The sequence below is a fragment of the Paramisgurnus dabryanus genome, chromosome 11 (genome assembly GCF_030506205.2).
Source record: "Paramisgurnus dabryanus chromosome 11, PD_genome_1.1, whole genome shotgun sequence".
Classification (NCBI taxonomy): Eukaryota; Metazoa; Chordata; class Actinopteri; order Cypriniformes; family Cobitidae; genus Paramisgurnus; species Paramisgurnus dabryanus.
In genome coordinates, this window is record NC_133347.1 from 29236676 (window position 1) to 29740651 (window position 503976).

General features: G+C 38.2%; 4 protein-coding genes and 5 long non-coding RNA genes across 17 annotated transcripts in view; 6 read left to right on the forward strand and 3 right to left on the reverse strand.

Annotated features, from left to right (window-relative positions):
- The window catches only part of kiaa2013 (KIAA2013 ortholog), an 11965-nt gene extending 2939 nt beyond the window's left edge, over positions 1-9026 (reverse strand). Inside the window, exons 1-2 of the mRNA XM_065247743.2 lie at positions 7482-9026; positions 3115-3968 (exon numbers count right to left, since the gene is read on the reverse strand). Of these exons, the coding sequence (XP_065103815.1) occupies positions 3115-3968; positions 7482-8427 (1800 nt within the window). The 5' untranslated portion in view covers positions 8428-9026. The remainder of the gene's footprint in view (positions 1-3114; positions 3969-7481) is intronic.
- Positions 9027-10356: 1330 nt separating this feature from the next.
- On the forward strand, positions 10357-27989 carry plod1a (procollagen-lysine, 2-oxoglutarate 5-dioxygenase 1a). Its single transcript, XM_065247744.1, has 19 exons — positions 10357-10565; positions 11241-11332; positions 11630-11763; positions 11843-12006; positions 12516-12628; positions 12756-12819; positions 16520-16617; positions 17210-17311; positions 17555-17686; positions 19640-19761; positions 19951-20055; positions 20310-20435; positions 20781-20922; positions 21062-21175; positions 21300-21365; positions 22434-22538; positions 22627-22773; positions 26034-26159; positions 27378-27989. Exons 1-19 carry the CDS (start codon positions 10478-10480, stop codon positions 27531-27533), a joined length of 2196 nt encoding a protein of 731 aa, XP_065103816.1. The 5' UTR covers positions 10357-10477; the 3' UTR covers positions 27534-27989.
- A 1429-nt stretch (positions 27990-29418) lies between these two features.
- Positions 29419-58160, forward strand: mfn2 (mitofusin 2). Of its 2 annotated transcripts, none has more exons than XM_065247746.1 (18): positions 29419-29817; positions 37852-38030; positions 38713-38848; positions 38965-39127; positions 40457-40581; positions 40889-40997; positions 42134-42241; positions 42453-42606; positions 47902-47969; positions 48049-48170; positions 50410-50536; positions 51717-51821; positions 53655-53757; positions 53831-54051; positions 54137-54292; positions 54659-54855; positions 55638-55772; positions 56724-58160. In XM_065247746.1, exons 2-18 carry the CDS (start codon positions 37856-37858, stop codon positions 56791-56793), a joined length of 2274 nt encoding a protein of 757 aa, XP_065103818.1. In that variant the 5' UTR covers positions 29419-29817; positions 37852-37855; the 3' UTR covers positions 56794-58160. The 2 variants fall into 2 exon arrangements, with proteins under 2 accessions (XP_065103818.1, XP_065103817.1); XM_065247745.2 differs by lacking the exon at positions 29419-29817 and adding an exon at positions 30712-31091.
- LOC135729860 (uncharacterized) lies at positions 42822-45280 on the forward strand. 2 transcript variants are annotated; one of them, XR_010525771.2, is made up of 5 exons: positions 42822-43689; positions 44236-44329; positions 44429-44561; positions 44644-44747; positions 44858-45280. It is a non-coding gene; the product is annotated as an uncharacterized lncRNA (long non-coding RNA). The 2 variants fall into 2 exon arrangements; XR_010525770.2 differs by having other exon boundaries at positions 42829-44329.
- Positions 44916-46456, reverse strand: LOC135729861 (uncharacterized). Its single transcript, XR_012337869.1, has 3 exons — positions 45942-46456; positions 45376-45512; positions 44916-45052 (listed from the first exon to the last, which is right to left on the reverse strand). It is a non-coding gene; the product is annotated as an uncharacterized lncRNA (long non-coding RNA).
- A 134430-nt stretch (positions 58161-192590) lies between the features above and the next one.
- On the forward strand, positions 192591-197789 carry LOC135729862 (uncharacterized). 2 transcript variants are annotated; one of them, XR_010525773.1, is made up of 6 exons: positions 192591-194346; positions 194899-195127; positions 196238-196310; positions 196413-196767; positions 196870-197028; positions 197626-197789. It is a non-coding gene; the product is annotated as an uncharacterized lncRNA (long non-coding RNA). The 2 variants fall into 2 exon arrangements; XR_012337966.1 differs by having other exon boundaries at positions 195006-195127.
- Positions 197790-235063: 37274 nt separating this feature from the next.
- Positions 235064-240377, reverse strand: LOC135729864 (uncharacterized). Its single transcript, XR_010525775.2, has 2 exons — positions 237119-240377; positions 235064-235350 (listed from the first exon to the last, which is right to left on the reverse strand). It is a non-coding gene; the product is annotated as an uncharacterized lncRNA (long non-coding RNA).
- Positions 237391-487192, forward strand: prdm16 (PR domain containing 16). Of its 6 annotated transcripts, none has more exons than XM_065247748.1 (17): positions 237391-237530; positions 310340-310689; positions 367871-367921; positions 442595-442732; positions 457102-457204; positions 459062-459263; positions 459385-459532; positions 459685-459940; positions 462906-464418; positions 464574-464661; positions 467806-467975; positions 468236-468313; positions 472913-473082; positions 473249-473420; positions 475692-475907; positions 478571-478742; positions 483930-487192. In XM_065247748.1, exons 1-17 carry the CDS (start codon positions 237494-237496, stop codon positions 484062-484064), a joined length of 3999 nt encoding a protein of 1332 aa, XP_065103820.1. In that variant the 5' UTR covers positions 237391-237493; the 3' UTR covers positions 484065-487192. The 6 variants fall into 6 exon arrangements, with proteins under 6 accessions (XP_065103820.1, XP_065103821.1, XP_065103823.1 ...); XM_065247749.1 differs by having other exon boundaries at positions 464577-464661; XM_065247751.1 differs by having other exon boundaries at positions 459685-459838.
- On the forward strand, positions 316964-319819 carry LOC135729865 (uncharacterized). The gene is made up of 5 exons (XR_010525776.2): positions 316964-317079; positions 318550-318606; positions 318746-318809; positions 319096-319157; positions 319317-319819. It is a non-coding gene; the product is annotated as an uncharacterized lncRNA (long non-coding RNA).
- Positions 487193-503976: the final 16784 nt, after the last annotated feature.

The window sequence follows — 503976 nt, forward strand, 5'->3', positions numbered from 1 at the left end:
GTGCTGTTAGCGTAATAAGAAGGAAGAAGATATTATATAAAGAAAATAAAGCCTGTCTTTAAAACCATTTCATAGTGATACTGTAATATTTACAATTAAATATATAAAAACATGATATATACATTATAAATTACTTACTATTTTTTATAACTTAATAAGGATCTCATATTTAATATAATATTCAGACCACCTTTGCTATTTTCAGTTTGTTATGTTGGAGCCTAATACTACAGTCAAATAATTTTATGATCTACCATCAAGGCCCCATAACAACAAAGTGAAAACTGAATATTAGTACTGGGTTATGCAGGACCACAAGAGTCATGCAAAATGTAATAAAGAACTTCAATATTTAATAACTACCTGGACAATAAAAATAGCAATTAATACATTTGTTTAAAAATTCATTAATTAATCTATAAATAAATAGACAAAGTTACAAAAAATCATTATGTAACATTTTATTAGGCAATATAAAGTGAGATTATAAAAATAATGTAGAAATGAAATATTAATCCATTAATAAATAGTTCAAAGTAATATAACAATTTACGAAAACAACATAAAATGCTCAATAATTCATCATTTTAAATTGCATTTATAAATTCTTAATTAAATAATGGAATTTCAAAATCTATTTCAAAAAGCGATTTAAAAAGAAAAATAAATAACTGGACTTATAAATTGAACTACAAATACAGGTTTAAATTAGGCATTTAAAAGGGCATTTCCGTTTAACATTTCTGTTTTCATTTCCCGATGGTTCTCCTTATTCTTTTCACTATTCGATTTGCTTTTTGTTTTAGCCTCTCTATTTAGCTTTTCCGTGACTCTTTGGGTCCTTGCAAATGGTCAAATAAGAAATGAAAATTAGCTAAGGCCAGGTGGATGTAACAAGCTCGGTGATTGGCTCTGATTGTACGTCATGCGCAGATTTATAGATCTCAGATGAGGACCCAAAGAGTCACGGAAAAGCTAAATAGAGAGGCTAAAACGAAAAGCAAATCGAATAGCGAAAAGAATAAGGAGAACCAACTGGAAAATGAAAACAGAAATGTTAAACGGAAATGCCCTTTTAAATGGCTAATTTAAACCTGTATTTGTAGTTCAATTTATAAGTCCAGTTATTTATTTCTCTTTTTAAATAATTCCATTATTTAATTAAGAATTTATAAATGCAATTTAAAATGAAGAACTTATTGAGGGTTTTATGTTGTTTTTGTAAATGGTTATATTAATTTGAACTATTTATTAATGGATTAATATTTCATTTCTACATTATTTTTAAAATCTCACTTTTTATTGCCTTATAAAATGTTATATAATAAAAAAATTGTAACTTTGTCTATTTATTTATAGATTAATTAATGAATTTCTAAAGAAATGTATTAATTGCTATTTTTATTCTCCAGGTAGTTATTAAATATTGAAGTTCTTTATTACATTTTGCATGACTCTTGTGGTCCTCCATACGGATGAGGACCCAAAGAGTCACGGAAAAGCTAAATAGAAAGGCTAAAACGAAAAGTAAATCGAATAGCGAAAAGAATAAGGAGAACCATCGGGAAAATAAAAACAGAAATGTTAAACGGAAATGGCCTTTTAAATGCCTAATTAAAACCTGTATTTGTAGTTCAATGTATAAATTCAGTTATTTATTTCTCTTTTTAAATAATTCCATTATTTAATTAAGAATTTCTAAATGCAATTTAAAATGAAGAACTTATTGAGTGTTTTATGTTGTTTTTGTAAATTGTTATATTAATTTGAACTATTTATTAATGGATTAAAATTTCATTTCTACATTATTTTTATAATCTCACTTTTTATTGCCTAATAAAATGTTATATAATATTTTTTTTTGTAACTTTGTCTATTTATTTATAGATTAATTAATGAATTTTTAAACAAATGTATTAATTGCTATTTTTATTCTCCAGGTAGTTATTAAATATTGAAGTTCTTTATTACATTTTGCATGACTCTTGTGGTCCTCCATACTGGGTGTAAATTAATGAGAAAAAATGTAAATGATTGTAGAATCAGGCTGCAACATAACAAAACTAAAAAAAAGTAAAGGGGTCTGAATGCATTTTGTACAAAAATGTAAAATAATGTCAAAATAAATCTTAATGGTTAATAAAAAGGCTTCTTTTTATTTTAGCAAAACCTCCAATTAACTTTATATAACATTAACTGGACATGATCCTGACAGGTTTTGTAAGATTTATTGAACTCCATTTGTGCTTTCTCAGTTTAACCACTGATCAACTCTCATCTGCTATCAGGTATTTCATAACAATTGCCTTTCTGAGATTGATGACTAAAGATGTGTATGATGATAATCAGTCAAATAAGAGCGATGCCTGGGTTAAAAAAATTTAGAAGCAACAACAGTTTTATATTCAAATGGATATTTAAATGACACATGAGATCCTGTTTGATATGAAGCAGAATTAAACAAAAAGAAAGCAGAAAAGAAAACAGAGTCCATTAAACCCAAACCAACCTTAAACCAACTTGGAAGAAGAAAGTCTAGAAGGCACCAGTGAAAAGTTTACACACAAATTTCTGATCAAAGAAATGTTTTAATCCTCACTCAGTATCACATCAAAACCTAAATGAAATACCCTTAACAGATTTTTCCAGCTGTAAACGTTCTACATATAAAAGATGAATTAAATCTGTTAACAAGATTTACATTTCAAAAATGATCATTCACTCTTACTTTGCAAATAGTTCTTTTGCAAAGCAGAATAGCATTTCGTAATAAAATAAATAGATTGGTAGTTTATGACACAAGTCAGTTCCAAAATGTCCAAATGTTGGAAAATGAGGAAAGTAGCGGACTACTGCCCGTATAGCACTGGTGCTTTCGGTTTATAAAGAAGTCTGATATCAAGTAGCAGAAAACACGCCTCACACTCCAATTACAGCAGATTGAAAGTTTGATGGGTTACCCAAGCCATTAATCACTCAAAGGTCCAGAAGCAAAAACATCTTGCAAGGCAGAATTTGAGAGTAACAAAATTAGAATAAGGAGAAAAAGAAGAGGGGATCCACACACCACAAATACCACCCAAAAATTGCTCGTCTCGTTCTGGCCATCTATACCTTACTCCTGAAGAGCGGCTTGGCTCCTGGCCCGCAGTACTCGTTGTAGATGAGTTTAAAGAGGAATAGGTGGAAGAGTATGATGAGGGACGCCACGCTGAACCAGAAAAGGAACGGCAGCCCCGGGTACTGTTTGGCCATGTGGTCCTCGTGGGCCAAGATGGCTTTAACGTGCATGGTGTGCCTCAGGTCCTGCAAATGAGTGAGATCAGTGGAGAAGTACAGTAGGGGTGTTATGGGCTGGGTCACCATCACAGGAAACGTGTGACCTCGCAGCTCCGACGTCAGCTCCACGGGCTCGTTCATGCACCCGGCTTCGCAGGCGTACAACTTTACGGGTTTCTCTTGGGGCTTGACAGACACGTGCAGGAAGGGCTTTCCTTCGGCATCCTGCAACACGGCCAAATTGATGAGGTCTTTATTGTAATGGATGCCCCTCAAAGAGTAGCTGTTGTGAAGAACGTCCGGGTCGGCCTGAAACTGGAGATGGTTTTCGGTGAACTGCAGACCTCCGAAACTAAGCACCATGCCCTGCATCATACCGTGAGCGCCTGCCACAACAAGCACCTTGCAGCCTCTTTTCTGGAAAGTCAAGTTCCAGAGGTTGACAAGCTGCAGAATCTGAGCGACATTGGTCAGGCGTTCCGGCCACAGGTTCTCGGCGTGCATGGTAGCGTGACCGCTGAAGCAGTGGTCAGCATAGTTTAAACTGGACTCCAGCTTTTCATGCTCTTCAGCGGTGAGACTCGGATCCAGCAAGGGTGCTGTGGAGGTGGAGAGGATGTAGTAGAGGGTGTTGTTGACTGTGCGACTGGACGGAGTGTGCGCGTCTGTTATCTTTCTGATCTCTACACCTGTAAAGCAGCAAATGGTAGACAGAAAGATTGACTTTGTTGTCAACCATTAACAGTTTAAAATTGTTCTATGCTGGACCAAAACATCTGATGTTTAACTCTTTCCCCACCAGCGTTTTTTTTTTTTAAGTTGCATTTTTAAGATTTTACAAAAGTTTAAAGGAAAACAAGTTATTTTACTATGTTCTTACCTCAACTTAGACAAATTAATACATACCTATCTTTTTTATCTGTGAATTTAATTTTTATACAGCGCGTCGTGAATATATTAGCATTTAGCCTAGCCCCATTCATTCCTTAGGATCCAAACAGGGATGAATTTAGAAGCCACCAAACACTTTTATGTTTTCTCTATTTAAAGTAGTTACACGAGTATGGTGGCACAAAATAAAACATGGCGTTTTTTTAAGCGGATAAAAAATGAGAACTATATTGTATGGCGGAAGAGCACTTAGTTTGCAGCACTTCGACAGTAACATCATCACTCCTGATTACTCCCCCTCAAACTTTCGTCAATATTACTGCGCCTGAGGTTTTTATCCACTTACAAAATTGCCATGTTTTATTTTGTGCCACCTAGGGCTGCAACTAACGATTATTTTAATAATCGATTAATCTGTCGATTATTTGTTCGATTAATCGATGAATCGGATAAAAAACAACAAACAAGAAAAGCATTCATTTCCAACCCCTTATTCAAAACAGACCTAAAATCTTTAGAAATTGCACAAACATGTTGCTCCTTGAACACACCTGAGTTGTTACAATAATAATAAAATAAAAATGGACTAACACAAAAAAATACACATGTATGCTTTACATCTGCCAAATATATAGACTTTTTTATGATGCATTTCCCATCAAGAGAGGATTCATCAAAAGAAGCCTCTCTTGATGGGATCCAAAACATAGTATATGAGTACACTCTCAGAAATAAAAGTACAAAAGTTGTCACTGGACAGCACCCTTTTAAAAAGGTACACCTTTACCAAAAAGTGCATATTAGTACCTAAATGGCACATATTAGGACCTTTTATAACGGGTACTGCCCCAGTGACAGCTGAGCTTTGTACCTTATATTTGACTTTATGTGTTTTCTCTGATCGGATCTCTTTGTTAAAACTGTTCCATTTACATTTGGCCACGTAAATGCGTCTTGTGAAAACGGAAAATGCGTCTTCTACTCCCGCGCAAAATGCAAATACACCATTCATTACTTCGCCTTAAAAAATTTAAGACGATGTTTATGCAACAACTGGCGGCACTTACTGTATGTGGTACTGTATGTTGGGCCGGGCACGCGCGTCTCCTTGCTCGGCATGAGCTGGAGCGCGCAGTACAGAACAGCAGGAGAGTGACGGCGCGATGATTTAACATACAGCTCCATGACGGGGAAAAGCGTTCATACAACTATCTCTCAACGTTTTATTTCTTTGTTTAATATCATTGGGGTTTTTTATTCGTTCTAGAAACTTTTTTACTCGCTGGCGTCGCTCCATAAAGCATAAGCGTGTCGTCTTTGTTTGTTTACCTCTTTGCCGGCTGTAACTTCCAGGTGACGCACTTACGTTTGGGAGGACATGTGGTTTTCCTGTACCTTTGCTGTTTTTTTATCTTTTCTCCGCCCTGTCTATGAGGCGCCGAACTCTTCAAGCAACAGTGCGCGAGAGAGACCGACGCTCCGTCCCAAACCGCATACTTCCATACTATATAGTAGGCGAAAAGCACTACTTCTCGTACTCTTTGCCAACTATATAGTATGGAATTAGGCGGTTTGGGACGCAGTGCGAGTGTGTTCACTCCGCTCCGCGCTTAACTGAAGTTTTTCCTTTTTTTTTTATTAAACGTCTCTGCGTCACGCGACACAACGAATCGATTATGAAATTCGTTGCCAACACTTTTAGTAATCGATTTTTTTTTTTTGCCCAGCCACCACCCCCCCGACTTCGGAGGACAACTTTATTTTTATTCATATGAAGGTTTGACAACATATATTGATTTTAAAAAAACACAGTTAGTAATCGATTTTTATCGATTTAATCGATTCGTTGTTGCAGCCCTACACCATACTTAACTACTCATGTAACAGTCTTTAAATAGGGAAAACATGGAAGTGTTTGGTGGCTTCTAAATTCATCCCTGTTTGGATCCTAAGGAATGAATGGTGCTAAGCTAAATGCTAACACATTCACAACGTGCTGTACAAAGATAAAGTGCACGCATTGAAGAAAGATAGGAATGTATTAATTAGTCTAAGTTGAGGTAAGAACATAGTAAAATATTTAAAAACGGTGGTGTTTTTCTTTAATGCCTTTCAGAAAATTTTCTTCTTTAAATATATTAACATACAATATATGAAATGAAGGAAGAGACCCTCTGCTTTCAAAAAAAATAACAAATTTATCCTATCTTCGTTTGTTCTCTTTTATCACCTCTCAAATATCAGTAGGTTTCTTCAAAAATACAAAATGATTAGCGCAAAAGCTCAGATAATTGCGTTTTTTTATAAAGGACTTTTGTTAGAGATCAGATTCAGAGCGATGATCAAAACATACACAGAGCTTTTACTGTTTTTGAATCAGTGGATGCTTCAATGTTTTATAAGTTGGGTAAAAGCGCCACCTAGTGGATAATAGCAGAAATACGGGCTGCCGTAAAAACTCGTCATTAGCAGGGAAGCTTTTTCTCTTAATTGACGAGATAACCAAAATATGAACGTATTGTCCGTGACATCACCCACATGGTTGCAAAACTCTGTTTTAAAACCAACAGTGGGCGGAGCTTTCTGTTGCCATCTTGGCCACGTGTCACTGCGCTTCGCTCTCAGATAACCGAAAATGGGTAAAGAGGCGGGACGTGGGTGAAGCTGAAGGTGACTGGTTGCTATTGAACAACACCAACTTAGCTCGACAGTAGTGACAGCAGTGGCAGTTCACCCGTCACTCAAGTGGCCATGCCCTTAATTATGCAGAACTTTAAGGCTTAATATAATTTTAACGAATGAGTTATAGAAAAAATGATCCCCCTCACAGTTGTCATGAAGGGCAAAATTAGCATATAGACCAAAAACACTTTTTGTACCAGGCTGTAAACTTAATATTTTCTGGTGAAAAAATGGGCATTTTAACATGGTCGTCTATGGGAATTGACTCCCTTTTAAAGCCAGCCTCTAGCGGCGTTACCATTGTGGAAGCATTTTAAAGGGTCATAGACAGATGCATTTGCTATTTTTGATCTAATAGTTTTAGTTGCCGATCAATCGGCATCCTTTTTTATATATATTTTATATTGTCTAATGGTGGCAGACGTGTGCGGGTAAACCAGAGCTTGACAACAGTTATCATGATTATTCTTGTATAAACATTTCTATTTTTTTTCTATTTCATTAAAATAAATTTATTAATTACATTTGCAGTTATTTTTGTAAAATGTGGGCAAGCCGAATTATTGAAAGCCCAAACCCATCACTGGCATATTGCAGTGTAGGTGGGTGTTAATGTATTCAACACTTGCCAGATATGAAGAGATCCACCCATGCTTGCTGGTGCTCTTGCATTAATTCTTCCACATTAGGTCGGAGAGCATCCACCATCTCTCTCTTGACTCCTTCTCTGAGCTTGCCAAGGGTCTCATCCAGTTTCGCACCCTCGGTGGGCTCCAAGGTGTGAATCACACTCACCACAGTTTCTGAATATTCCGATTTGGCAGGGATTAGAATTTTTGTGCTCAATCTGTTTGTGGCTACCACCACAAACACGAAATCCTTTCTCTCCGTGAGCACCCTACCCGAGGACAGCATGAATTCTTTTTCCTCCATCTTCTCCGTGGTGCTCCTAAAAGAACGAGACTCGATGGACACGTCAAAAGAAACCGCACTGTCCGTAGGATTCGATATGTGAATCCTCTGGAGATAAACATTGGATCGGCTGCGATGGGCGACAAACTCCTCTCGAACAATGATGCAATCTCGAGTGGACTGAGAGTTACTTGTCAGAATGCATCGAGAAGATAGCACAGAACCTTTTCGGTAAAACAGCATCATAGCCCTCGCCTCCGAGAACGCTCCTGCCATCTGCAGCCGCACTATTGGGGAGTACTCTGTCTGGTGAACCGGTGCAGACCCGGGCTGTGAAGACGACGCTACCCAGAGTTTGTTAGAGTCCACATCAACCAAAAAATGTCCATTACCCACAACAAACGGTACTGAGTCTTTCGTCTGTGGGGTGTAAACCACTCCCTCCCCTCTGTCAACCAGGGACACCCACCTGTTAATATCAGTCTGCAAACACACCCCTGCAGCTCCCCCAGATTCCCTAGAGAGGCTCAAAAACTTTAGGATCCCATCTGAGCTCGAGTACCAGTAAAAAATGAGGAAGAGCAGAAATCCGACTAAAACACGACGGGCCCAGCTGCTGGAAAGCAAACCAGGCAGGCACTTTAATCTCTGCTGCAGCCACATGGTCTGTCTTTTGCTCCAATGATCTTTAATAGATCACTCATAAACTACTGCGGTGGAGGGAGATCGCCGTATTGTACAGCAGTAAATGCTAGGAGTGGCCACCAGCTCTGAAAGGCATTGCAGGGTTAACTTATCAAGCCTAACTTGAAAAACAACACACGAGAGCGGCGGGCTGTTGCAACAGACCTAGCTAACTAGATGTGTAGGAAAGTATTTGTCGCAAATCTACTTCCTGTCACAAGAAGCACTAAACATAGTTCTCGACTCCTTCGCGTTTAATCTCTCGAATTTAGCGATTCTGTGCAAAGTGTAAGTCCAAACATCTGCTTTAATTATAAAACAATCCACTTTCTTCTGTAACGAGTTTATTTCTAAACTGAAGTTGCTGTTATCGTGCGCGTCAACACATTTCTGCTCACGCGGCACACGTTGGTTCACTTTCTGAAGCTCGAGATGCAACGCACGTATCGTCTAATGTTTGTCCGCTCGTGTTTATTTCATCTGCGCTTGTTTATTTTCGCTGTGTAGTGTACCTGTCATCTCTCTCAGCCAGCTGACATGTCTCATGTTTGCGGAAGAAAACCAGGCTGCCGTAAAACACCGGAAGTGTCGTAGCGCAAGACCTGTCGTAGTTCAAGCACGTCACTGTTTGTGTTACGTCATGTAATAACAGCTGGACCTGTAATAACAGCTTAGAAACTGTGGTTCACATTGCTTATATTGGTACTGCCCAATTGTAAAACACTTTTGGAAAAATGTTTGTGATTTTATTATTAAGAGTATTAATGGTGATCTTGTTTTATTTTGGAAACGTGATTTTTGATGTTTTGAAGAGTCAAAGATACTACAATGATACTGCCAATAGTATTTACATAATAAATCTGATTCTTTTGTTAGCAAAATTTCATATTCACAAATGTACATTTTCTGGAATTAAAAAAAAAAGAAATAAAACTTTATATTGATTCTATAAAATATAAGATTTTCTTTAATGTAAAAACACTGAAATCTGTACTTTATTTAATATTTTATTGTAAATTCCCCACTAGCATATTTTGTCTTTGTTAAATATTGTTACTATTGTGCTTAATTTATGAACATTTCTTATATATAATAAATATAAAAGTGATTATATGTAATAATAATACTTTCTTTTTAAAATAGTTTTTATAATAATATTTTACACGTGCCATATAACTTATGGAGAAAAAGAGTGATAGTTCAATTAACACACAAAACATTTATTTTTATGATATAATGTTTAGTTTAAAGTAAATACGCATAGATATTTGTCAACTACAAAATTCAATGTTGATATCAATGATATACTGTAATAATGTTTATTGTACTGGAATGAATCTTACAATAGCTAAATTGACTCTTTGTTTATTCAACAGGCATAATAAGTTGCCCCAATAACTAGACGAAATGTAAAGCATTAACAAAGTTTTATAACGAGACTTTTTCATAAGTTCTTTGATTTTGCTCTTTCTGAGCTTGTTTTGGGAAATGAACTTAGAATAATGAATGAAGTATGAATATGATAGCTTAAAATTAGTTTTTAAAGTTGAAATCTCATCTGAGTCATTTTGAAGTTGACTTAATCTTATGTATATATACCAGATTTAATCGGTAGCCTATGTTTTTCTGTTTCTAACGGTATCATTTAGTGAGACAGGTATGAATAGTGTCTCAAAAGCATAATCCACAAGTCACTGGTGCATTCAAGTTTGTTTAAACTTTAAATCTTGCTAAATATTAATGAGATTTATTCAGATATGCACCTTTTAAAAAAATGTTACTCTTCTTTCCTATTTTATTTTTAATAGCAGAGGTGAAGCAGAGTTATTTTTTCAAACAAACAATTTATAAAAATGTAGTGGATCGGTACGGGTTCGGGTTGTGCTGCTGGTGAGAATGTCGAGGGGCGTGGTTAATGCAGAAGTGGGCTGGAGGTGTCGAACGGGATTTACAACTAACTTTCTCTCAATAAAACCCGGTTTTCATCAGTCGTCTTTATTGTAGAGGACTGAAGAATAGCGGATCAAACATGAGAGGAGCAGTTTTAATCTTAACCGTGTGTTCGTTCGCGTTTTTTACTTCGCTTTACTGTAACCAGCAGGATTCGATCCCCGAGGGTAAGGGAATGATTTCAGCCTACATCTTATCAATTCACGCATCTACTGTACGTGATAATGCGTTTCACCACTGCAATGTTACGATGATTCGTTATCTAAGCTTTATATAGGCCTATCAAATGCTTTGCACACAGTTAGTCGGGCATTAAGTAACAGTTAGCTATATACCGCTGACGTGGACCGCTCGTGCAGATATCATTACAGGTCAAGCGTGAAATAACTTCACGAACACATTTGGAGTTTAAAAGATGAATGGCTACAAAACAGCGAAATTTATTTCAATAGTTACTTAATGTTTAAGTTTGTAAAATGTTAGCTGTATATGACCAACATGCGTTCAACATGCGTTACATTGTAACACTGCCACGCAGAAGTTTTCTAAACAAAACGAAGATTGTTATCAATTTTCAAGGAGTAGCTTTAGAATTAAAATCGTGTTTAAAGAATGCATCTGCATATCAAAAGAAGAAACCATTTCTTTCACCAGCTTGAAAACGACTCAGGGGTATTTAAATATTCCAGCTGTGCATTGAATATTTCCTCTGTGGTCCTCAGAGGAGAGGAAGGGATACAGTGTGTAAGGCCCATTAGAGTGTGTTGTCCCAGCACGTAGGCAGAGGAGATGAGATGTTTGACAAACATCTACTTCATCTCGTGTTTTTTTCTTTCTTTCAGGAGACCTTCTAGTGCTGACTGTAGCAACAGAGGAGACTGATGGATTCAGACGCTTCATGAGATCTATACGACACTTTAACTACACTGTAAAGGTAAATTAATTTCCTATTTTCACAAATAAATGGCTACTTATTTATTAAAATTCCTAAAAAAGTATTCTTATTTCAGCAAAGATATATTAATTATTGAAATGAGTCACATATTTATTGTTAATAAAAAAATGCATACAGTTATTTTCAAAACTAAACATAAATATTACAGTAATGCATCAAGATGTTTTACTTTTAAGTAATAAAACTATTCTGTTCGAACAACAGGGATTTTAAAAAGTCACATCAAGTTTTAAAAGCAATAATAATTCATATTAACTTTTGTTTTGATATTTTTAGGTACTTGGGAGAGGTGAAGAATGGAAAGGTGGAGATTACATGTCTCCTCCAGGCGGAGGGCAGAAAGTGCGTCTGCTGAAGCTTGCTTTAGATGAGATAACGGAGGACAACAAAGTCATACTGTTTGTGGATAGGTACGTATCTCTTCCATCATTCCAGTAAATGTAATTATTAAACTTTGGAGAGTCATTAACATGTTTTGGTTTTTTACAGCTTTGATGTAATCTTTTCTTCGGGTCCAAAAGAACTGCTGAAGAAGTTTCAGCAGACAGGACACAAAGTCGTCTTCTCTTCTGAAACTCTTGTCTGGCCAGACCGCCACCTGGAAGACAAACATCCTCACGTCAGGGAAGGGAAAAGGTTCCTCGGAGCAGGAGGTTAGATAACTTGGATTAGCTTGCATTCTTTTGTGTGAAAAGTTTCCAATGAGATAAAAGTTGGAAGATGCTGAAGTAGTGACAGATGTGTTTTTAAATCAATTGTTTTTATGTCTTTGAGTTGAACATTATTCAAATCAGCAAGGGTCAAAGTATCGTTCTTAAAGTTGGATATAAACAGTGTATTATTTTGCACTTCATAATAATTTAATTGCATTTTACTTGCAAGTGGCACTTAGTTGTTGAATCAACATTTTTCTTACGTCCTGTTTCACAATCTCTGAGAATCATCTGGAAACAATATTTATAAGGTGATGTAAGAGGATAACAGCTGTAAAATAAATCAGGAAATGTCTGCTCTGTGGACATTCGGAAAATGCATACTGTATAGCTAACAGTTAAATCATCAATGTAAATAACTTGTTTAAATACCTTAACCAGAAGACAGTGAGTTTGATGTCCATTTGTTTCAAATGTTTCCATTTTAACACTGGCTGGTTTATTTCTAGGATTTATTGGCTATGCACCCAATCTTAAAGAGATGCTTTCTGACTGGTCAGGAGAAGAAAATGACAGTGACCAACTTTTTTACACCAAGATATACATCAACTCAGACAAAAGAGTGAGTGTTTCTCCATATATCTTTCTTCAGAGTTAAGCATAATGTGGTTTTACTCCATTGCTCTGTTTTATGATAAATGAAATATGTTTACACTACATTTTGACATTTTCTTCCATTTCCACTTTAGAAATCTATAAATATAACTTTGGACAGCAAGTGCAGATTGTTCCAAAATCTTCACGGAGCCCTTGGTAAGTGTTCAATTCTTACTCTAAGCCTGTTTTTTTTGTAAATATACACATTAACTCTTTCCCATCAGATTCAGATGATCATAACATACACAGAGTTTCTACTGTTTTTAAAGCTGTGGAAGCTTTAGTGTTTTATAAGTTGGGTAAGAGTGCCACCTTGTTGATAATAGCGGAAATATGGATTGCTGTAAAAAGTCGTCATTGGCATGGAAGCATTTTATCTTAATTGACGAGATAACTCGTCAATGGCGAAGAAACAGTTAAGGCTTTGTTTACGTGGCAATGATGTAGTGAAAGTCCAGCCCATTCTCATGATTTGAATATTAATAGCATGCAGTGTGAAAGTTGTGCAATACATACGCCAAATTCCGATTTTGCCTGCATATGATACCCCAGTCATTCCCATTCACTTAATATGGCGCATCATTTTGTGTGATTTTATGTATTGGTTTCTCAGGTTTCAGTTTTTTAACCATTGTTGCTTGGGTTTGGAGTTAGATCCACTTTTTGTTACATAAAATGCTACCCAGTCTCACAAGGTTTCGTGATATAGTCACGTATTTTTTTGATTCTTTTTTCGTGATATTATCACGAATTTCCGAGTTTTTTCGTGATCGTATAACGAATTCCTGTTTTTGTGTGATTATCACGTATTGGTTAATCAACTGCTTTTTCTTATTTTTAAACCATTGTCGCTTTAGGGTAAGATTTGGTGCTTGCATTAGAATGTCACTTTATACTATTTTTTCTGATTTTTTTTTTTAAATGTCACGTGGCGTTAGGGTTAGAGTTGGGTTTGGGTAGGAATGTCATTTTATGTAAATCTAACCCTAAACCGAAGCGACAATGGTAAGAAAATAGGACAAAACAGTTGATTAACCAATACGTGATAATCACACGAAAACAGGAATTCGTTATACGTTCACAAAAAAACGCGGAAATCCGTGATAATATCATGAAAAAAGAATAAAAAAATTTGTGACTATATAACAAAATTTCGTGAGACTGGGCTGTGAAATGACATCCTAATGGTGCATTCACACCAGACGCGGAAGAGGCGTCAAGCGCGAGTGATTTACATGTTAAGTCTATGCAAAAACGTGAATAGCCATCCTGCGGCGCAGTAAGCAGTAAAATCCGCGTTAATCAGCTTGCTCTAGCAGTGACGTGATTACTGGAAGCGAGTGGAGGCAGAAAAACAAAACAACAATGGCGGACAATCATCCTCGAGACATCTTTGTATTTACAGGATTTAAAAGGATCTTGATCGGAAGAAAGTGAGGAGGTCAAACAATCTGGTAATTTTAATAAATTTTAGCCCCTTCCATTCGAATGACTAGAATTTGACGTGCTACTCATGCTTGAATGAAGCGAGTAAACTCAAAATGTTTAAGCGTCGCGCGTTTTTGCCACCTCTTCCGTGTCTGGTGTGAATGCACAGTAACCCAAACCCCAATCTAACCCCAACTCAAAACGAACATGGTTTAAAACTAGACAAAACATGGAGAAACATATATGTTAAAGGCCAGTTCACACTGGTCAGCTTACTTTTGGGAGCTTTTCCATTAGGTGCAGTACGTGGTACCCGATACTATTTTTCGTACCACCTCGGTTGGGGTTCCAAGCGCCCCGAGCTGATACCAAACGTGAAGCGAAAACACTGTAGATCACAGAAATAAATAAATGTTTGGGAATGTACAATGACGCTCTCACTTGTATTATGTCACAGCAGTAGGCAGCGCAAATATAACGACACACCTATAATCCCTCCCACTACGAAGTGATACTAAACTTGATGGGAAAGCTAACCACGCCAAAGTGAGGTGAGCCGACCCAACCTAAACTAAACTGTGGGGTACTATGCAATGGAAAAGCATCATTACTTTGATCCAACAATTGCCAACATGGGTTTCACACTGACCCAAAAGACTCCAACAGACGCATCCCCAAATCCCTAGTCTATCCCCAAACCCAAGCAACAGTGGTTTAAAAAACAGAAAATAATTGAGAAACCATACATAAAACGGCACGAAAAGATGCACCATATTAAGTAAAGAGGAAGCACTGGTGTATCACATGCACGCAAAATTGGAATTTGCTGGATTTATTGCACGACTTTTCACACTGTGTGTTCACACCTACAAATTTGTAGCACAAACGCAGTCTTTATTGTTGTTTTGGTTATACCAGCTTGTGCCTATATTAAACTGATTTAAGCATGAATTAACACACCGAAATCACAGGTCTGCGTTTACGTAGTTTACACTGAGACGACAAGGCGCCAAAAAACCCATCTTTATAAGTTTGCATTTTCAGGACCCGAAAACGCTGTCATTGTGTAAACTAACAGCAAAACAGCGTAAAATCTTTCCCATTTACGGTTGTAATCGTTGTTGTGTAAACGGCCCCTCACTGTTAAAGCAGCTCCTATAAAAGCTCTTTCAAGTCTTTAAAGAGGTCAGATATCGCTAGCATCAGCGTTTTTTATTCTTCCCCTCTCTTTTAATACCTGCTGGGAAAATTTTACCCTCTTTGAATGTTCTGCTTAATGAGGAGGAATGCTTTATTTCATAGGAGCTGAATCTCTTGGCTTTAAAAGTTTTCTCCTTGTCTGGCAGCTGTTAGGTTGGCATACAGCCAGATTGTGAAAAGAGAATGAGTTTCTCAGTTCTCTGTAATGGTTTGTGAGGCTGGAATTTTAGAGCTAGCTGGGATGTGCCTGCGCACACGTACACAATCCCAACAGGATGTTATAGTCCAGGTGCGCAGCACTCCAGTTATAATTTAGTTTAAAGAAAAGTAAGGAGGGTATTATAGCACCCTAAAATAAATATTTTAATTAAATACCAGTACAAGGGCTTGCAAGCTAATGTAATAAAATACTGACTGTATTGTTCTGCGCTTCTGTCCATAACTTACCTATTGAAAATTGACCTATGCAATTTTTACTTAAATACATTTTTGTGATTTTTGAATTAAAACACCTAAAAGTGTATTGTACGATTTGAAGTTAAATATTGTAGCTCAATTTGTGGTCAAATTTCATTTATTTTAAAAACCTTTGGGATTCCAAGTATTTAGTGCGATTTTTTAATTATACAGTGTTTAGTAAATAAATGGTTTACAATTAATAGCTACAGTTAATTTAACAATTTAAGTGTTTTTCATGTGAATTAGTGATTTACAGTATTTGGGGGGATTGGGGCAGTCGGTATGGACTTACTTTGGCCAAGGACTCACCAGATTTAGACATTAAAGAAATGTTGCTTGATCTTGTGTGTGTTGATATACATGTGCGTTTTTATGTGTTTGTTTTAAAAATTAAAAATGTAATTATTATATATTTATAACATATTCTCTACTGGATAATGACCACTAAGTCAAAGATATCCTTAAAATTTGACACAGAAAAATTTGGTATGGTATTCTGTTGTCTGTAATAAAGCTTACCTCAAGTTCACTCTTTAAACTTTTTTTAACTAGTCTGTTCTGCTTTTAGTTCAGAAGTATCCATTACAGTTACCCAAGAGAGATACACCCAAACATTTGTGTAGGAAATTGTATCTTAAGAAAAACTCTCCTCATGGGCTGTTTGATATTTGTGGTCTTTAACCCGTCATTTACATTCAAACTGGGTTTATGAGCACAACAAACATACACAGAATATTCATTTTTTTTATTTTTGTTTTTGCATGAATAGATGAGGTTGTGCTGAAGTTTGAAGATGGACGTGTTCGAGCCAGAAATGTGCTTTATGACACACTTCCTGTTGTAATCCACGGCAACGGACCCACCAAAGTACTATTTTGATACAATACCATCTATACAGCATGCATAGTACTATATCTACAGCTAGTCTTATTTAAAGGGGCCATGGCACAAGACTTCTTTAAGATGTCAAATAAATCTTTGGTGTCCCCAGAGCACATATGTGACGTTTTAGCTCAAAATACCATATAAATAATTTATTATTACATGTTAAAATTGATACTTTGTAGGTGTGTGCAAAAATGTGCCGTTTTGGTTGTGTCCTTTAAAATGGAAATGAGATAATGAAATTCAAACACTGATCACAATGATAATGGTTTGTTGCAATTAAAACTCAATCGTGCTTTTCTCTGCACTAAATGGCAGTGCTGTGATTGGATAGTGCAGATTAAGGGGTGGTATTATTATAATAAGAGCTCCTTATGACATCACAAGGAGAGACAAATTTCAACGACCTATTTTTTCATGTACTTGTTTACCAAAACTAAGTTACTGGGTTGATCTTTTTCACATTTTCTAAATTGATAGAAGCACTGGGGACCCTAACATAGCACTTAAACATGGAAAAAGTCAGATTTTCATGCCATGGTCCCTTTAATATCACATTTTATTACTCTTTCAGCTCCAGATAAACTATCTAGGCAACTATATTCCAAATGTGTGGACATTTGAAACTGGTTGTACAATCTGTAATGAGGACCTGCGGCCTCTTTCTGGACTCCAGGTGGGCTGTTTTTATGAATTCATGAGACTTTTTAAAGAGAATTTGTTGGTGTAATCTGATGAATCAGTCATTTTTATACCTAATGTACACGACATCTGACAATGAAAAATTACTTTGAGTAAAAAAAAAACTAAAGTGCAGTGTTTTGTTGAACAGTGTTAACTTTATTAATTGTATTTCAAGCTTTAGTTGAACAATGTTACCGCTGGAAATTGTAAAGAAGTCTGTTTTAAATGTCTGCAGGAAAGTGAATATCCTGTGGTGGTCATCGGGGTCTTCATTCAACAACCAACCCCTTTCGTCACCGTGTTCTTCGAGCGCTTGCTCAATCTCAATTACCCCAAAAATCGGCTCAGATTATTCATTTATAACCAGGTGAGATATTATGTTACAGATGTACTGTGCTTCTATTTACTGCTTAAAATCTCTCCTATTGGCATTCAGTAAGAGTTTAGATTACACTGACATACATTTCATGAATGCTGCAGTCTTAAATATAAAAACTTGATGTGAAATCTCCTCTCTGAAAATGTTTACACATGCTTTTTATGTTCTTTGCAGTTAAATCTATGAATACGCCCAGATTATTTTCAAACTATATTAGAGCACTATTATCCCATGTCCTGGTAAATACAATGTGCTCAAAACCATATTATCCTCTTTTCATAAGTTAGGTCTTCATTGTTGTTTGACAAAAGGGAGATGAAAGCAAGATTGGACCTTTTATAATTCATGAATGCTGTCTGTTTATTGTTCATCTGATGTTTATCGCTAACTGCAGGACTGCAGGATCACTGTAGAGGAATAGCATTTATATTTTTATTAAAGTGAATAGAAAAAACTATAAAATGTGCTAAGGTATTAAAAGTAATGAAATTGGATGTACAGTACATACATTGTTGGAAACTGCAATGCGAACAGTTTTTTCATTTAAATAAATACAGCATTTTAATTAAAGGGATAGGTCACCCAAAAATTCTGTCATCATTTACTCACTCTCATGTTGTTTTAAACCTGTATCATTTTTTTTGTTTTGAACAAACCATTCATGAATCCCATTCACTTCCATAGTTTTCTTTTTCCTACTATTGAAGTGAATGGGGCTCATGATCAATTTGGTTACAAACATTTTTCAAAATATCTTCCTTTTATATTTATTTTTGGGGGAACTATCCCTTTAAGGCTGTAATCCATAGCCTGTGCTTCTGTAGCATCGTCTCTGTTTGAAACATAAAATTGCAGGTTATTTTCTGTAGCCTACCTATTTTAACGCGTGTTGATGTCAAATGATGTGAAACGACATTTTCCCGTCAGACTGTGAAACAGATCAGAAATTATAAGTCATTATTTTAATCATTGCGAAGCTAAGGTATGGAGAGTTTTGATTTTTTGTGAATTTGCTCCATGATCATTGTTTAGATTTTTAACCAAAAAGTTGAAGATTGCTTTAAATGGATAGTTCGGCCAAAAATGATATTAAACCCATGATTTACTCACCCCCAAGCTGTCCGAGTTGCATATGTCCATCGTTTTTCAGACAAACACATTTTCGGATATTTTATAAAATGTTTTAGATCTTTCAGTTGATTAAATGTAATGTTACGGGGTCCACACATAGTCCACGACCTTCAAGTCCAAAAAAAGTGCGTCCATCCTTCACAAATTAAATCCAAACGGCTCCAGGATGATAAGCAAAGGTCTTCTGAGGATAATCCGCGCGGTGTTGTTGTAGAAATATCCATATTTAAAACTTTATTAACGAAAATAAATACCTTCCGGTAGCGTCGCCATCTTAGTCGCGTCCGCATTCAGGAGAGAGTATTAGCGTAGTGTACGCACTTTTCTTAGTGACGTATGACAAATTTGGAGGGCGGGGCCACAGAGCAGCAGCAGAGTAGCCTCCGTACGCTGTGTAAGCTCTCATCCTGAATGCGGATGCGACTAAGATGGCGGCGCTACCGGAAGGTATTTATTTTCGTTAATAAAGTTTTAAATATGAAAATTTCTACAACAACACCACGCGGATTACCCTCAGAAGACCTTTGTTTATCATCCTGGAGCCGTTTGGATTTATTTTGTGAAGGATGGACGCACTTTTTTTGGACTTGAAGGTCGTGGACCCCGTAACATTACATTTAATCAACTGAAAGATCTAAAACATTTTCTAAAATATCCGAAAATGTGTTTGTTTGAAAAACGATGGACATATTCATAATTGGACAGCTTGGGGGTGAGTAAATCATGGGTTTAATATCATTTTTGGCCGAACTATCCATTTAATAATATAAAAAAGCTGAACTTGAATTATTTTACTATTTTCTTTGGCAGGAACCGCACCATGATGAACAAGTCCGAAAATTTCTTGAGGATCATGAGTCGGAGTACCAGGGCGTGAAGCTGATTGGACCAGTGGAGGATATTGATACTGTGACCTCACGTAACATAGCATTGTAAGTGTGTGCATTCATTTATTCAATGCTTTCAGGTGACAGGGACTCTGTCAGTATTTGTTTGGTCCTCCAAAGCACTGTGGGAACCTGTACACAATAGTTTTTTAATGTGCTATTTAATGTGATTATGCCAGCAAACAACTTGCTTTGAATATTGTATTTATTTATTTTCCTGTGTTTCTGTTTCAGTGATATGTGTCGAGATGACATTGACTGTGAATACTTCTTCAGCATAGATGTGGATGTGGTTTTAAAGAATGAAGATGCACTTAAAATCCTTATAGAGCTCAATAAGTAAGTAAATAAGTATGATTAAAAGTATGGTAGATAATTTTTTTGCCATAAATGAAACAAAAGTATATACTGATCTGAAAAGAAGGTTTGGCATGTAGACATACTTTGAAAGTAAAGGTGACTGTAAATAATCTCGAAAGTCATTTTGAGCTGGGGCTACTTTGGTAAATGAACTTCTAGTCAGTTCTAAAAGCCACAAAATGAGACACAGATGAGTCAAATCTACATATAATCACTATTTTTAAACCCCACAGGCCTTTCATTGCTCCAATGATGACCAAACCTGGACGACTGTGGACAAACTTTTGGGGTGCCCTCAGTGCAGATGGATACTACGCCAGGTCTGAGGATTACGTGGACATAGTTCAAGGACGCCGAGTGTAAGTTTATATCTTGGAGAAGCAGGGGAAGAACAGAGAAACCATATCAAAATGCATGGACCATTACACCAACAGCGACTTTGCATTAATGTGGAGTTGATCCAAAAGTGGGATTTTTTGCCCATTGATCCAGTAGAGCATTTGTGAGATCAGGCACTGATGGTGGATGGAAAGGCCTCACAATCTCTGTTCCAGTTCAGAGGTGTTTGGTGGGGTTGGGGTCAAGGTTCACATTCACAGGGACTTAAAATCGTCTGTATATTTTACTGCGGCAAAATCAAGAAGGTTTTGAATTAATTGTAAAAATCATGTGTGGTATGTGATGATTCTCTTGAACTTTCATAGGGGCTTGTGGAATGTGCCATACGTCTCTCATATTTTCCTGGTGAAAGCAGATGTATTAAGGACCGACCTCAAGGCTATTAACCCGTTTGAGTCGGCATCGCTTGATCCAGATATGGCCTTCTGCGCCAACCTCCGAAATAAGGTCAGAGATACTTTAAGAAATACAGTTATAACCAGTCCTCCTAATACAGAAACAAGATCAACCACAAGTTACTGTGCTTTCAGAATAACCCAGTAAGACAGAGCTTTCTGGCTGATACTTTTATTGTTTGTTTTTTTAGGGCGTCTTCATGTTTGTAACAAATATGCAAACTTTCGGCCGAGTGTTATCTACAGAAAATTACCAAACAAAGCATTTACACAACGATCTCTGGCAGATCTTTGAAAATCCTTTGGTAAGATGAAAATATTTCAGACAGCATTTTTTCAAATATTATAAACAGCATCCTTATTGAGCAGTTCTGTTTCTTAAGTTTAACTGTTTGTTTTGTCTTGTATTTTATCACTTCCTTTGACCAGGACTGGGAGGAAAGATACATCCATAAGAATTACTCAAAGGTTTTAAGTGAAAATCTTATAGAAACAGTGAGTATTCATCCACAACCAAAACTGAGATGAGGCATTTTCTACATTGTTTATAAGATGAAAGCTATCTTGGCCATGGGTTAATTTTAGATCTATAATATTCGATTATGAAAATAGTTGTCAACAATTGTCATTATGGATTAGTTTGTCTATAATGTCACTTTCCAACCACACCACCACTGTTTTGCATTTGTATATAAATAACATCAATTGAAATTATAATAGTTAAGATTAGGGATGCTTGCATTAAATGACTCGATCGGTTTCTTGCTAAACTTGCCCGATCTCACAAACTAATCTTTCTTTTTACCTTTGTCAGCATAGGGCTCCTGAATTTTGAGACTATTTATACACGATGCACATTAGCATCACGTTAGCATTGCATAACTGTTTACAATTTATAATTGTACTTTTCTCTGGCTCCATGATTTAACTTCAAATAAGCGCTGCATGATAAATCGCATGCAATTGTAACGCGCATCTCATCAGTAAAGCCGGTTCCTTTCAGAACCTGCAACCGTTTTCTCGAAATGGTGCGATATTCTTTTGGGGTTTGTTTGGCAAAAAGGTGGTGGGCCGTTGGACGGTGATAGTGCTCAGGGTTAGTGTTCCTGACGTCATGTTTTTACGGAAGTTACAACGGGTATTAAAAAAAATCACAGCTACGTTAGGCAGGCTGTGTGAATTTGACTTTGAAACTTATATGGTGCTTACATAGCCCCTAGACCTCAGTTATCATAAAAAACATGAAATTTCAGATTTGACAATATGGGACCTTTAAGTTTAGGGGATTTCTTTGCATTTTATATTTCATCTTCTGTAAATTATAATTGCAAAATACTTCTCCTTAACAAGCCGCACAATTTAAATCGTATTATTTATTCCATAGCACAAAAAAAGTTTTGCACTTACTGTAGGGTTTGGGGTATAGGGTTTGTGAATATCATTAAACCCTAGATAAGAATAATAATCAAGCATAAAATAAACTAAGAATGTCCACTAATAAAGCAAATATCTTGTATAGTTATTATATTTTAAGCATTGCTGAATTTTTCTATCTTTGTGTAGCCATGCCCTGATGTGTTCTGGTTCCCTGTCTTCACTGACGTGGCTTGCGATCATTTTGTTGAAGAGATGGAGCATTTTGGCCAGTGGTCAGGAGGTGCTAATACAGTATGTAGTGTTTTTCTTTATATATGAACTATGTTACACCTCTCAGCAGTCTTATTGCTACATATTTTAAGCATTTTTTTGCATTTAGGATCCTAGGATCCAAGGTGGATATGAAAATGTCCCCACAATCGATATTCACATGAATCAGGTGGAGTATGACAAACATTGGCGAAAGTTCTTGTTGGAATATGTAGCACCAGTTACAGAGAAAATGTTTCCTGGGTACCAAACAACGGTAAGCCCTTCTTTGTCTTTTGTAATGAGGCACTTCTTATATTTTGTGTTAAGATATTCTTTTTTCCTAATTTTACATAGGATCTATATTTTCATTGACAAACTTAAAAACTTTCAGCAACCATAGTGAGCACACCCCCAGCAATTTAGTCCAGCTTATTTTTTAAAGATTTTTTATCAATTATTTTATTTACTTAGTGTTTTTTAATCATTCAAATCATGCTTTTACAAGAAAGAATAAATACATTCTCTCCACTTTCATAAAAATTATATCCAAATTGACTCACCCCCATGTCATCCAGGTTGTTTATGTCTTTATTTGTTTAATTGAGAAAAATGTAAGTTTTTTAAGGAAAACATTGCAGGATTTTTTTTCAATTTAAAAAAGTTGCCAGACAGCACCAGCATTTTTCTTGATTTTCACAAAAGTTCAATGCCTTCCACAAAATTGTATGTTTAAATATATAAACATACAATGTATCAAATAAAAAGAACAGACCATCTGCTTTAAAAAAAAATAATCCTACCTTCATGTGTTCTGTTTTTATCACCTCTCAAATATGGGTAGATTTCTTCAAAAACACCAAATTTTGAGCAAAAAGCTGAGATAATTCAATTTTAGGTGAAGGCCATATTACTTGACAACCATATTAAACAATAAACTGACACAAAGTGAGGCAATGATGTAATGTTTAGCTAGATAAGACCCTTATAACTCGGTTGGGATCATTAACTTGCCACCACTCCCCACCAGCCATTTTTTTTAAAAGTTGCCCACCAGCATTTTTTTGTGATTTTCACAAAAGTTTCACAAATTGCCTTCCAGGAATTTTTTTTCAAATGAAAGAACAGACCCTCTGCTTTCAAACAAACAATAAACAAACAAACAAACGTTTCATCCTATCTAAAAATTTTTCTCTGCTAATTAACTTTTAAATATGGGTATTTTTCTTTAAAAATATTTTTTTTTTAGCAAAAAGCTGAAATAATTGCATTTTTGTGAAGGAATTTTGTTAGAGATCAGATTCAGAATGATTATCAAAACATAAACAGAGTTTAAAATTAGTAAATAACGTTTTAACTTCATTTTTTTTTCATAAATTGGGTTAAGTGCTATAATAAGTGTAAGTGGATAATCACGGTATTGCGGTTTAACATAAAAATTCATCAGGAACACTTTTTTATGCAAATGTTTTCTCTTAATTGACGAGATAACTCATCAATGGCGGGGAAAGAGTTAATAAAGCAATAAGCCCCAGGAAGCAGTGGGTTACCAGTGCATTTTATAACAGCGAAGCGGAGTGCCTAAAACCCCCTTAGCTGTTATAATGCACTGTAACACCACTGCTTTGCGGTAGAGCTGTAATCGGGCCTTAAAAGTTAGGATGTCCGGAGCCCGACAGAATGCAGTACATTTCGATTGACAGCTTTTTAAAAGCCCGAACCCGTTTACAGCCCGACATTATTTAAATGTGCGCACACACACAGCTTTTGTCAAGAATGAGAAATTTACACAGGTTTTAACATTATTTATTCATGATGACTAATAATCTACACGCCACTTGGAAGTTGAAACAAAGAAATAAGTAATCTGTAACATTGTAACATCTCATTCTAAATAGGCTTATGCAATACACTATAAATATGGCAATAAAATTATTATTTCTTAACTAATTAAATTAAGATAATACATTCTGAATTAAGATGGGTATTTGGCAATAACGAAATTAAGAGGCAGGCTCCGCGGGATTTGCGTCGGCACTTCTTTCCATTACTGCCAACATTAGTCTATATCCTCTGTCTAAATTATGTAAGACTCGATTCATATTTAGTTATACATTGAAAAACCTACTCACCAAGATTAGGCTACATGTTTTTGATGAGGAAAATCATTAAATCCACTGTAAATGAATTCAGCGCGATCCTGCGCTACTGATTTGAACTTGACCGCTCATTTACCTCACAAAGCCGGAGCGGAAGCCCGAGCCCGCCCGAGCCCGTGTAAAATGTTAGAAATGAAGCCCGAACCCGCCCGAGCGTCCCGTCGGGTTCGGGCAAAGATCTTCAGCTCTACTTTGCGGGGCTTATTGCGTTTATAAAACAGTTACTTCATATGCATAGCAGAATTTCATAAAATGAAACACAAATAAGTTGTAATTATATTAGTACAAATATTACTCTTCCGCCAAACAAAGGACTTCCTCAGAATCAAGTGTGGCTGCAACAGAGCACAGTTTTCATCCTACCTTCATTTGTTCCTCTCAAATTTTTTTGTGAATAACTTTAGTAAGAAATCAGTTTTAGAGCCTGATCAAAACTTCTGTGTTTTTAGTGTTGAGTGAATGCATCAGTGTTTAAGTTGGGTAAGATCGCCATACTGTGGATAACGCAAATATGAATGTGAGGTTAGAAACTCCTCAGGGAGCGTTTTCTCTTTATTGACGAGATGACTCAACAATATTTATTGACATTTATCTGGATATCGGCATTAATTGTGCAATTATAGACAAATTAAAAATATGATTAAAGACTGTGGTGTTTATTTTCATAAATCAATTCGGAGCAACAGTGCGCAGTAATTCTTATGTAATGTGGTCTGAATTTAGCGTTGCCGGCGGGAAACGCGCTAATTGAAAATTCTGAACTTCCGCACCATGTTAACCTTGCTGTAGTAGTGACGTGATTACAGGAAGCGAGCGGAGTGGCGGAGTCTCCGCGGAGTCGCAGAAGCCCTTCCCATGACGCGAATTTCTGTGTGAATTTCTCGAATGACTAGAATTTCACGCACGGCTTTCATGCGCGAATGAAGCGAGTGAACTCAAATGTTCAAGCGTCCAACTACGCGCGAATTGCGCATTTTTGCCGCCCCTACCGCGGCTGGTGCAAACGCAACATAAGAGTTCTTTGAAGCTGCGTTGAAACTGCAATTTTAAACTGTGAACTATTGAGGTCCAATAAAGTCTATTAAATTGGGAAAAATCCTGAAATGTTTTCCTAAAAAAAACTTAATTTCTTCTCGACTAAACAAAAAAATCATCAACATTTTGGATGACATGGGGGTGAGTAAATGATCGGGATTTCTTTTTTATGAATGTGGAGTATTCCTTTAATATGCTTTTATAGCTGTCAAGAAGACACAGACTGAAAATTAGACAAATGGGTACTGTTTAAAAAAAAAACGGTGTGCTTGCCTTGTAAACATACGTATGAATACTGCTTAACATCCATGAATCTGAGTGTGTTTTGTTATGTGTACTGCAGGCACAATTCGATCTGGCATTCGTGGTTAGATATAAACCTGATGAGCAGCCCTCTTTAAGACCTCATCATGACGCCTCCACTTTTACTATCAATATAGCACTAAATCAAGTGGGGATTGACTATCAGGTGAGTTAAACATTTTAACATACTTGACTGTTATTGGTGTCAACAAGGATATAGAAGTACTGTATTTCATGAAAAATCTGGTATTTTCTTGAACAAAAATAGAAACATTAAAATGTTAAAACTAGGTGGATAAATAGTTACTGTAATGAAAATGAAAGATTTTGCTAAATTTATGGCACTCTCATAATACTGGTTTGGACAAAGACAATTATACCTTTGTGAAAGGCAGATGTCCTGACAGCGCTGAAATTATCATGTTAAACTATAACAGAACCTATAACATGCCTTGACCTGCAACTGTCTATTCAGACAGAGAAACATACAGATTTAAACCAGAAACATGTTTTTCTTTGCCATGAATCCTCATGAAATAGTTTGAAACTGAAATATGCAGTCAATTCTTTATGTTAAAATGTTAAAGGCGGGGTGCATGATTTTTGAAAAACACTTTGGAAAAGGGAGTCAGGCAGGGTACCGAAACACACTTGTAGCCAATCAGCAGTAAGGGGCGTGTCTACTAACCAATATCGTTGCCTGGGTTGCCTATGTGTGGGACGGGTCTATCAAAAGAAGGTCCAGATTCTATTGGGGTAGGGGCATGTTTGCTTAAGTGATTTCAAATATCAACATTGGCTTTCAGAGATCATGCACCCCGCCTTTAACTAAGTTTCCAGTTATTACAATACATAGCATTGTTGCCTAATAGCAAGAAGGTCCCGCTTCGAGCCCTGGCTAGGTCTGCATGTTTACCCCAAACCAGCCTTGGTTTACTCTGGGTACTCTGTTTTCTTCCCACAGGCTAAGATGAATTTGAGATTACCCCGGTGTGTACGCAGGAATTCAATTTTGATTTTTTATTAGGGGGTGTCACTGGGGTAGGAGAAACATGTAATACTTATGACAGCAAAGCCACTGGTGTGTTTCAATGACATGCTGGACCTCTGATAGGATTTCATACGTTTTAGCTTTGAAGCTCTACCAGAGGTTGACCCTAAATATTTTCAAAAGAGTGTCTGACACCCTATATGCATTTGTTGCACATGTCATTATGCACAATTGATCAAACTTTCAAGGAAGTTATAAGAATCCAAGGGAGTTATAAGAATACAACCTCCTTGACTAATTCTAGGCATACGACTCAAGATACTGCAGTGGTTATACTGTTACTACTAATTTGCAAAATGTTTACTACTCTACTGACATCCAATTTCTGTTCAGGGTGGCGGCTGCCGGTTTTTGAGGTACAACTGCTCGATTACAGCTCCAAGGAAAGGGTGGGCACTCATGCACCCAGGACGCCTCACTCATTACCACGAGGGTCTGCCCACCGTAGATGGGGTTAGATATATTGCTGTCTCATTTGTAGACCCTTAGTTTTTATTTGATCAGAAAGCTGAATCTACGTTTGATACAGATGACAGCATAGCTCTAAAAGAAGGGCTAGATAAGAGTTTGTGCTTGAACATGTGGAGACTGTGCCTTAAATTGTGAAGATGTCAGTGTACATATTCTAACATTTTGTTACAAAAAAGCACCCTTTGATGTTGACAATAATGGAAAAATGACAGATCATTTTACTGCCTTTTTACGGCTTTAATTTATTTTCATTTGTGGATTTCTGTAATGCAGAATCTGTACTGTCTTCAGCTTTGACATTCATTCAGTGTTTTTAGAAATGCATCTTTAGCGTTTGGTTCTGTTTTTTTATACTGCCCCAAAACTGACTTGATTTATCTTAGCTTAGATATTTATTTTCTTGCCTTGTTTATGAATCTGTCATCTTGTCATGCATTTGGGAAAAAACACAATAAAAAAAGGAAAAATTAAAAATTGTTTGTTGGACATAGTGTCATTCTGATGTGCATCATTGTGAATTTGCAATTGGTGACGTTTCTGTAGCCAGCTTTATACTTTATGCCTAGTTTTAATTTGTGCAGTTTAATGGATTTTATTGTCTTAATTTATATTAGGGGTCCCTTTTGCACTTACATAAAAAAGCTTTTGATGCATTATACTTATTCTGCACAAGTGTTGTTCTGCGAGGGTTTAGGTTAAGAGGTGGGTTTGGGGTTAAGGATATGGTCAATACTATAATTACATGCAGATACTTTTAATGTAAGTAAAATTTTACTATAGGCTACATGCAATCATGTCAAAGTGAAAGTACACGCTCTTTAATTCTGTGGTTTTATCTATTATGACATTTAAACACTGGTAACTGTGTGGGGCAGTTTCCTGGACAGTGTTTACATCAGGGTTCCCTAAATCTTACCCTGGAGGGCCGGAGCACTGCAGAGTTTAGCTCCAACCCTGATCAAACACACCTGAGCAAGCTTATCAAGGTCTTCATGATCACTAGAAAATCACAGGTGGGTAAGTTTGATTAGGGTTGGAGCTAAACTCTGTAGTGCTCCGGCCCTCCAGGGTAAGATTTGGGGGAACTCTGGTTTAGATTAATCCAGGACTAAGCATAGTTATTTTATGACCTTTAAGTAGTTTTTTACAAACATGACTTTTAAAAACATAACAGGTGTGCATCTTGAGACAAAACATTGGTACTGATTTATTTTAAATGGTTTAGGTGCTATAATTCGGTCCCTAGTGCATCCATCAACCTAGAAAATGTGAAAAACAACAACACAATAACTTAGTTTTGGTAAACTATTCTCTGCAAGCATGTGAAAAAATAGGTAATTGAAATTTGGCTCCCCTTGTGATGTCAGAAGGGGATAATACCACCCCTTAATCTGCACTATCCTGTCATTTGGTTCAGAGATCATCTTATTTGCATTTTAAAGGACACACCCAAAAATGGCACATTTTAACATGTTATAATAAATTATCTATATGGTATTTTGAGCTTAAACTTCACATATGTACTCTGGGGACACCAAAGATTTATTTGACATCTTAAAAAAAGTTTTGTTAAATGTTCCCTTTTACAAGTGCAAGCTTTTTTAAGTTATTGCTGCTCTAACAGGCATTTTAGTATTGGACAAAACCGCACCTTTAAGTTAACATTAGTAACCTACATAAGTTGAAAATTAATACATTTCACATACAGAATTTTGGTCAATTTAGGTTCATTTCCAAAATTTCCAAACACACAATCTATAAACTAACATGTTTTTTTGATATTAACTTTCGGGTTAGCTAATGCAATTATTAATTTTTTAATAAATGGGATATAGACTTTAAAAAACTTTGGGGTTTTAAGGATTTGAGCGCCCCCTGCAGGATAACAAGACTACGCGTCGCACTTAGATGACGTACAACACGTAGCTACAAGCTAATGGGAAACGAACACACGAGCAGTTAGATTAGCAGTTAAATAATAAGTACATATGTTCGTTTGTGTTGAACTTTCAGTCAGTAACAGTGTAGTAATGCTGAAATAATACAGCTTTTGGTCTTAATGGTAATATAGCAACATTGCTTGTATGCCCTCATTACCTCATCCGTCTCCGGCATCCTGATGAACAGTCGCGATCATTTGATTGTTTAGGTGAAGAACTTGTTTCGGTTTCGTTAGGCATCGGTAACTACCCTCTAAAAGATCTTCAAGAAACCGTTTTATTTTGGGATTTATTCTGAGGACAATCTGCTGGATCAACATGCAGGAAGAATATTGTATGACATAATCACTCCGCATTTCCTGGTAAACGCATATGACTATAAAATACAAATATGTATGCATGTGATTTTAATACAAATCTGTTGCTTTACCTGTTCAGATTGTTTTAGATCCGTTTTGTATGTTATGGTATAAGTATTAACCGGTTAATGTATTACATGACTTAACCTGTCTTATCCTAATTTTAACCAGTAGATCAGTAAATGATGGGTTATGGGAAGGATTATCTACTTATTTCATCTGATCTTGTGTGTATCTGGATTTAATTGCTTTTGTTGAGCATTTGTGTCAGTTTTATCTTACATTCGCATTGTATTAGTCTGTCTGGTCCATGTAAAGTTGATGGTAGTTTCTTTTAACTTATTATACCAAACCTACAATGTTTTTATTTCCAGAAAGATATAAGTTTTAAACTACGTCTGCCTTTTTCGCTGTAAACAGCAACCAAAAGTCAAGGTGAGCTGAAACGGCCCACCCATTTTTAGTGCTCAGTGAACGCCCCCTTTCAAGACAATCAACTGTGCGCGAGCGACTATTGGGCTGAGGAGTTGTGGGGGCGGGGCTTAATAGATTACGAGTGATAGGATGTGTTGCGGCGGCTGCGGCCTGCCAAGTCCGGTGAAAGTTAGCAAAACAAATAAAAAAAAAATGCGACGTCACTCCCTAGGTTTGTGTCGGGATAATGTACCCATCATTTAGGCTGTCTAGTTAAATTCATGTGAAATTAGTCATACGCCTCTGTCGCTGTCAGTGACACATTGTGTTTGACTTAACGCGGGCTTGCGCAGACCGTTCGCCATATGACATCAAAATCACGCGAGAACGACTCGCGAGCATAACTTTCAAGCATAGCTCTTGATACTTGCTGTAATACACCGAGCGGTCTGCGCAGGACTGCGTAAAGTCGAGCACACCTACAAATTTCCTTCATCCACTACTGTAAACCGCATGTCTGATCTCATTCTGTCGGATACTGCGGTTGAGCTAAAGACAGTACCACCGGCGATTGTTTTGTCTTATTTCACGCGCTTAAGACTCGTGTAAACCTGGCTAGTTTCGAACTCGTGGAGGAGTGGAGAAACTGCGCGCGCTGCTGTCGGTGACATTGATATCGTGAAAGTCGTGACTCGGATATTATTAGTTTATCTAATAGACTGAATAAGGATCATGGCTTTATATCCGGACTCTGATTTGATGTTGCTGAAGGGAATATAGACGATCGGTCACTGGAGGATCAAATGCTGGGAAGCTGATAAATGTTCTTTCTTTTATTTTACAAGGTCTAAACACACTGGAGGGTAAGAATGTGATCTAACTTGTATACCATCTTATGTTTGACAGTTTTTGTTTGTACTAGTGAGAAAGTATGCTTATCAGGGCAATGATCAAGCTGATTTTTTGGTCTTTAGTCTAAAAAGAGATTGTCTGTAGTGCCCTGGGTATGCTATTTTGGCTAAAACGGTGGGTTTTGTAATGACCGTTGCTTGCAGATTTGCTGAGGGGTATGCAAGCCCTACTGAAAAATCCAGCTAAGATCAGCATAAGCTGGTAGCTGGTTTTAGTTGGTGTAAGGTGGCAGGAGTTGGTTTTAGATGGTCCTCCCCGCCTGGCAAAGCTGGTCAAGCTGGGATGTCAGCTGGTCTTCCAGCCTGACCAGGGTTCTCATTTAAAAAACGTGATACGCACAAAACAGGGTTGAAAACGTGCATACGCCAGTTCCTACGCAAATGTTGTTATCTATAAAAAAACAAACTTAATGGGAGAATGGGCTTGAAGGGTGGGATCTGAGGATGATTCATACGAACACTTGCAGGTGATCTGTAATAAATAAAGGGAAAATTGTTTTGTTTTATAAGTCTTGATATTTTTAAGCGTTTGCCATTTTTGGCTTTTGTGCGTACGTAGACTTTTAGTAAGAATCCTACACACAGTTTTATAAATGAGGCCCCCAGGTAAGTCCAGCTAGACCAGCTTGAAAAGTGACTAAAACACAGCTAGACCAGCTTAAAAAGTGAGCATAACACAACTAGACCAGCTTGCTACACCAGCAAATCCAGATTAAACCAAGCTGGGGGACCAGCGAAACCAGCTTAGCTGGATTTTTTAGTAGAGAGATCAGTTTCAGTTGGCACTAGTGATGCACCGATGTATCGGCCGCCGATATTTATCGGCCGATTTTTGATGAATTTGAAACCATCGGCATATCGGCAATAGCACGAGAAAGGCCGATAGCGATTGTTTATTAATTAACTGCATAAAGAAATCCATTATATGTAAAAAAAAAAATGAGTTAATTTTGTTAATAAAATAAATGCTGAATAGCAAAAACCACCTTTGAAGGTTGTTATGCTGTCTTATCATATTTGTTTTAGCTTAATTTGTGCCTCTCTTATTATGTTGGTCAGTTTAATGTTAATTACATCCGATCCATGTTCAGTAAAAATAATTTGATTCAGAAATAAACTAGCTAATAGACCAACTGTATAGGATTGTATACAAGTGTTTAATATCGGTATCGGCATCGGTATCGGCCAGAAGTTGTCTGTTTAAATCGGTATCGATATCGGCCCAAAAAAATCCTATCGGTGCATCCCTAGTTGGCACCCCCCTTAACCTAGTTTTTACCCGCACATTTGTATTAGTGCCAGTAAATGAGTAAATATAATATTTAAGTTAACATTTCTAGTTCCTAACGCACACACACTTGTTTTTGTGGTTTATTTTTCCTTAGACATAATATATTCTGAAATGTGCAGACTACAAAGTGTTGTAAACCCTTTGGAATTAGATTATTTCCTACATTAGTTGGTCATAAAAATGTCATTTGATGATGTTGTTATCATTAACAAATGGCATTAATATTTCATGAATGTCTACACCAACACAATGTTCTTATGATAACAACGTTTACACGTGGACAATTATAATCTTTTCTGTTTTTATTGAACACATCCCACAGTGATGTGGAAAAGTAAGGGAACTTTGTAAATGAATACCTTGTTGTTGTTAACTGTGAATGTTAAATGGGATGTGTTCAATAAAGACATAAAAGATTATAATGGTTTGTGTCTTGTTATCTTAAGCACAATGGCGCTCATTTTTTTTAAGCGAGCGTATGACATAAAACTGCATACGGTTGTTTCCTCTCAAACCTTGGCATTTATAAATATGGACGTGAACAGTTGCTATGATCAAATCTCACGTCAGGGTTCACCTTGTGTATGCAAGTTTTGAGGTGGCGTTAAGATGTATGTTTTACTTGTTTGATATCCTGTTTTGAAAAGAAATATTGAGAAAATGTTAAAATAGTATTTTTGTTTAGTTTAACAAATGGAAAATGTGATTTCTGCTAAAGTAGTAGTATTCACTACAGTAAAACTTACTGTATAGCAATTACGATAGTAAGCGCTTTAATCCCTTAACAACTTTCACAGCTTTAGTTTCACAGTCTTCCAAGCTCAAAAATATATGATACTTAATTTAATTTACATGCATCCCTGCGTGTGTGTGCCCCAGAATTTTCCATCTGAAAAAAAGATAAATGTATTATTAAATATATATATATTTTATATTCAACCTACACTGTTATGTGCATGTGCAATGAAATTCAAATATACAGCATGATATTTATTTACATTTATTTATATTTTTATGCATCAGTGCAGAATATTTCATCATAAAATTACTACAGCTATATTTATTTTTAAATTTTTTCTATGAATGACTTATCTGTGAGCTTCATTATTTAAAAATAAATCATGTGGTCTCAAAATCTTTATTCAAAAATGCAAATCTCCTCCCCTCCTTGAAACAATCTCTCTTTACTTCCAGTCCTATAGTATCATGGCAGGTGCGCGGGGTCCGGGAAAAGAAAGCAGGGATTAGCAACACCTTCCAACGATCCAATCAGTTCTTGATGGACAAATTCAAGTCCTACACGTTCATTTCGTAAGCCATTTCACACTGATATGCGTCACCACGTGGAAAATAAGGTTGACCCTGTTGCTACGTGTGACACAATCTTTTGAAGATTGTGATTGGTTGGTTGTCCAAGAAGGAAGAAAAACAGTGCTTTTAAGTATAGGATCTATTAAATCAATTTAATAATTCAATTTGAAATTACATGTATACTTTTACCTATTTTATTTATATTTATATATATTTATGTATATGTGTATGTATGTATGTATGTGTGTGTGTGTGTGTGTGTGTGTGTGTGTGTATATATATATATATATACACACACATATATACACACATACATACATACATACATACATACATACATTCATACATTCATACATTCATACATTCATTCATTCATACATACATACATACATACATACATAAGCCCATTGAGTCCATTTTTGCAAAGACATAAGTGTTGTCGCCTTGTCATATGAGCTTCATCTGTGACTAATAATGGATCAATTAGGTCTCACGTGTGTATTAAAAGAACCCCAGTACACAAGACCTTCACATCAACTGCAACTTCACCTCTGCAAACATGCCTAAGATTCGAGGCTGATAAGAGGCTGAAGACCAGGGCCCGTATCCTTAAAGAATCTTAATGCAAAAAGTAGCTCCTAGTGACGCAATGAAGTGTCCGTTTACTCTTAAAATTAAAGAAAAAATCCTAATAAAGAAAAAAGTAATTTAGAAAGCATCTTAACCCTTAAAAGAGGTCTTAAGGTCAAAATTGTTAGGAGGACAGACGAGGACTTTTAAGAGGCTTAAGAGTTTTTTTAGCAACGGGAAAGTGGACAAAACATGACGAGGGATACAAAAAATGTTGCACACAATGCATGACATTAAGTTAATAACATGCAACACATTAGATCGTGCAGGAATCATGTTTGTGACTGATCTTATTAGAGTCATAATAATATAATATAGCACCATAATAAAAGTAATCACTACATTAAATACAGTAACAGATTCGGTAACTAGAAAAAAATGCAACTGTGCAGCAGAGATGATTTAGGTCTGTTACAGACGTCTATAAAACATAGTAATCACACAAACTTACAGAACATTGTGTTGCTGTTTATTTCCTATCTAATACGTTAAGTTTGGCATATGTATAATATGTATATATGTGTATGTATATATTGCGTCACTAGGAGCTACTTTGTGCATTAAGATTTTTTATAAATACAGGCCCTGGTTTATAGTCGTGATACAGCTGCATAACCAGGAAACTTTAGTGTGTTTATAATACTGAAGTAGTATAGTTGTAATCTTGGTTTTTATCTTAAGACTGCACACAAGTGGCACAGCTCTTGAGTCACTAAGATAAGTGTCCATATTCTTGTGGCGGACAGGTTTCGCTATTTTGATATCAGGTTTACTCAGCTTTGATCCTTGGTTACCTTATAAATTTAAACAGCTGGACACTTTCTTGATGTTGCATTTGTGATCATATTCTCTACACTTAAGGGGGCTCTCATGAACGCTCCATTCAGCACGTACTTCCCGACTACAGGTCCAGACTATTTAATATGACACCACTCAGATGTTTGGGCCTGGCATTACATGTCAATGGTGGAGAGTTGAGGCTTTGTCTTTCTCACTAATTGTTGGAAGTACTGTGTGGGAATCAGTTTTTTCACGCATGAAGGCCTGTCGCAAATATTCCATTGTTTATTTATCACATGCACAGTTATACACATGATACAACTGGCAGTGAAATGAAGGTCTGGTCAGATAAACTTAGATTATCCATGCAATAGAATGAAGTCATAAAATACAAAAAGAAATCAACAATAATAAGAAAACATGTGCAATTAAAATTACAATAGATTACAATATAAAAAAAATGCATGCATGTGTAAAACAGAAATTAGAATTAAAAGAGAAATCTGAGTTAAAACAATAATTAAAACACTGACTAGAATACAAAGTATAGGTAGAATGTGAACGGTGTAAACAGGATGTAAACAGGATATTGTCCTGAGGTATGCAGGAAATGATCTGCGTAAATGTTATAGTAGCAGTGTTAAGTTTAAGTGTTACAAAAAATGGTTCTTGTTATAATATCTGTCCAGCTAGAACAGGTGATATTTTACACAAGTATAGTATATCCTCAAACACTGATAGATTCTGTATTCTGATTAATTCCAAGCAATAAAAATCCAAAACATGCCTATGATCTAAATGGGATAATGTAAAATCCTTACCAAATCCATACTGCACAGAATTAAAAAAAGCAAGAAATCTAGAATAGGATTGGGGCTTAGGTTGTGTTTTGCTCAGTTGTTATCTACAATAAATAGTAAATGTTATCATAATCACAGCAAATTTTAATAGTATTAAAACAGGTGGCGTACAGCGTTTTAACGTGTTTATTATTTAACGTAATAAATTATAACAATGGACAGTATATGTGAGTTCATCATTTGTGTTCCCCATTAGGGGTGGGTTGATACCACTTTTCCATTACCGATCCGATTTTGATACCTGAATTCTGAGTATCGGCCGATCCTAGTATTTTTCTTGATCCATTTAGAATTGTGTGTGTGTGTGTGTAACAAATAAATATACACATATATATATATATATATATATATATATATATATACACGTAGTATATACGCACACATATGAACATACAAAATCGAGAAAATATCATGTCAAGCGTATGTTCTGCAAAAACAAAAACCCGATCGTTGGCGCATATCTGTGGCATGCACACCGATACAGATATAACTACAACGGCTCATATCGGCCGATAAAATCAGCAAAATTATAAATCTTTTGGGCTCAGTTTTATAATACTTTGTCCTTTTAATAGCTGAACAGTAACAACTATGGGTAACACACAGAATTGGATTTAGAAAAGTCCTATTAGTCTGATACCGAAGTATTGAATCAACGCATTCCTATCCAGAACACTGGACTTTCATAGTTTTACACTAAAGTAGAATTTGTCTGTATTGTTTTTGAGATGAGGTTTAGCTAGGCGTCAATTATAAGAATAATCTAGAAGAATAATGCAGTATATGGCAATGTCCAGTCATAGCAGGCCATGTCAACCCAGTTATTCAGATATTTCTCGCAAACAAACAAATCTAGAAACTGTACCTCAGCTAGTTATGCTTGTGTTTGTGTATTGTTAACCACATTTGGGCGACGCAGCATTACATGTGAACACAGGAGACCTAGACAATAGTTGAGTAATGCAGTTAGACAACAACATACCTGAAAGCTGTTTGCACTTCACTGCTCGGGGTGTGTTAGGTTTGAGAGTTGTTTCTTAGTGTTTGGATTGGGTGTTTGGTGTGTTTGTTTACAGAAGTGTCTGTTGGAGGCTATTTATACCTGATATTAAGATACGTTTGCTCAAAAGCAATCTGGTCAAATGCATTTTCAACTATGTCTGAATGTAATAAAAAGGGGACAAGCTCAAATTGGGGTGGTGATGGCGCAATGGATAAGTAACATGCCTTTGGTGTGAGAGACCTGGGTTCGAATCCACTGTGACCCACCATTGTGTCCCTGAGCAAGACACTTAACCCCTAGTTGCTCCAGAGGCGTGCGACCTCTGACCTATATAGCAATTGTAAGTCGCTTTGGATAAAAGCGTCAGCTAAATGAATGAATAAGTAAGTAAAATGTTTTACACCCAGTTTACACCGGTATTTAGTGTTGTCCACTTGTGATCCGATAAACCAAAACGCATCTAAATACCAGCTGTAAACAGCCTCTTGGGAATCTTATTACTTTGTTTAATCTCTTTAAAGGTGTTTATAACAAGAACTCTATAACCCCACCTACTTTGAAGCGTTACTAAACTGCATTGGAAAAACCAAGCCGATCAAGCAAGCCGAGCCTGGTCGTACCAGCGCCAATAGATTGGCATTGATGGAATGTTTGTGATTTCTAATCTCAACTGTTGTGACCTTGCTACGGCAAGGACCACTCACATTTTCTTCAGAAAATATACAATTTTCAATCATTTTCCTGTTCAGAACTGTCCAACCACGAAGAACACTCTAGCAAGGCAGGGAGTTTTGATAGAAATCTTCTTTAAATTTTTTTCTCTCTCTCTGTTTTCAGTGAGATGTCTCTGGTTTTCCCACGACCCAACACTAGTGTCATCGGTAAGAAGGACAAGCGACTAATGGCTGAGGTGAACGCCTCTCCGCTCAAACACTTCGTCACTGCCAAGAAAAAGATCAATGGCATCTTTGAACAGCTGGGTGCCTACATTAAGGAAAGCTCAGCTTTTTTGGAAGGTAACTGCTTTAATTTATCTGCTGGCCAAGAGCTCCAAGCTCACTGCTGCATGCTGTTTATCTGTCTCGCTGATAAGAGAAACCTGCAGATTGGATAGACATGTTACATAACCGACTGGGAGGTGACTGAAAGCTTAGGACAGTGGTTTCCAAATTTTTTAAAGCATGCCCTTTCTGGTGTTTTACAAGCACTCCCATTAACTAATCTCGGCTAAACATCACAGTTATGAACATTTCATAAAAAAATCAAGAGGTGCCTAGGCTTGTCGCGATAGTCTCTCACTGGTTAGATCACTTGTCCACCACGACTAGGGATGTCCCGATCAGGTTTTTTTGCCCTCAAGTCCGAGTCATTTGATTTTGAGTATCTGCCGATACAGAAGATAAAAATAAATCGCATTTGTAGCTCAATCGTGCAATATTGTTTAACCTTATTCTTGGGTTTCTTCCCACTGGAGCCTCACTTTCGATTTAAACGTGGTGGCGAAGTGAAATCAGCTCATGATTTATATAGAAAATGACTTCTGTCAGAATTTATCTGCAGTTAACCTTTTACCAGTTCACGTGGTATTGGCATCGACCATGTGGCAACCATACTGTGTCGAGGCACTTTGAAGTTGTAAACGTTGCTGGAATACTTACAAAATCAATAATGGCTTAACTTTTCCATTTTCTGTGATAGAGACCTACAGCAATGAAGAACTGGACCCTGTTACCACAGAGGAGCAGGTGGCGGAGGTCCGAGGTTACCTGTCCAAAGTGGCAGGGATAGGGGAGGTCCTGTCTCGCAGACACATGAAGGTGGTCTTCTTCGGCAGGTATTCCCACACATAGCACGAACACAAAGTGAATATTTTATTCAGAGCAGCAAAGTATTCAGAGTAGTTTGTGTTGTATTAAGGGTAACAATCGATTCTGCTTCCTGCTTTTACAGGACCAGTAATGGGAAGAGCTCTGTCATTAATGCCATGCTCTGGGACAAAGTTTTGCCATCTGGAATCGGACACACCACTAACTGCTTCCTGCGGGTGGAGGGCACTGATGGCAATGAGGCGTTTCTGCTCACAGAGGGATCGGATGAAAAAAAGAGCGTAAAAGTACGATTTCATTACTTTCTGATTCAGGTTGATTGTTGTAAGGCTTCACTGTTTTATGGGTCTGTTTGTTGAGTCATGTGAAAGGCATGCTGTGGGATGGAAACTGCTGGCTTGCGTAACAGTGCATCTCTCCATAGTAACAGTTAACAAGCTTTGCTTGCTAAAGGTGTTAATGTGGTGGTGTAATCTCTTCAGACTGACTTATGAGATAACCCACCTTAAGACACGTGGATAGACAAGCCTTGTGTGATTTTTAAAGCACTTATCTGAAAAGGCTAAAAGACAAATTTATCATTATTAGAGCACCGACCCTGTCCAAAGCGTTCTGCGTGCATTCAGTCATTTTAATGTTAATCTTATTCCACTAGCAGTTCATCATATGTTATTTATTTAGCCTATGACACGACCCAAAATCAGCCTCATCTAAATTTATAGTCCGGAGCTGCTTCTGGTCACATGTTTTGTCATTCAGCTCCTATTTCCTGAAACTTTTCTCTGCTGTAATGCAGTACAGGATTACGGAAATCTGTAAATGCAACACTTATTGTCTACTGAAATGCGAGTCAGCTTTACTTACCAGTTCTTCTATTTGCGTCCACGAAAAGAGCTGTGTTAGAGCTGATGCTTTCAAATAACATTGATTGCATTTATTGTTTATAATATTGTAAAATGTAAAACAATAATGATGTTGATGATATTTTATGATATAATTTTTTTTTTTTTTTTAAGTTGAACACCTAAAAATAAGTTACAGCATTTAAAGGGGACAGAGAGTGAAAAACCATTTTTACCTTGTCTTTGTTGAATAATGGTAGTCTACCCGCATTCACCAACATACAAAAAGTGCTAGACATGCTAAACATCTCGGTCTCATAGAAATTCCTCTTTTAGAAATGTCAGCCAGAAAACGGCCCAATCTGAAAAACTGATGCTTATGACATCACAGGCATCTCACTGCCCCTCCACTTTAAAATAATTGGCTACATTTTTTGAGTGGCAGCAAAGTCAGCCAATTAGTAATGAGATTGCAAGTTAAGCCAGTAGGGGGAGCAAAATAGCTGCAAAACCACTTGTTTAAAATCCCCCACCGTAATAGAGCTATCTGAGAGAGGTTTTTAGGAAGCTTCTAAGGCATTACAGACCCAAACAAAAACATTTTTGTCTACATGTCACATCACAGAACAAGGATAAATACCCCGTTCAATCATTCTATGTCACCTTTAATCACAAACACACACAAAACAATCACATGCGCAGTTATATGAAGAGAATAAAAATGAATAAAATATACAATCCAGTGTAGTAACCTAACTGTGTTCATGTTGGCAGACGGTGAACCAGTTGGCTCATGCATTACATCAGGATGAGGATTTAGACGCGGGCAGTCTGGTGTGTGTCATGTGGCCAAAAGCAAAGTGTACACTGCTGCGAGACGACTTGGTGCTTGTGGACAGGTAAGCATCCTGTTAGGCCTCAGACATACTGACCACACTGTCAAATTTTTTTGACTGTGCTCCAAAATACTCTGAAGTTCATAAAGCTGTTTGTAATACTGTTTCATACTAATGTTATAATAATAAGCTAACTTTTATAAACGTTAAAAGTTTGGTGTAATGTTGTGATACTTTTGATACTTGTTTGCCATATATGGCATTACAAATAAAATAAAATAAAAACATATAAAAAATATTAAAAACAAGTAATGTTTTATCAATGATTTGATTAAATTAATCAGTATATCTGTAAATGTTCTTTTTCAAGTCCTGGCATTGATGTCACAACAGAATTGGACAGCTGGATCGACAAATTCTGCCTTGATGCCGATGTGTTTGTGCTGGTTGCCAACTCAGAGTCCACTTTAATGCAAACAGTGAGTTATAATGAACTTAAGGTGTTTAAGGTCTTTAAATATCTTATTTGCAGGGGCTGTTGGACACACAGAATATTTGCACCTTTATATTTTGATTTAAAACTTAAAAAGCAAAGTGATTCTCTTTAAAAGGGTCCTATATTATGCTTTTTGACTTTATCATCAATCTATGCATTATTACAGACAGATCACTGTATGATTATTTAAAGCGGAAGTCCACCCTAAAACAATGTTATGCTCCAACACTATATTTCATCACATATATGTAGTTGATTGTGCTGCCATCAAATGTACTAACTCCATATAAAAAAGAAAAGAAAAATGCACGACTACATCTGAACGTTCTAAATGGGGCGATATGATTGACAGTAGATGATAACGTTCTTTGATTGACAGCTGCACGGGATGAGCTTGCTTTGCTCGTGTTCGACATAATAATAACTTTCTACGTAGTATGTTTTACCGTAGTTACACAAAACAAGCAACAACTAAACAATAAAAACTCCCGGTGGCCTGAATTTGTTGTCCACAGGTTCTAGTCATCTTTTATGGTGGGTTTTGTTGATTTCCCCTTCAGAGACGGTAAATGCGGAGTTACTCTTTGGTTGGGTTCGTCTGCTGGCTAACTTCAAGTTGACTTGAGTTGATTTCAGAGCAGGTTGAGCGGTAAAAGAAGTTATTAGGCTTGTTCAACTTCATGCGGCTCCGCAAGAATCAACAGCCGGATGGCGTCAGAGTACCGCAAGAACGATTCGCGAAATCATACGGAGGAGTTTGCTTTTAAATCGCTCTCGCGGAACCTTGACGTCATCCGGCTGTCGATTCTTGCAGCGCCGCATGAAGTCAAACAAACCTGAAGGCTGCATCGGTCAGTGGGTGGAGCTAATGACTTAGTTTCGCGCAGTGCATTCTGGTTAATTGAGTCCATTAAATGCCGTTACGAAAATTCCTTTCAACACACTATCAATCTAATAAACGAAATCGTTTAAATTTCTTTTTTTTTCTTATGTAAAATGCAAAATGGACATAAATTACCCGTGATAACAGGCTAAAATGTCTAGGGTTCAATTCCGCTTTAATATCTGTCCTTATAGCTTTTGTGAGGATTCAATTGATTCTCTTCTGTTCTTTTAAAGGAAAAATCATTTTTCCATAAAGTGAATGAGCGCCTCTCCAGCCCCAACATCTTTGTTCTGAACAACCGCTGGGATGCATCGGCCAACGAGCCCGAGTACATGGAGGAGGTGTGACTCGCATGACACTACAAACTACGTACAGCCTGTGAACTAGCACAACACTGCTAGTTACACGTATTTCACAGAAATGTTCTGGGTTAAACTCTATGAACAGCATCAGTGCCCTACTGTTGATTCTTAAGGACATGAACTGATCCTTTAGTTTAGTCTGAATTAGGGAAAATGCACTCATACACCTTTCAAATGGTTTGTTTCTCAGGTGAGACGGCAACACATGGACCGCTGCACTAGTTTTTTAGTGGATGAACTGCGGGTGGTGGACCGTGCTCAGGCCAGCGACCGGATCTTCTTTGTCTCTGCTAAAGAAGTTCTGCAGGCGCGTGTTCAGAAAGCCCAGGGCATGCCTGAAACAGGTAGACACATTACTACATGTCAAATATTTTTATACGGTCAGGTCTGTTGATTTACTCATACAGCAGTAACTATTTCTCAATGTGTGTTCATTTGTGCACATGCGTTGTGAAACACCATTAGTTTGTGTCCAAGTATTGTTCCAAAGTTCACGTTTAGCCAAGTATAATTAAAATTTGTAAAATCCAGTGCAAATTAGAATTTGGCATACTTTGTATTGAAAATATATAATGATTCCTCTATAAAAGTGTTTCCCAACCTATTCCTATGTAGCACCCCTCCCAGGAGGTTTTAGATCTCTTTATATGAAACACCCACTTCAGCTCAGTACAAAAACTGTCATGTGAGACAGAGGTAGAGTGATAAACGCAATGTGCAAACATCTATTTGTAGGGGGGAATTTTTATTTTGTGGCGAACTGACAAATACATTTTTGTATGATGTCATTTGGAATATTATTTTAACATACCATTAGTATACTTTAAAGTATATTTAAAAATGCTTAAAGAGCACCTATTATGGGATACACGTTTTTAAACATCCTTTTGTGTGTAAGTGTGCATTAGTACATGCTAACGATATTCAAAAAGTACATACCTCAAAGAAAACGATGACGCGAGTTATCGTCTCTAACGTTCGAGGACTACAAAAAACACTCGGATTGTAGGCAACAGTTTACTTCCTGGGATTAGTGACGTAGATAAGACCAGCATTATCATAGTTCAGCCCTCTCTGCTTTGCTTGGGTACGCCCTCAAAGACGAGGGTGGGGTGGGGAGCGCCGAGTCAGAGGAGAGCTAAAATGGCGGAGGTTGGGAGTCCCTGCTTTGACTCTGTTTGCAAACTCTTGTTTCATTGTTTAAGCGATTAAATCTCTCGAGTAGACGCTGTCTCTTTAGATGCGAGGGCAAAATAGCACTTTATGGACTTCCACAGAGGACATCATGTTTAATACGGTTCCGGAAAAATCCAGTCAGAAGTTGTTCACGGAGTTTTCACAATAACTGCTTCTCATGAACCGAAGCTGGATTTGCGCGTTGTCTCCTCTTGAAAGTTGGATTACTGTGCACTTCTGGATCACAGACTGTAAGTATTCATGTTTATTATTTGCCTTTTACTGTACATTACGTAACCGGTAACCGGAGATTAACATAATGTGCGTGTAGAGCTAAGCTTGCAAGCTAATTGTTTTGTGTTGTAATACTGTATTTCATAAACAACGTACCATATTTACACACGTGTATGTTGAATTATGCAGGCTTTCGTTTTTTTTATCGATGTTGGTTTAGACATGTTTACAAACTTGCTAAGTTGCTAAGATAAATACAAATACAAATGCCAGCTAAACTGTTACCGGTAAAATTTGTTCTCATTATCAAACTCAAGAAACTCTAAGTAAGTTACAGATGATTTGTTTAAAGTTATATGTATTTTACTGTTGTATTTACTTGAAGCTTTCTTAGATTTTGAAACGAAGTAAACACGTAATGTGTGTTGCTAATGTTGGGCCATGTAATATGTAATACATTTACGTTTTAATGAATAGTCTAACGATTTATAGTCGTTGTACTCTATTGTTATAATATTTCTTTTTGACTGAATACATGTTTGTTTTATTTGTCTATATCCTAGATTCGCAGCTGGACACATCCTTCTACACTGTATGCAAACATGCAACATCATTACACACAGTACAAGGAGTCAGACTGGCATATGAGGAGCAAAGGTGTGTAACACATATTATGTATTTACCTAGTGAAACCACTACCAGTCTTAAATGTATAACTGATGATGACAAAGTTTTTTTTTCTCTGCATAATCATAGGAACCCAGGCAGTATCATCGTTTCACAATGTTTCCATCACCATCATCAGTGGATGCCTTTGCCGTCCGTAGCCTGAGATTTCAGATTTGCAGCAAAAAAAATTGATTTTCTCATTTATTGGAATGCTGTGCAGGTATTTAAGTATTTTAGTAACTGTGTTAAATAAAGTAGTATTTACTTTTACAATAAATTAATTGCTTGTTTATATTTTACAGGTATTTGTACCTTGCAGCCATCCATTACAATGTCACCAAGCCGTAACAAAAGCAGGAGAGGGAAAGTACAAGGCTATGTTCCCAAAACACACAAGTGACATACCGTAAGCAGTAATGTTTTATTTCAAATACATTCATAATTAAAAACTTAATGTATGAAGCAGGGAAATAAATGATCAAAACAAAAGATTTATTGACTGCAATATTTCTACAGTTATGTGGAGGATGTGATCAGGCTTGTGTTTGATGAGGTATTTGAAGATAAGCTGAAGGAAACCCCGATTCCAATGGACCTGGCATCACAGTTTGAGAGACCTTCAAAGGAGGACGTGATTGCATGCCATCTTCAGTGCAGGGGTCGTCGAAAGCCAAAATTGTGACCGATCTGATCAGGAAGCTCCAAGCGTATCTGGAGAACAACACACGACAGGATGATAACCTTATAGTGTCGTCTTAGATAGCACCAGCTGACAAAGCTTTGATATGCCATTTATCTGAATAGATAGCTGTAAGAAATGAATTGAACAATTTTTGAAACAAGAGCACAATATGGTTACTAAAGTATGTTTATTTGTATATTGTTTAACATTTAAATATATATTTGTAATAAATAAATAAAACTTTTGACTGACTATTATATTTTCTTTAAAGTTGCATCTTTTGTTCTTTTGGGTACTTTGTTACTATAATGATACTTTAGTGTTATTGGTTTAAAAATGTAATAAAACTTACTCTAGTCCTGCACCTCAAAGGCTTATAGTCGGTACAATAAATGTTCTGTGTGTAGGGATTTAGACAATTTGTGCAAAACCTGGATGATGAATCACGCAGGTAAGAGGCCCTGGAACATGTTGCATTCTCCTTAAAACCTAATAAGTAAAAACATAGCACTTATAAGTAAGCAGTTTTTCATAATAAACTTTACCATAGTGAAATAATGTAGAACATTCATTTCAATTAATACTTTCTTTGTGCTACATTTGGTGTTTCCATATAGTTTGCACAGTAATATAGTATGTAACAGTCTTTTATAATAAAGTTTACAATAGTAAAATAATGTTAATAAGTGAAATAGTTTTATAATCATTTCAACAAATACTTTCTATGTGCTACATTTGGTGTTTCCATATAGTTTGCACAGTAATATAGTATGTAAGCGGTCTTTTATAATAAAGTTTACTATAGTAAAATAATGTTAATAAGTGAAATAGTTTTATAATCATTTCAAATAAAACCTTCTATGTGCTACATTTGGTGTTTCCATATAGTTTGCAAAGTAATGTAGTAGTTATAATTACCTTTTGGATGTCTTTGCAACACATTTTCGTCTTCGTTTAGCATTCTGGCAGAGCTAAGGACACCTAAAAAAGTTAAATCCAATCGCGTTCATTGACGGAGATCGTTTACATCGTAACGGCCGTCTGAACTCTCTGGATCGAGCTTGAAGTGGTAAGGCAGTACAGACACCATCGTTTATAGAGAAATATAGCGCTTGTTTACGTTGCCTGTGACTCTCAGTCAGAACCGGAAAATCCACGCGTAGTCAGGGGCGTAACCTTTCAAACACACGCCGAACCCAGTTGACCAATAACAGTTGAGTAGTCATCTGACCAATCCGAATACACTAGACATTTTGGGAGGCGGAGACAGGAACTAAACCGAGCGTTTTCCAGACATGCAGAAATCGGTGAGGTATGTAAGCAATTTATAAGACTCACAGTGCATTAGTTCAAGTTTTAATAACATGTATGTACTATGGGATATTACAATAACGTGCTAACGTGCTAATTTATTAGCATAATTGGTGCTCTTTAAAGGTGGGTTCAAGTGTACTTCAAGTTATAATTAAATATATTTTTTTTAAATACAGACCTAGTATGTTAAAAATACATTTTAGTTCAACTTCATGGTGTCTCAAAATAGCACAGTTGAGTACACTAAGATGGTATTAAGTTCATCTTAAGAAGTACTAAATACTACTTTTTAGTATACTAAGTTCAAAATTAGTGTGCGAAAATAGAGCACTTTTAGTATATTGTGGAAAAGTGTACTAAGTGTACTTAAATAAAGTGTATTTTAGTGCACTTTTTTTTCACCTGGGCAGCAGTAGGCAGGGCAAATATAGCGACATGATTATAATCCCTCCTACCCTGACATGCCTCTAAACTCAATAGAAGAGCTAACCAAGCCAAAGTGAGATGAGCTGACATGACCTGACCTGTGGATTCTATGCAACGGAAAAGCGTCAATACTATAGTCCAGGGGTTCTCAAAGTTTACATTCAAAGGTCCAAATCTGAATTCTCATCATTTTCAAAGGTCCGGAAAAACTTTATGTAAATCACTTGTTTATATAACAAATCAACACAAATAGTTAAGTGTATTTTGCATTTAAAGTAAAATTTTTTTTTAAACATAAACACAAGAAGTATGCCAAAAGTAACCAGGTGCAAAATACAGAGCAACCTAATTAGAGAAATGGCACAGTTTGTTCTCCATCATATGCATAAACCATGGCAAAAAAAGTTTAGGCAGAGAAACTGACGAAAATTAGGGGTGCACCTATAAATTGGCTGGTGATGCTTGCTATGCTTCTCAATTAATTACGGTGAAATGCCGCTACATCCAAAAGCCAGGGGGTGCTCTCGTGTAGAAACTTAACATGCGAAGAACCAGACACACGCAGCTCCAGGAAATGTCTTAAGGATATATTTATATTGCTGCTCTTCAAACCTTTTCAGGTATTTTCATGATAATAAAGAATATGTTTAACGATTATGTTTGACGAGTGTTGCTTTTTCAAATGCATGTTTTAAACGACTCAAACCAACAGTGATTTCAGATTGATAAGGACTTACTGATCAAAAGCCGTAGTACATGAAGTAGCTGTGCATAATATCTGGGTGTGATGGCTACAGCGTCACACAGGACATTTTTAAATAACTCGTTTTATTTTCGGATCAGGAATACTCTTAATTTAAAAAGAAAAAAAACTAAATGAATGGTTTACAAGTTTAATATGCATTTGTAAAGTAGCAAATGCGCACACATTTAATCAATCACATAGAAATTAATGCACTTGTTATATGAAGTGGACGCGGGTCCGGATCAAGTTCACGTCGGGTCCGGATCCGGACCGGAGTCCGGACTTTGAGAACCCCTGCTATAGTCTATCAAACATTTCTGTTTTACAGTACAAGCGCTCTTTAATATGCTAAATTATTTATTTGATCGCTTAAAGACATTTTGGTGTTTTCAGGTGGTGCTCTTGCTGAAGGTTTCCAAGCGAGAATGTTTGAGTTTCAGAACTTTGAAAGACGCTTTGAGGTGAGTGTGCTGTTGGGTTTGAGTGTTGGATTGAAGTTAGTGTTGTTGGCCTGACTGTCATAAAATTGTACACCTACAGGAATGCATCTCACAGTCAGCGGTAAAAACTAAGTTTGAGCAGCACACAGTGAGAGCCAAGCAGATCTCTGAAGCGCTGCGTATGATAATGGACTCAACTCATGTTGCAGCTCAAGAGCAGAGGTGAGCACAAATGCATTGCTATCAAAACTAGGGCAGGCTCCATACTACTATGTCCATTACTGATTCGATTTTGATACCAGAATTTTGAGTATTGGGCATATATAAATGTATGTATACATATACGTTTATACACACACATACCCATCTCTTTCATGGAATGGTTTTATATACCGTAGCAGTGTTTCCTCTAGGATTTTTTTCAGCTGTGGCGGCAGGGGGCGCCCATGATGATTATAAATGTAAAAAAAAATTTAATGTAAAATATAGGCTACAGTAAACTAACATGTACTTTTTTATAATTTTCACGCTGTCATTTACTTTTCCTTATATTTATAGCATATTGCTTTTCTATGTTTGATCTAAACTGTATTTTCTTAAAAAAACGTTACACAGCTACGTACGTAGTTCGTATATTTTATTGTAGTTTTAATGTAGTGTGCATTGCAAGTTCGTCCTCGTGTTTAGCGTACAGAGCTGTTACAAAGTCATGCAGTCCTGTTTGATAATCCGCACCGCTGTGATTGACAGACCAACCGACCAGTTATCCGACATCAGCAGCAATTTTATTTCACACCCGTACCATTTGACATAAAGACTGTGACCCCGAGCCGGTCACACCGCAAATCGTGCAGTTAAATATAAACCTTTACCGGTCTTCAGACAGATCTTAAACACAAATAAGCACGGGACATTTAAAAACGAGTCAAATTTTGGTCTTGGATGTTAGACCCGCATTTTACTCTTGTCTATTGAGTCCCGACCTGCATCTACAACACAAATGACACGCAAATAGCCTATTACACCCGTTAGATCAAATATTATGCGGTTCACCCGCGGGTACCCCGACCCTGCTGTTTCGTCTGAAAACAAGTTTCTATTACCAATGTTCTTCTCTTCCACGGGAATAATGTACGTTTCCTTACCAACAGGTTCGACTATTAATGTCTTGCAGTCGCATATAAGTAGTATTCAGTATTTAGCCTTTTGTTTTTGGACAAATATCTTATCATTTAATGTGAAACTTTGTGAGTGTCGATCTAAAGCACAGACGATTGACTGACAGCTGAGCGGTCAGCAGCGCGCTGCGCTTATAGCCTATACTGAATAACTAATGGCCAGATAAGTTGATAATATGAGTACAGTGATTCCAAATGAATGTCCAAAAAACTCGTAATATGTTAAATCAAAAGTTTAATAATGTCTTTTCTCGCAGCCCTGCGCTGTGTTGGTGTAGATATGCGCCGGTGAACATCATATGCGAGATGACCTTGCAGCTTAAATTACCCTAAATTTATAGTCATAAAGATAAAAGTAAAACAACATTCGAAACTTCAAATGATGTATTTTTATTTGTGTAAACTCACAATAAGGAGAAAACCTTGTGCTTATTTATAATCATTAAAAACATGACGTGCTTTCTGCTGGTTTGGTTTTAGAGCGCGTCACAAAAAAGAACAGAAACTCAAATACTTTTTTATTCGTTTTGTCAATTTAATAATTATTTAAGTGCAACATATTTCGTATAGGCTTATTTATTTATTATTATTTCTCAAAACAGAAACGTAGCTTAATAATCCTCTAGAGGCATGCAACCCCATAGAACTATAGACATGTACAAATGTATCTGAATGCATTTTTATGAAATGTTCTGTGTTACATATTTTCACCGATTTGTGCCGTCATACCGCGACTATTTTTGGCCAGGGACACGACGTTGCGGTCGGACCAATGTTTGCTGGGCTGTTGATTTAAATCTATTCGTGCATGAAACTAAACCCATGGAGGAAATTATGATATTTTAGGAGATTTATTTATAAATGAGTGAACAACGCAAATCCAGAAAGGAATTTATTTCTAGACAGCCAGTCTCGCTGAGCGGACATTTCGGTAGCTTTTTTGCGAGCTGCCGCTGTGGGTTTTGTCTAGAAGGGATACAGCAAATGCTGAAAAGTTAAGGATTAGATTTGGAGGTAGGATTATTAGGATGAAAACAGCGGTTCTGGCTAAATTAGATACAAATACATCCTACAATCGTGTGAAATTTTGTGTTTAGAGTTGGGTTTGGTTAAAGGATTAGGATAAAACAGTGCTCATCCAACGAGATTTCGTTTGCTGTATCCCTTCTATCCACAACCGCAGGCGTGGCGGGGATGTTTTAGGAGTGGCGGGCCGCCACGGTTGAATGTATATAGCGGAAACACTGCGTAGTTTGTCTGATTTTTGATGGTTTGTACTCTAGGATACATTGCTTAGACATGAAGGAGGAGAAAGAGGACAGGCTGGAGTTCATCGATAAACAGTTGGATCTGCTCACCCTGGATTGCAAGACAAAAATCAAGAAGATCACGGAGGAGGTTGAGAAGCAGGTACTCTCACAGCATGTATAATATGTTAAAGGTCAGGAAGTTGCTGGTTTAAAGGGCACATATTATGCCTATTTTTATAAGATGTAATATAAGTCTCAGATGTGTCTAGTAGAATTTGTCTCAAATACCACACAGGTCACTTATTAAAGGATGTCCAAAATGGCTGTTTGTGTGGGAGCAAAAGCGTTGTTTTCATGTTTGTACCTTAAAATGCAAATTAACTACAGCTCCTCACTCCCTTACCAACAGACAGTGAGCGCTTTCAGTTAAAATAGATCTGATATAGTCTTGAGACAATAGTATAAACATTAGCGCTAACAAACACATTTAGAAAAGCTTTTGGGTAAAATTAACCAGTCAGTGAGAGGCCGTGGGTGGGGCTTTATCAGTGTGACATCACATTGACAAGAGAATCAAAACAGCATGTCTAAAGGGCGATTTATAGTCGTGCGTAGGTCCTACGGCGTAGCTACGGCGTAGGCTATCCGTAGCCTGTGCGTAGCTCTGCGTAGCCTGACGCGCACCTCACAAAATTTCTAACAGCGCGTCGGCTCTACGCGGACCGTAAGCGCTGTGATTGGTCCACCAGAACCCCTCCCGTCAGGTAAAAAAAACTGCGTCATAGGTATTTCCGTTTGAGACGGTGAAAACAAAGGTGAGCCAAGTTGAGGAGTGATTTAACTCAAACTGAAACATAAGTCGCTGTTTATTTACTTCCATCATTGCTGGTCTTCTCAAATTATACACAACAAGTTGCTATTTCTTCTTCGTTTGTGGGTTTACTTGCTTAGCTTCTTCTTCTGTGACGACTTCTACTGCTACTGTGGTTACACGCGTGATTACTGCCAACCAGCGGTTTCGCGTGTGTTTGCACGTCGACGCGGACGGCGACGCACAAGTATAAATGAAAACCGACGCGGAACCTACGCCGTATTTGCTACGCCGTAGGACCTACGCACGACTATAAATCGCACTTAATGAGACTGCTTTGGTTTAAGTGTTCTTAGTGTTTCCCATAAACTTACAGTTTATTTGTGGTGGCACATCCGGTAGGAGGATGGGTGAATAATGGGTAATAGGGCTGGCACTTTTGAAAAAAATGTACCTATAATCTGATGATTGTAGTTTTGACGTAACTGACGACACTTCCCTGTATGAAGCTGTTTTTGTGTATGTGCAGGTGTCTAACGCTATGGCAGAGGAGATCAGGAGACTGGCTGTGCTTGTGGATGACTTCCACGTGGATTTTCATCCTACACCAGTGGTGTTGAAAGTGTATAAGAATGTGAGTGTCTCTTCCTTTTTAAATGTCAGCTTTTTTATTCCATTTGTTTGCTTTTTTCCAAAATGTGACTTCAATTTTTTCAGATGCCCAATAAAGTAATTTGATCTTGCTTCATTATTAAAGGAGTCTGTTGTGGTCTGTGTCTGACATATTTTGTCTTTGATCAGATACAACCAGATCTAGGACATTAATCACAGATGTTACATCCTTTGTAAAAATAGGTCAGAACATTCTCAGATAATGCAGGAATAGATTTTTTACTCAAAGGTTGGCTAGCAAAATAATGTGGCCTTAGACGTTTGCACCACACTTAAAGGTAATGTTTATTGTTGACTTAAAATTAGTCTCATAGATGCACTATATTATCGTCACGTCAATAGTATCAGCGGATAATTGCTTATAAATTAGTTATCGGCAGTGGCCAGATACTGAAAATTACGCTGATGTGATTTGCCACTATAAAGACGCCTTGATTATGCACTTCAGCTCACAAGTTTTAATGACTGCTATTGGGATCATGTCAGCTAAGGGTGTAAACTATTTGGCTGTGAACAATTAAAATGTTTCCACGGTCAGCTTTTACAGAGAGATTGTTATATAAAGTGTATAGAGTCCACTTAGATCCGAAAACCCGAGGTCCGACCGGAGATCCGATCGGGTCTAAAAGTAGTCCTTTTCAAACCTCTCCTCTGTTTGCCATCGCGCTTGCGATATGTAGGACATGTCAGTCAATGTACATTTTAGCGGTTACCTGGGTGTCGTCTTCAAACAAATGGAGCAGCTCGCCAAAGTTGTTGAGAGACCGGCGGGGTTTATTTCTGTCTGACTGCTTTGTGTGGGGCTGCAGGCTGCACACACGTCAGTGCCGTTTACATTCGGGTCTAGTCGGGTAAAAAAAGCCACTGTTTCGGGGGTCGGACTCGGGTCTAACTTTCTCTGGTTTTTCTTGGGTCAGGTCTTTCTTTAAAAAATTTTTTTTATGCACGTCGGGTTCGGGTGTAAAGTGATTCGGGTCATTTCGCGTCAGGTACATTTCTTTGGACCAAGAAGACCTCTAACAGTGTATATTATATGGCTGCATGGTCCTGGCTTAACAGGGTGACACAGATTTAGATCTCCAATTAAGTCTGGTCATTGCAATTATTCTTGATTAATTAAATGTATTATTTGTATGCTTTTTAAAGCCTTGCCAAAGCCATTACTCGCACACGGTTTCTCTGACATATGTGCATTTGAGATGTAAAGCTGGGTATCATATGCGTAGCAATAAAAACTAATGTTATGTTTCCTGATAATGTCTCCTAGAGGTAACATAACAAGAAAAGGATAGGGCCTAGAACTGATCCCTGTGGTACACCACATTTAACCTGAGAGTAACATGACTTTTCCGCATGTACATAAACAAAGTGAAAGCAGTCAGTTAAATATGATCTTAACAGAGCTAACGCTTGACCACTAATGCAACACAGTTTTTTAGTCTGTTGAGTAAAATTGTGTGATCTTTTGTGTCAAAGGCTGCACTAAGGTCTAATAGTATAAGAATTTAGATTTCACTATGATCAGATGTTGAAAGGAGGTCATTTGTAACTCTGTCACTCAATCACTTACTCCTGATGGCTGAAAAACCTGTATAGCCTACTAAAAACACTGTATAATTCATACAGAAATTGTACACAAGTTTATTTTCATTTGGTCATTTAAAAAAAACTGAAAACGAAACAAGTTTCTCGGTTTTTGCTGGTTTATATAACGAGTTAAGAAAAGTATCTGCATATCATGCATCTCCAATGTCTCAAGCTAAGTATCATTTTTTTTGGCTGTGTTTAATTACAGGAGCTTCACAAACACATAGAGGATGGTCTGGGCAGGAATATGTCGGAAAGATGCTCCACTGCTATAACTGCTGCCTTACAAGCCACACAGACTGATATGATTGGTCCGTTTTGGTTCTTTATCATGTTGTTACCAGTAACAGCCGCAAGTTATTGAGAGATTTTCTTTCCCTTCAGACGGTCTGAAGCCCCTGCTGCCCATTGGAATTCGAGAACAGGTGGATAAGATTGTGCCCAGACAGTGCTTTGCCCTCAGTTACGACCTCAACTGTGACAAACTCTGCAGTGACTTCCAAGAAGATATCAGCTTCCACTTTTCTATGGGCTGGACCATGCTTGTCAACCGCTTCCTAGGTCCCAAGAATACACGGCGCGCACTCATGGGTTACAGTGACCAGGTAACATTAACCGTACTTTGACCTGCCTGTTAATAGAAGTTTTAATTATGCAATTTATTGGTAATATGTTTTTGTGTCATGTCAGGTTCCAAGGCCGTTGGCCATCACTCCGGTTAGCACCAGCATGCCTCCTTTTCCTCAGGGAGCCGTGACCCAGGAAGAGCTCATGGTTTCCATGGTAACAGGACTGGCATCCCTTACATCCAGGACATCGATGGGCATTATTGTTGTTGGAGGAGTGGTAAGAGTGGTAGAAACTTATAAAGGCTAATTGCAGTGCAAGTAACCAATTAAAGGGCACATATTATGTTATATAGATGTCTCGGATGTGACGTTCAGCTCAAAATACCCCACAGATCATTTATTATAGCATGTCCAAAATGCCCCTGTGGGTGGGGCTTAATCACTGTGACATCACATTAACAAGAGAATCAAAACAGCATGTCTTATGAGACTGCTTTGGTGTAATGGGGATTAAAAAACAAGGAGAGGGTGGATTTTGTTCATTGTAGGGCTGTTAACACACATTTTCATGAATAGTTTACACAAAACTGAAAATAATTCTAAGGAAGAGGATAATAATGATAAGAGAATTAAAATGTTTCAGATCTGGAAGGCTGTTGGCTGGAGGCTCATTGCTCTGTCTGTGGGTCTCTATGGGCTGTTGTACGTCTATGAGAGACTCACTTGGACAACCAGAGCCAAGGAGCGGGCGTTCAAGAGACAGTTTGTGGATTATGCCAGTGAGAAACTACAGCTTATTGTCAGTTATACTGGATCTAACTGCAGCCACCAAGTTCAGCAGTGAGTCTCAATATACCCTTGGAAGCCATTTTTTGGGGGGTTGATCTTTTTTGTTATTATTGTAAAAAAAAGACCTGTAAATTAGTGATGCACCGATGTATCGGCCGCCGATATTTATCGGCCGATTTTTGATGAATTTGAAACCATCGGCATATCGGCAATAGCACGAGAAAGGCCGATACCGATTGTTTATTAATTAAATGCATAAAGAAATTCATTATATGTAAAAAAAAATGAGTTAATGTTGTTAATAAAATAAATTCTGAATAGCAAAAACCACCTTTGAAGGTTGTCATGCTGTCTTATTATATTTGTTTTAGCTTAATTTGTGCCTCTCTTATTATGTTGGTCAGTTGAATGTTAATTAGATCCAATCCATGTTCAGTAAAAATAATTTGATGCAGAAATAAACTAGCTAATAGACCAACTGTATAGTATTGTATACAAGTGTTTAATATCGGTATCGGCATCGGTATCGGCCGGAAGTTGTCTGTTTAAATCGTATCGGCATCGGCCCAAAAAATCCTATCGGTGCATCCCTACTGTAAATAATGTTAATGTGTAGCAATAACTGAAGCAGCATCTTTGTGGACAGCTTGCTGTTTGATCATGAGATGTGTATATAATAATAATTATAATAATAATAATAATAATAATAACACGATTGCATTTTTCTCTTTTGTCACAATAAAGTTGCTTCAAATATATGCACCCTTTAATACCTGTCCCTATCGTGAAGCTATAAACTTGTAGACTTGTAAAGAAAACTTTCTTTGACACAGGGAGCTGGCTAGCACCTTTGCTCAGCTGTGTCAACAGGTGGATGTGACCAGACAGCAGCTGGAAGATGAAATTCATGACCTAAACAGCAAGATCGAGCAGCTTGACTCCCTGCAGAGTAAAGCCAAGCTGCTCAGGTGAGGCCGTCACATCCTTTATTTCACTGGTTATCTGCTGTTTAGTTTGTATACATGCATGCACATTCAGCATAAACTCTATATTTAAAATTGTTCTGGTGTGTGACCATAGCTTTTTAAAAATGTAGTTGGGTTTAGCTTGCTGCTGTCTACATAAGCACCGTCCTGGAAACTCCTGATTTGTGAGACTTTATGTTGGCAGTTTATCATATATTTATCATCAACATTTCCTTTGCCGTATTCTTGGATTTAAGGCAATCCTAAACTGCACTGCAACACACTTAGTAAAAGGTTGCATGAGAGGCGCCCTAAAATTTGGCCAAAACAATGTTTATTAGATGAAGATTAACTCTTGGAACAGCCTTTGTGTCAGAAGTGTGTCTACAAATCATTGCACGTTGTCTTTTTATATGCATTTGCTACACTTGACCACTAAGTGGTGCTATAAAACCATAGCCTTTACTAGAAGGGAGCTCAGTGCTTTTTATTCACTAAAACACATTTAAAAATAACTTTTTTTAGTTTTGTTTTATATTTGTTTTTGAATTTGCTTTTCTTTCCTTTAATTTTTTATTTTTCATGCTCATTTTAGGTAAATATTTTGAGCTTTTATGATTTGTTTTGCTATTTAAAAAATAATTAATTTCTAAGGCAACATTTTTCATTATTGTAAAATATAACTTATGTAAGTTTTTTTTTTTTTTAACTGATATGTGGCCTCTAAATTTAATTTGATGTAAATCAAGAGACATGTCATAGTTTTAGTTAGTTTTGTTAATGTTAATTAAATAGTTGTCATAAATACATGCATGCATGTGAACAGTTTCATTACTACAGAGTAGTGCTGCCTCACGATTAGTTGCCACACACACACACACACACACACACGCATGTATATAATTACACATACTTTTGTAGTGTTTTACATAATGTCTGTTGTTTCTTCTACAGAAATAAAGCCGGCTGGCTGGACAGTGAACTGAATATGTTCACCCAACAGTATCTTCAGCAGGGTCGATAAGATCGCTTGTGATCCACACCATCAACGCTATGTAGAGCAAGAATCTTTTCATTTTACTTGCTGCAAAAAAATGTAACACTATGCCATGCCTAGATACACGCATTTGAACATACCAAATATCATTGCATATATACAACGTCTTTTATATTTTGTTGTTAAAAATATGAAGTCTGGTAATATGCCACTTTGAAGAGCGTCCCTTGGTTGATTTTGTTTTTGCAAGCAAGACACTGACTGCTCTTTCAGTGTTACACAGGAGTAATTATTTATTCTTTAGTAATTATTTATTATTATATTGAGATAAGATGTCATGTGACTTGACTTCTTTGTGGATGTACAGATTCCCATTTCTCCGTGCCACATGAATTTGCAAAAAGTGAGAAAGCATTTAAAATGAACTCTCGCATGCCTTGTAACTTTCTGCTTTAATCAATTAATATATGAAAATGAGATGTTATTTAAGCAATGCGTTGTCTCCATTCCACTCAGTTTTCATGCAAAATGAGATCTAAATGATCTAAAAATGTACCACAAGAGCAAGTTCTCAGTTGACCTCATTTCCATGGAATTCTAAGCTTAGTGTTGCCTAGCTGAAAATTAAGCAAAATAAAAGATATACTGTCTTCTCCCAAAAAGGGGAAACATTAATAGATTGTTTCGAACATAAACCTGTTTTGTAAACAACTCTTGCTGCAATAAAATTCTAAATTTTTTTGGCTTTGTTTTTGTTCTTCATATAAATACTCATCTTTTTTACTATCAGTATGACACAATAAAACAGGAAATATGAATTGAATTGACATAACTGACTTTTTGTAAGGCTAGGTACAAATTTAAAGTAAATCCCATACATTAAAAACATGATTTTATCACTCCATCATGACATAGATATACATCTTCCTGTGGCATATTGGGAAATCAGCCTGAAAATCTGTAGTGTGTATGTCACATGACACAAAAAGTTTGCTTTAAATTCTTTAAATGCAAACATTTCATGTTTTCCGTGAATTTAATGTTAAAATGTATAAATTGTACTAATGCTTTGGTTTTAAGTTTGACTGCACTATAGATTAGAGGCTGAGACTGTAAATGAGCCTTTGTTAACCAAATGACATGTATGATATGTGGTAATATTTTGTATTATGGTTTGTGCCAACTGTTTCAGAAAGTGATCTGGAAGGCTCTTGTGATGTGCACTTTATATTTTGCTGCTTGTTTTGCATTAATTTCCGGCAGGTTCTTTAAAAAAGTGAATGGTACAATGATTTATGTAAAGAGTAATGTATAGATAAGCATGCTGAGGCGGTTGTAAAATTGACTGCTAATCACTATTACTGTTAAATGAAATAATAAAGTTGTTGAGAAGACTGATGACTTGTTTTTTAGTAATGATAGTTGAATGTTTGATAAGTCATATGAACATTTAAACCCTTAAAAAAAGGGAGCATTACATTAAAATGTTATAAATTTCTGCATAAAAGAGTGTTTTTGCATTAAAATCAGCCCTGATGTTTTAAAAATGTTATTCTGTTAGATTTTATAGTTGACTTGATGGCCCTTTCCCAAATGGTGCCATCACAATCTTCCTCCACACTTTTAAACACTTTTTTAAATTTATTGTTTTTACACTGTGGATATGTTTTTCAGCATAATAGTGAAATGAAACGTATCAATAGTATTTTTCCCATTATAGGCTAGCCTTTGTGCAATTGCTGTTTTAAGGGATAATCCTTAAATAAATGGTGCAGAAAGGAATCTTTAGTTTTGTTTCTATTTCATCTGAATAAATGTAGCTTTTCTCTTTAGCTGTGTTACATTTTTTTTGAATTAATGTACAATTTTATCAACAGATTAGCCAGGTTGCTTTCAGGCCACACTGTAAAAATAACACACTGGATTAAAGGAACAGTATGAAAGAAATTTATATCAATTAATCATAAAATGGCCCTGATATGTCACTAGACATTAAGAAATCATTTTCATTTCAAATACTTACATCACTGACAACAGTGGTCCGGCCAGGATATTGTCATTTAAAAAGTGGAGTTGCAGCCCTCAACTGATGTTTATGTTGTCATTTTGTATATTGGCCACCAGCTGTGAGATTGCAGTACCAGTTTTAGCCACAATTCTACATACTGTTCCTTTAACTTAAAAATATAGTGCATCATTTTTGCATTCACTTTTTTGTTTTAAATAAATGTATTATCTTTTCAAATATAAAATCAGATCTCAATGCCGAGTCATGGTGTTAATATACCTACTACGCCATACAAAAATCCTAACCACAAAGTTGTGAAGTCATGTTTGTAAAGAGCTTGTGAGCCAAATAATAGATCAACCCAGAAGTGCCTAGTGTTGCATCCATGTCCAAACTACAAAACCTTATGAAGGTAGGCGAGTAGGCAAAGCCTACAAATAGAACGAAGGCATCTGCATGTTCCCTTATTAATTACAGTGGATCGCCCAGAGATTGAAAGCCTCTGTTCTTGATCCAACATTGAAACGGTATCCATTGAAAAGGAAAACAATTGGTTAAATAGGGAACTCATTGATGCCCATACCACTCCAGGGGTGACTGTAACAAGTTCTGGTGTCCTCAGATGAGGGGACAGGTGCCACTCTCCGGCAGTATTGCTGAGGTGAACAATCATATCAAAACAGCTGCTTCTCCCAAAACACTGTAGGTGCCACAGTTGGCAACATAATCCCCTGAGGGCACTGGGGAAGAGGGGGCACACAGGGGTCATGACTTCAGAACTTTGAGCACATTGGCAACAAAGTTCACTGCTGTGTCTACAGTCTTTTTGAAGGGTTCGAGTATAGGCCCACTTGCCTCCTTTACATGCAATGAATTGAGACACAGATGCCACTTTACTGCTGCCATGCCATAAACGGCCATTGGCATGGGGGGCAAGATCTATGGCCTGGCAGAGATTCACAGTGAGGCGCTCGGGACAGGGCTCAAACTCAAGTCTCTCTTTGACTGGGGCTTGGAGAGGTTTGTAGAAGAGAGACAGAGAAAGGGCAATAAAAGCCTTTGTTCACTTCTTCAGGAATATTCTACTGTACACCTTTTTAGAAATGAATGCAGCCAATAAGATACCCTCAGAGAGACCTTCTGGAAGTGGCATAATGACATTCGAGTCAGGTGAAAGATGCCTCTATAAGCTACATCTTTGTTAATTCCAACTACGTAACGTTAACCCGTGATCAAAATCACCGGAGCTGCCTTGCAAATGCAGAACCCAAACCGCGTCATGCACATCCAAACTGTTTTTTTTTGTATGTAAACTCAAAATCAACGAAGCGTCCATTAATCTGTTGTTTGACCTTTAATCTGTTTAATATGCACAATATTAAGTCACTTTTCGGAGATATTCGCCGTTTTGATAGTGTTTTGATCGTGTAACATTACTTTATTGTGGCAGAAGGCGATGCACTCAGCGCAGTCGCAGACGTCATCACCTCTGAGCGCGCTCACGAGCTCTTTGCTGTTGCTGCTGCATTTGGCTATCTGAGGAATTAAAATGTGTAAGAAACGCTCACAACATTTCCAAACCCCAGTAAGGTAATGTGCAGTTAACCTCATCTGTGTAGAAAATGTATGGTTTAAAATGTGATCGTCTCGATGTTATATTAGTAGATTTCTGGATTCATCTTCTTGGTACAAAGCCAAGTTCGCCAGAGTTCCCGGTGGCGCGGAATCACACGTTCACATATGAGGTAAAATGTAATGCCATAATGCGTTCCTCTAATATTTTTATCTACAATTTTTTTTAAATCATTATTGAACATTAAAATCAATCACGTGGCTATAGCTTATGTCATTTTCGTTGTTTAAATACTTTATGGATTTAAAATTACATTAATTTTATAGGATAATGCAGTTGTTGTACAAAATGCATTAATGACACAATTAAACAAGTCATTAAACAAAACGTAAATAAATAAAACATGCCGTTTCAGATGTAAATATGATACCCATATGTCATTATTCCGATTGAATAGTATTTGATATGAAATTTAGTCAACACTTTTATTTTGGAGGTTTTTGATTGAAGGCAGCGGCGCATGCTTTGATACACCACTGACCTCCATCTACCCATAGCTGCATCCAAATTTAAAGGCTGGAACCTTCTAAGGACAAGACTTTAGGCCTTCAAAATCCACAGAGGTAAAACGAAAATAAGATCTAGCCTACCTAGGATATTTACAGTATATATTCTGCAGTTTATTAGCATATAGTGTGTATTGGAAATAGAATTGAAATAGGTCTATTAAATTAAAGCTGCTGTTGTTGTTCATCCAGAAGACCCAGATGTTCTGCACAAAACAACAAAACTATTATGAAAGCCCTAATTATTATCCAACCCATTACATGGAATATGTCCATTTATAACCCTGATGTTTCAGTTTTTAAACAGTAATTAAGGCCTTAATGAACATTGCAATGTTGCCCCCACCTCACATCCCTGAGCTTATTTGCATGTTAATTATCATTAGCGTCATGGGGGCAAAGGGACCCATAACAGTTTAATTAGCAGTTCAATCATATTTTGGGCTTCCCAGAATGTTGCTGAAGCAGAACAGGAAATAATTTAGTTCATATTTCTTACTTTCCATAGTCCCATCTTTATGCTTTCTTTTAGGTTGCGTCTTCAGTAAAATCAATTTGTACGTAGTTTAAGAGGTGGCTTATTCGGATGATCTTTCTTTAATGTTGGGTTACAATGTTTGGTTTAGATGGGGTTATGGGTGGGGTTTCATTTCTGTATTTTCTTCGAATAATTGTAGTTGGTATGATTCACTTCGTATGAATTCATTAGCTGCCTCCTAAAATAAGTACGAATTCCAGGTTTAAAAAGCTGCAGTTAAGGTCTAGTTAATGCAACACTTCTTTACTTTTCCTTTCCTGACAGATGGGTAGTGTCGTAGTCAAGACCAGCTAAACCGAGACCAAGTCATGACCAAGACAGACCGAGACAAGACCAAGACTTTAAAGGGTCGAGACCGAGTCAAGACCAAGACAGGCCGAGACCAAGTCAAGACCAAGACCATTGCAAGTCACTGCATTAAAACACTTAAAATGTGGATGTGAGTGTGTGTGTGTGTGCGTGTGTGTGTGTGTGTGTGTGTGTGTGTGTGTGTGCGTGCCATCAGAGAAGTTGATCAAATAATCAAAGGCATTGCAGATATGTGGGAATTTATCTTTGTCTATAAGCAAATAAAAGTGAACAAACACTTAAGAGCTGAAATCAACTTAACCATCAGTCTTTCCATGGCTTGCCATCCACTTAACACATTGCAGGTGTTTAAAAAAATTTAGAAAAACTGTCATTAGGAGAAACTTAAAGAATGCCAACACCATATGCCAAACCTGAATAAACTGCATAAAATTAATGATACAAAAAATACATTTGTGATGTGCACTGCAAAAAAATATTTTAAAGAAAAAATTTTCTTGGTATTTTTGTCTTGTTTCAGTAAAAATATTTAAAAATTCTTAAATTAAGATGCTTTTTCTTGATGAGCAAAACTACCCAAGAAAATAAGTCAAGTTTTTAGACCAAAATATCAAATTTAAGTGATTTTGTGAATAAAACAAGGAAAAAAATCTTGAACATTTTTCTTAAACACTAAATTCAAGAAAAATTCTGATTTTTTCCTTGTTTTATGCACAAAATCACTTAAAATTTGATATTTTTGGTCTAAAAACTAGACTTATTTTCTTTGGTCGTTCTGTTCATCAAGAAAAAGCATCTTAATTTAAGAATTTTTGGATAGTTTTACTGAAAGACAAAAATACCAAGAATTTTTTTTCTTGAAAATAATTTTTTTGCAGTGTGCCATCAGTTGTGGTCTTGACCGGTCTTGAAATAAAATTCCGAGTCCTCTTTGTCTGAGACCGAGACAAGACCTAGTAAAAATGCTGTTGATTCCAAGACGAGACCAAGACCTTTAAAAAGTGGTCTTGAGACCGGTCTTGAGAACTACAACACTACAGATGGGAATGTTTGCTTTACTAAGTTTATTAAAAGCTTGAAAGGTTTATTGTTTTTTCAAAATATAGTCAAATTTATATGGACATCAGATATTAAGTAAGGAATGATTGATGGCGGGCCGTTTAATTATTATAAATTATTCAACTGGAAATTTACAAAATTAAAATATGTTCTTGTAGGCCTATGTTAACTATACATCCCAGATGGTTGAAAGATATAAGTTTCTCTCTACTACCTTTGTACTGTCTGAACAAAAGAGGGCGACAAAGCATCAGTATTTTAACAGAAGCACTTGCAGATATGAAGGCATGCAGTAAGGGTTTACACTTTAACAATATCACGGTTTCAGAGATTCATGAAGAACTGGCTGCTCTAAAGGTTATTGTTTGTTTCGTATTGTAAAATATTAGCTGATTTATTGATTGCAAAGTTGACTTTAATTGAGATTTTAATTCCAGGAAAAATGTTCGGGTCAGATAGGTGTGTTAACGTAAATTCAAATTACCCAACACCTTTTACGAAAATCTGAATATTTTGTTGTGTTTTGATATAATTAAAACTGCTCTTTATACCATGGCTCTTATATTATATTATTATATTGTACCTCTATGCATGTGTTAGGAATTATGTAGCACTTTCTACATTGCAGATGTCTTGAATATGTGATTGGTGAAGGATTTAAGTTAGAGATTAATATCTGAATGTCGAATTTTATTTCAATTGATTTAACAAAGTCCACATTTACCAAAGCATAATGTATATGGTACAACATCATGTGTGGTGACGGATCGTGAATGAAGTGCAGTAAAAGAGTCAGTGCAGATCTCCAGAGCTCTCGGCTCAGTGTCAGCTGCTTTAAGTTCCTCTATAGCAGAAAACCATTCACTCACAGAGAATAAATGCCAAGTATAGATGAAAAACATGCAGTAGACCATCTGAACTGGACACTTGGCTAAAACAGGTCTTGCGTTTATACTGACTTCATTTTTACTATACATGTCCAATTCTGTACATTGCTCTGCATTTCATACATGTAATTTCTATTGTTTTATCTTGGTCTAGCTGACAACTAGACTTTGGAGAAATGTGAGATATATGATTCTTAACATGATTCTTATATAATTTTTCAGTATAGACCAATCATATTGTTGTTATGCTGGAATGTGAATTTTCATAAATGTCTATTTTTGGCCATACCGTAATTTTTATCCAAACTGCACCCCTGCACATTCTTTGCCTTTGCAAAATTTTCTGAATGTTGGCCAACTTTTGTGGAAAATATATTAAGGATAAGATCCCTCTTTTCACACTAATGTTAATATCAAGTTTTATGTTAAACATCTAAATATCTTCTGAAGCTTCTAATGAATAATAAGATCTTTATAGCTACCCAATGTAAGGTGCCGCTTTTTTTGAGCGTCAGTGAATGTTTGCACCTTTTGCAAAAGTTGTATACGAGTCCCACAATTATTCTTAACATTTTGCAGATTTTGCAAGACATTTGTAAACTGTGACCGAAACTGTTACATGAGTGCTGGCATGAAAAACCCTGCGGGTGATCTCATAATTGTTGATTCGTGGACCTACACTAAACACCCCGAATAGTGGAGACTCACATTAAATTAGTGTTATACAGCCCAGGACTGTGCTATAGTCGTGTCCAGAAAAACTACTCCTGTTGAACATCATGTTGTATACTATCATCCGTGCTGTGCTGCTCAACCCATGCTTGACACTCCATTTTATGTTCCAAAGAAATAGATGGAAGACAGAGAAATTCGATTTGGATTAAGAGCAAGTCATTCTGAAGAGAGATGCGTGATAACAGTAAAAGTAATTTTTCCTGAATCGACTGCCATGCAGAAAGCAAAGAAACGATTCAGTATTTTATAATGCAGAAAAAGTTTAATACTTGAATAAAGCAGAGAGCTTGAAATGATTGAGAATGATCTGTTAAACTTTACAGCGTTACAAAAAATTTTTTTTTTATATTGTTTGTACACCATATGTTTGCCTTTGCCCTTTTCACTTGAGTTTGTAAACAAGTAATAAATAGCAACCTGCTAATGTCTTCGTAAAATGTAAAAAATAATATATTAAAATTATAATATCAATATTTTTACTATTGAATTTTGACTTATATTTAACTTATACCAGCCTTTTTTTTTTTAAACTTACACACCCGATTTTTACAAAATTTTCCCAAAATACCTTCCAGGAAAATTTTCTTCTATAAACATATAAAAATACAAATATATCAAATGAAAGAACAGATCCTCTGCCTTCAAACAAACAAACAAAACGGCAAAAAAAGTTTCATCCTATCTTCATTTGTTCTCTTTTTATAACCTCTTAAATATGGGTAGATTTCTTCAAAATTACAAAATTTTGAGCAAAAAGCTGAAATAATCGCATTTTTGTAAAGGAAGTTTGTTACAGATCAAATTCAGAACGATTATCAAAACATACACGGAGTTTAAAGGTGCAGTGTGTAAATTTTAGCGGCATCTAGTGGTGAGGTTGCATATTGCAACCAACGTCTCAGTCCACTGCCCACCCCTTGCTTTTGAAACGCATAGAGAAGCTACGTTAGCCGCCACCGGAAAAAACATGTCATCGTCGGAGACAACCTAGTAAAAAAGTTTGTCCGTTAAGAGCTTCTGTAGAAACATGGCAGCACAAAATGGTGACTTCCACGTAAGGGGACCCTCTCTGTAGATAAAAAGGTCTCGTTCTAACGTAATAAAAACATGTCAGTAAAAAGGTCTTTATACACCCCTGATAATATAGTTTTGTATATTATTTTGCATTTCTGTCAAGAGATCCTTCTTAAAATTACACACTGCACCTTTAAAATGTTGAAAAAATAGTTTTTGCTTTAGTTGTTTTATAAATTGTAAGAGCACCATCCTGTGGATAATAGCAAAGTAAAAACTCGCCAGGAAAGCATCATTAAAGCGTTTTAATTGACGAGAAAACTCGTAAATGGCAGGGAAACATATTGTTGTGTTGGATATGTTCAATATATATTTACTGCAACATTGACAAGTTATTATAAACAAGTAATATGTTTTCCAAATTGTAGAAAATTTTAGCATTTTTCCTGTTACTATCTAAAGACTCATCCTTTCCCCCTAACACCTTTTGTTACAGCCCTGAAATAAAGAGATTTATGGGGCCATTTACCTGACAGCTCTTATCCTAGTCCCAGACTAAAAAGCATGTTTGAGCTACTTTAATTTCAAAACAGCTTGCACTGACATATTTTAACATATACACTAAAAAAAAAATTCATTCAATTTACTCATTTTTTTTTTTTTTAAAGTAAGTGGTCGAAATCAATTTATTAAAGCTACATTTTTAAAAATAAAAATAGAAAAACAAAACAAAAAACTTTTGTTTAAATGTATCTTAAATAAATTGATTGCGACCACTTACCTTAAAAAAATTGAGTAAATCTTTTTTTCAGTGTATCAGTAACATTGTTTTGTCTTAAGATGCACACCAGTATTGTTTTTTGTAAGTTTTTGTAAAAAAAAAATACTTAAATGTCCTATAGCTAAAGCCCAGTCCTGGATTAATCTAAACCCTGTCTGGGAAAACCTCCCCTATGTAGTTTATACATAGTAGTGAATTTCTCTATTAATGTTACTTTCTAAAAATAATCATTGCATAAATAACCCAAACAAAACTATGCAGTATAGAAATCTATCATGAATCATTAAAAACCGAATGAAGTTTGACTGCACTATGATGATATTATTGTTCCAAATCCATTATGTCATCTATAGCCCAAACTGTGGTTGTGATTATACGTGCCCGTGGTTTAGTGGGTTTTATCCAATGGTATCAGTTCTCACAGAAACGTTTCCCGTTACACAAGCTGTTCGCATTTCATTTTTACAATGAGGGCGGGTGGATCGTTGCTGTCTGTGGTTTTATATTTCCATGAACCGAATGTGTGTGTAATAGCCCTAGTTTTCTTGTTTCTCTCTGCTTTATATGATATCCGTGTTCTTTAAGAGCTTTAGCTAACAGCGCTTGGCTTCGTATTCGCCGAAATGTTCTTCTTTGATCTCACATCTTGGCTATCGTTTAAGCCCTGACTGGTAATTGTGGTTGGAGTTTTACAACCACAACCTAGTGCAGACAGACGAGTGTCTATTAAAATTGTGCCACTGAAGATAAGCATGCGGACATATATTGTGCACGGGCAAATATGAGCGACTGCAATGCAATGATTGGTCTTTGTATAAAACCAATATGCCAACCAGAGCTGTACTGATGTCATGCAGTGCCTATTTGTAACCGTGTGTGTGTGTGTGTGTGTGTGGTGAGGGTGGGCACACAGGGACAATATGCTCTTTATGCGTGCTTCTGTGGTCCAAGACAGAAACATTGTTCAAGCAATAAAACATTCAGAAATCAAAACCACATGCTCCGAAGTGTAGGACACGCTTTACATCGCATAGCAGAGCTGTTGCTCAACTGGGGACCGCTGGCTCCCGAGCCATGCCACACTGGTGTTGGACATTGCACGTTTTCATTTGTATCAGGAAGCTGAAATGAATAACAGACTCGGTTTGAGACATTGCAGGAAAGGGGGTGCGGGGTTATGGAGATTTGAAACACCATGGAACAGATCACTTTGATTTGACTGTTTTGACAGGTTCACAATTTGCTGCTTTCTATTAACTACTGTTAAAACAAAAAGGATTTGTTACGATAAAGTATGAGATTTTTTATACAAAGCTTTTGTTTGTTTATTGTATGTTTGCATATACTGCATGCATATTTGCCATTTAAAACAACATGCAAAGAGACATGTGAAATGTTTGTTTGCTTAATGAGGTGCAGGATTTTAGGGAAGAGACCGAGTCCACATCTGTATCTCATGCCAACCGTCGTGCAACAGCTAATGCATTTTCTTCCTCTCTGATAGCTTGCTAATAAATAGCCTGGAAAAAACAGCTCGGTGGTGCTGAGAGCGGTTTCAGAACCACCAGTCTGTTTTACTGCTTTTATTTAAAGATGCCTCTAAGTGTAGGCGTAATTTCCCTACTCACAAGTTTATGCCATGTGGAATTGCACGCTTTCTCAAAAGTGGCTCGCTTTCAAGACACACAATTAAAGTGCTCTGCAGGTGGGAGACGGGGGCCCATCATTAAAACCAGAGCTAGCACGCGCCTGTTAACCGTGCGTGGAGATACAGTCAAAAAGGTAACAGAATTTTACATTCGTTGCCTCAAGACAGGGCTGAACCTCTGACCTACGGGCCGCCTAACCACGTTTCTAAGCAACCGGCCCATGTTGCTCAGGAGTGTGTGTGTGTGTATGTATTAAGTCAGGGATAATCAGGTTTTCCTTTCCTGAAGCCCCTGCTTTTTTGTGCCTAAAAATTTGAGTGTTTTTGTGTAGAGTAATGATGCATTTTTATAACTTTTGTATTCATCTTTTACAAACTAACAGACTATTTGGTCATTCATATCAAGTGAACGTGAATAAAAGGCAAAGTGAAAGTCCTAGTGTCGGTGATTGGGACATTCCACTTTTTTTGAAAATATGCTCATTTTCCAGCTCCCCTAGAGTTAAACATTTGATTCTTACCGTTTTGGAATCCATTCAGCGATTTTCTAAGCAGATATGATTAGAAACTATTCTCTCATTTTGGCGAAATAATCAGTGACTTTGCTGCTGTAACATGGCGTCGTGATATTACGCACTGCCCGAAAATAGTCCCCTGCTATTGAAAGTAACCAATGGGACTAATTTCTCGCAGGGCGTAATATCACGACGCCTGCTGTAGCAATGGTACATCAGCAAGGTCCTTGATTATTACGCCAGAATGAGAGTACAGTTCCTAGCCATATCTGCTTAGAAAATCGCAACTTGTAATTTTTTGTCGGCCTTAGTACACAATCTAACTACAGAAGAGTCAAGTTTTAAATTGGAAAAAATATCGAAACTCTTTGGTTATTTTTTAGCGCGGTGCTAATGGATTCCAGAACGCTAAGAACCAAATGTTTAACTCTAGGGGAGCTGGAAAATGAGCAGTGGAGTGTCCCTTTAAAGGCACAATATGTCATTTTCACCTATAAATGACAACAACAGCTGCAGCACAATGACGCTGTTAAAGAATGTGGAATGATGGTAGTGGTAGTCTTCACCTTTGAAGGCAATACGAATCAACCTGACAGGGACCCACAAATCATGTTAACGAATGTGGTATTGAAATAAACTTTTATAACCGTTATATTCAAATGTAAGCCCCACAATGTCGCCACAACAGAGCACTAGACATTACTGCTACGCATTCCTAAGCATGAAACTGCGCAGATTGATATTAAACGAGGATATCCTTCAAAAATATCAACCTTGTACATGTGGTTTGTTTGTGCAAGCAGCTTATTCCCACGTACAGTTACGTTTTAAGGAGAAGCGCCCTCTAGTGGCCAGCAGCTTATTACAACCTCTGGTTACTAGAACAGTGCTTCCCAATCCTGGTCCTTGAGCATCCCCTACCAAAACGTTTAGATGTCTCCTTATTTAAAACACCTGATTCAGCTTATCAGCCTCCTTCCAAAATGGTAAACAGGTCTCACTAACAAGCTGATGAGTTAAATCAGGTGTATTAATTAAGGAGACATCTAAAACTTTTTGGGAGGGGGTAATCAAGGACCAGGATTGGGAAACACTGTGTTAGAAGAATGTTTGCCTTATTTGCCAGATTAGACACATTTCATTTTGTACAATTAAAAAATTATTCAATATACATTTATGGTTTTAAAGATATTTTGGAGCATGTACCACACCACTAAACCCAAACAATTCTCAATCACACAATGTTTTACGTCTTTTCTGACTTCTGGCGGGAACACACGGTGTACAGCGCTATTTTCAGCCTTTTTTATTGATAAAACTAAAGCGGCTGATCTCCGCAGTTTCATTTTGCGAGCATGTGAAAGTTGCGCGATCTTATTTCATCAACTGCACTAAAAATTCAGAGAAAGCTCTAACATATACATGTACAAAACTCTGTGCAGCATGTTTACTTACAACGAAAGCAGTGGACTTTGACATAATATTAGGTCAAAGACATGATAATAAGGTGGTCTTGACTACACTAGAAGAAAGGAGGTCATATTCATCTGGGATGACATGAGGGTGTGTCAATTCTGAGTATTTCTTTAAACACATCTTCCTAATAATAACACAGAAATGTAAATGATGTACAGGTAGGTCTATATTGACAGCTTTTGTGTGTGTTAAAGGACTTTTTCTTACTGTTATGCTGCAAACAATTCCATACATGCAAAGCAGGAATGGCACCTTTATTTAACTTCAGCCAGTGTTATACAGACCTGTTAAAGATTAATTGAATTTAACCAGAAGACACTTGGGTGGTCAGAAGCTGGATTTTTTTAACTCGCAAGTGCTAAGAATTTTTTTTATTAAGGTGAAAAACATGGTAGACCATCTTGGACCAGTAACAAATCAGATCCCATCTGGTCAAACCAGTTTAAGAGAGTTTTGGCTTTTGAACCATGGAGGAATCATTGTAGCTTGTGAGTGTTTTAAACTTGCTACCATGATCCAAAACACACACTGTTGAAAACTTCAAAATGTTTTCCCAAGAAAGCTATAACAGAGTACTTTGAACAAAGATTTTATTTAATACAGAGAGTAAATGTATTATTTTGTGAATAGGATTAGTCCTTAACATGTTGCTAACAAATATTATTTAGTTTACTAAACCTAATTAAGTGTTTGTCCAAACAGTTTACATTAAGCAAGAGTTTGTAAATTCCCAAAACAATTGTTTTGGGCTTTAACAATTGTTTGCTTTACAAATGAGCTGTGTGGACTTTATATCCTTTAAGTAAAACCAGAAATGCACTACCGAAAAGACACATTGGTACCTTAGAGGTACATACTGGTCCGTCCAAGTGACATATCTTTTAAAAGGTAGCCTACTGTCCCAGTAACAACTTTTGTACATTTTTTCTAACTTTAGCAAACTGACTAATGGTGGACAACAGCAAAATTACACTTTAAAGGTGCAGTGTGTAATTTTTAGAAGGATCTCTTGACAGAAATGCAAAATAATATACAAATCCATATAATCAGGGGTGTATAAAGGCCCTCATAATGAATCGTTATCTTTTATTACCTTAGAATGAGACGTTTTTATCTACATACACCACGGGTCCCCTTACATGGAAGTCGCCATTTTATGCCACCATGTTTCTACAGAAGCCCTTAACGGACAAACTTTTTTTACGAAGCTGTCTCCGAAGATGACATGTTTGTCTGGTGGTGGCTACCGTAGCTTCTCTATGCTTTTTAAAAGCGATGGGTGAGTAGTTAACTGAGCCATTGGTTGCAGTTCGCAACCTCACCACTAGATGCCACTAAAATTTACACACCTTTAACTTAGCAAGGTTATTGTTTGAATGCTAATATTGGATGTAGTAACAACTTATACAATGTAACTTCAATATAACAATATTTTATTTGAATGAGAAAATAGGGCTGCACCTGTTTGAGTGAACGACCATGTGTATTTAATGCAAATGAGTGTTGGAAAAATTGAAAATGTGATAAAGTGTTTTGTTTGCAACGGGAATTGTTTGTAATACCTTTATAATGTGTACTTTTACTTGCGTGTTGTGTTTTATATGGTTGAGAACTGGTTGGGTTTAGGGTGAGGGTGGGGTTCCTACTGAAAAAACCCCCAGCTAAAACCAGCATAAGCTGGTGAACTGGTTTTTGCTGGTCTCCCAGTTTGGTTTTAGCTGGTTTTGCTGTGTTTTGGTCGCTTTTAAAAGGGCAGATTCACGTTTTTAAATTTCCTTTGGTGTGTAAGTGTGTATTAGTATATGTTAACAATATGCAAAAGGTACAAACCCAAAAGCAAACGATGACGCGAGTTATCGTCTCCAACATAAAGCGCTTTTCTTGGACTACAACAAACACACGGATTTTAGGCAACAGTTTACTTCATGGGATTGATGATGTAGACAAGATCGACATTATCATAATTCCTCCCGCTTCAGACTCACAGCCTGTAAGGTAACTCCTGTTAGCATTGCATTGTGACCGAATCTTTCAAACATGGTAAGGAGCGTCACATTTCCGGCTGACGTCAGAGGTATTCAAACCAATCACAACGTACAGATTAACTGGCCAATTAGGGACACAGAGCTTTTCAAATCCGTGAGTTTCAGGAAGAGAGTATAATCTTGACCTACAAAAATGTAAGGTATGTGGAAAATAATGTGTTTTTAACCATAAACCACATAAACACAGTATAATACCAAGTACACAACGTTCTGTTTTAGCAATGAAATAGGTGCTCTTTAAGCTGGTCAACCTGGACTTAGCTGCTGATGCTGAAAGACCAGCTGACCCACCAGCTTGACCAGCTTTGCCATGCTGTGAGGACCTACTGCTACCTTAAACCAGCTAAAACCAGCAACCAGCTTATGCTGGTCTTAGCTGGATTATCTGTAGGGGTTAAATGTTCCAAAATATCTTTAAAACAATAAATGTTTATAAAACTATTTCTACATTTACAAATGCAGAAAATAAAATGTGTTTAATCTGATGTATAAGGCTAAAATCTTTAAAGGTAATCACAGGTTGTATAAGCTGCTGGGGGCACTAATCCCTTACATGTACCTCAATGTCATAATATGGCGCTTGAACAAACTATAAGGTCATTGGTTTACAAACTGCGTGGGGGCAACAAGATGGTGCAAGGGGTCCCAGTTTTATGACATTTTATAAAAAACATTAATTTATCATGAATTCTGTGTAATTAAACCTAAAAAAAAATAAGGCTACTAACCAACAGCACTACTTTGTATAACTTGTTTTGTTTAAATTTTGTATAACTTTTTTTTATAATAATGTTTTGTTAAATTAAAATGTTCAATTTTAGAATAGATTTTTGTCATAAATCTTCTTTGGGGGGGCCGCGAAGGAATGCTCTGTACACGGGGGGGGGGGGGGGGGGCACATAGTAAAAGTCTCGTAGATACAGTGGTAGATATTCTCTGCGTAAAATAATTCTCGGAATTATTGGGATATTTAAGGGAATTACTGTAAAGATTTCTCAGAAAGGGGATGATTAAGGTGACATTTCAGCAACGAATCAGTAACAAATGTTTGTTAAATCACTTTATATAGAAAATACTCTTTAGTGCTAAGATCCATCGTTATTGGTAAACCATGCTTGACCTGTAAAGTCCCAGGTCTGTGAAGTCTGTCTTTCATCCAGAACCTAACCACTGGAATTTCTGTGGAAATAAGAATTATTTGTCTTGACTTTTAGAAGATGCTCCAAGAGTCTTTTAAGCATTTTTTTGGATTACCTTAAGAACTCCTCCTTAGCTGGCCAATGTCGTTCTGTCCAAAACCAACATCAGTAGATTCTCTTGTCCTATTCTTCACAAAGAAGCCTGTCTACAGGTACCTATTGCCTTGTCTCCTCTTCCATATTCTGAAAATTGCCAATCCCAATCTAATTTATGGAATATTTTCATGGTAACCGTATACGCTGGGCGTCGGCGATAACATCTCCAGGCCCCCGTGACAGGCAGGAACTGTGCAGTGCATTGTTAATAACAAACTCCCGGCACAGGCCAGAATCAGAAGGGTAGGGTAGAGAAAAAGAGAGGCAGTCACAGCAACCGTACAGTGTAATTGGGACCATGTGAGCTTCCCCCAGCGGAGGATTAGCAAAGAAACGGAACTTTGCTAGGCCTCGAGATCGCTTTCAATTAGATGCGCCCAGGGCAAGTGAGAGAGAGGTACAGGCTAAAAAATATCCAGTATGTTGCGACGATCAAGGAGCATCTTGGGGTCACGTTCAAACGTTGTTAAAAGAAGAAACCGTGCTTTGTTTGTGCCGCAGACTAACCTAATACTGATGATGTGCTAAATGATTAGTTACCTGAAAATGTAAAAACATTCATTTACTTGCTCCTGTGCCATTCCAAACCCCAATTTTGTCAATGAAACATAAAAGGATTAGATAAAATGTATGAGTAGTTTCTTTCCATCCAATCCCAAACACTATAAAGGATGAGAGCATCATAAAAGTATAGTCAGTAAAGACTGAACGAAAGATGCATTGGGTTTACTTAAAATAATTAATGCACCATGTTTGCATCATACTTTTTAAGTAAATTTAACTTTTAAATATATCAGTTTGCTTAACCTTTGTAACATTAGTTCACTTAACATATAATGCTCATTTAGACTATACTTATATATTATTGTTAAATTGGTGTTCATATAATGTACTGATGCACATTGCAAGAAAGAGTACTAAAAGATTTCATGAACTTTATTCACCATAAGTACTTATTTTATTTATGAATTTATATCAAAATTATTATAATATGTCATCGTTTTTAAGACAACAAATCACTTTTTGCAAACTATGTTACAACTTTGCAATGATACAGAATAAAATTCTGCTATCATATAACATAAGGACTTTTGAATACTTTTTGTCATTTTATCCACTATAACGAAATAGAAATGATAGATGTGTAGTATACTTTTTTAAGGATGAACATTTAACAGATTCGAATGCAACATCCAGTTAATAGCCTTGATGAGGAAGCAGTGATGATCATAAAAGACTTTTAATTTGCGAAGGGGCAACTGCATATGTTAGTGCTTGGCTATAATAAAATGTGACATTAGCATAATTTCAAACTCTCCACACCAATCTTATCAGTCACAGCTTCAAGTCTTTAAAATGCTGGATGGATTCAACATGTGCTGGAGTTTCTGAACCAATTGTCCAGTGTTTGAAGAAATGCTCCTGCCAAGCTGCCCTATGTTGTTACATTAAACCCAATGAAAAGTGAGGTGGCTTATATGTGTTTACATTTACGAGTAGTCCATAACAAATGCATTTAGTCACATACAGTATGTTCAATAAATGGGCTTGTCAGAGACTGCATGCAAATGTTATATTATAGTCTGATTGCTGATGGTTATATGGAGATATTTAAGAGATATTCAAGAAGTACTGAGTTGGGGTACATTACTTAAATCTGGCTCCAGATAGTTGAAAGTAGCTGTAATATAGTAATAGCTTAAAAAACATGCATATATATATATATATATATATATATATATATATATATATATATATATATATATATATATATATATATATATATATATATATATATATATACAGTCTTGTTCAAAATAATAGCAGTACAATGTGACTAACCAGAATAATCAAGGTTTTGGTAACACTTTATTTCGATAGTCCACTTTAGACATTTTACTAATTATAAGTAACTTTGCAACTACTTATCAACCACCAATCTTTAGAGAATTAGTAGATTGTCTGCTTAATATCTACTAACACTTTATTGTGATGATATCTCAACAGACTTTCAACGGACTATAAGTATCTTTGCAGGTGCATGTCAACTTATTCCACTAACCCAAACCTCTTCCCTAACCCCAACCATTAGAGTCTACTAATACTCTAATGACAGTTAGTTGACGTATAGTTGCAAATTATTGAAAGTTAGTTGACATGTAGTTGCAAAGTTGTTTATCGTTAGTAGAATGTCTAAAGTGGACTATCAAAATAAAGTGTAACCAAGGTTTTTAGTATATTTTTTATTGCTACGTGGCAAACAAGTTACCAGTAGGTTCAGTAGATTCTCAGAAAACAAACAAGACCCAGCATTCATGATATGCACGCTCTTAAGGCTGTGCAATTGGGCAATTAGTTGAAAGGGGTGTGTTCAAAAAAATAGCAGTGTCTACCTTTGACTGTACAAACTCAAAACTATTTTGTACAAACATTTTTTTTTCTGGGATTTAGCAATCCTGTGAATCACTAAACTAATATTTAGTTGTATGACCACAGTTTTTTAAAACTGCTTGACATCTGTGTGGCATGGAGTCAACCAACGTGTGGCACCTCTCATCTGTTATTCCACAATTCATTCACATTTCTTGGTTTTGCTTCAGAAACAGCATTTTTTATATCACCCCACAAGTTCTCAATTGGATTAAGGTCTGGAGATTGGGCTGGCCACTCCATAACATTAATTTTGTTGGTTTGGAACCAAGACTTTGCCCGTTTACTAGTGTGTTTTGGGTCATTGTCTTGTTGAAACAACCATTTCAAGGGCATGTCCTCTTCAGCATAGGGCAACATGACCTCTTCAAGTATTTTAACATATGCAAACTGATCCATGATCCCTGGTATGCGATAAATAGGCCCAACACCATAGTAGGAGAAACATGCCCATATCATGATGCTTGCACCTCCATGCTTCACTGTGTACTGTGGCTTGAATTCAGAGTTTGGGGGTCGTCTCACAAACTGCCTGTGGCCCTTGGACCCAAAAAGAACAATTTTACTCTCATCAGTCCACAAAATGTTCCTCCATTTCTCTTTAGGCCAGTTGATGTGTTCTTTGGCAAATTGTAACCTCTTCTGCACATGCCTTTTTTTTAACAGAGGGACTTTGCGGGGGATTCTTGAAAATAGATTAGCTTCACACAGACGTCTTCTAACTGTCACAGTACTTACAGGTAACTCCAGACTGTCTTTGATCATCCTGGAGGTGATCATTGGCTGAGCCTTTGCCATTCTGGTTATTCTTCTATCCATTTTGATGGTTGTCTTCCGTTTCTTCCACGTCTCTCTGGTTTTGCTCTCCATTTTAAGGCATTGGAGATCATTTTAGCTGAACAGCCTATCATTTTTTGCACCTCTTTATAGGTTTTCCCCTCTCCAATCAACTTTTTAATCAAAGTACGCTGTTCTTCTGAACAATGCCTTGAACGACCCATTTTCCTCAGCTTTCAAATGCATGTTCAACAAGTGTTGGCTTCATCCTTAAATAGGGGCCACCTGATTCACACCTGTTTCTTCACAAAATTGATGACCTCAGTGATTGAATGCCACACTGCTATTTTTTTGAACACACCCCTTTCAACTAATTGCCCAATTGCACAGCCTTAAGAGCGTACATATCATGAATGCTGGGTCTTGTTTGTTTTCTGAGAATCTACTGAACCTACTGGTAACTTGTTTGCCACGTAGCAATACAAAAAATACTAAAAACCTTGATTATTCTGGTTAGTCACATTGTACTGCTATTATTTTGAACAAGACTGTATATATATATATATATATATATATATATATATATATATATATATATATATATATATATATATATATATATATATATATATATATATATATATATATATATATATATATATATATATATATATATATATATATATATATATATATTACATGCATTAGTACTGAATTATAAAATTACCATATCAATAAAATAAATAAAAATAAAAGTGCTGAATGTTACTTGAAAAGACCTATCCCAGATTTTTTTGGTGTTTTATTGTATTATACTTTGTATACATAAATATGAAAAAAACTATTTAATATGTAGATCACAGCTCATTCACAGTCATTTGTTTTGCTTTTAAACTTGGAGGCTTCTCTGACTTTCAATTCTGAAACACATCGTCCTCACAATAATCTTTCCTCCTTTAATCTGATCCTTAACCTGATACATATGTACGGTACATAACAACGGGAGGTAAACAAAAACGTTTTTCAATATATATATATATACAGTGTTGGGGAAAGTTACTTTTAAAAGTAATGCATTGCAATATTAAGTTACTCTCCAAAAAAGTAACTAATTGTGTTACTTAGTTACTTTTCAAGGAAAGTAATGCTTACGTTACTTTTGCGTTACTTTTCTTACTTGGCTGAGGCTTGATCTCGTTCAGGCCTTGCATGTGTTTTTTTATGACTGAGAAGTTCTGCATTTAGAAATGGCTCATTTACATCGCAAAAATGTCGAGCTCTGGCCTGCCATCTCTGTTTTTGACTCAAACAGGTCCTGCTCAGGCGCACACGCATACAGTGCGTAATTCTGCATGACTATGTTAAGTTTAATTCAGTACATTATTATTTTTTTAAAGGACAAGTTCGGTATTTTACACTTAAAGCCGTGTTTTCAGATTGTTTATGATGAAATAGAATGGTTTTGACTGAAATTTCGACATATGCGCCTGCCCCGAGAATTTTGGGGGGTTTGTGTTTCACCTCACACCTCTACAATGGGTTTAATGGTGCACTGGAACAATCCTTCCTAAAATGCATTAAACTTTCGTTTACAAAGACGTGAAACTCACCGAGTGGTCAGGGGTGTTCACTGGTATGCTCACACAAAAATCGCTGCAAAATACGCATTTAAGTGTAAAATACCGAACTTGTCCTTTAAATAAAATTAATTAAACCAAAAAGTAACTTGCATTAATTTTTTTTAAGTAATTCAGATATTAATGTGTAAATTTAGAAAAGTAATGCGTTACTTTACTCATTACTTCAGATCTTTTTTTACAGTCTATGTTTGTAATGCGTTACCCCCAACATTGTATATATATTAATACAAACCTTGAGTGTTTAAGTATGACCGCTAAAACTTGAAACATTCTACTAGATTCTCATAAAGATCACATGCTGTTTAAAGTTAAAGGATAATTCCGGTATTTAACACTTTGAGTCTCATTTCTGGTTTGTTTTGGATGAACTACAGTGATGGACACAGAAATTTTGACAATGGGTCGTGTCTTGACTTTTTGACTCGTTTAGAAGCGTCTCTTGACTGCTTCAGAATGGAAGTCAATGACCATGCACAAACATGTCATTAAAACAACACTTAACGTTCATTTTCAAAACTGTACTACTCACTGAGTGGTTTGTGGTGTTCGTTGATGATTAAAAACAAATATATTGGCGCGATGTATGATTTCAATCCGTGTTATTTGCTATAGTGGAACTATTTTTTCAGATACCTCACAACCGCGTATATACTTCCGCTCTATATTTGAGTCTGAAGCTTTAGCACACTCCCGACCACTTAATGGCGACAACCATGAATACGCTCGGTGTCTAGCGTATAGACAGTCACAATCAAGCTCAACTTCAAACCTAAGGCTGGTCACTGAGCCATCAAATATGGGAAAAAGTTATTCTGAGAGAAACCGAGCAAAAAAACTACAACCACATGTAAACAGACCCTTTTCCGTTTCCAGCGGCGGAGTGATATATCAGCGAGCAATGACTCTTCCAAGAGAAGTCAATGGAATTTTACAAAATGCCAAATAAAACACGGCAGAAACTGTATTTCGCTACACAACTTGTTTTTAATCATCAACGAACACCACGAACCACTCTGTGAGTTTTGAAAATGACCGTTAAGTGTTGTTTTAATGACATGTTTGTGCAAGGCCATTGACTTCCATTCTGAAGCAGTCAAGAGACGCTTCTAAACGAGTCAAAAAGTCAAGACATGACCAATTGTCAAAATTTCAGTCTCCATCACTGTATTCATCCAAAACAAACCAGAAATGAGACCCAAAGTCTTAAATACTGGAATTATCCTTTAAGCTTGATTTAAATGCTGAAAATTATTGACAAAATCTGTGTAAAGGTAATACAGTGCTAATCACCCTAATGTTTTGGATTTGCTAATAGCATTATAATACCGTTTAAAGGGGACGTTTCACACTGAATGAAAACTTGGAATTTACCACTATGTGTCCATTGCAACACTGTTTGATATATCAAAAATCCATTCAATATCTCGGTATCATTTGGTTTGAATAGGTTAAATCGCCTGGAAAGAAGTGTTACAAATTTCACAGAATGTAATTAAAAAAACGAATTAAATCCAAAATGATTGACCTTCTGCATTGACTTTATTACTAAAACAAAGGTTTCTCAGCTTGATGGTAAGAATATAAGTCTATAGACCTGTAAAAACAACAACTCTGATATGTGTGCAGAATTCCCTTATAATTTAAGCATATTATGAGTAGTGTTAGGTATCGTTTTAAATGTATCAATTACCATTCCAAATTCGATTTTGCTTATTGATTCTGAACGATTCTTGGTTTAGATTCCAAAGGGGTGAAGTGCATAAAATTAAGAGCTGCGAAACTTTTAAACAAACATGGCTAGGCTAGCGCAAAATAATTTTTAAATAATTTTACCTTGTTACATAACACCAACCTAAATGATGACTACTCAACAAAAGAAAATGCATGCAGCCCTTTCACCATAAATGTTGTGATTGATCCATCACACTCCTCAGTTTTTTCCTGTGTTGAGCCTTCTTTTCGAAGCGAGGGAGAACAGGATTTCATGTGTAGCATGTGCCTGCACTCAGGATGCGCAACACATCAAACAGGGTGCATTTAATTCGGTACGATGAACCAACCGCAGATGCTTTGCCATATTGCTATTGACACCCATCTAGTTTGTCACATTAATTACACATTTGGCATTGTCTTTTTCTGATTTTGCTTAATGTAGCCACACTTCCACCACGATCCATTGTGCGAACTGACTTTTAGTATTCGAGCGAACTGTCCTGCACACTGTGCAGATGATGTGAAAATGATGTGAAATTTTTAAGTGGAATTAAATTTGTAATTTTATACCGATTCCTTTCTCAGAATTGAAATTCAATTCTCAACCCTAGTGATGTGCCTCAAAAACACCTAAATACATAGAAAATAATATTAAATTCTGATGCATTACCATGGCAGCACTATTTAAGATGTCAAGCATCCCTTTGTGTTGGAGGCCAATAGCCTTGTGGGCTGCGCTACCAGACATAATGCGCTAGGCAACCCACTGGCTCATTCTGACTTGTTGTCCTGTCCCAATACCTCTCCCGTCTCTTTCCCACAAAAATTTCCTGTCATCCTTGTAATTGCCCGTCAAATTGAGGCCATACAAAACCCCCAAAACAACAACAACAACATCAAAAGGATTTAGCATCTTCAATGCTTTGGCATAACATTGACAAAGTTTGGTGAGTCACGTGGATTCCCTATGAGTATCTAAAAGTTCATGTATACATGCATTTTTAAGAAAATATAAAGTGGCTGACTTCCTGTTGGGAAGAGCTAATGAAAATCAGTGTAAAATTCATATATGTCATTGACAACAATATGTATACACCAAGTCTGAGACCCACAAAAAGAGGGCACTGCGGAGACCTGCCGGTATGTTTTTGCTCATACCTTTTGGCTGAAGTGGTTTACGTGTGTGCCAAATTTCAAATAGTAGTCGCTTTCTAAAACATGTGGCAACATTAGGCATGCAAATGCATACAACAAAACAAACTCTATGCAAATACATTAAAGCAGGCATGAGTTCACGGAGTTCAAATGTCATATTAAAATGTACAAAAAGTGCACACACTCAAAAAAAAAAAAGAAATGTTGGGTTTAATTAAAAATATTATGTCAACAGGTTCCACACAATTTGTTTAAGTAATCTCAACAAACAATAATTTTATTAATTTTACAAAAGAAGTTTAAGTAAACTTAAGAAACCTTAGTAGAGTCAACAAATAAAATTTTAGTTAATTGCACATGAAAACTTTAATTAAGGATGACAAAAAAATTTGAATAATGCCATTTTATAAACTTCAACCCTTTTAATTAGAATTTAATTAATCGAAGTGCAGCAGCTCAATACAACTCATTATATAGACCTTTTTTAATACAGTTTTTATCAAACATATTACAAACGTATTTGTAATGCGATGTTACATTCCAAACCATTTGTTTGTTTTGTTCTAAAATATATCAGAACAAGTTCATTGACTCATACTTGGCCACTTACTACTCACGTACCTATCTAATGGTGCTACACTTCTGCAAAAGGGTGCCAGAACAACAATTACCCACAATACACTGCAAGTCTGTTTTGGTTTTATTTATCTGACACTTTTATGCAACAATGTTATGTTGGCTGAACAAATAATACATGAGTTAAGCTGACAAGACACACTTTTTGTTGAATGAATTAGATTAAATTAAGATCACATTGTGAAAATGTATTTTTTAAGTTATCACAACATGAAAGAATTCAGTAAAATTGGCAAACGTGAAAAATCTTTTTTTTTTGAGTGCATTACATTTTCAGCATTACCATAGATTGGGTGAAATTCAACTGGGTCTTTATATAAACTTATATTAAATTACTCATTAAGTGCAGTACTAAAAAAAAACCTAAATGCAATTTTTTATGATCCCTCATGTTTTTAAAGAATATTTACATTTTACAAAATGTACATTAATGTACTTAATGGGCACAGCTTTATATCTTATCAATTTATATGAATTATAAACTAGGACTGACACTATGTTCACGCTGTATAGAAAAAGCACAGCCTAATACAATAAAACTTAATAAAAAAATTAAATTAAACGCTATTACCATTCCAAAGACATTTTTCAGTTTACTAGCAATGCAAAATATTTGTTAGATGTTTTCAGAGATTTTTTGTAAGCTTATCATAAAGATCCTAGGACTTGACGTGCATGAGGTCTGCTTTCTGCATCATTTAGTTTAAACTGTGTGCTTTATATGAAGACATGCACGTCATAATCTGCATGAAATGTTTAGCGAATCGAAACTCAAGTAGAGAGTTGACATGCAGCATATTTTCTCGAAAATCAACCGATTTATTTGGATGACATCTAAATACCGCTAAGATTTATTTAAGATAAATTTGTCAGGAAACGGCTCCTGCTAAAGATAAATATGCTCAAATTCGAATTACTGTAAATGTGTACGCTGCATTTTTTTGTGATGAAACGAGAGAAATGGTAGCTTTGAGGTTAAAAGCCAGTTCCTTTCACCGATGAGGTAATTACGTCTGTGTGTTTAGAATATGTTGACTGCCCATTTTTTCTTTTTTCCTGCCTCTCTCCTTCAATTTCCCTCCATTTCTCTTTTCTCCTCTCTCTCTCGCTCTCTTATTCCCTCTCTTTCTCTCTCTCCCCCTTCCCCCAGCCCTCATGTTGGACGTCTCCCCGTGGGAGGAGGTGCCTGAGATGTTGGCTGGCCCATACATCTCTGTCAAAATCTCTATGAATAAATTAACCTTTTAAAGATTAGTGCACCCTAATACCGCAGGGTTTTTACACAGAACAAACACTGGAAAATGTTTGGGTCCCCACAACCACCACTAAAGCTTCATCAAGTCTGTATTAGCGATGCCTTTAGAACTTTAACGCAACAGATAAGATATTTTTATTACTGCCGATTTTGTGTAGACTCTTTAACACAATTGCCCGGATAATGAATTAAGTATTTAGTCACTCATTTGCAACTGTGCCTATTAAAGTCAAGAAAACCGCACAAATGATTCTTTATGAAAACTGATGCTGAACAGCTGTTCCTGCTGAAAACGACTGCGAAAATATCATGTTTTTATTCTAGTATCTGTAAACATTGTGATTTAACAGCTTGCCGACCTCTGGTTTGTCCCAGGGAAAGGGGAATGAGATTTTACAGCCAATATAAACCTTTTAGTTGTACCAGTTTGAAAATGTTTCCTACAATATTTTTCACCACAGCATTGGGACATTACCCAGTTTTAAGAATGAAAGTCATATTTGTGGTTTTTTTGCTTGGAGACGGCCGAGATATTTACTTAAAACTGGCAGAATTTAGGATTTAACAGCGTTCATCCAGTAACTGGGCTTCTTTAGCCCAGGAACCACACCTGGGAGAGCTCCAAACGCCCTCCGGCTCCGAACAGGAATCTCACTTTCGCTGCGGTTGGGATTATAGGGCTAGCTGCTTTACGGGAATTCTTCATCCACCATCTTGAACGTGTTTGTACCTACACTCGATTGTTTTGCCTGTGTAGCATCGACAGCGTCAGAAACATGAATACTCTGAGACTCATTGTTTTATTAAGTAAAAGTCGTTTCTATGTGGGAATTTTTATCCTCAGCAACAGTGATCTCTTGTTTGTGGTTTGGTGAGGTTTTATACAAATCAGAATAATTACGAGAGACAGGTTTTAGGTTGAAAAATAAACTCTTCATGTATACGGAGGGAATATGACATGTATTGACTATGTCATTGGTTTTGGGTTACCCTCTCAGTAGGGGCAAGAGGCGTCTCTTATACTTCCTGTCTTCTCGCTTGTGCCAGCTAATGTACTGGAGGTTTCTGAACCCCCTCCCTCCCTCCCAAACTTGGGGTTTTGGACCAGGCCGGTGGTGGCGTTGGAGGTGCGAGCGAGTTCATGACTCCATTTGTCCAAGCACTCCAGAATCTCCCCTGTTCAACTTCATTGCTCAATCTTCGTTTAACCCTGACGTTTTAGGTAAGCACACTCAGGTTAATTTATGTTTGCAGAGCCAAAGCCTGGCAACAGCAGTCCTAGAGAACAGCCAATGCCTCGCACTGTGGTGGAGTGGCTCATTTAATTCTTCGAGAGGAAGCACATTTTTATTGCCAGAACGCACACACTTTAACCAAAAACAGCAGATTTGGGGGGGGGGGGGGGGTCAGATTTGATTTGATTTCATGATTTAAAAAAAAATCGAATATATATATGATACATCATAAGCAAGACACACAGTTAACACTTAAACATTTAAATATTACTACAAATATTCAAAACTAAAAGCGTGAACAATAAACAATGCACATGTCAGGCTACATTATTTTAAGCAACATTTTTCCAAAAGTTTCTCGCTTTCTGTGCTAGGGTTGTATTGCATTATGCAAGAATACTGGTCAAAGCATATGAAGATTATAAATCTGAGGATAACAACGAACATAAAATGTAGCTAAGCGTGTTTGTGTGTTGTCTCAGCAGACATCATTGCAGTAAACCATTAGTGTTAAAGTCAGTCTGCTGCATAAAGATTTCTCTTCACTTCTCACAGTAGGTGGCTCCATAACCCATCACATCTCGCTTTCCCAAAGCGCCGTCCAGCCCTGAGACACACACACACACAGACGCACGCACACACACACAGACGCACGCACACACACACAGACAGACGCACGCACACACGCACGCACGCACGCACGCACGCACGCACGCACGCACGCACGCACGCACGCACGCACGCACGCACGCACACACACACACACACACACACACACACACACACACACACACCGGTACTGAACTATTGTGTCTATAACCAACATATGGAAGTGCTTGATTTGATGTAGTGTCACTTTACGTTGCAGAAATGAGTGCATGGTTTTTTCTTAGCCGCTTAACCGATAAATTGAGACATTTGATCTAGCCTAACTACTAGTGTTAAAACAACTTAATAAAAAAACTATTAATAATAAACCATTAACAATTCAGTGGAGAATCTGTCTATTCTGAAATCTTTCTCATAACCATAAAAATGGTGCAATAAAAATGACATCGTTTTTTTATTTATTAATATTAGTAATATTAGAATTTTTTATGAAATGTTCATTTAACTTATTTAAATTATGAAGTATTTATCTTTTTTGCACATATATAATTTACATTTACACTTTTACACATCTTGCACTGCATTACAAGGTATACATTTTGATCAATATGTGTGTTCCCTGATTTGAGAGGAGATTTTTGTCAGAAATGTCATGAAATCTAGAAACAAAAAATGTGCTACACAAGACAACACAAGACACAATACTGGGAAGGAAAGCACAAAAGACACTTTTAACTGTACAGTACTTACATAATTAAATTATAAATAAATAAACAATTAAATAATCTGAAATATATTATTATTAAATAATGATATTAAAAAAATCCTAAATAGACAAAAATAAACTGACTTAGAACTAAATTGAAAACAAATTATTATACTAAGCCAAACATTAGACATATACTATACCCAAGACTATAGTTAGAGAATCAGAAAAGAGAGAAAGCAGATTATGAGCCTTTGACAGACGAAGAAAAACATGGTGTGAGTTTCTGCTGTGAGTGAAGATGTGTGTAGGAAAGAGAGAAAGAGAGGTCAATGACACAGCACTTAAGGGCTTTTATGAAAGAAAAGTAAATACAATAATCCATCCACTACATGGAAAATAGATCAACAAACCACAATGCACTTCAGTCACAAATGTTTCTTTTCTTCAGCACATATAAAACATGCGAAACACTCTATAAATCCCATTACATATAAACACTGAGTTCTGCTGCATTTACATCAGGGGTCTTTAACTACTCTTCTTCGAGGGCCAATATGATGCGGGACAAACTTTTACTGCTTTTTACCTTTTATACATTTTTTTACTTTTACCTATATAATTATTATTATATGTTATAACGGTATTTTGCTTTTGAATTACTGAAAACTCACATTTTCTTTTTTTATATTTTAAAAACAATTGCAGTGTAACAATGCAAGAGCCATATGTTAATAGCATAAACAATTGTAAGTGTAAATAATCAACACATGTATTTTTGTATAGCACTAACTGGAATGCAGAGCTCTTAAACTTCTTTTGTTTATAACCGTTTAACTTTCATCAATTACAGTTACATTTCAAGTATTCACAACATATCTTCTTCTAATGACTACAATTGCACTTCATGAAGGAAATGTTTCTTCCTCATAAATGGACAAATTAAAATTAAAATAAATGTTATTTGTTCTATGAAGAGCCATCTATTCTCTTTTGGTTGGGTATTATTGCTTCTATAGAATTTCTACAAAGTATGTTTTCTTCCAAAACCTGTCCTTTTTCATCACATCAAATAAAAACATGTATATTGACAGTTATTTTTCTGATGTCTGGTCTCAAAAAAAAGAAAAAAGATGGATTGGTAATAAACACATTCTCCGAGAAATTATTCTATACAAATTATTATAACTTAAAATATCACATTCATAATATTGGAATTGCTTAGATGACAATAGCTGTTAGACAGTGACTGCGTTTACATGCAGCCAATAACCCGTTCAAATCCGGAATATTAGCAATAACCCGGTCGCGCACGTCCATGTAAACACCGGCAAAAACCCGAATATGCTCATATTCCTGTTTTTAAAATCCCGAATATTACCCCTGGGTTACCTCTTTTCTAACCCGAAATTTTGGTCATGTAAACGCGCATCGGGATATTCCCATCAAAAGGAACATTGATTTGTGTACTGCGCATGTTCTATTCGCAAGGAATCTTGGTCTTTTGAGTAGAGGAACTTCTTGTATGCGCCAAAAACCCCGCAGGGAGTAGAGGTAAGCATGGCGAGAGAGATGCGCCACACTTTTAAAGCGAGGAGGAAACTAATTGCAACAACCGCGTTTTTCACGTTAAATTAATATATAGCTATTCTTGTTTTTCAAATCATACATGTATAATAAAGGCCAAATTTTGTCAATAGTTATGAGATTAACTTGTTTTTTTTGTGTGAATTTGAATTCAAAATGTAATACTATGGTATTCATATTTCGTTAAATACAGTGAATGTGTGAAAAAGTTAAAGATGAGAATAACTGTAGCGTCGTCTGCATCTTGATGCAGTTTCTAAGATTAAAATTACTTTAATTTAACTGATCAACACAAATAAAAAGCGGCATAATATAACTGATTGCTTACCAGCATTAAAACCACTTAAAATAAAAACCTTAGGTTTTTTCTTTGTATACAGGCGTCCGCTCCGTGGATAAGGATGTTGCAATAACACCGGTGGCTTTATTATTAACTGACTGAATACTTATACCTGACATTTAGATATGAAAGTTTATCATCAACAGTACCTGCGTGAAACATTATTAACATTGGTGATCATCTGCCGACTCGACTGTTTCTGCACGTCCTCTGCTTAATTAACGGCTTTTCGTTCTAGGTAAACATTTTTGTTCTGTAGCCTACTTTTTAACTTGCATGTATTTCTACATATTTTCGGCCAAGTAACACTCAGGATATAATGTAAGTTATTATAGATAGCATATAAGCTTGTTCTGAAACGATGACAATTATAAATATAGCTGCAAGCAGCAATTGCGGGGCCAAGCACCTTCAGCGCAATGAGCACCCAAAGCACAGCAAAAACCACACGACGCAGCAAATGCGCAAAGCGCAGAAAGCGCGCAATACAGAGGCCGAACCCGAAGCAAAGCAAATGCAGAGCAGAGCCACTGCAGTGCGGAGCAACAACAGTAAAGATGGCAAAAATATAACACGTGTGGAAAACCAGACAGGTCGAGAAGAACGTGTTAAAGTGAACACAAAAGGAAATCTCAATAAGTGAAAGTAAGAGCTGGGATTCAAACCCATGACCTCAGGTTCTCAAAGCACAGCAGTTACCGCATGCGCTACTGAGTAACGATTAAACCACTGAGTTGGTGTGTGCAAGCTATAGAATAGAGATTTAGAGCTGTAAACATTGATATTCAGCAATTACCAAAAGTGCAGAAATGACAACAGACAGCACAAATAACTGAAATACAATGTATAGTATGAGATTCACAAAACTTATGTGAGAAAAAAGTTAAGACAAAATATCACTGCACATGGGATTCGAACCCATGACCTCAGAATCTCATGGCATATGGTTAACTTGATGCACAACTCAGTTAACACAGCTCAAAGGGCAGCAATAAAAAGCTTAGGTGCTGCAAGGATTGACATGTGCCAATCAACACAGATGCAGAACTGACAGTGCAGAGCAGAACTAACAGAAATACAATGTATATGAGAATCAAAAAGCTCAAGTGAGATTGAAGACAAGAAGATCATTCTGTATAGTAATGCTATACAATGTAATATACCATCACATTAATTTACTATGACAAATAGACAATGTCACAGGCACGGTCAACTTTGGAGTGGTATTTCTAAGAAAGAGAACAGAATATCAAAAATCTGTTCAGTCATTTCTGTGTGGATTGCTCCAAACATTTTACGAGCAGTACCTGGCATAAAATAAACAAAATTTGTAAAAGGAGTAGCGAAAAAATCATCTACCATATGCTTTACAATAACACATGAACAGAATGTTGGAAAATGACAAACGAGGTATCGTTGCAATCGGCATAAACCAGTGAATACAATTTCACAAAGAAATTAATATCAGACAAAGTATTCAGAAGTTATAAGCAGTTCCATAAGAACTGTTATAGTTTATAACCCCTAGGTGGCGCTGTACTCTGACTTCCCAGGTACCTTCAGGACATCATGTCGAAGCTCCTTACTAATTTTTGCGCGGATATGTCCAATAGTTCAAAAAATATAACAAACTATGTGAAATTTCCAAATGGCGGACAGGCGGTTCGGTCAAACCCGGCCTAATACACATCGGCAGATGCGGCATGAGGTAAGCAATCCATAGACATCAAGATCATAATTTTCTGACAAACAGTTCAGAAGTTATGGGCAAAAATAGCCTATTTTCATATCTCATGACCCATAGGTGGCGCTGTCACCAAATTTGGCATGAACCCCAAGTTCATGGTCCACGTGAAGTGTACCAAATTTCATTTCAATTGATCAAAGAATGACCGAGCTACAGCTTCAGAACCATTTTTGCGTCAACCTCGTTAAGTTTGTGCATTTATTACTTTTGAACAAAGATAAATATCAAAATTCTGTTCGGTCATTTCTGTGCGGCTCACTCCAAAGATCACCTGTGCCACAATTCATAACAATTGAACCAAATTTGAAGGAGGAGTAGCGAATAAACGGAATACTGTACATTTCAAAATGGCCGCTACTGTAATGGGTGGAGTTTTACTGTAAGGTATTAAAAACAACAAGCATGAGGAGAGCAATCACGTGTACTAAGTAGAATTTTCATAGATCAAGCGGATCAGCAGTTATAACCATTTGAACATTGAATATTTGCACTGCTGGTGGCGCTATAGAGTTAGGACTAGAGACCCCATTTTTGGTCACATGACTTTTTAAGACCACCACTACAACTGTGCCAAATTTCATCATTTTCCTACGTACGGTTCATAGGGCTGCCATAGACTCCCATTGGGGAAGAAGAAGAATAATAATACTGACAGTTCCAATAGGTGCCTCAGCACCTTCGGTGCTTGGCCCCTAAAAATTATCCATCCAGCTTAATTTAGCCAAAATAATGATTTATTCGTTTTCATACTTTATAGATGTTAATTTATCTACTAATATATTATTGAAAATGCCATAAATAAATATTCATTGCCTTTTGTAAGCTATTGAATTTGTTTTGTACATTTATAGGTGTATAACTGTCTAATTTTAATTTCTTTAAGACACGGTTTTGTTCTCTATTTACCGATGCTCTGTAAATTTGCACTTAAAAACCTTCTTGTTAGAAAATTGTTCTTCAATAATTTTTTTTTCAAAAATATATTTAGCTGGAGGCTAGTATAGCTTGTTAATCTTTTTCTCAAAAAAGAAAAGACGTGTAACTTAGCCTACCCTGCTTCTACATCGGTGCAGCTTGTTCTGGATTTAAATAATAATTTTATTTTAGTAAATGAAGGCGGTAAAACCGCATAGCACACTAGTGAGCCACGCAAAATCACCGCATTTACCTTTTAATCACAGTTTACATCAGGATATTGCCAATTCCATGTATACAGGGGTAACTCTCTCTGATCACGCATGTAAATGGGTTATTCCGAATGTTTCAGAAACCCGAAACCCGACCTTAACCTGACCATAACCCGAATATTTACAGCATGTAAACGTAGTCAGTGTTGTTTTTAGCAGCCCTTTTAGTTTTAGTTTTAGTCTTAGTCTTTTGGACAAAAATGCTTTTTAGTTTTAGTCACATTTTAGTCACTTATAAACTTGATAGTTTTAGTCAAGTTTTAGTCGACAAAAACACAAAAAGGTTTTAGTCAAGTTTTAGTCGATGAAAATGCATAAAGGTTTTAGTTAAGTTTAAGTCAATTTTATTAAAAAAAGTCTTTAAAAAATTTATTTAGGTTAAAAAGAATTGGAAATGGGCTTAGGTTTGACATGCTGTAGCAAGTGTTGCAATTCATAAAACAACAGTCTTTGCATAATAAAATAGACTTGATTGACTCATTGACTCATTGATGGAAATGTAGTGCTGCCAAGCTGTACTTCATTGTCGCATTGGGCAGAAACCTTTAATGCCCATATTTCAAGTTATATTTTACCATGAATTGATGCTCTTCTAAAATTTCAGCACATTGGCTTTTTTCACCAGTAATCACACTAATAAAGGAATGGTTTAAAGTTTAAACGGCAAAAAACTTTTGAGCTACTATCACATTACACACAGATAAAGTGGTAACAGCAGAATCACTGTTTTACTCCAAAAAAGCCATGAAATGTGTCACAAGCTGACTGTCGAGTAAAATTAAATGTATATGATATATTAACAGCCAGCCTGACTTGTTAGTTACCTTTGAAAAAATATCAACCTGATGAGCCTTCAGGTGCCGCTTGAGGTTGGTGGTATTCTATGGCAGACCCAAAAGTCGTGCGCACAAAAACCACGCGCAAGCGAGGGTGCAGAACACTATTCGTGCGCGGGAAAATGTCCTCGCGAGCGCACACAAATGCAGTCACGCAGCCGCAGGTGTGTTGTTGTTGTGTGGCATCTGGTGCACGTGCGCAGCAAGGCGGCAGCCGGGTGGTGCGCGTACCCAAAACAAGGATAGGAAGCAGCAGCATTGCTGATTTCACACAAAATAGGCAGAAATTACATGAATTGTGAAGTTGAACGTCAGACTTCAATCATTTCGTTCCGTCTCGTCAACAAAAACTCGAAAGCGTCTCGTAATGTTTTCGTCACCTTATAGCCATTTTTAGCTAGACATCGTCGCGTTATTGTCATAAAAAGGGGGCGTCAACGAAATCATTTCGTTGTTGTCATCGTTGACGAAAACAACACTGCTGTTAGATACAAATTGTTATTTTTTGTAATGTCGAACATTTTGCCGTGTATCCCAAGAGCCAATCTGGGGTGCGTTTCCTGAACAACGGCGTAACGCACTTATAAACCATCATAGTACGATGCATAGTAGGAGAAACTAACTACCTTGTCAAGACAGTGTTGGGGAAAGTTACTTTTAAAAGTAATCCATTACAATATTAAGTTACTCCCCAAAAAAGTAACTATTTGCATTACTTAGCATTACTTTCCATGAAAAGTAACTTGCGTTACTTTTTAGTTACTTTTGCGTTACTTTTTCTTGGCTGAGGCTTGATCTCTTTCAGGCCTTGCAGGTGTTTTTTATTACTGAAAAGTTCTGCATTCAGAAATTGCATATTTAATCACAAAAATGTCGAGCTCTGGCCTGCCATCTCAGTTTCTGACTCAAACTGTTCTCACACAGGTGTATACGCATAGAGTGCATAATGTGACTACGTTTTGTTTAATTCAGTAAGTTTTTTTAAAAAGTTACTCAAATATTAATGTGTACATTTAAAAAGTAATGCGTTACTTTACTCGTTACTTCAGAAAAGTAATATTATTACGTAATGCACATTACTTGTAATGCGTTACCCCAACACTGTTCCCGAAAAGCAACTTTGTCGTACATTTGTCGTTTGAACCATGTTGGTTCAACAACATAGTTGATGATGTCACGTGGGAGGTGGAGTACTTATTAATGTGTTTAAATTGATTTAATGTCAGATTATTACTGTAAATAAAGTACATTGCATCGGAAGACTGTTTCTGTTACCGTGATTTAGGGCCAATCTCATTTCTCTGTCTTACCCCTTCCCCTTTGTCTTCGTCTTCCCCTTGCTCCTCGAAACCGAGTGAAGAGGAAGGGGCAAGACAGATCAGATCGTTCATCTAAAAAATTAGACACCACTCGATTACCGTTTGCGTCACCTTCCCTTGCCGCTAACTGGCTGCTACGTAAACAGACAAGCGTTTACACAAACAAAGAAGATGCCGTCGTCTCAGGTTGTAGTACGAGCTGAGCTCACCAAATAGCGCATAACGTAGCTGCTAGCTAGCGCCTTAACTAGCGATTGAAATAAAAACATTACAATTAAAACCGCTTGAAACTTTTATTAAAAGTGTCATAAAACGTGAGTGTCATAATATAATCTCAATTAAACTGCAGAAAATAACGTTACTTTCATTTGTGCGACTCCTTTACAGTTCGACGTTCAGCCATAAAACATCTTGATGCCGGCTCTCCTGAGAAATTCCTACGTTAACGTTTACCCCTCTCTTTCAAGTGTGGTCCTTATCACACTTCGTTTCAAGGGCTATGTATCCCTACGCCTTGGCCCTAGCCCTTGATCAAACTGAGAATTGAGACGCCACTTCGCCCTCACATGAACGCGCAAAACCGAGGGGTAGGGGTAAGGGGAAGGGGTAAGACAGAGATATGAGACGCACCCTTAGTTTTTTGTTTGTTTTATTTCAACACATGTATTTTTGTATAGCACTAACTGGAATGCAGAGCTCTTAAACTTCTTTTGTTTACAACCGTTTAACTTTCATCAATTGTTACATTTCAAGTATTCAAAACATATCTTCTTCTAATGACTATAATTGCACTTCATGTTTTCTTTTTTAATAAAGCTATACAGGCTAAAGCGCCTTTTTATTGTACACTAAATTCGGATGTGACTGTCAGGGTACGTCATAATGAAATTTCAGTTTAATTTTCAATCCGTGTCAACATGGGAGATGAGCTCATTCCAGCGCAAGAGCCTTTAATCTGAGAATATATATTTATACTAAATAATTAACATATCAATAAATAATAACTATTAAAGGATTCAAGTGTTACTGATAAAGTTAAACAATAAAGGATTTATCATTTTCAGTGTTTTGATCGAAACACACTTAAATACATCACTTCCGGTGGTTGTCGCACTCCTTAATTTTTTATGCATCCAAAGTTTAAATTGGATCCGATTCGCAGATGGGTGTAAACCCAGTGGAAGGGTTAAAGTAACCACACTGATTTTAAATCAGACAAAAATGGCGTTGACTAGCCCTGATTTACATATTCGGCAGATGCTTTTATCCATTTATGCTATAAAGTTTATCAGTATTTGTGCTCCGTGGGTGTCGAACCTCGACCTTTGCGCTGCTAATACAATGCTTTGCCAAACGAGCTACAGGAAAAATGAAAAGGTTTGAGCTAGTGTACAGAAACAACAGTAATGGAAAACAAAATGGATTTAATTACAATTAAATACGGTACGGGGTATTTTGCAGGATATTGTTTATTTGTGGTTTTGTTTTTTTGCATGCAGGATTCTGGCTTCCGTAATAGACAAACTTCAGTCTACTTTCAGATGTTTCTGTTTGGTCCCATTAGATCTTTGTGTGGGTTCAAAATATATCACAAACTAACGTTGAGCATGAAAGTGAACAAGACACAAATCTGTGCTTCCACAGAAACAGACTGCGGTCCCTGTAACCAGAAGCAAATCGAAGTGTCTGTAGTCTAACAATAAAACCCTGAACAAACCTTCTCCTGCTCTCAACTCAATGCTAGAGCTGTTCCAACACAGTTGCTGTTTTGCTTGCTTTCGTGTCGTTTCCTCTGGGGCCAAGGTTGGCCCTGGCTCTCCTAATCTTGCACCGGTTGAGGCTTCAAGCGCCTGTCACCTCCACCGTAACGCTCCAGTGCCTGCCCCTGATAGGCTGGAGGCAGATTTATTTCACTCTGTCACAGCCAATCGCGGGACGGCGCGGCTCAGGGTTCTGTTTAGTTACAGTGACAAACATGTTGATTAGAGGCGGGAAATGATGGATGGATGCTGGCTGAGGAGTTTTTATCAGCTCATAATGGGCCTGATGTTGCACAGACACACAAGACTGCCCTTGGGGGTCATGAAACACACACACAAACACACGCACGCACGCACGCACACACTTGAGGGGTCAGGAGCTAACAAACAATGCATGTCCTGCCAGACCACACTCGGTAATGAAACGGCTCTGCTTTGAGTCATATACAGATACTTTATCATCATCATCACTGTCATCTTTGTCGTTACACATTTCCAGGCGCCTCCTTTTTGACACACAGAGTTATTGAGTCCCATTTCGGGCTGGAAAAAATAAAGCTAGGCATAATGATGGGAACTTCCAGGCCCCCTTGATTATGTCAAACCATAACCAATACGTATTCAGTCTGAACCACTGTTGTGACGGTGGCGCTTTCCATCTGTATTATATCCAAAGTCTCGGTGCCAATTTGGAGGGAATGCTGGCATGAAGTCATGCCTGAGATTGGTCCTGTTTCAATCCGCCACGACTCATGTGAAGAACTCTGGAACAGTAGAGAAGTGTTGACAAGGTTGCCCAAGTACCTGATAATGGATTTTATTGTGGATTCTCATTGTGATGACCTTGTTTTCAGGGACTAAACCTCAAACCACACGCCTAGAGCCAGTGGATAAAGAAATGTATTTGAGACATTTCTACTGATTTGCTAAATGTAATGGTTTATTACATAAGCTACAGATGAGCAATTCTATGCAAATGTAAACCTTATCCCTAACTGTACTGACAGTGCAAGGTCTCGGTTAAATTTTAATCCAAATTATTTTCCATCGTTAGGCAAGTGCAACTTTGTCACATCCAGAACAGAGAAATGTCAGATTTATAACGTTGTTTCTTCCTCATAAATACAAACATTATTTGTTCTGTGAAGAGCCATCTATTCTCTATTTGTTGGGTATTATTGCTTCTGGTTTGTGCATTTTAATGCCCAAATTTCTACAAAGTATGTTTTCTTCCAAAAATCTGTGTCCTTTTTCATCACATCAAAAACAAACATGTACATTGACAGTTATTCTTCTGATGCCTGAAAAAAAAAAAAAAAAAATGGATCGGTAATAAATACATTCTCTGAGAAATTATATAATTTTTTTTACTTAAAATTTCACATTCATAATGCTGGAATTGCTCAGATGACAAATAGCTGTTAGATACAAATTGTTATTTTTTAACGCCGTAACTCTCTGATAAACCATCATAGTACGATGCGTAGTAGGAGAAACTAACTACCTTGTCAAGACTGTTTCCCGACCAGTGTTGGGGAAAGTTACTTTTTAAAGTAATGCATTACAATATTAAGTTACTCCCCAAAAAAGTAACTAATTGCGTTACTTAGCATTACTTTCCCTGAAAAGTAACTTACGTTACTTTTAAGTTACTTTTGCATTACTTTCTCTTGGCTGAGGCTTATTCTCTTTCAGGCCTTGCAGGTGTTTTTTATTACTGAAAAGTTCTGCATTCAAAAATTGCATAACAAAAATGTCGAGCTCTGGCCTGCCATCTCAGTTTCTGACTCAAACTGTTCCCACACAGGCGTGTACGCATAGAGTGCATAATGTGACTATGTTTAGTTTAATTCAGTACATACATTTTTTAATCTAATTATTTAAACCAAAAAGTAACTTGCATTACTTTTTAAAAAAGTAACTCGAATAGTAATGTGTACACTGTCGCGAAAACATAGCAACTTTGTCGTACATTCGTCGTTTGAACCATGTTGGTTGATGATGTCACGTGGGAGCTGGAGTTCTAATTAATCTGTTTAAATCGATTTAATTTGCTGTAAATTATGTACATTGCATCGGAAGACTGCTTTTGTTACCGTGATTTAGTTCTTTGTTGTTTTATTTCAAGAAATTATTTATTAATGCGCAAGTTCCCTCTTACATCACTTCTCCCAGGGATTCCCCAGGGTCTCAAAACCTGTATTATTACACACATGCACAGTTTTCAAATACAGCACTTTACTTCTGTTTACAACTTTCTGTTTACAAAAGACGTAAAACCCATATGATTGCTTTGGTCGTTTGTCCATTTCACCAAATTATGACCAATAGATGCATTTACTAAATTAGCGCCTCTACCAGCAGGTGAAACTTAAAATATAGTTTTAAATAGGGTTTAAAATTATATTTTGGGGTATAATTTTGCTATGATGACATGTACTGGGATAAGATTTTCAATTTAAACCGCCAGGAATAATTGTGTTTTATTACATATCACACTATTCAGGCATTTAGGGCAAATAACATATCCATTTATTTACTATATGATATAAACACACAAAATATACCAAATGTACCGAAGTCAAATGATCACTTTATTTGAAGAAAAGATGCAAAAGTGATGACAATCCGCTGTAAATATCAGATCCGGTGTTTACTGACTCAAAAACTGCCGGCAGCAGAAACGATGATATGCATCTATGATTGTGAAAAGGCATTGGCTCTCGTGTGTGATTGCATCATTACGTAAGCTAAAAATGTGAAGCGCTATTGGCTCTTGTGACCGACTACATCATGCTGGTTTATGTTGGAATGAGATCTGACTGTGTGTTTTTCATATAAAGTAATTCTATGGCTTCAATTCGCAAGGTTTGCAATGCGTATGGTTTGTAATACTTTTCTACTGTTTTATGCAATAAATACCTGACTGTACTTTTACTTGAGTGTTGTGTTTTATATGGTTGAGAAGTGGTTGGGTTTAGGGTAAGGGTGAGGGTAGGGTTAGATTCTCCAAAATATCTTTAAAACCATAAATGTTTATGAAACCGTTTACAAATTCATAAAATTAAATGTGTCTAATCTGATGTATAAGGCAAAAAAGCTTAAAACGTAACATCAGGTTGTAAAAGCTACTGCCGCTAGAGGACACTAATGTCTTAATACGTCACTCTACGTCATAATAAGGTGCTTGCACACATGACTTATGAGGTCGTTATTTTTTGGAGGTCAGTATCCAGGTGAAGATCTGTCGTCCAAACCACACAAGTTTGCGATGCAGCTTGCGAATGTTCAATTGAACTATGGTTTTGGGAAACACCAAATCAAACAGTAGTTGGCTAACAATGTTTTTAGGAAACCTCAGCTGATGACCTCTCTGAATGAATTGAAAGAGAGGGAAAGTTTAGACGGCCGTGCATTTGCATTCATTTTATAACCACATGCTAACCATCATTAATTGTTCCAAACTGCAACATTCATAAAGAGTTATTAGACTTTAAATACCAAGGTTAGGTACCCTCTGAGGTCTGGGACTCGTTTTTTACCCTGCACCCCACCCCGATTCTCCCTCTGTGGCCTCTTCTCTGAGGTGGGACTGTTACGTTACATCACAGGAGTAGTGGCTCTTAATTGGATGCAGAGAGTGAGAAGTTCAGCGCTTGCCTCGGGCAGGGAATATTTTTCCATTTATTTCAGGGAAGAGTGAGAGAACGGAGGAGCGGGTGGGGGAACAACATGCAGACAAAGGGGGCGGAACACATTACGGTTTAAGTAATGAGTAATCAACAGCGGCTCCTTCTGTGTACACCTACACTCAATCTCGCATGCAACTGAAGCATAGCAGAGTGCAGAGAAAGGCCTGTCAGAACGCAATAGTGAGAGCAATTATTATTAACATTCTTCTACCAAATGTTGTCAGCTAGACACAAATCTGGTATCACATACACTAAGCACCAAGCCATAGCTGCGACATATTGTATGGACATCATCTCTTTTACATCCATGCTCATTTAATTATCCAAACATTTCATGCAGAAAATTGACAATGGCACTCGGATTCCTTAATTCCTCTGCGTTCTCCATTCTGCAATGCAACAGACCTGATATATATTACAATTTGGACATTTTTTCCTAAAATGATTTCATACTGGTCTTTTATGTTCACTCTTAAAACGAATGTGTTAAAATAACACATCTTGTGTCTAGTTAAGGACAACACATCTAGTGTGTTGTCCTTAACACATTTCTGTGTTATGTTTGGAACAACACACTTTGTGTTGTTTTAACACATCTTGTGTTGTCCCTTCTATGTACATGAAATCAAAATCAACACGAAATGACACATAATGTGTTAAATAGGATAACACAAAACAGTGTGTTAAAATTAACACATCTTTTTTTAGATTGTTGGGGTGTCCATTTTAGGAAATGGTCTAAATATGTACCTCAAAAAGGTCCTAATATGTATCATTAGGTACAAATATGTATACATACCAGTTTGACAATTTTTTTGTGACAATGTACGTACGATACATGATCTTGATATATTAACCGTATGTGACCCTGTGATGTTATTATATAATGTTTTGTATAATAATATTTGTGAAAATATCAGATGGTTGCTTTAAAGGTGCAATTTGTAAGATATTTGCAGTAAAATGTCCAAAAACCACTAGGCCAGTGTTATATATTTTGTCCAGCTGATTACTATCAATATCTGTAATGTTTTCAACTACTTGTAAATCATGAGAAAATTTCCATTCAAAACATTGACACGGGGCAGTGCAGTCTCCTGTCAATGACGTTAATATCCATGTGACCCTTTTTCACCGCCTTTACTGACGTAAACCACATGACAACAGTGGTCGAGCTCGAACAAATAAAATGGCGGCCAAGGAAGCAGCTGGAGCACAAATTTAGTGAAAATAAACGTATATTTTCGCGTTTTAAGCATTTTAATTGCATTTCTAGCGAGAAATTAGTATTGTAGTTTTCAAATATGTGATTAGTTATCACAAAGGCGCTCTCTGTTTATATTTCAAACACGCTGCCTTTGAAGTGCGTCGGAAAGCCTTTCTCTGAGCTGCCTTCAGGCCTCCGAGGCCGAAGTCATTTCCTCAAGAGGCAGCGAGGCAACAAGTCCTCACTGCCTTGAGTTTTCGGACGCAGCGAGCCAGTGTTGTGGACAAATGCGGAACTATGCGATAGCGCCTGTCGGGCTACGCGCTTGCTTATGAACTTATGGATATCTCTGTACCGTCTGCCGCTGGTTGTGTCAGCTCCTGTAAGCGTACGGGCCAACCAAACGACCCAAGAAGAGTTTGGAACAAAACAAGGGAGGATCAATTTGTTGCATTATCTGGATGGAGAGAGCTTCACGACAACATTTAACTAGACCGAGATTCTGATCCTGCTTGTGTTTTACGCGATGGGTGAGTTGTTTTGATTCGTAATCGTAACCCTTCAAAAAACGTATGCTATTATATTGATCACAACATTAGTGTGTAGATTGTAATCAGCGCGTCTTCCCGCGGACGATATGCACATCAAAGGTATTGTACAGCAATATAAATGGTCATTTTAAGACACTTCACAATAAGATTTGTACTGTCAATACATTATGTCAAAAATCATTGTAGATTGTAAGTTGAAAACTTAATTCTGTGCTGTGTTTACCATCGAATTTGGACTAATACTGTAATATCAATATGACTAACAATTTCGTTTTGAACATCACATATAAACTTACATAATGAAATAAACGATGTCATCAAACGCAACATTTATAAGACTTGATTACCTTACGTGATTTCTCGTTCGCGTCTGATTGATGGCCATCAGTGGTTGAGTTAAAGACTACAAATCCCATAATTCCACGCTGCTTCAGAGCGTCAGTAAACAACATCATTGTTATTGTTTGATCTGGCGCCATCTAGCGGCGAAAATTTTACAAACTGCATCTTTAAGACTTAATAGTCTCTAACTTGTATGGAAATATGATTAATTTAGGTCTGTAGTTAAAAATAGCCTGGGGTGCGTTTCCCAAAAGCATCGTTGCTAACCTGTTAGCAACTTACTTTGGCAATGGGAAATTGCATTGCAACCAACAAAGTTACTAACTTAGTTCAACCTAGAAAATTTGAAAAAGATCACCCAGTAACTTAGTTTTGGTAAACCATTCTCTGCAAGCATGTTAAAAATAGGTCATTGAAATTTGGCTCCCCTTGTGATGTCAGAAGGGGATAATACCGCGCCTTAATCTGCACTATCCAACCACGGCACTGCCCTTTAGTGCAGAGATTGGCTCATTTGCATTTAAAAGGACACACCCAAAAATGACAAATTTTTGCTCACACCTACAAAGTCACAATTTGAACATTTGATATTTTGAATTAGAACTTGACATAATGTACTCTGGGGACACCAAAGATTTATTTTATATCTTTAAAAAGTCTTGTGAACAGTGGTGGCTTGTAAATGCTCTTCCGAGGATGCGCTAATTCAAAGAAGTGTTCGGATTGTCACGTGTGTGGTTCCCTTTTCCAAATAGGTGTGTTCGACTTCATGCGGCGCTGCGCAGACCTATTGGTGGCTGACTTGAAGCAGTGCATTCCGGTTAGTAATTTTGTCCGACTTAAAGGCGTTCTAAGCGAATCTGCGAGACGTTAGTTTTTGTTGACGTTTGAATTGTTTTCAAACAGACGGAGCGGAGCTAACTCCTCCCCCTCCCCTCCCTTCCGTACTATCATGAACGTGCCCAACCCCCACCCCCAAATCCTTCTTGTCGTTTATTGGCTGGAACACTTTGTTTTGTTTTGTGATGCTAGGTTTGGCCGCTTTGTTGTTATTGCCATTTGTGAAGCCTGGGCTGTCTACAGAGATCGCGTTTTTTTACAGTTTGATCAGCGGACAGGCAGCAAGCAGATAGTGAGGAGATGTTTGCTGTATGTAATAAAAAAATGTTATGGTCTAAAACGCGTCAATTCGCTTAGAGCACCTTTAAGCTGGCGCTGCAGGCACGTGACTGTATCATATGGTTTTTAAGTACCGCAAGAGCGATTCGAGATCAGCCGCCTGAGTTAGCAAGCGCAGTTCGCGGAGAGGAGCTGCACGGGCTGTAATGATGACACAGCTGTTTCACGATTGGTCGGATTCACCACATGACAACAATCACGTGTATTTCGTGTTTATTTTCACGCCCTCAGTTCCACAAATGCTCACAAATCTGTATTTTTATAACAGTTAAAGCTATTTTCATGTAGTCGCAATGTTATATCGTTTCATCTTCATCAAAATAAAATGGATAAAAAACGTAGACCCCACTACAGTGGTATTTAAATAATATATGCTTATGTTGAACTTTATTCTTGTAAAAACAGATGCTGTAAGCCTCTTCAGTTCAACTCATGCTCATACACGGACATTCAAAACAGTATAATTCACTTTTTATGTAGTTTACATCTTACAAATCATGTTTAATACTTGATATATAATGCTTGATATAAATGCCGCAAACTACGGGAACCACAGCGCGTCCGACTTCACGTCTCCGTTTTCAGATCCTCCCCGCCTGCACGCGGCTAATCTCGCCGATTGGTTACATCCAACCACAGCCGATGTCGAACACACCTTATGTGTCCTGCGTGTGGAGAGATCCTGTGTGCATCACGTGTTTTGTCAAAATAAGTGCCTGCTGCACACGCGTCAACAGTTTATGATAAAAGAGACGCTCACGTTCCCTAAATACATGCAAGACACTCCCTTAACAGTAAACTCTGATTACGCATGAGATTGTGCGAGTATCTGGCAAACGCGAGCGTCAGTTATTTTGGCATGACACGTGATGCACACACGATCTCTCAAAGCGCAGAACACATATTTTGAAATGACAAACCACACACATGACAAGCTACATACTGTACATGTTGTGACGAACTTCGCATCGTGCGCTTCAAAAAAAAAAGAAGTCAACAGCAGTCACTGCTTGTGAAATGTCCCCTTTAAAGGTTAAAGACGTAACATTGAAATAACATTTCAAGACATCATTTTATAAGTCAATATAAATCAATAATGTTTTCTTCCATATCTTTCTATTTTTTTAAATGTCCTGCTTGATCTGATTGAGTGAAATAAACAATAGAAGTGAATGGCACACAATGCCTTAAGCTGTAAAAGAGAGAAAGAAGTCATTGGTACTTGTGTCATGATGTGAGACACGCAAGAACATAATTTAACTTTGACTGTGATCAATATTGTGGATTTTCAATAAATAAAATGAATAAAAAAATCAAGGTATTTTGTGATGAATTTTCATTTTTTCATGTTTCCAGTTACAGGAAGGCTTTATACTGTCATGTCTTTGTCCACATTATAAAACTTGAGGCTAATGTTGGATACAATCTGTTGTTTTTTAAAGTTGCATTTCCAATGTACATGTATGTCACTATCATTCCTGTACATACAAAGGATGTGTACATTTTAACACATATTTAACGTATTTAAAGGCATTTTGGCGTTAAATAACGATTGTCACGATTAACTATAGTGGATCATTAGCAATGCAAAGGTGTGGTCTAGTTATTTTTGCAACTGACTGCATATGCATTTCTAGGAGGTTTCCATTCCAGATGCAAAGGAGGAGATTTTTAAATGACTTACGCAATGTGATTTATTTGTGCCATTATTTAACACAGAAAAAGCATGTCTTAAATCATTTTGCACTTGAAATGACTGCAATTGTTGCTAAAAAAGAGGCATCACAGAGTTCAGAGAATGCCTGATAAAAAGCAGAGGATTGTTTTAACATTGTAACAGTTTATTAGGAATGCCACAGGAACATATTATTTTGTATGTTATTTTTTTGTATATATTTTGTATGTTATTTTTTACTTGCTGAAGTAAATAACAGAGGAGTCACTGAAAGTCAGACAATACGTATAATATGTTTCAAAACCTCTTGTAAACCTCCAGTTCTTTTCAGTGTCCTTTGCCTTCGTTTGCTGGGCTTTCACATCGAAAATTTTCAGCTGAGATGTCCGTGGTGCTGAACTCAAGTGCACCTCATCAGCTCTGCTTATTTGCTACCCTGAACTAATTTGCGCTGCTCTTATAGATTGCGTCGGTCATTACGGAAATCACGCTGTTGCGCATGTGCTTTTAATTTGTGCTTTTTAGTAAATAACCGCAGATATTTCCAATCCCATTGACACTTTTTGGAATTGTCCCGCTAATTTGCCCCATTTAGTAAATCTGGCCCTATGTGTAATTCAGTGTTGATTTTGTGCTAAAATAAAACACAATTTGTGTTAAAAGTAACACAAAATGTGTTGTTCCAGTAACAATTGTGTGTAGTCTGGGACAACGCATTTAGTGAAAATGCGTCAGGGTTGATTTTTGGTTCATTCCTACTGACAACGATGTGCGTGCATTCACACAAATACCGTAAAGACGTATAAACGTGTGAGGCATTAAAAGTCCTGCACTTACCAGTTTTTTTTCCTCAGCGTCTAAAGTTTGCAATTTTCTCTCTTAAGAAACCACATGCATGCATTTTTGGTTATGACAAGATCATAAAGATTGCGTGATGCGCTGTTCTGTCATGCTGGTGAATGATCTCAGCTTCAGCACAGATAATGACGAGCTCCCAGATCTCTGCTTCAGTCCAGTTTGCCGTCATTTTTGGTCGTGAATGTTGATCTGCATTTAAATCCCTGTGTCAAAGAGCTGTGACTCGAACGTCCTCACTAAGCACGCCCCTTACGGCATTGTTTCTGCCTCTTGTTCACACAGACTGTTTTCCTTGAACATTATGGCAATGTTACTAGGTCTTCTTTACGGGAGCGATTCCAGAACAGAACAGAAGCCTCTCTGCCAATTTTACGGAAATTTTGGGGACCAAAGTGCTGTGTGAATGAGATTACTGATTGTATTGTTTTTAACAAATATTAAAAAACATGCTCTCTGTTTCAAGGACTATTAAATAGCCTTTATTTAGCACTGTGACATGTTTGTGAGCATTTGTTGTTTAATGTATGTTTACATTTTTTCAATAGGTGCATTAGTTTTAATCAAATACTAGTCTTCAAACAAATATGAATAATCAAAAAACATTCAGTAAAATGTTATTCATATGCAAGTTTTGATGATTTAAATCAGATATCTAAATGTAAACTAGCGCTATTTCACTGAACATTTATGGGGGTATATCATGTAGCTAGCTCAAGCTGTGATGCTCTTTCTTCTACATTCTCTACCCGTTCTCACCAAGATGCGTACAAATGACACGCAGTGTGATTATCGTGCAATAGATACGCCAAATTACGATTTTGCGTGCATATGATACGCCAGTCCTTCCCATTCACTTATATGGCGAATCGTTTCGTTTCGTGTCGTTTTATTTATTGTTTTCTCATTTGTTTTCTGTTTTTTAAACCATTTTCGCTTGGGTTTAGGGTTAGATTTCAGATTTGTTTAAGTAGGTTATTTAATATACAGGTTTCTCTATGTTTTTGTCTATATTTAAGCCATGGTCGCTTGGAGTTGGGGTTAGAGTTGGGGTTTGGGTTAGGATGTCATTTTTATATAACAAAAAGTTGTTCTAACCCTAAACCCAAGCGAAAATGGTAAAAAAACAGAAAACAAATGAGAAAACAATAAATAAAACGACACAAAACGATTCACCATATAAGTGAATGTGAAGGACTGGCGTATCTATTGCACGATAATCACACTGCGTGTCATTTGTATGCTTTTTGGTGAGAATGGGTTGACATTCTGCAAGTCAGTTTCCGAAGGATTTTTGATGAAATAAATCCATGGCTTGATGAACGTAAGTATTAGAATTTTTCAAAATTTGTATTACCTTGCATGTCTGCTTATGACCAAACAAAATGTTTATTTATGTTCGCATATAATATAGTTTATATAAATTTTCCAACAATTCTCATAAATTCCCCAGAAGTTAGATGGAAAATTTACCGGAAACTTTCCACCCCTTTGCAAACCTAATACCACAGCATATTACTAGGAACAATAACTGACCAAGACAAATGCACCATGGTCGTACCTGTGTTTCCACAGTTACATGCCTGGTCTGAAGTTAACTTCCTGTCTGTGTTTGTTTATCGGTCTGGTTATCTAATAAACTGACCTCTGGAACAAAAACCATATGGAAAATAAAATTGTTTCGGTTTCCAAAAGATGAGGGGAGACAGTAAGCATGATCACCGCTGTGCGGATTTGGCATAAATTTTCTGCTGTGCAGTTTTTATACATTAATTTTACATAGTATAGTTAGCTCAGTTTAATGGTTGATACGCTTTAGCTATGATTTAAACTAAGGTAATCTACTAGGCATTTTTTTTGCTTGTTATTAAAAATGTGACCCGTCCTGTCAAAATGAGTCGGAATGCGCAAGGTCTAATTTTGAGTTAGAGACAAAAGAAATTATAAATGTCTATTTTGGTCGAAATTATGCCCTCATCTAGCAATCCCAATGCTCTAAATAGTCATTAAACATTTTTAATGATCTTGATTTGAATGTTTTCTGAGAGGCGTATCATCCTAAATGCTTAACCTATACAAAGATGCGATTCTGAGTCTATCAACTTCAAACAAGTGTAGTTCTGTCATATTTTGTCAGATTCCAACAAATCATACATCATTTTTACGTGTTTTTTTTATAGTAGAGAATGTCAAAATATAAATAACCATTTTGAAAATTTGCTCTTTCTGAGTCATTTTGCAGCATGTGTCACAAAAATATACCCTAGAAGGACTTTCTTCTTTGCGGAAGTCTATGGGGGTAGTTATGTTTGTTTATGTTGGTGCTGCTGAAATAATCTATAAGTCCACATCAAGCTAAACAAGAAACACCTGAAGACATGGGGCAGGAAAACTCAAAAGACTTCAAAGATCATGATATAAAACTACAAAACCGACATGACAACTTAACCAAGACTTCAAAATGAAAGACAAAACAACGTGAGAGGGCTCTGGCATGGCAGCATTTAAAGAAGAGCATCAAGCTCCCCTAAAGCTAATCCCACAGTAAACCACGAACCACTCAGAAGTCAATAGCCTACTCCATTAAAGTCCAACTGGTAGACCCATTAGGCATCATGGAATAAACTGGCTCATTTACACAAAAATGAAATATGTCCTTCAAGGCAATGTCACCATATCCAACATGGTCAATAAATACAACAAAATTTCCCCACATTTTCTCAATGGTATGATTACCTTGTCGAAGGTGCGAGAGGCAATCTGCATCCATTTTTGTGACAAAATCCTAAATTTTTTGACTTTTATAAAACTATATTAATCGCATGGACTTACAATGTCAAAAAACGTGTAACTACTTTAAACAAGAATACCTAAAGTAGCCAAGGTTACTTGTATTGTTTTACATGTCACTTGAAAGAACTTGCGGCATACACCAATTTATATAATAATTGATCGTTTTCATTTCAGTGAATTTTCATTTTAGTCTGTTTTAAAACCTGGCCTCACACAGATAAGATGAGGAAAATAGAAAAAGTAATTGTACGGCTTGCCATACAGAGGATATTCAGTCGTCACACTTTTTAAGGGTTGGCACCTCGGTGACTTCATCCATAAAGCTGTTCTCACTGATGTTCTGCGCCCCTCTTGCGAACTCTATGCTGGGGCGTGCCCCAACTGTTGAAAACCACTGTACTAGAAACATCCTCTGTATCATATGAGATCTACTGTAGCGGCAACTAATCACATGATATATGACTATGATGAAACTTATATGCACACTCTAAACACCCAACATAAAACTATAAAACTGAAGAAAAATACTTGCAAACTTTTTCATATTTAAATGTAACACAATAGCAAACAAGTTGACACAAAACCTTTGTCAATAAGATCACTCATTAAAAGTGAATTGGTTTTGTTTCGTTAGGTGTTCGTTTTGATTTCCCTTGTAACTTAGGGGGTTTTCACAAATAGTTCATTTTAAAGGTTCCGTTCTTTCTGTTTTTAAAGCTTTGATTGTGTTTACAGTGAGTAATATAACATGTGTTCATGTTTCACATGTAAAAAATCTCGGTATTTTCTGCACAATTTACTTATATGTATAGCTCTGTTTTCACTGTCCTCAAAACAGGCTGATGTCTTCTCTGTTCTATGATGTCCCTCCTTCAGAAATACGTAACGAGTTCTGATTGTGTAGTTTGTTCAGTGTGTTGTGATTCGATAGCAGCTTAGCTTGCCGTTAGCTTAGCTGGCAACTGACATATTCCTGTGGGCGGAGTTTAGTGAAAAAACTGTTCTAGTGATGTCATTAAAGCAGGAAGTAGAGGGCTGTATCCAAACCGGCCGTTCGTTGTAGGCCTTGAAAATTGAATTCTGTTAAAGAAAATATAGTACACTTTAGACATTTTACTAATTATAACTAACTACTTATCAACTACCAATCTTTAGTGAATTAGTAGACTGTCTGCTTAATATCTACTAACACTTTATTGTGATGATATCTCAACAGACATTCAACTGTCTATCTTTGCAGGTGCATGTCAACTTATTCCACTAACCCAAACCTCTTCCCTAACCCCAACCCTTACAGACTACTAATGACAGTTAGTTGACATATAGTTGCAAATTATTGAAAGTTAGTTGACATGTAGTTGCACAGTTATTTATAGTTAGTAGAATGTCTAATGTGGACTATCAAAATAAAGTGTAACCGGAAATATATTGCCTGGGGTAAAACTTTGAGCTTTATCATTTTGCAGGTATTATTTATACTCTAAGGGGTTGTGTACACCAAAACTTTTACGCCCGCGGCCGGCGCATGTTTTCAATTGTTTCCAATGGAAGCTCGGCGTTTTTCAAATAAGCCAGCAGCGAGCGGGTTTTTTCCGCGCTGAAAACCGGCGCTCGGCGGTTTTCACGCGCTCGGCGCTGAGAGTCTAGAGTTGAAAGAGATTCAACTTTGGGAGAAAAGCTCCGCTCATCAATGTCAGTTCTCACACGGCCGCCCAATCACAGTGGAGGAGGGGCGGGACATTACCACAGCAACCAACCGGCTCGCAGCTGAAGTATCACAGCTACCGAAGCGCTCAGCTGAAGAAAGCTGGCACTCAGCTGAAAAACAGCTGGCATTCGGCGTCCTCAAGGCGTTTTCAGCCGCGTTTAAAAGTTTTGGTGTACACAGCCCCTAACAGCAACATTACACACTAACTTGGGTTTTAAAAAAGGGATCAGGGAGAATGTGACCTTTAAAAGAACCAAACCCAGTTCACTGTGTTGGGGAAAGTTACTTTTAAAAGTAATGCATTACAATATTAAGTTACTCACCAAAAAAGTAACGAATTGCGTTACTTAGTTACTTTTTATGGAAAGTAAATACATATGTTACTTTTGCGTTACTTTTTCTTACTTGGCTGAGGCTTGATCTCTTTGAGGCCTTGCATGTGTTTTTAAATAAGTTCTGCATTCAGAAGTTGCATATTTCTATCACAAAAATGTCAAGCTCTGGCCTGCCATCTCCGTTTCTGACTCAATGTGGCGCGCGCACATAGAGTGTGTAATTCTACAGCACTACGTTTAGTTTAATTCAGTAAATTTTTTTGATCAAATTAATTAAACTAAAACAGTCACTTGCATCACTTTTTTAAAAAAGTAACTCAAATATTAATATGTACATTTAAAAAGTAATGCTTTACTTTACTCGTTAATTCAGAAAAATAATATAATTACGTAATGCACGTTACTTGTAATGCGTTACCCCCAACACTGAAAAGGAACTACCCAAATGTGACCTCAGTCCTTTTGGTGGTCTGCATCGATGCATTAATAGCCCATAATCAATTATAATCTACAGACATTTTGCTGACATAATTTGCCATATACGTGCTTGTCGCGGTAAAGAAAACGGCGGAGGGTGGCGAGACACAAGAGCGAGTAATATAACGTCTGGGCTCATTTTGGCTTTTATGAACATGTTATATGTAAAGCCTGCCATGCATAAATAAAATGTGTACTGTACTGTAGGTAATACAACTAATTTGAGAAACCACGTAGACTGTTTTCACCCTGTGCTTCTAAAGGACGCCAGCGCCAAGGTTGGCAGCGCTTAAATACACTACTTGACAGTTTTATGCACTTTTAGTGTTTATTAGTTCTCAATGCTGCTGTTGCTGCTGTTTACAGAACAGGTTTGTCTTGTTTGCTAATAAGTATACTAAATTATGCCAATGATGTTTCTTTGAAAATAAAATAAAATAAAAGGGAGTTCATATACTGTATTTGAATCGAATCGGTAACATAATAATCGCAATCGAATCGAGGAACTAGTGAAGATGCACACATCTACAGTCTACCCATTTCTCCCAATACAAACACATATCTTCTCGGATCTGCATTATTTACATGAATTACGTATTTTTATTAAAAAAAGGTTATTTTATGGAAATGTACTTGTATTTTGTGAATGAATTCATTTTGAGACTCCTGGGCCAATAGGAGTTTCCTTCATGTGAACAGTCACTGTGCAAAGCTAGAAGGACAAACTGTCTCATACTACATTTTTCACTCAACACCCTCCAACAATACACACTCAAATCATGCTTTATAGTAATCATTGAATGTATTAATACCTCCTCTCACCTGGGATCAGATCCCAGTGCTACAAGTGTAGCTTATAGTCAATTATTCCTCACCAGCTTCAACTACTGTCATTTTAGCAGATGGGCCCCGTGTAAATGATTTGATTTTGGCCTTGTGCTCTTGAAGTGCTGTGACTGTAATCTAGTGAAAGTGAGAGTGCTAAGCCACCATGAAATAGTCTGGGCCCGGGTCCAGTTTGCTTTGTCACTTTGCCAAACAACCATCTGTATGGACTAGAGGGAAGCCCAGACATTTACAGAGCAGCCCATAATACTTACATTTGTACTGTATTCAGCTAATATTGTGAATGTGAAAGTCAAGAGCTTTTGATTTGGGGTTCAAGACCTTCTAGTATCTACAGATCTACCGGTGTGTTTTGTCTGAGAGCACAGACACGTTCCAAGTTGTCAGCGACACCACCATGTGTTAATCCTGAGTTTCTGCGCTTTGAAGCGTCTTAATAATAGTACAAATATATAATATTTTCTTTAAAACCAGACATTTCCAGCTAACATGGAAATGGCCATTGAGAAGAAAAGGAAATTATAAGAACAGGACGGTAAGAGAATCTGCACCATGAAATGTACAGCTTCTCTACATTGCCCAGACATTAAATAGCAAAAAGTGAATTGAAAAGGTGGATAGTTGGATCATTAGAATTAAAGAAATATTAGCAGAAACCCAGCTAAGACAATATTAGGCAGTCTCCCAATAAGCAAGCCAACATGACGACAGTAGCAATGAACCAAAGATACAGTGATTTTGGAGAAAAAACCTTGTGAGAAACCAGGCTCAGCCAGGAGGGATAGTTTTCCTCTGACACATTACAGCTGCTTTTTGGTTAAATGGAAGCTTATCCTGCTGAAAAAACAGCTTAAACCCACTTAATATGGTTGTCTGGTTTAAGTTGGTCTCCCAGCTTGGTTGTAGCAGGTAAAGCAGGCTTGTTTAAGAGGAGTTTTTGACACTTTATTAGCTGGCCAGACTGGTAGACAGCTACAAACTAGCTTGGGCATGCTGGATGACCATCAAGGTAATAATACATTTAACATTTTTATATTAGTTTCAAATCTGCCAGGTCCAATTTTGCGGCACATGTCAAGCAGATTTCTATAGCAGTGGTTCTTAAACTGGGGGCCGTGGTTTATATAAAGTTTACATTAATAGGCTCACAAAATGCCATACCATGTAGAGAGCTCTTATTTTATATATATGCCTAGCTAAAACAGTTTTTGTTTCTATGGCACCTTTAACTCTTTCCCCGCCAGCTTTTTTTTTAATTTTCACAAGTTTTACAAAATGCCTTCCAGGAAAATTTTCTTCTACAGTATAAATATATAAACATACAAATATATCAAATGAAAGAACAGACCCTGTGCTTTCAAACAAACACATGGGGGAAACATTTTTCTTCCTAGCTTCATTTGTTCTCCTTTTACAACTTCTTAAAAATGAGTAGGTTTAAAAAAAAAAAAAATGAGCAAAAAGCTGAAATAATTGCATTTTTGTAAAGGATTTTTATAAGAGATCAGATTCAGAATGATTATCAAAACATACATGGGGCCCTATCTTGCACCCAGCGCAATTGACTTTGTCAGTGACGCATGTATCATTCGTATTTTGCAACGGCGCACAGCGGGTTTTTCCCTCCACAGACGCACCACGACAAACTAGGGAATGAACTTGCGCTCCCTGGGCGGTTTAGCGCAAAAAAAGAGGCGTGTTCCGGCGCAAACCATCCCTGATGCTATTTTGCAGTTTCAAAAAGCAATTGCGCCACTGACCACAAAAAAAAGTTAAAAGTCAGTGGCGCGTTGCGCGTGGTTCATTATGCTATTTTAAGGGCGCATGCTTGACCGTATAGCGTGCACAACGCGCATACACTTTGCATCTAATCTACACAGATGCAACAGTTATTTTTGCAAATCATAAATTGTTACAATAAAAAATATTAACACATGAGATAAGGGGAATCATAGTGGTGAGCATTGTGGTGATAGTTCTTATTTATTGTGTGGCTGCGTAAAAAAATTCTCATGCAAATAACGATTAAAATATTTTCATAAGTTTGTTGTGTGGCTGTATTACGTTTATTTTATGTAAATAATAATTAAAATGTTTTCATAAGAAACCTTAATGTATATGAACTTGATTTGTAAGAGTACTTTGGGGTTGGACCTTGCGTTTCTTGGGTCCGATTTCAAAGCCTCCAAACCCTTTCAGCGGTGAGGGTGGACGCAGCGATGTCCTCTGCTGGCGTCAGGTCCTGAGGCAGATCCACCTCCCGTTACACGGCGTGCCCGATTTATGCTGGCAAGCTTGGGATTCCCCCGTACAAGGACGTGGGTCTCCTCGGCTGTGATCCGCTCCTGGCGTGCGCCTGGTAAATCCGTCATAATAATAGCAACCCGCCATGGAACTTGCGCCCTTGCGTTTAAAGGGGATGTTGGATAGCGTTCTGATTGGTTTATTTGACGTAACGCCCAAACCACACCTATGAATAATGAACCTACTTCAGACCAACCCCTTATTGATTTGCGCCCGGCGCAAGAGTTATTTCTCACGCCGGGAAAATAGCAACAGCGCCCAAGATCCGCCCACAAACTCACTTGCGCGTTGCGCTTCGCACTTGCATTTCAGATCGTTAAAATAGGGCCCATGGAGTTTAAAATGAATCAAATTTGTTTTTGCTTTAGTTTTGTATAAATTGGGTAAAAGTTTATCCATCTAATGGATAATAGCAGAATTACAGATTACCATAAAAACTCGTAAGGAAAGCGTTATGGGCAGGAAAATGTTTTCTCTTAAATGGCGGGGAAAGAGTTAATATATTTTGTTTAATTCAAGTTTTAAAATGATTAATGTCATACATTTTACTTTGGGGGGGGGGGGGCAAGCGAAAGGATGCACCATACACAAGGGGGGCACAAACCAAAAAAAGTTTGAGAACCACTGGCAGGCCCGGCGTCAAGCCCCCCAAACAGGTTGTTGTGGCCCCCTACAAAGTTTTTTATTACTTAAATATATATCAAGAATAATCAAAATAAATTAAACATTGAATGTTTCATGACTTGTAATGTAATCAAATGAGGAAAATATAGTTGATATATGTTTTCTTCAATTAAAATAGACCAGTTTCTCTGATTGGATGTATTGCCGCGTCTCACCCGTCTTACGTCTTTAGCATATTTGTGACTTGATAGCAACGTGTTTTTTCGCGGCATTTTATGGATCGTGTAAAATATGGATATTAGAACATTTAGAACGAACCAGCACCGCCTGCTTCATCTGACTTCATGCAAACACAGACTGGCTCAAACTCAGAGATTAGAGGTTGAGGTGGAATTTACAAATCTACAGGACACTGTTTTAAGGAAGTTTAATGTTCGTACACGCCGTCTTCAGCTATTTTAAAGGTAAGTTAGCGTTGTTTTAAATTACGTAAGCTTAAATGTGAAGTGTGGCTATAGACCGTTAACAGCATTACGACGTGATTATGGTAAAGCGGCTTTTTTAAAGCTAGGACGTGGTGTGCGCTGCGCTATGAAACCCATTCATTTCAATGGCTTGTGCCGCGCGAGGGCGGTTTGTTGTTGCGTCGAGCAAAGCGCAAGCGCAGCGGAGCTCAGTTTGCACTCACGCCACGGTCGAAGTTCAATAGTTTTGCGCATAGTTTGTGGTCTTTTGCACTTTATACGGGAAATGAGCTGACAGTCTGTACCAGTTGTATGAGTGTGTGCTTGCACTGTATTGTTTTTGCAAGTTATTGTTGCTATTGCGTGCCCCCCCGTTGGAAGCCAAGTGCCCCCCTGTTAGTTATGGTCTGGCGCCGGGTCTGACCACTGGTCTAGTATGCTATCACTAAAGAGGCTCATTTTTACTTTTTCCTGACTGATAAAAGAATCTCATTAATCGATTATTAACCTTTGACCCATAAGATTGAGAATGCTAAATTACAATTTATTTAATTAACAAATTAGTGCCTGTGAACTTTAAAATACTTCCCAAAAATTTCCAAACATTAGCGAGACATAAAGAACTATTTAAATACAATTTTACTGCTTAAAGTGAGCAGCGCATCACAGTGCAGCTGTGCACACCACACATGCTCGGGGTCATTTTCAGCAGGGGATGCTGAGAAAAAAAATGTGTGGAGAGTGGGGGCTGATTCGAGTTTTGCCAGGATTTTAGTTATGACTTAGCCCAGATGCTAAATTTGTATTAGTAGTACACAGAAATATTACAGACTTGTTTGGTCATCCACTGATTGCATTACTTGCCCAGTCTGTACTTTTATAGAAATAACATCAATTCAGTTAATTTGCGGAAAGGACGCGCATCTGCTTTAACACGAGCTGCAGTGCAAAGCAGCAGGATTCACATGACAACATTGAGACAGAGTGTTGATTGACAGGATGATGGGGGGGACAAACGCACAAGAAAACTGTTTTTAATAAAATGATTTCCACGTTTAGGCTCATATATGTGAGTTCCCTTTCAGTCGGTCACTACGACGTCACGTCGTGACCGACGAATTGGGAACTCGCTTAGAGAGACCAATCTGCTTCGAATACTACTAAAACGCCAATGAACTTGGCATTGAGATATTTGCATAATGCTGGCGCCGCCCCGCCAGGTGCGTATATAAGCAGCAGGTGCAAATGAGGAAATTAGCTTTTTATCGCTTCGAAAGCCGGCAGTATCTGCTACTGAGAAGCTACTCTACTCTGGTGGGATTCGATTGCTGAAGTTGGTTGGACTAGCAGTACCACAGCGGACGCTTCGCTTAATTCCACGACTCTACATCTTTATTTTGTTTTGAGTTTAGTGTGTGCGTTGCCTTTCCCTGTGCGCATCATCAACTGAGCATCTGAGTGAATTTCCCTAAAAGAGTGATACGAGAGAGCTTTGTGCCTTGTTAAAGGCAGCCACTCTCTCGTATATCCGGACATCAGCGTCCTTTTCAGGATGGCTTTTCGTCCGTGCGATCTTGGGTGCGGCAAATACATGGGTCCGAAGGACGGTCACGAGCGTTGTCTTTCGTGTTTGGGCATCGAGCACGCAGAGGCAGCGTTCGCTGGGGGTAAGTGTTCTCACTGCGAGAACATGTCCCTTGTGGATTTGCGCAGACGGTTGTCTTTCCTCCGGGAAAAACGCAACCCTCGTCATGCGAGTGCTGAACGCCGCCACGGTGCGGCTGTGAAGCTCTCTAAAGACGACCTGCGCATCACTGTGCTGAGCCGAGCGGGGGATTCGTCCTCAGGCTCTCAGCCTCCTCATCCACAGCCGGTTGATGTGCCGATGGAGACTTCAGCGTCGTGTTCTACGATGTCTCTAGAATCCATCGTGCCGCCCTCCGGGTCCACCGACGCCGCAGCATCCGAGGGTGGGCCTCCTCCCCCTGACGTGGACCCCTCTGGTCGGGTTGGGACGCCGGAGTTCGATCCAGAGATGGTGGCCGTGCTCGCTCGAGCGGCGGAGACCGTAGGGTTAGAGTGGGTTCCCCCCCCTCAGCCCGAACCGTCCCGCCTGGATGATTGGTTCTTTGGAGCTGCCCGGGTTTCACAACCCTCTCCACCGGTGCCTTTCTTCCCCGAGGTGCACGAGGAGCTGACTAGAACCTGGAAGTCGCCGTTTTCCATGAGATTACGGCCGTTTCAGCCCTCCCCCCTCACCTCCCTCACCAGCGGAGCCGCTAAGGGTTATACGGGGATCCCTCCCGTGGAGCGTGCTGTCGCGATGCAGCTGTGTCCGGCACACGCTCCCTCTTGGAAGGACCGCCCAACCCTCCCCTCTCGTGCCTGCAGACAGTCCTCCGGTTTAACGGGCGCTGCCCACCAGGCATGTGGAGAGGCGGCCTCAGCCCTGCACGCAATGGCGTTGCTGCAGGTTCACCAAGCCAAAGCCTTGAGGGATCTGCACGAGGGAGGACACGACTCGCCTGTCCTTTCGGAGCTCCGGGCTGCCACTGACCTGGCTCTTCGCGCTACGAAGGTGACAGCGCAGGCGATTGGTCGTGCCATGTCCACGATGGTGGTCCAGGAACGCCACTTATGGCTATGTCTGGCTGACATGTCGGATGCGGAGAAGAATAAGTTCTTGGACGCTCCAGTGTCGCAGGCTGGCCTCTTCGGTGAGTCGGTGGAGTCTTTTGCCCAGCAGTTCTCCGCCGCCCAGAAGCAGACAGAGGCGATCGCCCAGATCATGCCCCGGCGCAAGCGACCTGCATCTCGCCCTCCAGCGCCGGCGGGCCCGTCTGCTCCTCGCCGAGGGCGCCCTGCGGCGGCTGCCTCCACCCCCCCCACTAGAACATCTTCCAGGCCACGGAGGGGGAACAGCCGTCGGCAGCCCGCCCCGCCCGCCCCACCCGCTTCCCGTGGTAAACGGAAATCGAAGCGGCCCTGAGACGGGCGACCTGGAATCGGATGGGATCACTCTTCGGGAGATGGTGATGGCACCGCTCCCTCCACCGGTAGAGGGCCGGATGGAGAATCCTTGGTTTCGTTTTGTTTCTGTTCCGCCGGCTTCTCAGCCGGCACCCACAAAACCACAAAAAGAGTGCATTCCTATTCCTTCTCCAGGTCTTCAGAGGATCGAGAGAGATGTGAGCGGGCATTCACATGCTCTTCCTCCCTCTCCTCTATCGCCAGCGGGTGTTCTGAGGAGTTCCAGCTCTCCGCTGAGGAGACGGGACCACCAGCACCCTCTTCGGAGTCTGTGCTCTCCGCTGAGGAGACCAGACGACCGTCACCCTCAGCGGGCTCAGGTCAGTGTCACACACACACATACTGTAGATACTTATGCTGTCCCAGCAGACGTACCGGCAGTACCACCTGTCCCGCTCCGCCGCCCCCCCGCGGGTACCCCGGTAGTGCCGTTAATTCCCCTCGTACGGTCCCTGGGGGCTTGGCTTCAGCTTCCCAGCCCGTCTCGTTGGGTTTTACGCACTGTCCGCCTCGGTTACGAAATACAATTCAACCGGCACACACCCAAATTCTCGGGCATTCGTTTCACCACGGTGAAAGCGTCCGATGCACATGTACTGCGTGCAGAGGTCGAAGTCCTGCTGGCGAAGGACGCGATCGAGCCGGTCCCTCCAACCGAGATGAGATCGGGCTTCTACAGCCCGTATTTTATAGTACCCAAAAAGGGCGGGGGGTTACGACCGATCTTGGATTTGCGCGTTCTGAACAAATCTCTGCAGAGGAGGTCTTTCAGGATGATAACACCGAAGCAAATATTCAATTCAATTCGCCCCCAAGATTGGTTTGCGGCTATAGACCTGAAAGACGCGTACTTTCATGTGTCCATTCTCCCTCGTCACAGACCGTTTCTCCGGTTTGCATTCGAGGGACGGGCATACCAGTACAAAGTTTTACCGTTCGGGCTATCCCTCTCTCCCCGTGTGTTCACGAAAGTAGTGGAGGCGGCGTTAAAACCCCTCCGAGAGAGCGGCGTTCGCATATTGGCTTACCTCGACGATTGGCTTATAATAGCGCATTCTCGACGGACGCTTTGCGAACACAGAGATTTAACGCTTCGGCATCTCGCCCGTTTGGGTCTTCGGGTCAACTGGGAAAAGAGCAAACTCTGCCCCACGCAGAGGATCTCTTTTCTCGGGATGGAACTGGACTCGATCGATTTATCGGCGCGTTTGACAGAAGAGCGCGTCCAGTCAATTCTGACTTGCCTCGGTTCATTCCGAGGGAAGAATGCGGTCCCGCTGAAACAATTTCAAAAGCTCCTGGGGCATATGGCAGCAGCAGCGGCCGTGACACCGCTCGGGCTGCTCCATATGAGACCGCTTCAGCGTTGGCTTCACGATCGAGTCCCGAGGAGAGCGTGGCGCGCCGGCATCCATCGTGTAACCATTACACCTGCGTGTCGCCTAACATTCCCCCCGTGGTCGGACCCCGCGTTTCTCAGGTCCGGTGTGTCCATGAGACAGATCGCTCGGCATGCTGTTGTACATACAGATGCGTCCGACACGGGCTGGGGTGCCACGTACGACGAGCTTACGGCTTCAGGGGTGTGGACAGCACCCCAGTTGCACTGGCATATCAATTGCCGAGAGTTGTGGGCAGTATATCTGGGACTTGTACGCTTCGCTACGGAGCTGCGAGGGAAGGATGTACTAGTACGCACCGACAACACTGCGACCGTTGCGTATATCAACCGTCAAGGCGGTTTGCGCTCCCGTCACCTGTCGCATCTCGCTCGTCATCTCCTCCTTTGGAGTCAGAAGCATCTGAGGTCCCTTCGTGCCATTCACATTCCGGGCTCGCTCAATACAGCGGCGGACGCGCTTTCTCGAGCTGCGCGCCCCGGCGAATGGCGACTCCACCCCCAGACGGTCCAGCTAATTTGGAAGAAGTTCGGTCGTGCGCAGATAGATCTGTTTGCGTCGCCGGACGATACCCACTGTCGCCTATTTTATTCACTAACCGAGGGCAGCCTCGGCGTGGACGCATTGGCACACAGCTGGCCTCGGGGGATGCGCAAATACGCATTCCCCCCAGTGAGCTTAATCGCACAGACACTGTGCAAGGTCAGGCAGGACGAGGAGAGCCTTTTACTGATCGCCCCATATTGGACGAGCAAGAATTGGTTTCCAGAGTTAATGCTCCTCGCGACAGCCCCTCCCTGGCGGATTCCCCTGAGGAAGGACCTTCTTTCTCAAGGAGGGGGCACATTATGGCACCCGCGCCCCGACCTGTGGGATCTCCACGTGTGGTCGTTGAGCGCGCGCAAGGTTTAGGTGATTTACCGCAAGCGGTATCTAACACAATCAACGCGGCACGAGCTCCGTCTACGAGACGGGCTTACGCGTTTAAATGGAACCTTTTCGTCACCTGGTGCTCTTCGCAACGCGAGGACCCCAGAGAATGCCCTATTAACACCGTGCTTTTATATCTTCAACATAGGTTAGACGGTAGGCTGTCACCCTCCACCATTAAAGTTGATATCGCTGCTATTTCTGCTCATCACTCACTTATTAACGGCAGAACAGTTGGCCAGCATGATTTGGTTGTTAGATTTCTAAGAGGCGCTCGCAGGCTAAACCCCTCGCGCCCTCCTTCTATTCCTCCCTGGGACCTGTCCATGGTGCTGAAAGCCCTTCAGGCCCCCCCGTTCGAGCCTTTGCAGTCTGTGAGTCTGAAGCTTTTATCAATGAAAGCTCTGACCCTGCTAGCATTGGCCTCAGTGAAGAGAGTAGGGGATTTACATGCTTTCTCTGTTGACGACTCGTGCCTTCAGTTTGGTCCTGCTGCCTCAAGCGTAACATTGAGGCCCAGACCAGGCTACGTGCCCAAAGTTCCCACGACTCCTTTCAGAGACCAAGTGGTGAGCTTGCAAGCGCTGCCTCCGGAGGACGCAGACCCAACCATGGCTTTGTTGTGCCCCGTACGCGCACTGCGACTCTACGTGGATCGCACGCAAAGCCTCAGGACCTCAGACCAGCTCTTTGTTTGTTATGGTGGCCAGCAGAAAGGGAAAGCTGTCACTAAGCAGAGGATGTCTCATTGGATAGTTGATACTATCGCCCTGGCTTATAATCTTCAGGGTATTCCTTGCCCCTTTAATTTGAGAGCGCACTCCACACGGAGTGTTGCCTCATCTTGGGCTCTAGCTCGTGGTTCCTCGCTAACAGACATCTGTAGAGCTGCTGGTTGGGCGACACCTAATACGTTCATTAGATTTTACAGTGTTCGTATTGAGCCTGTATCCTCTCGTGTTCTTTCCTCACCAGGGGGAGCACGGAGAACAGTCTCGCAGGTCGGCTTGCAGCCTCCAACTGATGCTTCATAACTGTGTCAGTATGGAAGGCCTTCAGAACAAAAATGCGTAATGGTTTGAATTGTTCTTCCTCCGCTGCCTTGGCAGCCTTTGTTGCGGAGCATTGGCTGTCAGCCTTTCACTAGCTGTATCCTCGCGAACCTACGTGTCTGGCTCGGGCTCCACATTGTGTCCCACCGGGTTCCTTTGTGAGTATTTTTCCGTGGGGTTAATCCTACCAGCCCACGTTTCCCTTAGCAGAGCACTGCTTTGCTTACACAGCCACGGCTGTCTTTATTTCTCAACTACGGTTGACTTTCGCCCACCATTAACCCTTAAGACGGGTGGTGGCTTCCGCAGTGTTCCTATCCCGCTCAGGTAGGGCGCTTCCCAGTCGCTGGCACTTCTGTGGGGTTAAAGGAACATCTAGTGCCCGGCCTTCTGCCCAAAAACCTACCTCCTCCTCCTTAAGTGGAACCGGAGGGCTTTTACGCAGTCACTGGAAGAGGTCAGCCCCTAGTGGCGTTTTGATAGGGATTCCCAATTCGTCGGTCACGACGTGACGTCGTAGTGACCGACTGAAAGGGAACGTCTCGGTTACGGATGTAACCCTCGTTCCCTGAAGGAGGGAACGGAGACGTCACGTCCCGTCGCCACAGGTGCTGCCACCTGCTGTTACGGCCGGTCACACTTTCCGGCTTTCTCAGCGAAAAAGAAGCTAATTTCCATATTTGCACCTGCTGCTTATATACGCACCTGGCGGGGCGGCGCCAGCATTATGCAAATATCTCAATGCCAAGTTCATTGGCGTTTTAGTAGTATTCGAAGCAGATTGGTCTCTCTAAGCGAGTTCCCAATTCGTCGGTCACGACGTGACGTCTCCGTTCCCTCCTTCAGGGAACGAGGGTTACATCCGTAACCGAGACGTTTGCCCTTGCAACTAAGCATTTTTGTTTTAATAAGGGAAAAAACCAAAAATCTTTATTCATTTGCATGATAACATCTTATATTAATTTTTAATAACATTTATGTTTAATATAAGCAAGTTGTTATTAGTTTTAAAAGTATTTTATTGTTGTGTGTTTTCCTAAAAATAACAATAAAGCACAAACTAAGCATTTGTTTTAAAGTAAGGGGAAAAGTGCTTCCATTATTTGTTTTACAACATGGGTATGTCATCCGTGTTATTTCTTTAGTTTATAACAAATCATTGTAATTAAGAGCTCAGATGCAAAGCCCTCGTAGTGCATCTGACATGTTTTCTTGTAAATTAGCATTTTTATCAGACTCTTAATGGATTCTGCCAACAAATCTGCATTTATGAATGGCCTGAGGCCAGAATTGAGTGGATTTAAAGTGAAAGTATTTGATAAACGTATAATACGTGTCGAGAGCATTTGGTTATTATTATTTTGCAGCACCTCCAGCACCTCTACTATGTGTATGTAGCACCAAAAGTGAGAAAATAGAAAGTCCAATATGGCAGCACTTAGACAACTTCAAATCTGATTGGTTGTGCTAAATGCATAAATAATGATGGTTTTCAAATAAGTTTCCTGAACACACCATTTATGTTCTAGTGGCTGGCTAAACAGCTACCCACATGCATGCCATTGCCTGAAACATCTTTGCTGTATCTGGTTGGGATGCTCAAACAGAAAGCACCAAAGTGTTTACCCTTTTCGAAAACTCAATCTGAGGGTATGTTTATAAGACAATGATTATACTTCACTTTGGAAAAAATTGTGTACAGACGACAATGCTGTCAAAACTCTCAGTTTACAGGAATCCTGGAAAACGACCAAAACAGTGCCAGTGCATGCCAGGTCGGTAATACGCAATGTTAGACAATACACGCATGTGCACATAAGCTATAAATACAAACTATCAAGATGGTGAAAGCAATTTTGTAAAGATTATTTTAGAAGCGTTAACAAACTGAGTATCTTTAGTAGCATAAACATAGTCCTGTAGGCCACCATTGTTGTTATGGTTGTCAAAGTACTCCATAAGCTTTTAGACTGAACACAATACTCATGTGCATGAAATCACTGTTATCACAGATTTGCGTTTTTGTTGTTTACATAGAAACAATAATGCGGCTTTTCAAAAACATGCACTTTAAAGCCTGTTTTCAAAAGGACCCCAAAATGCTGTTGCTGTGTAAACAAAGTTTCCAATTTTTGTTTCAAGTTATAAAATTTTGAGGCCATATGATCGGAAGTCATTTGTGAAAAATACCACAATTTTCCTAAATAAATTACAGTTTTTCAGTTTATTTCCATGGCGCCTTGTTGTGAAATGTTCTGTAAAATGCCTCTAAACTGATAAATGCTTTAAGAACTTTGATCGGGGGTTCTCTATAATAGCAAATCAGAAGAGTTGATCATATGATGCAAACCTTGTAAGTACCGTTGTTAAGCTAGTTGTGTTCAATGCATGCAGTGCAGTGCAGTATGACAGCTAAGTTTTGGAAGATTGATTCGAAAACATGCGGAGCAGACTTGACAACATTCCCCGGTCTGCAGGACAGTTCTGCAATGTGCCACGTTTGTGCCAAAGAAATCACCACAACACAAAAAGCACTCTTAACATTTCACAACCTCTTCTGATATTTGAAGGTCAGTCATGTTAGGAAATATGAGCAGTTTTCAAAGCAGGTTCGGAAAGAACAACAAATTTGCCACCCAAGTTTGAAACCCGATCAAATACAATTGTCGTGATTTCAATTGTAAAAATGTGCAAAATGTGTCGAGAACAGCATTGCATTTGGATTTGCTAACATTGCATCAAACATGTCATAATATGCGTTTTTTCAGCATTGAGCTTTTTAACCAATCGCAGACACGCCACTTCTGGCCTATGTTTGCTGGGCTTAAAGTAATGCTTAATAAATGCAACTTGAGGCAACAATGTGAATATAACATTTAAATCTCCTGAGGTATGATATTTGTGATATTTGTGCTATAATGCATGCTTTTTACCATGCATACCTTACAAGTTTAAGACGATATAGATATGGGCACCATACTCAACCATTGTAAAAAATTATATTCCCAGTAGCACACAGACCACAACATTTGGCACACAAAGCAAATAAACCCCAGGTATCACAACAATCGTGTTATTGTACTATATAAGAACACCTGCATTGCTTAAAAATTTAAAGCTTAATATTCCTTTATTTTCGGCTATTTTACTTGGTAAAACATACTAGTGACATTCATGAAATCTTTTCCAGTTTTGTGTTCATGTATATCAGTCAAGCAGGACTGATAAGGCTTTTGATAAGAACATTGGATCCCGTCTTGTGCCCCAGGCTTGTTTTTTTAAGTTGTTGGTCTCCTTTGAATCTCATGCCCTCTCTCTCTCTTGCTTGTTTTGATTTCTACTTAAAGTTTGATGTCTTTGCCCTCCCTCTGGGGCACCATTAGCTTGTATGCTAATAGGGCTATGCATATTCTATTAATGCTGTCACTGCAGGATGGGGGACATATGAAGAAAGGGGCACTTTGGGGGCAATAAACCCAGCAAGGGGGCTCTAGCTGCTCCTGTACCATCAGTCATCATATTGTCTTGAATAGGGGTGACTTACAGATTCCCTTCCAGCCATAACTTGGCACAGTCCTTTCTGATTTAATCACTGACTGCACTGCCATGTTGGAAGAGAGACGGGAAATCTCTTCCAAAAACTAGTGACCTGCTCACCCAAACAGCATTTTAAGGCATTTTTGTCCTACTGTTGCCAAAATGTAAGACAGCATCAGTTGTAAACTTTGTGTTAAATCCCAAAATGCACTAAGACAAATACAAAAATCTTTCGCTGCATTTTTTCTGGATTTAAAGTACAATAACATTTACATATCTCAGACCATTTCAAATGTTTATGGTTAATGTGGAATACAAATGTTTAGTTACTTTTAATATCTCAATATTTAGACGTAGAAAGTTAATAATTGTCAGAATGAAATGCAGTGTCTAGACAAGGTATATAGATGCACTGAAAAAAAATTATTCATTCAATTTACTCATTTTGTTTAAGGTAAGTGGTTGCAATCAATTTATTTAAGCTAAATTTAAAAAATAGTTTTTTGTTTTTTTTGCTTTTCAATTTTTTTTTAAATGTAGCTTAAATAAATTGATTGCAACCACTTACCTTAAAAATTTGAGTAAATTGAATGAATCATTTTTTTCAGTGTGTGTAATTCTTGCGAAATCCAGATTAAGAAGCTGTCCAGCATCAGAATTTTAAAAAAAGCCCTTGAAGGCAATTTTTTTCACATATAAGATAAAAGGTCTGAACTTACTATAACCATTATTTTAAGAGGATTTCAAACATATTTCCTATAGAATTATTTAAATTTTTTAGATGATCATTATCAAAAATTATCGTTACCGCAACATGATATTACATTAAATATATACATTTACAAACTCATGTTTCGGTAATGAGAACTAAAAAGTTGTCTAGGTACTATGACAAACAAAATTTTAACTTTTATCTGGAGAGAAAAATAAGAACTGCTTACCTGGTAGCCATCTTGAGTGTCACAGTCAATTATGTCCCTTCCAACCCAACCCTATATCACGAAAATGCGTGACTATTTCACGCATGGACCAGCGTGACAATGTCACGCTTTGCCGCGTTTGAGCGTGAGCATGTCACGCTTTTCTGTTTGTGTCACTGTCACGTATTGGTTACTCAACTTTTTTGTCCTATTTTCAAACCATTGTCGCTTCGGTTTAGGGTTAGATTTGGTGCTTGTGTTATATGTCACTTTAAGTATTTGTCACTTTAAGTATTGGTTTATAAAAAAAAAAGATACAATACTTATTCTTTTATATTTTCTAAACTTTAACCAATTGTCACCTGACGTTGGGGTTAGAGTTTGTTTAGGTAAGGGTGTCATTTTATGTAAATCTAACCCTAAACCGAAGCGACAATGGTAAGAAATTAGGACAAAACAGTTGAGTTACCAATACGTGACAGTGACACAAACAGAAAGCGTGACATGCTCACGCTCAAACGCGGCAAAGCGTGACATTGTCACGCTGGTCCATGCGTGAAATAGTCACCCAATTTCGTGATACTGGGTTGCCTTCCAACCATGGCCGTAGCCAGGGTTTGAAAATTACAGAGGTCCAGGGTGGGGTGTTAAGAGTTAACAATGCTATCCCAGGTGAAAAAAGTGCACTTAAATAAAATACACTTTTTAAGTACACTTAGTAAATGTACTATTTTCATGCACTCATTTTGTGGCTTATATATCACATTTGTTTTTGGTACTTCTTAAAATTAAGTTAAGAACATCTAAGTGTTATATTTTAATATTTTAATAAAAATCTAGTTGGTACAGATATTCTTACTTTTTCAGGTAAACTGAAGTACTGCTCAAGTAGAACTTTACTTTTAATAAGTATATTTGTAGCATAACTTTACATAACTTACAAATGTACTTGCTAGTATTTAAAGCAACACTATGTAGTTCCCTTTCAGTCGGTCACTACGACGTCACTTCGTGACCGACGAATTGGGAACTCGCTTAGAGAGACCAATCTGCTTCGTATACTACTAAAACGCCAATGAACTTGGCCTTGAGATATTTGCATAATGCTGGCGCCGCCCCGCCAGGTGCGTATATAAGCAGCAGGTGCAAATATGGAAATTAGCTTTTTCGCTTCGAAAGCCGGTATTATCTGCTACTGAGAAGCTACTTGCTCTTCTGGGAACGGTTGCTGAAGTTGATTGACAAGCAGTACTAACACAGCGGACGCTCGCAGTATTCCACTGCTCGGCATATTTTTTGTTTGAGTTTTGTGTATGCGTTGCCTCTCCCTGTGCGCATCATCAGCTGAGCACCTAAAGAGTGATTTCCCTAAAGAGTGATACGTGAGAGCTCTGTCTTTTTAAAGACAGCCACTCTGTCGTATATTCGGAGATCAGCGTCCTTTTCAGGATTGCTTTTCGTCCGTGCGATCTTGGATGCGAGAGGTATAAGGGTTCCAGTGACGGTCATGAGCGCTGTCCTCGTGCTTAGGCATCAAGCACTCCGAGGCTGCGTTCGTGGAGAGTTTTTGTTCTCTCTGTGAGAGCATAACCCTCTTGGATTGCGGAGATGACTGACGTTCTACGGGAATGCTGTCCGCGCCTTTGCAGTGCTGGCGCCGCCAGGGTGCGGCTGTCAAGCGCTCGCAGGACGCTCTTCGCATCACTACGTCCATCTTTTCCTCAGAGGCGGAGTCATCCCGGAGATGGCGGCCGTGCCCGCTCGAGCGGCGGAAACGGTAGAGTTGGAGAGGTTAACCCCTCTCCGCCCGAACCGTACTGCCCACATGATTGGTACTTCGGAGCTGTTCGGGCCTCTCGGTCCTCTCCTCCTGTGCCTTTCTTTCCCGACGGCACGAAGAGCTGAGGTGATTTGCGGCCGTCTCGGCCGTTCAGCTTTCACCCCTCACCTCCCTCACCAACGGAGCCGCTAAGGGCGGGGACCCCTTCGTGGAGCGGTGGGTTGCGATGCAGCTGCGTTCCTGGAGGGACCACCCAACCCTTCCCTCCCATGTTTGTAGACAGTCGTCCGGTTACGGGCGCTGCCCATCAGGCATGCAGAGAGGCGGCTTCAGCCCTGCACGCAATAACGTTGCTACAGGTTCAAAGACAAGGATTTACGAGGGAGGCCGCGACCTTCAGTCGTGCGATGTCCACCACAGTGGTTCAAGATCGCCACCTTTGGCTGTGTCTGGCTGACATGACGGACGCAGACGAGAACAACTTCTTGAATGCTCCTGTCTCACAGACCGGCCTCTTCGGCGAGCCCGGGGAGTCGTACAGCTCCGCTGCGCAGACTGAGGCGATCCCCTAGGTCATGCCCCGGCGAAAGAGAGCTGCCCTTGGTCCACCACACCGGCTCCTCAATCTGCCTCTCGCCGTCGGCGCCCTGCGGCGGCCACCTCCGTTCCCCTCCTCGGACCCCATCTCGGCAGCGCGGGGGAACCGGTCGTCAGCAGCTCGCCCCGCCCGCTTAGCCGCTTCCCGTGAAATTCGGGAGTTTAAGTGGCCAGTGACGGGCGACCCGGATTGGCAGAGGATCACTCTTGAGGAGATGGAGCTCCTTCCCCCGATAGAGGGTCGGGTGGAAAATCCTTGGTTTGCATATGTTCCACCGGCTGTTCGGCCGGTACCCACTTAACCACACATAAGAGTGCATTCCTCTTCCCTCTCTAGGTCTCCGGAGGATCGAGAGAGCCGTGAGCGGGTACACACCAGCTCCCCTACCTCTCCTCTATCGCCAGCGGGTGACCTGAGGAGTCCGAGCTCTCCGTAGAGGAGACCAGACGACCGTCACCCTCAGCGGGCTCAGGTCAGTGTCACACACACATACTGTAGATGTTTATGCTGTCACAGCAGACGCACCGGCAGTCCCACCTGTCTCGCTTCGCTGCCCCACCGCGGGTACTTTGGTAGTGTTGTTAATTCTCCTCGTACGGTGCCTGGGTGCTTGGCTTCAGTTCCCAGCCCGTTTCGTTGGGTTTTACGCACGATCCGCCTCGGTTACAAAATCCGGCAGACCCCAAAATTCTCGGGCTTTCGTTTCACTGTTGTGAAAGCGTCCGATGCACATGTACTGCGTGCAAAAGTCGATGTCCTGTTGGCGAAGTATGTATTGAGCCGGTCCCTCTTACCGAGATGATGATTTTCCAGCCTTTATCTCATAGTACCCAAAATACGCGGCGGGTTACGATCGATTTGATTTACGCACCGGCTCTACAAAGGTGTTCTTTTTGGATGATAATGCCGAGGCTCGTATTTCAATATTCAGATCGGTTTGCAGCCTTAGACCTGTAAGACGTGTACTTTATGTGTCCATCTCCCCTCGCTTTAGACCGTGTTTTCGCTCTGCGTCGTGGGGTGGGCATATTAATACTAAGTACACCATTCGAGCTGTCTCCCTCTCTCCGTGTCTCCATGTGCTAGTCACGGCATTAAAATATCAGAGAGAGAGCGTTGTTCACATTCTGCTTTTATGTACGTCGACTTATAATAGCCCGTTCTTGGCAGACGTGCGCGAACACAGAGAGTTAATGCTTCGGCATCTCGCTCGTTTATGTCATCAGGTCGACTGGGAAAGAGCAACTTTGCCCCGTGCAGAGGATCCTTTTTCTCAGTATGGAAATAGGCTCGATCGACTAATTGGCATGTTTTACAAGAGCGCGCAGCAGTCAGTTCTGACCTGCCTCGGTTTAATTCGAGGGAAGTACGCGGTCCCTCTGAAACAATTTCAGAAGCTCCTGGACATATGACAGCATGCTGCGGCTGTGACACCGCCCGAGCTGCTTCATATGAGACCGCTTCAGCGTTGGCTTACGATCAAGTCTCGAGGAGAGCGTGGCGCACCGGCATACACCATGTAAACATTACACCTGCGTGTCATTTCAACTTTTCCCTGTGGTAGACCCGGCATTTCCGATAGAAGATATGCCCCTGAGGGGTCTCCTGGCATTCTGTAGCATGCAATGCCCTTAGCACGGGATGATCGCTACGTATGACGGGCTTGCAGTCTCAGGGGTGTGCATAGCACCCCAACTGCCGCGAGCGGTGCGCTGTATATCTGGGACTTGTACGCTCCGCTATGGAGATGCGAGGGAAGGATGTATTAGCCGACACTGACAACATTGCGACTGTTGCGTTATTTACCGTGAAGGCGGTTTTGCGCTCTCGTCACCTGTCGCATCTCGCTCGTCATCTCCTCCTTTGGAGTCAGAAGCATCTGAGGTCCCTTCGTGCCATTTTCATCCCGGGTCGCTCAATACAGTGGCAGACGCGCTTCCCGAGCTGCGCCCCCGGAGAATGGCACCTCCACCCCCGGACGGTCCAGCTAATTTGGAAGAAGTTCGGTCGTGCATAGATGGATCTGTTTGCGTCGCCGGACGATACCCACTGTCGCCTATTTTATTCACTAACCGAGGGCAGCCTCGGCGTGGATACGTTGGCACACAGCTGGCCGCGGGGGATGCGCAAATACGCATTCCTTTCAGTGAGCTTTATCGCACAAACACTGTGCGAAGTCAGGCAGGACGAGGAGAGCCTTTTTATTAATCGTCCGTACTGGACAACCAGGAATTGGTTTTCATAGTTAATGTTCCTCGCGACAGCCCTCCCTGGCGGATTCCCCTGAGGAAGTACTTTCTTTCTCTAGCAAGGGGCACATTTGGCACTCGCGCCCCGACCTGTGGGATCTCCATGTATGGTCGTTGAGCGCGCGCAAGGTTTAGGTGATTTACCACACGGTATCTAACACAATCGACGCGGCACGAGCTCCGTCCACAAGACGGGCTTACGCGTTTAAATGGAACCTTTTCGTCACCTGGTGCTCTTCGCAACGCGAGGACCCCAGAGAATGCCCTATTAACTTCGTGCTTTATATCTTCTACATAGGTTAGATGGTAGGCTGTCCCTCCGCCATTAAAGTTGATATCGCCGCTATTTCTGCTCGTCACTCACTTACTTATCAATGGCAGACCGGTTGGCCAGCATGATTGGTTATTACATTTTGAGAGGCGCTCGCAGGCTAAACCCCTCGCGCCCTCCCTCTATTCCTCCTGAGACCTGTCCATGGTGCTGAAGCCCTTCAGGTCCCCCATTTCAGCCTTTGCAGTCTGCGAGTCTGAAGTTTCTGTCAATGAAACTCTGACCCTGCTAGCATTGGCCTCCGTGAAGAGAGTAGGGAATTAACATGCATTCTCTGTTGACGATTTGTGCCTTTAGTTTGGTCCTGCTGTCTCACTGAGACCCAGACCAGGCTATGTGCCCAAAGTTCCCACCACTCCCTTCAGAGATCAGGTGGTGAGCTTGCAAGCGCTGCCCCCGGAGGAGGCAGACCCAACCGTGGCTTTGTTGTGCCCCGTACGCGTACTGCGACTCTACGTGGTTCGCACGCAAAGCCTCAGGACCTCAGACCAGCTCTTTGTTTGTTTTGGTGGCCAGCAGAAAGGGAAAGCTGTCACTTAGCAGAGGAAGTCTCTTTGGATAGTTGATACTATCGCCCTGGCTTATCTTCAGGGTATTCCTTGCCCCTTTAATTTGAGAGCGCACTCCACACGGAGTGTTGCCTCATCTTGGGCTCTCGCTCGTGGTTCCTCGCTAACAGACATCTGCAGAGCTGCTTGTTGGGCGACACCTAATACGTTCATTAGATTCTACAGTGTTTGTATCGAGCCTGTATCCTCTCGCGTTCTGTCCTCATCAGGGGGAGCACGGAGAGCAGTCTCGCAGGTCGGTTTGCAGCCTCCAACTGATGCTTCATAACTGTGTCAGTATGGAAGGCCTTCAGAGCTAAAATGCGTAATGGTTTGATTTGTTCTTCCTCCGCTGCCTTGGCAGCCTTTGTTGCGGAGCATTGGCTGTCAGCCTTTCACTAGCTGTATCCTCGCGAACCTACGTGTCTGGCTCGGGCTCCACATTGTGTCCCACCGGGTTCCTTTGTGAGTATTTTTCCGTGGGGTTAATCCTACCAGCCCACGTTTCCCTTAGCAGAGCACTGCTTTGCTTACACAGCCACGGCTGTCTTTTTTCCTCAACTACGGTTGACTTTCGCCCACCATTAGCCCTTAACAGGGTGGTGGCTTCCGCAGCGTTCCTATACCGCTCAGATAGGGCGCTTCCCAGTCGCTGGCACTACTGTGGGGTTAAGGAACATCTAGTGCCCGGCCTTCTGCCTTAAAACCTATTCTCCTTCTCCTTAAGTGGAACCGGAGGGCTTTACGCAGTCTCTGGAAGAGGTCAGCCCTCAGTGGCGTTTTGGTAGGGATTCCCAATTCGTCGGTCACGACGTGGCGTCGTAGTGACCGACTGAAAGGGAACGTCTCGGTTACGGATGTAACCCTCGTTCCCTGAAGGAGGGAACGGAGACGTCACGTCCCGTCGCCACAGGGCTGCCCCCTGCTGTTTATCGGCCGGTCTCTTTCTCCCGGCTTTCTCAGCGAAAAGAAGCTAATTTCCATATTTGCACCTGCTGCTTATATAGGCACCTGGCGGGGCGGCGCCAGCATTATGCAAATATCTCAAGGCCAAGTTCATTGGCGTTTTAGTAGTATACGAAGCAGATTGGTCTCTCTAAGCGAGTTCCCAATTCGTCGGTCACGACGTGACGTCTCCGTTCCCTCCTTCAGGGAACGAGGGTTACATCCGTAACCGAGACGTTTCCATGTAAAAATGACTTACAGCTCCCCCATGTGGATGAAAAGCGCAACAGTGCCTGGTATCAGACACTCTTCTGCAGGCAGGGGGAGGGGCGGGGCTGTGTGCTCTACCCTCCACAGCCACTTTCAGAGTGTGCTTGTAGCAGCTAGGAGGCTGCTCAGGTTGCAGCAACAGTAAAATTTGTCCAGTTAAAAGTTGTTCTATCACTGAAATAATTTTAGAGACATTATTTAATGGTAAAAAAATTACATAGTGCTGCTTTAAGTGGTTTAAGTACTTTACCTGGGATCTAAAATATATTTTGTGTCTTAACCTTTTTACACTTTGGGTACACACTCAAAGCAATATTATATAACAAAAACGTTACAAGATTTTAAACAAGAACTTGTTTAGTGCTCTTATTGTTTTCAGCATGACTTTGTTAAAGGTTAACTTCTAAATTAAATGAAATAACAGAATTCTTAATGCTTATCTTTGTTGAGATAGCTGTACCGTTTTACGCTACGTGTTTCAACATACTTGGCATATTTTATTTAAACCCAATTCTTCTACAACTTTGTATCAGAGTTATTTTCAGTTTTTCCATAGTGTTGTTGATACTGTTGATACTCTTATAGACACAATTATGATGATTACTGCTTTTATCTTAATGTAGTATCAGCAATAACCTGCTCGCGCTGAATGATGCGTCTTATTTGATAACTTTCAGTTTCCATGTTGCCAGATATTAGTACGAAAAACAAGCAAAAATAATTGGCCTTAAAAAACAAAGTTCGTCCAAACCTTGTATTTCAGAAATAAATCAGAGAAATCGCTAATACTAACCTACACCTAACAATCACTTTATAGATAATGTCAAAGTGTCACATTAAAAGCTAAAACACTACGTCTAAAGTGGAGTTTTAACAATGGGATCTGGCAACACTGCAAATTCTGTTACCGCACCGTCGCAGCTTAAGCCAATCTTCGTCCTTTTACACTAAACTATACAGTAAACTGTCCAAACTTAATAATATATACGGATTCGTTTTGAAAAACTAATTAATCATTCAGAGAACTTCAAATTTTTTTAATTTTTTTTATATGAAAAAATGACCGACGTCCGGACCTCTGTGACCTCATAGCTGGCTACGACCATGCTTCCAACATTTTAAATGTTAGTTCCTTGAGGGCTCAAACAATGATTGAAAATTGTTGCGGAGGATGAGAAAATTGGTCTTGGACACATTTATATTCCTTATTATTGTCTCTACATTTACCAATGATCATCAAATACCACATGTTTCTTTACTGTAAATGTTTATAGTATAACATGCACTGAAGCTTTTTATTTTTTAGATTTTTTAATTATAAATTTTCCATGTCAAAGAACCCAAATCCAGTCATGGACACATTGCGGTATTGAAAATGTTCCCCTTAAATGTGAAAAAACAAACAAAATTGGTTTGTATGATGTCATTTGAAAATCATGTGCAAAAAATAGTACACGAAGAGATGTTTGTAACTGTATGCTTCTTATTTTGATAGCATTTACTTTTTTATCAAAATGTTTCATAAGTCTAATTTCGTGAGAATCACCCAGATGTGTTTCTTAAGTCATAAATAATTTGTAACTAACAATAAAATTAGGATTAAAAGTGTATTGCACAGAAGCTAAAAAAAGGCAAATTATTGCAATTAATGCTGACTGGCATTTTTGCAAACATATATAATTTCCAGCATGGTTATGTTCTGCAGACAGTGAATGAATTAAAGTGCTTTAAACCAAACAAAAGTTTTGCGCTGATGTTGCGATACGACTGATTTGTTTGCCTTTATTCTTGATGATGAGCAGAGGTCGTTGTAATGGCTTGCTAAGAATGTTTGCATTCCTTTCCTTTTCCATTTTCATCTTGCCATTTTAGCAACATCCTAGTGGTCTTGAACGGCTAACTAAATCATTGTGTTGATAAAACAGCCCCTAAATTATATGCCACGATGAGACAAAGAAAAATCTCATTTTGTTTCTACCTAAAACAGATGAAACTTTTATGGAAATGTGGAAGCGATTAGTTTTAGGGTCGTCTTTTAGAGTAATTCCCAAATGAAATTGGCTGGCCCTGTATTTATGAAGCCCGTTGCAGAGGAGTCTAATGAGGCTATTAAGGAAAGGGTTGGCCGACTTTGATCTAAATGTGGTGATTTTTACAAAAACATCTCATCATGATAGATACTCATAACTCAGAGGGCTTAATTGTGCTTAATTTGTTTGGAATAGGAATGTGCTTTCAATTACACCGTGCATTCTGTCCACATGTTTAAAGGAGCCTGTCAGGGAAAATTAAGAACTAGTTTGCTTTGGAAGTGACTGCTTTTTATCACATTTAAGGGAGTCTGGAAAAGAAGGTAAAGGATAATTAGGCTCGAAACAGCAGCCTGGGCAAAAGAATGAGGAAGAGATCTAGAAAATTACAGGGGAAATTAAAAATGCATGTGCTGGGGTGGCAGCCTATGGATCCAGAGTCTGCCGACATTATTGGTGTGACTGCTTTCAGCCCATTTTGCGTGCTTAAAGGCTAGCCGAGACGTTGATTCCACCACAACTGTTTAATGTGCTGCATCAAGCATTACTTTCTTTAACAGTGGTAGGAAAGCCACAGAGAATGCGCAGGTTGAGCTATTTTTAGCTTCATTCATAAATATTTCTCCAAATTCTTAGAAACCATTTGATACAGGATGTCCTTTCCTCTTCAATTTAAATAAACATCTGACTAAGTAAACAAAACAATTCTAAACAGTGCATACAGTAGCCCTCCAAAAGTATTTGGACAAGTAAACGCCTTAGGCCTAATACTGTATACAGTGTATAGTTACATTTAGGCAAAATGCCTAGATGTATTTTATTGGAGAGTACACTAACATCTGTGTGTGGTAAGTTTACCTGTACTCAATAATATTACAAAGCAAAACAATGTAAATTGCACTCACATCTTTGTGTGCTCAAACTTTTTCTTTTTTTAAATGTACAAATTACATTTTTTTTATTGCTTGTATTTAAGTACATACTGTATGTCAGGGGTTCTCAAAGTTTACATTCAAATGTCCAAATCTGAATTCTCATCATTTTCATAGGTCCGGAAAAACTTTGTCGAAAAAATTGTCAAGCATGGTAATAACTTTATGTAAATCATATGTTTATATAACAAATCAACACAAATAGTTTGGAAAAAAAACATAACAAGTGTATATTGCATTTAAAGTAAAAAAGATTAAACATGAAACACAAGAAATATGCCAAAAGTAACCAGGTGCAAAATACAGAGAAATCTAATTGGAGAAATGGTTTGTCTTCCATTAGATGCATGAACCATGGCAAAAAAGGTGTGGTTGGTAGACGAAAACAGACCTATCATTAACTCTTTCCCTGCCATTGGCGATGCTTTTTTGATGATTTAATCTGTAATTCCGCTGTTATTATCTAGATGGCGCTTTTACCCTATTTATAAAAAACTGAAGCAAAAACTAATTTTACAAGTGTTAAACTCCGTGCATGTTTTGATAATCGTTCTGAATCTGATCTCTAAGAAAATTGCAATTATTTCATCAATTTTGCTCAAAATTTTTTATTTTTAAAGAAACATTTGAGAGGTTATATAAATAGAAAAAATGAAGATAGGATGAAACTTTTTTTTTGCTATTTTGTTTGTTTGTTTGTTTGTTTGAAAGCAGAGGGTATGTTCTTTCATTTGATATATTATATGTTTATATATTTATAGAAGAAAATTTTCCTGGAAGGCATTTTGTAAAAATCCCAAGAAATGTTGGCGGGCAACTTGAAAAAAGGCTGGTGGGGAATGAGTTTAATGCCCTGGGCCTGATCACTGTGTACAACATACACAATTTGACAATATAAACCAATCAGTCATGTGACTGCTTAAAGACTCTGGGCTCTATCTTGCACCCAGCGCAATTGACTTTGTCCGTGACGCATGTATCATTCGTATTTTGCCCCGGCGCACAGCGGGTTTTTCCCGTCACAGAAGCACGTCGGCAAACTAGGGAATGAACTTGCGCTCCCTGGGTGGTTCAGCGCAAAAAAAGAGGCGTGTTCCAGCGCAAACCATCCCTGATGCTATTTTGCAGTTTCAAAAAACAATTGCGCCACTGACCAGAAAAAAAAGTTTAAAGTCAGTGGCGCGTTGCGCGTTGTTCATTATGCTATTTTAAGGGCGCATGCTTGACCATAATGTATAGCGTGCACAACGCGCATACACTTTGCTTATCTAATCTACACAGATGCAACAGTTATTTTTGCAAATCATAAATTGTTACACTTAAAAATATTAATACACGAGATAAGGGGAATCATAGTGGTGAGCATTGTGGTGATAGTTTTTATTTATTCTCATGCAAATAACGATTAAAATATTTTCATAACTTTGTTGTGTGGCTGTATTACGTTTATTTTATGTAAATAATAATTAAAATGTTTTCATAAGAAACCTTAATGTATATGAACTTGATTTGTAAGAGTACTTTGGGGTTGGACCTTGCTTGCGTTTCTTGGGTCCGATTTCAAAGCCCCCAAACCCTTTCAGCGGTGAGGGTGGACGCAGCGATGTCCTCTGCTGGCGTCAGGTCCTGAGGCAGATCCACCTCCCGTTACACGGCGTGCCCGATTTATGCTGGCAAGCGTGGGATTCCCCCATACAAGGACGTCGGTCTCCTCGGCTGTGAACCGCTCCTGGCGTGCGCCTGGTAAATCCGTCATAATAATAGCAACCCGCCATGGAACTTGCGCCCTTGCGTTTAAAGGGAATGTTGGATGACGTTCTGATTGGTTTATTTGACGTTACGCCCAAACCACACCTATGAATAATGAACCTACTTCAGACCAACCCCTTATTGATTTGCGCCCGGCGCAAGAGTTATTTCTCACGCCGGGAAAATAGCAACAGCGCCCAAGATCCGCCCACAAACTCACTTGCGCGTTGCGCTTCGCACTTGCGTTTCAGATCGTTAAAATAGGGCCCTCTGTCTCTTGAGGTCTTTGCTGTTCTGCTCCACTAGACGCATCTCATCATATCTGCTCTGTCAGATTCAAGATCATGTGTCTGCTCACAGGGGCTTCATGTCTAATGGGCTGAGAAAGATACTGAGGATTTATTCAAGATGTCACTTTTACCCCGGTGGCATGAGGAAGCTCTTTCACTCATGATGTATTATGCAGGTGGGATTTACTTTGCTCCTTGTCTATTGTTTGACATAGCACTATCATTTCAAGCAAATTAACTACATCATTCTATTGATTTTCCCAGTAGGCACCATTATGAGGTCAATTTTAGAGACAGGAGTGTGACAGTCATATAGATGTTATGACACCATCATGTGACACACAGACCACCACAACAAATATGTGCTCTCGAACAGATGGGATTGCTCTACAATAATCAATCATTCAGTTTTGGAATCAATAAATGAATAAAATATACACAATAAAAATATTAACAAAAAATTTTTAATAAAATTTTAATAAAAATAATCAAAGCTCCCAATATTTAATACTTTTTATTGCCATATTGTCTGGAGAACAAAAATAGTTTCTAGCATTGCAGAGGAGAAAAATGTATAAATTGTGAAAATATAATGGTGTAACTAAAATAAAATGTTGTGCTTACTTGATAACAAACTATCCAAGTATGCATTTAACATATGTGGTCTCTTTTTAGCATGGAGAAAAGATACGTGTTTGACACGGCATTTAGGTTTAACAGTAAAGTTCTTACGCTATTATTTTTTAACCTAACGTTGTGTCAAAAAAGGACAAACCCAGGCATTGGGTTAAATTAACCCAGAAAATGTTTATATTTTACCCAACAATGAGTTGAAACATCCCAGCATTTTTGGAGTGTATAGCTTCATTATCAAGACAAGGAGACCATCACATTACTTTTTTCCTTTTATATTTGTCCCATACCATAACGATGCCACATGAGTGAAATGCAAAGATAAACGTATTGCTTAAAAACTTAACTCATTCCCCGCCAGCCTTTTTTTGAAAAGTTGCCAAGTTTTTGGGATTTTTACATAAGTTTCACAAAATTCCTTCCAGGAAAATTTTCTTCTAAGAAATATATAAACATACAAATATGTCAAATAAAAGAACAAACGTCCTGCTTAGAAACAAACAATAAACAAACAAAAAAAAGTTTCATCCTATCTATATTTTCTTCTCTGCTTTAAACTCTTAAATATGCGTATTTAAAAAAATAAACGAATTTCAGCAAAAAGCTTGTGATTTTTGTGAAGGAATTTTGTTAGAGATCAGATTCATACCAACCCCCTTAGATGATGACATTGGAGTAAAAAAAAATCAAAAGTTTATTTTCATGTGCTCACGTGAAACGTTCATGTGCTCACGCGAAACCATCATGTGCAGAACTTTTTTTTAAAGTTTAGTTGCGCTTGCTCACGTGAAACTTTTGCGTGCGCACGTGAAACTATCGCGTGTGCATGTGAATCTAACGCGTGCTCATGTGAAACTATCGCGTGCGCACGTGAAAGCAAAAGTTTCATGTGCGCACGCAATAGTTTCATGTGCACACGCGATAGTTTCACGTGCGCACGCAAAACTAAACTTTATTTAATTTTTGCTCCATGTCCCCTTAGGGCAGGGGTGGGCAACTCCTGGTCCTGAGGGCCACAGCCCTGCAGAGTTTAGCTCCAACCCTAATCAAACACAGCTGAAAAATCTAATTGAAGTCTTCAGGACTGTTTGGAAATGACATTCAGGTGTGTTCGATTAAGGTTGAAGCTAAACTCTGCAGGACTGTGGCCCTCGATGCCCACTCCTGCCTTAGGGGCTACGTAGATTCAGAACAAATTAATTAGAAAAACTAGTAAAATAATTGTTTGCTTCAGTTTTTTTTTATAAATTGAGTTAGTGCAGATTAACATAAAACCTCATCAGGAACATGTTTTTTTCATGCAAATGTTTTCTCTTAATTGACGAGATAACTCATTAACTCTTTCCTCGCCAGAGTTTTTTTTTTAAGTTGCCAGCCAGCACCAGCATTTTTCATGATTTTCACAAAAGTATAATGCCTTCCAGAAAATGTTCTTCTTTAAATATATAAACATTGGGGTGGCACGGTCCATGAAAAAAATCAGAACCGTTCGGTTCGCTTGTCTCGGTTCGGAGCGCGTGTGTGCCGCACGGTTCAACGGTTCATGCATGCGCAATGTAGTCTCATGCCCTGTATGTGACCTCAGATTGCGTCTTTCCCTTTCGCGTGAAAGAAGAGGTGACTGGTTTCGAGTATAAGTACTGCAGGTTATGTTACGTGTAGAAATGGCAAGTGGGAGAGAAAAGGAAGTCTGCCCGCAGTTGGAGGATGCGCCAGCGTCGTATAAGTTTGGTGTGTGGAAACATATTTTTATTTCATGTTATTTATGATGACAGCGGAAATAAAACAATAGATATAACTGCAGTCTATGGGTTGAATGTGCTCGAACAGCCACAGGAGATCGCCTTCTCTCCGACCATTTATATAATCTGAGGTACTGACAACAATGTTTTACGTCTTTTCGTATTCAGCGCTATTTTTAGCCTTTCATTGATAAAATTAAAGCAGCTGATTTCCGCGTAGTTTCATTTTGCTAGCGTGTGAAAGTTCCGCGATCTTATTTCAGAAATTTCCCCTTAAAGTAATCAGGACAGAAGTGGTCAAAAGTGGACAAAAGAGACTTAAAGAGATTTAAATATTACAGGTGTAAAGGTTATGTTTCTCTCTCGTCCACATAAACTCTCAGTATTAAAGCAGCCTCTCAGTGATAAATCTAAGAGCTACCTGAAGTTGGCATTTTAATAAATGCAAGTTATCTTTGTGTGCTAAAAATGCACATAAATTTTATGTAGATGGCAATACACATTCTCTTTTTTGCCAAATAAATGAAAAGCATGTTGAAATCATCAATGTCTTCCCTCTTGCTCTATCAAAATCTCATCTGGCTTTCCTCAGAGATGGTCCCAATAATGTGCTTAAAGTCAAATTCAGTTTGTGCATGATTACATGATATAACTTTTTTTTTAATACTGTATCCTAAATTATGGATAATTAATACATTAATAAGATAATACATTTCTGGAGTGTTACAAATTTAAAGAAAAAATAACAACAAGAACCGTACTGAACCGTGAACCGTGACCATAGAACCGTGATACGAACCGAACCGAGGGTTTTGTGAACCGTGCCACCCCTAATAAACAAACCATATATCAAATGAAAGAACAGACACTCTGCTTTCAAAAAAAAAAAAAAAAAAAAAAACGTTTGGTAACGCTTTAGATTACAGTCCGGAAAGTACTGCGTAAGTACAGCGAATTTACAGCGTATGTTTCTGTAATTATAGTATACTTATGAAGTACGTACGTGTAATTATAAGGAAACAATTTATAATATTTGGGGAATAAAGGGGTAACAACCAGGAAAAATTCAAATAATATATGCAGTAAGTATTTTATAACTAAGGGCTAACTATTTTAATATTACCTGGCATGTGACTTATATGCTAAAAATGTGGGATATAACAAATTATTTATACAGTAACTCATAACTTCGCACTAACGATTCAAATATTAGGCCTACGTGATATGGCATAGGCTACATGCAAAACAATCTTATGTTTGAGAGTAATTTAGCGAGAACACACACATTCACTGAATTGGCTCGATCACACTCCTCTCCACATATAGCTGGTGCGTGGTGATCGCACTGGCATCATACCATGGCTGCTTTCACATGGATTCTGCAAACTGTGGGTCTTCATTCAATCATAGTCATACACCACATATATTTTTGGAATAATATAGGTAGGCTATTAAAATATATTTGGGCATAGGCTAAGTATTTTTTTAACCACAGGGGTACATATTTTATCATTTCATGATGCATGATGATGGAGATTACTAAACAACAAAACTTGAAATTCAGTTAATGTGTTTATGCTATTTATTAGTACGATACAACAAAACTTGAAATTCAGTTAACGTGTTTATGCTATTTATTAGCAGAGATGTATAAAGTACTAGCGACCCAGACTTGAGTAAAAGTACAAGTGCTCTATCAAAAAAGTGACTTGAGTAGAAGTTGAAGTGCTCTTTAAGCACAGCACTTAAGTGGAAGTACTAAAGTATTAAACATGCTTTGTACTTAAGTATTGCAAGTAGTTTATTTTAAAATATACTACTCAAGTACTGAAAGTAAAAGTACAAGTATTGTGTAATGTAGTTATTAAAGAAAACAGTCAAAAGTTTGAATATAATATTGTTTATATTATTTCAAATGTTTAAGCTAAAGGACACTTACAATTCCTTTGGCTGTAGCAGGAGTACAAGGACATGAATGTTCAGATAATTCAGATTAATTTAACTGATATGGCGATAGAGAATTCAGAATTAATGAAATATTAGTCGATAAAATGGTAATAGGTAAAGGTACAAGGTGTTTCATTGACTTTAGGTTTCCTTCTTTCGCGCACACTCGCCCTTTCTTGCGCATTCTCTCTCTCTCTGTCTTTCTCGCGCACTTTGGTTCTCTCTTCGCTTCACATTTGTCAACAACCCTGGCTCATATTTGTGAGTGAGAGGTTGGGAGGGGTCGCCCTTTACTATCTCCAATTGGTTCAGACCACCATGTGACCATGATTCATAACATTTGAGAGTAACGAGTAACTATGCAGCACATAAAAAATGTATTGGAGTAAAAGTATTAAACTCAAAGAAAAAATGTACTGAAGTAAAAGTGGAAGTAGGAGAAAAAAATAATACTTCAGTTGAGTACTGATACTGTCTTTTGGTACTTAAGTACAGTAGTGAAGTAGTTCTACTTCGTTACTATACATCTCTGTTTATTAGTATGATACAATTTATTAAAAATATTATAAAAACATAACTTGTGTTATATTTGAACACAAAATCAACACAAAATGACACATAATGTGTTAAATTACACATAATGTGTTAAAAACTTAACACACAAAGATGTGTAAAAATTAACACATCCTTTCTAAGAGTGTATTTTATAGTTACTGTGTAAATATACCATTGTTTTGTGTTGTTACAGTCTAAGTAAAAAAAAATTACCCCCTTGTTTCACGTATTTATAGAGTAAATATAACATCTGCGGGCTGTAAATTAAAGTGGCACTTGTTACCCCCCTTGTTTCACGTAGTTACAGAGTAAATACAACATCTGTGGGCTGTAAATTAAAGTGGCACTTGTTACCCCTTTGTTCCCAAAATATAAAATGTTCCCTTAAAATTACACATATGTACTTTATAAGTACACTATAATTACAGAAATGTATGCTGTAAATTCGCTGTACTTATGCAGTACTTTACTGCATATATTATTTGTATTTTTCCTGGTTGTTACCCCTTTATTCCCCAAATATTATACATTGTTCCCATATAATTACACGTACGTACTTCATAAGTAAACTATAATTACAGAAACATACGCTGTAAATTCGCTGTACTTACCCAGTACTTTCCGGGCTGTAATCTAAAGCGTTACCATGTTTCATTCTACCTTCAATAGTTCTCTTTTTATCACCTCTCAAATTGATAGAGATCAGATGCAGAGCGATGTTTAAAACATACATGGAGTTCTTTCTCTTTCACTTGAGGCGCTACTTCAGGGTTGTATAAGTTGCCACCTGGTGGATAATAGCGGTATTGCAGAAAGCCAGAAATTCTCGTCATTGGCAGGGAAGCGTTTTCTCTTAATTGACAATGGCGGGAAAAAGTTAATGGCAGGGAAGGAGTTAAAAGTAAAAACAATGGTAAAGAAAAAAAAAATGCAAAGCTTTTCTTGCAACTTTGTCCATTCTGTAAATGTACAGTGGATATACTCAAAATCAGAATGTAAGAAATGAAGTTGTGCACTCAGGTTTTGGACACCACTACAAGATGGCAAACATCCAATATAATAGGAAGCAATTATTTGACACAGCTATAAGGGGGTGATACAAAGTTGATGTGTATTTGTGTAAATCATACTTATTACTTTTAAATAATTTTTATCAGAAAGTCATGTAAATAGTTTTATAAATGACAATAATATACTGTATAAAAATAGTTTCATTTTATTTATTTTACAGTAAGCAGTTTTAGCTCGACTAACCTTCATATGTCATACTGAAACAAGTAGGAAGGATAAAATTAATGATTTTCTAAAAAAAAACCTGATTAAAAGACCACATGGCTTGCATTAGAGCTTTAGAAGTCCGTAACTCTGGGAGTTGTATCAGATATTGTGGTTTGTCAAAAGGGGGCATTAATAAACTCTGAAAAAAACTATACAAAGGAAAGCGCATATTAATATCTCTTCCTTGGAATCCAGGCACCCCAAAGCTATTAAGCTGTTTCTGCTCCCCTATTCGCTTTGTTCTTGGGAAATCATGCCAAAAGACTTAATTAGGCTGAATAATAGCCAAGCATGCGTGGGCGTAATCCCTTCCACTGACGGCGTGTGTTAATGGTTTTCTTGTCACTCACTGGACTTATAAGAAAACATGTTTCCTTTCCATACTCTGACGTCCTCTCTGCAGGCTCTCTCGTCCTCACTATTTCAGCTTTTTGTTTCTTTCTCCTGCGTTTTAATTCAGCTGTGATGAATTCAGCCAAAGTCTTGCACAAAATGATCAAACTAGAAAATAAATTACTTCTTATATTAAGTAAAGTTTCCCATTTTTGTTCTGTTTCATTTTGGGGCAGAAAATCTGAACTTTGTATGACGAAAAAATGTAATCAGATATGTAATCTTGTGTAATCACCTAAACTATATGTATATATTTTTTTGCAAAACAATGTACAACAAAAGCAGTACAACTAATGTTGCCACCATGTCTTTAAATATAATATCATTGTTTTATATATATATATTACAGTATTCACTGCTGTACTTATAAATTAGTGTGGAAATGCAATGAAAGTCATGTGACAATGCAATAACAAATGTCTACTAACTTCAGGGCACATAATTGAATGTTCTGCCCTTTTGCAGTAGCCATTACGTTGACCTACGACAAAGGAGATGCAAAGAGAGCGCGATGTTGGTTTTTGCTTGTGTGTCTGAGGGGAAAATAACTTGGTAAAGATATAAATCAATAAGTGGGGCTAGTAGAGTGGGTACAATGCATTTTCATTGTGAAACGACAGCCAGAACCAGCTAAGCATGACCTGCTATAGCGCTACTCCCACAACAGCCAAACAGCATGAATATTGAACATGGACTCGGAGCATGTCGACCTCTTGGAATTGAGCCTCAGAGGGGCGACTGGATTTGACACTCACTGAAAATAAATAACCCCTGACATCTCTTATTGGTGAAAGTTTTTTAAGTGCAAAGTATAAATCTTTTAAATTATAAATCAATGAATAGTTAATACAATAATAGGAATATTTATAAATATTTAAGTGAATGTAGGAGTGACGTGTTTGTTTGTGACTGTGAAACAAAGAAGACATTTATCCACACACATGCATGCATGCACGCACACACAAATTCTGTTTTGCCTTTAAATACGAAAGCATTTGTGAATAATATATTAAGGAACAAAATAATAATAATAATTTCTCATGTGAGCTAAAACTTGTGAATTATGTGTTAATGCCTATAGTGAAATATATTGACTGGGGCACATCAACCAATTTTTACAATGTGTTTTTGGGTTTGGAAGTATCATGGCATACTCTTTGAGTACCAAGTAATTATTAAATGATAATTTGTATTGTATCAGTGTGGAAGCATTATTTTTTATATTAAAATTGGTGTTGCTTTTTCATTTGATTATTTAATTTAATCAAATTAAAATCATACTGCATATTTATAACCTTGTATGTATGTGTGTGTGAAAGTGTCTGATCGTTTGTGGTGTTTTCATTACTGCTTATAGGCCATGTAATGTTTGTGCTTTTTTCATTGGTTGAGAAATGAATTTGGTCATATAACCTGTTATCTTCACAGTCATTGTAATTTGAAGAATAAGTAGCTTCATTACTTTGCTGACATTGCATGCCTTCCCAGAGGATAAATTAGCTATATTTATTTAGGGATGGATGACAAACCCTGTCATATGAACAAACTAAGGCCGCTGAATAGATCACAACAGACATAAACAGGTCTCGTGGGAGTGTTACCACATATAGAGTGTTTATCTGTTTGATGTCTCAACGTCTTTTTCTCCCACCAGGAATTAATTTTACAGAACATTACCGCCACGCGGTTGTCTTTTTCATCTGCTTGGCTGGAAAGTGACACTAAAGGTGACAGTTCAATTTGCACGGAATGGATGGCTGCTATCAGCGCTTTGCCGAGTTGTTGATTTTTATTTCGCTTGCCAGTGCTGTTATGAGCTCAGCAGGACACCCGTACCGCAGTCATCTCATCTTCCTCCGCGGGGATAAATACGCATCATTTATTTAAACATGTCAGCCTTGTGTTTATCAGGGAAATTATCCCATAAAGAGATTGGTGATCTATATCTTCAATTTCTCTGTTCTTGCTGCTTGTGGGATTGATATTTCTCTGTAAAATTTTCCTGCCACCATCCACTCCTCTCGGCTTTATTAGCTCTCTGTGCCTTAATGACGTCTCCAATGAGTTTGGTTCACGTTTCCCTCAGTGCACGTGACCGCTTTGTTTGCCCTTGGGTCATCTCCTATTAATAAGCTTTTTTACCTGATTCATTTATATGCTTAGCCTGTCCCTCTGAAGCTATAAAGATGAAAGACATTTAAACTATAAGATAATCACACTGCTGGCAACCCCCCCCCCCCCAAAAAAAATAACAATTAATATTAAGAGTGCTGGGTGGCTATGCAAAATTTGCCACCCTACCAAAAATACTAAGGTGTTGTTTTGTTGATAATAAAGTGTATTAGTGTATTAATCAAATTGATGTGGATTTTAGGGAATTCTGGGGTGCGTTTCCCAAACAACGACCTAACTCGTTGCTGAATGACCATAGTACAATGCATCGTTGGAGAAACGAACTAACTTATCACGAAAACATAGTAACTTCGTCGCACATTCGTCGTTTGAACGATGTTGGTTTAACAACATAGTTGATGATGTCACGTGCGGAGGAGAAGTACTATTTAATCTGTGCAAATTGATTTAATGTCAGATTATTGCTGTAAATAACATATATTGCATCAGAAGAATGATTTTGTTTTCGTGATTTAGTTATCTGTTGTTTATTTGCAAGATATTTAATTCACACGCAAGTTCCCTCTTACGTCACTCCTCCCAGGGATTCCCCAGGGTCTAAAAGCATGTAGCTCTGCGCACATGCGCAGTTTTCAAATGCAGCGCTTTCATTCTGTTTACAAATTTAAAGACGTAAAATAAAATTCTAATATATTTCAAATTATGGATATAGACTGTACTACATGTTTTTTGCTTATTTTGTCCAAAAGCATGATCAACGTAAGTCTACATATGATAGTAACAAGGAACGATGCTTCTAACGAAAGGTCAAGAGCTGTTGTTCCAATGACACAAGTTAGCGATGCAGTTTGCAAATGTTTGTTTGCACGATGGTTTCGGGAAACACCAAATCGTTGAATGATGTAAGTAACGATGGGACTTACGATGTTCTTGGCTAACGATGCTTTTGGGAAACGCACCCATCCTCAGTTTTTTTATTATGTTACGATTCCCATATCCCTTGGAAGTTCTCTTCTGAATTGAAACGATACAACAATAACAATACGTTTTTTTTTTTTTAATTATCAAATCAATGATGGTACGCCGATAACCTTACATTTCATTGCTGCTTGTCTCATAAGACCCAATGTCACTGAACTAATCTTAAAGATGGATAAGATTATGCATTGCTGATCTAACATAATATTGCTTCAAGATTTTGAACCTGCTACCTACCAGTTTCTGAAGATTCTTCTCATATAAGATTTTTGTCCTATGTAATAAAATTGTATCTTATAGCCAGTCCATAACCTCCAGAAAAACGCGATTATGCGATCGCACGATTCAACGCATAATCAGCCAAAGTCCGCATATTTTTGCGGGGGACGCATTTTTTCAAATACACCGCACTTTCGCAGCATAAATTGCAGATTTCTGTGCGCAAAATATGCGGGGCTTGCATCATTTCATACTCCTCGCATTTTCATAGCAAAAATCACATATATCTTAGCAGAAAGTAGAAAAAATTTAGCATTTACTTCACACAAGCGTAGCCATATCCCCTGTTGCCATGGGAATATTATAAAGTGACAGTTTTTGAAAGTTCCCACAGTTTTTGCAAGTTCCCGCAATTTTTGAAAGTTCCCACAATTTCATTGCATAAAATTGCATAAATATCCCACATATTCCATCGCATTATTAAAGATTTTTGCCCGCAATAATCACAAAAAAATCTCAGCGTCTTTCTGGAAGGATTGTATAGCTGATGTCCATTTACTATAGTGTTATGACATTTTTTATTCGTAACAAATAATTAAACAATCTATAATGTTTGTAGCCTATAATTAATGTAGCATAATTCTTTGATTTTTCCAGTCCAAATGGAGGTTTTGTTCTTTTGAACCGTGTTATGTACAGTATGTGTATGATGATATTGTTAGTCTTCTCATCCAAGATCTCTGCATGGGTCTGTTCTTTTCATTACTTTCTGTGAATCACAAGTAAGACCACCATCGTGAGATCCTTCTACACACATATCAAGATAAATAAAACCATAATTGGATTTTTACAAATACCCTTCATGCATCTTAGAAACAGGCCGGAGATTTTCATTTCATTGGTTCAGATGTTTGTATCTTAGCATTTTACTTTTTTTGCATTTCATTTGAAATTGGAACAGTTATAAAATGCAAAACAATAAACCAGTGATGACATCAACGTTAATCTTGTCAGATACTTACTGAATATAAATTAACAAAATTTTAGGAAGCAGAACACAAAATTTCCCACCACAATGCTAAGATGTTAAAGAGTGTTTTCAATCAAATTGATATGTGTTTAAGTTAAAAGTATAGTTTTTTTTACGCATACAGGAGGGTCCACATGCAGTGCATGCTAGTTTATGTGGCAGGAGAGATGAACACAGGTCCAAACACAGACCATGAGCTGGATGGCCATTGAGAACCGCACCGCAGCCCGTCATACGAATTCTGCGATGCCAACATGTTTCAAGATTGGGACTCAAGGTATGAAACTGGCTGCTTCTCCCCTAGTACCACTGAAACTGGCAGATAATGGTTGGACAGGAACAAGATAAGACTGGGAGGACAAGCTGCTGGGTGGTTCTGATCCTCAAAACACAGAAGGTGTTTAAACCATATGCCCATGGCCTTTGTAAGCTTCTTAACCTTCTTTCCATTATCACAGTTTCGGGTTTAGATGATTTAAAACGAGACTGCAAGGGGCTGTCATCAAAAACTTGCACTTTGAAACCTGTCTTGTTTTCTGGACAAGTTGAAAACAGCCTCTGAGTTTATACTGTAAGAACAATTAAAAGTTATGCTGAATCCCGTCTAAAACGGTCTTAGTAGCGCACCTTGCCTTTAATATCCTATAAACAGATGTGATTTCACACATGCTACAGACACTGGCATGCACTTGAAGGGTTCCTAGCATGAACACAATTATGCAGCATCTTGTTACCTTCTTAAGGAACCTTCTCTTTTACTTATACCACATACATGCAATTTGCTGGACTGCATTTAGTTATGAAGATCATAGAACTTTCTTCAGACAGAAGTAGGGGAGAGTGGGGCACAACCTAATGCTTATTTTTCTAATATTTAAGTTAGATGAATTATTCTTTACACAGCCAACACACAAGTCTCTGCTACAAATGAACACTTAAAGTTTGTTTGTGGGACCTACCGTTATCGTACAATTACACCGAAAGTGACAGGAGTGCAAAGGTTACAACTTACTCCATAGGTGGGGTTAGGGTGGCCATTCGTGCCAGTTCCTCCGGACACATCCCGAACATGTTTTTGGGTGTGTTCTCCGGAAGTCGCGTTGCTCGACCGCATACGTCATCGAGGTTCTCACATTTCAATTAAAATACATTAGAATATTAAGATTTATTTCTTTTAAGACATACAATCATTGTAGTTTCATTGATGACGTATATGCGGTCGACCAACACGACTTCCGGAGAACGCACATAAAAACATGTTCGGGACGTGTCCGGCGGAACTGACACGAATGGCCACCCTAGGTGGGGCTCATTGTAATAAACAGATGGTTTGTTGTTACACCTGCTAGAAAATTGTTTAAACCCAAATATTTCAATCAAATTCTGTCTATATACTAAAGGTGGATATTGTTTATATTTCTGCCTATAATAGATACACATCCACACATTCATACAAAAAAATAATAATAATTGTGAGTTATTTCCCCTGATATTGTATTAACAGTTATCACTTTGATTAATAGTATTTAAAATGTTTTCATTTCTTTATCACTGTATACCTGAGGTTCATTGTAACATTGTGTGACAACTAACCCCGCTGTGTAAAAATGTTTTTACTACTAGGAGTTGCTGACATGTTTCAAAATGCTGTTATGTTTAAGGTATCAAGACAGTGATTAAAATAATATAAGGTTGGATTTGGTGACATACACACCTAACTCAGAAATGTATGACTCCAAAACACTCTTTGTTCAATATCTTTACCAAAACACCTTAAAACTTTTCACAAATTCACAGGAGATCTTCTGACAGCAAGAGAGAAAAAAGCACAGATTGCTCATCCCTATATAAATATGTAAAGTAGCTGTGTTATGCTGCGTTTACACCAGCTGCGGTAGAGGCGGCAAGCGCGGGTGATTTACATGTTAAGTCAATGCAAAGATGCGATTACACGCGGATTATTATCCTCAGGCGCGGAACGCGCGGCGCGTTCAGCACGTTAACCAATCAGGACCTTGCTGTGGTAGTGACGTGATTACAGGAAGCGAGCGGAGTGGCGGAGTCTCCGCGGAGTCGCAGAAGCCCCTTCCATGACGCGGATTTCGGCGTGAATTTCTCGAATGACTAGAATTCCATGTGCGGCTTTCACGCGCGGATGAAGCGAGTGAACTCAAATGTTTAAAGGTGACATAGAATGATTGAACGGAGTATTTATCCTTGTTCTGTGATGTGACATGTAGATAAAAAAAATTTTGTTTGGGTCTGTAATGCCTTAGAAGCTTCCTAAAAACCTCTCTCAGATCAGCTCTGTTAGGGTGGGGGATTTTAAACAAGTGGTTTTGCACCTATTTGGCTCCCCCTACTGGCTTAACTTGCAATCTCATTACTGATTGGCTGACTTTGCTGCCACTCAAAAAATGTAGCCAATTATTTTAAAGTGGAGGGGCAGTTAGATGCCTGTGATGTCATAAGCATCAGTTTTTCAGATTGGGCCGTTTTCTGGCTGACATTTCTAAAAGAGGAATTTCTATGAGACTGAGATGTTTAGCATGTCTAGCACTTTTTGTATGTTCGTGAATGCGGGTAGACTACCATTATTCAACAAAGACAAGATAAAAATGTTTTTTCATTCTCTGTCCCCTTTAAGCGGCAAACTTGACGCGGTAGACGCGTATTTGCCGCCTCTTCCGCGGCTGGTGTGAACGCACAGTTACAATTAACCCTGCGTCAGTTTGTGTCCCGCTCACCCCTACTTATTGGAAATGATGTACTAAAAAAATTTTGTTTTCCGTATCTAGACTTATTGTCTTTGAAGGTCAGCAATCATCACAGTGTCTTAGTTCAAAAAGAAAATGTTTTACAAAATATTTGTAAGTTCAAAATTAAAGTTTTTAGGTCAAAATTGAGTTCAATGTCCTCTTTTTAAAGCTGCAATCTGCACCTTTTGCCTCTCTATCTCTAATTGCAATTATTTAGGGAGTAATTTTCTGTACGTGCATTGTGCTTTGCCCTGCTGCTCTGCATGCATGAATCTGATGTCTGTGATCACGCATCAGAGCGAATCTCTCATTCTACATTGACATGTAGTAATTTTTACTAAAAGTAAAAAAAACTGAACCTGAACTTAGAGATGACAGCACCAGCAGTCATCTCAGTATCAGTATTTAATCCTTTCAGATGTGTTAAAACTGCTGATAATACATGGTTTTAGCACAATCTCTACCATGTTCCCTTTTCAATTGGAGGCTGTTGGCAGTTTGAGCTTTCATTGTTTTAACAACAAGGGTTTGACACTAGGGAAGTTTGAAGGTTTTAATTAAGTTTGCTTTTTCCTTATTTTTATTAACTGTATATTTATTTTTAATTTTTTTCTATTCCATTTACTTTGTATGTATGTTTTTATTTTACTTGCATGTACAAACATGCTTAAAACACTGTTGTGTTACATTTTCGTACTTGTTTACTAACTATTTAAGCGCTATTTTACTATTGGGTCCCTTATTTTAAGTCCCTAATTCATGTCCAGTATAAATAAGCAAGAACCTCTAGTTTAGATGGTGTGAGCATATAAGGCAGGGCTAATGGAGGAATTCTTGAATACTGGGCCATTTCCTTTGTCAACAGCAGAAAGTCTCTAAAAGCCAAACTCAGCACTCTTTCCACGGCTTGGCAAACTCAGCAATTTTCTGTTAATGGGGATGGCGAGATGAGAGAGAGAAAATATATTTGTTCGATTTTGCCCAACAGTTTTCCTGTCTGAGCTTTGTCAAAACAGCCAGACCCTGATGGGGCAACATTTAAATCTTTAAGCAGCTGAGAGAAAGAGGGGGTGGCATGATTAATGTTTAAAGAGAAAATAATGGAAAAACATTGTCTATAAAATGCAAAAAAGGGATTTTTGAAATGTATTTTTTAATACAGAGAATGTGGCTAAATAATATATTAGAGCAACGTGTTTTACAGTTTGCTTTATATTGTGAATATTGAAAACTTAAGTATGCAGAGAGTAACCAAAGTGCGGTACACATTGCAGTAGTGTAGTGGGATGTTTTACATGCTTTTTTCAATTTTAAATAAAAGATTCGCTTACTCTCTTTTGTGTTTGTGTATATTTCATGTTACCCAGTAAGGCTAACACGTGGTCATGTGGTTTCTCATGCCCACGAAGGGTTACATTTGCAAAGTGGCACAGCAACCACGGTGGCATAAACAATTATTCTGAATGAGCACAGACGGCATCTTGTCACACATCATTTACACAAAATGAAATACGTTAAGTATCTTAGCCAGTGAAGTCTTTTAGAGATATACCACCTTGACAATAGCAGGCATAGTCTGATCTTGACCTTCATGCACATTTATGTCTATTGTTTTGACTCTGGTTAAATATAAATGTGTTTTACTGAGAATAAGATGTTACCGGCATGCCTGGGGGACACTGTTTAATGTACTGAAACTTTTCTGTATATCTTGGAAGGAGGGAAAATGGTATCTCGCTTAGGAATTTGTGTTTTATTAAGACTTGTGACATGCCTCTTCATGAGCATCTTGCATAGATGTACTTGTTTCTTAGTTACATTTTAACCTAATCTTCTGTTAATATTAATATAGTTTTTGTTTGTTTCACATTTTTATGTCCAAGGATTTTATGTAAGGGATAATAGCCAGAATTAGTTGTTTTCACAGAATAAAGGCCGAAGTATAGTCAATTTTTTGTATGTGTACGCAAGGGTCCTCATACAATGTGTGTGATGCAAGTTTCGTCATCAGAAGTGCACTGCAGAAAGTGAAAAATTGGATCAACTTAAAAATTGACTTTAATTGTAACAACTTAAACATTTAAGTTATTTCAACTTAAATTTTTCATTTAAAGTGTTTTTTACCTAAACATGACAGTTAAAACAACTAAATTTTTTTTTGAAACCCTGTGTACATTGTATGAGTAGGTTGTGCAGGTAAATATACATAAAATATTGATTTGATTTATTTTATGCTTATTTGCCAGAAATGCAAACTTTCCAGGAATACCGTTTTCTAGCAGCGTTAAACCAAGACACATTCAAAGAATAATATGCATTTGGTTTAATCATTTGTAAATAATCATTTCTAAATTATGTTATTAATTATGCATATTTATATTGAATTTATTTGAAAGCATTACATTAAATTTAATAAGATCACTTAAAGTACCCAGATGAAGTTATTCCGAGGGGTGGTTATCTGGGAATAACAAACCTTGGAATGTTGCCACTGGCCATTTCAGGGTGTAATCATTTTTATTAAAATAGCAAAATAGCTTTTTGTATTTTAATTACATTTGTTTCTTAGTCCAGGTGTCATTAAACAATTTAGCCTATAATAAAGCCTTATTTTGTGTAAACAGAAGAAAGTAATATACTCAATCGAAAGCAGCTTACATTGCATTAAATCTACACTTATTTTACCACGAGGCCGTTAAATGCTTAATTCTGATTGGTTGAAAAACATTCTGAGGGAGTGCATTATTTTTCAGTAAATGCACACCAATGGAGTAGTTTCAGGTCTGTCTACCACATTATAGTTCCATATCACTATACGTACATCTAAGTTTAGCAGATTTATTAAATTTTTACAAATTAAGCATACATGTGTTTTGTAGCAAAATAAATAAATCAAAATGAATGAATAAAATAACAAAAAAGAGAAGAAAATAAAGACAATAAATAAACTTGCTTTGCTCACTCGAACAACAGAGCTTTAAATGAGATGCGACTGAGGCTTCAGATGAGATGCGTAAGAAATTAGTTAAAACTTTAAGGACAAAAACCTCTCAAATGTCTTTAAATAAAACACCTAAACATTGTCTTATGGTGTGGTGACTGTGGTATAAGCAAAATAATTGACTCCAGTCCGTTGAATTATTCGAAAATAATGCACACCCATGGTGTAACGGGGCACATTACCACATTGGTGTGCATTGTTCTTGAATAATTATATTGCTCGTGGGCAATTATCCTTACATAAGAATGTACATTGCAAACCCATGAACTTGGTGTTCCTATGAGAAAAGCAGTCTGTTTGCCAGTCTGTCTTTCTATCTATAACAAAAAAAATCTAACTATATTAAAAAAGTGCATTAGCAATTTGTTCAATAAAAATAAAAAATTGCTTTTATGATGTGGACAAGAGACTGCATGATGTGGAAGTTGAGCAAGTAGTTTAGAATATCTCAATTGTGATCTGAGAAATGCATCAAAGCGACTGAACATCTCTAAGACAATGTCCACAAAAATCTCATAAACATGCCATATTATTTGCAAATATTATTGAAATGACTACATTTTTTCTATGACCAAGATATCTACATCAAAACATTAGTTAAATTCTAGATTAAGTCTGGTAAATTCTCCAAATCCTAAAGTTCTGTCCCAAGTTTGAGTGGACGTCGGTTCTGTCTGTAATCCATTATTCTGCAGGATATTTGCTATCATGGGTCCATGTTAATCTTGTGTATTGTCCTGCTGACTCTATCTGCAACAGGTGTCATTTTCAGTCATTTTCTGTTGTTGATGCACCCTGTTATGGATTTTAGCAATTTCCTGCAAATAAGCATTATGGTATTTACATGGTACTCTAAAGCAGTGGTTCTCAACATTGTTCCTGGAGGTCCACTGCTCTGCACATTATGTATGTCACTCTTATTTAACACACCTGATTCAAATCATCATCAGCTCATTAGCAGAGATTTCCATGAACTGAACTGATTGTGTCAGATAAGAGAGACATACAAAATGTGCAGAGCAGTGGACCTCGAGGAAGGCGGTTGAGAACCACTGGTCTAAAGTTTTTAATATTATGGTACATCATGGTACTAACAAAACAATAAAACAAAAATAAAAAAGGATAAAATTACTATCTAAAAAAACCTAATTCTGGTTTTGCCGTTAGACAATGAAATTGTAGCCTATGAATGTTATAATGAGGGAACCTTGGACCTTGTGCCAGGAAGGCAGTGTTTAAAGAATTGTTTGCTTGTCACATAGTAAAACTTTTCTTTTACATAAGGGCGTTAATTGCCACTCTTAAATAAAAAACAAAAAGGACTTTAATGATGTGATTTAAAACTGTCAGCCTCTTTCATAAGCTGCTTTAGGTATTCTCCCACAGGAGAAACAGTTGTTTACACTAGAGGGAGCTATTTAGTTAAAAGAGCAATTGGACACAAAGCCTGATTAACACCAATGTAAAACTACAATGAATTGATAGTCACTGGTTTGTGCTCTATTCTTTGTAAGTCTTAAGCTATGTTATGATAAGGAAACATCATAGATGTTATATCAAAGTTCTTAGAAACAAGCGTTTCCAAGGTTGCCTATTATCTGAAGTACTGTAAACTGCAGCACAATGTGTAATGTAATTGACTTTAAGCAACAGACTTATTTAAAATAACATTAGAAAATTCCATATTGTCATATTGTTTATTTTGACATTGCCTTACAATGTAAATGAAACATGCAATGAAATCATGAAATCATGCAATGCTGCTTTTTTATTTGGCTTTATTTAACTGAAAATTTTTTGTTTTTATTTAACGTTGTTGTATTATTAGATATATATGCTTTACTGGATTGGTCAAGCATTTGTTGAATACTGTAACTGCTTAAACACCGTTGAATTGAATGCACTTTCAGTACTAGTAGGATTGTATCATGCACTTTAGACCTTCTTATATTCTATTTCATTAAACGTTACTTGATATACTAGTATACCCTTAGACAATTTTTAATCAAAAAGTATCTTTTGTAAAGCATAGCCAGGTATAGTTCACTTTCGTATCACACTTGTTTGTTAAGCTGCTTTACATTAAATGCATGCCTATATAAAAACTGTTGTTAGACCGTAGAAAATATTTTATTTCCAGTTAGCAAAAATGATATGTATATTCTATAAATATGTGACAGTTCCCATAAACTACATTACAAAAGGCCAACGTTAAACAAATGATCAGTTCAGGTAAAAAAAAAACGCCATATAACGGCATGCTGTTGGAGAAAGGTTCCTGTATCCAAACATCCATTTCACATCTGAGATGTCACAGCAAAGGTGTTACATTTCCTCTTACCATCACCAGTTAATAACAGTTAACGTAGAGTCACTGGAGTTTCTAACTAAAGTTGCGTCCATGGCTTAAGCCAACGTCTTTTTAAGGAAGTCGCGTACCACTGTGACTGTAACAGGTTTGAAATTCCTCTGGTCTTGTTAAAGCAGGACCTGTCATATACAGGGTATGCATTGATGTCACTTTTTCACTTGACCACACCGGATCTCGCCCTGTTGAGTGGCAAAACATTCAACAAAATGGCAGGTTTTCATAGCGGCTGCTGTGAAAACGCCAGTAAAACTGAGTATTATCAGCTTAAATTGAATGTAGTTGGCCTTAACAGTGACCCTAACAACTTGCCAAACAACCAGTGGACATTGGCATATGGCCAGACATTGCTTTTCCTGACATATATGTTTGTCTTGCCTAACACTATTTCACCACCCCACATTTGTAGAACACAAGGCTCATCATAATGGAGGTTTTTTAATGAAGGCTCACTGACAAAACTTTGCAATTACCCAGAATAAGAGTATTTATTGGTGTATTTTTTGTAGGATTTTTTTATCCCAAAATTGTACATGCCTGACATATGGTTACTGCAACTGATGCAGTCTGGATAAAGACCGCTCCAAATTGTTGTTGAATCTGTTAGCAGAGTCAATCACACAACTACTTTTCCCATTTTAGATGGGTTCTCCACGTTATGCTAATGTACTGTTGCTCAGACTTTCTGCCACTCAGTGGGCATAACCGCAGGTACTTTCGCCAAAGGTGACGTCACATGCTACTGTGCATGCGCAATGTTGGCTCTGTTTACTGGAAAAGGCCGGCCACAACCTTAACAGCCACATTGACTGTTGCAATCTCCCTCCCTTTTATTAGTATCAGTCATCTTGTTAATATCAAAGTGCACTTATTTCATTTCTAAAAAACTTTATTTTGTGTATTTGGTATAATACAGTGTGTTTGTGTGGTTTATGGTAAAAAACACATTATTTTCCACATACCGTACATTTTTGTAGCTCAGATATACTGCTTTTCTCAAAACGCATTGATTTTGTACAAAACTCATCGATTTGAAAAGCTCTGTGTCCCTGATTGGCCAGCTAATCTGTACGTTGTGATCAGCCTGAATACCTCTCACATCAGCCAGAAATGTGACGCTCCTTACCATGTTTGAAAGATTCGGTTGGAGTTAATTTGCAGGCTGTGAGGAATTATGATAATGTTGGTCTTTTCTACATCACCAATACCAGGAAGTAAACTGTTGCCTACAATCCGTGTGTTTGTTGTAGTCCAAGAAAAGAGATTTACGTTGGAGATGATAAATTGCGTCATTGTTTACTTTGGGTTTTTTACCTTTTGCATATTGTTAACATGTACTAATACACATTTGCACACCAAAGGAAATGTAAAAACAGGAATTGGCCGATAGTTGCTCTTTAAATATCTTTGTTTAAGCGTGGAATACATTAAACAACCTTTTCTTTGCTTTGATTGCAGTATTAAACGTGCATCTCTCTTCTTGTATGTGAAATCACAGGGAGCGATTATTTATTTGCATTGCCAGATCATGGTCAAAACAGTGGGTGATAAACACGTGAACGTTGCTATGGTTACCTCTGCGTCAATCCGCTTGTTAAAGGGATTCTCTAGCCAAATATAAAATTACCCCATGATTTACTTTCCCTCAGCCAATCTGAGATACAAATGTCCATAATCTTTCATACGAACACATAGTAAATGTCCTTTCTCTTCCAAGCTTTATAATGGTAGGAAACAGGGATAATGGAACAACTTCTGACCGATGCGATTTTGTAAGAAAAAATATCCATCTTTCAAACTTTATAAACTGCAACAACTAGTATTAGGCTGCGTTCACACGGTACCATAATACGGTTGTCAAACCCGTATTTGAGTCCTTAAGACGGTTCCGTTCACACACAGTTCGGTTATTTACAGGTTTGACAACCGCATTCTATAACCGACCTCACACCCGTAAATTTTCGGGTTTCACAACCGTATTTACAGAGAAGCTGTGGCGTGTGAACGGAATCGCACTGGACAACCAGTTGTCTGTCACGTCATTCGTTGCTCTTTGTGTTAAGATAATGTTACAGTGCATGAAAATGACTGCAAACTACGCATCAGAATTGCTCTATAAGCTTAATGTGATATTATATTAACTTCATAGACGCCACAGAACATATTACATACAGTAACGCATAATATCGCGTGCAGCCCAGTAAGTGAGATATATAGAGTTTAAACCTTAAAAGTGGATGATTAATATAATGTTAAGTGTAAAATAAAAGGGATATAAAAATTAGCCGTTTATTTACTCACCTTTTGTCTTCAGTGAAGCAATAAAGAAGATATTTGGCAAAAAAAAAACATCTGTGATTCATCTAATTCAAGGCAAAAGATGCGTCACTTTGAGAGCTCAAAAAGCAGACATATCCAATATAAAAGTAATCCCCATGACTCCTAGTGACATTTTTTGCTGCTTGTGAAGCGTTTTTGCAGGATATTGAACGTTATTTACAACATTATTAGCGTCCATACAGAACCTTGGCAACATATAAAGTGCGCTTTTATGCTCCCGCTCTCTAGGTGGCGCTAAGAGGCTGGTTTTGCCTGCGGTTGGTAAACCATACTCTCTGTGCCACCTACAGAGCGGGAGCGTAAGCGCACTTTCTATTTGGCTGCGTTAATGCTTTAAATAAAGTTCAATTTCTTGCAAAAACAGATCGATTTGCTTCACACATCATTTATGATTACTTTTGTATTGGATATATCTGCTGTGGTAAAACAGTTGCTGAAACTGATTTTATGTTCTATCATTTTGGAAATTAAAACTTTAATGAGGAACCATCCTTGTTTATTTTTCTCTGCACAGTGGTAAGCGTTACACCAGCCAACTGTTTTTGTCAATTACATAAATAAAGTTTTTCCCATTGCATAAAGAATACTTTTTTTAAATATTTTTGTCCGTCACTATGGTTACAGGCGCCACGTGTAACTAGCATACGGGTTGCTCGTTCATACAGGCAGTGTTCTATTTGTGTCTTTAATTTGCTGTGTGAACAGGACACTTCCAGACTCACACCTGTAAGTGAATCACTCCCGAAATTTTGTCGTGTGAACGCACCCTTAGTGTAGTCAGCATTGTTTGCCTTAGGTACGTTGCCCAGTGGCTATGTTTACATGCACAAAATTTTGTCAATCTGATTGAATTTAATCCGATTGAAGGTTATGACGATACTGTTTACATGCACCCTAAAGATTGTAATCTTATTACAATGTTCGTTTACATGTACATTCAATAGAATCCGAACCGAACGTCTGCGCAAGCGCACAGCCAGGGTTACCAGATTCGCGTATCAGAACCATCCCAAAAGGACATTCAAAACTAGCCCAAAAGCATCCCAATGACTGTTCACAGCCCAAATACCAATAACTAATGAACAAAATACTTTCATATTTAACCCGAAAAAAATTAAAACTGGTGGAAACAGTTTAAACAGTAGCTCAAATCTAAACTCTAAAAAAGCAGAGGACTTGGCAACGCCTCGCTGCGGACAGCATCTCTCGTCGAGTTCAGGCTTTATCTCTGAATTTAAGTCAAAACTGAGTTGGAGAAAGTTGTTCTTATTTTTTAGATATAGGTGATGAAAACACAATTTTCAAAAGTCACAACGCTATTTTATTGCTTTAAGTAGCCTAATGTTTTAAAAGTACACATATGTACATCGCGTGACCCCATTAACGTTAACTTCATAATGCGTGATGCTATTGCCAGCTTGCTATTGCGTGTTTCTGTGACAACAATCATGTGATATAAGAGGTAAATATAACATGTGAAGTTGGAGGCACAAATGTTCTGCGCATGTGCACAAGGTATTTTTGCATCCAATGTAGAAAATACTATGATTCATGCGTTTACATGCATACTTTTCTCCTGCTGATCGGATCACAGATCGGAGTACACCACCACATTCAATACGATCCAAATTTGCATCCGATCGTCCTCAATATTGATTAAGGTGTTTACATTAAGACTTTTTAACACAATTGAGCCATCAGTACGATTACAAACGGATTATTTGGTTGTTAAACGTACCTAGTGACTCAAATATGGCATCATTGCCATGTGGAATACTTCTGTGAATGATAGATGCACTTTTTGGGCTTCAAAGTCAGAAACTGTTCCCTGATTTCGGTTTTCTACCATTATAAGCTTGAGGAAGCTACAGTAGGACACTTACTAAAATAACTCCAAATTTGTTTATCTGAAAGATTTCTGTATGTTTTATTGAATGATGCTGTGATGAAAAATTTCATCTAAGGGGGACAATAAAGTTTAAAGACTGAAAGTCTCAAGTCTAAAAGATGATTGCGATATGTATCTCGGATTGTGTAAGGGTGAGTAAATCATGTGGTCATTTGGATATTTGGATAGAGTATCGCTTTAAGTCGTCATTTAAAAAAGACCGTTTCCAGGTCCAAACCTCCACTGACTTCAATTGAGACTACAAACTAAACAGTCATTTATGATATCTATTTATATCATGCATTTAGGCTAAGCTTTTCTAAACGTACAGTGTTCATTACATTCTACAGGCAAGACATCCTGGACACTAACATTTTAAGGATACATTAAAGATGAATCGCTGTATTGTCTGAGACTTCTATATGAAGATAGTTTTAAAGCTCACTGTGAGTGTGTATTAATATTTTTTTGCTGTTTTCTTAAGCATCTAATAGAGCGTTTTGATCCGGAAAAGGTGTTGTATGACGTCAGACTCAACAAGCAGATCACCAAGTCTTGGTAAGTCCATTGTGTTCTCTGCACACAAAGAAGGATAATTTAGGGGACTTACACCTGTATTTAACAGCAGTTGTTACTCCTGACATCTGACTGTGTACATGGCAAAAAAAGGAATGTGATTCTGTGTGAGTTTGTAGTGTTCGAAACGATTTGTCAATCTTTGAAGTCGTGCAGTGTATGATTCCCATTTTTTTCTCTGTAGGGCATAACCATTAACAGAACAAAGTATGTGATGCTTTTACTGTTTTAAAATGTGTTTAGCTTTAGCTTTGTTGTTTAAAGGCATAGTAAATTACTTACCCTCATGTCAATCCATACCCTTAAGACCTTTGTTCATCTACAAAACACAAATTGAGATATTTTTAAGAAATCCGTAAGCTTTCTGCCCCCTGATTGATAGCAATGCAATTACTACATTCAAGGCCCAGAAAGGCAGTACTACAGAATTTGTTGAAATAGTCCATGTGTTTTCAGTTGTTCAATCTTCATTTCACAAAGCAACAAAAGTACTATTTAACATCTGCAATAATTTCATTTTGCAGTAATCTGTACATCAGTGGTAACTAAGGGAACCTTGGAATTGGGTGGATCTCAAGGCCTACATGTACTCTCAAATGACATCATTTTACAATATAGTAATGGCAGTGCCTGCACCAGAAGAGCGCAGATGAGGGGATGTTTGAAATACCAAGAGGAGGCGATCACTTGAATGTATATAATTCCCCCAGCTAGAAAATACATATAGCTTTGGTACATTCCTTAAGTTTTCGTTATAAACAACCATCTCGGTAATACAACCACAAAAACTGCAGCTTGTACAGAGCTCTGAACAATCTTACCATATACAAAAAAAAGACTAGGGGTGACCCTGAATAGTCGAAGATTCGATGCTTAGATAGGAGAAGACTGATTACAGTTCAATTGTTGCAAATGTGTTATGAAATGAGGATCATTACATTTTGGCTATATGGGTGCATGTTATCTGATTTCGTAACAGCTTTCTCCCAATATATTATTATACAGCCTATTATCATTATGATAATACTATGCAAATAATATTTAAAAAAGTGGCTTTTAATAAATATTTTGCTAAAGTGCGTGAATAAATCCAACAATCCCCTTGACAGGGCTACACATCCATATGGTAAGAGGTTTCCAGGTTAATAAATCATTGTGAAGCAGTTGTCTCTGGTTCTGCTGGCAATTCTGGCTATATTTTTGTTATTTTAATAATTTCTTTATTTTTATTTAATTTGTAGATCACTCTGGGTTATCTGATTTAACTATTTTGTGGCTTGTGTTTTGTTCCCCTGCATTTTAGGCATTGTGCATACATTTGTTCTGCATCTTGTTACTTTTGACCTTATTTTATTTTTTTATTTGTTATAAAGGTAAATTCTGATCTAGTTTAACCCTCTGGGGTCTAAGGGGTTTTTAGGGCCCTGGGGAAGTTTTGACATGCACTGACATTTGTGCTTTTTTCAGTTGCTTAAAAACATATTAATGGCAAAAGTCTCATAACACTGTGTTCATAACAAACTGGGCTACAATATCATATAATCAACATGTATATACATGTTTGTATTTTTGAGAGAAAAATGTTTATGCGTGGTTTTTGAAAAAGCAAAATTTTTAAGTCACTGATATAACACCACAAAACTCATTCTAAACATGTTTTCCCACGACTTTTCAAAATAGGATCTAGTAGTCTAGAGTTTTTTCTTCAAAATGATGTGAAAATCATATGGTCTACTCAATCACATAAAGCAAGATATTGATTTACAATTTCTAAGACACTTTTGCTTGGGAAAGGCTGTATCCGTGGAGGCGGGAAAGCTCCTAAATAATCAGTGATTGACAGCTGAGAGACAAAAGAGTTGAATAATGAGCCACATAATGAGCCTTGTGGGGATGTTCAACAGGAATGTAACTATATATATATATATATATATATATATATATATATATATATATATATATATATATATATATTTCTATTGAAATATTTTCTATTCATCTCACAAGTATAAGTTACCTTTTAAAAACCATAGCCTAATCATGGTAAAGATACTGTTTGGCCGTCGTAAAATGACCACACTTCAACACAGGGTTAGTGTTTGGTTGGCCAGCGAGAGGTTTACTTTTGTGCAGTAAAAAGCTCAAAAGAACAACTGCCTATTGTTGTCTGGACTCTTATTTGTGTTTTTGTAATCATTATAGTAGAAACACAACAAGGGACACGCGTGATAAACTTATCAATGTTTGTTTACAGCCGCCGCCATTACCTCACGTGTTGATCATGAAAGCAGTGAACGTGTGCACACGCGAGTGATCCTGTGTTTAATAAACTTGCTGTGCAGAGATATGCGCTTAGACGCAACTAAATAAGGATTGTAGTGTTTGTAATCGCGTATTTTATAAGAATACCAAAAAGTGCGTCGAGTTTCCTGACTCGCGTGTTTGTTTATGTGCGTTCCCGTTGCGTCAACTGTTTGACGGAAGACAAAGAAAACACTCGCGTCTGGAGATACTGACACACATACGCAAGTAAATAAGGATTTAGATGTAATGTTTGGTGCAATCGGATGGAAATACAAGGAATGGAGAGACTGGATTGTGGATTGCATATCCATTGACTGCAGGAGGCACGAGTCATGCATATGGATGTTTCTGCTCGTTCACTTCAATGGCGCGGGGGTGTGGCGATCTCTTCTCATTAAAGATAACGAGGTAACTGGAAAAATACGGTACTTCTCCTCCTCCTCATACAGTTTACACCGAATGACAATATCTGTTTTTAATATCACTTACATAATTTAAAAGGAGACATTCCAAGCATTATGTAGACATTAATCTTTTGACTCTACGACAAGTATTCGTTAAGTTACAGTTAATTTTTCTGACGCGTTTCTGAAAGGACTTCACTGAGGGAGAGAGAACAGAACGTGCATCATGTTTATTTTCTTAATTTTGCGAAAAGCACAACATTCTGTTTTTATTGGGAGTGGACAGAAAAAAAACTAGACACTTTAACGTTTTAAATGATGTATAAATCATATCTGTATGTAAAAAATCAGCAGAGTAATTTAAGTCTCTTTGCGGAGTGATTAAAAAAAAAAGTTTGCGGCGCCCGCGCCGCCGTCGACCCCAGAGTGTTAAGTCTGTTCATTTTGGATTGCTTTTCCTTGTATCGAGAGGGCCATTGTCATCCCTGCACCTGCTATCAAGATGGCCACCATGCCTACACCTCAGATACTTCACAAGATGGCTGCCACACCCGAGCCACTTCACAAGATGGCTGCCTCACCCACCTCTCTAGTTCATTTCAGGACCCAACGTTTGAGGTCTAGTCTGGTGGATACCCAGATCACGTCGGTATGGGCGGCTGGAATCCCAAGTCCAGTTATGTCCAGTTCTATGGTCCCTATGGCATTAGAGGTATGTCCTTTGAATTCTGTGCTCCCTGTATTTGCCATTGTGGTCTGTTTTCTGCTCGTCTATTTCATCTGATGATTCTCAATCCCATGAAACTGAGTCATGTGAATTGCCAGAGTCATGTGGGTTTTCTACACTTCCTATTACTGCTGAAGGGTTAGAATCTGAGTCCCCTGAGCTTGTCGTCTCGACCAAGTGTGCTGAGCCTAAGTTTCCTGAATTTCCTGTCATGACCATGAGGCCTATGTGTAAAAGGTTCCTGAGTTTCATGTAGAGGCAGAGATGGTTACCCCTGAATTCCCTGTGTCCTGTAGGTCAGCTAGTATGGTGATTCCCAAGCTCCATAGACTCTTTTCCCTTACCAAAATGCCTGTGCATTACTCCCATAGACTCTCTGTCCTGTCTAAGATGGCCGACTATGAACTCTCTGTCCTGCCCAATATGCCCAACCCTGAACTCTGCCTGTTCCATGATGGCCATTCATAAACACTATGAACTCTCTGCCTGTCCCAAGATGATTGTTTCTGAACTCAATGTTTTGTCTGCCTTGAATGACCTTGAATGTCATTTGCTAACATGGCTATGCCAGCCCCTCTCTCTAGTGTCTCTATCTCCAGGTCCAGAGCACCACCAGCGCCACCCTGGTTTCCAGTGCCACATGGATTACTACGGCTCCTACGCCGGGGGGTGGGGGGGTAGGTAGGGACGAGGCAGAGAGCAACGGCCAAGGCCCCTTGCTGCTCCACTGCCCCGGTCCGCTTCTGCACCACAGCCGAGGCCCCTTGCCGCTCCACTGCCCCGGTCCGCCACTTCACCATGGCTGCTGGGAAAAGTGTGTCTGCAGATCATTGGCATTATGGCAATTCAGCGGAGGCCCTGCAGTTTTCTCCTTTTAAGTCAAGAGTCCAGTGCATTCTTCCCTGTGTGCTTTATCTATCTCAGCACTAAAGAATATTTCCCTAATCAGCTGCACGAGTTGATTTGCTTCTTTTTAAAAACGCTTTTCTCTTGTGGACACGGGTATGTTCACCTGTGCGTTCTGGATGCGGTCGATATTTGGTGCCTGGGGATGGTCACAATCATTGTCTCTGAATGCTGAGACTGCTTTTGTGGATAAGTCATCTTTGCCATTGCATCGCTGGGTGCAAGAGTAACAGTAGGGGCTTTCCAGCAGGGAATCAACCCTCCAGGTCCCCTCACTCCTCCACTTCGCAGCCAGTTGAGATGTTGCAGGAAGGGCTGGAAAAGCGACTCCACCCCCCAGGTAGTCCAGCTGATATCAGAGACTGTTCAGGGTGACTCCGGTAAATCTGTGCACTTAGACTGAGAAGGGGATATATCCCTAAAGTTTTGTAGATCCTCTTTAAGGTCCAAGGACTGTCTTGTTGTCATTAGGACCGAATTCCCATTCTTGTCAAGGTTGATACTGAATCCTAAATTTTCCCGATTTTGGAGGTTAATGGATCTGTTTGCACATACCTCCTGTTCTGGTTGAGCTGAGACCAGCCAGTCGTCAAGATAATTTAGAATGCGAATGCCCGTCTGTCTCAGAGGGCTGAGCGCTGCATCTGCACATTTGGTAAATGCACATAGGGCAATTAGATAATCCGAAGAGTAGGACCATTTATTGGTATTCTATCCCTAATTTTGGTTTCTTTATCACAGCAAGGTTGGGTGAGGAAACGCATAGAATGTGAGTGAGCCCATAAAAACAATATTAACATTGTGTCCAGCGCCCTAATGTAAATAGGGGACTGTGGTACACAGGACCTTCAGGGGTTGCATGGTCGTGCCGAGACTTAACCCCTTTCTTCTCTTCGAGCAGAAGGAGCCACACAATCTGTGTCTTTCATTTCCATGAGATTGAGAAAGAGGTGTCACTCTTAAACCACAAGGCTAGCCATGGCATGGTCCACTGCTTGGGTTGTGATTTTGGTGGCACGCAGGGCCTGGTCCCTTGCGCTGCGTAGCACTATGAATGAGGGGTCGGGCCCAGACTTACCCATATTGTGGAGGCACTACTAACCTGCAGCACAACTATTGTATGAAAAACAGAAGTCTTCAGCAAAGTACAATTTGGATGCCAGGAATAAAGTTAGTCAAATAAAGGCTTGGAAGGGTAGTTGGATTTTGATCACCACCCGCTAGTCAAAGACCAGCAGAGATGGGCAGACACAGATTCCTTGAGCGGCGGAAGCTTTGTGTAGCCGTGGTGGTCCACACAGTCAACTTTGGGAAGCGTGTAGGTGAAGGAACTGTGTATGTGGGTAGAATAGGGGGCCTGGAGGCCGGACATCGCTGGGTTTAGCCGCTGCCAGGGCATCATCATCCGAATCAGCCCAATATTCGCCATCTAAGGTAGGCGACATCAGCTCTTCAAGGTCTTATAAGCCACCAAATAAAACCGTGCTGTACAGGATCATGGAATTGTGGTGGAGAAAGGGCATGCTTGGGCTAAGCCAGCGTGAGCTTGTCCTTGCACCTTTGTTCATGCTTGTGGCTCCGTTGCTTCCTTCATCTGAAGACGCTTGCAGTTAGGGCAGCTGTAATCGATTAGAGTGGTCTCACAGTGGGCTTGTACCAGCCAGATAATGCACTCTGAGTGTGTTAAGCAAAATTATATTAACTCACTACCTCTTTTAAAAGTGGCATTTTAAGGAAATGGCCGCAGAGGAGAGTGCTAGGGAGCATGTAGTCTGCAGCAGGGCTTGTTGACAGTCAACGAAAAGGCTTCTTCTTCAGAGCAGTAAGGTGATTGTGCTGATAGGTGTGTGTGTGTGCACTCTTCAGCTGCAGTGCGAGAGGGCAAATAAATGGAGAAAAACTGTTCTAAAAGGCTGTTTTTTGTGATTGATTGTGTTGCTCCACACTTGATCCACTTCAGTGTGCATTTCCTATATCTGGAATCATATTGCACCGTGTGTGGTAAGGACACAATGTTATTAGTTTTATCCTGTAATAAACGTTTATATTATATCTAAATTGGGACTCTGTTAAACTTCATTTTACATTAAATGTACATTAAGTAATTTAGCAGACGCTTTTGTCCAAAGTGACTTACAAATGAGGTGACAATAGAAGCAAGTAGAGCAACACAAGAACAACAATACATTAGTGCACCAGAACTCTCATCAAGTTTAATACAGTAAACATAGCCATGGGTTAGTAATTTTTTTTGACAGAGAATGTAAAGATAAAGAATAAAGAAAAGATATTAACAAGTGAGGTGTTGGCAGAAGAGATGTGTTTTAGCCGATTCTTAAAAACTGCTACAGAGTCAGCAGATCTTGTCGCAACCGGAAGACCATTCCACAAATGAAGAACAGAACCAGAGAAGGAACGTGTTAGTGATTTTTTTCCTTTTTGGGATGGCATCACAAAGCCGTTGCTCAGTGGCAGAGTGCAGGGATCTAGATGGTACATACAGTCTTGTTCAAAATAATAGCAGTACAATGTGACTAACCAGAATAATCAAGGTTTTTAGTATATTTTTTATTGCTACGTGGCAAACAAGTTACCAGTAGGTTCAGTAGATTCTCAGAAAACAAATGAGACCCAGCATTCATGATATGCACGCTCTTAAGGCTGTGCAATTGGGCAATTAGTTGAATTAGTTGAAAGGGGTGTGTTCAAAAAAATAGCAGTGTGGCATTCAATCACTGAGGTCATCAATTTTGTGAAGAAACAGGTGTGAATCAGGTGGCCCCTATTTAAGGATGAAGCCAACACTTGTTGAACATGCATTTGAAAGCTGAGGAAAATGGGTCGTTCAAGACATTGTTCAGAAGAACAGCGTACTTTGATTAAAAAGTTGATTGGAGAGGGGAAAACCTATAAAGAGGTGCAAAAAATGATAGGCTGTTCAGCTAAAATGATCTCCAATGCCTTAAAATGGAGAGCAAAACCAGAGAGACGTGAAAGAAAACGGAAGACAACCATCAAAATGGATAGAAGAATAACCATAATGGCAAAGGCTCAGCCAATGATCACCTCCAGGATGATCAAAGACAGTCTGGAGTTACCTGTAACAACTGTGACAGTTAGAAGACAGACGTCTGTGTGAAGCTAATCTATTTTCAAGAATCCCCCGCAAAGTCCCTCTGTTAAAAAAAAGGCATGTGCAGAAGAGGTTGCAATTTGCCAAAGAACACATCAACTGGCCTAAACAGAAATGGAGGAACATTTTGTGGACTGATGAGAGTAAAATTGTTCTTTTCGGGTCCAAGGGCCACAGGCAGTTTGTGAGACGACCCCCAAACTCTGAATTCAAGCCACAGTACACAGTGAAGCATGGAGGTGCAAGCATCATGATATGGGCATGCTTCTCCTTCTATGGTGTTGGGCCTATTTATCGCATACCAGGGATCATGGATCAGTTTGCATATGTTAAAATACTTGAAGAGATCATGTTGCCCTATGCTGAAGAGGACATGCCCTTGAAATGGTTGTTTTAACAAGACAATGACCCAAAACACACTAGTAAACGGGCAAAGTCTTGGTTCCAAACCAACAAAATTAATGTTATGGAGTGGCCAGCCCAATCTCCAGACCTTAATCCAATTGAGAACTTGTGGGGTGATATCAAAAATGCTGTTTCTGAAGCAAAACCAAGAAATGTGAATGAATTGTGAAATGTTGTTAAAGAATCATGGAGTGGAATAACAGCTGAGAGGTGCCACAAGTTGGTTGACTCCATGCCACACAGATGTCAAGCAGTTTTAAAAAACTGTGGTCATACAACTAAATATTAGTTTAGTGATTCACAGGATTGCTAAATCCCAGAAAAAAAAATGTTTGTACAAAATAGTTTTGAGTTTGTACAGTCAAAGGTAGACACTGCTATTTTTTTGAACACACCCCTTTCAACTGATTGCCCAATTGCACAGCCTTAAGAGCGTGCATATCATGAATGCTGGGTCTTGTTTGTTTTCTGAGAATCTACTGAACCTACTGGTAACTTGTTTGCCACGTAGCAATAAAAAATATACTAAAAACCTGGATTATTCTGGTTAGTCACATTGTACTGCTATTATTTTGAACAAGACTGTAAGTCTGTATAAGCGATTGAAGGCAAACGGGTGCTGACCCAGTGCAGACCAAGAAGCAGAATTTAGAATTTGATGCGAGCTTGTCAAGATAAAAGAAACTGTGGGATTGTCAGTCTGGAACAGCAAGAGTTGTGTGTCATCCACATAACAGTGGTAAGAAAACCCATGTTTCTGAATGAAAGAACCCAGGGATTTCATGTATATAGAAAAGAGCAGTGGTCCAAGCACTGAGCCTTAAGGTATCCTGGTTCTGAGATGTTGGGGTTCGGAGATGTCACCTTTCCAGAAAACTCTAAATGACCTACCTGAGAGGTAAGACCTGGACCATAGTAGTGCCGTCCCAGAGACACCCATAGCCTTGAGGGTCGACAAGAGGATGTGGTGATTGAAGGTATCAAAAGTGGCAGATAGATCCAGTAGGATCAGTACAGATGATTTGGAGGCTGCCCTTGCCTGCCTTAGGGCTTCAGTGACTGAGAGCAGTGCAGTTTCGGTGTAATGACCGCTCTTGAAGCCGGACTGGTTGCTGTCCAGGAGGTTATTTTGTGTGAAGAAGAATGAGAGTTTGTCAAAAACTACTCACTCAAGAGTCTTGGCAATGAAGGGAATGAGAGATATGGGTCTGCAGTTTTCTAACATTGTAGGATTAAGTGTGGGTTTCTTCAGCAGTTGGGTTATCCAGGCCTCTTTAAAAGATGTGGGAAATGTACCAGTGGAAAGAGATGAGTTGATAACGTGAGTGAGAGCAGGGATTGCCGATGGAGAAATGGCCTGAAGGAGTTGGGTGGGTATGGGATCTAACGTGCAGATAGTCGAGTGGTTAGAAGCAAAGATCTTGGAAACACTTCAGATAGGAGAAAGAAAGAGGGAATCGAGCATGCTTTAGGAGTTTGAGCATGTGCAAGAGGCGGCAACGCAGAGAACTGACTGCTAATAGTGTTCGTTTTCTTCCATAAGAAAGAAACAAAATCATCAGCTTTTAAGACAGATACAGGTGGGGGGAAGGCGGACAAAGAGCAGTAGAGAAGGTCTTAAAGAGAGCATGAGCATCAGGTGAGTTGCTGACTGAGTTTTAGCAGAGGAGACATCTGTGGAGAAAGAGGCCAGAAGAGACTGATAGAGACAGAGGTCAGCAGGATCTTTCAATCTGCGCCACCTCCTCTCCGCAGCGGGAGGTAGAAAGCATACGTAGGTTGCACCGGAATGTGACCAGTGGGGGATTGTGTGCAGTGACGGGTGATGAGGAAGTGATCAGATGTGTGTAGCGGGGTGACCTGGGTGTGATAAATGGAGCAGCAGCGTGTGTATATTAGATCTTAAAGATTACCAGACCTGCTGGTTGGCAAAGTGGGGACTCGTTTGAGGTCAAACAACGCGGTCAGGGTGTTAAAGTCGGCTGCCAGTAATTTTTCAAGGTAGATGTTGAAGTCACATAGTACTACTAGAGGAGTACCATCCTCAGGGAAGGAAGAAAGAAGTACATCCAAGTCCTCCACAAAATGTCCAAGCTGACCTGGGGGTGATAGATAACTAGAAAATGGATTTTAGTAGGGTGGATGATAGTAACAGCATGTGACTCAAAAGAACTGCTTTCAGACAAGGGTGTAAGCTGTTGGAATTTTCAGTCATTTGGAATGAGTAGACCGGTCCCTCAACCCCTTCATGTAGTGCGAGGATTGTGGCAAAAATGTTTTGCTAATTTTTCCGTAGCATTCTCACGGATCTCTGCATTTTTCTGTGGCCCTGCTACGGACTGTCTTCTTCTGTGGCATTCTCACGGATTGGTTACTCAACTGTTTTGTCCTGTTTTCTCACCATTTTCGCTTTGGTTTAGATTTACATAAAATGACATCCCTACCCAAACCCAACTCTAACCCCAATGGCAGGCGACAATTGTTTAAAGTTTAGAAAATATAAAAGAATAAATCAGAAGAAATAGTATAAACCAATAGTTAAAGTGACATACTAACGCAAAAACCAAATCTAACCCTAAACTGAAGCGAAAATGGTTTTGAAAATAGGAAAAAGCAGTTGAGTAACCAATCCGTGAGAATGCTACAGAAAAAGACAGTCCGTGAGAATGCCACTGTAAAATTTGCAAAAAATTCGGTGACTATCCCACGGAACTTTGTGATATCAGGTTGGGCAAAAAGTGTAATTGTTAGAAAGGGCAGCTGGAGTGACTGTATCCTCTGGTTTGTTCCAGGTCTCAGTAAGTGCTAGAATAGAAAGACCAGAATGTGAAACAATAGTTGTAATGAAATCTGCTTTGTTTACAGCAGATTGGCAGTTCCATAAGCCAATGGGAAAAGTAATTGAGGTGATCGTAGATGGTGAAAGAGTGCAGAGATTATTAGCCTTGCGTTGCCATTGGCATGATACAACTGATATACGAGTTTGGTGACAGTATGGATTTCAAAACACATAGTCAAAAGAGGAAAATAGGAAATGTACAGGAGAGAAAAAAGATACAGATAAATAGATAAATATAGAACAAAAAAGTTAATACAAAAAGTGCAATACTCTAGTGCCCTGTCGGTGTCCCTGCTCAGTGGAGTCTCGCAGGTAGAGTCTCTGGTCTTTACACTCTTCGGTCTTCACACAAGGAGGGCTGCATGCAATGAGGCTGCCGCGACCGCTGCCATGGTAAACTGACTGCTTAAATAACTGCTTAAATTGTGAAACTAACACTACTTCTAAAGATTTGTGATCTAGGGGTGCCTTTTTACTTTGAATAAAAGCATCTGCCAAATGAGTTGATGTATGTAAATGTGTAGGAGACAGTTCTGCACATATTCAGACAAAAAATAATTGGTGATTACTTGTGAAACAGGTATGTGTGTGTGTGTGGAGAAATTGTGAGTTTGGATGGGGTGAAAGTGTACCACTGTGTTTCGGGTATGAGTGAGTGGCACCAATACTTGCCTGTAAATAACCAGTATAGCTCTTAACACAAGAAAAGAAAATCGTTAATTAGATCTTTGTAATTGGAGATCAAATGGGGACTTTTGAAGTGTCCGACATCTGTCCTTTTGTGTTGTGATATACCAAAACCTTGAATCAAAAGTTAATATTTCAATTGAATTTGAAAGGAATCATGTGAAAGTGACATTTGAGTTTGTCAAATATGCAATGCATTCTCGAAATGTGAATTCTGCATCTAATCTATCCCAGTGAGTAGTGAACACATGAACTGCAAGTCGTGAACACACACACACCCAAAGCAGTGGGCAGCTATACCAGCGCCCGGGGAGCAATTAGGGTTAAGGTGCCTTGCTCAAGGGCACCACAAGATCTGCAAAGTTACAAAGCTGGAACTCCCAAATCAAAAGATTTGTTCTTTTTAAAAGAGAATGATGATCCAGACCACATTTTAAAACATTTTAACATGTTTCCTCAAATTATTCCAAGCCCATTATGAACTTATTTGCTTTTTGATTTTACTCTGTCAACAGCTGCTTCATTTCTTTGGAAACGAGAAGAATCTGAGACTAAGTTGATAATCTAATGAAACATATTGAAGATCTACAGTATATAAGCACTGGTTATCCTGTATGAAATCTGCAAGAACAATTTATGAAACATCTGCATGCATGCCCTTGCACTAGATCCTCATTAATATGGTGGTGTGCACCAGAAGAATGTCCCAATGATGGGGGGTCAGACAGCCCTTTAACTAATCCTTTAGCTTTTCCCCATAAAACATCCTGCTTAGCATAAGTAAGTTTCACTGTCTGATCTTTTTTGGCCTCCTGCACACTTTCCAGGTTGTCCATTTATCTATTTCAATGACCAGCCAGGTTAATTAGTGTGTAAGGCAGCTGAGGAGTTCAAAAGCAGAGTCAATAAAATAAAAAATATCAAAGGTCTCGCACCTGAACCATTGACAATGGTCTTTAGTACAGCCCTGTCCCTAGGCAGAATGGTTGATGTATCACCATTAAATCGCCTTATGAATCTCTTTGCTGGGTCATTGCATCTTGCATCACTGATTTGCCGTGCCAAACATTTTGAGGCTTGTGCAAGAGCCAGTGACGGATACATTCCAGTAATTCATCCACCCTGAGACCTCCGAAATTTGTTTCTTCTTCTACCTCGTCATCTTTTCTTTCTGTTGGTGAGCAGATTGAGGGGTCGTAATTTAATTGCATGTCTTGCTGTTTTCTGAGCCGAATGGGTAGAAAGCCAATAAGCACTGACTTGAGCCCCCTAGGAGTGAGGTGGAGACCTCCGGCATGGAGTCAAGATTGGGTTCTTATATTGTTACCTTGGAAACTGTCCTTTATTGAGTTTAAAAAAAAGTCCTGATGATTATCTCTAGCCATAAATAAAAGTTTTCACAAGAACATAATATGTAAGAACAAAATGGTCAACAGGGTACAAAACAAGATTGTTTTAATTATTGGTTAAAACCACCAGGTTTTAAACCCACATTGCTTTTTTATATGTTTTGTATGTTTTTTATCTGCATAAAAGTTTATCTCATGGTTTAGAATGTTTTATTATTAATAAAAAACAATTGGGTAATACAATTCTTATTTTGTTTGCTAGAAGTTAACTATATTTTTCCTATTTATTTCTTCCAAAATATCATTGTCTTCTTCATGGTAATAAATGATTATAAATCAACACATTTATCACTGGTTAAATTTAACGGTTCACTGTGTGTACTTTTTACTGGGAACAGATTTCTCTTTAGGGCATGATTGTTAAGATTATGAATGGGGAAAGAATAGATGTAAATTTTAAGACTTCAGCTTATATTTTAATTTATCTTCAAAGGAAATGCTGTACTTCATGCAACAGTGTGTTCAAATATTGCATACTTTCATAATGCTGATGTGAGTTCATCTTTAATTTCTCATGATTTCCTCATGATTTGTTGCTTATTACAATATCAAAACCAATTTTTTTTACCTTTGCTAGCATGAAACATTTACTGACCCCTAAAAAACATGCACTGGCATATCTTAAAATACATCAGTAGCCTTTGTTTTGCCTCGAAATGCACAAAAGTAGTGTTTTAAGTTAGGCATGTTTGTTATAACTAGTTAGATTTCTTAATAAAACTAGGCCTAGTTCTGGCTTATGCTAATCCCATCCAGGTCACATTTCAGGCCAAAAAAAGTATATTTTGCATCAATAAAACAAACCTTTTATAGGACCACTAATATATTACATATCACATAATGATATTCTTGTAGATTCTATGGTAACTTTTGTATAAAACACTTTATTCATTTTAACTTAAACACTTTAATGTAAGATTAAGCACTTAAATTGGGTTATTTATGGAAAGGTTTCAAACTACAGTAATTAGTGACATAAAATGTCCAACCATTTATGGACAAACACATTTAGGGCCCTATCTTCCACCCAGCGCAATTGACTTTGTCAGTGACGCATGTATCATTCGTATTTTGCACCGGCGCACAGCGGGTTTTTCCCTCCACAAACGCACGCCGGCAAACTAGGGAATGAACTTGCGCTCCCTGGGCGGTTCAGCGCAAAAAAGGAGGCGTGTTCCGGCGCAAGCCATCCCTGATGCTATTTTGCAGTTTCAAAAAACAATTGCGCCACTGACCAGAAAAAAAAGTTTAAAGTCAGTGGCGCATTGCGCGTTGTTCATTATGCTATTTTAAGGGCGCATGCTTGACCATAATGTATAGCGTGCACAACGCGCATACACTTTGCTTATCTAATCTACACAGATGCAACAGTTATTTTTGCAAATCATAAATTGTTACACTTAAAAATATTAATACACGAGATAAGGGAAATCATTGTGGTGAGCATTGTGGTGATAGTTTTTATTTATTGTGTGGCTGCGTTAAAAAATTCTCATGCAAATAATGATTAAAATATTTTCATAAGTTTGTTGTGTGGCTGTATTACGCTTATTTTATGTAAATAATAATTAAAATGTTTTCATAAGAAACCTTAATGTATATGAACTTGATTTGTAAGAGTACTTTGGGGTTGGACCTTGCTTGCGTTTTTTTGGGTCCGATTTCAAAGCCCCCAAACCCTTTCAGCGGTGAGGGTGGACGCAGCGATGTCCTCTGCTGGCGTCTGTGTAGAGGCAGATCCACCTCCCGTTACACGGCGTGCCCGATTTATGCTGGCAAGCTTGGGATTGCTTGGCGCAACGATGGGGATGCCAGCTGATGAGACTGTGGCTATTTCCTCTCACGCCTGTTTAACCTACGCTGATTTGGGCGGGTTTCTCCTATCCCCATACAAAATAACTTCTCTGTCTTTGACTGCTCTTACAAGAACGTCGGTCTCCTCGGCTGTGAACCGCTCCTGGCGTGCGCCTGGTAAATCTGTCATAATAATAGCAACCCGCCATGGAACTTGCGCCCTTGCGTTTAAAGGGAATGTTGGATGACGTTCTGATTGGTTTATTTGATGTTACGCCCAAACCACACCTATGAATAATGAACCTACTTCAGACCAACCCCTTATTGATTTGCGCCCGGCGCAAGAGTTATTTCTCACGCCGGGAAAATAGCAACAACGCCCAAGATCCGCCCACAAACTCACTTGCGCGTTGCGCTTCGCACTTGCGTTTCAGATCGTTAAAATAGGACCCTTAGCCTAATAGACTAATAATATACAGTATATGAAAAAAACATTAAAAATAATAATTTTTAAAATGTTTAATGTTGTAATCATCAACTAAAAGCTGAATAAAAAGGTGAATGGTATGTTTAGATAGGACAATATTTGGAATCTGAGCGTGCAATAAAATGAAAGTATCGAGAAAATCACATTTAAAGTTGTCCAAACAAAGTCCTTAGTAACACATATGACTAATTATACATAATACATTTTTTATATTATATTTTAGAAAATGTATCAAATATCTTTATAGAACATGATCTTTAATATCCTAATGATTTTTGGCATAAAAATCTACAATTTTACCAACACAATGTATTTTAGCTACAGTATTGCTACGTGCGACTTAGCTTGTGTGTAATTCTTGCTTTAAACAACAGTCTTTTAATCATGTGTAATTTCATTTTTGTGATAACATACAGCAATGTGTAATTTCACATAATAGGCCTACAGTATGTGTCTAAAAAAACTAGATTTTAGTATTTACTTTAACACTGCATGAGTAGACTTTGAATTTATTTTAGACTTTGACTTCATCTTCCATTGTTTATTAATTTATAACAAAAGTGGCTTAAAACAAAATACTATAAATACCCTTAAAAATGGTGGACACAGCAATCACACAGTGAACACAACAAGTTGACAAGGTGGACAAAATTCTAAAACAGCAACAATTTTAGTAAATTGCGTACAGTATCAGTTTGAACACAATCTTTGCTTATTTTCCAGAAGTTCACACATAGTATATCATATCTGTTCCTAATAGAGGATCTGAGATTCTTACAAGCAACATGTGTGGGTGTGTTATCTGAGAAGCGGCTGGAATTCTACGGAAATTATAAACCGGATTTTCGAAGAGAAAAATGATGTATAATTTTCCAAGTAACTAAATCATTTTTAGGTTCTTATAGGATAATGTAACAATTGACATATAATTGTCTGAAAAGAACAGGCAAAATGTGAGGGTTTTTGAACAAGTGCTAGTAAGTTTTAACCTACAATGCTGGCGACATGAGAAAATGACAATACTCAATTATATACAAATTATGATCTTAAAATTCGTCAAATTTGATTTTTAGATGGATAAAAGTAGGAAACAGAATAAAGTATTAGAAGTGTAATAGGGTGACATTTAATATTCTTAATACTTTAACTTGTACAAAAGACTTGTAGAGTAGATGCTGAATTAGGAATTACTATACCCATACTGTATTATATCCCTCAAACCAAAATGCATCAGGATGTTTTATTTTGTTAGTATATTTTGTCACTGTCAATAGAGATTTTAATCACTTATACTGTATTAGAGAAATGATTTATGCAATAAGCAATTAATAATTTATATATATATATTTTAATGAGCATAAACAAAGACAATTAAGCTACCATAATGTAAAACTACTTAATACTTACATAAATATTTTACAGTAATGAGATGATTAAATATTGATGAATTGTTATGACAAAAATGTCACAATGTAAATTTGAACAGAATATTATTTATTTTTGTTGAAAAATAAATTTTTAGGGAATTTGAGTACACTGTTTTATATTTTTTGCTCCTTTTCCCTTTTGTCTAAGGCATGGCTTCAAAAGCCCAGTTCCAACATTGTAATTTGTCAACACAAAGTAAATCATTTTTGTAGCTATAATTAAATATCCTCCTAATCTAAACCACCACACTATTTTGTTCTCATAGAGGCCCACAGATAAATCTCCACTGCCGGCACCGATTCACTACACCACATTAAATTCTTTTAGATCATTTCAACTTAGCAGCTCAGTTTACAAGTGGGCACTCTTAATGTCCTTCCTACACTCCTTCGGTTGCACAAAAAATATTGGGCAAATACCAAATGAACAGAGAGCTGAAAATTCCCATCTCTGAAACTTTAACACTGTAAAAAATCTTACAGGAAAAATATTCCTTAAACAAAGATAACATAACTTGAACAAATTTTTGGGAGGCTTTTGTGTATACTAAATTAATTAGCCTCATTTACAGTGTTTGTCTAAAATGTGTCCAAAGTTTTTACTTTTGAGTTAGTTGAGTTTTATTGAATAACGTTTAAGAAAGCAAAGTGATTTTGTCCTCTCAACAGGTGTAGATTTTCACAGTAACTATGTATGAACAAGTTATACGTCTGTTTACCCATTCAAGACTCAATGCAAATCATTTTTACACAGTCAGGTCAGTGGTTCAGGTTTTCACTTGCCCTGCCAAGATTTTTATTGGCCCCAGCAAAAAAAGATTTTAGTGTCATGTATTTAAAATAATAATTCAAAAGTCAAATATAATTATATATACATTTTATTCATCATTTGTTAAGACAATTGGCAATTTTAAAGAAACTCTTAATTCTGAAATTTCACAATACTCTCATCAGTTTCAGGATATATTTGAAATAACTGTGCACAGAAATGGAGAACTTATATCAAAGGAATCTTGTAGTAAGGATGATAATAAACCAATAACGCTGTGTTGATTGTCTCTAAATGCGCTTAAAATGATCTTCATTCATACGTCTTGCTATAAAGTTCAGTGGACCAGATGAAGGGTTATCCGCAACCATTTTAGACACCATGCACGCTATGTGCTGTCAGCTTTTATCATGAGCTTTGAGGTTTTGTTTACGGTAGTTGCTTCTTCCAACAAATAAGGCTCCTGACTGCTTTACCTGGACACTGACAGCAAACTGTGCAAAACATTGCATTGTTTGTCATGTTTTATACGAATAAATAAAAACAAGATGTTAAATCATTAAGTTTTTGTTTGGCCTCATAATTAGAAGGCCGCTGCCATTAACGCCTCTTTGCTCTACCAGCTGACGTAACACACAACACACACAACAATGTCCCCAACAACCAGTAAGGTAGGAAAAAAACTCATAACATTGCTAAGAAGTTAAATTTGTGATGGTTAAAATGTGTCTCTGTCTCGATGGTAACAATGCATAAAACTACATGCAAATGGCCACAGGCAGAAAATATATTTTAGTGACTGAGGGTGAAAATACCGTTTACTGTCCCGAGCGTCTCTCATGCTGATCCCAGACCATTAGGCAGTCATTTACATTGAGCCCTCCCAGTAGTTGTCTAAATACTTTTTCATCATTTTTAAAACTGGGGATGTGCTGTTTTTAAACTATAGAGTATATTTACGATATAAAATAAGCACAGTGTTTGTTAGGTGTTAATGTCTTTAAATAAATTAAAATATTTGTCACTTGAATTTATACTTTTTTTTTATTTCACATAATACAATGACATTCATATATTTTAAGAGTCTAAAAAAACTGGGGCTATATTAAGATCTTTTGGATAATGTAAATATATATGGATTATCAATAAAAAGAAAACTTTATTTAATCTGACAGTATCTCTTAACTACATTAGTGGTGTTGTCAATGGCAATAAGAAAAGGGTTACAGAAAAAGTTATGTTTACAACCCCACTGTGTCACAGTCATCTGTGATTTCACACGCTTTGTGTAAAATGTACAGTTGCGGTACTGAATGACATGGTGGCGGGGGTAATGTGAGTCAAACTAAAGGCTAAGGGTCTTCAGTGAGTGCTGTGCATGCTTGCTCGCTCTTTCTGCATGTTTACAGCTTCTCTCTGTGTGAAGAGGTGTGACTAGACCCGAATGGTCAGTGTTATAGATACAAGTGCTACAGTATTGCCATAGCACAAGGCTGATGAGAAAAACATATGGAGGCAAAGGTTCACTTTCCCAGGGAGCTGACCAGAAGATTTGTGGTCGGGGTTTTGGCGCTGACCAGGGCTTAGTCTGAGCTGAAGAGTGGGCACTAGAAATCCTTTTTTTTATTTAAGGCTATGCAGTAACCATTTTTGACAGTCAATATTTGTGTAACATCCTGAGTGGCAGGTGTTATGCTAGAATTTCTGCAGATATTGTTTTAAAGACAAAACTAAGAATCTTGAGTTTTGGCGGTATAATTATACAATTAACATAAAATACTTTTGTAAAGTTCACATGTAGCTAGATCCCCTTTTTTTATTGACATAACAACAGTATCTGGATTTTTCAGATATATACACACACACACACATATATGTCTTATGCCACCATATCACCATTAGATTTGTTGTTCTTACCTTATTTTATAAGGTGAAATAAATAAATTAAAGGTTAAAATTAGTGTGAGCTCCCCTTGATCCTGCAAAGGCAGGATCATACAGACCCCTTTAAACCTAAATGAAATCCTAAATTCTATGTCTCCTCAAATGAGCTTAAGATATGCTTAGTGCCAAGGGAAGCCACACTAAAGACTGACTTTGCCAGAGTAGGCCATTTTATTTAAATTGTGGGATATATTTACATTTTGTATACATATTTCTTGTATGTTGGGGGCGGAACAGACTTTAGGTCGGATAAATCCACCTGTGGGGTGCCACAGTGGCTGTCACTTCACAGCAAGAAGGTAACGTACCTGGTTCAAGCCCAGGTTAGGTCAGGAGTTGGCATGTTTCAAGTCAATGTGGGTTTTCTTCTGGTGGTCCGGTTTCCACCCATAGTTTAAAGATGTGGGTTAGGTAATTGGAGATCTCTGTCAATTGAGAGAGAGAGAGAGAGAGAGAGAGAGAGAGAGAGAGAGAGAGAGAGAGAGAGAGAGAGAGAGAGAGAGAGAGAGAGAGAGATTTGAGAGAGAAAAAGGGTCAGCATGGAAACAAATTTGATTTATTATTGGCAAAAATCAGACACACGTGTCAGAGTTTGGCCAACTCTCTGCAGCCAGTTAGTGAAGTGCACGCGAAGATTCTTTGTTTACTTTCTCAATGCATGAAGGTCTAAAAAGAAATACAAACAAAGTCATCTTTATCCACATGCTAAGATCTCTTCAACCTGTCTGTCATCATCCTTACAGTCCTTACAAACAAATGAGCCAGTGATACGCTGGAATATGCATTGTTGATTGTTGAATTGTAATTACACTATACTCCACACAACATGCAAAAGGAAATGTCAAGGAAATGAAAATAACTCCAAACATCTTTTCCTAGCGATGAATTGGAAATGTGCAATTAAAAAATGGGATCTCAAGCTTTTCATGACCATGCAAGTTAGTTATATTGCTTTAAATGAAGCCATGTGCATAATAAAACCGTAGCAGACCCGACAGCAAAGAAACGCAAACAGTCATGCAGCTGGCTCTTATTCTTCTTTGTTTGAAATCTGGAGCACGTCTTGCACAATCTTGTATGACAACATCATATGAAAAATTAGCATTGCTTGTTGCAAACAAGTCTATTGCACTCTGAACACATTTAGCTTCAGCCACTGTTTTGAACTACATGCTTTTGGCAGGCAAATATTACCCATAAGCTGTTATTTCTCACCACAGAAGAGTATATTTAGGTTAGTGGTTACAGATGTTTGATCAGCGTTCGTAACACTAAGCAAACTGAAGCAAAGGGCCAGACGAATAAGCAATGTTTTATATTTCCACTTTCTCATGTGGCCTTGCCCAATTTCAGAAAACAGCATCTCGTCTGCCAGTCCCCGAAGTATAAAATATGATGCAGCCAGCGAAATTTAAACACAAACATAGCAGAGGATCAGTTGTGAAGGATGTCATATGTCTTACATTTTGCATATTTGATTGTTAATGTGAGAATAATATTTGTGGTCTCTGTAGCCATTAGTCTGTGGTGGTTATTTCTCATTGAACCCACCTCAACCATAACCCAGACATCCTTTAAAACTGCTATTAGAAGCCTTTAGTATAAATAATATATTATAGTATAGAACAAGCAGTATTTATTTATATAGCACTTTCCGCCATTGTGTAATTGTTTCAACGCAGCTTTACATTAATTAAAACCAGAAAAAACACAGAAAGAACATCAGAGGACATCAAAAAAACAAAGTACAGTGGCTAAAATTAAACCGTACTACTAAGCAGAGTAATAATTTAATGCATAAGAGAGTTCTAAGTTAAGCCAATATCAGCTGACTCCTAAGGGGTTTTACCCCTAAGAGAAAAATCCTGTGGGGAAAAGTTATTGGGAGAAAAAAATCAATCATTGAGAGAGAGCCAGACTTAGCTGATCCTATAGACAGAGGTCTTTACTAAGCTAGACTTACGCAATGCCTATCATCTTGTGCGAATCAGAGAGGGAGATGAGTGGAAGACTGCCTTTAACACCCCTACCGGACACTTTGAGTGCTGCGTTTTGCCGTTCGGGCTTTGTAACGCTCCCTCTGTCTTCCAGGCTCTGGTCAATGATGTGCTGAGAGACATGATTAACAAGTTTGTCTTTGTGTACATAGATGATATTCTCATCTTCTCTCCCTCTATGCAGGAACACACTCAGCATGTCTGCCGAGTCTTACGCCGGTTGTTAGAGAATAAGCTTTATGTAAAGGCGGAGAAGTGCGAGTTCCATCGTAAGTCAGTTTCGTTCTTGGGTTTTTTTGTTGCCGCAGGTGAGATACGTCCCGACCCAGCCAAGATTAAAGCGGTTGCCGAATGGCCAGTCCCCGAGTCCCGTAAGGATTTATTAAGGTTTCTGGGTTTCGCCAATTTTTACCGGCAATTCATCAGAAATTACGGTCAGGTTGCTCAGCCTCTTTCTGCTCTCACTTCCACTAAGGAGAGGTTTGTCTGGAATTCTAGAGCTCAGGAGGCCTTTGATAATTTAAAGTCCCGGTTTATCTCTGCTCCTGTTCTCTCTATTCCTGATCCTGGTGCTCAATTTATTGTGGAGGTGGATGCTTCGGATGTCGGGGTAGGCGACGTTTTGTCTCAGCGGTCTGCTAAGGATGACAAGGTGCATCCCTGTGCCTTTTTCTCCCATCGGCTAAACCCAGCAAAGCGAAATTATGACATAGGTAATCGGGAGCTGCTGGCGGTCAGACTGGCTTTGGGTGAGTGGCGTCAATGGTTAGAGGGGACCTCGGAGCCCTTCCTGGTCTGGACGGACCATAAAAATCTTGAATACATCCGTTCAGCCAGGAGGTTATCTTCTCGTCAGGCTCGTTGGGCACTCTTCTTTGACAGATTTAACTTCACCCTCTCGTACCAGCCCGGTTCCAAGAATACTAAGCCCAATGCTCTCTCTCGTTTGTTCGAAAACCCCGGTTCCGCTGGGGACGAAACCATCCTCCCGGAGGGGCGGGTGGTGGGTGCCCTGCGCTGGGGAATAGAACAACGGGTGAGACGGGCCAGCAGGGAGGGGGAAGTGCCAGATTGGTGCCCAGCGGGTCGTTTGTGGGTTCCGGATTCGCTTCGCTCCGAGGTCATCTGGTGGGGTCACGAGTCCAAGTTTGTTTGCCATCCGGGGGTTCGGAGAATGTTGGCTACCGTGCGTCAGCGTTTCTGGTGGCCCTCTATGGGTCCGGATGTCAGACAGTTTGTGTTAGCCTGTCAGGTTTGTGCCCGTAATAAGGCCTCTTATCAAGCCCCTATTGGTCTGCTTAAACCGTTACCCATCCCCTCTCGCCCTTGGTCTCATTTCGCCATCGATTTTGTGACCAATTTGCCTAGTTCTAAGGGAAACACTGTTGTTTTGACCATTGTTGACCGCTTCTCCAAGGCGGCTCACTTTGTCCCATTGCCCAAGCTTCCCACTGCCAAGGAAACAGCCCAGGTAATGATCGAACACGTCTTTCGCTTACATGGTCTGCCCACAGACGTAGTTTCAGATAGGGGTCCTCAGTTTATTTCTCGTTTCTGGCAGGAATTCTGTAGACAAATTGGCTCCACAGCCAGCTTGTCTTCGGGGTATCACCCGCAGACCAACGGGCAATGTGAACGGTCTAACCAAGATTTAGGTAGAGCTCTCCGCTGTCTGACATCCCAATATCCGAGCTCCTGGTGCCAACAGCTACCCTGGGTCGAATACGCCCATAATTCTCTCCTTGTTTCTTCTCTAAATATGTCCCCATTCAAGGCGTCCATGGGGTTTCAGCCTCCTTTATTCCCGTCCCAAGAACCTGATGCGGTGGTTCTGTCTGCGCTGGCTTTCATCCGTCGTTGCAAACGCACCTGGAGGAAAGCTAGATTTACATTATGCCAGGTTTCCAGACGAACCAAAGCCGCGACCGACCGTCATCGTAGACCCGCGCCCCGTTTTATCTGTGGTCAGAAAGTATGGCTTTCGTCCAAGGATCTGCCTCTCCATGAGCCTTCTCGCAAGCTGGCTACACGATTCCTTGGGCCATACAGCATAGTTAAGGTTATTAATCCCGTGACGGTCAGGCTCAGATTGCCCCCAGCACTCGGTCAGGTTCACCCTGTCTTTCATGTGTCCAAGCTTAAACCTGTTTTTTTTCCCACCTTAACCCTGTTCCCTCTGCCCCCACCCCTCTCACCCCTCAGCTTGTAGATGGCGCTCCCGTGTATACGGTTAAATCTTTACTGGATGTGCGCCGCCGGGGCAGGGGATTTCAATATCTCGTAGACTGGGAGGGTTATGGTCCGGAGGAGAGGTGTTGGGTACCGGCCTGGGACATTCTGGACCCTGGGCTGATCGAGGATCTCCGCCGGCAACGGGGTGAGCCTCCTCATGGAGCACCCGGTGGCGGTCGTGGGGGGGAGTCCTGTCATGATTTCGGTCTTACCGGCCGCTTTGTCTTTGTTTCATTATGTGTTGTGTTGTGTTTTGTTTTGACAGCTCCACACGTGCGCGCCTCCCACCTGGTGATCTCATTATCTCTGACTCTTCTCACTGGCGTCACACACCTGATCGCATTTATGCCCATTTCGGTTTGATTTAAATTCCCCTCGTTTCCTCTGTTCTCTGCAAGTTCGTCATTGTATGTTCATGCCTGCTAGCTTGTCTAGTTCCTGTCTAGTTCCTGTCTAGTTGTGCTCTGTATATTATTGGTATTTACCGTCTCTGCACTCTGCTGCCTTTGCCCCTTCAGACTGAATTGGTGTTACATTGAGTGTTTGTCTACTATACATATTCTGAGTACATTGAGTGTTTGTCTCCTACACATCTAATAAATACCTCTGCGCTGGGATTCCTGTGTCCTGTCATACCTTACACTGTGTGCATTTACTGCCTTTAATATATTTTGTGCATGACTGCATTTTCCACTAACGCAACATCCACACAATGTTCCATTAAATGAACATATATAATGACCAAGAACTTTAGATAAACAAGGGGCGATTTTTTTCTTACAGTGAATAGGGAATCGTCTTGTTCCCTTTCAGTCGGTCACTACGACGTCACGTCGTGACCGACGAATTGGGAACTCGCTTAGAGAGACCAATCTGCTTCGTACTCTACTAAAACGCCAATGAACTTGGCATTGAGATATTTGCATAATGCTGGCGCCGCCCCGCCAGGTGCGTATATAAGCCACAGGTGCAAATATGGAAATTAGCTTTTTCGCTTCGAAAGCCGGCATTATCTGCTACTGAGAAGCTACTCTCTGCTCTTCTGGGAACGGTTGCTGAAGTTGATTGACAAGCAGTACTGACACAGCGGACGCTCGCAGTATTCCACTGCTCTGCATATTTTTTGTTTTGAGTTTAGTGTGTGCGTTGCCTCTCCCTGTGCGCATCATCAGCTGAGCACCTAAAGAGTGATTTCCCTAAAGAGTGATACGTGAGAGCTCTGTGTCTTTTTAAAGACAGCCACTCTCTCGTATATTCGGAGATCAGCGTCCTTTTCAGGATAGCTTTTCCTCTGTGCGATCTTGGATGCGAGAAGTACAGGGATTCCAGTGACGGTTACGAGCGCTGTCTTCGTGCTTGGGCATCGAGCACTCCGAGGCTGCGTTCGTGGAGAGCTTTTGTTCTCTCTGTGAGAGCATAACCCTCTTGGATTGCGGAGACGATTGTCGTTTCTACGGGAACGACGTCCGCGCCTTTGCAGTGCTGAACGCCGTCATGGTGCGTCATGTCCTGAGGAGTCCGAGCTCTCCACTGAGGAGACCGGACCACCAGCACCCTCATCGGAGTCTGCGCTCTCCGCAGAGGAGACCAGATGACCGTCACCCTCAGCGGGCTCAGGTCAGTGTCACACACACACACATACTGTAGATGTTTATGCTGTCACGGCAGACGCACCGGCAGTCTCACCTGTCTCGCTTCGCTGCCCCACCGCGGGTACTTCGGTAGTGTCGTTAATTCTCCTCGTACGGTCCCGGGATGCTTCGCTTCAGTTCCCAGCCCGTCTCGTTGGGTTTTACGCACTATCCGCCTCGGTTACGTAATACAATTACCGGCACTCCCCCAAATTCTCGGGCATTCGTTTCACTATAGCGAAAGCGTCCGATGCACATGTACTGCGTGCAAAAGTCGATGTCCTGCTGGCGAAGGACATTTCGAGCCGGTCCCTCTTACCGAGAATGATGATAAGGTTTTTTCAGCCTTTATCTCATATTACCCAAAATACGCGGTGGGTTACGACCGATTTATTTACGCTCCGGCTCTACAAGTGTGATCCTTTAGGATGATACGCCGAGGCTCGTATTTCAATATTCAAATCGGTTTGCAGCCTTAGACCTGTAGACGTGTACTTTGTGTCCATCTCCCCTCGCCTAGACCGTTTTTCGCTCTGCGTTCGTGGGGTGGGCATATTAATAAGTACACCATTCGAGCTGTCTCTCTCTCCCCGTGTCTCCATGAAAGTGCTAGTCATGGCATTTAAATCTCCGAGAGAGAGAGCGTTGTTCGCATTCTGCTTATATTTACGTCAACTATAATGGCTCGTTCTTGGCAAACGTGCGCGAACACAGAGATTTAATGCTTCAGCATCTCGCTCGTTTAAGTCATCAGGTCAGCTGGGAAAAGAGCAACTTTGCCCCGTGCAGAGGATCCTTTTCTCAGTGTGGAAATAGACTCGATCGATTTATTGGCGTGTTTTACAAGAGCGCGCAACCAGTCAGTTCTGACTTGCCTCGGTTTAATTCGAGGGAAGTACGCGGTCCCTCTGAAACAATTTCAGAAGCTCCTGGACATATGACAGCATGCTGCGGCTGTGACACTGCTCGAGCTGCTTCATATGAGACCGCTTCAGCATTGGTTTTACGATCGAGTCTCGAGGAGAGCGTGGCGCAACGGCATACACTGTGTAACCATTACACCTGCGTGTCATTTCAATTTTACCCCGTGGCAGACCCAGCATTTCTGATAGCAAGATATGCCCCTGAGTCGGGTCTCCTGGCATTCTGTAGCACATACAATGCCCCCAGCACGGGATGAGCAGCCACGTATGACGGGCTTGCAGTCTCAGGGGTGTGCATAGCACCCCAACTGCCGCGAGCGGTGCGCTGTATATCTGGGACTTGTACGCTCCGCTATGGAGATGCGAGGGAAGGATGTATTAGCCGACACCGACAACATTGCGACTGTTGCGTTATTTACCGTTAAGGCGGTTTTTGCGCTCTCGTCACCTGTCGCATCTCGCTCGTCATCTCCTCCTTTGGAGTCAGAAGCATCTGAGGTCCCTTCGTGCCATTTACATCCCGGGTTCGCTCAATACAGCGGCAGACGCGCTTTCCCGAGCTGCGCGCCCCGGTGAATGGCGACTCCACCCCCAGACGATCCAGCTAATTTGGAAGAAGTTTGGTCGTGCGCAGATATATCTGTTTGCGTCGCCGGACGATACCCACTGTCGCCGGTTTTTATTCACTAACCGAGGGCAGCCTCGGCGTGGATGCGTTGGCACACAGCTGGCCGCGGGGGACGCGAAAATACGCATTCACTCCAGTGAGCTTAATTGCACAGACACTGTGCAAAGTCAGGCAGGACGAGGAGAGCCTTTCGTTAGTCGCCCCATACTGGACGACCAGGAATTGGTTTTCAGAGTTAACGCTCCTCGCGACAGCCCCTCCCTGGCGAATTCCCCTAGGAAGGACTTTCTTTCTTTAGGAAGGGGCACATTATGGCACCCGCGCCCCGACCTGTGGTATCTCCATGTATGGTCATTGAGTGCGCGCAAGGTTTAGGTGATTTATCGCAAGCGGTATCTAACACCATCGACGCGGTACGAGCACCGTCCACAAGACGGGCTTACGCGCTTAAATGAAACCCTTTTCGTCACCTGGTGCTCTTCGCAACGCGAGGACCCCAGAGAATGCTTAACATTGTGCTTTTATATATCCTCAACATAGGTTAGATGGTAGGCTGTCACCCTCCACCATTAAAGTTGATATCGCCGCTATTTCTGCTCATCACTCGCTTATTAACGGCAGATCAGTTGGCAGCATGATTTGGTTATTAGATTTTAAGAGGCGCTCGCAGGCTAAACCCCTCGCGCCCTCCCTCTATTCCTCCTGAGACCTGTCCATGGTGCTGAAGCCCTACTACAGGTTCCGCGTTCGAGCCTTTGCAGTCTGCGAGTCTGAAGTTTTTGTCAATGAAAACTCTGACCCTGCTAGCATTGGTCTCCGTGAAGAGAGTAAGGAATTTACATGCATTCTCTGTTGACGATTCGTGCCTTCAGTTTGGTCCTGCTGTCTCACTGAGACCCAGACCAGGCTACGTGCCCAAAGTTCCCACCACTCCCTTCAGAGATAAGGTGGTGAGCTTGCAAGCGCTGCCCCCCGGAGGAGGGCAGACCCAACCATGGCTTTATTATGCCCCGTACGAGCGTTACGCATCTACGTGGATCGCACACAAAGCCTTAGGACCTCAGATCAGCTCTTTGTTTGTTATGGTGGTCAGCAGAGAGGGAAAGCTGTCACTAAGCAGAGGATGTCTCATTGGATAGTTGATACTATCGCCCTTGCTTATAATCTGCAGGGCATTCCTTGTCCATTTAATTTGAGAGCTCACTCTACTAGAAGTGTTGCCTCATTTTGGGCATTCGCTCGTGGTTCCTCGCTAACAGACATCTGCAGAGCTGCTGGTTGGGCGACACCTAATACGTTCATTAGATTTTACAGTGTTCGTGTTGAGCCTGTCTCCTCTCGTGTTCTTTCCTCGTTAGGGGAAGCACAGAAAACAGGCTCGCAGGTCGGCTTGCAGCTTCCGACTGCTGCTCCAAACTGAGCTCAGTATGGAAGGCCATCAAGGCAAAAACGCGTAATAATTTGTTTTGCCTTCCTCCGCTGCCTTGGCAGCCTGATGTTGCGGAGCATCCGCTGCCAGCCTCTCACTAGCTGCATCCTCGCGAACCTGTGTTTGGCTCGGGCATCCACATTGCGTCCCACCGGGTTCCTTTGTGAGTATTTTTCCGTGGGGTTAATCCTACTAGCCGACGTTTCCCTCAGCAGAGCACTGCTTTGCTTACACAGCCACGGCTGTCATTTATACCTCAACAACGGTTGACTTTCGTCCACCAATAGCCCTTAACGGGGCGGTGGCTTCCGCAGCGTCCCTATACCGCTCAGATAGGGCGCTTCCCAGTCGCTGGCACTACTGTGGGGTTAAAGGAACATCTAGTGCCCGGCCTTCTGCCTTAAAACCTAATTCTCCTTATCCTTAAGTGGAACCGGAGGGCTTTACGCAGTCACTGGAAGAGGTCAGCCCTCAGTGGCGTTTTGGTAGGGATTCCCAATTCGTCGGTCACGACGTGACGTCGTAGTGACCGACTGAAAGGGAACGTCTCGGTTACGTATGTAACCCTCGTTCCCTGAAGGAAGGGAACGGAGACGTCACGTCCCGTCGCCACAGGGCTGCTCCCTGCTGTTTATCGGCCGGTCACACTTTCCGGCTTTCTCAGCGAAATGAAGCTAATTTCCATATTTGCACCTGTGGCTTATATACGCACCTGGCGGGGCGGCGCCAGCATTATGCAAATATCTCAATGCCAAGTTCATGTTTGAGCTGTTTTTTTTTTAAGTCAGCCTGGACAGCTGAAAATATACTGCACAAATCAATTAAGAGGAAAAGTTAGCGTCCATAAAAGGGTGAGGCTTATTCCAACTATAATTGTATATAGTTTTAATTAAATAAGGTTGGATAATTTCTGTTGAGCTGCCTGTTCGTGAAGCTGAAAGGGCACGTAATAAAATAATATACTATTGATGCAAACCAACAGGAATCCTTGCTTTTTTGTTCTATTATGTTTATGTTTTATGTGGGTAGGGTCCCTTTTTAGTTATTGAAACGGGCCACCAGATGCTTAAGGCCGCCTCTGACTATAGAAGATATAGTATTTTGAATACTATATAAAAAATTGTATGGAAATTAAAGATTTAAAAAAATTTTTTATTAAAAGTTAAAGGAAGTGGTTGGTTGTCGCTTGGCAGACTTAGGCGATCCAGTAGAAGAAAAATACTATATATTATGTACAATACATTAAAAAATACTATACTATGAGATTTAATAAGAATTAAAAAAATTAAAGGGAAGTGGTTGCTGGTCAGAGGCTGCTGGTGGGAGGCTGATGGATCAGTGGTGTGATGAGCTGCAGGACCTTGTGGCTGAGGCAGGGTTAGTCCAGAGGTGGTCCTGGGTCGTGTGGCCAGGACGGTCCAGGGTCGTGGGGCATGATTGTTCATCTTGGAACAGGCAGAGACTCCAGAGTAATACATAGTCATTTCGGCAAGGGCAGAGAGTGCATGGAGCTTACGAGTGACCACACTAGCTCAGTGATTCCCAACCGGGGGTACGCATACCCCAGGGGGTACGTGAAGAGTTTCCAGGGGGTACCCGAAAAGATTTAGATTTTGCTTTGATCTCAATTACTTTTAATAAAAATGTCTTTCGTTTGTCCAGTCATTTACCTAAGATTGATTTTTGTGAGGAAAGCATTGTAAAAAGGACTACTTTGTAATTTTAATCTTATCATTAAATTATTAGCCGTCGTGAGTAAATGCGCTGCATGCTCCAAAACGCAATAGCGATGTTCAACTCAAGAACGATCTGACTATTTTTAATGAACCTGAATAGTTTCTAAAGACACAAAGTTTATTAACTATAAATAATCTTCAAATAATGATATTCATTCCCGCTGCCATTGCATTTTCAAATGACGCAAAAAAAACAACTTTTGCATTGTTTTTGGCTAACATATTTTGTCCCGTATGATGTCTTTTGCATTTATACAATAGTGAATGTCTTAACACATGTTGTTTCTCTTTATATTTGAACAGAATAATTTAACTTATTTGCACACTTTAATTATCAGTAACTTAAATTGAGATTTTAGTAAATTTAGGGCATTCCAAATAAGCGGAAAATTTGCGTGTGATTTACTACAAAGGCGCAAATAAAATACACAGGCACAATAATGACATAAGCACATTTCTATAATGACCATTGCAATCGCAGCAATGCGATTGCAGTGCAATTTAGTACAGGGTCGCAAATAAGAGACCTTGGCAGGGCATCACAATGATAATGCAGACTGCGGAGTGTGAAATTCCAGCTAAGTAAAAGTACACTAAGAACCGGAGGAGGAAAGATGAAGGGTAAAAGAAGTCTTTGGCGTTCCCAGAGTCCGTATGTGAAGTTTAATCTCAAAACACCCTACAGATAATGAATTATAGCATGTCAAAATTGCCATTTTGTAGGCCTGAGCAAAATGTACCGTTTTTGTGTGTGTGTTTTAAAATGCAAATGAGCTGATAAAATGCAACCACTGATCGCAATAATAGTGGTTTGTTGAAATAAACACGCTTCATCAGTCAGTGCTTTTTACTTTAATGTTTATAATTAATTAATGAATTAATATTACTAACACATTACTACTATTTTTCTTTAAAACACAACTTTGGTTTAGTTTCGATGAAGGGGTACTTGATCCTTACTGATAGGGCTGTGGGGGTACTTAGGGATAAAAAGGTTGGGAACCACTGCACTAGCTGACCTACAGGACACAGGGAAATCAGGAATAACCATCTCGGCCTCTCCATGACACACAGGTACCTCGGAAAGAGGAAACTCAGAAACATGCCTTATGGTTGTGACAGGACCCTCAGGAAACTTAGGCTCAGCAGACGTGGTCAGGACAATAAGCTCAGGGGATTCAGATTCAGACCCTCCAACTTAAACATGAAGTGCAGGTGACTCATGTGCAGCAGACGACTCCGGTGAATCAGTCGGCTCAGGGGAATCAGGTGAAGCAGACGACTCAGGTGAATCAGGTGAAGCAGACGACTCAGTTGAATCAGGTGAACCATACGAAACAGGTGACTCAGGTGAACCAGACGAAACAGGTGAACCAGACGACTCAGGTGAATCAGGTGAACCAGACGACTCGGGTGAATCAGGTGAACTAGACGACTCAGGTGAATCAGGTGAACCAGGCGATTCAGGCGGTTCAGGTAAGCCAGGCGATTCAGGTGGTTCAGGTAAGCCAGGCAATTCACTTTTGATGGGATGGGCAGGGGACTCAGGTTCGTACCTTCTAGCCGTGACAGGAGGTGCATCAGATGATTCAGACACAGGGGCTTGAGGAACACAGGAAACAGAAGAGCAGAAAGCAGGCCATGGCAAATGCAGGAAGCACAGAGTTCACAGGACATACCTCAGTTGCCATAGAAAACACAGAACAGGATGAAACTTGACGTGAGATCCTAGACGTCCGTACTGATACCATCTGGGTATCCAGCAGACTTGACATCAGTAGTCGGGTCTTGACATGAACTAGATATGTAGGTGAGGCAGCCATTTTGGGAAGTGGCTCAGGTGTGACAGCCATCTTGTGAAGTGGCTCGAGTGCAGGTATGAAGCCCATCTTGATAGCAGGTGCAGGGTAAACAACAGAACTCTTCAAGGCAGGTGTGGTGGTGGCGATGGCTCTTTGGATCACAGGTGCAGGAGTGATGGTAGCCATCTTAAAAACAGGTGCAGGTAACATGACAGCCATCTTGGGTGCAGAGACAGGCGTGGTGGCGGCCATTTCAGAGACAGGCATGGTGACGGCCATTTTAGAGACAGGCATGGTGGCTGCCATTTTAGAGACAGGCATGGCTTGGTTAGGTGTATTGTGAACAGGCTCTGGTTTTCCAACCACAACACCCAAAGTGAAGGGAGACCCACTCATTATCAAAGCAAATTTAATATACCGCTCCAAGGACCAGGTTGAGGCATTACGTGGCATACGCAGACTTAAATCCTCATTCAGCCATTACAAAATACTTCCTTGAGTGCCACATCATTAAATCCAACCTTATCACTTAATTCCAGGAAATCTTCAAAGTAATTCTCAATTGGGCGGTTGCCCTGGCGTAGTTTAAACAAAGCAAATGAAGGATTCATCTTACCGGCAGGAATTCACAAACCTCTGCTGGATTCTGGTATGGCGAAGTATTCTGTAATGTTGGCTGCTTACACAAAGCAAGAGATATGAGAATCCATGTGCAAGAGGTTTTATTTATAAAATCCCAGAAGGGCAAGCAAACAAATCCAACCAGGGTTATCCAAAAACATAATCCACAAAACAGGCAATAGGTCAAGGCAGGCAGCAAATAATCAATATCCAAATTAACAGGCAAAAGGTCAAAAACAGGAACACACAAACAGAATCAGGAAACAAGACAGAGAACGCTTGGTAGTGCAGTGAGACATACATATAATACTTCGGGGTGAGTGATCAGATAAGAAGTGGCTTTATACAAAACAAACAGGAAGTGAATAGTGAAGTGTGACATGGCATGAATTCAAAATAAAAGACCAGAGACATGACTTCAAAATAAAATATCTAACAACAGAATACAAACAGAACACAAGACAAAACCCTTACACTCAGATGTAATGCAAGTGTTATACAGTATAAAATGGATGACTGTGTGCTCGAGTTCCAGACAAACTAACTACCCAGCTAGCATGTATAATCGGCCCGAGCTCGGCTGCCCTGCGGCAGCTGCGGCTCAGACTCGGCATCGGCGTGTGTTAACCGAGCCGATTGTGCCCCGCAGCTCGCTCTGGCACATTCATTTTTGTTCTGGCTGTAAGCACTGGGCCGATTCATGTTCAACGTAACTGGTAACCCAGCTCTGGCTATATGATCTGGACCACTTTTGGAAATGACTCGGCTTATGTTAAATCAAGGATGGTTTTAATGGATGCCATTCAATGTAGGCGACTTTCTTTAACACAAATGTAGATTTTTAACTCCAACCGTTTTAGTCTGTCCATAACAAAAGACAGTAAAAAACAAAACATGGTCAGACAAATCCAAATTAAACCCTGCTGCTCGTTGATGTCCTAAGACACGAAACGATCGGTTTCTGTGAGAAACCGAACTGTATTATATAATTTATACCTCTAATACGGCGCCTTCTTCTTCTTTTGAGTTTTAATGGCGGGTTGCGAAGCAACGTCATAGTTGCATACTGCCATCTACTGTATCGGATGCACGGCTTGAGGGCTATACAGGGACACCCGAAACCGTAGGTGGCGGTATGCACCTATGAAGTTGCTTCGCAACCCGCCATTAAAACTCTAAAGAAGAAGGTGCTGTGCACGGGCTCATTTGACTACGCATAGTACTGTATTAGAGGTAAAAAAAATTATATAAATACTGTTCGGCTTCTCGCACAAACCGATCGTTTCGTTTCTTAGGATATCAATGTGTCGTCACGAGCGGCAGGGTTTAATTTGGATTTGTCTGTGCATGTTTTTACTGTCTGAGATTTTGTTACTATTCACATGCATACAGACTGAAACGGTTGGAGTTTCTACATTTGTGTTGTACTGAAGAAACAAAATCACATACATCTTGGATGGCCTCGGGGTAAGCTGATAAATACAAAAAATTCATTTTAAGATGAATCCCGTACGTTGGCGGCTGTTTTAAACTGGGTGCTCGGCTCAGACCCTTTTGCCAGTATGAAGCCGATTTCAACGGTAACTGCAGAAAGCGTCAGCACGCTCAGCTCATCACTGGAGTAACGTCTGTACAACGGGTGAGATAAAACTCAACGCCTGACTGAATCATCCATTCCCTTTTCGATCCTACGCCATACGTTAAACTTGAGCTAAGTCTTGTGTTCAGTTTCCTTAAAAAGCATCAACATTCACGCTAAGCATAGTTTCAATCGAGTTCCCGTCACATCATATATTAACTCTATTTCGAACTGTTGCTGATTACATGTTGGTTATTATTGATTCGTTCATGTTCCTTTGACATGTTCATGTACTTTTTTCCAGATGAAACAAACATAAAGAATTCATAATTCATTTAAGAATTATTAATTAGGACAACATCAAATTGTTTATCATGTCTGAGAAAAGTAGTGCAAATTTTGGATAATATGAAAGTGGCTCCAACTTTTATGGCGCGAACGAAGCTAGCATTGACTAGCTGGGATGTTAAATAATGGGACGCAATTTTTATTAAATGCAATTTACGTGATTAATATTTACAAGCATAGTGTTCTTTGGAAGAAAATTAAGTGGAACAAAATGTTAGCTGGTAGTGCTGTGACAAATCGCAGTTGATCCGAACCACGGTTCGGCTCGCATGTGATTCGCGGATTAATATATACCAGTGTATGGAATGTCACAATTATAGATTTGTGTGTAAACTTAAACATGTCTTGATGGACCCTAATTTATGCACTGTGCAGTTATGCTGGTAGTTGGGTAATGTCATAATGGTTATTGGGTTGGGCTTGGACTAAAAAAGGGAAATTGTAATGGTTTAGTATAATAAGACATTATGTATGGTTTTGTACAATGCTAATCTTTTTTTCTTTTTTCCTCAGGTAATCTTGCTTTTGCTGTTCTAAAATAAACACTGCTCTTAGGTAAGAATGGCTGATCAAATGCATTATTTTAAATCTAATCTGAGACACAAAGCAGTTAAATCGTTGTCTAATTTGCTGCAAGGTATTAAGAACGACAGTAAGCTTGTTGACGATGATCTGACTGATGACTGATATGTGTGATGAGATTAAAACTATGGCTGTGCAAAAAAATCGATACAGCTAACTACCATGATAGTTAGCTGTATCGATAGTGTATCGATATTTCGATCTCTACTGTCGATATTTTAAAAAACATCAAATCCCTCTGTGTGCGTCAAACGACCTCCTCGCCGCTGCTATAGTTGTCACTGTCCAGTTGTCTGCCATATACGGCCATTCGGCCAATGTCTCAGAAGTTAGAGGGAGTGAGAAAATGGCAGAAAATTTAAAAACACCTGCATCTTTCAAAGAGCTGCAGGTGTTCAGCTCTATTTTTTACATTTTTGATTGTATTGTGATACGTATCTTATCATAACCCATGTATCGTGACACGTATCGTATCGGGAGGCCCTTGCCAATACCCAGCCCTAATTAAAACAACTTTTCTTTTAGCACACCACCCATACATGGCACACAAAACAGGTCTTGTGAGGGGGCTGTGCCCACAGGTAGAAATTCTGTAGGTCCACGGGCTTCTCCCCTTTCAGCGAACATCACAGCGCTTAGTCCACCATCGTGGTCTCCAATCTCCATTACCAACAGCCTGAGTGCTACACCTACAGACACCCCAACCCATGCAGCAGCTGGCAGAAGTCAGACATCAGGCCAAACTGGATTTCAAGTAAGAAGGGCGAGATAGCCCATGGAGAGAAAAAAATCACTTTGGTATTAGGGCTGGGTATTGTTTCAGATGTCTCAAATCGATTCAGATACATTAGATCTCAAATTGATTGGATTGCGATTTTCGATTCAATGATTACATTTTCACTGGCCCCACCACAAAAAAAGTAATAAATGAATGAAATAGTTTTTGTAGTTTTTACCCATTTATTCTTGTAATAAGGTTATGACACCCAATATTTTAAATACCAGTGAAAATTAACAATTATCAATTCTATTTTTGATACTACAGCTAAAACTACTAATATAAATTTCATAGATTAAAGACAAGTTAATAGTTGTTAATAAAAATTAAATGCAAGCAATGCAATATAAGTACAATAGAACAAAGATACAAATGAAGAAATCTGTGCATTTCAGGTAGGTCTAACAGTATTTTTCAGATACAGAAATTGAAAAAAGTAATCAAATGTAAAATAACACGGCATATCTTCACTAATTAGGATTAACCTTTATTTAATCTGCACAAAGTTACAAATCGTTATTCAGTGAAAAGCAGGGAGTGACTTCCTCTTTTGTAGTTTGATTAACATTTAAAAACACAGACAGGTGAAGGTTACTACCACTTTAAGACTAATGCACGGATCAAATTATGATAGGCAATGAATGCATTCCTTTTCTACTTCTTCTCATAACCGTCTGTTTACTCGCAAAGGCCGGCATTTTTAAAAAAAATTTGTGAATTTGCAAGTAGAGAACTAGAATTAATTTCGTAATTTGCACGCTGTCGCACAGCTGTAAGCGCTTCCAGTGTGTGCTCTTCTCACATAGCGCATGCAAGTTCTCTTTCGCTTGAATGCTTAAATTGACAAGGCTTAAAAATGCGTGCAAAATGTAAACTTTTATGATCATGCAGCACTGGCCCAATCGGGACATTGACAGTTCCTTCAACCGGAATGCTTTTCAGATATAATGTAATGAAAATAAATACAGAAAAATGATGAGAATTGATATTGAATTGACCACATTTAAAAAAAAATTTTTCACTTTTTTTGCCTATTCCTATTTGGTATATGTGATGAGATTAAAACATATTTTTCTTTTCTTTTAGCACACCCCACCCTTACATGGCACACAAGTATATGACACACAACACAGGTCTTCTCAGGAGGCTGTGCCTACAGGTAGGAATTATACAAAGTGATCTCTCTCGGTTTACTCTGACATATCTACATACAATGTTTTGCTAGTAATCTGCTATGCCTGCTTTTTCTTGTGTTCTACAGCAATAGGCTTTACGCCCAGCTGCACTACTTCCTGAACTTCAGCCAGCTCCTTGTTTCCTGTCTGCCATTATTGGACAAACTGATTAATCCAGGTGTGCCTGAGCTTAGTAGTCACAACAACAATAATCAGACACACCTGGATTTATCAGTTTGTCCAGTAATGGCAGACAGGAAACAAGGAGCTTAAAGCCTATTGCTAAGGAGATCCTCATCCAGCTCGATTTTATTAGAGAGCAGCAGTTGCAGACTTCACCCCAGACCCAACACATTTTGGGCTGCCACTTTCAACTATTGAGGAGCTACAATGTTTGAAGGAGACATTAAATAATCCAGATGAGAAGAAGAATTTGGTGAGGTAAATTATGGTTTAATCAGATCATTCCTAAAAGTCAGTCCTCATTTTCACTCATGCTATATTCCTTAAATAACTAATAAGGTACATGTCTTTTTGTTTCAGACTGTTTTTCCTGGAATGGTCGGAGACAAGACTCTTAAAGACACCGTGGGGTGGGTCCTGAAAAAAACTATGAACTCTTCGTGGTGAGACTCATCAATTGAAGTGGGGTCAACTGAACGCCTGCATTCAAAGGGCTCACTTTGAAAAGTGTGGTTTTGGGTGAGTGTCAGTGCTGGAAACGGCACTGTAGTGACATCCCAGGGCTCTACAGTGCGACTGACTCGATCAGTGGCTGGTTGCATAAACCTTTAAGACTAGTCTTAAAAGTTAGTCATTTTTTTTCTTCAAGACTGATCATAATTGTATTTCTATACTCAAACTCTATTTAGAACATTAACATCATAACATTATCATAAATTGAAATGCATTAATGCTACTTCTGAGCCTCATTAAACAGTCTGTAAATATAACTAAATCCCACATTTCTGTTATATGCCACCTCTGCAGTGCAAAGATGAATTGTGTTGCTACTGATTTCATTTGATTGGTAACTTATTCTTCCTGATTGCCTCTTATTATTCTAACTCAATTTATGAATTTGAAATTTAATAAGGTTAACATTTTATAGTCAAATATCTCCTTATAATGGGAAGGTGATTTTGTCATTGATCAGAATGTGCTCCTAAATTTTTGAATGTGCTCCTAAACTAAAAAGAAATGTAAGCGTAGAGCCCTGCATCCAAAATAAGTTTTGGTGGTTTTATGAGTAACATCACATGGTCATGCTGACCTCTTCTATCTTTGCTTTTTTTTCAGATGCAGTCCGCCGGAATGCCCTGACCAAAGATAACACAGAAAAGGAGATAGAGCTCCTCATCACCAGGTGGTCGGTGCTAGCATATGACAGGGATGGTGGCCGAATCCAGACAATAGACAGACAATGAATTAAAATGTTTTAAATTTAAAAATGTTGATTTTTGGAAAATTCATATTTCATTTGAACTGATTGTGTGTGTGTGTGTGTGCACCTGGTAATTATCACGTTGTGTCCCCACAAAGATAGGAATACCAGTATTTTTGTGACCTTGTGTCCCCATGAGGAAACAAGCTTATAAATCAAACAAAATGATGTTTCTTGTAAATGTGAAGTAGGAGAAGGGTTTCTGTGATGGTTGGGTTTAGGGAATGGGGTAGGTAAGGGGAATAAAATATACAGTTTGTATGGTATAAAATGCATTACGTCTATGGAATGTCCCCACAAAACATGGAAACCTGTTTGTGTGTACGAGAGAGAGAGAATGTGTGTTCAAGTGAATAAAAAATGCATTAAACGTGAAATCCTTGTTCTTCCTTGTGTGTTTTATTTTCAGTTAATATTGCATAATGGTTGCTTAGCAATTTTAGTATTAACCAATCAATAAAATCAATAAATTAAACAAGCCCAAATAAGGAACAGGATTGGAGGGGAGCTTACGTCCTCTCACTCGGGGTTCCGCAATCGGGCCGCGTTAAAACTGAGTGCTCGGCCGTGTCCTCGGGGCGCGTGAAAACCGAGCGCTCGCAGAGCAATCGGACCTAGATTCATGCCGAGGATCGGCCGAGTGTTCCAGCATTAATCGTTCCGCTTTCGGCCCGCGCAATTTTTGCTAGCTGGGTATTGCGGCATAAGTATATTTACTAGACAACTTTTGTGAATGCTTTGTTAAAGAGATATGTGTTTAGTTTAGACTTAAATTGATTGACTCTGTTTGATTCTCATACATTGTTGGATAAATCATTCCAGAGCTTGGGGTCTGAGTAGGAAATGGATCTACCACATTTAGACATTTTTGATATTCTAGGGATAATTAAGTGACCAGAATTGTGTGCAATTATGAATAATATTTCTTTACTTATTATATATGCGATATTCGACTAGCCAGTGTAAGGATGCCAAAATTGGACTTATGTGATCATATATATAAGAGTAGGCACTCTTGCAACAGCGTTTTGAACCAGCTGAAGTTGGTAAACTTGATTTGCGTGACAACCCCAGTAACGAGTTACAATAATCAATTCTTGAAGTCATAAAAGCGTGGATAAGTTTATATGCAAATAATGCAGACAGCATATGGTTTATTTTGGAGATATTTCTAAGATGAAAAATGCTGTGTGGCAGAACTTGGAGATATGACTCTCGAAAGATAGATTGCTGAAGAACTTCACATCTAGGTTCTTTACTGTGGAAGAGGGCAGTGCAACCATTTTTGGACAAATTATAATCTGACATTTTGTTTGACGCTATGTGGTTAAATAATGAAATAAGTATATCTGGTTAAATAAGTATATGTGCTTTATTAGAGTTCAGCTTAAAAAACTGGTGAGTTTCGCTAGGGTACGAGGACAGGTAAAGTTGGGTATCAAATGCACAACAATGAAAACTGATGTTATGTTTCCTGATAATGTCTCCTACAGATAACATATATAAAACGAGAAAAGAATAGGGCCAAGAACCGATCCCTGTGGTATGCCATATTTAACCTGAGAGTAACGCCTGACCACTGTTGTCATTCCAGCTTGACGATCCTACGGTTTCTGCCCGCATCTCGGCATGCCTGAGTGACATCTTACTCTGGATGAGGATCATCTTCTCCAGCTGAACTTTGCAAAGACAAATTTGCTTGTCACTATGACCCTAAGATTCATCACAATCTTTCCATTTTAACTAGGTTCTTCGACCATTAGGCCTTTCAGAACAACCAGAAACCTGGGAGTGGTAATTGATGATCAGGTTAGCTTCATAGAGCATGTTGCCAGCACCAACCCCTGTTGTAGATTCATCCTCTACAATATTAGGAAAATTAGACCTTTCCTATCTGAGCATGCTACACAAGTCCTAGTCCAGGCTCTTGTCTTGTCCAGACTGGACTATTCTAATGCGTTACTGGCCGGACTCCCAGCCTGCACAATCAAACCCCTACAGATGATTCAGAATGCAGCAGCAAGAGTGGTCTTCAATGCACCAAAGAGGGCACTCTTCACTCCTTTCTTTGTCAAGTTACACTGGCCTCCTAAGCTGCTCATATTAAATTCAAAGCTCTGCTACTGGCCTTTAAAACCACCACTGGGTCAGCACCCCTTATTTTGCTTATACAGACTTGTGTAACCTCTCGATCCCTGCGCTCGGCCTCTGAGCGACGGCTTGTGGTGCCATCTCGAAAAGGGAAAAAATCACTATTGAGTACTTTCTCTGGATCTGTTCCACATCTGTGGAATGATCTACCAGTCACAACCCGATCTCCTGACTCTGTAGCTGTCTTTAAGAATCTACTACAAACCCATCTCTTCCACCAACACCTTGCTTACTTATTCAGAGCTTAATAACTTTTTCTATTTCCATCTTTATCTTTATATGTACATATCCTGTGTAAAAAAATAATAAATTACTAACTAACCCATGGCTATGCATGCTGTGTTAGACTTGATGAGACTAGTTCTAATGCACTTATGTTTTGCTGTTCTTATGTTGCTCTAATTGCTTCTGTTGTTTACCTAATTTTTAAGTCGCTTTGGACAAAAGCATCTGCTAAACAACTAAATATAAATGTTTACAGAAAAATTCACTTTTAAATGTGTTTCTAGCAGAAAATGAAATTATACAAATCCATCTATTCTTCTTTTTGTAATCTCTTTAAAAAAAGGTCACATAAAACAGGCTATGGGAGATCCCCTATCAATGTGATGTCACATTGATTATGCCCCAACCATAACCGCTCACAAACTCTGCCTAACACCTATACACCAAAGGATTTTAAAAAACATGAATCAGACCATTGGTGCTCTTTAATATAGGTACAGGAATTATTGTTTTTTATAAGCACACTGGGCATAATGTGCATATACCCATGGTGGCACTGCTACTGTTGCAGCAATCAGAGAAACATTAATACATCATTTGCTTTTACATAAGAAATAAATTATTTGCTGAAACAAAAACATATCCTGAAACAGTGTAAACATTGTGAAAACCCCAGCACCTGTTTTATTGGTCTAATGGGTGTATTAACTATGTTTGACTTCAATCTTTTCCTTTAAACCATGGATCTCCTGCATTTTAGATTTTGCTTATTATTAGGCCTAATATGTCACACATCGGGGCTGGCTGCTAATGTAACTAAGCCACGCCCCTTTTTAACTTCCACCTCGAGGAGGTCCCCAAAGCTAACCCAATGACCAGACAACACAAGTGCATGTAAGTATAAAAGCGTAAATTTTATTTAATTTAATTAAAATTGATATGGGGAATGGGGTGAAGGGAAGGGATTTAAAACTAAGCTCTTTGTCCTGCCCTCCAGGTGGGCCGTGATCGGGCGAGTCAGGGAAAGGGGGACAGATGGGGTCAAGTGTCCGGGATCTAAGACACTGCGGGGATGTGTGACTCAGGCTCCTCTGCCTGGTTTTAGGTTCCCGTGGCGCCCTCCTCTTCCTCCTGGAGGCAGAATGAATGACAAGATAAGTGTTGGGCTGATAAAACTTCCTTCGTTACGTACCCTTTGTCCAGATAACACCCTATCTCTTCGGCACGTAGTGCTGGGGGGGTGGCTTCGTAGCGTTCCTTTGACTCACGTGTATATTTCTTCTCTTCCTCTTTGCAGACTGCCGCTAGAACACAGATGACCGATTAGCTATACTGCTATGGACTCTCCCTCTCACCTTTCCAGCTTGGGACGACGTGTGGTAAGTACAATACAGGTAAGGTTTTGTTCGTTTACTTCCTCCACTTTCTCTCTCCACAGGCTGAACAAGTACGGTGCAGGTAAGTTTCCTCGCTCTCTTTCTCTCTCTCCACAGGCTGCTGACTGAGACACAGAAGATCAGTTATTTATACTGCTGGTTTCTCTCACCTCTCCAACTTTGGGACGACGTGCAGTAAGTACGGTGCAGGTAAGTTTCCTCGCTCTCTCTCTCTCTCTCCACAGGCTGCTGACTGGGACACAGAAGATCAGTTATTTATAACTGCTGGTTTCTCTCACCTCTCCAAACTTGGGACGACATACAGTAAGTACGGTGCAGGTAAAATGTCCCTCGCTCTCTTTCTCTCTCTCCACAGGATGCTGACTGGGACACAGAAGATCAGTTATTTATAACTGCTGGTTTCTCTCACCTCTCCAAACTTGGGACGACGTACAATAAGTAAGGTGCAGGTAAAGTTTCCCTCGCTCTCTTTCTCTCTCTCCACAGGATGCTGACTGGGACACAGAAGATCAGTTATTTATAACTGCTGGTTTCTCTCACCTCTCCAACTTGGGACGACGTACAGTAAGTACGGTGCAGGTAAGATTTCCCTAGTTCTCTTTCTCTCTCTCTAAAGGCTGCTGACTGGGACACAGAAGATCAGTTATTTATAACTGCTGGTTTCTCTCACCTCTCCAACTTGGGACGACGTACAGTAAGTACGGTGCAGGTAAGATTTCTTTATCCACTTTCTTTGTTCTCCTCCACACGGTAACACTCTTGGTCAGATGGCAGTCAATTTATACAGACATGGTATTTGGATTGAAATGTGGTGGACTTACAGTGACCGGGCTCTCAAAATTTGCCAGATGTTTCGCGACCGTATGGTAGTGAGACGTCGGGGACAAAACCTCCCAATGGCTGCTGATGCTGCAGAGGGGAAAGTGCTGCACTGTCACACCGAGCCGAGCGCCGCCCTCTCCTCTCCACTTCCTTGACTAAAGAGCACTGAACAGGGGCGCCCCTTTTGAAGAGGCCTCGGGACAGGATAGGATCTACTCCGCCTCGCTCTGCAACAGTAGACGTTATGTAGATGTATACACAAGCAGCATTAATCTTTAGTCGTACTCACACAGTCTCGAGCGGTCTAACTCTTCACCACCACTCTGCAGAACAACCCAGATGCAAAAGATGACGGCTGTCGAACACCACAGTAATACTGCACACCCAGAGCTCACTCACAGCATATAAACAACTGAAACCTGCGGCCTTTCCGTTCTCCCACGGCGAGGTTAGCGGAGGCGGGGGTTTTCTGACAATACACACACAGCAGTACACAGCACCACATCAAAGTGAAATTTCCACAGCAACACAGACTCACCCACCGCACTCAAGTGAACACTTAGGACGCCCCGTCTTCCTACACTTCACCGGGACCCGTTAGGCGTTGTTAGCACGGCCCAGTCAACATTTACGTCGCTGTAGTAGCCCAGGTTCGTCCTCCTCCGGCTCTCCCACCACACTGTTCAGGGGTAGGGCCGTCCTCCTTTTTCTAGAGTCATTCGCTACGGAATAGGTTAGTACACAGCGTGTCCAAAATCAATGTTTCATACTCACAATCCTGTATGATCTCTCTGATGCTCTCCTCTTTAGTACACGCAGGCAATTCTTTTCAGCCACACAGAACGAAGGGTTTCTTCCCCCAACAGGGTTACACATCGATTTCACTAATGTCACAATTTCCTCATTTAGCAAACACTCACGCTAACTCCGCTTCTCCTTCTGTTATGTTTCAGTTTCCAGTCATCTCCAGTCGTCTTCCAGCCACTATGGTTTGTTCTGTCCCACACAGCCACGCCAGCTTTCAGCCTGAGAGGATAACAGCACAACAACAAGCGCACCAAAACAGCACCAAACGAACCCCAACAACTTAGCCCCAAACTGTGGTTTTAGATGATCCTTTATACTGCCCCACTCCTCGTTTACTCCAATCACCAGCCGCTTCTGTTAACTAGACGCACCTGTGTTGAATCAGCTGATTTTCCATCTCGCGGTGTCTACCGGAAGTTCCGTTGTTCGTACTCTTCTGTCCGGGCGGAAACACTTCCGGGCGGAACCAAACTCTCCAACTTTTGGTTCCGCCCCTGGAAAGATCGTCACCGTGTGACAAATACATTACTATTAATGTCAGTTCTTGATTAATAAGGTTCATTAAGTACCATATCTCACGAGACAGGTGATTTTACAAACAGTTTTCCTATTTAAAATTATTTTTGAACTACAATTGAAAATGTACATGTATGTTTATTTTTTGGCCCATTTACATGGAATGGCATCTGTCTTACTAATTAACTAAACGTTCACAATCTCAGAAAAAAAGAAAATAATACTTTAGGAAATCTTGAAACAACATCCTTTCATATAGCATTGAGGTAGGTACAAGGTTTAAGATGAAATGACAGGTATTTCTGATGCCCATCCATTTCTTGAAATGGTTTAAATTTGATTCAATTTGGTCGTCTTTAAAAACTGATTATAATATTATGATACATACACTTTTTGTTGATTTTACTGATTGTATAACAATACTAAATATGTTCCATTAAGAATATGCAATGTTAATGCCCTTTACTATAATATAGGCATGATCTATTCAGCCTCTTTTGCACCAGATAGTTACAGGAATGAAGATATAGGAACAAGTCATAGGGGGAGATAGCAAAGAACTAAATGTTACCTGGTTGCATTTGTCACACTCCTTCCGTTCCCACCCCGAGGAGGTCCCAAAACACCCCAATGACCAGACAGACGAGGAAAATAAAATGTAACAAGTTTTATTAAATATTAAAAACACTTAGGGGATTTAAATACTTAAAAAAAATCTCAAGTCCTTTCCCTTAGGCTCCCACAGGGGAGGGACATCCAGGCCGGGAAACAGGTAATTTTACAGGGAGGTATACTGGGCTCTTGGCTTTGGGCGTACAAATGAGTAGACAGGAAGGTACACTGGGCTCTTCGCTTTGGGCGTACAGGTTAGTATAAATGGAGGGGTACACTGGGCTCTTGGCTTTGGGCGTACAAATGAGTATACAGGTAGGTACACTGGGCTCTTAACTTTGGGCCTACAGGTAAGTATAAAGGGGGGGGGGTATACAGGGCTCTTGGCACTTCGAGGCTTGGGTGGCTGGAGAGGACGTATATGCACAGCGAACTTCTAGCCTTCCTCACTAGGACAGACTTCTCAGGAAACACTTGGACGTTGACTTCCAACACGTAGGGGAATAATCCCACGACAACACAGAGCCCTTGGCTCGAACCTGCAAACGGGCAGCAGACAAACACACAGAATCCCTTTAATGATATGCTATTTCATTGAACAGGTAGGGAGAGATACAACACCTCTTGGCTTCGAACAGAAGGGCGAATGGAGATACAGTCGGGCGTATATAGATACATGATAGTCGTCCACCAACACCAGTTCACTTCCTCCAATGCAGGGCTTCCTCTCCGGCCTAGAGAGTGATCGCTGACAACATTGACACAGCACCACACTACAATTCTTCGGGTGTACACACGTCAAAAAGACTCACCCACTGCACTCCACACACTCACGGTGAATTAGGGTCAGAGCACCACGTTGGGCCGGGAAATAGTCCTGAATAAATTGAAGGGGGTTGGTGCAGAGGATGACCAGATGAAGACGTCAAAACCACGACTTTTAAACATACCCCTTCCTCTTCTTAGCTGGCTCCGGCTCACCCACCAATCCTTGCCACGGGTGGGGCCGCTTACACACTGCACGAACACACAGGAAACACATTGGGGCACAATGTTAGCAAGGGTGTCACTAACAAGACGACAATTCAACGTACTCACAGTTTTGTTGATGCTTAATGCTTTCCTCTCTCTTCCAGAGGTCTGGTGTATACAAGATCGCTAGTAACACACTCCGTCGTTCCTTCCAATGCGTTTCACGGTGACTTCTTGTTGCCCACAGTCTCTTCAAGGTAACAGTGCATGTTAACACAAATACTTCAACAGGGATGCTTCAAATACTTAGCTCCGTTTATCACCCACAGCATTTGCCGGACTAAACTTCACACACTTCTTGTCTCCTTCAGCCCCGTCCTCTTTCCGCTTCGCTTCTTTGCAACCGCCGGATCAACAGGTCCTTCCGACTCCTTCTTAGAAGGCTTACGTTCTGTCCGCCCTTGGCGTCGTGCACGACTACAGCTTTCGGCGCTCGGCGTACCCCTTTCACCGTATCCCCGCGGCCGCCCAGCACGAGCTGCGGAAACAGGACCTCCCGAGTATAGACTCCCCTTCCGGTTTCTTGATGCCCCATTTTTACTCCTCCTTCTCTCAGCAACGTCCACTCTTCAATCTCCACGTTCGTTTGCACACCTGCTCTCAATAAAGCCCGAATTTGGTTGCCCGGAGTTACCGGAACTGACGGGGTGTTTCACGGACAATAGTCCGGGCGGAACTATTCTTCGCCATTTTGGGTTCCGCTACCTTAAGTCACTCCGTGACACATTCACACTACAGTGAGTCAGAACTGTGAGTTGACGTATTATACATAATGATGTTCGATCAGAGGTCATAGACAAGTAGCATCAGAGTGAATGCTAGACTCGACACTAAGGAAAGCCTGATGGCCCAGACCTGCATGAATAGTGCTCGGGCCAGTTGACAGAATTGTTACTGTCCCAATTGGGTAACACACTAATCAGGCATATTTGTGACATCATCACGTTGTGTTTCTGTTTGGTCTAATGTTTGCACTTGAAATCTTCTACACTCTGGGGTTAGAGTTGGGTTTGGGTAAGGATGTCATTTTATGTAAATCTAACCCTAAACCAAAGCGACAATGGTGAGAAAATTGGACAAAACAGTTGAGTAACCAATCCGTGAGAATGCCACAGAAAAATATGCAAAAAATCTGTGACTATGCCACGGAAATTGGTGAGATCAGGTTGAAAATGACCACATGCACAACTTAAAATCACTGGTAAAACTAATAGATTTAGCACACAAAGTCAAAAACAATATTAATATATGTTAAACTTTTTTTATTGTTTGATTGACATTGAGACAGACATCTTTTACTGTTTGATTGACATTGAGACAGAAAGCTTAATATCAACTGAAATGCAAAGATCTAATATAATGTTACACATCAGATATTTTCCTCAGTTAATCAAACATTCACTTAAACATAACAGATTATATCTGCATTAATTCTTGTCAAAACAGATATTTTTAAAACTTTTATTCTGTGTAGATGTCTATATTTTGGGGTCAGGCACTTCAAACGTGTCAATCAGCGTGAGGAAGTTGGTTTTTGAGTCTTGTCGCCAGTGATGGGAATAGCGGTGTTATAAATAAACTGCGTTACTAACCGCGTTACTTTTTTCAGTAACGAGTAATCAAATAAATTACTGTTTCCTCTGTTATAACGCTGTTACCGTTACTGACAATAAAATGTTGCGCGCTACTATAATTACTCTAACTAAAGCCATTTTCATTCGAGTGGACTCTCTCATCCAGACAGGCAATGTTTTTTCTAGTGTGTGTGTGTGTGTGTGTGTGTGTGTGTGTGTGTGTGTGTGTGTGTGTGTGTGTGTGTGTGCGTGCGTGCGTGTGTGCGTGTGTACCTGGTAATTATCACGTTGTGGGGACCAATTGTCCCCACAAAGATAGGAATACCAGTATTTTTTATGACCTTGTGGGGACATTTTGATGTCCCCATGAGGAAACAAGCTTATAAATCAAACAAAATGATGTATCTTGAAAATGTGAAGTAGGAGAAGGGTTTCTGTGATGGTTGGGGTTAGGGAATGGGGTAGGTAAGGGGAATAGAATATACAGTTTGGATGGTATAAAATACATTATGTCTATGGAATGTCCCCACAAAACAGAATGTGTGTGCATGTGTTTGTGTGTGTGTTAGAGGGGGTGGGACAACCACATAACCAATTACGATTGGCTTAATTTCCATCGTTAGCCAACCAAAGGCAGGCAGAGTTTATACACAAACACATGCACAGTCAAAGCAGTGCAATGTTGCCAACTTGGTGACTTTAGATTTATCAACTTTCTAAACCCCTTTTTTTCGTTCTCTCTTCTCAACGAGCAGTGGGTGCTGCTGCAAGCCACTCACAGGCAGCCCGGTCCTCGCCCTGCAGTCTGTCTGAGTCGCACACACCTGCAATGACAGAGAGATGGCAAGTACATCAAGCTCAAAGGTAGCGGTCACAAACACAAAGTATAACAAGCACTACTTACCATCGATGAAGTGAAAGGCAAGAATGTTTATGTCATGTTCAACTTATGCCAATGAAGAAAGAGTCTCTCCACATCTGTAATCCTGATCTAATGAAGCACCTCACATCATCACAAAATATTAGGTTTCTCTGAAACCTATCTGAAAACTTGATGCTCTTCATCACTCTTCTTTATCTGATTCTGAATCTGATCTCCCTGTTGGGTCCACGATGGTTGAAAGCCCCCCTGTCCAGCATTTGTTGGAAATACCCGAAGAATACTGGGCGTTCCAAGATGTTTTCAGTAAACAACTGGCAACTCAACTTCCCCCACACCGGCCACGGGACTGTGCTATCGATCTGCTACCTGGAGCCTCATTACTCAAGGGTCGCATCTACCCGCTGTCTACCCCCGAACCGAAGGCCATGGAGGAGTATGTGGAGGAAGCTCTCAATCAACAGTTTATCCGACCATCTACATCCCCTGCCGCTTCAAGCTTTTTCTTTGTGGCAAAGAAGAATGCAGGTTTGAGACCCTGCATCCAATGTTCCCTCTAAGCTGCGCGCGCCAGTCAAAGTGGCCGCGCAACAGATTTGTCAGACCGCGCACATTTTTCAGACCGCACATAAACATTGATGCATTTGCTGTTGTAAAAGAATTAAGAGAGATAGAAGGCGAGTGTTCTAGAAGGAGAAGAAACTTTCAACCAATCGCTGATCTTGCTACGGTGACAGACACTTTTATGAGCCAATGGTAGCAGCGCATTCAGTTCACACAGGTGCCGCTGCCAGAGTGAGAGCGAGTCAGATGAGCAGCTGCACGGGGCGATCTCAGGAAACTAAAATACTTATTAAGAGGAAAAAGTGATTCAAAATAGTGATTTAAAACAAATTATTGGATTCCTGAAGTGATGCGATAACTTGGAAAAGCTGTCGCTAGAGTGAGGAGAGAGCAAAATAGAGAATTAGAACGGAGGCAGATGCAGAATCACAGAGCATCAAAACACTGCGAATGAACTTCTTCTTTTAAATAAGAAGTTAAAATGTATGCTTTGGTGAGTTATATTCTAAATATTAACTTGACATTATGGCATAAGTGTTGCAAATTTGGCAGCAAACTATGAGTTTTATTAGTTTGTTTACATTGGCCGTTGGTATATAACGAACGAGCTGAAGCTATTTACATTTGAAAGTTAACAGTCAAGTAACGTAAATGTGATTAAAAAATAACATTTTAAGCATCAATATGTTCAATAAGTGTTGAAACCCTGAGTTAGGTTGTTATTTGAAATGTTTACATGATGCTTATTGATAAATCTGTTGAATTGAAGATTAATTACTGTTCTGCCTTGTGTTTTTACAAGGCTGGGTTTTTTTGTGAGAATTTCGAACATCTGTAAAGTTCTCCTGCTCCATCTTGGACACGCGAGACAATTAAGTATATACTGAAGGTGTATACAAAAAGGCGAGCCAACCAGAACTGTGCTTTGAACTCATCAGAACTGGTAGGAGGATATTTTTCCTTTTTGTTTCGGACAACTACTAGGACGTGAATTCGCTGAAACTTCATTTTCCGTATTTTCTTGGATTTTCTTCAAAGGACACTGACTTTGAACTGAACTATTTGAACAATTTAAAGGAACAAACGGTCCTTTGAACCGAATCAATTGATTCATGAATTCAACCCAACTGAGTCATTTAAGTGAATCATGAATTTGGATTACAAACAAAATGAAACAGTGTTACACTTTTACAAGTATTTTATTTTTTTATTTGCACTGTAGTATATGAGAACTGATTTTCAGCTTGAGTTGAATGGTTCAATCTGCTAAACCCAGGTACCTGGTAAATTCAAAGAGAGTGTTAATTACATGTATTGGGATTTATACACAGGCCCACATTGAACATTATACGTGTGTATACACTAAACCCCGTTACACGCTACACTGTCATCTCTTTGAATCTCCTATGGTTAACGCAGGCTCGTGTTCATTTTCGGCAGGTCGTGTGGTTGCAAATTGCTCACAGTACTGAAATGTGCGCTCAAAAAATTAAAGAGGGAACATTGCCTGCATCGATTATCCACACCTCAATTCACAGACAGTTAAGTTCAGGTACCCCCTTCCTCTGGTCCCAGCTGCTTTGGTGCAACTGCGTGGTGCCCGTATCTTCTCTAAACTAGATTTAAGAAGTGCCTACAACTTAATTCGCATCTGTCAAGGTGATGAATGGAAGACTGCCTTTGTGACCCCCTCAGGCCACTATAAATACCAAGTCATGCCCTTTGGATTATCCAACTCGCCTTCCGTATTCCAGAGATACATGAATGAGATCTTCCGTGAGTACCTCAACAAGTTCGTCATCGTCTCCAAAGACGACATTCTGATTTACACCAACACTCTCTCTCTCAACATCAGCACCATGTCATCTGAGTACTGGAGAAGCTAAGTGAGCACTTATTGTACCTAAAACTGGAAAAGTGCGAGTTTCATACCCCTTCTGTACAGTTCTTAGGATACATGGTAAACCAACAAGGAGCACAAATGGACCAGAGGAAGGTGGAAACCATTCTTAATCAAGAATACAGTCACATCAGTGCTCCACCTACCTCATCCTTAAAAGGTGCTCCCAAGAATCTTATCCTGTCATCTGAAGCCAAGGAATCCTTACACCTACTCGAAGAAGCCTTTCTGTCTGCCCCCATCCTCGTTCATCCAGATCCTGATCATCCATTTCTCGTAGAGGTAGATACCTCATCCTCCTGAGTGGGAGGCATCCTCTCACAGCGTCAGGGGAATCCTCCCAGACTCCATCCATGTGCCTTGTTTTCCAAGAAACTCTCAGACGGAGCAGAACTACGATATAGGTAATCGTGAATTGCTCGCCATCAAGTTAGCCCTTGAAGAATGGAGACACAATGAGCTGGTCACTCTAAACCGGGCTCTGGACATCCAGGTAGCAGGCGGACCCTCTCGCTCCTCATTCAATGGTACTGGTGGCCTAACATCTGCCAGGACGTCTCTGGGTACATGAGAGGTTGCTCAGTCTGTGCCATCACCAACACTCCCAGAAAACTACCCGAAACTTGTACCCTTACCGATTCCACAACGCCCATGGTCCCACTTAGGAGTTGATTTCATGATGGACTTAATCAGATCTCAGAACTACACCTGTGTCCTAGTGGTCGTAGACAGGTTCTCCAAGGGTTGTAAGCTGATTCCTTTACCCAAACTTCCTACTGCCTTTGAGACTGCTGAGGCCCTATTCCAGCATGTCTCCCGCAACTTTGGCATCCCCGAAGATATTGTGTCAGGCCGCAGTCCATCTCAAACCAATGGTCAGACTGACGTAAAATTCAGGAGATCATCGTCACCTCCTTACCTACTGCCATCAGTACCAGGACAGCTGGAGCCGCTATCTTCCCTGGGCTGAATATGCCCCAAATTCCTTACCTCAATCCACCACTGGTCTCTCCTCATTCCAATGCACTCTGGGCTATCAACCTCCTCTTTGCCCTGGTCAGGTGAACCCTCTGCGGTTCCAGATGTCGATCACTGGTTTCATCAGAGTGAGGGGGTTTGGGACTCAGTTTACGTGCATCTTCAACAAGCCGTCAGACTTCACCAAGCCCAAGCCGACTGTCATCGTTCAGACCCACCTGAATACCAACCAGGTCAGAAGGTCTGGCTATTGACTCAAGACAACCGCCTTCATCTACCCTGCCATAAGCTGAGTCCTTGATACATTGGCCCCTTCACCCTGCAGAGCCAGCTGAATGAGGTCACCTACAGGCTCAACTTACCTCAGGAATACAGGATTGCACCTTCATTTTTATGTTTCATTATTAAAGCCATACAATGATGCTGTTTTCCCTCCTTCCACAGATCCCATCACTGATGATGTGCCTCCTCCTCCCGTTCCCATCAAACAAGATCCCATACACAGAGTTTATGGGATCCCTGTGAGGACATCTTAGATCCAACTCTCCTTACTCAGTTCCACTCCGACCACCCTGACCGTCCTGCTCCCAGAACCCCGAGGGAGACCTCACCGCCATGCACCTCCGTCTCAACTAGGGCTGCATAATGATTAATCGCGATTAATCGTTTGCAGAATAAAAGTTTTTGTTTACATCATATATGTGTGTGTACTGTGTATAATAATTATGTATAAATAAATATACACACATGCATGTATAATTTTAAGAAAAAAAATATTTATAGATTAAATATTTATATATAATATAAAAATGTATATACACATGTAAATATGCCTTAAATACCTACATGTAAGTGTATTTATTTATGCATATTTATTATACACAGTACACACGCATATATGATGTAAACAAAAACTTTTCGCTAATCGCATATATGATGTAAACAAAAACTTTTCACTAATCGCGATTAATCGTTATGCAGCCCTAGTCTCAACCGGCATCAAGAGCTGCCTCGGGAGGAGGGGGTACTGTCAGGATCCCATCATCAGAGCCATCCACATCATCATTCACTCATCCCACTCGTTCACATTCCCCTGAGTACTAATCATCACCACCTGTGTTCCATCAGCATATCCCTTTGAAACACTTACCCTCACTCTCAGTCCCCATCTGGTATCATCACAGGAACACTAGACTCACCCGCACCTCTTACCTGAATTTCCCTATGCTCTTCCTCAGTTCAGATCTTCATCCTCACTTGCAACAGAGACATTACCATTTCAGCTAAGTGCTCATACAAACTGCCTAATACCAATACTCACCTGTTTACTCTCTATCACTGTGTGTGTTTCAATAAAAGAACATTTATGCTTACTTTCAGTTTCCTTCCTGGTTCCTGAACTTTTTTTAAATAACGCAATAGTTACTTTCCATGGTAATTAATTACTTTTACAATGATGTAACGCAGTTACTAACTCAGTTACTAATTTTGAGGAGTAACTAGTAATGGAACTGATTACTTTTTTTTAAATAACGTTCCAAACACTGCTTGTCTTGGAAAACTCCCCTAAGATAGCTGGCAGATTGATATGCCGCAGCTCATCTGACCCTACGTTGCTGGCACGCTGAGTGTGAGCTGAGATGTATACAGATGCCAGCAGACTCATTGCTGAAAGACTGGCTGATGACAATTGAGGAAGAGGGAATGGGAGTTTGGCTGTGTTGCCTGTCTCAAATGAAACATGTAGCAGATAACCGTGAAGATCTGGATATTAAAATAGAAAACCTGAACAACGTTTGCTCTAGCACGATGGATGCCGTTGCTCCCATTCGAAAAAAGAGAATCAAAGAAAAAACGCCAGCTTCATGGTATGAGCATCATACTGCAGCCCTTAAAAAGTAGCTAGAAAAATGAAAAGAAACAACTGAAACACAAAGTTAGAGGTATGGCGTTCAGCATGGAAAGAGAGTGTTCAACACTACAGACAGGCTATTAAAACCACCAGATCTACCTATCTCAGTACGCTTATTAAAGAAAATCATAACAACCCTTGTTTCCTCTTTAGCACAGTTGCGAAACTGACTAGAAACAAAGAACAAACAGAAACCAATAGTAAACTCCAACACAATAGTAACGACTTCATGAACTTCTTTACTAACAAAATTATGTTTATTAGGGAAAACATATAAACTACGCAAGCAGCCACCACTCTACCCAATAGCACATTTACCACTAGATTATCATACGAACATTTTGAGTCATTTAAACCTACTACAATAGAAGAGCTCTCTAAATAAGTAACGTCATCTAAATCATCGTCCTGTATATTAGACCCCGTTCCCACAAAATTACTAAAAGAGGTATTTCAGGTAGTGTCAGACACGGTACTAAATATCTTTAACTCATCGCTAGAATTAGGATACGTTCCAACAGCTTTCAAACTAGCAGTTATTAGACCGCTCATTAAAAAAACAAACCTTGACCAGGGAGATCTTACTAACTTTAGACCAATCTCAAATCTACCTTTTCTTTCTAAAATATTAGAAAAAGTAGTGGCAAGCCAGCTACGTACATTCTTAGCAAATAATAGTACGTATGAAAAGTTCCAATCAGGATTCAGGACCCACCATAGCACAGAAACAGCGCTGCTTAGAGTTACAAATGACCTCCTATTAACATCCGATCGTTGTGAAATCTCAATCCTTATATTACTAGACCTTAGTGCAGCCTTTGACACAATATCAGTTTGTTTATGTAAAGGAGGAAGAGTCCTATCACTCCCCCGTTAAATACGGCGTACCTCAGGGATCAGTTCTAGGCCCTATCCTATTCTCGTTATATATGTTACCTCTAGGAGACATTATCAGGAAACATAACATAAGTTTTCACTGCTATGCGGATGATACCATGCTTTACATCTTGTCACATCTTAGCGAAACCCACCAGTTTGCTAAGCTAACAGACTGCATTAGTGATATTAGGGACTGGATGGCACATAACTTTCTTATGCTAAACTCCAATAAGACAGAGATACTTATTATTGAACCAAATCGCTCCAAACATAATATGTCAGATTACAAGTTGCCCATAGATGGCTGCACAGTGGTGCCATCTTCCACGGTTAAGAATTTAGGCGTAATGTTTGACAGCAATCTATCTTTCGATAGTCATATCTCCAACGTCTGCCGCACAGCATTCTTCCATCTTAGAAATATCTCAAAAATACGCCGTATGCTGTCTGCATCAGATGCATTTTATGACCTCTAGAATAGACTACTGTAACTCGTTACTCGGGGGATGCAATGCAAATCAGGTAAACAAGCTACAGCTGGTTCAAAACGCCGCTGCAAGAGTGCTTACTCGCCCTAAAAAGTTTGACCACATTAGTCCAATTCTGGTATCTTTACACTGGCTACCAGTTAAATATCACATACAATTTAAAATATTACTAATCACCTACAAAGCCTTAAATGGCCTAGCGCCCTCGTATATTAAAGAACTACTATCAGAATACAATCCACCACGTAAACTGCGATCACAAAATTCTGGTTACTTAATTATCCCTAGAATATCAAAAGTGTAGAATATCAATGAGACAAACAGACCCAGTTCCAGTAGCTGTGAAGGTCATCGCACCACTGATCTACTGGCTGTCCTTCAACGTGATGCCCAGCCGATGCGTGACCAACGACCACCGGCTGAACCAGTTTAATACGCTTACCCGCTTCCTATCCCTACCGTGTCTATATATATAAATATATATTAATTTCTCCCTAGGGTTTTTTGTCCTTCTAGGAGTTTTTCCCACCGGGTTTTCTCCTAAGGGGGTTTTTTAGTCCCAGGGAGAGTTAGCCAACTTTGGCTTAACTTAGCACTTTACTGTATACGTTACATTATTAATACGCTCGCTTGTACGGTTTATTCTTAGCCGCTATATTCTACTTCTTATACTATCTATTGATTTTCAGTGTTCTCCTCTACATCTACTCATGTAAAGCTGCTTTGCAACAATTAACAATTGTGAAAAGCGCTATATAAATAAAATTTAATTGAATTGAATTCTTTGTGAAGGCTGGGGCTGAGTTTTCTGCTGAAGGAGAGCTGGGCAGGACCAGTGCCTCTTTCTCCACGGATGTCTCTGCTAAAACTCAGTACTATCACTCAAAAATCAACAGCTCACCTGACTCTCGTGCTCTATTTAGACCTTCTCTGCTCTTCTTTGACCACATGCCCCTGACCTTCATCTGTCTTAACAGCTGAAGATTGTGCTTCTTACTTTGTGAAGAAAACAAACACTATCAGCAGTCAGTTCTCTGTGCTGCTGCCTCTTGCACATGCTCAAACTCCTAAAGGATGCTCACTCCCCTCCAGAGGTGTAAAGTAGTTGAGTAATTTTACTTGATTACTGTACTTAAGTATAATTTTTTGGAATTTTTACTTTATTTGAGTACATTTAAAAATTAATACTTTTACTTTTACTTAAAGGAGCTGTCCGCAGTGTTTTTACTTAAACTAATCCCTTTTCAATTGCCTTTGTGTGAAGGGGTTGTAATCTCACATTAAAATGATACACCATGCGGGTTTTGCTATTACCTCTGAAAAAAAAAATATTTTTATGTGAAAGTACCGGGCCGGATTTGGTGCGAAATCCAGTGACGTCACCTGCATGTGGGCTCCCGGGCCTCTCGCCTCGTCTACTGACTTTGCGCTCAACAGCGACGACACTGATAACAGACTGAAACGACCTGCTTCCAGCACAACACAGACTCCAACACAAACTCCACATATTGTGAAGAAAAAAAGTTATCTGCTGAAGCTCGTAAGGCCAAACGTGAATCGGATCAACTTCGGACAAAAACACGGATTAACATTGGCAGGGCATTTGAATTATGGAGAAACCTCCGCTTTTTTTTTTGGGTATAAAAATGGATCCGGAGTTGGCTTTCATCCTTTTGGACAGGTAAGCTAACATTACTTCAAAGCATGTCAAATATATTTCAATTATGTGCTTTAGTTTTTTAGATGTTGTTTCGGTTTGCTAGCCTTCGCTTTAGCGTGTTTGCCCAGCCGTCGTCGATCGATGACGTAAAACTGCAGACGTGTTTGTTTGCGTGCGTCCGCTTTTTAAAAGTCTTTAAACTCGTACAGTCTGACATTGATGGAAACTGAGATTATACAGTGTGACATGGATTTAACTACGATATTGATGGCACAGTGTGGCAAGCAACAACCCTAAAGGACTATTTACCTGAGTTTCCAGTATGTTGTGTGATGCTTTCTCCGGTGTGTTACATCTCAGTCTGGCCGTCGCTCATGAGTTCGAGCACGCGCTTGTAAACTTATTGGTTGCAATCTGAAACATCACCGCTAGAGGCCGCTGTAAATTACATACAGCGCTTTTAATTACATTTTTTTAAAGAAAAATAAGTACTTTTTACTCCTTACAATTTTATTTACAGTCAAAAAGTACTTATTTTTTAGAGATCACCTCATTCTATTTTCCCATGCTCTTACCAAATCAATTGAATTGTGCTGATGGCCAGTTTAATTTAAATGTTATTTATTCTGGAGCCTTTGGACCACACTAAGGAATTCGCCAACAGTTCATCTGATGATGAAGATTTTTTTGCTTCTTTGAAACCGACAACACATGAAGGCATCTATAAGATTAACAAACAGATAAACACAAATAGCAAAGACAAAAAAAGAAATGTGCTCACTCCTGAGTGCAGAACTGGACATGGCCGCGGGAAGACGGGGTGCTGCGGGTGCTGTTGGTGAGAGGGAGATTTTTTTAAAGTAAAAATATTTTTCACAATTTATATATTACTTATGAATATTTTTGGAAATTATTTTTGACACACGTAGGTTATTACGTGTATTTTGGATTTTAATTTCATTACTGTCTGTGCCTACACATCTCCGTGGCCTCATCCGAGCGCACTTTCTCCGCCTTGCGTCTTTTGAAGACATGGGTACGCAGCACCATGACCCAGAAAAGACTCACACACCTTTCGCTGATGCATGCCCACACAGAAATTCTGAACTCCCTGGACATTTGTCCCCTCATGAGAGACTTTGGACTTTATAATACAACCAGCGCAATGCAGCGCAATGTGTGACGCAAGTGTCTTTTGCTAGAATAAAGAGCGCGTTGATAATATGTGCATACAGTATTAACGGGAAGACAACGCGGGTTTGCTTATCACATACATGGATGCGCAGCGGCACAAAAACGCTTTTTAATATGAACAATTTAAAGATTAAAATGTAAAAGATTATTATTGAGTCTCTTGGACATAAATGATGACCGATTTTGAGACGTTCAAAGGTGTAAAGAGTTTGTAACAAATAAAGTATTTTTAGAGTACAAACCTTATATAAAGCATAATATATTCTTAAAATGTAATTATACACCATGTATTTATTTATAAAAGTCTACAATATCAAAACTAAACGCATTATTATTTTTGTTCAATTTATGAATTATTTATAAGTTTAAAAAAAGTTATAGTACTATTTAGTAAAAAAAGATATACTAGGTATGTTACTGTGAGAATATTTTACCACTGTTAATCGACGTGTGATCCAAACTTAAAAACGAAAGTAAAATATGTTCGTCCGCATGGACATTGAAAATTGTGAAGTTTAATTAATATTATATGTTGTTATAATATTATATGTTATATTTAAATATATGTATGTAGGCTATATCTGAAGTTGTAACGAAAGTAATTCCCCATAGGAATATTAAAAGTAATTCTGCTTCTGATTAATAGCTCGTATATTCATCTAAGAAATTATGATGTTTGTTTCAGACCCTGGCTGTGTGCACGGAAGTGTTTGTGACAATAAAGTAGTGAAACTCAATGTATTTATTTTAAAAATGTATTTTCTTTTGTTAAAAAAAAAATTCACAGCACCCCCTGTTCAAAATGACTTCCAGCGGCCCTGGGCACCCAGAAGACGAGTCTGCTTGATGACTATCAATAATACCACCTACGAACGGACCTCATCAACCACACGTAACAGCTTTACAAATTGTGTTTGGATGTGAACAACGGAGACCACATTGCAAACATTGTAAATCAATGAGATCTAAATTTAGGGCTTTGTCAAATTAATCCGAAATCTTCTGTTATTCTGCTTAGAAGGTTGCAGAGAAAGTGTGCATCCGAACGTTAGATATACACGTTCATAAATAGGGATGTAACAATTAACCTCTTGAAAAGCATCCCCATTCTGGCCCGAAACCATGAAAATACCTACTTCACTAAAAGGGCTGTTTTTACTAAACCATTTATAGTATAAGCATAACTGTGGTATCATTAGATAGAAGACACTTTGAGCTTCGTTTTCCATGTTTCAAAATTATTTTAAGATAAAAATGTAAAAAGTTAGAGAGGCTGAAGTACATTGTAATACAATTTTTTTTGCATAACATCTTTTTTAACACTAAAAATCTTAATGATAAATATATGTGTGAAACCTAGAAATGCAATGAGGCCAAAGCCACACGTCTAAAGAAGTTATATTTCACGTTTGAAGTCAATAGACACAAAAATGAGGTTCTTGCAAGAGTTTTTGTAAGACTAGTGCCTTTTCTAAGTGCCAGTCAGCCACAAAATAAAAGTCTTTTGTTTACATGCATACACGATCGTTCTTTTTATTGTTTATCTTTATATAAGCGTATAAAATGCCGTATCCGCACCAGGAAATAAAGCTTCACACAAAGATCGTTGAATTCGGGTTCTAATTGGCTACACACGTTCTGTCTATCAATATTTTCCATGAAGTCATTGGAGGAACGCGCGAGTCAGATGACGTCACGATATTTGACAGCGCTGTTTGGATATTATGTATTATACTCCCGCCTACTTGTACAATCAAGTTTGAGCGCTGGTTTTGAAAGTGAGTGTGATCTCATATACAAGTGTTACGATGTAAATAGTCCTCAGATTGTATATTATAATCTATTACAAGACGTGCATCTGAAATCTGATGTAAACAATGGAAAATATATCCATATTTCACGGATTATACGCATTTGTGGACAAAAATGGTCATTGGATGTACTTTGTTGGAGAGTTTTTATGGGTTATTCACACATCTGAAACAGACTGGATTCGATTCGCGTTCCTTATACCAGCACAAAGGTAAGGAGTCAGTTTATATTATGCATGTTGTTATCTGGACTTCTGTAATAAAGTACTATATTTATGATGCTAGAGCAATTTAATCTCAAAACGGACACCATACACTGATGCTAAACCCTTAGACCTTTTAAACGATGTATAGTAGTGTTATTATTATTGTTGTTTGTACACAGTAGGCTATATATATATATATATTGTTAGCAGCATTAAAAAAAACTGACGTCTTTCCGTCTGTGAGCTAGTGCGCGTCGAGAGGTTAATCTTGTGTCCCATTAGAAATGCCTGTCTGTTACCGAATCTGAATCGCAAGGCTGCGATTAAGTGTTTCATGCACAGCTAGTGTGTGTACTACAGCATTTGGTCAGTAGAAAGTCCTTATCAATCTAAAATCATTATCAGCCGGAGTCGTTTATAACGTGCATTTAAAAAAGCAACACTCGTTAAACAAAATCATTCAAAATATTATTTATTATCATGAAAATACCTGAAACAATTTGAAGAACAGCGATATAAATATTCCTGTAGACATTTCCTGGAATAGCGTTTGTAACACTACTTCTGTGAGTTTCTGCAAGAGAGCGGCCCCTGGCGTTCGGATGTGCCGGGATTTCACCGTAATTCATTCAAATTCATTCACTGAGAAAACGCGCATTTGCACGGTTAATCGTTATATCCTATTCATAAACACTTCAATGAAGACATTCATGTCACTCAGCCAAATTGGTAAAGCAGTTCATTGAAGCTAAAAACATTGAAATAATGAAATGGCCAGCTCAGAGTCCTGATCTAATCCCAATTGAAAATCTCTGGAAAATTCTTGGTGACAAAGTTATGACTAAGTACCACTCTGTCACCAAACTGTGGAAGAGACTGAAAGAGAGGTGAACACCAGGCTCTGTAAAGGGAAAAACATGTGAGTGATATGGCTTAAACTGTGAGACATGGAAGACAGGGTTAATCCTATAGTGTGAGGGGAGTTTTAACTTGATTGATCCCCTCAGTGATGACAAATCGTCCAATGTGCCTGGGATTCAGCTTTCTGCGGGGGGTGGGTGGGGCAAACAGATGTTCTTGATGATCAACCACACCTTTTGTCCCACCTTATAGATGGGTGTCACAGGTCGGAGCAGACCACAGATGTCGTGAGTCTCGCCCCTTCCTAGTTTCCACCTCGAGGAGGTCCCAAGAACCCCCCAATTACCAGACACACGAGAGAGAGTGAGTATATTTAAAAACAAACTTTATTTAAATTATTTAAAAGGTGTGGAGGGAAGGGAAAAGGGAATCTAAAATCCACTCTTGGGGCCAGAGAGTATAGGTCCGAGTCGCTTCTGACTCTGTCACGGGGGTTTTTCTCAGTAGTGCCTTTGTGTTTCTCCTGCAGGAGAACCGTCGGTGGGGCCCTTCCAATTCCTGCACGCAAAGTAAAGAAGGAAAGTATTTCTGATGAATTGGGGGAGGTGCGTACCTGACGCCGTTCACCACGAGATCCTAGGTCCGCGGTTGGAAACGCCTGAAAGGTCCACAGGTAAGTATGCAGATGAATATATTGGGGTCTTGGCCTTCGGTGTGTAGGTAAGTATGCAAGAAAGATACACAATCCTTAACTTCAATTTTCGTACAGGTAAACCCTATGGATGGAGTTTGCAGGTGAATATGCAAGGGCGATTCACTGGTGTTTCACCCGAGGTGTACAAGTAAGTATACAAGGACAAAACGCTGGCTCTTAGCTTTAAGCGTACAGATGAGTATACAGGGGCCACTGGAGCTTGACTTTGGGCATACAGTTAAGTATTCAATGACAATACGGAATTGATACAACTCACAGACCCTCGAAGGGGTGGACATCAGGCTTTAGCCCTTTTGAGCTCGGGAGTCTGGAGCAGGTGTACTTGTCACGACAACTGTGGTCTTCTTCACCGGGGCCGACTTCCCAGACCAACACTCAACATGGTCACCTCCAACCGTGGAAACACTCAGACGATGACTCAGAGCCTCAAGCTCAGACCTGTAGGACTAGTATCAGACAGACAGAGTTCCTTTACAAATTTACTTAGCTTCAGTGAATGTATGGGGAAAGACACACCACCTCTCGAATTTGGCCAAGAGTGTCAGGGAAAACTCCGAGTCGAGTCTCATGCGAATGAAAGGAAGTTTATTCAGAAAGAAGAGACAGAGAAAATAGAAAACTCAATAATCCTCAGTCCACTGGAGATGACGAAGACCACACGCGGCGCCCGGCGATATACTCCTTACTGAGGGAAGGAATTCCGACGGAGAGGTAATCCACACAATCAGCACGAAACTCCTCAGAAAACCGGAAAGGCTGGTGTACTGCCTAAAGGCGAGGCAACCCAGCTGCACTGGAGAAGGACAAAGTTCAGATGAGGACATCAACACAGTCACACACCGGCTGAGGATTCCGAGCTGATGCTAGCATCCAAATGTCGGCGACAGGATCTGAGACAAGAGCAGAGAAAGAGCGACAAAAACTACCAAACAACTGTCTGGACTGGACGCGTGACTATGATCAACCTTGACAATGAGCGCGTGACAAGAAACAGAACAGAGGAACATAAATAGAGATAGGAAACGAGACAGAGCTGGCAAATGATTACAGAAACGAGCGGGAGGGGCAAGTGCACACGTGAGGAACCGTCACCAACCGGTAAAAAACAAACGCACACATACACACCACAGATCACCCAGGAGTCGTGACAAAGAGTAGATAGAAGTACAGATTGAAGTTGCTGCACGTTGGGCCTTCCACGGCCTCAGCTGGTGCCACCACACTGGGTGACTTCAGGTAGGTTTGTGCCACTGGGTATGTATCTCAGGAATGACTCGAACGCTTCCCTCTCCTCTCTTCCAGACACTGGACCAGAGATCTAGACAGGGGCGAACCTCTGAAAGCACTCCACAAACAGGTAGTCATACACAAGGGCTACACAGCTGAATTTTCATATAGCAGCAAATACTTCTCTCACTCGACGTCCCCCACAATATGCACACTGTTCCTTACTTGCTATTGTTCACACGTCACCACTCGGTGGAGTAGGGGTCCAAAGCCACGAGCGTGCCTGTATATAAAAGATGGTCGTCTCGCAACACCGGTGCACATTCCTCTCCACAGGGTTTCTCTCCCAGCCAAAGGGTGATTACTGACAACATGACACAGCACGACACTGCAGACTTCAAGTGTACAAACAGCAAATGAAAGGACTCACCCACTGCACTCCACACACTCACAGTGAATTAAGGTCAGAACCACATAGGACCAGGGATTAGTTCCTGGACGTTGGGGGCACCGATGCAGCGGACGGCCAGAGGAAACGTCACAGCCACGACATGTTCTATTTATGTGCCTCCTCTTCATTGAATCCTCCAATCGTCAATCGCCACACTCATCTGTACACCTGATGTCAATAAAACCCAAATTTGGGCCGCCCAGAGTTACGGGAAGTGGCGGAACTAATCTTCCTCACTTTAGGTTTCGCCCTTCAAAGTCACTCTGTGACATGGGTATCCAAGAATGGTGGGATTCCGCTGTATGCTGCTGTAGCCTCACAGCCCCCTGCAGATGGTGGTGAGCTGAGTCCCAGACCCTCTCACTCTCCTGAAACCAATGCTTTATGGATGGTACTTAAGATGTTTTTTCTGTTTAAGGAAACATTGGTGGTTGGTAACAGAGTAGGCACTGGAACGGGGTAAGACCCATAGCTTGCTGACAAAGTAAGTTCTGTGCGTACTCGGCCCAGGGAAGGATTTGGCTACAGGAGTTCTATCTTCTGTTCTGTTTGGCCATTGGTCTGGGGATGATATCTGGATGAGAGACTCACAGTCACCTTAAGGAGTCTCATGAAAGACTTCCAAATTCAGAAATTTAATTTGTGGACCTCTGTCTGAGAAATTTCTTTAGGGATACCAAAGTATTGGAAAACATGCTGAAATAATAGTTCTGCACTCTGTATAGAAGTGGGTAACCCTTTGAGAGGGATAAGTCTTATATGTTTGGGAAATCAGTCGATGAAAACACACTATATTGCCAAAAGTTGAATGCAGGTGTTCCAATCACTTCCAGTGAAATGAACTCTCAATGCTTCACCATACCAAGACATTTTGAACAAGTTCATGCTCCCAACTTTGTGGGAACAGTTTGGGGATGGCCCCTTCCTGTTCCAAAATGACTGTGCACCAGTGCACAAACCAAGGTCCATAAAGACATGGATGGGCAAGTTTGGTGTGGAGGGACTTGACTGGCCTGCACAGAGTCCTGTCCTCAACCCGGTATAACATCTTTGGGATGAATTAGAGCGGAGACCATGAGCAAGGCCTTCTCATCCAACATCAATGTCTGACCTTAAAAATGAAAAATAAAACTGAAGGAATGATGAAACTCACATTTTTCTGCCTTGAGATACAGGTAATGCTGACAAAGACAACGGAGGACTTCTTTGACATGTCGAGGATGCTCTCAGGGATCTTTGGAATATATGAGGATGTCATCGATGTAGATCAACACATACTGGTGAGAAGGGCTCGTTCCTTCCAACCACTAGCAGCCGCTAGTATGGGAAACTTCAGTGAATACTCAGCAGCATAAGACTTTCCCTGTTTTAGATGATACAGATTATCACAAACTAATGAATCACCTGATGGAATACTAAATACCTCTTGGAGGTAATCCATGAATGCCTATATGGAATGGAGGGACAACCTGTTTTGCTGTCAGATAGATTCAGTCCACGGCAATCCCTTCCCGGTGAGTAAAAAAGATTATGAAAGCAATCTTTCCTCAATCTGGGGGAAAACGGTTAGGTTGCTCTGCCAGACCAGAATAGAGCACCGGGTTTGCCATGGGAGCGGCGACTACGCTAGCAGTTGACGTTGCGGTGACTGATATTGTGGGAGTGTGGGAAGAGCTTGCCGTTGCGTGTCTACCTGTTCCTGAAAGGGATCTACGGATCTATGACATGTTAGCGATTGAGGTCCAGTCTTCTGTTTTGGTAGACAGAGGGAGATGACACAGAGATAAAACCAACAGGGTGTTTATTAAAACAAGCAGCAGATATGCAACAGATGTGATAATATATAGATGATATGACTGGTAAAGGATGACGGTAACATGCAACTCCAACACAAATGCTACTTGACAGTGACAGAGTAGAAATAACACTTTCCTTAGACGTAAACAGATGATGATGATGGACGATGAAGATGATGAAGACAGCTTGAGGGAAGACAATGATGATAATACAAAGGTTATACTCTGTTTATAAGTCAGGAGTAAGGTTAATTAGTAATATTGTAAACAGGTGACAGTGATTAGAACTCAGGTGATGCAAATCGTTGCGGGGGAATGAATTAGGAGCCTGGTGAATCCGTAACAATGGTAATTTTTTATTTATTTTTTTATAGGCATGTAAAATGTAACCATAAAGTCGGTAGTAGAACATCAGCCTAAACACTAAAGCATTAACTAACATATAGTGCTAACTTAGCAGTCACAACTTTGTTTTTAGCATTTTAGCAACTTTGTAATTAATTAAATGTTGGGGTTAGGGTTAGGCCTGTTTTCTATCAGTCTTTTGTGTGCACAAGGTTTACCAAAAATTAGGAAACAAACGCGTTTGAGGCTTATGATATGTCATTACTATGTACAGAGCTCTTATTATTCATTTATGCCTAGGTAAATACAGTTTTTTATTCTATGGGACCTTAAAATGGTTTTCATCTCACCATATTTCGAGGTACAAAGTCATCATATACAATAAATCATCATATAAAAAAATCTAAATTAATGCAATATTAGCACTTTATAAAGCAAAAAAGCTTGCTTACCAGGATACAGGTGAAGCAGCTCTCCTGCCATCTGATCTCAGCCTCACATCTTCTAAAGTCCTGTAAACTGTCATCATTTATGTCCAGAAGACTCAATAATAATATTTTATATATTTAAAAAAGTTTGTGTGCTGCGCGCATCCATGTGTATGGAAAAAGCAAACTCATATAATTGTCATTCCATTTATATTACTAATGCGCTCTTTAGAAAAAAATTGAGCCAGGTTAAGACCAGGTTTTAGTTGGTCAATGACGCAGTCTATTTCAGTTGGCTTAAATTAGCAATGCACTAACAATGCGCCTGAACACAACTCGTTTTCAGACCAGCACACCTATGGGCGCACAAATGGGTGCAACTGCATTTGCTATTTAAATAACGTGGTGCAGGACGTGAAAGTGATAACTGCATCGGGCTGAAACTAGCAAAAAACAATGTGCTGCCTTGTTAATTAAATACATAAAATAATCTTACCTCAATATTGATAGCCGATAAACAAAGTCCTTCACGAATTAACCATAGGAAAAGCGATTGCAGAATTGGAAACACTGGTTAATGTACCGCCTCGGACCATTCCAATTTGGCAGACGACTTAGGAATAGCAGCCTATAGAAACAGCCACTAATAACACATATGTATATCTATAAGTTATAGTATGAAAACATTCTGGACACACTCGTCCATGTGAAAATAATTTACCCAGGTATTGTTAAGTACAATTTAATCACACTCTCGAAAGGGTGCTAAATAGTACTAAAAGCTTATAATCATAGGGGAACCATTTTTAGCGCTTCAGATCACCTATATAACACCTAATGCTACAATATAGCATTGAATCTAGATCAGTCCCATCTCTTTCAAACAAGGACTATAATATTATTCTATGTAAAATGAATTTCATCACCTTTTCCATGTGCAAGTGTTAATATGGAGCAATTTTAGAGTCAGGTCCATTACAGACACATTTGCTCGGTCTTATTTAATTCACAGAGGGTGAGATAAAACAGGCCTACATTTTGAATGTTTCCAAAAAGAGACACAACTATGGGAACATATATTTCATAGGGGCTACACCTCCCCTGAGACTTCATTACCTCTCAAAAAATACCCTGACACTGTTCACACTCTGTAAATCTGCACAAATCTTTGTAAATCTCTGTAAATCTCACATCATAGGTCTGCGGCAGACACCCAACTTCCAGACCAGCCCACTCACCTTTGACACCACACAGCAGTTTTATTGAATGCGGCTGAAACATTGAGTCTTTGTTTTAATGTCAAGATTTATAATACATATAATATAAAAATATTATAATATTAAAACAAATTCCATTTTTTTATAACACTTACTTTTACATTTTAGCATAATTGTAAACTCAGTAAAACCATTAACACAAGCATTACTATGGCAATTATGTCTGGACCAAATGCATTATATTAAATGTTTTATTATATCATCTAACCCTTTGTCTAAAATTTGCAGAAACGTACTTTTGACATTTCATCAAGCAACTTGATGTCTAACCTGCTTTTTTAGACTCAGATATTGACATTATTATAAGTCATTTATTTTTTTATATTCAAAAATGTTAAAATGTACATAAATTGCAGAATGTAGGAAATTAATATGCTGTTATAATTTTATAAATATAAATATTTATATATATATATAATTTACATTGAATTAACCTCTCATGAATAAATGGATGAAATATCCACTTTTTGACCTGGTGTAGATATTTATAATGTAATAACTGCACATAATGTAATAAGTATTACGTTATTATTGTAATTAAATGTTCATAATGTAATAATTTTATTGCATTATGAGAAAATCATTACACTATGAACATCTCATTACAATAATAATGTTAAAAAGTTTTTACATGATGTGCAGTTATAATGATTTGCTACACCTGGTTACGTGACCTTTGTATAAAAGACAGAATGAGTGGTCAGGCGAATACTGCCATTTAAAAGAAGACGAAACTGTGAAAAAAATGGAGAGAGAATCCCTTCCTATGGGACACAATGCTCATAGCTAGGGTTAAGTGCTAAGATTTCATATAGTGGGACCCAGGGTCCGCATTTAAGCCTTTCCATGGTGCAGGGTCACACCAGGCATTTGACATAATCACAATGATGATATACAGGAACATTACAACATGGAGCTGCTGACTTGCCGAACAATAGCTCCTCACAGCAGGACCAGCCTTTCTGGGCATCCAGGTGCAGTCCCAGACCGGCAAATTCCACCTCTACCCCCTTTCAACCTCATTGTGTTGCGAGAGATGCTCTTTCACAAATAGAATTTGGGGGTGTACAAATGCATAAATACATTTAACATCTAAGGTGAAAGATTGTGAACATGCTATATCATGAAGCATACACATACACTTTACTGTCAGAAAACCGAGGGAAATGGAACTTAATACTGTAGGATCTTCTCCGTAAGGTCATTCACCTTTCTCAAAAAGAAAGAGAAGGAAACTTAGAGAAGAGAGTCAAAGATTTGTCTGTCAACAAGAGTTTAGAGCTCTTACAAAAAGTATAGCCCCTGGTCTGGACACACAGATGCAGCCCTGTGTCTGCTCACTCAAACGTGTGTCCGGCAGGGCTAACCGGGCACAAAGCTGCCCCTTTTACCCGCAATTTTATGCTCCCGACAGCCTGGGCCAGGCTCAGATTTGAAAGCTTCAGTGAGCAAATCCTTGACATTGCACACATTAGAGTTTAGCTCTCCATGTGTGGCCTCAATTCAGATACTTTGGTTTGTGAAACCAAAACGTACTTTTGGTTTAACCAGTTGCCTCGTCATCATACACAAAATCCTGTTTAAATTTAAAAAAGAGATCCTTTCCCAAACCTGCATTGTTATTTTTGAGATTTAAAAAGGATTGAAGATGCAGCCACTTGGTGGACCAACGCTATCTCACGAGAATTCGTACATATTTTGCAAGTTGGCTAATTCGCATTAATTCATACGGCCACATTCATACGTTTCTGTGCCATTTGCCTTGACCCTTGTGACGTTGGGGTTAGGTGCGGGGTTAGTGGTTGTTTTTTTTCTTGAGAATCGTACGTTTTTGCATGATTAACTTCGTATGAATTTATACGAATTAGCCAACTCGTAAAATGTGTACGAATTGTTGTGAGATCAGGCTGGGTGGACACATCTGGCTGCTTAGAGAGAAATCTCTGGAAAAATGGGAAGGATTAATGGTAGTTGTGTCGCTTGCAGAAATTCGAGTCAAAAGGGTTTGGAATCAGAGTGCTTTAGAAAACTCCATCAACATGATTAACTTATACAGAGAAAAACATTTTAATTAAAGCAAAGCATAACATTATCAAGGTTAAGTAAAAAAAATGAGAAAGAAAGATTTATTCTGTGTTCACACTTCATTTTCTCCACTACACTTTTAAATATCCTTTAGACATAGTTAAAAGTGGTGGCAATCTCACTTTGCTATGTGATAAATATGCAACAAATTGTATCATTTAAAGCCACTCTAGTTGGCATTTTTTTTCATGTAGACATTGCTGTACAAAGAGCTAATCTTAATCAGTGTCAGTAACAAAAGACATAATAGGCATGCAAATGTATTCATATTTTACATGCCTTTATTTTCAAAAACAAGATAGCTATCGGAGCACAATTAAAGGTGCTTAAAATACTTTGTAACATCAGGAACATGTGATTTTGTGATTTGGAGACCAACTAAGGTGCTGTTTGGTATAGCCTCAATGGACACATGGGAGAGAGGTCCCAGCCATTATAAAAATGTGTCCAGCTGTGAATTTAAGTGATGGCTCTGTGCAACAATAATACAGTACATACTACAATTTCTATCAATATAGATGGCACAGAGAGATTTTAACATAACATCGTCTTGTCACTGATGGAATAGAAATCTGAGTGGTCTTCGAGATGGTGAAGGATGGCAACCATCAAGCAAGTTATTGTGCATTCAAGCTATACATTTTCTTTTTCAGTAGCTCTCTGGAATAGAAATCTTGACCTTTGTGCACCAACTGCTCTACAGGAACACCTTTAAAATTGTGTATCCAGGGTCTCCATATTGTTATCTCTAAGTGGGATCTGAACAATTATGGATTATTACAGAATTTATATGTATAAGGATCATTGTCTCATCATCAAATTCTATCCTGACCCAATGTAAGTGGTCTAGGATGCAACAACAGTAACCCATAGATTGGGAATGATAAGAGAATAAAGGAATGCTGGAACTGAATCATTTTGAATGGGGAACACAGGAGAGAAGTCTTTAGACACTACCAATTGAAGAACCACACTATATGGCACCCAAGGCATACTTCAATGTACTTGGCCACTTAAACCGTCTGAATGTTATTGCATAGGGCATCAAACTATCAAACCAAATGGCATCTGCAACAAATTTAGTTAATTTGTTTTTTCACTATGAAAAGTGTTTTTTTCTTAACATAATTATGCTATGTTAAGAAAAACACTTTTTATAGTGATATCAAAGTTTAGGTGGATACATGAAGTCTGTTCCTTTAAGAGAGAGGTGTCAGGATCCTGCCGGAACCATGTTTGATTTTGTATATTAGTTCAGTATGGCAGGGTTCTGACAATACAATGTCTTGTGTGTGGAATGCGTGGCCTGTATTGTGTATGCTAACCACATATTTCCCGTGTCTTGTCACTTTTTACCCGATCCCTTACTTGTTATGATTTTCACTTGTTCACCTCATTTGTTCTCCTATTTAAAGTTCTTGTGTTTGGGGTTCTTCACTGGTTTGTTTTGTCCTGTCACTGTGAGTACCTTGTCCTAGTGTCCAGTTAAGCCTTTGTCCAGTTTCTTGTTGTTTAGTCTTTGTAGTCTCAGTTAGTTCATTGTTTTGTTGTTTGCTCCATCGTGGGTTTTGTTTTTCTTATTTAATAAAAGTCTTATTTGTAATACAACGTCTTGGGTTCGTTTCTGCACATTCCTAACAAGAGGTATTCAACCTTTTTCAGGCCTTGGACCCCTTAATGAATAGAAGGGAGGAGTAGGGACCCCCGGTGGGTTTACATACCATTGTTACAAAGATATTCCATTTTTGGTACTGTATACACATACCATAATAAAATCACATAGTGTTAACATACTACGTAACATTTAAATTTTACTATAGCATTCTATAGTTTTTTTACTTGGTAAATTTATGCTAATTATTTTAATCACGTTTAATTGTTCATTACTAGCCTTTTATTGCAAAAGCAAAAAACAGTTTGAATTCAAATAATACTTGTAGTACTACTACCACCACCACCCCCTGATGAAGACCCATGCTCTAAGAAATAAATATGCACATATTTCACTTATTGCTTTAAACAGTATGTTATAGCAATGTTTTTTATTGTTAAAAGTTTTGCTTTAAAGGTGCTTGTGCTATATTTCTCTCCCTAAACTGGTTGTCTTCGGTTTGCAGAGACTTTATAAATATCCTGTCTTTTAGGGAAGGGGGCATTCTTCACAATGGTGTATAAATCTTTCTATCTCTGCCCTTTAGAGAGAATGAAAGGGTGTTGGTATGTTTGTTGTGATGTGTAATTCAGGCAGAGCAGCGGGCTGATTAATCTTGCTGTCAGGCACAAACTGCCTCAGACTGACTGCCTAATAAAACTCATAAACAGGTAAATAAGCAACCCGGCTCAAGTCCTAATCCCAGCAGTGCATAAGCAATGAAAAGCAGTCCTTATCTTAAATCAGGCACAATAAGACTGATTTACTAAGTGTGTGTGTGTGTGTGTGTGTGTGTGTGTGTGTGTGTGTGTGTGTGTGTGTGTGTGTGTGTGTTTTGGTGCAGGTGTCTTCTATTGTCTTTCTATGAGGCCATGTCTCAGTACCATTTGCATTGATTTGTATTCTCTGTATTTGTTACATATTTGTCAACCGTCATGACGTTCCTTCATGAGCACTGCTCCTCTGGTGAAAATGCTTTTTAACGGCCACACAACAAAGCATTTTGTCATCTTTTTTTTTGTTACCTGTATGTTATTTCAGCAACAAGGTTTCAAAAAGAAAATATTCTGACAATGTGTAGTTATTATACATAAAGACATATCATTGCGTCTAAATAACTTAAATACAGTATATTGCATTCACCCAAGCCTACATTTCTTTTTTATACAGCACAATTTTACATGCTTGAGCTAGTGTTTTTGCTTCGGTTTTGCTTCAGGTGTCTCCACGTGTGTTGGTTTTGCTAGGCTGGTGAGGAGATGGTCCAAATCAAAAGGAAACTATGCAGAGTCACTCCAGGAAGGTTTGATGGGAAATAGGAGGGGAACACTAAGAGGTCTTTCACTGAAACCTGCTCTCCTCCATTTATGAGCCACTCAACTGGTCCCATCTGCAAGTCAAAAGCAACACTTAGCCTGAGTAATGAATTCATTTGGGGGCCTCTGATTTTTGGTTAGTGTTTAAATTAATTAATGTTGCCATTCACAGTCTAAACAATCAGACATTTAACAACCTTTTTGCCAAAACATATAAATAACGACGGTAGTGCTGCTTGCCAGTAGGTATTTGCAATGTATTGTGTTTGAAGGGTTTTACAAATGTGCAAATATTTATGAACTTTTAATTACGTAGTAGTTAACACCTTCTAAACCCACTGTGTTAAAAGGCAGCTCTCTTGACATGATCGACAAAATTGCACGGGGGTTCCTTTTCTGATTCCTTTTGCACATAGAACCTAATCCATTTTAATTGCCGATTCCTGCCAAAATGTGTCTAATCGATGAAGCTGTGTAAGTTCTGTAAGTGTGTAAATGTGTGTGTTTTAAAACATCACGTGTCCCGTCACGCAACATTGACAGAGTCAGGTTACGCGCCCATTTCCAAACATGATTGGAGATTCATGCTGATGCCCTGGAGCCATTTACCCCGTGTACTATTGAGGAAAAACAAAATGTTATTGAACACACAGCCCTTAAATGTGCTAAATTGGATAATCATTTTAATAATATTGAAATGTGCAGCATCACAGATTTGCTGTACCTTTGGTGTCTCTGATGTGTTTTTTTAATTTATTTTTGCTTTAATAAATAAACCACTTTAATAAATAAATCGATTTTCATATTTTAATGCGCCAAAAATATCAAGCCGTAATATGTCGTATATGTAATCGACTTAATTTTACCGACATGGTATTAATTTAAAAGAAGTGATAAATTATAGTATTATAACATTTTGCAGTAGGCTATCTTACATCAGTTTTAAAATATAGATAAAAAGATAAAATAATAAAAAATGTACAAGTAGAGCATATTTTAAATTCATAAAAAATTTCGCACATTCGTTTATAAAACGTAGATAAAAGATAAAATGATACAACATGTAAAAATAGAGTGAAATTAAATTAGAATGGGCAGCAGAAGCGGCATTAGTAATAGAAATGTAATGTAGACTATATTGCGTAATTTACTAGTATTTATAACAGTTTTTATTAATGTATTTTTATTCACTCATTTGTTTTAATATAAATAATCGATTAAAATGTAGACATCTTGATACAAAATTAATTCATATATTTTCCTATTGTTATGATCATAATTTAAAGTGTAGTGATTTTTTCCGTCATTCAAAATGTCTGTGCAAACGCGCTGACCCTGTAAGACGATCATTTGATAATCTTCCTGTTTGCCTATATGAGCACATATTTGTGAATGTAAAGAGACTCTGGTCGGACCGGCAGACAGAGTGATTGATTACATCATATTAGGGTCGTTTCTACACAAGGGTAATTTTCTTTCCTCGCCCTGGGCCATACTTACACGTGCATTTCTATGAAGTCTCCAGACTCCCCTCTCTTTTCATCTTTAGAGAGGACAACAATAACAACGACTAAACGAAATTTACCTTTCCGATAAGAAATTTTGACAGAAAAAGCACTTAACGCAGTGTTTTCAGCTCAATTAATCACAACCGGTTATGAAGATGGCATAATGAAACCGGGCGAATCATTGAAATACAATTAATGTTACATGCAATATGTTTGCTTATTCAAGACTTATGGCTTATTCATGTATCACATGCAGAGTTTTTTTCATGCTTACATCTGCTTGCGTCTGCGTTGTTAATTCTGAGATAATATATTTCTTGTTTTAATTTCAACCCCGTAAAACACAACCCTGGCAGTCATAATTTACTAGGCTACATGAATTTTAAAAAATGCCTTCAAAGATAGACACTGCCATTAAAACAGTCTGATTTGTGAACTTTTTTACATAATTGGTCATGTTGTTCTGTATGTTGTATTTACTGTAAAGTTTTAATTGCATGCAATATATGCATGTTGTATCTATATGACGTTTTAGTTTAAATAATTATATTATATATTCATTATATATATATATATTAAATATTATATGTATATATATTATATTTTATATTAGTTATTCTGTTTGATAGATGGGTATTGTGTTTGTACATGTGCCTTAGGTATACGCATGGCGCCCGTGGTCCTACGCTTTGAACAAGGAGCGATGGAAAAAACTGTCTAGGATTAGTGGTCAGATTTCTTATTTCCCATACACTCCCAAGGTCTTGAACCCAATTAATGGCTAATAATTACCCAGAGAACTTAACTGTTTCTGCTTCCGCGATTTTATTAGCTGTGGTAGACAGAGCAGAAGCGCCTTAAATAAGAAGTTCTTCAGCCACTTCAGTTTCACCACTTAAAATATGACAAACAAACTGCGCTAAATGTGTGTTTAAACGTTTGTAAGTATATTTTACACAAAAGATTGGCGTTTGTTGTATGCATATCATGTTAAAAAGCTTGACAATGTTCTACATATAGATTGTTTTCAATTAGTCTGTCTCACCTATCCATTTACGGCAACCAGCGTTTAAGACTTATTTGATGTTTTGTTCCTAGAGCCATTGAGTACTTGTGTGAATTTCCTGATTTTCTTCTCACTTTTGCACTCACATTTTGTGGGTCTGAATAAAGATATGTGTGTGTGTGTGTTGTTCGTGTGTTGAAGAGAGATGGAAGGTGCCTGAAGCCCCGTCAGCTTGAAGTTGTGTTTACTTTGCCATTACATCTACAGTATTAGCATGTAAAGATCAGAGCGCGGGGCCGTTGTTGTCAACAAATTCCACTTTTTCCCATGTGCAGTATTCTGAATGTGGCATCTACTGGGATAAGTGTGGTAAGATGCTATCAGTGCGTAACACATAAGCTAAGTCCTTTCCTCCGATGAATAAAGATTTAGTTTCACTTGCTTTGGATCAACTCATAGCAGTAACAACAGAAATAGTGTATCATATCCATCTAATTCCATTTAACCAGTTTTATCGTATATAGTTATTAATAATAATAATAATAATAATAATAATTATTATTATTATTATTATCTTATTTTTTTGCTGCTAATGTCGTAATTTTCATTTGTGTATTTATGGTGCTATTTTCAATCCAGTTCTATTAATTATTAATATTCATAATATTAAGCTCGTATTATTATTATTATTATTATTATTATTATTATTATTATTATTATTATTATTATTATTATTATTATTATTATTGTTATTATTATTATTATAAATATTAGTGTTATTATTAGTGAGCAAATAAATGCACATTTAAATAAGACACTGTATGCGGTTAAATTATTACACCATTTAGAATCCAAACAAGCACAATAAATTAATCAAACATCTGATTTAACACCAAAATATGCATTTATTATGTATATGTACATGTAGTCGTATAAAATTGGCACGTAAAATATAGCTTGAAAAAACACCTCAAATTATTATGTCTGGTTTTGCTACCTTGCAGCAACGAGACATGTAGTGTGAGACATACATTTTATTTCTCTTACATACAAGACTACGAATAAATATAGTCCAACACGCTTTTGTTCAGATATTTGGGTATATAGTAAAAGCAACAGGGATTTATTTGTTTTATATTCTACACAACTTGAATCCGATGTTTAATTCAAATGACAAGAAGTCTATTATTGACACCAGAACTGAAAGTGGATGTTACTGAGGCCTGATTTGTAGGGCACCGCTCCTCCGGGGTCTGGGCCAGCATCCCTCCCTTCTCGTGAAAAACCACAGGAAAATGGCAACAATCTGGAAAGAAAATAGTCCAAATGCATGGTTACATAGCCATCACATTTCCACGAGCTCGTAAAAAGACAGACGTTTAAATGACGCAGAAAACTATTCCCCAATGAGCTAGTGATGGGGAGAAACGCTTTTCTTTACAAGTGTAATTACAGTTAAATGCCTTTAAAAAGGTGTTGCTCAGTGAAAGAATTTGTCCAGCCCGATGAGTAAGATATATTTTTAGTTAAATCATTTTATTAGAAATAAACAAAAAAGGCAAACAAGCAAATAAATAAATAAATGTCGGTGTTCGTCTTCATATATAATTTCGTCTGTCAATGCATGAGAGTAGTAAATCTGTTTTTATTATACATTTTTATTACAATTATTGATTATGAGTATTCTGTAAATCATCTATAAATTAAATTAAAGAAAATGCATTGACAACTACCTCAACGTCAGTTGACACATATTACTGTAAATTACTGTTTCAGATGTCTTGAAAGACAACTACATGATCCCATCTGCTCCTGAGGGATATAATGACAAAAATTAGATCCGTTTTATAGCAGAAAGGTCTTCTTATGACTGAAAACACCTTTAGTGCATGCGCACTAAGGTTTAACAGAGAAAGGCTAGAAAATAGGTGTCGCGCAATTATGGTATTATGTTATTTTCCTTATATTAGAGGCACTTTATAAACAAAATCTTGCGCGTAATTTAACTATGAAATAGTTGAAAAATAAAATTAATATTAAATAAAATCGAAAATATATTTTATAGTATATTACATTAGAGAAACACACATTCAAGAGAAAAAAAGCAAGTTGTACAATATATTTTAAATAATATAGGAAATAATATAATATAGCAAATAATTGCATATTTATTAGGGTTCTAGTTGATGTAGCAAAAACGCTCCAAACATGTTCATTTCATACAGAAACATTCCCCAACATACGGACTTTTGATATGTACCAAGCAGAACCAATTTTACGTGCCAACTGCAGAAAATAGCTGGGTATGTTTAGACTACTACTGCACTCCAGGCTTAGGCTTGATTCTGACAGCACGTCTACAACCTCACAAAGACCATTAAAATGCAAAGATTGTGCACATGCAAACACGATTGCGAGCACAGTGCATAGCCCACACTTTGCTACACGCACAACACATAGCTTAAGTCAACAGAATAATACTTACACCAGCAAGGTCGTTCCTTGTTGCATTTACCTCCCCGTGACATGTTAAGACGTCGTGGATACCAAGTACAAAAATTTAACTAGACTCAAAATGCATTGATTCAAAATGAGAGTTTAAAAGCATACATTGACACTGCGGATCCCACGCATATACAGATTTTTCTACACGTGCACACATTCAGTTGGTCTCACACACATACAGCAGGGGCGCGGGAGTTCCTGGCCGGCTGAGTCTAGCGCGCGCTGACCCGAATGACTCTCAACATTGAAACACAACACACCTTTTACCTATTTATAGAGCACATCTAAATTAATCATGTTAAAACCCTAATATTTAGGGCACTCGCCAATCTTTTTACATCAGGCGAGAACACAGACGTTTGTGATAAATGTGCAGTATAGATTAAGTGGAGTGCACAGTAAACTTTTAATAAATTGTATTTTTGTAAGTGTGATCAAGAAGAAACAACAACAACAACAACAATTATTAAAATAGGCCTTAACTTAAAGAAAATGCTTAATATAACAGCACATAATTTAAAACAACTGTTTAATGCTTAATGTTTGTATAAATGTATGTTCGTGATCACCTTGCATATGAGGGTTGCGACCTTGACCCCATCGATGATTCAGTGTCCAGTATCGTGCCGAATTCTGCAGGTCCCCTAAAAATTGCCCCTTTTCTCTTAGAGAGCTCGAGAAGGGGAGGTGAGAGGAGATCCGAGATGTTGCGAAGCTGGTGTAGGAGGGGGGAAAGAGATAAGTGATCTAAAGGAGACACGATAGGACAAAAAGTGATGATGATGAATGCATTGGAAAGTTTTTTGGCCCTGACGAGGGTGTCAGATTGAATGGCCTGTGCGCATGTGCGAAGGTGTCCAAACTGACAATGCTCGTGAGATGAAGATAGCGCTGCTGCAGCTTCTGAGCTCAAGGAGGACGCGAGGAATCTACAAGCCGACAAGATGAGATCCAAAGCGAGGGCGAGAAAACTGGCCAAAAGTAGGTCCTAATTTCACTTCTTTCTCTCCAGAGCGGCCGCACGATACTTTGAACTCTCGCGTAGATCATCAATGTGTCATTTTCTCATTGATCAGATCTTGCTGAGAACGCGCCTTGGTTCGGGTTCATGTCTTTTTTAGACCTCACTTCCATTGAAATGCCTCACACTCTCCGTGAAACGCGCGTCCACCCTTTAAACCAGATGCTGCCGTTGTGCGCTTGTTCAGAAGTTTCGCATGTGATGGTTCTTTTGCCAAAAGGGTCAGTAGAGCTTTGCCATGTAATGTTGTTTCACTCTCTTGTTTTAGCGAAGTCGAGAAACCGTAGAGAATTGTAACACGAAAGTTAGTAAAGAGTTGTCGAAAGGGATACTAACTTTTTATTGAGTGGTTCCAGGTCTTGTGAAATCATATTCCTGCTTGTTGAAATAGTGGGCGCTCTAGCACTGCTCATGGACCCCAGGACGCAGAGAGAGTGTAGCGATCTCAAGAGCTTTCTGAAAGACCACTGGATGCCATAAGAAGGAATATGAAACAAAACGGACTATTCTTCAACGAATCTTAAATTAGGAGGTTGCCTTTGCGAATCCTTTTCCTCTGTTGCGGTTTGCTTCGACATCTTCGAAAGTCAAATCAATAATGTATGAGACATTCAGGAAAAAAGCCGTCAGCAGTTTTCTGGTCGGTTTCTAACGCCGGAAAGTGTGTGCCTCTCTTAAATTCTGCATGATATGTGTGTGTATTGTTTGTTTAGCTTTTATTTATTTCACTTGAATATCATAGGTTGTATTTCTTAAAATGTCCTACGCAACAAAAGCTGTATTGGTACATGTAGTGTGCTTCAGACTTTGTTAACTTTTGCATGCGGTTATGGGATATTTGCGACGCAGTTTTAATATACTTTTTCTCTTATGCAATTCATTTTAGCATTTTAGCAAAAGCTTCATGCTTCACATCGATTAAACTGACGGATTTATGTACAGATGTCTACACGGTTTAGTTTAACATTAATTAGACTGTAAACAAATGTTGGGCTGTAACGACAAACAGTACAATATATAAGATGCGGCATTTAAGACTTTTCTACTGCATTTCCATCGGAAACTATGAAGCACGTAAGGACATGATTACCTGTAGATTTTAAGCACCCAGTTTGTTTTTAGACAGAAATGTGGGCCTCGCTTTGTCTCATGCTCTCTTTAAACTTCTGTATAGTACACGATATTTGGTTTAGTAATTTTTAGGGTTGCGTTATTAACAATAATCTGTCATTTTTCGGATAATGTTGTTAGTCATTCAGGATTAGTTCTGTTTTAAGATGAAAAGTGTTGCCACAGCTCACCTGAGATCTTAAAACATTCCTGTGTTGCTTTTATATAGTTTCGTTTTCATAGTGTGTGTGTGTGTGTGTAAGGCCTAATAACAATTCTCATGTGCTCATTAAAAGCTATTTATGAACTCTACACGTTTAATTACATGTTGCATTTAAAATATAGCTTATCATTGTTTTTATTAGCGTCATATTTTAAAGTTTTATTTTAGAACTGCACAGAATCTCTCTGCGATATTTTTTTAGCTGAGATTATACAGTCAACCGGTTCAAAATGCTTAAAACATGCTGTTAATTTTGTTAATCTTTAGTCATTTTAAAGTGCGTATACTTATTATGAGTTATTATTATTACCATTATTATTGTTAATGATAATTATAGAATAGTATAGAATTGTGAATTACCTTAATTATTATTTTAAGTATAATTTCATAATGTTATATCACCTATGCTATTAAAATATGTAATTGTTCTAATTCTCATTTGTTTTAAAACGCAAATAGCAAAATTAGAAATACATTGTTATTTTTTCTTCTTCCTCTATTATTATTATTATTATTATTATTATTATTATTTATTTATTTAAGCTCAACAGTGTTAAGATCAGCAGCTGTAATTGCCAAAATAAAATGCAGGCAGGGCCAAGATATTCTTTAAATAGGATATTTACAACACATACGTGTTTGGAATCTTCCGTCACGTCATACATATGCTATATTGAAACAAATAATTAATCCATAATTAAGTTAAATTAATCCTATTATTATACACTTACGTAGGGATCAATCACCAGCCAGCAACTGCCTGGTGGGTCATTTGCCAATAAATCAAGTGGCCAAAAACGAAGGATTAATTTAAATAAGTTTGATTTATGTTTGACCTTTTATTTTTCGACGACGGTTCTCTGCTGTCTCTTTGTAAATAAATATTTAAAAAGCAATATTCTCATAACAATTAAGTCGTGTAATTTTAACACATAACTTATCATTAAAAGCATACGATAAAAAAATAATTTCATTTGTTCATGGCGCAGGGGTAAATTGATCACAGATACATCTTCAAAAAACATTCCTACGTTTTTAAGCCATACTCATTAAGTCATAGAAAGAGGTAGGCCTATAAAGACAGAAATTCGAATTTTAGACAAAAATAATAATATAATAATATCGGAAGAAAATAATGTATTTATTTTGAATCCATATAGGTTAAGGTAGCTTAATAATAAACTAAAGTGAGGCCTGTATCTGGCACTGTCAGTGTCGGAAGTGTATGAACTGCCGGCCGGAATATGCAATAGCCCGTCAAAATACACAAGCAGTAAATGACGTCACTGAATAATAAATATATTTCGCTTTAACATTATGAAACTATACAGTATGTATGATTATAAAGGTTTACAGAAAGGTCAGGACATACAGTATATATTTTTTATGAAATAAAAAGCAATTCATATTTATATCATATTTTCATATTTTCTGATACAACACATTTATTTTTTTGTCAATTGCATGGATATTTTTTAATCGAGTGTTTTTTTATTCTATAGGGTAATTTTTTTAAAATATTTTATACTTAATCAGACATTGTTGTTGAATATGAGCTTTGTTTATTCTTGCTTTTATTAAAAAGAGACAAAAAATACAAATGGAAAAAATCTCTATCACAATCAAGTTCTTGTGCAGCTTATGATGTTTTGACAGAAGTAGTAAAATCAAGCCATAACAATGTGAAGCTATAATGAAAGCTTTATGTGATTTCTTTTAGAAGATACAGTATGGCCTCTCAGCACTCAAAACTGGCCTTTTACAGTCAAAATGGCTGGCATTTACCACCAAACTAGCTGAATGTCCATGTGCACAATATATTTTCACACAAAAGCTGATGAATCTGATGGTGCATGATCTATTAGAGGCAGTAAAACATCTCACCTAAATTCACTGTTATGTGAGTTTGTCTTTCTTTGAAAAAAATTGTCCTTTTCAAATCATAAAAATGTGCCACTTAGAAAACAAGAATCAAGACAAAACATTTTAATGCATGTGTGCACATGAGTGTGTGTGTGTGTGTGTGTGTGTTTATGCACAAAATAAAAAAGATAACCGCCCACACAGACACAGCCACACACACACACACACACAGGTGAGAATGCTCTTTCCAACAACAGATTCCCATTAACCCTAATGAAACCAGTTTGGATTCAGCACGTCATGCAACTCTGCTCATTGAATGCCCGCATACACATATTTGTCCTTTGGCAGCAAGCAGGGAAGCCTTTACCAGATGGACTATTTAGTCCTCAAATGTTGAGCGAGAGAAAATGTTGAAGGGTGGCATAAGGTACACTGGCAGAGCCGATACTGTTTTACATCAAAAGGGCCTGGCCCACCTGATCTCAGCTCACCATGTTAATCAGCTCGTGCTTCCCAAAGGTGTGGCTGCACGAACCCAACCTCGCTCACATTTGTCACATGTCGTACATTCTCCTTGTTTCGCTGTACTATGCTGCCATTATTCAACGTGTGGCACCTTTTTATGACATCACAGTGACTCTCGCTCCAGTGGGAGGAACTTTATGTGTATGTCTAAACACTGTTTCAGCTGTTCTCTGCTACACTGAAACTGCAAACCCTTTTTTTCCTTTTTGTTCACTCATTTGTAGGAAAAGTCTAAGCCTGTCACTTTTTGGACCATGCTTTGGCAGTCATTTGTGCATGCTTTAAAGATGACTTTAAAGTCTTGCTGCGTTTCCTCCCAGCATAGCGGGGTGCAGCATGCAGCCATTACAGAATTGTTAAAGCCATGTCTGCGAGACACACACGCTTATCATATTACAGTCTATGCTGTCTGCAACTTCTTGGCCATTAAAGGGGATATGCTAAGTGTTTTTAAAGTGTTCAAATGAAATGTAGTTCATTTTTTTTTCATGGATTGAACATTGACCTACATCTGAAATTCAACAGTTATTATCTGGCTTTTTGATAATTAATGTAATTATTCTGTTACATTAAAATGTGTATGTGTTTTAGCAATACATTTCAGCAATTCTGTAACATTTAATTTGATTAATATTTCTGGAAGACACAAGCTGATTCAAGACCAGTATCTGCTGCTGTTTTAAGTATAAGCTGGCAGAATGCTTCTGTCGAAAAAAAAAAAAAAGAAACGTCTCTATTATGACCTCCAAAAGAAAAGCTAATTTATGGTTACCTGATACTGTACATGGAAAAGTTTCTTTTTACACCCACCAGGAAGAACTGCGAGAAATAATTAACCCAGCATCATGTGCTCAGGAAAGCTAATTTTAGGCCGTAAACCTTCTTTGGAGTAATTCCAGCCCAGAAGGTGCCAGAAATGTTTCCATCCAACATTTTAAAGCACCCAGCTGTGCAAGCTCTGTGTTTTAATAGTAAACCAAATTAATATTGATTTTGACAGTCAACTAACTGTGCGAATGTCATGTTAGTGGATGACATCAGTCAGACAAAGGTGAATAATTGCATTTGTTATGAATGAGTGTTTGTCAGAGTATTCACAAACAACACATTTCCAACAAGATCATTTTCTCGTTACAATAAAAAAAAAATCCTGTTGTTGCAGTGTAATTCATTCACATTTTCTATATGGCATCTGCTGGTATGTTTAAAGTACCATGCACACACAGAAACTAGACACAGACACAAAAGCACATGTTTGTATTCTGCATTCCCATGCATCTGTTTGGCTACCGTAGGCTGTTTGGGCAGACCTTGATGTTGCATCCTTTGTCGATAAGAGAGTGGATGTCATTTCCCTGTGGGCCACTTCAGCAGGGCATTACCCCTTATTACTCACTTTCAACTGTACAAGCGAGCACATTTTCAAAGGGCCCGACCCATGCATTTATCTTTTTACCCATCTTCTGTCCTCCATCTTTTGCCATTACATGAAGATGGGCAGCTCTGTCCCATTAAGATGGTATGAAGCTCTTTAATGGCAGTGGTATATACTTTCTGTCCTTGAGAGACAGAGTGCTTAGATTTGCTTTGATAAAGATGTCTTTCATGTTCCCAAAGACCACTGTCAGCCCATTATCATTTTTGATAATTGCAAGTTGCAGTCCTGGGATTCACTGTAATTGAACCATGATTATCCAGTGACTTTCACTGGACGAGGCAGCCTATATTTACTCAATGCTTAACTTTTCGGGGTTGGTTTCGCACAGTGTGTACCAGACGAATGCTCGTACTTACTCTTCAACTATTTTTGTCCATTAAAATTGCTTTAATTATGGTTGTTTCTCTTTGCTCTGCGTCGCAACACAATTAGTCCATCTCCCTGGCTGCTATTTGTTTTCATAAAAACTAGAGTGTTGGCACGCTGATCGTGAAGCTTTTCGCTCTCGAGGGAAAGTCGGCACTATTGGGCTGTTACATTTCATTAACTACAGTGCGGCTTACTGGAAAAATATATAAAACCTCAAGCTCAAACACTTTAAGGCCACCTCCTAAACAAATCATTATTGCTACCCATCTTTCCTAACCCTTGTCATTTGAACTGCTTTTAAACAGGTGACTGCTTAAACTTAATGGAAGCGTCACGGTCATATTACACTGTCTGAAAAAATAGTACAAAGTGAGCACAAAACTCTACCTTTTCTGTCGGTGGGGTGGTACCCTGAAATGTTCATTTATATGTACTTTTATGGGTATACAGCACATTTAAATGTTGTAAATTTGGGGTTCAATATGATACCCTAAGGACCAATTGTTTACCATAATAAACAATTTTGTACCAGTTACATTTTAGGGGCACTGTACATTTTTTAACTCTACCAGTTAAAGGTACACAATAAGGCGTTGTATTATGTTTAGTATACCTGTAAAGGTACAAAACAGAACCTTAGGGTAACACCCCAGCAACCAAAAAGGTAAAGTTTTATGCCTTTTATTCTGACAGTGTATTCGTGTAAAATGCATTTTAGTTATTATTTGATCATACTTTAATTATGACTTTTTTAATGTCTGCATCTTCTTTACCCCGTCTACTATATATTTTCTCATCAGTCAAAAAAAAGTAAAGCCCTAGTCAGATTGTTAGTGAAACGCTGAGATGGGGTTTTTAGGGAGTCAGCAAAACATTTCAAGATGGGCTATTAACTTCAATCTCAAACTGCGATTTGCCTGTCTGTGAAACTGCGGGCACTCTCCAGCAAGGCTCCAGTTGCAGCATAATGATGAGGCTGTGTGTGAAAATATTGAATTGCAAAAAACATCCAGTGTGTGAGCTCGTGTGAATGTGCTTTTCAGCGCAGTGTCGCTGCTAAACTGGCGGTGTCTGAGTGATGGACAACAAATGGCATTTTGTGCCGGGCAGACGCCCCATCTCCGGCAGTTACTCCGAGGGGCCGTTATCAGCCGTGCATCTGACCTCTGGATATTTCACCGCCTCTGTCAGACATCTGACACTGGAGACTAACGCTTCCTCGCAAGTGAAATGGAAACCTGAATATGTCTGAAAATGTCAGTCAAAGGCAAGCTTAATTTTACCTCAAAAATCATTTTTGGGCTGTAATTTTATTTGGTTAAAAGTAAAGCGTATCAAAATACAAGTTACTTGTACTTTACTCTTTTAGAGAAAATTTGCTACAGGACAAGTTGAGCTACATGAACATTGGAATCGGTTTTAATGAATATAATTTTGTTGTATGTCGCTACACAAAGGATGATGCAAAATGATGCACAGATGTCTGCAGAGGAAATGAAATAAATCTCTATATAAACATCTCTTTTTAGAGGTCTATGCTTGGTTTTGGGCACAGTGCAAAGTTAATGAGACAAACAGTTGAATTCTGGGAGGGTCTACCAGTTGGCAGCATGTCAGATCCCCCTCGCCCACACTCTCTCAGATACTTCCCGACCCTTTCCGCTCTGTGAACCGTATGTTGGCACCAATGTCCCTTTTCCGACTGCTGTCCACTTCTTCTGTTCTTACCCCCTTCTCCCTTCTTTTATTCCTTACTTCACTCACTCTTCCTCTGCCCTGGAAGCTCCAGCACAGGCCTTTGAAAGGATGCGGCGCTTTGTGTCGCTGATAAAAGATGCCATAGTTTCCCTTTTCCTCTCCTCGTCCCTCAGCGCCTCTTGTAAAAGTGCAAATTGTCCCCTCTGAGGGGCTGTCCTCCTGGCTTTAGAAAGCCCCGAATCCTGCCTATTACCCTGAAGATTCCATCTCTGCAAAAAGAAGCGAGATTCCCACAACCACCTGGCCTCCTTTTCTTGTCGGCTTTGATGGAAGGCACCCCACCCCTCTTCTCCTCCTACTCGTACACACTTTTCTCTCGCTCACTCATTAATAGAGGTTTTGAATTGCTTTCTGACCCTGACAAACTGCTGTTGTTGAAAAGGAGATGAGAAGCAGAAAGTGGAATGGGCACCCTCCCGAGTGACGTGTCCATGGGATTGAGGAGACTTGGTGCAAGTCTGTTACTGTTTGGTTTGGAGACTGGAAGTTATGGCTTTTTGACTATTTCATTTGTTGCCACCACCAGCCCAACAAATCGTGGATCACAGCCTTTAAGTTGAGTTTTATCCGTCTGACGGTTTGCGGCCCTGTATATAACATAACATGCTTATGCCAATACAGACACTTAAAGTCTGAGTTCAAGTTTAAGTCTGAAGAAATTAATATCTTTCACTTACATCATCTCACCTGAGCAAACATTCTCTCCACAGTTCCTTAGACTTGCCCCACTGTTAGAAAAAGTGGCCAAACTATGTACCCCAGCTCTCCCTGGGGCAGTACACTTTAAAGGTGCAGTGTGTAATTTTTAGAAGGATCTCTTGACAGAAATGCAAAATAATATACAAAACTATATTATCAGGGGTGTATAAAGACCATTCATAATGAACAGTTATGTTTTAATTACCACAGAATGAGAAGTTACATACACCGAGGGTCCCCTTACATGGAAGTCGCCATTTTGTGCCACTATGTTTCTACAGAAGCCCTTAATGGACAAACTTTTTTTAATAAGTTGTCTCCACAGATGACAAGTTTGACCATAGCGAGGGGTAAGCAGTGAACGGAGCCATTGGTTGCAATTCGCAGCCTCCCCACTAGATACCGCTAAAAGTTACACACTGCACCTTTCAAAAGTTCCTAGTATGTACCATTTTATACAGATATGTATACAATTGATTTCTAACAGAATTCCTATTTCTAATGCTGCATAGTTGCACAAGCTTCCTTTACAAATATTAACCATGGTTTTATTGTGGTAAAAGTGTAGTAACCACCTTTTTTTGTTAATTGATTACTATCAGCAAAACTATGGTTTTACTACAGTAGCCATGGTTTAACTATGGTGTTTGAAAACCTATATGGGTACTATTGACAGTAACCATGTTTTTGTAAAACCATGATTCATTTTCGTAAGGGTTGTTGGCTCATTAACTGCTTATTCAAAATCTTTTAAGAAGTAGTCATGCAAATGCTACTGTAGTTGTGTATTCTGTTGGCCTCCATTAAAAACGCACTCATCCTGTTAGATTGACCCTTGATCTCTGCTCATTCATCTCAGATAAAGATAGCATTGTATGAGATGCCTAAAGATAAAGAGACAGCAAGTAACATTTGTCTTGTCTGTTCATAGTGGGTTTCTGGAAGAAATGGGCTAACGGCATTCCCTCGATCCCACCGAGCAGATTTCATTACACCTGCAAACTTTCGGACAGATTCTAGAACAAAAACATATGCACTTTACTGGCACCCCGTTTTTATTGTTTCTTTAAAAACATTATCATATGTACATATCACAAGAATAGACTTCCTGTTGAAAGCAGAGCTGCTGAAAAACAAACTTTGATCGTGCCGCCGTGTGGTCACGTGAGCTCTCAAGAGTACCGAACAGAGCCACACTGTCAATCTGTTTGAATGGACAGACAGCAGCAGCAACAACAACTATGTTTTAAGGATTTTTTAACATATCAATGCTTTATGTGCATTGATTACTAAACCGACTACATTTACAGTAATATATTATCTTGGGAAAAGAATATAAAATTAGTGTGCGTTTAATTTTAAAGGAATGAAACGTACAATGCATTGTGTGTATTAATATGTTTTCATGATCCTATGGTCACAATATTATCATAATGTTAACTTATCTATCTTATGTGTCTCTTGCTTTAGACTTATCTATCACATGCTAAAATTAGACAGAAGAAGGTGGAGTAATAAACATGAGGAGTAGTGTGTAATCTTACCAGCTAGTCTATGTTAGCTAGTCAAGTACTGCATTAGCTAAATCAAGAATTAGCTATTATCTAACAATAAACATTAACTTAATCTACTATTGCGCACTGTTGGCTAGACTTATGATATGTCAGGTAACGTGTTTAAATGTAAAAAAGACAATGAAGTGAATGCTGTTCAATGCAGTGTTGGATCTATCGGTCGCTCCATGGCCAAGTTACTTCTACTTTAAAGGAATTGCGGAGGATTTTTTTTTCGGGTGGATCATCAAGACTATTGGTCCTCCTAGTTGTCAATCAGGAGTGTTGCGCAATTGCATTTTTTTAAAAAGTGGAGAAGGCGGTTCTTTTCTAAAATTCGAGGAAATCCTCTTTTAAACCTTTAACTTGAAAATTTGAATGCCGCCTCTCCTTTGTAGAGTTTGTATGTTTTTTCCAGACTGATCTCACGGAAATTCCTGTTATAGTCACAAAAAATTTGATTAATTTATTTGTGTCCGTGGCTCAAAATGTAACTTTTTTCCATGCCTTAAGCACAAATGTCTTTTTCGTGTCACAAATTTCAATAAATATTTTTTCGTGTCCGTTGCACAACTTTCTTTTTTGTTTCATTTTATGTATTATTTTCTCATTGTTTTTTTTCTATTTTCTAATCATTGTCGCTTAAATTTTTAGACATCTTAAACCAAACCCCAACTCTTAACCTAACTCCAGGCAACAATGATTTAAAAATAGAAATACATAAAATGACAAAAAGTCGTGCCACGGACACGAAAAACTATTTATAGGAATTTTTGTGAGTGACATGAAAAAGACATTCGTGCTTGAATTTTGTGCCATGGAAATGAATAAATTAATCAAATTTTCCGTGAGTAACACACAACTTTCCCTGATATCGTTGTTTTTTTCTTGTGTCAGCGTTGGTTTCCTCCTGGTGCTCTGTTTCCTCCACAATCCAAAAACATTCAGATTAGGTGAACTGAAGTCAATAAATTGCCCTTAGGTGTGTAAGTGAGAGCGTGAATGTGTGTGTGTGTGATCTGTTCAGCGTATAACGTGCCTGTGGTCCGAGATTCTGTGATAGGCTCTAGCCCCCCTGAAGCGACCCTGCAGAAGACAAATGGGTTCGGAGAATGGACGGACAGATTTTAAGTAGATCTCGGTTCAGACTTTTTAGGTCTACAACCCAATAATAATCCAGAAACAAATTTGTTTTCCATTGGGTTTAATTTGAAACACTCTATTGAAAACCGAGCACCAATCAATATGTTCTCATTCCGCTCCAGCAGTGCCGGGCTCCATCTGAAAGAGCGAGTGAGAGATAAAGGCAGGATTGAGAAAGATCAAGGCTTTGGGAGGTAAACAAATTGCTCTATTATACCCTCTGTGTCTATGACATTATCATGGGATGGTCTCAGTGGAGAGGCTTTCACAAGATTAGAACTGTCTACAAAGGGAAAAGGGACGTTCCTGCACTGTACTGGCAGCTTGCCACAGTCCTCATCCACCCGGGAGCTAATCATTAACTCCCGCACAGAAAGACACACGACAGTCAGCTCGCTAGTACATTTCTGTTTTGCCTTTCTGCAGAGGCCAGGAGTCAGACACCTAGAGAGGTGTGGTTTTGATGGAAATACACCATTGTTTTCAGACATTTGAGGCCACTCTTTTTGGTCTAGTAACCTTGCTAGATATGCAACTATAAAAAAATCCAAGTGATCTTTATCTTTAAGATATAGACAAAAAACTGGGACAACACTGACTGTCCACTTTTCAGTTGTCTACTTCTATACAGGAAGAGAATATATATTAAGTATGTGCAAGAAGATAACAAACAATAGATAACAATAACTTAGTTTGAGCTGCCAAAATTCAGAAATTCACTTTGGTTATGCACCATGACGCTGTTTGCGTTTTTGCATTTTTTTATCCGACTCTTTCAATTCAACCCACATCCTTAGTTTTGCATAAAATGTAGAAGTTTTATGTACAAAGAATTGTATGTTCATTTTATGGAGGTACTTTCTGTTGTTGTGACAACTCTGGAATCTGTTGTTAGGGTCTTGTGGAGGGCACGAGCTAAATACAAAACATTGCCATGACTTTGACATCTAATTCAAGTCAGTGATGACAGAAAACAATATAAGTCAAAGATAAAAGTATTTTTATATTAACTTAAACATACACAGTAGTAGTTTCCTATACAAGTATGTCAAATACGTCATGTCTCTGCGTTGCTCATGTGGTGCAGCAGTAAGCTGAGCTCTGGACAGGCCTACAAATGTTTTTAGTTATGTCTACTAGGAAACAAGGACTTTTGATCACACTCAGACTGACTTCGCTTTTTTAGCCAATTATATGATTCATTTCCTCAGTTATTGTGAAATTTTGTTCCATATGTGATCGTAAAAGAAATCAGAAGTGTGGAATTTCTTGAAATGCCATTGACAACTTCCGATCTGTGTTTTTATTGTTGCTTATTGTAGCTGGTGTTAGCACTGGTATCCGTGTTGCCGTCTTTTAACTTCACCTATTTCATCTTGATTTCATTACCCACATTTTGTTTATTATTCTTGGGTGTTTGAATGGCATATTTGGAATGTCAAGAGGTTAAAGGTCATCAGTTTAGGTTTGGTTTAAAGTACACCGGCTGCCCTTGCTACTTAGTTACGGTCAAGTTCAACTGTTTTGTGTGACAAAAGATCTGGTTAAGTTCCCCGGTACTGAGTTAGTTAGTCAGAAAATCAATAAATAATTAAAAGCAGGTTTTGGTTTGGTCTTGTATGGGTCAGATTTATTGCTACAGTAAATGCCTTTTGAATGGCCGTAATGTTGTTTATATGCAACAGTATTGAGTACAATATTAAGAGTGATCTCTCTCTCTCTCTCTCTCTCTCTCTCTCTCTCTCTCTCTCTCTCTCTCTCTCTCTCTCTCTCTCTCTCTCTCTCTCCTCTCTCTCTCTCTCTCTCTCTCTCTCTCTCTCTCTCTCTCTCTCCTCTCTCTCTCTCTCTATATATATAAACGTGTAAATGTTTCTTAAATACATACATGAATGTGTGTGTATTTATTTATACATAATGATTACACACAGCACACACTCATATATTATGCCAAAAAGTACTTTTATTTTGTATGCGATTAATCGTGATTAATCTTTGCTTAGCACTATAGTACTGTGCAAAAATCTTAGGCTACCATTAGATTTGTTGTTTTTGCAATTGTATAGTGATAATATATAATTATTTCTCAGTCTCTTTATTAGAATACAACAAGAAAATATAGGACATGTGTATGTAGTATTAAATATAGTATAAAAGTATAAGCTGAAGTGTCAAGTATTTAGGGTAAACTCTCCTACCACTTGAGCAATAGCAGGAAACTGCAAGATCTCTTAAACATAATTACAATTAAATCCTAATTTCTAATTCTAATCGAATGACTTCAAGACTTCAAAAAAACCCCAAGAGGTGAGTTTAGTGCCTAGGTCACATTAAATACTGACTGATGCCTTAAGAAGACTTTTAGTTCTGAAAATTGTTTAGCTTTTCATTTTGTGTACATATTTCCTGTATTTTCTGTTTGTATCTTAAAAAAGAGTGAAAATAAATATGGATGGACATTAAAACTTTGCTAAAACAACTGGTTAGGGTGGCCTAAGAATTTTGCACACTACTGTATATATATATATATATATATATATATATATATATATATATATATATATATATATATATATATATATATATATATATAAAATAAATCATTGCATTATATTGGCACATGTACAAATGTGCTAAAACAGTAAAGTTGTGAATGCCCCTCCCTCTTGCGCATGTCAGCACTCTCGGTTTTATTAAAACCTCGGTTTGGGACTACTGCCTGTTCTTTTGACACCTCCCTATTTATCTAGCGGACACAGTTCACAGACCTGTGCAGAAAGAAAGATTTTTAAGAGACTTTTCTTTGATGCCAAGTTCCTCCTAAAAAAAAGAGCCACCACATCTGACTCGAGTTTGCTAAAATAACAGCAAATGTTTGTCTTGTATTGTATAGCAGGCTGTTCGAAAAGCAATAAAGCCCTTCTTCCAGCGCCTAAAGCACCTCTTAATAAAATACTCAAGAATAACTGCTTTACTCTAATCTCTGCCATAGATTACATAGCTTGGGGAGGGAAATTAGCAGCAGACCCCCATGACTCTGTGCGGCTGGGGACGGCGGCCGATGAACTTTACATGCTGCTTTATGTCTACGCAGGCAGCGTCCTTTTTTATTGAAATGATATTGGAAGCAACATGTGGCTAATGTGATCAAATTTTCCACGGCCTGGTTTTGATTAGGGGTGAAGAGGCTATAGCTACAAACACGGCCATTGACAAATAAGAGCCGTGCTGGTTAAGGTCAAAGGTACGTGTGTAAGTGTGCATGTCTTAATCTGTCTTTATTTAAAATGTTCATGTGTGTGCTTAAAGAGTTAGGATTAATGTTAAAATGTACTTACGTTTAAGCTAAAAACAGACAAAGATTAGCAGAAAGATAAAAACAGGAGTGGACATAACATACCAAAGGGTATTCATTTAAAAAACAGATAGTTGGTATCTTTTTTGATGACGGCAGTCTGTTTCAAAACATTTCAAATGCTAATAAAAGTGATACTCTGGATATAGTATAGGGCTGATGGTACAAACCCAAGATGTTAAATATTAGAAAGCACCTGGGCTGCATATAGCCCCTCCTGTCCCCTCATGGGCTTGTACGCAGTAGTGGGGTTTATTTTCCCAAATGCCTCTCGGGTATGATAGAATTCAAGCACTCACACACATGAGCTCATTGCTCTATTGGTGGGCCACAACTGCAAAATGTTAACTGTCATCAGGATAATTCAAGTATTTGTAAGTTGTTTTCCTCCTGCATCAAACTGTGAGAAATCTTGCATTACCTTATAGCCTGATCACACACACAAAAAAACTCATCAACCGTTCTGTCACCTTGATTAATTAAATGACAGAGACTTGAAGTGTCAATAATGAGATTTATGCATATCATTTTTCTCACACATGTTTTGCAGCGTCCACAAAGCATGATTCAATTACAGCGCTGGACTGTTCTCAAAGCTCAGGTCCGTTTTCAATTGAACGAGGTCATGCTTCGTGTTCCTCATTGTCTTGACAGACTTTCTGAACTAATCAGATCTGGGGGTTCACAAATGGTTTTACTTCAGGACTTCAATTGTATGTGCATCCCCCCGCGCTGTTTAAAATTACATTTTCAATGAGGTTGGTGTCCGATAGCGTCCAGTATCCACTTCTCTTTCTCCGCAAGGTAAAGCTCCTTATCTGTTTCTTAAAGAAAGAGTATTGTTTTAATCAGCCGAAGATTGTTTATTACCCATTCCATTGGTGTGTAAAGACAATGCAAATTTGCCACACTTGCATTTGACCTGAGATACAACCCCCAGAATGGTGGTCTTGAATTGCATGTTTCAACAATCCAATCTTCTTGACTCTAGAACGTGAATATACACAAGGAGACAAATCTTAAAAAGTTCAAAGAATTGGTTGTTGAGAAGGGATTGGATGGGCAGGTTGAGTGGATGTTTTTCAAAAGTCGTATGAGGAGTACGGGGTGTTTGAAAGAGTCTATTCTTCCCCCAGTGAGCACATCAGCTTGTACAGCTGTTGAAGCAACGAGAGCAATTATCACCCATTTACCACTGTTGATTTGTGAAGGCTTTCTCTGGGGCTCTGTGGAATGCCCTTTCTCAGCATTTGTTTTTGGGGGGGTTTCTGAGCTCACAGACAACTTTCAGAGGAGGATTTGCCTAATTGTTTGATAACATCTGTCATTCTGGGTCTGTGAAGGAGACAGCTAGCTTAATATTAAAGGGACATTCCACTTTTTTTTGAAAATATGCTCATTTTCCACCTCCCCTAGAGTTAAACATTTGATTCTTACCGTTTTGGAATCCATTCAGCTGATCTTCGTGTCTGGCGGTAGCATTTGTTAGCCTGGTCCAACCAGACTCTCGTACATTCATTTCATTTGTACAGAGAGTCTGGCCACGCTCCATTGCAAAGCGTTACTTCCGTTAAGGAGGGTCCTCTGTTGAAGTTTAAAACTATTGGATCTGAGTCACTCAGGATTTGCCATAGCCGATCGCTAACGTGTGGTCGTGACGTATATCATGCGCCAAAACCGTCCGGAAAGAAAAAGTCCAAATGATCAGACCAACAAAACTTGGCAAACATTGTTCTTGCTCCGGCTTTAACTTCTGTAAATTAGTCAGTTTTGCAACAACGGACCGAATAGCTTTTCTCACGTCTTTCTCCGCTGCCATTACTGAACTACAACTCAAACTGACGCACGACCTCAACGTCATCGTTCTTAGCCACCCCCCTCTGTTCGCTGATTGGACCTGCAGATTTTTGCAGGAGAAAACGAAACTCTACACAGCAGTCCCAGACGTAGTACTGAAGCAAAATGAAAATTAAGCAGAAGCACGTAGGAGGGCGGAGCCAGGCTAAGCATTTGTAGCATAGCTTAGCACAATCCATTGAATCTGATTAAACCATTAGCATTGCACTTAAAAATAACCAAAGAGTTTAAATTTTTTTCCTATTTAAAACTTGACTCTTCTGTAATTACATCCTGTACTAAGACCGATGGACAATTGCGAACTATATTCTCATTCTGGCGTTATAATCAAGGACCTTGCTTCTGTAACATGGCTGCAGCAGGCGCAATAATATTATGCAGCGCCTGAAAAGTAGACCCCTGCTGTTGAAAGTAACCAGAAGAGTCAAGTTTTCAATAGGAAAAATATCAAAACACTATTTTGTTATTTTTTTAGCATGATGATAATGGTCTAATCAGATTCAATGGATTATGCTAAGCTGTGCTAAAAGTGGTACTGCCAGACCCGGAGATCAGCTGAATGGATTCAAAAAATTGTAAAAATCAAATGTTTAACTCTAGAGGAGCTGGAAAATGAGAATATTTTCAAAAAAAAGTGGAGTGTCCCTTTAACGCATAACTGTTTGTTCTGTTTAGAACCAGTTTCCAGTCATTTTTACAATAAATCATAAACAACATGAAAACTTATGGAGCTGAAATTGTAAAGGAGCTGTAAATTCAGTTAAGGGAAAGGTCACAATGTCAACTTACAGATGATTCATGGTTGCAACTTGTGAATTGGCAATATTACGACATTGTCCTTTTATAGGCGATATGTTGTTTGTGGGGTCACTTTTGTTTTTAAACTTGAGTTGATAAGACGGACTTTAGGGACAGAAAGGTGGTGTTGGTGGTAATGGGCATTTCTAAAGGTGCTGGAAGGCAACTGAAGGACAAAGAGCAATATTTCCCTAGTGTGAGTAAATGGGTATTTGACATTGCCATACGGACTCGAGTGTTACAAAATCCCAAGAAATAAGCTAAATCTGACACAAATGGGCTGAGATACAGTATGCACAAATTGTAAAGTTCATGTGCATGTTTCTAGCTTTGCTTTTAAAATGAGCTTAAAAAAGCTTTATATGCTAAAATGGACAAAACTTTCCTTTAAATTGTATGTTTTATTATAATATACAAAATATCCATTTTGAGGCTTTGGGTGAGCGTACCCATACAATGTGTCTTCTAAATAAGATAAAAATGTTTGGAGAAGTTAGTTGTTCAGTATTTTTTCTTGCTTAACTCACACCAAAATCCAAAATCTTGGCAGGTATCCGGTCAGCTTTTCAAGCAGCTTGTTACCCTGCTTATATCCCTTGTTTTATTTCCCCTCTGCCGAATGTTTCAGGGAAAATCCCTATGTTTGTGGCTTGTGTTGGCAGCACACCGATGCCGATCATAGATTTTAAATGTGACGCAGTACTGTTTATTCACATCCTCACGACGTTTTGTTTGTTCCAAACCACTCATGCAGTAGAACGTATAAACTCAGCCTTTGATAGCATCAGTATAGCCCAAACGTGCTTCACTACCGCATCTGCAGTTTGTTTTTTTCAGGCATTCTTTTAATGAGCCGCTAGATCATTTTCACATCAATATCCATATGAGAGATTATGGCTCATTTGAGCTCTGTAGACACAAGAGAAAAAAATAATAAACAAATCGATACCATCCAGTCACAATACCTTCCTGGAGCATGCAAAACCCATTTTCAATCTGCCCAAATAGCTCCACTTTTCTGTCCGCAGGACGCCCTGAATAGAGATGCTATCTGATCTGAGTTCAGAAATGAAACATGTCATAGCAAATTATAAGCATGTTTTTTGAATTACTTACTCTCGGGCTGGCCTGAAGTAACAGCATTTCAAGGCTTTTTGTGCTGGAGAGGTCCGTAGTGAGACAGGCAAAAGGACAGACAGTGTAGCAAAGAGACACGGTGAGACAGCGTGGGCATAAAAAAAGAGAATTGATGTTTGCTCTGGAACAAATAATATCACTAAGGCTGACTCATGTGCTTCACAAATGAGAAATGATGAGAAGAAGCCAGAGTCATTCCTTTTGGGCTAGGTTTGGCTCATTATTTAGCAAGAGCTTCATTTACTGAAATTGGCCTGGGTCTTTGTGTAATAATAACCACATCCTCCAAGCATCTTTAGAAAATCTAGTTTTTATGGCTGGAGGAAGATGGGCAGAGAAGTGGAGCCTCAGAAAGAGTCATGATAAAAATGTGTTACTGCTTTACGCACCAGAGAGATGATGACTAGTGAAGCTAAAAAAGACTAAATCCGTAAATGGTTATAAAACAGGGAATGAGAGCATGTTGTACGGACAATAGAGACGGCAAAAAAGTTCTGTTTGTGAAATCAGGTTTCATGTTTTCAAATTGTTGTTTTTCTTAAATCTTGTTCTTTGGATTTTAGTTCAGACCCGACTGTTTGAACAAATATTAAATTGTAAATCATTACCAAAGCTTTCATTTTTAACCCTTGTATTGTGTTCGTTTGTGACGATTTTGATGGAGCGGGTCAAATTGACCCGCATGTGATTCAATGCAATTCCTTAAATATCACATTATGAAAAACAAGAAGGAATTAGGTATGAACAGGACCATTTTTGCCATCACACATTATAAACACTTAAAATGAAAAAGTATGATTTAAAAGAAATGCATTGAACCACAATTTTTAACATGTTTGTTTTAACAAATGTTGCATCAAACATGTGCTTTCTGACTTTTTGTATTTCACACAAATGGTGTTTGTTTTGGTGTCATGTTTTGTGGGGCACAGCTGGCATCATCTGTATTCACCTCTGGATTTTCTGTGGGTCTGAATAAATCTGCTTTACATAGTATTTCATATACATTGAAAATAGAAATGATAGTTCACATTTACTTTTCTGTGTCTGAGGAAGTCTTTATCAGTACTGAAAATAGTGAGGAAAAGCTCACTTTTCCCTTTCCATGGTAGTAAAACACCAACATATACACAATAAATGTATTTAATTTGTGTCTATACAGTTGCCTTAGAACAAACAAATATGGGTCAAATTGACTCACGAACATCAAAATCGTAACAAAAATCTTTTTTGTGCTTTAAAAAAAAAAACACTTCAAAACACATCAGTGTATCCTAACTTGCATGCATGTTCATGGCCCTAAATGAGAAAAAGTGACAAAATGTCTGGAAGAAAACGATAACTTAAGTAATATTTCATATACATTGTAAATAGAAATGATAGCTCACTTTTACCATCTGTGTCTGTTAAAGTATTTTTCAGAACTCAAAAGATTTTTTACCCCCATTTCAGGATAATAAAACACCAATAGCAACAACAAACACTAAAAATATATATTTAATTTAGGTCTATACAGTTGTTTGGAACAAAACAAAATGCGGGTCAAATTGACCCGCGAACCTCAAAATCGTTACAAAATTATTTTGGCACACTTCAAAACATATCAGAATGTCCAAACTTTGCATGCATGTTCATGGCCATAAATGAGAAAAAGTCACAAAATTTCAAGAATAAAATCACAGGTTAACTGGTTTATCCGACAATCGCCATCTCTGTTTAAAACATTCCTCAGTTTCTCAATGTGTGCCACAAAGTCAGACCAGAGAGTTTAAAAAAAAAAAAATAGATACATTTATTTCATTGTTATGAGCTTTCCTTTAAACCAAAACATTACGGACTCCAGCTGTGTTACGTGTTCTGTCTGGTATCTCAGGTGGTTTGGTTTCTTATCACCATCGCTTTGTTGGGTTGCATACATTTTTTAAAGGTTACATTCTTCCTGTTCCCATTTTTCAAACTTTAGTTAGTGCGTAATGTTGCCATAACAGCATGAATAATATCTGCAAAATGATAAAGCTAATAGTTGATTGCCAGACGATATATTTTTTAACAGCCGGTTTGGACTACAGCCCTCTACTTCCCAGTTGAATGTAGTCAATATTAGATTATTTTACTAAACCCCGCCCACAGGAATACGTCAGTCGCCAGCTCAAAAGCTAATACCCCGTTCACACCGCAAGTCTTAATGCTCAATTCGGATATTTGCTTTTTTGTTTGGCTGTTCACAGTACTTTTTAAAATGTGGCCTATATCAGATACCAGTGTGAACTGTTTGCTGTTTTGAACTGGCCGCATGCCCAAACGAACAATAACAATGACGTCACACACAGCACACCATTGCACTAAAGTTGGCGAGGTTATGGAGGAAGTAAGCATTTTCGCTTTTCTTTGTGTAATGGCAGTCGTAACATTAATGAGCAGGTGCTGAGGACGAGAAGAATGAAGAGAAAAAGAGCAAAATTAACTATTTTGGCCTTTTGCAGGATTATGGCTGCAAATTCAGCCAGGAATGGTAGGAATGTGATGGTATTTCGACATAAAAGTCGCATCAAATCCGCCTTGGTTGTTCAAACTTTTTCCGATTTGTATTTCTTAGCTACATTTCATGGCATTACTGTGAATTTTCTATCCATGTTAAATTTCTGTTTATGGCATTATATGTATATATATTGTTAAATCCACTTTTTAAATAGATTTGAATTTGCACACCTGACAGATTTTTTTATCATAGAATAAAAATATATAAAAAATAGTTGACAAAATAAGAAAAATGTATGGCTAGACTAAAGAAGGATAAACAGCACAGGGGAAGAAGAATAAAGCAGCAGCATCTTAGCATGTCTGGTGGTCATTGTTATCAAAGCTGCAGTTTAATGGGTTCTTGACCCTTTCTCATAGAAGACATTTTGTGAATACTGCAGCTGAATGGATCTAAAGAATACAAGCAGGTATGAATCAGGAGGGACAATTATCCATCATTTCCTGTTCCAGAACAGATCCCAATGTGCAGGTGAACAATACTCAGTTTTAGTTTAGATAAAAACACTTGGAAGAGCAAAAAACATCTTGATGTGACATGAATATTACGACACCTATGGCTATGTTGAGCCTGTGATGATGTCTACCCAAAAGTGCTGTCTGCTTGTCTCCCAAAGCTTGGCATAGTAGATGTTTATGAATTTTTTGCTTTTTGGGTGTATTTTTTTATCTTGCAATGCATTGTGGGGTCATCTTCTCTACAAAGGATTTATGCCATGCTATTTAATATTTTTGGTTGCGTAGTGTCAAAAATAAAGCAGCACCATGTCTTTTGGAAAATCCTTCTTGTTATATATATATATATATATATATATATATATATATATATATATATATATATATATATATATATATATATTTATTTTATTTTTTTGACCCAGTAGCACCAAATGAATAAATGTAAAAACAAAAGCGTATATTTTTATGGTTCAGGATGCAGTCATTGCAAAAACACAAAGAACATAAATGAAGGATGTCGATGTAGTAGTAAGGAATTGTGTTAACCACTGATTTTGGAAGTCCATACAATGTTATTTAGCCATCACAGCAAAAAAAAAAAAAAAAAAAAATTCAACATCTCTAGCAAAACACTTACTCAGCTGTTCCTTGAGGGCGGACCAGAAGAGGACCATTATGCAAATGTGTGACATAGAAACATAGCTATGTCATGGATATAACTACAGGACTACAATGGAGGCATTTACTGTAGTCTAAATAATTACTGTTAGAGGCCAAAACTTCTTTAAGCATGGACTTTGAAAGTTGCAGATTGTACAAACAACACTAAAAAAGGTCAAATAAAAGAAAGCATAATGGGTGTTCTTTATAAAAGTGATAAGCACTTCAATTGTTTGAAATTTCAAATAGAAAATATGACATCACAAGCATTCATTCAAGTCCAGAGACAAATATTTATTTTACCAAATGAAGTCACCTAGAATGTGCTCGACAATAGCATCTCAATATATACAACGTGCTGAGATAGCAGATCTCTTTGCACGCAGACAGTTGGAAGGCATTCTCAACTCTGATTGAGATATCCATCTGGGGTTTGTCATGTTATACATCTGCCCACGTCTCTTCTGTAATTATAGCAATATTTATTTTCCCTCAGTCTGCTCTGCGAAGACGGCACATCATGTGGCATGGGTTTTTTGGATTTTGCAAAGGACTATGACACACTCAATCCAAGTAGTAGGGATTTGTGAGGTATTTTGTTGTTTGGATTCGACCAATCAGACACTAAAACAAAATAGGGGGAGCGTTCTTATGGGAAAAGACATTTACAATTCTGTTTCATATGCATGTAATCGTTTGAGAGGACAGAACAGTTAAAGCATTTTCACATTTGACTGCATATGGACAACAGTCCTTCTGAATCTCTTAACATTTGTTATTTTTTAAGAGTTGCTTGGCATGCAAACATAAGCACTACATCTCTTTGGAGTACAGCAAAACAGAAAAATCTGTACGCTCACTTATTCATAATCTATACTTTCACTTATTCAGTTGCTCTCTAATCAATATAAGTCAATGGCTGAGATCAGACTTTATATCGTATTGATTATGCATATATACAGTACTATTATCAAATTGCATTCGCTGTACAGTTGCTTTAAGAAGAGAAATACAACAACTGTACGTTCTAGGCCAGGCCCTTGCTAAGATAAATCACAATGTAAACAAACCATGCTTATTTGAATGCTCATTTGATGCATTTAGAGCAGTTGCTGCGCACAAAATCCAATGAAAGACACACTACTTGCATAATAAAGGGATAGTTTTCCCAAAAAAAAACATTTTTGCAACTCCTGGCAGCTATTTTAAAAGATAATCTACTTGAACAGGGGAAGACCGGTATCTCTAAAATTGCTTACTAAGGTCACAATTAATGCATATTTGAAAGTTTGTAACTTTCAACTGTTTTGAAGGTAGAAAGTGTCTTAGTATCTGAGCAATCTTAACTGTATTTTTGTAAATGTATTTATAAGAGTCTGTTTAACCTAAATTGACATCCTTTCCCAAACCCAACTCCAACCCTAACGCCAGGCGACAATGGTTTAAAAATCAGAAAATATAATAAATCCGAAAAAAAATTATAAACCAATACTTAAAAGGACAGTAAGTGGGATTTACCCTCATCTAGTGGTGAAATTGTACTTTGCATTCAAACGAACAGTGCTCTCTAGCGCCTCGCATTTCCAAATGCGTGTTGCAACTACGGTAGCCGTTATGTACTCACTGATCTCCTTGTCCGCTGCAGCTGGTTCACGTGCTTTGAACGAAAACGCATTGTAGAAACGTGTTGGTAGGCTTGTCCTTTTTGTCCCTCTCTGCTATTATAGTTTATAAATACGGCGGAACGACATGGAAGCCTCCTTGGATTTACCCGTTCAATGTAAATAAAGAGAAGAAATTCTAAGCTTACAAAGAAAAGTCAGATCACTGGCAGAGGTCATTTCACACCAAGGAGGACATATTTATGAATAAAGACATTGAGTTTGATTAATAAAACACTTAAAATCCTACTTACAGTCCCTTTAAAGTGACATCCTTACGCAAACACCAAATCTAACCCTAAACCGAAGCAACAATGGTTTGAAAATAGAAAAAGCAGTTGTAACCAATACGTGACAATGACACATAAACAGAAATTTGACAGTATCACGAAAAAGAATAAAAAAATTACGTGAATATACACTGTAAAAAATAATATGCCCCATCTACTCAATAAAATTGTGGCAACAGATTACAAGCAATATCATTAATTACATTAAACAAATCAAAATTGATTTAGATTTACTCTATAAACTCCTTAATATTTACATATTCAAAAAGCCAAACTGCAATTTGCAATTAAAATGTTTATTAAAATTTAAACAAAAATATTGGGTATACTAGACAAAGATCTAGCACTATACAATAAAAAATATTATGCCATATCTACTCAATTAAAGTGTGGCAACAGATTACAAGCAATATCATTAATTAAATTCAACAAATAAAAATTGTGTTAGAATCACTCCATAAACTCTTTAATAGTAACCCATTCAAAAAGGTAATCTGCAATTTGCAATTAGAAATTAATTTAAATTTAAACAAAATATTGGGTATACAGGACAAAGACCTAGCACTATACAATAAATTCTATTCAATTATACTATTTTAATTTAACATCATCCATTAATATTTTTATTAGTAATGAGTATTATATCTGATTTCAGAATGACAGACAAAGATAAATCAATTCTTATTTTATTGCAGTCAAAAGAACAGGAAAGCATCTCATTTTAACGATGTATTTGTAACAGTGTAAACTTCAAAAAGTATTTTACAGTCTTTAAAGAAAACTGTCCACATTTCCCGACGAAAGGTTCCATGTTTGTGTTCTGTTACATTGATTCACACCCAGAACATCAGACAGCAGTTTAGACTTACTGTACTGTAATCAGTTCATAAACTTTGAAGAATCCAGCTCCAAGAAAAGTTTCTGAAACACCTGAAAAGATGCCTGGGATACTGGAGATTCAATGCATAGATCCAAGGATAAAGCATGCCCTGTGAACACCTTTAAGGCCTCAATAACAATTCCAGCATCCTTTGGGCTTCCACTCCTAGAAGATCCATTCTTTACAATTACAGCCATCACAAGCTGCTCAAGTCCCGCCTCTTCATCTTTATCCTGCAACATTAAACAGCAAATATGTCTTAAAACCTTTATAAATGTATACAGCTTGAATATTGAAATAATCCACACATTAAACTTGTATATTAAAATGTTTTAAAGAAAACTGGAAGATATGTGCAATGGAGTTCATCTGAGTTTGTGGCTTATTAGGTATGTTTGAAATGTGCAATAATATTGAAAACTGATAAAAAACTTCTCATTGGAATCACAAATAATATCAAAAAATGTTTGAAAAGATATATAATCTATATTTATAATTAGGGCAAATCTTTTCCCTACATTTTTTTCTGTCACACGACAGTCACATATTTATTTGTTAACCAAGTTACTCACATGTGTATATACACACACATACACTATATATATTTATTTAATAATATTCCTCACCTTTTGTTGTGAATAAAGTTCTCCCTCAGCAATGTTTCACGTTGCCTGCAGGAAGCTGCAGTACGTTACAGGCCTTCATGAACACACAATTTAGATAATAGGTCGCGAAATTAATAGTGAATGTTCAATTTACATTATGTAGAAAGCTTAAACATTTTAAAAAGACAAGTTATACATTTAATATCTTACTCACCTTTTGTGGAATTAAATGAATAATGTTATATTTCCCCTCAGTAATGATACTGTACTCGCGGGAAAATTCAACACATGGCGTCGCAATTGAGCACACAATTAATTTACAGCCAAGAATAGTTTTACATTACCAATTTATTCGAATACTTTGTGGATATAGTTAACACAAAACTAAATAAACCGAAAAAGACCGCAGTAAAGTCACATTTATTTTTATAACACGAACCAAGCGAGAGAGCGAGCAGAATTTGTCATAATAGATACATACATGATACATATCTATGAGAGTTAGTGATAAGAGAACCCACCCATTCAGAGGAACAGTATGATTGGTCAGTTTTTCTGTCACTCAAAATGAGTTGCATCTGGACCACCAATCGCAGCATGCGAATCGACGAATGCATCCTAGATATGCGACCTCCTGGGTCCTAAAGCTGAAGTTACGTCCAAACCCAGTTCATATTAATCCTTATTGTAATTAATATTTACAAATTACAAACAAATTATACTAAGAACCCTGCTTATAGACTTATAAGACTTAAGATTGCCCGTTAAATTTACCCGAAATGAATTTTATCCACAGTTTAAACACTACATTGACGTCACAGCCAGCGGAGATTTTCAACGACACTGGCCGAGGTGAGGCGACGTTGTCCGGTATATTTACGCGCGGAGCGCCGGCTGATTATCTGGAGCTCCCATCGCCACAAAACTCGAAGGAAATGTTTAAATAGGCGATATCTTTATGAACCTACTGCAGATTCTTGTTTAAAAAACATACATTCTCGACTGAAATGCTTTCAAAACTTTGAATTTTGGCACAATAACAGAAATATTTCCTAAATCCGTCTGCTCAGCGCTCACGACCTGCAATACAACCCGGAATGGTTTTTGATTTAAAACAGCTGATTAATATTACGTTGGATTTATTCAGTATTCGCTACATGCGCAGATACACAATAAGAATAGCTAAATCCTTCACAAAAACAATAAGTTGTTTTTATTCCAGTCATTTTTAAAGAATTTTAACACAAAAAAAATAACAAACTACATGAAATTAATTTGATTAAATAAAGTTTACATATTCAATTTCATAAAATCTACAAGCCTGCAGAATGACTTTTTACAGTGTAGGTACGTAATTTCATGAGACTGAGTTAGATATGACTTAGTTATGTGATACATCTCACTGGTTATTGACATGGTTGCATGTTGTCATGCACCTGCAACTTAGAGTTGTGGATTTACATAGGCAGTTCTGACTTTCCAGAATTAATTGTTGGCAGCTTATATATTATTTTCATCATCCTCATCTATAGGCATGCTAATATGGTTATAAATATTTGTACTGTATTATGCATTATAGGATTAAAAACATTGATTGAAATTTTTGAATTGATTTATTTTAATGTTGTTATCAATATATTGTTGAACTATCTCTCCGGCACACAAACGTTCCTGCAGTGAAAGAACTTTTTCTTCATCTTTCCTTTCTTACTCTCTTTTTTGGCCACTCGCTCTTTTTTCCCATCCTCGCCTCCATTTCCATTCACCTCACAAATGCGTACGATTCAGAGAAAACAAGAGATAATGGCCAGTGTCCAATCGGCCAGAGCTAATCAGTGTGCATCGTGGGAAAAGCCCAGGATGAGGGGCGAAAAACAGCTCATTGTCTGCAGGAGATTAAAGTCCCGAAAAGACGGCATTGTGTGATGAGGGGATAAATCTTCCTGCTGTCACTCAAACCTGAATTAAATTCTCCTTTGCTTCTAAAAGAGGCTTATCTGTGCTCAATAGCTTGTTGCGCTACAAGCGCAAAGGAATGTATTTGCTGAACTTGTGCTGCTGACACCTTATGAAGAAAAAATAAATACGGAGCAATGGGCAAAGAGCAAATCGGAGTGTTGTGAAGCTCAGAATTGGGATGTGCATGTGCCCAGGGAGGGGGTGTATTGCTAAGGGCATTTGATTGACTGTCTCTGGGACTCTGCAAGCATCCGATATTCTTTCGTTCCTCCATTGCCCCCGAACTTCTCTCTCTCTCCAATGCCAAGTGACATTTGGAAGTGCGCTGCACACCGGAAAGGAGATCCAGTTCTGGCACCATCTGCCCCAAAAAGCGATGGCAACATTTGAAAAGCCCACCGCCGCATCACTTTATCTGTCCCCCAGCGAACATCCTCGCCAAATTCTATCCCTTCTCACCAGTTCTTTATCTGCTCTCCAGAGAGTTGTCCTGCCAAAAACTGATTCCGCACACCGGGGCGCTGGAAGAATCTTCATGTTCAGCGTGCATTTAAAACAGACCTTATAAAAGCCACAAAAGAAATAAAGGAAGTGAAACAACATGAGGAAAAATAAGTTCTAGCACTAAAAAGATAAGTGGGTGTTCTGTTTTTCTTTCAAAACATTTTTGTACTTATGGAAGATGTACTGTGGATAGTAAGGATGGATATTGATGATTCATACAGGGACAAAACAAGAAAACACATGGAGCAGAAAGGCAGAACAAGTCTATTCTTTATCCCCTGCTGTTTGCTCTCTAAACAGGATTTTCCGCTCGCCGTTTTTGCAACTCGTTGTTTTTGTTTATGCCCTCCTTTAAATCCCCTCTTTCACTGTCCGAGAGCACCGCTTTCTCCAGCTTTGGTCTGTCTGGACTTGGCTTCTTAACAAACAGGCTTACACCTGCTTACAGGATTAAATTAATTAGCACGAAACAGAGATGTTGGAGGGAGGAGGTGGAGGGAAGTGGATCCTCGGGTGCGGATGCTGGCTTCGTTGTTTTGTGGCAGGTGGAAGTTACACCATTAGGATATGAAAGGAGCAGCCTGATTTCTTTGGGTTGTAGAGCCTGAGGGTAGAAGAATTTGTCAAGGTGACATTTGACTGGCTTTATTCACTGATGACCAGGGCTGGACAGGAAGGTTGTTTTTTAATGCCATGGTAACGCATTCAGAACCATAGTAACACATTCAAGAGTCTCTCTTTAAAAATAAATCTTCATGTTACATTGTAGGTTTTCAGATCAGATACTGGTTTTAGGTATCAGCTGCCAACTGGACTATATACTGTAAATACACATTGGGGAGGTTTCCCCAACAGGGCTTATCCTAGTCCCAGACTAAAATGCATGTTTAAGCTGCCTTAATTGCAGAGGTGGAAAGTAACGAATTACATTTACTCACGTTACTGTAGTTGAGTAGTTTTTTTGTGTACTTTTACTTTTTTGAGTAGTTTTTAAAATCTGTACTTTTACTTTTACTTAAGTATGTTTTGTTTAAAGTATTGTACTTCGCTACATTTTAAATCATATCTGTTACTGAGTAAAAAAATATTTTAAAAAAGCAAGGTGAAAGACGCGCAACGGATGATTGATGGGCGGGGGAACGCGCAAAAACAGGAGACCGGCGCGCGCTAATGCAGACCCGCCTCAGTTCAAATATGAAAGAAACCCCTGGTCATATTTAAGCGACCACTTTCCACTGACGCGAAGCGAGTGTTTCTTTCATATGAAAGGTAGGATTCAAGCTCTCGAGTACGAAATTGCCGACCAGGTTTTACTGCTCATTTGCACGACGCGTTTTTAATACAATGCGCATTATCCTCCGCAGTCTAGCAGCTTCGCGTCAAGTCAAACACAACTTCAGAACGTCCTCGAGAATGCGCAGGTCATTAGACATTGGAGAGAGAGAGAGAGAGAGAGAGAGAGAGAGAGAGAGAGAGAAAGAGAGAAGAATAAAGGTCTGACATCAGGTACCCAGGTCAGGGAAGCTAGAAGACAATAAACGTGTTAAACGTATATAGACATGGCACTCATCTCATTATAAGCTCATTTAAACTATAGTTTAATAAAATAATGTATGTTACCAGCAATACATCAATTACAACCTTACTATAGTGATTGTATTTACAAGCTGCTGACCACCTTCAAAAGTGCATAACTCACATGTAAAATCATTAAATAATTCCATAAATGTTTCTTAGTTTAAAAACGCTTTTTATTTTATTAAGTTTTTGTTATTGCACTTTAATTGTAAAGATGTTCCTTCAATTAAAAACAACTAGTTTGAGATTTATATTCCCTTGTCGTTTTTGAACTATACTAAAATCTTCCACCTCTCCCCGCTGTAAAAAAAGTAACTTTTACTCTGAGTAAAGTTAAAATGATTTACTTTTTACTTTTACTCGAGTAGATTTTTAGACCAGTAACTTTACTTTTACTTAAGTAAAATATTATTAAAGTAACTTTACTTTTACTTGAGTACAGTATTTTAGTACTTTTTCCACCTCTGCTTAATTGAAAAACATCTTGCACTGACATTCAGTATATTACTGTTATATTACACTATTACAACAAGTTATAAACATAAGGGGAAAAATCAGAAGACAACCTGCAACCAGTTTAGTGTGTAGTGACATAAGATAAACCAGTTAGCACCTTTTTCAAGTCTTTAAACTTCAAATGCTGCTTTTTGTGGGTGAACTAGAGAGTGGAAAGTACAGACTGAATATGATCTTAACTAATTAACCTTTGAATTCAGTAATCACTACATTACATCTGGTCTGATATGTGAATTAGCCTTTCACACACCTCTGATTTTGACTTCCGGATTGACTGCCTGAGGGTAAATGATTGTCCGGTAGAACAACAACCTGGATTTAGTGTCCTGACATAAATTATGTAAATGAGATTGATACCTTATTGTAGACCATAGAAACGTAAGAGCTTATTTTAAAAACATCCTGCAACTAATTCAGAGCCCTGATACAGCAGTGTTTCTACTGTTTATAAGACATCTACCTGAGGCAGGTCTTCCCAGGTTCTAACCACTGAACAATGCATGTTGTATATTCAGTGATGTTGTTCTCTGTGTAATGTCATTCTCCATGGCTGTCTGGTGGTTCTGCATTATATCAATAAAAATAAACTGTGGTAACAGAAAACGAAGCGCATTGTGCTTTGAAAACCATAATTCAACTCCCTTCAGACTATTACACCAGAATAAGAAGAAGGACCGCTTGCACTCACATTCTTAGAAAAAAAGGTACAAAAGCTGTCAAATGGGGCGGTACCTTTTTCTAAAAAGTACAACCTTTTGATACATATTGGTACCACAAAGGTACACATTGGCACTGTTATATAATTTTCATGTATATTATGTTTTACAATGTTGAGAAAAGACTGTAAAGATAAACGAATATTCATAACATTAGATAAGAATATTCTAATACAATAGTGTCCAATTTGTAGAGGAAATAACTTAACCCTAGGGTGACGCAGTTTCTGTTTCTTATGAAAAGGCCTATTCTTGAGCCATTGTGGTCTACCGAACAGACCTAAGCTGGTTGGCTGGTGGTGTACTGTAGCAGGCTGGTTTTAGAGGGTTTTGGTTACTTTTTAGATGGTTAGCCTGACCAGCTGACCCACCAAAGCCTGAACCAGCTTGACCAAGATAGAACCATGGCCAGCTTGGCTAAACTGGTTGGCTGGTCTTAGCTGGTTTGAGATGGAAGTAGCTGGTTTAAGCTGGTCCTCTCGGCTTGCCAATGCTGGTTAAGTAGGTTTTAATTGGTGGGTCCTTGGTCTCCCAGCCTGATCAGCTAAGACCAAATTGACCAATATCTTTTTCAATTTTTCTCTTTATTTTTTGTCAAAAAGGGAAAAAAATCCTTGCCTATGCATACTGTGTTACAGTACATGCACACAGGGCGTAAGCGTTAAAGCTTCTTATTCACTTTTAATGGGGGATGTCATGCGTTGCTGAACTGAATTGTGGATCCGTCGTTGCCACGTCATTACCGTTGCTCGCGGCAGAAGTTGAACTATTCTAAACTTTTTAAGTGGCAATGCATGTGTCAGCCAATCAGATCGCCTTTTACGTTCATGGAAGACAGGAGCATGTGTAGCGGCCACTGTGATTGGCTGTTGGCCACACTTCAGACAAGCCTTCCGTCAAGCGTTAATGCTTTTAATGCCATTAATGCGTTCTTGTGTTGGTCTAATTTGCTTTTATTGTTTACCTCATTTGTAAGTCGCTTTGGACAAAACGTCTGCTAAATGACTAAATGTAAATGTAAGAAGTGGCAAACACCTTTTAAACCAGGCTCCTTAAACAGCTAAAACCAGGCTGAGAGACCAACTAAAAAGCTTAAGCTGGTTTTAGCTGATTTTTAGAATGCACAAAAATACTTAGAGAACTTTGACATAGAGAAAGATTTTCAGTGAATGACTTTCATTTTCTGGGGACCATTCAATAGAAAATTGAAATATTACTCACACAAAGATGGTCTACTGTAGTTTATTAACGCACATATTGAAGACTTCTCTGTGGGTGGCCTTATTTAAGTTTGGATAGTTCTTCCAAATGACATCTGATAGCAACACGATGACCTCTTTTTGGTGTGGAAGGTTTAATCCCAGATTTCTGAGGTTATTTATTATTTAGTGAGCTGACTTTTATTTAGCAGGATTATATCTGAGTCAGGACAGGTAACCCCAGCTTCGTCAGAGGAAATTCCTCCTCTATGAGGTATTGAAGCCCCTTTGGCAAGTGTCTGCTCTCATCTGTCTTTCTTTCAGGATGTCAGAGGAGCAGCGGAGAAACATAGGACAGAATACCCAAATCCAACTCACTAAATGCTTGCAGATGTGTGAACTGTGTCCTTGCCATGTTTTCAGGCGCTAACTGAACACTCCTTCGGCTGACCACAACGAAAGGGATTGAAAAGACATCTTAAGTTCAAAATTTTAATTCAGTTTGGCATACTGTATATGTTCAGGTCATAACTGGGTTGTGAGATGAGTCATTGCTACAATTTGAAGTCAGCACAACATAAGAAAACATCTTTTCGATATTCTTATGAATTATTTGGGTCGGCCCTTTAGATAATTAAGGTCATGGCCTTAGTTTCTCACATGATTTTAGGGTCTTTCGATTCTTAGGAGAGCTGATCCCTACTAAACAGAGAGCTACTTGGATGCCACTCATGAAAAAGGGCTTTAAGACCAGAATCACTCGACCTGCCACTCAAACCAGATTATTTATGAATGTGTTTTTACATTATTCAACGTCAGAGAAATCGTGAATTTGGTATATATATGGTGGTGGGCTCTGGTAGGTGGCTGTTGCACCGTGGTGCAATCCCTTCCTTATGACAGTGATTACAGCCATGTGGACAATGAATGGTCTGAGCCCAGGATTCCTGCATTAACAGTCTCTATAAGGCTTAGCACATTCTTAACCCGCCTTGAAAACACGCTAAGCATATCAAAACTGAAGAAAATGCAAGCCGGATTTGGATTGCTCAAAGATAAATCGTCATCTTGTTGTTTGGGACAATATGCTCTGTGACATGTATTTGCTGTTTATCAACAGGGTATGTGTGAATGCTAGCAGCTGCTAGCAACACTAGAGTCTGGCCTTCAGTAACATTAAAACGGTCAACAGATCTGGGGGAACAGGGTGATTTTTTACTAAACTAAAGGCTTGACATTTAGATTTGAAACAAATTGTTATGAACATTTCAAATACTGAGAACTAACCGTCTACTGTTTCACTATACTTGTGAGAACATAATAAAAATAAGCTCGCATTCGATGGAAAGTTTCTGATGCTGAGGTCCAACCTAGTCACCACACGAATGTTTTCACTTATCCTGTAAGGTATTTACATAATTGTCAGCTTGTATAACGGCTGTCCTTCCATCATCCCCGCGGTCAGACGCCTAATCTGTCCTTTCAGTGTGCTCTGAAAAGGCCCCAGCGACACACCGCTTCTCCATTCATTCATTCTCTCTCGTCGAATGCAATCACTGGACAACCCCGTAATAAAAGTAAAGGTGCTTTCCTTGTTATGGTTAGCGTCGGCGAGATAAATCATGCGCTCCAAATTAACTTCTATTCAAAGTGCCGAAAAAGAATAGGCTTCCGCTTATGAGTGGGGTGCTCGGAGATCATGATGATTCGACTTGATAAATGTCAAGGCGGATAATTTGAGGGATCTGATTAAGATCTTATCGGCCCAGGAAGTTAATAGAAAAGAGTTAATCAAAAAAGCCGCGCTGGGTTCTGCTGTGTATCTGCGGGAGAGATCCTGCTTAAATTGGCTTCACTCGGGTCCTCTCAGCTCTTGCCCTCACAAAGAGTTCCCCACCAGGTTCGCTAACATGTTTAGAAACTGAGCAGGTGATCTCTGCACCTTTTATTGCTTCATTCGGGACTAGACTAGACTAGGCAATAGACAAAAATATAGAAAACTTCAACATGGATTGTAAAAATTAGATGTAATGTACAGGAATATACAATACATCTCATAGCCGATTTTTAATAGGTTGACCAACTAGTAAAGGTGATTTTTACCTTTTTCTCTGTTGGTTCGAAAAAAACAAACCACCAACAGTCTCTGATTAGATGTGCAGGGGAAAAGTCAAGTGTGCTGTTGGGTGGGAAAGGCCGACAGATAAGCAAAAGGTGCATCACGTTTTATCGACTCAAGGACGAACATTATCCACTCGAAGCAAAATGCTTTCCCCCAAAACGCTCACATTAGGTTGACCTTTTCCCTTCGGTAAACAAAAGTAGCTTAGAGCATTCTTTGTGCAACAGTAATTAGTATAGACTTAGTGCTGGATTTTTCATTCTCAGAAATGAAGATTTAGGGCGTCTTTGGCGACATGCTGACACCTGTAATAATGACCTACCTTCTCAATCTCAGTGTGGGGAGAGATGTAGTAATGATCTTTTGTCATGCTGTTGCTAGTTAGGTTGTGGCAGGCAAATAACTCAACAGGTAGAGCAAACACAAGAAGACAGTGGTGTATGATAAATGATGAGACTTGTTTGAACACAAATAGTTCAAAAGATCTTGTCTTCTTTACAAAGAAGAAGTGAGGAAACACAAGAACAACCCAGTGGAGAGAAAGACAGACATAGAAAGGGAGCGTCTTCTTTGAAAAATCCCATTCTTTTCCTCTCTTGGCCATTGTGGCTGACAATTGCTACAGCCTGGTTTTGACCCTGTTCTTTTCTTACTGAAACACTTTATGGGTAATCCACAAGACATTTATAAAGCTTTTCGACATGATCCATACACAATCATAAAAGACCTCAAACAATGTCAGTAAAAGTGACCGGCCAGTGCAGGAGGCTACGTTTCACATTTCAACTGTTGCAGATGCAACAGTAAAACTGAATACAAACCCGACACAGTCTCTCTCTCTTTCTCTCTCTCTCTCTTTCTCTCTCTTTCTCTCTCTCTCTCTCTCTCTCTCACTCTCTCTCTCTTCGACTGAACTTTCATTTTTGTTTCAAGATATTTACAAAGTCTACACAGCAATGTTTCACACTTAAAAAAATGGTTTAAAAGATTTTTGTCGCATTGCTTGTTTTTAGTGTAACAAGAAAGAGTGATATTTCATTATATTTTAGTATATTTTTTACATTTAGGCATTTGGGAGACGCTTTTATCCAGTCTGATTAACAGTGCAAATAAAACACGCTTTGTGTGTTCTCTGGGAATGGAATCTCTGTTGTGGGAGATGCAATCTATTGTTCATACCTAAAATTTAGGAGTTGAACATATTCAGTTCCATTTAATTTAATAAAATTTTATTTATAAAGCGCTTTTCACAATTGTTTAATTGTTCCAAAGCAGCTTTATATAAAAAAAAGAAAAATCATAGGATAACAAAGTAGCAAAGTACCCCTGAGTTTTTATGCCGACACATCAAGCTTCACACAATCCGACAGCAGCAGTAGCTTATGCTTCTCGTTTAACACATTATAAGTTATTTAAACAAACCATAATAAACATATTAAACTACTATTACATGTTTTCAGTATTGTTTTCGTTTTATGGAAATATTATTATGCAGTAGATAAGACATGAGCTTATGAAATTATTTGCTTATTTAAAAAATAATAATTTAAGACATAATAAAAGTACACACAAACACATCACAAACTATTAAAAATTAACTAATAAGCAGTTTATGTCGCCGGCTATATATTCTGTACTGTAATCTCATTTTTGTAATAGCAGAATAAATAAAGCAGCTAAATCAGCATATTTTTATCAGCATAATTATGTTCTTTTTGAATAATTATTGTATTTATTGATCACTGTCAGTTTCTATGAAAGGTTTTACTGAATGGATGTGTAGATACAGTTATAGATGCACGTGCGCCACATACACAATCAGTTTTTGTGCGTGTATTATAGAGATTTACTGCATTTGTATCATCTATTATGGTAACCCCTAACAGCACAAATTATGCCAGTCTTCCTGAATTTCAGAATAAGCATTAAAATGCCAGTCAAAATGGCAGACTCGATAGACAATAGAGAAAAGCGGTCGGTGATCGATTATAACTGGGCCTGTTAGTCTCAGGCCTAGTCCACACGGACACCTGTATTTTTATAATCCTCCTGCGGTTTAAAAAAAATTTGCTGCACACATGCTCAGTTTAAAAGAAATCTCCGCCTACATAAACATGCAAAAACACGTGATCATGTGCTGTCAAGAGCATGCCGCACCAGCTGGTGATGATCTAACCCTAATCGTAAAGCCATGTTGGCCAATCAGAAGCCTTAATCAGAAGCAAAAACTCTGGTTGGACTGTCTACACGACAACACTGCAACCAGCGTTTCTGAAAAACCTCACCCTGGCAGGGGTTTCAAAAAATGTTCGGTTTCAGTGACGTCATACTGCGTTTCCGTGTGGTCGAACGGCCGAACTGCCTAAAAAAAGTCACGGTTATAAAAATACCCAGTGTCCAAGGCATCAGTGTCTTTGAGGACAAGATGGAGAGAGAAAAACAAACTTCTATTAGCGTAGGGGCCGCTCACATGTAATGCAAGTGTCATACAGTATAATGGATAGATGTATGGTCGTTTCCGGACAAGCTTACTATTGCGGTATACGTATATATTTACTAGGCGAATTATGTGAATGGTTTGTTAAAGAGAAATCTTTAACATATCGCTAACACTTAGTTTAAAATGCTTGCTGTGTATAATACCAATTGTTATTAAATGTACTGTAAGGCTACTTCTTACTCTTTTTTTAGAGTAGCTTTTCTTAACAGTGTATATCATTTGCCAGAAATGTGTGTGGGTCATATCTAATTACAAAAATGCAGTAAATTTTAGCATGACAATTTTAAATCTATTTAAGATCTGTGAAAGAAGAATGAAAAGGATTTGTGCATTAAGATGTGTATGGTTTTTTTTTATACTTGGCCTAGTGAATGATTGTGCTTGCCGCTGCCCTGTGAATAATTTGTGTGTGTGTTGTGTGAGCATTGACAGGGCTTGGATGCATAGTGTTTGACAGAAGTAAATTAATTAGGGGCCCTTAGATCATTTGTCTTTATTGTGAAGGCTAATTGGAATAGAAGCAGTTGTTAATGGAGAAACCACAGTGACTGAAGGCTAAATCTCCAATGCCTTTAATAGAACTCTTAGAGTCAACCTAACCATAAGTTAATTAAATTTCATTCTGAAATTAAACCTCACATTTCTACAGCTTGTTCTCTTATGAATGCTAAAAAGACTTGAAAAAGTGTATGTGTATGTGTGTGTGTGTGTGTCTGGTGAAGGTACAAGTGAATTCAAGAAACAGTCTGTGTTACAATGCTACAATCCTTTAACTCTTTCCCCGCCAGCGTTTTAAAAAAAGTTGCCAGCCAGCGTCAGCATTTTTCATGATTTTCACAAAAGTTTAATGCCTTCCAGAAAATGTTTTCCTTTAAATATATAAACAAACAATATATCAAATGAAACAACAGACCCTCTGCTTTCAAAAAAAACAAAAAAAAAAACACGTTTCATCTTACCTTCATAAGTTCTCTTTTTATTACCTCTCAAATATGGGTAGGTTTCTTCAAAAACACCCAATTTTGAGCAAAAGCTGAGATAATTCAATATTTGTGAAGGACTTTTGATAGAGATCAGATGCAGAGCGATCTTTAAAACATACACATAGTTATTTCTCTTTCACATGAGGCGCTACTTCCGGGTTGTATAAGTTGCGGAAGTGCGCTACCTGATGGATAATCAGGTATATACACTAGATGTCACCTTGGGGTTCTAAGCATGCGTCAAAACCACCGCCATCTTAAAACAGGGGTCTTGTCATTGGAAGTAGCTAGGTAACACTGCTATCTCCGCCTGTACTTCGAATTCATGGACGATGCCGCACTTTTGTGCTGCGTATGAATGTTAGGGTTACTAGCACTATGCATTATAGTTAGAAAAAGTAGATTTTCAAAATTTTAAAACTTTATTTTTTTTCTGGACTCAATGCTAAATACATGTCTGACTGTTGAAACGAACCAAAAGAAAACCAATGACGATTTACGGTGATTTTATTTCCGTTACACCATTGCCTACAATGACGCCGATGCGGGGTTCCCCTGTTTCAAGATGGCAGCCCTATTTGACGCATTCGGTCCAATGAACTGCCGTAGCCAAGGCGACATCTAGTGTACATATCTATGATGTATAATAGCGGTATTGCGGAAAGCCGGAAATTCTCGTCATTGGCAGGGAAGCGTTTTCTCTTATTTGACAAGTTATCTCGTCAATGGCGGGGAAAGAGAAATGTGAGACACACAGTTTCTAGTTCATTTCTTCATTTCTAGTTTCCACACACAGGGGCACATGTTGACTATGCACAATCCATATTAATAATGTCAACATGAAAATTACCATATTTTCCAACATTCATATACCAATTATAAATAGTTAATAATAATAATAATAAATTTGTCGTACATCAACATCAACTCCTCTCCTTCATCCACCTGGCTACATTCTAGCAAATTACTTTTACACTAATAACCCTAATTTCCCGCAAGTCTTGCCCTACATTTTCTAGGGATGCACTGATACCGATACTGGTATCGGGAGTATCGGCCTCGATACCACATTTTCTAAAGTACTCGTACTCGTTAAAAGTCCCCCGATACCTGGAATCGATACCACGGTCTGAGAAATGTCTATGTTTGAGCGGCGTGTAAGGGGTTAATGCCTCTTGTGTTGTCTAAAGAGACATAGTTTACAACAAACTGGAAAACTAGTCCTTTGTTTTTTTTGTTAAATTATATGACTAAAGCTGTTACCTGTTAATTTAAATCTAGTTTTTTATTAAGTACTCGGTATCGGCAAGTACTGAAATGCAAGTACTCGTACTCGTACTCGTATTCCAAAAAAGTGGTATCGGTGCATCCCTAACATTTTCTTTTTTAGACATTCTATATCACAAAGTTCATCTTGTTTGCAAAACTGTCATACGTATGAAATACTGTATGGATTGACAACAATGTTTCATGTTTTTTCATGTTTAAAGTGTGTGTTGCAGGTTTTTTTTTTTTTTTACGAATTTGTGCAACTTGCTTGTGTGTAATAACCATTTAAAGTGTTATCCATTGTATTTTATGTTGTAGGGTATCACAAAACCCGAAAAAGTATGAAAAAGTACAGCGGTTTGCAATGATTCTCCTTTCCCCCACAACGCACTGTATGACGTCACGCTGGGGAGAGAATTTACCAAAGCCGCATTGAGAGCATTGAGAATGACTATAGAAAGACGAGTAAAGTACAGTTCTGATAGCGCAGATTATAGATAAATAGATAGATAGATAGATAGACAGACAGACAGACAGACAGACAGACAGACAGACAGACAGACAGACAGACAGACAGACAGACAGACAGATGGATAGGCTAGTATAGAGAGATAGGCAGACAGCCAGATAGCATAACGTTAGCATATCTTCGTGTAGAAAGTAAACAAACAATTAACATACTCGTGCATGCTGGCTTGAGGGGGTCCATGATCCTGCCTGAAATGAGTGTAACTTTATGCGATCTTCAGCACAAACGGTTTTGGCAGCATGTCTTTAATCCTGGAAGGTGAGTGAGGCACGTCACATCTGTTCGCGGGGACCAGCGACCCAAACGCACTCACTTTCTTACAGCCAGTAGCGGAATGGCAATCGGCAGAGTCGGGACTTTCCCGGTGGGTCGATCTGATAATAGTTATACATTTCGAGTTAACAACACCGTCTGGCGGCGTGATGTGCGCCGGTTCCCGCAGCCCGCTGGTCAAAGTGCAGCCTCTCTGCTCAACAAAGTATATGAAAGTGCTCAACCTGTTCGGCAGGTCCAAACATGTACAGGATTTATAAAAATACGGTGATCAATGAGCGGTTCCTCCTCAAATGGCATAGTCTGTCGTGATGTAAAAAGCCGCCGAACGCCTGTTTATTACAGTATGTATGCGGTCGGATCCGAGTGTGCTGCAGCTGCTGACTGCTGCGTATAAAATGATCGTGTGATTCGTTATAATCGCATAAACAATATAACAAAGCATCCTTTTATTTCACAAAACAATATATTTGAGATATTATTTGATAGACTAGTAAGTGTGGATAAAGGATGTTTAAAAATCTCTAGCCTGGTGGTCAGGACATGAATGGATCAAATCAGCAGATTTGCGAAGTTTTATTTATCTCCACAGATATCATAAATAATAATTAGCATGGTATCTTTGCAGTATAACACATTATATATTTCCTACGATGTATATATGATTTCCAAATTGTATACGCAAGTATTAAACAGAAATAAATGTCTCATCTATCTCTATGGCTCTGGCTGAGGCTTTCTCCACTTCTCCCCAGCGTGACGTCATCGCAGAATTGCGTAAAAAAACCGTTAATACCAAAAACGTAAAAAAAAGTGTTCTTTAAGACCATTTTTGAGACATTTTAAAAATTATACACATATCTTGAGTGATTTATGTACCCATTAATCGACAGTGGTGGTTAACCTGCAACACGCCCTTTAAGTGCTATAAGTGGGTCCCCAGTGCTTCTATCAACCTAGAAAATGTAAAAAAAATCAACCCAGTAACTTAGTTTTGGTAAACCATTCTCTGCAAGCATGTGAAAAAATAGGTAATTGAAATTTGCCTCCCCTTGTGATGTCAGAAGGGGATAATACTGCCCCTTAATCTGCACTATCCAACCACTGCACAGACATTTAGTGCAGAGATCAACTCATTTGCATTTTAAAGGACACACCCAAAACACCACATTTTGCCCACACCTACAAATTGGCAATTTTAACATGCTATAATAAATTATCTATATGGTATTTTGAGCTTAAACTTCACATACGTAGTCTGGGGACACCAAAGATTTATTTGACATCTTAAAAAGTCTTGTGAAATGTCCTCTTTAAGAGTACGAAAACATAACCTATGCAGTAGTTAACTGTTGTAGCATGTGGTTTTGAGTTGTTCTCTGTTTACTGTATTTTGACACACACATTTTTATGTTACCTTGATTTGGCAGTGTTCGGGAGTGGGCTGAATTATTCTTCATGTTTCTGAAGAGCTGGTCCAATAGCCTTGTTTGTGTTCAGCCGGTTGGTTCATCGCAATGTGATGTCAGCGAGTTTTAATGGCCAACACGTTTTACCAATTATACAACGAAGGGATGAGAGTGGAAAGTCACTGGGCGTTTGATGCTGTGTTTACTCATAGGGGGTTGTGTTAGAATAGCTGTTTGTGTGTGGTCTGTGTATCTCACCTCAGTGCAGGAGCTCACCTGAGGCATTAGTTGGCAAGTTAGTTGTGTGTGTGTGTGTCTGTGTGTTTACACTGTAAACCCAGATAAGACTGGTGGGGTTATACAATGTACCTTTGTTTCCTTTGTGTTCTGTAAGGTGTAACAAGCTGCATGTTTTAGCTAAAATGTTGTTTGATGCATTATATTTATATAAAATTCAGATGAGCCAGCTATAGATAGTTACACTATGCAATCATTCTGAGTGTTTTGGCATAAAAGACCTTGTAAGATGTGTGCTGGCTGATAAAAATGTTTTAGATTCACAACCTAGTGAATGTCATTAGCCTTTTAAAATTGAGCTCTTTTGCTTTGGGCCAGTAATAATGACCTAACAATCACCCAGAACACCTTGGCAAGAACACGCAGAACCCTAGCATCCACCCAGAACACCAGCGTGTTTTGCATATAGGAAAAATATACATCCTTTGGGTAATTGAAATAATGCTCCAGACTTGGACCTGCGTCTCCCACATAAACACCATACCACAACGTGTCTGGATTTGACTATTCAAAAAACATTTCTTCACATATTTACATTATTGTTGGACTTCTTCTCTGAGTCTGTCTCGAATGATCTTTTACTTCTGAAACCACTCCCTCCTTCAGTTAAGCTCTCCAAGTCTATTTGTCACTCTTTTAAAGCATGTGTCAGAAAAGTACCATACTGAAGTTATCAAGAAGAGCATGCTGTAGCTTCTCCGATGTAAACAATGGCATCTGAAGAACTTGTGGATTGATATTCATGCAGATTCATCAGTAAGAGTCCCGCTCGGTGTTGGCTCATCCAGATTAGCCATCAGTTAACTTTACTGAATATTTTAAAGCTAAATAATAGACCTCCTGTCTCAAGTGCAGGAGTTGACCTTTCACCCCTGCTCCAAGCTTTGGAGTTTGTGTGTTTGGCCGTTGAGGGGGTCCAGCTTATATATTCAGGTCTTTCAGCTGAGGTTGTTGAGAGAACCATGAGTTCCGGAGCTCCTCCTAGTAGGAAGTTGTAAGACATGAAATGGCTTCTCTTTGTAGCTTGGTGTCTCCACCACGCATTAAACTCAGCTCACTGCCCTCTTGGTGAAGTACCGAACCTTTTTTTGCAGGCTTAACCCCTGACACTCTTTTAAGGATTTTGTGGTGGCTAAATCTGGCAACCACATACTTACTGAGAGAGACATCTCCTGGTGGAGGCATCTCTTGGTTTTTCAGTTTTTGCATTGTCTTGAACTGTGCCTTCCTAGGACCTGTCCGTGGTCCTGGAAAGCCTGCTAAAAGATCCTTTCGAGTCACTTAAGTCAGCCTCTGAGAAGGCCCTGACTCTCAAGATAGTAGACATCTTGTCGGTTGCATCCTCCTGTTTAGATTTTGCTCTTGCCTTGGTTAAAGTTATTCTGCTCCCAGGACATGTTTATATTCCTAAAGTACCTTCTTCTGCCAGTCACCTAGTCGTGCTTCAGGCCTTCTTCCCTCACCTGTGATACATTAGGTGAAAGGATGAAAAGGCCTCACCTACTGTGTCCAGTATGGGCTTTTAGAATCTATGCCTAAGGAGCCATTCACATATCGCGTCTTTTGCGCGTTCATGTTCGTTATTTCAAATGTAGGCACGCAGTATGCACGCTCGTAATGGAAGCGACACGGTTCCAGGCGCATACGCAACACATCAAGTTAAAAACATCTCAACTTTCGGAATGCTGCAAGCACATCGCAGGTCATGTGACAAAAACCTACGTGCCTAGCATGTTTTTTAGCCGTAGTAGAGCGACATGATTTCATTCATTTCAATGGAAGCTTGGCGACTTCTGTCGACATGAGTGAAAGTGACCATTGGAAACTGGATGAAGCGACAAAATTGCTTATAATGTGAATGTACCTTAACGCTTGGCCCAGTGGTATAAGTCTGCTCAGCTTTTGTTCAGTTTTGGGGTCCGCAATAGAGGATGTTAAATGCTACAATAAAACAGTCTAGTAAGTGTCTTTGGCAAAGTCATAAGGGTTGCCAGTCCCGTGGTCATTGCATGAAAACCTTAAAGAGAAGTTGAAAATAATGCAATGTATCCCAGTTCTTTAAAACATGGGTAATTTAACATTGTGTGATTAATTTACAAAAACAACAAAAAAGAAAGATAAATATATTCATCTCTAAAACATAGTATTGTCTTATATGTCACAATAAAATTGAGTGTTGACTCGATTCTTGCATTGTTTTCAGAATGTATGCAATGGATTGTGGGTGACTTTATAAGAGACTAAATGAAAGGCTGTCCTTTATTTTAAGATGGCGCTCTGATGATGTTGTTAGCAGCCTTCCTAGGTTGCAGCCTTTGGTTTAAAAAGCATCCAATGTTTGGTTTCCTGTCTTACATTTGTAACCATAGATGTTTTCTTGTCATAGAGCAGGTGTAAGCTGAATGTTTATCGCCAGAACTACTTGCGGTGACCAGAAACGTACATAAGTGAAATAAGTGAGCCTGCAGCTGAATACTACATCAACATTCAGCCAGTGACGGGCATTATGCTAATGTGTAACTAGAGGACTACAGCCCAGACGTTCACTGTAGTTCAACAAAAGTTATTTTTGTTAGAGACCATTTAGAGCCGTTAAAGTGGACTCTAGGATTTGTTACTTTGCAGTCTTACACACTAAAAGAAAGAAATATGAGAAAAACACAACAGGTGCTCTTCGAAATAAATTTCTGTAAAAACATACGATGCATTGATTTATATTTTACATTTAAAAATTGTGTACAATAAACATATTGGTCGAGGTTTTAGACTGGCAACTGAAAACTGGCCACCATTACCAAAGGTAAGCTAGCCAGGCTGGACGAAGTTCAGGTAAAACATACGCTATAAATGTATTCCTAGTTTCTAGGGTTTTGGTGCTGACAGACGTATTGTGTTGAAAGTAAATTCCGCATCAATCCATTTTTAAATCAATGCTTTAGCCTGAAGCAACGTCTAAACTAATTATTTTCCACACACTATCATCATATTAGCATTCAGACTGCCATCTGCAAGGATAGAGGAGTGTGTGAACCTGGTAACCCCATGGACCTCTTGACACAGGGTCCAAACACCACACAGACAGGTTTCGAGCGGTCTCAGCAGCATTACGGAGGGTCTTGCGCTAATGGTTGCCATGTGCAGCTTTACCAATGTTTAAGGGGCCGCCCGTCTCTTCCTTTCCGCCATTGTACACTTCCAAAAACATCACCGTGTAATACCTTAATGCCTTTTGTGTCTGTATTGGATTTCGAGAAAACGGTAAAGCGGTAGGTAAACAGGGATTTGTGTTTGTTCAGGCAACGCAGGAAAAGTGCCTTATTGTTTTCAAATCTCACTTCTTCATCACATTATCTACATCATTCACCTTTCACCCTCCTTTCCGTTAAACACATTGAAGACTGCAGCCAGACTTTGGAGGCCAGTCAAACTGCAAACTGCCTAGTCAAACTGCAAATAAAACACGAAAGCGATCCAGAGATTTCATATTTAGTTTGGATACCACTGAAGCTCTGATACCTTCTGTCCAATTGACTAGCCTCAGCCAACTCCGATGAACCAGATATTCCTGATTTTAGGATTCCAAAATTCCAGATTATCATAAAAACCAAGCAAAACTTTTTTTGCACATCTATGTTGGCTATGCATAGTTTGTTTTAGTTACTTTGTTGGTTTACTTTTAAACAAATAACTTCTCTATCTCTATGTTTCTGGCAACAGCACAATATAAAGATGCAAATGTCTCGTCCGATACAGTAGCTTATAAGCTCTTCTTTTTAAGTTAGACGACTGCTATATGCAGTCAGAAATAACATGACGTAACATGTTATTGAAGCATATTATTAAAGCAAATAGCAGCGATCTGAAAAGAGGGACACCTTTTCATGGGAAGTTCACTGCCAACAGTGCATCTTCAGAAACTACAGATGGATTGAATCAGTGGAAAGGAAACTCTCACGAAAGATGAACAAGATCTTCTTCTTGGCTTTATATGCTGACCTTTTTCTGGATCGAGGAAAATGCACTGGGATATATCGGGCCTGTCAAGCCTCTTTTTTAGCAAACTGGCTGATCAGTGAAAGAATTGGAATGAAGAGAGGGTGGGTGCAAGAGTCCAAAGTGATTTTTAAGCATGTTATTATGCAAGTGTTCATGCATGTTTGGTGGCCAAAGTGAAAAATGCAAAATGCAAATATATTGAGATATGGCTTGTGTCTGTCCTTAGATGTAACTTTATGTTTTTTATCCTATTTTCTTTTCATGCATTAGGTTAAAATAATTGTAACCTCTTAAAAAAGTAATTGCACAGTTCTCCTCAACAAGTTTGACTAATAAAATGGACAACTTATAATGGCACTGTAGGTCAATTAGGATCAAACCGTCTGCCAAATGCATAAATCTAAATAGTACCATTTATGTTAGCATGAACAGTATAAAACAAGATACACACCATAGTCTAATCTCAAATTATGGAAAGTTTTTGTTGGACCCTGAGTCGTAAAGTAGTTTTATCAAGAACTCAGACCAATACAAGTAGACCGCTGAGGCCAAACAGTTATTGACTGCGGTGAGAATAAGTGGCTTTAGACTTGCTATTAAGGTCTTCATTACCTTCACTTTGAGTGAGAGAGTGAAAAAAAACTTTAGATCAAAGAATACATTTATATAATTTAGACATTTATTCCTTAAATGTGCCAGAGCGAAGATGGCAATTGCGTAGGCCTTATAGAATTGATTACTAATTTGGAAAGTGACAATAGAGTGCAGATTATCCGGCACTTAAACACAATTAGTAAGAGCCAATAGGAGTCAATACCAGTATGGAAGGGCTGGAGGGGTAGTCAATTACTTTTCCCTGGATTGTAGCCTGCAGTGAGGGTTGGTATGTGCCAACTTCTCTCGTATTTTAAAGTATTAGGATTTGCGATTATAATAATTTTCAAATAATAAGAATAACACAGTCAGTAATGCATATCGGTCAATTACATGACACATTTGATTTGGTCTATATATATTTAGTGAACATAAAGTGAAAATTAATGTACATTCATTTTATTATAACTTGACTTCTTTATTTCGCATATGCACACATTTTTATATTTGACAAGCCAAACTATCATTGCCTTGTCAAATAAAAAATGTTATTATCTGATATTTTAGGAAACCTGTTGACTTTGACACAGAATGGAGAGGGTCAACATACAGTTTTTCCTTTCTGTGTCCACAACATTAATCGGAATACATTTTAAAATGCACTCTCAAATGGATTATGTATATTTTGTGTTGCGTTTGTGTTAGAAATGGAAAATTGACAACACAAGTTATGTTAAAAGTTACACAAATCTTTTTCTAATAATAACACAGATGTCTAGTTTTGTGTTTGTGTTGTTTTTAACACAACTGTTTCAGAGTGTGCCATTTTTAATTGAAAACACTCTTGTCCACATGTCCACAATCCAAAAGTCGATTAAATAATAATAATAATAATAATTTCAACAACAATATCATCATCAACAACAACAATATTAATAATAATATTAATAATAATAAATATAATAATAATAATAATATCAACAACAATAATAGTAATAATAATAATAATAATAATAATAATAATAATAATATCAACAACAATATCATCAACAAAAAACTAAAATAATAATAGTATCAACAACAACAACAACAACAATAATAATCATAATATCAACAACAACAATAATATCAATAATAATAATAATAATAATAAACAATAACAACATCATCAACAATAATAATTAACCTATAAAGGTTTAATAACTATAAAAGCATGTAAACACTAACATGTACTCAAAAAATGTGATATTTGATTATGATTCAAAGTGTGTTTATCACAGATTTCTGTATTGAATGATTAAATTGAACTGTTTAGTCTCCTATTAAAATATCTATTTGTCTAGATTAAAAATGGTATTTGGCAAACTAAAAACACCCATTCTTTTCTGTGTAGACACCCTACAAGATAAAGCATGCAAGCAATAAAAGAACATACGGCTCACACATAACAGCTTTTGTCAGTGACTATGCTTTGAGCCTAGAGTAATGTGTAGATCTGTGGCAATGGCTTGTTGTGGCAATTAACAGGCCTTAATTACAGCTAAACAGAGAGCTTGATTCAGGCCTTCAAAAGACTCGTCTGCTGTCTGATTGGACACTGAGTGTTTGTAATTTAGTGCAGATACCAAGTATCCTTCTCAAACTGTTTGTTGTACTCCCAACATCCAGGCGCTGGCAATTAACCCCCAGTTATCAGGGTCATTTATCAGCTCGGGTAATTAAAATTCAAAGTCGTTTTAGCAAAACACTGCTAATAATGTCTTCATTTCAGAATTGTGCAGGTTAGAGAGATATGTGGCTGCTGATTTTCTTGGCTTTGGCACAATTGATTTTAAATAGCCAGAGATCTTTTTAGGTAGCATCATTAAAATAGCAGAGTGCTTTTGTCCCGTTCCAAAGCATTAAGCAGGACGAGAATGTCTGGAAATGCATGCTTGAATCCTAAGTCAAGAAGTTTGGCTGAGGTTAATCGAATAGCATGTGATTATTATCGGAGCAGAGAGGAAAAGTGTCACTGCTGTATTCGGATAAGCTTATGTTGTCCTACACTGTAAAAAAAATTCCGTAGAAATTACAGCTGGGTTGCCGGTAATTTACCGTAGATTTAAGTTTATGTTTTTACTGGCAACATTTTGTTCAAAGTTAAATGAACATTAAACATTTACAAGTCTTTGTCTTTACAGAGTAAAACTAAAAAAAACAGCATCAAGCAAAACATTCTGGGAAACAAAATCTGAAGCAAAAAAACAGAAAAAGGTTGATGGTGATTTCTGGTTCCCAGAATGCTTTGCATGAGGCTGTTATTGTATAGTTTTATTCTGTAAAAATAAAGACTTGTTAATATTTAAAATTTATTTAACTTTGAACAAACTCTTGCCAGTAAATAACATAAATTTAAATCTACGGTAAATTACCGGCACCTCAGCTGCAATAACATTGTCATTTCTACGGATTTTTTTTTTTTTTACAGTGTAGTACTATTGCTCATGCCATCTATATTAGATCATTTTTTATTGCTTTGACTTAACCTATTTAACGTTATCAGTTAAAATTTATATATTATGTTAAATGTAAAACATTAGATTATTTAAGAAAAGTAACATTTTTAAAATGTTTCATTGTAATGTCACATTATCACTAAAATGTAACATTCTTGATTTTTTTTTACTATTACTATTAAAATAATTATAAGGTCAAATAGAGACCTTAATAATGTAGTCAAGTCTTCATTAAATATTTATTGTATTAATAAATAATGTGCGGTTAACTGTATTAATTATTTCTCCATAAATCATTACAGTACATTTAACAAGATAAATTATGTTTACACATTATGGTCTAAATTTTGTAGCTTGTCATGACATTATAATATTTGTAGTACAATGTTTCTCCAATGTAATAAGCTTAAGGGGACTTAAAAATGTGCATCTTTCCCATGATTTGTAGAAGCAAACAAATGCCCAAATAGACAATCCACAGCATTAAAACACCGATATCAGATCATGTGTTTTAGGAGCACTGGACTTTATCTCAAAAGTCTGTGATATTCGCCGAATGCTGCACTATTTCTTATAAGTGCTCCTATCCCACCGTTGTTCTCACCTCCACATTCACCTTTTCTCCTCCAGCTCTGATGGAAATCAGCCTCTCTGCCCAGCGTGAAGCTTAGATGGATGCAGAGGGTCTGGATCAATACCAAAGGTTATTCTGCTAAAAGGCCTTTGGCTTCAGAAGTCTGAAATGTCAGTGGTGAAATATGTGTCGGGGCTCGAAACTGGACAGCCGGGGTGTCGCTCAGTTGTTTTGTTTCTTCTTGCCATATTAAGGTTGACAGAGCAGTAAACGCACAAATATCTGAAACACGTTCACTTAATCTTCATTATGAAACGATTAAGTTCAGGATTGCAGCGATGGGATCATGATGAGACCTGAGGTCCTGATGAAATCCTGATGCCCTTGTTTGCTGAGCCAAGTCTCCGAGTGTGTGTAGATTTGTTAAGCGAAGAACTTGTGTATATACTGTATGTGTGTGCGCCCAAGATAAAGCTGGCCAAAAGATGGACGCCTGTTGCGTGTGGCTTTTGATAGAGAGAGACAGCTGGGTGTGTGAAGAAGTAAGGAAAGTGGAGGCGGACCAGGCTGCTGCTGTCCCTTATTCACTGGCTCTTGTTAAAGGTCCTCACCCGCTGCTTCCAATCAGACGTTCTTTGTAGCTCTCGCTCTGTGCCAACGCACCCGGCTTACAACTCACCAGCTCTGGCACATCTTTATCCGTAGGAAGGAAAAGAGAGAGAGCGAGAGATGGGGATAAGGGGTGAAGAGCGGCGGAGCAGTGTGGGTTAATGGAGGATTATGTCAAAAAGAAATAACCCGAAGGAAAGAGATCACAAACCAGATCTAATTGTTTAAGTAGCCTATGCCACAACTGTCTTTTATTTAAAAAGCATGAATAACTCAAAACACGAGTTTGTAAGGTTAGTGTCAGGGTATGGATTCGTTTGCCTGCTATATATTTATATTTTAGACAGGCTTGTACATTGGGCAAACAGTTGAAGCACAAAAAGATATTAACACAAAGGTCAAGGCCCCACTAGGTTCCCAGGTCTGTGCCGTATCACCACCATTTAGTGTCTCATTGACCCTGTCTTTCAAAAGCACGTCCAGGTGTTCAACTCCCATCTTCTTTACAGGTTGGTAGATCTGAGAGGCGGAGCATGGCTCAGGTTAACTTCTTGTAATCCAAACTCAAGAAGGAAGGGGAAAGGAGAATTAGTATGTACTTGCACAGAATGCACAGGCTATTGTCGAAAGTGGTGTCTTGTGTCTTGATCCCATTACAGAGGTAAATAAGAAGAAGAGAAAACTGTAATTCAAGTGTTCCCTTCTCAGTTCATGCTGATGTCATGTGCATTGAAGCTTTTATTGTAGGTAATTATGTGATTAGTCAGGCTCTTATAACATATGTGGAAGTGCTGGATATGGTTGGTGCATAATGGTGATGAATTTTCACCTGGACCATTAGACACATACTCCAAGTACTCTTCATTTCATGAGCACAAGTTATGGTTTTTTTAGAGGAGGAACCATTTTTAAAGCCTAGATGTAAAATAGATGATCCATTCTTTGGCTCACAAGCTCTGGCAAGCGTGACTTTTCATACTTTGGTGGCCTGGGATTGTTTGTATGGCATGATCTCATGGTGTCAACAACATTATGATGCATCATTCAGTTCAATCGAAAGGGAACATCTCGACGGAAGCGATTCCATTCCATGACGCAGTGTCTCATTCCTTTCTCAGGGAACTGGGTTATATACAAAATCTGAGATGCTTTCATCGAGTAACAAAAAACTTTTTGTAACGAAATTTGACTGGCCTGTGTTGTTCAATGGATTTTCAATGTTTTGCCCTCCAAGTTTGTGCAAGTCACTTGACTAAAAACTTTGAATGTAATTGTGATCTACTTTATAATGTTTTTTAGGGTGATCATACGTGCCATTCTTCCCGGACGCGTCCTGGCCAGGATTTCGGTGCGTCTTCCGGAAGTTGTATTTGTTGACCGCATACGCCATTCAGTTAAAAATTCCTGAAAAAGACTAAAAAGATGCCTAAAAAGGACACAAATTGTACCTGCTGTGTTGATTGTATCTTAAAACGGTTTACATTATTCGAATCACAAGAATTCCAGCTTTCCAAAGATATGTGAAATGTTTAGCTTTTTGTTTTTGAGTTGTTGTATTTGATAAAGTTTTCTGTCAAATAATGCAGGGCCCTCCCAAGGTACCCTGGAATTTTAAAAACATAAGACATACAATCGTAGTTTCATTCTTACCTTAAAATGTTACAGTTGCTTTTCTGTAATAATAATAATAATAATCCTCTATGACGTATGCGGGCAACAAATACGACTTCCGGAAGACGCAACCCAAATCCTGGACAGGACTCGTCCGGGAAGAATGGCACATATGGTCACCCTAATTTAATGCTTTCCTGAAACGTATTGTCTACAATATATTGTTTCAGCATCTGTTCTATAAAATGCCACATGTGTTTTTACTAAAGTGATTCTGCCACATACTGTACCAACGCCTCTTTACCATGGTACAGTCATTAGGACACATGTGCTCTTGTAGGTTTTTGCTTTAGAAAACCACAGCATCAAAATGTTTTGCACACATACAGTAAGCCACAATAAAAAAGTTTCAATCACAATGATTTTATGCGCATTTTGAATTATCGCACAAAAAACGAGTGATGGAAATGCCAAATTTCTAAGAAATATTCTTTAGTTTCTTAGTTTTACACTCGCTTTGTAAAGGTGGTTTTTGATTTATGCGAAATAGAGTAAATGCGAATAATGGAAGAGGAAACGCATTTGCCGAATTAATTCTGAAGTAGCGAACATTAAACCCACGTGACTGACCATCTAGCTATTTCCACTGTCATTTTCTTTACCACATATGGGCCTTGACGTCGTCGCAATGCCCTTGCTGCGAGTGCCTGCATCAAAAACTCTGCATTCCTTCTTCTGTGCACAGCATTCAGTTTGGCAATTACAAGTTGCACTGTTAGTAAATTAATAACTTCATAACAACATGTAGTCATGTCTCCATTTTCCAAGTGTGCCTTGTTTTGTTTACTGTTGGTTACTAGATTACCAATACCATCTTCATTTAATCAAACAACTTGATGGAAACCATCATTCGCATTTGTTTGTTTTTCTTATTTTGTGAAAGATTCGCTTCACTTTTGGATGAAAACCCAGCTATTGTATCATTATCAGAACAAGCATTTTATGTATTTATGCATAAGGACATGCATATAAGGGTGGTTAAACTGTTAAAAAAAATTTTTTGTGGCATTGTAATAGTTGCGCACACATTCATTAAGCTTGGAGATGAATGCAGGTTATGGTGGCACTTTCTCCAAAACACATTCTTAACAAACACTGATAGAGGAGTAAGTAGCATGTATCAATCAATCGTTTTTTCCAAAGTGATGTTGAGGTTTTGTGCAAATGCCGGTAAAGATCATTTGATCTGATGCACAATCCTCTGTGTGTTGTGTACAATCGACTCCCACCCTGACCTAATTAAATGCTGCTGGATAACAGTCAAGTCATATCCACAGCTAGCCTAAGGTTTTACAAAAGCTCAACTTTAACTTAAAGAGATTAGACAACTTTTGCAAGATATTAGCTGTTCAAAAATGAGAAAAATGTCCCTAAGCCTCTTGAGCACGAGGGCTCCACAAACAGGGACTCTTTTGTTCCCGCGGAGGGGACGGGCAGTGCTGGGCAGGGGCCTGGCTCTAAATCGCTGTGTGCGGGACCAGACAACACTGCTGATCCCTGCCCCTGTAAACCCAATCAGTCCCAGGAATTAGACAAGGATTAGACTCCAACCTACCAGCACAGCACTTGAAAAAATATATGGACCGGGAAGGGGGTATTCAGCCCACCTAGGAGGTCAAGGCAGTAGCAGATCAGAGTGAAAGAAGATAATCCGTCAGTCCGTTCAAATGCGTCAGTAATATTGATTTTAAATTTAGTCAAACCTCAGGATAACGTTTTATGTTAAAGGTGTAATTTTATGCACACGTATATTTGTCTGTCACTACCTGAACTGCCTCAAATTCACACCACTGGTTGAGCTAAAATCAGCAGCTATATCTGCCTTGACTGAATGCTCTGAAAAAGTTTGAAAGTACCACAGGAAACAATGTTTATAGTTATAACAATGCTTATAGTTAACTTTGCATATTAAACTTGTATATATATATATACACAGGATAGTTCACCCAGAAATGAATATTCTGTCATATTAATATTCCCCCTAAGTTGTTTTATTTGTTTGTTCTGCAGAAGATATTTTGAAGAATGTTTGTAACCAAGCAGATATGGGGCACCATTGACTTCCATAGTAGGAGAAATAATGTGTTAATGGTACCCCAGATCTGTTTGGTTATTAAAGGATTAGTCCATTTTCTTAAAAGAAAATCCAGATAATTTACTCACCATCATGTCATCCAAAATGTTGATGTCTTTCTTTGTTCAGTAGAGAAGAAATTATGTTTTTTAAAGAAAACATTTCAGGATTTTTCTCATTTTAAGGGACTTTAATGGACTCCAACACTTCACAGTTTTAATGTGTTTTAAAATTGCATTTTCAAATGACTCTAAACGATACCAAACGAGGCATAAGGGTCTTATCTAAAAACAAAAAAAGCACTTTTAAACCACAACTTCTCGTCTATCTCCGGTCCTGTGACGCATCAGCGCGACCTCAGGTAATATGTCATCACGTCAATAGGTCACGGATGACGTATTGAACTACGCCCCAGTGTTCACAAGTGTGGAGAAAGAGGACTGTTCCGACGTTGTTGTATGTACTGTCAGTTTATTGTTTAAAATTGTCTGCAAATGTGCGTTTCATATATGTAACACGTGACCTTTCCAAGTCATTACGCAATTACTGCCTGGCGGAAGACGAAAAGTTGTGGTTTAAAAGTACATATTTTTTATTTGACAATTGACAATTGTTTTCTAGATCATTTATAGTCCTTTGAAACTGCAATTTGAAACTGCATTAAAACTGTTAAGTGTTGGGGTCCATTAAAGTCCATTAAAATGAGAAAAATCCTGGAATGTTTTCCTCAAAAAACATCATTTTTTCTCGACTGAACAAAAAAAGACGTCAACATTTTGGATGACATGGTGGTCCGTATTATCTGGAATTTTTTTTTTTTTTTTTTTGAAAATGTACTATTCCTTTAACGTTTTTCAAAATATCTTCAATTGTGTGCAACAAAGACATTTTAAAGGTAAGGGTATGATGACAGAATGATTTATTTTCCGATGAACTACCCCTTAAAGCAGAAGAACAAGGCAACAAACGACTTTTTATCAGGTCAGACGGCTGGTAAATGTGATATCTCTTTCGAATGTAATAATCGATAAACTCAGAAAGCCTCATTGTAACCTTAATCTTTTCCTCCGTGTTTCTCTGCGGTGGCAAGTGAAGATAGATAAAGACAAACAGATGCTTAGGCCTGGGCCTTGTCATCACAGCCCCTTTGTGTCTTTGAACACACACACACACACACACACACACACACACACACACACACACACACACACACACACACACACACACACACAGATATAAGGTAGCCAGACACAGTGGCCATGTGAAGAGTGTCATATGGAAGGGCTTTAGTCCTTGTATCATCCTATCAAAGGAATGTGGCCTCTGCCTGAGTCTCACAAAGCCCCTTCATCATGTGTGCCAGCCCACAAAGGTGTACGAGAACAGAGCAACGTCTCTCAAGTGTATCATTTTGAAAAAAATTTATATTATGGCTTGGGCTATGTTTGTATGTAATTGTTTTAATAATAATTAACAAATTATACAGTGTTTATAAAAACCTGTGCAGCAAATCTGGGCAGCTTTTCGTCCAAAATCACCGGTTCATGATTTTACATTTGGCCTTGTGCCATTATAAATGTTATCAAGTGACATCACATTTAAACATCTATTAACCTTGAATCGTTCCAACTAAAACAAGACAAAGCTAATACCATGGATAGACAGACACTTAGGACCCCGGCTTGACTCTTGGCCCTCAGTGTGCTTGACCTCTGAAGTGCTCTTGTCTTTCAGCCCATTGAGTTCTTGCACCTCTGCTATCTGCCTCGCATTCTCTCACGTTAGCAGCAAGCGGCTTCATGCACCCTATCTGACACTGTGTATGTGACAGAGACTATTTGGGACATAGCGAATTGGTAACCAGAGTTTTTACTAGGAGAACATCCAAGCTCAGTCGTATGAAATGTCTTCGTTCGGTAAGTTAATTTCTGCACTGAATTTTGAATTCTGAGGAGTGGGTTAAGGTTTATTGAAATAATTTGATGTGCAACTACAGTGTGAGTGTAGGGCATGAATGTGTGACGCTTTTATTTTACAACATGTATTTACTTTAAGGTTAGGTTAAGGGTTGATTTATTTTATAGTGATCTTATAGAAGGCAATTCGCTTAACATTTAACAAGAAAACCAAAATGGATTCCCTGCATTCGTCTGTTCTTCGACATGTTTGCTGTGTTTATGTTTGTTGGTGGCTGCTGTTAAAATGCTTTGTAGGGTCATTCATATTATGCCATGTGGGCCTGTCAAATGTTAGTCATTTTTAATAGTCTTATTACGTCTGTCTTCCTTTCCCTCTGTCTGACAGCCTGGCCCCTCACCTTTAACCTCCATTCCACCGCTTGTTATGCCACCACCCGTTCACTCATTGTCCTTAGGTCCAGGAGAGATGTGATAGCTGTATGGTGATTTTAAGAAGGCAGAATTTGCTGCAAGATGGAATCCATGAGTTCAAGCATTATATCATCAACATATACAGTATTAGATTTGAGACATCTTTAAATTTGCAAAGTGTCAGATTTAAGCATCCATTGGTATTAAAATACCAACATGATCTTATAGTCACAAATATTTTTATTAATTTGTCCATGTCCATGGCACGAAATTCAGCTTTTTTGTGCCTTTACCACGAATGTCTATTTCATGTCATTCAGCACAAATTTATACAAATAGTTTTTCATGTCCGTGGCATGGCTTTCTTTTTCGAAAAACGGAAAATACAAAGAACAACGCAAATGACTAAATCGCTAGGATTAAAGGGGTCATAATATGATATTTTTTTAAAGATGTAAAATAAGTCTTTGGTGTCCTAACGGTGCTTACGTGAAGTTTTAGCTTAAAATACCCCATAGATAATTTATTATAGCATGTTAAAATTTTGTAGGTCCGAGCAAAAATTAGCCATTTTTTGGGTGTGTCGTTTAAAATGCAAATGAGCTGTTGAAATGCAAACTCTGATCACAATGATGGTGGTTTGTTGCAATTAAAACTCAATTGTGCTGTCAATTATTTCTCTCTCTCTCTCTCTGCACTAAATGGCAGTGTCATGGTTATAATCTATGAGTTTAAGCAATATATCATCAACACATATTAGATATGAGAACATCTTCAAACATGCACAGTGTCAGATTTTAGGCATGCATTGATTTTCAACACAATCTCATGGAAATTTGTGTTATAGTCACAAAAAAAATATTAATTTATTTGTGTCCATGGCACGAAATTCAGCTTTTTTCATGCTTTAAGCACAAATGTCTATTTTGTGTCATTCAGCACAAATGTATAAAAATAGTTATTCATGTCTGTGGCACGACTTTCTTTTTCATTTTTTCCTATTTTTAGATCATTGTCGTTTGGGGTTAGATTTGGGGTTTGGGTTAGGACGTACTTTTATGTATTGTTTTCTACATGTTTTTCTTCCGCTTTTAAAACTGATGTTAGATTTGTTAGATACTGTAGGTATGGGTAAGTATGTCTAAAAATGGAACAGAAAGTGATTCTAACTCAAACCACAAGCGACAATGGTAAGAAAATAAGAAAAACTATGAGAAAACAATACATAAATTACAACGAAAAAAGAAAGTCGTGCCACCGACATGAAAAACTATTAATAGAAATTCGTGCAACTGACACGAAAAAGATATTAGTGCAAAAAGGCTGAATTTAGTGCCATGGACACGAATAAATGAATCAAATTTTTCGTGACTATAACACGACTTGCCGTGAGATCAGTCTGTAAAATACATATAATTCATGAAATACATTCATATACATACATAATTTACTTCTAATCATGTTATGGATGACCAACGTGATATGATATTATCAGAGGTGAACACTACTTGAGTATTTTAGTTAAATTTTCGAAGCATCTGTGCTTTATCAGATCGTTTGTCTTGTGAAAAGTGTACTTTACAAAAAAACTTTCCCTATATTCTTAAGCATAGAATCATACTGTGTATTTCTTTTATATTGCATATTAAAATTGATTTAATACCTAATTACATAAAAATGGTGTACTTTTACTTTTCTTGAGTAAAAGTACAAAAGTACTTTTACATAAGTAAAAGTAAAAATATACTAGATGTTTAATGTACTTAAATATTAAATATAAACCAAAAACTTGAAATGTAGTGGAGTAAAAATTATGATAATATGCTTTGAAATGTATGTTTTCCAAAGAAAAACACTAATAAAATACAAATACTTGAAAATTTACTTTCATGTAGAAAGTCCAATACTAAAGTAGTGTCCACCTCTGGATATTATAATATCCAAACTATTTTTGGTTTTAAACAAACATCAACCAAAAGACAATACTGTGTGTCGCTATTTTATACGAATTTTTAGCCTTGCTACACAAAATGTAAAAGTAACAATGAAAGGACAAATAAAACATTTTTTTTGTAAAAACATGTTTTGCTTAAACATGATTCTCAACATTATCCATAATATTAATATTTTATTAATTCATTTCAATGTTATTTTATTTATATAGCTCTTTTCACAATTGTTCATCGGACCAAAGCAGCTTCACATGAAATAGAAACAAAGAAAACAGAGAAGAGGAAGGACCAACAAAGCATGACACTTTTTAGATGGAGTATTTAAAGCTGGATGTAGCCATTTCATATTAAGTAATGTAATAAATAATACTTCATTCCAGGCCATATTATGAATATGGTCTAGGGTGGAGTACATTGAGATATTCAGTATTGTTAGTAGTACAACAGTGTAGCATATAATAATCCAATATCAAACTATATACTAGTATTAGCGTGTTTAGTAGGTTAAGATACTATCACAGAAAATACAAAGAACAACACAAATGACTAAATTGCAAGGGTTAAAGGGGTCATATTATGAGATTTTTTTAAAGATGTAAAATAAGTATTTGGTGTCCCAAGAGTGCTTACGTGAAGTTTTAGCTTAAAATACCCCACAGATAATTTATAATAGCACCTTAAAATTTCCATTTTGTAGGTACGAGCGAAAATGTGCCGTTTTTGGGTGCAAACACTGATCACAGTGATGGTGGTTTGTTGAAACTGAAACTCAGTTGTGCTGTCAATTTCCCTCTCTCTCTTCTCCCTGCACTAAATGGCAGTGCCGTGGTTGGATAGTAGGGTGGTATTATTGTAAAGCCTGAACAATTTAATTTTCACGTGCTTGCAGAGAATGGTGCTTGCAAAACTAAGTTACTGTGTTGTTGTTTTTTCATGTTTTTTAGGTTGATAAAAGCACTGTGAACCCAATTATAGCACTTAAACATGGAAAAAGTCAGATTTTCGTGATATGTCCCCTTTAAGAATAAAACCATAGCAAAAAAAGAACAATTTAGCGTAATGTATAAATTAGGTAACACTTTATTTCGATAGTCCAATTTAGACATTTTACTAATTATAAGTAACTTTGCAACTACTTATCAACTACCAATCTTTAGTTAGTAGACTGTCTGTTTAATATCTACTAACACTTTATTGTGATGATATCTCCTCAGACATTTAACTGTCTATAAGTATCTTTGCAGATGCATGTCAACTTATTCCACTAACCCTAACCTTTTTTCCTAAGCCCAACCCTTACAGTCTACTAATACTCTCATGACAGTTAGTTGACGTATAGTTGCAAATTAATGAAAGTTAGTTGACATATAGTTGCAAAGTTATTTATAATGTCTAAAGTGGACTATCAAAATAAAGTGTAACAAGTTTGAAGTTAAACTACTATCAGCAAGTATTAAAATAACAGAAGAATGCACAAGAATTATCTTTATACTTTAAATGAGTATAACAAAATAACCTAAATTGGTTGATTTATATCCATTATTATATAACCACAAACAGCCCAGTCTCACGAAATTTCGTTATATAGTCACGTCATTCTTTGATTCTTTTTTTGTGATATTATCACAAATTACCGCGTTTTTTCTTAATCGTATAACAAATTCCTGTTTTTTGTGTGATTATCACTTATTGGTTACTCAACTGTTTTGTCCTATTTTCTTACCATTTTCGCTACAGTTTAGGGATAGATTTACATAAAATGACATCCCTACCAAAACCCAACTCTAACCCTAACGCCAGGCGACATATAAAAAAATAAATCAGAATTTTTTTATAAATCAATGTATAAAGTGACATTCTAATGCAAGCACCAAATCTAACCCTAAACCGAAGCGACAATGGTTTAAAAATAGGAAAAAGCAGTTGAGTAACCAATAAGTGATAATCACACGAAAACAGGAATTCGTTATACGTTCACGAAAAACACGGAAATTCGTGATAATATCACGAAAAAAGAATAAAAAATAACGTGACTATATCACGAAACCTTGGGAGACTGGGTAGCCACAAACCAATATGTTCACAGAAAAATCTTACATTATGTTTCTTCTAACACCAAACTTGGGCTGTAAAACTAAAAAATGAAAATAAGAAAGAAGGTGGCTATTCCCACCGGCTCTATTCCTTCACCAGTGCTCTTTTAACCCCCCCCCCCCCCCTCACACCTTCCCCCTGTCCTTGATTCCTGTTTAATATAGAGACTGATGAGCCCAATTTGGCTGCATTTCTTCCAATGCAGGATGATTAATAGTGCTATGAGGTAACATCGGGGAGCTGTCTTCTGCTTCTACCCTCTCGTCATGGTGATGGTTCACCCTACGTCCTGAATTGATGACAGAGGCTGCAGATTTGCAAATCAAATGGAGAGAGTGTGGCTTTAACGCTGACACTTCCATGTCCCCTCTCTTTCTCTTGGTCTCTCTCTCTCTCTCTCATTCCTCCACCCTTTCGTTACTCCCTATTTCACTTATTTGTTAAGTGTCTCGCCCATTTGTTATGCAAATGAGACGGGTAAGAGCCAGGGGTACGACATCATCTCCAAAGCATGATAAATATTTGATTAGGCGTAATGAAAATTGTCAAGCTCGTCTAATTGTGTCACATATTATCTGAAGGGAAGTAGCAAATTTGGACGTAGCCTTTGATCTCTCTCTCTTTTTTCTGTCTCTCTCTCTATTCAGAAATACCTCTCCCTCTCTCCACCTTTCCTTTCCTATGGACTCATCTCATTCATTCAGAAAGCCATGGCTCAAAATATTATGTAAAAAAATATTTCGTTCCTCATGTGTCCCAGACTAGTCTGTAATCGGCCCTTTTTTCTGTGTGTAATGTAGGTATCAGACCCTTGTTTTTTTCTTGTTTGAGGAAATACTGTGCAAGAGAGAGGGTGGGTTACGTCCTTATTTGCAAATTATAGTTATGATTGGATTAAAAATCTTTAAATTACAAGCCTTTACTCAGGTTTAAAAGCAGGGCTGGTATAAGTTAAGTTGCTGGTATTGTGTAGGCCGGTGTTTTATTGTGTATTGATGTTTTTGTAGTCGTGTCGTCTTTGTCTCTGACTGCTCATCTGTTAAAGTAATAGCTAATCAGAATTTGTTTGCAGAAGTTATACAAAATGTATTTGCTAAACTTCAATCAAATTGAAATTACCCAGCTTCACAAAATAAGGAGGAAAGCCATCTCAATATTTACATAATATATATATAATGACAGCCTTATTAAAGGTGCAGTGTGTACATTTTAGCAGCATCTTGTGGTGAGGTTGCGAATTGCAACCAACCGCTTAGTCCATTGCTCACCCCTCACTTTTGAAACGTACAGAAAAGCTACGGTAACCGAAACCCGAAAAACATGTCACTTAGCAAAAAAGTTTGTCCGTTAAGGGCTTCTGTAGAAACACAGTGGCACAAAATGGCGACTTCCACTTAAAAGGACCCTTGGTTTGTAGATAAAAACGTCTCATTCTAAAGTAATAAAAACATAACGGTTCATTATAAAAAGGTCTTTGTACACCCCTGATAATATAGTTTTTGCATTTCTGTCAAGAGATCCTTCTAAAAATTACGCACTGCACCTTTAATTTATGTTACTATAATCAATAGCAGGTTACCATTGTTGGTCAATATGTAATTTTGATTTATCTTTGATGTAGTATTTGAAACTTTGCTGCCATACTTTGCATGTGGGCCAACATTGTTTTTGGCTCGTTATTGCCGAAAATCTTTTTTTCTTGGTTAAACACAGACTCAAAACTGGAACATAGGTGCATAAGCGCAGTGCTGTTAATGCCTCTGGCTCTGTTTAATGGCTTCGGCTGTGTGTCCCGCATTAAAGAGTTTTTGCGCATCTGTTACTTTCTTTGCCCTGGCTCGGAGGCACGGCGCAAGCTACCTGCCGTATCTCAGGAGACTGAGTGAATATTTATTCAGCATGGGTCCATTCCGACCTCCCATGTTTCCACCAGCAATAGGATGTCTAGTCTGGCAGTTGACGCGAAATTTGCGGAGGTACCACGGGGAGCTGCAAAGAGCTCTGAGCGCCGCTGTCTGACGCATAATAAATAGTTGCTCTGTGCCGGTTTGTCCCTGGAGAGGGGCACCTTATTTAGGATGTCACGCGGTGAGCAGAGGCAGAGATAACAGAGACAAAGCAGGGGGTCAGCTCAGATTACTGAAGAAACGGCCTCCGTTAAAGGGTGCCATTTGTTCCCAAATCGACCTGATGACCCCTCTAATTACCAGCCAATTATCTGAAATTTGGTGCAATTCGCTGGCGCTTTAAACAGGAAAATTGCCTTTCGTTCCCCCGCTCCTCACCTCGTCCACCTCTTTCCAACACGTGTACCTGTAGGACACCAGTTATTTATGTGAGCGAAAATCGGGCCTATGCTGCTAATGAAGTTACATGCTCTGGTGAATGTTAATTAAGTGAAGGAATAAGTTGCATCATTAAGCATTTAGGATGTAACGGAGTGTCGACCAGAGGCTGTCCTAGTTAGTTAGCTACTTAGTATATTTAAGGTTTAATCATGTGTAAATACAACCACATATATGTTATTAATTATGCATATTTATTTATTTTTAATAAAGGACTCGCAATATCTAGATAAGGCTGTGTTACTAGTTTCAGGAATTTAAAAAGACAATTTAAGACCCTTAATCTTAATACTGTATGTTAAGTTTATTAATATTATAAACAGTACAATCATTTATATATTCTTTGGTCAATTTTAAAGCATGCATCTTGCCCATTCAGTTAAAGCATTTTATTTACCATCTTTATAAGTGCATCTTCAGGTGCATGAAAATATAATTACAGATCGGTTAAATTATTTGAATAACTGACTCTTAGTTGTAATAGCTTGCTTCATAATTGTTTTATCCTTTCCTGCCAGTGACTACAAATATAGACAGATCAATAAGACTGTTCATTATTCTGTTTATTACACGGTGGCTTACCAAAAAAATAAATAAGTGGACATGAAATATGCTTTTGATTTTGAAACAAAGCAAAAATGATGAAGTGATGTGTAATGCTATCTGTATATTCCCTATTTATGAAACAAATCATACAAATATTAATATAACTGGCACCGTGCAGTCACAGCGAATAGTGCAGCAGGCCACCTATAGGAGAAGCAGGTCAGACCCCCTTTCCCAGAATTTTTCGAGCTAAGCCCATTGTTTATCAGGCATGTAGCATTGTACTATGACTGATTGTCGTCTGAGCAGGTTCTCAGCTCTGTTTCACAGGAGAACAGCCACATTGTTCTTCAATGCACTTGTTACCATTTACCCTACTGCCACATCTGTTTTCCGGCTTCCTTCCCACCGTAAAACACGATGACTTCCTCTTCAGAACTGTTTTTGTGCTCCACAAGGAAAATAGTAAATATGAAAATGGATTGATGGATTTATTGATTAGGGGTTTTTCTGTAAAAGAAATGCTTGTCTTGAGGAAATGTTTGAAGAACATTAAAAGAATTGCCTGTTCCATTGTGGATATAAATAGCCTAATGATTCATTTTAATGTATTCACCGGTGAAGTGTGCACTTCTGAAATGAGTGAACTTTTGAATGGAAAATCCTCTGCATTTGAGTTTATTTTTTGTTTGTTTAATAGCAATTTACACTATCAACAAGCAGCCATCAAGTATGCATTTATTACATTTTACATTGCTGCCTGAATATAATGCATTAAATAAATGCATTTTAATGAATACATGAATGCAGTAAAAGTATTCTGCCCTACAAAACAAAAAGGCAGTAACTGCATTTTTGGTAAAAAAAAAAAAAAAGAGTTATTATCATTTTCATGAAATTCAAGAAATCGTGACTAATTTTTTTTTTCTCAAATGTGTGTCGTTTTGGAGAAAAATGGTAGTCGTTTGCACAGGCTAAAGGATAACTTTCAAGTAATTTTTCTCATTTCTGCACTCTGTGTAGTTACTGCCTTTTTGCTTTGTAGAGCAGTATTTGTGCGACCTTTATTTGTTACTACTAGTTAGTCACTTTTTTATGTTTTCCGTTTTAAAATTTTTAAGTAAAGAGACAAAGCCTCCCTATGCAATTGGAATCACTGTTGAACAGTAAACAGAATTTGTGCTGTACAAACTATTTATTTTCTTCTAAGATTTGCTTTATTTTTATTCTGTGAGTTGTGAAGTTTTTGTAAAGGAGTGCTTACTAAAATTTCATTCTAGCTGTCCAGCACCATGTAATACAGTGACTTTTATTAGTATTTCTTTCAACTGTCTACCAGATATCTCCAGTGAAGCATTTATTACAAGGATCAAAACTCTTTGGTTCATATCCCTATCACCACAGTACTTCTCTAATGTGATGTGTTGTGTGTCTAAATGAGCAGACTAGCCGTGCAGGCGGTCATCAGTAATAGTTGATCACATTTACCTTAGTGAGATCTGACATTCAGAAAAGTTACCCAGGCTTATGGTTAAGTGGGTATGACCGTAAGTAGATTGACCCCTGCTGGAAAAAAAATCTGACATTTTATTAATGTGGCATTCACTTTTCACTAAAACAAGTGTACGGTTTAGAGATGTTATAGGCACTGCTTTGAGAGAAAAATGAGCACACCCAAAAACAAATGATTTTGATTTAGTTCCACATCTACTACTGAACCTTAATATCCTATTCATATCAAGTCTTGTATTCTAATAAAAGGCTGCAAAACTCACCGGAACTGTACTAGAGGAAGATGGGTGGATGTGGCAGAATCTTTGCTTACTAACCCAAAAGAGCTCATCCCTAAATCTGTTTATTTATGCACTGCAAGTGTGCAGTAGCATTCTTGATATGTCATTGCATAGCCACACGCTTACATTTATATTGAGTAATTTAGCAGACACTTTTATCCAAAATGACTTACAAATGAGTAAAACAATGGAAGCAATCACATCCACAAAAGGGCAGCAGTGCATAACTATTTATTAATATATATATATTAAAGAGTATAAAAGGAACGAATAGGTGCTAGCGGTGCAGGGTTAGATGTAAACAAAACAGAAGAGATGTGTCTTCAGTCAGTTTTTCAAGGTTGCTAATGACTCTGCTACTCTTGTGGTGATCATTCCAGCAGCAGGGAACGGTCCAGACGAATGCTTGAAGTATAACAGCTTCTCTATTGAGTCCTCAGTCAGGGCTTCTTCAGCTCTGGCCGGTCAATGAAGCAAAGCAGCATGATTAAGCAGCCCAGTGCTGCAGCTGTCTTATTCACTTGACCCACTCACCCGAGTCAACACACATGAAAAGACGAGTGCAGAAGCCAAGCATTATATAACATGATATATCACATGTACAGTAAAATAAGGTGCTACAGTGGATAAACACCAGTATCCCAGCTGTTGTTTTTTATTTGTATTTTGTCTATTGAAGTCAACATTACTCCATCAAAAAAAAACATTTTTTTACAAAATGACATGGTTGTTTACAGTTATTTATTTATTATTTTAACTTTTATCCTTTTTATCATTTTTATCCAAAGTGATTCGGGAGAGAGCATTCAACATTTTGTTTTAAGGGCAAGCAATAAAGATAGCAGGTTATACAGACATTCCGAAAAATATGTTCTGTTCAAGTCCAGTCACTTTAAGGGACACTAGCTAGCACTTTTAGCATAGCTTAGCATAATCCATTGAATCTGATTAGACCATTAGCATCACACTAAAAAATAACCAAAGAGTTTCAATATTTTTCCTAATTAAAACTTTACAGTTCTGTAGTTACATCGTGTACTAAGACTGAAGTAAAATTAAAAGTTAAGGCTGCAGGAGGCGCAATGATATTACGCAGCACCTGAAATTGAAAGTAAGCAAAGGCAGTGCGTAATATCACTACGCCTCCTGCAGCCATGTTACGCAGCAAAGTCCTTAATTACTACGCCAGTTTGAGAGTATAGTAGCCATATCTGCCTAGACAATCACAACTTTAATTTTCCGTCGGTCTTAGTACACGATATAACTACAAAAGAGTCAAGTTTTAAATAGGAAAAATATCGAAACTCTTTGGTTATTTTTTAGCGCAATGCTAATGGTCTAATCAGATTCAATGGATTATGCTAAGCTATGCTAAAAGTGGTACCGCCAGACCTGAAGATCAGCTGAATATATTCCAAAACGATAAAAATCAAATGTTTAACTCTAGGGGAGCTGGAAAATGAGCATATTTTCAAAAAAAGTGCAGTGTACCTTCAAACTTTAATAAGTTGATTAGTTACTTCAATGGTAAGAAAATTAACATTTAATTAACATTTAATCATTGCGCAGTAAGACATTAAGGTTGTTTACATGAGGGTGTCAACATTAAGTTATTTTTTCTTTTTCAATTTTTTTTTTCAATTTTGATGTTATCATATTTATGTATTAATCCACCGTATAAACATGCTTGTTTTCTTGGTAACACTTTACAATAAAGTTGTATTTGTTAACATTAGCAAATGCATTAGCTAACATGGACATAAAAGTAAAGAATATTGTTTTTCGACATTTAAAGCCACTAGGCCACATTTTGAATCAACTAATACTAAACAGTAAAATATTCGATTTTAACATATTAGTAAATGCTGAAATTAACACGAACAAAGGATAATAAATGAAGCATGGTTTATTGTTAGTTCATGCTAGCTCATTTTATTTTTCTGATTGAAATATTTCCAGCTGCACTGGCTTTCTACATCCTCAGTGTCACTTTAACATCCTGTTAGTCTTTCATCATACATTTTAGTCATCTTCCGAACAAGCATAAAGCCAGTCTCTTAATAACCTTGTGATACAGTAAGCCATACACTTTCGGTGGGAAAATTTTGAAACATTTAGATTTTTGTGTATTTTATATACTCCTGTGTATTTTATATACTCCAGTATATTGAGAAATCTAGTACACGAGGACATGAAAAGACACATGAGATAGAGAAAAGATGAACAATTAGTATATAAACCAGCAATGCTTAAATCATTTCAATTCTCTTATTTATTAGCTTATGCTTACTCTTACTGCTGTTTACCAGTTTCTTCTGCAGTAACGACCCCCTCAACCACTACCCCACTTCACCTCTTTTCCCCCCTCTTTCTCTCTCTCTCTCTTTGCTTACGTCCCCATGCGGCAGCAGGTCAGTGGCATGCTAACACTTTTGTCAGTGTGATTAATAGCATGCTGGATTGTCGTTAATTCACTGGCTAATGACTAGGACCGGGGCCAGTCCAGGAGTAATCGGGTGATGTATAGTTGGGGGGTGCTCTCTATGCCAGAGGTGAAAATCATTTCCCCCAACTCAGATCTCATCGCGAGCCAAACCATTGGGTTTTCCTGTTAATAAAAATAAATGCAATTCTTTTTCTCTTCATTCCCACTGGGTCAGTAAATGAAGCTGTATAATAAACCAGAGACAATGCTGTTGCTTGCTAGAATGAAAGGGAATTGGTTATGCTGTTCAGGTTAATAATGTTGTTACTTTGGTGCATAATGACGTAGGATGTAATCTCATAGACTGAAATAATCATGTACAATCAAAAAAGATGTTCAGTTGCTGTATGATGCTTAAAGCTTTACATAAAGATACCAGCTATTTGTTTGCTTATAAATATAAATGTAATGTGCACAGGAACGTCACGCCAAGATTTTTGAGTAACCATTGCTTTCTGTGCAAATAATCTTGCTTTGCTGTTTAAAAGAAAGGTGTTCACTGCACAGTCCCAGCTGAATTAAAGTTGCTTTGATTGCAAAGTGTCATATATTATTTTAATCATAAGTAATGTTATGATGGTCTTGTGTAATGTGCATTGTAAGGTGTAGGATGAGAAACAGCAGAAGTGTTTCTGGAGTGCACCGAGCATGTGCTATTTTGTCATTAACCAGACACGTCTGAGACCTTCTGGCACTTATTAGCAAACCTTAGACTTCCACATCCCAGTCTCTCTCTCTCTCTCTCTCTCTCTCTCTCTCTCTCTCTCTCCTTCCTCCCCCATGGGTGATGTTTGCAACTCAATTTGGCAAATGTAAGTTAGTATTGATTATTATTAATATTTATCATGTTTGTGAAAATGTCTTTTCCCTGGTGCTATTAATCTGACGTGTTAATAAATGTCTGCTCAAGGCCTTGCTCTGCTCTCCTGGGAGTGAGGCAGAGTAGAATGGCAATCAGGACACACACACACACACACACACACACACACACACACACACACACACACACACACACACACACACACACACACACACACACACACACACACACGCATGCACGCACACACACGCACACGCGGACACACAACACACACACAATAAGCATGACAATATTCCCACAGGCCCTAATATGAGTTTGGTAACTGACTAGGCTTTGTAAAACCAGGTGTGAGGATTTAGGTCTTAATTATGTGCATAAATTGAATGGTAAAGATGGTAAAAAGATAAAGAAAACTTTGTGCACATTATTTTTTGTTGTGGTTTTACTTCTTTAACACATTTGTCTGTCCAGTTAAAAGCACACAAATACTACAACTACCAATCATATGCAAAAAGCTCAAAATGATATTCAAATTTGATACAATATTGTTGACTATCATTTTTATGATCAGCATCTGACAATATTTTATGACAATTTGTGCATTTAAAATTTTTAAGAGTAGTCCTTGATACTGATCCAAACAGCATTCCATCAATGTACGTTATACAGTAACAGCTATGATATGAAACCTAGCTATTAAAGGTCACATAACACACAGTGTTTCTGTCTGTCTCATGTTAATCTTGAGTACCTAGAGTAACATTGCGTCCTTCATATATCTAAAGAGTATTTCGTTTTATCAGATTTATTAAAGACACATCAGCTTTACTGCTACTTTCACTGACAAAAAAAAACAGAGCCTCTGGAGGGGTACCGGGGGTGAAACAAGTCACACACAAAACATGATCCCATTATCTCTGGACAACTTATGATTACCAACCAGTTCATGTCGTTTACAATATATGCACTTAAAAACTTTTGATGCAGTTTTACTTGGGGCCTGCTACTCATGGTCCGGTTGGGACCGCCCCATTTGTTTATCCACTGCTACCCCGATAAACAAACTTTATCCATTGTTTCCATAATATTGGGTTCTTTGGGAAGCTGAACAAGCTTATATTTCCCTAAAAACACCCTTTTCTGGTGATGTTGATTTCATGTCAGGTCTTGGTTGGTGTGTGTGCTTATTAGGACTTCCACTGTACTTCCAGCACTGAAATTGCCCATAGAAGAAATAGATAGGTTAAAGGTATCAGTGTGACATCACTTCTTGTTGACGTTTGAAGTGTTGTCAAACAAAATTGAGCATAGCTAACTCCTCCCCCTCCCTTACGTGCTTTCTGAACGAGTCATGAACGTGCCCAACCCCCACTCCCAAATCGTTCTTGTCGTTTATTGGCTGGAACACGTTTGTTATGTTTGTGGTGGTAGGTTTGACCACTTTGTTTTTGTTGCAGTTTGTGGAGCCTGGGCTGTCTACAGAGACCGCGTTTTTTACAGTGTGTTTACAGGACAAGCAGCTAGCAGATAGTGAGGAGATGTTTACTGTATGAAACCAAAAATGTTTTATGGCCTAAAATGCATGAATTCGCTTAGAGCACCTTTAAGTATACATCTTTTATGTTTAAACAAAAAACTTGTTCGAACCCTGGTGAAATGCATTCGGCACAGAATTACTCTGTCACGCGTCCGACACTTTGCCTATGTTTAGCATGAGCAATTCAACTCTTTAACAAGGTTAATAAGCCAAATGTAAGAAATAGCTTTAAAACCCCCACCTTTGCCATGTAAGTGAATATATCTGTCTTTCAAAACGATGACACTGAATTTGCTTAGTAAAATAGTTTGAAAGAAAACTATGAATGCCACTATGATAGCCATTTTGCTTTATTTTAAGTCATTGGTGTGTTTCTGTGTTAATATATACTAACGCTTCTTTATGTGTGTTAACATGAAGGAACAGATTTGCAAATTGCAACAGATCTAGAGAACTCATATTTGTACACAGTAAGTGTGTGATTTATTGAGTTCAGTACTCACATATATATTTTCAGTGAAATGAAGCCGGTGAAGTGTGGCAATGTGCCCGGGAGCTCGGCGCAGATTATTGTGTATTGACTGTTCAAACGGCTGAGGTGGTTGAGGTCACTTTAGCACTCTCTTCAATGGACAGGCTGCACATATTGAATTTGTACTGGCCCGCAGAGTATATAAAGTATACATGCCAACACTATTTCTCTGTGTGTTGACTGTGAGCTCTGTGTGTCTTTGTTTTACATGAAGATAAACAATGCAACAGATCTTGATATATTGTATATATCAGCATTTATGTGCTGCACAAACATGAGGGATCTGCCCTTGTAATTCTCTTACTCGTGGCACTAACCTCTCTAGAGAGGCAATAGTGCTACTTTAAGAGTTATCTGGAAATGCTCCCCACTGTTTTTATGAGGGGAAACACTGCGTGTTTCTGGAAAGTAAATTTCGCCTAGCTGTAAAACTTCTTTATGTCTTCCAACAACTTCGTGCATCAGAAATCTGTGCGTATTTACGCATCTTTTCCTCCGTTGAACATGTGATGATGACACAATCATCAGAGCTTTCGTAACAGTGGAACAAGTCCTGATACAAAACATTTTTTAAGGTGAAAATATATTTTCTATCCAAAAAGCCAATGTTTTCTAGATAATCTTTACCTTTGACGTGACTTTACAGCTGCTTATGAGTGAACAGTGTTTGAATGTGAGTGAAAACAATTTGGAGTCATAAACTTGTGTTCTTGGCAGTACTGGCAGGGGTCCGGTCTGTTTGATTGGTATAATTGCAGCATAGTTAGTCAAGATTGCTTGTCATGTGTTTGGATAGCAAGCTACAATGGTGCTGCTACAAATAATAGTAACTCCACTTATGCATACTTGCCTAGGTGTCATCATAGGAACAAGACAATTGTGAAACCATTAAGGCATTAAACCGTTAAGGCATTACATGGTCTTGCGCCTCCATACCTGTCTGACCTTCTCTGCCCTTATTCTCCTGGCCGGTCCCTCAGATCATCTGAGCTTGGTCTTTTTTCCATTCCTCATTTTCGTCTGTCCACCGTAGGTGGTAGGTCCTTTAGTGTTAATGCTTCTGAATTCCCTATACCTTTCATTTCGTACAATACCAACTTTGTCTACCTTCAAGACCCAACTTAAAACGTATCTCTTCAATAATTATTATGGATAATGTTGTTAAATCTCTCCTAATGTGTTTGTATTGTTTATATGGTCCTATTGTGTAGGGGGAAGTGTTAATGTTCTGTATAATACTATGTGAAGCGGCCTTGAGCCAAGGAAAGGAGCTATTTAAATAAAACTTCTTCTTCTTCAAACCGTGCCTAAAAAAATGAGTCTGTGGCAGGTGAGATACTGTATCATTCGTGATAGCATCAATAATATGTATGATAGCCTGTATTATTCTTAATGTAATATTTCACGGTGTTTGTAGTCAACTAAAAAAGTGATTTGAGAAAAATATGAGGAACTTCACAAAGAGCTCTGCTCTGCCCTTACGGAGAACCTTATTTTGACAATTAAATTGTCTTCCTTTATCTTGTCTTGATTCTGGAAAAACATTCCAGCCCAAAAACAAAAAAAACTGAATCCTTTATTCAAACCCAACTTATTTATGAGAAGGTTATTAACACAGAACTAAGCCAATTTAAACCCTAACCCTAATGGTGCTTTTCCATTGCATAGTCCCAACGGTTTTGGTTGGGGAGCTTACTTTTGGGGGCTTTTCCACTTTGCGGTACGTAGTACCCAATACTTTTTTTTAGTACCACCTCGGTCGGGGTTCCAAGCGACCCGAGCTGATACCAAAACGTGACGCGAAAACACTGTAGATCACTGATTGGTCTAAGAGAATCGTCACTACCATCGCTATAATGTAAAAGATTAGCTTTACCTTCGTGCTAGCTTGCGCTGTCTTGAGCAAACATGTTGTCATCTGTGCTCTGCATAAGTTCCCAAATTCCCTTTTAGCGATGAAAAACATCCACATGTTGTGAATCAGTGACACCATACCAGTTTTTTCCTGACTTGCAGTTTGTGGCGGCACATTCGCAACGCGCACGTCTTCATGTATGCTTAAATGCAACTTAAATGAGGCTCAGCGGAGCGCATCGACTGACACCACGGGTGTTTGTACACAAACTGACACGTGAGACAGAGGTAGTGATAAACGATGTGTGCAAATATATTTGTGACGGACTGAGAAATAAATGAATGTATGGGGATGTATTCCAACAACACTCTCACATGTATGATGTCACAGCAGTAGGCAGCGCAAATATAGCAACACACCTATAATCCGTCCCACTTCGAAGTATTACTAAACTTGATGGAAAAGCTAACCAAGCCAAAGTGAGATGAGCTGACCTGACCCAAACCGTGGGGTAATATGCAATAGAAAAGCGCCATACTGTGACAGTAAGTACTGAATTAGACGAAGTACCTACTCATCGATGGTTAAAACAGTACGTACTTTATAGTATGAATATAGTATGAATTAATTCTGACGTACTACGGTACATTCACCATATTGACACATCATGTGACATATGTCGTTTTAACAACAAGTTAGTCGTTAACTGCAATGAAGTTGAACTAGTGCAATTTAACCACAAGGGACAGCTGTTTAATATATGTATTTGCATTTGAATAGAGCCGCGTTACCGATTTTGGACATTTTTGATTAAAACCACGCCTCTCATTCTTCTTCACTGGATAACTCCTCTCCCGTGGGCTTACATGATTGTAAAGAGTCCATCGAATGAACACTGCAGGACCTTGCCAGAAGTAATGGGTCATCCGGGTACTTTTCACATATTGTTTTTGAGTTTGGACATACTACTCACCTTGCCTACTGCTTTTTGCCTACTATATAGTATGGAAGTAGGCAGTTTCAGACGTAGCCTTTGACTTCATCGCCACAATATGACAGGTGGATGACATCAAATTACCACAAGAGTGATTCAAGGAATCAAACAAAGGAGCTTATGAACTGCATTCATGGTACTTTGATGTTATCTGCCTGTCGATTTGTCCCTGCCTAAACATGGAAGGAGACACTTGAGTTGAATAAGGTGTTTTATATAAGGAAACATCTTAACATTTTGAGAGGGGGTACACAAGGACTGGAACTGGAAAAAAATGATTTAGATATTCTTTACCAAAAGGGCATTTCTTTAAGACTAGCCTTTTAGGAAAAATTTTGCCAAAACTTTATCTAATACCATTTACCAATTTATATTTTGGAAATCATTAGCGTTACTAATGCATAAATAGTGAATAATGGCAAAGTATTCCTCAAGAGGAATGCCTCAATTCTTTATGGACCAATGACCTTTCATGACCCAAGTATGGATAAAGTGAAGTCTCTTTAATTTTTCGAGTATATCCTGTTTACCTTGTTTTCCACAAAACAATATTATGGAAGTTAAATGGGTTGCAAGTCAACTGCAATGTTCAATGTAAATGCTTTGATTAGGCTGAAATTATGCTCAAGAAAAATGATTTGTGTCTTTAATGCTGTTAATGTATTATCAATGTCTATCTTTCTGTGGTCTTTCAGATGACAGTGAGGGAGTAGACCGCACATACAGCACAGAAGCTAATCTCATGACCGGCGAAAGTGCCGAAGAGGAAACAGAAGACAGCATCATGTCCCTCATTCCAGTGGGACCCTTGTCCCCTCAACCCTGCAATGAGGACTTCACTCCTAAAGAGGGCTCACCCTATGAGGTGCCTGTCTACATTCCAGATGATATTCCCATCCCTTCCGACCTGGAACTCAGAGAGTCATCTGTTCCAGGGGCTGGCCTTGGAATCTGGGCCAAAGCCAAAATTCGGATGGGAGAAAGCTTCGGACCATACAATGGACTGCAGAGCGCCACGGTCAAAGACACGACTTATGGGTGGGAGGTCAGTGGAAATCAGTTTTTTTAGCACTGTGAAAAAGTTAATTACAAGATTAAAATTAAGGCTTGCCCTTACATGCCTTTTTGCTTGTGGTCTTTGTTTGAGCAAGGCCCTAAAATTGAACATTTTACGTAATAAATTAAATATATGAATTAAATATAGGTTGCATTTTATTTTACAGTAATAAAAGTGTACTTACCCAACAAAATATTGGTAGCTAATGTAGTGTGTTGGGTACTCTCTATACTGGTCCTGTAAAATAAAATGTAACCTATATTTCTACATTCTACAGCTTACTTTACTTTTAACTTCACTATATTTCATAAATACATTAGAAGTATTTACACCAATTACTTTACACCTCTAATTACAAAGTAAGTCTATAAGACAAACATGTACAGTAAACACTGCAACACGTTGGTCATAAGTCTGAAGCCAGGACTGGAGTGGTAGACTTCACAGCAAACTTCAAAGTCCCTTTAGCAACCATATCTGCAGTGTCTTCAGCTGCTATTAAAGTCATAAAATACCATGTCCTTTTTACTTGAATGGGGCCAGAACAATATCTCTAAAATTGCTATTGCTATTTGCTCTTAAACTCAAATAGTTAAAATAAACACTTTTTCCAGGTTGCTCCAAAAATATCTATGAAAGCATCTGCTTAATGCTAACATAATGTCATGTAATGAGAAGTCCAAACGGCAATCTAGGCCTCCTGTCTGCATCTCTAGTGAAGTCATTATAAAGGTCTTTGTTATTGCATCTCACATACTTCTTTTTTTTAACAATACCTGTTACTCCGTTGACCCACAGCACATCTGGCTTTCTTCACAGACAGCAAAACCTCCCAAACCGAAAATGCAATGCAAAACAGAACTTTACCAATAATAAATTATCATGGATTTCCTTTCTAGCTTTTTTGCTTAGGTGACAAAATGCTCGAAAACTTTCTGTGGACAAGAGCTGCGCTGCCGAAAGCCCTTATATGGAGCTGGTTTGGGTGTGTATTATGCAAACCTTGTGCACGCCGCCACTCATGTAGAACACTCCAATTTCACTAACGGAAGAACAGGTATAAGAACAGATCCATGTGCGTAAACATGTGTTGGGAATTAGGCGGAAAGTTTTCGGGTGAAAAGTTCAAACGTGTGTTTAAATACGAAAAAAGTATGCAATTATTAGTGAATGAGACCCATTGAAAGTCATGCAAACCTAAATTACAGCTTAGCAACAAACTGAAATCCCTATTAGATAAACTGTACTCTGTAAACTCTGTAAACTTTATAAACCTATTGCCTCAGTTTAACCAAGTAATCGGGTCTGCAAAACTTGTACTGTACATAAAGAGCTTAGATGCAAAATCTAATGCAAAAAAACTCTTAATGGATTCTGCCTAAAAGCCAGTATTTCTAAATGGCCTGAGGGTGGGATTTAGCGGATTTGCTTCAAAAGTATTGGATGAACGTACATGTCATTCGGTTATAATCATTATCTCATTTTTGATGGAGGTGAAATTTAACAGATTTTGCATCTGAATTCTTCGCATTTAGATTCACTTAATACACTTAATGTAGACTGCACAGAAAATGTTAGGTTTGTTTAACTAAGTGTTAGCCTACACTTTAATAAATGCAGCAAGAAGTTGAAACAACTTGATTTTGCAATCAATTCAACATGCTATTTTAAGTTTTGACCTGTGAAAGTTGTTTTAATTTGAAAAAATTAAGTTAAAGTAGCATAAAAATATATTTTGAGTCAACAAAAATGCTGCATTTTTTACAAAGTATATTTGCTACCCTATCTCACGGCAAATCATGTTATTGTCACAAAATATTTGATTAATTTATTTGTGCTATTGACACGATTTTCCCATTTTTGGTGCCACTGGAGCACAAATGTCTTTTTCGTGTCAGACTTTCTTTTTCGTGTCATTTTATATTTTTTCTATAGTTTTTTCCTATTTTTAAATCATTGTCACTTGGGGATGAAGTTAGATTTGGGGTTTGCGTTAGGATGTCGCAGAAACTGATTCTAACCCAAACACCAAGAGACAATGGTAAACAATTTGAAAAAATCAATGAGAAAACAAAATATAAAATGACACGATAAGAAAGTTTTTCGTGTCCGTAGCATGACTATTTAAGGAGATTTGTGCTGGGTGACATGAAAAACAGCGAAAAATAATGTCAATAACATTAATCAAATATTTCGTGACTATAACACAAATTTCCATGAGATTGGGTTGATATTTACTGTAACATATACAGTGGGGGAAATAAATATTCAAAGCGTCAAAATTTTTATTCAGTAGAATAATAAAGAAATCCACAAATATAAAGACCTCACAACATTAAAGTCCATAAATAAAGTTATGTGCCATGAAATTGAATGACACAGGGAAAAATATTGAACAAGTTAAGAAACAAATTGTCACCAAGGCAAGGAACCAACAGAAAGTATTTAGAAAGTAATTATATTTCCTATCTGTGCAAATTATTATTATAAAAAACTAAGTTGTATGCTGCGCAATGACACACAGCCCTTTCACGTGCCTATCATATTGTTTTACGAGTTCACCCTTAGATCTAATCTGATTGCGAAGTAAGCATATTTTGGCGTGCTGTTCTGGGGGAGGACTCTGGATCCGGAGTGAAGCCCAAACTCCGAATCTGGGGTATGCCCTGAACCCGGAGGACTCCCCATCCCTACAGTGGGATAAAATAGATTAGAGTGGGGAGTTGGGGTGGTGGAGGGATGTCGGAAAACAATCTCAGGACTGAAGTAGGTAGGATGCATGTATGTAGTGTTTAGGCTTATTAGCTAAATGAGTTGCACCTGTGTCGCATTAGTTAATTATCTGATCGTGCTTCTCCTTGAACCTTATTAATAAAACATTTCGTTGATCTGTCGCTTATTCACGTAACCCTGCTGCGTGCATCAGAAGATTTTTACGAAGGCATACGAAAACGCAATTGACGTCTCTCCTTTTGAACCACACTCTGGTGCGATTTGCGATCACACTGCACGTTTCACACCTGAGCCCAAGTAAACCGTGCCCGAGTCCACCACTGCAAGCTGTTCAGGGTGTGATTTACCAAACCGCATCCAGGGACGGTACAGAGCAATCACACTAGTCAAACGAACTAGGCTTTGGGTGTCAAATGCGCTCAAGTGCAGTTTGGTTTGGATAATGTGAGTGCGCCCTTAAACACCTGAACTACATCTAAAGCAAAACTCTGCAAACAGAATTGGACACTAAATATGACACAGGGGGTACCACAGCTTCAAGGCCCAATTTGCTTTGTGGGATTGGTAACCCACTTTGAGGTTTCTAGGTTGTTTTGCTCTTCTCTTTCTCTTTTCCATCCACCTTGAATTTCATTTAGTGCCAGACCTTGATTACTAAAGATATCAGCTTTTCTCCTATGCCTGCATGTATTAGAATACACTCATTTGGTCACGCCACATGATATGGGTTATGGGAGATGCATGGCATTTGCGTGAAGCCATATTGAACTATTAATTTTCATTTCAACATGACATCTGAGGATATTGAAGTTGCTTCAGTAAGCTTATTATGGCACATGCTGATTCCCCACACATGACTGATCAGATGTGGCCCACGCTTGCTCACTCTTTCCTCATCGCTCTCTCAGGGGCTAGACTGGGACAAAAAAATCAGCCCTGGACTTCATCCAAACCCGGCCCACTACATTTGCGCTAACAAAATTAATTCTTGATTAATTACTGATCTTAAAGAAGATCAATGGAAGAATAAAAATCATTATTATTGAGAAGCAGGAAAATTTATTTATTTTTTATATGAATCATTAATTTACATATCATTTTTACAGCATATGTATTGTTTTGCATGAAATATAAAATATATAAGCGGTCCAGGAAAAATATAATTTTTCAAACATTTGGAGTTCTTTCCCTCGAGTGCTTGGCTTTTTGTTTTTCTCCATTTCTTCGTTATTACATTCAGACATTTTGTTTCGTTTTGTCAGTAGGTTTCAAAATCTTCTGTCGTTAAACACATAACAATTGTTTAGGTGTTTTCGACTAATGCAGCGCTAAGCAGACTGGACAGCTTTTGAATTGTTCATGAAGTACAGTACATTAATATCACAGGTCGATCACTATGCGCAGTGCTGCATGAAGTCAAACGCAGCTACTGTTCAATAACTTGATTCGGATTGGCCAGTTCGACATCATCATGCAATCAACATGCTTACCTGTCGGTCTAATAACTTGCGTTAGTTTATTTTGTCCAGTGAGAGAGACAAAGGTATGAAGTTTGACTACTACAACAGGCAATATAATTACATTTTTGAACTTTTAACATGTCCACCAGTCCACAAAGCCTGCAGCCCACCGGGAATCTCCCTGTTGTCCCGATGGCCAGTTCATGCATGCCCTCTACTCCACTGATTTACTGATATTTCATTCATTTAAAAGTACACACGAAGAGTACGCAAACTAATATTGTTATTATTAATGTTTGCATATGGTAGCTAGCAGCTTTCTTCACATGGCCATGTTGTACAGGCAGTTGTGTTGTTTGCACACATCTACAATTCCTCCATTCCGCTGTCCAGTGGACCCATACAAAGCTTATTTCATGGTCGCGATTTCAAAACGTCTGACATTCACCTCTGTCTCTCACTGACTATTGTTAAAGGCTGGACGTAATTATCCTGATTTTAAATCCTAAAAATAAACATAATTAATATAATCAGTCAACCCTGATGTGTCTGCGAGCAGATCGGGGGAGTTAAAGATTTGATCTGTAAAGTCTTTAAATCTGTGCCAAATATCTGAGCTGAACCAACCAGGGTCCCGGACCAGACTTTCTCTCAAAATGTCTGGAGGGAAAAGTCGGTGGGAACTCATGCTGACCAAAAATGCAGATGTTTTAAAAATGATGCTCTGTAGCAAGTAACCAGTCTTACCCCAACCACTCAGGATTTGAACCAGGGATCAGTCCAACATGGAGGCTGGGAATTCAAATGAGGAGGCAAAAGGCCTCTAATGTCTGTCACTAAAGCATCTCTTGAGATCAGGAAGTTGTGTTTACACATCGCACAGCTTTTACACAATAGTTGGTCTTTGTTACAAGTATGTCATTTTGTGTTTAGTTAAAAGATAATCTGTGCATAAAATACTAAAGTACTTTCATAACAAAAAAGGCTACTGGCAGTTTTAAAGCCAGAAAGAAGTTGCATTCTGAATGTTCTTTTACGACCCAGTTTTACAGGCAAGTCTTAGCTAAAGCCAGGACTAGGCCTTAGTTAAATTAAGATGTTTAAAGATCTTTAATAAACATGCTTTAGAAAAAAAAACATTACTGGTGTGTATCTTGAGACAAATCAATTGGGACATTTCAGTGCAAGTTATTTTCAGTTGAAACAGCTCAAACACGTGTCTTAATCTAGACTTAAGCATTGTCTGTGAAACCGGGTATGCCCATGAATAAGTACTTGATAAGCAGTGATGGGAGTAACGCGTTACTGTCATTCCACTTCTTTTAGCGGTAACGAGCATGTAATTAAGTATTTTTTTGAATGAAGTAACACAATTACAATTACTGAAATTTTAATAAGTTTGTTACTCGCGTTACTCTATTTTGTAAACAATTTACACTTGCAGACAAGAGATTTCTGATCTAACGTCGCAAGACCGTGGTGGGCGGCGCAATGAATCATCAAACTTCATCATGGCTGACCATGAATCTAAAAAGGACAACATACCTTTGTTTAAAAATTGTGTGTGAGTCATAAGTCCATCCGGTCTCATGTTTGTATCTTTGCTATCTTTGTCAGACAAAACAATCCACTCGCTCTTTGTCCGTCCAACAAGACAATCCATGTACTCCGTTTTCTGATTAAATATCTTCCTTTTATCTTGTTTATCATTTAAATCAATCATAAAAAAATATACGATCTTAAATCTTAAATACCACAGATGCGGAAAAGAAAACTGTGCAACTCCACTGTATTCCAAAGAGTGCAATACCCGCAAGCTTCACAGTCCCCAAATTCTTAAAGAGACAGTACACAATTTTAACACATTATATATTTTCAATCTACACTGTTAGATGTCGCTGTAGATTTAGCAGTACATTACTGTAAAAATCCACAGTACTATACTGTATGTATACATTACAGTACAGTACTGCAGTTCATAATGCATTCTGGGTAAATTTGTTTGAGCGGGAAAATTTTACAGTTTATTTTGGTCTTGATGTAACCTTGCTGTAGCCATTGCTGTAATGTGCCAGGTGTACTTGCAATAATCAGAGAAAGTGCGCCAACGTCAAATCACACAGAGGGAGAGAGAGCACAACTCCTGGCTGCAGCTGAAGGAGGATGATTGATTTCTGGCAGTTCGGTAAGTTTGAAATATTTCTGTTTCATGAAAACTTAATTTTTAGTTTAAGAATGTTGTCAATAGTTTGTCACAATATTGTTTTAAACGTGCAATGAGAGAAAAAAACGGTCGCCAACAAAGTTTCAATCTCCCTCAGAAAGTAAGCTAACGTTACACACAGATGTCTACCGCTGCATTAACTCGCTTTACACCTTTTTTAATGAATATAGGGTTGTTTTAACTAAATTATGAGGGTTTTGGTGAGTTTATATTGTGATGAAAGCGTGGTGACAATGAAACTATTTTTAACGAAATGGACAAAGACAACCCGCCAGCGCGGTCTTGCGGTCCCAGCATAACGGTCGTTTATCTCGGCGTTTCATCCGTTCAGTTAGCGTCAGAGAAAAGTATTAAGTTCGAATGTTTGGTAAGGCTGTGGTTGTAAACAGACAGGACTTGACACGCCGTACACAGCATACCGAACTCCTCCACAGAAGTGAAAACAAGAAACCTCATATTTAACTGGATACATACATCGAACTCATCGCAGCTTTAACTTCGACCAAATATCATTCAGACCATCTTAATATCAGATGAACGAAAGGGATTGCCGCGCGTATTGTTGTTGTTATTATATTACGGTATATCCGCAAAAGCAGAGACTATCTTCTCTTAAGCGTTTTACACTCCCAGTAAGTTGTCCAATACACTTTTATGGCATATTGTTTCCACCACTTCAGATGCATTACATGCAGTATATATAAGTTTCCAAAACACATCAAATCAATGCACGAAAAGAGAATGGGCTCCGCATTTACGTACCTTTGTCTTCTCGTCTCTGTCATCTGATCCTTCATCTCTGGATGTAAAATAGTCCATAATAACATCGTGTAGGAAACTGGCATCACCAGGATTGCTCAGATTTAGGCGATCATGTTTATCTTTAAAGTGAGCAGCTAGCTACTAACTTGTTAAAAAACTTTGCGTGAAATAGCGTGTTACACCGCAGCCGGTCCGGGTAAAACATTAAAGGGACAGTCTTTTTACCTTGTCACTATAAATCGCTATTTTCTGCACTAAACGAGACATTTTCAGAGATTTTCTGTAGACAAGATGTTATAATTAAAAAAAGACTTATTTAGATATTTAGATATAATATATAATATAACAACTAATATATATATATTTGTTTTACAACTGACTAAACACTTACAGTAATGTTTTATTTGTTAGCATAGCATGATATTAGATTTAAACACTTAATACATTTTTAACTCAATCACTTTGTCTCTGCACAATGAACATTATCAAATATTATTAATGTTGTAAAATATATTGTTCATTGTTAGTTCATATTAGCTAAGGCATTACCAAATGTTAAGGAATAAACTCTTATAGTAAAGTGTTACTAAATTTTCTTTTACCATTTCCTTCACAATGTCTATTTATTTCTATGGCTAACAGATTTTGTAACATTTGTCTTTTTTACAGTCTTACCATTGCTTGTAAACTGGATTGGGTAAGATGGATCATCTTTAAAGGCACCAGGCAAGTACATGATGTACAGTTACAAGTCATGTATTTTTTCGACTGCAATATTAAATGCTTTCACGTCTCATGCAAAATTACACAGGAATGTGGCTGACTTTTTATTTGTAGTTTACATGAGTGTCATTGCACTTTTCAGGAGTTAAGGCAGATGTGGAGGCACAACGGGTGATACCAGACACACACCAAGCACATTATGTTCGGTAAGTTTGCACTTTACCACTACAGTTTCTTTAAATACCCATGTATACACTCATTCACTCATTCACACACAACACTGTAACACGACCATACACAACATGTACACAATTGTCTTAGTTTGCCATGTAGAAATATACAAACAGAAATATTCAGACTTTGGTTATAAGAAATTTAATTTAATAATTGTATTTATTTAGCAGAGGTGTCCCTGGACTTTATTGACAAAAGATTTTGTTTTCAGAATAAAAAGTTGTGTCCAAATCAGTAACAATTGTACTTTCTGTTCAGGACATTCAATCATGACATGATCCAGGTGGATGCTGTCCATTGAGGAAAGAGTTTGTTCCGAGGTAAGTGAATCTTCTGTATTTTAGTGAAATTAGGTGTGGAACAGTAGAATAAGAGCAAAAGGTTTCAGAATAGGAGTAAATTCAAGGCTGAGTTTAATTTTTTAAGAATCTTTTTCTATCTTATATTTGTTGAGTTAATGTTTATGATATTTCTAACAGGTTTCTGGATAGAATTAATTCCAAAGATAGGAAAAAGTGCACATCCAGACAAGGAGCAAGCAAAAAGACAAGGAACTTGGTGCAGAGAAAAGCTGTGGCCATTAACCCCCATGTGAACAGCTTCATGCAGTCCCTGATTGAGTTCGAATGGACGACTTCAAAGTAAAGGCCACTGTGGTCTGTCTGCCAAAGTTTAATGCATTTATTTTTAGTGTTAAATGAAATTTAAGTAGAATATTTAAAACTATGGGCCAGTGTTCTTTTTACCACAGTGAAATGTTACCTTTTAGTCGATGATGGACTTTAAACTGAAAACTTCAAACTATGGACCAGTGTTCTATTTGCCAGAGTTAAATATGTTACAGCAGGGGTCTCCAAACTTGTTTATACTTGTTGATTTTATTTTATGTTACTTGATTATATGTTTATTATTGTTTAAAATCTTGTTTTAAATATGTTTGTTTCAATTAAATGTTTTTTTAAATAAAATTTTGATACATACATTGCTTGGATTGCCTTTTAATTCATTATGTTTTAATTTAGCATTTTTACCATATTAATAACTATAGATTTAAACCTAAATCTCTAGCTATTTTATATAATATTATTGTATTAACTGCAATAAGTAATAAATAGTATTTATGGGTCAATATAGACATTACAGTAAATTACTGTAAAAATAGACTACTGTAATAAAATATTGTAAAATTACAGTACAGTACTGCTTTGTAACTATACAGTACTAGTTTGTGTACTGTAAAATGGTATTACAGTACAGTACTGTAAAACCAAAATACAGTAACTTACTGGCAACCGTGCTGCCAGTACCGTACTGTAAAAATACAGGGAAATCGTTAACAGTGTAAATATACAGAATATTTGTTTTAATGGTCTAAATGATATACATAAATAAAGTAAGCTTACATATTAAGATAATTTCTAACAAAAATATTCAGAGGCTGAATCTAAAGCAAAATAGGCTCCTGCAGTATGTGATATATTAGAGTCTTACTTGTAAAATAGCCCATCCATATAAGAAATTTCACTAAAATAATGCAGTACATAACCAATCTAAAAGAGTGACGCCCACTGTGGCCCACAGCCTATCATTTTATTATTTGACTGTTCAGTACTGTTCATATTTACATTTAAAAAGCAGACTTAAAAGTAACTTAAAAGTTACTTTCCCTACTAACTAATTACTTTTGATATACAGTAACTGGAAGAGTAATTCAATTACTTTTAAAAGAAGGAACTAGTAACTGTTACTAATTACTAATTTTCAGTAACTTGCTCAACACTGTTGATATGTATACAGGCATGTAGTACAGTTAGAAGCTAAGTTGTGTGGGCAGATTACACACAACTCATTTTAAAGTATGACTTAAATGCTGGGTATACAGACAAGTTTAAACCTTATCCCAGACTAAAATGCATGCTTGATGTGTCTACTGAGCTTGCACTGGCATATCTTAGAACAGTGGTTCCCAAACTTTTCAGCGTGCGGCCCCCTTTGTGTACGGTGCATTATTCCTTTGCAGCCCCCCAAAGAAAATTTGTGACAAAAAACTGTTCTAAAACTCAACATTTTAATTTAAAAAAACATTAAATTATACATAAAAAGTAGTGCTTTTGGTTAGTAGCCTTATTTTTTTAGGTTCAATTACACAGAATCATGATAAATTAATTGTATTTCATAAAATGTCATAAAACTACTGTCTTAGAATATACTGTGGCACCTTTGTAAAAGCTACTTAAATATTCTAATTTTTCTAAGGCTTTCTCTTGGCTTAATCTGTAAAGCTTGTCTTTGTGGTTTACAAAACACAATAATATATACCATTTTAATGAATTGTCACTATGCAGAGCAGCATATTTTAAAAAGCAGTACTGTATGAAGTATATACCTGTAGTACACAGTAAGCAGTACACTTTAGTATTTGATTCCTCTTAAGCTATTGAAACGTGCAGTACTCAGCGCTGAGGTTAGAGGTCATTGCTGTCTTAGATGAGGGGTTTTACTCACAGAATTCATATTTTGGTTTAAGCACACCTAGTTTTATTCCCTGCAATGAGATGCTCTTGGTTGGATTCACCACTAACGATGCTCGTCAGAATTAAACCACAAGAGAAAACTCTCTCTCTCTCTCTCTTTCTGTCTATCGGACACAATGCTCAGATTTCACTTCTAATTTACACACTCAACTACTTTGGCAATATGTTTTATTAGGGGAAGAGTACACTCAAGGCCCTGCATGACAGCGTAACGATTGACAAGGAGCACATCTAAGGGGAATTTGGTCATATACACTCACACACTCACACACATAGACTTGCTAAAGACCCAGAGACATCTGTTGGACCATCTGTGACAAATCATGTATAAAATTGATACTTGCTAGCAGCTGCCGGAAACTTTTAAGACAGTGCCTTGATTTTTTTTTTTTGCATTTTAAAGTTAACATGTGTAATTGTTCCCACTTTATATCAGTTGTTATTTATTTACATAAGAAAATTGCATTTAATAGATTTTGAATATTGTGTACGCTTTTCATAATTTTGCATGGCTGCAAAGCAGCTTCACAGAATTGCATTTTAGGACAGACATCAGTGAAAAACAATATAGAAATAAGGAAAAATAAATAATAAAAATAGGAAAAAAATATTTTTCAACTCTCTGCGCTCAGCAGTGAGCGCGGAAATGCTGCTGAATGCCGGCTTTCAGCACAAAAAAAAGAGCTCATCCACTTTCAACCACATTCAGGGGTAGTTGAAAACGCATTTGACCGGACTGCTTTTGTGGTATAGATGCACATGTGGTTGAATGTGTTCAAGCAACCACAAAAGACCATCTACTATCTGCATATTGATCTAATATGATGTACCGAGCACAATGTTTTTTATATCGGACCTTACTTCTAGTGTGAATTAACCCACAGCGGTCTTTAGGATATCATTCATACTAAAGTGGCTGCTCTCCACCTATCTTTCAGTTTTGTTTCATTTTGCAAGCGTATGAAAGTTGCGCTAGCTTATTTCATCAATTGCTTTGAAATATCAGAGAAAGCTTTTACATATACGCTCACCTAAAAGATCATAAGGAACACCTGTTCAATTTCTAATTAATGCAGTTATCTAATCAACCAATCACATGGCAGTAGCTTCAATGCATTTAGGGGTGTGGTCCTGGTCAAGACAATCTTCTGAACTCCAAACTGAATGTCAGAATGGGAAAGAAAGGTGATTTAAGCAGTTTTGAGCGTGGCATGGTTGTTGAGTATTTCACAATCTGCTCAGTTACTGGGATTTTTACGCACAATTATTTCTAGGGTTTACAAAGAATGGTGTGAAAAGGGAAAAACATCCAGTATGCGGCAGTCCTGTCACTGTGGGCGAAAATGCCTTGTTGATGCTAGAGGTCATAGGAGAATGGGCCGACTGATTCAAGCTGATAGAAGAGCAACTTTGACTGAAATAACCACTCGTTACAACCGAGGTATGCAGCAAAGCATTTGTGAAGCCACAACATGCACAACCTTGAGGCGAATGGGCTACAACAGCAGAAGACCCCACCGGTTACCACTCATCTCCACTACAAATAGGAAAAGGAGGCCACAATTTGCACAGGCTCACAAAAATTGGACAGTTGAAGACTGGAAAAAATGTTGCCTGGTCTGATGAGTCTCGATTTCTGTTGAGACATTCAGATGGTAGAGTCAGAATTTGGCGTAAACAGAATGAGAACATGGAACCATCATGCCTTGATACCACTGTGCAGTCTGGTGGTGGTGGTGGTGTAATGGTGTGGGGGATGTTTTCTTGGCACACTTTAGGCCAATTGGGCATCATTTAAATGCCACGGCCTATCTGAGCATTGTTTCTGACCATGTCCATCCCTTTATGACCACCATGTACCCATCCTCTGATGGCTACTTCCAGCAGGAAAATGCACCATGTCACAAAGCTCAAATCATTTCAAACTGGTTTCATGAACATGACAATGAGTTCACTGTACTAAAATGGCCCCCACAGTCACCAGATCTCAACCCAATAGAACATCTTTGGGATGTGGTGGAACGGGAGCTTCGTGCCCTGAATGTGCAACCCACCAATCTCCATCAACTGCAAGATGCTATCCTATCAATATGGGCCAACATTTCTAAAAAATGCTTTCAGCAACTTGTTGAGTTAAAGGCGGAGTCCACGATGTTTGAAAGCCAGTGTTGATATTTGAAATCGCCTAAACAAACACGCCCCTACCCCAATAGAATCTGGACATTCCGTTGATAGACCCGCCCCACACATACGCAACCCGGCATTTGATTTGATTTGATTGGCTATAAGTGTGTTTTGGTAGTCGGCCCGTCTCCTTTTCCAAACCGTTTTTCAAACATCGTGGACTCCGCCTTTAATGCCACGTAGAATTAAGGCAGTTCTGAAGGCGAAAGAGGGTCAAACACAGTATTAGTATGGTGTTCCTAATAATCCTTTAGATAAGTGTACATGTACAAAATGTTGTCTAAAAAGCATGTTTACTAACAAACATAAGCTGCAGACTCTGACATAATATCAGTGCACTGTAATTTCTCCTGTTCGCGTTTAAACGAAGAGGGAGGGACTCGCCCACAGACCACCCCCTCAAAATAATCAGGACAGGGACTGACAATGTTAAAACTGGTTCAATTACACTGAGCAATTTTGTTGATACTTTCAGTAATGAATAAAGTGTCAATATAATTAATTAAGAATTTTTATCTTACTTTGTTAGTCATATAATTTGTTTATCCGCGCTTGGCAGAAAACATTCTGGGAATCAATTACATGCAACGAATTTGACCAGAACAAGGTGATAAAGCAAGTTGTGATAAGCAACTGAGATGAACAGGAATGGTAATGGATTGCCGTCCCTTAGTTTTATAGACCTACTGTACTGTGTTTAGACTGGTCACTAGGTTTGATGTGGTCTTTGTGTATACCACTGCAGCAGGTATGCTTTGGGTTAATAAGCATCGTCTGCAGGTGGATCAGGAAATCTTCTGCTCTCTGTCCCCAGGCTGTCCTGTCTCGACTGAAGAGGTGTTAACTCAGATTCATTTTACCAAGACGGACAGCTCAATCTCAGGGACGCTTAGCCCCGGGGCGAGCTCGCTTCCACAGATTCTCTCTATCCACAGAATGCTGTTTAGGAACAACAGTCAGAGGGATTCTATTTAAAAGCCATTATGATTCCCTTTATCACAACATATCATAACAGCGACCCTGACCACAGACGCTTTCAATCAGATCCGTTTCTGAGTGGGCTCTGGGGTCCCAAGCGAAGGGTTTATAGCCAGTGGCCCTGTCGATTTAGAGGGTCGATGATGTGATGGCACTATAGCTGGGATTTTGACGGAAGTGCCGTACACACTTTGGAAAGTGAGGAGAGACGCTGACATTCCAGTGTGATATGCTGTCAGATTAGATCCATAAGGGACTGCTGTCACTGTGCCTTTGTGTGTGTGTCCATCTACTGCTAGACGTATCTAGAAGGGACAGTGTGAGCACAGGCCGTGCGTGAGTTTGTAAGTTATCCATCTTTAATGAGACAATCGCTAATGTAACGCAAGGGACATACTGTGTAAGAGTGTTTATTGACTGACTAAGATCCTTACATGCATTATCAGATATAATATATATGGTTCCACAAAAAGATAACAAGAGACCTGGAGACAAAACAAGCTGATATTAACATAAATGCCATTCTTATAATATTTATAACAAATGTAGGCCTATGTGTAAACCCAATGAAACATACTGTATAGCCTAAAAAATGTTGTCTCCACAGCAAAAAGGGCAATTTTGTCTTTACTGTCTCAATACTTTTTATGGAGGGCACTGTATATTTATAATAATATTGGTAACTTAAAAGTTTCATAATATTTCATTTTTAGTAACAAATAAAACAAATATGTGGGTTCAGCAAATCTGTAATGGTGATGTATTCAAGGGTAAAACGTTTTTGACTTTACACTGTAAAGGGGGTCTCACACAGGACGCGCAGCTCAGCCCTGACAGGTGGCGCCTGTCTGCGCCGCTCAGCTATGACACAGGAAGTTGCTCAAATCCCTGTCGCACCACAGAGCGCCACTCACATAGTTTAACATTAAATAGCATCATATTTGTCCCAAATCATTAACAATTAACATTGGCTGCTATCTGACGAAGCTCTGCCTATTTAATGTGCACTTCCAGTTTACGATACCTCTGAGTTGTCCTAGACGCGACTCGATGCGGAGCTGAGCTGAGCTGCGCGTCCGGTGAGATCCCCTTATAACATCTTTGCTGCCTTAAATTTTTTTGTTGAGTCAATTCAGATTTACAAGTCATGTTAACTTAATATTATTTATCTTGACAAGAGATGAGTTGCTACAACTAATAAAAACAAATAGATTGTTTTCAAAAATCTGTAGTTATAACAACTCATCTCTAATCAAGATAAATAATCAGTTTCACGAAATTACGTACCTATAGTCACATCATTTTTTTTTATTCTTTTTCTTGATATTGTCACGTTTTTTAGCGTTTTTTCGTGATCGTATAACAAATTTCTGTTTATGTGTCATTGTCACGTATTGGTAACTCAACTGTTTTGTCCTATTTTCTTACCATTGTTGCTTCGGTTTAGGGTTTGATTTGCATAAAAAGACATCCTTACCCAAACCCAACTCTAACCCTAACACCAGGCGACAATGGTTTAAAAATCAGAAAATATAAAAAATACATCAGAAAAAAATAGTATAAACCAATACTTAAAGTGACAAACTAATGCAAACATGAAATCTAACCCTAAACTGAAGTGACAATGGTTTGGAAATAGGAAAACGCAGTGGAGTAACCAATACATGACAATGACACATAAACAGAAATTCATGAAACGATCACGAAAAAACGTGGAAATTCGTGACAGTATCAGGTAAAAGAAAAAAAATTACGTGACTATAGGTACAATGACTTTTAGTGTCATTTATGTCTGATTTTTTTACCTACCTATTCCACTCCTCTGTTCTGATTCGCATTTTTTTTAAGTGTGTGTGTGTGTGTGTGTGCGTGCGTGCGTGCGTGCGCGCGCGTGCGTGCGTGTGTGTGTGTGTGTGCGTGCGTGTGCGTGCGTGTGTAATTTAAAAAAATATATTTTTTTAAATTGATGAAAAGCAAGATTCTGAGTTTGGATAAAACAATGAAACATCTACATAAAAGTATTTGTGAATGCAAGGGTAAAAGTTTGCAAGACAGTTTCATATGTCCGCCGTATAACCAAAAGAAGAAAAATCAGTTAGCTCAGCCCCTGAGACATAAAAGTTCCCCATGTATGTGCATATAAACACATTCACACATATGGGTGGAGTGTACAAGCTACCAATTCAACTGAAAGGTGGCGTTTTCGCAAACTTTGTGTAATGAATCACCGCTCCCTTTTTTTCAGTGTAGCTTATACATCACTTGAGACTGTGCTTCAGCAACATTTCTACTAGATTCACTTCCAGCTCTGTCTGACATGAAATGCAGGTCACGCTTTATTTCCCACCTCTTAACTTCAAAGGGTTTGACCTAGGGATGACTTTGGTGCAATGCAAACACTCTATTTGCCTTCATGACACAGCAACATTATTCATCCAGGTGAAAAAAGCTCTCCCTCGCCATGTTTTGCCCTGTTGTTGACTTAGTGATACCTGGTGCTGGAAATGTTCTTGTGCCTTTGGTCTTTGTGACAGATGTTTGATTCTCCATGGTTGTTCCTCATATTTTTGCCCGAATTCCTTTGTTTCCTGATCCACCTCTGACAGGCAGCTTTCTTGCCCATAGTTGACTTTGTTAGGCCTTATGCTAACATCCCTCTCGACTTGAGTGCCACACCTCGGCACTATCTGTCCTGAACCAACCGTTCACCTCTCTGTTTGCAAGCCTTTGTATGTAATTGGCGAGCCACTAAGCATTTCTAAAGACCATTTTGATGGCACAGTTTGCAACTTGTCTGTTCTATTTTTCAAATGGTGTTTTTATCTTTTAAAGAATGCACAGCCGTTTTGCAGTAAAGGTTTTGGATTTGAAAGATGAATTATTAAATTAGACTGGAAGACATAAATCTTAAACAAAATTTAAGTAAACTATTGGTTAAAAGTCACAGTTTACCACATTATATTTAAAGTTCTTCATGGGCACAGTGTATGTGGTTGTATGTAAATAAAAAAGAAATTGTGCTCAGACGCGCAGGGCTAGATAAGGGAATATCATTACACTTATTAAAAACCATGGTATTTGAACTTGCCCTGTGCCATGGCTTCAACATCACAATTTTTCAGACAAAAAAGTATGTCTTATTTTTGGATATTATGTTGACACTTATTATATTATGAGTCACACCAGCTGTTGTGCAAATATTCTCATTTCCACATGGCATAAATCTACACGGCTTCTGTGGTCTTTGACATCTCTGTTGACCAGCATTTGGTTTTGCATCACCGAGAGCCGGCAATTGTTTATAGACAAAGAGAAGGCGCAAATCAAATACACTGTAATATCTTCAATATTTATTTTATGGAGGTTTTAAACATGCCATTAGTCAATTTAAATTCAATTTTCCTACTTTTCAGAGGACAGATTACGCCTAATATTAAACATATGGTTCATGTTGCTGTAGACACACCTGAGCAGCATTTTAGGAGCTTTAAGAGATGTTTTATGTCTTGCTGAAACACTGTCAATTATTCCTAGAAACATGGTAATTGATCGCATCGGGGAATTGGGGAGGAAATTAAATGTCAAGATTTATTAGTGCATTGATGCCTTTTCATTTGTTCATAACCAATTATCCCATCTGTTAATCTTGCACTTTAATGAAAACTGTATGGCAGTTGTTTTCCAGTGTTTTTTATTCCCTTACTTAACATTATCATCTGTTTGCTCAAGCAAGCACCCATTTTACTGTTGCTAGTGGTTGGAGATTTGTTTACAATGCCGTACCCTCAGGATCATACTTTGGTGTGATTTGTCTTGTACTGCGATCAAATATGATTTTGCCTTCAGTTGACAAAACAGGCTTTACAAATAAACCACTGGGCAGAGTATCATAGAGGGTAGGGGCAAGGTCATACCTGAAGCAAGTATGCAAGCACTTTCTAGCTAGCTAACAACAAAAACATAGTAACCATCTAGCGATGCAACCATGTAGAACATCCTATAGCTTATACATACATACATACATAGCAGTGGCGGCCTGTGACTTCGTTTTACGAGGGTACTCAATGCGAAGTTTGTCAAACCATGTATGTAGCCCATCATGTGTGTGGTTCGTAATTTCAAAATAGGTGTGTACACAAGGAAGAAACCCATCATTTATCATCTCTGTCTCTTGTACCCTTAGGCTAAAGGAGGCACTGTCTCCTCACCAGATCACTGAATGAAAACGTTTGACAGCAGTGCTTATGTTGCTAATTACAGTAATATTTTCACATTGAAGTGTCTATTTGTCTCTTTACTGTAATATCCATGAGTTCTTATAAAAGTCAATCAAATTAACATTTATGACTGTGTTAGCAATTTAGTGTTTTCTTTCAAAACCTGAGATCAATAGCTTCTACAAAGCCATACTAAATAACTGAACTGGCAGATTTTTTTTTCTGCACAAACTGTTCACATTGTTTAGTAATATTGTATAAAAAAACACACAATTTCTCACATCAGGCCCAGTATATAAGAGCGGAAACAAGGGCCCAGAATGTACCCTTGCCAAGTGCCAAATGCAGCATTGGTGAGTGTATAAAACATTGTTAATCGCCTTTTCATTGGCAACAATTTTATGAATTCTAGGAACTGTTCTAAAAGGTCATAAATTTGTCAACTTCGATAAGACTACACTGCAATAAATTCACAAGCAGACCAGCATCACTGAAAACAGTGTTATTCTTTCCTAAAAATGACTTTGTGAAGTGACAGCAATTTAAGAAAAGACAACATGTACAGAAAGTTTTAATTTGTCATAATTCTGGAAGGGAGACTTGGCTCAGTAGCCAGCACTATTTTGTCTTTATTAGAGACTTTATGTCAAGTTGTGGTTGAATTGTATGAATAATGTGTGTTTTTGAGTCATTCCCATAAATTGCACTACTTGGTTTTCTAAAAAGCCTATTTAAAGGACACATTCTTTCTGATCCCATTTTTTAAACCCTAGTTAGTTTGTAATGTTGCTATAATAGCATAAATAATACCTGTAAAATGATAAAGCTCAAAGTTCACTACCAGGCGATATATTTTTTTTAACAGAATTCACCTTTCAAAGCCTACAGTGAACGGCCGGTTTGGACTACAGCCCTCTACTTCCTGCTTTAATGACGTCGGTAGAACAGTTTTTTGACTAAACTCCACCCACAGGAATACATCAGTCGCCAGCTAAGCTAACGGCAAACTAAGCTGCTATCAAATAACAACACACTCAACAAACTACAGAATCAGAACTCGATCACTGATCTTTATAAATGACTGGATTGCTCATGACGTCACAATTGTGAAGCCACCGCGCCGCCATGTTGATATACCAAAACATTCTATTACATCAATGGACGCTATCAGATTTTAATGATAATACATCACTTCATTTAAAACAAGTCTTCGTTTTTAAATCTGAAAGGAATATTCCATTTTCATAAAAGAAAAATCCAGATAATTTACTCACCACCATGTCATCCAAAATGTTGATGTCTTTCTTTGTTCAGTCGAGAAGAAATTATGTTTTTTGAGGAAAACATTGCAGGATTTTTCTCATTTTAATGGACTTTAATAGAGCCCAACATTTAATACTTAACTCAACACTTGACAGTTTTTTTCAACGGAGTTTCAAAGGTCTATAAACGATCCCAAACGAGGCATAAGGGTCTTATCTAGCGAAACGATTGTCATTTTTGACAAGAAAAATATAAAATATGCTCTTTTAAACCACAACTTTTCGTCTAGGTCCGGTCCAGCGTGACCTAACGTAAATGCGTAGTGATGTAGAGAGGTCACGTGTTACATATATAAAACGCACATTTGCGGACCATTTTAAACAATAAACTGACACAAAGACATTAATTAGTATCAGTTGACATACAACAACGTAGGAACGGTCCTCTTTCTCAACACTTGTAAACACTGGGGCGGAGTTTCGCGTTCGTCCTCTGTGACCTCTTGACGTCATGACGTATTGTGTGGGGTCACGCTGACGCATCACGACCGGATCTAGACGAAAAGTTGTGGTTTAAAAGAGCATATTTTTTATTTTTCTTGTCAAAAATGACAATCGTTTCGCTAGATAAGACCCTTATGCCTCGTTTGGGATCGTTTATAGTCCTTTGAAACTCCGTTGAAAAAAACTGTTAAGTATTGAGTTAGGTGTTAAGTGTTGGGGTCCATTAAAGTCCATTAAATGAGAAAAATCCTGCAATGTTTTCCTCAAAAAACATAATTTCTTCTCGACTGAACAAAGAAAGACATCAACATTTTGGATGACATGGTGGTGAGTAAATTATCTGGATTTTTCTTTTAAGAAAATAGAATATTCCTTGAAGTTACCCTGTACATTATTACAACGCAAACGTCCTAAGCATGTACTAGTTATTTACTGAAAGTTGTACATTTTGCTTTTTAATCAGTTCATCTTTATTACAGTATCAGATCAGCGGCTGACCACAGCATATTTAGTATTAATGATTTTTTTATTTAAAAAAAAATGCTAATTCTGAAATCGAAATAAATAATCATGCTTTGTACCTTATGTGCATGCAATAATTTGCTGGTTTTGTAATTATGTTATCTAAACTTACAAGTTACCTTATTTAGAGAAATAACGCTGACTGTGTAGCTGAATGTCAAAAAAACTTTATTTATACCCGTGTCATTAACAGAATGCAGCAGACACACTCACCTTAAGGTTTTTTTATAAATCCATTATCCTGCCCGATTAAAACATAAACATCGCAAATAACACCAGAATTAACAATTAATTTACGTACACATATCCTAAAAATTATTCTTGTGTGACTGATACGCTGTAAAGCAGGTTCATTTACATAATGATTTTGAATAGAAGTCAATGACGCCTACTGCCGGTTGGGTATACCAAGATGGCCGCTCGAACTCTGCGCTGGCTTCACCTCACGCTGTTACGTAAGCGTTTTATGCGCAATCCAGTCATTTATATAGATCAGTGAACTCGATACGTATTTCTGAAGGAGGGACTTTATAGAGCGTGTTTTGAGGATACTGCGTTTTTTACACATTAAACAGAAACAAGTTATATTGCGCGCTGTAAACACAATCAAAGCTTCTGTCAATAGATCCCCCTAATTTTTACACACTGTACCTTTAAGTTGTTTACTATGTAGGCAGCTCATTACTGTAAGTTTAGAAACAACGGTTCTGTGTTTTGTGTAGTCTTTTCTTTCTCTGTGTCATCAAGCAAGTCTCTCCACTTTTCTTTAGTGTCTCTCTTGAGGTCTCGGACTTCATTGCATCTAATTCAATCTTATCAGTGCAGTAATTTCACCCTCACAGCTTGGGTTTCTGTCACCCACACCTGGCCCATTGTTGGACACAGCTGTAGTTTAGATAAATCCTCAGACAGAACAAAGTCTGTCTTGACCTTTAGAGACCCAATTGCACTTGTTTCCATCAAAACTAATTTCTGCAGCTTTCAGGTCTGGGAGAGCATAACAGCTAATAAAAGACAGGGAATAAAAGGGGAGGGGATAAAAGCAGAGAGCGAGGAATAAAGAGAGAACATTCCGACAGCTACCGGCTGTGTGCTATTCCACACTAGTCAGTAAAACACATCCTTCTCCATAATGAGTTTCTTAGAGTCTCTTCGTTTTCATGCTAATGACCTTCCCCTAATTATCAATAATATTTAACACATTACATTCACCTCTGCTATTTAGTAACACCTACCTTAATTTTAAAATCGAGGAGCCCCGGAGCAACTCAGAGCAGGGCAATGAGGAGTCAGATAATCTGAATGGTTAAGGTGGAGGTGCAAAAGGAGATCTTGTCTCAGCTGAGGAGCCAAAGAAACAGAGTGACTCCATTGGTCTGGGGGACCAAAGTGGAGCTGATGACTCATGGGACCAAGGCCAAGACAGATGCTTGGAAGACAGTGATGGAGCCAGAGTAACAAACAAGAAAGGTGGAACTGAAGAAGTAGGCAGAACCAATCTAGAAGGAGCCATGGAGCTGATCAGCACCAATGGAGAGGAAGATTGGAGAGAAAGGAACCAAGCAGCTGGGTGATACCTGTGGACACGAATAAGACATTGGAGGAGAAAGGTGTTGTGAAACAGGTCCAGCATTATAAACTGATGGGTACACTTATCTACCCATGGACTGTTATGGGTGGGACTTCATTGCAGGACATCAAATTGAATTAGTGACTTGTCTTGGATAAACATGGCACTACAGTATGTCCATGCCATATTCAATAGGTATTGAGTCAGGCTCTGTGAAGTCAGGTCACTCATGAGAAACACCAGCCCAACAAAGTTGCTGATTTTTTTCAGAGGACCATCAAACTAAAATTTTATTTGGCCTCTTAAATTTCAAAAACAAAACAAAACACTGTCAGGGAAGTTACAGTAATATACTAATACAGTATGCTAAGTCCAGAAACCCACAGGTATGGTCCTAAGTGAGAAAAGGGTGCAAGCTCTATATTATATCTACCCAGTCTCACAAAGTTTCGTGATATAGTCATGTATTTTTTTGATTCTTTTTTCGTGCTATTATCACGAAATTTCATGTTTTTTCGTGATCGTATAACGAATTCCTGTTTTCGTGTGATTATCACGTATTGGTTACTCAACTGCTTTTTCCTATTTTTAAACCATTGTCGCTTCGGTTTAGGGTTAGATTTGGTGCTTGCATTAGAATGTCACTTTATATATTGGTTTATACTATTTTTTCTGATTTATTTTTTTATATGTCGCCTGGCGTTGGGGTTAGAGTTGGGTTTGGTTAGGGATGTCATTTTATGTAAATCTAACCCTAAACCGAAGCGACAATGGTAAGAAAATAGGACAAAACAGTTGAGTAACCAATACGTGATAATCACACGAAAACAGGAATTCGTTATACGATCACGAAAAAACACAAAATTTCGTGATAATAGCACGAAAAAAGAATCAAAAAAATACGTGACTATATAACGAAATTTCGTGATATCGCTTGTTAGTTTGGTTATGCTGCAGTGATTAGAAGAAAAGGGATGAGAAGATGTGAATATTTTGCAGCATATACCATAATGAATCCAAAATAACAAAGATGATTCAAGTAGTGAAGTTTGAACATTTGAAGTAGTTCTGAAACAGTTTCTTGGTATTGTCCTAAGCTTTTAAAGCTTACCTTAGCATGTTATTTAAATTCTTAGCAAGAATTTGTCCTGGTAGTTAATAACACACATCTAGTGGAAAAAATATGCAATTTGAGAATTTGCAATCACATTGCGGCTCTCACAACTTATTCAGTCCTCTGGTGTCTCAGGGAAGATAAGAATACAGTAGAAGCTTGAATGGGGGGGGGGTTCTGACATGCATTAGAAGATCTATTTTTCCCCACTGTCATCTTTCGGCTTGATTAGCACTTAAAGATGTAAATCCAAAATCCAAGTGTCTGTCAAGCTGTCCCATCAAAATCTCTCTGAAAAGAGGGAACAGAGCAGAAGTGGTTGAGGGAGGCCCAGCCTCAAGTGGCCGGTCAGACCCAGACCGCCCACTTCAGCCTTGTCAGGGTTGTCCTTGAGTCTGCCCAAGCAAAGGGGTTCCCAGGGAGATGGTGCCTGCTCGCAGACATACCATCTCACAAGGATTAACTTTTCACATGGCTGGGGGTCCATGCCTGAAAAGAGCTGACAAGCAAACAGCTTTATTAAAAAACTGAGAATAAGAGAGACTGAGCAAAGGGGAGTGACGGAGAGATTTCCTCACATCATGGTTCTCAGAGGACATTTTATGATTAATGCTTTTTAGCTGTTTGATGAAACTTGGTCATACAATCTAACAAATAATATTTTAAACGATAAAGCTTGTGATATTTATTTTATTATGTTTGTAAAAAAATGTTTTTATTTTTATAAAATAAAATTAGTTTTCCATGCCCCCTTGCATCTCACACAAAGTCATTTTAGAACTATAATTTATGCAAGGATGGTCTATTTTATTTAAAATTAATGATCTTACCTTTATACAAATCAGTTTTGGATGAATTGTTTTATCTATGTGATAGTAGATCAAGAAAGCCTCTGTTTGCGACAGACATATGTAATGACCAATGGCCAAGATTGGTACAGGGAGGTGTGTAGCAAAGTATATCCTTAGACTGTCTTACTCACTTACACATACTGCAGAACCATGGACTTGCAAGTATTTGATATACTACAGAGACCTTTTGCACATTATTTATAAAGCAAAATATATGTTTTAGAATATACATTTAAAACATGGATACAATATATTTCAATATAACCATAATGTATTTCAATGTTGTAATATTCTGTTGAAACATATTTATATCATAGACATGTTTATTTCAAACAGACTGAGTAGCATATATCACTCAAAAAATGTTTCAACAAAATTATATTTGCTGAACCATTACTCTTATAAGGCTATACAGTATTCTGTATGACACTTTTTATCTCTATCTTTCCTTTATTTATAGGTAAATAATTTTTAAAAATTTAAAAAAATTGGATAATTTCATGAACATAGTAACTTTACACATGTAACCCTGTTCCCTGAGATAGGGAACAAGACATGACATCAGATTGTTGATGCTATGGGAGATGCCTTCAGCGTGACCAGTGCTTGAAGCCTGTGTCTTTCATAACAACTCACTGGCCCACAAGAGCACTTGCTGAGCACGTCATTAACTTCTTTGTCTGAAAGAGATGTTGGCAGGAACACCGAAGGCATAGCATTGTGACGCAGCATCTCGTTCCCTATCTCAGGGGACCTGGTTACACATGTAAACTAAGACATTACTCGATGGAACTCCATTCTGCATTAGTTTGTTGGTGCTTTTGAGAATGAAATACCCAATTTGCCATTCTTTTTGGTTTGAAGTGACTGTAATGAGCAGGAAACTAAAAAGACTCCACAGACCTAAAGGTGGAGTTGATTCTGAATCTACTTTTTTAACCGCAGTAAGCATGTAACATTGCTGTTTGAGCATAAACAACATTTGCAAAGTTACAACAGTCCAAGTTCAATGCAGCGGGAAATATTTGCTTGCACAAAAATCACTTCTTAAAACAATTACAACTAAGCTTCTTCCTGGGTTAGTGACATCACAAACCCCAAAATTACATAAACCCCAGGATCACGCAGCAAAGGGGGCTTTTTTCAAAACAGCAACACTGGGACAGCTAACCAATCTGAACATATTGAGTATTTTTGAGGGAGGGGCTTCAAAGACCCAAGTACTAAACAGCCTGTTTTTTTGAGGATGGAAACAGCAATGCAGAATTAAGGTAAAATCTATGAAAAATGTTTTTAACGATCCATAAACAAATGTTACAGTGTACCCCATGAACACAAACAAACCTTAGAAAACTCCCGACCCCCCCCACCACCACCACGACCACCAATTTATATGCCAGAATCCAACAACTGCCTCACTTATATGCACCTCACAAATGCCAGCTAGTGGGAAGAATGTTCTTTAGGCAATGCCATCAAAAGGCTGATTAACAGGATGCCCAATCAGGCTGAAAAAGAATGCCCATATCTATGGCAATGCTCGGAGGTCTGGCTATGTCATCCCATTCTGCGAGACTCTGCCTTTAAGGGAGCAGATTTGGAACCATAACCTTCATGTAGCTCCTATCCTTTCACTTCTTTAACTGAGCTCTACAAAGCAGAGTCCAGGCATAATGACTCTCTAAAGAGAGAGGAGGCCTAACTACACTTTACGCCAAGGACAGCCTAACAAAGGAGGCTCACAGACAGCCATCACTCAAAGCCGTTATCTCGGCAGAGCTCAGGGGAGCAGAGGCCTCAGCATGAAAACCCTCTAAAATGAGAGAAGGTCTAACTACACTTGACCCCTAAGACAGAGTATCTACATGGAGCTCAAGACAGAAAAGGCCTCAGCATAACAACCTTTTAAAGCTGGAGGAGGATGCACTAAGTAGGGAGACCCAAACGGAGCTACTCAACTCCAAGTCGTTATCCAGATGGAACTCTGTGGAGAGGAGGCCTCAGAATAATAACTCTCTAAATCAAGAGGGGACCTAACTACACTATAAACCGAGGACACCCTAACTAAGAAGGGCCCACATTATTCAATTCAATAAAATTTCTAAACAAAGCTTAGGGGAGTGGAGATTTCAGGATGATGACCATCTAAAGGGCCTATTATAGTTGTGTCCTACAGCGTAGGCTCGTATACTTCTGCATCGTTGTCCGTATCGATGTACAAATAAACATACTGGCAGTATCCAGTATCCACGTGTCTAACTACAGTAGCAGTGCAACAGCCAAAGAAAAAGCAGTTGGCCAGTAAACCTAAAAATGAAGAAGAAGAGCAGCAGCTTGTTGTGTATGGTTTGACAAGACCAGCAGTGATTAGAACAAGCACATTGTTACATTTTTGTTGAGGTGCGTGTCAGGCAACGCAGAGCTACGCATAGCCTACAGTTTAGCTATGACATAGAACCTACGCACGACTATAAATTACACTTAACACATTTCTGTGAGTACCTTTGACTTCCTGGAGAACCAAACATGGTTGTGCAAACACTAACTAGTATTCCTTAAAGAAATAGTCTACTCATTTTCAATATTAAAATATGTTATTACCTTAACTAAGAAGAGTTGATACATCCCTCTATCATCTGTGTGCGTGCACGTAAGCGCTGGGGCGCGCTGCGACGCTTCGATAGCATTTAGCTTAGCCCCATTCATTCAATTGTACCATTTAGATATAAAGTTAGAAGTGACCAAACACATCAACGTTTTTCCTATTTAAGACGAGTAGTTATACGAGCAAGTTTGGTGGTACAAAATAAAACGTAGCGCTTTTTTAAACGGATTTAAAAGAGGAATTATATTTTATGGCGTAATAGCACTTTTGGGAGTACTTCGACTCGGCGCAGTAACACCCTCCCTCTCCCATCATGAGAGTGAGAAGGGGAGCAGACTTTTCAGGCGAGTTGAAGTACTCCCAAAAGTGCTATTACGCCATAAAATATAATTCCTCTTTTAAATCCGTTTAAAAAAGCGCTACGTTTTATTTTGTACCACCAAACTTGCTCGTATAACTACTCGTCTTAAATAGGAAAAACGTTGATGTGTTTGGTCACTTCTAACTTTATCTCTGTTTGATACCATTGAATGAATGGGGCTAAGCTAAATGCTATCGAAGCGTCGCAGCGCGCCCCAGCGCTTACGTGCACGCACACAGATGATAGAGGGATGTATCAACTCTTCTTAGTTAAGGTAATAACATATTTTAATATTGAAAATGAGTAGACTATTCCTTTAAGTAAAAAAAAATAACTTCTCACCTGTCTCTTTCAATCAGTCTCACAAATGGATACCAAGCACACCTCACAATGAGTGCATTCAGTTCCATTGGGAGCTGAATGCGCATGCCCATACCCAAACATCCTCAGGTATCATCCCTGATACGGGGATTCACACTTCCTGAAACACTCAGTCTGAGTATATTCCATAGTGATTGCTTCAGACATGCCAGAAAGTAAGATGAGATCTATTTGTTCCTCTTAATTTAAATGCATACTTTAGAATCTTAACCATCATTTGAGGCGTTGTTGAAAATCTGTATGGGATAGGTAAGAGATTAATGGGATCTTTTACTCAGAAGAAAAAACCTGAGACACAAGATACTAGGTTGCACGCTATCTGGACAGTTATAGCACACATATCATAGCTTTCTCTGTCACCGCCTTCACGTTTCAAGATAAAACCTTCTCACTCTTCCATCCGGTCACTGTATCCTATGCAGGGTGGCCATGCACAGATCCTGAATGCTCTTCTAGAAAGCTGAACTTCTCATGACCTCCAGGGAGCACTGTAACAACAACCACTCTTATGTATTCCTATCCCTAACACAGGGAGCTCACTTCCACTGTGCTTTAAGGCAGATTACTTTAACACATTTAAAACTCCTTATGAAACATTTTCGTAGAGTAACTGGTAGTGCATGTTAATATTGTGTGTGTATATATATATAACAGCTCAAATCAGTAAGGATGTACTTTAACCATTCAACAACATTTAAGAAGTTGTTGATTGAGTCCACAGCTCACCCCTCCGTTTTGAAACACATATGGCGCTTTTCCATTGCATAGTATCCCACGGTTAGGTTTGGGTCAGGTCGGGTCAGCTCACCTCACTCTGGCTTGGTTAGCTTTTCCATCGAGTTTAGTAACACTTCGCCGTGGGAGGGATTATAGGCGTGTCGTTATATTTGCGCTGCCTACTGCTGTGATATCATACAAGTGGGAGCGTCGTTGTATATTCCCATACATTAATTTAACATTATTTCTCAGTCCGCCACAATTTTCAAATTGACCACCACAAATAGATTTTTGCACATCGCGTTTATCACTAACGTTACCTCTGTCTCACATGACAGTTTTTGTACAAACACCCGTGGCGTCGGTTGACGTGCTCCTCCGGACCTCATTTAAGTTGCATTTAGTCATATTATGCGGACGTGCGCATTGTAAATGTGCCCCCACAAACTGCTGGAAAAAACTGATCCTGATTCACAGCCTGTGGATGTTTTTCATCGCTAAAAGGAAGTTTGGGAATTTATAGGAGAGCACAGATGACAACATGTTTGCTCGAGACAGCGCAAGCTAGCATGAAGGTAAAGCTAATATTTTACAGTATAGCTTAGTCACGATTTTCTCAGAGGCGGTTTCCTGGACAGGGATTAGCTTAAACCAGGACTAGGAGTTTAATTATGAAATATAACCAGTTTTAACAAACATGCCTTACCAAAAACATTTCTTGTGTGCATTTTGAGGCAAAACAAAAGGCACTGATGTATTTTAAAATATGTCAGTGCAAGTTGTCTACAGTTTGAACAGCTCTTGCATTTAATTTAGTCTAGGGCTAGTTTAGTCCCTGTCCGGGAAACCGCCCTTCAGACCATTTAGTAATCTACAGTGTTTTCGCATCACGTTTTGGTATCAGCTCGGGTCTCTTGGAACCCCAACCAAGGTTGTACTAAAAAAAGTATCGGGTACTTCGTACTGCACCCAGTGGAAAAGCTCCCAAAAGTAAGCTGACCCGACCCAAACCAAACCGTGGGGTACTATGCAATGGAAAAGCACCAATAGAGAAGTTACAGTAGACACCACAGGACAAACATGTCATCATCTGAGGCAACGTACTGTAGTGACAAAACGTGCTCTATAGACAGTTTCATTGGACAAGCATGTGCGGTGACATGATTACCCGTCTGAGCAGAACTGAACGGGCTGACTAGTTGCTAAACTTTATTCTTTACTACAAAGAACCTTTTGTGGAACAGATAGGTTCTTTGAATGTTAAAGGTTTTTTATAGAACCATTTTGACAAAAAATATGCTTTGTAATGCACACTTTGGATAAAAGCATCTGCCAAATGCATAAATGTGATTGTAAACATTAATTTAATAATTTCCACTTATTCTTGGGTAGTCCCGCCCAAAAATAATCTGGGGAAAGACTAAGATTATTTGTGGCCTAGGCCCTAATATAAATCCCTCCCTCTATACAGGTCATGTTGATTATGTATGTTATCACTTATGCATAAAATTTTCTATAAATGTCTCTGAATCCTCATTGAAGATTGCTAAGTGTTCAGAACACAATTGAAATCTGTTTCCCTGTGAACTCTTAGCACTTAACCTGGCAAGAAAAGGCTTTGATTGCTTTAATAACAATACAGCGGGTTGTGAAGTGTGAGGTTCTGAAGAGGCCCCACAGAGGAGCATATTAACAGGTGTACGGAGGAATACTGCTCCTGAACATTAAAGGGAGGGTAATTAGGGTCACAGAGATGAAGTGTCAAAAAGTAAAAGAGAGATACCTGATAAAACAGATTAAAAAAGAAGGTAAGCTAATGCACACAAATGTCTACCCATCAACTGTATGCCCTCGCTCTCCACACAAATACAGACATACCCTCGCATATTAGCAGTGCAGCACAAGCTTATGAAAAGCAGCGGGATTGTTCTTGAATTAGGAAAGTCAGGGACCCCTAAATAGGGTCTGAGAGCAAAGGGGAAGTGGGGGGTCAGGCCTGGATTGTGCTTGAATTAGCCAAACTATTCAGATCCTCCTGAAAAGCTTTTCGGCTCTTTCTCTACAAGCAAATAGAGAGGAAATCTGGCTATTGTCACGTGTTTTGAAGTAGCTGGGGCTTTAGTAGGGTGCTTACCTACAGATGAATGCTAAGACAATGGAGCCGCGCGTTGCAGACTCCAGAGATGAGAAAGAGGGTAAAATAATGGCTTTAAATTCTTCTACCTGGCAAATTAAACTTTCACATACATGTCTGAAACTTCACATTTAGTTTACACACAGTATGTAAAACTTTTTTATGATTTCTTTTTATATTTAATTTATGCTTTAAAATGTCTTTTAAAAGATTTTATTTCTTTTGCTCTATTGAAAAGAACCTTATTTTCCTTGAGGGATATTTGGGTATTTGCAAAAGTGTTATCGCTAGTCTGTTGGTCACAAGTGGTTGTTGTCGAGTCCACGGGCCGTCTCCTCCTGAAGCAGCCCGTCCATGTTTTTCGTCACCAGCCATACACGCTTCCTCTCTTTACACCCTAGAGGTCTTCCGGAACCTTCCTTAACATTCTGCCCATGTACACACTCTCATTAATCAACGTCAAGCTTCAATCAGAGTACAAGGCCAGTATTCTTTACTCTGCCCCCTCAGATGCTTCTACATCTCACTGTTCTGGTTCACATGGGCTGATCTTGAAAGGGATGAGACTGAAAAACAAAGAAGAGAAAGCATTTCTCCATCTTTATTCTCACTTGTTCCCGGTCTTCGGAAGGTCTCTCTGTTAGTTTTAAGCGAAGAAATGATGGTTTCAACTATTGAAAGGGTGAGATGAGAAAGAGAGAGAGAGAGAGAGAGAGAGAGAGAGAGAGAGAGAGAGAGAGAGAGAGAGAGAGAAGTAAACATAGAAAGATGCTCTTTGTCCCATGCTCATTGTCCCCTGTTTGTCATTAACCTTTGCTGGAGCTCCCGGATGGAGTTGCCACTTTTTATAAAAAGATTTTTTACCACCCTGGGAAAAAAGCATTCAATCGTGTCTTGTGGGAGAAAACGAAAGCATTTTGAAAGGTTTTATGCTGATGCAGAAAGTTTTGACAGACAACAGAGCACAAAGAACAAAGCAGACACCGTTGGTGGTTTGCATGAGGGAAATGGAAAATCATTTTGCTCGGGAAAGTGGCTTGAGAGTTACTTTCTCTCCTACCCTCCAACCAGTTCTGTGTGCCGTTCATCAAACATAAACTCTTTCTTATGAATGGGTTTTGCTACCGTGGCTTTATTAAGTTGAGAAAATCGAAATAAACAATTGTTGCTAAAGCAGATTTTGAGATCAAACAGTAGAGACATGACAGAAAATATGAAGCTATTTTTGGCCTTTTTTAAATTCATTAATTAAATGATAAAATTAAAAATTAAATTGCAAAATATGTCCCAAATTTGAAAATTAAATGCTAAAATAAAAATTAAAACATTAAATTATTTAATCTTCAATGTGACAAAGCATCATTCCTGCCAAATTGGAAAAATAAAATGCAATTGATGATTTGACATTTAATTTTCAATACTGTCCATGGAGCTGAGCAGTGAGCAATTTAGACTGTACCAGCTTATGCGTGGATGAGATTCACATGCAATGTTTACATTTTAAAGGTGGAAGCAAAATTTAGACAAACAGTTACTAGGTTTGTCTGAATGGGTTTAAAAGTTGTTAAATGTAGCAACAAAGTCGCCAATTTGGCAACACTGCTTCGGCCAATCCCTTTTTTAGCAAGTAAACCCCACCCACTGGCTAATACTGAATTTGCATACAAGTTGAAAATGTAAATGAAAACGAAGACCAATAAATAAAAGTTGCATAAAATAAAAACTGAACTTTACATTCAAATTTTATTTTTGTCACTATTTTTGCATGGGCGTTAATAAAAAATCTATGTTTTAAACAAAAATTCACGTTTGGCTTTTAATTTTAATATTGGCAGTCTTCCCTCGACATTGTATTGAAAATAAAATGTCAAATCATCAATTGCATTTTATTTTTTAATTTGACAGGAATGATGATTATCACATTGAAAATGAAATAATTTCTTTTGCGATTTTATTTTATCATTTAATTAATTAATTTAAAAAGGCCAAAAATACCTTCCATAAGAAATCAGTATATATTTAAAAAAAAAGAAAAGTTTTTGCATTTACGTGTATTCTAGTGGTTGCTTGCTGTCTGTTTGGGTGAAGAATGAAAAAAATCACTTCATTTATTGCCCGAAAGGTACCAATACAGCCATGCCACTGTCTAGGTTAATACATAAAGTATAAAATCCAAAATTTTCAAAGGTGCATCCAAGAGAGGTCACATTCGATGTTGTCAGTTGATGTTGCTGATATTGTGTATATCTTTATCAAAGTGTGAGTGCCGAAAGGTGACAGATGTTATCAACGCCCTACCCTGGGTCCCGTCAGCACTTTGCCCGGTAACATGCCACATGTGCAACACCGTTCGCCAATAAACCTCTGTCTCTGACACAGAGAAGCAATCAGTCTTTTCAACTGTGCACTTTCACTTCTGTACACATACAGTTTCTCTTGGCACTCCCGGGCCGGACTGGGGTGAATGGGTGTTGGGGGAGAGCTAAATTGCATTGCCAATCAATCTTCTGTGACTTGAAAGCTGTCTACACTTTCCCTCTTAACTAACCTAAAACATAATAAGAACGCCAGACGTAAACAGGACAAACAACAGCTTAGATGAAAAGCCTGTTGATTTTACTAAAGGTGTTTGAGAAGCAAATTTACATGACTTCATAATGAAAATACACTATAGGAAACATGCCCACCCTTCGTTTTAAACTTTGGGATTGTCTTGCACAGTATGGTACCTTGGTATGCAGTGTGTTTTAGAGAGCGATCCTATTAATTAATCATTAAATAATCAGAAAATGTAAAAATCTAATTAAATGGTTTAACATGAATGGAACCTATAGTGTCTGTATAAAATTTTGTCTAACTTGTCATAGTTTCTTCGGTAGAGAGAAAAATGCTATGAAAAATATATATTTTTAAAAACAATATACAAAAGGAGTCAGTGTTTATTATTCTGTTATTGACGATTAAGCTATATTTGTATATCAGCATTAGTAAGGCAATGCAGTTTTGGCTTTATCTAAAGTTTCCCACTGAAAGAGACCAAACAGTCCATGATAGTCATGGAGCGAAATTTTCCAAGCCCATACGGAGTATTAAGATGTCTCTGATCCACAATGGCCTGCTGATCTCCTCTGTTGTCTTCTTCCAGCGCTCTTTCTTGTCTGGGCCATTGGCCAAGTGCCACAGAGGACACTTTGCCTAATAAATCATCTCTATTTCAACATCTGCAAGGCCCAAAGGCTACCCCTGACCATGACAAGCTCTTCTCTTTCTCACCGGGAGATTCCTCAGGGATGACAATCCCAGCATTGTCTAAGCTCCAGTAAAGTGGAGGCTCTCATCTTCTCAACTCGTCTGACAAAAGGCGTCTGAAGGCCAGCTTTAGCCTGCCAGCCCAGATAGCCGGCTCTCAGCGGGGAAGGCTGCTCTCTTTATTTTTCTCTCTCGTTCCTGTCTTTTAATGCTCTTCTCCTGCGGAGGTCAACGGCTAGGCCTTGTCCTTTCATTCCCGTTGCACTCCCGGGAGAATAAAGACATCAAGTGCAGAGGAGGGGAAAAAGCCAAAATTGGCAGAAAGAGATATTAGGCACGGCTGTCACTGCTTTTCTGTTGCCACTTTTCATGCGTGTCGTAAGATGAAAAACTAGGAGAAAAATAGATAAATAAACAGCGTGGAAGAAGAAGTTGGATATGGGGCTTGTCGCATTATTCAATATTCAGAAAAGGGATGAAATGATGCCAATTACATGGCGAAAAGGGAAAAGAAAACATGGTACACTGGAGAACTAATCTATTCTGGGTTTGTCCAGCATTGGGCCAAATGTGATTATTTATGTGTGTCCGCATTTACTTGAACTCAGTATAAAAGGACTGCTTTCAGGGAGGTGGTTTCTTTAAATTTCATTATTAGAAAGACCATTTTGAATCACATATAATATTTTATGTCCCATCTTAATAAAATAGTTGATGCAATTTTGAAAATGATGCCAAAATTTATCCCACAAACTAATTTCTTTTTAAATGGCGCAGGGGAGTTCCAAAAGTAGCGAGTCCCAAAAATGCAAGTAGATTTTGATTTAACAGTGTGAAAATGTTTTAAAAATATTTATCTGTGTGATTATTAAAAACCAACGGTACTGTAGTTCGGTGGAGTATTCAGTAAATCAGTTTTAAACTAGTGCAGTTTTTGTACTAGTAGTGTAGAAGTTACACACTCATTGTGGTACTAACTACATTGCTCCACTGTGTTCCACCTCAAAACATTTGGATTTCCAGTTAACCCAAAAAGAATAGTGAATTTCCTGCTGACAAACAGGCCTTGATGTTTTAATCTTCTGCATGTCAGTGCCATGAAAGACTTCATTTCACAGCACTGAATACCCCCAACAGCCACCCAGTGACTCTAAAGAGGGTCAGGACATCAGGCACAACACCAGCCCCAACTGTCTTTTCTATGCGAAAGTGGCATATAGCAACAACATGTTCATTGTCTATCTGCTGCTGCCTTGGAGTTCTTTAGGAAGGCTGGAAAGCTCAGGAGATCACGATTACTTGTAAGCCATGGCTGGCTGACTTGTGGATGGTGTGTTTTACTTGGATGGGAAACAAAATAGGATATAACAAAGTTATATTACCAACACTGGTATCACATTATTACGATTAGAGTCACCGCCTTCAGTCCAATCTAGTCAATTGTAATCTGATTGGCTAATATGACTTTATGCAGATTCCGTGTGTGAAAACACACATTTTGTAATGTGCTAAATACATATTTTTGTTGTTTTCTGAACAATAATTGGACAATGAACAATGGGAATGTGTCATTACTTATTTTTATTGATTTATATTTTATTTTATTTTATTTTGCTCCTAAAGTCGCAATGAAATTGAAATGAAAAACTATATATATATCTTTTTATATTGTGGTATTATTAACAAATGACTTATCTGTGAGCTTCATTATTTAAAAACATTTTGTGTGCTCATAATCTTTAATAAAAATGCAAATCTCCTCCCCTCCTCAAAACGATCTCTCTTCACTTCCGGTCATAAGTATGGCAGGTGGGCGGGGTCCGGGAGAAGATCGCAGCTATTAGCAATTAGCAACACGACCCAACTTCAAACGATCCAATCAGATCTTGATGGACAAATTCAAATTCAGCCCTGCCTTATTTCATCTCAAAAGCCGTTTCATTCGGATATACATCACCACGCGGAAAATAAGGCAATTGCTACTTCCGTTTCATGGCGACTTTAAAGTACAAATTATAAAGACCCGTTTAACATTTTATATGTGCCTTCCTAAAATCTGTTGTTAGAAACACATTAAATATTTTATTTAAACCTATAGAGGCTGCCATTTCACATGTGCATTCTGGTTCTATGATGTAAAGGTTACAATGGAATATGTTTTATATTTGACGACACTTGACCATTCGTCATATGTTGACGCGAAGGGTATACCTTTCGCGTCATTTTTTGACGAACTGGGGACTTCAATACTATTACGTCCGTTGCATTCTCTTTCCTATTTTCTTACCATTTTCGCGTCGGTTTAGGGTTAGATTTACATAATGACATCCCTACCCAAACCTAACTCTAACCCCAACGCCAGGTGACAACTGTTTCATTTCGCGTACCTAACTCTAACCCCAACGCCAGGTGACAACTGTTTAATTTCGCGTACACTGTTTAATTTTGCGTAATCTAACCCTAAACCGACGCGAAAATGGTAAGAAAATAGGAAAGAGAATGCAACGGACGTAATTAGGGATGTCCCGATCCGATCACGTGATCGGAAATCGGCCCCGATCACGTGGTTTCAGACTCGATCGGAATCGGACGTTACCTCCCGATCAGGACTCGGATACATATGCAGGGTTTAAAATCCATTAAGTTCTCGCTCTGCTCCGCGCCAGTGTACGCGCTGCGCTGGTGCGTGTGAACTGAAGAGAATAGGCTTGTTCGACTTCATCCGGCTGCCGGTTCTTGTGGTGCTGCATGACGTCAAAGTTCCACGAGAGCGATTTAAAAGCAAACTCCTCCGTATGATTTCGCGGATCACTCTCGCGGTAGTTTGACGTCTCTCGGCTGTCGATTGTTGCGGCGCCGCATGAAGTCGAACAAGCCTATTGACGTGCTTTCATTCATAGGCTTCACACTCGTGCGTGCAAGGAACCCACGACAAAACCGCGTTTTTACCGCTCATTTAAACGACGCGTTGATCGTTATTGTCAACATGTGCTCAGACGCAGTTCCGCGTCTCACTCAGAACCTCAAGAACGCGCATTCGCGCAGGAGCATTTGACATTACTGTAGAGATGAGAGAGAGAGAAAGAGAGGTAAGAATGGTGCCCATGTCGAAAAAACTTAATAGAAGTCTAGAAACAAAGTATTAAAGTATGTATAGCCATGTCACTCATCTCATTACAAAATGTTAACTAGATAACTCGATACAACTGATTGTATAGTTTAATAAAATAATGTATTTTGATTATACAAATGAATCACGACCTAACTGTAGGTATTTTATAACTAACTGCTGACCAGCTTAGGGAATCTCTATGGCTAATTTATAAGATATATTGCTGAATCAGTATGTTGTTTTTCTTGTTAATTGAGTCTTTTTGGGTAGCCTATCTTATGCCTAGAATGAGTCAAGGAGGTTAAGTCTTATAACTTCATTCAAAGTTTGATCAATTGTGCATAATGACATGTGGACCAAATGCATATAGGGTGTCAGACTCATAGATTTGCATAATTTAAAGTTCAGGTTTTAAAGTTTGGGTCAACATGTGGTACAGCTTTAAAACTGAAACTTATAAAATCCTATCAGAGATACAAAATGTCATTGAAACACACCCAGTGGCTTTGCTGTCATCAGGATTAAACATGTTACCCATCGAACCCTCCCTCCCAGAGCCTCCCTACAAAACAAACCCCAATTTTACCCCTGAACATATATACTCTATAGTCATTATTTTTTAACACATCTGTAGTTATGCGCTGGAACATAAGGAACATCCTGGACTGGTTCTGTTTTTCGCTCTTCTTTATTCTTTTTTTTTTAATGTATTATAGAAGTATCGGATCGGGACTCGGTATCGGCAGATACTCAAAATCAAATGACTCGGACTCGGACTCGAGGGCAAAAAAACCTGATCGGGACATCCCTAGACGTAATAGTATTGAAGTCCCCAGTTCATCAAAAAATGACGCGAAAGGTATACCCTTCGCGTCAACATATGACGAATGGTCAAGTGTCGTCAAATATTGACGACATGGGGTGAGACTGTGTTAGTTTTCTGTAATGTTTTTATCGTTTATGATACTACCGGAGGGTTCGAAATGAAAGGCAATCTAGCGGCATTATACTTGTTTACCTTGTTTACCTCACTGTAGCATTAATAGAACCTTTCGACATAAACCATAGATGTGTTTATTGTAGGGATGCACCTTGTATCGGCCACCAAAAATTTTTACTTTTATCACCCAAACAATACGGACAAAATGTTGTGATGACGCAAACAGAAACCGCGACCTTCACGTGCTTGTCTGAAGCAACATGTCTTTGATGTGGACGTATTTCAGTATCCCTGTGTCTCAATTAGTTCCCTAGCTTCCAAAGTTGTGAATCAGTATATCGTTTATGCAGGTTCGGACACTGATAAGGACTCTAGCTCACTTGAAATTGGGACACTGTTCATTGATAATCCTGTCACGTGGCTGCTTAAGCGCGTAGTGATCATTCACAGCTGTTGTGGCATTCACACTAGATGCGGAAGAGGCGGCAAGTACGAGTGATTTTCATGTTAAGTCAATGCAAAGATGCGAATAGGCATCCTGCAGTGTGGTACGCGCGAATGGCGCGGTGCAAATGGCGTGGAACTTGCCATGAATTGAGCATTGCCACGGGAAACGTGCAAGTTGAAAAATCTGAACTTTGGCGGATATTCGTGCCACGTTAACTAATCAGGAGCTTGCTCTAGGAGGGAGCAGAGTTGGAGAAGCCCTTCCTATGATGAGAATTTCTGCGTGAATGTCTCAAATGACTAGAATGAAGCGAGTACTCAAAATGTTCAAGTGTCCAACTAGTGCAGATTTGCGTTTTTGCCACCTTTACCGCGGCTGGTGTGAACGCACATTGTGAAAACAATGTCATTATTCTCTTACATATCTGTGCATAAAATCTGAGGAATATAATTACATTTTAAATTTTAAAAAATATTTTAAAATTTTAAATAAATATTATTAGAAAATCGCTTTGTTACTTTCGTCCCGCATTACTTTCGCTCCGGTTCTCCCCTACAAATGAGTGAGGTCAAGTTAAACATAGTCGTTTTTTATTTTATACTGTGCATTCTTGCAATGTGCTAAAGAAATATTTGCATAATTTGTAATTGATTTATTCTTTGAAACTTTGATATAAATTTATGCAATTGCAATGCCTTGATTTTAGTAAAAGTTAGTACACAGTCACAGCCATAAATGCAATGGTACTAATAATTGTACCATATAATTCTGTGTTTCAGCCTAGGTTTTCTCTTTTTCGTTTTTCAGTTTCGGCCAAGAATTTTCCTTTCGGTGCATTCCTAGTTTATTGTCGGGGTTACCATCCAGGGCTAGTTTGCACTAAGAACGATAACCTAAATTAATTGTATCTGTTCTAAAGGGATTTGTATCTTACAATTAGGGTATTCTCTGAGAAAATTAAAAATACCCCAATATCAATTTAGTTGCTGGTTTCTTTACAAACCGCAGACCGTGAAGTGACAGATCATACTTTTAAATCAACAGAACATTGTCATCAGATGTGTGGATGGTAATGTAGTTTCATTATAGTTATCTTACTTAAAGTAAACCAGCCTTAAGGGGCCAGCTGAAGCTGCATAAGTACCAAAAGTTACAGTCAAAGGTCTTTCTAAAACATAGGTAGCCTAACTACACCGAAATGATTTAAGCTCTAAATGATTCCATACATGTTGCAAGTTTGACCCTTTCTGCTCATTTAAACCACACAGTAGTGTTTCATGTTAGTGTACCTACACTATAAGTATAGTATGTATCTGGTATTACCCAGTACTTATCTTTAGATACATAATAACTCTTTAGATACATAATAACTCTTGATGTTTTACTTTTTCTGTGGTTCAAGCTGTTCCCGGTCAGTATGCCTACCTTGAATTGTTTCACCAAGTGTTTAGTGAACAGTAAGTGCAGATATCGGATAGAAGTCGCTTTAAAAAGATGATATAAGCAGGTTGTCAGAAAAAAAATGATATAGTCAACAAATTGGAATGGGGCATCATGTTCTGCAGAGTAAATCCAGCATTATAAAGAAAAATATTTCTGTCTATGAGTCGATCCATTCAGAGAAACAGAGTTACAAGGAAGAGCAAAAGAGTGTGTATATTTATGTGTGTGTGAAATAGAGAGACACAGTGTCACTCAACAACTTGAGGCCACTTCCATGGGAAATACTGTCCTATCCCTCCTATAATGGACACTTTTAAGGGATGGACTGCTCTGGTAAGTCCCCAGGCCCTGATAAACCAAAATTCCTGTCTGGACATAAACCCAAACAACATTAGTAGCCACACCACTACCTCTTTCCTCAACCCCCATGTGCCGCCCTGCCAAAAAGCGAGACAGATTCCTCCGTCTGTCAAATAACACTACACTTATCTTCAGACGGAGGACAGTGATAACATTCTTAGCATCAGCAATGCACCACCATAACACTTTGGAGAGGCTAAAAGCTTTGACATCTCAACCTGAATCCTGACCTCAAAACTGCCTCAGCATGCATACATACATAATGTAAAACAATGCTAAACTGGAAAAAATATGTTTGCCTTTTGTTATTTCACAAATCATAGCGTAAAGCCTTAATGCTCACCACAGGAGTGTGTCATAGTTATTTAACTTTCAGCCATGGGCTGGATAAGGCCTTTTATGGTGTAATATCATGTGACTGAGCTACACAGTCTCACCCCATGGCGTCAATATTTGACGACACTTGAGCATGCGTCAATATGTTGACGCGGAGGGTATACCTTTCGCGTCATTTTTTGACGAACTGGGGACTTCAATACTATTACGTCCGTTGCATTCTCTTTCCTATTTTCTTACCATTTTCGCGTCGGTTTAGGGTTAGATTACGCAAAATTAAACAGTGTACGCGAAATTAAACAGTTGTCACCTGGCGTTGGGGTTAGAGTTAGGTACGCGAAATGAAACAGTTGTCACCTGGCGTTGGGGTTAGAGTTAGGTTTGGGTAGGGATGTCATTATGTAAATCTAACCCTAAACCGACGCGAAAATGGTAAGAAAATTGGAAAGAGAATGCAACGGACGTAATAGTATTGAAGTCCCCAGTTCGTCAAAAAATGACGCGAAAGGTATACCCTCCGCGTCAACATATTGACGCATGCTCAAGTGTCGTCAAATATTGACGCCATGGGGTGAGACTGGGTTGGACTGAGGTATGGATGAGACTCATTTAGCACTGTCAGCTTGCTACATCCCTGAACTGACCACTGAAAACTTCATGTCTAAGCAATTCATGCGAAATGTTTTGCTATTGCGTCCATTTTCATTCCACTTTCTTTTTAAATGTTTGGTTTAATGTGGGTGTGGATGTAAAAACAAAGAAAAATGCATTAAGGTTGCCTAAATAAATGATGAAACAAACCATAACTTCAGTCCAGAGGTGTCTGGATCATCACAAGATTGTTGATACTCTAATGTCAACTTTCTCCGATATTAGATTACGGCGTTCATAGCAACAACTTAACACTATCCCCCACACCAAAAAATGACAATTATATTCTCAGAGGGGGTTTGGAATTTAGATCTGATGCTAACTGGGTGATTGCCAAGTCATTTAAAATATTTATGTATTATTTGTCTTAGAGTTCAACCTGAATAGGACAGATAAACTAATTGTCACACTGTTCAGTGGCCTGTTATGGCTGTTGTGTTATCTAGCGTATAATAAAGTCATTTGTGATGAGCCGAAGTTCATGCTCAGCGGCGCCAGCAGACAACACCTGTCACCGGAGCGGATCTAAGATTAGGAGAGTGGCTGTTCTCCATATTAGGGTGTACACGTGCTTTAATAACCCAGAGTTTTTCTTTATCAATCAATGACTGCTTACCAGAATCAGGATGATAATACTGTGCCAGTAGGGTCGGGAAATGTAAGATTTATCTCTAAAAGGATCAAATACTTGTTCACCATGATACAGATAAAGTTCAACATCATCTATTTGTTGCCAAAGTGGAAGTTAAATTTTATCCAAAGTAACTTAGATGCATTAAAGTGCTAAGCTTTTTCTCAGTATGTGTTTTGTCCTGGGAATAAAACCCACAACCTGTTCAACAGGGACACAAGTCCTTCCTCCCGTGAAGACTCAAATGTACTATACATTGATCTTTGCTTAAGGAGAGAGAATTGACACGCTCTTTAAAGTGATTCCTAAACGCTGTCCTTTTCCACTTGTCCACATTGATTTTTACATGAGGCGTGAAAGGAGAGTAAGTCAAGGCCGGTCATAAAGAGGATGTTCTCAACATTATGCGATACGCCTCCAATGTCTCATCTTTCAGCTAATCTTTGTGTTTAAAGTAAACAGCGTGCGTGGGGGCAGGCTAATAAATTTCATTAGCCACATCAATCATCAAGTGCTTGACATTTATTGTGCTGGTGATGGGTTGATCTGGTGGACTCAGGGACAGACGGCATCAGTGATAAATGTCGCTATCTCTAGAAAGACAGAATAAATAGACTTGAATCTTTTGAGGGAAAGAGTGGAAATATGGCGGACGAGGGAAAGTTGTTAAGGAACATAGCCTTTAATCTCTCAGTCTTATTCTTGGTGTGAAATGCATAAATAAAAATGACAATGAAGTCATTCACATGAAAACAACTTTACACTGATTTACTGCAAGTACATAAAACAAAGTTTATTAATGTGCAGGCAAAGTAAAGAATTAAATGACAACAGCACTCATTAACACCAGTAGCAAGTTATTTACACAACAGTACACTAAATATTTTCATTTTATCTATTTCGTACACAATAAAATAATATATATATATATATATATATTCTTTTATTGTGTACGAAATAAATGTAAACATTTTTAACGCATTTTAATCACATTATTTTTGCACCGCGGAACATTTCTCATTGGATGAGTTTCGGCGGACCGATTATACTGGAGCACCAACTAGCGTTTATGACTTCAGACAACAACAAACCACAGTGAACATGAACGAAGAAGCTGATGAGATCGTTTTGGTTGGCCCCGTGGATGGGAAATTTTTTAATAAAAAACGAACGGATGGAAGCGTCGATAAGAGCATGGTTGTGTGTAAGCTATGCAACAAGGAATTCACATATCACCGCAGCACATCGAGCCTCAAGTATCATCTCAATGCAAAACATATAGCAGCTAGCGTGGACATAACGACTTGGTTGAACAAAAATAAACAATATTTTGTTGCTTAAGCTTATGTATTCAGTGATTATTCATGGTATACTAAAAATCCATGTGAAAAAATAACTTCTCAATGTTCTCAGGTCAAATATTTATATGTGATTAAAATGTGATTAATTTTGATTAATTAATTACAAAGCCTCTAATTAATTAGATTAATTTTTTAAATCGAGTCCCGGGCCCTAATATATATATATATATATATATATATATATATATATATACACATATACATATACATATATATATATATATATATATATATATATATATATATATATGGCTGCTACCCAGTCTCACAAAGTTTATATATACATACATACATACATATATACATGCATGCATATACTTACTTACATTCATACACACATAACCATAGCTAAAATAAAACTGTGTAACAGCACACCAAGGAAAAGAGAGAAAAAAATTAAGAAGAAAAAAGCAATATAACAATTTTTTACAAGTACTTTCTAAAAAATGATACATTTACTATTCTCATATTTTTTTTCCTTTCTCTTTTCCCCTTCTCCCTTCCCTCTCCCACCCCTATTTTTTAACAAAAAAGATGTAACAATCAACACTGCCATCTAGGCTAAAGTCAATCTGTATGAATGTATGTATGCAAATATAGAATTCAATTCAAATGTATTGAGCTTTTACAGTTTCGTGTTGCTTGTGTTTTAAATATGTGTTTGTTGCATCATGTGAACCGGTGTGCATGATGTGTCTTGTCAAAATAATTACCTACTGCACACACGTCAAAACCGTTTATGATAAAAGAGACGCTCACATTCACAAAATACACGCAAGACACAAACTTAACAGTTTTTTCTGATTATGCATGAGATTAAGCAAGTATCTGGCAAACGCGAGCGTCTCTTTTATAATAAACCCTATAGACGCATCTGCAGCAGGCACGTATTTTGACAAGATACGTGATGCACATGGTTCACTTGACGTGCCGAACACATATTTTGAAATGACGAACCACACACATAATGAGCTAAATACATGTTGTGACGAGTTTCAAATCCTGCACCCTCGAAAAAGCCGTCACTGCAGAAAATCATCCTACAAAATGTAAAGAACATTCTATTGATTCCTTTATATAACGACATAGTAAGGCCATGTCAAAGATTGAAATCGATGTAAAATCAAGAACCCAGTCTCGCGCAGTGTAGCACAAAGTGTGAAAATCGTGCATATGATACGCCAGTCCTTCACATTCATTTAAACGGTGCATCTTTTTTGATGTTTTATTTATTGGTTTCTAAATTTTTTTTGCAATTTTTTACCATTTTCGCTTGGGTTTAGGGTTAGAACAACTTTTTGTTATATAAAAATGACATCCTAACCCAACTCCAACTCTAACCCCAACTCCAAGCGACCATGGCTTAAATATAGACAAAAACATGGAGAAACCTGTATATTAAATAACCTCCTTAAGCAAATCTCAAATCTAACCCTAAACCCAAGCAAAAATGGTTTAAAAAACAGAAAAAAAATAAAACGACAAAAAAAGATGCGCCGTTTAAGTGAATGGAAAAGACTGGCATATCATATGCCAGTATGTACTGTACGATTTTCACACTGTGCTATTTATACGCATCTACATGAGACTGGGTAGAAATCAATGACTGAAATCAAACTTTGATGCTATTAATCTCATAGTTAAATTATAAGGCGTAACAGTGGATTTCACAGACAAGGTCACTTATGGATAACATGCATCTGCTGTACAATGAAACAGTACACAGTAAAAAGATAATTTTTACACCATTCAATTGAGGAGTGACCAACTGAACATTGAAGTATTTATTTATTAACAGTGTTTCCACTTCTAAAAGTGTTTTAGAAGTCCATTTTAATGTTTAAACAGTGATGCTAATGACACCAAATCCACAAACATGTAAATACACTTACAAGGCTTTTAAATGATTGCATGCCAGGCTCGATTTATCAAATAAGGTCTCCCATTACAGTGTGAAATGGCTGAAATGTTTTGCTTTACTGGGATCACTGGCATTGAATGAATAAACTGACTGCTTGAACTTTGTCCCTTAATAAGCACACTGGTAGAAGGAACATCTAGTTTGGGAGCCGTTGTATTTCCAGACAATATCACTTGGCTACAGCTTTAGATTTCACTCTGAATGTTTTAGTGGTCGATGCAAGGACTAATCTGATTTGGACACCTCTCAAGCCAGGAGGGTAAATGTTCTCTAGCTACAGTTCATTTGACGCGCACAACTGTGTTTTGTGTTGCCTCGTCGTAGAGAGACGAAATTATACAAATGATTTTCCTGCAATTAAAACTATTAGAGTTGTTATTTTTAGTTCATTTCACTTTGCTTCAATTGTCATCAGATATAATTTTTCCACTCAGCTTCAACTGATTGGCAAAGCCTGTACTAGATATCTGGTTTGATGGTTTTGATTATACAGATTTAAAACTCTTGTTTATTCTGCTGTTTAACACTAAGACAACTTGTACAGCAGATGGGTTAAAAAGCACATTATATGCATGCACGTTTGTTGTATTTATGAACTATTCATTTAAATGTTAGTATATAAAAGTATTCATATGACACTTCGTCAATATGCCCAAAACAAAATACATTACATGGCGCATGAGGTTGCCACCAACTGAAACGTCTCTCATGATGTCTAAAATGTTGTTTAGGTTGGCAACTCTCAAGGTTGATGTCTAATAAAGCCCCTTATGAATGAACTTCACTTGGTAATTAAGTTTGGAGCATCAGCTATATGGCGTATGAAAAACTTCAAGAATCTCAATTATTAAAGCTCCACAAAAGACCTCAGACGTCATGCCGTGTTCCTCTCACTAGTCGACTTTAATGTCAAGGAAAGGTCACAGCACGCTATGCCACAGACAAATCAAACTCTACTTGTGCCTACACAGCACTTCTTGAAGCAAAATTGTGTTCATCAAGAGAAAAGAGTTGAGCCAGCAAATGATCATATTTATATCTAATCCTCCAACCTATAAGACAGTATAGGTCGCTTGGCACATGTAGCGCCCCTACCGGCAGCAAGCAATGCCACAGAAACAATTTCCTTTGTTTTGAAAGGGGAAATGCAGAAATGTTCTGCAGATGTTAAAGAATGTTTTTTTCCCTATGGCATTGTTTAAGCCCTTTACTTTTAGGAGTGTAAGTAGTAAAATAACAACCTATCCTCCAACCCATTGTTTTGGTCGTTTGCCCATTCCCCCAAATTTGACCAACAGATGTGTTTACTAAATTAGCGCCTCTACTGGCAGCAGGTGAAACTTAATATATTAAGGTATGGAATTATATATTGGGGTGTATTTTTTATTTTTATATGATATAAAACACAGCATACAAAACTTTTTTCGAAAAGTACTTAAAATATTCCAAGTGTCCCGACAACCAAGACAGAAAAGGGATCACAATCAGTGTAATATCATAGATAAGCGATTATACAGCATCTTTGATTTTAAATAAGCATTGGCTCTCATGTGTCTCATGACCAGTTGCATCACCTAAGAATCTAATATATTTATTGTCTATTGTTGATAGACATGAAGGTTTGACTAATACAGCAAGTAAAATAATTACATTTAATAACTTTTAACACGGCCACTGCAGCCCACCTGGAATATCCAGGTTGTCCCGATGGCCAGTACATGCCTGCTGCAACATGATGAATAATCTTATTTTGCAAGTATGTTTCTATCTGCATTTTGAATCTCACAAAGTCCTGCTTTGAATTATAAGGCCTTATTGATCTTTCACAGACACTTGCACTTTCATCCAAAAGCCAGTCTGACTCTGCACAATATTGATAGATCATCAATATTCTGCATTCTGCTCATATTGACGAAGCAGTATCGCTTCTCAGACAGTCAATCATAATGTGGGCAATGACATAAATTAAAGCATTTATAAAATTAGATATTTTCCAGCTGCATGTCTTTAGCTACTAAAATAAATTGGCCATGCATATTCACAAGAGTGCTTTCGAGAGTCTAAAAATTGATTCTTCACAATAATTTTTTGTTTCAATCGAAAATATGTAAATTGTTTACAGTAAAAGATCACTTTGCTAGGAGCGCTAGTAAAAGTGACATTATTAGATTTATTATTATTATTATTATTATTATTTTAATAAATGCTTAAAGACTAAACATTAAAGTAAAATACAATATATAGTTATAGTTTCCACATTTGATGTAGTTGTAAAAAGTCATACATTTGAACACTTGTAAACATGCGTACTTAAATATAGAAACCCTTATCAGCCTACAGTTAGACTAATGACCTTAACTAAGAGGATGAGTTGTGTTTTAGGCAGTAAATGCAGATCATGTGATAACACATTTTATATGAACACAGAAAGTGTAAGCTGGCCTAATAAACAAGATGTTTGTGGGGGAAAAAAACTATTATTAATAATGAATAGAAAAGCATACAATTATTTATTAATATAGGCATATTTGACTATTATATTTATCCTATTACTTTAATGTAAGAATGGCATAACTGGCAATGACAGTATGAGTATATCATGTTAATAGACCTGGTGTCCAGCCATTACTGCTCTCGCATGCTGCTTGTGATATAGTGTGTAGAATGAAAGGGCGTTTGTGCATCAGCAGTCAGTGGTGGGATATTTCTAATCATCTTCACAAATGACTTGTCAATAAACTGTCCACAAGGTCATTTATCTTTCTCACACTGTCAATATCAGCTGTACTATCCTGCTGCAGATGATGAATGGTGCAGTCATAAAGAACAATATGAACCTTTTAATACATTTAGGACGAATTGATATAAACAGAAATGTCGATTTATCACTCTCCTAGATGAACAGATGATCTTGAGCAGTACTGTTGCTTTATTGTCTTTAAATGTTACTGTGAACAAATGTTAATTTTAACTGTTTGTTATTCATTTCTTGTTTAATAATTGTTTGCATAATTCTGCTTGATTTTTTACTCAACTGTAATATGTATTAAGAGCAGTGCAAAGTGCTGAAAAAAAACCTTTTGCTGATTAGTACATTTTATATGCGCATGGATTGATTTTACACTTAAAAAATCATTTGATAGATCTGCATTTGAAAAGTGCCAGTGAATATTTTCACTAGACACACGATCAGGGGCCGTATTCACAAAGCATTTTATCTTATCACTAAGGGGCTGGACACACCAAAACTTTTAAACGCGGCTGAAAACGCCTTGAGGACGCCGAATGCCAGCTGTTTTTCAGCTGAGTGCCAGCTTTCTTCCGCTCTGCACTTTGGTAGCTGTGATACTTCAGCTGCGAGCCGGTTGGTTGCTGTGGTAATGTCCCGCCCCTCCTCCACTGTGATTGGGCGGCCGTGTGAGAACTGACATTGACGAGCGGAGCTTTTCTCCCAAAGTTGAATCTCTTTCAACTCTCGACGCTCAGCGCCGAGCGCGGAAAAACCGCCGAGCGCCGGTTTTCAGCGCGGAAAAAACCCGCTAGCTGCTGGCTTATTTGAAAAACGCCGAGCTTCCATTGGAAACAATTGAAAACATGCACCGGCCGCGGGCGTAAAAGTTTTGGTGTACACAGCCCCTAAGAGTATTCCTAAATCGCACTAAAAGATTTTAGCTAGGAGTTTTCTCTTAAAAGTTATTCACAACGCCTTTCAGACCTACTTTTAGTAAGGAAAAATGATAACTCCTAAACTAAGAGTGAGTCTTCGTTGCTACGGATGACGTCAATTCTCATGCACGAGCTGCCTCGCAATGACCACGGTGATTGGTTGTTAGATGACAGGGCTGTCATGCGTAACATAACACAGACGCACCAAATCATGGAATTAAAATATCGAAATATGTCTGTCCTTTACAAAATAATAATAATAGTAATTCCATCGAAATGCATATATAAAAGAAAAGTCGTGAAATAAATTAAATTAAATCAAGCCTAATACAAATGAAAACTGCCAATTGCCTAATAATAACGACATTGCATTAGCACTTGCTTGATTAATGTACATCCTATTAGCCTAAATAGACTACTTAAAGCAAGGAAATGTTGCCCATATTAAAGAAGCCTGCCCAATGTAATAAATAAATGATGGTGGAACTCGCCAAAACGAAAAAGAAAGCCCAAATGGATGCAGGATCAGTTTTGCTGCTGGCCCAGTTGGTGCTGGAAAAAAGAAACGTAATAAAAGGGAAATTCGGCACTGAGATATCAAACAAAACTAAGCGTGAGACATGCGAGAAAGTGATGCGCGGGTCAATGTACAAAACAACTGGCACCCGACCATCGTTTTCAACTAACCCGCCCGCAACTCGGACCGCAAAAAATAAAAAAATAAATAGTGTAACCGACCCGCTCCCTGGCCAGCATTTTTTTTAAGTAGTAATTGTTTAATAGTTAATTGCCATCTTTATTTCAAACGACCCGACCGAACGCGACCCGAATATCATAAAAAATATTTTTGGATGACTCGTGACCGCGGGTGACCGCATGCATCCGCTCATTTCGGATCAACCCGCGCATCACTGGGGAGAGGATTTGTTGCAGATCAATGCAACATTCCCGCTTATGTCGCGGACCCCGGACGAATGCGAGACATTACAATCGCAGTAGAGGGTTGAGATTGCAGCATTTAAACAGACTAGCATGGCAACAGGTATGCCTATAATATTAAATATTTAATTTCATTATTGTTTCATGTAATTCTAAAAAACTTCCTGCTTGCCATGAATGTAATGAATTATGAAACAAATGTTATAAACAATATGCTTACATTAAAGTGTGCTTTTAAGTATGTGCAATGCTTTTGAGTTGGTGAAACTGTCCATGTTAAGGAGGATCAGCACCTAAGGCATTTTAAGATCCTTTGTGAATAGGTCTTAGGGAGTTAGGAGTCCTCTCGACTTCTTTTAAGCTGTCCCAGACTTAGGTGCTACTTTTAGGGCTAAAATGCTTTGTGAATTACTCTTAGTGAAAAAAATTAGGAGTCCTAAATTTAGGAGTGACACGCCCATTATTTTTAGGAGTTGCTCCTAAATTCGCCAGTTAGGAGCTACTTTTAGCCTTAAAATTCTTTGTGAATACGGCCCCAGGAAAACAGCTTTGGTTCAATATGAAGTGATCCACTTTATTTTGTATCGTTTTTATTTTAACTTTTAAAACAGTCATTGGGGCAATCATTGATCAAGCCTGTCCTCCTTAAAAATTAACAAAATAAATAAATAAATAAAGACCCTGTATGTCACTTGTGCAAGCAGCTTATTACAACCTGTTAAGCATCCTCTAGCTGGTGTAAAATGATGAAATGATGTTTGATTGTTGCTACTAATCAAAATACGAGTTTTTAACTTTTTTATGGTCTTTTACCATTTTTCATTTGATTGATGCTTTAATCAAAAGTGACTTACAGCACATTCAAGAAATACTGCATGTGCAATTAAGTGGGTAAATATTTTTGGACTATTTAACTGTTGTTAGTGACCCGTTTGGAGACTGTAGGTAAAACTAACCCTACCACATTAGTCAAAGGGGCCTCATGACATTTTAAACATGCTCGAAGCCTTAAATACACCTGAATGTAATATTAAAGTTTGATATGTTGCCATGGCAACACTTTACATTAGTCTGACTTAAATAAAAGGGGACTGTTTTGTAATCTGTTTTAAGAGGCAAACTTTCTGTTGCCAGTTGGTGGCCCTATACCTGTGACTTACAGTAACTACATCATTATGATCAGACCCCATAACAAAACCTATCAAATTATTCAAAGTATGTCGTAGAAATAAGACACTTCCTGTTTCCCTGATTTTGCCATAAATGTACTGCTTTGCCATGGCAGCATAATTTGAGATTTGTTTGCCATTTATCATCTTCAATGTCTTAACATCATGTTGACCAAGATTTGTGGCAATCACATCAAGTCCCTAGGAGGAGTATTTCAAAGTTCAGAGCCTGCAAATGTGAAAAAAATCTGCATTAAAATCCAAAATGGATGATTTCCTGTTGGGCGGAGCTAATTACTTTAATTTTGAAAGTTGTCCATTTTGATGAGCACAATGTATGTACAAACTTTCAGGTAACTGTATGTAAAACTAATTGCACATTTTTACCGAAGCGTCAATGATTTGAAAATAGGACAAAAAAGTTGAGTAACAAATACGTGACAGTGACACGTAAACAGAAATACATGACACGTTCACGCAAAAAGGCGGAAAAACATGTCAATGTAACGGAAAAGACTCACAAATTTACGTGACTATAGGTACATAATTTCGTGATACAGGGTTGGCCCATGTCTGTGCTTTTATAATGGACCCAGAATGCCCAAAAGGTTAAAAAAATGTACGAAATACAATTGGGCTTCACACCTACTGTGCAGGCCTCTGGACTTACACCTCATTGCTTGGGCCCTAATAAATTCTTAAGAAAACAATAGAGCTTTGTGGGCTGATCTACAGCAACTATCAATTATTGTGCAGATTTAACCCAATAATGTATTAAGAAAATGTGTCTCTTTTAGGAAATTCATATTTGTGGAAAGTCAAAAACAACACATGCTTGTATAGGTTTGAGGATATTTTCAAATAAAAGTATCTTCTGCACTACGGTAGGCATTGCGGCACACATCCCCAACAAACATCAGTCAAACTAACTGTGAAAAAAAGGTTGTCTTGACCTTCTGCACAAAATTGTCTCTGTCCATTAAATCTGACATTGTGTATCGTCCTTTATTTTTCTCCAAACCCACCAATCCCAATCCAAACCCCTGAGTTTCTGTTAGCTTTAGCCATGTGATACGTGTTAAACAAACTCACTTTCTTTGTGTCCTGACAATGAGAAATTATCATGTCTTTAGTAATCCATTTCACCGCCCACTGTGTCTTTCTCACACAATGACAGGACACGAGATGTTGATAAGAATATAACAATCCTAAGCAAGCAATTGTATTTTTTTCCCTTAGTGCAGCCTTCACTATTTGTGTTATCCCAACGTTTGCCTTGGGCAAAATAAAAAATATTCAGTTTGCAGGAAGATTTTACAGGTTGGGGTGTTCCTGTGATAAAAGCATAATATGAATAATAATTAAGTTTAATCTCTTTTTTGAGTGTATTCATGTTTAATTAACTTTAGACCGTTTGCTTTAGCGTCTTGGCTACTTTAAGATCATTGCAGGCTTGGGAAAGAATTGTGATGAGGACATGGGGGCAGCCTTTGAGCTATCTATACCTTATATTGGCAGACACTATTTGCACCTCTGTATTTTCGTTAATTAACCAGATGCATTAATAACATAGAGTGTAAATTATTATATTTATTACAATTATTAAAGACATGAAAATAAAATAAAAAACTGTCATTTGTTTTGTAATATTGTGTTATTTTTGTACAAATTACTTGTCTGTGAGCTTTATCATAAAAAATAATGTGCGCAAATCTCCTCCCCTCTTCAAAATAATCTCTCTTTACTTACAGTCACATGGTATGGCAGGTAGGCGGGGTCCGGGAAAAGATTGCTTGGATTAGCAATAAGCAACATGACCCAACTTCAAACGATCCAATCAGATCTCCATGAACAAATTCAAATCCATCCCTTCCTTTTTTTATTTCACAAGCCGGTTTTACTCGGATATACGTCACTGTCGGGGAAAATAAGACAATTGTCACTTAGAGATACGTGACTTTAAATGGATACTGCATTATTGAGATAAAGTATAGAAGTCATCCCTTTGCCTACCAAATAGGGAAAAAACTCAACTTTTTTCTTAATAAACACTCTTTGGGCACTTTATTTGCACCTGCGCTTATTAAAGCTGTTATTAATTGTCCTCCTAGTATTTACATCTGAACTCTTTTTTTCCTAATTACTGTAAGAAAATAAAGTAATAGATTACTCTTTATTTTTTAAATAATTTAATTACAGTTACTTATGATGTACTTGTATTCACAGTAATACTTTTTGTACATACAGTGTACAAAGCGTAATTGCAATTTAAAGCTGCCGTAACACACGTTGTTTCTGCGTATCTAATGTTAATCTGGAGTATCTATAGAGTAGTATTACATCCTTTATATCTCAGAAGAGTCTGCAGTTTTATCAGATTATAAAAGACAGATTAGCTTTACCGATTGTTTCTGATAACTTACGAAAATATGAAGGAGAATGAGTTACTAGCTGCGGGAGGAGCGAGTCACGTTACGAGTCACAGTTTCACTACATATTCGTGTCATTTATATAATATGCACTTACGTGCCTATTTTCAAAATAACACAAAAGTCTTACTAACCACATGTAACTCATGCTCCGGTTGAGAAATCCAGCATTAAACAAACACACACGCAAAACTCCGCTGCTACCCCGGATAAACAAACTATATCCATTGTTTTCATACAGCTGGCTTTCTTCTCCTTACATCCAAAAACACACTTCTTCTTTCGTGCCATTGTTGAGTCTTGATATTAAACAAAGCTATCGCGTGGGGGGGTGCCCATAAAAATAAGTGATACGTATAGACGGTTTCATCGGACGCACGTGCAACGACGCAATTCGCGTCTGGTCCGAACTTTACTTCCGGTTTCAGTTTTTTAATGCTCTGACTAGTTGCTAAACTGAACTCGTCGAAAATGACAAATGGTTTGGTTTCCTAGGTAATCTACGTGTTGTTTATTTTGTTTGTTATATAAATAAACTACGTTTAAAGTACTTGGTTGTTATTTATTCTTAGCGGAGTTTACCGGAAGTTACGTGATGACCATGAAAGCTGCTTGTTTATGTTGTTACTACTGAAACCGTCAATAAAAACCCCTGAAACGTCAGCTGGGTCCGTAATCGGAAAAAATATTCCGAAACTTTCCTGAATTGAGTGTGAATGTAGTAAGAAATCCGATTTGTTTTGTTTTAAACTGGAACAATACAATTCAACATGCACAAACTCTTAAAGCTCTCCTTCTTCTTTCACCAATTCAGCTGTTGATTTTCATCCACCACAGACTGAGTGACGGCAGCCTCCACATTAATCAAGATCAATCAAGCGTTTACATATCTAAACACTCCGGGCTCACCAAAACAAAAATGCTCCCAATAATGTGGAGAAAAACGTTCACTTTGTGGCTTTCATGGTGTGGTTGTGTGAGCCAACTGGATGTCACTCACGTGGTTCAAAAGGCCTTGAGCTTGCTCTTTGCTGGTTCTTTTTGGAAACTTGCGGCTTTTGCCATCCATTGGCTGAACTGCTGTATTGCCTCATTATCCAGACATGTGGGGAATTATTTTTGGCATTGAGCTCTACAATTTTCCACTGCAAACCCCTGAAAATGTGCTTGCATTACTCCGTACCCCCAAGATCCAGCCGGAAGACAAATGACTTCATTGGCTAGCCAAAGTTTACGGAGCTTCTTAATTGCATTTAGAGAAAAACCCAATTAGCTTGCGACAAGAAGACGCGTTGTTAACAGCGTGACTGAGGCTCAAACTAACACGCTGTCGTTAAAAGTGCAAGAAAATGTAACCTTTAAAATGAAGCAGTGTTTTCTTTTTATGTCCTGTGTCTATTAAGACAGCTGTGCAGGAAAATCAAATCTTGTTTTATTTTGTGTCAGTGTGAACAGGATTGAAGTCTAAAGAAACAAGCCTTGATTGTGTTTGTTAATGAAGATGGGCTTATATCATTAATAACAACACACACTTGTGTTCATCAAGCATGGCTTGTTGTTCATATATGTTTATTATAATGTCCCACCATAATATTTCTGTTTTTGGACGCTTTTGAAAACCATCAGCGTGACACAGTAATTACTAGTGCTTCACAGAGATTCATTTATACAACACACCCTGACGAACTTGTGTAAGCAAATAATTCAAGAAGGGTGTTAGAGGTTCAGTTGTTTAGAAAAAAGTGTTTTTACTTTAATGTCTCTAACCTTAGCATAAATTGCTCTAAAGCCAAGAAAAATCTGAAAGTTAAAAATTATTATTAAAGTACAATCTACTGTAATAAACCCATTATTTACTTCATTATTAAATATTAAAGTACTAATATCTACTGTAAAAAGTAATACCTCAATCTAGCTTATAAAAATTGTTTTAAGTTGCATTTTAAGTTGCAAAGTAAAGCATTTTTTAAGTATAATAAACACTGTAATATTACTTTATACAAACGCAACAAAATTAAACTAATAGTTCTAGTATTACTTAGTTTAATTTACTTTTCCTGGTACAGGTCTCTTTTTGTGTTGTTGTTTCCATAAACATTGATTTAGACTTTATCTTTCTGTAAGATATTCAATCAACGCGCCCAGTTTCGTTTTGTGAAGCTGTAAACGCAACATACTTCAGTATGCAGTAAATGCACAAGAACCAGTTTTCTGAACAATGGTAACTACCAAACTCAAAGATGAAACAGAAACTCTTCAAAATCTCGTAGATAAATAAACATTATAGTATTTCTATATAAGTCTTTCTTTTTAGTTAAAAACACATAAAATCGCGTTTTAAGTCCCATGCAAAGCATGCTGGGAACTACGAGTCTACGGCCTAGTTATGTTTACTAAAATCATTCATATAGTTTCAACACAAAATTATGAAATTAATTAACTTCTTACAAATTTAAGTGAATTATACATGAAAAAATGAAGCTGGATTTACTCAATAATGTGTTCATTTAGAACTACTAAAATTATTTAACTTTTTATGTTATTTTAACTCATATTTTGATTAAAAAAGATAAGAAAATTTGAAAATGTTTAATACAGTTCACTCATTTTATCTTTGTTAAATCTACTAAGGCACAGAAAGCATTTTTACAGTGTATATAAGTTGAATAAAACTTTTTTATGATACAAATAGATTTGTGACCTGATCCAGCAAAATGAGTCACAGTGACCCAAATTTCAAAATTGAGATTTTGGTATCAGTGGAAAGAGGAGATAATAAGCTTTCAAATGATATCATAGTCAAATTCATACCTTGAATGGTTTTAAAGATATAGACATTTGAATTAAGGTTGTCTGTCTTCTTTTTCCAACTGAAAACCTGAGAAAAACGCCTTTAAAGTTTTTTGCCCCTTTTTTGTAGATATCTTTCAAAATCCATTGCATTTTTAAAGGGATAAACAATTTATTTTACAGCTTAATTTGACCAAAGACATTAATATAAATGCTATTTCAGTAAACCAAGAAACAAGCTTATAAATCAAACAGAATGATGTTTATTGAAAATGTGAAGTAACAGAAAGGTTTCTGTGATGGTTGGGGTTTGAGTTAGGGGAAGGGAATAGAACATGGAAACCAGAGTGTGTGTGTGTGTGTGTGTGTGTGTGTGTGCGTGTGTGCGTGTGCGTTTTCGCGTGTGTGCGTGTTCGCGTGTGTGCGTGTTTGCGTGTGTGTGCGTGCGTGTTCGCGTGTGCGCGCGCGCGTGAGAAAAAATGAGAGAGACAGAGAGACAAGCAAAAAGAAAACAAATAATGCTTGCCTATGCAATCATATCTTTGTGTAGGCTAGTTGACAATAACAGTGTAAACAATTCAAAAAGGAGTTAAATAGGAGAGTAGTGTGCTGCGAGACTGACAAGAGGATGGCTGGACCAATCAGGTGCCCCGGGGTTTCCCATTGACAAACGATCAGCGTTTATGAAGATTTCTGATTGGCTCTAAAACAACGTGTAACACCATATTTGGAGAGATAGTGACGTTTCAGGGGATCCCCGGAATGCTCGGAGGTGACGAGAGTATTTGAGAAAAGCAATTTCCAGCGGATTAAGTAAAACTGTTTCAACTTTAATAGTCATTTAAACACCTTTACTCAATTATTTGGACTACGAAACTTTGGGAGATTATGTTTTAATGTCTGTTCTTTGAAATTAGCTAAAAATATTTTTTTTGATAATTTCATTGTTTTTCCACATTATCGGCTCATATCTTAAAATAGAACGTTGCGACTTCCGACTCATTTCGCCAGATCGGGTCACATTTATATTTTTATTTGAGTAAGATCAGAAATCTATTTGTAACAAGTTGCTTAATTATTTTAAGTTATTTTTGCCGTGACATAGGACATTACTCAGTAAATGGCTGTAAACTTGGCACTAACATTGACTAAATTTATAATGTCCCAAAGTTTATTCTGTTTTTTTACAGTCCACTCCAGTTTTGTCTTTAATTACCATTTCTACATTTATTGTTACCATTACCAACTTCTGGGGCGACATAAAGTCATCCAAGTACAACAATGTATAAGAAGACACATAAAAAATATGATTACAAATCAGAGTTATTCCATTAAATAGTTCTGAACTATTATTTAAATACATGTAAAAACTTAAGGTTTTATTTATTTTTAAACACCACAATACTAGTTTTCTTTGCAGTATTCAAAATCTGAAAAAACAGAGCAACATTTAACTTAAACACATACCAATAAATAGTACATTTAGAAAAGTAATCTTAAAATGGTTTTCTAATTTTCTCAGCGGCTGTATATTAATCTGTTACTTTGTCATTGTATAATGAAGTGCTGATGTCAAGCCACATAAATTATGTTATATTTGTTAGTAATAATTCATAATCATTGCTAATCATTCACTGTTTCTATTTTTTCGCAGCAAATGCTGAATGATCATGAAGCGTCATCTGAAGACAGCTGTATTAAAAAGGTACTATTTTGTTTTACTTTTTACACCGGTGCCAAACATGCTTTATGTTCAGGCCTGCAATCACAGGTCGATGTCACACAAAACCATGCCCACTATTATTATCCCCCCTCCTTTCTCCAAAACCCATCGGAAAATGTAAGGGTGAAAAGTTTGCAAGGCCACTCATTCTCTGTAAAGGATGCGCAACTAACTTGTCATTAGAATATTAGTAGACTGTTTCGGGAAGGGTTCGGGAAAGGCTTAGGGTTAGTAAATGTCTTAAGTGGACTATCAATATAAAGTGATGCACTATATAGTAAATGTTTTATTTTGTGCTGCTTGTCTGTTTGTAAGATCTCCTCAACAAATAGTCAGATTTATTCTCCATGACATACCGTGATAAGGTGCATGTGCCTTATCATCAATAGATTTATCTTGTGTGGTGTGATTTCATAAAGGTTTGTTTGAATTTGTGTTTTTTATTCATTTCTACACCTTTACAGCATTGCACTTATCTTTCAATCTTTAAGTATGGAAATAAAGAATTTTCATGTTTATTTCTATCATCTCTGAATGATGCAATCTGCTATGCTTCATGCCTCTCCATTGAGCTTTTACATGTTTGGTGCTTGGCGCGTATCACTGCCTGTATTGTATTTATAAAGCAGTTATTCTTGTGTGGGACAGTGGGTCTCAGTGGGTAGAAGTGTTGCCTCAAAGCAAGGAGGTCTCTGGTTCAAGCCTAGGCTGGGTCGAGAGACATTTGTGTGGAGTTTGCATGTTCTTCCTGTATCAGTGTGGGTTTACATTACATTACAAAATTCCATTATTGGAAAATTGTATTGCTCTTTCTAAGCTTGTGAGGCTTGGGTGAGATTATGATGTTTCTACTAAAATTCTTAAGGAGAAATAACAGTAGTACTGAGAAATGAGAAATATCTGAGAGAAAATTCCTAAATGAGAAACATGGAAGATCTCTTTATTGTCTTTCTTTCTATGTAGCTTTTTATGGCTTTGGGCTTTTTTACATTTAAGGTACAGGACCGTAGGATGAGAGACAGGAAGGGAACAGAGGCAGGAAAGTACCTTTAAACTTTTGCTGTTGGAAATGCTGATGTGCTCTATACAACACATGCAATTCCTTTAAAGGGGACATATCATGAAAATCTGACTTTTTCCATGTTTAAGTGATATAACTGGGTCCCCAGTACTTGTATTACCCTAGAAAATGTGAAAAAGATCAACCCAGTAACTTAGTTTTGATAAAAAATTCTCTGTAAGCATGTGAAAAAAAGATCATTCAAATTGGGCTCCCCTTGTGATGTCAGAAGGGGATAATACCGCCCCTTAATCTGCACTATCCAACCACGGTACTGCCATTTAGTGCAGTGATCAGCTCATTTGCATTTTAAATGACGCACCCAAAAACAGCACATTTTTGCTCACATCTACAAAGTGGCAATTTTAACATTTTATAATAAATTATCTAGATGATATTTTGAGCTAAAACTTCACATACGCACTCTGGGGACACCAAAAATTTATTTGACATCTTGAAAATTTTTTGTGAAATGTCCCCTTTAAGATTATGATACTAATGGCTGATTTAGCAGAGATTCAGTTTTCTCTTATTTTCTTACCATTGTCGCTTCGGTTTAAGGTTAGATTTACATCAAATGACATCCTTACCCAAACCCAACTCTAACTTTAGATATAGATGCCTTGCAACAATGGTTTAAAAATCATAAAATAAATCATGAAATTTTTTTATAAACCAATACATAAAGTGACATCCTAACGCAAACACCAAATCTAACCCTAAACCGAAGCGTCACTGGTTTTAAAATAGGACAAAACATTTGAGTAGCAAAGACACGTAAACAGAAAGGCATGACATGTTCACGCAAAAAGGCAAAAACCGTGTCACGCTTAAGACTCACAAATATACGTGACTACAAGTAGGTATATAATTTCGTGATACAGGGTTGAATCATTTATGTTTGGAGAAATGTTTGAAATGCTTGAAAAGATCCAATGGGTTATTTCTCCTTCCAAAAACACTTTCATATACAAAGATGCCACATAATCTGTCTAAATCCCACCTTCACAAACAGACATTTCTGATCCTTGAGCTGATCTCTTTCAGATGTACTCAAAAGTGTCTCGCATAGAAAGTGTTCACATGTGTGTCAGACAACATTTATGCTTACAGTACATTGAGTTTACAATGATAGTACAAAGAGACATAGATTCATTATAGAAAATCAATGTGTTGTAATTGTATTTGAAATAGATACCCTACAGCACCGTGCCTGTGTGTCTGGTTGAATATTAAAACAGTTGGCTTTGTAAATGTAGCTAAAATGGGCAGCTGATGTTTTAATGGGAAAGAGATTAATAGCTCTTTTGACAAGCTCTCAGACATCCATGGGCGCTTTCTAACCCCTACTGAGACTCTTCATAAACTATACAAATGACCAGTGTTATCTTTATATATACCCTTTGTACCCTTTATTCATGAAAGATTTATTTCCTATAACTACTAATGTTTAAGGAATCTTCAAAATTTGGTTTTGATGATGTGTGCATATGTATGTGTGTATGGTCCATAGAAAAGTGAATGGCGAGTTACGGTACTTGACATCATCAAGTCTGTTTAGCTGAAGGCGAATAACCCTGTTCATGTTAGCTTTACCAATCCAAAAAATCTGCTCCTGTGAAAAATATAATCTCAAACAAACTGCAAATTTACGGCATTTGATTATGCCCCAAAATACATCACAGGTCACACGGAGCGTTGTGCAACCCTTAGGCAAGTTGCTTCAAATGTGACGACTGATTGATTATCATGATAATTTGTTTGAAATGATTGTCTGGATAATAATCACCGCCATCCTCCCCCTGCCGTGTGCTGCGTTTTCATGCCCTCTTGTTCCCCTGTATTATGCGACTCCATCAGAAATGGCCTCTGGTTATGGAAGCATAGTAACAGGGGCCTCCTGGTTGGGTCCTTAGGGGCTTAGAGGCCCCAACGATGAATGATGACCTAAAGAAGCCAGAAATCAGAAAGAATAAACAGGGCAAAGAGGAGAGGGAGACAAGTAAGGCTGGTAACTATCTGTAGTGGAGTGCAATTATACGCCAGGCCAGGCAGCCCGAGGGGCAGTAGTTCGGACTAAAGAATGAATCAGGGTCTGGGTCCTGACCACCCAATACACTTTCTCACACAAACACATATCTTGCTTTGAAAAAAATTGTTTTAGGTCTTAAGCTGATTTTTGAAACAAAAGTGTTTCCATGCTGAAACATGCCTGTTCAATTAAAACAGAAAGCTTTCTCGTACACAAGTGGTACAGTAGACTCTCTTAAAACATGGGGAGATTGAAGATGTTTTGCTTTTTCTGTCACAATGATAGTAGACGGGCTGCGTAGAAATAATATTTTAGCATGACTAGAGAATACTTAATGATAATATCCCTTTTCCAGGCCCCTGGCTTAGTTACATTTTAATGACCCTTGACTGACAAGCGTTTATGCATATTTCTGTGCATGTTGAAATGAAATTAATACAGTATTATACTGGATGTTAAGTTAACATAAAATAAAAATAGACCTTATTGTGGACTGGATATGTTGTTTTAGTGGTGAAAAGGGTTTATCTTCATAATCTTTTATCAAAATGTCCTCCACCTCTCAAACATTTTTCCTTTTTGGATGACATCATCAAGCTCTCCTATTACTCAGGCCGACCACCCCGCCAACAACCTGACTCCATTCAGGTTTGAAAAACTCAAGAAATCAAGCTCTGTCATTTGTATGTTAAAGACAGTAATGTATACACAGTAATGTTTGTGGGATACATCAACGTGATCTCATGAGAATTCGTGTGTATTTTTACGTTTCAGTGTGGTTGTACCATACGTACATTTACTTACATTTAAAACACACTAAAATGTATAATATCGACGTTTCGACAGGACTAATACGTTACAGCTTTACAAACGTACAGATTTGTACGTAAGTTATTCCTATTCATAATATTAAAATCATGGGCATTGCCGTTTCTCACTCATAATAATGACATGTTTTCAGTCATATTTTCTGACTTATTCATTCAAGACAGTTTACCCATTTACCTAATGAAATGATTTTGATATTCAGAGAATTTTAAAACTTTAAAATGAATAACATTTCTGTATTTATTTAACTATGTTTTAATATTTAGTTAGTTTGAGATGATACACAAAAATGCGTTTTCTCCTATGCTGTCTTCTACGCAATACGTTGTTATTGCTATTAAGCAATAATTACACCAAAATACAAAATAAATTCACAAAAGATGCTACTTTTATTCATTTGCTGTACTCCACAGCTTTAAAATACATACGATTGCCAGGAAAAGATCCAAATTCAACCCATTATACAGCAACTGCAAAGTCAGATCGCACGTTCGTTATAAATTCAAATATCGCGCCTCAAGAAGCTTTACGACACATTGCTTTATGGCAGTGATAGCAAAAGCTATTTGGCTCTTTGTGTACCATGTGACATATTTGCGTCATTTCCGTTGGTGTACATTTGAAATGTAATAAATAAATGCGCCTTGACAGAGGGAAGACGATCAACGTTCTCTGGGATCAAAAACTTTAATACTTCTCTTTACTTTACTTCATATACTCCAGAGAGGACCGCGGCTGCAGCACATCGTCATTTTAACTACTTTTGGTACTGATTTTAATATTCAGAATAAATAAGTTGTTGTGATTACACTTGGCTGTCTGTTATGCTTTTTGTAACAGTAACATTAAATGATTTTAATAAACTGTTTTGCGTAGGACTGTAGTGGCTTAAATTATCCTTTGAATGCTATATTGTTACTAAAATGTTCCTAAACATATTTGTCTGTTATGTTGCATAATATAAAAAGAATACATTACGTATTTAAACATTTTGTATAAAAAGGGTTTGGGTTTAGGGCAAGGCTTGGGGTAGGGTTAAGGTGGTAACATATCGCTAAAATGGTTAAAGTAAAATTAAACAGCATTTGGGTTAGGGCTAGGGTTAGGGGTCAGGTTAGGGTTAGGAATGAAAAGATACATAAATGTTTTACGTTTTTTAGCTATTAAAACTTAATAATGCTACGTTAAAATGTTGTAAACACGTCTACATTGTATACATTGATACAAATATGGGGGGCTTTTTACCAGACTGATCTCACGGTCGTGTTATAGTCACAACATTTTTTATTGATTTATTCGTGTCCATGGCACGAAATTCAGCTTTTTAAATTTTTTCGTGTCACTCGCACAAATTTCTATGAATAGTTTTTTGTTTATGTGGCACGACTTTCTTTTTTGTGTCATTTTATGTCTTGTTTTCTCATTGTTTTTTTTCTATTTTCTTACTATTGTCGCCTGGGGTTGGGGTTCAAATTACTTTCTGTTACATTTTTAGACATCCTAACCCAAACCCCAACTCGAAGAATAGTTTTAAAAGTGTAAGAAAAACATGCAGAAACCTATACATAAAAGTACACCATAACCCAAATCCAACCCCAAGCGACAATGATTTAAAAATAGGAAAAAAATGACACGAAAAAGAAAGTCGTGCCATGGACACGAAAAAAAGAGTGATACAAAAAAGACATTTGTGAAACTTCGAAAAAGCTGAATTTTGTGCCATGGACACTAATAAATTAATCAGATTTTTCGTGAATATAACACGACTTTCCGTGAGATCATGTTGCTTTTTACAGTACATGGACCATCTTAACCAACTTTCAAGCTTCTATATAACTATATAATTCATAGAAGTAGTAACTAGCAAAAACTATAAAGAATATTTACAAATTAAGCTAAAGTTGTTAAGTTTTGAGTATTACACTATACAAATCGTGTGTGGTTATGTGTATTAGAGTATAAAAAAACCTTGTTCTCAGCTTTTCAAAGCGCGCTGCTTGCATACGCATATATTAAACCACTGATATCTGTAAAGGTTGTTTGTGAGGGCGGATACAAGACATTTTTTATCCGGCCTCTTATTCCCAAAGGCATTCCCTGTCATACTATCGCTCCTCTTTAACAAGAACAGAAACAAATGTCTCTTTCTGCCACATCTGTGGGAATTGTCCTTTCCAGAACAGAATGCTGTCATTATCTTCCCAGCATTCACAGGACTAGAAAGACGGCGAGAGAGAAAGATTAGTGATTGAGGATGGAATGATCCATTGTACACAGAAGCTGGTCTGTGACGGCACAACTCCGTCGTGCTGGAATTCAAGTGGGAGAGACGAGAAGGACCAAATAGAAGGCTGCTAAAAAAGCAGTATACATATGATTTTTTAAACCATTATTAAACATTTTAAACAGTATTACTATTTCTTTATGAAGCTTAAAAAGATGCTTCAAACAAAGATACAATGAAGTGGTTGTCATTTTCTACAAAGGTAAAAAACTCATGTTTAAGCATTGTTTCGTAATAAATAGGCCCGCGCAGAATCCACACCCACAGATATCCGCAAAAAATGGCACGGATTTTAGATCCTGTCATTGACAAGCATTCATGCCCGGTGCGTGCACGTATTCTTGAGCAGTAGTCTGCGCTGTGTCGTTTTTAATAGCAAGCACAAACTATTCGAGGTGTCTGAATTAAAACTTACAGTTAAGGAGATCTCAATTGTATCTGTCCACTACGATGCAACAAACACCACTTAATCTGTTTGCATGATAAATGCTCTTGTTAGGTTTAAAGTTATATTTACAAAAACTATGAAAAACTGTTCTTGATACGTCCTAAATTCACCCTAAGAACATATTACTATAACACAAGCTTTTTTATTTTGATATATATATATATATATATATATAGCAAAATAAAAAGCTTGTGTTACAGTTATGTTCACTTGGTGAACTTTTTAAAGAATTATATTTGTAATTTTAGATAGATAATATATGGTCCTGACATGCACATTATATTCAGAGTACTGAGTTGGTTTAATATATTGGGTGTGCCATTGGATTTGTATTGTAAACCTTAAAGAAAAGCGTATATTTAATTTGTAATATTTTCCACTCCTTTTTTCCTCAGCTCTTTGAACACATTTTCTGTAATCTGTACTCATTCTACTTATCTGACCTCATTTCTTAGCAGTGTCAGTATTAGTTGATAAATTGTGTCTTTGGATCACTCTTATCTCTCCAAATTCTGTTGTTGCTAACACGCTCGGCACTCCACTGTCTTGCAAAACACCGTTTAAAAGCAAACTGAACTGCAGTTCACAAACAGCTCGTTTCTCATCCTATTGTGGTGCCTGTCATCTCATCCCATGCCACAGAAGAGCCAAATCCCTTGTTTGTTTTGGAGATCATGTGATAAAAACGACAACGTTAACATTCAGGATTGCTGACCTGAGAATGCACTGCAGAGGCTGGACTCTATGCGCTTTGAGAAGTCTTTTGTTCGCCAAATAACCTAAAGCTTTCTATCCATATTTGCAAAGAAATCATCCTTAAGGTTAGGAGGATGTCAAAGCACCACTAATATTTGGAAGTGAGGGTTTTTAAGTTTTATTCTACATGAAATATGATGACAGAACGTATATGGGTGAACATTATAAATATATATAAATTGTTAAATTAATAGAAAATATTTTATATAGCAATGTTCTGTTGTTTGTAAATACATACAACACATTGAATACACATTGAATGCTGTGAATGATGATTCATAAAAAAATAGGTAGGCTACTGTTCAGGCTTGTTGTATAATTCACTTTTGAACTTTTCCAAATACTGTAAGTCAGTCTTGTTGCTTAACTTCACCAATAACTCATCTAATCAAAATTATTAGAATGTATTAAGTTCTATTAACACAGCCAACGCAATTAATTTAACTCAGTGGCTGGGTTTGTCCCTTTTTGAGTCCACGCTGGGTTGAAAATAACCAATTTTTAGAGTGTAATGATTATGAATCGTAACTATTCTTATAATTATTTATCAGACAATATAAGTAGAATTTTTATATTACATTATATATGATTAAGAGGATGATAATTAAATGTAAAGATAGGCGGTATTGATAATTTTTTTTGTGGTTGTGGTAAGGAGTGGGGTTGACTCATTTATGTAGTTTATTTTTTTATTTTTTTATTGTTGTTTTGTTTTGTTTTGTTTTGTTTTTTTGTTTGACTGTGCATACATAAGTGACAGGTATTATAAGATTTTCTTCTTCTTCCTGTTTCTTTTCTCTTTCGTTCATGTATGATATGAATGAATGAGATGAAATAAAGAGATTTATATGCGCACAATGCAGTAAGATTGCCTTATACAGTACTGTGCAAAAGTCTTAGACCACCATGCTACCATTAAGTTTTTTTTTTTTTTTTTTGCAATGTTATAGTGATCATATATAATTATTTCTCAGTCTCTTTATTAGAATACAACCAGAAAATACAGAAAATGTGTAAAAAGAGTATAAATGTATAAGCTGAAGTGTCAAGTTTTTAGGGTAAACTCCTACTCCACTTGAGCAATAGCAGGAAACTGCAGGATCTCTTAAACCTAAATGAAATTTAATCTTAATTTATAATTCTAATCCAATGACTTCAGGAGTCTCCTCAAAAAAGCTCAAGATGTGGTTTGTGCCAAGAGAGGTCACACTAAATACTGACTGATGTCTGAAGAAAACATTTAGTTCTGAAAATTGTTTTGTTTTTAATTTTATATATATATATATATATATATATATATATATATATATATATATAATGTCATTTTTGTATTTAAATTTCCGTTTTATATTAACAGTGTGCATGCAGAACAGTTTGATGTGTCTGTTATGTAGGACCGCACACATGAGCAGATAAATCCCTCTTAAAGTTAAGTGTTGTTCTAGAGAAATCCAGATGTGACTCCATCTGTAACACACATGGGAGAGATTGTGCAGTAGTGAGCCAAAATGTCTGTGTTATATAGTAAAGTGTCTGTCTTAAAAAAAAAAAAATATTGCAATGCTACATTACTGAGTACAGTGTGTGTATATATGTACGTATAGGATATAGCATATATTTCATATATATTGCAATTCACAAATATGTTAATAAAACAGGGATTCGTCCCTTGGGATTTGGGCTTTGAAGGTTTAATCTTTATTATGGAGCATTACCCCACTGAGAGATTTCTGGTCCCGCCTGGCACCACAAAGCCGATACACATACACGGACCTTACCCTCTTAAATGAACTGTTAAATAACTCCACCTAATCCTGAGCCCCTGAAACAATAGGTGCCTGGCACATCCATTTTCCATTCATCCATCAAGTGCTAACGCTATGGAGTTTTATTATTAATTATACATGAAGAACGGGGCGGGCACCTCAGGACAGTCTTACTGGGATACTCCAAAGAACGTGTGAGAATGAAAGAGAGAGGTCTTCATACAGTATATATATATATATATATATATATATATATATAAAACCCAGTCGTAAAACTGAAGCTGACAGTCTGTTTCCATAATAAAATCTTTACAGTATATATAATTTAAAGCCCAGTTGTATTAGTTAGCCTTTTGGACTGAAGTCTTGATTTATGCAAATCAGTAGTTGCTCCCCATTTCATAATTAGGACATAATGATCATCATGACTGTGGTGACAATTTTGTGACTCGGGGTGAGAAAGGCCTTTAGCACCACAAACACAGATCAGTTAGTATCACAAACAGCAGGCTTCATTAAATAAGCGAATGAGGAGGAAGAGGACGGTCTGAATATCCTCCAGTCACTCCGGTCATTAGGATAATTAAAGAGGAAAAGCAATTGCGTAAACAAGGTTGTTAGGCTGTCACTCCTAATTAAGCCATTAAAATGAGGGGAGAGAGTGTCGTGTTAATTACTGACTGCTCATTGAAAGGAGGGGTTGACACTGGAATTATCTGATTGAGAAACAATGATTAGCTGAAGCAGGGGGTCGAGGGAGAAAGAGATGCTCGGTGCTGTCCTGCACAATACGGCAAGCTCATTCCTTTCAGCTCATCCCCAAATAATCCCTTCAGTCTGTGAAATAGCCCATTGACATTTTATGAAAAGGCTATAAAGACTACAAAGGTTTGCAGACTCAAAACATGTATGTTCTGGTAAAAAAAGTCTCCTTAATCTATTATCCTATGTTCTGAAAAGACTTATAAAGAGAAATATCTAAAGACTTCACTTTACAGAACAACAGCGAGCGAGTCGAAAAATGCAAATGAGGCGTTATCTTATAAAATGTGTCATTACATGATGCGATGCAGAACATTAACCGGGAAATCACAAAATAAGGGAAAACTGATGCGGTAATTCACAATACAAAGCACACTGTCATTTATTTTAATCAAAATGGTCGGATAGCTTTATTGTAAAGTCTGTGTGCAGTACTCATGAAGGCATCATTTTTCTATGTACGTGTAAAGTGGAAATTTGTTTGCATTGGTGTAAACCTACAGTGCCTCACTGTAAAAAAAAAACAATTGGTAAATTGTAATATTTGATCAAAATAATTTTTGGTAAAGCAGCTTATGAATTTCATCATCGCCCATGACAGTAGCAGCTCGACAAACATGACTTCTTAGCAGGCAAGTATTTTCCGAACTGCAACGTAAATGAATTAGTGATAAAATTGACTTTGAGCCCTAATAGCAGGGGTGCCTATTACTGCGGCTCTAATCACTAAAGAGATGCCATTCAATTGCCTGGAGAAGGTGCGTTTTTCAGCGCATTTCATAAAGTAACACATTCGTAATGGAAGGCGCGCCGCTTGAGTCGTCGCGCGGGAAGCTTTTCTGTACCTGCGAGTTTTGATTACCGCTGGCAACAGGCTCTTAGCTCACGCCGGAGGCAGTGGCCGAGCTGAAAGGGTCCCAGCGTGCGCGCGCTGCCTCTGAAATTACGACGGCCAAGAAAGCGCTCCTCTGCATTTATAGTGCATTTAATCAGCGGCCGACTTTTTGATAGTCAAACAATAGTTAATTACAGTAGCACCTGCCTGAGAGGTCCGGGTGGATCGTTGTTAATGAGGGCCGTGCGGCGCCTGCATCTTTTCTCGGAATATATAAAACTCCAGGGATGCACCGCATGGTTTCCTCGGCCCGCCACTTCCATGCGTCGCTCACTGTGAGATGATTGACGGTGGAGACGGGAGAGAGAATGGAGAAATGGACTTTGATTCCATCTCTTGTGTTTGGAGAAATTATATATCTTTGCTCTCAACTTCAGAGAGAGAGAAAGAGAGAGAGTGGGTGGGGGCTGTGGGAAGCGGCTCGCTTTCATAAGTTGTTTTAATGTTTCTTTTTCTCAGAGATATTATTTAAAATCTGCAGGCTGTTTCATTTAGCTTTAGTGTGAAGATTTATTCCACGATTTTAAGATGCGTTTGTTTCTTACGTATTATGTCCTTGTGAATGTCATGATATTTGTCGTCGTAATGATGCTTGGGCCTTAGACAGCATGGTTAGTTATAAAAAATGAGCCTCTCTGGGTTGTCCCCCGCACCATTATATAAAGAGAAAATGGCTATTAAAAGACAATTTGATAATGCACACACCATGTCAACTGTGCCAGACCGGACACTGTATTTTGTCAAACTCCAGTGGTTAAAGATCTGGGTAAACGCACTCCCAAACGCATGCAGATCCGAAATATTTCCTGGCATTCTCTGTCTGCACAATCTGACCTTTCTCATTCATTTCTTTTTCATTTTTCGACCTCGACCCCTCTTTCTAGACCCCTGCGTTGTGCTGTAATTTATTTTTCTCTTCCCTATTGGTAAGCATATTTGCCATAGCCAATCAGGTTGATTGATCATCAGCAAGGCCACAGGTTCAGCAATCAGCTGGGCTGTCCCGGCCACTGCAATCTCTTAACAGACACGCGTGGCTTGACAGCACAATAAACTGGCTATTTATCAAAGTGTCCCGCTCTCGGACATCAGATCTAGCCTGGGGCTGACTTTCATACCCCATAAAGTACACAGCACCGCTCTGAGGCCCAGTGGCGAACCATAAGAGTGTACTCACCCCTCTGACCTCAGGGTGTGAATGTATGCTTGTTTGGGAGTGTTTGTGTATGTGTGTCTTGGTCGTGTGAAAATTCATTATTTACTCACCCTCGTGCCATTTCAAACTTAAATGTTATTTTATGTGAAATGCAAGCCGGTGTGACTCATGCTCTATATTTTAAGTCAACATTTTGATGTGAAGAACATTTAATATATTATTCCCTTAAATCTTCCTGTCACAAATCTCTGCTTTAGGAATGGTTGTTGCGTGGAAATATTATATATATAATTATCATTTGGGTTTGAAAGAGAGAGTAAGATAGTGAAGCAAGTGAATTATTTTAACCCATCTTTTAACATTCATTTAGCTGTTTATGTGTGAAATTAAGCTATTTTACTACAGGAAGTCCTGCTGTCTGTACAGACTGACATCATACTTCAGTGTTTCAGCGAATGATTCAGCACTTAATGCAATATTGAGGGATTAAGACAAAAGATGAATGATGATTCAATTTGATATCCACACAAAAAGGTCATACAAATAAAACATTCATCAGACCTCTATTACATACACACATACAAAAGGACTTTAGGTCTCTCTCTCTCTCTCTCTCTCTCTCTCTCTCTCTCTCTCTCTCTCTCTCTCTCTCTCTCTCTCTCTCTCTCTCTCTCTCTGGTCTGCTTTCTAGTATATTATGTGATTATTTAGAAGCAGTCCAATTCCAAGCATGCAGGGAGCCCATGAATCTGCCAGCACTCACACTAAGAGGCCACTTGTCAAGACAAAAGAGCCTCTGCTGATCTAGGGTGTGTTTCCCAAAAGTATTGTTAGCCAAATATGTCGCAAGTTGTTACCAGCATGCTTAATGATTCCATGTTTTTCGAAACCATAGTTAGTTCCAACGAACATTTGTATATTGAATCCCGAACTTGCTCTGCACCTGTATTTAGAAGCAGAGCTGTTAGGTTGCAGTGTCAACGTCATTGATTTCGGTGCTGCCCGGTTGTGTTCTATTCAGCCTTATCAAACACTTGATGGCTTATACTTTTTTTTTTATTCAATTATTTTGTATATTTTTAATTGTCACAAATATATTACCTTTATAGTGCTCTTTGAAGACATTTATTTATGTTATTATGATAAAAAATGTGTCAATTTATTATCTACTATCAATATATATATATATATATATATATATATATATATATATATATATATATATATATATATATATATATATATATATATATATATATATATATATATATCATAATGAAGGTCCAGGTTAGTAGAGGACTGGTGAGGGGCCAAACTTTAGGGGGTTAAGGAGTTCAAATTTGAAGGCAAATGCATAGTGCTGGTTAAAGCAAATGGCCTTTGCCTCCTGGGACCCCTTACACTGGGACCCTTACAACAGGTGCACACCAAACAGTTAGATCCATGGTCGCTAACCTCTTGAATACGATCAACTACATATTTAAAACTGTCCCTGTCGATCACAAATATAATAGAGAAACAAATACACAAATACATTATGCCTGCTTAATGTTCAGTTTAGCCAGTCTTAATCCACATCTGTATTAACCATTCAACATCTGTGTTTTTATTGTCTCACTGATTCCCTGAAGTAAGTTTTTAACACAAATGTTATAATGCCCATGTTAACAGTTTCCATAGTGATGCATCAAGCTTGTCACCTATAAAAGTGTTACTTTGCTGCCAACATATTTTCATTGCTATGGTGGCTTTAGTTGTTTTACTGAATTTATTGAATAATTATTTTTTATTGTTTAATTGCAGTTGGGATAGGCAAAAGTTTTACTCGTTTACTGGGATAAATCTTATAAATTGATTCTTAACTATATTTGATTAAACTTGTATTATTTTATTTATTTTAACAATTGCTTTGCCATCTACTGAACATGATGATCTACTAAGACAGATGCATGGTACATTTACGAGCTATGGGCGCATCCAGTTATGCATATAATATTGATATGCTAACAGTTTCCTATGAATATTTATTGTGATTATGTTTTAATTGTTACGTAACATAAACACACCACATTTTAACATACAGTACTGTTGTTTGAGGTGCTGTTTGATTTAATGTTGCTCTCATTTCACCTTTGACGGCCCAAAAGCTGATTTGAATATGGAAATGTGTAGCGCTTGTTCTTACATCACAAATATGTCATTCATTAAATGCTAATGCTAAATGTGGATCAGTGGATTAGAATTACAGTTACAGTTTTTCACAATTACTAAAACACATTTTTTTTTAAATGTTTGGCCACATCAAATCTTTAAACTACATTAACAGAACCTCTGACTCTACTGGCAAAATCAAACAATGCTTTCAGATGATACACACAGCCATTCAGTATATAAAACACCAGAGCGTAGACACTACATCATAAAATGGAAAACACAGCATCCAGGAAATCTGGTTACAGAAAAAAACATGATTACTGTATATAACCACACACTTGGTAAATACAGTTGAAAAAACCCTATTACTGTAATCACAAGTTCAGTTAAGTGAATATAATGAATACTGTACTGTAAGTCCTGCAGGTACAGTAATAGTAAGTTTTAATGTCTGTATATCCACAATTTGTATTTTGTAAATATTCGGCAGTCCAACTGCAAAATATTCCCAATTGCATTGTCTCTGGTGTCCTGCTCTTCATCATACTCTTCCTCCTCTGTCTCTCAGACTGTTTTCAATGCATACAATTGGTAAACAATACCATTAGAAACATTTTTGAGTTGTTGTGTTTATCACAATGATAACTGCAAAACAAGCATTGCAGTGTAAAATGTGTTTTAGTGAGAAGTTTGTGTTTAAAGTTTTACAAACAGTGTCTACCTACCTTAACTTATTTAAGGTTTTTGCAAAAGAGCGAGAACGAGATTTAGTGTTTTAGCAATTCAGAAAAACTGTAACTACTTCTGTACAATCTGGGCTGTCTTTTATCAGTTTTTATTTTCAATTACTAACAAGCATTATTCAATACTAAAACAACGTTTTACTTTATTAAATAAACTAAATCATATTTCTTTCAATACAGTACTTCATTAAAATTACAGTAAATAGGTGAAAAAAGAGGGGGAAACCCTGATATTTCAGATATAAAAGAGCATCACGTTACACTACAGTAACAATCTGTGTAGTTGTTCATTCATTGTAATTTACTGTGAGGGTTTTAGTCATCCCTCTCTTTTGCATTTGGTCAATTCAACATCACATCTGATGTCTTCTCTGGCAATGCATCTTGGGTAGGGCACACATCATAATATTACCTTAGCTCCTCTTTGGCTTGGGATACCCACGATTGCTCTTTAGTATGTCCAGTTACATTTTGTTACCTGCATTTTCTGCAAACATTTTAAAACAGTCACTTCAGAAATGCATGGAATTTAGTTTGAATGTGTTTTTAATTATTTTGAATGCAGTGTGTTAGCATTTAGAAAATGTGCTGATAATATGTAGCGTTTTGCAGGTTGTGAAGTATACATAAGAAAAAAGAAATCATGAATATTGAGACGTGTGGTCACTGAATGCATTTTGTCTGAAAGCAATGGAAAATGATTCACAGTTTGGTTTGCACTGAGAGTTTTGAAAATGCGGCTTCAGTATTGAACAATGCTTGTTAAAAAAAACAAAAAAAAATGGAAATTTGACTTCCGATTTAAACAGAAGTTATTACAACACAACCAGTCATCACAGCAGCTTTATGTTTTTACCAACGTGGATCTCTGGCAGATGGACATTTTAAGGGCAGCCATTTTAAGGGCTGTCTCGATCCTACAATGTACCATAAAAATAAAAACATTTATCTTACCGGAAAATGCATCAAATTTTCCTCTCAGATCGAAATTGCTTCATAAACATCATGAAAGGCAATTAACAGCGAGTTGCATTGTTGTGCAGGAAACACATCAGCAAACCTATTCAAAATGTATTGTAACGTAAAAAAAATTATGGCCAGATGTTGAGATTATCCCACACCATCAACTCTGCATATATCACAATGTATCACAAATCTGAAAGGTTAGTTTGATAATGCAGAATTAAATGTGCCGTTTTGAATACTATTGAATTTTAAAGTGGTGTATGTTTTTATGAAATAATTAGGAAACAAGGTATGAGAAATTTTATATTTTAATTATAGTTTGTGAATGGCTTATTTTCCATAATGTCCAGGCATGCTTTTTATTAAGCATTGCCTCATATTCCTTATTTTTTTTTACAAACAGATAGTATATAATGAAAATATTAGGGCCACATTGTCTTCAAACATTTTATTAAGGAAGCTCGGTTGCAAGAAGTAACTATTAACTGATCCATGTTTTTTTTTCAGTCAGGATATTTTAAAGACAAACTCAGCTGTTATTTCCTTGTTGGGAAGCAGAGGGCACTTTATTTGAGCAATCAGGATATGGGGGTTATATCCTGAATGGGCTGTCTACTATGTCCCATAATGGAAAGCTTTAATGGAGGTATCACACAACCATTTATACAGCTTTTTACATAGTGCCTACAAATATCATGGATGTTGAAACACTACTGTTTTCCATTATTTAAAATAATTATTATCATATTTATTATTAATTTAGTATTTTATACAGGATTTTATTAATGAATTAGATAATACATGTGTTGCATTTTACAGTTATTGAACAAACTGGCATTTATTCGTAGCATTTCATATAAATATACTGCATTACATATTCCTTATACCCATCAGTGTCATATTCGATGACAATTTGATTTAATTATATTAAACCTCGTATTTGCCAGAATAGTATTTAAAAGTTCTGTCTAGTACATATTTTGAAGTCTGCGGTACTGATCAGAGGTCAGGGCCCAACAGGCTGACATGTCCCGAAGAATCTTTGTATTCACAGCACTCAGGGCCATTCTCTCTCAACTTCCTGTGGTCCCATGGGGAGGAAAGTTCTGTTTGTGTTGCTACCGAGATGTGGTGAAAGGCACTGGGACCTCCCTCGGGTCTCCTGTCCTCCAGAGCTGCATATTGTTTTAAAAACCCTGTTTCCTCGCTCATATTAAAAGAAGAAAAACCAAGTGACTGTGTTTGAAACAATTGCAGGAGGCTACAATTACATTGTGTATTATTATAAGGTACTGCAAGGCAACTGGCAAGGCGAGGTGGGGTAGACAACCTCCTCCCACAAACCCCAACAGTTTACTTTACATCAGGAGGCAATACTATTATAAACAAACAAAAGAGTAGAGGCTAAACGAGGTGCTCAACTTGTACTTGTTCAGTTTGGACTCGCTCCTTGCTTTTTTACGAGTTGAAAATAATTCTCCATTCTGTTTATTATATCAGTTTGTTGGCTGTATCATATGATATGTTTTAGAAATGTATATAATTTGTATTATGAGGCACAGTTTTTGGTATTCTATAGCCTGAGTGGGTATTTTCATTGTGAATTTGTGTTTTGGTTCTTAATGCTTTAATTTATTTGGTGTGTGTGTGATATGAAATAGCCTGCACTGCTGCTGGAAGTCCTGCTGTGCTCAGGCGCCCTCTATTGCCAAAGCCCAGTGTGTGTGTGTGTGTGTGTGTGTGTGTGTGTGTGTATGTGTGTGTGTGTGTGTGTGTATGTGTGTGCGGGCGCGTGCGTGTGTGTGTTCATGACTGGTCATGTGGACTGAATCACTGCAGTCTTCTGCAATCTGAAACAGGCACTATATTAATGTAGTCTACTGTAAAAATAAATATGCAGATCTGCGGTGCAATTTTGCATTAGGTGAGCAAAGCATATCTCATTTTTATTGAGCTTTTTCCTTGATTTAATGAATTATCAACACTAAATCAAGTCTTAATGATCCACTGTGATATATTGTCTTAACTGCAGTGTCTTAAGGAATGCAGGTACATAAACATAAAGCAACAACACTGAAAAAATGATTAATTCAATTTATTCAATTTTTTTAAAGTAAGTGGTTGCAATCAATTTATTTAAGCTACATTTAAACAAACAAAAAAATAGTAAATTAAAATGCAATAAAAAACTTTTGTTCAAATGTAGCTTAAATAAATTGATAGCAACCACTAATCTTAATAAATTTAGTAAATTGAATGAATAATTTTAAAGAAACAAATCACCTTTGGAGCAAACAGTTTAGACAGGTGTTACAGGAGATGAATTATTAAAATGTTGCTTGTCTAATGAATTTTGTGCTAAAAATATTTTTAGGCAACTGCTGAAATTTTAAATTTCTCTACTGTGCGATAAAAATTATTTTAAAATATGTGAACGTGACTCTATATTTAAGACTTTTAGATTTCTGTCTAGATATTTGGTAGTCTGTACTGAGAAACTCTTGATTGCTTCTTCCACAAACCCTCTTACATTATTGTAGTATTTATTTAGAAACATGATCTCATGAAAAGTCATGTTATAGTAAAAAAAAATAGTCACAAAAATTTTGATTAATTTATTTGTGTTCAAGGCAAGAAATTCAGTTTTTTTCCATGTCATTTTATGTATTGTTTTCTCATTTTTTTCCTATTTTTAAATCATTGTCGCTTGGAGTTGGGCTTAGATTTGTTAGATTGGTTTGGGTTACGATGTCTAAAATGTGACAGAAAGTGATTCTAACCACAACCCCAAGCAACAATGGTAAGAAAAAAGAAAAAAAAAACAATGAGAAAACAATACATAAAATCACACGAAAAAGAAAGTTGTGCCACAGACACGAAAAGCTATTTATAGAATTTTTTGCGAGTGACACGAAAAAGACAATCGTGCTCAAGGCACGAAAAAGCTGAATTTCATGCCATGGACACGAAAAAAATTAATCATATTTTTTGTGACCTAACAAGACTTTCCATGAGATCAGTCTGGTATTTATTTACTGCATATCATTAACAAAATATTAGCAGTTACATTCATGTATATGTCCAATTTACTATTTACTCCTTTTTCAGTTTTAATATAAACCATGTAAAATCATGTTTAACAAATAGTGATTATAATTAATTTTTTATCAAATAAATATTAGTGTACATATTTAAAGATATGAAAAATTGAATAATTTAAGGTCTAACTTGATCAATGCAAGTTTTTAATACCATGCTATAAATACTGCAAAGATGAATGGGTAAAATGCAGAGAAGGAGCGATTGCTTGCAGTGATACCTTCACACACAGACTCTTTAAGTGAAGAATATAAACGCTTTTAGAAGAAAGAGGAAATTGAGAGTTTAAATCGTTGCTGGATTTTTTCCCCATCTCTGTCTGTCCAGAAGCAGTATTATATTGCAATGTGCAGGTCTGTTTCGGCATGAGGGAGATTGAGAGGCGTGAGAAAGCCATGTGAATTTCTGCACCCCATCACCTCCCCACCCCCCAATAAAACAACTCGAAAGTCTCAGTAGCAAACATGATGATATTTCACTACTTCTCTACAACACATGCTGTGCTTGAAAAAAGACATTTCTGTTTTTTCCTTGTTTACACATATTAAAAAAGCCACTTTAAAAGCCAACGTCTAATTTTTAATATACAGGAAACTTTCGTGTTGGCTAAGTTATTGTATTGTTGAAGTTCTGTGAGCCATGGTCCAAATATGTGGTTTAACGCATAATGGTTCTTTTTAGTTTGAGGAAAGAGATGGGGGCATGTCACTGAAACATATGTAACATATGTATTTATATAAACATATGTATGTTTGCACACTATAGTGAATTATTTCAAACTAAAGGCAGAGGCATTTGATTAGTGGTCAAATGAGATAACTCCCCCACACATTCAATGACTTTTTTAGGGCTGTATTATTTACACTAAGATGAGGTTAATGCGATTGCTCAAACACATGTTTCTTCTTCAGACGACAGTAAAATTAGATATGTGAGAATGCTGCAATGAGCCCGACAGATATTATTAAGTTTTACAGTGCACATGCTTTAGGAGAACAGTAGCAGACCATCACATGTCAAATGAACTGATACATATGTGTTACATATATCTTTATATCCCAGCAGCCCCTGCAGCTGCCGGAAAATCCACAGGCTGAACGTGCAATGGGCTGCAAGTGCAAGCAAGAGTGTCACATTCTCCTGCTTTCCCACATGAAAATCTTGTGCCATTAACTATATCTATTGTCTAAGGTAACACACATAACTATGGTTCCCTGTGAAGGGACAAAGATGCTGTGTTGCCCAAGGTATCGTATGGGAACGCCCTTTGCGTGACCACGTCTGAAGCATGTATGTGAAATCAGTCCAGTGGTCAAATGATACAGTAGGTCATAGGCAGGTAACATAGGAACCAGGAAGCTACAGTATTAAAGCGCATCCAAAAAAGGCAACTTCAGCTTAAATGTGACAAAACAAGAAGTGACAGGGATACAGGGACTTTGGCAGGAACGTCTTGTTCCTGTCACAGGGAACCATGGTTTTGCATGTGTTACCTGAGATGCTCCCTTTCGATGAAACTCTCGCTGCGTCGCTGAATTGAACAAACGTGAGCAGAAAGGACAGTCTTACCATATCACAGACTTCCTGAACTGAAGCCCCTAGCCACAAGGCCCTTAGAGGCTGCCATAGCCCGAGTAGAATGAGCTCTGGCGCTATCTGTGAAGGCCATCTAAAAATATCGTAAAGCAAGAGAAATAGCCTCAACTGTTTACTTAATTAGTTTGCGTGGACCTTTTTTTAAATGAAACAAAGATGCTAAAAGTTGCTCAAATCTCTTAAACGAAGAAGATCTTTAAACATAAGCATTCAGTGCTCGCACTAAACACACTAAATTAGGTTTCTCCTGGTTCTGATTTCTAAATGGGGAGGACTGAAAGTCTGCAAGACAGGCCTCAGGAACAAAAAAGCCTTAAATATCCCAGATGCAAATTCCAGGTGCGTTGGGGAAGGCGACTGAGCCTGGAAGTTACCCACTCATCTCAGAGAACATTTAGGCATTTTACATTTAGGCATTTAAGCAGACTTGCCAAACAAAATATTGCCTTAAGTGCCACAAACTGGACGGGAACAGTCAATGGGTTTAAACGTGGCCATTCCATGGGCCTTCCATAGACAATGGCCTCAATGGCCTTCCATAACTGCTCCCCAGCATGTGAGGGAAACATTTGTCGTAAGCATAACGCGACAACACAAAATTATATTTAAAGGAACTGTATTCTTACAGTTATCAAAGATGCACACACTATTGCATATTTTAATTACTTTTGTTTACTGAGCATGTTCGTCTCTCGCATCATTGGTGAGACAGTAGTACATTTGTGGTTACTGTTTTACTACAAATAAAAACTAAAAGACTATGTTAGTTTAATTAAAGAATGGTAAAAATCTAATGTCAATCCATGCTTATTTTAAATACTGAACATGCACTATCACTTAAAATTAGTGCGTGCAGTTTGCATGGAGTACAGCAAAAATAGACTCAGTGAAGAAATGATCGCAGCACTAGTGTACCGCATTTGCAATGAACAAGACGCACTACATATCGCACCGCATACACCAGGCGTAATGCACAAAGACATTTACATCTGACTTTAATTATGCGGAATGAGTTGCCCCCAGGCGAAAACCCCCTGGTTTTGAGCCACCACTGTAGTTGTCTCTTGTGAAGCAGCCCTAAAGGTCTGATTTGTGCAACAATCTGCTTTAAAGTTTACATCCTGAACTTTAGTTTTGCAGATCTAAAATAGGACAAAGCCCTCTGTCTTTTTGAGACTGGCCACTGATATACTGCTTGAATGTAGTCTGAAGCCCTCAATCAAACTTGCATGATTAGATCCGGCTACTGTTAATAGTGTCTTCGTCCTCAGAGGGAGATCTTGGGTGCCCTGCACACAAGGCATCTATTTGATGGAAACCACTTCGCCCTGAAGCACTGGTTGTGGCTGGGTTGGCAGACTGGATCTCAGAGGGCACCGAGAAGAGAAGACCTTATATTGCTTCCTGGTTCCGTTGCCTGCCTATGACGTATCAGCTCACCCATTGGACTGATTTCACATGTACGTGCTTTAGACGCGATCATGCAAAGGGCGTTACCATAGCTTAGCTTCAGTAATGCAATGCGAATTCCCTCAAAAGGGAAATATTATATATAATAGTGATGCACCACTTTTGCTCTTTAACCTCAAGGTACTTCTGGCTCCAAGTAAATGAATCAGGACAATATATACCCCTCACAAAAAAAACTGTAAAGCCCGCTGCTAATGAGAACCAGATGTTTGAGCCAGTAGGCCCATATAGCAGCCCATGTCTTTTAAGTTCCAGTACCATTCTGATGAAGGATATATCTTCATTGTGTAGATGGGTCACCCATTGCCTCAGCAAATAAGTGTGAGTGTGTGTGTGCATGTGTAGTTGTGCACATCTGCATGTTTGTGTGCACACCCCTTGTTTTATGAACAGTAGAAAGCGGCTGACGCTCATCCTGTTCCTGGCACCTTGGCAGGTCTGGATCCAATTCTCCGGCCCTTAGTCAACAGCAGAACCATCTCTACATCTATGCTTTAATAAAACATTGGATTTGGGAAGGCCAGGGGTTCGGGTCACTCTTCAGCATGTGTTAAGCAACAATGGCCAATAGCCTGGAGCATACACGATTCACTAATCATTACTTGCCACTTTTATTATAACTCATTGTGGAACAATTGAACTTGAAGATGAGAAATTCTGTTATGGTAACATAGAGAAATAGTCCCATATATAAAAAAGGATTTAGAAAACTTCACAGCCTAAGCAAACACAGTTTAAGGTTTTAAATTTCTGCTTTTTCCTTTTATACTTGCCCTACAGACTTCCAAAGTACATGGGCTATTGTACATTTTCAGTAAATTTTCTGATGACTAGACAAAAAAATCCAATGACTTTATATTTACAAACTACCAGGTTATAATGATGGTAAATGTATAATGATGTCTTAGCTTTTGCATTACAGTCCTGGAATGTTTTTATGGATGCGTTATTCATCCAGTCGTGTTGTTTCCATGCTTCCACAAGCCATTTCTCCATCTCCACTGTCTACCTGTACATGTACAGCACCTTGTTTCAACAGCTACCATTTCAAACGGAGTCTGAGAGTCATCTCTGTCTTCCACTGGCTATTCTGGGAGCACTGACATAATCATCCCGATAAACACATGTGATATGATCGGGGAGGCACAGATTTGTTTGCAATCAGATCGGGAGGTGAAAGATTTGATCTGTAAATGTCACACATTACATGACAGTCTGAGTCGAACATCGAAACCTGGACCCATTTTTTTGGGGGATACTCTGGAGGGGGAAGTCAGGATAATCCCGGGCCGAAAAGCATGTACATAAGGAATTTGTAAAAATGCCATTAACAGCAGTGTAAAAATTGTTGGAGAATTTTTTGCAACATGCACCCCAGCAAAAGTGCAATAGTGACATCAATTAAATTAAAACACAGTTACTGTATTATGAAAGGTAAAAATCTGTGTCATATTGACATGTTTACAAAACGATGACAGGTCTAAAAAGACTCTATAAGACTAGAGAGACTGAAGAGAAACAAGAACAAAATTGCAGTCAGGGTCTAAGCTCACCTCAGTGCTACGTAAACATGACACCTTTTCACCCTGGCTGAGAAGAAAATGCTCGGTAATGACCCGCCTCGACCTTCCCAGTTCTGGATGACCCCTTTCTTTAGCTCAGAGCAGCTTAATTCTTACTAATTACATTCCTGACTGACAGAAAGTTGGCAGCTGCTGTGGCTTCAGCCTCGGTACTCTATCTGGTGCTAGAGGAGAGTATGGTCACCCTCTGAGAGAGAGAGAGAGAGAGAGAGAGAGGCATATTACACTGAAGATGACAAATGCATGAATAAGAGATGCAGAGACTGGAGGTGGCAAAAAAAGTGGTCAGAGGATGCTGAAGAAACATTAACAGTAAACACTACAATAAGATGTGGAATTAGGGGTGGGCGATAAACCAGTGATAGAAATTAATCAACCGGTAGAGATTTTGGACTAACGTCTCTATCGAGGTTAAGCGCCCACGTCATGTTGCTGTGCGCCTGTTCACGAAAACGTAACGTTTGCGCACATATTTAAGCACTGCGGTTTTAAATCAAGTTATTTTAAGCCATTGATACATAAACAATAGTGCTAAATGTGCCCGCTGTTTCTGTGTGAAAGGGGCGCGCAAGCCGCGCTTCTGCTGCTCATTAAGCTAAGCTCATGAGCATTTTTGCCGCTTTATTGGCCTTAAATACACATATGCATCAAAAAGTATCCTTATAAACATGACGATTTAGGTATTAAGAGAAAGTAAACATTTTAAAAAATTAAACGCATGTGTAATGCTGCGTTTACACCAGCCGCGGTAGAGGCATCAAGCACAAGTGATTTCAATGTTAAAGCAACACAATGTAGTTTCCATGTAAAAATGACTTACAGCTCCCCCATGTGGTTGAAAAGCGCAACAATGCCTGGTATCAGACACTCTTCTGCAGGCAGGGGGAGGGGCGGGGCTGTGTTTCCTACCCTCCACTGCCACTTTCAGAGTGTGCTTGTAGCAGCTAGCAGGCTGCTCAGGTTCCATCAACAGTACAATTTGTCCAGTTAAAAGTTGTTCTATCACTGAAATAATTTTAGAGACATTATTTAAAGGTAAAAAAAAACTACATAGTGTTGCTTTAAGTCAATGTGAAGACGTGTTGACGTGCATCTGGAGGTCTCGCAGTGCAAATGAGGCATTTAGCTCAGCGCGGTTTAGTTTGCGCAAATGCTGCAAATTGAGAGTCTGTTGCGGTAGGCGCGAATGGTGCTTTTTGTGCATTTTGCGCTTGATGCGAATTTGCTGCTGACGCCCGAGTGGACAAATTTGAACTTTGGCGTATTTTTGCATCGTGTTAATCAATCAGGAGCCTCCTTGCTGCTGTGGCGGCAGCCCCACCAAGAGTCACTCATTCAAAATGAAGAAACGCTTGATATTGTCTGTGAGCAGTCACCCGGAGCTATACGACACAAGTTCTTATTTCTATATAGACAGGAATTAAAAGGACCTCGCTTGGAAGAGTGTCAGTGAGGACATTGGGCAACCTGGTAAGTTGTAAATACACATTTCACATGTCACAAGTCACGTGACGTTTATCGCCCTGCGGCATTCCCGCCGTTTTTTAAACTATTTTCCGCCTATAACTTTCTTAATAAATGCACAATCAACATCAGCCATCTTGCAAACAGACAACCGAATAGCACTTGCCCCTCCCACAAGAAGCGGATTTCCCCTCTAACGTGCATCAAATGCTTGCTTTTTCCGCGCGTTTACTTCGCTCTAGATGCGCGAATGCATTCAAACTGTTCAAGCGGTAAACTAGGCACGGTAGATGCCATTTTGACGCCTCAAACGCGGCTGGTGTGAACGCAGCATAACAGTATATTGGGTTCGGAGTGAGTTACCTAATTTTACTCAATCTCTCGCTGTTCTTGACTAAATCACTTTTCTACCTTTAATAAGATATATATAAAAATATTTTTTGTCTTTATTTCATCACTGACTGTTTATCTTCAGTGAGCTTGAATTTTGTTTGTTTTTGTCTTCTTTTTTATGCTTTTTACGTTTTTTTTTTTGTGTGAGAATTATGAAAATTCTACGGCATTAAATGTTTTAATAACATAAAAACTTTATTAAAAATTTTTTTTACCGTAATACATACTGTTATAATGACATAAAATGAATCGTATCATGATATAAGATTTTGGTCATATCGCCCACCCCTAACTGGAATGTTATTTAAAACATTATTAAGTTAGATTTATTTGTAAAACATGTTAAGGTAGTATCATCAGTACTTAGTTACTCTACAGCTTTGCTGTTACCGTATATTAAATATGATAAGCTTATCAATATTTCATGTTAGAAGCATGTACAAGAGCTGAAAGATAAAAGGCACGATCTCGCTCCAAGTGAGTACATCCACAGCTTGGTACCATTTGACATGTGCATGGTGGTGAAAATGGAAATAAAGTCTTTCATGCATGCACCAGCCTTTCAAGAATGAAGAACATACCCAAAGAAATTAGCATGTCTCTAGGTTCAGACATTTTCCATTAATCACCATCTGGGTTTAGAACTGTGCTGTTCCTATCACTCTTTATGTCTTTATACTCTTTATTCTGATCTTACAGACCGATGGCAATACGTTCAAAACGTGTTTCTGACTAAACTTAAAAATGTAAGAATGCATATTATATGTCTATAATGCTAGTGATGTGATTGGTTGTTGTTCCTTACAACAAGTGCACTGTTAAAAATTAAGTAATCCAAAAAAGAAAATGTCTTTTGACAAATGAAAATAAATTTAACAAACTACAGTATATTAGTTTAACCTAAACCAATTAAATTATGTTGAGCCAACTGAAATAACTTTTAGTTAAACAAAAAAAGTAAAAGTTCATGTTTGGGGGAAGAATTAGAAGCTTAAATTGAGTTAAAATGGCATGTGACAAGGATACTTTTGTTTTTAAAAGAAAATCTATACAATTAAAGGGTTATATTTTACAGTCAACTTGTTTGTACAGTTTGTGTTATTTTCTGTAGTGAAATAGACATTTGTAAAACACTGTGCTCTCTCAAAGCGGTTTCTTCCTTCCTATAATATCATCTTGTAGATCTACGCATATGGTATAGATTCTTATGGTCATTAAAATGTTTTGGATGGCTGGTATTTCTGATACAATGGTTTCGAATGACAATGCCGCACCAGTGCAAGATAGTTCCAGAGCTAATACAGGTAGGAAGAAGATTTTTTAATGCATAATACAGCCTTGTGTTTGGCTAAGACAAGGGCCCTTCTGCTCTCCAAATCCTTAGGGCTATCTTTCAAACGGTGATAGTTACGGAAATTAGCGGCACAGAAATCCATAAGCATCACTCACCAGGGAGATTATTAAGTATCTTTGTGAGTTTGTGAGGGGTGGGTGACCATCCCAGCTCAGAGGTCTCCCAGCGCTTCCCTGGCTTCTCCAACTATGAAGTCGTTTTCTAAACAACTATAGAATAAAATCTTTTAAAATCATTTTGATTTTTTGGTTTAGAATGTCCAAAAGTTGGTGTCTCCTTACTGATGATAGAATGAAGAATAGTCTCATTAAAAAAAAAACTTTAAAATTTCTTTCATTATTATGAGAGGCGTAAAAGGTTGTAAAAAAAAATTGTAAACATCATCAATAAAAATTATAAATTAAGAACTTAACATATGATCATTTAAACACTTTAAGTGTAAAAAATATAAAATGTAAAACTTATACATTTGAAAATGTAATAAGGAATTTCAATTCAATAAGTAAATGCATAGCTAAAATGAACTAACATGTTAATTTCAGCATTTACTAATAAAATCAAGTGTTGTATCTGTTAACATGAATTAATAAACTAACATGAACAACTACATTGACATTAATTCATGTTGAAAAACTAAATTGTTAATTATTTGTTCATGTTAGTTAAAGCATTTACTAATGTCTCTAAATACAACAATTATGGTAAAGTATTTCCAGAATTTCTAATTATCATCCTGAACATCTGTATTTCTCTTTTGTTAACCTTTATTTAAATTTTTGTACTCATAAATGGACCCAAGCCCAGTGCTGCAGAAGTCTAAAACTGTTTGTGAGGGTGCTGAAAAGGGCTGTCATGGCACTCCACCCACTTGAATAACCCGTGTCATCACTAGGATTCATCTCCAAAATGTCCAGTGTCAGTGGAGAGGCATAGCGGTTTCATCTCTCTGCGGTTTTCTATAAACATTTCAATTTAAAAAAGAAATATAGCCTGCAAATATTCCTCTCTAATAATAACTCGATTCTTTCAGAAGAAGGATCAGACCACATTTACGTCATAAAGCAATGTGCTTCACAATCATAAATCTTTGCAGACATGGACATTGATTCCAATAATAATGTGTTGTTGAATGTCGCATGGATGCCTCTATCGAGATCCATCCATCTATGAAACAGGACATAGGTGTAATAGGAAAGACTGAATTGCCGGAGGCTGTGAGCGAGCTCATCAGCCCAGTGAACTTTGATGCGTTGCTAGCAAATATAATTCCATTATTTTCTCACAGCTGAGGAAGCTGCAAGGTACACAAGGGCGTGAACCGGTGGTCACGAGGGACTGAGCCCTGAAGCAGAGTGGGGAAATTATATTGTTGTTTTTTCTGAATGAATTTTCAGGCAGGTGTGAGCGGGTTTGAGGGGATTGTTTGTCTTGAGGAGTCTGATATACTGTATCACTGAGAATATTAATGGTATAAAAAATGCTACTATAAAATCCTGCAAAATAGCTTTTCCTTAAAGAAATTGTCAGAGACTGATTTAAGTTCAGGTTCAACCACCAAAGTTTACTGACACGGGACTCAAAACTGAGATAAATTTCAAACAGAATAGATTAACAATAAACAGGCCAGCTCCAAGGCCGGGACGAAGAGAAATTGTACAGCGATCACTTGTACAGGAAACCCAGACCCAGATGGCAAACAGCAGTTAGACCCCACCATGTGCGCACCCATAGGGTGAACGTGATTTCACCAAGTAAGATGTGATCCTGGATCAGCACCATTGTTGGTCCTGGATCAACGTTTTCATTAACCAATCAGATTGCAGGATTAAGATTAGTGTGCATGTTAGATTTAGGTTTAGGATTGGGTTAGGGGCTTTTAAGAAATCTATTATTTCACACTAATTTGAGGGTTTAAAAATGGTTAGGGTTTAAGTTAAGGGTAGGTTGGGGTATCTTTGATTAAAACGTTGATCCAGGATCACATCTTACTTTGTGAAATGCACCTAGATAGAGCATTAGACAACACAACACCCAATTGTTAAGCTGAAATTTTGATCATTGCCTACACCACTAAGTTTCTGAATAGTGCAAACCAGCAGACACACTGTTTTTTCTCCTAGAAAGAGCTTATTCCTTAAACACTACAGACAGCCTGCCTTGCTTTCTAGTACCCGTCAACAACAGTGCCTACTGCGAGCCAGGCATGGATGCTTCCAAGTACCCTCCGAGTCTGTAGAGAGGAAAATACCCAATACCGGCCCTAAGCTCCACCAATGCTAACTTGAATTGCAATCCCACGATCACAGCCGCACCATAGGACCCAAACCACAGGGGCATAGATGCCTGACTCTCATTTTTCAATAAAACAGCCAAGCAGGATCAGACCTTTCACACGCAATCAGCCCCCATAAAAAATTACTGTGCATGCTCTTCCCCAAACAAGTTGTCTATTTTTATGGAGCAGGGACATGGCATATACTATGGCATATATCTATTAGTTTTGTAATGTACTAGTTTTTGCTTCATGTGTAAAATCCCTGTAATTTCAGTGATTTTGGACATTAAGGGAAACACTTTTTTTCAGCATTTTAAACCATAGACTTCATATAGCCACCACCTCAGGTTTAAACTAATGGCTCTTTGGAATGACATTAAGTGGGACCTAGGCTGTTACAGTATATTTAATTGCAGTTTCACATGTGCAGTTTGTTGTTCATATTAAGCTCAAACTCATTTCACATTTATTTTTTCTAATGAAATAAAATTCATACTGTATAATAATTTCTGAACGCAGCATTGCATTTGTGTTTAAAAAATTAGTTTTTGACTTGACACAGATGCATATTAAACTTAAATTTGCTTATCCTTCATATTTGGTTGTTTTTTGGGGGAGTGTTAGAGTGGGATTCTGTTAGGTGGTCCTCAGAAAAAAATTGGAAGATAAAAAAAGTTTGAGAAACACTGACCTAGTAGAACTAGCGAATGCAAATGCACTTCAGACACTGTTTAGCATAATTCATAATTCTAATGCCGGTCAAATTATTTTGTATGAAATAAATGCACAAATTAAAATGACAATTTTATACTTATTAAGGAAAAAAGACAAGTCACATTTAGCAAATATAAGCAATGAAAAGTAATTAAAAAAAAATCACTATTTATGCTTTTTTTAACAATAAAGATCAATGGGAGAATTGATCTTTATTTATAGGAATTTATAGGCTACATAAAAATTTGCTGCCAGGCAATTACGGTTTCTTACTTATTCTTTTATCTTTTGCTGAGTCAATTTGAGATATAACATGTTTCTGTTTCTATGCTAAAGTTCCTGTTTCCAGTGTTGGGGAAAGTTACTTTTGAAAGTAATGCATTACAATATTAAGTTACTTCCCATATAATTGCATTACTTTTCTCATGAAAAGTGCTTACGTTACTTTTGCGTTACTTTTGTGTTATTTTTTCTTGTTACTTTTTTCTTGGCTGAGACTTGATCTATTTCAGGCTTTACAGGTGTTTTTTATGACAGAGAAGTTGTGCGTTCATAAACTGCGTATTTCCATCTCAAAAATGTCAAGCTCTGGCCTGCCATCTCCGTTTCCGACTTAAAACTGTTCCCGCTCAGCCACGACGCATAGAGTGCGTAATTCTACGTAAAGAATAATTGACGACAAGCCATTGAAATATAAGAAAATAAATGTATTTCATCTATCCTATCTTAATGTGTAGAGACAGTGTGAGTAATTATTAACTTTGCCTGTTTGCTTTGGGGCAGGGCGATCTGTTTGTCCAACCAGCAACTGATGAAGGTCTTTCTGAAAAAAATAAATTGCAATTCGATTCCATTGGTGTTTGGAATTTTGCACAAAATTGAATTCCTACCCCTTAGTATCATTTTAAAGCTGTATTTGACTTATTTATACGTATCTGTGTTACTGTGTGTTACCTCACTGAAGCTAAAACAGGGCTTGAACATTTGATCCATTTCATTTTTTCTCACTCCTTCACTTTTCCCGCTGAAAATTGCTGCTCTAAGCCAAAACTGCTGCAGAGGAGGGGGTTGGATATCAGGGATCTGTGAATGGTGTGAAATATTAAGTGCCAGTAATAATTGGAAGAGAGCCTAGAGAATCCAAATATAATCTTGTAGCAGGAACACTTGTAATGTGTTCAGTCTGTATGCGGCCCTGGGTGCCGACAAGGACCGCCGCTGCTCCAGAAGGGCCAACTCTGTCAGCGTCTCACTTACAGTATATTTGCTCCCGTGTTCTTCTTTTAAGAAGATGAAAGAAATGTTTTATCTAAATACTGTTGCTTTGTTATGAAAAGGGAGCCAAAGAAAACAGTTTCGTATTTTTTTCTGGCATGTTTTCTCTTGTTTTGTTTTTTTACTGTTTTCCTGAATGCATTTTCTGAGTAGTTCTAATGCACCTGCCACCTTAGGACAGTTTGATAATTGTAATGCCCATGGTGATGCCAGCACACATCATTTTGAAGCATTACGTTTGAGCCCAATTAAGCGGGATAAGTTACGGAGCAGAGTTTAATACTTAGGGTTGGGGGTTTGTTTAAAATATGAACAACAGTAAAAGATGCCTTAGCAAACAACTCAGTGGCAACTGGCAAGTGCCAGTGTCTGATTTACTTTAAATCCAGAAAGGAAGTTGAGTGGTTGGCCAACAAATTCCAGTGGTCAGGGCACGTCGGTAGGTCGGTCTCTCTCTCTCTCTCTCTCTCTCTCTCTCTCTCTCTCTCTCTCTCTCTCCATATTAGTGGTTTTATTACTTAGTATGTTTTAAAGGTGCAGTGTGCAATTTATGGAAGGATCTCTTGACAGAAATGCAAAATAATATACAAAACTATATTATCAGGGGTGTATAAAGACCTTTTTATAATGAACCGTTATGTTTTTATTACCTTAGAATGAGACGTTTTTATCTACATACACCGAGGGTCTCTTTACCTGGAAGTCGCCATTTTGTGCCCCATGTTTCTAAAGAAGCCCTTAACGGACAAACTTTTTAAGTTGTCTTCGACGATTACATGTTTTTTGGGTGAAAGCTATTGTAGCTCCTCTATGCGTTTCAAAAGCGAGGGGTGAGCAGTGGACTAAGCAGTTGGTTGCTTTTTGTAACTTCACCACTAGATGTTGCTAAAATTTACACACTGCACTTTTAAATAGTTGAATCTAAATTTTGTTTTTAAAACCTGCAAGAGATGACCTCATCTCTGTTCTAATGAAGGCACGTACAGCATGTTATTATATCTCCTAGCCAGTCTCACGAAATTACGTACCTATAGTCACGTAATTTTTTAATTCTTTTTAGTATTACTGTCACGAATTTCCGCATTTATTCATGATTGTATCACAAATTTCTGTTTATGTGTCCTTGTCACGTATTGGTTACTTAACTGCTTTTTCCTATTTTCAAACCATTGTCGCTTTGGTTTAGGGTTAGATTTGGTGTGTGCGTTAGGATGTCACTTTAAGTATTGGTTTATACATATTTTTCAGAATTTTTTTAACCATTGTCACCTGGCGTTAGGGTTAGAGTTGGGTTTGTGTAAGGACGTCATCCTATGTACATCTAACCCTAAACCGAAGCGACAATGGTAAAAAAATTGGAAAAAACTGTTGAGTAACAAATACGTGACAATGACACATAAACAGAAATTCGTGATACGATCACGAAAAAACACGGAAATTCGTGACAGTATCATGAAAAATTATTACAAAAAATTACGTGACTATAGGTATGTAATTTCGTGAGCTGTATATCTCATATGCCTTACTGTGTATTATACTACGGGTCCGTTGAATGCTTGAATCTGATTGGCTGAGGAACGTTCTGAGGTGTGCAATTATTTTCTGGAAAACGCACGGCAAACGTAGATCCATGCAGCTCTCTTGGCCGCATTACAGTTCGATCTCACTTCACATAGTTAAGTGTAATAACGGCCTAACAAAAACAACATGACAGACGATTTTCCGAGGCAATAACAGATGTAGCCTCGTTCACACAATCTGTCTCTCTCTTTATTTCTTTCTTTCTTTCTCTCTCTCTCTCTTTGTCTCTGATGTATTCTTTTATATTTTTTTAACTTTAAACAATTGTCGCCTGGCGTTGGGGTTAGTGTTGGTTTGGGTAAGCATGTCATTTTATGTAAATCTAACCCTAAACTAAAGCGTCTATGGTAAGAAAATAGGACAAATTAGTTAAGTAACCAATTTGTAAGAATGCCACGGAAATTCGTGAGATCAGGTTGTTTTGAAACAAGCAAAAGACCCATTGGAAGAGACGCAGAAGAAACAGTCCTACTCACAATAGCCATTTAAGTATAAAAACCGGATTGATCCCTTTACATTTATCATGTGATCGATGTCTTGAGATGTGGTAACCGTAGTAAAAGCGGAATAATTGACTCCAGGCTGTTGAATTGTTGTAAAATAATGCACACCCGAGTTCAATTATTCCTTACATATTTGTTGTCATCTATGTTGTTGTGGAAACAATACCTTTACTAATGTGCGTACTGCATAATAGAGTAGGTCACTTAAGACCATCACCAGTTCATTTTATTATGTCAAGATAGACAGGCAAGGCAGATACATAGATGGATAGTGAGGTTGTAAAATGTCCCACTTTAGGACTCCGTAGTAGAGAAAAAGAGTGTAAAATTCCTTTCACTCTGTTCACTCAGCATGTTTAAATCTGTAAAAACACCTGCTGTCTTTCCTTACCACGACAGCAGCGCTTTCTCAGCTTTTCCACAAGATTTGTGTTCGGCTGGCCCCAGACACATTCTCTAAGTCCAGCACCCTGTGTTTTGTCAAGCCCTCACATATCCTGAAAGATAACCTGAAAGGGACATGATGAGGATTTTATTCACATGCAAGCTTGTGAAGGTGGAGTGAAAATAAATGAATCTTCTCTGTCTGCATGTTATAAACTCGACACTATTCAGCGCCGTATATTTTCTTTGAATGGAATCGTGCGGGGCTTAGTTGCTTTCAAAACATGCCTTGACATATTATTGCAGACAAGATGAAAGCTGATAGGAGTCTGAACATATCCTTTTTTACAGACATCTTACCAGGAATAATACACAGGGTCACAGGTTCAGAGCTTCTACATAAGATGTTTGTGGGTCACTACAAGCGTCATGATGCGACAAAACATTTGTAACGTTCTTGCAAAAAAAATCTGTTGTAAATCAACACAGCTGTTTTCATTATGCATATTGCAGTGTAGACAACATTGTTGGCATTGTCAACAATTTACAGGGACACGATCCAATGCTATCTATTGTGCCAAGAGATGCAACAGAAAAGTAGCTACGATGGAAAGATGGAGGTTACATGCTGAAATTACACTGTGAATTCGACAATGGCTTTAAATGACATCTCATGGGAGCATATCAGACTTCATGCATGCTTTTATCTGCCGAATAGGGAACAAGACCCAGTATTCAGCACCAGAAGACTAGCGAAAAGGCAAGCTGGACCACACAGATAAAGACATTGCTCTGTCCCAGCGAAGGGGATTTCTCACTTTCTCTCTCTCTTTCTCTCCCTCTCTCTGTGTGTGTGTGTGTGTGGCTCTTTATTTCTGGAGGGTCACAAACACTCATTTGCTTAAACCAACCTAATAGCACAAACATTTCTAATAGCTTAATTTCAGGACAAAACACCAGTAAATCATTATAAGGACTGTGAAATTGGATCTAATTGCAACAGATTGTGACAAACAGTTTGAAAGAACTCTGAAAATTATTGTTATCCAATAAATAACAAACAAAATGCATCAGCAATATCATTAATTGCTTAAGAAATAATTACCATGTTACAGGTTTCAGGTGTACTTTTTCTTTATGGCATATTTTAATTTCCACAGTACAACATTACAGAATACAGCATGTGGATAGCAAGAGATTGGACAGAATTTAGGACAAGACAGCCTGATGTCACGAGAATTCGTACATATTTTACAAATTGGCTAATTTGTATTCGTACGAATTATACAAAAACCATTATCATAAAAAACAATAAAGCAATAACCAAACCCCACCCCTAACCCCAACGTCACAGGGGCAAAAGCACATAGTACAAAAATGTACTAAAGTGGTCATACAAATTCATACGAATTAACCACCTCGTAAAATATGTACAAATTGCCATGAAAAAGCGTTATACGGGATTTATACTTTTCTGCTGAACAGTCAACCAATTTTATTACAATATAATTGTGATGAAGAGAAAAGACAATGTCATTGTCTCAATCAGTTCCCTAGCTATCTATAGTGAATCAGTATATTGTGTACACAGGCTCAGACACTGGTCATTGGGACACTTGTCTAGTTTTCTGGTGAAACATTTATCTTAATCTTAATTGATATCAGCAAAACCAATAAAAACAAACGGTTTGCGTGGAACAAACTTCTGGTAAACTCAACATAGAATCAATAATAGAGTTAAGAACATCAATATAAAGAGTCCCTTTAGAGTAGTATATTTCTGATAACAAGCAAAATAAACTTAGTTCAAATCATAGCTAAAGAGTATCAAAATCTACACTAAACTTATTGTATAAAATGTGTTCTATATAATGTATACATTGTTAATTACAGATCAGATGCTAAACCTCCCTTCAAATACATTGATCTATGTTCGCCGTCTTCCCTTGTCTTTAGGAAACCAAAACATTTGTTATTTTTCGATGAGGTATTTGTTCCAGAGTTAAGTTAGGTATTAGCTAGATCATTAAACAAACATAGACCGGAAGTTAAGCTTCTTCAGACGCATAACCGTGGCAACGCACGTCTGTCTGATGAAACCGTCTATACAAGTTATGGAATTAAACTTTAACCAGCTAAACAATAATAACAAATAACAAACCATTAGACATAGATACATCAGAGGCAACAGCAAATTTCAGGAGTTGTTGAGATGAGTCTGTTCTCAGGGGAGCACACATGTGCTGACAAAAATAATCAATTGCAAACATTACTTTTTGTAAATATGTATTGACACACAGAGCAGACATATGATTGTTTAAAAATCAAGCTGAATTAAAATATGTTGCATTAGCTAATACAATGATAATAATTTTCATTAGTACAGCAGGGCTTTATAAGCAGCCACTACATGTTCAATGCAGTTTCAGATTTAACTGCGCTGTCTCCTCCAGTGTACTTTGGCACTACACTGAAAGTGTCTTTCAAGTAAATCCTCTTTACACCAATATTAGATTTTTATTAGTACACACAATAAGTGTTTTGGTAAGGGCTGGGGTTAAGGTTTTATAGTATAGTTTCATTGAATTTACAGTTTTTACAGTAGCTGGAGATGGAAGTTTTTAAGAAAGAGGGAAATCTGTAGTTTCTCGCTTACAGCAGCTGTAAGAAATTAGCCTGTCTCTATAAACATTTCAGATAACCCATCTGCAGGAGCAAACCTTTTTATGTCTGTTATTATTTAGGTCTGTTCAGCACCATGGGATTTTTTTTTACAAAGCATTACTTAAAATGTTTCTCATCCCACCATATCCACAGGTACAGAGTCATCATGTACAATAAATCCGTAAGATAGCATTTAAAAACATTTAAAAATAGATGCATTTGTTTAAAGCAAAGCATTTATTTACTTACCAGGCTACAGGTGAAGCAGCGCTTTACATCTTCTAACGTCTCATAATCGGCCCTCATTTATGTCCAAGAGACTCAATAATCTTTAATCCTTCATATTTAAAAGCGTTTTTGTGCTGCTGTGCATTCATGTATGTGATAAGCAAACCCGTGTTGTCCTCCAGTTTATAGGCGCATATTACTAACGCGCTCATTCAATAACAAAAAAACATATTGCGCCATTGACTTTCGACTTTAGAGCAGGTTTTTGTTGGTCAATGGCGTAGTCTATTTTAGTTGCTTCAAAATAGCAACGCGCCAACAATGCGCCTGAACACACCTCGTTTTCAGACTAGAACGCCCATGGGCGCAAAAGGGGGAGCAAATGCATTTGCTATTTAAACAACGTGGCGGTAAACGTGAAAATGATAATTGCGCATAGTGGAAACTAGCAAAAGACACTTGCGTCGCGCATTGCGCCGGGTGTAAGATAGAGCCCTATGGCTTTGTTTCTTTCTATGGCTTTTGTAACAACAATCCTATGAACCAATCAGAACAAGACACTTTCACCGCAACTGATCGGTGTTTCATCAAGAAATATATTTTACATTTGATGTAACTCCATTTACGTTCTGGACATTCATTTACAGTAATTGGGTCAATGACGTGACTTTAATTATTTTGTGTCTCTATGGATAAATTAAATGTAAAAGGGTTAAAATTTGCAGATTACTTGCATGCATTCTCTTTTTTGAGGACCAAGTCTAAAATTTCTGGTTTGATTTCATTTTGAAAGAATATTTGGGGGATAATTGCTAAAATATCAATGTGGTGTAACCGGTCTGTTTCAATTGGTGTAACTAGTATTTTTAAATGAAAATATAAATATATTCATAAAACATGTGCAATAAAATACAATCATCTAGTTAAGTGTAATGTGATTTTTTTTACATACATTTTTACATCATTTGTCAAAGATTATTTAGAAAACAGAGCTGTTCTCAGTATATGCCTGGTCAAATATTACAAAAACGCATAAAAATTTACATTTAGAAATAACTAATAAAATTATATTTACATTTTTTCCATGATTACGTTTACATGCCATCAAGGTGAATAAGATATTGAATATTTCTTATTCTTTGGCACAATTGGGGGTTACACCATTTGACATTTTCAGGTCCATTCAGTCTTAACTTTCATAAAAATGCTGCAAATGTAATTTTTATTGCATAAAATTAACATAAATACACTCTGCATTGAAATAAACCTGATGCATGCTTTTAAAACAAGTTAAAAATATATATTTCTCATCTTACCAAACCGTTTTTGTCACTGACCCAAATACATATGAATTAAATCCATCTGTTCTTCATTGTTAATCATAAACCAAATGTACAAAGGTAATGTAGAGCAGGACCCACTGCAAGGGAGGAGAATCAATCAATTTGTGTACAAGATACCCATCAGGGAGGTCAAAAATGAAGGCATGGGCAGTGTCACAAAAAAGAGATCTAAAGGGTTGGGAACTGTATAAAATAAGCTTCAGTTCGTCTTGATGGTCATCACAGCTCTGGTTAAGCCAGATGCTCAGCCGTTTTGTACCAATTTATGGCCACTTTAGCTTGTGTCAGCAGAAAGCGATGGGAATCTGGCATTACAGTAATATATTGTATTGCTCTGTGCTCATACTGTCTATGTCAACAACAAGGTGTAGTTTAACTTTAGGATTTTTTATTAGAAAGAAAGGAGTCTTTTGCGCTGTATTTGAACATTACATGTTTCTTTTGAGTCATGGTAGATCTTTTTTCTAAATTAGATTTGAAAAAGTTATTGTGTTAAAGTGCAGCGTAGGTGGTAAGAGGAGATGGCGTAGACACTGGCCATTCTCGGTAAGCTCACAGAGGCCTGATGATCCGTAAAGTTGTAGTTTTGACATGGTTTAAGTTCTTCATCCTGCAGATAGACAGCATTTTTCATTCTGTCCTGCAGTTATCTACCTTTAGAATTACCCTCCTAATATATCCCCTTTCATCAACGAGCAGAGAGGTCCAACAGAGAGAGAGAGAGCTAGCGAGCGAGCGAAGGTGGGGGTCTCTGTTTTGTCTCATGGATAAAAAGGTGGGTTTCTGGCAGCAGTTGAGGCCACACTCAAGCTTGGAGGGACACAATGTCCCCTCTGTCTCCAACAGAAAGAACCTTCTGACAGGAATCAGCTTTCAATTAGCTCTCAACCCCCCACCCTAGCTATTCTAACCTCTCTCTCACCGGAGGCCTGGCCTGTGGCCCCTGCAGCTTAGGCAGGCAGCCTGAGCTGCAGATCTGGGCAAAGATTATAGGCAACCTTGTGACAACCAAATTGTACCTTACTTATAGGTAATGGCGTCTCCAGCCACCTCATGCCTGATCTGACACCTCCTGTCACCATGGAGAAGCACAAAGATAGAGTACTATGCGTTAGCATATGAAACCGCCACAATTACTGTCGGACGAGAAGATGGGTGGCGGACACCGTTTCCTGCATGCTTTAACCTGTGATTACCGTTGGATAGTCCCCAATAAATTCACGGTGTCAGGGATGAAATACAATACTAGAACCCAGAAAACCTTTTAAATAACTCAATGAAAACTGGTGGATTGCCCTCTTATACTACAATACTTTAGGAATATGACGTGAAGCAAGACATTGGATGCTCTGTCTGGATGGAAGACAAATGAAGGGAGAATGCATTTGAAAAGACTGGAGATTGTTTCTCAGACATTGATTGGTTACGTGGGGATGGATAAGAATGCACCGGCCAGAACAACAGGCATTGTGTAGCAGTGAGCCGGCAGAAGGAGCAGGTGTTGTCCACTGGGACGGACTTTGGCAACAGAATAGATTCAGGATATGAATATGGGGATATTGTGCCCTCTTGAGCACCTGCAGACCCCCCGGACAAAAGGCCAAGTTGGGAAAAAAGGAAAAGGAAAGGCAATCCCAATCTGGTGGATGAATTCCAGCCTACATCCTCTCTTCAAAAAGTGCAGAAGACAGTATTCCTCTATTGAAAGTGCCCCCCTCCTTCCTGTCTTAATGTAATAATCTCTGTGGTCATTCCATCTTTATACTTACAGGTCCATTGACATGAATTCTTGAAATGAACCTGTTAGTATACAACAGATAAAAATTCCATCTGCCATGATTGACTCTTATCCAAGGATTTACTAACACTTAATTTAGGTGAAACTTAAGTTGTAAATACATTATAGAGTCAGGGAGGAACCTCTTGACTTTGGTAGAGGGGCCAGAAAGAGGGGCCTCTTTAAAAGCTCCATTTTTCCCTATTACTTTCCCTGCTCGTGATCCCTATCACTGGGGTGACGATGTAAGAGTCCTGCAGACTGAACCAGATTGAATTCTGAGCCAGCCTGGATGACTGATATCTGACCACCCACCCTGTCCCGTGCCCTATATTGCAAAGCCATCATCATTCAAAATACTCCTACTTAAATGTTACACGGTAAATGTTGTGAGGAAACCAGATATTCTTTGCATGAATTCTAAAAATTCTGGGAAGTATTTTTTGAAATTACCAGCTGAAATTTCATGTTGCATTTTTTAGAGGCATGCTTTGCTAAGTTAACAAACAGCTGGTGAAGCTAGATATCTTGTTGGACAACATGATCTCACAAAGTTCCGTGGCATAGTCACAGAATTTTTTGCTAATTTTTCCATGGCATTCTCACGGATCTCCGCATTTTTCCGTGGCCCTGCCACAGACTTTCTTTGCCGTGGCATTCTCTTTTTCCTATTTTCAAACCATTGTCGCTTTAGTTTAGGGTTATATTTGGTGTTTGCGTTAGTATCTCACTTTAAGTATTGGTTTATACTATTTTTTCTGATGTATTATTTTATATTTTCTAAACGTTAAACAATTGTCGCCTGGCGTTGGAGTTGGGTAGGGATGTAATTTTATGTAAATCTAACCCTAAACCGAAGTGACAATGGAAGAAAAATAAGACAAAACAGTTGAGTAACCAATTCGTGAGAAAAGAAAGTCCGTGGCAGGGCCACGGAAAAATGCGGAGACCCGTGAGAATGCCACAGAAAAATTAGCAAAAACTTCCGTGACTATGCCACGGAAATTCATTTTATCAGGTTGTTTAGATTATGCAGTCAATGTTTGCAAGTTTTGGCCTTAATTTAATTCTCACAGTTCTGACATATTTCATCTTTTTTCCCCAATGTTAACTAAAAGACCAGTAGAAATATACAGTATGTAAGGGTGCATGTGGCAGTGCTTCACCCTCTATGTTATCAGCCATGTCGGAACAGTGCGGCAGTAAATACTGTGTCTCTCGAGAGACCGGCCCGGCGGTTTGATCAGTGATCCCATTCCTCTGAAGCAGTGAAGTGCTGTGCCCCTGTGCCCATGGCTTGTCCCAGGAGAGGAGGGCATCAGTCTGCTGACTGCCAGGGGGGATTGGAGAGAAGGACTTGAGAGAGAGCGGGAGGAGGGTCAGGAAGATAAGGCCATGGGGTTTTGTAAAGGGAAACTTGACTTTCAGAGCACAGGAAGAGGGGATGAATAACACAGAGAAAAGAAGAAGGGGGGCAGGTGAAACTCCACACCTCCATCGCATCTGATAACAGACTCTGCATTAAAGTTAGTGTAAAAGAGAAGGTTAGAGGTAAAATGTCAATAACAGCCACGCAAGAGAAAAATAAAGAGAAGAGAGAGAAGACCGAGAAAAAGAGATGTAAACAGTCCTTCTGGTTTTAATGCACACCTTCCCTCGTCAGTAATACAACGTTCTTACTGTGCTGGCATATTGAATGATTAAGACAAATGAACTGAAGAAAAACTCCAGGTGGCCATCAATAACATTGATCTTTATTCTCACTGGGAAACAGATCAATGCATTGGGTGGTTGTTATTCAGATCTGATATCTAGCTAGCACCCCTACTGCCCAAAATGGTAACCACAAGCCTTTCCCAAAAAGCATCATCACTGAACTCAAATTAAATAGGACAAAAATGTCTAAACCTACAGTTGGTGTTTTTAAATGCCAAAGCTTGACTCTGGATTAACCATTTTTGATTATTTGTAACGTATTTTTATGGCTCGTGGTTTTACAGAAAACATCTCACCACTCTTCACTCCACATAACGAAAAAGCTCATTTTGTCTTTCACCTTAAACATTTTGATGAGAGATATTTACTTACCCCAGAGGGAAGAGTTGGGTCTGACAGAATTATTTTACACATTCTGTAGTTAAACGGTCAACTTGAAAAGATGAGATTCGCAACAGGAGACAATGGTCAACCACTGTGATCTGATTACATTGTGCCCCCTTCACGGGTAAGCTGAGAGGGCTAAGAAGTGCCCCAGGGAGCTAAACACAAGGCCTGGAAGCATTTGGCTATCGAGATGAAGCTCGTAAAGTTATCTCCTTGCCTCACACACCTCTGCAAAATGCAGCTGCAAGCATGTTAGATGCTATAAATTTTGTAAATAAGATGTTGTCTGTTTTCGTTTCATAGCGTGTTAACATGTGTGTGTGTGTGTTCACTACTAACGTATTGCTAAACTACAGCTTTTTGTTGAGTTAGTTGCAAGAAGCTTCCTCTAGTAGTATGATAAATCCATTGGCTTTTTTTGTAGTTTGACTGGAAAGTGCAGATTTCAGATTATTGCTTGGTTGATAGTTGCACACTTGCCTTGTTTATTTATCCTTTATTTTACCAGGAATAGTCCCATTGAGATATAAATCTCCTCTACCAGGGAGTCCTGGCACCAGGGAGCTTGTCACTAAGCTTCAAGCTTGTCTGAAAATCCTAGTCTGATTTTTTGGGAGTGCTTTATATACAGTATCAACAAAACCTTATTATTGTCATTAATATTATTACTTTTATAAAGGATTCACTTTCATTTTCAACGCTTCATTTAAAGGTGCCAACTATTGATGCCACACACGGTGCCCATGCGTTTAACTTGTAGTAATGCTATCTTATGAGGCCACTGCCTGTGTGTGTGTTGTGTGTGACATAGACCCGTTTTCATTCAGACAGTGCTCAAATAGCCAGGTCAGAGGAGCTGCTAAGGCCAGTGGGTCAAGGTATATCTTCCTTCTTAGCTCAGATTGCTTTCAGAAGACCAAATGAATTTCAATTACAGGGCTTTGCCCACAACAACTTACAAAGATTAGATGTTATGTTTTTTATAAACATCTATAACTGTCTTATTTGCTGGTTTATGAACAAAACTATGTGTGGTTTAGCTAATAAGCAGGTTATATAAGTGTAATAAGTGCTTCTGGCTCAAACTAGCAAAAAAAAACTTGCATCAAGCCTGGCATCACATTGCACTGGGTGTATATGGCTTATAGTGTGCTTATAACATGCATTTGAGCAGCTTTGTGTCTGAGTGAAACCTGCAGCACATCCAGCATATATCTATCAGCAGTGATGTTAGAAGATGTATACTGTCAATCAGTGAGTCAAAGTGAGTTGTTACATTGGAGTGTTTAACACACAAAACGGACCATTTTAGTCAGGATGAGAAACACGGTGGACAGTTAGAAATAGGAGGTGAACTCCCTATCACACAGCCAGCGCAATTCGACGCCAAGCGCAACGCAAGTGTTTTTTGCTAGTTTCAGCCAGACGCACTCTTCATTTTCACGTCCACATTGTTTAAATAGGAAATGCATAAACGCAACTAAAACCTGGTCTAAACTCAGTAGTGCAGTACTTTTTTTACATTTATTAAACTCTTTCCCAGTCATTGACGAGTTATCTCGTCAATTAAGTGAAAACGCTTACCTGCCAAATGAAGACTATTTCCGGCAATCCGTAATGTCACTATTATCCACCAGGTGGGGCAACTTATAAAACCCGGAAGTATCGCCCTAGGGTAAATGTATGTCCGTGTATGTTTTGAGGATCGCTCTGAATCTAATCTCTATCAAAAGTCCTTTACAAAAATGGAATTTTCAAAATTTGGTGATTTTTAGGAAACTTACCCATATTTGAGAGGAAATGTAAAGAGAGCTAATGAACTAATTTTTGTTTGAAAGCAGAGGGGTCTGTTCTTTCATTTGATATATTGTATGTTTATATATTTAAAGAAGAACATTTTTGGAAGGCATTAAACTTTGTGAAAATCATGAAAAATGCAGATGCTGGCTGGGAACTTTTTTTAAATGCTGGCGGGGAAAGAGTTAAAGAGCACGTATAGGTGCATACACTCTGCTTATAAATACATCACACAAAGATTTGTTCATAGCTCATCAAATTAGACAATTATAGGATAGCTGTTATAAAAATGAACAAAAAAATACATAACATATTATAGAATGCCAAGACTTACCTTATTCTGACCTTGACGTTCTTATTTCAAACAGCAATCATTTAATTCATTAATGGGTAGCGTTGGTTCCCTAACTCGCCAAAGTCTTTACTTCACTTCTGGCAAGTGATGGCGGAATAACAGCGCTGTTTCCGAGCTTGGGTGATCATGTTTGAGGCAGGTTGCCAGGTTCATCACCTTGACATCCACATTCGCCTCATTAACAGCTGCATTGGGTCTCTCCTAAAATCATGGACACAATTTACTTTTTTATAACACTTACAAATTATATGTGGCACAAAATAGCACAGCTTTGTTCTACAATATCACTCTGTTCCTGTTCAAAAAAGTGCAAAAAAGATATTAGCACTGACCTGACCAGGAAGCCAAAGTATGGTAGCCGCCATACCCAGTTGACGCCCCTGCGGCTCACATAAAGTAAGATGTGCTTTGTTCTGCTCAAGCTAACTATTGCATTGTATAAACATGTCTAGGCAATGAATTGTGTGAATGTTTGTTTAAAGAGATGTTTCGTTAGTTTAGACCTGAACTGATTGAGTGTATCTGCATTTCAAACAAGCCTGGAAAAGTTATTACAAAGTTTAAAGGCCAAGTAAGATCTTTACATGGTTTTGATATTTTAGGAAATATTAAGAGGTCACAATGCAGTAGATCATATTTGATAATAGCTTTTTTGAAGATACAGGGGCATTTGATGGTTTAAGGTTTCATAGTAAATGTATGCAAAACTTTATAAGGCAGCCTACGGAGCCCCTAAGGGGACATAGAGCAAAAATTAAATAAAGTTTAGTTTCACGTGAGCACGCGATAGTTTTATGTGAAGATGCGATAGTATCACGTGCGCACGCAAAACTAAACTTTATTTTAATTTTGCTCTATGTCCCCTTAGGGGCTCCGTAGACTGCCTTATTAAGTTTTGCATACATTTACTATTAAACCTTAAACCATCAAATGTGTGCGCACATGAAACTACCGCGTTTAGTTTCGCATGCTCACATGAAACTTTCACATGCGCGCGCAAAACTAAACGTAAAAAAAAATTCTGCACAAAGGTTTCGCATGAGCACATGAAACTAAACTTTAGGTTTTTTACTCCAATGTCACCTTAAGGGCTCCGTAGCAGCCACACTGTAAAAAATGTCTAACTAGTAGACCTGTTCGAGTCGCGACTCACTCGGATCTTTAACCCGGATCTTTAAATTAACTCATGAGTCGCGAGTCTCTAGTGTCATTAACCCGGATCAGTTGAGTCCTACTACAATTCAATGTAAAACCATAAACAGCGCCACCACACACACAAACCTCTTTCAACATTATTGATGAGACTTCGCTCGCACTACAGATCCACTCGTAACCGGCTGATCTGCACGAGAACTGACCCGAGATTCTCACTCAGAGCCGGAAACATTGCAAACTCAAGAGACCTGCGGATCCGTGCGAGCCGCGAATTGACCCGAGATTCTCACTCAGAGCCGGAAACATTGCAAACTCAAGAGACCTGCGGATCCGTGCGAGCCGCGAATTGACCCGAGATTCTCACTCAGAGCCGGAAACATTGCAAACTCGAGAGACCTGTGGATCCGCGCGAGCCGCGAACTGACCCGAGATTCTCACTCAGAGCCGGAAACAATGCGGACTCGAGAGACATGCGAATCTGCTCTGACTCGAGAGTCTCTCAACTCGTAACCGGCTGATCCGTAACCGACTGATCCGTAACCAGCTGATCCGCCGGCTGGTCCGTAACCGGCTGATCTGCGCGAACTGTCTCTCCGACTCTGGGGGCTACATAAGCAGGACAGTTCTTTTCTATATTTTCTCTATATTATTATGCTATTGTTATTAGGCTTCTTTTTTAAATGGTCGACCATTCACACCAAACCTAAAACCTATAAGCATGTTATTTCAGAAGTGAAAGGCTTTTGTTATGGATTTGCTTTTGAGGAGACTTCAGTCGCTCTATAGATCCACTAACCGGCTCCGGCTGATCCACGCGAATCAGCCGGTTAGTGGGATCTGTAGAGCGAGTCTCATGTCCATGGTCTGCGAGTCTGCAATGTTTCCGTCTCTGAGAATCTCGAGTCGCGTGGATCAGCCGGTTACAAGTGGGTCTGTACTGAGTTTCCTTGGCAATTTAGCAATACTGACTCAAATGACTCAAGTGAATCACACAACCCGGATCACTTTAGTGAGTGACTCACAATAACCCGGATCCTTAAAAGGAATCGAGTTTGCCAGGCCTACTAACTAGCCAGTAACTTACTGTGGATTTTACATTTATGTTATTTACTGGCAACGGTTTGTTCAAAGTTAAATAAACATGAAACATTTTCAGTCTTTATCTTCTACAGTAAGTTACTGGCAACCAGCTGCATAATTACAGCAATTTTTTACAGTGCAATAGTGATAATAAAACTGGGTTTATATGATCATGTCTCTTTGATCAGTAAGCACTCAAGCTGCTGTGTTTTGAACTAAACCACAGGACTGACATTGCAATTTAATGGCATTACAATCCCATCATGAATGTAAACAACTACTCTTTCAAAAGGACTGAACGTGGCAGGTCTAACAATGTGACAATAAAAGAAAGAGTAGTTGTTTGTCTTGTGGTGGGCAGTCATATGCAAATGAATTTGTCTGTGTGATGTCACAAATTCACCAGTATCACATGACCTGTATTCGGGGCTTGATTACATGAATGCATTTTTGCTGATGAGGAGGACATTTAAACTATAAAACTTGCAGGATGCATTAATGATACAAAGACCTGTAATATCTCAAAGGAAATTTGATTTCTTGTGCAATCACCTCATTCATTTTGTTTGTTGGCATAAGCAAATAATTTCTATGAATAAAAGAATCTTTGCGTTAGTGTTAAATGCTGAAGAATTTGTTGATTCGAAATCAAAATGTGGCCATTCAAAATGGGTATCATTTATGTGCTGAGAGACCAATTCCTTATTGTAATACTTTATCCAACATCAAATAATGCTCATATTTAATCAAGCAATTGCCATGTCCCTTGCCTCCAGTGAATTTCATTTGAGCAAGTAAAGAGAGGAACTCTGAAATCATGTGTAGCTACAAAACACTCCTGGGATCAAACGGGAAAACATAAAACATGATTCAAAGGTTCAATGCTACCTGCAAAATGAAGACTTTTCATGGATCAACAAATCCATCAGCATCTTTTTCTTTCCTCTGAGCAGAAATCTGAGCAATTATTTTTGACATGTAACATCAATAATCTCATTTATATCCACCCCCCATCTCTCCTATACTGTTGTGTGGCACGTCTCTTCTTTGGGTCTGCCCGGGAAATGTGAGATAGAGCACTCAATAATCCAATTTTTTGCACCATCGATCTTACAATTGTTGTATCCTTCTGTATCCATTCTCCGCCCAGCTCTCCCTTTTTTATGAAAATGTTATTGACAGCAGCATGGTGTTAAATAATTAAGTAAATGTTAGCAGTTTCGGGTGATGTGTTTTCTGTCTGCGTGTATCTATTTGTGTAAATGCTTTAAAGTCGCGTGTGCGTTTTGTTACAAACAGCAGGGATACATGACTCTTCAGATGAATGGTAGGATGATAGCGGGATTCTGAAACAGATACTATTAGACGCTGTTAGGCTGCGAATCCGGCGCACTGCCTCTAGACAGCTCCGTGTTTTAGCATAGCAGGGTGACCTCTTTTCCACTTGTTCTGCTGTGAGGATCAATGTACTAGTCAAACCAATGCCTGCTTTGTTTTTTACCCCTGACAGGTTTATTGTTTTGCTTTTCTTCAGTGTTTTGGTTCTATTGATGGCAAAAGTTTCTTGTTTACCCCATCATACATTTATTGGTGCCATAATGTTTATGCTTATTGGACCACGGTATCTTTTAAAATGGACTTGCCACCAATGGCTAATAGTTAATGTCTCACAAAGAAAATATAAGGTATGCATACTCACATAGCCAGCTGTAATAATTATACTTCTAGTTATTAATTAGTTAAGTTGTGTTATGAGCCTCGTGTGAGCAGTTGGCATTGCCTTGTTGTACTCCGGTCACCAATATCTGAATAGGTGTTTGTGAGCGTGTGGATGTGCGTTTTGTGTCTTTCTCATTTGCATTAAAGCATAGTTAGTCCAAATTAGCTGCTTAGCTGAATCGGGAGTAAATTTGACCCTGCGTGTGAAAACCAGGCTAAAGTTTCAAAATCTAATTCTGAGATAACAAGCATCAAAATACCTATTAGTTTCACTATGATTTCAAACTTTGACATGACCTTACTCGGTCAATATTTAAGATATCAAGATTATATTTTCACAAAATGTTCTTTATATTATACTTTTATATAGAAAACAGTCAAAACTTAAAAAAATTATTCATTGGATTAACTCAATAAAATTGTGGGCAGGATTTCCATCCAATATGAATGTGTACCCCTAACTCATAAAAAACTGCTTTACACAATAAAAATATATTGAGTTAGTCCAACTCAATTTAAAGTAAATGGCAATACTCAATTAAGTGTAGTTACCTCAACTCAATGTAGTGTTGTCTGAATAACTCAATTCAGTTATTTTATATAAAATGTTTTACATCATACTAATTAGCATAAGCTAGGGTGACCATACGTGCCATTCTTCCCGGACGCGTCCCGTCCAGGATTTCGGTGCGTCTTCCGGAAGTCGTATTTGTTGACCGCATACGCCATTCAGTTAAAAACATAAGATATACAATCATAGTTTAATTCTTACCTTAAAATGTAACGGTTGCTTTTCTGTTATAATAATAATAATCCTCTATGACGTATGTGGTCGACAAATACGACTTCCGGAAGACGAACATGGTCACCCTAGCATAAGCACATGTTAGCATGCTAATAATAATAACATATGATACTTTGGATGAGCATGTGAGAAGAGACTGATCTCCAAACAGGCATTAACACAGTGCTCATTGAGAGAAATATGTCACATCCACAACTTAACCACAAGCGGCACTCTTCTGCACGATGGTAACCAAACAACTTGAAAAAATATAACACAAACACTTCTAAATCAATAAGATAAACGGACATTAAACACTATTAAGTCTTTCTCTTTACCTAAAAATGCATAAAATAACACTTAATTAAAAAAAAATACTCTCCTAAAACAGTTGCATGCAAAGCATGCTGGGAAATACAGATCCACGGCCCAGTTATTAATAGCAACAAAAATCATTCATGTTGTCCCAACATAAAATTATTAAGTGGACTGAACATGATAAAATTAGTTTGAGATAAAAAAAGAGATCCCAAACTCAAACTAATTGTGTTAACGCAATTAAAAAGAAATCAATAAATTATAGTACATATTCATTTTGTGTTAGACTTGTTAAATATATATATATATATACATATTGCTCTTAATGAGGTATTTTAAATTAATTGAACATAATTTTAATGTGTCATTTCTAATCATTTTTTGAGTGCACAAATTACACAACAAACTGTTTACTGCATCAACTTCAGCATAGCACTGGCAGTGGGTTGACAGAACTGAACCCAGAGGGCAAGAAATGTATATAATAGAAAAGTGAAATAACTTTAGTACTCATCAAAATTTTTAGCAAAATTATTAATCATTTATCAATGTAAATCATATTTCTACTAAAAAAATTTAAAGGTGAACTCTGTTTTGGATTAATTTAATGAATTAAAATTTTAGAAATGAAATGTGCCTTATATTATTGTTGTCATTGCTGTTGTTTTAGGTTAACAGTGAATTGTTTATCTTGCAAACTGTCTTTAAAGGATAAGAGGACATGCAGCCTGGGAGGAAACAATTCTGAGGTGTGCTATAAAGTGAATGTATTAACACAGCCAAGAGCAAAGGATTTTTAGCATTGCCAGGGAATTTTGAAAAAGTTATATGCTTTTGCAGGTAATCCATGATGTGATCCTGTTGATGTGATGTAAGAATTATTTCAAGAAATGTCCATACTACTACCTACTGAAAAATTCAGCTAAGACCAGCATAAGCTGGTAGCTGGTTTTTGCCGGTTTAAGGTGGCAATAGCTGGTTTAAGCTGGTCTTCCAGCCTGACCAGCTAAGTCAACCTTAAAAAGTGACCAAAACACAGCTAGACCAGTTTGCTACACCAGCAATACCAGCTAAAACCAAGCTGGGAGACCAGCTAAAACCAGCTCAAAAGCTTATGCTGGTCTTAGCTGGATTTTTCAGTAGGGCTTTCAATGTTACAGATGATTCAGGAAATGGAACAAAGCGATTAGGAAAACTGTACCTATATAATAAGTAGGCTTAATAGAAATTGTAATAAAAAACTAGTTTTCTATATATTTTATGGCAGTCAGTGTACTTGCTGTAAGAAAATGTAATAGTTTGCAAGAGTGTTAAACAGCACCTATCGTCCGATTCAGGATTTTACATTTCCTTTGGTGTGTAAGTGCGTATTAGTTCATGTTAAGGATATGCAAAAGGTACAAATCCCAAAATAAACAATGACACGAGTTATCGTCTCCAACGTAAATCTCTTTTCTTGGACTAAAAAAAACACACGGATTGTAGGCAACAGTTTAATTCCTGGGATTGATGATTTAGTAATGATCGTTATTATCATAATTCCTCCCGCTTGGACTCACAACCTGTAAGTTAACTCCTGTTAGCATTGCATTGTGGTCGAATCTTTCAAACATTGTAAGGAGCGTCACATTTCCTGCTGACGTCAGAGGTATTCAGACCAATCACAACGTACAGATTAGCTGGCCAATCAGAGACACAGCGCTTTTCAGATTGATGAGCTTTGTACAAAATCAATGCATTTCAGGAATATCTGGAACTCCAAAAATGTACGGTGGAAAATAATGTGTTTTTTAACCATAAACCAAATACACAAAATAACGTTGTTTTTAAGCAATGAAATAGATGCCTTTTAAAGACTAACTAAGATTAATATTGCTTGGTTTCTTCTCAAACTTCTCAAAAATCCTCTGCTCCATCACCTATTCCACACCCATTGATTATCCAGCATGCTCACCCGCTGATTCTAATGGGGCTGAGAGCCGGATCATGCCACTGTTGCATCTCTGTGTGGTGGATTAGGTTTGTCTGAAAGCGTCTGATTCTCGCAATCATCCTAATGCACAAGTATTGGCCATTACTGTCAGACCTGTTCTGTGCCGTACATACATTAAGCGGCCCCCATCTGCCCAACTCCACCCCATCTCCGATCGAAGGGGTAAATTAATGCACGTCCCGGGGCTTGAATAGTGTGTTTCTCATACTGTGTTAAACAATGAGCAAATGGCTGTCCTCCTTTATTAGACGTGTGGCTTAATTAAAGAAGCTGTCGGATATATCAGCCGCCTTTAGCAGCCAGGACTCTTTGAGAATGCATCATAGTGTTTTTTTTTTGGGGGGGGGGGGCAAGGTTTTTTTGACCATGAAGCTTGAGGCCAGACAGCCTAGAGGTTAAGGTCAACAGTAGCCATAAACATTTCTCAAGACTAATAGGTCGGCAAACTGACTAATATCAAAAGTTTAAAGAGTTGTTTACAGTATAATTTTTTTCTTATAACGTTTTGTGTTTCCCATTTTTATTTGTTAAAGTACTGACCAATCTACAGGTTATTTAGTACTCTAACACATCCTGAAGTTTGACTTTTTAAGAGTTTTTCAAAATTAAATCGGGTTTAAATGTCAGGATTTCCTGACAGGACGAAAGTAACACTTATTACTTTTGTCCAGCTGCTAATACTGTTGTATATGTTGAACATTTATATTATTCTAATTTGATTTGATTTAATTTTCATAGTGTTCATACTGTAAAAAATGTTTTATTCTCAGCAATTCAAGTTTGTACTGTCAGGTTGCTTTTGAAACATTTGATGATATGAGAAATTTAAATATATTTAAATATATGTAATTTAATTATTTTTTGCAAAGACAAATAACAAAATATGTTTGCAGTTACATATAAACAAGTCATAGTCATGAATATTTACTAAAAACAAGTGTAACACACAAATCTATCTTGTTTTGTTACTATTGACAAAGGGGACGAAGCTCACGTTCCACCACATCCCAAAGATGCTCTATTTCGTTGAGATCTGGTGACTGCGGGGGCTTATTTAAGTACAGTGAACTCATTGTCATGTTCATGAAACCAATTTGAAATGATTCGAGCTTTGTGCCATGGTGCATTTTCCTGCTAGAAGTAGCCATCAGAGGATGAGCACATGGTGGTCATAAAGGGATGGACATGGTCAGAAACAATGCTCAGGTAGGCCGTGGCATTTAAACGATCCCAGTTGGCACTAAGGGGCCTAAAGTGTGCCAAGAAAACATCCCTCACACCATTACACCATCACCACCAGCCTACACAGTGGTAACGAGGCATGATGGATCCATGTTCTCATTCTGTTTACGCCAAATTCTGACTCTACCATCTGAATGTCTCAACAGAAATCGAGACTTTTTTCCAGTCTTCAACTGTCCAATTTTGGTGAGCTCGTGCAAATTGTAGCCTCTTTTTCCTATTTGTAGTGGAGATGAGTGGTACCCGGTGGGTTCTTCTGCTGTTGTAGCCCATCTGCATCAAGGTTGTGCGTGTTGTGGCTTCACAAATGCTTTGCTGCATACCTCGGTTGTAACGAGTGGTTATTTCAGTCAAAGTTGCTCTTCTATCAGCTTGAATCAGTCGGCCCATTCTCCTCTGACCTCTTGCATCAACAAGGCATTTTCGCCCACAGGACTGCCGCATACTGGATGTTTTTCCCTTTTCACCCCATTCTTTGTAAACCCTAGAAATGATTGTGCGTGAAAATCCCAGTAACTGAGCAGATTGTGAAATACTCAGACTGGCCCGTCTAGCACCAACAACCATGTCACACTCAAAATTGCTTAAATCACCTTTCTTTCCCATTCTGACATTCAGTTTGGAGTTCAGGAGATTGTTTTGACAGGACCACATCCCTAAATGAATTGAAGCAACTGCCATGTGATTGGTTGATTAGATAATTGCATTAATGAGAAATTGAACAGGTGTTCCTAATAATCCTTTAGGTGAGTGTATCTGTCTAAAACATTATCTTTTAAAATAATTTTTCTGAACAATTTACTTTCGCTTTTGTGATATTGTGTTGACCTGTTTACTGTAGTTGCCTCATAATTTTTTTTAAATATTATTCCCTGAAAAACAATTTCGCTTCTGTATTTATGTATATAAACCCTAATTTATTGCATTATGATTTGTTTATAGCATTACCAGCCAGTATAGTTTTCAATCCTTTTAAACAACAATTTGATGTTCTGCAACAATCTTCGATTAAAGCATGCAAGATGTTAAGATGTGCTTGTTCAGCAATGATATTATGACAATCCAGGGCAGAACAAATCATTGCAAAAGAACATTGTACATAAACCAAAGCCTATATCTCTAGAAGCTACAATCAAACTTATTTTCTAAATACCATGAAAAGAGAGAAAGAGACAGACCGACTGACAGTGATTGGAATAACGGCGTTATAAGTAATTGGCGTTAGTAACTGCGTTATTTTTTTCAGTAACAAGTAATCAAATAAATTACTGTTTCCCCCGTTATAACGCCGTTATCGTTACTGACATTAAAATGCGGCGCGTTACTAAAATTTATCTTACTGTAGTGATTTTCAGCCGCGTATGCTCACTCTCTCAGCCAAACCCTATTTTTCTCTTGTGTGTGTTGTGAGAAACATAACGAATGAGGATTGGCTTAATTTCCATCGGTAGCCAACCAGAGGCAGAGTTCACAAAAAGGCCCGCCCACACGCGCAGTCCACGTCAGAGGAGCGAGCAGCAGTGTTAAAAAGTCTGAGCAACTTGGTCACTTTGTCGCTAGATTTAGCAACTTTCTATCACTTAGCGACTTTATAGGACAAATCTAGCTATCTTTTCTGGCGTGGTTGGAGACTTTTGTAGACTGACATGAAAATACGCGTCGTTTTCTCTTCTCAACGAGCAGCGGTGCTGCTGCTGACTGTGCCCCATCTCAAAGCACTGACATGCAGCCCGGTCATCGCGCATCAATCACTCCGAAAACACCGGCGACAGGGCGATGGCAAGTACAACAAGCTCAAAGGTAGCGGTCGCAGACACGAAGTATAAAGCACCACTTTTCCATTGTTGAGGTGAAAGGCAAGAATGTTTGTGTAATGTGCAACTTATGCCCATGAAGAAAAAGTCTCTCCACGTCTGTGGCAAGTAATTCTGATCTAATAAAGCACTTCACATCGTCACATGCTGCCACAAAATGTGTGATTTCTCTTTAGTATCCATTTTATTAATTTAACATATTTAATTTTGTAAGGGGCATTCAAGTTATTTGAAATATTAATTTTTTTTAAGTAACGCAGTAATTACTTTTCCTGGTAATTAATTACTTTTATAATAATGTAACGGAGTTACTAACTCAGTTACTATTTGTGAGAAGTAATTAGTAACTATAACTAATTACTTTTTTAAAGTAACGTTCCCAACACTGCCGACTGAGCAAACATCATCTACATTACATCCTCTGTTTAGAGTCTGTTCTGTCTACAAACAGAAAAATCCAATTCAGAGCAAATACTGGATGACGTCTGCTGGCTAACATTGGCAAACAGTTTCCCCTCTGAACAGAATTTGGTATTATGGTTTTCCCTTCCCTCTTGTTTTGCTGTCAGTCTCTAGTAAAAGCCAGCCACAGCAATCTGTACTGTAAGACTGTCGTGCTGTTTTATATATTACAACTCAAATGTTTTTTCCAAACACCAATTCCATTTATTCTATCAATCAAACAAGAAGCTTGGCTGACATGTTTTCCACAATCTTATTTTTGCGTCTAAATGTCTATGCCTAAATGTTAGATTTTTTTGTAAGTGAATGAAAACTGGACTCACAAAACCCACATTTTTATATTGAAATGAAAATCAAAATGCACTATTGAAAATAAAAAAGTTCTTAAAAAGTTCTTTACACCTACACTCTCAGAAAGGATGTATTAATTTTTTACACATGTTTTTGTGTTAAGCTTTTAACACATTATGTGTAATTTAACACATTATGTGTCATTTTGTGTTGATTTTGTGTTGAAATAAAACACAAGTTGTGTTAAAAGTAACACAAAATGTGTTGTTTCAATAATAACACAGAGATGGGTGGATTCTGGGACAACGCATTTAGTGTGTTGTCCCAGAATCAACACTAATGTGTTGTTTTTAACACATCCATTCTAAGTGCTCTATCATACACCTGGCCCAATGTGCGACGCAAGTGTCTTTTGGTAGTTTCAATGCAGCGCAATGATCATTTTCACGTTTAGCGACATGTTGTTTAAATAGCAAATGCATTTGCGCCCAATTTTGCGTCCATGGGCGTTCTGGTCTGAAAACGAGGTGTGTTCAGGCGCATTGTTGGCATGTTGCTATTTTGAGGCAACTAAAATAGACTACACCATTGACCAACTAAAACCTCGTCTAAAGTCAATGGTGCAATATGTTTTCGTTATTTAAAGAGCGAGTTAGTAATATGCACCTGTAAACGAGACGACAACGCAGGTTTGCTTATCACATACATGAATGCGCAGCAGCACAAAAACCCTTTTAAATATTAAAGATTAAAGGATTGAATGTAAAAGATTATTATTATTAAATGAGGACCGATTATGAGACGTTAGAAGGCTTGAAGAGCTGCTTCACCTGTAGCCTGGTAAGTAAATAAATGCTTTGCTTTAAACAAATGCATCTGTTTTTAAATGTTTTTTTAAATGCTACCCCACTGATTTATTGTATATGATTACTCTGTAGCTGTGTATATGGTGAGATGAGAACCGTTTTTAAGTAATGCTTTGTAAAAAATCCATGGTGCTGTCCAAGTGCTGAAACGCACGTTTGTTAATCCTATATCTCTTGTTTGTATTTTTCTGTACAAACCTTTTCTTGCATATTTGCAAATTATTTTATGAGATTACAATGATTATGTAGGATATCAATACATTTAAAGCAATTTAAAGCCTGCTATTTGTACTTCTATGACTGAAAGAAAACTGCTTTTAAAGTATAGATTTTAATCCAAAGAAATAATAATTTCAATACAAATAAAAGCAACAAATTTTTTAACATTAATCTTAAACTGGGGGTCTTCTTCCTCCACTTAGTTCTTCAGTTTATAAATTCCGCTTTCTAAATAGGGATTAGACCTAGCGCCAGGCGCAAATGGCTTTTAAAGGGGATGAGAGCTGAGATTCTCTTTGGTTTATTGCACGTAACGCCCAAAACACACCAATTACTCATTACGAAAATAGGAACAACCCTTTTAGGCCATGCGCTTGGCGCATAAACCACTTTTCCCTTCCTTAAATTAGCAAAAGTGGGTTCGGACATGCCCGTTTAGACCATGCGTCGTTCGCTTTAGACAATGCACTTAGATTGTTAAAATAGGGCCCTAATGGTGTATGCAATTTAAGAACAATTTTGGTTCTTCAGTCAAAGGTTCTTTAAAGAACCATTTCTTTCTTAACTTTTTATATGCTGAAGAACAGCTTACATTTTAAAGCGGTCGTTTTTCCTGTGTTTTCAACGCTATCTCTCGAGAATTCGTACATATTATACGAGTTGGCTAATTCGTATGAATTCATACAACCATTTGCCTTGACCCCTGCAACGTTGGGGTTAGGGGTTCGGTTTAAATTTCATTGTTGTTGTTTTATGAGAATCGTACGATCTTGCACAATTAACTTAGTATGAATTGATACGAAATAGCCAACTGGTAAAATATGTACGATTTCTTGTGAGATCAGACTGGGGTTTTTTTTTAAGTTTTGATTTGTGTTTACCTCTAAAGCGCTGTTTTCACTGTCTTAAAAACAATCTTTCTTGTTCTATGAAGTCCCTCCTTCAGAAATACGTATCGAGTTCTGATTGTGTAGTTTGTTTAGTGTGTTGTGATTCAACAGCAGCTTAGCTTAGCTGGCGACTGACGTATTCCTGTGGGTGGAGCTTAGTCAAAAACTCTTATATTGATGTCATATATACGAGAAGTAGATGGCTGTAGTCCTTGAAAAGTGAATTCTGTTAAAGAAAATATATTCCTTGGCATTGAACTTTGAGCTTCATCATTTTGCAGGCATATTGATGCTCTAACAGCAACATTACACACCAACTAAAGTTTGAAAAACCAGATCATTAAAAACATCCGCTTTAACAGCACAAAGAAGCTTTTGTGAAACAGAAAGGTTCTTCAGATGTTAAAGACATAGCATGGCATCGTGAGACACCTTTAAAAAAAAAAATTAAGTGTGGCAACTTTTAAAGCTTCGTTAACGCTTGACCTGTATAATATCAGTCTATATTTAGTTTTTAATAAATATATACATAGGTTTAATTCAAGCTTGGATAGATGTAGATAGAATTTGTTTTAATTGGGCATGCAAAATTAGGGCATCTGAAAACAAGTTGTCATTAGAGCCATTAAATGCGTATATATTTTCAATTTTCAGCAACCGTAAAAACCAACCTTCAGGATAAACAAATTATTGTTATGCTCAGAATTGTTCTGTATTTCAGCAATACGTTCAAAAGCTACCAAAACACCGAACATCAAAAGACAGATTAGATGCTTATTTAGGAATCTTTCTGAACCATTAAAAAACAGACTGATTGGTTAAGGTATTTGAAACACTCGAAACAAGTCACATAACTGAAACCTTAAGACACTAATCATGCTATGATCAATTTGGTCTGAAAAAAAGTAATTGACTCTGTGGTTTCTTGATTGCTCTGAGTTGTGCATGTTCAATTGCTCTTGATTTAAAGCCCAAAGTGCCCTGGTCATTTGTATAATAATCACATTCTCATGTATTCTCTCTGTGAAGCTCTGGCTATCATAATTGCCATATGACGTTCTTTACAAGATTCAGTCATGAAATGCTGCAGAGGCCACTAACCATGTTGTTTCCTGTCGAAGTCAATGGCCGCAGATCTTTGTAGAAGTCCTTGGCTACAATTAGAGAAGCTGTGTCATTTTACCCCATGTGTGGCACATTTTCCTTATCCCCTCATGGGGGCATGGCCGTGATTAGCCTCATTATTCAAAGTCAATGTGAGCTCTCAGTTGAGAGTCATTTAGTTTAGTGCTTTAGCCATCAGAGTCTATATATGTACTCGTTTTATAATGGCCTTGATCTTGTGATGAGGCATGCACATAAAAAGGCTGAAATTAACCGAAGAGAAATTCACAGTCTTACATATAGTTTGAATATTGACTATAAACAGTACAGATGATTGCTAATGAATTGAATTTTGGTGTTATGCTATAGTGTGATGATTGTGTCTTTTTAATTATCATCCAGTACTCTTTGTCAACTAAAGAGATCAGATGTGTTTTCTCTTGATAGAGACTCTTAATAGATTCTGCCAACAAACAGGTATTCCTAAATGGCCTTGAAGCCAGGATTAAGCGGATTTGAAGTGAAAATATTTGATAAAAGTATAACACAGGCCAAAAGCATTCAATTGACAGCTCCTCAGTTATAGGGGAGAGCAGGGCACAACCTAACGCTTTTTAGTTTTGGCTCAATCATTCAAAAAATATTTTGAAGTGCAAACGTTACAACTTACCCCATAGGTGGGGTTAATTGTAACAGGCAGGGGGTTAGTTGTAACACTTGCTAAAAATTAAGTTTGCAGGCAAATATTTCAATAATATTTTGTCTATATACTTGAAGTGGATATTGTTTATATATCTGTCTACTGTATAATAGACCGGTATCCACACTGTATTCATTCATCCAGCCCTTTTCTAACAATAGTTCAATTATAAATGAATACAAATGTCTAAATATGAGAAAAAGCAGCACAATTATGACAAAACATTTTTTTATATGTGACCCAGTCTGTAATAATAATACTACAGTTTCAAAATCAAATTCTAAGATAATGAGCATCAAAGTCTTATTTTAGACATTCATTTCATTATGATTTCAATCTTTGACATGACCTTATTCAATCAATATTAAAGAGATGAACAAAAATAAATTTGACACACGATTTTTAATAAGACAGGCAAATTTATTTTGTTAGCAGCCAGCAATCATTTATGCATAGCCTATTTAAAACAACAGCAAAAAATACGCTAACGTTAGCGGTTTTCATATCGCAAGTGCTGAGGGGTTCGTTGTAACACAGCGTTAAAATTATTTTCAAGCCCACCAAAAAGTTGCTAAGAGCTGCATATTTCAAAACGATGCTATGTTTTAATCAACAAGACACTGATTATTATGACATAGCATTGGATTTGGTATCTTACACACCCAACTTAGAAACCGAAAGAAAAAAAACAGATGATGTAAAAATTTACTTGCCAACAAAACACTCGTTCATCAATAACTCACTGGAAAAACATTATACATTTCCAATAATTTGCGGGAGATCATCTTTTGATGCATGAAAATAATACGGGAAAATTAAAACTATCAACCTTGTGCAACAATGTAGACAGTCCATGTTACAACTAACCCCGCGTTTGTTTTTGCCCCGCGCAACCCTACTCTTAAAATTGGGTTTACCGGTGAAATAAAAGAAAACGTTTGTTGGTACTTGGCATTGTTAATGTGAATAACAGCAACATCTTTGTCGATCCGCTGCATTTAACATCATACATTTACAAGCTTTGACTTGTATTTAACCAGGCTGTACCATACAGCACAGATCCACTCTCTGTGGAGTTGTGCTGGACGTCAATGCCCACAAGGGTCATTTTTAAACATACCGCTTTCTGCACCTGCTCTGTAGTAATGAGTCAGTATATCTCCTCTCTAATTGGCCCAAATGCATATCATAAAGCTTTGCTGTAAAATGCAAACTTCCAAAGCCAGCCAGTAAAAACGAACACAATTATGCAATAGTGCCATTCCTGAACAGGCCTTAATGAGAATCCATAAATTACATACAGGGGGTTTCATTACAGAAGTGCAAACATGTATTTTTCCTTTACAAAAACTTTGCATACATCTCTTTAAATTAACCATTTGTTCCTTAACGAAGGCATATGGTAGAAGAGCTAAGGATTGTGGTGTTAAAGTGGGTTTAACTTTACTGTTGTGGTATACAGGCAGCGGTGTTTGTAAGTTCCTATCACACTGACAGTAAGGCTATCAGAAAGCTCTTTTGTTCTGCAATGGCAGTCAAGCTCCGCCCCATTTTGCCCCAGCAACACCACAGCCCAGATGTGCTTTTATGAGGATGTCCGGCCAGCCAGACTCACCCGCTTTTTAATTAAGCAGAGCCTGCCCTTGCAAGATGAGGAGTCACAGAAATTATGACTGTGAAACACAAACCGCAGCTCAGTGTTATATATATACATACACACACACTGCATAGTGGCAGTACAGGGGTCTTTCCTAATAAATTTTATGACTTCTCACAGATTTACTAAACGGGTGTGTATGTGTGTAATGGCTCTTGATATCGTACATAAGGGTACCGTTGTGTCAAAAGGTTCTGTCACATTTATTGAAACATTTAGATATTAAAGGGTGTTGTGCAGGGACGGATTGGCAATCTGTGCGTTCTGGAAAAGTCCAGAACGGCCGTTCAACGGAGGGCCGTCGCCCGGCCGATGGCAAAAAAAGTCTAATAACGCAATAGGAACAGCCAACAGCAGAGGCACTAATATGATCACTTATATGCTGCTACGTGTAAAAAACAAGGAAGAAGAGTCGGCCTACTAGCCGTGATTGGTCCACGGATTCCTGGAATTCGCGAGCGTCTATGTTTGTGAGCCTGAGCATCCACAGCCTGGTCATGATGAGGGACAGACCGAGTTAACTTCACATCAGCAAGAGCTAAGTGCCAGTAGTAGCAGGACATGTGACATTATAATATAATATACACGATATAAAAATAAATAAAAAACTCGCGTGAAAATTAATGTAATGCGCAACTAGTGTTAGAGAAAGACGTGATGTGAGTGTGTGTGCACGCGCGTGTGTGTGTGTGAGAGAGAGAGAGGCGCGGGCGCGATTGAACAGTGGAAACATAAAAACAATACATACTCTGTCATTTTGTTCATATGGGACTTAATTCAAACGGCAAAGTGTTTGCTTATATTTGTATACAGTCGCAATAAAACAAAACATTTTGCTTTTGTTAAACTGTAAACTCTTGTCAAACTGTAACCTACAACTGTCATCTAACCAAAATCACACACATCAAAGCAAAAAATATTTATCCAACCCCGTTTAAAAACAGTCTGTGGGTGGACATTCATCATATTGCATTGGTTTTCATTTCTTTCATTGACTTTATTGTATATGAGAGGTTGTAGTGAGCTCACATTTTCTGCTACAATGAAGACTAAGGTATTGAATTAAACGGGTAAATATCAGGCATGCATTGCAACCACTCTAAACGTGCTAATAAGAAAGGGGGCTAAATAATTGACCAAATATTAGTTTAACAAAAAAATCCTAGCTTGCACTTTCTGTCTGTCTTCCATCAGAGTGCAGTTTTTCCTTGTCTTTCATATTTGTGTTTAGTATTGTGGAATTGGCAAAGACCTGGTGGTTGTTTGTGAAAGCTGTACAGACAAAATTAATAGGGCCTAGCTATTTTCATTATTTCACAGCCTTATTATACATCAAAGTTTAATATGACATGCACAAAATATTAAATATCCTTGTCTAATAGTCTGACAGTATTGTGGCATAGTATCAGGACATCCTTGTGTCTGTTGCGCACGGCTAGGGGCGAATGGCCGGATGATGGGCCTATTTGGGAAAAAGTCCAGGGCTGTTTTTTAGCCCCAGTCCGTCCCTGGTGTTGTGTGTGTGACCCTTGATCAGTCCCAGAGGTGTAGCATATATGTGTGTGTGTGTGTGATTATGTTTTTATGGGTAACCATTTGATATTTTGGATATAATATGACCACATATAAATCTACAATATGCTACAACAGACAGTTAGATGATTGATCCCACATCAGAAATTGAAGATAATGGAGTATTCACTGTGCATAAACATAACATTTATTTGTATAGCACTTTTAACAGTTTACATTGTCGCGAAGCAGCTTTCCAAAAACTGATTTTACTCACACACTGACCTCTGTTCCTTGGAGCTAGTGATGGGGCGAGACAGCAAATGCCGAGTCCGAGTCAAGACTGAGTCTTTGAGGAAGCGAGTCTGAGTCAAGACCGAGTCCTTTAAGAGTCGAGACCGTGTCGAGACCAAGACCATAAAAACATGTCAGTTTTCATATTCATGATTTAATCTCACCCCATTTAATAATCAACAGTTAGGCCTACAGACTAAGCTAGATTGGGAATTGTTTAGAGGAGCAGTCAAACAGTTGATGATCATCAGTATATCAGTGTATAAAGGTAGCCTATACATGATATAAATAGCAAAGAAACAGCAAAAGACAATGAAATCACTCATATTGGCTCATACAGAGACTTTGAAAACTCTGAAAACGAAAGAAGTTATAGTTTTTGTTAAGTTTTTGTTGGCTTATATTGGCATCTGCAAAATATTGTCTGTTATCATGTTGATAATATGTTTTCTAAAATAAATAATACTAAAAGAGACAATATCACGGATTACTTCGGTGCTCACACAGAATAGTGTTTTTAGCTATCAATGGCATTGCATGTTTTAGGGCCGCATGTCATCATTCACTGGATGCTGTGATAATCACAATACATGAGCAATGCTGTTGGATTTCACTTGGACTCTAAATGAGGTTTGTGGTAGCAGAGTGCAGTAGTGGCTTGACTTTTATTGATCTGTGTCTGTTGTTGATTTTGGAGTGAAAAAACAGTTTAAGGAAGAGGTGAAAATGGCTTGAGAGGTCTGGCAACACAAACATATTTAAACACATCCACATCCCTCTGCTCTCTCTATAGCCATGACAAGTTACGGTAATAAAACATGATTAATGGCCTCTCTCTCTCTCTTCTCTCTCTCTATCTCTCTATCTCTCTCTCTCTCTCTCTCTCTCTCTCTCTCGTCATCATTTACTCACTCTCATACCAAGGATGATTAGGGCCAACTTAAAAAAAATAAAAACAAAACCATCTCGAGATTAAAGTCATTAAAATGTGAGAATAAAGTCGTTATTTAACAAGAATAAAGTCGTTAAATTTCGAGAATGAAGTCAATTCAGTTTAGGCTTATTATTTACATTGTTTACTGTATTAAGACAGTGATATAAATACACTAAATTCACTACACACTATAATATATTACAGTATTAATAAGCATGTATGGCATGTATCAAGCAGAAAAGCCCAGAATGTCCTCAATTTCATTGAAGGAAACAAACGTGCACTTTAGGGGTTTGTGTTCTTATTCTGGGATCTTCTGCTTGCCTGTACACAGAATGTTTTTATTAATAAAATGTTTGTTGAAAATGGTGTTTTAATATAAGGCTACTGTGTAGATGCATTAAGCCACATTCAATGTTGTCTTTTAGGGTCTTTATAAGGGTCTGAAGTTAACGTAAAGCTTTTTGTATATTGTTGCTTTCATGAGAACATGCATAAAGTAAAACGTAGCCTACTCGTTGCATTTATCTCAATTGTTTGTTCACAAATCCGCAGAGACTTTCCATTCCTCCCTTGAACATACGATTAATATCCCCATCACCTGTGCACTTTCATTTACAGTAGGTGCACCTCCATGTACATATACTTCTCTTACGAAAAATACAGTTAAAACCAAAAAACATGATAACTGTACACTCTTAAAATAAATGTGTTAAATTAACACATCTTGTGTCTAGTTAAGGACAACACATCTAGTGTGTTGTCCTTAATTTAACACATCTCTGTGTTATTTTTGGAACAACACACTTTGTGTTGTTTTAACACATCTTGTGTTGTCCCTTTTATTTATATGAATTCATAATCAACACGAAATGACACATAATGTGTTAAAAATAACACATAATGTGTTAAATAGTTTAACACAAAACAGTGTGTTAAAATTAACACATCCAGGATGTGTTAATTTTAACACATTATTTTGTGTTAAAATATTTAACACATTATGTGTTGTTTTTAACACATTATGTGTCATTTAAGTTCATAAAAAATAAAAGGGACAACACAAGATGTGTTAAAACAACACAACGTGTGTTGTTCCAAAAATAACACAGAGATGTGTTAAATTAAGGACAACACACTAGATGTGTTGTCCTTAACTAGACACAAGATGTGTTAATTTAACACATTCGTTTTAAGAGTGTAGTAAAACCATTGTAACCACAAAATAAACATGGTTTTGACAATCGTGGTTTTCAAAAACTATAGTTAAACCATAGTTAGTGTAGTAAAACCATGCTGATAGTAATCAATACACCAAAAATACATGGTTACTATACTTTTACCCATTACCATGGGTAATTTTCATAAGGGTTTACCCTACCCAATTAACAAAACCCTTTATTCATTACGATATTTATTGCATGCCTGTTTTCTTAAGGGGTGCACCGAATTTTGTTCGTTCACATTATCTACCCCCATATTGATTTTATATGAGGAAGATTCCTTAAAATTGTCTTTCATAGAACATCTCCTTCATATTGTTTTATTAATAAGAGAGGTATGTAATTTGGTATCTGTTTTGCAGATCTGCGACTTTATTTTCGTTAAATAACGGCTTCATTTTTGTTAAATAACGACTTTATTTTAGTTAAATAACGACTTTATTCTCGTTTAATAACGACTTTATTCTCGTTAAAAAATGACTTTATTCTTTTTAAATAACGACTTTATTATTTTTAAATAACAACTTTATTCTTGCTAAATAACGACTTTATTCTTGTTAAATAACGACTTTATTATTGTTAAATAACGACTTTATTCTTGTTCAATTACACTTTATTCTTGTTAAATAACGACTTTATTCCTGTTAAATAACGACTTTATTCTCGCTAAATAACGACTTTATTCTCGCTAAATAACGACTTTATTCTTGTTAAATAACGACTTTATTCTCGCTAAATAACGACTTTATTCTTGTTAAATAACGACTTTATTCTTGTTTAATTAGACTTTATTCTTGTTAAATAACGACTTTATTCTTGTTTAATAACGAATTTATTCTTGTTTAATAACAACTTTATTCTTGCTAAATAACGACTTTATTCTCGTTAAATAACGACTTTATTTTTGTTAAATAACGACTTTATTCTCGCTAAATAACGACTTTATTCTCGCTAAATAACGACTTTATTCTTGTTAAATAACGACTTTATTCTCGCTAAATAACGACTTTATTCTTGTTAAATAACGACTTTATTCTTGTTTAATTAGACTTTATTCTTGTTAAATAACGACTTTATTCTTGTTTAATAACGAATTTATTCTTGTTTAATAACAACTTTATTCTTGTTAAATAACGACTTTATTCTTGTTAAAAAACGACTTTATTCTTGTTAAATAACAACTTTATTCTCGTTTAATAAAGACTTTTTTCTCGTTTAATAAAGACTTTTTTCTCATTTAATAACGACTTTATTTTTGTTAAATAACAACTTTATTCTCGTTACATAACAACTTTATTCTTGTTAAATAATGACTTTATTCTTCTTTAATAACGACTTTATTCTTTTTAAATAACGACTTTATTCTCGCTAAATAACGACTTTATTCTCGTTAAATAACGACTTTATTCTTGTTAAATAACAATTTTATTCACGTTTAATAATGACCTTATTCTTGTTAAATAACGACTTTATTCTCGTTTAATTAGACTTTATTCTTGTTAAATAACGACTTTATACTTGTTAAATAACGACTTTATTATTGTTAAATAACGACTTTATTTTCGTTACATAACAACTTTATTTTTGTTAAATAACGACTTTATTCTTGTTTAATAACGAATTTATTCTTGTTTAATAACAACTTTATTCTTGCTAAATAACGACTTTATTCTCGTTAAATAACGACTTTATTTTTGTTAAATAACGACTTTATTCTCGCTAAATAACGACTTTATTCTCGCTAAATAACGACTTTATTCTTGTTAAATAACGACTTTATTCTCGCTAAATAACGACTTTATTCTTGTTAAATAACGACTTTATTCTTGTTTAATTAGACTTTATTCTTGTTAAATAACGACTTTATTCTTGTTTAATAACGAATTTATTCTTGTTTAATAACAACTTTATTCTTGTTAAATAACGACTTTATTCTTGTTAAAAAACGACTTTATTCTTGTTAAATAACAACTTTATTCTCGTTTAATAAAGACTTTTTTCTCGTTTAATAAAGACTTTTTTCTCATTTAATAACGACTTTATTTTTGTTAAATAACAACTTTATTCTCGTTACATAACAACTTTATTCTTGTTAAATAATGACTTTATTCTTCTTTAATAACGACTTTATTCTTTTTAAATAACGACTTTATTCTCGCTAAATAACGACTTTATTCTCGTTAAATAACGACTTTATTCTTGTTAAATAACAATTTTATTCACGTTTAATAATGACCTTATTCTTGTTAAATAACGACTTTATTCTCGTTTAATTAGACTTTATTCTTGTTAAATAACGACTTTATACTTGTTAAATAACGACTTTATTCTTGTTAAATAACGACTTTATTTTCGTTACATAACAACTTTATTTTTGTTAAATAACGACTTTATTCTTGTTAAATAACGACTTTATTCTTGTTAAATAACAACTTTATTTTCGTTACATAACAACTTTATTTTTGTTACATAACAACTTTATTTTTGTTAAATAACGACTTTATTCTCGTTTAATTAGACTTTATTCTTGTTAAATAACGACTTTATTCTTGTTAAATAACGACTTTATTCTTGTTAAATAATGACTTTATTTTTGTTACATAACGACTTTATTCTTCTTTAATAACGACTTTATTCTTGTTAAATAACGACTTTATTCTTGTTAAATAACGACTTTATTCTTGTTAAATAACGCCTTTATTCTTGTTAAATAACGATTTTATTCTTCTTTAATAACGACTTTATTCTTGTTAAATAATGACTTTGTTCTCGCTAAATAACGACTTTATTCTAGTTAAATAACGACTTTATTCTTGCTAAATAACGACTTTATTCTCGTTAAATAACAACTTTATTCTCATTAAATAATGACTTTATTCTCGCATTTTAATTACTTTAATCTCAAGATTTTTTTATTTAAGCTTGGCCCTAATCCTCCTCTGTACTCCCATGTTGTTACAAACCTGTATAAATGTCTTTGTTCTGATAAATACAAATGAATTTTTGAGTAATGTTTGTAGCCAAACCGATCATGAGCCCCATTCACTTCCATAATAGGAAAAAATAATACTATGGAAGTAAATGGGGCTCATGATCGGTTTGGTATGTATTTGTAAAAATGTTCTCAAAATTCAACTTTGTCTCTAAAATACCTTTTATACATTTTCTGGTTGTATTAGTGGGAAAATGTTAACTTATTCATTTGTCTTACATTTGAGGAAATGTGCATTTGCAGACTGTGCTGCTACTATGCTAGGGTGTTGCTTTACTCTTGCCAAAGTTTCCTATGTGAAATCTGATTGAGTCTGATTTCAATGAACTCTGTTACAGCATGGCAACATTTGTATAAGTCTGAGATCATCTAATGGAGCAGCAGACTTGATATGTTTGACCTTTCCTCGCTCTGTCCCTGTGTCTCCACTGCCCTCATACATGACTGCCCTCTAGCTGCAGGACAACACCCACCTCACTTTATATGGCTCTATATATCATTCATGTACTTGTCTTGCAGATTATTTAGTTAAATTTTCCGTCCATTACTATAACCATTACTGATGCCTACATTCAGAGATTTTTCAAAGCCTACCCTTAGTATTAAATGTTGGTGCATACAGAAATTAGTGTTTCTTCAAATCATGCATTTTGTTAATCACAGGTCCAAGTAATTTTTAATATGATTTCTAGATTGTTGTGCTAAACCTGTGCCGTATCAACCACATTAGCCACACACTGGAAACCATTCACAGTACCTAAGCATTTAAAAAATTTTTTAAGTCTAATAACATTTTTAGTTTCCAGGATAGTAATAGGACATTCCGAAAACGCATACACATTATTATTATTATTATTGACTCCCAAAGCACAACATCAAGTCCATAGACATTTTTGTCTAACTTTAGAGATAACACTTCCCCAGGACATGAGCACAGACAGGCATATATGTGTTTTTGTCGCCCTGCATTATCTATTGTGTTGTGCTACTCGCTACAGAGGTGTCAGCTAAGCCTTCCTGTTATACACAATGAGTATGACAAGCACAATTTTCTCAGCCCCCCCCCCCCCCCATTTTGAATTGGAACAAGCACTGAATGAGATGTTTATCTTAAAGTGGACGTTTTTCATGATCCCATTTTTCAAATTTTAGCGGGTGTGTAATGTTGCTGTTAGATCATAAATAATGCCTGCAAAGTTCAATGCCAAGCAATATATTTTCTTAAACAGAATTCACTTTTCAAGATCGATAAAGATTACAAGTAACCGTAACCCTGACCCTGAACTAACTTGTCCTCAAAGTTGATGTGTTAGAAGCTGGAGGACCGAGCGACTTTGACATGGACCAAATTGGGATGGCTAGACGACTGGGTCAGAGCATCTCCAAAACCGGTCTGCAGTGGTCAGTACATCAAAATTGGTCCAAGGAAGAAAAGCAATTGGGTGTACTTGTACTTGGGTATATGTTACTCAAATCTAAGTAACAAACAAAAAACATTGATGGGAATGGTGGCGGCAAGTTGAAGGCAAGAATGAATACAAAATCTGAAATCTCACCGGATGAGCGCTGTTTTTATCCTAATCCTACCCCCAAACCTAACTCTTAACCCAACGTATTGTGAGATTTGGTTGTAGCTGTATCCCCTCTAGCCAGAACCTGAGTAGAAAAGTGCCGGGGACAGAATCATCTTTATTAAGTTTAGTAATTGTCCACGTATTGTAGGTCCATAATGTGCACTTTCGAGTGTAAGAGTGTGGTTTCTCCCACAGGTTGGTTTTGTTCAGGCCTTTATGGCAACTAAGGTGGCAAGGGTCTAGAATGTCCTTGCAGTAGCGTTACCAAGTTCAACTGCTAGCTGTCAGTAGTACATACAATGCCTTTAAGGTTGTACATTATTTTGTGTATATTATATTATCCTTATACCTACAACCCTCACTATCCCTACACCAGCAAACACTTCTCACTATGGTATAAAAGTAGAAAACAGTCCTGTTGCAAACACATCCTTTCCTTCACACAAAAATACACATGCAGGCGTGAGCAGGGGCGGACTAGCCATCAGGAGCACCAGGACATTTCCCGGTGGCCTGGCGGTCGTTTTGGCCTGCCTGCTGTGCAGTCAGCTCAGGTTGACGTGACAGGCTGATAAATGACGGACTTCTCAAAATGTATGAATCAGGCAATCGCAGTGCGAAAATGCAAGCATGTGAACTAACGCCAACAACGCAGTGCTTCTTTGGCTAAATCTGACAATCATACAAATATTTAACACAAAAGGAGGAGCAGAAATAGAAAGCAAGCAGTGAAAGGTGGCTTGGGATGGAGTCAAATACCCGGCCTGAATTATTGTCTCAGTCCGTCACTAATGTGATATTTATTCCTGTAACTGAACACATTGCAGTGTATTTTAGACTGTTATTGCCAAGAAAAATGTGAACGCTTTAGATTGGAATAGTTTGCAGGCCTGTGTTATATATAACTAAAGAAATGGCGTTAGCTAGTGTTGTAAAATATTGTGAGATATTTTACGCACATGTAAGCCTGACTGCAGGTGAAGTTTTATGAGATGTTCGCTTAGTTCAATACATCAGTCATACAGCAGTGAGTAGTAAAAGTGAACGGGGTCTATTTGCAGCTGCTGGTATAAAAAGGATATGAAGCAGAATTTCCCCCTTTTCATTTTGTGAGAAACGTAAGTGTTCAATTCAGGGTCTGTCTTATGTATCTGGAAACAAATACGCACACAATATAAAGGGAGGATTCACAAAAATATCAATTATGACCACTGACAGCTTATTACGTACATTTCTACTTTGTGAATATTATGACATAAACGTACAAACAAGGTTTATAGCAGGGCATGCAAACCTTATAAGCTGTGAATGCATTGTTTATCCAAGCTATTTGAGAGTTTGGGGACTGACTGTGTTGAGGTGTAACAAAGCTTACACAACAAAATGGTGGCATTATGTATTTAACTGTTTTTAAATTATTTATTGAAACGATTTCAGTTTTTGCAGATCTGTGCTATAGTTACAGATGAGGGAGAGCAAATCTCAACAGCTTTGGTGCTTTCGCTGCACTTCTATGGATTGTCATTATTGGACATATGTTTCAATATATATTTATTTTACTTCAAATGTGTTCTGCCCACACCTATGAGGGGCTCCTCAAACCCAAAGCAGAATCCAGAGCCATCCCTCTGGTATTGGACATTAGAAATGTTTGTGATAGTGGAGAAAGAAAAATGAGCATGACATAAAAAAGAAATAATTTGAGGTCACCCCAAAGTGGGTGTATTTACGCTTTTAGCGTAGACAGCTTTGCTTATATAGGATTGCAAAATGCAGTTCTTCTGAGAGTTAATGTGTTGGAAAATAATCAACAATCTAGTGTTGAGGCCAAGCATGGGCCAAAAGACAGATTTGATATTGTGTTCAAGAGACAGAGCTGACAAAAGCATTTACAAAGAGTTTCTGTTTCAAAGAGGATCTCCACAGTCTTTAGTGGCATTTGTCACTTTTGCTGGGTAATATATCAACATAACTCTTACTAGAGAACTGTGTCCACTCACCTTCCGGTCATTTCCTGACATCCTGCCTCACTTCACCGTTCTCAATCCCTCCATCTTTGTCTCTGTGTTTCCTTTGACAAGTAACTAGACACCCAAAACTCCCCTTTCCTAGTAGTATCACGTTATTAACCATAGTTAATCAATGTGACCCCTTGAAATTTCACACAGTATTGCGGATGTTCTCAATGTTTCAAATTATTTCATCCATTAATGACATATGGAAAACAAGAAACAATAATAGTGTCCAGAAATGTAGCTGTAAAGATTATTTTACAGAACTCTTAACTTCTGGAGAATATTTGGTCATTTAAAAAGCTATGATACGTGTTTTTTATGCGTTTTATTTTATTATGTATTTATAATATTTTAGTATTGCCCCAAAAAACATGCAAAATTAAGTAATTCGATAACTTTTTTCAGCTTTTGTGTGTACCTTTTGTGTTTATCTTTGGTGGCTTTCTGTCTGTATGTGTAACTGCCTCCTTCTATTAACAGTCTATATGCTGCTGAAAATGGGTTTTAACTACCCATTCTCATGAGATTTTGTGATATAGTCGCATAATTTTATTCTTTTTTCGTGATATTATCACGAATTTCCAGTTTTTTTCGTGATGGTATAACGAATTCCTGTTTTTGTGTGATTATGACGTATTGGTGACTCAACTGCTTTTTCCTATTTTTAAAACTTTGTCGCTTCGGTTTAGGGTTAGATTTGGTGCTTGGATTAGAATGTCACTTTATATATTGGTTTATACTATTTTTTCCGATTTATTATGTCGCCTGAGGTTAGGGTTAGAGTTGGGTTTGGGTAGTGATGTCATTTTATGTAAATCTAACCCTAAACCGAAGCGACAATGGTAAGAAAATAGGACAAAACAGTTTAGTAAACAATACATGATAAACACACGAAAACAGGAATTCGTTATACGATCACGAAAAAAACGCAGAAATTTGTGATAATTACGTGACTAAATAACGAAATTTTGTGAGACTGGGCTGGTTTTAACAGTAATGGCAATCACTAGCGATAGCAGATAATGGGTCTCATTCACTTAGCATGCGTACACACAAATTTGTTCGTAAATTGTACGTACGGATTCAACAAAAAACTTTCGTACTAAAATTTATTTTAAATGTATGCAAAAACGTAAGAACAACTAAGACCACATGTGCACAATAATCATGAACAAAGAAAAAGAACCCTATAATATATCTGCCTTATTTTTTCCTTGTTCATGATTATTTTACGAACAAATGTGTGCGTACGCATGCTTAGTGAATGAGACCCATTGTTTTCCTTTAGTGTGTGCGTAATAGTGCAATATTATTACTCGTACTATTTAGGTTTGCACTGTAAATAATACACTTTCCAACTATTTGCAAAGATTATCGACACTATACCCATACTAACAGATGTGCTTATTTCAACAGTACAACATTTGTCTGACATTGCAAGCTTACTATTATTACAACCTTATCGTGATTGTAAACAACTATTCCGTCATAGCCACTCGCTCCTCAGACTGGGCGGAGCCAATGATACGATGATGTGAAAGTAATGTTTGGTTGTGTTTACACTGCCATAATAAATCTGATTTTGTATGCTGCATGTGTGTAAACACACAAAACTGAACAATTATTTGCATTTAATCTGAGCCACTTCCAAATTAGAAGCAAATCCCACATGTGGACATCTGACTTCTGTGTAAACACATATATCCAATTACGCTTGACACTGGCAGCACAAAATAAAGAGCCTTAAAGCCAAATAAGACAATATTAACATAAAATATAACAACAAGACACATTCTTACACAGGAATTGCTTTTCTTAACAGGGTATTTTTATGACATTAAACTCATGATATAAAAAGCTTGTTTGGTGGAAAATGTGTATATTGTATGATATATGAATCCAGTCTCATGCACTTTTGCTGATTTTCATAAAGATTAACCCTTTGTCTGTTAGTATTAAATTCCATTACTGAAACGCTGGTATGTGTTATTAATGTGTTAAATGATAATGCCCTGATGCAGAGCAAGCTGGGAAATAGTGCAGATAACACAATAGAAAGAAGTTATAGTATACTAATAGTAGGTTTAAGTAAGTGCAAATTGTATGCTGCAAACCACAATTTAAAATTTGCTTTTGTTTTGCAGTTGATGATTCATTTATATGTTCCTATTAGTGGCTGAAACATTTTTGTAGTACTTTATGACTGTTCGGGTGTCTTTGACCAGAATAATGTGCCTAAAAGTGACACATGCTTACCCCTTACATGCATGAATTATGACAGCCTTAGGATTTTTTATTTCTCTTAGCGCATGATAGACAAGATTTGAACTTTTGCTTCGTTTTAAACATTTTTCAAAGAGATTTTCGGATGTCTAATGAAAATCATTAATGACTTAAATTGAAGTTGACATTTTCCAGTGTAAACGCATGCTACAAAAATGTTGAATGCATTGTAATTTGCTGTAGATTGTCACGTTACTCTCCACCGTCTAGGGGTTTAGAAAGGAAATGTAACAAAATAAGTCGGAAATCCTCACTCCTGTCTCCGCCAGGAACCACAACACTAGTTTAAGGTTAAATTCTATAAGTTTAATGTAATAAAAAGCAATGGAGGGACGCAATGACTTCAAAAGGGGATACTGCCAAAATAACAAACAAAACAGTTACGAGCTACATAAAGGACCAAACTACTTACCCTTACCAAAGCAAACAATCAAACAAACTAAATATTTTCCTCACTTCCTATCTAACCAAAAACATAAGAAAACTGGGTAGCAACACACATGGCATCCCCCTTTCTACAGCTTCTTATAATATACTTTTTGGCAACAGTATAACAAGGAAATGTCTTATCATAGACGTAAATTCAACAACTTCAATACCTCTTGGTCACCATATTTAAACTTTTAGGGCTGGTTTCCCAGACAAGGATTAGCTTAAGCCAGGACTAGACCTTAGTTTAATGAGGATATATATAACTAGTTTTAACAAACATGCCTTACTTAAAACATTACTTGTGTCATTTTGAGGCAAAACAAAGGGTACTGATGTATTTAAAGATATTTATGTCAGTGCAAGTTGTTTTTTAAGTTTGGACAGCTCTTACATTTATTTTAGTCTAGGACTAGTCTAATCCCTGTCCGGGAAACTGTCCCATAATTGACAAAAAGTCTGTCTCAATCTTCTCTCTAATGTGTCATTTATGTCTGTATATCTCCCAGTCTGGCATTCTGCCCGTCATCCAGTACATCTGGTTGAGGGGTTCCTTGATAGTCCCAGTCTTGTCTAAGCCAATAAAGGTACACATAGGTTGATACAGTATACGTTGCCTGGTTGGGACATCCTGGAGATCCTGATGCTACCTTTGCATTGCTGTACTTAGGGGTCAGATTTAGGGTTTGGGTTAGCCTTATGCAGGGCTCAACATTACTTTTTTTGGTCACCAGACACACTGGCTAGGTGTCCAAAGTTAATAGCCACTCAGTTTACACGCCACAGCTGAAATCTACCAGCATTTATTGGGTTGGCGGGTGTTAATGTCTTGTGTTTTGTATGGAGGCAGCAAAATATGACCAGATAGCACAAATTGTCAGAAAACTGGCCTCAACCCAAATAAAGAACCAGGCTGTTCATCCTACTTCCTCCTGTTGAAAGGTGCACCATTCGTTCTACTGGGCTTGGTTAGGTACCTTAAGGTGCTTCGAGCTATGAGACTAAAATGTAGCTTATGATGCATAATGTCCAGGATTAGACACATTACTAATCAGGATTTTCTCCCAATCTAAAATCAATTCTTAGAAAATGTAACAATGGTATGACTCCTTAGATGTTACTTGATGTTACCTGCACAAGTCTCCTTCACTCTCAGGAAAAAATGTCTTGAAACACTATAAATGCATACTTTTCCCAGTATTTCAGCTGAGAATGTCCTCCATATCATATCATTGTAGAGTTGTTGACTGTCCCTGTCTGTATTAAAATGTGTACAATGTTATTCTGTTTGCTTCAGGTGATGGACAACATCGGAAATGTGAAGTTCTCTTTGGATGGAGCTCTGGAGGTCAGCGGTAGCTGGCTTAAATACGTGCGCACAGCAACTTCCAACCAAGAGCACAACCTGACTGTGTGCCATATAAGTGAAGATCAGGTGAGCAGATCTGTCACTGCATTATGTCACACAATTTATAGCGCAACCAACTAACAAATCAAATCAACTAGTAAGCATAACTCCCACTTTGGGGCTGTTTACACTTGGTATTAAGATGTGTTTTCATTGATCGGATCACAAGTGGACGAGAGAGACACATTACGTTTACACCTGGTATTTAAATCCGTCTCTTTTGTCCACTTTCGACCGCTTCTGTCCTGAATACTGTGAGGGGGTGGTCCGTGAGACGGTGGGCGAGTCTCTCTGCTGTCATTAAAACGCGAGCTGGAGTAATTATAAGTTTATATGGACGCAAACTAATATTATGTTGGAGTCCACTGCTTGTTTAGCAAGTAAACATGCTGCACAATGTGTTGTGTACGTTTATATGTTGAAGCTTTCTCTGAATTTTCAGCACAATTGATGAAATAGGATTGCGCAACTTTCACGCTTTCAAAACGAAACTACGGAGAACACCCGCAGTAGTTTTATCAATGAAAGGCTAAAAATAAGGCTGTTCACCGTATGTTCACGCCAGAAGTAAAAAAAAGACGTAAAACTTGTGTTTAATACCTCAGATTAGATAAATGGGCGGAGAGAAGGCGGTCGCGTGTGGCTGTTCGAACACATTCAACCACATTTGCGTTCCGCAACTCCAAAGCGATCCGATCGAAAGTGGTTTCGACTACCTCTGGATGTGGTTGAAAGTGGTCGAAAGTGGACGCGTTCAAAATGTTTTGAACACCGTTTACACCTGGCATTAACGTCGTCCACTTGTGATCCGATCGACGAAAATGCATGTTAATGCCAAGTGTAAACAGCCTCTTTGAGACTAACCCCTCCCCCCAAAAAAACAACCCTCATACAGTGCCCTTTACTAATATTGGCTCCCTTTTTAATTTTTAGTACACCTGGGTGGTAATTGTGTAACAATGACTTTACAGGGTATAAATATGAGGTAACACTTAGGATAAACTCCCTTAATCATTCATCATGATGGGAAAGACCAAAGAACTTAGTTGCGATGTGTAGCAAACGTTTGTTGAGCTTCACATACTGGGAAGTGGCTAAAAGAAAATAGCAAAAACACTGAAAATGCCAGTTTCCACCATCAGGGCAATAATAAGTGTTATGATTCTGCCTTGGAAGAGAGGATGTGTGTCTATCAATGGTTACAGTGAATAATAGTGAAGAATAAAAACTGCAGAAATGCAGAAGTTAGTTGGGTCAGAAAGTCTCTAAAACTACAATCCGATGTCACCTACATCACCACAAATTGTTTGGAAGGGTTTCAAGAAAACCGACTCTACTCTCATCCAGAAACAAACTCAAGTCCTTTCAGTTTGCCAAACACTAATAGAACTTCATATGGGATCGAGTTCTGTGGTCAAACCAAAATGGAGCTTTTGACAATAAACACCAGAGGTGGATTTGGCATACACTAAGAGGTACCCATATGGAAAAGAGCCTCATGCCCACAGTTAAATATGGTGGTGGGGGTCTTTCATGTCTTGGGGCTGTTTTTCTGTGCATTTTGCTAGGATACATGGAATCATGGACAGATATCAACAAATGAAGAGTTTGGTTCTAAAACGCAATAAATCCATTTTGACAAATTGGGGTAAAAATGTGTTTTCTATAGCAAGAAAGTGACTAGATGAAAACCACTATTTTCTGTTACAAACTTTCACATAGCATCTTTAGGTTATAATAACATTAAAAATTCAAATCCATAATTTGATTTTCAAAGATTTATTATAAAAACTGATGACCTTTTTTTCAAAATGCTATAAATCTATTGAATCAATATAAATGTGCATTCATCCTTGCCATGTTATATTCATTTAGTTGACTAGTGGTATACACTGATTAAAAAAGAAACTCTGTGTGTGTTGAGCAGATTAATTGCATTCTGCAAAGAAAGGGGGACTGGCGTTTATTGTGTTTTGAGAAAAAGGGTAGAAAAGATGAAAGAATAACACAGTGGATATTGGATTTTGCATAAAATTAAGAATTTACTTTATAAATACTGACCAGATACAATACTAATTTTGGCGGTAACTTTTTTTTTGTTTATCGCATTTTGGAACCAAACTCTTTAAATATTAAATAAACACCTGATTGAAAGCTTAAACTGTGCCGTGGTTGGATCTTCCAGCTATCCAAATCATACATCAAAATCAAAACTAAAATGGTTTACTGACCACAAAGTCCCATTCCCCTGACTTGAATCCCATAAAAACCCTTTGGGGTGAACTTAAAAGGAGTTGCATTTTTTTCAATGAGAGTATAGTTTTGTGTTTTTTGCTAATGTATACAGTATGTGTGCCACAATGTTTGGCACCCCTATGAATTCACTTTAGCAAAATATTTGGCCATCCCAGTCCCCTGACTTGAATCCCATAAAAAACCTGTGAGGTATACTGAAGATGAGCTGCAAATGTTTTTTATTTCAATGAGATGAGAGTTTTTTCCCAATGTAGTTTGTTTGGGCAAACAGCTTATTACGACCCAAAGCAATGTTTTAAGGATAAGCACCCCCTAGCTGCCAGGAGCTTATTACAAACTGAGATCATGTTTTATCGTTGTTTGCCTTGTGTGTCAGATTAGATGCATTTAATTCTCTGCATTTGTAAAAGAAGAAATAATTTCATAAACATTTTAGGGGCAGTTCCAGGACAGGATTAATACAGGACTGCCTTTAGTTATATTAGGACATTTAAGTAGTTTTTACAAACATATTGTTGTGAGACAAAACAATAACACTAATATATATTAAGATGTGGCAGTGCAAGAAGTTTTTAAATTAAGGCAGATCAACATGCATTTTAGTCTGGGACTAGGATAAGCCCTATCCTGGAAACCACCCCTTATATAGTTTTAAAGATATTTTGGAGCATCTAACCCCATCGCCACCCTAAACCTAACCATTTCTCAACCATATAAAACACAACATGTGAGTAAAAGTCACTGGTTTTTATGTGATCAAAAAACAAATAAACAGTATAAATGTATAAACAACTTGTGATGCAAACTTTCCCAAATGATACCATAAGTTAACTCCGTGATCGCAATGCACACAGTCAGATCTCATTCAAACATTACAGCATGATGCAATCGGTCATAAGAGCCAATAGCGTTTCACATTCCAAGGTGACCTGATTATGCAATCTGTCAAAAGACACATGCTATTTCACAATCAAAGATGACGTATCGCTTCTTCTGGCAACAGTTTTTGAACGAGTGTACACCCGTTCTGAGATTTACAGCGAATGGAGATTGTTTTTGCATCCGTTAATCATGTAATAGATTGTTTCCCCATAGTACACTTATAATATTTGTATTTTATTAAAGTTTTAAATTATAAAAAATAAATGTATTACATTATTTGCTCAAAATGCATGTGGTGTATTACTGTAATGTAGGGATGTGCGTCGATGCATCGCGTTCCCATTAAAAAGCCCTGTCTAAGGCCTAGTCCACACGTACACGGGTATTTTTATAACCGTGAGTTTTTTCATGCGGTTCGGCCGTTTGTCCACACGAAACCGCAGTATCAGGGCACTGAAACCGAGCATATTTGAAAACCCCGGCCAGGGTGAGCTTTTTAAGAAACCCCGGTTACAGTGGTGTCGTGTAGAGAGTAAAACCGGGAGTTTTGCCTTGCGACGTCAGAGTGTGCGCCGTTATCCACTGTGTTTGACGTCAAGATTGTGCGCCACTGACTGCTTTGTTGATGATTCTGTGCAATGGCGGACGTATCTTGCTAATAATAGGCTTGTTTGAGATGGGCAAATTCTGCGCAGAATCGATCACCGGTGATCAGCGCAAGATGCATTCCGGTTAGAAAAGTGTCCGACTTACGTCCGACTTGCTCTGATGTCACGCTGACGTGTGCAAAATAACTCTCGCGATGGTGAGGCGTGCTCGTCGGATTCTACAGCCGAGCGCAGTTGCTCTCCACCGACTGCGTTGACGAAAAGCAAGATGGGAAAAGTCTTGCTGACGACACAGCTTAATGCTCATTTGCCCGGAAATGTCAGCTGATGACTTTTTAATTCTAAAAACTCCACTTCCTGTTGTAGTTTTTATATTTATTCAACTTGTTCTTGACTTATGACATTTATATTATTGATAAATTCCTTTAAACTTTTGTTTTGGTGTTGTATTATTTGTACTGTGTGCTGTTTATATTTCACACAGAAACGAATTTGTATTACGTCTAGACTTAGATTACATCCCAACATTTACTAAGAAGCCTTTTCCAATAATAAACAGTTGAGCTTTGTTAATTCTCCGTATAAACATCTTAATGTAAATGCATTTGTTGGTATTTCAGTTGCATCTATTTAATCCGCGATAAAATACGCGAACGCAATCTCTTCCATTGCTGACGTTTGCAGTCAACAACACAGCGAGATTCATGAAGCGTCCGGCTTGCCTACACTTTTTTCACACCTCCCCTCACTGCAGCCGGCTACTCTCGCCTATATTTCAGGCGAGGCAAGCTGCATCTCAAACAAGCCTAATAACTGTGCTAACAGGGCTTCTAACATGTATACAGATAGATGCTCAGTTATCTCACTATATTGCGGAACACGATTTGGGTTATATCCCCGCCTGCTGGTGTGGCATGCTCTTGACAGCGCTTGATACATGTTTTTGCTTTATCGTGTGGATGGATATTTAATTTAAACCGAGCATGTGTGGACGGGATTTTTTGGGGGGGAAAACTCCGGTTATAAATATACCCGTGTCCGTGTACTAGGCCTAAAATCGATTCTGAATCGTAAGGCTCCGATTCAGTGTTTCATGCACAGCTTGTGCATGTACTATAGCTCCGTGATCAGTAGGAAGTCCTTATCAATCTAAAATCACTACAAGTTTGACTTGTTTATAACGTGCATTTAAAAAAGCAACACTCGTCAAACACAATCATTTAAAATATTCTTTATTATCATGAAAATACCTGAAACAATCTGAAGAGCAGCGATATAAATATGCCTCTAGATATTTCCTGGAATAGTGTTAGTAACATAGACTGTAAAAAAAAGATGGACGACGCGATGTCGCCTCCCACCATTGTAATGAATTGAAGCCAAAAATGTCCGACCACGGTCGCCGCCATGTTACGTAAAAACGTCAGTTTGGAGCCAAGGCATGCGCAGAAGGAATCGTCCGTGGAGCCAGAGGCGGAGCCACGGTATCAAACTTCCGCCCAAACGCCCTCGCGACCAATTAAACCACGCCAATCATAACGACACGCCCCGTTTCTTTAGCATTAAATTACTAGCTAAAATTAAACTTAGCACAATAATGAAAACTTGAATATATATCAGCATGATAATAACTATTTGAAAGGACCAAAACCATCTTTCGGAAACTTTTATTGAAAGTGTAAATAATTATTTTATTTAGAGCAGAGTCCCATTAGTTTCAATGGAGAGGGCGGGGGTTTTGACTTGTACTGCAGCCAGCCACCGGGGGGCGATCAAAGAGCCAGAGGCTTCAATTTTCAAGGCTTATGAGGCACACCCGTGCTGCGTCCGAAACCGCCTACTACATACTATATAGTACGCGAAAAGCAGTAGGCGAGGCGAGTAGTATGTCCGAATACATAGTATTCGAAAAACAGTATGCGAAAAGTACCCGGATGACCTACTACTTCCGGTTAGATTTTGCAGTGTGCATACGATGGACGCTTCACTATCCCATGATGCCCCGGACGAGGAGTTATCCAACGAAGAAGAAGAGGCACGCGGCTGTTTTCGCGCTGAAATGACATGACGTGATGACGACGTATGTCACGTGATGTAGCAACATGGCGAATGTAGTACGTCCGAATCTCATTCATACTACCCGGATTCATACTATCCAGTACCTACTGTTTTAACGCCAAGTAAGTAGGTACTTCATCTTTTTCAGTACCTATTATACAGTATGCGGTTTCGGACGCAGCCCCGGTTAGTAATGCTACTTCTTCTGTGGCACAAATGGTGTTTCCAAGCTAGAGCGCCCCCTGGCTTTTGGATGTGGCTGCATTTCACCGTAATTCATTCAAATTCATTCATTGAGAAAACGCGCATTTGCCCGATTAATTGTCACAACCCTAGTGTAATGTACAATATAAATACAATTAATCATGGTGGTTTAACTTGAAAATCATGTCCAAATACATGCCATCAGTGTAAAATTTTATGATAACCATATAGGTGATATATCACCTGCTACCGGCAGATTTAGCAAATTTGACCCGTGCTGGCAAAATTAGTTGGAATGTCTAATTTAGAGACTATTTCAACTTCAAACAGATGTTGCTCTGTCATTTTTGTCAGATTTAAACAAAATAATTTTAAAGTTTATTTTAATAGAGTCATTTTTGAAAATTTGCTCATTCCAACTCAATTTGCTAACAAATGCTACTGTGGGTCATATTTGGAGGAATGGACAACTACTTGAGCATCATATGGGTTGGAGGATAGGTTGTTTTTAGAGAATTTTGTTTAGCCAATAACATATGACAGGCCACAGTATTTTGTGAATAAAGTCCTCTTTAAAGGCCAACGCATCAGACCAGTCAGCTTTTAGGTGGTCGATCTGTGGCTGTAAAGTTTGTGAAATAAATAAAGAACCCTTAATTTCATGTCCGATAATAGTGCATTATTATTCTACCACATCTATTACTGAATTCAATTGAAGTGTTTACACGCTGGGTATAGACAAGCATAAATTTGTATTCATTTGGTTTATGAGAGTTAGTGTTTGGTCCTAGCTGGTGCAGCAGAATTTAAGCTAGAAATCTGGTAGGGACATGCTGAGGATTAATGTCCAAAACAACGCTCGTGCTGGTGACCAGCATTCAAAAGTAAAAATTTTAACTTGAGTATCTATGACCATTAGTGGTTGTTAGAAATATATATAACAAACATGGGACCAAAATGATGAACTAATAGGAGCTACTCTGAGCTTTTACAATGAACATCTTGTGAGAAGCTTGAGAAGACAGTCAGCACATGTTACTGTCAGCAAGACATGAACAGGACCTGCTGCTGTCAAGATGTCACCATCCACAGTAGATTAAAAACTTCTTATTGTTTGATGAAAGCTTTCTTGTCTTTCTTGTCTAACTCAGAAGTGATTTACAACTTTCACATACAAAGTGAAGTGACTACTTAATCTTATAATCCACTGTCTTCACTGATTGACTTCCTTTGAATGTGCAGGGAGTTGTCCAGTATGATAGAACACAGTATCTAATCTCTCATGAAGATGAAGAACTTTTAATGGCAACATTGTCTGTCACTCCAGTAATAACGTTTATTTGATGTTAACTCTATGGAGGGCTTTGCTTAGCCAGATTGTGTGTTGCTGAAACATCTGATTCTGTTGTAACTTGTTGAGTGTGAAGTATTTTTTATGTTTACTGATTATCAGTGAACATGGCCCTGGTTTGTATACTATAAGTGTCATCTCAGGAGTCATCTGTGGTTGCTTTATCTTGCTTGCACTGTTTAGTTTCTATAAAAGTTGATGTGAGAATATCCTGACTGGCCTTTTCACAAACTGAAAGCACTAGTTCTGTTACTTGTGTCAGGAATAAGGTTATTATAAGTAACAAAAAAAAAATGAGACGGGACCTGTGTGAATGAATCAGGGACCGTTACTTTGCTGAATGTGCGGAAAAGGCACTCAGTTTCGAGAACCCAAGTGAACAGTTGTATAAAAATGTATTATTTGGATGTGTTTTAAAGTCTTGCCAGTTGCCAACTGTCACATACAAAAATGTATTTATTTATTTATTTATTTACTCCATTCCAGCATCTATGTTGGATGAATGGCTATATTCCTGGCGCAAACTGGTTAATCCACACACAAGTTAATCTACACAAATTGGAGGGGGGGGGATTTGCCATCTCCAATTCAGCCAAAGCCATGAGGCCTTTCTGTGTGGAGTTTGCATGTCCCCCCGTTTCAGCATGGGTTTACTCTGGCTACTCGCACAGTTCAAAGACAGGTGAATTAGAGATGCGAAACTGTCTATCCCCCGGTTTCTGTTAATGTAATGATAAATAAGTAGCTCCCTATACGCAAAGTACGCAGTGTGCGTAGGGCACCAACAGAAAATAAACATTTAATTTTGTATAAATATGGATCACAACAACATACATACAAACTATATGATGTTATATAAAAGCAAATGACGCAAAGTGCATCTCCACGTCCCCACCACCTGATTGCAGATGATCATGTGTGTTAAATCGATCCGCAAAAAACATAAAAGTACAGCGAGAACGATTAGAAAACAAGTCTCTATGAAATCAAATTTAACTTTTTTTAGTCTTTTTGTCTTAAAGGAGAACCACCACCGTTTTTCAATATTTTACTAGGTTCTTACCTCAACTTAGATGAATTAATACATACCTATCTTTTTCCAATGTGTGCATTTTTAATCTTTGAACAGCGCTTCTTGAATGTGTTAGCATTCAGCCTAGCACCATTTATTCCTATGGCTCCGAACACAAACGTTTTTATTTTGTGCCACCATAGTTACTCGTGTAACTACAGTCTTTAAATAGAGAAAACATGGAAGTGTTTGGTGACTTCTAAATTCATCCCTGTTTGGATCCTAAGGAATAAATGGGGCTAGGCTAAATCCTAACACATTCACAAGGCGCTGTACAAAGATTAAAAGTGCACGCATTGATAAAAGATACTTATGCATTAATTTGTCCAAGCTGAGGTAAGAACCTAGTAAAATATTGAAAAACAATTGGTGTTTTCCTTTAAGGATATTTATATATATACTGGTATAATGGTATAAGCATATAGTACAGAATGCTCCAGGTTCAACACGGTGGCACAAAGTGGATCATATGCGTAAATCGGGGTGTGTGGAGGAGATCAAGCACCACAAACATATATAAAAACGTAATATTATAAATAGTACTGACAAGTATAAGAAAAGACAAACAGCTGCATACACACAAACATAAATTGCACATCAATGTTATCATTGTTTTCATTCTGTAATAACAGTTTCAGATTATATCTAAGACTATTTTAATACTGTGGCACTCACAAACTGTCAAACGCGGGCTATGCTGGACTGTGCCATAAACTGAAGCCTATTGGTTGTTTAAAAAAATGGGGAGGGTCTTATGGATAGTTCTGCGCTGACATCCTGTTTCAGGTAAAATGATGTCACCATTTCAAATAATGCTGGGTAAAAGTGAATATATATTTAGAGTGTAGATCAATAAGCTTATCTACAAATATGACGAACAAAACCAATGATTCATGTGAATCCTTGATACAAAGAACATTAATGAGACTTCAGAAAGATTTGGAAAATGCCTGATTTTGTGTTTAATGGGAAAATCAAAGTCAAACTGGTTTGAAAGAAACTTAAGTAAACTGTACCTTTAAGTGTGGCTTTTTATGTGTATTAGGGCATATGCCCGTGCATCTCAGGGGACATTTTCCCCTGTTATTATTCTGCCACTTTTAGGCAAGCTTGAAGCAAGCTGACTGACTTGCAGCCCAAGCCAAAGTCTTAGCTTTTGTCTCATGGCTAACGGGGGCAACTGGTGTCGCGGTGGCCACCATAGTTTTTGATTTTGACACGTAAAACACAAGCCTAACAAACAGGGGAGGACAGGAGGAATGCAGGAGCAACCACTGAGACTGACAACCACCAATTGACAACCAACCACATAACCCAGTCATTAAAGTCTTTTCACTTCAATGAACAGCCACCGCTGGGCCCACAGGAGGATAATATCTCCAGCTAAAATTGCCCTACTAAATATGTGGTTTCTATTTACTTTCTTCAGGATGCTTAGCTTTTCTCCTTCTTTTTATTTTTTTACACATTTTAGTCGGTTAATGGCAACAACCTATTGTTTATTCAGAGCGACACAATGTAAACGACACAATGTGAAAATGCATAATTCATTGAACTTTGTACTTTGCTGTTTTATTTGAGCATGCACAATGCATGAGCTAAATGGAAATATGCACACGGCCAGCAGTTTCTGATGTGGCTAGTAACCTTTTAAAACTCGACCTGGATCTTTTATTTACTTGTATACACATTTGTTGCTTGTTGAAACACCTGAATACAGGACTTAACTGTGTAGTGCATTCCATGTTGATGTTTTTTGTTATGGCTGTCAGGTGTAAATTGTTCTCAATTGTAAATATGTCCTGTATAAGGGCATGTTTGTTAGTTACAACAAAAGTATTTTGCTGTTGACAAATTGTATAATCATTTTGGAGTATTTTGAAGCTGATTCAAACTAACAGATGTAAAGATTCAGCTTGGTGTTTGCTAATGTAAGAATGAATTTTTTGGACAACAACATTTCTCTAAGGACATTATGTGCTTGTGTCTATTTAAAGTATTGTGCAAAAGTCTTTGGCCAATGAACATCCATATTTATTTTTCACTCTCTTTACAAAGAGAAAAATACAGGAAATATGTACCAAAAAATGAAAAACAAAATCCCTCACTTTTCAAGCCAAATGGCATCTTCTGGTGAATAATAGCGATATTTAATGTGACTTCCTTTTGCACTAAGAACATCTTGAACTCTTTTGACGAAGACTGAATTCCTGAGATCATTAGATTAAAAATAGAAATGAGGGTTTCTTTCTTTCCATTTAGGTTTAAGCAAGCCTTGCAGGTTGGTGTTTTAAGGCAAGGTCACACTTAATACTTCAGACACTTCAGCTCCACTTTATTCTGTTTTGTAATCATCCATACAAATTTTTAATAAGGTGCTAATACATCTGATAAGAAATTGTTCACCCATAAATAAAAATTCTAGAATTACTGACATTATCTACACTCTAAGAAAGAATGTGTTCATTAAAAAAAAAAAAATAGTTTTACACACATGCTTTTAACACATTCTGTGTCATTTTAACACATTATGTGTCATTTTGTGTTAAAAGTAACACAAAATGTGTTGTTCAAATAATAACACAGAGATGTGTGTATTGTGTGACACCACATTTAGTGTGTTGTCCCTAATTTAGCAGTGATTGTATTGTTTTTAACACATCTGTTTAAAGAGTGTACAACATTCGTTAACTACTGTCTACTGCTTTCATTTGCACACACACAAACGTTCACACACACGCAAACACACACACACACACACACACAAACGCACACAAACACATATATATTCATATGTATAATTAGCAAGCATGTCCATTCAGCAAGCATGTTGACCTTTGACCCCCTCACTCACATCTCAAAATGCACTTAAACTGTTTGCCAAATCAACTGAAGTGCACAGCCAGATCTGCCATGCCATAGACTTCTGCCTCTGAAAGGTTACAATCACAGTGTGTAGTCGCTCTCTCTCTCTCTCTCTCTCTCTCTCTCTCTCTCTCTCTCTCTCTCTCTCTCTCTCTCTCTCTCTCTCTCTCTCTCTCTCTCTCTCTCTCTCTCTCTCTCTCTCTCTCTCTCTCTCTCTCTCTCTCTCTCTCTCTCTCTCTCTCTCTCTCTCTCTCTCTCTCTCGCTCTCTCTCGCTCTTTCTCTCTCACACACACACACACACACACACACATCAATCTTTTGCCTGCAATTGTAACGTGACTAAATAATATCTATCAGTCAAAATTGAATGTCTTCTTTTATGCCACTGTTTTTAGCTTGACAGATAATATTTTCATTGTCATATGAGTAGTACTCTTGTATTCAGAGAAACTGCTTAATAAGTTCAGATGTTTGCTACACAGGAACTTGTAAAAGTCTAGTAAATCAATTTTAAATGGTTTTGGCCTTTGATCAAAGTGTTGCCTAAAATATCATGAACTCTGTATTTTTCTTAGTAAATTGTCAAAATTACAAATTTAAATAGTTGACACAAGCACACAAACATAAGTTGTTTGATATCTATTTTGTTTGCTTTTTCATTTTTTTGATTCCCTATATATTTACTAATCCACATATTCGTAAATCAATGTAGTTATCTATGTGTGCAGGTTTGTAACAGACAGAGGGGTTTTGTCACTTAAATGATGGATGATGCATCAGCCTCTAGCTCTTGAAAGCATTGTGAGCGGGGTCAAGATGGTCCTCTCAGTGCTGTCAGACTCTGAAAAGATTTACTGTATAGACAGCTTTGCTTTAGGGGTGAAAGGAAGATATTAACATGCACCCGGAGCAAATTAAAACTGCCCCAAAAACTTGACAACCACAGCGTTTGTCATGGCTTTACAGATATTTAATGTGGCTAAAGCAAACAGTCTGTAACTGCCGCGTTAAATTTAATTCAATTATATCTCAGTTAAAAGTTCATTAAAATATGTTATGAATTGTTTCCATGTGACTATCGTATTATTCTTCGATTTTTTTTAAGCAATTGTTTAGGCGAGTTGTGTCAGATAATCTCATGGATAATCTCAAGGAAAAAAAAGTTGCCTTTTAAACAGGCAACCCATGATAAATCGATAACATTAGCTGAGCAAGTTGTTTATATACATTTTTTGTTTGTTTAAATTAAACTAATTAGCCAGCAAATAAGAAACTAATTCTCCAGTTAAAAAGGCGTGACGATTTTTATATTTAACAAATAAAATAGGAAGTTATTCGGAATGCACGAAAACATGCTTTTAAATTATCATTGAGATAAATTCACAATTGATCATTATTTTAATTATAGGCTAATATTATTTATATTTTAAAGTGTTTTCGATTTATAATATTTTAATATGATATAAATTATAGGCTACTTTACGTTAATTTCGCAATTTAGCAATTTTTCAGTGTCTCTATGATTTCTAATAATTTGTGTGTTTTAATGGAAATGTGTGAAATATTAAATGTATTCCTTAAATTTGTACGAAATGTTTCTACAATAAAAACAGGTGCGGGGCTGTGTATAGGTTTAATTTAGCGGAAAACATTGCAACTTTACAGAGTTCGCTCCTAATCCAGCAGCTGATATATATTTTACATTTTCATTAGCCAGAAAAGATACATTTTCATCTATAATAGATTCAGGCGGTAGGCAGAGGAGGAGAGGACATGGGGAGGGGTTCAATCCTTTTGGTTGGGAGATAAGAGCGGAGGAGTGGCCGATAGAGAGAATCGCTAATGAGCGCGACTCACCTCATCAAAGACGAACGTGCACAGACTCTCTCTCTCGTGCTGCTGTCGCGCGCAGTGTCATGATACTATGGGTTGGGTGGTGAACAGTGCGGGACCACAACTGATGTTACAACTGGAGCCTTTCAGATCCACCGCTCAACAGCTTGTCCAGCTTTATCAACACTCGGGAAAGAAAAAGGTCAGATATGTGCTTACTTTCGATTAATTGTAAATCTGCAATAACGATAACAACAACGATAATCGCGCTGTAATGCATTGACCATCACTCTTGAGCGAGAAACTGAATGCCTTGGCCTACTTTGTATCACACATTGGAGTTGTCAGAACATTAGAAGTCTCAGATGAAGTTTGTTCTTAACTATGACTGTTGTGGCCCCGGTCAGAAGCCGTTGTCTAGTCCCGAGCGCCCTCATGAGGAAGTAACTAGTACTGTCATAGGTCAGTCTGTGAAGAATGTCTTTATTTACACGTGATTTTAAACGGACCATTTATTTTCTTTGTTGCTATTTAAATTCACTTTAATACTGTTTTGCGTTTTTCATATCGTTTAATACACAAATGAAATGCAAGCTATTTCATGCATGTTGGCTGTAGCAACAGCAGAGACGTAACAAAGCAGATGTTGTTTTGCACTTAAAAGATTTTTGTTGTGTTCATTAACCACATTTTTAACTAAAATATCCGACTGAGAAAATTTAATTTGGCTGGGATTATGGTTAAACAACATGCATAAAATGCATAAATATATAAAACACAAATCTAAAAATAAGCTACAGTACTATTTGGGTTGGCAATTTTTTTTCGCATTTGATGTGTTTTATTTATTAAAAGTCAACAGAAGGCAACTGCTATTACATATTGTTTCATACATTTTAAATACATTAATATTACGCTAATATTAATTTGGTTTTAATTTGGAGATACTGCTTGAGGGCATTTGAAAACCCGTTCATTTCTTGTTATATTTTTGGTATTTTTGGTACAGAATAATTAAAAACTATGCACTCTTTTAGAATTGCTTTATGTGTTACTGTTTGTACTCTCCGATTTGACAATGTTAACAAAATTAGCCAATTGTTTTTTTATTACCTTCAGCTGTTTTTAAAAACAAGCGTAGTCTCTGAAATGTAGGTCTAATAATAATAATAATATTAATAATAAAAATAATAATATGTAGACTAATAAATAATAAAAAAATTGTATGTCTTTAAAACGTATACGTTTCTTTTTCTCTCTGTGCAGATATATTATAAAGCTGTAAGAGAAATTGAAATAGGGGAGGAGTTACTAGTTTACATGAAGGACGGAGTTTTCCCGGAAGGCTCAATGGCACCGAACATGGAAGGTGAGATTAATGCAAGTTTTTTAATGCATTAATTAATGCAAGTCTTTTAAACAAACTCCAACAGACGCTCAATAACTTTTTTACAAAATGTGGCTCATCTCACATCTTTTTGTTTATGCTGAGGTTAGAAGAAAATGGAAGAAAAATTATGCAAATTTAAACCAAAGGGTTTGCAAAATAATGGATGTGGCCAAGCAGTTCAATATAATTTACCATAATATATTTTATTACTTAATGCTGGATGTTCGTCTTCATTAAAAATACATCATGCATTCAGTGTTGGCTATAAAAACTGCTTGCTAATTTCCAGATGATTTGAATGGTTTATACTTTTTTTGTTAAATGACTATCACTAAAGATCACACTTTATAAACAAAGATGTGTCAGAGTCAGAGAGCTTGTCATTTTCACATGTAAAATGTTTTATCTCACGGATTTGTGTCTTTAGATCTGACACACAAAAAGCAAGAAGAAAGCTGTCTAAGAGTCAGGCCCTTTGCTAAAATAGACAGGGATGCCAAAAGATGCAATCCATGCTCCACACAGACAGACCAGTTCAGAGAAAAAAAAGAAAAATATATAAAGTTGCATTAGATCAGCTCAGTCAGACAAGAGGCTGGAAGAGAAAAGCAGATAGACAGAAAAGATAAAATGAACATTTATCTCTATGGATCTACCTCCTTCTCATTGGTCAGTGGAGGTATTTGAAGTGCAGTTTGAGGCGTCTCAGGAGACCTCGCCCACACTCTGAAGGATGTGTTCATTTTTTAATTTTTTTTGTTATTCTATTTAACACATTATGTGTTGTTTTGTGTTGATAAATTTACAAATAAATAAAAGAATGTGTTGTTTTAACATAACCGTTTTAAGAGCCGCTGAACACCACATAATTGTATTCCCTTTCTCCAAAAGTTTTTAGTTGACCATTCTTTGTTGTTTGTCATTAGTGCTATTAATGGGACAGGAAGATATTATCTCTTAAAATCTTTGGGTTCTCTTGAAAACAAATCATTCTTTGGCTTTAATTTTTTAAATCAGTATTAAAGTTATTATTATTTTCCCAGTAAAGGCATCTTTAATACCGTGGCGAATATTGTGTTCAAAATAGTGCTTTATTTGGACATATACAGTAAGTGTATTGCTATGGAGTCATTTATTATAAATTTAATTTATATATTTTACAGCAAAATCTGCAACATTTTAGTCTAAGCCACTAAGTTACCCTGTCAAGGTTATACATGTAGGTGCCCAAGCAGATCAACCACTGGGATAATTCATGAGAATAACTATTATCATGGCACACAAGTTTCTGACCACAAGAAAGTGTCCAATACAAACATCTTCATTTTGATCAAGCGATACTCTAAAAAAAAATGCTGGGTTGTTTTAACACATTTTTGGGTCAAATATGAATAAATGCAGTTGTTGGGTTATGAATAACCTATGCATTTGGGTTGAAATAGCCCAGCATAATGTAGGTTATGTATAACCCAACATTTGGGTTTGTCCATATTTGACACAACAATAGGTTAAAACAACCCAACATTTTTAGAGTGTATATTGTTTAACCATTTAAAACATAACAAACTTCTTTTGCTTGCTTGTGCAAATTAAAAAAAATATTTTAAACTTATACTTTTGGCAGACAATGTACATGTCATATTTTTCCTGAACGTTGGTGTTCAGGAACTTCATTCACAAGTTCAGCTACAGGAACAGCTACAGTATTCGGCAAAAATCATTTGGTTTGGTGATCTTGTAATGTAATGAGCATATGTAATGCAAACCTAAGTCTTGGCTGTCTCAAAATGTTTTTGCTAATTATTGCTAAGCAGCTGTACGATGTCTTTACTGCAGATGAGCAGATGTACCGCTGTGAGCACTGTGATGAGCTCTTCACCTCAAAGCTAGATTTACGGCGACATCAGAAATACTCGTGCAGTAGCTGCAACTCCATCTTTGATTCACTAAGTGAAGACTTCAAGCAGGAACTTGAGGACAGTGATGAGACAGTGCATGAGTGCAAAGACTGTGAAAAAATCTTTCCTAGCGAGTACAGGTCAGTATGTGCCACCAATAGTCATGCTGGCCTTTTAAGTGGTTGTTAACTGGTTTTGCTTCAGGTCAAAGACAAACTTAAATAAACAAAACTACAAAAAAAATCTACTTGTGTTTTTTAGTCTTGGGCAGCATATGATCGTACACACAGAAGAGAGAGAGTATAAGTGTGACCAGTGTCCCAAAGCCTTCAACTGGAAATCGAACCTAATTCGCCATCAGATGTCACATGACAGCGGCAAACGCTTTGAGTGTGAAAACTGTGATAAGGTATTTTGAATTAATTTTATGTCAGCTACCCATGTCCTATAAACAACTATAACCTATGCCCAATTGTTAGCCATTTTTAGTCTTAATACTATTTTATATGTATATATTAACATGTGGCACTAATTCATATCATAATTGTGTCTTTTTGTCAGGTGTTCACAGATCCCAGCAACCTACAGCGTCACATCCGTTCTCAACATGTCGGCGCCCGAGCCCACACCTGCCCTGAATGTGGCAAGACCTTTGCCACATCCTCAGGACTCAAGCAGCACAAGCACATACATAGCAGTGTCAAGCCTTTCATCTGTAAGTCTGAGCAGTCTTGTCTAAGCCTCAGATACAATTACCACTGTCCAAAGATCTCCTGCCTAGCTCCACACCAAGACTGTGACAGCTGTTGTTTAATAGGTCAGAGAAACTAAATGAAATTTTAGAGTAATTCTTTTTCATCTACATTTAATGCGCTTTTCTGTCAAGCTATTTGATAGTATTTTTAATTACTCCATTTTACCATGCTTTTTTTAAGTGTGCATTTCCTTTCGAGGGCCCATAAGGCTTGTACTGTATATGGCAGATTGAAAGTTACCGGCTAAATTGTGCCTGCCATGCCTCAGGTGCCTTCTTGACAACTTTTTGGAAAAGCAGCATTTACTTATTGCTTGGCTTCACAATGTTATGTGTTTATGTCCATTGTCTAAATGCAGGTATGCTGTTGACATTTCATTTAAATAGCTCTAACATATAAACAGATTGAATAATTTACCCCCATTTCTTTTTTTTTTTTAATAATGTTGAGATTTATTTTCATATAATAAGGGAAATGGGGACTGGGTTTGTCAATTTCTGAAAGCTACTGCTATTAAAATGACAAGAACTACATTGATTTAAAATGATTCAGCCTAAAATAATTTGTAACTTGGCTGCCTTAAAATGTTGTTGGATGCTGCATAGCCATGTATTATGCAGGGTCCGTGTTTACCAAAACACACACTGATCACCTGAATTGCTTTACAAAAAACATCTTGGGTTACAACTGTAACCCTTGTTCCCTGTCGGTACATTCACATGGGGCGAAAGTGTGACATTTCCCATTTACTTTTAATGGGTGACGTCATGCGTTGCCGAACTGAATTGTGGATCCGTCGGCACCGCTTCAGTGCCGTTGCTCGCGGCAGAAGTTGAACATTTCGCAACTTTTCAAGCGGCAACGCGTGCGTCAGCCAATCATATCAACCTAGGCAGAGCCAGCCAATTACCTTTATGGAAGACCGGAGCATGTGTTGCGGCCACTGTGATTGGCCGTTGGCCACGCTTCAGACAAGCCTTCCGTCAAGCGTTAATGCCCCGTGTGAATGTATCGTGACAAGGGAACAAAGATGCTGCGTCAACATAGTGATGTTATAGGAACGCCTCTGTTTTTGCATACATGTTTAGGCGCCGTCACACAGTCCAATTTTGAAACATAACCTCATAGGGGAGGTGACATGGGGGCCAGGAAGCATATCATCAGCTTCTAAAAGCCAAAGTCAGCGTGACAGGGATGCCAAAAGTATGGCTAGAGAGACGCAGCGTCTTGTTCCCTTCTCCTTCTAATATCGTACCTTGGAAACACTTGCCAGGGCGTCATAGTGACACCTGGTGAACAAAATACCCAGAACGCCAAACTTCCCAGTGCCTGTCCATGTGTATCAAGGTGAGCACAACTAAGACAAAAGCACATATGAACCTGGTGCAGAACTCGGATCCAGATCATAAAACAAATGTTAGCAGAGAAGACCAGCCTGCCACATGTTCTGGACTGAGACCCCTCACAGTAGGGCCTCAGATGTTGCATACTTCTGAATGGTCACACTGGACACACTAAATTAAGCTTCTTTTGGTACATATTCTGTCCTATGGTACAAAAAAGCTTTAACCATCCCCAGAACAAACTCTAAGCAAGCTGGGGGTATATAACACCTAAAGGTTTCCTACATTCTTAAGAAATGTTTTCAGAGTACGAAATTTATCATGAGACAGTTTTAATGGGCTTAAAGGGCACCCCAGATAGGCCCTCTAAAACCACAGCCAGATCCCAAGCCGGGACCCTACAATGACTCGTAGACCTCAGCCTCAAAGTACAATGTAGAAAATATTAGCTGCTCTTTCCCTATAGCGAATGCCCACCTGGAGGGGTGTGGTAGCTGAAATGGCTGACACATAGACTGGGGTAGAAACATAGACCTGTAGAACTGTGCCTACTGGGCTCCTGGCACCAAACCGCAAATAATTTCCATTTTAAAGCATAAAGTTTTGTAGTCGGATAAGAGACCGAAATCTACCCCTCAGAGGTCAGACCAAAAGCTTCCACAACTCTGTGGGGGTGAATTCAATTCAAATTTTCAATTAAATTTTATTTATATAGCGGTTTTAACAGTAGAATAGAAACAAAGAAAAAAACTGAAAAGCTAAGAACATCAAAGCATGGCAGTTTCTAAATATAGTTTAGTATGGAGTTTTTAAAGTTACATGGAGTCCTTTCTTTTTAAATAATGTAATAAGTAGTACTCCATTCCAGGCCATATTATGAATATCCATATTATGGTATTCATATTTGTGGACAGAAAAACAGAGTAACCAAATCACTATTTATATTAATGAGAGCAGTATGAGCCTGGTGTTTAAACCAAAGTTCTAAGTTAGCCTATTATCAGCTCTACCAGTAAGCAAAAAAAAAAAACATTAGGAGAACAAACCCAGAGCGAGTAAATACTCTTTTTGAGAAAAAAAAACCTAGTAAGAGAACCATATTTAGCCAGGAGCGCAAGTTCTCATCTGACATACTACACCTGCATAACTGATGTTATGTTTCCTGATAATGTCTTCTAGAGGTAGCATGTATAACGAGAAGATGATAGGGCCTAGAACTGATCCTTGTGGTACCGTACACCATATTGAAATCACATAGAGGCGTTCCTAAAGTGTCACTAAAGTGACACAGCATGGGTTCTCTTAAAAGGGAACTATTTTTATGATTCTTTACATTTTAAATGCACTTTTATTTAAACCAAACATAAATAATCAAAATATGAAGGTGCTAGGGGCTATGGTTACTTTTAAAGAATAGTTAGTCTGTTGGAATCTCAAGTTCTTTTAAAGAATTGCACTGCATAATTTTTTGTGAACTATTCCTTTAAAGAGTTGTGTCTTTAATAAAAATGTATTAACATGCTAATAAATTATATGCATACTATTCTAACAAAACATTATATGTAGACAATGTTTTACCAGCATGCACTGCTGATCAGATACCAGATTATTATTAAGTTGTGAAATGATAACAAGTTTTATCAAATATGTTAATAGAATTAACCAGGCATGTGTGTTCTCCCAGGTGAGGTGTGTCACAAGTCGTATACCCAGTTCTCTAACCTGTGCCGTCACAAGCGGATGCATGCAGACTGCCGCACACAGATCAAGTGCAAAGACTGTGGGCAAATGTTCAGCACTACCTCCTCCCTCAACAAGCATCGGCGCTTTTGTGAGGGCAAGAACCATTACAATCCCGGAGGCATATTCACACCGGGCATACCAATTACCTCTAGTCCTATCCTAGGCAAGTCCAAGTCTCATCCCAGCCTGAACCATGGTGGACTTGGCTTTGGTGATTATTTCCCATCCAGGCCGCATCATGGGGGGCTTCCCTTTTCCACAGCACCCCCTGCATTCCCAGCCATTTCACATGGCTTTCCAGGGATCTTTCCCCATTCACTATATCCTAGACCGCCATTGTTACCTCCAAGTCCACTTCTAAAGAGTCCACTTAGTAATAACCAAGATGGAAAGCTGCCTTCTCTTGATGCCCCTACTTTTTCTGTGGCGTCATCCATAAACAACAGCAATGGCAACATAGGAAGTGGTCTCAGCAGCCAGTCAGAGGAAAATCGAGAGTCCAGACTGGAGTTGTCATTCACGGACAGCAGGAATAAAGTCAAGAGTAATGACATGTCTGATGGTAGTGACTTGGATGATGTTAACACATCTAGTGGCACGGATCTAGACACTACCACTGGTACAGTGTCTGGATCAGATCTTGAAAGTGAAGCAGAGAGCGAACGAGACAAGAGCAGAAGGAAAGGAGTGCAGGAGATCAAGCAGAGTGAGGTCAGCAGCAGTTCAATGTCGGTCTCCAGTTCAGGGAACCTCCCTTGTGAGCGCCCTTTCCTCTCCTCCCAGCATTCCTTTTTCCCACCACCAGAAGAGCAAGCACTGCCACCTTCTGGTGCCACCACTGACTCTATTAAAGCCATTGCCTCCATTGCAGAAAAGTATTTTGGTCCAGGCTTCATGGGCTTGCAGGAGAAGAAGATGGGCTCCTTAAATTATCATTCCATGTTCCCATTCCAGTTTCTTCCTAACTTCCCTCATTCCTTGTACCCATTCACAGACAGAGCACTCAATCCTGGAATGTTTTTCAAACCTGAGCCTAAATCCCCTCGTGAACACATACAGAAATTAACTACATCCACAAGTGAAGATTCACCATTTGATCTAACCACCAAACCCAAGGAGGTCAAACCTCTTCCTCCACCCCCTATCAAACCAGCCTTGCCATGCAATGCAATCCTGACCTACGGGGAGGAACAACCTCTGGACCTCAGCATAGGCAGTCGAAGCCGATCCAGCCACAATGGTGGCACACCTGACCATGGCAAGAATCAAGTCTATGGCACAAACTGCAAAGCAGCATCTAAAGATGAACACCCAGCACTGACTCAGTCACAGAACTTACACCAATCTCAAATGCCTCAGCCCCATGCACCCCTCACCCAGCCACCTCCTCCCCAGCAGCAGTCATCACTTCACTACGCCAAGCCTTCTCCATTTTTCATGGACCCTATCTACAGGTATTTTAACCCAAGTTATTATTCCAAGACCTATCAAGTAAATTCTAAGATAGATGGAGTAACAGTTGCTGCTGATATACTGTACTCAAATGTGACAAGTTGCAGTACTGGTGCCCAACCTTCGTTTGTACGTAACCCTTGGTGTTGTTGTCCAGCAGGGTGGAGAAAAGGAAGCTAATAGACCCAGTAGGAGCTCTTAAGGACAAGTACTTGAGGCCTGCACCACTACTTTTCCATCCTCAGGTATTTGTGGTATATGTGTTCTTCACTTGTATATTGATAAAGACTTCACTGTGTATTGCATTTGCACAGTTCCAATGATCTTCACCTCAGTTTATTTGGTTGAATCAAAATCTTTTTTTATAAATGTCCATGGCCCGTATTCACAAAACAGCTTAAGGCTAAAAGTTGCTCCTATCTTAATGTTTTAGGAATAACTTAAAAATAATATTGTGTCAGTCCTTATTTTAGGACTTCAAAACATTTGCTCTAAGACCACATCACAAACAATAATAGAATGGCTGTTGCCTACTTTTAATGTGCTGTGTAAGTTGAGCAAGATGCAACGGCTGTTTTTGTATCCAGTTTGGTTTCCTTTTATGTTTTCATGTCATGTCTGTTAATTAATTGAACATTCTAAAAAATATGGTGCTTCACATTGCCATAGAAGAACCATTTCTGGCCGTATGGTTCCATAAAGAACCATTAACATCTGAAGAACCTTTCTGTTTCACAAAAGATTATTTTGTAGTGGAAAAAAAAGATTTGATATATAAAAAGTTAGGAAAGTAATGATTATTTCATGAAATCATTGGGAAGAGCCTTCTGTAACACCTTTTTTAGAAATGTAGGCATGTCCAACAGAAGGTTTAGCAAATGCCGGACATGTAAGAGGCTGCAAATTAGTTGACCATTTTTTTGTAAATTAGATAACAATTAATAATACTTAGCCTACATTGTACAATCTTTATTTTAAAATGAAAACATTTTAACTTTACTTTAATATAATACCCATCCCATGTCAGCTATTCACTGTGGCCTCATTAGTAATCTTGATGACATCGTCCATAGCACCAAGGTCAACCTCAACCTTTCTGTAAGCCTAAGATTACTTCCAATTTCTTTAAAAAAACAAAGGCCATTGTTTGTGCTAGTTTTTGTTCAACTTTTGAATGTAACCACTAATAATGACAATTTTTAATTAATAACAGGTTACCAATTGAAACAAATTGTGCCAAAATCTTTTAAAGCACACTATTGTCTCTGGGAGGTTCTCAGCTGAGTCCCAACGCTAATAACTTCCTAGCATTTCACTCTTGCTCTGGCTGCTTAGATAATGTCTGCATGTCGATCAGGGACTTCCTGTGTTTGTGTTTAGTAGAATGGCCTCTCTTGTTGGGAACTGTCTTATCTGACCTGAAAATCTGGCCTCCATCAAAGCTGACCTACCTTTCCCCATCCAACCCATTCCTTCATTCTCTCTTTTTAGCAACAACATATGCTTTCCCATGCAAATATTTTATTCTCACTTGTCTATGTGGTATTTATCTACCGTATGTGTGTATTCATTCATCTAATATATAATAGTGGCCATCGGTGATGCCCATCTTCATCTGGCATCTTCGCCGTTTATATAATTTTTTATCAAATATTTTATTAGATTCCTTAAAAAGTTTGTATGCATATTGCTTTGGCGTGTTTAGAGTATAAACTGAAGCTCAGCTTTAAAAGGAATTTAAGGAGGCTTGGCAAAATAAAATAATACACAACACACACACACACATATATATATATAAAACTAATAAAATTGAAGTAAATAAAAAATATATATAGCATGCTTTAATACCTGTGAGCTTTTTGTTTTTTTATGCGTTTTCTGTATAAACCCAGATTCCCTTGTATATGGTGGTTTGCCCTTTTTGCCAAAATATTCTGTAAAATAAATACATTAAGGGGCGGTTTACCCAGACAGGGCTTATCCTGGACCCAGACTAAAATGCAAGTTTAGCCTGCCTTAACTCAAAAATATCTTAACATATATCATTGTCTTGTCTCAAGATTGCCTCAGTATTGTTTTTGTAAGATTTGTTTTTAAAAAACTACTTAAATGTCCTAATATAAATAAGGCCTAGACCTGGATTAATCTAAACCCTGTACGGGAAACCCCCCTAAAAGTTTAGTTTTCCATCTTGTACTATACCCCTTATATTTTAATAGTTTAATCTAACCTGTTTTGTTACATTTTTTTGATGGCTTAATCTAAACAAATATTATACATTCACATCACTTTATTGCTGTTATAAATGAGTTATTATTGTATATATATATTTTTTTAAATATTTATGTATGTAACAAAGTCAGTTTTCTAGGTATGACAACTTGTATGGTAACCGGCTTATATTTGAGCGCAGATGGGTGTTTAAAAGCAAATTGCATTGATGAAGTATTTGCACTTTTGTCTACTTGGGCCCTCTGCAGAATAAATAGTTTCGAGCCTTTTGGTCTACATTTTGATGCTATATAGCACCAAAAGTGGTTCTTTGCTCGTAATCATAGAAGAACCATTTTTAGTGCCATATAGCACCGGTGAAGCACCTGTGTAGAACCAAATAGGGGCCATATAGCACCACATATGGTTCTACATAGCACTATATGGTTCTACACAGGTGCTTCACCGGTGCTATATGGCACTAAAATCGGTTCTTCTATGATTACGAGCAAAGAACCACTATTGGTGCTATATAGCACCGTTTTTTTTAGAGTGTATGCGGATCTTCACTTTTATTTTAAGATTTGTTTTAAACATTAGCAAAAAACAGGCATTATCAAAAAACACCATTGTCTGTTCAAGAATCATGGTGACACTGAGACACGTATACGGTAATAAATTAAGACACAATGTCTGTCTGTGTGTTTATCCATATTTCAAAAGCGGGCAGGATATAGTTTATGCTGTTTTTGACGATATATCCACATATCAAACCTTTTGTTCTGTAATAGGGGAAGTACTATGAGTGAGGGGTATCTTAAACTGCATTGTATGGTTAGCGCTCACTGAGGTGAATGGCTTATTCAGATCGTTCTCTTAGAGATTTGTTGAAAACAAAGTAGAAGCTTGGCGTTCCCAGGGGGGCTGCTCGAGTGGCCTCCAACGTGTCGTAGGTTACAGGGGTCACTCTTGAACAGCACAATCAAGACTCAATGTTCTGATATATACCTTCCTGATATATAACTTTCCATCCTGTCTGGTTATAATGGGAAGGCTATCTTTTTCATTTTGTTTCTCACGTATCTCTAAACAGAAACAAAAATGTTGCTTGGAATTTATGAGGCGTGCATTAAACATAGAGTATTCTTGTGTGATCTCTCCTAATGTTCTCTCCTCAGATGTCTGCAATGGAAAACATGACTGAGAAGTTGGAAAGCTTTAGCACTCTGAAACTGGATCCTCCCAATTCCCACCAGCACTCCTCACATCACCTTTTTAACTTCCGCTCCCCACCGCCCTCTCTTTCTGATGCTATCTTACGCAAAGGCAAAGAGCGATACACCTGCAGGTGAGCTACTAGGAAATCAGAATGAACATATCTTTAAAACTCTTTCATAACTTAAAGAGTCACCAATATACAGTATCATTGGTTACAATTACAAACATTCTACCAGAAATATAACATAACCAGAAGAGAACACAAAGGCAGTTTACATATGCAGTTTAGTTGTCCGTACTTAACAGTAATATTGTATTAAGTTAGCTCTGTCCATGAGAGGTATACCAGTGCTTTGTGACTGTATCAAAATCTAGTGTCCTCCTTTGCAGGTACTGTGGGAAAATCTTTCCTAGGTCAGCTAATCTTACAAGGCACTTACGAACACACACTGGAGAACAACCCTACAGGTAAACGCACGCATGTATGCACACACGCAGACAGATTTGATTATACTTCTTCGGTTCACTTGGTTCTTTTGCACCAAAAAAGAAAAAAATTCCCTGTTCACTTGGTGAAAATGAGAGAAGATTGATTGTATCTTCGCAATTCTGGATAATTTGGCTGGTAATGGTCTTCTTAAAGGTATTGCGGAGGATTATCTTTTTCCGGGTGGATCATCAAGACTATTGGTCCTCCTAGTTCTCAATCAGGAGTGTTGCGCAATTGCATTTTATTAAAAAAGTGGAGAAGGCGGTTCTTTTCTAAAATTCAAGAAAATCCTCCGCTATACCTTTAAGTCTGACGTCATGCATCACTTCCTGGTCCAACCAATCTCAAATGCCACAGGGAAATTACAAAAAATCACGCTAATATACACTCATATCATAAAGCAAAACAACCAAAAACACCCAATCCTAATTTTTATCTCCATAACAAAATCGGAGACATGGACTCATGGACATGGATTTTGTGCAAATGATTGATATATAGCTGTCGGTGATTCCCTGAGCCTGAAGACTGCAGTGTACACTTTGAAATTTTCGCATAAATGTGTGATATGATTAAAGGGATAGTTTGGCCAAAAACGATATTAAACCCATGATTTACTCACCCCCAAGCTGTCCGAGTTGCATATGTCCATGGTTTTTCAGACAAACACATTTTCGGATATTTTAGAAAATGTTTTAGATCTTTCAGTTGATTAAATGTAATGTTACGGGGTCCACCCATAGTCCACGACCTTCACTTCCAAAAAAAGTGCGTCCATCCTTCACAAATTAAATCCAAACGGCTCCAGGATGATAAACAAAGGTCTTCTGAGGGTAATCCGCGCGGTTGTTGTATAAATATCCATATTTAAAACTTTATTAACGAAAATAAATACCTTCCGGGAGCGCCGCCATCTTAGTCTTATCCGCATTCAGGATGAGAGCTTACGCAGCCTACGGAGGCTACTCTGCTGCTGCTCTGTGCCCCCACCCTCCAAATTTGTCATACGTCACTAAGAAAAGAGCGTACACTACGCTAATACTCTCTCCTGAATACAGAGGAGTCTAAGATGGTTAATAAAGTTTTAAATATGGATATTTCTACAACAATACCGAACGGATTACCCTCAGAAGACCTTTGTTTATCATCCTCCAGCCGTTTAGATTTAATTTGTGAAGGATGGACGCACTTTTTTGGACTTGAAAGTCGTGGACTATGGGTGGACCTCGTAACATTACATTTAATCAACTGAAAGATCTAAAATATCCAAAAAATGTGTTTGTCTGAAAAACTATGGACATATGCAACTCGGACAGCTTGGGGGTGAGTAAATCATGGGTTTAATGTCATTTTTGGCCAAACTATCCCTTTAAATAGTGCTCATAAACGGTTGTTGAGTGTGATGAAGGCAGTTTGGAACTAGAATATTTCAAGTGATATTTGGATTTAGGGCATGGTCAAGACGTAAAAGATGTATCTTAGACATGAATTTCACCTGAAGGAAAAAATACATTTAGAAGTATTAACTTACATTTAAGGAAATGGCAACCAACTAGCAATGCCCTAAAAAACACCCAGAATACCTTAGCAACCACATAACAGCACCCTGGCAACCAGCCATGGCTAGCATTACTTTGGCGAGTTTGCTTTTTTGTTTTATTTTTAGAACAACATGTTTATTTGGAAATAATACGTTTGCTTGAGCACACAGCTCTATTTTGTAAAAATGTAAAAGTAAAAAAAAACACTTTCTTTCTTTTTATGTTTATTTGGAAATAATATTTAAATAAGTTCACCTGAGTTTTGCCTATCATGCTGTAGAGATAAATGTTCAAACAGAATCAAGTCACTCTTTGAGTTCTACAAATCTACCATAGAGCTCTTTAAACACGGGACGCCCCGCTGCATGCTTGACTCCACAAGAATCCCCTAATTAGCTAATTCAGAAACAATTTACCCTAACAAATACCAGATATCGCAGCTTTACTCTCCAAAAAAATAGACTGAGTCAGCACATAGCTGTTCTCATTCGGCTTCGGGATTTATTGTAGTAGGTCATTTGCCTGTTGTAGATACTATCAGCTACTCGAAATTGGCCCATTACGTCCAACTAATTGAGAAACCCCATTTCGATTGTAGCGCTTCATGTACAGTCTTTATAACAGGAAAAATAGACGATGAAGTAATTTAAAGTCCCTTTGGACTGAGGAAAGAAAATAAAACAAGTTGGAGATAAAATACTTTCTTTTGGCATTTTACTGCTCTCCGTGAACACAGACACAAGACAAGAACTTGAAAAGGAGCCTGGATCTTGATTATGAGTACTTGATGATGATTGATTTTCCTAAAGCAATAAGCCTTGAAAGTTTGCTATGTGGTGGCTACACAGGTCACTTATAGTCCCCACTCAACAAAGGAGCAGTGTCCACCCGCTCCCGACATTGCCGTGCTGCAGTGTTTGTTTATCAGCACATTAAATTGATGTTCGCCTGCATATTCTAACCTGACATTCCAAACAAATGATCCACAGAGAGCCACTGATTGAAGCCAACCATGAGTTTTAGGAAGCATAGTCTCACTAGAAATCTCCTCACTCAAAAACATTTTATTTTACAGCACCACATTATTAATGTTAAAAAGTTTAATTAAGGTGATGTTCCTACAGCTCAACTCTAGCAGCCCAAATGTTGTGGGTTCGAATTCCATGAAACAGACATACTGATAAAAATGTAAGCTAGAATGCACTGTAAGTTGTTTTTGGATAAAACCATCTGCCAAATGCACAGGGGTGGAATGTAACTAGTTACAACTATGCACATTGTGGTAATTAAGTAGGGTTTTTTTAGGTATTTGTACTTTTATGAGTATATTTTTAATTCTAAAATTTTACTTGTAACTTGGCTACAAATAAGCCAAGTAATCTACAGTACTTCGCTACTTTAAAAGTGCCAGATGAACGCTGTTTTCATTCTAATCTTACCCCCAAACCTAACCCTTAATACAACATTTCACAGGATTAGGCCGTAGCTGTATCCTATCTAACCAGAACCACTGTTTTTCATCCTATCTTACCCCTAAACCCAACATCTATGCCCGTAGCAATATCCCTTCTAGCCTTTGTCCTGTCCATCTGGGGCACGTTCAAGCTCAAACCAGTGTGCAACGTTTTCCTACGGTTTTCTGGGTTAAAAGACACTGTGTGCAACGGGTTTGAACGGGGACTTCCCTTTTTTTTTTTTTTTTTGAATGCTGAAGTGACCAAATCATGGAACAAATCATTTTCTGCAAACCTATAAACACAAGCACTACATCCAACTTTCCCACCAAAGAAAATGGTTATGGAACCGCGAGTTAAGCAAAATCTCGCCACTTATTTGTCCCCTACACTGGCATCATCCCTAAAACCCCCGAATTACCCTCTAATATATGTTGCACTGCATCTAGTTTAGTTGGTAAAGCTTACATGGCAGCAGGTCGAGCTGGTGCGTACCTGCATACCATGGGGATCCTTCAGGAATACCAGGCCGACCGGTGGGGGAGATTAGAGAGAATGAACCCATTAATCCTGAATCAGTGGATAAAATAAGAAAGGCAGCAGATTTATCTCTCAGGGCAACTAAAGAGACACCCCAAGCTATTGGTCGATCTATGGCAACTATGGTAGGCATTTATGATTAAATGTATCCGGGATTAAAGAATAAAATGTGTTCTGCTTAATGCCCCTATTTCTACTGAAGTTATTTTTGGTAGCGCTGTCTGTTTTGTCATGGATAGGTTTCAGGAGGCTGCTAAACAAGCAGCAGCCATAAGGAAATGTATTCTTCTGTGCTCTCGCCCCCTTGGGGGCTGCACCAAAAACGCAGCCCCAACCAATTACCATCTCCTATTAACGACAGCAGCAAAAATAAAGCACCAATCGAACCCCCCTCCCCTCATAGAGCCTGGAAGTCGAGTCAGCGGTCTAGCAGAATTAGACGTATTTGTGTTTTAAAAAAACGACCCATTGTTCTTCATGGTTTATTCTGACACATCCTGCCCTACTCTGTCTGTACGCCATGGTACAGACGTAGCCGCAGTGATCTGATCAATTACTGGTCTGCCTTGGATCTTCTAGCAGGGGTCAGTATGTCTGGAAACAAACCATCAGTAAATGAATGTAAAGGTTATCTCATTAGCTTATACGAGGTGCCCGCAATGACTTCACCTCTGCTAATTTGGGTGCATTCCACAAGGAATATGGTTTCCTCTCAGTGCATTCAAGTACAGTACAGTACAGTACTTATCCTTTTAGACTGTGAACCAGGTGCACAAAAATGTTTTCCAATCGTTGAAATAGCAAAAGTGGATTCGGACATACCCTTAGTGCACTTCCACCATGCGTTTTAGACCATGCGCTTATATCATTAAACTAGGACCCATTAAGTCTTGTGGCTCAAATGAAATATATGTGACATTGTAATAGAAAATGAAAGGTTTCAAATCCTTGTATCTGCTAATATATTACTTATGTAGATTAATGTTGTCATAACCCAGCAGAAACTGTGTTTGAAATGTTTAATTCTCTTCTTCACACACAGATGTAAATATTGTGACCGTTCATTCAGCATCTCCTCCAACCTACAGAGGCATGTTCGTAACATTCACAACAAAGAAAAGCCTTTCAAGTGTCACCTCTGCAATCGCTGCTTCGGTCAACAGACCAACCTGGACCGCCACTTAAAAAAACACGAGCATGAAAATATTCCAGGTAAAATTGATCTCCACTCTTATTTTATATAGTGGTTGACGTTTTCAATGGCATTTTTAACCTGCCTTTGCATGATACTGCATTCACACCACTAGGTGTCAGTATAAATTCAAGATTGTCACAATTAAACTGACTCATTATTATGTTTCTGCATTTATTATTGTAGTGAGTCAGCAGTCTGGCATTCTCTCGAATTTAGGAACAAATATTTCCTCACCAAATTCTGAGTCTGACAATCATGCACTTTTAGATGAGAAGGAGGACTCATATTTCTCAGAAATTAGAAACTTCATATCAAATAGTGAGCTGAACCAGGCCTGTAGCTCCTCAGAGAAAAGGTAAGAGCATTCAGCATGGGCACACATGCATGCATTGGTAACTTAAATAAATACATATACATGCCCAGATATTTTATAAGCTATGGCAACACACTGTAGAAACAGATCTGTTTTGTAGTTAAATTAACCCTTCAAATGGAGAACAGTGGTACTGCCTTACACAGATCAGCTGTATGTGTGGCAGCACCCAGCCTTTAATTAGGGAGTCATGGGGAAGACACATAAATACATTACTTTACATTTACTGACTTCTGTTCTGTATTTACCACAGTCAGATACACATCATGGAGCACATTCAAATACCTTATAAAAAACCTTTAGTGTCCTTCTGTTGCCTGTGTGTAGCCAAGTTCATCCTAAGCATATGCACTGCTAGGACACTGTCTAGCAATGTCTGAATCAAGGTCAGATGATAGCTTATTTTATCATATGTATAGAAATGCTCTTAAGAATTGTTATAAATGTTGACGAAAGTGTTAAAAATGAGTTAACAGTAAGGTCTGTGCAAAAGTAAAAGACCTTTATCAGGAAAGAAAAAGCAACCTTCAGTGTAATCTAATATGGATTTTTTTAGTGCATAAATTGCTATAGACTAAAGACTAATGTCTACCCTAACCCCTAACTCCATTCATGATTTCACTAGAACTTTTAATTATTTTAATATTTAAACTGCATTATGTGTACAGAAATTACAAATTAGTACTGTACATGAATTTATTTTACACAATTTTGCACTATTTTAATTATGGGTTTTAAATACATTGACGAATGTGATGCTATTAAAATGAGTTAATATACGTAAATTAAAATAAAATAATTAAAATTAAACATCATTCATATTTGCACTCACATATTTATTTTAAATAAATAAGTTTGTAAACACTTTAATAGATTCAGAAAGAATACTTTAATGATCAGGTTTTGGTTTATCAACTGCATGCATTGTAAACTCTAATGCTGTCTTTACTTAAACAACCAACTAAACAGTATTTAAATTTTGTGTTTTGGACAGTTAACTATCTTAGTTCCTTCAACTTTTTAACCTAGCAAATCCATTAACTTAAAAAATACATGTGTAATTAAAAAATACAAGTACTTAAGTGCAAAGTTCTGTCAGGAATCCACATAATCCTTTGCACTTGAATATTTAGATTATTAATCTTTGATCAAAAAATAAGAACTGACGGAGCACTTAAATCTTTGTTAATAAGATGTTGTGGAGGTTTACTCTTTCATATTGTTTATGTTTCTTGTATTAATGGTTCTTGAACCGCATTCACTTCCATAGTAAGAAAAATTATGCTATGGAAGTAAATGGGGTCCACAAACGGTTTGATTACAAACATTTCTCAAAATATCTTCCTTTGTGTTCATCAGAACAAAGAAATGTATGCTTTTTGCTTTGCATGATGTGAATGCTGTACATAAGTGGGACCAACATGAGAAAATTTTGCATGGCAAATATTATAAAGGTATTAACTTCAGTAAATCAATTCAAGTTGGACCAGCAAAAAAAATAGTAAGCGGATTTCATTTGAATGAAATAAATAGTGTGAGAACGGTAACACTTTACAATAAGGTTCAATAGTTAACATTAGTTAACTACATTAGTTAACATCAACTAATAATGAACTGCACTTATAAAGCATTTATTAATCTTTGTTAATGTTAATTTCAACAATTACCAATACCTTTTTTAAAATCTTGGTAACGTTAGTTAATGCACTGTGAACTAAAATGAACAAACAATGAACGACTTTATTTCTATTAAAGGAACAGTATGTAAGAAATGTATATCAATTAATCATAAAATGGCCCTGATATGTCACTAGACATTAAGAAATCATTTTCATTTCAAATACTTATATTACTGACAACAGTGGTCTGGCCAGGATATTGTCATTTAAAAAGTGGAGTTGCAGCCCTCAACTGATGTTTATGTTGTCATGTTGTGTATTGGCCACCAGTTGTGTGATTGCAATACCAGTTTTGACCACAATCCTACATACTGTTCCTTTAACTAACATTAACAAAGATTAATAAAGACTGTAACAAATGTATTGCTCATTCATGTATTTGTTCATGCTAGTTAAATCATAAACTAATGTTAACTAATGAACCTTATTGTAAAGCGTTACAGTGAAAACTTTCCCTCTTTTATAATGAATATAAAACAAAAATACCATGTTGATAATCCAAAAGGAAGTATCAAAGAATATAAGGCATTTGTCACACATATGCATGCTAAATCTAATATTAATGTCATTACAGGACAGAGCCGGAAGAGGAGGACCATCCGCAGACTCACACTAATGCTTCCTCCAAACTGGAGGAAGAGGAGATAGAGGGAGATGATGAAGATGAGGAAGACTCATTGACAGAAAAGTCACAGGATGAGATTGCTTCCCCCGCCACTATGGTGCAGGGCACCTATGAAGACGATGAGGAACCTGCTTCGCTCCCTATGTCCTATGAACACACGCGCAGGTTAGTAAAAATATCAAATCTGTCTATTTGACAGCCACTGAATACACTTTGTAGGGCATCCACCTAAAGAACTCCAAACCAATTTAAGAAAAAGATAGATTAATACAAAAATAATAATAATATAATATTTTTGTAAACCTGACCTGTCAAATATCTTAAAATAACCACCAGAGGAATGTTTTTGGTAACCGTGGTATAGGCTGAATAATTGACTACGGTCCTTTGAATTATTTAAAAATAACGGATTACCACCTTGGATGTGACCTGTCATGCATGATTTACAGTATCGTTTAGGGGTGTACTGGATCACAAACTCACAGTTCGGATCACATTGTGTTTTTGAGGATCTTTTTTTAGATCAGAAAAAATGGGTGGGAAATCTAATAAGAACAAATAAAAACAAACATTTATAAAAAAGAACAAAGTTGCACAATAAGTAAGATCTAAAATTGGCATTATGTACAGAAATTAAATCAAATGAATAATAACACTTTCTTTATTGAATAAATTAAATCTAATTATTATTTTTCATCTACATAAGTGATTTTCTCTTTGTTTGATTAACATTGAGGTTACTGTCTCTTTAAGATAAGCATGGACTCGTTTCTGACTCTAATCTATACATACACTTAAGACAGAATCAAATGTTTTATTGGAAAAAACAATTTGAGGTAATTTTGTTTGTATGTTTCCTGTGAAGAACAGAAAAATTCATTTGCTATTTTAAAAAGCGTCCCTCCGTGTGTGCACTTTTAAGTGCACTTAAACACGCTTACGAATTCCAAGCGGCGCTTTGGGAAGGAGAGGCATCATAAACAGTCCACATAAAGTCAAAATTATGTTGTTTTTCAGTGCTCTATTCACCAAATGTATTTTAATGACTACAGTATGAGACACAGTATGGGCACTTTCTCTAAAGTTTACACATCAAGAGTTCTGATCTTTGAAGGGCACAGGGATGATCACGTCTGACTGGAGTTGAACCGGACACATTTAACTGCATGTGTAACTTTAGCGCCATTTTGTGGTTACATTGTTTAAATCACTTGAATGTTAACATTTACAAGCCTTTGAAACACGTGCAAATTATTAACTTTCTCTATTTAAGATTGCATATTAATCTGTGAATCGCATGCGAACCGAACAGTGGGTCATGATCCGTATGGATCAACTGAGATCCGGTACACCCCTAGTAGCCTATTGTTCAGTTTAGGAAATATTTCTCATTCTTTTTTTAATCTGTGTACATACATAAAAAGCTCTGAAATTATTTTGTAGACAAAAATATAATAGTACAGCTATATTTATTTTAAACCACGGGTCTGTTGAATGCTGTATTCTGATTGGCTGAGAAATGTTCCGTGGCTATGCATTAATTTCTGATAACCGCACACCTAACTTGTCAAATGTCTTAAAAATAGGCACCAGAGCAATGTTTGTGGTAACCGTGGTATAAGAGGAATAATTGACTCCGGTCCTTTGAATTATTTTTTTATAATTCAATGGCCCGTCGTCAATTATTACTTACTTATAGTTTTGATAAGGTTATTGTAAAATGTGGAAAAATACTAATAAAGAAAAAGTAAATGACCCTAAAGCTTAGAACGATAGTGTATACTGTATATAAAATATCACTGCCAAAGGTCTGTTCCAAAACCAATTGAGCTTTCCACTTATACACCATTTTAAGAGATGAGCACCCCTGATGTGAAGGATGTTGTAAAACCTAGAATGCATAATTATGCTGGCCTCAGAGATGTCTTCTATTGGCCAACAGTACACATATCTCTTATGGCAATCCCATAATGCATTGTGACAACCTCAGTAAAAACACATGCAAAATAGTTCAAGAAAATAATCAACATTTCATGTTATCTTAGTGCAAGTAACCTTGTTCTAGTAACATCACAAGTTGCATATTTGGGGTGAAGCACAATCAAATCACTTATGAGGGTCCGTTATAGTTAGGATCTGTCTTAGGAGACAGTAGACACCAAGGGAGCTTAACAGGTTTTGGAACAAAGCTTCAATATACAGTACTAAAGGCTGATATTATCCATTGTCACATCCAGGTGTTGTTTACAAAACTAAATGTTTTCAATTGTCCTTTATTGTGTTGCCTCATTTCCATCATTTCACTAACAATAACACAACTAATCAGAAACTAGTCATCTTTCATGGTTTGTTCATAAATTACCCTAAATGAAAAAACATTTACAGTTTAACATTGCTATACTGTCATTTTGCGCACATGGGATTATGGAATTGATTGTGTTGCATTTTTAAATTCACCTTTTTCTGTCTTCAACATTTACATTATTTCTTTTTGAATGTCACTAAAAAGCATCTAGATGGCATAATCGATATTTTGTGGCATATTTCCATTTAAAGAAATATGCCGTTTTTACTTGCATAAAGGAATCCTGTTTTATATTGCATGGTCAAAGCGATCAAAGAGTTCTCGTCGCCACATGCTCTGCCCGTGTGTTTTTTTTTTTATGCTAACATTCGTGTAAAGCCAGTATTTTACTTGGTCCCCTTACCATCTCATCCAGTGCATGCTCCTCAAATGCATCCATAGATTCCAGTTGTCATTAGGCTAACTGAGGGTCCCCCTCCCCTGTCCAAACCCCTGGCCCCAAACCCTCCCTTTCCCGGCACAGGTGTATTGAGGAGAATGCAGGTCTGTTAGATCTGGAACCTCTGCCTGGTATCCCCAAAGGCCTGGAATTCCATAAGACTGGGGAGGAGCCGTGTAATATTAAAGACATTTTTAACACCTCAGTACAGTCGGAGACATTGAAAGAAACACTATTCAGGCAGGCTAAAACCCAGGTATGTGACTGTACCTGTTCCACAGAGTTTCTCTTATACCATGAAGTAAGTCCTCCCTGAAAGGACATATGTCAAAGAGCATGTTTTTAATATAAATGGATTGTTTTCTTGGTTTTGCTTGTACGATAGTCAAGGGTTTCCCGACTATTCACGAATTGCAAGATTGCAATACAAACCGCAATGCATAATTAACAAATAAATTCATTGGGTTGTGTCAAATTGATAATAAACCATTTAAACATATTAATGATGATATTTTGGACTAAAATATTTATGATAAAGAAACAACAGAAATAGTGAACTTCATTAATGTTTTTTACATTATTACATAATAAATCATTTGTATTTACTTTAATAAGTAAATAATTTGAGGTCAGGGAACCGAACAGGTTGGGAACCCATGCAATAGTAAAGTTATAATAATAACATTTACGTAACCTAATCATTGTCAGTTTGTTTTATTTTGTCACGTATTTGTATGTTAAATGTTATTTCTATAACTATATAGTGGTGGTTTTCCTGACAGGGATTAGACTAGTCCTAGACTAATATAAATGTAAGAGCTGTCCAAACTGAAAAAAACAAATACATCAGTGCCCTTTGTTTTGCCTCAAAATGTTCACAAGTAATGTATTTAGTAAAGCATGTTTGTTAAAACTAGTTATTTTTCCTAATTAAACTAAGGCCTAGTCCTGGCTTTAGCTAATCCCTGTCCGGGAAACCACCGCTATTATATTATATAACACAAAATTAACTAATTAAAATCATTAACTAACAATACTAGTGTTCTGGATTATTGCCTCATACTGTGTATTCAACATAAAAACAACATGAAATGTTGAGACCAGGTGACAATTTTATGTTAAAAGGAGTAGTTGACCTAAAATGAAATTTGTTTTTTCATAAACTCATGTCCAGTTTGACTTTCTTATTGCAAAACATGTCCATACAATGACAGTGCACCAAACAGCACCATAAAAGTAGTTTGGGGGGTTAAGTAAATGACAAAATCTGCATCTAATGTATAAAAACAAAAGCTTAAACCTATTGTAACAACTATGTTGTTGTTTTTTACAGAAGGAAGAAAATACAATGTTGGGGCAATATTGGGAGTAGTAGATAATGACAGAATTTTCCTCAAAGTATTGTTTATCAACAGGAAAATGTCTGCATATTAATCTTATTATTTTAGCCAGAAAACATTACTAAGTAACTTAAGTATTTAATATAACAATTACTCAACAAAAGAAAGTTCAACTTTCATTATTTACTCATGAAAATTCCAAACTGTATGCTTAATAAAACAGTAGATCCCCTTTGAGGGTACCAGCGCTACATCGCCATAGGGAGGCCTTTGGAAATGCTTCTCCATGGATTGCGTCTTAAGCGCATTTGTGTCAAAACAGCCAATGGTGTGCTGGAACATAATAGGCAGGATGACGTTGGGACCAGAAAGCATAAAATGGCTTCCAGAAAACACAACGTGTCTGTCTGGGATGTTATCGAGCATATACAAAAATGACTCCGTTTAGAAAATGGGTGCCTCCCTGCTCCCGCTGTTTATGAGTGGGGTCACTTACAAACTTTGTGTAGCCTTTTAAGGAGAGGAGAATGCCTGGTCGGCCATCGCGGTGCCGGCTACATGACTTTCAGTAGAATGAAGATAAAAACATTCAGCTCAGTTTAGGGCAGTAGACTTATGCTGCTGTCAACAGCACAACTTATGCTACGTACACACCAAATGAAGGGCATCGCGTTACTCGCTCTAGATTACTCGCGGGTCATGCAAATTTTTCCCTCAAGTTGAATATTTTTCAAGTGTGAAGTGAATAGCGCGTGTTTTTGCGGCAAACGCGCCGTCCGTATCGCGCGAGGAAGCGTCTGAATGCGTCTTTGCATTGACTTTGTATGTAATCTTCTCGTGTAAATCGTTGAACTCGTGTCTGGTGTAAACCCACAGTTAGACTCTGCCACCAAGCCATCGCTAGAGCCATATGTTGTGTCTATCAGCTCTGGTTGCCACAGAAAGGCACCTGTGGCTAAACCTCTCAGACATTAAAACAGCAGACAAAGTGTTTCTCATGTACCTAATGGGCTGGGGAGCGATTATGGAAGGCCAGTTGGTCATGCCGTAAGACAGTTCCTTCTGCGGACATCTGCGTGTCCGCCTGGACAACATGTCAGTGGAGCCTTATGCTGAGTTTACACCAAACGCGGTTTGGGCGTCAAAATCGCGTCTACCGCGCGTGGTTTGCCGCATGAACAGTTTGGATGCATTGGCGCGTGTAGAGCGGAGTAGACGCGCGGAAAAAGCAAGCATTTGACGCGCGTCCGAAGCAAAATCCGCTTCTTGTGGGTGGGGCAACTGCTGTGCGAGTGTCTGTTTGCAAGATGACTGATGTTACTTGTGCATTTATCAAGAGAGTGACCAGTTTTGTATTGGGTAACCTTACTATGGGGAAAAATAAACGGCGCGGGTAGATAAACGTCACGTGACTCAAAAGTGAAGCGTGTATTACAACTTACCAAGTTGCCCAAAGTCCTTACTGACACTCTTCCAAGCGAGGTCCTTTTTATTCCTGTCTCCTCTATAGAAATAACAACTTGTGTCATATAGCTTCGAGTGACTGCTTGAGTGAGTGACTCCGGGCGGGGCTGCCACCACAGCAGCAAGCAGGCTCCTGATTGGTTAACGCGGCGCGAAATTCCGCGTCAGCCGCAAAATTCGGGCGTCAGCCGCAAATTCGCGTGAACCGCAAGATGCACAAAAAGCACCATTCGCGCGTACCGCGCACAACGCTCAATTTGCGCCTTTCGCCCGAGCTTCACGCGCGAAAGAGGCGGAAACGCGTCTTCCGCGCCGCGCCGAACGCCTCTTCCGCGCCGCGGGACCTCCTGACGCGCGTCAATGCGTCTTCACATTGACTTAACATTGAAATCACTCGCGCTTCAAGCCCTTACCGCGGTTGGTGTAAATGCAGCATAACATAAATCACCAGGGAGGGCTGCGATCACACCCTCTGCACATACTGGCACATCGCATCCTCCAGTGCCTCAGGACAAACTGTTCTCACCAGAGACATTGTATAACCCGGGGCATCAGACACTGCGAGCAGACACTTTATCAAGGCAAGGATTCTCTGGATGTGGCTTCTGAGGGGGCCCACACTTGTGATTCAGGTCTCTCAACTGAGGTTTTTGAGACAATCCTCCAATCTGGAGCTCCTTTTTGTCTCTCGCACACCGGACGAGAAGGACCGCGTTGCATAGCGCCATAAATCTAAAAATGAACACATTGTTTTCTATGAATGTAGGCACACCGACGGAGGCTCACAGCTGTGACTCTGGGCGCTGCTCAAATCCCTTTCGCGCCACAGAGCGCCACTCACAAAGTTTAATATTAAATAACATCATATTTGTCCCAAATCGTTTGCGATTAACATTGGCTGCTTACGTATATTTTTGCATTTTAAAGTAGACACTATCTGACTAAGCTCGCTCTATTTAATGTGCATGTCTTGTGTATGATACCTCCAAGTTTTCCTAGACGCGACACGACGCGGCATGGTGCTTTTTGTCCGGTGTTTGTCTGGTAAGCTTGACCTAGTCAACTGTACTGGAGTTCCTACAGGAACATTTTTTCGGCAGGGTTAGCTCACTCCACACTTAACGTCTATGTAGTGGCTATTTCTGCCTATCACTCCCATTTAGGTAATTGTTCTGTTGGAAGAGGCCAAATAAAAGTTTACTTTCTTTGTTTTACTCAAAGGCTTGGATTCCTGCTTGTGTCCTGGGCGTTGTATTAGAATTGCATCTGTCTCAGAGAAACTCCTCCTAGCTATCACATCTCTTAAGAAAGTGGGAGATCTCTACGCACTTTCTGTATCCTTTGTGTGTCTTGAATTTGCACCAGGAATGGTTAAAGCCTTTCTATACCCTAGGCCAGGTTTTGTTCCTAAGGTAGCTGCTAATGTGCCACGGCCCATTATCCTTTAGGCCGTCTGTCCTATTCGGTTTAAAAAAGAGGATCAAAGAAAAACTTGGTTTGTCTAGTGTGACTACTGAGCACTTATGGTAATAGGACAGCACATTTAAGGAAATCTGAACAGTTGTGTCATTTGGTTCACCCGAAATGGGTGGTCCAGCAACCAAGCAAACGCTTTGCAATTAAATATTTGAGGCTATCTCTTTGGCTTACGATCTCTCTGGATGGCCCTCTCTTCTGGCCATCAGGTTGCATTCAACCAGAGGTGTGGCAGCCCCTACAGCCTTACGGTACATTTACACGGGGCGTCAGCGTTAACGCTTAATGGAAGGCTTGTCTGAAGCGTGGCCAACAGCCAATCACTGTGGCCGCAACACAAGCTCCGGTCTTCCATTAACGTAATTGGCTGGCTCTGCCTAGGTTATTTGCATAAGGCGATATGATTGGCTGACACACACGTTGCCACTTGAAAAGTTGAGAAATGTTCAACTTCTGCCGCGAGCAACGGCACTGACGCGGCGCCGACGGATCCACAATTCAGTTCGCCAACGCTTGACGTCACCCATTAAAAGTGAATGGGAAGCGTCAACGCTTACGCCCCGTGTGAATGTACCGTTAGGGCCTGGGGCTTTTGTCCAGGATGGTCCTCATATTTGTTAGATTTTATGAGCTTGTTCATGAGTGCTCCTGTCATAGTTGTGCACATGTAGACACACACACAGGTGTTTTGAAAGTCTGGCATTCCCAAAGCATCTCTATTGTATAGCTCGAGTTCCAACAACAGCAGCCCTTGTTCCCTGAGAACGTTCAATACCTGGCACACTCCCTGCATCCCTGTGAGCTACTTGCTTTGGCCTTTCGAAGCTAACGCCATATTCCAGGTGCCCTTTTATGCTTCCTGGTCCCTATGTCATCCCGTCTATTACGTTCAATCCTGTTACATTAGATGTACCAATCGTGCTTCAGACACAATCATGCAGAGGCGTTCCCAAAGTATCTCTAACCCGTTTTAACAGTAGCTTAAAATAGGTGCTAAAAGCCTTTGTGTTAGAGTCAACCATTTTTTAATCTAATTCCCTAATAGGGAATGACTTCACTGTCACTCTAGCTTATCATATGACTTTAGACAACACATTTTTTATTGTTTTTGGTCCTTTTGCTGGTAAAAAAGTATGTAACCTTTTTCCTTTCTCTTTAACTAGGCTTATGCAATGATGCTCTCGCTGTCTGAGAACAACACCCTGCATGCATCCTCACAGAACTCTTTGGATGCCTGGCTCAACATGGGAGGAGGCTCATCGGAAGCAAGCTCCTTTCACCCCCTTAACAACATCTAAAACGAAGAAAGATCCGAATAGTTAGAGGGAGAAAGAGAGAAGGGGAAGACACGGACACGGAGAAGCTTCAAAACGGGCCTGTAAAGACCAGTGAACCACCAGTATGCGTGTCAGGAGGAGTGGGCTGTAGAGGTAGCAGACTATATTGTCGAGTGAAACAGACACAGGAACCAGTCATAGATGGGAGATTTTCTTTCAAGAACGGCATCACTGAATTCCTGCTCTACAACATATTTAGTGTCTACAACTAACCACTATAGTTCTCTCCTCAGGAGCTCAATTCAAAGGGGACACTGACTCTAAAATCACCTCTCCACCTCATTTTTAATTTGCATTTAACACAGACTGTATAGTTTATTTAACATATTCCTGAAGACCCTGGTTCAAGTTCGAGATAACCGGGAGTTCCCTTCTTTGTGGAGTTTGTCTGGTCTCCCTGTGTTGCTATGGGTGTCCTCCAGGTACTCCCAGTTCTAAAACATGCTGGTCTTCAGTTTAATTATGATTTCTGAATTGCCCATAGGTGTAGGTTAGCGTGTGGATGTCTTGTTAGTCCTGTAATGGACTGTCCACCTGATCTTGGCCCAAGATCACTGGGATACAGCACTCACTGTGACCACAAACTGGAATAAGCAGAACAAAGAATCGATGGATGTTTCCGTACAGAAAAGTTTCATACAATTTTAATATTAAGCACTTAAGCGTTAACTTCCCCTTGAAAATGAGTGCTGTTTACAATAAAAACCACTCTAATGTTTATGCTGGAAATCATTGGGAAACCTTTGCGATTTTTCTTAACTCTGACAATTTTGTCACATCCCTTCAACAGTTAAATAAAAGCAGCATGTTTGTTTCGAGTGTATAGCATTATTATTGTTATGGTTAGTATTTTAGCTGTATACAGAAGTCCAGAAGGGTGTTTTAGGGTTAAATTATTCTCAAGTGATGGCATTTAGATATCTTACCTTCCCCTTTCTTTAATTTAGTATCTCTTTTGTATGTTTTCCTTGACAAACAGTATTGTTTCTTTTCAAGTGCATATGTGCTTAAATGTTAATATAATTCACCCGTGAAGGACCAAATTTGTACAATATTGTTGTGTGATGTAAAAAATAAGTTAACATTTTGTAGCAGAGTTTTGCGTGCCAAATAACTCAGTTTTCTTTGACAATCATTTTTTTCCTGTCACTTCACTGTCAGTAGTTATTCTTCTGTTACTTTCATTTGATGAGTGTGTGTCTTTTATTTATTTTTCTTTTATTTTTTATGAAAAATGAAGAAAAATGGTTCACCCAATGTTTAAAGGAATGAAATTACTGAAAATTGTGATTTTTTTTGTTGTTGTTCTTTGGAAATAGAGAAAAAAATGGTTTTGCCAAAATCTGATTTAAAAAGCAATGAATTTCATTAATGAGCACATAATCTTAAGGCCAGTCTATTAAAGCATTTAGAAACGTAGGGTGATAAACCCATAAAATACTACACAGTATAACATCTTAATAATGCAAATGAAATGAATTAACAAGGATCTCTTGGTTTAAACTGCATGATTCAAAAGAAGAGCCATACAGTACTGTACACATAATATTGTAAATATTACAAACAGGAAGCATTTGAACCGACTACATAAGTTTAAATGCATCACAGAAAAGACTCCACAAGCGAAAGGTGAGCAGCTCGACTCCACGGTTGTCCTCTTCCATAAACAAATATATGCGAGAACTCACCAAAATCCGAACTGTGAAGCCAGTAAATAAATCGTAAACAACTGATAAATAAAATGAATGTGTAGAGTAGATGAAATATTTGGGTAATCATCACTTCCTCAGAATGGAGCGTTCTCTTGAATGTCTTTTAGGGTCAAGATTTTTTTTTACTTTTTATACTACTACATCACACACATCTTTCTTCTATAATTTAGGGTTATTGCTTAAATTGCTAATATTGATCCTAACACAGATTATCTACCACTCAGAGAGTGCATTCTTGGAGACGGAGCTTAAAGTGCACCCACAGAAACTTATATTTGCCTAGTTCTTACTGTCCCTTAGTAAGTTCCGAAAACTGCTTTTCTTGGACAGGCTGGTTGTTACAAGCACTTTAGCTTATGGGTCAACAAAGGCATATTATTAACACTAAAGTATAAAAGAGCTTTGTCGGCTTTGATCAAGCCACATAAAATACTTTTACAGACCCAGACACGTGAAATTGGCACACAGTGGACAAACTTGGAGCAGTGTGATATTTTCATGCAACACCAGGTGGTGCTCTGCATTGTTTTAAAATGTATAATACTGTATCGCATCGCAGTTATTTTCTCAGACCTGGGTCAAAGCCTTGTTTGATGCATTAGAATGCTGGACATGTCATGAAATTTAAAGTACTGAGAAGGTCATGTCACTTACTACTGTACTTAGCAAAAGCTGATGGAAAACGAATTGATCCATTGATTGTTAAAATCATCATGAACAAATGGTTAAAAATAAGCTTACGGTTGTTATTCTTAGCCCACTGTTACATTATAAACAATTGTATTGTATTAAAAAAGAAAAACAGATAAAATGGTTCTCTACAAAGTGTATAGCTCTTCAAAAAAAAGACATTAAAAAAGAGAATTCATTTTAAACATGGGTTTCAAATAGATGGTGCTTGTTTAATTTGGATTTGAGTTATTATTGCTTATGTTTATAAAAAATGTTGTGCATGACTTGTCTTATAGAGGTCATAATGGTGTCCATTTGTGAAATGTGTATCTTAAATTAAAAACAAAATGAATCAAAAAAACAATTATGAATTTGTAGCTGCACTTATTGTTCATGTGGTTAGGTTAGCAGGTTTCAAATGTTCTGTTTACTGCCTTACTATGGGGCAGATGCTTATTAAACTGAACAATATGCTTGTGGGTGAGAATTAATGACACAATTTAAGGATTGTAGAATAATACTGAAATTCTAAAATTCTTTTTTAAGCTTGTGATTACTGAAGATGTACTTTAGAGCAATTTCAAGGACAAGACATGATTCTGATGTTAATTCTATAGAATAGATATGTATACCAAATGTAATCTTTGCAATGCTATGAAGAATTTATACATGAAATTGATATGCAATAAAACCTGTGTGCTTTTTCTACGTTGTTGCTTTTGTTGCACTCATCACATCATTCATGGACTGTGTATGTATATGTGTGCACGTCACAGATGACCTAACACCTTGTTATCCTTATTACAAAAATATTTTTAGTATTAAATAATAGGGGTGTAAGGGTAACAAAGAGTTTACTGATTAGTGCGAAGCTCGGTTTTTAAGTCACAGTTTAGTTTAATTTCGGTACAGTAAGGGAGAAGAAATGCAAATCATAAAATTACTTGGCATTTATTATTATTTGTGAAAACAACAGTATACATATATTAAAAACAGATTACATATTTTAAACACAATTTTAAACAAAAAACTTTTTTTAATAAAATAAATAAAAATAAAATAAAACATATGAGTCAAAAATGGAAACTGCATGAATGTTGCTTGTGTTGAAATTCTTTAAAGAACAACCATCGTCCAATTCACGATTTTAAATTTCCTTTGGTGTGTAAATGTGTATTAGTACATGTTACCGATATGCAACATGTACAAACCCCAAAGTAAACAATGACGCGAGTTATCGTTTCCAACGTAAATCTCTTTTCTTGGACTACAACAAACACACGGATGGTAGGCAACAGTTTACTTCCTGGGCCTAACGCAGACATTATCATAATTCCTCCCGCTTCTGACTCACAGCCTGTAAGTTAACTAGGGTGACCATACGTGCCATTCTTCCCGGACGCGTCCTGGCCAGAATTTCGGGTTAGTCTTGCGGAAGTCGTATTTCTCGGCTGCAAACGTCATAGAGGATTATTATTATTATTAAAGAAAAGCAACCGTTAAATTTTAAGGTAAGAATGAAACTACAATTGTATGTCTTATGTTTTTAACTGAATGGTGTATGCAATCAACAAATACGACTTCCGGAAGATGCACCGAAATCCTGGCAAGGACGTTGTAACGACGGGGAAGGAGTTATAGGTCCTGAATTTGACGCGTGCATTAGGCTTGCTAAAAAACAAACAAATGTATTGTCCATATCTCAGTATGAAGTTGAATATGCCAGTCCATTTATTATCATGGCACATAAATCAAATAAAGACAAATAAAAACTTTACAAAACTTCAACTTTCATAACAATAAACAAAATACGAACTTAACATTAGCACAACCGATTCACACGGTCAAAAAACTTTGTTTGACCGTCCATTCCTCGCCACCTGCGGCTCATTAACACAAACTTAAATACATCAGAAAGGCTAATGGCGCCCTCTAGTGTTAAACAAAGAAACTCAATATATAATGGCTCCAACAGACGTGTCCAGGAAGAATGGCATGTATGGTCACCCTAAGTTAACTCCTGTTAGCATTGCATTGTGAGCGAATCTATCAAACATTATTGGATTATTGAGGTATTCAGGCCAATCACAATGTACGGATAAGCTGACCAATCAGGGACACAAAGCTTTTCAAATCGATGAGTTTTGTACAATGCAGGATATATGTAGTTACAAAAAGTATTTTTATTAAACCATAAACCACGCGAACACATTGTTTAATACCAAATACACACAATAACATTGTTTTTAAGCAATGAAATAGGTGCACTTTAAGTCCCCACTCCAGATCAATGAGAGGCAGTAAATTCACCCAAAAGTTGTTTGTCAACCGCCAATAAAAACAAGAGAAGAAGAAGAGGTAAGGGCACAAAGTTAATTCTATGGGCGCACTCACATTATCCAAACCAAACCAAACCAAGCCCCAGCGCGATTGTCACCCCCCTACTCCCCCAGATGCACGCATAAGATGCGATTGTTTTGAAAAAAGCAGGAAGTAAAGCTCTCTCTTAACACTGGAACCCACCGTGATGATAAGTCTTTGTTTTTTTATTCTGAGTCATTTGGTGCGCGATTACAGACAGCCCTCTCACATGTCATCATATTGCTTAGTAGATCTGTCACGTGTACAGCTCGGACATTCACGTAACCCTGCTGCTCGCAGCAAAAGGTTTTTACGGAGGCAGATGAACGTGAGTGGTCGCGCAACTGACGTCTTCACCTTCTGAGCCCAAGTGAACCGCGCTCCGGCCCATCTCTGCAACCCGGCCGCGGCGCGAATAACCAATCCGCGCCCGGGCACGGAACAGAGCGATCACACTAGTCAAACAAACCAGGCTTTGGGGGTCAAACGCGCCCGAGCGCGGTTTGGTTTGGATAGTGTGAGTGCGCCCTATACCTCCTTTGGAAAAGCTTAGGCAAGGGCCTTTGTCCTCTGTTTGAGGAACTTTAGTTCTAAACTCATTGGAAGGTAACTGACCATGTTATGTTTACTGTGTAAATATAAAGTGTTTGTAGCACATGGTTATGGTTGTTTCATCTATGAGGACGTACTGTATAGAGGTTGTTATTTTACTGTGTTTCTTTTTCCAGCTCTGTTGGTGTTGCCCTGCTCCTCCCACTGTCTGCTTCACAGGTCTTGCAGTGCCAGCACAATCCAATCTCATTAAGGAGATCATTTAAGGGTGCACTCACATTAGGGCTAACAAACCAAACATGTAAGACATTCACAGAACCCTGCTGCGTGCATCAGATTTATGCACGCGTGCACCCTTAGTTATTATCATGTTAACCTTTCCTGTTTATCACCTGACCGTGGTTGGGTGACGCAGGGGAGATCTGTCTTCTCCAGGGCCGGTCGTTCTCCTTCCGGGGTTAACTCCTTTAAACTTCGTGCTGTTAGACGTGGTGGCATATATGAAACAGGAGGCTTTCGTGCCGAATAGTTATTTGCTTTATTTTTAGCCGCACTGAATACACTGTATAACCTCAAAACAACTTGCTACCCGCCGCCGATCACTGTCTTTTTTTTACACCCTCTCGCTTAGCAGCGATCACCAAAAAAAAACAGAGCGGGCGGGGGAAAAAGGCACGCCACGGGCATGCGCACTCACTCACTCTCATCCGCACACAAACTGAGCTGTCCCAAAACTAACACATTGGACACACATCTCACAACACATTCTCTATATCTGTAGGCCTAAAATGTGAAGAGATAGATGTGTCCCAAATAGTTGGTAAATCCAAATAGGTAGGTTATACTATTTCAAAAGTGCCTAAACAGTGTTAAAAGTTTTAAAGCTCATTCAACAGTGAAAACAGGAGTGACAAATTACTAGGAATGCCATAGTCTCCAACAAAACATAAGAGTGCATCACCCTTTAAATCCAATTTTCCGGTGACCAGAGGTAATACTGTCGGACTAATTCAGCAATAATCAAAACATACATTGGAAGCAATAAAGTGCAAACATGTAAAAGCATTAAACAAAAAAAACTATCCAGCCCTTTTTTTTAAGAAGAAAAATATAGAACAAACTTAACTAGAGTTCAAAAACGTAAACTGTAACGTCTCTAGTGCAAATACAAACTGTCAGGTGACTCATTCAGTGACCCAACTCCCATACCGTAACGGTTGTCTGCGCTGACGCTGGGGCCGAGGTTTGCGCGAAGACTGGTGGTGTGGCTCTCCCACCACACCCCCACCATGGTCAAGCATCACATGGGAAGGAGTGGATGGAAGAGACCCGACCACGCGAGGATTAGTAGCCGGAGGGAACGGGTGGTGTGGCTCCCCCACCGCACCCCCACCATGGTTAAGCATCAAATGGGAAGGAGTGAATGGAAGAGCCCCAGTCACATGAAAATTAGTAGCAGGGAGAGTGGCCGGTTGGGAGTCACTAGGGCCATCACTCAAAACAGTAGAGTAGAGGCTGTGCAGACCGAGATCTTCCCGGTCTGCCGAGTACCCATCAACAGCTGGGGGCAGGATTTCAGAAGGCTTCCAGTTCTGAGACAGGTCCAGGACCCAGGTATTATCCAGGGGCTCACGACTGCGGTAGCATTTGAGTTGATCATGGTGGACAACTTTGACCTTAGCTCTGGGGCCCCTTTGGATCCGGTAGACGAGATCGTCTAAATGCCCCAGAACAAAGTAAGGTCCTTCATAAGAGGGGAGGAACTTTTTGACCTTGTTTTTGACATGACGGGTTCCCTTGATGAGATACCCCACCGCATCACCGACTTTGTACTGTGTGTGGCAAGCATTTTTGTCATATTGTCTTTTTGCACGTGTGACTGACTCACCGAGGGCTTCTCGGGTGATGTTGTGAGCCAGTTCTAACCGCTCACGCATTTGTTGCACATACTCGGGGACAGAAGGTGCATGATCTGAGTCTGGGGGTCTACTGGCTCACTTTTTTCACGGCCGAACATCATGAAGTTGGGGGTAAAACCAGTGGCGCTGTGCTTGGTTGCTCTGTAGGCCATCACTGCATATGGAAGCATCAAGTCCCAATCCCAGTGACAGTGTTCTGCAGTGGAGGCCAGTATCTTTTGGAGTGTGGCGTTGAAACGTTCCACCTGGCCGTCGGACTGCGGTCTGAATGGTGTAGTGTGGGTTTTGTCAATACCAAACAAACGGCACATTTCTTGGAATACCTCTGATTCAAAGTTGCGTCCTTGGTCGCTGTGCAGAGAGTGAGGCATTCCAAAGCGACATACCCATTCAGTTGCTACCACGTTTGCCACTGTCACAGCCTTTTCGTCAGAAATTGCAAATGCTTCAGTCCATTTCGTGAAATACTCCTGTATTACGAGAATATAACGGTTGTTCCGGTCTGTCTCATTGAGTGGGCCCATAATGTCCAGTGCAATGCGCTCCATGGGGGCTCCAACTCTGACAGTTCCCATGGGTGCTTGCGGAGCCTTGTGGGGTCTGGCTCTGCATGCGCAGTTTGTACAAGTCCGGCACCAGAGGGCCACATCCTTTCTCATATGATACCAGTAGTATCGGGTTTGAAGTCTGGTCACAGTCCTTTCAATACCAAAATGTCCTCCTACTGGCCCTTCATGCATTTGGCGCATAACATCGGGTTGCATTTTGCGGGGGAGAACAATTTGAGGATAGAACTGTGTGTCGTCCAAACAGTAAAAGCGGCGGACCAATACTCCATCTTTGAAGTAAAGTCTTCTCCACTGACTCCAGTATGTTTTAGTGGCTGGGCTGCATGGGGAGACTGTGACCCACGGGGGCCGTTCACTGCTGGTTTCTAACCAAGATCTGATTGGTGCAATATCTGCATCGGCATTTTGAGCCTGGCGCAACTCCTCCATAGTCCAGCCCAAAAACGGTATGGTCTCGTTTATGTTTGTTACATACACTTTCTCTGTTTGTTTTAAAACGTCTGTGTTGGTAACATTGACAACGCTTACCCCCACTGGACTCAACAATAAGGGGCTGGTGTCTGAGTCCAAATTACACTGAATTGCTTGGTGGCTTGTGGTTCCTGGCTGTAATGAAGGGTCCTGTAGATTACAAGGGCAGAACTGACGGCAGGGCCTGCGGGAGAGACTGTCAGCATTTGTGTGTAAGCGACCTGGGCGATGGATGATTTCGAGCTCGTACTCTGCTAGCTTCTCAAGCCACCGGGCTAACTGACCTTCCGGCTCTTTCATTCGCGTGAGCCAACGCAGGCTGCTGTGGTCGGTTCGTACCTTGAAAGGTCTCCCAAGTAAGTATTGCCGAAAATGAGACGTGAAATCGACAATGGCTAACAGCTCCCGCCTGATAGTGCAATAATTCTGTTCAGCTTTGGCTAATTTATGACTGCCGTATGCTAACACACGTTCCGTGCCGCCCTGCATTTGCGACAGGACAGCACCGATACCTATGTCGCTGGCATCGGTGTCCAGGATCATTTCACCATGGTCCAGAGGATAACCCAAAACTGGGGCTGTTGTGAGGCGGTGCTTAAGCATGTCAAAGGCAGCTTGGTGTTCAGCGTGCCACCGGAAGTGCGCATTCTTTCTCGTCAGGTTATGTAACGGTTCGGCAATGGAAGCAAAGTCTTTCACAAACCTGCGGTAGTAGGAGGCGAGGCCAATGAAACGTCTGACCTCCTGGACTGATGTGGGAGTGGGCCAAGCTTGGACTTTGTTGACTTTATTGGGGTCAGTGGCCACACCGTGTTCAGACACAATATGAACTAGATAGGCCACTCGGCGGCGGAACAGGCAGCATTTGGTGGGTTTCAGTTTGAGATTTGCCTGTTTAAGTCTCTGGAACACCTGGCTCAGTCGCTGCAGCATCTCGGGCACATTTTTGGCCAGCACAATGATGTCGTCCAGGTAGACGAGGCAAGTCTCCCATTGCATGCCGGCAAGGACACGGTCCATAAGGCGTTGGAATGTTGCCGGCGCATTACATAATCCGAACGGCATAACGTTCCATTCGAATAGTCCATTACGGTGGCAAAAGGCGGCTGCACGGCGGGCTCTGGGTGTTAGCTCAACTTGCCAATAACCTGAAGCAAGATCTAAAGTGCTGAACCATTTGGCCGTAGCGAGTGTGTCCAGCGTGTCTTGGATACGGGGTAGCGGGTATGCGTCGGTGATGGTGTGGCTGTTTAGTGCTCTGTAGTCTATACACAGACGATAGGTTCCATCTTTTTTTTTTACCATCACGATCGGTGAGGCCATACTGCTGTGACTGCGTGCGGCGATGCCACTTTGAAGGCCCTCACTGATCTGCTGTTCCGCGCTTCGCTGCTTTTCCCCAGCCATACGACGAGGAGGCTGCTTTACTGGAGGTCCCGGCCGGGTTATGATGTCATGCTGAACAAGACTGGTCCGGCCCAGGTCACCAGATCCCCTGGAAAAGACACTTTCATAGGCACATAACAGGTTAGTTAGTTCAAGTTTTTCATTATCATTAAAGTCAGTGGAACTCTGGGCATAGAGCTCCTGGAGGTGCTCTGGAACTGCAGGAGGACTGGCGGAGGAATCTGCCGCTGTGGAGACACTGGGCGAGGACAGAGCTTCAGCTGGCTGGAGAAGGCCTGCAATGGCACCTTCTTTAATAGTCACTGCCTTGTTACCAGGGTTAAAGAGGCGTAATGGAACGAGGTTGGTGGGCTGTGTGTTGACTATGGCTCTGGCAATGAGCACTTTGTGTTTTTCAACAAAACCTTTTGTAGGACTAAGCATCATGTCTCCCTTAACTTCTCCGCAAAAGTGCACGTTGCCCTTAACTAGGTACTCTTGTCCCGCTTCAACCACAACAGTTCTGGCTACTCTTACTGCGTGTGACTTTGGAGCAGCCTCTGGGTGAAAGTAGGGCACTTCCTCACCAAACAGAATTATGCGGTGCTTACCGAAATCAAGGCGGGCCTCTGCCTGAGTGAGGAAAGGGTGGCCAAGCAGCACCTCATTGCCCTCTATGTCCGCAACAAGGAAGTCCACTTCAACTTGACGGTTGTTAATACTGACTGGTACCTTGGCCTCCCCAAGCACCGGCACGTCTCCCGGTCCCACCCCGAACAAAGTCTCTACGATGGATGACTGAAGCGGTGGTCTCACGTCTTGGTGAATGGCATTGTATTGGTGAAGAGGCAGCACGCTCCTCCGTGCTCCACTGTTCAGGACTGCGCAGACCTCCAGCTCAGATATGCGCATGTGAATGTTCATTTCACAATTCTGGCCTTTAAGGTGGAACACTGTGGTCAGCGGATTTTCTTTGGCAGCGCTCGACAGAAAAGTCTTTGCATTTCTTTGAGGAGACGAACACTGACTATGTTTGTGACCCCAACCATTACAGTTATAGCAGCGAATGTCACCCTTTTTAAAGTTCTTGTGCTGCTTTGGTGTTTTTGCAGATGTGCGTGGGACAAAGTGATTTGGTGACGGGCTAACTGCAGAGGTAGTGGTAGTCACAGTCTCATTTTTGTCTCTTTCTCTGACAACAGCGGCTCGGGGCCTGCGTTCAGGGAAGTTTCGGGCCCCTGGCTGCATGATGCTGGTGACATAGGAAGCAGCTCTCTTGGTGGTGTCATAACGGTGGGCTATTTCATAAGCTTTGGCTAATGTAGCTGGACGTTTTTCTAACAGTCTTTGAACTAGCTCTGCATCACCCAGACCGTTTGTGAAAACTTCAACAGCTATAGCGTCTTGCTCAGCCTCTGACCAATCACCATAAGCTATAGCTATTTTTCCATAAATGTCATCCCTGAATACATGAAGCGCTTCGCTGGGTTTACGCACTCTTTGCCTCAGCTCTACTGCTACTGCCGCTGCATGATCTGAAGAAGGGCCATAAGCAGTTTCGAGTTCCTCCAGTAGGCGGTGGTAGTCCCATTTGGATGAACGAGAGTTTCTGTGGACGATGGCGCCTGCAGCCCCAGTGAGACAAAATTTCAGCTGAATGGCCATTGTTTTGACTGACCAGTGATTTGCTTCGGCACAGCTCTCAAACCTGTGCAGAAACTCCCTCCACGGTGTGCTGCCGTCGTAGTGGCCGGGACGTAGAGTGGGGACTCTCTCTTTGAGGTCATAGTCATCATCACTGTCCGACTGAGGAGGCGGACGGGGCGCAAAACGTTTCTCTTGTGTTGGAGATGGGGGACAAGGGTGGTGCAATGGGAAATGTCTATGTTTTGCAGCCATGTCTGCATTAATAAAAGGACAGGGCATGGGAAGCGTACTGGCTTCAGGTTTGGATATAAATGGTGTGCTCTGTACAAAACTTCCCATGTGAGCATTGGCAAAGGGGTTTGTGACTTCATAGTGTCCTTTTAACGGCATGTCTGGAGCGGTTTATGTGAAAATGTTTACGTCTGGCCTCCTTGCAGAACCATAGCTTTGATGGTGGTCTCTGCTAAAGGGGTTTGTGGGCGGGACATGGCTGGGGCTGTTAAATGCTGAAAACAAATCCTCTCCATTTGCAATTGTGTTAATGCAACTTTCATCACACAAGAATGGGTTATAATGTTCACATTTTCTCTCAGCCTTGCATTCATAAGCTGTCACAATACCACGACTGTTGTCCTCAACATTGATTAGCGACATGAATGGATTTGAGTAATTGGTTTCTCGTCCGTAAACATCGGAGGGATAGCGAGCGGCCGCCATTTTGTATTGGCTTAGACACGCTGCTATTAACCTACAGTTGTATTACAGTCACTTGGTTTTATTTATTATTTATTCTGTTTAATTGTCCTTTGATTTCAGATGCTCACCAGTTTATCCTTTCTTTGTAACAACGCTCAGTCCCTTCGTGGTCGCCAATGTTAACCTTTCCTGTTTATCACCTGACCGTGGTTGGGTGACGCAGGGGAGATCTGTCTTCTCCAGGGCCGGTCGTTCTCCTTCCGGGGTTAACTCCTTTAAACTTCGCGCTGTTAGACGTGGTGGCATATATGAAACAGGAGGCTTTCGTGCCGAATAGTTATTTGCTTTATTTTTAGCCGCACTGAATACACTGTATAACCTCAAAACAACTTGCTACCCGCCGCCGATCACTGTCTTTTTTTTACACCCTCTCGCTTAGCAGCGATCACCAAAGAAAAACAGAGCGGGCGGGGGAAAAAGGCACGCCACGGGCATGCGCACTCACTCACTCTCATCCGCACACAAACTGAGCTGTCCCAAAACTAACACATTGGACACACATCTCACAACAATCATCTGTTTTATGTAAAATAGGCTACCATATGCTAAAATTGTTGAATTCAACAAAAAAATACTTGCTGCAGAACTTTTATTATGGAAATCAATTCTTCAAAGAATTCCTTAACAACGAAGGAAAATATCCATTCCCAAACATTAAAACTTATGTGGACTTCAAAATCAACATGGATTTTGGTATACAGAATACACAAGATTTTGCAATTTTGTTTCCTGTGTTTTGATCAGATAAATTTCACAATACTATAAGAATGTTGAAGAAGACCATTTTGTTATGTTGAATAAATTATTACTATTAAGTACAGCAACTTGTACTTTGTACAATGTAATTGTTAGAGACACACTGTCCAGATCACATTTGTTTCAAACAAAAGACATGCACTAAGCATTTACAGTACAGCAGTTTTTCAACTCTGTTAATGAGCTAGTCTTGGTACAAAATGTTTTGTCATTGGACTTACAAGGTTCAGGGACAGTTAAATTGCAAATGGTGGTTTATTCAAAGATGTTTAGTAATTTCATTAGGTCTCTCTGTTAGTAATATTGAGATTGGTGATGGATGTCTTATAAGATCATATGCTGGTTAAGCAATATCACTCGAGTAGGAGTGTTATATAGCTCTATAAGCCTAAGGTCTCTTGCCTTTGGCCTAATCACAGCCGTGAATATATAGAGCTACAGTATATCACACGACTCCGAGAGCGATATTACATTTATACAACAGCCCAAAACCCCCCTTTTGAAAAAAGAAAACTAGAAAACAACTACGAAACCATGGAAAAATTCTCTTATGTGTGTAACACGAAAAGAAACTTCCAAGGTCACTCCGGGGAGTTCAGAAACATAAAGACCTGATGTCTAAAGGAAAGGACATGCTTTATCCCAGCATTTTTACATCCCAAGAGAATCACTTTAAAGGGGCAGTGAATTTTTCAATTTAATTGTTTCATACTGTTGTCTGCTGTCTACTTATGATGTTCGCGTGGTTTTTACATTCAAAAACATCAAAAGCAATAAGTAATAGGCTATTTTGTAACATGGATTAGTGGCTCTCTGGAGAAATGGTTCGTTTGAAGGGGCGGGCCGCATTGAAGACCTGGACGTAAACACCCACTGCTATGATTGGATGGCTTCATTCCCCGTCATTACATGTGGGCAAATGTTTTAAAAACATTAATGTGTAAAAATAGCAGCCGAACACATATATGTTTGAGCCACAAAAGATTCTGGGTGCTAAAGATGATACACATAAATGACAATACCTTTAGTAAAGTAGAAACAAAACTCGACGTGACTAAATTACCGTATACAACACAGTAAGTGCGCATCAGAATCTAATCCTTATCAATAACTTTGTATATTTCTATTGTGCTTGTGATGTTGCTCTTAGATACACGTAATGTTACATACCACAGTTATATGATAAAAAAGCTTTGTTGAGTGTTTGACCGTTCAAACGCAACTTGCCTAAATTACCGTATACAACACAGTAAGCGGGCATCAGAATCTAAAATGGCGGCTGGGAAGTCCTTCCTTACAACGATAGAAATATACAAAGTTAGTGATATTACAGTCATATGTTAAGTGTTGCATTTTTATTAATCATTTAATGTTTTTAGTAAATTAAAACAGTCAAACATACGTGTTTAGACACGGATGTTACAACAGGACATATCAAGTGATCTCTTCTAACAAAGCAATAGTGAAACGCAATAACTTAAATAAAGTAAAATGTTTTACTTACTGTGTATACTGCTGTGTCATTTTTGTCAGATCCAATATTACTGATGCTTTTAATCACAGTCTCTCAAGCTGGAACTTCTTCTAAAACAAACTTTAACCACGTATTCCTAATGTTATGTTCCGAGCCTCCGAGTTAAGGTTATCAAGCGGCTGTGTTCTTCCCATAGACGGTTCTTCCACAACCGAAAAGTCTGTGTCCACGGATACTCATAACAGATCAAAATAAAAGTCTCCCTGCTGAAAAAAACAGCATCCCAGCAAGACCAGCATATGTTGTGTTTTGGTGCTGGTTTGCTAGTGAACACCACCTAAACCAGCATCAAACCAGCACCAGCATTAGCACCAGCAACAAACCAGCATTAGCACCAGCTAAACCAGCATTAGCACCAGCATCCCATGCTGGTCATACCAGCATATGTTGTGTTTTGGTGCTGGTATGCTGTGACCACCAGCTAAACCAGCATAGACCAGCATAATTCCCATGCTGGTCCATGCTGTTTTTTTTCAGCAGGGCTCTCAGAAATTTTTTTTTTTTTAATTCATTTTGGTTACATTTGGCAATCTTTAAAGACATGTTTACTGATTGTTGAGACACACGTGTGTCACTCAAAGCTGTGGGTGGGGCTACAAAAGTGGTCATTGTATTTGCGTTTGGGAAGGTGTTTCAGTTCTGCTCTGATGACATATTTTGGCACATTCCTGACTCTACCATTTTCCTGGCTTGGTGCCAAAAACTGTTAGATTTCAGGAGCACAGACGTTTTCAGTTTTGAAACTTGCAGGATGTTTATTTAAGTATGATGACCTCTTATATAACAAATTATCAAGTTAAAATTGATTCTTTGATTCACCGCTCCTTATCAGGACTTGCGATCTTGCCAAACCTCTGTAGTTCTTTTAGGATGGCATCATTACATGAGGTGGGATATTAGAAATAGTGACTGGTTGCTGGTGCAGATAGTGGGGTTACCAGAAAAAAATGTTTCTTTTGCACCCACAAGCCGCTCACAGTCAACTCATTTACCAGTGCCTCTGATTTTAATCAAGTTAAATAACTAAATAAAATCAGGAAAAAGTATAGGAGAACATTTAGCAATGCACTCCACAACGTTTTGTGCACTCAGTGAGAGAAAAAGAGAAAAATCCAACCAACATTACATCAATTTTGCCATCAAAATGGACCATGCCAGTATGTCCCTGGTTTGAATCTTCACCTGAAAATTACAGAATGCATTGTTTTAGTTGTGGATTATTTATGAGCCATGAGGACAGGTTCAAAACCCAAAGTGGATGGATGAAAGCTTGAATAACAGCATTTTAAAAAGCAGACCAAGAAATGCTTGCTGACAAAGAACAGGAACGACAGAGGAACAGGTAATTGTTGTGTTGTTTAATCGATGTAACACTGTTTCTGGCAAAACAAGGAATTGCCTTTTGTGGTGACAATGAAAGTTCTAGTAGTTTATCTAAGGGAAACTTTCTAAAGCTAACTGTTCTCCTCAAGACAGTACATTACAAACACATCTTGAGTCAGTCAGAGAAGAAAAGTTATCTAAGACACAACCACAGGTGTCTCTACTTTCAAATCAAATGCAGAATGACATCATATCAGTCCTTGCTTTGTACATCAGAAAGTTATATGCAGTGAAATCTGCGCTACGCTATGAAACCCATTAATTTCAATGGCTTGCACTGCGCGAGGGCGGTTTTTTGTTGCGCCGAGCAAACCACGAGCGCAGCGCTCTGGGACGATTACCCACGCGGCCAATAGAAACAGGGCATCCAAACAAGCAAAATGGACGAAAGCTTATACTCGGGATTCTCAGATTCTCAGAGCTTTATAATACAAGTTTATGCTCCTACAGAGACATCGGAAGGAAAGCCGTGTCATGGAAAAATGTAGCAATTCAAGTTGGGATGTCAGGTGTGTTTTAAGTCAAGCAGCTTGTTGTAGGTATAAGTTACGTGAAATGGAGACGAGCAACATCAGTCTCTGTATTCCTCAATGACTATTTAACGCAAATATAAACACTGTAGTAAATTATTGAAAACCCCGCCTACTTTGGTCTGGCCATCAGAGCACAAATCGATTGGCTGCGCGGAACCCAGCGGCGAGCGCAGCACACACCGCATCCTATGTGAAAGCCGCATTAGATGCAGTATTTTCTTCAATTTTACTCACATCGACCATATAGAGCAAGCATAATTTGCCATACGATTTGTGTTTCAGATAAAAATATAAGAGCGCTAAGTTGGATTGTTTCATGTGAATTCCACAGCAGGAAAACAGCTTGATAAATTGGTCATGAGAGTTCTCAGTGAGAATGATCTCAAATTGGAAAACATACACTGAAAAAAATTACTCTTATTACTCTAGTTAAAGGTATAGCGGAAGATTTTCTTTTTGTGTAACTTTTCATCATCAAAACCATTGGATCTATTAAAACACTCCAGATTACAGCATGGGCATTTTAGTCGAAGCCAGTCCATACCATGTCTTCATTCTGATTGTCCTTGCACCTTTAGAACATGGGGTGCGTTACGGACACATTTGTCCAGGTTTCATCCACAGACAACTAAGCCAGGTCAGCTGCTTTCATTCACATGCATAGTGTGTAACTTATGCTGTTTCCATACAGAAAGACAATATTTTGAGCACCTTGGTGGTCATCTTTAAAAAGCATGAAACTGTACTTTGTGTTTTCCAAGATTGTGATTACAAAACAATTGTATATACAACATTTTAGAGTCATAAGAGCAGGAAACATAGCCCCTATTCAGTGGAAGATTTTAAGACCATTGTTTTTCAAGAACACCAAATGCAGATTCATGAAGAAAACAGTTCTGTTGAAAGTGAAAACTACTGTGGCTGTGTCTATAAAGAGGATGAAGACTTGAGTGAAACAATTGTCAAGAGACTGGGTTTGCTCCTCTTTAAATTGGAGTGCATTTTTAATGTGTCTAGTCTAACACATGCATAGATGAAGTAGTAGAGGAACTTAATTTCCTTACATCATCTGCATCTGGCCCTTTAATTAAAAACATTATACTGAGCACTCTGAAGAAGCATGGCTGCATTTTTGAAGATTCTGTGATTTCAGAACTGGTGAAAGATCTTTGCCAGCTTAACCCTTTATGTGCTGCTTTAGGATTGGATGGGCCTTTAAGCACACACTATAGGAGAGAACAATTTATAAAGGAGCATCTTTCACTGACTGAGCCAGTTGAGTACATACTTGATAGCAGCAAGAATGCAACCTTCCATTATGTTCCGATTCTACCATTACTGTCTCAACTTTTGAACAAAGGACACATTCAGGACACAATATTACAGAACAGAAGGCCATGTAATGTTTCTTCTGAATACAGGTCATTGCACGATGGATCTTACTTCAGAGAAAACTTCTTTTTATCTGGAGATGAATTCGGACTTCCATTGATTTTTTACATAGATGACTTTGAAATATGCAACCCTCAGTGGATGTCACGCAAGAAGCATACAGTCACTGGTGTGTACTGGGTGCTTGCGGACATCCCTGCTACTCTGCGATCTACTCTAAGTTCCATTTATCTGGCCATTCTTTGTAAGGCAGATACTGTCAACCAATGTGGATACCCAAAAGTACTGGAGCCACTGCTTAAAGATTTGAAATGCTTGGAGGATGAAGGTATATTTGTACCAAGTCTGGGCAAAGTGGTAAAAGGCACTGTATTTGCCGTAGCAGCTGACAATCTTGGCGCTCACTCCATCGGTGGGTTTGTTGAAAGCTTTTCTTCCTCACATTTTTGTCGCTTTTGCACTTGAGAGCGTTCACAAATCCAGGAACATGAAGTAAGAGCCTGAATCTTTCCTCTACGAACTAAGTCCAGCCATACTCTCCACGTCGAAGCAGCATATTCTGATGCTGCTGAAGCTTATCATTGTGGAGTTAAAAGACAGTGTCCCATCTCTGACAAACTGAGTTACTTTCATGCCACATCACGTTATCCCCCTGATGCTTTGCATGATTTGCTTGAAGGGATTGTACCTCTTGAACTGGCACTACTGTATGTCTTGATGTGTTTATAAAGAAGAAATATTTCTCTTTACATGAACTTAACTCTTCAATTCGTCAATTTCCCCACAAATGGAATAACAAAGTCAACAAGCTATCCCCCTGACTTTTGCATCACGTAAGAGTATAGGAGGCAATGCACATGAAAACTGGTGCTTGTTACGGATGCTACCTTTTGGCGACAAAGTGCCAGAAGAGGACACAGCATGGCAAGTTTTGATGACCTTGAAAGATGTTGTTGAGCTTATCATGGCTCCTATTCACACAGATGATAAGCTAGGATAACACTGCCTCTGTGGCCAAGTGGTAGATTTCTCAGATCACCACACCAGAGACCCAGGTTCAATCCTAGCCCGTGACAGTTCTATCAGAGCAGAGTGTTGGTTTCAGTGAATATGATAAAAAAAAGATCGAAAAAGTTGCCGACCGCAGCTTGAACTTATCCTTGCAGAGGCTAGCAAGTCATATCATGCCTCTGGAACACATTTCCATGATGCAAGTGTTATATCTGCTATAATGCAAGACCTTGCCAGAGCTATATTTTCGTACACAGCCTACCCTTCATGATTATACAGTAACTGACAACTAAGGAAAATCCCAAAATCAGTATCTCAGAAAATTTGAATATTACTTAAGACCAATACAAATACAGGATACTGAAAAGTATGAACATGAAAAGTATGAGCATGTACAGCACTCAAAAATGAAAATTATGTCATTAATGACTCACCCTCATGTCATTCCAAACCCGTAAGAACTCCGTTTATCTTCGGAAACACAATTTAAGATCTTTTAGATTTAGTCTAAGATCTTTCTGATCTTCCATTGAAAATGTATGTACAGTATACTGTCCATGTCCAGAAAGGTAATACAAATATAATCAAAATAGTCATGTGACATCAGTGGGTCAGTTAGAATTTGTTGAAGCGCCGCCATCTTAGACTCTTTTTTATTCAGGAGAGAGTTTTAGCATAGTTTACCCACTTTTCAGAGCAGCAGCAGAGTAACCTCCGTAAGCTGCGTAAAGCTCTCATCTTCAATGCGGACGCGACTAAGATGGCGGCGCAACCGGAAGGTATTTTTGTTTATAAAGTTTTAAATATGGATATTTCTACAACAACACTGCACGGATTACCCTCAGAAGACCTTTGTTTATAATTCTGAAGCTGTTTGGATTTATTTTGTGACGGATGGATGCACATTTTTTGGTCTTAAAGGACGTGGACCCCGTAACTTTACATTTAATTAACTGAAAGATCTAAAACATTTTCTAAAATATCTGAAAATGTGTTTGTCTGAAAAACGATGGACATATGCATCTCGGACAGCTTGGGGTTGAGTAAATCATGGGTTTAATATCATTTTGGCCGAACTATCCTTTTAAGTTCATGCTCAGACCAATGAAGTTGGACGAAGCTGTATGCTGGTTATGTGCTGTATGTTGTGTGAGTTACAGGGCTGATCGGTGTGTATATAGGAAGTTGTATGAATCTATAGAATTAAACTTATTTATTG

What these genes read in the sequence shown, in the direction of transcription:
- mfn2 (XM_065247746.1), top strand. Translation starts at nt 37,856, where the DNA reads ATGTCTCTGGTTTTCCCACGACCCAACACTAGTGTCATCGGTAAGAAG. An exon ending in AAGGTGGTCTTCTTCGGCAG is followed by an intron (nt 38,849 to 38,964) that starts GTATTCCCACAC and finishes CTGCTTTTACAG; the next exon opens with GACCAGTAATGGGAAGAGCT. An exon ending in TGTTGAAAGTGTATAAGAAT is followed by an intron (nt 51,822 to 53,654) that starts GTGAGTGTCTCT and finishes GTTTAATTACAG; the next exon opens with GAGCTTCACAAACACATAGA.
- plod1a (XM_065247744.1), top strand. Translation starts at nt 10,478, where the DNA reads ATGAGAGGAGCAGTTTTAATCTTAACCGTGTGTTCGTTCGCGTTTTTT. An exon ending in AAATCTTCACGGAGCCCTTG is followed by an intron (nt 12,820 to 16,519) that starts GTAAGTGTTCAA and finishes TTGCATGAATAG; the next exon opens with ATGAGGTTGTGCTGAAGTTT. An exon ending in AGATCTTTGAAAATCCTTTG is followed by an intron (nt 21,176 to 21,299) that starts GTAAGATGAAAA and finishes TCCTTTGACCAG; the next exon opens with GACTGGGAGGAAAGATACAT.
- prdm16 (XM_065247748.1), top strand. Translation starts at nt 237,494, where the DNA reads ATGAGATCCAAAGCGAGGGCGAGAAAACTGGCCAAAA. An exon ending in CACTACTTTTCCATCCTCAG is followed by an intron (nt 464,662 to 467,805) that starts GTATTTGTGGTA and finishes TTCTCTCCTCAG; the next exon opens with ATGTCTGCAATGGAAAACAT. An exon ending in TGTAGCTCCTCAGAGAAAAG is followed by an intron (nt 473,421 to 475,691) that starts GTAAGAGCATTC and finishes ATGTCATTACAG; the next exon opens with GACAGAGCCGGAAGAGGAGG.